Raw genomic sequence first — 524,803 nt, forward strand, 5'->3', positions numbered from 1 at the left:
TTCAGTTAGGTTAACACTGGGGAGCCAGAAGAGAGAACCACCAGCTTAGTGTAGACCTGCCAAAGGCGGATGTTAAAATGGATGATCCTCTTGCAGACTCAGTTCGTGGCTGGTCATCACCTGGTGAATTTTTCATTTTAAAATCAATATTTCAAGAAAGCACATAGCTTAGAGTCATGTAGTTTAACCTCCAACCCAACATGGCATCCCTAAGGACCACCACCCAGCCTCTGTTGAATACTCCTATGATGGGGACCTCACTACCTCTCCAGGAGAACATTCAATTTCTGTATAGATGTGGTTAGAAAGCATGTCCACAAGACTGCAGTGTGGAAGTCAGAAGAGAACATTGGGTTGAAGGGGATGTGACTCAGTTTCAAAGGTGGAGGGTGTGTAGCTATAAGGATACCACATAGGATTACTATATCCAATTTTTTAGAGTTATTTGTTATTTTTCTTCTGATGAACAAACACTATGTAGAGGATATGGAAATGCTTGTGTAGTCTTCTCTGTTAGGGAAAGTGGTGCTGGGTAATAATATTGGTTCAGTACATCATTCATTATTTTGTAGATAAAACTAGAAGTGAGTCCTCCATCCCACTGACTTTGGTTAGCTTGCCATATGAAGCTTCAGTGATGGTGCGTTACATCCATCTCAGCTTTCCTACCAGGTAGTTTGTGCCCTCAAGGAATTGATCATCATAATCTAGACTTGGTTGGTAGCAGGCTGGGGAAGGCTAGGATTGGGAAGCCAATGGGCTTCATTAATTAATGGGTTCATTAGTTCAGTTGGTTTGTAAGTTACTATTTTATGAATATTATATGTCTCCCCAATTGGATTGCATATTCCTTAAGGGCAGGAATTTATTTCTTATCCCTCGCTGTAGCTGCAATACTGAACACACACAAAACCCTCATCAGTATATGCTTAGTGATTATCTGTAGAAGACTATGTTGTAGGTAGCACATTGAACCGGTGCTGAAGAATTAATCCAATTAACAATGACCATCAAGCCACTTGTTTTATGCTGATAAAACATAATTTAAGGACTATACTGCATTTTTTAACTCCATAAATTATAACCCTTTAACATATATGAAAGTTTCATATTCTTAAAGTGCTTTAAAATATATTTAATTTTTTTAACAAGTGGAAAAGAATGTTCCTTAAAAGACATTTAATTTTTTAGTGGAAATTAATATTACCAAAAACATTCTGTGCATATTTGAATAACAATTTTTTTATCTTCAAGAAATGGGATTTTTATATAAAATACACACGTAGCACTGAATGCCAAAGTGATGGGTATCCATGGTCAGAATTCAAAATTAGATTTGCTATTAAACCTCTCTGGTTTGTGTCCTGAGTGAAGAATGATCTCAAGCTGGGGAGGGAAGTGCATTGGGTAATCAGTGCTTTTGAAGGTGAATTTCCTTGCTGTGAAATAGGCTTGGGTTAGTGGTCAGGACAGCCATTCAGACTGACAGGCCCCTGGACTTCCAAGGCTTCAGTGGCAGGGACAGAGATGTGATTGACATGAATATTCCTCAGACAGCCAAAGAATGATTTCCACACAGGGATCCTCAGTGTCGTCAAATTGGCTGAAAGAGAAAGCGGAGAGGCATTCAGTAAATAATTTATACTGTCCAGGGACTGTTCCCTGGATTTTAAAAGATAGTATTTTTTTTTTTTTAGACAGGGTCCTGCTCTGTTACCCAGGCTGAAGTACAGTAGTATGATCACAGCTCATTGTAAACCTGGGATTCCTGGGCTCACACAATCCTCCCACCTCAGTCTGCCAAGTAGCCAGGACTAGAGGTGTGGGCCACCACCCTGGGCTAATTTTTAATGTTTTTGTAGAGATGGGGGTCTCACTATGTTGCCCAGGCTGGTCTTGAACTCCTGGCCTCAAGTGATCCTCCCGCCCCAGCCTCCCAAAGCTCTGGGATTACAGGTGTGAGCCACCATGCCAGGCAAAAGATAGTCTTAGTGGAGAAAGCTAAAGTGACTTCACATCTCAGCCCACTCAGCCCACTCCACTTCAGGCAGGCATCTGACACTCCACTTGCTGTAATAAATCAGCAACAAGGCTACTCTTCAAGTTCTTCAGAGGAGAATCCACCGCCCAAATCAATATCTCTAAACTGGTACTTTTTATGGGTAATGAAAGACCTATACAATTAACAACCGGATTACAGTGTATTTGGAGGGACAGAAAACAATGAAGAAGAAAAGCCTCTTCCCAGACAACATTCCAGTCTTGAACTTGACTCCATTGCAGCCTACCTGATTCTCCCAGTCTGGTCTCCAAAAGCTTAATAACTCACTGGTAAAACTAAATACCTGAAGAGGACAGAGACCAGTTTTTCAGACCCTTTTCCTGACTCTTTGCTGATATCGGGCTTCTAGGTTAATGCAACCTCTTAAGAGAGGATTATAAATTACGGGCTTAGGGCCAGGTGCAGTGGCTCACACCTATAATCCCAGCACTTTGAAAGGCCGAGGTGGGTGGATCACCGGAGGTCAGGAGTTTGTGACCAGCCTGGCCAACCTAGCAAAACCCTGCCTCTACTAAAAATACAAAAATTAGCCAGGCGTGGTGGCGTATGCCTGTAGTCCCAGCTACTTGGGAGGCTGAGGCAGGAGAATAACTTGAACTTGGGAGGCGGAGGTTGTGGTGAGCCAAGGTCACATCACTGCACTCCAGCCTGGGCAACAGAGAGAGACTCCATCTCAAAAAAAAAAAAAAAATAGAGAAAAAATTACAGGCTTGGGGCAAGGGGAAACAGCAGTAATGGTGCCTGGGCTGCCCTGACAAGTGCTCCTTTCTAGCAACTACCTTTCCCCACATGCCAGTGCAAAGGGCCTCACCATCTCCACTGTCCAGCCAAGAGCTGCTCTGCCACTAATTAAGAAGTGAATGTTCAGAGCTGACACAGGGCAACACATTATAGAAGTTAGGACAAGAGTTACCTGGAGCACCTCCAAGGTGTAGTGGCTCTTGAGTGCTGGCAGGTGGGAAGGGGATCTGTCCAGCTGTGTAGCTACTGTCTGTGTCCAGTTCCAGGTGCAGGATGTGTTGTTTTATGGTGACTGGGGAAAGGAGGCCGGTTAGGTCTCTATCATCAGAGGTGAGCCCTGCTTAATGTCTACACTACTGACTTTGTTTTAACTCCTTCATACTAGACCTGTGGGAGTGCTGTTTGCAGAAATTTGGTCAGCTTAGATATAAATTCAATTAACTTCCTCTAAACACCAGGTAGTGCTTCCACATACATGAATGAATTTTACCCTTGAAATGAATCTGTGAAGAGGAAATGATCGTTCCCCATTTCCCAGATAAGAGAATGTGTCTCACTGAGGAGCCTGACAAGACAGCTTGGTTACCAAGAGTTGGGATTTAAGCTCTGGTCTCCTGTGTCCAGAGGCCATGCTGATTTCATGTGATCTCAGCTACTTTCTATGAAGACACTGACTTCTGAAAACTGATGCCAAAGGCAGCTCTTTTGACTCTCGACACAAAATTCCTCTCATGTTAACGATCTCAGCTAATTGCAATGTAGTTATCTTTAAAATTAGCCAAGAAAAGACCACTTTTTACAAAAGGTATTTTAGCCGATATGGGTTCATAGATCTCTAATATCCACAAATAATTAATAAAATAACAGATTCTTTTTGAGAGGAAATGCTTGCTCTCTACTCATCGGGTTGTCTACATAGTTTGCATTAATATTAAATGGTTGTTGAAAAAAATAACACAACAACGAGCCTTAGCAAAAAACAGATACTTACTGAACACTGACTACATATCAGACACTGGGCTAATAACTTTTCACACATTATCCCATTTAATTTCCACAGCCTTAAAAGCCATACCCTATTTTTATTTCCATTTTACAGAAGAGGAAACCGAAGGTAAAGAACAATTAAGCAACTTGTCCAAGGTCACACAAGGAAAGGGATGGAACTAAGATTTGATCTCTGTTCTAACTTCAGAGCCAAAATCTAAATCACAATGTTATACCATCTTGAAAACGAGCCTAGCTTATTAGTGTGCTGGGCTCCAAAAACAAACAACAACAGCAACAATAAAACATTTGATAAGTTCTGGAGAATTGGAGGTGGCAACCATGAGTGACAGAAGCATGGCTGGGGTTGAGAATGGACACGTTAGCCTGGGGGGCTGGCCCTGGTCAGGTACTATGGATGGAGGGGCTGAGGCTGCCTTTGGGATGTTCAAGTCAAAATGGAAAGGGGGCCTGTTTTAGTGCATGAACAATCAGCTACTGGACAACATACCTGCCACCGAGTGCCACTGTCCATCACACAGAGACTGCTTTGGTGTGACCGACGTCGAGGTCCCACCTGCCCCACTGTCCATAGAGGCCGTGACCTGGAACACACATGCATTTTCCTATTTCCTTCAGAAAGGCAGGTGGAGCCCACCTTCCCCTGCCATCTGCCCTCCCCAAACTGGGCCAACTGACAGCTTAAGTGCACATTAGATATTGGCCCTCCTCTACTTTTGAAGCATGTGACCACATGGGGTCCAACGCTTCCAGAGATCTCTCTGCTGCATCCCTTCCAGGCAAGTATAAACCAGGGTGGACCCTGGCCTGAAGTCGTTGCCAATGGCAATGAGTTGTTCCCTTCTAATCCAAACCCCACCCCCATCAGCTCAACTCAAAGGTTACTGATTGGAATCCTCCTTAGCAATTAATGCGTGACAGTGGCTCTGTATGGAAGGATATGTGAGATGTGGAAGGCAAAGCTACTGGTGGAGGCCTACAGCCTGCTGCCAGGGCCAGCCAACTGTAATAGTTCCATGCACAGCAAGACATTAAACAAGCAAAATGATTGAGTTTGCACTGGGCATGCATCAGGAGCCAGGCACGCAGTCTGTTTTGTGAAGAATCCCACATTTCTGCTTTCTAAATCAGGTTTTCCTCCAGGATCTTCCAAGGGTTGAATCAAGGGGAATGAAATGAGAGGACTAAAATAAGTGTATTTATAAATAATTTACATTTAATTTGCACGTAGCTAGATGGGACAGCCTATTCACAGGCAATTTTTGAGCTAAACAATGTCACTACTATTATGAAGGTCATCAGGTCTTGATTTGTTTTCCTGAGAATAATTCCCTCCCAGAGACTCTCTCCAGCCCCTCCTCTGAAAAGCCAGAATTGTCTCAACCACCTTGCAAGTGGATAGTTACTTGCTTCTCTGGGCTACCAGAGACCTACTCAGACTTAATTAAAGACTACAATAGAAAGTATTCTAGGAATTTTGGGCATTTTATTTTCTCCTGGGATTCTTTTCCCCTCACATTTAGTAAACTGTGGAAGGATGGAGATGAAAGAAAATGGAATATTATATCAATCTTTCACTCGAGGCCTCAACTAAGGGTCTTCCTAGAAGAATTTGGTTTTAAAGAGACATCTTTGAGAAGGAAAGAGATATAACTGGGAGGTGGAAAATAAGATACTGACTCAGGCCTGTGAGTGATGGACAAATGAGGCCGCAGAGATGAAGAAAGAATCCGCAAGAATTGAGTACATGGCAATTTCTAAAATCTTGACAAAAGCCTTAAGATATAAGAGTGATTATCTACATTTTGCAGATAAGTCTGAAAGAGCTTGAGTAACATCCTTAGGGCCATATAACCAAGTGCAGGAGCTGCAAATCAGCCTGACTTGTTTGAGTTTTCCCAGTTTTAAAAATTAAGAACAGAAAACACGATGATAAAATTACTTGCTAAAGGAAAATGGTAAGTTAGCACTGAAGTCAAGGCTCTTAAATACAAGATTGGATCCCATTCTCTACTACAAACCTGACCCGCTGTGGCCTCCAGACACTGAAGCTGGTTTCCACAGACCCTGCCCATGGCATCAGACTGCTACGCACCTTTCCTGCCTCCAGGTAAACACATAAGTGCTTCCCAGGCTGACTTCCGATGTGTATTAGGATCCCAGTAAGACTTCTTGGGCGGATGCTGAAAACAAGCTTAAATTCTGGCCCCAACAATACAGAGTGAGCTTTCAAAAGAGAAACAAAGCAAAAGTTAAAGCATCACAATGAAAGAAAACAGGATACAGTTCTTAAGACGCAAAGACTTAAATTCTATAGAACTGCTCCTTACCCAAGACGACATGACCTCCTTCTTCGGAGAAATAAATGCCTTTCTCCAAAGGACCACCCAAGCAGGAAGACACCCCGAAGCTTGAAGAAGGGGTATCCAAGGGTTTTGAATCCAGCTGAAAGTTCTTCAGGCATCCCACAAAGCTGTTTGTGGGGAGGCTCTGCAATCAAGCAGAAAAGAAAAAGCTCATTACCTACACCTCCAAGAAAGGCATGGGTAGCCAAGGCGAAGGGCACTGCAGCTTGTCAGCAAAAGGGGGAAGGTAGGTAGGGACTCATTCTTCCTGCTTCCAAGTCAGGTTCTTCAAACTCAGGTTCTAATAGCTGTTCTATTTGGCTCTCTGCCCACAGTGCCAAGAAAAACCTGTATACCAGATGTTGGGTGGGTGGTCAAAGATTGCAGGTGCCACCTAACGAAGTGGTGTGTGTGCAGGAGTGGGGGGGTGTAGTGCAGCTTGCTAGCTTGTGCTAGAATAAGAACAGGGAAGGTTGACCTGACCCTGGTCCTCACAGTCGGAGCAGCAACAAGGGAAATTTCCATCTTACAGTTCACAGATTTCACCGCCTCTTTGCAGATACAAACCACTTCTTAGAGTTCCATGAGGCAGTGTGATAGCTTAATGCAGGGCAGCTGACAAAAATAAAGAGGCCAAAATGTTCCCAAAATAATAAAATGCAAAAAAATCTTCCTACATTGTTGGGCTTAGTGTACCACCACCAAGTCACGAATGCTGCAGAGTTAAAATAAGACACAATGTGCATCGACAGTGGGCTTGCGTGAAGCCCCATGCCTGCCTAGAGCTGGCTGAAATAGGGGACTCCTCTCCTGGGGCCCAGGAACAGGCTTGTGGGGTTCTGTGCTCTCCCACATTATACACCAGGTGTGTTCTGTGTGTGCATTTTCCTGGGGAGAAGGACTGTAAATTTCATAAAATTCTCAAGAAAGTTTAAGATTCACTGAATAAAACTCCTGGACTCCCTTCTAGAATGAATGCCTTTAGGACTCTGGAATCCTACAAGACAGACATGGTAATAAAGATATAATAACTTTAAAAGAAAATGGTGGCTGGGCACGGTGGCTCACACCTGTAATCCCAGCACTTTGGGAGGCTGAGGCTGCTGGATCACCTGAGGTCAGGAGTTTGAGGCCAGCCTGGCCAACATGGTGAAACCCTGTTTCTACTAAAAATACAAAAATTAGCCAGGCATGGTGGCAGGTGCCTGTAGTCCCACCTACGCAGGAGACTGAGGCAGGAGAATTGCTTGAACTCAGGAGGCGGAGGTTGCAGTGAGCCGAGATCGTGCTACTGCACTCCAGCCTGGGTGACAGAGCAAGATTCCAACTCAAAATAAATAAATAAATAAATAAATAGAGAAAATATTGATGTGATAAATGTACATGGTGCCAGCATCAACAGTAAACTACTGATTGGGTTCCCTATGAAACTTTTAGTTTCTTAAGATTTGTCATGCTACACAATGAAAAAGCTGTGTCCTAGAGCTAGGACTCCCCAGGATGGGCCAGAACCCAGCATTGATCCCTAAGGACTGACTGCAGTGCTGGTGTTCAGAGGCAGACACTGATCGGATGTGGCCTGCTCTTGAAAAGGATATGTGGGAAGGCCCATGAGATGGTTTACATCCTCAGGTTGAAAGAAGGCTGCAAAAAGAAACTTGGTCTGTAAAGAGTATTGTAAATGGGGTGCTACTAATTGGCCCAGATGTTAGATGCTGGGTGTGATTAGGGTGGTTTGAAGAGAATTTATCCAAAGCCAAAGAATACCTGAATCCTGCCCCATCCTGTGATTTCTCTGAGTTGAAAATAGGGGCTGGGCACGGTGGCTCATGCCTGTAATCCCAGCACTTTGGGAGGCTGAGGAGGGTGGATCACGAGGTCAGGAGATTGAGACCATCCTGGCTAACATGGTGAAACCCCGTCTCTACTAACAAATACAAAAAGTTAGCCGGGTGTGGTGGCGGGCACCAGTAGTCCCAGCTACTTAGGAGGCTGAGGCAGGAGAATGGTGTGAATCCAGGAGGCGGAGCTTGCAGTGAGCCAAGATCGTGCCACTGCACTCCAGCCTGGGCGACAGAGCAAGAGTCCGTCTCAAAAAAAAAGAAAAAGGAAAATAGGAACAGAGGTTGAGAAAAGCAAACATTAACAATGAGAATTCTCCTTAGCAATTAATATGTGGTGTATATTATATATATAATGTGTATTATAAATAATGGATAATATGTTATGTATTTTTATGATATATATATATAAGTTACTGCATATAGCAAAGCAAAGTAATACTCTATTGCCTGCTGGGGTACAATAAATATACTTTATTGTATAACACTGGAGCTCTGGCCCAAACCCCAGTGCAAAACCCAAGAGGGCCAGGCTGAGCCCTGGTCGAGGCTAGGGCAGCCTAAGCAGCTAGCATCCAAGCTGGTGGAGAGACCTGCTTTCTTTATGCCCATTTCTAGGCCCAGATTTGAGCTTGGGGCTCTTTTTTTCCCACTGCAAGCAAACATCACACCAAAATGTGCTACCAGGTCTGGAGGAAAGGGGCAAAAATTGCATTAAGGTGGGGGACAGTCCCTAGACCTGAGCTGTTGATAGGCTCATCTTACTTAACTTTGTGGGGTGGGGGGAAAGGCAAATCTGAGACAAGAAAGACAGGTGCCCAAGGCTGCCTCAAGTAACCCCAGTGCAATTAATGCTGTGGCAGGTGGTAGGAGAGAGGAAGGGAGAGGGCACTCACAGAGCTCAGCCCTGGGGCTGTGGCCCCATCAGAGCGCCCCATCAGAGCCTGGAACTTGACAAACCTAGAAAAGCACCCCTCCTCTCTGGGGACAGAGGGAGTCCCGACTTTCCCTTCGTCTGGCATTCCCAAGTTGGGTTTTTGAGATAATTTTGTTATTTCAGACATCAAATAACATTAAAACACATATTCCATTATTAAGTTATTCCTTTTTCAATTCTCTTTCTAGCGTTTGGACGAGGACAAGGAACAGCTTTTGGCTTTGTGCTAGTATGTCTTAAACACCCTCTTGATTATGTGTTAAGCACCTTTTTCTCCAAGCAAAGAACACATAGGTCACACTACCTAGTTTGACATTAGTAACAGTGTTTGGTTTTCAAATGTTTATTTCTCATGGTTATCTATTATTTATGGTAAAGAATATTGGGTTTCCATTTATGGGAGCGATAAAAAGATCCCACAGAAGCACATTTAAAATAAATAGTTTGATGGAGAGAAACAGTTAAGCCAATGTTTTACCTTATGGCAAAGAATGGTGAAAGTGGCACAAATCACTGTAATTTGGAACACATTATGTTAATCAAAAAATCTGTCTATAACCTAAAACCTACGTTTTTGCATTCCCTGGAGCAGAAGCCAATAGATTCAGGTTTAGGAAGTGGTAGAGAAGCTCTATCTTCACCCTTTCAGGGTCTGCGTCTCAACCTGCACCTTAAAAATGAAGGTTTGGGGTTAAGAAATGGGCACCTGCTTTATGTGGTTGTGAACATTAATTAGATCCTTAAAAATCATTTAAAGTATTTTGAGATTCTCATATGTTGAGTATTTTGAATATCTCATACAATTATGCCTATGATATAAGGTGAATTGTTTCTGACCATGGCTCTGAACATAACTATTTACCTTTGGTTTCCCTGATGGAGGTGATCCCAGGTAAACTGGCGCTCTGATGCTGATGGTGGAGTTTCCAGGCAAACTTCCCTCCCGGGCCCTCAGTCCATCCACAACCAAGCGCCCCTTTTCTCCATCATGGCCAAACACCACCTTCAGAGTAAGGAAGATACGTGAGTTGTGTTTTTACCTTTGACAATTGGTGTTGTATTTTATTAAATATTAGTGGCCAAATTAAAAAAAATGTTATCATGCTCCTTCAAATAGCTTCAAAAGATGAGAGATTTTTTCCTCCGGTTATCACTATCACCATCGTTTTGTGAGATTATGTGAAATACTGAACAAACTGAGCTCAAAAGGGGAACTGAAAAAAAAAGGTTGCTTAGAAGTGAACTAATCAAAAGATATTATAGAATTCATCTGCAAACTTAACACAAAAGAGAAACAGTTAAAGGCACAGCCACAGGCAACCCCCTCCATGTAACAAAGGGGCAGGGACAGTTTATACAGTGCTGGGGACAGGGGTGTGTTGGAGTCGTGGCACCCTGGGCTGGCCTCTTGGAGCAGGTAGAACGAGGACACTTCTCTTCAAACAAGAGGAGTGTTTAAACTCTTTGCTAAAATTTCTGATCCCTGGGGTCTGGCGTGGATTCTGCCATCTCATAGGCGTGGTGAGACTATTCACTATGGACACTTCCATTTATATGCCAAGCTGTGACCTTTGGCCTCTACTGCCTGCTGACACCTGGGCTTGAAGGTCTGACAGGCCACTCAACCCTGAGATGTTCACAACAGAAATCCTCATTCTCCCCCAGCTCTGAACTGCTCTCCTCCTGGCCACATCTGCCTCTTCTCCATCTTCATCTCAGTAAATGCCCACTAATGACTCAATTGCTGGCCCCAAATCACAGGACGTGATCTGGACCCTGTCTTCCTCTCACCCTCTATATGTGATCTATCAGCAAGGCCGCGTGGTTCTACCTTCAGCATGTGTCCTGGTGGTCACTTCTCCTGACCTCCCCACAGCCTCTGCAAGCAAAGGCAATAGCAGCTATGTGAGCCCCCTGCTGCTACTCTTGCCCCCTGGCAGTCTCTTCAGCTAAAGAATTAAACGATACATGAATCTGTACATGTAAGAGTTTTTTTTTTTTTTTTTGACAGAGTCTTGCTCTGTCGCCCAGGCTGGAGTGCAGTGGTGTGATCTCAGCTCACTGCAACCTCCACCTCCCGGGTTCAAGCGATTCTCCTGCCTCAGCCTCCTGAGTAGCTGGGATTACAGGTGCATGCCACCACGCCCAGCTAATGTTTGTATTTTTAGTAGAGATGGGGTTTCACCATGTTGGTCAGGCTGGTCTTGAACTCCTGACCTTGTGATCAGCCCACCTTGGCCTCCCAAAGTGCTGGGATTACAGGCATGAGCCACCGCGCCTGGCCAAGAGTTTTAAAACTCTTTAAAAGCTTTACAGACACTTTCAAATAAAGTCCAAAGTCGGAGCTTGGCCTTCAAAGCTTAAATGATCTGGGCTCTGTCTTCCTCTCTAATTCCATTTCTTATTGCTTTGTGTTTTGTTCATTCAGCTAATTCCCACCTCCAGGTCCTTGTTATTTGCTCTTCCCTCTTCCTGGAACCCCCTCCCCATAACTTCATGTGACTACCACCTGCTGTACCAGGGCTTTCTCTACTGCCTTATTTAAAATAGTCTCCCTGCTCTCTCATTTTCTTACCTTGCTCTAGTGTTTTCTCAAAGCACTTACCAATCTCTGACATTACATTGAGGATTGTTTGCTTATGTGTTCCAGGAAGGCAGCTGAATGACCAAGTGAATGCACCTTGTCAAGTCATTTACATTTTCTGAAGTCCAGTTGCCTCATTAGAGAAATAAATAGGTCCCTTATTGCCTTAAATGGTATTTCTTGAAATCTGGAAAGGCTTTAAGCAAGAGCCGAGATGCTAGGGTCATTCCAGGTCCAGAGAGGGGCCTGGAGGCCTGGAAATTGGCCATAAGGGGGAGAAATGGTCCAGGATGCAGGAGTGAGAGTAGGCAAGGGGCATGAGGCAGCCTGGGGAGGGCTGGAGGGGATGGAAGAAGCATCAGTAAAGCCCATCTTGACTTTACTGTCTAGGATGACAGCCATGCAATGTGTGTGCCGCAGCCTCCAGTACTGAGATGCTGGGCACGCAGCGTCTGCAAGCACACAAGCTCTCCCACTCCACGCCCTCGTGTCTGGGAAGGATGCTGGGACTCCTATTTTCAGCGTCTCCGACAGTGAATTCCACACCAACTGGAGATACTGACACAGCCCCAGCTCTTACCATGTGCCATTTCCCATCATTGCATTTCTCCTTGCTTTTGATCCTCAATTTTTTCCCATCTGTCCCCAGTGCAAAGACCAGACGTCCTTTTGAAAGATAAAGAGCCATAAAGGAGTTCTTAGTGCCCATGTGAAACACCAGTCCTCTGGAGGATGTTGTCTGCATGTCCACGGCAAACTGTGACCTGTGGGGAACATCGGCGATGAAGGGAAATAGAGGTGTTCAGCGTTCCTTCGAATCTCAGAGCTGAGACAGAGGGTGGGGAGCAAACACCCAACCCCCATTTTTCAAATGGATAAGCTAAGGTAGGTACTGATTAAATGACCCGTTTCTCTGGGAACTTTAAAAAGCTATTCTATTCCAGCTGTTAATGGTTTTGTTGTATAATTTCCTTACTACATTGGGGAATAACATGGAACTTTTGCAGCAAACTTAGCTAGTGGTGTAAGTCCCAGCACATGGCAAGAAGAAACATGTCTGAATCTTTTATAAAAAGTCTATGTTTTAAAAAGTTATGGTAAAATACACTAACCTAAAATGTGCCATCTTAACCATTTTTAAGTGTATAGTTCAGTACTGTTAAGTACATTCAGATTGTTGTACAATCAATCTCGAGAACTCTTTTCATCTTGCAAAACTGAAACTTGTACCCATGAAACAAGAGCTCCCTAGTCTCGCTTCCCACAGCCCCTGACAACCAACCACCACTCTACTTTCTTTCTCGATGAACGCGACTACTCGAGATACCTCATGTAAGTGGAATTGTACGGGACTTGTCCTTTTGTGACTGGCTTATTTCACTGAGAAGCCTGTACTTTTCAAACTCAATGAATATGCATTCTGTTTTGTATGTATTCATGGAGAGGGAAGTCGTAGGAGAAGTAGGGGACAACTTGAATAACAAGGATGTGATTTAAGCATCAAAGAAGCCTTTCCTTTCTGTTAGACAGATTTAACACAAAGACACAGAAGCATAGACCCACCTTCTCCCACCCACCTCTACATTTCTCAGACCCTAATACCCTCCCTATGAAGGAAGAAGAATGAGGCAAATATCATGCAGTAAAAGCAGAGTGCGCCAGGTGCGGTGGCTCACGCCTGTAATCTCAGCACTATGGGAAAATCCTAGCACTTTGGGAGGCCGAGGTGGGTGGATCACCTGAGGTCAGGAGTTCAAGACCAGCCTGGCCAACATGGGGAAACCCTGTCTCTACTAAAAATACAAAAATTAGCTGGGTGTGGTGTTGGGCGCCTGTAATCCCAGCTAACTTGGGAGGCTGAGGCAGGAGAATCGCTTGAACCCAGGAGGTGGAGGTTGTAGTGAGCCAAGATCATGCCACTGCACTCCAGCCTGGGTGACACAGTGGCTCTGTCTAAAAAAAAAAAAAAAAAAAAAAAAAGCAGAGTGCAAGTTAGTATTCATTTGCATGATGGTTACATGTTCTATGAACATCCAGCTAAGCGAGCTTTACTTTTTATGGAAACTCACACTCACCCATCCATCCACCCATCAAACAAGTATTTAATGAGTGTGGGGGATGCATAAGGTGCAGTGCTGGACAGTAGGAATGCAACGATGGATGTTTCATTCCTTGAGTGGTTTATGGTGCAGGGGTGCCCTGAGAGGGATGCATAAAGGTGTGTGTGAAAGGGTCGTGGGAGATGCAGATGTCAACAGGCTGTCTTCAGCCATTCCTGTGGCTAACGTCTAAGCAGACACCAGATAGGAGGCATGGATTCATCCCACTCACAGCGGCATCCCCAGTGCCTATTACGCAGTAGGCACTCAATATATAGTTACTGAATTGAATTAAATGGTAAATGGAAAATTCGGAGGCAGAAACCAGAAGTGGAAGAAACAAATTATACTGTTAATTCTCTTTGCTTTTTAATTCTGTGAGGCTAAGATGCATATTTATTCTTCAGATTGGCAAGTTTCCTTGAGGGCAATGTTCTTCAAAACGAAAGAGAAATCTATATTTGTTAAATTAAGCCAACCAGATGGTAACACTGCTCAATATTTCTCTTGGTGTGTCTGTGTGTTAGTGAGGAGGTTTGGAGAATGAGGGGTAGCCAAGTTAAGGAGGATATTAGAACGTGCTGCAGAATAGAATGTACTTTCCATATGTGGGCCTGGTGATCAGACTTGACATTTGCTTTCCAGAACTGTTTCCTAAAGCAACTTTCTTTCATAAAAGACTAACTGACTAACACCCGAGAAAAGGCAGCAGTGGATTCAGATCCCAGTACATGATACTGTAGCTATGACTCTTCATTGCTGGAGGATGGGAGGGTAGGGCAGAGAGCTAAAGAGCATTTTTATACATTCACCAAAGGGGTAAAGCAATGGCACCAGTTTAAAGGAGTGTCAGAACACTGCTAGAATGTAAATCAGAATGAGAACAACAGAATCCTCCAACTCTTACAACTTTCTGAAAATAACTGATTGCTACAACATTTGGGGCTAAAATATAAGTTGAAAATTATATTTACTGATTGACTTTTTAAAAAATTTTACCTTTTAAAATGTTACTTTTTCATTAATGATGTACGGTTTAATGTTGGATGGGAAGGCACAGGGGTTGAATCATCAGAAGTTGGTAACTCACTGCACTGAATGTGTTGAGAGAGAAGCTGCCAGGGAGGGGAGGGCCAAGCTGATGGAGAGGCCACAAGGGGGAGGCCAGAGGCGGGAGGCTGGGGAAAGGGGAGTCCAGGCAGTTTCTTGAAAGAGGGAGGTTGGCTGGGTGCGGTGGCTCACGCCTGTAATCCCAGCACTTTGGGAGGCCGAGGCGGGCGGATCACAAGGTCAGGAGTTCGAGACCAGCCTGACCAACATAGTGAAACCCCGTCTCTAATAAAAATACAAAAAAATTAGCTGGGCGTGGTGGTGGGCACCTATAGTCCCAGCTACTCAGGAGGCTGAGACAGGAGAATGGTGTGAACCCGGGAGGCAGAAGTTGCAGTGAGCCAAGTCACGCCACTGCACTCCAGCCTGGGTGACAGAGTGATACTCCGTCTCAAAAAAAAAAAAAAAAAGGCTGGGCGCGGTGGCTCACGCTTGTAATCCCAGCACTTTGGGACGCCGAGGCGGGCGGATCACGAGGTCAGGAGATCGAGACCATGGTGAAACCCCGTCTCTACTAAAAATACAAAAAAAAAAAATTAGCCAGGCGTGGTGGCGGGCGCCTGTAGTCCCAGCTACTCGGAGAGGCTGAGGCAGGAGAATGGGGTGAACCCGGGAGGCGGAGCTTGCAGTGAGCCGAGATTGAGCCACTGCGCTCCAGCCTGGGCGACAGAGCGAGACTCCGTCTCAAAAAAGAAAAAAAAAAAAAGAAAAGAAAAGAAAGAGGGAGGTCATTATCATTAAGGTCAGCTTGACCAAGAGAGCAGGGGTGGGGAGTGGGACCTCCCCACCAAGGAGTAGCCAGGGGAGGGGACAACTGGAGGGACAATCTCCTCTCCTTCTGCCTTAGCTTCTACTAGCACAGTTTTGGAAAATGAGGGACCCCAAGACTTTCCGTGGGGCAGCTGGAGACGTGGAGCTGTCCACACAGGCTTTCTCCTTCAGAGCTTGGCAGTCAATCTCTCTCTGACCTTTACCTCTCTCTGCCTGTGATGCATGCTCACAGGCAGAGAGAGGCCATTTATGGCCAACACTGAGCTCTTCTCAGAGATGATCTCCGCTTGGGGGCACTGCAGGCACCTGGCTGAGACTGTGTTACAGCTGGACTGCAGCCTGAGGCCCTTCCTACCTGGCTCTGTCCTCCCTGCACCCTCCCCTCACAGTATCTGCAGGCCCACAGCCATCTGCGGGCTCTCCCTGCCTGCCCCCGTCTCTGTCCCCTTCTGGTCATCTTTCACAGGCTTCCCCACAGTGAACCTCTTGCCCATCTAATCCCATCTTAGTGTCTGTGTCTCAGAGGAGCTGCCCTGGCACGTGGCCTAGAGTCACCCAGCCAGTAAGTGGTGAAGCAAGACTGAAAGCCAGATGTTAGAGCCAGGTCCTTTTAGCCCCCGGGCAATTCTGCCTCTGTGGGAAAGCCGTGAAGAAAAGGTCAGTACCTTTTTATCTGTGGCTCCTTCAAATCACCTGAAAATGACAAATCTTGTTTTTCTAATTTTTTTCTGACATAATTAATATTTCTGCTCATTCCTTCCTCCCCAAAAGAGGTGCAACTTGTTAGCACAAAAAGGCCAAATGTATTCTCTAAAAATGATCTATCTGGCACTGCATCTACCAAAAAAGAATGATTTTAGTTTCACTACAGAATACAAGAAAAGAAAGGTAATTTGTCATGGAAATAAACAGCAGCTTTAGAAAAAAAAAGTCAGCCTTATTTTTAGAACACCATCAATTCTAAACCAGAGCTGAGCTGATTGTTTCAGCCTCTGAGAAGTACGCTGTCGTCACAGTTGCCTCCAGCTGCTGGGAAAGCACATGGCAGGCAATCATTCTCCCTGTCCTGTGCAGGCCAGCACCTCTTTGCACAAAAATGATAGTGCCACCTTCATTAGAGACAGCTGCATGGTGTCATGGCAGTCAGACTTCCCTGCGGTGGAATCGCAGAGTCAGGTTCTGAGTTGGTGCTGGGGCAGGAAAGCTAAATAATACCTGGGTTTCAGCAGCTCCTGAGGAAGTTTGAATAGCAAGTGGCTGGTGGGAATGTCCCCAAACTGGAGGGCTCCATGATTGGCCTGGGTCCTGGGAAGTGGTGAGCAAGCATCTTGCCACACCTTCATGCTCCTTGGGGAGGCCACTGGTGTGTCTTGCAACAGCTGCATGAGAAAAGAGCAACACAATTATCAGAGGAAAGAGTGAAGAATGCTTATCTTGCTAAGTACGTTGCTTAATTTTCACCCTTGATCCTAAGTGAGGAATTCAGTAGGGCAATAGAAGGCCTAGGAAATGGTACCATGGAGATGGGAAGTTTCCACTGAGAGCCCTTCCCGCGGGTCACTGACTGGCATGGAGTGGGCAGAACGGAGAGCTCATTCTTTATTTAGCTCTTTAACCTTTCCCGAAGCCAGATCCTCGCAATCCCTATCAGTGCCCTAGTATGGCTTTGATTTGAGAGCATTTTGCCACCAGGAAGGTGTAAGACAGGGCTAGGAGGCAGAGGGGCTCATTCTTTTGGGGAAAACAAAGTTTGGGAGAGTCTAAATATCCTCCTTTTCTCTCCCTCCTTCTTTGGGGAGCATGCATGTTATTCTCATCTTACACAAGTCTGGGTTCTTCTCTGAAAGCTGCTGCACCTGGGACCAGTGGCTGCCTGGTGCCCCTTTCCACCACTGAGAATCGGAAGAACCGCAGTGTCGCTTGAGGGAGCCAGCATTTGGCCAGCGGTACCGAGACACCCACAGCCTGCCAGTGAAACATGGAGCTGCAAACCTGCGGCCACCTCCGCTAACAACCATTCACTTGGGCAACAGGGTAGGTGAAAGGACCAAGATAGCAGGAGAGAGAGAGAAGGGAGGGGACCACATCCTGTCCCCACTTCCATCAGAGTTGACTCATGCAGAGAAGTTTGAACTTTTGAATGGGACTGAGTTTTAATGCAGAGAAACAACCATAATAGATGTTAAATGTGACTAGGAAAATTGTTGGAAGTAGCTGAGATTCCCCAGCCCTGCCCCTCTTTTCTCCACCGCAGAGCTCAGGTTCTGAAATGCCCATGCACTTTTCCCAGGCGCTCAGAGCTCAGTGGGGATCTCCATCAGTCAAAGCAAAGGGTGGGGATTCACCCTACTAGGGGTTGGTTCAGAAATTTACATATGACCCCTCCCTCCTGGCCAATGAGCCCTGAGAGGAAGTTGAAGGCGGGGCTTCTGGTAAATAATTCCATATTAGCACAAAGAGAAACCCAGGCAGAATTGGTGCTTCATTGTGCTGGACAGTGTGGTGCGGATGCGATTCCGAGAAGCACGCAGGATGGAGCCAAGAGAACCAAGAGGAAGCACAGCCAACTCCTGATGGGCCAGGCCTCAAGCCTCACCCACCCCTGCATGGCTCACTGTGTGAGATTATTATTATTGTTTAAGTCATTAATTTTGCAGTGAGTTTTCTGAATCAGCAGCTAAAGGCTTCCCAAAAGATTCACATTCCTTCAGGGGTGGGTTTTCTTCCCTGACCCATTTCCTGTACATAGTGCTCAGAATGCAAACTTGAATCAGTTATTTAAAATGATGCTTGCACATTGCTGAATGGAGACGTTCTACCATACCCAACAGAAACTTAAGTGAGTTACTTATATCAGCCAAACCTTGATCCTACTGAGATTAAAACCCAGCCTGGGCTCCTGCCTGGGACTCATACTAGTGGGTCTTGCTCCCTCTCTGGAGTCTTCTCTGTGTGTCAGCAGCATGAGCATCAAGGTGAACAGTTTTGAAAGACAGCCTTTGCCACCAAATGTCCCTTAATTCTCTTAATGGCATCATCATCCTTTAAAGCATCCAGGCTCAAAATCTTGGTCCTCATGGACACCCGCCTCCCTGGCCTCTATCATGCATTCAGTTCTCATGTTCTACTCTTCTTCTGTGTGATATATTTTGTTTCCAATCCTTCCTTTTCATTTCTAGTGCCTATGCCCTGAAAGTCAGCCCTGACTCTTTTTTTTTTTTTTTTTGCGTTTGAGATGGAGTCTCACTCTGTTGCCCAGGCTGCAGTGCAGTGGCATGATCTCAGCTCACTGCAACCTCCACCTACCGGCTTCAAGTGATTCTCTTGCCTCAGCCTTCCTAGTGGCTGGGATTACAGGTGCCTGCCACCAAGCCGGGCTAATTTTTGTATTTTAAGTAGAGACGGGGTTTCACCATGTTGGCCAGGCTGGTCTTGAACTCCTGACCTCAGGTGATTTGCCTGCCTTGGCCTCCCAAAGTGCTGGGATTACAGGTGTGACCGACCGTGCCCAGCCAGCCCTGACTCTTTTGCCTGGATGATTACAGTAGCTTGCCAATCTGACTCCTTGGCTCTAGAACTTTCCTACACCAAACCATCCCACAGGCTGCTACCAGCTTAGTAATCTTTAATCTTTTCAGCTGCTTACAGGACTCCTTTCAATGGCGTTACACTGACTATAGAAAAATGTCCAATTGATGTAGGTTGTATGAGGCTTGCCTGATCTGGCTCCAGGGTGTGATTCCAATTTACCTCTCTTAGTCTCCTTTCTCCATCAAGTTTCCTACTGTTCACCAGGCTCTCTGAGCCTGTAGAGGCCACATGATGTGGCTTGAAGAGCACATTCTTTGTGCTTAAGTTTGAATCTTGTGCTCTTCTTGTGCTTCTGGGAATCACATCCTCACTACACTGTCCAGCACAAGAAGCATGGATTCTGCCTGGGTTTCTCTTTGTGCTAAAATGGAATTCTTTATCAGAAGCCATGCCCTCAACTTCTTCTCAGGGCTCATTGTCTAGGAGCGAGGGGCCACATGTCCATTTCTGAACCAACCCCTAGTAAGGTGAATCCCCACCCTTCGCTTTGACTGATGAAGATCCCCACTGAGCTCTGAGCGCCTGGGAGAAGAGCACGTTCTTTGTGCTTAAGAGTTTTAAGTTTGAACACTTGAACACAGGAAGAGGAACATCACACACCGCGGCCTGTTGTGGGGTGGGGTGGGAGGAGGGATAGCATTAGGAGATATACCTAATGTAAATGACGAGTTAATGGGTGCAGCACACCAACATGGCACATGTATACATATGTAACAAACCTGCATGTTGTGCATATGTACCCTAGAACTTAAAGTATAATAAAATATATATATAAAAAAAGAAAAAATAAAAATAAAAATTTAGTTAATATGGAAAAGAAAAAAGAGTCTTAAGTTTGAATCCTGACTCTGCCATTTACTGACACGGTGCTCTTTGGCAACTTTTTTTTTAACCTCTTAGACACTCAATTTCCTGACCTGTAAGGTTGGCATTTGATTCTGCTCTCAGAGGGGTGTGTTGAGAAGAGAGAGAGAGAAAGCATGAAGTCAGTCTGGTGAGGATGCATGCAGCATGTCTTGCACCCGTGAGTCCCAGCCACATCCTGCCTCCAGCTTTGGGCTTCTGCTTGGGCAGCAACAATACTCACTCATCTAAATTCGACCCACACTCCAGACCCAGCTCCTGGGGCACCTTCTCCAGAAGAACCCTCCTGATTCCCATGGTGGGAAAATTCCTGCCACACCACTCCTGCAGCATCTTATGCCCTTTCACTTAGGTTTTCAGTAGCATGCATAGTAATAATAACTAGCATTTAATGCATACTTACTATCTGCCAGGCACTTTTCTAAGTATTTTGTGTTTATTACTTCATTTAATCCTCACATCAACATCATGAGGTATTACCATTATTTATCTTCATTTACGTTGGAGCAAATAGACCCAGAGAGAGGTTTAACAATTGCCCAAGATCACATACCTAATAAATGGTAAAGCCGGATGCAAACCCAGGAGGTCTGACTCCAGAGTCCAGTACTTAACCACTAAGCTGTGCTGTATTCTCTCTGCTACTGGGCAGAGACTAATGTCCTATTCCATCCAAACTGGGGGCTTATGCAAAACAGGAGGAAATGAAATAGTGTATTCGCTAATGTTTTCCACATTAATAGCCCCAGTCCTACCCTATCTGCTGAAGCCCACACAGAGACTCCTGACAGTCTCCCACCAAATTTCTGCACCTAGGTGTCCTGCAGACTCCTGTCACTCAATACACCACAAACTCCATTCATTCTCTTTTCCTCCAAATATTTGTCCTTCTCCTATCTCCATGGAGAGGACATCTCCATCCATCCAATAACCCAGACTGGGTGCCTCAGAATTATTTTAACTCCTGCCTCTCTCTTGTCTTCCCAATTCAATTATTGTCTGAGTCATGTGTATTCTATCTTGTAAACAGATTTGAATCCATTTGCTCTCTCCAGTTCACCATCACTGGGCTAATTTAGTCTCTCAATAACTTTCAGCCTTACAATGAAAAAGTGAATATATGACTTCATTTTTGATGGGGCAATTCTAAAGATGTTCCCATAATGGGAAAATGACAGCCCTTCTGGATTTATGAAGTATATTTCTTCTTAATAGCATAAAACATGTATTTTATTAGGTATTATCTGCTCATGCTCTCCCATATCATTGTGCAGTGGGGAAATATTGGTAGAGAAGCAGCATGTGGTTGACATTAAGTGGAAAGTGTATTGAACAGGAGCACATAGCTCTCAAGAGGCCACAGGCTCCTGGGTTGGAACTCCAACTCCACCTTCCATCTGTGGGAGCTTGGGCAGAACTGCTTACCTTTCTACACTGCAGTATAAGGTTATTGAAGGATTTGGTAAGAAAATCCACTTGGAGTGCATAGTGCAGTGCCTGGCGGATCCGAGGTGCCCACTGTTATCCATTAACCATATTAATTGTAACCTCAGACTTGGGAAAGTTACATTGTTGACCTTGAGCAGAGCAAGGAGCTCCTTAAGCCCTGATCCTGTGTTCAATTCATCACAGTGTTCTGCTCCTCCAAATAAGGAGTTTCATTTCCTCTCAGTCCCTCTCAGTGCTGTACTTCAGAATCACCTGGGGAGCTTCACAAACTACCGATACACCCACTCCATGAGCATCTGACTTAATTGGGTCGGATGCAGCCTAAGCTTTGGGGTGTTAAAGCTCCCCAGGTGTTTCTAGTCTGCAGTCAAGGGTACACCACATTGGTTTTGACAAGGCCCAGATGTATGGGTGTATCTTGTCATAGGAGTTGCATCAGAGCAGAGGGGAGGTCTGTGGGCAGGAAGAGGAGCATGGCCCTTATATTGTATAGAAAAACATAGGACCTGCTGGGGACACAGCAGAAATGTTAAAACAGCAAGACATTAGCTACAGAAATTAAGAAACCTAAGTCATGGTTCTGTTCTGTGAGTGCAAAACTTGCCAACTTTTCTTCAAGATGCAAAATACAAGCTAAAAAGAAAACCACTTCGACATTTTGGTGTGATTAAACTGTTGATAACCCATCAATCCCACTTCATGGATTGATGAGCTCTCACCCCCTTCCCCAATATCTCCCACAAGGCAGGTTCAGGGGAATCCTCCAAGGAGGAGTGAAACCCAGGGTTAGGTTTGGACACTTACTTGGTTGATACGGAAAGTCTTGGTCTTGTTAAACCTGGTAGAACCTTTAAGCAACATTAGAAAAGGTGGTGTGTTTAAACTGCAGCCTCCCAAGGACACATCTCTCTTGAGAGAGTTACTGGTCAAATCTAGGACTTCGGGACTCAGTGATAACCTGGAAAAAGAGCAGAAATGAAAGATGCTGCCAAACTTGGACATGTCGAGGAAGACCCGCTGGTAGAGAGAGCTCATTTCAAAAACTACATGTTTTGGGTATGAAGAGGGGTTGGTTAATGGGTACAAAAATGCAGTTAGATAGAAGGAATATGATCTAGTGTTTGGCAGCACAATAGGGTGACTCAAATTAACGATGATTTATTGTATAATTTAAAATAGCTACAGGAGAAGATTTGGGATGTTCCCAACACAAAGAAATGATGAATGCTTGAAATGAAGCACATTCCAGTTACCCAGATTTAATCATTACACATTGTAGACCTGTATCAAAATACCACATGTACCCCATAAATGTGTATTAATACAACTGTTATGTATCAATAATTTTTTTAAAAATTACACATTCTTTTGGTCATGGTTCCTAGGGAAACTTTCATCTCCTACTTTAATATCACCTCTACAAGCCAGAGAGGAGCCCAAGAAACCTTTATTGACCCGGGATTGTGGCAGAATTGTGGGAGGGCCGGGATACTATAGTTCTGTCTTTGAAATGGGTGTCATATGGAAATACGAAAGTAAAATATGCACAGAGGGGGAAGCTGGGCACTGGATGATACTGAATGATGGTAAATATAAGGAAACTTCAGAGGTGAGTTTATGGAAGGATTTATCTGACTATGAGGAGGAAAGTCTTGGACAAATTTGCTTTATCTCACGATTCTTGTCCAAGCCTTATCATGGCAGTAAGCTGTTGCTAACAACCCCGGGCCTTCCCCATCCCTCCCACTTCCTGCTCCAGTCCCTGAATTAGATGTTCAAGGAAGATGTTTCATCAACCAGGAGGGAAATGAGAACTCTAAGCCTCATCCTGGCCAAGAAGGATGGAGCCCTAATGGGTGGGAGGCTGTCATGGTAGCCTGAGAATTCCAGCCTGAGGTTCACAGCCAGAACCAGGCCCTCTCCTTACTCTGGAGAAGATTTTGCCTCTTATCTAAAAACAATCATTTTGTATCAAAAGAAAATATGTAAACACTTGCATGGAAGCCCCAAGGGCTACTCTCTCTCTATTAAATATCACGTTCAATGTGGTGATTTAGTTTCCTAGCACAGCACTGGTCCATGCAATTCCTTGGCCTTGAAAACCATGGAGAGCTGATTAAATCTAATTGCACAATCTTGATTATAATGCAATAAAATTTCAGTGAATACTTTTCAGGGACATAATATGAAGTTAATTTTAATTAGGCCTTTTCCAAGGTTTCACGCTAACGCTGCTCCTCCAAAAGGAGGCCGGGCCCAGGAGTTTTTTGTGGGTTTGTTTTTTAATGGGTGTATCTTGCCAAAGATGGCATTTTGAAAGACTGTGGTATGCGGGTCTCACGCAGCACACGTAGACAAAGCTGACTTTGTTAACTGGACCAAAGAGATACCCTTCCCATGGGCGGGCCATTCTCATCAGTTACCCACAAAGAGAGGATCACCTACCTCTGGACAAAAACATTGCTAATACAACCCTCAAAATTGCTCCCGCCCAGACGCAGAGACTGCTGGGAACTTGAAATGGGTTTTAGCCTTCCGTTATTTCTCAGAGGCTGGTCATCGATGAGAAGCCGTAATCTGAAAGGGAAGAAAAGCAACTCATGGGTGAGAACTGCTGAAAAAAAAGGCCCTTGCCATGTGGCCAACTCACTGTCTAAGACTCAGATTCAATATTTGTTATCTAAAATAACTAGAGAAACTAGACTTTATTTTTAAAGAGCATTATAACTTTTTTCATGTATTTTCTTTTGCACATAACATTTTTATTAAAGTGGGTGTATCTTGCCAAAGATGGCATTTTGAAAGACTGTGGTATGAGAGCCTCATGTACAGAAAGTGCACAGGCTATAAGTGTTCAGCTCAACGAATTTTTGCAACAGAAATACACCAACATTACCAGCACCCAGATAAAGAAATAGAATAGAGTAGCACCCCAGGAACCCTGTTGTGCATTCCCTTCAACTCTATAGCCTCTCTCCCTCTATCCTGAATTCTGATGGAATGGATTAGTTCTTGCCTGTTTTTGAACTTTGTATAAAGGAAATCATATGAGATGAACTTTTATGTGTGACTCAATGTTTTCCACATTATGTTTGTGAGGGTCATTCATGTCATTACATATAGTTCTAGATCCTTCTTTCTCATTGCTTTATAGCATTCCATTTTGAATACACCACAATTTATCCATCCAACTGATTTATTTTTAAAATTTTATTTATTTACATTTTATTTTATTTTATTTTTCTTGGATACATGGTTTCACTATGTTTCCAAGACTGGTCTCGAACTCTTGGCCTCAAGCAACCCTCTTGCCTCAGCCTTCTTAGTTGTTGGGATTACAGACATGAGCCACCATGTGTGGCAATTTTTTTTTATGAAGAAATTGATACGGAATAAGGAAGAAGGCCAAGACTTATTAGTGAAGTATTTTTGGTATCAAGGGCAAATATTTTGCAAAAAGACACCAGAAAATTCTATTAAACGAAAGAGAGTAAAACTCACTCATGGCTCTGACAGAAGTATTATTCCACTTACCCAGAGCTGTCGCTTATTACAGATACATAATGCAGTAAACCATCCATATACGTCTGAGGAGATTTAAAAATTGGGCCGCCACTATCCCTGGTGCTCAACTCAATGTAACCATCTTCCAGAGTGACCTGCAGGCTGCTTGTCTGAAATCATCATAGAAAATACCCATCAACTAATTTGCACATAAGGATTATGCCTGTATCTGTACTGAATTTATCATCCAAACCGTGTATAAAACAATCAGGATGTTTTGACCCAAATGCTTTGAGTTTGCTTTTTGCTCTAAAGATTATTTTTTGCATATTTGACTCCATGTTTATAAATATAAAAATCTTATGCAAATCATGTCAACACCAATGAATTTGTCAAAATCATTTTTTGGACCTACATTCATTAAGCCAATTTAATTTCTCAATTGACTATACAAAACAGTTAAATCATTTCTAAATTTTTCTATTTTATCTTATTATTATTATTATTATTTGAGACAGAGTCTTGCTCTCTTGCATAGGCTAGAGTACAGTGGCACCCTCCTAGGCTCAAGTGATCCTCCCACCTCAGCCTCCTGAGAAGCTGGGACCACAGGCGCACACCACCACAGCCGGCTAAGTTTGTAATTTTTTGTAGACACAGAATCTCACTATGTTCCCTAGGCTGGTCTCAGACCTCTGGGCTCAAGAGATACTCCTGGCTTGGCCTCCCAAGGTGCTGGGATTACAGGTGTGAGCCATCATGCCCAGTCTAAATTTTTCTATTTTTATTTTTCTTTGGCTGAAGTTATTTCTATCAGGATCAATTCGTTGCTAAATAAATTTTACAGCAAAGACTCAATTCCTCAATTTTTAATATAAGAATATTACAGTGATCTCTTCAATCATTATAAATTTTTTATTTCCTAGTCATTATTTCTGGGAAGTCCAATTCTTCATGTTGAACTCTGAAGATGTAAATTTGGGCAAGATAATTTGACTCTTCCTGTCAATCATTAATTTTAAAAATGTGCAGTCTCAGCACTTGTCATTTCAATTTTGTTTGTGTTTTTTCTACCAAGTATAATTTCTGCAGTTTTCAACAAGATGTGATTCTTTAGTAAGATTTCAGTCTAAAACAAGTTTTATAGTGTGTGGTTATAGCCATTGTTGATTTTACTTTGTGCTGACTTTTTTTCAACTGGCAAAATTCATTATGAATTGCATAAAATAATGCTAACTTATATGTATCTTTAGCTAACCCATTATGAAATTGAGGGCCATGTCCCTATGCTGTATCCAGGACTCCCCCATTGTCCAGGGTGGATCTAATCTTTTGCTAACCTAATTCTTCCATCTGCTCTCGATCATTTTGTGAATTGTGTACTAACTGTTCCTACACGTGGCAGAGGAAACAAGTGTTAGGTATCATAAGAGCTAGATCAAAACATCCTGCTTTCATGGAAAAGCCACCCCCACAGTCTAAATGTTAGCATGCGCTTCTTTAGGGCTCATTTTAAAAATAAAACCTCAGGGACTGGTGAGCAAGCCGCCAAGAGAGGGGCGGCCTTCCTGATATTACAGAGCCACAGAGTCAGCCACCCAGAGAGGGGCGGCCTTCCTTATATTACAGAGCCACAGAGTCAGCCACCAGCCATTTTCTTGACAGATGCTAGAAGTCTGTTGTGCTCTGCAATCCTAAATAAACAAATTCAGAAATAATCATACTCTACTTCTATTTAAAAATTCCACTCATTCCACAAATATTCATTTCTAAATATTAGGTGACTTCTATAGCTACATAACCACACTAGCTAAATCCACTTAAGTTATAGATGGTATCTCCTTGTGGAAGAGAATTTATGTGGCTCTGCTGTACATGAGGAAAGAGAAAAGGATCTTATTTTCTCCAATTCCCCAGGTATAAATATTGTCCAACTAGCTGCTGCTGCTGCTGCTGCAAAATGGCAATCTGGAGAGCTACCTTTAATGCAACCAAAAAGAAATCATAGGGACACACTCTGATTTTCTTTCTGAGCTCTGAAACTTTAAGCTACATTATTAACTACAGTAGTTATAATCCACCTTAACTCTTACTACAAAATATACCTGAAAAGAATAAAAATGAGTCCATGAATACACACAAATGCAACTCTGTAAATTATAATGTTACTTTCTAAACTTGATTTCTTTGAGGACCTACCCCAGAGTGGGGAATAACGTTCATGGTGGAACTATACAATAGCATTTACTGTGTGATGATAGAAAAAAAGTACAACTCCACCACTTTCAAACTCTCTCTGTTGTTTTTAACATCAAATTTTGAGTCAGGTTTAAATCTTGTTTGATATTAATGCACTACTGCATACCCGTGTCTGATGATTTAATAATATGCCACTGGGTTCAAAGGTCTGAAATCCAAATGAGGCCTGGAGGTGGTCAGTAGGTGGTAAGCCCAAATTAGTGAAACTCAATTGTCCTCCTCTGGAGAATGAGGCAGATCGCACAAGCTGAAATGCAAACATGGAATAAATTACTGGCATTGTAATCATTTCTTGGCTGAAATACAGTACCTTACCCTATCTCACTTTACCCAAACTGATTAATGTGATTTATGTAACCTCAGAAAGAAAGAGAGCTTACTTTTCTGCATAAGTCAGCAATCATCTGTAAGTTTTTGTGTATGTAGTTGGTCTTCCTACTTTCCTACAAATTTAATGTGTAAACCTGAAAAGGTTCAGCATCTTGCAAGCACATGGGGAGTGTATATGAGCCAGTTCACTGTAACACTGTGTGCTATCAGAAAGAAGTCAAAAGTTGCTGCGTCAATGGATACAGAAGGTGGGTTGGCTGGGAAGCACTCCTTCACAAGGTTCTGAACCTTCACTTACCTTCCAGTCTTCCGAGCACTTTTTGGTTACTCCCACAGTATCATTCAATCTAACGACACCACTGGTTTTCTTCAAATTTTTCATGCAGCCTCGGAAAGCAGGTGTAGAAATGTTAAATCTGATTAGGAACACAAATAAAAGGAAGAGATGGATCATGTCAGGCTCACGTGAAATCAGAGCTGAAATGCTGTGCTCTTTAGTACTTTTCACCCATAAATGAGTATGTGTTTTATGTTTATCCTTTCCCATGGGATTCCCATAATGCTACTTATTTTATGATGCTGGGAGAACCGACTTCCTTTCTGTATAAGTTTACATTCCCAGCTTTAAAAATGCAGACAACAATGTTAACAGAAGAATGGCCAGTGGCCGCAAAAGGTACAGAGACAGAGAAGATGCATAATATCTAGAACTGCCCATCCCTCCCCCTGAAGTGACAGCATTGCGGGTGGATAGGACATGTATTAATAAGTTAATAGATGATATGATATACATATACATTAATAAAGTAATAAATCGTTTGTAGGAACCAGGAATGCTCTAGAAAACTTTTTGCTCTTTTTTTTCTGTTCACTGTTAAGTTAGCCACTGTAAAGTCAGAAGAAACAAAGTGTTACTTTTTGGTTCTATTCAATTATGAAAAATGTAGCTTGATTTAAGCAATGCCAAGCTGAAACAATGGAACACATTGTCTGAGTTCATATGCTGCTGTATCTACCACCTCCTACCTGTGGGCAAAGGGTTATTGCCAGGATTAAAAAAATTAACGGGCCAGGTGGGGTGGCTCATGCCTGTAATCCCAGCACTTTGGGAGGCTAAGTCAGGTGGATCACCTGAGGTCAGGTGTTTGAGACCAGGCTGGTCAACATTGTGAAACCTTAACTCTACTAAAAATACAAAAACTAGCTGGACGTGGTGGCAAGCACCTGTAGTCCCAGCTACCCGGGAGCTGAGGTTGGAGAATCACCTGAACCAGGGAGGCGGAGGTTGCAGTGAACTGAGATCGCGCCACTGTACTCCAGCCTGGGCAACAGAGCGAGACTCTGTCTCAAAAAACAAACACAAAACCAAAAAAAACAAGTTAACGTACAGCAAGAGCTTGCAGCAGTGCATGGCACCTGGGCGTGAATGCTCAGCAGGTGTTTCTGAGAGGCAAAATTGTGCTGCTCTGGACCAGCCAAATTGCCTGGGTTCAAGTTCTGTCCCTTCTGATTGAACAGGCAACTTTTCTCTGTGCCTGTTTCCTCATTTAGACAATGGGAATATGTGAATCTGTTTCACAGGGTTGTCGTAGTCTAAGAAAGTTAATATATGTAACACACTCAAACAGTGTTTTGTACAGAGTAAGGACTCAATGTGAGATAGTCAAGTTAGTAACTACTCCCATATTACTGCTCTTATATAATGAGAGCAATTTCTAAAGCAGCTCTTTCTACATGGCCCCAGGGCATTTCCCCTTCGATTTGACTTCTGGATCTGTCTGGAGCTGAATGCACATAAAGCATTCACACACATGAACTAACTGAAGTCCAGGCAAATATTTGTGTTTCTTAAACAAATGATGTACTAAGAAAACCCAAAGCTGATTTCATTCTAAATCCCTAATGCAGCTTATTTTTCTAAATGGAAAGGTGTCTGCATTCATTTTAATCCAATTCATTAGAAACAGTTGAGCTATGTGTAATAGACCTAAAATTAAATTTCATTAAAAGGAAAAGAAAGAAACAAATCCTCACTGGCATTACAGTATGAGCCTAATTATTTTATAAAGATGGCCTTTTGCCTCAGAAGAGGAGGAGGGTTCATTTTCATTCCTGGAGCTTGCCTATTTATACATGGTTTTAGGTCAATTCTTCTTTGGGTTTCAACATATCTCTTGGACAACAACATTCCAGATGTCCCTCTCTCCATAGATTATTGGTCAAAGAAAGAAGGTTGCAGAAAAGGAAAATAGTGGGAGAGAAAGGCAGTTAACAGATACAGACCACCTATTTTTGCACAAAGCTCTATGAATCCAACTTACAATAACCTTTTGAGGGGGGTATTTTCTCTTTTATATTATTTTATTTTAAGTTCTAGGATACATGTGCAGGAAGGGCAGGTTTTCTTATCTAACATTTATTGAGCACTGACCATGTGCTGACCTCTGCTAATTCCTTTACACACTTTGAATCTTCCAACCACCCTATGAGATAGGCAGCTACTATGCCCATATTATAGATGTAGCAACGAGGCTTGAGAGGTTAAGGCCTTGCCTAAGGTCACACAGTGGTAAGTGGCAGAGCTGGGGTCTGTACTGTCAGTGTGTCACACAGGTTAGTGAGGCTTGAAGCCCTTGCTTTTTATGCTTACAGTTGATATTCCTGCAGCACTTGGAAGTGATCATGCCTTCTTCTAGAAGAGTTATCTACAGCAGAAGTGTTAAAAAGGAAGAGATTTACTTCCACTATTCCTGGGGGGGTTCTTGTTACCTTGGCTTACCTGAGGACCTACAGTTCTACATTTACTCCAGGATACAGGGTCTGAACATACTTGCTAGAGGAATGTGATTGCACTGGGGCATGAATTGCTGTGTTAGCGGGTTCCTGCGTTGGGGTATTTATGTATACTTTGGGCCAACCTGTCCACAAAAGCTTAGCCAGCTCCATGGCTGCTGCAGGCCGACTTCAGAGAGCAAAAAGAACAAAAGGCAGCCCTAACCTCGGTGTTGGGTACTTAGTCAATGTTGAATAGATCCTTGATTGATTTTTACTCTTTGGATCATTTTCATTTTAGTGTTTATTATCACACTCTGTAAACAGTGGTGTAGGTCCTCAAGAAAAATGCCTTCGTTGGTGTCAGACCCTCTGGCATTACCAGGGATGATTTGCTCTTCTCCTGGGAAGGAGATGGGATTAACAGAATGATTTCTGATTATAATCCGAAACAAGCCATTCCAAGATCTGGGTCCCCATTCCCAAAAGAAACACTACAGTGAGACGGGGAAAAACAAAACATGCACAAAATCCCTTGAGCAAAGCTGATTTAGTGATTACACTTGCTTGCTTTGCTCCACATTAGGTTTGAGAATTTTGTCTAAAAGGTCCCTCCATTTATGCCAGGGACCAGAACACTTCCCTGCTCTGGAAGAGTTGGCTGGTTGCCCCTACAGAACTTGGCTGTGGATTATCCATGGAACTCCTCTGTGCCCACCCCACCTCCCAGTGACTCATGCCCAATGGCAGTTTCAGGAATCTCTGGGCCACCAAAGACTTCACCAGAGGGATGAGGCAACACCCAGAACAGCTGATTATTCCTTAGCATTTTGCTTTTGAGGGAGTGAAGGGCCAGTGAAATCTTTTGACTGGCCTCTATCTCCTGCATTTTCCATGTTCCAGTGATTTTAATAAAAAGTCAAAATATAGGCTGGACATGGTGGCTCATGCCTGTAATCCTAACACTTTGGGAGGCAGAGGCAGGTGGATCACCTGAGGTCAGGAGTTCGAGACCAGCCAGACGAACATGACAAAACCCTGTCTCTACTAAAAACACAAAATTAGCCGGGCATGGTGGCAGGCACCTGTAATCCCAGCTACTCAGGAGGCTGAGGCAGGAGAATTGCTTGAACCCAGGAGGTGGAGGTTGCAGTAAGCCGAGATTATGCCATTGCATTCCAGCCTGGGCAAGAAGAGCAACACTCATCTCAAAAAAAAAAAAAAAAAAAAAAGTCAAAGTATAAAACTTGCCCAGAAAAAGGAAGCAGTCTCTTGTTTGGAGGATCCCAAAATAAGTTACTAAGAAAATTCTAGGCCAGGTGTGGTGGCACATGCCTGTAATCACAGCATTTTGGGAGGCCGAGGTGGGTGGACTACCTGAGCTCAGGAGTTCAAGACCAGCCTGGACAACATGGGGAACCCCGTCTTTGCTAAAAATAAAAAAATTAGCCAGGCATGGTGGCACACGCCTGTAATCCCAGCTACTCAGGAGACCAAGGTAGGAGAATCACTTGAGCCCAGGAGGCGGAGGTTGCAATGAGCCAAGATGGCGCCACTGAACTCCAGCCTGGGTGACAGAGCAAGACTCTGTCTCAAAAAAAGAAAGAAAATTCTGGACTGGGCACAGTGGCTCACGCCTGTAACCCCAGAATTCTGGGGATGGGAGGATCACTTGAGGCTAGAAGTTTGAGACCAGCCTGGGCAACACGGCAAGACCCCATCTCTACAAAAAATTGTTTTAAAAAAGCAAATTCTCTATGTATATGCATCTCTATGTCTACCTATTTCTTTAATGGATGGAGATGAAAAGGCGAATAAAGGTTGAGTGCTGAAATAACCTCAAGTTTTGCTGAGCCAAAACTAAAGCCACCTCTTTTGTGGTTCTACCTACTGCCCTTTTCTAGAAAACCTGGATTGACTGGCATCCACATCACTGTCTAGGGGCCTTGTGTTAATATCATGGAAACACAAACCACCCACCAATGGGTTCCTTATTGCCTCAACTGGAGAATTCCTCCTGGCTCTGGGTAAGCCCACTGGCCTCTACCACCTCAGTGACTACCTGGCCCTGAGCTTCATTTACCCTTCTCCAGACTGGCCTCCTTTCTGGAGGCCCAGGCCGTTTTGTGCACCTGCTTGTGGGCATCTCCACCTGGCTGTGTCTCAGGCTCCTGGACTAAGCCTGTGTCAGACTTAACTTCTCACCCCACTCCTCCGTTGGTGTGTTCCATCTGCCAAGGGCTTAGCCAAAAACCAGGCATCATTCTTGACTGCTTTTCCCCTTTATTCCCCAACCCAAGCCATTGTGCAGTGCTGCCCATTTGCCATCCTAAATATATTTGGAATCTGATCCCTGTTGCTCACCTGCACAGCCACTCCTTGGGCCAGGTCACCCTCATCACTCACCTCTGTTAACACACTCGGCCTCCAGCCACTCTACCTGCCTCCGACCTTTCCTTCTCTAATCCAGTCTCTGCCCTGCACTAGAGTGAGCTACTGAAAACCCAAATTTGGTCATGGTCTTTCTCTGCTGAAGTCCCTCCAATGGCTCCTTACTGTGGCTTTCAAGGTACTCTGTGGTCAGGCCCCTGCTGCCCACATCAGCCCCATGGGGCATCCCTATCCCACTTCCTGTTGTACTCCAGCTCTTTGCAAGTTCATGCTTTCTCTATCCAGCTTTGGTGCTTCACATACACTGACTGTTAGCATCTCTCAGGTCCTAGCTGGAGGTCAGTTTCCTGATGGCCCTAGTTGGATTCGGTTCCCTCCTGGGCTCTGTCAGCACCCTGAGCTTCTGCCTATGGCACACGTCATGTTCTCCTGTAGTGACTCTCTTCTGTTCTTCTCCAGGCTCCACCCTGCTCATTGTTGCCTTCTTGGCACCTGTCACTCTGCCTGATGCCCATTAGGCACTCAATAAATCCTGTGTAATGAATGAATAAGTGGCAACTCTCAAACATACTCAAAAGTACTCGAAAAAACTGACTACCTTAAATGATTTTATTTTATTCCATTTCATGGAAATAAAATCAAGCTTACTGACAATTCAGAACTGGCTATTCATGGCTGAATTGCTATTTGATATTGATAATATTAAATATTAATATCATCTCACTGGCTCTGAATTTCTTCATTTGTAAAACTCAGGGGTTACATACCAAGATCTGCAAGGCTCCTTCCAGAGCCCAGGGAGTAAAGCTGTCACCCCCAGGTTCTGTTGAAGTGCCCAGCTTTCCCGTTTGCATTTTTGTCTTTGGAGGCAACCCTGACAATTTTAAAACAAAGATTAGTGCCTGACTACGTAGAATGGACAGATGCCCACATGTATAAGGACTCTAGAAGAAAGAATACCTTGGCATTACACCTTATAAATCATATTCTAGTTCCTTCCAACTGATGTGTAAGTTAGCAAAAGAGTTAACTAGCTTCAGATCTCATATAAAAGTCATCATAACCTAACCTTCTGGGAGCACTCTTACTTAGTCATGAGGCTGCACTAATCCTTCCAGGATATGTTCTGTCCACACACTATCGTCAGCTATCTAAAAGCCTTCCAGGAGGATACAAATGATCAAAATGTAAAAGTTACTTTTATGTGCATTCCAAAATGGTGGGATTTTTCCCATTCAGATAAAGCTTTACTGCCTTTCACATTAATTCATTCATGTGTTCATTCATCCAAGAAACGGTTACGTACCAATTCCATGCTCGATAGCACGTAAGGAGCAGCTGATGCCGAAGTGAAGGAGACATACTGTCTCACATTCTTCCAGAGGCTCCCTGAAGGTGGCAACCTCAGCTTTCAGTTCCCCGGGGATGTCTGTCAGGCCTTGGGACGCCCACGCTCTCCTATGCAGCCTTCAAGGGCCCAAGGCCACAGCCTCTGTTCTACTTGCTGCCAGCATTGTTAACCCAACTATATCCTTCATGGTCCCTCCCCTCCCGAGAATGACAATGGCGGTGACACACAGTTCCCCCACCCTCCTTCTTTCCACTGCCCAGTCTCATTATTCAGGATTTAAATCTGTTTTACTCTGTTGACTATACTGTTAATATGGAAAAGTTAACTTTTTGTGTTTGTTTGTTGGTGGAATTAAAAATGGCAGACCAGATTTTTTTTGGTCACAATCATAACCACTAAAAAAGGCTTTAAATCTGGTTTTAAAAAAATCATCTTACCTTTCCCTGATTGCAATTGGAATTCCTCCCAGATAATATGTGTTGAAATCAAATACTTCACCATCAATTATAGTGTTTTGAACATCCACATTTATCCACATACGCTTTTGGAGTTTTCCAATTTTGATCTGAATCTGAAATAAATGAGAGATGAATCAGCAAGCCAGGGAAAATAAGAGACTCCTATTCACAGGGGTTCAGAACTATCATGTTTTTATTTATCCTCCTCCAGATTCATTTATATACATAGTAGGAAGGCTCTGAGCAGTAGAGTTTTTGGATAAAAATATGATACTAGAGCATTTTGATAGAAATGTTTGTATTTGAAGTTAACCATGTTTTATAGATATCATGTATATGTTATACATTTCATGCCAAAATGTGCAAATTTTAAAAGGATATATCCCTCAGTTAACCTCCATAAGTTTATCTGGTAATAGGAAGGGTTCTATTTATTTATTTGGGGGCACTGACTTACTTTTAAAGGACTAAGGACATTTAACAATTCAAGTAAACAGACTCAAAGGGTGTACCGAATGGTCTCTGCCGTTGTTGATGGCATCTCCAACTCCTCTCTCTTTTGGTGGCTCTGAATTCAGCTTGTATCTCACCATGAGCTTGCCATCTTCTATATTTAGAGATATGAAGCGATCCTAGGACAGGGGAACAATGCAGATTACCAGAAGGCTTGGCTGAAGAACAGGCAGATCATTGGAACTCCCGTTACTCTCACGGAACCCCCTGCTCTCAGCTTTAGCTGCTGCCTCAGTGAAAAGGGATAATGGTGCTGCAGCAGCCACCTCATGGGATGGGATGATGGTTCAATATCGTAAGTCACGTTAAATGTCACGCACAGTGGTTGGCACACAGGATGGACACAATAAATGCTAGCTACGATCATGATTTTGTTTCGTGCGATCCATAACTGGCGTGTAAAGATGGAGACTGAAAAAGATACAGATCATTAATATTATTTGAAAATATGAGTGCCTTTTAGAGAGAGGCGTGGTCTTACGCGGACTTCATATATCTTCCACCATCTGTTTTCTAACTGATTCTTATGTCTCTGTCTCATTTGTTGGTTTATCCCCTTCTACCTTCCATGTCAGTGTTGGGGGTTCCTCGGGGATCCTACACAGGACTGCTTCCTCCCCACACCACTCCCTTTGCCTTGACAATCACAGGCTCTCCTGTAGCTCCAATCCAGGTGTACTGATGGGCCCCAAATTGTTCTCCCCAGCCTAGACTTGTCTTCGGGGCCAAGTCTGCACATGTGATTCCCTTGTTATTACTGCTCTGCTTGCATGACTCACAGAGACCTCAAATTCAGAATATCTCACACAGAACATATGACCTACATGCCTCCCACAGGCTGCCAAGCCTGCCTCTTCTTCCTTAATACCAGGTGCATGCGCTCCCTGACTCCCAGCCTGCCCCCCGCATGCACGTGTGCAGCGCACACACACACATCACCATGCTTACCTTTCCCTTATTGCTGAGCAAGCCACAAACCTAGGAGTCATTTTTTTTCCTTCTTATCCCTTTATCAGAACATAGGAATCATTCTTGATCTTTCTCTCTCTCCCATCCAACATAATCTTGTGAATTCTGCCATTCTTAACTCTCTCTTTATGTCATTCCACCTAGTCTCAGCCATAACATTTTTAGCCAGTACCTGCAGCAACAACCCGCTGGTCTCCCCGTGTCCCCCCACAAGTCCATTCCCCCCTACAGCCAGAGCAGTCTTTGAAAATGCCAGTGGGAGCCTGCGACTCTCCTTAGCTGTCAGGATGAAGCCCTGACCCCTACCAGATGCTGCGTGGCATCTGCCTCTCTCTCAGCACTGCCTCTGGCTTTCCAGCCCCGCAGACACTGTTCCACTGAGTGCTCCCTGCCCTTCCCACCTCCAGGCCTTCTTCATGCCTCTCCCTCTGCCTGGATCACCTGTCTTCCCTATCCCCATGTCTTATTCAAGTGCTGTCTTCTACTGGTCTCCTGATCTCAGAGGAAGCACTTCCTTTGCTCAAGTGTCTTTTATGTTGTACATCCTCATTTCACCCCCAAACTTTTCCTTGATACAGCTCTTCACAGTTGTGATGAAATAAACAACTATTAACAGCATTCCTTTGCATATTCTTCCCCTCTAGATTATAAAATCCCGGAGGGCGGGAGCCATATCTGTCTTTGTCATTATTGCATCTCCATTACGGTGTGAAACATGTACTTGAATCAGCTACTTCTCTAAGATAAGCTGAGCAATTTCTGATTTAGGGCTTGAAGGCTTTGCTTTTACACAGTTCCTTAATGATAAGAATGCCTCTCTTTGAGGTCCAGGGACCGAGTCCTTTTCTAAGAGGAAAATCAGTCCTTACCTGGATCCTGAACCTTGCCTTTGGGAGTCAGCTTAGGTTGATCAACTCATAAACAACAGAGTTACACTAATTTACTGAGAGTCATGAGCCATCCTACTTAAAGCAGGTCTCTAGGTCGTTTCTTATGTAATGGCATTATGTTGAGTTTTCTTATTATATGAGTAGTATTTCTGGTTCTTAGTCTCCAAGAACTTCAAATTATAGTACAAAGAAGACCTTGTTTTGTAAAACAACTGCCTTGTCCTGAAGATGCTGGATGACTTCTCTGCTCTGTGTATCCTTCAGGCTGGCTGGGACCTTCCCAAACCATCAGAACTGGTCCAGCCTTGGAAACTCCTGAAGGGTCCAGACCAACCCCAGAGAGAAGAGTTGGACTGGGTCAGTGTCACCACCCTGCAGGTAGAAGGCTCTGGTAAAATCCCAAGCTCCTTATCAATCCCATGTTCTTGGACCACCAGAAAGCCTTTGGGCTCATCCACATTTCTTCAGAAATACTCCCTGTGAGAGCAACTACAGAAGCTCCTACTCACCGGAGGATTCAACTCCAGGCCGGCTGTAGGTATAAAGCAGCAAACATCACACCAACTCTCCATCAACCAGCAGATGGTGCTGACGATCACTTGTAGAGTGTCACTTTTCTAACCTAATAGATTTCAGAAGGTCCCTAGGAATCTCAGCTACTTGAAAACAGAGAAGCTTCAGTGTCTTGAGAAGGCAAACATGTTGATAAAGACACAGTCCCACACAGCCTGGTAAGAATCAGATCAAGACGGAAACAGCAGGAAGTCAGTCTAGATCTTAGAGATCCCAGGAAGTTTTCACATGTTCTGAGTCAGAATAAGTAGATTCTTAGGCAAGCAGTGGTTCTCAAAGAACAAAACTGATAATGAGAATAGAACAGGAAAAGGGGAGATTTCTCCCACATTTTGGGGGCATGTTCTCAAATTCCTGATTATTTGCCCTCATTAAAATAGACATCAATGGAACAGAATAGAGAGCCCAGAGATAAAGCCACACACCTACAACCATCTGATCTTTGACAAAGTCAACAAAAACAAGCAATGGGGAAAGGACTCTCTATTCAATAAGTGATGTTGGGATAACTGGCTAGTCATATGCACAAGACTGAAACGGGACCCCTTCCTTTCACCATATGCAAAAATCAACTCAAGACTAATTAAAAACTTAAATGTACAACCTAAAACTATAAAAAACCCTTGAAGAAAACCAATTCTAGACATAGAAATGCCTAGAAATACCATTCTAGAAATAGGCCTTTGCAAAGATTTCATGATGAAGACCCCAAAAGCAATTGCAACAAAAACAAAAATTGACAAATAGAACCTAATTAAAGAGCTTCTGCACAACGAAAGAAACTATCAACAGAGTAAACTATCAACAGAGTAAACTATCAACAGAGTAAACAGACAACCCACAGAATGGAAGAAAATATTTACAAACTATCCATGTGAAAAAGGTCTAATATCCAGAATCTATACAGAACTTAAATAATTAACAAGCAAAAACCAAACAACCCCATTAAAAATGGACAAAGGACACAGACTTTTCAGAAGACATATATGCTGCCAGAAAGCATATGAAAAAATGCTCAATATCACTAATGATTAGAGAAATGCAAATCAAAACAATGAGATACCATCTCATACTAGTCAAAAAGGGAATTATTAAAAAGTCAAAAAATAACAGATGTTGGTGAGGTTGTGGAAAAAAGGGAATGATTGTACACTGCTGGCAGGAATGTAAATTAGTTCAACCACTGTGGAAAGCAGTTTGTCTATTTCTCAAATAACTTAGAACTACCATTTGATCCAGCAATCCCATTATTGGGTATACACCCAAAGGAATATAAATCATTCTACCATAAAGACAAATGCACACCAATGTTCCTTGCAGCACTATTCACAACAGCAAAGACATGGAGTCAACCTAAATGCCCATAAACGGTAAACTGGATAAAGAAAATGAGGTACATATACACCATGGAATACTACACAGCCATACAAAAGAATGAGATCATGTCCTTTGCAGCAACATGGATGAAGCTGGAGGCCATAATCCTAAGTGAACGAACGCAGGAACAGAAAACCAAATACCACGTGTTCTCACTTGTAAGTGAGAGTTAAACATTGAGTACACATGGACGCAAAGAAGGGCACAACAGACACTGGGGCCTACTTGAAGGTGGAAGTATTTTTTAAGGACAGAAAAACTACCTATTGAGTACTACACTTATTACCTGGGTGATAAAATAATCTGTGCACCAAACCCTTGTGACATGCGATTTACCTATATAACAAACCTGCACCTGCACCCCTGAAACTAAAAATGTTAAAAAAAAAAAAGTACATTTCCCAGCCAACAGAAAGTACAACTGGGTGGAGGAAAAGGATGGTAACATTTACACATTGTTTTCCAGATCTAGTGGGTTGTTTATAACAACCCAGTTATCTCCAAATTGCTAAACAGAATGAATATATTTGGTTGTATCTAGATGCTTGTTATAGATTACCCCGTTTTCTGCGAAGAACAGCAAGCCTCTATCCACGGTGGTCTGAATTGTCTGTCCAAAGGTTGGGATGGGAGCATATGGTTGAGTTGGAACTCGAGCATAGCCTGTACCTTCAAAATAATTTTTGTCTGACTCTTCCTTCCTCCTGTCAACATTAATCATCATAAATTAGAACACAGCAGCAAATGATCACCATGCCAGTTTGCTTATTAATACAAGATGTTGCTATCTGAAAAAATGGAGCCAAGAAAGTGCAATCTAGTTGTCATAATTTTGTTAAAGCAGAGGAGACATCTTTAAAATGTTAAAGCAGCCAGCTTTTTCTCCTGGATGTGCCCTCATACTCTGACAATCAAACCCTAGCTCGACAAAGATGAGTAAGAGTCCCTTTTGGAAATGTCTACTTAGGAAGATGTGGTCTACCAGCTGAAGATTTTGACATGTAAGAGATTATTAACTTGCAATGTAATTTTATTCTGAATAATAAATATTTGGTCCACCTCATATTAGAATATACCATGTCCTTGTAATTGTAGGGAAGGTTAGGAATTCAAGGCAGCAATTTTCAAAAAGATTGAGGTGGAAGACTACCAAAAAAGTCATGGCACACTTTATGAACCACTTTTTTTTTCTTTTCTTTTTTTTTTTTTGAGATGGAGTCTCACTCTGTTGCTCAGGCTGGAGTGCAGTGGCATGACTTGGCTCACTGCAACCTTGACCTCCCGGGTTCAAGCAATTCCTGTGCCTCAGCCTTCCAAGAGGCTGGGACTACAGGCACACGCCATTACACTCAGCTAATTTTTGTATTTTTAATAGAGATGGGGTTTCGCCATGTTGGCCAGACTGGTCTCAAACTCCTGGCCTCAAGTAATCTGCCCACCTCCACCTCCCAAAGTGCTGGGATTATAGGCATGAGCCACTAAATCAGGCCTCTAAATCAGGTACCATCTAATATTAAACATTTTGTGGTAGGAGGCACAAAAATTTTCGTAAAGACTTTTTTAAGTGAGAAAACTCCATCTAGCATTTCATACAAATTAGGAAGAGACTACCATAATTAGATTTTAGGGCGGGACTGCCAGTGTCGCATGCACGGATACTTGAAGAACTACTGGCCCAAAGCAACTAGCAACATCAATAAGCATCTCACTGGCCCATCCTTTATCATATGTAAAAGTACTGCAAGTTACCAAAACTCCAGTTACAGAGTTTCTGGTTTCTACATTTTATTTACCTTCTACAAGGCTCCACTTCAGTTGTGTTGAGATTGAATGTTTTTTTGAAGTTGTACAAGCTCAGAACATTTTCATTGAGGTCATCTAATTCAATACAACCTTTGTATGGAGGGAAACTTAGTCGACTGGGAAGCTGAAAATGAAATAAAACATCTTCCACCAATTGAACAAAGGACAATAATCAAAATAGTATCAATTAATCACTTTTAACAGTCACTATGGCATAAGGGTTAATTAAGAATGTGAACCCTGGAACAAGATGCCCTGGCTTTGCTATTTACTAGCTGTATGACTGTGGGCAAGTTATTACACCTCTCTGTTTCCTCATCTGTAAAATGGGAATGATCATGATGTTTATTTAAATGAACATACTTAAGCTTAGAACAGTGCACAGAGGAAGCACTCAATAAGTGTTAGCTATTATCGCTAGAACGTGCTGTAAGAATGCGTGGTTAAATCCATTTTATATGTAATTAATAATTAAAATAGAGACATGAGGTCATCACCATACCAAATTAAAATTTAAATATTTCATTCAGTGAAATAACATTTACACTTACTTTAAAATCAGGTGGGTAACCTCCAACATAAAATACAACATTTTCAGGATCCAAATTAAGGAGTGTATTGCTATTTCTACCATCCATGTCATAGACTCCGGGTGTTTCTGGTTTACTGGATGTGGCTCCTTTGGTGTAATTAAGCCTTGCAAACTGATAAATTCTGTTTAAAATGAATGTAGATAATAAAGTTATATGAAAAAGTTGAAGAATTCAAAGCCAAGCCACTAAAAATGGGGTTCAGCAACATGTATACATGGAAGTTTGGTGGGCGCAGGTCAGGTTCTCGAAAAGCAACAGTCAATCAGACTCTTGTACCTCTGAAATTTCACCCGATCCATAACTGCCTCCTGAATCTCGCTCTTGGTCAAGATCTGATCCACTTGGAGTTCAGCCTCACGGTCCCCCAGGTTGTAGACACAGGTGAGCTGGCCATCCACAACTGCCATGCCGATGTAGTCCCTGGAAGCCTGGAGACATAAGGGACACCTCAGAACACTTCACACTGTGGTTTCTCAATTTCCCATCCCAAGAGGATGAGGATACATTTCAAATAACTAACGGGTTTTAGGCAATAAGCCTTGGAGAGACAGAATAAACAAGGTGCAACCTTTTATAGAATAATACAGAATGCTGAGTTAATAATGTGAGAGCTGTCTCTGCTCATGTTATAGGGCACTCATTTATTCGTTCCTCCATTTGCTCAATCTACAAGTATGTGCCAAGCACCTACCATACAGAGGGCCCAGGTATGGACTCAGCCGTCCATCAGATTTTAGTCTGGTAAGGGAGATAAGCCACTTTGCTTCTCCCAGTACCACACAACATCCTCTTAACACTTTGTGCATGCCTCTGTTGTCACACCTCTATGTTATCATGGTTAGTTATATATGCATCTTTCTTCCCTGCTAGAATGTGAGCGCCTTAAGGTAGAAACAAAATGTTTTAAAATCATGGCAAAATATCCATAACACTTACCATTTTAACCATTTTAAATGTGCATTGGCATTAAGTACATTCGAGAATAAATTTTTGTCTATCACAAAGGCAGAATGTGACACACAGTAGGTATATGGTATAAATTTGTTGAAGGAATAAAGTAATGTGCATTTTATCACAAAACAAAGCAAAAAATCATGATATAAGAAGCTACAAATAAAATGCCAACCTCTTGAAGCATGGAAGAGTAATTAGCAATAGTGTTGATTTTAAGAATCTTTAAATACAAGATCCACTAGTGACAACTAACAATTTACTAATTGGGCAGAATTTTTGAGAACTGTATTTCAAGTATTTCTCTTCCAACAACTGAATCCTAACCCAGTGAGTGATTAGCTTTTCCTCTGACGCTTATGTCAAAGAAATGTATTTTAAAAGGAGGGATTAAAAGCTAAAGCCAGCCATTCAAAATGCCTGTACAGGTAGTGAATTTACACTGATAGTAGTAGTAGTAATGAATTTACACTGATAAAGAGACGGGGCAACTGCTTTTCTTATCATTTTGGCAGGAGAGGGAGGATTCATTCCACTCCAGTCCTCACCCATAATCTCCCCATCCCACAGGCTTGAGGAAGGGTCTGCGGCTGGGCATTCCGAGGAAGAGGACAAGGTCACAATTCCGTGAGGAGGAGCTACTGTCAATTTCCATGAAGTCTTGGTATTGATCCCTGGTAGTGTGGTGTCAGTCATACAGCTTGGTAGTATAGAGGGGTGCCAATCATCCTCCCCAGGTGCATATGTTTTTTACATGTACACACACATGCCCATGTGCTGTGCCCATTGGGTAAGGCCTCTTGATCCTCCAGCAACCAACAATCCAGGATGCATGGGAGGCCCCTCGAGGGCACTGCCACAGTGGGGAGGTGGGCAGGGAGGAAGCTGGAGGGATTTGTTGATGTCTCAGTAGGATTTCTGCCTGCTGTGCTAATGGCAGTGATGCAGCTGTGCTACACACCTCAAAAGCACACATCTCGAAAAACCTTGTTTCAAAAACAAGAGAGATGTCCAAGCAATACTTACATCTTTATTTCCAAGGTACATCACAAACATATTCTCAGTACCCCCATTTTCTCTTGAGTTGGGCCTTTGGAGAAACAAGGACAAAGATGTGTATCCTTTCAAATCTTCCAGATCATTTGGCAGTCGGACTTCGACTCCAGATTTACCATTGAACCTCATGGGGACAGCAACCTGTGAGGAGTAAGTTACATGGTTGTCAAACACTGTCCTGTGAAGAAAGCAGGTGTGCTCAGAGAGCTAGTTTGTGACTCGTAGCCATGTATCAGCCTTTCCTGAGTTGTTATGATAAGGAGCAAGGCAATGTGAATGTCTCTAAGCCCTGGATCATAATCTCCAAGACCCAGATTATAAACTCATGAGGCTGTTTCAGGAGCTGTGTCATAAGGCATTTGTGCTTTTTATTAGTCAGGGATATTTGAGCAGTGTATTTAGTCCTCTGTGGCAGCAATAATAATAATGATAATGACAATAATATGAATTACAACCCTAGAAGGTTTTTGTGCAGATGAACTAACATCTATGGTGGCACTTGGCATGGTGCCTGGCATACAATCAGACATGTAATACATTAACACTATATTTTAAGCCAGGTGCAGTAGCTCACACCTGTAATCTCAGCACTCTGGGAGGCTGAGGTGGGAGGATCACTTGAGCTCAGGAGTTTGAGGCCAGCCTGAGCAACATGGCAAGACCTCATCTCTACTAAAAAAAAAAAAAGAAGAAAGAAAAGAAAAAGCCAGGCGTAGTGTTGTATGCCTGTAGTCCCAGCTACTCAGGAGTCTGAGATGTGAGGCTCGCTTGAGCCCAGGAGTTCCAGTCTGCAGCATGCTGTGATCATGCCACTGGACTCCAGCCTAGGGAACAAAGTGAGACCTTGTCTCAAAAAAAAAAAACTATATATATCTATATGTTTTTATATAGATATATATTTTAAATATATGCATTTATATATTAAATACATAAAATATATTTTTATAAGTATATATTAATATACAATTTATATATAATTAGGTATTATATATACTATTTATATATAAATATGCATTTTAATATAGTAAATATATAATAAATGCATATATAATTATATATGTTATATATAATATATAATTTTATATAATATTAAAATGCATATATAATTATATACACATTATATGTAATATATAATTTTATATATTTAATATATAAAAGCATATATAATTATATACTATATATGCATAAAATATATGATTATAATATATAATTAAATATATATGCATATATTACATTTATATTATATATTAAAATATTTTAAATGTATTTTTAAAGGAACTGCTTCTCTTGGATATATTACATGTTACAGTTTTATTTATTATAGGTGTTCAGTCCTGAAAAATGAGTGAGTGCATCAAGGCTCTCTAAAATAGCGCTTCTTAAGCTCTCTGTGGTGGAGGACCATTTTTTCCTTCTAATATGCCAGGGACAAATACTTTTGTAAAACATATTCAAATTTAAATAACTAGAAAAATAAAAAAGAAAGTAGACAAAATACAAGCCCACTGATCACATGCTTGCATGTTGAGGCAATTCAAATTATTCAAAGCTTCCAAACATTTACTCTCAACTTTATACTTATATATAATAGACCAGTAACAAAAGTTCTCTGACTAGCCCTGGTGTGTGGACCAAGAAGATAAATATTTCCTAATGATCGAATACAAAAGAATGAGATTTAACTCAAGTCTGCATTTTCTGTATCAATATTTAAATATTTATCGAGGATCTTGTATATGCAAGGCATTAAATCAGAGGACTTAGTGATGGGGTCCCACATTTGCGGGCTCATTTCATGCCTCTCTCTCCTACTCACCCCTTGCCCTTCAGAACCTTCTCTGAGTCTCTGCCTGGCATTCTCTCCTGCTTTTTGTCACCTGGCAAATTCCTACTCATTCTTTAAATTTTTTAAATTAAGATATTTCTTGTATTTAAGGAAAGGGGGGGAGAAGAATATGCCTGTATGTGCATCACCATGAAATGGAACATGACTGACAGAACTGGCACCCGTTCCCCTCTCTCTTCTCAGAGGTCACCACTACTCTGGATCTGGATTCCCATGCAAATTCCCATTCATTTTTTCATAATTTTTTAAAATTAAATATGCATTTATCTATAAACTGTAATTAGTCCTATTTTTCATGTTTTAAATATTTTTATATAAATGGTGCCCACCTGTACATATTTATCTACAACTTGCTTTCTTTGCTGGGCACTATGTGTTTGGATTTATTCATGTCGATACACACAGCTCCAGCTCATTCAGGTTTGCTGTTGTAAACGTGGCTTTTTTAAAAAAAAATTTTTGTGTGTGATTATAAACTATGTTGCAATGAACATTCTTACCATGTCTGTTAATGCTACTTATTAGTGCTATTCTGACCCTCTCCAGGTAGAACTGGGGGTTTTGAAGATACACATAACACACTTCTATCCAGCTTGTTAGCACAGTCTAAGAAACAACCTGCAGTGGCTGGAGAGCAGCCTGAGTTCAGAACTATGACTTAATAATTTCTGTGTCCTCAGCACCCAAACAAGTGCCAATGCCAACCAGGCATTCAAAAGCACTTACTTACTGCTTTTTATTTTATGTTTTTCCACTAACATGGTACCTACGATTTGCCAGGCACTGTTCCACATTAGCTCATTTAACCCTAACAATCTCATGAGGTTGGTACTATTATTTTCTATGCTCTACAGACCAAGAAACTGAGGCACAGAGAGGTAAAGGGACAGGGCTCAGGTCTCCAAGCTCATCAAAGGCACAGCAAGAATTGAAACCAAGACAGTCTGGCTTGGTTATACAGCTGTTAACCACTGTGCTATAATACACTTCAAATTTTTGTTGGATAAATTAGTGAATGAACACAGAAGGGTAAAAGCTAGCATACATTCTTATTCATTTGGTTTTTATAAAGCATGTATGAGTGTGAAGAGGGTGCTTTCTTCCAAACTTTGCCTTATGCTTTGTTTTCCTGTTCAAGGTTTTATGTTGGGAATACTTTGCTTTCTTAAAAGAAAGGACAGATTCTGAGGCTCAAAAGAAGTAACAGTGAGCCTGGTTATTGGGCATGATGCCTCCAGGGCAGTGATATTCTGACAAGGCTCTCCAACCCTCTCCCTCCAAAACTCTCCTGTAGGGCTGTCTAGGAGCTATTGGAAAATATAAGAAATTGTATTTATGCCATTTTAGGACAAAACAAATCTTAAGAGACAAGTGTCAGTAATTCAAGCAAATAATGTCAGGTTAAAACAAGAAAGGCTGGTGAATCAGTACTCCAATGATGGAAAACTGCTGTCATCTTAAATCCTCCATCCTCAGCAAAGATGGATTCTACAACTTTCAAGTTACAATAGGAGGGTAGGTCCTGTGCAGTATCACACTGGCACATTCTGACCACAGAACCCTCACTTGAATGTGCAATTACAGTTTACAAACTGGGGCCTGGAAGAAAATCCTTCTTTCTGCCTGAATAAACTCAATGGGGGCAAATTGCTTCAGGATCCTGATATACCAGATAATGTAAAGATGAAGGTCATGTACACTTGTAAAAGATGACAGGAGAAAATCACTCTTTATATTCAAGTAACACAAGAATTGGAGAAAGAAAGACAACCAATTCTTGAGTAAATAAGTGTGTTTTTTTTCTTTCTTGATGAATGTGATAACTCATTAAAGAACTAGCCTTGGCCACTGACCACGTGGGGACACACTCACCTTACTGGCAGCATCTCTGGCCTGCTGAATTAGTTCTCGTATTCTATCCATGTTGTCAGAGATGTTTCCCAAGGGCAACAGCTGTTGGTTGATACTTTCAATCTTGCGCCAAAGATCAGGTAGTTTGTTGGTTAACTTATTCACTGTTGGTGAGAAAAAAAATAGAAATGTAAGATTGCGCATTAAGAAAAGGCTAACTACAAATGTTCTTACTGACAGTATTTGTCAAGTGGCATGTTTGGTCCCCAGATGTTGAACAGGATGGGTCATAATTAGTTACGGTGGTTCCTCCCTTACCCATGGTTTCACTTCTCGAGGTTTCAAGTACTTAGTATCAACCATGGTCCAAAAATATTAAAAAGAAAAATTCCAGAAATAAGCAATTCATAAGTTTTGAATTGGGTGCTGTTTGGAGTAGCATGATGAAATCTCATATGGTCCCACCCATGTGAATCTTCCTTTTTTCCAGCATATCCTTGCTGTCTACCCTACCCACCCATTAGTCACTTAGTAGCTGTCTGGGTTATCAGATCAAAAAAACATAGTATATATAGGGTTCGGTACTATCTGTGGGTTCACGCATCCACTAGGGGTCTTGGAACATATCCCCTGAGGATAAGGAGGAACTATTGTACATGGTGAATTGTATTCTGCAATCTGGGTACCAAATCCTTTACTTTGATCACTACAGAAAGAAAAAAAAAATCTTTCTTTTCTTTTTCTTTCTTTCTCTTTCTTTCTTTCTTTTTCTTTCTTTCTTTCTTTTTCTCCTCCCTCCCTCCCTTCCTTCCTTCCTTTCTTTCTCTTTCTTTCTTTCTTTCTTTTTTGAGACGGAGTCTAGCTCTGTCATCCAGGCTGGAGTGCAGTGGTGCGATTTCAGCTCACCGCAACCCCCACCTCCCAGGTTAACGCCATTCTCTTGCCTCAGCCTCCCGAGTAGCTGGGACTACAGGCACCCACCACCATGCCTGGCTAATTTTTTGTATTTTTAGTAGAGACGGGGTTTCACCGTGTTAGCCAGGATGGTCTCGATCTCCTGACCTTGTGATCCGCCTGCCTCGGCCTCCCAAAGTGCTGGGATTACAGGCGTGAGCCACAGCGCCCAGCCTGTTTTCTGATTCTTAATGAAAATTCAATGCCTCATGATTTAGAAACATATATTTCCACTTTGTAAAAAAGAAAACCAATAGCATTTTCAATGTATTTTCTAAAAATTAAAAATCCTATCTGGTCCTTCCGGCTAGAAGAATATCTGTACACTTTGATATATCCTACATCGTGTGGAGCTGTTTTCTAATGTTTTAGTTTCTGAGATCAGACTTTACCAGGGAAGAATGGAAATGGACCAAAACACATAACAATGGAGAGAATGGCTAAGATGTCCTGGCCAGAGATCGCCTGATACCCGAGTTATCCGCATCAGTCAGAGCCTTTTTGAAGTCTTCATTCTGTGTGCTCCCATAGGTGTCCTTAATTCTTTCCACATCTGTCTGAATGGGGTTGAGCCCATCCAGAACCTCATCTGTGATATCGTTGGCCTTTCTGACCATGCTCTTTGCACTACTGATCATAGCATCAATATCACCTAATGCACACACAGACAGGGAGGTATAAGTATCTAAAACGTTCAACAAAAGAAGCCAACCAAGTACAATGGGTTAGGAAGATGCTGACCTCTCTGTATCCCACGAAGACCATCTCGGAGAGTTGTGAGATTGGTGTCTATCACTTCTTTCTGAACTGTTACAATAGTCAGGGTTTGCTGTAGGTTGTTGAGAGCCGGACTGACTTCTAAAATAAAATAAAGCGTCAGGAGGCAATTACTTTGCGCATTTTGATCCTCCATTGGTATTTGTGGCCCCTGAAGTAGCCAGTGTCTGCACAGCATTGAGTAGACTTGCTTCTTAGGGGTCATCTCAGAGATGCCCACTGCATGTGCCCAGACCCACAGCTCTGGGATCCTCCAGTTACAGAGGTCAGCAGCAAATCAGAGCCTTGTGGTAATGCCTTGGAAATACACAGGAAGAAAGAAAGAGGCTGAATAACTTGGGGAAGGCTAAACTTCTTATCTGCTCAGAGTAAGAGACTCTCTTTAGTAAAAGATGCATCTGTCTTATCCACTACCATGTCCCGGCACATAATGTAGTGTCTGGCACTAGTTGAGGCATAATATTAGTATATGTTTGTTGAGTAAATGAATATATGAGTGAATGAATGAATTAATAATGCAGAAAGGGTCCTCTTCCATCAGAGGACAAGAAAAGAGTGTTGCTGAAAGAGCCTCATCCAGGCAAATACAGACACAAAGTAGGCACTGTTTGTTTCTGTTAATTTCCAAAATGACATATTTAAAAAATTCTGTGAAAGAAAGGGAGCTAGCAGACATTCCTAGCTGATAATATTGCCATCCTTGGGTCATCGAAAATGACCAGCAAATGCTTTAAGACCATCTTGATAATTCATGGCTTCAATTTTGATTCCAGGACTGGTTTACATAGCAACATAGTTAGCATCCTAACCCTATTTAGCACACTGGGCCTACCTTGAAGCTCAAATTTTGTAGACAGCAATAGATGTCATACCAGGAAATCTGAATTATTGAAATTTGCAAGGCAAATGATTGTATGTTAGTACTTTTTTGGTATTTTATTTCTCATGTCTTTAATTTTTTAACATGTGAAGGAAAGAGAGAAAGAAAGAAGGAAGGAAAGGAAGGAAGCAGAAAGGGGAGAAATTATTTAATTTACAGAGGCATCATTTAATCCCTCTGAAAGGACTAAGAGGCTAAATGAGGGCCTTGGACTCATGGATGACAACAAGAGCCTGTAGAAACACAAGAAACAGCATTTTTGAAACACAGAAATTTGGTGAGATTGAGAGAGTTTAATTATTTAAAAAAATAAGTAAGTAAAATACATGAAAATTTTCCAGAGATAAAATTTATGCTTAAAAAATTATCATGCTTCACGGTAGTATGATTTTGGGGACTTTTAGTTGCAAAGATTTTAGGACTTAAGAAATTTTAAAGCAGTTATTCTAATGATCCCAAACCAATTTTCTTGACATGTGGGGTTGCCAATGCCATGATCACAGGTGGGTTAAATTAAAATAGCCTCCCCACAAAGGCCAGGCCCAAATAGGCCTATCACTCTCAAGATTTATTTATATTTATAAGGCTCTAGTTAATTTTGTATATGATGGGTGGGGAATATTTAGAATATTGGGTGGATACATGAAATTGATAAATAAATCATGAATTTAAAAAGTATTATCTGGGCCTGGCATGGTGGCTCATGCTTGTAATCCCAGCATTTTGGGAAGCTGAGACAGGAGGATCCTGTAAGCACAGGAGTTTGACCCCAGCCTGGGAAACATAGCAAGACCTTGCCTCTAAAAAAAAATACAAAAATTAGCTGGGCATGGTGGTGTACACCTGTAATCTCAGCTACTTGGGAGGCTGAAATGGGAGGATTACTTAAGCCCAGGAGTTCAAAGTTACAGTGAGCTATGATTGTGCCACTGCACTCCAGCCTGGGCAACACAGACCCCATCTCTATTAAAAATAATAATAATAATAATAATATAAAAATAAATAAAAGGTATCATCTGCATTGCCACTGAGATTCAAAAACAACGTTTGCTTTTAGGGCTGCCCGGCCTGGTCCCAGAGGTCATTTAAAGCTCCTGACTATCCCTGCCATTTCCCACTCCCGCTAATACCTTGCTTTAGCTTCTTTTGTGTCATCTTGGCTTCATTTAACAGTTTATCACTGTTGGAACTCAGGGTTTTAGCTTTTCTTGGCAGATCTTCCTTTATCACTGTCTGAAAGCAAAGCATTTAACAGCCTTAAACAAATGCTGTATGTTAGGAAATATGGAATAAGATTTCTATCCTAGTCTGAAGCCCTTAATTTTAAGGATGAAGTTCAAAGGGGGAAGGAGTTAGAACTAGATTGTTCCCTAAAAGATACAGTTAGGGCTCTAGGTAGCCCTAACACCTATGTGAATTATGTGGCTTGGGGAGGTGGGCCTATCTCTGGTGGCATACTGACGAATTATGTGACACTTGTTTTAGCTGCTCACTGCCATTCGTACAAAAACCTCTACAATAACAGAGGAGAGAATTTAGTTGTTTTCAGGCTTTCAAGCTTTGGAACAAAAAAGTCTTCACTCATTGAACTTCTTCAATCCTGTCCCTCGAACTCTGATATTTAATATTTTGTTCTTTATTTTCAGATATAGGAATTATCATATGGTGCGTATAAGATCCCACAGGACTCCACAGACAGATGGAGAGGTAAGACCAAATGACCTGATGAAAATGCTGGTCAAGTTGTTTGCAAAAATGTCTCCTTTTGGTTAATGATCACAGCATAAAAGCACACCTGGTAAGATATAGGCTATAATATTTGTTCAGGTTGAAAATTGATAATCAGTGTAATTTCTATCTGGTTTTACACATAGTTTTAAAACTGTGCTACAGACATGAAATAGTCAAATACAGAAATTACCCATATCTAGAGCAAGTTCTATTCTATACAACAAGTTCTCATTTAAAATATTAAAATAATGCTTTGTTTCTATTCCTTAGAGCCCATGGAAAGAAAATATAAAAATGAGCCATCTCCATAGTGAATGTGGAGAAGCTGCTGGTACAGGTGCCCACCTGGAGGGCAGATTCAGATGCACTGGCGGCCCTGTTGGCCGCGTCCTCGGCCGCTTTGATGGCATTGAGGATGTTCTCGTAGGCGGTGGCGGCATCCACAGCACAGCGCACCAGCTCATCCCCGCTGGCGTTTCTCTTGATCCTGGAAGACAGGGCAGGTTAGGCACTCCCCACAGCCTTCCTCTGCCAGCAGCTGACATACCCCCAGACCTTTCCATGTCTTCTTTTTCTTTTTTCTTTCTTTTTTCTTTTTTCAGAAATGGAAAAAAATAAAATAAAATAAAGAGATGGCAGAGTCTCTCTCTGTCGGCCAGGTTTGACTGCACTGGTGCCATCAACTTGAGCCCAGCCCCTTCCCATTTCATTTGGTAAGTGCATACCTGAGGTGATGGCCTCTGTAGCTGTGCCCAAAGGACGTGGCCAGGAATTAGTGCCCTTATTGCTGCTCTGCTTCTGACTTGGGCCTGGGGCATTGGACTTGACCCCACCCTCTGCCCTCCACCCAGTTCTGGAGACCCAGCCAACCCAGGGGAGGGCCTTGCTTGTCTCAGGACAAGCTGCTGCACTCAGCCCATGTGCCCTTCCGGTCTCCTGAGCCATGCACTCACTCTTCCAGCTGCTTTGCCAGCTCTTGTAAGGACTGTGCGTGCTTTTCTGCCTCCTCCACAAGGGATGTTTTGCCAGCAGATCTGGAAAGTTCTCTTACTTTGTCACTTAGTTCTTGTCTTGCTTCATTTAAACTGGCAGCTAATTTTTCATATTCCTATTTTTTCCAAATAAACAAAGACAGTATAAATCCAAGCAAAGAATGTAGGTGCTGATTTCTCAAACTCTATGATAACTGATGTGTTTCCAGGGGCAACAATGAGATGTTATATTTTCTAAGCCTATTTACCATACCAGTTAATCCTTGGTCACTTCAGACAGTAGCACTGGTAATATTTCCCCAAGGTTTACCACTATCTTGAACATTCTCATTATGGTGAGAAACCCTTTAGTAACCTTTACAAAAGCACAATGTTATCATCAGTATAAAGTTGTAGTAAACCAAAGAACATTTTTATGACTTAGAAATAGTTATTATAGAGTTACTGGGTGTAGCACACCAACATGGCACATGTATACATATGTAACTAACCTGCACGTTGTGCACATGTACCCTAAAACTTAAAGTATAATAAAAAAGGATATAGTTATTATAAAAGACACTTTAAAATCCCCATTGAACTGCTAAGAAATTGTGTCAGTTTTTATCAAGTCTTAAATATCTTCTGTTAATAAATGCTTGTATGCTTGATATTTTAAAAATAGCATTATAATTTTTTGTTGTTATCACAAAAGTGATTTGCTCATTGCAGACAAATTAGGTAATACATATGAACATAAGAAGACATGTCATTCATAATTCTTGTGCAAGAGAGAACTACTGTTAACATTTCAATATATTCTGTTCCATCTAAGAGACTATACTTTGAATAAACAAAAAAGTAGGTCAGCCCATTTCATTGTTTTCTCACAATATAATTAAAATGTTTTTATATTTTTCCAGAGAACAACTATTTCCTCTACCTTCTGGCTTTTCTCCAACAGCTGCAGTGCAATGTTGGTTTGCAATAAAGATGAGTCTGCATTGGTTAGATACTTGGTGAAATCACTCTGCAGGGAATTTATTTCTTTCACTTGTCTCTGGAGAAAATTAAAAAAAATTGCTTGAGCTCTATGATGTATTATCAGAAGGCATAGAGAAATTTATGGGACAATAGCATATAAGTAATTCCAAAGTCAGAATGCTTTCTTGAACCTAAACATTGTCTAGGCAATCACAAAGTGATAGGAAATCAGTTCTTTTTGTAGTGGAGGTATGTTATCATGGTTTCCTTAAATGATATGCCAGTGAAACAATTGCTATCACTGCTGAAGAAGGTTTCTACAATTGGGGTCAACTTGCTCAGTGAGATGGGTATATTACCAAAATCTGGTTTGTGAAACAGACCAAAAGATTTTATGTAAATAAACCATCACCAACCTTCAGCCAGTACCAATGAGAACACAGCAGGCACTTGACCGAGAGGTCACACAGAACCTGAGAATGCCAGGCTGAAAGGCTGCCAGAGTTCAGAGGCCTATAAAGTTGGGTCCTGCTCCCTTACCTTGGCATAATCAGCAACTTCACACAGACATGGTACCATCCAAATAGGCATTGGGAGCTAAGCATAGAGTCATCCACTAAGACATCATTTATTTTCATTTACCAACTTCCTCCTGTTTTGGGCTCTGCCCTGTGTTATTCAACTTTGATTTTACTGTTGTTTTGTAATCCTACAGAACCTCTCATATTTTTGTTGTTTTTAATTTTTTTTTTTTTAGACAGGTCTCATTCTGTTTCCTAGGCTAAAGTGCAGTGGCTCGATAATGGCTCACTGAAGCCTTGCCCCCAATGCACCAGTGTGTTCAAGCAATCCTTCCACCTCAGCCTCCCGAGTGGCTGAGACTATAGGCTCATGCCACTATGCCCAGCTAATTTTTAAAAAAAATTTTTGTAGAGACACGGTCTCACTACATTGCCGAGGCTGGTCTCAAACTCCTGGGCCCAAGCAATCCTCTTGCCTCGGCCTCTCAAAGTGTTAGGATTACAGGCATAAGCCATTGCACCTGGCCTTATTGTTTTAGCATACAATGTTCACTATTTAAAATATGAACTGTAAGGCCGGGCATGGTGGCTTACACCTGTAATCCCATCACTTTGGGAGGCTGAGGCGAGTGGATCACCTGAGGTCAGGAGTTCAAGACCAGCCTAGCCAACATGGTGAAACCCCGTCTCTACTAAAAATACAAAAATTAGCCAGGTATGGTGGCGCTAAATATATGTATATATGAACTGCAAAATCCAGAGCTCTAAATTCTATCATCGCAGCTTCTGTATGTGGCCTGTACTTTTATTTCCTATAAAGCAGATTATGGCTTAAAATGCCTTTGCTGGTGATTATGATAATTATGTTCATAAAAAAGTATACATATCTGACACAAAAAGTAAATTACCAAAAACGTAATATACACTTTGAATTAATTATAGCAATATTAATTTCTCATCTATTTGGCAACATTATTCCTCCAACACTCTTTCAGCTGGGGATGCAGGTGAAGCAGTTTGCACTGCTTTGTCTGTGGTTTAAGTTCAAAATCTTTTCTGGTAGCTGAAGACTAGAAACGACTATGGTTTTGCACTTAATTCTTTGTTCCTGTCTGATCTGGGTCTGAGGTGGTATAATCAGATGTACAGACAGGTGCCTGGCTATGCCACTTTATTAATAATAAAGATCACTGCTTCTCTCATCCTTATTAACGAAAGTGCGCAGCTTCAAACTGTGAACTCACCTGGATGGCTCCCAAAGCTCTCTCGTTTTCTTGGTTCAAGCCATTTGCCTGCTTGGCTTGAGCAGCTGCCTCCTGCAGCCGAGCACGAAGGTCACTGAGTTTGGCTTCGTATTCATTTAAAGAATCCCGTATACTGTTAGCAAGCCCATTGTTCTCCCCCTGGTGGGTTTTCAGCCAGGTCCTTATCCGGTTCAGCACTGTAAAACATTCACTTCATGTTTTCTACTTGACAAATGAACATACTGAAGCTGCGTTATAAAGACTACAAAGGGAGAATCAAGTTTCTACTCATTTCATGGTTTTCCTTGAACTTTGGAGGGGATGGGAAAGGAAATTCACATTGACACAGACCTGCTATGTGCACTGTACATGTTGCCTCATTTAACTTCCACGGGAAAACAATAAATTATCATTCTCATGTTTTAGATAAAGAGATGGAAGCCTTGAGAAATGAGAGGACTGACCCAAGGTTACATGGCCAGTTGGGCTTAGGACTTGAACTTGAGCTGGCTGCAGGGGGTAAAGTGCATACTCCTTCCACTGTGAATACTGCCTACTTACAGTTAAAACCAAGACTCATATTAAATTTGAACGATAAAAATCTAAGCAAGAAAACTGCTAGTATCTGTATATTAACCACTGATATATCATTTTATTAAAGAATAAATACCAGTATCTGTAAAAAGTATGCACTAAACTAATATTTCTCAGTTCTGAACTAACGAGGCATTTTCTCTAGTCAAAACCTTTTGATGTATTCTGTTAATTTCTACTATATCCTTTTTTTGTTTTTGTAATACAAATTTGAACATCCCTAATCTAAAAAGCCAGAATCTGAAATGCTTCAAAATCTGACATTTTTGAGCAATGACATGGTGCCACAAACAGAAAATTCCACATCTGACCTCATGTGACAGGTTGCAGTCAAAATGCAGTCAAAAGTTCATTTCAGAGGCTGGGTGCGGTGGCTCACGCCTGTAATCTTAGCACACTGGGAGGCCAAGGCAGGCGTATTGCTTGAGGTCAGGAGTTTGAGACCAGCCTGGCCAAAATGGTAAAACCCTGTCTCTACTAAAAATACAAAAATTAGCCAGGCATGGTGGCAGGCACCTGTAATCCCAGCTATTCCTCAGTCTGAAGCATGAGAATCACTTGAACTCAGGAGGTGAAGGTTGCAGTGAGTTGAGATCGCATCACTGCACTCCAGCCTGAGTAATGGAGTGAGACTCTGTCACACACACACACACACACACACACACACACGCACACACACACAAAGTTCATTTCACTCACAGAATTATTAAAAATATTGTATAAAATTACCTTTGACATATGTGTATAAGATGTAAATGAAACGTAAATAAATTTTATGTTTAGACTGGGGTCCCATCTCCAAGAGGTCTCATTAAGTCTATGCAAATATTCCAAAATCCAAAAAAATCAAAAATCTGAAACACATCTGGTCCCAAGCATTTTGGAAAGGGAAACTCAATCTGTAGTAGTGCTAATATCAATTTGTGATTCAAAAATTCAATAGTGGTGAGGTGAGCATTAATAATGATGTAATGAGAAAACTGGAAAGAGGTGAATAAGCATCAGAAAAATGCAGTTAAGAAGGAAAAAGAGGCAACCATATCTAACTTTTAGAAGAACTTTTTTTTTTTTCTTTGCATGATGGTAAGCTGTTATATTCTACAGCCCATTGGTAACCTGGGTCTCCTGGGGGCTACCAATTTTCACCACGTGATGCTCTAACAGTAATATTCGCTGAAACCATGAGGCGTTCCACCTGTAATGGGGAACTCTACATTGCACTCCGCACATCGTGTTTCAAATCAATTAGAATGGACTAGATGCAAGAATTTGGGAGCATTCTTACAGAGCTGCGACTCCCTTTTATCAGCTTCTGCTTCTCTCAGGTGCTTTCCAAAGTTCCTGTTCCGCAGTTCCCTCATCATGCGCTGGGCTTCGGCCCACTCTCTGGAAAAGTCACCTGAAGGCACGTTGTTTCCCTCTCCATCGGTCCCAGAGATCTGCTTTAAGAGAACTAGGAAACATCAAGTGGTTTATTAAACTGGGAATTCTGGGCTCCAGTAGGCTACTTAAAAAAAAAAAAAAAAAAAGGCAGAAACTTCTATGGAGATTTTATATTAGTTTTTTAGTATCACTATGGGATTCTTTTCATAATGTTGAAATCTTAAAGGGAATTCTTTCAGTGTACAACGAAGGTTATGTAACCAAAAAAATGTAATTGGGCTTAATAACTCTTCTTACTGTGCACATTCCGGATGACATTTTTAATCTTCACATCCAGTTCTTTTGCGCTTTGTGTTGCCCGATTAACATTGTTGTATAATGTTTGTGCTTTTCTGGAATTTACTTGAGCCTATATGAAAAATAAATTGATTAGCAGCAAATTAAGCCAATGAGGAAAAATAAAAATACTTTGAAAGCAAAAAAACCCCAAAGTTAAACGGACCTAACACATTACCTTTTCTTGCAAAGTCTCAAATTCCTGATTCAAATCAGTCAGTTCTCTTTCCAGGCCTTCTATTTTTGATCCATGATTTGAAATGGCAGAACGGTAGTTGAGCAACTGATTCTGGAAATAAAACACAAATGAATGTCACTTTACAGTATAAATTAAGACTAAGTCCTATCAACCTGGTCAACAGGGTTATAAATGAAGAATCATTTGGCAAGACCATTGTCAGTTCCACACACACACAAATGTGGTTCTTTGAAATAGGTTACATAAGGAATCTATTTTCTGATGTACATTGTGATATGGCTCTAAAATAAAGTAGCAAATGTGACAAATGTGAAGAGACAAGAGCTACTTCACTTGAATTAATGACCTAACCTTATAGAAATGAGGGCGATACTACTTACCTGAGTAATTAATTTCCAGATTCTATAATAAATACAGTTTTTTAAAACCTGCAGTTAACCTGACAACACTAAAAGCAGTGCATATGGCTACTTGAATGAAGGAACCATTAGGAATCTATTCAAAGAATCTCATCGAACAGAACCACAGGGAACTCGGAGCTCGTGTAGCTGAACAGCCTCATATTGCAAATGAGAAAATGGAAGCCCAAAGAAGTCAGGTGACTTGTCCACAGTTGTATAGCTCATCGGTGGTTGCTTCAGGACCACAATCCGGGTCCCTTGCCCTTTCTTTAGGCTAAATTGCCTCATTACTCTTAGACCCTTAGATGCTGCTGCACATAATATCTAGAACGGTGATTATTTTCAATTTTTTGGAAAAAAGTATTAATATATTGAAAAGTTTATAGGAAAAAATGATATTATTACCTCAATATGTAGGTCAGAACCAGTGTTGGGTAAAAGAATACAGGCTTTAAATAAAGCCTAGGTCCAAACCCTTAGTCTGCCACATAATAGATGAGCCTCACTAAGGCTTGCTCTTCCATTAGTAAATTGGGGATTATCGTATTTAGCTGCAGGGTTGGTTTTGGTGATAAGTGAGCTAATATATTTTAAAATGTCATGTACACAAGAGCATTCAAAAATGTTACTTCCCTTCTTATACATAATCTTTCTTAATTTTTGCATGTTTGTGTGATATGGCAAGAAGACAGTTCTATTTTAACTTTACTTTGGGGAAAGGGAGGCAAGTCATTATATAGATTGTCAGCAGAACACCTGGATAAGAGGTGGAGTGGGTAAAGCATGGTCTTTAGAATTTGATCTTGATTTGAATTCTTCCAGAACCACCATGATTTTAGGCAAGTTGCTCAGCTTCTCCATGCCTGTTTAATGAGAATAACACTAGGTTCCTCATGAGGAGGTTGTAAGACTTGAGTAAAGCCCTTAGCACAGGGTGTGGCAAACAGTGTGTGTGCAGAACGGTGAAGGCTGCAGGGCCATGTCATGAAATCCAAGCAACCCAGTGGCTTCCTTTTTTTTTCCCTCAAGACATAAATGCTTTTCCTCTCCTCTTCTCCATATTAAGCCTATAAACCTTGGACTAAAATTATCCAAAAGGAAAGGAAAGAGTCATTTTTCTGGAATAACCTTTTGCTATATATACTCAGCTATAGTCACTAGAATCAGCCCTCAACCCAAAAGTACTTATTAAACTTTCCCCAAAGCCTTGTTCACTGTGTCTAGACTAGAGCTGATCTCATCTACTGAATGCTTTTACTTCGATGAGTCTATTTTTTCATTTCCATGATTTTCAATTGGGTCTTTTCCTATCTACCTCTTCTTATTTGATTTCTAATGGTTTCCCCCCTCAAATTTCCTAATTTCTTGTTCCTTCTATTGGGTGTTATTCTGCAAAGTCATTTTCAGATTGTCCTATTGTTTTCATTTTATCCAAAGTGAACTCATCTCTTGACTGTTGCTTCTGTTGGATGTCTTTCTTATTACTTCTCTGCTAACAATGTTTGCAGGCTCATTCTGGGTGGGAGTTCCCCTTTCTTTGTGCTCTCTGGGCCCTGTCTAGTGCTCTTATGCTTATCACCACCCCTACTCGAACCTCCGACCCGCGGTCTAGGACCAGGTCTTACTTTGGCAGTTTAGGATTTATATACCATGGTGGCATTGAGAGGATGTAACATTCCAGAACAGATCCAGGTCTGTAGATTTGTCCCGCCCCTGTAGCTTTGCTAGGCTCTCATATGGCCATCACCCAACGATGAGCACTGGGCAGTTTCCAGGCTGCTTTTTATCCCCCATTCATGGGCACAGCATCCCCTATTTCCCCTCAGGGAAATAGGTTCTATTACTTCTTAGGATACCCTCTCAGCCACCTTCCATCTAAGTATACATACAGCATTCACCCAAATGGACCACATTCTGAGCTATAAAACAAACCTCAACACATTTAAAAGGATTGAAATAATAGAAAGTGTGTTCTCTGACCATGAAAGAGTTAAATTAGAAACCAGTAACACAAAGTTATCTGGAAAATTCCCCAATTTGGATATTAAACAACACGTTTCTTTTTTGTTTTTGTTTTTTGAGATGGAGTCTTGCTCTGTCACCCAGGCTGGAGTGCAGTGGCACCATCTTAGTTCACTGCAACCTCCGCCTCTGGGGTTCAAGTGATTCTCCTGCCTCAGCCTCCCAAGTAGCTGGGACTATAGGCGTGTGCCATCACGCCTGGCTAATTTTTGTATTTTTAGTAGAGTGGGAGTTTCACCATGTTGGCCAGGTTGGTCTCCAACTCCTGGGCTCAAGTGATCCACCCACCTTGGCCTCCCAAAGTGCTGGGATTACAGGCATGAGCCACCATGCCTGGTCAACACATTTCTAAATAACACATGGGTTACAGATACATTACAAGGAAAATCAGAAAATCAGAAAATCCATTGAATTGAATGAGAATGAAAACATAACATTGCAAGGTCTGTGGGATACAGCTAAAGCAGTGCTTAGTGGTAAAACTGATAGGATTATAGGCCTACGTCAGAATCAAAGATTTTGAATCAATAAAATAAGCTCAGGAAACCAAGATGAATGGCAAGTTTCACCCAAAGCAAGCATAAGGAAGGAAAAAAAAAAGGATAAGAACAGAAATCAATGAAATTGAAAACAGAAAAACAATGGATAAAATCAATGAAATAAAAGGATCAACAACATTGATAATACTCTAGCCAAAATAATTAAGAGAAGGAGATAAGATATAAATTATCATTATCAGAAAATGAATGAGAAGGCATCTTTATAGACTTTGCAGATGTATAAAGGATAATAAGGGAACATTATGAACAATTTTATGTCAATATATTTGGTAATTTAGATGAAATTGACACATTATTTGAAAGGTGTAAATGACCAAGTATTACTCAAGAAGAAACACATAGCCCAAATACTGTAGTCTCATACCTATTCTTTGAAAATTAAATTCATGGTTTATTTTAAAAAACCACAACTTCCAACAAAGAAAATTCCAGGCTCACATGGCTTCACTGGAAAAATTCTATCCAGCATTTAAAGAAGAGTTAATACCAATTTAACACAAACCTGTGTTTGAGTCTTCTGAATGCAAGATACTGAAATAAAGGCTCTATGAGAAAAATTCGCCGGAAATATCCAATAAGTATTGTTCACCTAGATGTGTTAGTTTTGTGTGTTCACAAAAATGATTTTCCACCAGGAAAACTCTTATCTTCATTTGGATCAGAGGAAGACAACCCTTGAGCCTTTCCAGGAGTCAACCTCTCTCTTCCTGCTTATGGAGAATCCACTCCCGCAGCATCTCCTCCCCACGTGTCTACTCTCGGCCACAGGGGATTTACCCTCAGGTCCTTGGCCTGGGTCTCCATGTGCCTCATCTGCTCCAGAAGCCCCGCGCTGGCACTCAGGCCCTGCAGCTGAGACTTGACCAGGCGGAGCTGCTCGCCCATGGTGGCCAGGTCGTTCAGGAGAGTCATCACACAGCTGTCACAATCTGTAGGGGCCACAATCAAAGGCAAATGTGCTGTGGGGGCAGCCGTGAGACTGTGAAAAGACCACAAGCGCTATGCAGCCTAGTTGGCACGCACGCAGATCATCACGGGTGACAACCACAGCCCTGGCCTTCTCAGGGAGGGATGTGGATTCTGAAAAAAGGAGAGCCCTATGCACAGGGAGCATTTTAGAAATGGTGATTCCATGCAACTTGTTGCTTACTTTATACATGAGGAAAATAATAATAGCCTTCATCTATGGGATGCTTGCAATTTACCAGGCATTGTGATAAGACATTTACAAGCATTTCCCTAACATCCCTATAAGGTAGGTCTAGTTATCATGTCAACTTAGCAAATGATGAAACTGAGGCTTGGAGAAGCAGGGTCCCCTGCTGAAGGACATACAGAGAGAAGCTGATTTGACCCTAAGTAGTCCCCTTCTACCTCCTCCCACCCTTACTTTCTCAGACTGGGAACTGCACGACCCAGCATGGGGCTCACATATCAAACCAAACCCCACAACTTGGAAAGGAGGAGAAGGGGCTTTCTTTTCTCACCATCACATTCTTCTGCAGGGCTGCTATCTTTGGGTTCTTGGTTTATGCAGTCTGAAATCAGAAAATAACCAAAGAAGACGTTGTTATTAAACTTACTCTTCATCTGCTCTTTAACTTGGTTTTCAGAAAAGCTAGTTTTGCAAAGTTTTATTAGTTTGGTGCAAAAGTAATTGTGGTTTTCACCATTTTAAGTAATGGCAAAACCCACAATTACTTTTGCACCAACCTAATAGACACCCAACTACCCAGCATCGCTAGCTCTTCCTTTTCCCTCCTTCATCCATGCCAGTGCCCAGGAAGCCTTCTCATCTCCCAGCAGGCTCGCTGCAGGAACTGCTTTTGTGGCTTCCCTGTTATATATTCAATTCCTTCACTACAAAGGTCAACTCTATAAAGGGCCATGTTTTCTTATCAAATCAAGCCTCTCGATCATTCGCATTAGGGCTTTCTTCATTGGACAGCCTCCTGTATGTTCATGCTGCTTCTGGCATCATTCAAGAACATTGTGCAAACATTCACTGAGCAAATTTGAGCATTTACAGTGTGCCAGAGTCCCATGCTAGCTGCTGGAAATACAAAGATAACAAGACAAAATCCCTGCTGCTCTGTGACTTAACAGTCCCATGAAACATGGGGGGCAGACAAGTTACAAAACAGTGTGACAGATGTGGTGATAGTGATGGACATACAATGTCAGTGGGCCCACACCACCAACGACAGCACATATAAGCTGAGTTTTTGTTGTGTTTTTTTTTTTTTTTGGCTGGTGGGGCGCGGGGGAGTCTCACTCTGTCACCCAGGTTGGACTGCAGTGGCACGATATCAGCTCACTGCAATCTCTGCCTCCCAGATTCAACTGATTCTCCTGCTCAGCCTCCCGAGTAGCTGGGACTACAGGCGTGCACCACCACGCCTGGCTAATTTTTGTATTTTTAGTAGAGACGGGGTTTCACCATATTGGCCAGCCTGGACAAGCTGAGTTTTGAGGTTCTCAGCTACAGTAAAGCCTGCTGGTCAACCCTGGGCATTCTTGACCCCTTCCATGTGTACTCTTTTCCCCATGCCGTGCATTCTGACATTGACATGTCCTTTCACTTCCCCCTGAACAAACTATCTATCTTCACAACAGCAAAACTCTATGCTTAACATTTTCCTGGACAAGCTGCAAGAGGCTTTCACATCTGTTATTCTCGCCAGCCAATAATATTCCACACTTTGTGTGTATAAGACAGACATTTTAAACCACATTTACTTTTAATTGTAAAAAATAATATAAATTAATTATGGAAAATACGGAGAAGTCAGAAAAATGAGATAAAAGCATCATCCTTGATCTTGCCACTCAAAGACAATGTTCCCTTTATAAATATTTGTATACATTTTAATTTATTATATATAATCATGGGTTCCTTTTTAAAAAAAAGCCTTACTCGCTTTTTTTTTTTTTTTTTGAGACAGAGTTTCAGAGTTTCGGTCTTTTCGCCCAAGCTGGAGTGCAGTGGTGCTATCTCAGCTCACTGCAACCTCTGCCTCCTGGGTTCAAGCGATTCTCCTGCCTCAGCCTCCCGAGTAGCTGAGATTACAGGCATCTGCCACCACACCCAGCTAATTTTTGTATTTTTAGTAGAGATGGGGTTTCCCCATGTTGGCCAGGCTGGTCTCAAACTCCTGACCTCAGGTGATCTACCCACCTCAGCCTCCCAAAGTGCTGGGATTATAGGCATGAGCCACCATGCCCAGCCATTTGCTCTTATATGTATATATTGTGATACTTCTATTTCCTCAGTTAGTCTGTAAATGGCTTCTGGCCAGAAAGCATGGTCTTGTTTCCTTGACAATTTTCAACAGCACCCTGAATAGTTTATGGGTGACTAGGCTTCTCTGGATGATTGATTTATTAGTGGAATTTTCCCAACAAGCTTGCATTTTGACCACCAAGGAATGTGTCCATTATTAGTTGAAGAAAAAAAAAAAAGAATAAAAAACAACAACAAAACTCTAACAGAAGGCCAGGTGCGGTGGGTCATGCTTGTAATCCCAGCACTTTGGGAGGCCGAGGCGGGCGGATCACGAGGTCAGGAGATCGAGACCACGGTGAAACCCCGTCTCTACTAAAAATACAACAAAATTAGCCGGGCGTGGTGGCGGGCGCGTGTAGTCCCAGCTGCTCAGAGAGGCTGAGGCGGGAGAATGGCATGAACCCGGGAGGCGGAGCTTGCAGTGAGCCGAGATTGCGCCACTGCACTCCAGCCTGGGTGACAGAGCGAGACTCCGTCTCAAAAACAAAAACAAAACAAAACAAAAACTCTAACAGGAATAAGCAAGTCTCATACATAAACATTTTCTTCCATTTTGGGAACAAATAGTTACTATCCTCATTTCAGGTTGCTGATTTTTGTTACCAGTGTGGGGGAAATGAGGGTTGCAGAGGCATTAGTCTGGAGAATAAGCTGCACGTGATGTTGAAGCTTCTTGAATACCTCCAGTGACAGGAGAAATTGCCTCCTTTTAAAGCAATCTGTTTCATCTTTAAACATTCAACACTTCTTCCTTAGAATCACTTAAAATACAGCTCCCTCTTGCTTCTACTCTTTGCTCTAAGTTCTGTCCCTTATGTCTCAGAGAACAAGACCAACCCTTTCCCACATGCCAGCCTGACGAACATGTCCTTTCCTGCTCTTCCTTTCACTGCCCTGGTCAATCCTTCCTCATGTGACACAGTTCCACGTCCCTTCAGAGTCTTACTCTCTTTCTGAACAACTATAGCTCTTCTATTGTCTTCTAAAGACGTAACTAACTCTCACATGAGGACTTACGTGAGGAGTGTGCCATGGACCCTGGCTTTAGACACTGGAACTCAGTGAAAACAGTACCAGCTATCTTAGGGGCCACACCACACCCTAACCTACCCTGCACTGACTGCTGATGACAACCTTAAGCTTTTTTACACCTCCTGCTACTAAGCCAGTTACCACTTATTACATAGCTAAAGGTTTATTTATTTTTTCCACTCAACTATGGGACCACACCCTTATCCTTAACATCATTTTGTCTGGTTGAATTGGCCCATCATACCAGACTGTTGAGGCCCTTTTGAATTCTGAATGTCATGGGAGGCACTTACTATTGGAGAAGACCAGAGAATTTCACCCCAAAATATGGCACCCTGGTAGGCTGATTATTTTAAATTGAAGGCCCTTGGAGACCAGCAGATGCCAGAAAAAACTTTATTCTGATACCCACTTATCTTCCCAACATTCAGACTTGCCAAAAATGAAAACAAACTACTTCTGGTTTCTTCCATGAGTTTTCATTAACTTAACTCATATTTCAGGGAGAAAGACTGAAGTCTGTCAACACACCTGGACAGACTCTTGTCACAAACCATTGTCTGTTCTGTGGGCCCAAAAGATTTTGTCCCAGGCCTCACTGTATGTTCTCCGAGTCCAGTGAGTCAGCCTAAAAATCATTTACCATTCCCTTTAAAATCATCCACATTTCCGCATCTCTTTCCCCTAAGAAGAAGGGTACATAAGCATCTATGTCCCACTGGGTTATTGGGTAATCATTGTCCTGTGATTCTCCTGTGTTACACACATTAAAATAAAATTGTGTATGCCTTTTCTCCTATTAATCTGCCTTTTGTCCACTAATTTTCTGTAAACCTTCTGTAGGTGAAGGGGAAGTTTTCACTTGGTCCTTTTACTGTTCTTCCCAACTTGGTGTCATCTGATAAATGGGTAGGCATGCTTTCTATATTTCCATCCAAATAAAAAATGTGGAGCCAAGGATGAAGTCCTGAGGCATGACAATAAATACCCCATTCTAGACTGGCATTAATCCATTTACTCTGCATTCCTTTGGGAATAGTCACTTGACCAGCTGGAATCCACGTATCCAGGGTTTAGTTCTTCAACTTGTCCATAAGTATAAGATGAAAGATTTTATCTAAGTGTTTGGTATCACACTACATCAATAGCATTTTCCTGATTAATCCTATTAATACTCTGTCAAAGAAGGAAGAGGATAGTCTTCCTTTTTGTTCCAAGTTGATCCTAATAAACCCATACTAACTCCTGCTAATTATCTTTTTCTTGGTGTATAAAATCCACCCCAGTTACCCACCCACATCCCAGAACATGTACTGCTGTAAGACAAAGAGTATTTCAATTTCTTCGGACATACACTGGAAAGCTGATGAGACAATAACCCTACAATATCAAAGGGAGAGCTCAGCAAAATCACCAAAGTAGGATCTGAAGTTATTTTGGTTATAATTAGGTAAGTTTTAAAAACAATTCACTTAAAAAAAAAAAAAGTGCATTGAAACAGGTTATTCACCAAAGCTGAAAATACTATCTAATCATGCCCAGGGTTGTCAAAACAAGGGGACAGCTTGCTGGCTGGAATTGTGTATTATGCATCCTGGGGACAGCTTGCTGGCTGGAATTGTGTATTATGCATCCTGGGGACAGCTTGCTGGCTGGAATTGTGTATTATGCATCCTAAAGATGTGTGCTTGGGTTCTTAGGCTGTTAAGTTATACCAGCTTTATAAATGCAAGTTAGTAGGGGTGTGGGTCAACCTTACCTCCAGTCAGGGGATCACAGCTGCCCAGCTGGCCATTGCTGTTACAACTGCATGGTTGGCAGCTACCTCCGAATTTCTGGGGATTCCCGAAATATCCTGGTGCACACCTACACAAAATATAGAGAGGAGGAGAAACAACCAAATAACTCATCGTTTATCCCAACCAATTTTCTCAATCTCTAGCTCTCTGTTTGGGATATTGTAACCCAAAGGGCGGAAAACTGACATAGATCTGCAAGAATGAATATTTCTCAATACGGAGGTATTTACCCCTTCAATTGTCTCACAGAAATAAATTTGAAGTAAGATCCATATAATTTCCAATTTTTTGAATGAGGGAGGAATTTCTTAATATTTCCTATTGCATTATTTCTTCCTTCTTTTCCTTCCTTCCCTCCCTTTCCTTCCTTCCTTCCTTCCTCCCTCCCTCCCTTCCTTCCTCCCTCCCTCTGCTCCTCCCTTCCCTTCCTTTTCTTTTCTTTTCTTTCCTTCCTTCCTTCCTTCCTCTCTCTCTCTCTCTCTTTCTTTCTTTCTGACAGTCTTACTCTGTTGTCCAGGCTGGAGTACAGTGGCACAATCATAGCTCACTGCAACCTCAAACTTCTGCACTCAAGCAATCCTTCTGTCTCAGCCTCCCAAGAAACTGAGACTACAGGTGCATGCCACCATTCCTGGCTAATTTTTAAATTTTTAGTAGAGGTGAGATCTTGCTATATTGCCCAGACTGGTCTTGAACTTCTGGGCTCAAGCAATCCTTCTGCCTCAGCCTCCCAAAAAACTGGAACTACAGGTGCATGCCACCAGGCCTGGCTAATTTTTTAATTTTTAGCAGAGATAAGGTCTTGCTATGTTGCCCAGACTGGTCTTGAACTCCTGGGCTCAAGTGATCCTCCTGCCTCAGCATCTAAAGTGCTGGGATTACAGGCATGAACCACTGTGCCTGGCCTGCACTATGTCAAGTCTGCATAATTCATATTTGCACTAATTGCTGCTGTGCTGTATATAATGGCTCTTAAACAACTGAGAGCAGTTACAGCTGCTACCTTTGGCCCTGAGCCTTTGTTATTCTAGATAGTATAGTAATGAGAACTCATTCCTGGTTTACAAGTTTAAAGATCACATTTCCTTGATTCTTAGATTGTTTTTGTTTTTGTTTTTATTTTTTCAAAAAAAAAAGTCAAATAAGCACATATTAATGCTCCTGGAGTTGGGATGTCAATTACAATATTTCCACTAACAAAGTTCCACTCCCCATCCAGTCACCCCCAAATTACTTCCAATATACTTCACCAATGTATTACCATGGATACACTGGTGATATAATGTAAAGGATCAGAAAGATCTGGTTGGACTCCTATCCCCACTACTTACGAGTGTGATCTTGGGCTGTTGCTGTAACCCTCTGTGCTTCGGTTTCTTTACCGGTCCCCCCCACAGCCCCCATGAAAATATAAGCTCCATGAAGACGTGGAGTTTTGGGCTGTTTTGCTTACTGATATATCCCTGCCACCTGGCACATATTCATTCATTTGTTGAATGAATAAATGAGTGGACTAATAATACCTATTTTGCTCAGTGAATATAAAAGATAATGTAATAAAGAATCTAGCATAATATCTGCACATAACAGACAATGAAGGGTAGCTATCATTATAAGACATGACAAAATATTATCTTCTAAATGGCATCATTTGAAATTATTACAAGAAAGCAGAAGGTCCATGTATCTCCTAATAATCAAGAAGGTAACTAGGCTGAGGTGTCCTATCTAAGTCTACTAAGCAAGGTGGTCATATACTAATAATAGGGCTTTATTTTGTGACTGGCTTGGTATTCTACCTAACAGATCATGCTATGCAGAAGCTCTGTGTTCTAGAATACTTTATTTCTGATGTCTTTCTTACCTACCTCTAAACTTCCCATTTAATAGATGCATAATTACAAAGTACCTTATATTTAAATTACAGAAATATTCAGGAAGTTCGATTCTACTTTTTCCTTACTCTTGCAAAGCATTACTTATTGGTTACAAGAAATAACTTGTTCTCTTATTCTCAATTTATGGTAGTGGCTAAACACAAAGGACTGAAGTAAAACTTCGTGATTTCACGAATAACACTGGTACAACAAATAAAGAGCAGAAAATAGGCTTGTCATCTGTGGCCCTGTGTGTCTGAGGGAGAAGAGGGGGTAAGAGCATGTATGGGCTGGAAAGCGTTTGGGAAACCCTCCCCACAGCTGGCCGCTCTGGCTTCTATCCAGCTAGTCTCCTGCATAATCTATATTCCTACTTTTCACCCTTGACTGTCCTTGTGTTTATCATTGTGTAGTTAATCACTAGTGCCAGGAATGATGTCTGGGTGCTGTGTCTAACGAATGAAAAATGTTGACTTAAAATGGCATTTATCCATGAAAAAGCTTCAAAAAATTTTTTAAAGAAATAATAGCTTGTTTTCTTGAGACATCAAATATAACAAACATCAGCTGAGAGAAGTACTGTTAATTAAAAATTTTGCTTGTCAAATGGATGTCTCACCGAGCCTGTTGCTGTTTAATGCTTCATTGTTTGTGAAGAGCCATAAAGAGGATGAAATTAGGACGCCTCTTCCATGTGTTGGTCCCCTGTGGCTTTTAAACCTCAGAGCCTAGAATCCTTTCCCACTCCCCAAATCCTTCCCTTCTCGCTGGTTGGATGCACCTCCTAATTGCAACTCAACTTAGCCCAGTTCTCCCATCTCTCGCTATTTTAATGGCATGTTTTGATGTCTGTCCACCACTGGACTGGAAAGCCCTTGAGGACACTGTCTGTGCTGTTTGCTAATGTGCCTCCAGTACTTAGCACTGTGCCAGACATATATATACTAGGACCTCCATACATTTTTCATTGAGAGAATAACTGAATAAGTGTAAGGCAAGTGTGAGAAATGCTCCTTTTGCTGAAATGGAAAATGGAAAACAGAAGAACCTTCCATTACCATCTTTTGCCATAGAACTGGGCTCCTTAGCTGCGGCTCAGTGTCCCCAGTCTAAGGCAGTCCCCACCTCCTACACATGGCAAGTGTCTTCCAGCCCCTTGGGCTTTCCTGCCTTGCTTCCCCAACCTAACCTGCCCACCACTTCCATCTTCTGGCTCCACTGGGTTCTAGTCACCTCTTGGACCTACCAAAGTCCTACCTTATCCATAAACATTTCAGATAACCCCAGTCTAGGATGGTTATGCCTTACTTGAAATCTGGTTGAGTTCATTTTCTGGTTAAAAAAAAATTAGTCAAACTCTTTTAAAGTTTAAACAAAACAACATAAATTAAAATGATATACAATTTTTCTCTATCAAATTGGCTTTTTTTTTTTTTCTGTTGCCCAGGCTGGAATGCAGTAGTGTGATCATAGCTCACTGCAGCCTCAAACTCCTGGGCTCAAATGGTTCTCCTACCTCAGCATCCCAAGTAGCTGGGACCACAGGCACACATCACCACACTTGGCTAATTAAAAAAAAAAAATATGGAGCTGATATCTCTCTGTGCTGCCCAGGTTGGTCTCTAACCCCTGGATCACATGAAATAATCCTCCCACCTTGGCCTCTCAAAGTGCTGGGATTACAAGTTTGAGCCACCATGCTTGGCCCTAATTGGCAAATATTTAAAATATTGATCCTTTCCAATATCCATTGGGGTAGGTAGTCACTCATTCTCTTTTGCTGCTGTAAGAATATAAACTTTTCTGGAGGGCAATTTTGCGAAAAGTATTAAAAGCCTGGAAAACCTATCCTCTGACCCAAGGAATCCACTTTTACAATTATACTTTGAGGATATGCATACACAAATATTAAGCTGCAAGGATTTAATTTTAGTGTTGCTTTAAATGGAGAACAGTAAAAGGATCTCCAAGACCAAGAATACGGGATTATGGAAACCCAGTGGACATTTTTGGTCATTGATGTGATGTTATCAGTGAATACTTACTGATATGGAAAGATATTACTAACATAGTATTAGATAAGAAAACAAGTCAAAACAGAAAGTAAAACAGGAATCTACTTTTTTTTTAAGGGTTCACACATTTAGAAATGATCTGTAGGAACAAACAGCCAGCTTTTTAACAGTGGCTTTCTGTAGACAAAATGATTATAAATAGGATTGTATGTGAACGCGTTTGAGTGCACAGGGCTAGGTTGTAGGGGAGCCATCACTGGTTCTCTGCTCACTTGTATTTCATCATTTTATAATAAATATGTATTGATTTTATGAGAAAGTTATATTAAATTTTAAAATATATAAACCATATGATTCATTTTTCATGCTGTCACTTTTCCAAATATGTGTGTGCTTTCTTCTCAGCTAGCTTATAAGTATCTTTTATATCTTTCTCAGTACTTGGCAGTGTCCTATGCACAGTGGCTAATCATGAAAATTGTCCGTGAATAACTAAAGCTTGGTTCTGTGGCCCTTTGTCATTAATCTTACAGTTTCCATTGCATAACATTTATTATTTTGTTTCACAAACATTACCGAACACCTATTATGTGAACAGTACCACTCTTGGAACCAGGGATTCCGAAATAAACAAGACACAGATTGTCCTGAAAGTGTTCAAAATATAGTGTGGGGATAGAGGGGTGTGTGTGTGGGGGGGCGGGGGGGGCTATCTAGGCTAGGGCTGTGGATATATGTGTATACGGAAGAGTGTAGAAAGTTGTACATGTGTACAGGTAAGTAGGGATACGTTGAGGGCAGGTGTATGTGGAGATACGTGGAAGGGACATGTAGAAATAGGGGGTATGCAGAGATCATTGTGGAGGAGGGGTAGGTAGGGAGGTGTCAGGGGTTGAGGTACACAGGGGTGCGTGTTGGGGGATGTAGGTAGAGCTACTTGTGGGTGACTGTATGTGTTGTGCCTCATTCTCAGTTTTCTGAAACGTACAAAGCAGGAAAGAGAATGATGTTAATGATTTATTAGGGGAGCAGTCTTGTATTTTTCCCAAGAGACCTTTTTCCAGGCCTCAAACTCCCAGCCCCACCCCTAGCTCTGCGCCAGTGCCTGGCAGCCCCACCCACAGCTCTCCCTACCCCCTCTGCAGGCTGAGCGGGGAGGGGCGCCCACCTTACCTTTCACACTGTGTTCCTGTGTACCCAGCTTTGCAGGAGCACCGCACATCTCCCCCATTCACCACACAGCCGGTGGCAAAGCTTGAAAGAAGACAGAAAAAGACCCCATTAAAAACACAGATCGATAGGATTTATGCTTATTTTTTACCACAAAGGACTGGCTTGCATTAAGTGAACACTGAAACCTAGGGTCTGCTTACTTTTTGTGTGAAGAAAATTTTGCCCATCAAGACTTGGAGAGATAATGATGAATGATCTCAGCTGACACAGGGCAATTTTGGTGAACAGGGACTGAAGGCATTTATTTTATTTGTTCCTTGGGGCAGAGCATTTTTTCCCCTTAAGACAGAGCAGAGTAACTCACTTTGGAAGAGATGATTACAACAGCATTTTTCCAGGAATAACAAGGAAGGAGTAAAACAAGTCTAGGCAGAAAAAAGAACAGAGAGTTCTGATTCTTTAAAAAAAATGTTCTCCTTGTTGATTCTAGTTCTTTTCTATCAGGCACATTGCCTTCTGGGAAGAAAAGTCGGTGGGGAGGCCAGGCCCTGGAGCCCCCTAAAGACGCACAGAGGCCACTCGCCTGCCTCGGCATTTCTGTGGGCACAATCATTGCTGATTCTCGCTTTTTTTTTCAAACCAAGTTGTGGAATTTTGATCCCTTTTCCTTTAGCTCTAAAGTGGCGATATTTTACACTTGATCTTAGCCAAAAGGCTGAGAAGCAATAAGTGATATTTTAGAAGCAGCTTTAAACACACACACACACACACACACACACACACACACCCCAAAGAAACCATGAAAAAGCCCTGTTGTCTGCCACTGGACATGACACTGATGACATCTGGGGGACTATCACTCCATTCACTGGTAAGGAAGCCTCCCAAGAGACAGTTAGACATTGGTCAGCACTATTAATATTGAGGGAAGGAGAAGTAGATAAAAATAGAGTTTTACTGATAAATCCGAAGACCTACATGTTACTTCAACTGCATGGAAGCTGGAAGCTGACCTTGATGCTACTATGCTTTGCAAATGAAAATGAAAAACTTTTTCCAAGCACCCCAGTGGAAATCTTGCTGCTTTCTACTTTTGCCAGCTTCTCTTCAAACAAGTCTGGGCAAGCTCAAGTGATTGATCCCTTGACAAATAAAGCTGCAGGATGGGGTGGGCTTCACTAGTATCAAAGACATAGACAGCAAAGCAGGGCGAGCATTCCAAATAGGTCTCTCCAGAAAAGCCACATTTGGCACATGACTTCTGGCAATGTTAGGACTTGGCCCATGTGTCTGTTAAGGGCTGATATAGGCCTGCCTTTGTGATCCACACTTGTTTCTGAGTCTATGTACTAGTGAGATGTTCTCAGTATCTTTTTGATTTTCAAAACAACTCTTGCTTCACTTAGTTTGTTACATCATTCTTTGCTTGGGCCCACAGTGAACCCTTTGTGATGAGTAAGGATATGACAAGGTGCCACACTTAAGGAGAGAGGGGGTTACCTTGAAAACACAGCGGTGGCTTCCTACCTATGTAGTCTATTGGTCACTCTGGAGTCCGAATGAGAGCTCAGATCACTCAGTGGCTCAGAACTGTTCCAAAATTTCCATCGCACTGAGGATAAGATCCAGATGCTTGACCACAGCCTGCAGGGTTCTGCAGGATCTGGGTCCTGGTTGCTCCACCAACCTCACCTCTGGCCCTCTTCACACTGTACTTCGGCCACTCCTGCCTTCTCACTGCCCTTGAACACATCGTCACAGGCCTTTTCCTTCTGTTTCGTCCTTGCCTAGGAGCCTTGTGGCCAAAATACTGCCAAGGCTTCCTCTATCTAACTTCAGGCCTCCTTGGCCACCCCTCTAAAGCAGTCACCCCCTCACTGTCAGTGACACAGCCTATAGCAGAAAATGTCATCTCTATCTCCAATTATACTTCTTACTGATTAGTGTGTGTATTTATTGAGTGTGATGACTCCCATCCTTTCTCTCCCTCCCTGCCACACTCTAGGTCAAGCTCCAGGAGAACAGGGACTGCCTCTGTCTTCTTCCTTCAGCTTCCTCGTCACATAGAGAGGGCTGAGGCGTGGCCCTGTCATGGGTGCTCGAGAAGTAGCTGCTTAGCCACTGAATGAACAGTAAAAGAAAAGAGGGAAAGGAAAAGCCTGGAAGGATACAACTTGGAAAGATAGTTTCTGTTTCTTTTCTTTTCTTTTTTTTTTTTTTTTAAGATGGAGTCTCGCTCTCTTGCCCAGGCTGGAGTGCAGTGGTACAATCTCGACTCACTGCAGCCTCTGCCTCCTGTGTTCAAGCGATTCTCCTGCCTCAGCTTCCCGAATAGCTGGATTACAAGCTAATTTTTGTATTTTTAGTAGAGATGGGGTTTCACCATGTTGGCCAGGCTGGTCTCGAACTCCTGACCTCAAGTGATCCGCCCTCTTCAGCCTTCTAAAGCGCTAGGATTACAGGCATGAGCCACCGCACCCGGCCTATTCATTTGTTTTCTTGTATGTCGTGTTTGTCCATTTTCATATCACAGCTTTATTGAGATATAATTCACACATGCAATTCATCACGTAAACTGTACAATTCAGTGGCTTACAGTATATTCACAGAATTGTACAACCATCACCACAGTCAATTTGAAAATGTTTTCATCCCTTCAAAAAGAAATCCCAGACCCTTTGGCAATCACTTCCCATTCTCCCCACCTGCTCTCCCACCCCTAGTCCTAGGCAGCCACCAAATGACTTTGGGTCCCTGCAGGTTATGAGAAGCTGCTACGGTACCTGTTGGTGTGAGGACATGGGCAGGCCCTGCAGGATCCGTGGACAGCGTTGCCATAGTAGCCCTCCTGGCAGCGTTCACAGTGCTCTCCCGCGGTGTTGTGCTGACAGTTCTAGGGACAGGTGAACAGCACAATTCACAGCAGCCGGTACAGTCCCTACTTCTGAGATCACTGTAATCTTACTTAGTCACACGACTAGAACTTAAGTCCTCTGACTTTGCAGTGATATCAGCTTCTCTAACCATGTATTTTCCCTGTCCCTCTAATCATGCTGGTGTTAGAAAAGAGGGGTAAGTGCCCTTCCCTCAGTGACGCGGTGCTTAACATTGGCAGCGCGACATAGTGGGGACGAGCCAGCTGAGTCTCCATCCCACTCCAGCATCTCAAGGCCACGGAGTCCTGGGGCAAGATCCTTTCAATTGTATCAATTTTACTTATATCAATTTTACTAGTGTATGATTTACATACAATTATAATTTTCTCAAAATGTAGTTAGGATAATGCCCACTTTCTAAGGCTGTTGGGAGGATTTAAAAAAGCAAGTGTACTAAGCTCTTGGGAAATGTAAATTCTTTTCTTTCTTCCCCTTAGCACTGCTTTGATGAAAATTACCCTCATTTTTTACTTCATGGTTCACCTAACAATGATATACTGAAGAGTGATATTATTGAAATGAGTTCTTAACACAGAATTTGTTAAAACAATAAAAAGTTGCACAGTATCCGAAGAAAACACTCAACTGAATTCCAGTGTCCCAAAGAAGCAAGAAATTAATGTTATCTAAGCTTTTTATTTATCTAAATCCAATTATTTTCACATCAAAGTTGCTGTCTAATGAAATTTGTTCTTCAGTAAAGTATTGAGATGAAATAATTTTGCAACCAAGTGGTCTATTGAGACAAAACCTAGTGGATTGGGTCAAATTTATTTTCTTGGTGTTACCCTAGCAAAAAAGATCTAAATGCACAGAAACATCCAGGAAAACTCCCCTTGCTGTGGGCATTTGCTAATATGGAGACACTTTGTGTTAATTTTATGGGCTGGAATAAGTATAATTTTAAACATTTGCCTACGTATTTTACTTCTGTATGCAGAGGTGTTGCTTGAGTAGGAAACTTTAATGAGTGTCAGGGGTTTTGTGTTTTGTTTTTTGTTTTGTTTTGTTTTCAGACAGATTCTTGCACTGTCACCCGGGCTGGAGTGCAATGGCCTAGTCTCAGCTCACTGCAACCTCTGCCTCCCGGGTTCAAGTGATTCTCCTGCCTCAGCCTCCCGAGTAGCTGGGATTACAGGTGCCCACCACCACACTCAGCTAATTTTTGTATTTTTAGTAAAGACAGGGTTTCACCATGTTGGCCAGGATGGTCTCAAACTCCCGACTTCATGATTCGCCCGCCTCGGCCTCCCAAAGTGCTGGGATTATAGGCATGAGCCATCGCGCCTGGCCATGAGTGTGAGTTTTTAAATAATATCTGAAGGTAGGTTGGGAAAAACAATATACGTTTATATCCTAAGAGGACATGGCTTGTTCATAATAAAAAAGGTTGCCCTTCCATCATAAATGCTGTCAGTTTGTCCAGATTGAGCAAATCCATCCTTCACTAACCTTTGAGTAACTGAAAATTACACAAAACACTAAGATGTTAAAATACCTTTCATATTTTTTTCCTAGCTATAAAATTGTGCTATAAACATATTAGTATTTCAGAGCATGGGGAGGGGCTTTAAAGTAGGATGCTGCTCACGTGTTCACATTTGCTTATCATCAGAAAGCTCACCCCTATCCGGAATCCTTCCTTCCCCAAATCTCACTGCACTATGGGTCCAGACTCCTTGAGGTCTGGACACTGGAAACAATCTTCCTTGCAGTTGATTAGTTCCACAGAGGAGTCCTCTCAGGGGTGACTGAGGAAGACACCAGCGGCTTCCCTCACCCTCACCCAGTCTTCAGCTGCCCTGTCTCTCTCATAAGACATCAGTCCTTTGGAACTAATACGTTTCCATTTTAGTTCTCTTTCTCTTTTAATCCAAATGACAATTTAAAAGTAGAACACGACCGTATAGATATATTTCAGTCCTGTGTCTACTTAGCTCTGAGGCTGAACACATTGGAGAAGCAAGAAGGTACAAATGCAAGAATTGAGGTGAGGACATCCGTATCCTACTAAAATCACTGAATACTGGTCCTTCACAGGGGTGAGAGGAGAGGATCAAGGAGGAGTGTCAAAACCCATGTTGCTTGACAAAGTCCCGTAAGAATATGTGAGAAACCCTTCACTGTCAGTTGAGAGTGGCCACCCTGGAAACTGTCCTCAGTCCTGCAAACTTGGAGCACCTCCCTTCAGGTTCCTTGTGTTTTACTGTGAATAAACGAATGAACGAATGCTGCAGAAGCCCACGTCCACTCCCATGGCATGTGCTCTCCTAGCTCCATTTGTCACCAAATATCTATTAGGCATTTACTATATGCCCAACTATGCTAGGCTCTAGCGATGTAAAGATGGGTTGGTCCCTCGACTCGGGGTACATGTAGTCCTGTGAATAGACATATTCAATATCACGTGGAAAATAGGACACAAGTGTGCCAGCATCCCACGAGAGCAGGAGGAGGGGCTGCCTGTGAGGGCCGCAGAAGGACAGGGATTCACTAAGCGCAAAAGTGAGGGAAGGGCATTCCAGGCACAGGGGACACAGCGTGCAGAACCTCAGTCTCACAATAGCATGACAGTGTGTGGAGGGAATGAAAAGCAAAGGGCGTGCCCAAGGCAGAAGTGCAAGGAGGCGGGATGCAGCTGGAAAGAGCCCCCAATACTGTGCTAAGGGTCGTGGGCTTCCTTCCGTCTGTGAGCCTCAGAGGAGCACCACTTCAGCTGTGAATTTCAGATAAATCATTCGGAAATTCCATTGCAACTACAGAGGGGAAGATGGGCTCAAGTAGCAGAAAATAAAAGAAGGAAGATGAAGAAAGAAGACAGAAAAAGAAAAGGGGAGGGAAATGGGAATGGAGAGGAAAATAAGGGGTGACGGGGATAGTAGACAGGAAGGGGACCTGGGGGGAGAGGAGAAAATATGGGGAGAAATTGGGGCAATGAGAAGAGGAAGAGACAGGGGTCCCAGCACATAGGAAGAGGCCATCATCGCAGGTCCCTCTGGACGGTGGCATCCACATCACCCGCTACTTCTGCCCTTGACACTGGACACCTACTGCTGTACTGGCAAAACATTAGGCTACTTATCTTTTCAAACTTCAGAGTCTATTCTTGAAATGTCTTGAAGATTTGTACCTGGGTGAAGGTCCTGATGTTAGACATTTACTTTGGACCTTGAGAGGTGGAGGTCAATTTGCAATGAAATCAGACAGAAGGCCCATTTATATTCAAATGTACTGGATTTCCTCTTTACTGTTCTTTGAGAACGACGAATGCATTCTCGGCTTCCATGCAGTGGACACAATTCAGGGCAGCATCAGCACTCAGGACTTGCCATGGAGCTGTTAGTTGAGTGCAGACACGGGCTCCGTGTGTGTGTGTGCGTGTGTGTGTGAGTGTGTACACACATACACATTCCCTACTAGACAGCAAGCCTCATGAGTGTAGGGATTAGGTCTGATGATTTTAACTCCAGCACTTAGCTCAGTATCTGCCACACTAGCAAATGCTCAGTGAGGATTTCCTGAATGAAGAGTCTTTGGCGGCCACATGGCCATTAGGGACAAGTGAAGACAGAACTACAAAAAAAAGAAAATGGGAAAGAAAATCTTGTTTGATTAAAATATGAATTATGACTCTCACAAGTTTTCCTTTCAGTGGGTGACTACAAAAACAAACCCTCCCTTTGTTCTTTGGCAGCTTTCATAAGATGGGCTTGACATCTGGCAATGGTTCACTGATAACATATTTATTCTTTTTTTGTTTTTTTTGTTTTTTTAGACAGAGTCTTGCTCTGTCACCCAAGCTGGAGTGCAGTGGTGCAATCACTGCAAGCTCCGCCTCCTGGGCTCACACCATTCTCCTGCCTCAGCCTCCCAAGTAGCTGGGACTACAGGCGCCCACCACCATGCCCAGCTAATTTTTTGTATTTTTTAGTAGTGACAGGGTTTCACCGTGTTAGCCAGAATGGTCTCGAACTCCTGACCTCATGATTCGCCTGCCTCAGCCTCCCAAAGTGCTGGGATTACAGGCATGAGCCACCATGCCCGGCCAACATATTTATTCTTAATTAAAGCATCTACCCGTGTTACACAAAACATACAATATCAAACATGAACTATTCTATAGGAATACTAACGAGCTGGAAAACAGTATTTCCCAATACCTTTTACTCTTTTTGAATTTATAACGTTACAGTCCAACAAAATATTCTATCAGGTGTCTCTTCACAACAATTTCCTGTTCTAGCCTGTCCCATCTTGCAGAGGAAGCAGTTCCCTGGGCCACGGTGAACAAGCTTAATACGGTCTAGGAACTCATACTTGAAACACATTCTAGTTGCATTACACAGTGCAAAGAAAATTTGTGCCAGAGGAGTGCATTTCCAAAAGGGCACAACACAACTGAAGCCCTGTATTCCTGGAGTATGCTCCCTCTTTTTCACTGTCCATTTTCCTCACTGGGGAGGCCCTGGTTACCACGGAGAAGAACTCTAATGAAACAAATGGAAAAAGCAGAATACAAAAGGTTCTGCTTCAGGATGCATAAGAAAAATTTCCTAAGAAACTAATTTTAGGTAGAAGAATTTTATAAAATATTCCAAAATAAGATCATGTTCCAGTGGATATGCTGTAGTCATCCAAGACAGCCTTGAGGCCATGAGAAAATATAGTCAATATAGGGAACAGGCAGGCGGAGGACGTTGTGAGGACGGGAGGGGTGAGCAGCACTTTCCCTCACCTGTCTTCTCCAAGCCCTACTCTGTCTTGGCAATAGTGAAGCTTGTGTTGGACTGATTTCTGTTTGTTGTTGTTGTTGTTGTTGTTTATGGTGTGGGGGCGGATGGAGTGCAGACGGAGTTTTGTTCTTGTTGCCCAGGCTGCAGTGCAGTGGCACGATCTCGGCTCAGTGCAACCTCTGCCTCCAGGGCTCAAGCGATTCTCCTGCCTCAGTCTCCTGAGTAGCTGGGATTACAGGCACCTGCCACCATGCCCAGTTAATGTTGCACTGATTTCTTGTGAGCCTTAAGCCCTCCTCAAATCCCCTGCTCCCTGGCTGCTTTCTTGAGTTACTGGACATCTGACAGCAACAAGCCCCCCTCCTGTAACTTCCTGCCACCCCAACAAAATTGGGACCCAAAGTAATGGCTTGGATTAGTTTTGTCCTGGCAAGAATTAACTTCGAAGGTCCACCCATTACTATTATTTCATGAAGGAGAGATTTAGAAGCTAAAGTGTAATTTAATTGCTCAGACAGCAGCGCTCTTTTAATGGTGCATGTTAAAATGGAGGAAAAAATGAAATGTAAAATAATTCAGCCTGATAATGGAGCCTCGTATATTCACAGAGCGACCTCTATTTAGGGTTTGGCAGGAGATGTAATGTTGATGTCTTCGGGCATAGTACAGAGGAATGGAGGAGAAACAGATTGCCTGCTGATAGCATTAAAGTGTCAATTTACTCACAACACATATGCCTGAGCCATCCTGGCATCGATTTGAATGTCCGTTGCAATTGCAGGGAACACACCGTCCAGTATACAAGCCTTTATGATCCCGATAGTATCCAGGGCTACAACCCTATTTTTCAAACAAAGTGTTTAATCAGTACAAAGAAAGAAAACGATTACTATCCAAAGCATGTGACACCTCTCACTGTGAAGCATTCACATCATTTTTATTTTTTAGAGACAGGGTCTCACTCTGCTGCCCAGGTTGGAGTGTAGTGACTATTCATAGGTGTGATCATAGTGCACTAGAGTCTTAGGCTCCTGGGCTCAAGCGATCCTCCTGCCTCAGCCTCCAACGTAGCTGGAACCACAGGCACGTGCACCACTGAGCCCAGCTGAAGCATTCATTTTTCAAACCTTCTTTCCTTCAGTCAGTGTGAATATTTTTAATTTCAACCTGTCATGTCCACTTGTTTTTCTCTCAAGCTGTTTGTTTTTCATGCCCTGGTGGGAGTGTGAGATGCACGGTGGGGAAATCAGAGACAGGGCACGTGTGGAGGTGGGGGGTGAGAAGGGGCTCCTCTCTTCTCACAGCAACTGTTTTGTGGGCAGGTGGAGAAGGTGGAAATGGACAAATAAAGAGACTCGTCCTTAGAGGGGAGGACATCTAAGCAAATCACTTCAAGTCCAAATTATCTTTGGGTAGCCGTTTTCTCTCCAAGTGTGGGTTTGGGCTGGTGAGGGGGCAGTATAGGAGGAGGAGTGGGTTGGGGGGAATAGGAGTCTTAACTGAGATTTAGATAATCATGCCACAATCAGTGGAGTCACTTCATTGCCACTCACTAGGCCATGGGCAACAGAGAAGCCAGGGGAGGGGAGTGCGCATGAGGTTCCCATACAGGACTGTTCACGAACATCTGGTCCGCCCGAACACACAGAGGCTCAGCCTGAGGGACTCTCCTTGGGTTGGTCTTGTTTCCTTGTTCAATCTTGATTTGATTATTTCTATCTTCTGTATATTATCTCTCTCCAGTATAACACAAGTTATGCATTTTCATCTGGATGAAAAGACTTATAATTTTCTTTTCATGAACTAATATCTTTTTAAAATGATTCTAGTTAAGAATCCCTCCAATAGAAAAAAAAACAATTCTTCTTATACCAGCCATTAAAAGTATTTAGATTTCTGTCTTTAAAGAAAATTATAGACATGTCCTTTATTTTGGCAGAGCAAATCAGCGCACAGATTAAAATCACATATTGGCTGGTTGTGGTGGCTCAAGCCTATAATTCCAGCACTTTGGGAGTCCAAGGCGGGTGGATCACTTGAGCCCAGGAGTTCGAGATCAGCCTGGGCAACATGGTGAAACCTCGTCTCTACCAAAAAATACAACAATTAGCCGGGCATGGTGGCACATGCCTATAGTCCCAGCTACTCGGGAGGCTGGGGTGGGAGGATCGCTTGAACCTGGGAGGTGGAGGTTGCAGTGAGCCATGACTGCGCCACCACAATCCAGCCTGGGCAACAACAGTGAAACCCTGTCAAATAAATAAATAAATAAATAAATAAAATCAGATATTGCCCCTAATTTGTTTCTCTGATCTCCTATATACCCTATCTTGAAAGCATCAAGAAAACTATTTCAAGATAAAGGATAGTCTTTTATCAAATCTTCTTAGATTTGTAATGTAATAGCACATATGTCTGTAAAACTTGGAAACTATACTCAAAGGAAATCTTGAAGTGGACAGTCCATTCTTATTCACTCATGGCCATAAAGGTCTCTACCTGGTCCAGTGGAGAGAGAAAGAAGCCACCTGACAGGAGAGAGAGGCAGAAGCCTCATGTGCTCCGGGAGTGGAATCTCCCAGGTGTTGCTAGAGCCCCTTCCAAAATTACCAATGAATATAGATCATGAACAGTAAGACCACAGTTTCCAATATAATGTTCCTTTAAGCTATTAGGAACTGTGTTTAGGGCAAAGAGTACATTGCAAATAAATAGATTATGTTGTTATATGAATAGGCTTGCCTAAAGGAGAATCAAAGTATGAAAGGAATGTTATTTTGCTGAAAGCACAACTGAGATTTACATGTGAATGAAATGCAGCCAATGATGGTGTCATTCTATCTATTATACAATCTGTCCTAATAAGTAGCAAGTAACTTATAATTATCAGTGTATATCACATTACCTGCTTACAAAATAATCACATTTGGTAAAGAGCAAGTTATTCAAATAAGCAGATAGATCTGGTTAGTTTATGACAACATGCTTGAGAAAAAGCCTTAATTAAACATGCTTTGGGGGAGTATAGTCTATCCTGATTAAAACTAAATCACTCATCTTAATTTGCTTTTGATTACAAGCAGAAAATATACTCTGCAAGAGTTACATATCATGTGACTCTGAGGATTTGTCAGTTACTAAAATAGAATCATTTTTTCACCTCTTATAAAAAGCAAGCAAAACCACATTCTACAAAAAAATCAGTTCAAGTATTCAGATTATATTGAACACTCACTTTTAAATGAAAATAAATGTGTTCTAATACATTATTTCAATACAGGGGTTTTATAACTAATTAACATGATGATGTTTTATGTTAAGTTTTCCAGTAAAATTTTGTAATACAAATTATATACAAATGATAAGATTATGTCCCTAATCCAGTTTCCAGGGCTATATCTGTAGCCATAGGATCTATTTCTCTGTAAGAATACAGGCAGCATCCAGGAAGTTTAAAGAGAGCAGAATTTCTTAATGTTTCATGCCTGGCAAATGGAAGCATGTCTTTTAGGTATTATGCAAACTTTGACCACCTTTCTTAAGCACTGGATTTCACTCTTTCTCATTTTTTTCCCCCTGTGGGTAAATTTTCTTCCAAGTAGCATTTGGAAAGTTATAGGCATTTGACTCTTTTGTTCTGAGGCTTGGGATAGTCTCTAAAGGGCATAAAGTTTCATTGTATATTAACATCCCGCAAGCATTCAAGCTCTTAACTGTCTGGGCATTTCCAGGTGGGCTGATGTTAATGGGGTTTGCGGTTAATAGCTCGGGAGAGCAATCTGTCAGGCACTGTAATAAACACTGCCAGTCAAGGTGACTGGGAGGCCATCAGCGCCTCCTCAGTCCACCCATTTACTCATTAATCACCATAACTGTAACTTAGAATGTCACAAAGCTGGAAACTCTTCCCCACCCCAAACCAAAACTTAAAAGGACGTTACCTGGCTGGGTCTAAACTCCACATAACTCGCTTGCAGTTGACTTTGACCGGGAGGCTGAAGAAATGGCACCCTTTGCTGCTGTGAACTGTAGCCCAGACATTGCCCCAGGGCTGCCCCAAAGATCCACAGCCATCCCATGCTGCGGGCTGACCGCCTCACTGCTGGAGGCATCCTGGTTCCTGGGCGTCCGCTGGCTGCGCAGGAACCTCTGCCTCTTCCTCTTATACCTGCCCTTCCTGCTCAGTGCCCGGGCCTGCCTGACTCAGGTAAGGAAGGCTGTCTGCGGCAGGGGCCCCACCTTTAAACTTCACACATGAGTCAGCCTGTGCCAGAGAACACTTAACAGTCCCACAGGTAAGCGCACCGCTCTGTAATTCCTGTGAGGTGGGGCGGGCATCACCTTCCACCCACCTCACCCTGCAGACGCCCTAAATCACAGGCTGAGTCACGGGCAGGGAACACGCCCTGGATAGGAGGGTGGAAATCCAGAGTCCCTCTATTTCCCTCAGGCTATCAATTTTAATCAGGCTAGAAAAGCGATGGAGGAAGGGGAAGAATGCAGGCAACCTGTGGGCTAAATATTACAACTTGGGAATTCCCAGAAGACCACAGCAGGTCAGATTTGTTTTTGCAGGTTTAAAAAGTGGGAACTTGTATGCACAGATCACCTTGGGGTTTTCAGCTACCAGGGGGCCAGGAAAGAAAGTGAAAGGTTTTGCTAAGCCTATGTACTTATGGATGTATGGAATACACAGAGTGAGTGTTTGCTGTTTTTATTAATCATGCTAACATTGTGCTTTTGCCCTGATCTTTAAGAAAAGACATATTTATAGCCAGAGAAATTAAATAGTTTCATTTTATGGCACATTTTAATCATCTGAAGACAGCTCTGGTTGACTGGACCTCAAACAATGAGAGTCCTGCTGCAAGCTAGAACATAATGTCCTCTAAGAAATCCAGGATATTCTCTGGAATTCAACTCTACTGGGGAGTTGAGAGCGGGTGGAGGGAGGCTCCGGATTAGAGAAAGGTATAAGGTCAGTTATTGGGAAAGCAGGGGCTCAAATACTAAGATGCTGACTGGTGAGCTCCTTCATTTAAAAAATATTTTATTTCAAAAATTGATAAATAATAATGATAATACTTATGGAGTACATAGTGATGTTGTGATACATACAATGTTTAGTGATCAGATAAGGTAATTAGCATATCCATCATCTCAAACATTGATCATTTCTTTGTGTTGGGAACAGTCAATATCCTCCTTCTAGCTATTTGAAACTATAGTATATTATTTTCCTACTCTGGATTTTTTTAACCCTCAGCATCTATTGAACTCCTGTGGCTTTCCTATGAATTCTGAGACACTGATGATGTCTTTTTCACATTTAATTCCTGAAGGGAATCTAAGTAAGATATAAGATAAGCCCTGCAGAAACTTGAACAGAGAAACAACAGAGGGCCTCAAACCACCCGCAGTGCTGGACAGCAGCCAAAAACAGCCACAGGAGCTCCCTAGGGGAATGTTGTGGATGGGAAAACTTCCTACCTGACAAGAGTCACCAGCGTAGGCAGGGGGGCAGGCACACATTTCCACAGCATGTGCTATGCGTCCACTTCCTGTGTCAGAGGCTTCCTCTAGCCCCACCTCACTCAGGGTGAGCCTTTGAGTCTCTGTGAAGTGGAGGCCTTGGATGCGCACATCTGCCAGTCTAGACAGCACTGTCATCAGCTCCTCCCTAGACACCGGGGCACGGCTGCTGGCATGTCTGAAGTTTCCCTACACATGGAAAAAGAAAGGCAGGGTCTTCCTTAGGCAGGCTCACTTCCAGGGGTTCCTTAGAGGCAGACACCCTGAATGAATCAAAGAAAAGATACTTAAAATGCATAGGGAGAAATGAAATAAGATGGGGAAATATCTGCCTCCTGGAGTATTTACATTTAGAAGTCAGGTGTCCTGGGTTATTCCCATGAAGGAAGGAAAAAAAATGAAGGCAGGGAATAGGGGCAATAAAATGAAATAAAATTCCCAGGGTCCTACTTATCTTTTAAATGTGCTTTTGTTTGTGCAAACATAAGGTGAGTGAGAAAGGGGGAAGGCAGGCATATGGAAACCGACTGAGTCATTCAGCTCAGGTCATTCATTAAACGTACACAACGGTGACAGAAAATACAATCTTTTCTTGCACAAATGTTTATATTATTTTATTTTAATTGTTATTGTGGTAAAAAACACACAACATGAAATTTACCATCTTAGCCATTTTTAACTGTACAGTATTGTTAACTATAAGCACAACATTGCACAACAGATCTCTAGAACTTACCAGCTTGCAAAAGGGAAACTCTGTACCCATTGAAAAATTCCCTTTTTCCCCTCCCCAGCCCCTGGCAACCACTATTCTAATTTCTGTTGCTAAGAATTGACTATTTCAGATAACTCATATAAGTGGAATCATGAAGTATTCGTCCTTTTGTGACTGGCTTGTTTCACTTAGCATAAGGTTCTCAAGGTTCATCTATATTGTAGCCTATGACAGAATTTCCTTCTTTTTTAAGGGGGAATAATGTTCCATTGCATATATCTACATACACCACATTTTGTCTATTCATCTGTTGATGGACATTTGGTTGCTTCTTGGCTATTGTGAATAATGCTGCAATGAACATGAATGTGCAAATATCTTGTCAAGGTCCTGTTTTCAGTTATTTTAGATATATATCCGGAAGTGGGACTGCTGGAGCATATGGTAATCCTACTTTTAATTTTTTGAGGAACTTCCATAGTGTTTCCACAGTGGATGCACCATTTTGCATTCCCACCAAGAGGGTCGAAGGGTCCCAATTTCACCACACTCTTGTCAACACTTGCTATGTTCTGTTTGGTAATTTTTTTTTCTTTTGAGACAGAGTCTTGCTCTGTCACCCAGGCTGGAGTGCAGTGGTGTGATCTCAGCTCACTGCAACCTCTGCCTCCCGGGTTCAAGTGATTCTCCTGCCTCAGCCTCCCGAGTAGCTGGGATTACAGGCACATGCCACTACACCCGGCTAATTTTTGTATTTTTAGTAAAGACAGGGTTTTGCCATGTTGGCCAGGCTGGTCTCAAACTCCTGACATCATGATCTGCCCACTTCGGCCTCCCAGAGTGCTGCGATTACAGGTGTGAGCCACTGCACCCGACCTAATTTTTTTTTAATGTATTTTTGGTAGAGACGAGGTTTTGCCATGTTGGCCACGCTGGTCTCGAACTCCTGACTGCAGGCGTGTGCCACCACGCCTGGCTAATTTTTTGTATTTTGTGGGGTTTCATGGTATTAGCCAGGATGGTCTCGATCTCCTGACCTCGTGATCCGCCCACCTCAGCCTCCCAAAGTGCTGGAATTACAGGCATGAGCCACCGCGCCTGGCCTCCAAAAGCCTGCCTTTTTAACCTTTATATTTTGTTGCCCTTGTTGAACTGTTTTTACATCTCTTAAATAGGCACAGTAATACCTAATGTCTTGAGGCTATCATTATAATTAACGTAAATTAAATGATATAATAAAGTGTTCAGCATCATTCCTAGCAAATGGTAGCCATTACTAACATACAAATATGATGCTTATATAATTTTAATTTATATTTTAGCAGCTTAAGGAATAATTTACATACAATAATATTCCCTCATTTTAAGTGTACAATTTGTAATAAATTTATGGAAGCATGCAATCATCATCATAATATAATTTTAGAACATTTCTATTACCTTAAAAAGAACACTTGCATCAATTTGTAGTCACTACCATTCCCACCCTCAAACCCAGGCAACCACTAATCTACATTCTGTCTCTATGCATGTGTCCATGCTGGACAATTTATATAAATGCCAGCTTAATTTCAACAGTATAAAAAAACTTTGTTTCTATTAGTATCATTCCCTCCTCTTCTCTTGTATGCTACCATCATACAAATTGCAGCTTTATACATTGTGTGCCATTTCCAGATGGCTGCAAGGCTTTGAGTAATTTCCAGAGTTCTGAAAACATTGATTCTGACCTTTTTTCCCCTTTTTGCCAGTTCTCTCATCGCTTTTATGAAGGACAGAATTTTTAGAGATTCTCTATCATTTTACTGATATCACCTGTCTCGCATAAATAGAATCATACAATATGATATTTCTTTGGTGTCTTGTAGCAAGTATCATATTTTGTTTCTTTTATTGCCAGATAGTATTCCATTGTATAAATGTACCTTTTCAGAAACATTAAAATATGTCTGTAAGTTCAAAGTACTCAAAAAGTTTCACCTAGACGTACTGGACATATTTAATAATATAAATGGAGCACTATTTTTAAGGAATAGTTGTAACCAAATGAGTATAACAAAATGTTTTATGATCTGATGAGCTTTCCTTTATTTTGCTAATATTACTCTTATTTCTTTGGATGTAAAACATTTTCATAGCTTTTCTATTCATTCATCCTAAGCCTATGTTGAACATTAACCAGGTCTCAGGCACTGAGGGAGAACTGAGGATGACAGGGAGCTATGTCATAGCATTTACAAGCTCACAGGTTTTTTTGTTTGTTTGTTTGTTTGAGACAGGGTCTCACTCTGTTGCCCAGGCTGGAGTGCAGTGGTGTGATCATGGCTCACTGCAGCTTCGACCTCCTGGGCTCAAGCAATCCTCCCACCTCAGCTTCCCAAGTAGCTGGGATTACAGGCACACCCCACACCCCACCATGCCCACTGAATTTTGCTTTTGTGCAGACAGAGTTTTGCCATCTTGCCCAGGCTGACTCACGGGGTTTTGAAGATAAGGATAATTAATTGTGAAATGGGAGAGAAAGTATAAAAGGGCTGGACAGATGGTACCAAGAAAGCCACATGAGCATCAAACACTCCACATTTTATACAATTCATATTTTGAATCTATACAAGTTGGGTATCTCTTCTCTGAAATGTTTGTGACCAGAAGTGATCCAAGTTTCAGAATTTTTTTTTTTATTTTGGAACATTTGCATTGTATTTACCCACTGAGAATTTCTAATCTGAAAATCCGAAAGCTGAAATGCTCCAATGAGCATTTCCTTTGAATGTCATGTTGGTGCTCAAAATATTTTGCATTTTGGAGCATTTTGGATTTTGGATTTTCAGATTAAGGATGCTCAACCTGTATATATAAACTTATATAAATAGAATCCATATTTTAAAATTCTTAAAATGAGTAAAAATCATGATTGTCTGAAATAATTAAGTCATAAAACAGAAAGGACCATCCCATGGTTGCTCTTCCTTTACCTCGACCACCTGCACTCGCCCATGATGCAGCCGGTCTGGCCGTGGGGTGTTTGTCTCCTCATAGATGATGGACATATGCTGACCCTGTTTAAAGAAAACCATGAATGTCTTAGTACCTTCACTGGGATCTTTCAAGATTTATAACTGATCTAAGAAAACATTTCTATGGTCTACATCATATGACATACCTGACTTAAAAAAACAGTTCAGAATTAACTGACTGGTAAAAATATTAGTGACATGGAAACAGAATAATTATAAGTAATACAATGTATTTTCACAAATAGGAAATCAGGAAAATAGCCTTGGCCAAAAATAGCTTAAAAAGATGGTATTTCTTTTTTTTTTTTTTCTTTTTGGCAGGGACGGAATCTCAATCTCTTGCCCAGGCTGGAGTGAAATAGCACAACCTTGGCTCACTGCAACCTCTGCCATCCAGGTTCAAGCAATTCTCCTGCCTTAGCCTCCCTAGTAGCTAGGATTACAGGTGCTCACCACCATACCCTTTTTATTTTTGTATTTTTAGTAGTTTCACCATGTTGGCTAGGCTGGTATCAACCTCCTGACCTCAAGTGATCCACCTGTCTTGGCCTCCCACAGTGCTGGGATTACAGGTGTGGGCCACCGCACCTGGCAGAAAAAAAAAAATTTTTAACTATGCCTTGCAGTCAATGCAGGAAGTGCTGTTTTCATTACTGCCCACCAAACCAGCCTGTGGTGGGAAGAAAGTGCTTTGGTGGGTGGGTTACTGAGCAGGGTGGGGAGGGCAGAGGGTTGGCACATGCAGGGAGCTGCAGCTAGCATGTAGAGCGAGAAATTCCCCTGCTGCCTCCCCCTGTGGGACCCAGCCTCACTCACTTTCAGCCTCCAGCCCACCCCATTATGGTGGCTCACATGTGCATCTTAACAGGGCAGGGTGGGGTGGCCAGCACTACTTCATCAGCACCCTACCATCAGCAACCCTACTGCAAAAACACACACATGTCCCAGCTTTTCTGCTGTAGCACCAAACCCTAAAGGGGTTTGGTATTTCATTAGGGCTGGCATTTCAGAAAGAAGTCCACTACCTAGGATCACATATCATTTAAAACCTTAATCTAAGAAATACGCCCTAGAGGGTCTTAATTACAGTGGATTAGAACAAACCAGCAGGGAAAATGTTTTGTGAGCCTAAATTATTTTCCATGTTTGAAGGTAAAATTAAACAGAAAATTTGGTCATTACCTCTCAGTGAATTCCAATGGTTTGCATAATAAACTCTTTGGCAGTAACTCTTTGGCCTGAACTACAAGATGCTCTGCAAAAACATGAAACTGAAATACAGCACTGCTGTGACTGTGTTTTCACTGTGTAGCTATTTTTCCTTGGACTATGACTCTAAAATCTTTGCTGCTTTATCTTCAAGATACTCTGCAAAGGTTCCTTGGAGTTTTTTAAAACAGTTTAGTAGATTTGCATACCAGTAAAAACAAAACAACACAGCAGTGCCTGAATACAAATATCTACCAAGAATATGCTGTGATGAGGTGTGTGTGACTTGGTGGTCCCTGTATACAGTGCATGACATGAGAAAACCTTTCCCGAATCTATCATTACATCGCATTAATCACACCCCATAAACCAGAAATAGAGCTGACTTCAGGCAATGGCACCCTACCCTATGTTTAGAGTATTATGCCCTGTGTTGTGGGGAATTCAAAGTAGGATGTGCTACTACCCTTGCCCTCAAGGAATTTTCTAGACTGTCGCACTGGATTGTGTGCCAGGCACATAGTGTGTGGATGTTGTTACTTCCTTTCTCAAAAAACGAACATCCCCTCAGTGGTGGGTGGACAACTTGAGGTCAGGAGTTTGAGACCACCCTGGCCAACACGGTGAAACCCCACCTCTAAAGAAAATACAAAAATTAGCCAGGCATGGTGGCCCATGCCTATCATCCCAGCTACTCAGGAGGCTGAGGCAGGAGAATTGCTTGAACCAGGGAGGCAGACTAAAAATCCTGTTATAGCATCAAACCCTTCCAGACTTGTTTTCAACGACTCTGCACACACTGATGATACAGCCCCATTGGACTGGTCATCCATGAGCACAGCCTCCTGCCCTGTACCACCCCCGAGTCCTGTTAGCCTTAGTCCCTGCCCCTGGAAGGGCACTTCTCTTCTTAATGCCCATTCTTAAAGACTTAGCTCAAAATGAACCACAGAGTCTTCTAAGGGCCTCTCAGACCACATGACTCCCATTCCCCCTACCCAAACCCCAGCGCTTAGAGGGCCCTGTTTGGACTCTTCTCCAACAGTTACCGTTGGGTGGGTTGGAGTTCCTGGCATATTTCTCTAATCTCCCCTCCTTTTGAGAAAAGGGGTCACCTGTCCTTTACAGAGTCCAACAATATGATCTTGCCCCATGGGAAGGATTCAAAGACATTTATGAAACAAAATTGAAAGACAGAAACATAAAAAATGCTTAATATATGGCTGGACATGTGGCTCACGCCTGTAATCCCAGAGCTTTGGGAGGCTGAGCATGGAGAATTGCTTGAGCCTAGGAGTTTGAGGTCAGCCTGGGCAACATAGTGAGACCCTATCTCTACAAAAATTAAAATTAAAAACTTAGCTGGCCATGGTGGTGTGTGCCTATAACCCCAGTGCTTGGGGAAGCCAAGGCAGGAGGATTGCTTGATGCCAGGAGTTCAACTCCAGCCTGGGCAACACAGTGAGACCCTGTCTCTACAAAAATAAAAAAAGTTAAAAAAAAAGTTTAAAATGAGGCAGTAACTTCTGAGAGGCAAAAGCAAAAGACGGTTAAGTACTTTGGAGGCAGAGAAGACAGACACCATTTGGTCAGAGGAGGCAGGATCCTGAAAAGATGCTACATGCTTTCAACTTTCATTTAGTTTCTGCAAAATATTGGAAATGATTTAATCTAAACTTTTTGTAGGCCACATATCAAGATGTCCTAAATTTAGATCAGCACCAATTGCAACCGCCACTTCCTGCCACTTAGGTCATGCTCTGATACCTACAGTGAGCTGTACATCTGGCTTCTTTTCCAGAAGAACCATGTCGCCAGGCAAGCCGAAGGACTTGGCTTGGTAAGTGAGGTAACCACCATATGAAGAAACCTAAAATGGAATTAATAGCATCAATAGCACAAGCATTAAAAGAGATGATGTCAACATCAACCCACATGAAAAGCACTTAGGCACACAAAGTGTGGAAAGAAACACACTCGACCTGGTAACAAGGGTTGTATCTAGGAGGTAGGGTTGAGGATGGTATTTTTTCTACTTTATGCTATTTTTAATGTCATTTGAAATGTTTAGCATGAACATGATTGAGTTTTACAAGCAAGAAGTTACCTTTATTAAAAAGAAAAATACGGCTAGGTGTAGTAGCTCATGCCTATAATCCCAGCACTTTGGGAAGCTGAGGCAGAAGGATCACTTGAGGTCAGGAGTTAGGGACCAGCCAGGGCAATATAGCGAGACCCTGCCTCTACAAAAATATTTAAAAATTAGCCAGGTATGGTGGTGTACACCTGCAGTCCCAGTTACTCAGGAAGCTGAGGTGGAAAGATTGCTTGAGCCCAGGAGTTTGAGGCTGCAGTGAGCTATTACTGTACCACTGCAGTGCAGCTTGGGCAACAGAGCAAGACCCTCTCTCTTTAAAGAAAAAGAAAAAAAAAAGAAAGAAAAGAAAGAAAGAAAAATAATAGTCATGTTCCTTTTTTTTTTTTCTAGATGATTACTAAACCAAAATGTTTATTTAATCCACAACTATTCTAGGAAATCTAGGCCACTGGTTTCTTTTTTAACTGAGAGAACTGGATAATATCTATCAGTCACAAAATGAATCTCTAAAAATAAATTTTCTCCAAAAACAATTCTCCTGAAAGCAGATGGTGAACATTTCCCAAATTATTGTGAGTTCTGCTGGGTACAGTAGCCATGGCTGACAACTCCAGCAGGTGCACAGACCTCTCAATGTCCCACAAGCAGCATGATGGTGGTGAGGACATGGAGTGAATGGTCAGTTTTCTGACAGCTACTTCACACCTTGGGTCCTGACACCTCCCACCCTTAAAGTAAAACACAATCAAGAAGGAAGAAGTGACAGAAGGATGAAAATCACAGTCAAGGTCACCTCTGATTAGACAGAACAAAATAACCTATAGGAAAATGCCAACAACTTAGAGCAGGCAGGGGAAAGAAGCCACGCTCTTCTAGGATCCCATTCAACAGAAGCTTTTCCCTAGAGTCTGTAGCCTGACAAAGCCTTACAGAGCTTTGATCTTCAAGCCTGGAAGTATTCCAAGGCAATGTCTGGAATTATTATTGTGATTTAGTATTGCTTTTTTGATGGGCTTTAAGTGGTTTTAAAAACATGGCCACAAATTCTTTGCACTCCTCCCTTCAAGAGGTGGGGCTTAATTCCCCCTCCTCCTTTTTGTTTTGTATTGTTTTGTTTTGTTTTTTTTAGACGGAGTCTAGCTCTGTCGCCCAGGCTGGAGTGCAATGGCTCGAGCTCAGCTCATGGTAATCTCCGCCTCCCGGGTTCAAATGATTCTCCTGGCTCAGCCTCCCAAGTAGCTGGGACTACAGGCACCTGCCGCCATGACCAGCTAATTTTTGTATTTTTAGTAAAAACAGGTGTCTCATCATGTTAGCCAGACTAGTCTCAAACTCCTGACCTCAGATGATCCACTTGTCTCGGCCTCCCAAAGTGCTGGGACTACAGGCGTGAGCCACCAAATTCCCCTCCCTTTGAGTGTGGGCTGGGCTTAGTGACTCACTGCTAATGAATAGAATAAAGGAGAAGTGAGGGCATGGCAGTTCTGAAATTAGGTTACAAAACCACTGCAGCTTCTGTCTTGAGCTAGCTCTCTCTCTCTCTTTTTCTATCTCTCTCTCTCCCCCACCCTCTTACCCACCCCCCATAAGTTGCTTTGGGGGAAGCCAGCTATCATGTCATGAGGACCCTCAGGTAGCCTATGGAGGGTCTTACATGGTGAGAAACGGAGGCCTCCAGCCCACAGCTAGCCAGAAGCAGAGGCCTGCTAACAGCCATGTGGGTGAGCTTGGAAGCAGATGCTCCAGTCTCAGGGGACTACAGCCCTGGTTGACATCTTGACAGTAACCTAGGAAGACTCGGGCCATCCCCTCCTGAATTCCTCATCCAAGATAATCATTATTCCTTTAAGTTGCAAAGTGTTGGAATAATTTGTTACACAGCAATAGATAATCAACACATGGGCCCATCATACAGCGGTAAAGAGGAGTACTAAGTGAGAGAGAAGTGAGATCATAGGAGAGAGGCAACATTTCCCACAGTCAGATGTCAAAACCCACAGTCCTTCACCCAGAAGACAAAGTTAGAGACCTCAGGCCAACGACGCCCTATTATTTTAGTCCTCCTAATGTGAGAATATGGCATCCCCTGAGCCAGGCCCTGTGAAATCCACCTGTTAGCAAGTTCCACCCTTGCTAAGAAACATATGTCACCTATGTTTCCACATGAGGCCTGCATTTCTGTCCTCATAAAATGGGTGGAGGTGGCCAGCCTCTGGCATAATAACTCATGCAGCAAAGGAAGAGCAAGTGGTTTGTAAGCTCCTGAGGAGTGTGTAACTATGCGATTCTACTTAGGAAAGTCGAACTGCCACCAGATCCTGCGTTTCTTTTAATAAGCTTGTGAGTCACTTGTCAGCTTTTGTTTTCCTAACAAAGAGGCTTTCTTGTGCCTTAAAATAAAGAATTCTCAGCATTGACATTTAAAAGCACGCATGTCCCATTTGCAATAGATATTATTTAAATGGTTATTTCCCTGGAAGAAAATTCCTTTTTTTTTATTTTTATTTTTATTTTTTTTTTTTTTTATTATTATACTTTAGGTTTTAGGGTACATGTGCACAATGTGCAGGTTTGTTACATATGTATCCATGTGCCATGTTGATTTCCTGCACCCATTAACTCGTCATTTAGCATTAGGTATATCTCCTAATGCTGTCCCTCCCCCCTCCCCCCACCCCACAACAGTCCCTGGAATGTGATGTTCCCCTTCCTGTGTCCATGAGTTCTCATTGTTCAATTCCCACCTATGAGTGAGAACATGCGGTGTTTGGTTTTTTGTCCTTGCGATAGTTTACTGAGAATGATGTTTTCCAGTTTCATCCATGTCCCTACAAAGGACACGAACTCATCATTTTTATGGCTGCATAGTATTCCATGGTGTATATGTGCCACATTTTCTTAATCCAGTCTATCGTTGTTGGACATTTGGGTTGGTTCCAACTCTTTGCTATTGTGAATAGTGCCGCAATAAACATACGTGTGCATGTGTCTTTATAGCAGCATGATTTATAGTCCTTTGGGTATATACCCAGTAATGGGATGGCTGGGTCAAATGGTATTTCTAGTTCTAGATCCCTGAGGAATCGCCACACTGACTTCCACAATGGTTGAACTAGTTTACAGTCCCACCAACAGTGTAAAAGTGTTCCTATTTCTCCACATCCTCTCCAGCACCTGTTGTTTCCTGTTTTTTTAATGATGGCCATTCTAACTGGTGTGAGATGGTATCTCACTGTGGTTTTGATTTGCATTTCTCTGATGGCCAGTGATGATGAGCATTTCTTCATGTGTTTTTTGGCTGCATAAATGTCTTCTTTTGAGAAGTGTCTGTTCATGTCCTTTGCCCACCTTTTGATGGGGTTGTTTGTTTTTTTCTTGTAAATTTGTTTGAGTTCATTGTAGATTCTGGATATTAGCCCTTTGTCAGATGAGTAGGTTGCAAAAATTTTCTCCCATTCTGTAGGTTGCCTGTTCACTCTGATGGTAGTTTCTTTTGCTGTGCAGAAGCTCTTTAGTTTAATTAGATCCCATTTGTCAATTTTGGCTTTTGTTGCCATTGCTTTTGGTGTTTTAGACATGAAGTCCTTGCCCACGCCTATGTCCTGAATGGTATTGCCTAGGTTTTCTTGTAGGATTTTAATGGTTTTAGGTCTAACATTTAAGTCTTTAATCCATTTTGAATTAATTTTTGTATAAGGTATAAGGAAGGGATCCAGTTTCAGCTTTCTACATATGGCTAGCCAGTTTTCCCAGCACCATTTATTAAACAGGGAATCCTTTCCCCATTTCTTGTTTTTGTCAGGTTTGTCAAAGATCAGATAGTTGTAGATATGCGGCATCATTTCTGAGGGCTCTGTTCTGTTCCATTGATCTATATCTCTGTTGTGGTACCAGTACCATGCTGTTTTGGTTACTGTAGCCTTGTAGTATAGTTTGAAGTCAGGTAGCGTGATGCCTCCAGCTTTGTTCTTTTGGCTTAGGATTGACTTGGCGATGCGGGCTCTTTTTTGGTTCCATAAGAACTTTAAAGTAGTTTTTTCCAATTCTGTGAAGAAAGTCATTGGTAGCTTGATGGGGATGGCATTGAATCTATAAATTACTTTGGGCAGTATGGCCATTTTCACGATATTGATTCTTCCAACCCATGAGCATGGAATGTTCTTCCATTTGTTTGTATCCTCTTTTATTTCATTGAGCAGTGGTTTGTAGTTCTCCTTGAAGAGGTCCTTCACATCCCTTGTAAGTTGGATTCCTAGGTATTTTATTCTCTTTGAAGCAATTGTGAATGGGAGTTCACTCATGATTTGGCTCTCTGTTTGTCTGTGATTGGTGTACAAGAATGCTTGTGATTTTTGTACATTGATTTTGTATCCTGAGACTTTGCTGAAGTTGCTAATCAGCTTAAGGAGATTTTGGGCTGAGACAATGGGATTTTCTAGATATACAATCATGTCATCTGCAAACAGGGACAGTTTGACTTCCTCTTTTCCTAATTGAATACCCTTTATTTCCTTCTCCTGCCTGATTGCTCTGGCCAGAACTTCCAGCACTATGTTGAATAGGAGTGGTGAGAGAGGGCATCCCTGTCTTGTGCCAGTTTTCAGAGGGAATGCTTCAGTTTTTGCCCATTCAGTATGATATTGGCTGTGGGTTTGTCGTATATAGCTCTTATTATTTTGAGATACGTCCCATCAATACCTAATTTATTGAGAGTTTTTAGCATGAAGGGTTGTTGAATTTTATCAAAGGCCTTTTCTGCATCTATTGAGATAATCATGTGGTTTTTGTCTTTGGTTCTGTTTATATGCTGGATTACATTTATTGATTTGCATATGTTGAACCAGCCTTGCATCCCAGGGATGAAGCCCACTTGATCATGGTGTATAAGCTTTTTGATGTGCTGCTGGATTCGGTTTGCCAGTATTTTATTGAGGATTTTTGCATCAATGTTCATCAAGGATATTGGTCTAAAATTCTCTTTTTTGGTTGTGTCTCTGCCTGGCTTTGGTATCAGGACGATGCTGGCTTCATAAAATGTGTTAGGGAGGATTCCCTCTTTTTCTATCGATTGGAATAGTTTCAGAAGGAATGGTACCAGTTCCTCCTTGTACCTCTGGTAGAATTCAGCTGTGAATCCATCAGGTCCTGGACTCTTTTTGGTTGGTAAGCTATTGATTATTGCCACAATTTCAGAACCTGTTATTGGTCTATTCAGAGATTCGACTTCTTCCTGATTTAGTCTTGGGAGGGTGTATTTGTCGAGGAATTTATCCATCTCTTCTAGATTTTCTAGTTTATTTGCATAGAGGTGTTTGTAGTATTCTCTGATGGCAGATTGTATTTCTGTGGGATCGGTGGTGATATCCCCTTTTTCATTTTTTATTGCATCTATTTGATTCTTCTCTCTTTTCTTCTTTATTAGTCTTGCTAGTGGTCTATCAATTTTGTTGATCTTCTCAAAAAACCAGCTCCTGGATTCATTAATTTTTTGAAGGGTTTTTTGTGTCTCTATTTCCTTCAGTTCTGCTCTGATTTTAGTTATTTCTAGCCTTCTGCTAGCTTTTGAATGTGTTTGCTCTTGCTTTTCTAGTTCTTTTAATTGTGATGTTAGGGTGTCAATTTGGGATCTTTCCTGCTTTCTCTTGTGGGCATTTAGTGCTATAAATTTCCCTCTACACACTGCTTTGAATGTGTCCCAGAGATTCTGGTATGTTGTGTCTTTGTTCTTGTTGGTTTCAAAGAACATCTTTATTTCTGCCTTCATTTCATTATGTACCCAATAGTCGTTCAGGAGCAGTTGTTCAGTTTCCATGTAGTTGAGCGGTTTTGAGTGAGTTTTTTAATCCTGAGTTCTAGTTTGATTGCACTGTGGTCTGAGAGACAGTTTGTTATAATTTCTGTTCTTTTACATTTGCTGAGGAGAGCTTTACTTCCAATTATGTGGTCAATTTTGGAATAGGTGTGGTGTGGTGCTGAAAAAAATGTACATTCTGTTGATTTGGGGTGGAGAGTTCTGTAGATGTCTATTAGGTCCACTTTGTTTAGAGCTGAGTTCAATTCCTGGATATCCTTGTTAACTTTCTGTCTCGATGATCTGTCTAATGTTGACAGTGGGGTGTTAAAATCTCCCATTATTATTGTGTGGGAGTTTAAGTCCCTTTGTAGGTCACTCAGGACTTGCTTTATGAATCTGGGTGCTCCTGTGTTGGGTGCATATATATTTAGGATAGTTAGTTCTTCTTGTTGAATTGATCCCTTTACCATTATGTAATGGCCTTCTTTGTCTCTTTTGATCTTTGTTGGTTTAAAGTCTATTTTATCAGAGACTAGGATTGCAACCCCTGCCTTTTTTTGTTTTCCATTTGCTTGATAGATCTTCCTCCATCCCTTTATTTTGAGTCTATGTGTGTCTCTGCACGTGAGATGGGTTTCCTGAATACAGCACACTGATGGGTCCTGACTCCTTATCCAGTTTGCCAGTCTGTGTCTTTTAATTGGAGCATTTAGCCCATTTACATTTAATGTTAATATTGTTATGTGTGAATCTGATCCTGTCATTATGATGTTAGTTGGTTATTTTGCTCACTGGTTGATGCAGTTTCCTCCCAGCCTCGATGGTCTTTACAATTTGGCATGTTTTTGCAGTGGCTGGTACCGGTTGTTCCTTTCCATGTTTACTGCTTCCTTCAGGAGCTCTTTTAGGGCAGGCCTGGTGGTGACAAAATCACTCAGCGTTTGCTTGTCTGTAAAGTATTTTATTTCTCCTTCACTTATGAAGCTTAGTTTGGCTGGATAGGAAATTCTGGGTTGAAAATTCTTTTCTTTAAGAATGTTGAATATCGGCCCCCACTCTCTTCTGGCTTGTAGAGTTTCTGCCGAGAGATCAGCTGTTAGTCTGATGGGCTTCCCTTTGTGGGTAACCCGACCTTTCTCTCTGGCTGCCCTTAACATTTTTTCCTTCATTTCAACTTTGGTGAATCTGACAATTATGTGTCTTGGAGTTGCTCTTCTCGAGGAGTATCTTTGTGGCGTTCTCTGTATTTCCTGAATCTGAATGTTGGCCTGCCTTGCTAGATTGGGGAAGTTCTCCTGGATAATATCTTGCAGAGTGTTTTCCAACTTGGTTCCATTCTCCCCGTCATTTTCAGGTACACCAATCAGACGTAGGTTTGGTCGTTTCACGTAGTCCCAAATTTCTTGGAGGCTTTGTTCATTTCTTTTTATTCTTTTTTCTCTAGACTTCCCTTCTCGCTTCATTTCATTCATTTCATCTTCCATCAGCGATACCCTTTCTTCCAGTTGATCGCATCTGCTACTGAGGCTTCTGCAATCTTCACGTAGTTCTCGAAACTTGGCTTTCAGCTCCATCATCTCCTTTAAGCCCTTCTCTCCATTGGTTATTCTAGTTATCCATTCTTCTAATTTTTTTTCAAAGTTTTTAACTTCTTTGCTATTGTTTTGAATTTCCTCCCGTAGCTCAGAGTAGTTTGATCGTCTGACGCCTTCTTCTCTCACCTCGTCAAAGTCATCCTCCATCCAGCTTTGTTCCATTGCTGGTGAGGAATTGCATTCCTTTGGAGGAGGAGAGGTGCTCTGCTTTTTAGAGTTTCCAGTTTTTCTGCTCTGTTTTTTCCCCATCTTTGCGGTTTTATCTACTTTTGGTCTTTGATGATGGTGATGTACAGATGGGTTTTTGGTGTGGATGTCCTTTCTGTTTGTTAGTTTTCCTTCTACCAGACAGGACCCTCAGCTGCAGGTCTGTTGGAGTTTACTAGAGGTCCACTCCAGACCCTGTTTGGCTGGGTGTCAGCAGCGGTGGCTGCAGAACAGCGGATTTTCGTGAGACCACAAATTCAGCTGTCTGATAGTTCCTCTGGAAGTTTTGTCTCGGAGGACTACCCGGCCGAGTGAGGTGTCAGTCTGTCCCTACTGGGGGGGTGCCTCCCAGTTAGGCTGCTCAGGGGTGAGGGACCCACTTTAGGAGGCAGTCTGTCCATTCTCAGATCTCCAGCTGCGTGCTGGGAGAACCACTACTCTCTTCAAAGCTGTCAGTCCGACAGGGACATTTAAGTCTCTGGAATTTCCTGCTGACTTTTTGTTTGTCTGTGCCCTGCCCCCAGAGGTGGAGCCTACAGAGGCAGACAGGCCTCCTTGAGCTGTGGTGGGCTCCACCCAGTTCGAGCTTCCGGGCTGCTTTGTTTACCTAAGCAAGCCTGGGCAATGGCGGGCGCCCCTCCCCCAGCCTCGCTGCCACCTTGCAGCTTGATCTCAGACTGCTGTGCTAGCAATCAGCGAGACTCCCTGGGCATAGGACCCTCCGAGCCAGGTGCGGGACACAATCTCCTAGTGTGCCGTTTTCCAGGCCCGTTGGGAAAGCGCAGTATGAGGGTGGGACTGACCCGATTATCCAGGTGCCGTCTGTTACCCCTTTCTTTGACTAGGAAAGGGAACTCCCTGACCCCTTGTGCTTCCCGAGTGAGGCAGTGCCTCGCCCTGCTTTGGCTCGCGCACAGTGCGCTTCACCGACTGTCCTGCACCCACTGTTTGGCACTCCCTAGTGAGATGAAACCGGTACCTCAAGCAGAAATGCAGAAATCACCAGTCTTCTGTGTCGCTCGGGCTGGGAGCTGGAGACTGGAGCTGTTCCTATTCGGCCATCTTGGCTCCACCCCCCGAAAATTCTTTGACATTAGGTAAAAACAGAAAACATTGTGGGTGATTTCCTTTGCTGGTAGTTCATGCATGGCGAGGGTGGGCGCAGTGGGTGCCTGCTCAGCCCCTCAGAGCAGGAGGCAGGGTCTCTTCTCTACTTTTAGTTCAGCTCATTTCTGGAATGTTAGTAACCTGAACTGCTGGATTCTTCCTTCCAGATTTCCAGGCAATGATGCTCACACAGCAATAGCAGAGGCCCACTGAGGGCCCAGCAGAACAGCAGGACATCATTACCTTGTCCCCCAGGTAGGAGGTGGGTGCGACCCAGGACGCACTGCGGACAGTTGCGGGCAGCTCCTGGAGATCCGCCACCATGCTGTTGCTGCCCGGGTTGAATGAGACAGGGATGTCCACTCTGTCTGCCGTCTCCAGGCGCCAGCCCAGCATATCCACAAACTGGAAAGAGGGAGAGAAGCAAGGGATGGAAACGTCTTGGTCATGGCATCCCTGGTGACGGGTGCATGATGTACTACAGAAAGCTCCACAGACAGCCTCCTTGCCTCAGAGGCCTCCTTTATGTGTCTCCTCCTGCACCTGCCCTCCCGAGCTGGAGCCCCGTCTGACCCATTGCCACTGGGCATTCTGGGAAGGCAGTGGCCTTACATATGTGAGATTTATCTTTGTAACCCAACACACATCCTGGTTCTTGACATTTAGTAGGTGATCAATGAGTGTTCGAATAATAAAGAAATAAGGGTATGAATAAAAACTAGGACCATGGCGCATTTAATGGCAAGCTCCTTATAAAGAAAAATGTGATGTGGAATTCAGTGGCCTGCTATTATTATTTTTCTCTAAATGAAGCATCAAAATTAAATCTTTTCGTGGTCACAAAGGAAGCCAGTTAATTTTGAGGTAAAAAAAAGAAAGAACTGAGCAAGCATAGGATTGGATTGATGCTTTCTGGTTCCCAGGGGATAAGAGACTTCAGAGCAGATTTACAAAGTATTTTTTTTTCCAATTACTAGCTACACTCCTTTTAGGAGACAGGCAGTAAAAGATATTAAATAGGCAGGCAGTAAAATATATAAAATAGTCTTTTTTGGGCCAGGTGCAGTGGGTCACATCTGTAATCACAGCACTTTGGGAGGCTGAGGTGGGCGGATCACCTGAGGTCAGGAGTTCAAGACCTGCCTGGCCAACATGGTGAAACCTTGTCTCTATTAAATACAAAAATTAGCCGGGCGTGGTGAGGCATGCCTGTAATTCCAGCTACTTAGAAGTCTGAGGCAGAAGAATCGCTTGAACCCGGGAGGCAGAGGTTGCAGTGAGCCAAGATCATGCCACTGCACTCCAGCCTGGGTGACAGAGCAAGACTCCGTCTTAAAAAAAAAAAAATTCTTTTGAATACTTGTTGGATATAAGACATGACTCACACAAAGAAGGCAAGCATGAGGTTACTGGTTCACGGAATAATGAAAACAAGAAAAGTTTTAGTTTTATGAAGTTAATTTTAAAAATGCCCAAAGAGGGCCAGGTGCTGTGGCTCACACCTGTAATCCCAGCGCTGTGGGAGGCCGAGGTGGGAGGACTGCTTCAGCCCAGGAGTTTGAGACCAGCCTGGGCAGCATGGCAAAACCCCGACTCTACAAAAAATACAAAAATTAACCAGGTGTGGTGGTGCATGCCTGTAGTCCCAGCTACTCAGAAGGCTGAGGCAGGAAGATTGCTTGAGCCCTGGAGGCGAAGGTTGCAATGAGCTGTGATCACACCACTACACTCCAGCCTAGGCAACAGAGACCCTGTCTCAAAAAAAAAAAAAAAAAAAAAGAAAGAAAAGAAAAAAAAAGTGGCCAAAGAAAAGATATGATAAAATAGGTGAGAAGGAAAGCAAAACAGAAAGAAGTAAAAACGAGAAACGAGGGGTGTGATATTGTGACATAACGATATATATCATGAGAGATATCGATTTGGCTATTACTACCAGTTTCTGGCACAGAGCTCCTAAAACCCTTGTAATTTCCTGAATGATAGGGGTGATAGGAGCATCTTTTGCCATAGTAACTGGTCTTAGTCCACAGTTCCTGACGCCACAGCTTCTAAGACCCTTGGACTCTGATGTGGTAATAGTGTCTCTTTGTGTGCTAATGAGATAAGTAGTGGCTGTGTCCTCTGGGTAGCTTCAGAATGGGGGCTTGTAGCCAGGAAGACCAAGGTAGGATGAGACGGTTGGGACTTTCAGCCCTACTCCCAACCTCTGAGGAAGGGAGAGGGACTAGAGATTGAGTTAATTATCAATAGCTAATGATTTAATCAATCACGCCTACATGAAACAGCCACAAAACAAAACAAAACAAAACAAAAAAAAAACCTCTAAATCGTGGTTTGGGAGAGCTCCTGGGTGGGTAAACATGTCTGCATGCCAGGAGGGTGGTGCGCCCTAACTCCCATGCCTGGAACCCTCTGGACTTCATCCTATGCACCTATTCACCTGGTTGCTGCTCTGTATCCTTTATCATATTCTTTATAATAAACAGCAATAGGAAGGAAAGTGTTTCCTGAATTCTGGGAGCCATTATAGCAGATTATAAACATGAGGAGTGGGCTGTGGGAACCGCCAACTTGTGGCAAAGCACTGGAGAAGTGCTGGAGGCCTGGGACTTGCAACTGGCATCTGAAGTGGAAGCAGTCTGGAAGAACTGAGCCCTTAGCGTGTGCAGTCTGATGCCACCTCCAGGTAGAGAGTGTCACTACACCCCGGAGTGTCGGAGAATCAGAGAATTTTTGGTATGGAAAAAAACCCACAAATTTGGTGTTACAGTGTTGTGAGTATAGAAACAAGGTTTTCTTTTAAGGGGGATTTATTTAGTGAGATTTATTGGGCATCTATTATGTCCCAGATCCTGTTCTAGGCACTAGGGGTGTATCAGGGAACTCACATTCTAGGGATGGAAGAAGAAGGGCAATAAACAAATTTTAAAACAAAATGTTAAATATGTTAAGGAGTGATGACTCCTATGGAGAAGACAAGGGTAAGGTCAGCAAGAGTGTCCAAGGTGTGCTATTTTATAGGGAGTGGTGAAGGAAAGCCCCTCTGAGCACATGACTTTCTAGCAAACACCTGACGAATTCAGGAAACAAGAATTTTAAAACGCTGCAGGCCAAGGAGCAGCGAGGGATATGCTTATCATTTGACAAATCCATTTACAAAATGTTCCCCAGCACTTTCTGTCAATGCATACCTTAGTCCTTCGCTTATGTGAGCTGTGACATTGATTATTTACTCCAAAACAGAAACAGCTGGTACAACCCTTGAGATTGGCTGGGTCCAAATGGAATGACCCTTCTCGACACACATTACACTCTGTGCCTTCTACATTTGCCTATTGAAGCAAAACATGAAGTAAGAGATCACGTCTTCCAAAATTTCCCTAGTTGCAATTAGCTACTTGCACAAATTAAATACCAACACAAGATGTTACGATGAGGATGTGAGCAAAACATTAAAAGAGACGTTAATTATTAAGCTTTTATCCCATGTTAATTGTTTAAACTTTTATACCACACACAAATGGAGGAGAGAATTCTCTAAGTTTCATAAGATGCCCCTGGGGCATCTTGCAAGTAGAGAAATAGCACCATATGGTTCACAGGATGGGGCGACCAATTCATCTCACCACCACCTTAAAACATCTCCTGGGAATTGGAAGGTCTCCTACAACCTGGTGGAACCCCTTGGAGCAGAGATGATCACCTGGAGTCCATGGTCCAGGAATGGGTTTTAGGGGAACCTATGAACCTCATGAAACTGTAGATAAAAGTTTGTGCTGATTTTTCTGGAAAGGGTCTATATCCGTCATCAGATTCTAAGGTGGTCTGTGACCTCTCCAAAAGATAAAAGGGGTCTTACCTCCTAACTATTTCTGTAAAATGAGATCATGACTATAAAATGCTACACACACTATCAACATCTCTTATGGGTTAGTCCTATTTCCCACATACTTTTCTGTGTTGACTCAACATGAAGCAGTTCCCTGCTGACTGGCAGCTGGTGTCTCTGGCATTGCACGATCTCTCTTACCTTGCAGAGGCAAGCCCCTGTCCCTGGGTCACACACTCCTGGTTCAGTCCCATCTCTGTTGCAATTGCAGGGAACACACTCAGGGAAGTGGTAAAACCCGGAAGCACATCGGTCACACTGCCGCCCTGTGATTCTAGGCTTGCATCTGTACACAAAGTAAAGGAAGCAAAAATCATCATCTTTGTACACACAATTTTAAAGTGCTCACTTACACTATAGTGGACTAATTGGTACGCAAAGCCAGTTAAATAGATACAATGCCTGCTTATAGTCCAAGGCAGAATGGAGAGAGGCAGATAAAAGGCACTTACAGAATGTAGGTCGTTGACCATTGGCCATTGTGGATGGTCATGGATGGCCATCGTAGATGGGTCAGGCTTAGCACCAGGTGTTGAGGGTGCAAGAAGGGACATGGCCCCCGAGCCTGGAGGGCTCCTGCAGATGGCCCATAAGTGAAAATGATGACAATATACACAGAGTCTGAGGTTCAGAGGAGTAGCAGGTGACCCAGTCACAAGTTTCCCTGGGGGAAATGACTCCTGACCTGAGCTTTAAAGGGCACAGTCATGGGGCAGGAGTTGGGATGTGCATTCCAGACAGAAGGAACAGAGCGGGAGATCACTCAGTGTGTACAGGGAACAACACAAGCATGGTGCTGCTGGGGCGGATGTCCAGGCAGGAAATGCTGCCCCATGGCCTGAGGAGGTAGGTGGTGTCAGATCATCAGGACAGAGGGGCTGGACACGGCAGCACAGTGCAGTAGCTGAGACCTGTGCATGCAAGGCTGCAGTTCTAATCCAGCTCTGACCATATGAGACACACCATCTTAGCAAGTTCTTTAACTTCCCAAAGCCTGCTTTTCACACCTATGAGGGACAGAACACGGTAGCTGCTGCCTCCTGGGATTGCTGGGAACCCATGAGGCAGTGCATGCAACATTTCAGCCCAGTGCCTGGCACATGGCAAGTTACAAACAGGGGAACACTGTCATGAAAAGCTGTTAAGGAGGAGAGGGTGTGGTTGGACTTGTGTGAAGGATGGAGCCCAGAGGGTGAATTCCAGCAGCAGCAGCAGCAGGCTGTCAAGTCAGGAGAGAGACTGGGGGCTGACCTAGGGCAAAGGTATCCAGATGGGGAGGAGGGATGGGCTCCCAAACTATTTTGGGGTGAGGTTTCTGGGAACTGTAAGATTCTGGATGAGGAGTAGAGGAAAGAAGAGAAGGCAAGGAAGACTCCCAATTTCCCTGCTTGGGTGACAGAGTGGATCTTAACGTCCCTTGTTACCTGCAAGGGCCAGAGCTCAGAGGAAAGCACAGTGGGGGGTAGGAGGGTCACTCTGAGTCATCCACCCTCATCCATCTGCAGGTCCTTTTAACTGAAGCCGGGCAGACAAGAAAACACAAACAGCTGAGCAGAGGCAGAAAAGCAGTGGGCTATGGCCGTGCCTGGAGAACCCAGAACTCGAGGTCGGGGAGGGCAAGAGAAACTGCTGCGAACCCTGGGGAGCCAAGCACTGCATTCAGAGCTGGGATCTACCTACACACTGATTCTCTTCTGTGGGACTAAGGGAAGTATTAGAAATATGTTTTTATTGGCATATAGGCAATAACATTTTATTGTTCAATTACTACCAAATGTAGGCCATCACCTATCTCCTAATACCTGTGAAAATATCTTACCCCAGTGACCATCCTAAAATAGTTAAATACAACTCTTCATATCCTATTAAGTTTCTCTTTGGCAAATACCTGCTCATAAAGGATTTTGTATGTGATTAAGAGCATAAACTGGGAACCAGGTAACCTGCTTTGAATCCCAACGCTACCACTTACTGGACCTTGGGCAAATTGGTCACTTTACAACCAAGTTTCTTCATCTGTAAAAATGGAGGTAACAATACCTACTTCAAAGGATTGTTGTGAGGATTAAATATTACATGTAAAAACCTTACAGTAGTTGCTTGCACACACATAAATATTTTCTATTACTATTCTAGCTGTGACATGGGCTAAGGGGAGGAGACGGTGCCTTTCTGTCCACTCGGCACACCTAAAAGGACTAACTCAGCATTACTTGCAAGACCTGCTGGCAAGTTCCATCTTTCAGCCCCATCCCTCTCACCTCTCCCTACTTGATACCTGCAGAAATTATTCCATAAGTAAGTAGCCTCAAAACCACACTTACAGCAATGTAGGTACAGAGTGTAAATGTTCTGCGTGAAGTGGATGGCTCTAGTGCAGTGGATTGTAAACTTTGGGAGAGCATCAGAGACCCTTTTGGAAAGCTGGGTAAACTATGGGCCATATTCTCAGAAAAGTGTCCACTAAACTCACAGACTCATTCTCATATACACACAATTTTGCATTCTCTATCAGAGGGTTCCTGGCCCCAGGTTAATAACAACTGCTCTCTTCTTGTGACCCTCGGACTAAATGTAATCAGGCAGTCTGGCAAAAATATAAAGCCTGTTCTCAGTTGATTCCTTATTTCTGGAGAGACAGCAAGTGTGGAGCACAAGGACTCTGGTGGTCTAGAGACCGGAAAGAAGAGAGTGCAGATGACCCCTCCCAAAATAAAAGCCATCAGAGAGAGAAGCGTCAGAACAGAAGAGGGCCTTTGGAGATGGCCCGACGTAGGCTGGGTGAACCTTGCTTCTCTTTTCCTGGCAGTGAAGGAAAGAACACCGTGCACAGAGGGACAGTGTTGCCATGAAGTGCCAACCTGGCAGACTGGCATCGCAAGGTCTGAACGTTTCTTTTAGCAAACATGCGGGGCTTCTGGCCAAGGGTGAATTAATAAGATGCTGGTGGTAGGTTAGCAACTCACACACTGAACGCCATTGGTGGGCACAGCTCAGAGTGTCCCCTGAGCAAGTGATCTGGGCGGGGTCCTGGAAGGTGAGGTCACGCAGACAGGAGCCTGCGTTTTTTCTATGTGTGGTTTATTTTTTTAAATTTTTTTATTATTTATTTATTTATTTTTGAGACAGAGTCTTGCTCTGTCACCAGGCTGGAGTGCAGTGGTGCGATCTCGGCTCACCGCAACCTCTGCCTCCCGGGTTCATTCCATTCTTCTGCCTCAGCCTCCCGAGTAGCTGGGACTAGAGGTGCCCACCACCATGCCTGGCTAATTTTTTGTATTTTTTTAGGAGAGTCGAGGTTTCACCGTGTTAGCCAGGATGGTCTCGATCTCCAGACCTCGTGATCCGCCTGCCTTGGCCTCCCAAAGTGCAGGGATTACAGGCGTAAGCCACCGCACCCGGCCCTGGAGCCTGTGTTTTATATTTTCTTTTCTTTTTCTTTTTACATTTTTATTTATTTATTTTTTTTGAGATGGAGTCTCGCTCTGTCGCCCAGGCTGGAGTGCAGTGGCACGATCTCGGCTCACTGCAAGCTCTGCCTCCCGGGTTCACGCCATTCTCCTGCCTCAGCCCCCGAGTAGCTGGGACTACAGGCGCCCGCCACCACGCCCAGCTAATTTTTTGTATTTTTAGTAGAGACGGGGTTTCACCATGTTAGCCAGGATGGTCTCGATCTCCTGACCTCGTGATCCACCCGCCTCGGCCTCCCAAAGTGCTGGGATTACAGGCGTGAGCCACCGCGCCCAGCCACATTTTATATTTTCACTTCACTGGAAAGGAAAGGAACAAGAGTACCTGCAGCAAGGGCCGCTGTGGAAGCTGCTTGTCCAGACAAGGAGGAAAGGAAGCAAAATCATAACTGGCCTGTGTGTTTATTTTAGAATGTATGTGAGATGATCCAGTGGAAAGAGAGTGACTGAGAAGGTGTGGCCAGTCAGTAATATAGGACCAAGCTCTGAGCCTCACACAACACATGGGTAGCAGCTGAGAGCACTAAAGCAGATGGGAAAAAAGCCAACAGAGCAGAGGGAGGGGAGCAGCGGCCTGCAAACGGGACCCTGAGTGGCCCCGCTGGGCCTGCGAGGCCAGGGTGAACCAAAACAATATCTATATTCTTGAGTACTTCAATGTTTAGATCATTGAGTTATGCATCCTGTGCAAAGACAGTTTTTGGTGTTGCCATGACAATAGGGAAGTTTTTGGTGGTGCCATGACAATAGGGAAGGAAGAGGACACTTCCTCTTGAAAGTCTGGCTGAACATCCTTTAAAATGACCTCACGTCAGCCTGACTTTGTATGTTTCTCCACAGTGAATTTCTGGTACCCAAGGAACAGCCCTACCAGAATTTCTGGTACCCAAAGAGTAGCTGCAGAATGGCAATTCTGGGGAGGCAGGTCAAGAGAATTTATCTCCACGGCAATGGGGCTCCTGGCCAAACGTTTTGTAACAACATCTGGGCATGGGTGGGTGCTTGCCATGTCTCAGAGAATCAGGCCCAGATGTGTTGGGGTGAGCTGCATCCTTTGGTCATTAAACACTGTAGGCGCCGGGTGCAGTGGCTCATGCCTGTAATTCCAGCACTTTGGGAGGCCGAGGTGGTGGATCACCTGAGGTTGGGAGTTCGAAAACAGCCTACCAACATGGAGAAACCCCATCTCTACTAAAAATACAAAATTAGCCAGGTGTGGTGGTGCATGCCTGTAATCCCAGCTACTCGGCAGGCTGAGGCAGGAGAGTCGCTTGAACCCTGGAGGCAGAGGTTGCGGTGAGCCGAGATCACACCACTGCACTCCAGCCTGGGCAACAAGAGCAAAACTCCATCTCAAATAAATAAATAAACACTGTAGGGCCCTTCATATTATGCTCATATCAAAGTCCAGTTTTAATCTAGAGCCCAAAATCTACCTTATTTATTTATTTATTTATTCACTCAAGAATTATTGAGTGCCTTCTACATACACATTCCTATGTTAGGGGACATAGGAGGGAGGGGACAAAGTAGAATAAGTCAGTCTTGACGTGGACATGTTTCACTGAGGACACAGGACCTAGAATGTGGAAATTAAGGGAGAAGCTGGCTAAGCAGTCAACTTGCTTTGGCCAATGAGATGATGAGGCGATCTCTGTGGACTCGTAGAAGGCTCCTTGCAATCTTTGAGTTTGTACTTTTAACACAAAAATCCTTGAAGGACAGGCATAATTTGGGGGTAGTAGGAGAGGAGGAGGGAGCCCTTTCATAACTGGAGAACAAATCACAGACAAAAAGTGTTTAGAGGAAGTGAGAAAACCAAGCCAGAGAAGAAAGCAGAAAAAACAAAAAGGCACTAAAAGTTAGGGTAGATAGAAGTCAAATCACGGAAAGTTGGTCTTTATCCTATTAGACAATGGGGAATTAAGGAAAGTTCTTGAGCAAAAAAATGTGATGTCATGGAAATGGTGTTCCCATAACAGCCCACACACAATATGGCGCTCACCATGCTGCACTGTCACTCTTGGTTAGAAAGGTGCCCCCACCAGACTACAAACATGTGTGCCTTCCACAGGAAGCACAGCACCCAAACTGGAGTAGGTACTAGATGCACTTTGAGCAACAAAACACATACAAAATAACATTTAAGGGAAAGGAAAAAAACCTCACAAGGAACTGAGGGAGATGTTTCATCCTCATTAAAATAACAAAAACAAACAAAAATACATGCCAAGAAGATAAAATCACATTTAAGGGTAGGCTGCCATAAAACAAAAAGAAGATAAAATCATAAACATGTATGCATTTATCAACATTGTCTCAAGTTCACAGACTGATAGTACCATGTATTTGTGAACAAAATTAAGGGAAAGACAGATATTTGAATCCCAGTAAAATTGTCAATTTAGAATATTCCTCTTAAAGAGCCAAAAAAGAAAGAATGAATGAGTAAACCAGGAAAAGGAAGGCCAACTAGGAAAGCATCAATATCATCTGAACATGAAGTGGTGAAAGGACTTAACCAGGCAGTAGACAGCCATGGAAAGGAAGGGGGATAATATGTCCCTTGCCAGAAGTTGACACCTGACTGGCTGTAGGGAAAATGGGTTGATTCTAAGATGATACTCAGATTTCAGGCTTAAAGGACTGGAAAGAGGCTGTTACCATTAAGCAGAATTTTTTTTTTTTTAATCCAAAGGGAGAAATGGCTTGAAAGGGAAGACAATGACATGGGTTTCAGAGATAGGATCAGTATTTTAGAATTCAGGAGTTAATGATTATCCAATCTAACTTTTCATAATACATGTGAGGAGACAGGAGCCCAAAGAGCTTAGGGAACTTGTCCAAGGCTACCTGCGTAAAGTCAATAAGAGAACCCAGGTTGAGTTGATTTGCAATAAAGGTGGAATAGGATAGCCCTCAAGGATCAGGACTGGAGCTGTGGATCTGGGAATCATCCAGGAGTGGGGGTGGCTGAAGCCAGGAGAATGGGTGGAGTCTCAGGGACAAAGCATAGAGGGAGGAAGGCAGACAGCCATGACCTTGGCAAATAATCACAACAGCTAATACTTACTGGGTGCTCAGAGTATATCAGGCGCTGCTTTCAGGGTGTTCACAGAGGATATTTAACCCTCTAAAGGACTTTATGAGGTAGGTGCCTCCAGGATCCTTATGTTACAGATGAAGACCTAAGGCCCAGAGGACAGAAGTAATATACCTGAGGTCACCCAGACAGTGAGCGGCAGAGACAGGACACAACTCACACCACACATCCTCTTGATCTGGGGGCAGAAGGAGAAAAATGAAGCCAGTGAAATGGCCAGAGAAGGATCATCAGAGAGGTGAAAAGAAGATGCCAGTGTTACAGGAGACGAAGGACGACAGAGGGCGTGCAGGTGAGAACCCTGAGCTCCTTCTGTGTGGCCATCACAGCGGTCACCACTGTGTCAACAGCACATCCCAGCGCCTGCATGCTGCCTGGCCAGCCTCACGGATTATTTGATGAAGTGCATCAAAGAAATTGCCTCTCCAAGTTGTTAGGGCTCAGGAAATGATGCCTAGCTAGAAGCCCTTCTATTCTGAGAACAACGAGCCCATGACCTTTTCTGGTTTTTAATTTCTCCATTTAACACAAAGGCTTAGTAAATCTGAGTGGAGATAGAGGGCATCCCCAAATCTTTCCTGTGGCTACTACCCTTCCGAAAAGGCATGAGGTACACGTGTCTTCGCTGGATGTCCAGGTGGACTGCCATCTCCTTTGATCAATCTGAAAATAGCTTGGACGTGGTCAGCAGCATGGCAGCTTTTACTATCAGGGATCTCCAGCTTCCTCACGTCTGACACAGATGGATAAAGTCTTCCGAAGATATTCTAGCCCTTTTGTGTGTTCAGAGAATCTGATGGCACATATCTCCCATTACTAGGAGCAGATGCAAATTTACTTTTTCATCGCTATAAATAGATATATGTGCCATCTTGTGCTAAAAAAATGAAGTTTTGATCAATATAAGCATCTTTTTGATCTTGATATAACAGTTGGCCAGAATAATAGACCTTTTGATAATTATACAATATAGTCCGTGATACAGAGGTTGAAAAAGAAATGGAATCAGAATTTTAAATTTAGATAGGAAGTTAGAGATGATTTTACCAAACTTCATTTTACAGAGCAAGAGGCTGAAAGCCAGGAAGGCAAAATGACTTGCCCAGTCTCATAGCTAGGACTTGACAAAGGTGAGTCGAAGACTCAGTTTTATGGTTCCAACTTATTCTCATTGCCTCTAAAACTACAAAACCAGGTTGACTTAAGTAAAGAGTGAGTATTGTGGATTGCTAAAATTATTTTTGTAATTGATTTTAAAGTAGATGAATATTTGTAACAGTATGATAAAACTGAACACTTACAAGTAGTTAAATACAATTTGAAAATTGCAATTTTTCAGCTTTGCAGTTTGTGATGCAGGACAGTCTGTTATATGACTGTGAAAGAATGTGTTTTCCTTTTTCTCACAAACTGTAGGTATCTCTGATTATTTCTTTTACATGAGCTTTAGACTCCTCTAAACATATTCTTCATAAAAGAAATTTTCTAACGAGGAAAAAAAATAGTTTTTCCCCTAATATTTTATAAAGAAGTAATCCTTTCAGGCAATTAAAAGCTTTTTCAGCATTTACACTGAAATTATCATGGGCAGTTTGTGCAATTTACAGTAATGTAAATTTCCTTACATTTTCTGCCAAGGCCCTTTTATGACAAATCCACTTCGATCATGGGAAGATGCGTTATCCCATTAGATTATTATAGTCCCTTTCCTAAGGTCAAAGTAAACAGTTTTACATCTTGGTTTAAGTGTAATACAAGTCAGTAAGATTCCATTTCTGTGGATGCCGTCAGATTTGGACAAAACTTACTGAATATTCCAGTCTATTAAATTATCATTGGTAGTGACAGTTTGTTAAAAATAAAACTCCTTAGAATTTTTACATAAAATACTACAGTGAATCCATCCACCAACTTCTGGTGCCTTAACAAGATTAAAACATTTTTTAAAGCACTCTTGGTTTTCTTTTTCCGTGACAGCAGCATTGAGAAATTGGGTGTGAAGTTCCATTTGCAGCGATTTATTGTTGACAAACCACTCTCTTTGAAAATTCTACTGCTTCTCTTCCTGCCTGAAAACTTCTCCATCTCCTTCTTGGTTCCTGCCTGAAAGATTCTCCATCTCCTCCTCGGTTCCTTTGCTTCCTGTGATTAAACACAGGTATCCCCTCCGGTTCTTGAGTGACTGAGCTGACTCAGGCAGGACTCACCCCTATGGTTTTAAAGACTTGGGATGATTCATGATTCGAGTTTTTCTCCCAGCTTCCTTACAAGGTTCCAGTATTATAAAGGAGTTGGTAGGCACCAGATAACAATTAAAGGTGTGATTAAGGGGCCTTCCTTAGAAAAGCGAACATCGCTGCTATAGAGAGTTGAATTGTATCCCCACAAAAGATCTGTCCAAGTTCTACCCCCCAGTACCTGAGAATGTGACCTTATTTGGAAACAGGGTCTTTGGAGATGTAATTAAGTTATACCAGAGTATGGTGGGCCCTAAGCCAGTATGACTGGTGTCCTTATAAGAAAATGAGAAGAGACAGAGAGAGGTACAGAGAGGTGAACACCACAGGAAGACAGAGACACACAGGGAGAACAGCATGTAATGGCGGAGGCAGAGGTTGCAGTGATGCAGCCACCAGCCCAGGGACTCCCAGGAATCCAGAAGTGAAGAGAAAGGCATGGAACGGGTTCTCCTGCAGACTCTCCAGAAGAAACCAACCCTGCCAACATCTTGATTTTGAATTTCTAGGCTCCAGAAATGTGTAAGAATAAATTTCTGTTATTTTAGCATTGTTTGTGGCACTTGTTAATGGCAGTCACAGGAGACTACCACAGCCGCCCCCAAGTGGGAGTCACTGAGGCCTGTCCCCAGCAGCCACAGGCCCTCCTGGCTCTCACACCCAAATTACGGACTCCATAACATCCATGTGCCTGGGGTGTGTGCTGAACGGAGTGGGGTGCATGATGAAACTTCTGCTTTCCCCTGCACACTGCCATCCTGGCTTGGCCTCTGACTCAGTTTCCCTGGCATATTACCGCTGATCTAATTCTTACCAGTCTCTCCTTCTAGGAGCCATACCCTTTCTCTGGCCCCTGCAGCCCCCACCCAGTCCTGCTGAGATCAGCCTTGTCACCTGGAACCATGTGACACTGGCCTCCACATTCCAATGCAGCCTCTGAACCAAACCTCTCAGCAACACAGCATCCGCATGAGCCGAGGTCTCCACCTGTCCCTTAGCAATTAAATACTGGACTACTCAGTGGTCCTCTGAGGGCAGCCCCACTCTCAGGCCAGGATCTCCAGCCTGTCTCCTGCTCACCCTGACTCCCTCCTCACTCCCACCAAGCCCCGCCATGGAGGCCTCAGCTAGATGGGATTTCAGACTTTGTCATGCACTGACCTTAACCACACTGCCAGCGAACCCTAGAAGGAGGGTATGAAGCTCATACCTAAATACAAATGGACAGGTGCTCACCACAAGGCATCCCAGCAAAGCACACAGGTACCTTCATTATTCATGTATCATTCCTCTCCCACTTTTGCCTCATGGCACACACAGAACACAGTCCCATAGTGACAGCATGCTGGAGTCAATGGGCAAGGCTGCTGCCGGCCCAAGAGGACTGGCAATCTGTCCACACAGGCTCTGCCCGGCTCTGAGCCTAAGGGACCAATCACTCCACCCACTGCAACCCATCCTGTCTGGCAAGCTCACGCCGAGGTCAACACAGGGCACCCCTGGACAGGTGGGAAGTGGAAAGTGACAATGACCAGTGTGTGGGCAGATGGCACGCGACCTCCCTGTGACAGAAGCGGACAGGCTACTCCCCCAGCTCACCTGCACTGCCCACTGTCCCGGTCACACTCCGGCATGGCAGCCTCAATGGTGCCCCTCCTGGAACAGTTGCAGCCTTCGCAGCCGGCCATGGGGTGGAAGCTGAATGAGTGTGTCTCACACACCTCGCACTGGGGCCTGACCGTGCGGGGAGGGCAGCGGCACTGCCCCGTCATCTCTTCACAAAGGCACCGACCACAGCTGCACGCTGGCCAGGGGATAAAGAAATACCATGTGAGGGTCAGAGGCCGCCTGGGCTCCAGCAGCACTCCACCAACTGCCAGGCTTTCCAGAAGCCTCCAAAGGGTCAGAGAGAAATGTTTGGATCTGAAAGGCCCGTTTCTTGGAGTCAAGACCAACCACACCAAATGCTCATGGCAGACAGTGTGGATGGGAAATGAGGAGCAGCAGCGCCAGCCAGCTCCAAGATAGACCCTCCAAGGAGCCCACCTTGCTGCCACTGTGTGCCACTCATATGGGGCCTCTGGACCATCGAAGGATTCTGGAAATTGGTAGGAGGCTGCTCTCAGGCTCCCTGAAGTGGCTCCACATCCACATCACCCCAATACCCTGTGCGTCCAGAGCCCAGGGTCAGGGCACGACCTGGCAGCAGGGTTCTTGTTCCTTGGCCTCTGCATGGGGACTCTGCACACTGCATTCCTCACTGCAGTCACGTGAAGTAAGCTGACCCTACCCCTCGGGCCACAGGATGGTTCTTAGATAAAGGTCCCACGGGTTCTCATTCAGTGAGTAGCGCTGCCACATGACCCTGGCTGTCCTATCTCAACTGAGTTTGGGTTGGGCCAAAAAAATGGAAGGGGCTTCTGTGAGGAAGGGGATCAAGCTCTCCGAGACTCTGAGGTTTAAGACTTGTCACACTCACCTGCTTTGCCAAGTGCACAGGCCACACAGCAAGGGAGTCACAAATACTTATCTTCTAGAACATTGCTACTCAGAGTGCGGTCCATGGACCAGCAGCATGGGCATCACCTGGGTGTTTATTGGAAATGTAGAGACTCAGGCCCCAGCCCAGTCTCCTGAATCAGAATCTGCATTTCTGCAGATCTCCAGGTGAGTCTCTAGCACAGTGCCACTGAAGAAGCCTGCCCCAGATGAGCATCATCCACATGGGACCAGAGCAGACCTTGGGTGACGGGAAACGTGCACTTACGCTTGCAGCGTGGGAATCCGTAGTGGCCTGTTGCACAGCGGGTGCACTGCCGCCCAATGACGTTGGGCCGGCACGGGCACTGCCCACCCTCAGGGCTGCAGTGAGGGCCGGTGGCCCCGGCGGGGTGGCACTCACAAGGCAGGGCGCCCTTGTGGTAAAAGGCCACCAGGGACCTGGCGGAATTCTTACAGAATCTGGAGGCTGTCTGGGGGCTGTGGAGACAGAAACAACTCATGGTGATGCCCAGGGAGGTGTGTATGGGAGTGGCCTCAACCTCGCCTTTACCACCTGCTCCACCCAGCAGCATCTGTGGGACAGGCTCATGGTTCTGGAGTCAGGGAAGAGTGGGAAATACCCCACCTCAGACTCAGCCAGTGACAGCCACACCCTCCCCCTACCATCTGCCACAGGAGGAGACATCACAGAACAGGTCAGTGGGAAACTTGCACAGCTGGAATCAAAGAGTGGAAATAGACCTAAAAGATGAACGATATGGTATGTGAATTATAGCTCAATAAAATGGTTACCAAAAAAGTAGACCTATATGTGTAATAACACAACTAATAAAATGATAATGAGGAGGAGAATCGCTAACATTCATTGAATGTTGTGTGCTGGAAGCCTTAGCGACATCCCACATGACCTCCCAACCTCCCAACCAATTAGGCCTAAGCCCCAATTCACAGATAAGACAACTGAGGCTCCTAGAAGTTAGGCGACATTCCCAAGGCTGCAGGGTTATGGAGTGGCTGAGCAGCATTCACATCCACAGCTGCTTAAGAGCCTTTGCTCTTAATATTCACTGTACAGGAGGTGTCTGCCTCCCAAAGCCTCTGGAGTGCCTGGGTTCTTCAGGAACCTATGACAGGGAAACGGCAGGTCCACAGAAGAGAATGGCAGGAGCTGATACTCAGGGCCATCCTAGCTCTTGGCATTCAAGGACATAAGGAGAGAGGGCAGGGAGGCTGTGTCTCTGGACACTCCCTGCTTGGTATCTAACCAAGCAGAGGAGAGTGGGACTTAGGGCTGATGTCCTTCCCAGTGGAGGGTACCCTGTGTGGTATGTCTTAGGAATCTGTGCTGGCACACAGGAAGCAGTGGAGGGGGAAGGAAATTCCTAATCAGCCCCTGAATCTCAGCTTGGGGTATGGACCCCTGTTGAGTTCATAGCTGAGGACAGTCATCTTTCCCAGGCAGCACATGGCAAAGTCTGTCATGGGAGGGTCGGTGTGGAGAAAGAGCATCTTCCCCTGGGACTCACTGACACTCTCTTGGGCAGTGCGGGGAAGAGGACAGATCCAAGGGCCAGCCCCTCCCTGGGCCTCGAGCTGGTCAGGAATGTGGGAGTGCCTCTGCATTCCAGAGCCTTCCCACAAAGTGATACTCACTCAAGGTAAAAGCTGTTTTTTCCACAATTGGTGATAAACTCAAGTGACTTGTCCATGGATTTTTTGTGAAGGATTTGGTAGTCATAGTTTTCTGCAGGCACCGCTAGAACACGGACCTGAAAGAAATCCACCAGCATGTCTTAGAATTTCCAGTGATGACACCGACCTAAGGCTACTTATTATACGGGTTGAGCACCCCTACTAGAAAAATCCAAAATCTGAAATGCTTCAAAATCTGAAACTTTTTGAGCACTGACATGATGCTCAAAGATCATGCTCAAAAGAAATGCTCACTGGAGCATTTTGGATTTGGGATTTTTGAATTAGGGATGCTCAATCTGTAAGTATTATGAAAATATTCCAAAATCTGAAAAAAATCTGAAATCCAAAACACTTCTGGTCCCAAGCATTTCAGATAAGAGATATTCAATCTGTACTTTCTCTTCACTGAGATCAACACTCTATTGTTAAGACCAAGACCAAATGAATCGGGATTTATGAAAAACAATCACAGGAACAGGCCAAACCCAGGAGTAAAGGCTCAGTCCACATTACTACGCAGGGAATGATGAGCTCCCAGGCAGAGCCCTTGGAACTTCTACTCAGAGAAGCAAAAGCCTCGCGTGCTGGCTGGGTCACAGGACCTTGAGGGTAAGCAGGGGCCTGCTGGATGGCCAGGGCTCCATGTGACCCACGCCTGATGTCTCCCTGGATCTCCAGGGATGGCTGTTTTGTATGTTTAAAGGGAAATGAACAAAAGTGGCAAGAATAATGCAGAAAGAAGGTGTTAGCTTGTCCTTAGAGCTTTCATCATACTTGGTACTCTATTATGAATAATGGTAGCTCGGTTCTCTGTGCCAGTATAAATCAGAATATGCCTATAGCAAATACTGTAGAAATTTTCAGACATCTTTGTCAACTGCTCACCAGCTCACAGCTTACAGGGAGTTTACTACTCTCATGATATTCAATTCAATAAACGTTTGCTGAGCACCATACAGGTGGTATTCCAGGCACAAGGATGCAAAATGAACAGATGCAGCCCTTGTCTCCTGGGAAGACGACTTCCTCAGAGAGGAGGAGACTCACTCAGAGACCTGGAGGGCCACGCACAGAGTCTGGGCAATGCTTCCTGGAGGGCTTTGCAGAAAGATGAATTAACTCTGAGCTGGGTGAGTGGGTAGGCTGGACTTATCCAGGCAGAGAAACAGACAGAAAATGTCAGAAAAAGGGACAGTGTGAGAAAGCCTGGTGGCATGAGAGTACATGGCATATCTGGGGGTTTGAGAACGGATTTGTATGGCCAGAGCGTGAGGTGTGGGAGGCGTGGAGTAGGGCAATGGCAGAGAGGAGGATAAAAGACGAATTAGGGGGTCATGAGGGCCTGAGTGAGGCACGTGGATCCTAGGGAAATACATGGAGCATATCCCATCAGTTGTTGGAAGCCCAGAGAAGCGGCTGGGTCACACGGCATGCTCCCATCCCTCCAGCCAGGTAGGTAATGGCCAGGAGTGCGGAGGAGGCACTGGAAGGAGGTGGAACAGGAAGGGAGTGCTGGCAGGAGGCTGGCCCTGCCCAAGTGAGAGGAAGGATGGTCAGTGAGGACAACAGGGCTAGAAGAGAATGGTTGCCTCCAGGAGGCACGGCAGAGAAAGACTCTGGTGTGTGGTAACAGATGTGGCAGCAGAGCTGCTAGAGAAGGGGAGTCAGCATGACTCCAGGCACTGGTTGTCGTCACTCAAGGTGATGAACAGGGTGGGCACACTGGGGCTATGCAGGGTGCAGACTAAGCAAGGGACTTGCAAGATCTCTGGCCAGGCAGATACGCAGGAGATGGTGGTCACATATTGGAGTTCAGGAAAGTTCAGAGATGACCTCACAGATGTGGGTGTCTTTCCCACAGTGGAGAGAATAGAATCGAGGGGCATGGAAGATGTATCCAAGGAGAAATGACACAATGAGGGGCTCGGCGTCAAATAGGAAGGAACGCCAACACACAGTGACAAGTGGAAAAGAGAAATCACCCAAGGAGCACTAGAGAAAGCGGGGGAAACAGAGAGAAAGCAGCTGCAGGGGCCAAAAGAAGAAAGGAGTGAAAAATGCTCCAGAGACTGGTCAGATGAGGAAGCAGGGGCTGGTGGAGAGGGGCGATGCCTGCTCTCTTCTGTCCTAGTTCCCTTGACTTTAATTGTCACATGCTTTATTTATTTATTTATTTATGGGGGGTAAAAGACAGCTGTAAAATTTAAACATTTTTCTACAAATATGACTTCAATTCCTTGGAAGAATTATTTTCATGAGCTAAACAGACACCCAGAATGGCCAGCCAGGCAGGCATGTGAGGAGCAAGTTGAGGGACTAGTAGAACGCACCAAAACCAAGGACTTTCCTTCTGGAACCTTCACGGTTGCGGCCACTTCAGGCTCTGAGATGTCAAACTCAATCTGGCCTTCGGCAATCACTTGATCCCGGCAGCCAAGCACATGGGGGCAAAAAGAGGCACGGAAGGAGCCTGGCAGAGAGAGAGAGAGAGAGAGACTTCCTGTCATGCACCGGACTGTAGATTTGGCCCGAGGCGAGTAGCGGGGCCTGCTCACTGCAGCTCACCTGCCCGTGGCCACCCGCCGTGCACTGACACCTGCGCGGGAAACGTTGGGTGCACTGCTTGGTAAAAATGGATAACAAAGACGTATCGGCCCAGGTGTGGTACACGTCCTCTCAGGGTCACTTGATTCTAAGAGGAAAAAAGAGGAGAAAAAAAACAAAAAACCTTCAAGCTGAAGAGCTATGAATAACTGGAATCATAGAGTATTCAGAGGTTAAAAAACAAAACAACCTAAGTATTTACCAAAGTGAAATGACAACCTATCTTCACCCAGAAGCCTTCACACATACATTTACAGTAGCTTTTTTTTTGTTTGTTATCACAAAAACTGAAAACAAACCAAATGTCTCTTGCTTGCAGATTGGATAAACAAACTGTGGTACAATCATACATGTTGGAGGGGGTATAATTTGGTAAGTCAGGTTGGAAACCTGTTTGGCAATATTTATCAAAGTTGAACGCATAACCCAGCAATTGGCCTTCTGGGTACATATCCAGAAGAATTGTGTAATATGTTGCAAGAAGGCCATACTTAAATGTTCATAACAATGCTATGCATAATAACCATGCAATAAAGAGTCTGACTCCATTTTTTTTTTAAGAGACGAGGTCTCGCTCTGTCACCCAGGCTGGAGGGCAGTGGTGCAACCATAGCTCACTGCAGCCTCAAACTCCTGGGCTCAAACGATCCTCCCGCTTCAGCCTCCCAAGTAGCTATGACTACAAGTATGTATGCCATCATGCCTGGGTAAATTTTAAATTTTGTAGAGATAGGGTCTTCCTATGTTGCCCAGGCAGGTCTTAAGCTCACGGTCTCAAGCAATACTGCCACCTTGGCCTCCCAAAGTGCTGGGATCACAAGTGTGAACCAGTGTGCCCAGCTCTGACTCCATTTTTGATGTTTGCCCACTGACAGCTTTCAAGCCCTATTATACCCTTGTGCCTTTTGTCCCACACCCAAACAAGCTGATAAGACAGCTCAAGGGCTCCCGGCTCCCTCCTTTGTCATGACTGGGGAGTTCTAATCACATAAATTCCAGCCCCTGGGAGAGGGAGTCCTCCCTGGACAGCCCTGGCCCTCTCTCCACTCCCACCATGAAAACGAGTGTTTTCGAGGGCTAAAAGTTAGAGCCTGCCCTCCTTTGGCTCAAGCTCGAGTACAAGCCCTGCTCTCCCCAGAAAGCCTCACTTTGTGAATAATGAATCTTTTAACTCACAAAAATCTTCAACAGCAACAACACAATAACAATTAAAGCTCATCCTCATTTTTCAGATGAGACCCATGACTCGGTGGGGTAAATAGTTCATGGAAAATCACACACTAATTTCATGACAAAAGCAGGACTAGAACTCTGTCATCTTGATTTCAACTCATTTCCCCCTATTATTCTAGACTGACTTTCCCATATGGGATTTTATGTGATTCTATCACTCAGATCCTGTAAATTCCCAAATCCAATGCACTGTGAACACATGTAAACCATCTTTGAGATTATAAGGACATAATACAGGTTGGACATCCCTAAAGTGAAAATCCACAATGCTCCAAAATCTGAAACTTTTTGAGCACTGATATAATGTTCAAAGGAAATTCTCATTGGAACATTTTGGATTTCAGATTTTCAGATTAGGGATGCTCAACCCATAAATATAATATAAATATTCCAAAATCTGAAATTCAAAACATTTCTGATCACAAGCATTTCAGATAAGGGATACTAAATCTTGTAATATCATAATGTAAATTATATTTTTATAATGCAGAACTTTAAAAGTCCTGTGATATTTTAGCTTACAGAATGCATTACTTTATTATATTTCACCTTTGTGCTCTAGATGATTGACTAATAAATGTTTATGGATAATTTCCTACCTGCAAGGTACTATGCTGGTGCAGTGGGGGATACAAAAAAGTTTACTGGTTCGAGACCAACCTGGGCAACATAGCAAGATCCCATGTCTACAGAAATAAAAAAGAAAAAACTTAGCTGGGCAAGGTGATGCTCACCTCTAGTCCCAGCTACTTGGGGGGCTGAGATGGGAGAATTGCCTGAGACCAGGAGTTGGAGGCTGCAGTAAGCCATGATCATGCCACTGCACTCAAGTTTGAGTGATAGAGCAAGAATCCCTCTCAAAAAAAAAAAGGTTCTTGGCTACAATAACTATTCGAAAAGTCTTATGATCCAACTTGGGAAGAAAACTAATAAACAACTATATTAAACAGCAGCAGTCCACAAAAATATAAGCTATCACAATATGCGCCATGAATAATTGCCAAATGTCTAGTGGACAAAGCCCAGGAGGGAAAGGGCATCAAGCAGGGGTGGTCCTAGGCAGGATTAACCAGATGCCTGCATTTCTGGGACTCTTCACAGAAGACAGTAGAGGTTCTCAAACTTCAGGGGCATCAGAATCACCTGGAGGGTTTATTAAAACACAGATTCCTGGGCCCATCCCCAAAGCTTCCAACTCAGTAGGTCTGTAGTGAGTCTGTGAATCTGCATTGCTGACAAGTTTCCAAGTGATGTGGATGCTGCTGCTTCAGAGGTCATACTTTGAGAACCACTGGTTTAGAAACAGCACACTACCTGCGGTGCCTTCAAGGTGACCCCAGGAAGAACATCAACAGAAGGTGAAGACTGCTGGGGCAGGTGAGGGAAAGGCCTGCCACTTAGAACATCCAAAATTAATGCTGTTGGAGGAGTTTCATGGGCCAGGGAGACACAGGTGGCACTGAAAAATAGAATATTTAAAAATCTGATTTTTAAAAGAACCCAAAGCTACAGAACTGTCCATCAGTAAAGAGACAGACTTGGAGCATAGGACCACATGGGCGTCAAAAGGATCCAGTGCTGGGGGAAGCACAGAACTCTAGGGATCTTTATATAATGATACTCATGCCAAGTGTATTCCAGCCACCTGTTCCATTGAACTAGTTGAAACAGAGAGAATCTTAATTCTGAAGTAAAGTAAGTTAGATAGAAACTTATGGAAACTTCCCTTTCCAGAACTAAAATTAATTGTTAAAATGAGATCAATGCAATAAAACATTATTCACCTCTAAACATAAATATTGACAGAACACTATATAAGAAAGAAAAAATACACATCGTCTCTTTTACGCACAACCAGAATTACATTGTGTTGGTAGTTCCTATAGTCCTAACCATGCACACCAGATTTCATGACCATGCCCATAAGCTGTTTTTGAATCTACAGCAAAACAACCCTACCAAAACCCCAATAAGCATTAGTTAGCTGATTCTCATCACATAGTTATGAGATAGGTCATTATTTTCATGGTTTTCCAAATGAAGAGTCTCAGACAGAAAGATTAAAAGATTGGAACAAAACAAATCTTTTCGAGGGCTCAGAATAGAACTCAGCGTTCCTGCCCTCCAGGGGTAGGCTTAACCATTTCCCTGGTTGTTCCTGGGTCAGCTTCCTGATATTATGGAATTCTGGAAAGACTGCTGGGGTAAATTATTTAGCTGGTTTTTCTTTCTGTTTTAAATCCACCACCAGACTTTAGCACCTTGGCTTATGATCATTTCTGACGTTGAGTATAAAGTTTCAGCCTTACGCTCATCCCAGTGTAACTCAGAACACGAACGGGGAGACAGGAAGGAAACACATTACCTTTGATTGACAAATTGCCCGTAACTGGCAATGCAGTGGACTTGCGGTCTCACATACTCAGCTGAGAATTCTTCAATGGGTATGATACAAACTTGATGCTAGTGAGCAAATACAATGCACAAAGGCACATTGCAGTTACCAGCAAAACCAATGGTATGGCCAAAAACACCCTTTTAAAAAAGCTATTAAGTAAAGGATTTATCCATAATAATTCTAATCGTTATTTTAAAGTAGTAAATATTGCAGGATGGCATGTCCTTAGGCATCACTATGTGCAACAAATCCTTTTTACTATTTTATAGAATTACTGACTGAATTACTGCTGAAATACTTACGTAAATAGAACTGAGAACAAAGCCATAAGGAAGCTCAGAAACTACTCTTTTCAGTGACTTCTAGTGCCTGTTTTTTCTGTCTTGTCCTGGGCCAATCCTGGCTTTTCAGGCCCATTGGGAGGAAGACAGGGGATGTGGGGTGTGGCCAGAGAGCCTGCTTTTCAAAGTAAGGGCTGCCACTGCTAGAAATAACCCTTCTTAGCAAAGAATGACTCCCATCTCAGGGACATTTGGCCTTTGTTGAAGGAACTGTCTCCAGAGCTAGTTTTTGAGTCACACAAAAAAACTTAGTCATTAATTTATCAATATACTTCATTTTAAATCAAAACTGTATTACCAGCTTGATTGCAAAGCTATTCAATAACAACAACAAACATTTTTGGTGAATACCACTGAGACTAGGGGGTCTTACAAGTCCAAGATGGACAACACTCCTGCCTTCATAGAGCTTATGTTCTAGCCAGCCTTGACTCTGAATGGCATTTGACTACTTCAAAAAGGGAAAACTTACTCTCAAATGATGAAGATTCAGCTCCATTATAATTTCCAAAGATGAAGAGGTTAGATTCCCTCGGATTGTTATGTTTTAAGAAGGAATCATAATTTTATAATTATAATTTTTTAAAAACTGAATTCCAGCTACTTCTTAAGAGCAGGCTCCAAGTTTTTAATACTATCAGGCACAAATATTTAAAACACATTAGTACAGGCTGGCCTGGCATTTCCCAGGGTGTGATGCATGAGTAGTATCAGCAGTAACAGGAAGTTGCTTCACACTTAGAGAATCTTAAATTCCCTGTGATATTCATTGTAAATCTGGCCACCTCCTTTCTAGTGAGATCCCACTGGCCCTGTTTATCAGAATCCTCAATGTTCAAGTCATGTCATTACAAGAGTGGGCATGAAGATTATTTAGTCTGCCACACTTGATATTTTAACTCTTAATATATACATATATATCTGATTAACTGAATGATATTCTTTTTGAAATAGTTTTTCAGTTTTTTTAAACTAGTTAATTATAAGCTTTAAAATTTTGATAAAATTTACCAAGAAGCTAATAGAGATAATAAAATAGTAAGATGGAAAAGAAAATAAACAATAAGCAATGGGATTTCTAAACTCTGGCAATAATGGTAAACTAGGAAATATAACAACAAGACATTTTCTTTATAATAGTATAAATGAATAAAAATTAATGAAATGGGATTTTGTGAGAGGTACTTAACTATGACTAAATTTTATTAGGCCATATCAAAAAATGCTCAAACAAATGAAGAGGCAAGTCAGGTTCTAGATGGGAAGAATAAATATTAAACTGGCAATTCTTCACCGATTATAGGAGTAATGCAACAACAGCCAAAATTTTAATAAGCTTCAAAAAATACAGATATCAGCAAAATGCTTCTAAAATTCAATGGGCAAAACAGAAGCATACCAGAAGAAATCGGGCCATATGTCCCTTGAGCTGAATGTCTGCATCTGCCAATAGCTCATACATGGCGATGCGGCTCATGTGATCAATCACAGCGCTCCGGCAGAGAACACTGCAAGAGAAAACAGAGTTTTCTTAGCCTGACTCCCGGCATCTCCCTCATTCTGCACATCCTTATGGGGTGGCTGATTGCTCTTTGGTTTCACCTGTTTATAACTGAATGAATTACAGTGAATTTTCCTGCATGATGAGTTGAAGAGGGATGCAGCTCGCAGTCTCTATGGGGAAAATAACCTTCCTGCTGTGGCCAGTGTTGTACCTCTCAGGGCTAAAGTCCCCATTCATTTTTTCTACCTGGCTTGATGAAGTCCTAGGTTTAGTCCTCGAGAGAAAGGTCCCCAGGGTCAGTAACTGCAGATCTCTAAGACACAGCCAACATTCTCAGGGCTATTCACAATTAAAATCACCCACTAGCCTCACAGCCACCATCCCACGCCAAGACAGTGAGCATGCTGGCCTTCCTCCAGCATGGAAAGACCCCGAGTTTGCCTCTGAAACTTAGTCTGGTTCTCCTCCTTCTTCCTTCTTCATTTCTACCTGTGGTATCTCTTCCCTCCATCACATCAAGTGAGATACAGAGTCCAGGGACATTTAAAAGCTCACAGTTTTGAACCAAATAACTCTAACGGTAAAACCCTTAGAGGAGGTACTTTTTGAGTAATGTTTCTGACTTCATACTCTGTTGCAAATTTTCTATCTGTAAATATAATTTGAAACTACTATTATGTTACAACAAAAGGACTATTTCTGAGAAATATTTGAAAAAATTTAGGCAATGACTTTTTTGGTGAGGATTAAAATAAATTATATAAAAAGCCAAGCCCAGTGTGTATTACATATTAGAAACTTAATAAACCATTGTTTTCTTTCTCACTCCCCTATGTGAGTGTGTGTGTGTGTGTGTGTGTGTGTGTGTGTCCATTAAAACACATTCTTTTGGATTTAGGCATAATCCTAGGGTTAAATATACTAAGTGATTTACTTAGTTTTATCCTTATCCTATATTAAATTCCTCCTAAGAAACAACCTAACAGTAATAACCAAATTGATTTAATCACTAATGATCATCTCTTTTATGGAGAGCAGATTAGATTTATCACAGCACTACTTTGAAAAGTGGTTTTCTATTAACACTGCTGCTATTCTGCTGGGATTTTTTTTTTAACATCGTTAGAACTCACTTGAGAAATGCTGGGAAAAGTTGAAACCTCAGCAGAAGATGCTGCAACGCTGAAAGGGCCTGTCATTTAACATAGGTTTCATGGGTCAAACATTTTCCAGTTGCACCATATTTTTTGGACTCCCATACTTGTAGCCTGTTGATTTTCACTTATCCACATGACAGGCAAGGAAGAGAAAGAGGAAGTATTTTAGCCACGTGAAAAAATAGAACGGGACACTCCTTGGAGTGATTAAACACAACGAAAGTGTTTCCTAGACTGAAACCATGCTGTCCTGTGTTTCTAAGGATAGAAACTCCTAAAGCAGGACTTTGGTGTTGTCATGTTCAGAGCCAAAATGATCTGCAGACTGATATGCAGTTCACTCTCAATAACTCCATTCAGACTTAGGTCATGAAACAACACCCATGGTGCCCAGAAAGGGTGTCCTTTCTTTCTTTGGTTTTGAAACCACTCCTCTCCTTGGCATAGATATTCTCAGAGCTCTTCTGAGATGATTCAGAATCACCAGGGTTGTTATGAATAGTTCCTCCTGCCCCCTTAGCCATCTCCACTTTGTATCCTGAGCAACAGTAGTCAAGCCATGGGATCTGGAGGTGGAAGGAGCTGGAGAGCTGAACCGGTGGGTGGGCGTGGACAAATGGATATGGAGAAGCCCTGGCCCAGGCCCTGTGGCTAACAGTCTCCAGGCCTCAGGTGAGGTGGCGACCCACCCATCTGGGAGTGGACATTCCAGTGGTTGCTGATTTCATCTATAGATACCACTCATATCTTCAGATAATGACAGAACATCCCCGGGGAACTCTTTTAGGCCCATTTTGTGCTTCTGTTAAAAATCCAAATACAATTACCTTCTTTGGTTCTATCATCACCCAAAGACAAAGACTTCACAGCTGCTTGTTTAGCATTACTGAGGGCATGATGTTGATTCAATAGCCATTTCATCGATTCTCATAAAAGTTTCCATTCTAAGCTACTAAAAGTAACTCTTTGGATAAGTTTTTGTTTATTTATTTGTTTTCATTTTCACAACAGGGAAAATGTCCATTGCTTCAGGTCATCTTGGGTTTGACAAAAAGCAACATGAAAGTAGTAGTAATACAATGTTCAAGGCCATGGCCAAGAACTGGATGGGTTTACTGCAGTGCTCCATCTGCTGTTTCAAGGGACTCTGACTTCCAGTCCAATTTAGTATACAATTAATTTCATGTGGAAACACCCCTTGTGCTGATTCTTTAATTACAGCATGCGCTGAACATTTGCACACATCTTGAAATATTATGCAAATAAAACCATTTTTAGTAAGCCCTTGTCAGTTAGTGCTCTTGGAAGAGAAGAACTTAATCAGGGCAAATTTTGAAGTCCTTCGTTAATTTTTTTTTCCACTTGACAATCATCAAACATTAATTATCCCCAGTTCTGAAGGTGTGTTGCAAAGGTAGGTATGCACCCCCTAACATTACTGAGAATGAGTCTTTTTCCTTGTGCTATGCACCCAGGTACTTGACACAGCCTTTGAGGTGAGAGCAGTGAGTTCATTGCACCACACCTGAGTGATAGAGAATCAAATAAAGAGGCTGTGCTGTGCCATGTGAATCTGAACCAAATTGCTAAGTACAGCATACAGCTTTTTAAGAAAATGCCACATTTTTACACTGCCCATAGAGAGGACTCCCAATACCCACATTGGTGATGACGTTGGGCCACACAACTAGTCACCTGCTTGTTTTCAAGAGCTGCCTCAAAAAGAAAATAACCTCCCAATGCAAAGAACAGCCAAAGTTCCTAAGGCAGATTTCCTAATTGTTCCTTTACAGAGGAATTCCCTTGATGGGACTGAGTACCTGTAGTTGCAGCTGTAAATGTTCACCTGGCCTCCCAGAACAGACCCGGGGCTCTTCACATTCACATCAACCACAAACAGCTGGGCTGCCTCCGTGGAATACTCCACCACAACCACGTAGTGGCCAACCTGTGGGACGCGCAGCCGCAGATGCAATTCCACCTGTCACAGAGGCCAAGCAGACAGTGATCCAGCTGTGACATGTACAGGCCACACTTGCATCAGCAATGGTGAAAATAGAGCCCAGAAGACACCCTGGAAGTATTTTAATATGTCATCCCAGTAAGAAATATGGTCCCACAGATTGAGAAGCCAGATAAAACACATGGTGCCCTGTTAAATTTTAAATGGAAATAAATAACAAATAATTATTTATTGTTTATTTGGACAATTTAATGGGGCATCCTGTATTTTTGTTTTCTAAATCTGGCAGCCCTACTTAGACAGACTTCTACTCTTTCTACCCAGGAGTGTTTTTCTGCTTGTTTCTCAAGGTAAAAGACATTCTAAAACTTGAAGTAAAAATTAAGTGCTGATGAGGAGTAAGGGGAATGGAAATGTGCCTTTGGGCTCTTTAATTGTTTTTTTAAAATAAGTTTTAAATTGTATCAAGGGAAATAATGTAAAACAGACACACATCTCACTCCTGGGATAAGGAGTGTTAATAAGGACTGTTAATGATTTCCATATTTCCAAACCATTTTCTATGCCCAAATATGCACACATATGTTTTGTTTCGTTAAGAAAAACTGTGATCATAGTAGACAGGGATGCCTTTGTGCTACGATGACAGAGACCACAGGGCCTGCAAAACCAAAAATATTTACTATCTGTCCCTTTACCGAAAAAGTGTGCCCTCCCCTGGTATCACCTACTGATTAGGAGCCTGGGGTCTGGAATCAGACAGCCTCCAGCTGCGTGATCTTGCACAAGTTACTTAACATCTGTATGCCTCGGTGTCCTCCTTAGTAAAATGCAGATAACAATAGTACCCCCCTCTTAAGATTGTTCTGAGGATTAAGTGAATACATACAGAGCTCTCAGAAGTGTATTTGACATATAAAAAACACTATGTAAATATTAATTATTATAATTTGATTATTGCTTTTTACTATGACTTGCTTTTTTTACTTAATGGTATTTTACATGTCTTTATTGCAAAAATATATACATTCAAATACACTTACATGCACATATACTTCAGTTTTTGAATAGCTGCCTACCATTCTGTAGTATGAATATAAAACTATTTAATCCCTTATTGAGGGACACAGGTTGTCTTTAATTTTCCCCATAACCTATAATGGTATACAATCATCACGCATATATCCTAATGCTAGTATTTCTGTAACATTCCTAGAAGTGGAATTGCTGGGTCAAAGTGTGTATGCATATTTAATGCCTGGGCCAATATTAGAACTTTATTCCTCAGCAGTGTAACCCACCTCCACCCACAAGCTCAGGCCAAGGCAAGCTTTACTACACTTAATTAAAATGGTCCTCCATCTCCCTGCCTTAGGAAATTCACATTTGGTATTCCTTCTGAAAGGCTCTGAACCACGTAACTGCTATTTTCCACAGTGATTTTTTTTCTGTCACTTAAATAACAGAAAGATTTCCCTCTGGGAAAGAATGTGGATCAGCCACACCCATGTTGACTCTACGTTCTAGAGGGAAATATGGCTCTGCCACTGCTCCCTGTGGTGAGGTTACTGCCAGCATTTCTCCCCTGGGCATCTCCAAACAAGAGCCTGACTGTCATTACCCCACGACAAAATACTCACAGGTCAGTGATGTATCAGGTTTTCGCCCAGAAGTTATTATTGGCAGCAAGTTCTATCTAGCACTCTATTATAAATTTCTACTACTCTTTCCACTCTAAATTGTATGGATTACCTTTTGGAAGACTTGTTTGAAGAGTTTAAGGTACATTTGATGGGCAAAGTCAGGTTTGAGAAACTCAGATAAAAGACATAAAAGATGGCACACAGAAACTTTACTGCTTACTGTTGTGATTATTTATGTGTGTTATTTATCTTTAAAAAGGTGAACTTTAATGGAATCAGTATCCAACTGGAGAAATATTTCTGGTTCTATGGCACAGAACTGACCTCTACTAGTTATTAGTGTTTTAGGATAAATACATAGAAGGTGGGTTTATCAAATCTGTTGCCTATACAAAACTAAAAGGGATAACTAATATGTCTGATGTCAAAATGAGGATTCAAATGATTTGATCAGCAAATATTACTGAATACCTATGCTATGCCAGTCCACCAGCCAGGTGATAGGTATACAATGGGAAGCAAGACAGACATACCCTCAGACAGACTTGAATCAAGTAATAGGTAACTAGACAAATACAGCATAAAACTACATGGGATTAATGTTCTGCAGAGGTGTAAGACAAGGGCCTGAGCTGGTCGAGGAGATGAGGGAGAGCAGAAGGCTTCCTTGAAGAACAGCAACTTAGTTGAGTGTGGAGGACAAGGAGAAGACAACCGGGCCATAGGAGAGAGAAGAGTGTTTGGGTAGAGGGAACAGCTTGCAGTAGGAGGCTACATACAACATAGAATGTTGTAGGGTCCCATATAATGCAAGCCCAAGAGACTGAAGGTAGGTCAGAGGAGCAGAGAAACAGAGAGCAAGAGGGAGTATAATAAAATTGGGAAGTAGAAAGGGCAGTTTTATAAGCCATGTTAAAATCTTTGTCTCTATCCTAAGAGCAGTAAGTGTTGATCAAATATTCCCATCAGAATGTGAGTGCTGGCTATAGTCTGGAGAAAAGATCAAGAGGTGCAATGGGCAGAGCAGATGTGGGTCAGCTAATTAGGAGGCTTCTACAGAGATTCTTATAAAAATGATTGTATTTTGGACAAGGGAGATGGAAGGAGAACTCCAAGAAAAGTTCGGGATGTACACTCACAGATGGATTGGTTTGGGTGGGGGAAAGATGAGAGAAGTCATGGATGACCCTAAGAGTTTTGGCTTATGCAATTAGATGGATGGTAGCAGCATTAATTTAGGTAGGGAATACCGAAATGGAGTTTGAGATTGCTTTGAAACATTAAAGAGGTAATGTCAGGAAGGAAGATAGACTTGCTGGTCTGCATATAAAAGTAGAGGTATGACTGGGCATAACAATATGGGAGGTATCTGTGTGGAGGCGGGTCTGATACAATTGTCATGGATGAGACTCCTCGAGACAGAACATAGAGTAATAAGGCCTAGGACTGAGCACTGACAAATTCTAACACTTAACGGCTAGACAGAGCAGGATGAGCCTGCAAATGATATTTTGAGGAAGCGGTGAGAGAGGTAGAAAGAGAATCAGGTTGTCGTTAATTTTTAAATTATTAAGACAGCTCTTAAATTATGAAAAACAAGAGAGAGTTTGAGAATTCAGGGAGTGTCCATCAGGCATTGAAAGCTGCCGAGAAGTTAAACTGATGAGGACTGAAACATATCCACTGGATTTAGTGACAAAGATCTCATTGGAAACCTGGCAAAATAAATTTAATGGAGTGGGAGGTGGAAGCCAGACTGAAGTGGGTTGAGGTGTGAGTGGGGCATAAAGAATTAGAAACAGAGAGTGTAGACAATACTTTGGAGGAGTTTTGTTGTGAAGGGGAGGAGTATGGTGCAATGGCTGAGTTGAGGGAGAGAGAGGAGGATTTTAATAAAAATAGGTTAGCATTTTTTAAAGATGGGTGACTTCTGGTTCAGATGGCACAGAGAATTCACATTCACTATACTCCTTCTGCTCCAACAGCAAGCAAGTCTGAAAAAAACGTTTTAAAAGAACAACAAAAAGATATATTTAGAATCAAAAGTAAATAGGTGATAAAACATAAGTTAAAGAAAAACTCAAAATGGCAACAGGACTGAAGTCACAAGCCTGTTGTCCTCTAGGTCTGGAAGCAGATTATTTTGGTCAGCAGTTTAGCTCATGCAGAGTTAAGAGAATAAAACATGTGCCATAGGAGACAGTGGCCAGATCGAGGCACATTTTTTGAAGACAAGGATGTTCAAATTTAAAAAGAAGCTAAAAATTGCTTCCAATCTGTCTCCTGGGTTATGGGTTTATAAGAAGCTGTGTGAAGGTCAAATACTGCATGTTCTCACTTACAAATGGTAGCTAAACAATGGGTACACATGGACATACAGAGTGCAATAACAGACACTGGAGACTATGAAAAGTGGAAGGATGGGAGGGGGTAAGTGTTGAAAAACTACTTATTAGGTACAATGTTCACTATTTGGGTGATGGGTACACTAGAAGCCCAGACTTCACCACTATGTTATATATGCATATAAGAAACTTGCACTTGTACCCCTAAATATATAAAACTAAATACATTTTTAAAAGAAGCTATGGAATTTGGGAACCAAAAATCAAGTATGTGGCCTCATGACCAAGAACTGAGCTATGCCATTCATGGGGTCAGTGTCTGAATCTGCTACCTTCAGTGTCATAACAACAGAGAAGGCACACTGTAATGCCTGCTCCTGGGCTAAGGATCCAGTGGACAGGTCAGACAATGCAAAACTAGCAGGCTGAAACAGAGGCAAAAGAAGGAGAGGATAAAAACCTCTCATTCAAAATAAGCCAATATGCCTGTAAACAAAATTTCAAAACACATAAAGAAATTGAATACTGAGAAAGACAGGTAACAAAATAATCAGAGATGAGTTCACTTCAGATGAGGTGAATTTTATGGAATAGTCTGACAAAGACTTTAAATATACTGGCCCATGATCTGAAATCCCCAAACTCTGAAAAGGAAATAGGTTTTGTAACTGTTCTGGTGGCAAACCTAACCTAACCAATAATCATTTGCTGGCAAAGTCTGAACTAAACTGATATAAGTCTACGTATACAGTCTTTCGTGTCTCCCTAGGTGTGCCTATTCATGCTTTTCACTGGAGACATATTAACCTGTTTGATTATAGGGTATTATCCCAGACCTCACTGGAGATGTTATCTTTTTTCAAATCTTAAAAATTCTGAATTCTGAAATACACCTGGCTCCAAGGCCTTTAGGATACTAAAAAAGATAAATGAAGAAGTAACTACCACTTAAAAGTACATGAAGTTTTGAAACAAAAACTGGCAGAAAAGACAAGAAAAAGTAAATATGATAAAGAGTCAATTGGAAAGTTTTAAAAGTATAAATTAAACTGAATCAATAAGCTGGATAATTTCTAGACCAGAGATAGTGAAATAAAATATTTCTGTATTGTAAAAGAGCCTTGAGGTCCTGCTGACTAGCTCTGTGCTATAGCTCTGGGTTAAATCAGAGGTTAGAACCTCCTAGATGAGTCATCAGCGTCACTTCCTGGTGGTTACCCCTTCTCAACCGTACCTCCTGTTGTCTAGGGAACACACACACACAAATACACACACACATACACATATATGTATGTATGTACACCTATATACATGTATGTGTGTATGTGTGTATACACACATAGCATGTGTAGGGAGGGATACAGCAAACTTAGTATTAGAATGAAGTAGAGGGAAGATCATTTAGGTTATTTATGCATATCTATATTGTTTTACTTGTTACAAGTATATATTATTTTGTAGCATGAAAATTCAAATAAAATGAAGACTTTACTTAAGAAATATACTTAAAACCCTTTAACTGCTACCTTCAAAATGTTAGAAATGTAGTTTACAAAAATGTACACATCTAAATGTTCAGTTACAATTAACTCCACATATATTTTCATCCCACAAATTTAATCCCCCAAATGAATATTTTCCTCAAAAGGACAAAACAGAGAATGTTACAGAGAGCAAAGAATAAAAATATAGTGGAGGAAGTTTTTTTCAGTGTCTTCATTTTGAAGTGTTGTGTATTCTTATTGTTATGGTTGATATCCTATAGCTCTAACTCGAATCTGAAATCAGTATGATCTTAAATTTGGTTCTGAAGTTCGAGGAACACCTGGAAGAAAAGTAATACCAAGACCTGTAGTAACCTGTCCTCCAAGCCATGAGGTAGGTGCCAGGGGATGTAGAAGTTCCGGATTCTGAGCTCAAGGAATTCAGCTGTTACAAATTGCTAGCCTAAGGGGTTGAACAGTCAGTAAGTGTGGTATCCTTTTAGGGTAAGCTGTGTCATTTCTGGAGGCTTACTGGATTGAGTCTCATCTGTCTTTTAAGAGAAATCTTGCCCTGAATCATGTAGAACAGGATGCCCCCTTCTAAGTCCAGATAACCAAAAAGAAAGGATTCTATAGCTGCCCACATCCCCTGCCATGTCTAGAAAGTGCTCAAAGAACAACCTGAACATGGCTCCATGTAGCATATCATCCAGCCCCACCCTAAATCAGATAGCTCAGCAAATGTTGATAAACACCTCTGAGAAATTCTTCCAGGTTCCCCTGAATTTGAGAAGCAACTGTGGCCAAGTATTTTCAGCAGATACAGATGGGGAGGTAGTAATAACTTTGATAATAAATAAAAGGCTGGCCCACCTCTCTCCCGCTGAGGTCCACCATGACAGGGTGTGCAGGTGTGGGCTGCCTCACTGCCACGGGTCTTGGCTCCCCATCAAGCAGGAAGTGTCTGGCCTCACAAGCCAGAGTACAGGGGAATCTGGTCACTGGCAAATGCTGGTAGAGCAAGCAACTTCAACAACAGCAACAACAACAGAATCAATAGTTACAACTGAGAACATCAAATGGAATATCAAAGTACATCCCCAAAGACTCTTAGTCATTCAGTTCACTCATTCATTCATCATCCTTCAATAAACTCTTATTAAGTGTCTGCTACAAGAATTAAGCAATAAATTTTCATCTGCATGGGGAAGAGAAGAAACAAAAGTTCACAAACCTGGGTTCTATTTTAAGCTCTTCCTCCCACCGGATGCTTGACTGACCTTGAGGGCATTGACTTGGGCATGCATCAACATTCCCACATGCTGGAGGGTGGTAGCCACTCTTAAGCCAGCTATGGTGTGCAAAGTGCTTTGTGAATCTTACTTTAAGGACACAAATAAGACATAGAGGAAGATCACAACTAATTATCCAGAGCATCATGCTGTCGTTGTGATCCTGAGACACCTCATAAAAGCTTGCATTAAAGGCTCCTAATTTAGAGGACCCCAATGATGCGGCTGTACCTTCTGCCCCATACTGACTTTTCTTGGGGAGATCCTGTGTAGGCACATGGTTCTGTGACTGGCAGCTGCAGTACAGAGGCTTCATAGTAGTCCCTGGGGAGCAGCACCAGGTAATCCTAGTAAATAAAGACCAAAAGGAGAATCATTCATTTTGATGGTAGCCCTACTTTGGATAGAAAACAATCAAACATACTAGTTAAATCAATAATAACCAGGTGAAGTCGCTAGTTAAACTCTCCATATCAACTGCTTTGTTCTTTATCCTGACTCACCAAAACACAAAGAACTACTCATCAAAGATTCTTTACGTATCAGAGAGAAACTTGTCAGTGTGAACAGTATTATTCTTCAAGTTTCAAGAGAGATTTTACTGTCTCTCCTGGGTTGTTTATAAGTTCACAAATTAACAAAGATAATAAATTGTCAACTGATGAAATGTTCTGTGGAAATGCTGGTTGCCTTCACCAGTACAGAACACTGAATGTGGATCACTTTCTACTCCCACACCCGAGTAACGCTCAACTGGCACGGCATAAAAAGCAATGCCTTGTGATCTTGGTGATTCACAGAATGGAACTGGCCTACTGCCTGTCCCAAGAAACCAGAGGAAGAACATGTTCCACTGAGTGTGCCAAACAAAGCCCACAATGTAAGTTCAGCTAAGCAGTTCTTCAGGAAAGAGCAGAGCTGCAGGCTTCTGGGAGGTGAATGATTGACAGCCCCCAGCCGTCCTGACAGCAGCGCATATCTGCAGAGGGAAGAGGGGAGGGCAAAGAGCTCATACACAGACCACAAGACTTTTTCTCTCCTCAGAGAGAAATGTATAGGAGGGGAAAAGTAGGAGATTGTGGCTCAGGGGACTCAGTAAGTTTAAATTTTAAAAGGGTTACTGTTCTACTAGTAAGTTTGCTGAGTTTGGGACCATATCTCCTCTCTCATGACTTTATAGTCTCACAGATACTAGAATAGTAAAGGTTGATAATAGACACCCAATAAGATATTTTTAGAGACAATGGGATTATAATATGGAGGCATACATATGAATTACTACACAATTGCACAGACTAAATGTCATTAGGCATCTTCCATGCCTAAACAGTAACTTTTATAATGAACTTCTACTTTCCGTGGGTCCAACTTTGTAGTCATTACTGGTATCAATGGAATTTTGCTCTGCCTCATTTCTACCATCTGTGAAACATTCTTGAACCTTTTTTTTTAAGCAATAAAGCTTCCTACTAAGAAGATGCAAGAAGAACAGAGACCTTCTGATATTCCTTTGCTGTCTTGAATGGAAAGCACAAACCCTCATGTTGTCCTTGTAAGATCCCAGATTTGGAAGGACCTATTAAGATAAGTATTTTCCCTGTTGTATGGAAGAAGCAACTGGCAGGACTGGAAGAGCCAGGATTGGAATTAAGGGACTTTCCTAAGATTTGCTAACATGGCCAATAAACGGGGTTGTGCCAGAAGGAAAAGCTTTATGTTTTCCACTCTGAGAGCATGAAACCAAGCTTTTCCCAAGGACTCTATTTTGAAAAGACCTTGCCATGAAGCAAAGCAGGCCTTAAAGCACATAGCAAAGAGGGCTGTCTCAGAGAACAGGTTTCATACTTCCAACTCCCCATGGCTTCTCTGGCTATTTCATCAGGTGTTTGCAGACAAAGCCTTTCCTGAATAAAGAGTTCTCTGTTGTAGGCAATCTGCCTGGTGAGAGTAAACCTACATTAGGTTTAACACAGAAGAAAGCAGAAAGAGTGTCATGCAGAAGCAGTGGCTCCTGTAGCCTCTTGCTTCTCTTTCCACCCCCAAGAACTTTACTGAAATTCATATCTTCTTGTCTTCTAGGTTCTTCTTCCTTGGTTCTACACAATCTCCAGACAGTGTAGATAATAACCAGGTGAAGCTGCTAGTTCTTATGATGTGAGGCAATGAGTACTAAAGCCTATACTTCTGACTCATGCTGGAAAATCCCATACAAGCTTTGGAAGGGTGAAGCCACATACTCATGAAGACTTTGCATTTGTTCTGATAACTTAAGAGTCTTTAGGAGATCTTTTTTATTTTTTATTTATTTATTTTTGTCCAAGAGAAGCTAGCTGAAAGGATACAAAAGATACTTCAAGTTGATTCCTATGTCATTTGAGGGCGAATGTCACCACAGTTTACTTAGGTTGGGGCTGAATAGTTCCTGTGTCTAAAACCACCAATGATTGTGATATTTTATGGTCACTATGGATTGTAGTCTTGGATGGAACCATTTCTGAGGTAGGAAGAATCCTGCAAGAGCTCTCCATTCAGAACTAAGTCTTACCAGAAGGACTCCTTCTGCCTTAATACAAGCAACCCATATTCCTGGTGTGATTGAAAATGGGTCTGCAAAGCCATTTCCAGGGACAGTGACAAAGGCTGGCTCCTTACTCGGCAGGAAGATGATCTCTTTGCTTTGAGCAGCACCTATCAGAAATACAAAGAACAGCTTAAGGCATTTTTCTATCAGTCAGTGTTATGATTTTAGATATTCAGTTTTGAACATTCAGTTTACATCTCAAAAAGTTTAAGATGATATGCACTGATCAGATTTACTGATCTTATCTTTAAAAATTGTTCTATGCAAATACATATATATATAAAATAGGCTAGAAAGATACTGATAAGACATCAGCAATGGCTATCTACACTGGGATTATGAATAATTGTTTAGCTTATTAAATAAGCATATTAATACTCGTAAACAGTTTAGGAAAGTTCCTTGCATATAGTAAGTATTCAATATATTACATTAGCTACTAAATTATTTTTTCCTTTCTTGTTTATATGTGAGTTCTTTTTAAAGCCAGGGTCTCACTATGTTGCCCAGGCTGGAGTGCAGTGGTTATTCACAGGTGCCATCATAGCTCATGACAGCCTCAAACTCCTGAGCTCTAGCAATCCTCCCACTTCAGCCCCCCAAGTAGCTGGGACTACAGCATATGTGATTTTTAAGTTTGAATTTTTATTAATGAACATGCATAAGAAAAAGTTTTACTCTTCCATTTGTCTGTTTTCAGGACAAAATATGTTTTTCTTCTGCATTAAACAAAGAGAGGACCTTCTGCAAGAGGTTCAGAAAGAAATAAACTATTGCATCTAAGTTCAACTGAGATTTTTTCTTCCAAAGAATTATCTTCTCCAAATCTTTGGGTTCACTCTTGTTCTACAAATATTGATAGGGGCCTACTATGTGCCAGGCTTGGAACTAAGTTCTGGTGACAAGGCAGTACACACAGTAAGCATGGCCTTTGCTCCCTGCTAGTGAGGACCGGAGAGGAATAAGGACTAGAAGACAGGAGAATGTGGTACAGTCTGGACAGTGGTATTTGGGAGGAGGCACAAGTTACCATGGGACATAATATAACTAGGGCTCCCAACTCAGACTTAGGGGAAAGGTGTCCCGGAGGACAAGGAAACGAAGCAAAATGTATTCCAACTATTTTAGTTAACAGAGGACGAACTGCTGCTGTTATTGTCATGCAGGAGGCAGAGGGGCCTGTTAAGAGTTTGGAATCTGAAGACTTTGTCTACAAACATCCAGCTGTGGCTGGCAATTTACTAAACCTCTCAGCTGTTTTCTCTTCAACTCTCTTCAGTTTGCAAAGTTCTTATGATGTGAGGCAATGGGTGCTAAATTACTCTGTAAACGATGAAGTAAGCCTGCTAGTTCTTTCAATGGGTTAATCAACCTCCAGCCACGCAAGCTGGGCTGACACAACTTGGAAACAACATCATTTCTTCCCCCATTCTGAATGAACCGTGGATGCTTAACAAAGATGGCGTACATTTTGATCCTAAATTAGATTTCCATTGGTGCCATTTTGTGTCCTTGTAAAATTCCAAATGCCTCTTGGAATCTGTTTCCAGGACAGGTAGAAGCCCTAATACCTTGAAGAACAGACCTCCAGGCCTTCTCTCTGCCTGTGGTGAGGCTGTGCTCTCTTCTCTTGTCCGTCTGCCCTCAGGAATTCCTCACCCCTGAGTCAGGTTTGCAGCTCCCTCCACGAGCTCATTTGGGCTTCATGCTTTACAGCATTCATAGGAAAAATTCCCATCCTCACCCATTTCTCCTCTGACTATTTGGTTGGTTTGAAACAATGGAAGAATTTAGGGCAGCAGGCCAAAATCTCTCAAATAACACCAAAAAAGTGACACCCACTTCACCATGAATGAGTTATAAATGAGCTCTGCTCAGTGAAGACATCATAACCCATGAGGTTCAGCCAAGGTACATAGGTTGTTATATCGATTTTTAAAATGACAGTTAATGACAAATTTAGTAGCAAAACTTAAGTGATTGTTTAGAGAATGCAAGGTAACAAACGACAGGGCTCCTAGAGAACCGTCTAACCAGACCATGAGCCAGGCTTGACATTTTCTAAGGGTGATCAATTTTGTGAAAATCAGAGAAAGTGTTTCACTATTTATTTCTTAATTGAAAAGAGGCTTGAAATTTTACCTACTTGCCTTACCCCAGGATGGATAAATAGTTATATGGCCAGATACTGCTTCAGTTCCAGGGTTAATGTATCTCAGAATAACACGAAACAAGGAGCCACTTGACTTCCCTACATTCAATGTTATTCTTACATCATTCTGAAAAATACCAAAAGGCCATAAAGCATAGAAAAAAATTGGTTAAAAGACATGCTAGCCAAACAGTGACTTTATTCTATTCAAGTACCACTACTGGACTTGTAATGTACACACATACACACACACACACTCACACTCAGTTAACGAGCAGCGAGTAACTTGTGAAAGATGGAAATAGGCAACCCTAACAATGAATTGAAATCACTTACAATCAAAATTACAGTGAAAACGCACTCCCTCAGCAACTGAGATCCTCTTTTAACCTTTTTGTAATCAGGCAGACAGAGCGGAGTATTAGATGAGCTAGTTTAAGAAAGCCACAGTGACGGAGAAATCACCACTGGCTAGGAAAAATAAAAAGGCAGAAGAGAAGCAAAGGAGAGGGTATTATTTCACACCACAAAAGAGAGACTGCTCCAGAGTCTGCTTCACATACATAAAGTCTAAATGGTCACAGAAACCAGTGGTGGCCAAGGAAAGGTTAAAGACTCCAAATACAATAGTGGTAACATCTGGATGTAACTAAAATATGCCTGTTAAGTTTTATGATGTTTTATCTCAATTCCTTATGCAAGGGAAATGATGGCTTTTCAACCTAGAGGAGGGGTTCTGTTGGTCCCCAGGGCCTGGGCTCACACAATATTCTGTAAACATTGTGGAACCTGGACTCTTGAAGGAAAGAGTAGACTATTTTAATTCTGAACCACTGACTGCATGTCCAGATTGGGCTGTGGCCCAAGGAAACTTCATGAAACTTGGAAATTCCCAAATCAGTGGTTCTTTTGGCATTTCCTCCAACTTCTTTGTTTAAAAGGAAGGGGATATTTGTTAAGCAAGATATTGGTAACAATAAAGACTGACTTTGTGTAGAATCACTTGCTCTGAAAGCAGGAGCTACAGGTGACCCACACTGAGGAACTCCTGCTGACCCTCACAATTTGTCTGAATTCATCTTTAAGTGTTAGTTTCAGATGGAAAATAAATATGCAAAAATGTATTAGGAGCAGAGTAAAGTAAGTGGTGATTCTGGGGACACCACCAAGGTCCTCTGACCAAAATAACTTTCTCAGAAAATGCGTCTTTAGACATGAATTCCTTTGTGTCCACCAGCTATTCTTTGAAACTGTAAGCACCTGTGAGAAGGTATACACTTTGATTGGGTTGTCAGCCATTCACAACCTATTATGACTCAATGGAATTTACTGCTTGTTTTCTGAATAATGAAGTAATGTCAGGGAACTAAAGAAATTAAATAGCTGTATTTGGGGAGTGGGGGAAAAGAGTGAAGTGTCTTAAGATCCTAGGTACTATTTCAGAAAGGCAGCTTGGATGGGGGACTTTGGCCAGGCAAAAAACAGCATTAGAATCAATGAGGGGAAGAGGTCCGAGAGAACCATGGCCCTGTCCCAGCTTCTCTACAGGCTGACTGAGGTAGCAACAGCAAGTAGCAGTCTTGGATGTGCTAATGAAAAATACTGTGTTACCATGGTCATTAATTTACCTCTCATATTCTGAATTTCTCCACTGAGAAACAGCTTGAAGAAACCAACCTCAAAGAGAAATTCTGAGGACAAAGCTACTTAATGGCTATACAGAATTTTTTAGTTATAAGTAGCAAGATGTATAAGTTCTAAAGGTAAACAAAGAATGTATAAATTCCCTTACTCAATTTAACACAAAGCCAAGATAGATGGATACAGTAGAGAAGAATGAAGGAAAGAGAAATATGGAAAAGAAAAATGAAATAGCACTTAACTAACACTCATTATTTATCTTAGTTTCCATGTACATAGCAATTCAAAGTTTTAAAAAAGCATCAGCCAAAAATTAGGAACACTAACTTTACTGGAATTACTTAAGCCAACTCATTTTTGTTTTCCACAAATGGCTTTAAAGAAAACTGTCCCTCACATTCTAGTACAGCCTAACGTCACTTAGGAAACTTCCCTCTTCTATAAAAAGTCTCCAGAGATGAACACTATTTTTCTTTAATTTCTTAATTTTCTGATTTGGTAATCAAATTAAAGTAACAGCAAACTATGAAATCCACACATATGCTTCTCAGTTAATATACAGCCCTACCCCAAACCCCAGGTTTAACCTAAACTCCAATGCCAACTCATAATACAGAGAAAAAGAATCGTGGAATCAGTTCTGGGGACAGGTCACCTTTCAGGGGGCTCACTGAGACTGGTATGGGGAAGTATCTGAGCTACTCAGCCATGAAGCTGCTTTCTCCGGGTTGCATACCTGTACTGAGGTCATTTGGGCATATCCTCTCCAGCTAAACTCAGGAAATGCCAGCGGATCAAATCCAAATCGAAGGTCTCTCCCATTAGGTGTACTGCCGTCTTCAATCTCATACTTCATATGATGCAAATCTGGGAAATAGTAGTTGTTTTCAGGCCTTTCATAAATAAAAAGTAAACACACACAGGAGGTTAGGTCTATAGATCATCTGAACATCTTTTAATCACAATAGTTACTATGAAAGAACTCCACCACATTGACAGAGTACATTAAATAAAGGACAAATGAGAAAGATCTCCTGTTCTTTCTCTAAATTATTGCTTTTGTTCACATAAACATTCACATAAAACACACTCAACACCTACTAATTCCAAGCATTAAGATGAGAAAATCATTTGGCACAAGCCATAGTGGTAGCATCCTTTAGTATGTTCTAAATAGTTGCCAACAATTTAGCAAAGTCAGATTAGGTTATTTACTGCTTATTTATTTAATCACTCATTCATTTATATATTCATTCACTCATTACATAAATATTAATATCTATGTGCCAGGCACTCTTGCTAAGGACCATAGGTATAATGATGAACATGACATAAAATATTTCATATGCTAAATTTACAAGTTAGATATATTTTTCTCGATATGTATTTTTTAATCATTAGAATGACTCTTCTATGCCTTGTTTTCTCTTAAACTATATGGCTATTAATGAATTCTTTTCAAGAGCTCAGCTGTGGTAGGCACAGAGAAGTATCCAAAATATTCCAACATCGTGCAGCATTAAACAAACTACTTAAAGTTCTCAAAAAAAAAAAAAAAGACACTTTGCCAATCCAGTCACAAGCTAATAGCAGTTAGTGGGTTTAATGCCATAAAGATGAATTTGTTAAAGGAAATAAAAGGCCATGCTCCTATACTGCAAATAGAATTAGGAATGCTTACAACTTTTCTGGAAGCAATTTATAAAGATCCTTAAAAATGTTCACACACATTGACCCAGTAATTCTACCTCCAGGAATCTGTTCTAAAGAAAGATTTTGTAGATAGTCAAAGAATTAACAAAAAAGAATGTTTAAAACAGTGAAGCCTTGGAAACAACATAAGTATACAATTATGAAATAAATTATAAAAAATTATATAACCATTTAAAATGTGAAGACTAATGATAATAGAAAATATTTATGATATGATGTGAAGAAATGAATGTGAATTATAAAAAATAGAATGCTAATTTTTAATTCATAGACAAGGTCTAGAAAAAATACACCAAAAATATTAAAAAGGGGTTATCTCTGGGTAGAGAAATGAAGATTTTTCTTTGCCTTTTTACTTTGATGAATTTATTAAAATTTGTTCACTGGACATATATTATATTTATTACCACAAGAATTATTCAGAAAATAAAGTAAACATGAATTCTTTCTACACTTGTCAGAAAACCTAAAAATTCTCTGATAAAACCAGAGAAAACATGAGGGGGAATTTAGCACAAAAGGATGCAAGATTGTCAAGTTGGAGACAAGGTGCTCCGGCAACCACGCTGTTGGTTTGCTAGCCTTTATTTCAGTTATCATGTACCACTAAATCCAAGGACATGCTCTAAACTTGAAGATATATGTATGTGTGCGTGTATCATGTAAAAAGTTAATATTCTTGCCTCAGGCTGGGTAATTTAATTCCTATTTGATTGCATTATTTTATGCTGAAAATCAATCACCTACATAGTTGGAAGAAGAAAAAATGTTTGCTGGTTAAGTAAGGGAGAAGCTCACTTTATCAACACCAGGGTGGAGCAAGATGAAACACAGGTGGAAAACATTTTTTATTTTTTTAAGATGGAGTCTCACTCTGTCGCCCAGGCTGCAGTGCAGCGGCACTATCTTGGCTCACTGCAACCTCTGCCTCCCAGGTTCGAGAAATTCTCCTGCCTCAGCCTCCAGAGTAGCTGGGATTACAGGTGTGCACCACCATGCCTGGCTAATTTTTTGTATTTTTAGTAGAGACAGTGTTTCACCATGTTGGTCAGGCTGGACTTGAACTCCTGACCTCAGGTGATCCGCCCGCCTTGGCCTCCCAAAGTACTGGGATTACAGGCGTGAGCCAAGAAAACGTTTTATGCAGGCATTTACAAAGCTGCCCTGGCCCATGGTGAGGCTCAATGGTCTTCAGGAAAACAAACCTACATTCATGCCTTCTTCACAGATCTTTTACTCCAAGCGTCCGACTGAGGGAAAGTGTGGTTGGGTTACTGTGACTTTTTTTTTTTTTTTTTTTTTTTGATTAGAGACAAGGTCTTGCTCTGTCACTCAAGCTGGAGTGCAGTAATGCAATCACAGCTCACTGCAACCTCAAACTCCTAGGTTCAAGCTATCCTCCTGCCTCAGCCTCCTGAGCAGCTAGGACTACAGGCATGCGCCACAGTGCCTGCCTAATTGTTGTATTTTTTTTTTATAGAGATGGGGTCTCACTATGTTGCTCAGGCTGGTCTTAAACTCCTGGCCTCAAGCAACTGTCCCAACTGGGACATCACTCCCGGCCTGCTCTGACTTTTAGAATTCAAATGTTGGAAACATTGAGGGAAAGGAGAGAATTACCTTGCTAAATACAATTTACCTTCACAACATAAAAAATTTCCTTATAAATCTGTTACTAATGCAAGTAGTGAAGGTACCTGAGATTCAGAAGTTATTTTTCTTCCCTTCACAGAGGAAAAATCATGGATGAAACATCAAGGTTTCAAAACATTTATAAACGGTAAAATATAATGGCTTAAGAAATGGAACAATACCATAGTTCCTATAGTTCCCCAGTCTCAATCTCCACCTCATTCCCTTGCTCCTATATTTCATTGTCACTTGCTTCTGCATGAGACAAAGTACTTCTTCCCCACTTTCAGAGTTTTCTTACCCTCTACCCCCACCGCAACCCTGGGGAACAACTTTGGCCTCTCTACTTCCTCACTCCTGGGTCCCAAGAGGGAAACAGGAACTGAACCTTATTAGCCCAGGCACCTGGGTGTGTGGTGGCACTCCCTCTTATGCCTTCTCTTATTGGCCCAAGCACCTGGGTATGTCGCACTGCCCCCTCTTATTCCCTTTCTTATTGGCCCAGGCAACTGGGTGTGTGGCACCACCCCCTCTTATTCCCTCTCTCCCTGGAGCGGGCCAATCTGTGGGCTCCTCCTGCTCCAACTTGCACATGGAGGTTGGGCCCTGAGAACCCACCTCATGCTTCCAGCTCTTGTCTTGACCGCCTGGTTTTTGTACCTGTGGGAACTTTCAAGTGAAGGTGCTTCATGGTCTACACAGTAGACCAGGCTTTATGGGCAAGGTAATCTCCTGTTTTAAACAACTCACACACAAATGTCCAGATTTCAATTGACATAGGACAGCTTCCCCTGCCTTCGATCTTTAGGGCTGCTTCTCTCTTCACCAGAGCTGTAGCACAGGCAGGAATGTCTAAGACCATCTTCTACACCCTGAACATGGGAAGAAGCCTCCCGAAAACTCACCGCTGGCACGCCTTTCCCACGACATGCTCTCGGCACTGGCACACTCCGGAGGGCCCGCTGCACACAGAGGACCATGCCCCACCAACGTCACATTGACACCCTGAAAGCCAGGAAACAGCAGCAGTTACCCCTTAAACCATTCCACACTGAGTGCCTCCCCTGCTGTACGAGAAAGGAAAACTAACCATCCCAGTGACACAGTACCTGCCTTCTTTCCTCTGCCACATCTATCTGGCCGGTGTTTGAAATCCTGGAAACTCCTAAACTAAAACGGTGTGTCTGCACTTGGAAATCAGATTCAACCACAAAGCCAAAAACAAAAACAAAATTAAAATGGTGTGTCTTTCCAAAGGTCTGCTTCTAAGTTGGACGCGGCTACTATAGGCCAGCTCAAATGCTGTTGTCCAATGCAAAGACGACGGCAGCCCAGGAGTAAATGCACTTCAGAAACAGTGCTGTTCTAAAGAACATGTGATAACCAGGGACTGAGCAAGAGATTCAAGAGTAGCCTTGGGGAGCAACTGTCCTGCAACTTTATTATTTAACACAACACTGTCTCTAAAAATCTGATGCTAGCATTTTTGATAATAGAAAATATATCTTTAAAATTACTAAATCTTGATATTATTTATAAAACTAACAGATGCCTTCCCATCCCAGTTATGTTTCTTATCATTAAACCCACAGTGTGCTGGTAGAAGAGAAGTAGAAACAGCCCCACTTGAAATTTACTAGTTTCAATGTAATCAATGTTTGGCCAAATTCCCTGGACAGAATGTTTCAGGGCCATTTGGTCAGAAAGTCTGTGTGAAGATGACAAACTCAGAAGAAATGTTATTCAGACCATCTTTGTCCATCAACATTGTGCTTTGCTCAGGGCCCACTGGACTTATTCACCTTGACACCCAAAGTAATTGCTCTTTTCCAAAGCAAAATATCCATCTTCACAAGTGTCGCAGGAATCGCCACCCACATGGGACTTGCAGTGACAGTCACCATCTCCCTGCAGAACAGTGAGCCAGATGACAACATTTGATACAATTACAGAATTCACTAATCTTCAAGATTGAAAACTGGCTCATTGTATAATAGGAAGCAGTGTAGCCAGGATCTGGAAAGAATTACCATGCACTGTAGAATGACAGAGGTACTAACACACACCCCCAGAAACCCCACAAGCAGTTGCTGTAGCATTCTGCTGTTGTCACATGAAAACTCAGCCCACTTTACCTGCCTACACTCTCCAGTTCCACTCACTGTTCCCGCCTTATGGCACTGGCATTCTGTGGAGATAAGAGAGCATCCTTGAACTAAGGGAGACACAAAAGACAGTTTCTGGCTCTGAGAATATTACACAGCTGCAACACAACGTGTGCAGTCGGCCTTGCCAGCGCAGTTCAACAGAATGAGAGTTTGCATCGCTGAGGCCTAAAATTGGACTGCTTTCTGAAGTTGGCAGAACAGACCAATCCACACTATCCATTTACAAAAAGTAACAGCTAGTTTATGGCTACTTCATGAGAAAAGCAGCAACATCATGGGATTTTTGAATGATTCCAATGCCAAGGTCATTACTGATATGCATGTATGAAAATACACTCTATTCAAGGTTATTCAGTATCCTTAACTTGGTGTTTTTAAGTCCTTACACTGGCTCCAATATAAGCATAAAATTAAAATTAAACCAGAAAAAGTAGATTATAAAAACAAGGACATAAAAACCATTTATCAAGTAGTTGCCTTCTCAAACAACAAAATACATACAGAAACAGGATAGAAATCCCTTGCTGAGATTTTGAAAAAGGCAGAAGTTCTGCCAAAAGTGGGGGGAAAGCATCAGAACCTTACATAGAATCTTGTCAAATTGAAGTGATTCAACAAATAGCTCTTTTGTGGATTTAGCCACTGAGGCAGAGAACATTACAATATAGTAAATTATGACATATAAGAAACCTACCTGAACATCCATTGGGGTTTTCTTTGTCCAGATTCCAATATAACGATTTGCAGCTGCTACAAGTAGGACCTTCAACATGAAGCTTGCATTGGCAATACCCCTTTGAATGAAAATCAAACAAACATTTGACATCTTGGAATTAAGACATGTTTTCAAACATGTGCGTGAGCAAAGACTTGTCACAGAAATATATTTTGGTCATGAAAAGTAATTAAGTGTATCCAGGGGGAAAAAATACTGGGTTGATTTCAACAGTCTGCTAATTGCTTTTGTTTATTTTTATTCATGTATTTGTTATACATGTAATCCTCATTTGTGGTTAAAAAGAAATTGGAAAATAAGGAGAAAGAAAATTTAAAAATCAATCTTATTTATAACATTGTCAATGTCTGTTGATACTTTTACATCATAGACTACCAATTTAAACAGAATAATGTCTGAATATTTAACACGTTGAAAATCAGTAAAGAATTGTTTATCTGAGAGTGCTTTTGTAATATGCAAGATTCACGGCCTTGCATCAATGTCATCAAGGCTTATGGGAAGGATGGCAGAACCTCTCTTTCACTCCATCCATTCTATGCCTAGAAGTCAGCATCTCTAGGCTCTGAGGCCAAGAAGACGGACAATTTCTAAATTATCTCAGAAAACCGTTCAGAATAGGCACGGTAGCTCTCGCCTGTAACCCCAGCACTTTGGGAGGCCGAGGCAGGCGGATCACCTGAGGTCAGGAGTTCGAGACCAGCCTAGCCAACATGGTGAAACCCCATCTCTACTAAAAATACAAAAATTAGCCAGGTGTGGTGGGGCGTGCCTGTAATCCCAGTTACTCGGAGGCTGAGGCACAAGAATCGCTTGAACCCAGGAGGTGGAGGTTGCAGTGAGCTGAGATCGCGGCACTGCACTCCAGCCTGGGCGACAAGAGCAAAAAAAAAAAAGAAAAGACAAGAAAAAAAATGTTCAGAATACCATGGTATTGTGCTTGGAATAATATAAAATAAATTGTAATTATTTTGTATACAGCCAACTTTATTTAACGTGTCCTTGGCCATTGATTTTCTCAATGTTATTAATTACATTTGTCAGACTTACATGCAGGGCTCCACAGAGGCAACACTCTCTGAGTAACCTACAAAGCTGCAGTAAAAGTTAAACTCTAGGACTCCAGAGTAACAAGTTTAACTAAATCTTATTCTTTTGTTTTTGAAAAAAAAAATCACAAAATCACATATGCTCTCTGAAAAACAACAATGACCTCTTTAAGCAATTTAGCCTTGGGTCTTATTTTAATTTCTGGAAGTGCCCACACTGTTAGTCCTTAATAGGATCAAAATAATAGAGATAATTAGAATTGCAACCCTTTTATAGTCTACTTACCAAATTGGAGTTGATGGTACCAGCTGGGTCACAAGCACCGCTGGAACCTGAATATGATTCAGAAATTTTTAAATTATCTGGTAGTTTGTTTTTCTCTTTGTTTTGATGTTTCAAGTTTTAAACATTTTGTTTTCAAAAATAGTGTATCTACATTTATATTTTCGATAGATGTGTGGCAAAGTCTGCATGCAATTCATAGGCATCTTGAATGACACTTATGGTCCTTAATCCCCAAATTACCTCTTTTGCCACTGAACAAATCTCTATCCTGTCTACTCATGATGAAGGAGGAGATTAGGGAAAGATTCTAAAATTTTGAGCATCATTAGTATTGTCCAGAAGAGGGCAATATTGTACCAAGAGATTTTTAATTGCCCATTTAAAAGACATTCTAGAATTTCTAAGTACATCTTTAATTATCACACCTCCTTGTTCCCACCCATACTAAAGTTATTTATAAAATCAATTGGTTTGTTTTCCTGACTTAGTATAACACTACAAACCAAATATAATCTCTCTTCAATAAATTGGGATCTTGCAATGTTTCAGTATTACAATTACACAGTGTTTGAACTGGGTAAGTCTGTTCTGAGTCTGGTTTTTCAAATCATTTAAATAAATCCATAATAGGATCTTGTTTCCTTATAAATTGTTCCTTAACCCTATTGGCTTTGTTTGTTTCTGTCTGCCTCAGCTTCCCCTTGATGATTCTCATTCTCTCTCTCGCTCTCTTTTTTGAGACAGGATCTTGCTCTGTCTTCCAGGTTGGAGTGCAGTGGCACGATCATAGCTCACTGCAGCCTCCGATGCCTGGGCTCAAGTGATCCTCTCACCTCATCCTCCTGAGGAGCTGGAACGACAGGCATGCACCACCATGCCCGGTTATTTTTAAAAATATTTTCTAGAGGCTAGGAGTGGTGGCTTACGCCTGTAATCCCAGCACTTTGGGAGGCCCAGGCAGGCAAATCACAAGGTCAGGAGATCAAGATCATCCTGGCTGACACGGTGAAACCCCATCTCTACTAAAAATACAAAAAATTATCTGGGCATGGTGGCACGTGCCTGTAATCCCAGCTACTCGGGAGGCTGAGGCAGGAGAATCGCTTGAACCCGTGAGGCGGAGCTTGCAGTGAGCTGAGATCGTGCCACTGCACTCCAGCCTGGGGGACAGAGCAAGACTCTTGTCTCAAAAAAAAAATAAATAAAATAAAAAATAAATAAAAATTCTAGAGACAGGATCTCATTATGTTGCCCAGGCCCAACTCCTGGCCTCAAGCAATCCTCCCGCCTCAGCCTCCCAAAGTGCTGGGATTACAGGCATAAGCCACCCTGCCCTGTCCTCTCTTTCTCTTCTGATGTTCTCCTGTTCCCTGCATTTTTCCGTAATACCCAACACAAATTTCCAGCTGTTTTTTTTCCAGGCCCAGCCTCGGGTTCCTCTCTAGGACACAAACATTGCCATCTAGCCCTGGGATGACTGTGGCTGCTCAGCTTCTCTGCCAGGCAGCCACAGCACTTCCTTCCACTCCTGAGGCCCATGGAGGTGAGCAGACCCATGCAGGATGCCCTCGCATCCTAGGGACCTTCAGGTCTTTTGAAAGGCAAGCACCCCCTCTGACTGCCTGCTGCAACTTCCACCCTCAAGGAAACCTGGTCTCCAGAGGATTCTGGTTAGGAAGATTCTGGGAAATGAAGTCAGTCCTGTCTTCAAAGGGCAGGAAGGGGTCTGAGAAACCACATTCTCCTGATGGATAGTCTGGGTCAGCCTTCCACAAATACCTCTTCACAGTAGCAAGAGTCCTCTGAAATTGACAAGAGCTACTGATCTGCTCTCTGGCTGCACACACCAGGGAGCTCAGGGAAATTTGTGGACATCTCATTTCTGTCCCCTCTGCCATGGTACATGGGCAACCCTTAATCTCTCACATCAACAGAGGGATGAATACCAACCACATCTCACAGCTGCAGGCTTGGTTTTCATCTCCCCCTCAGTGCACTCTACAAACTGCATAGACTCCAGTGCATCCCACCCACCTTCCCCAACACTTGGGCTGAAGTACGATGACACGGTCCCCCAGAAGGCCAGAGGAGGGCAGGGAGAGAGGCCCGAAACACAGCAAAGGTTCTGCTAAGCCTGCTGGCAACCGGATCTATTAGAAACATTACAGTGCTGCCAGCATTAGCACTACAAGCTGGGAGCGAGAGAAGGCATGATGCCTTGGGACTGAAGACAACAAATGGCCCCTTTAACTCAAAGGAGTCACCTATGCCACAATGCTATCCACAGAAAACGGACATGTGAACCAGGAAACCCACATGTATAGCACATGGAAATTGACATTCTTTTTAGTTAAAAAATCATTTCTGGATTCCTTTGAGGGTACATATATGATATATGTGTTTTCAAACCAGACTTCAACAGGGGACGAACCAGGGAAACTAGATCTGTGAAAGCAGGATGTAGGGGTGGCCAGTGGTGAGTCTGTGGGGGATTTGCAGGCTTCTCTGGGAGGCTGGCTGTACACACTTCAGAGAGGAACTAGCCCTCTAGCAATCTGCTGGCTTTCCTACCTTGGCAGTGGGGGAAATCATAGGCTCCTGAGAGACACCTGTCACACCGCTGTCCTGTAACTCCTGGCCGACATTCACACTGTCCAGTCACTGAGCTGCAGGGCATCTGGTAGGATCCAAGGGCTGAACACCAGCAGGCTGGATGAAAGAATTCAATCAGACTTAGGCGGGGATTGCAGGTATAGGAGGGGGAAGAACCACGTCCCAGAGCAGATCATGAGGGTGGAGCCAGAAAGACCCAAATGCAAGTTCCAGCTCCACTTCTTATGAGATCAGGAACCTGAAACAAGCCACTCAACTGCTCTAAGCCTCAGTTTCTCCTTCCTTAAATGGAAGTGATACTAACTTTTATTTGATAACTTGTTGTGAGGATTGCATAAGACAATACTTAAAAGAGCTTGGGACAATGCCTATCATAGCGAGCACTCAATAACTGCTAGTTTGTATTGCTGTCATGAATTTCATATTCAGCAAGATTTGCAGGTGCTGGGTGATGGTTTTGGGGATTCTACTCACCTACAGAAACTGGTATTTGTAGGAGGAGGATGCAGGGAACAACTGATGGGGGATGTGACTCACTGGGGGGCCACTTTAATTCCATATCCCACTTGATATTCCATATCAAGTGCAAGCCATTCCAGGCCAGATCAGCCTACAACTGTCCCTGATTTTCTCTTTCCTCCTCTCTTTATACCTATTTTCTCAATGTCTAGTGTAGTTAAGTTGTCATGGAAAAAATGGTGCAGGCAACATTGAAATGGATAGGAAAGGCATCCTAGTTTCCTCCCTCCCCCAAGCTGTTACCATGATCTTTGGCTAAGTGATGAATAAACATGTGTGGATGGAGAGAACAGATGCTGGCCATTCATTCTCCTCTTGGCCCCCTTCCCACTGGATCAGGTCCCTACTAGCCTCTATGAGACTAGACTTCTATGGGCTGGAGTTACACAAGGTCATCCCCATTTGCATTGCAAAAACCCTTCTTCTAGAGAGGGATGAGCAGTGGAAATGACCTGACTGACTTCTCCGGCTGAAGAGCTCTACATCTTAAGAACTGAAAGAAACTAGAGAGAGCATCTCATTGAATCCCATTATTACATGGTGAAGTTCAGAAGTTAAATGGCATTTTTAAAGTCAATGGATTAGTCTCTAATAAAGGGCTTCAGTCTTTGGAGTCAGACACATCTGGATTCCAGTACCAGCTGTGCCACTTAACAGCCCTACAATCACGGCTAGTTGCTTAGCTTCTTTAAGCCTCAGTTTCCTCTTCTGTAAACTGGAGCTGATAATAGCACCTACTTTATGAAATCATCAGAGAATCATCAGCAATAAGGCACTGAGAACGATGCTTTGCACAGCCGAAATGCTCAGGAAGTGTTCACACTTATTAACATTATTATTCTAATTACCCAAGTCCCCCAGTGCTTGGGGAGGTGCTCTTTACACTATCCCATACTGAATTAATGAAAATCAATGAATTAGTATATCTGACTTCCAAATTTTTATCCAGTGTAGTGTACACAGTAAAAGATACAACCTTGTTTGCAAGGTTTCAAAAATTCCATGCTGGTTAGAGCCTTAGGAAAGAAAAGATTCATAAGGTAAAGCCCCAATTCTGGTAATTTATTTACAGGTAGCCTTGGAATCTAAGCCTTGGCACATGGGGCCCCCACAGGGACAAGACCATGTTATTTTCATTCTCTGTGATAGCCCAGCCCGTGTATGGTGAATTTCTCTGTAAGTGCTTTTTAGTAAATGATGGTGAACAACAGAATTTACCTGTGTTGTCATCGGAAACGTAAAAGAAACTCTCACTGATGGAGGGGAACTAAGCTAGTTAACTCACTTACAAATTACCTGGGAGTTTCAACAGGCTATGTGACTTGTTCAGAGACACAAGTACTTGCAGACCCGGAGAATTTACTACCATTTCACTTTCCTATTTCACAGTCATCCACCCAGCAGACATTGATTGAAGGCCTACTGTGTTCCAGCAGCACCCTTGCTAGGTGTTATGGCGGAGGTAAATACAAAAACACATATAGTTAGCCTTCCATATCTGTGGGTTCCGGATCCGTGCATTCAAACACAGATCAAAAATATTCAGAAAAATACACAACTAAAAAATAACAAAAATAATACAAATAAAATAATAATGCAATATAACTATTTATGTAGCATTTACATTATGTATTATAAGTAATCTAGAAATTTAATTTATATAGGAGGATGTGTGTAGTTTATTTGCAAATACTGTGCCATTTTATATCAGAGACTTGAGTATCCTTGCCTTTTGGTGTCCATGGATGGTCCTGGAACCAATCCCCCATGGATACTGGGTGTTGACTGTATTCCCTGATCTCTAAGACCTAAAAGTCCAGAAGAAAGACTAGAGAATGACTGACATAGCACAAAGCACCCCCACAAGACACTACCCACTCCATATAAAGCATGCCTAATGCTCCCCTAGCTATTGGCAGACAAAAGGACAAACACTCAGATCTCCTACTGCCATTTCCACCTGTCTTCTCTCATGGCCCATAGTCCCAGCTGGCCTGTCTGCAGAGGTTAAGTCTCAACCTAGTGGCAGAATTCTGAGGAAATGTTCTTGGGTTCTACAGTGGTTAATTTTGTGTCAACTTGGCTAACTATGTTGCCAAATGGTCAAACACTAGTCTAGATGGTGCAATGAAGGTATTTTTTAGATGAGATTAACATTTAAATCAGTAGACTTTGAGTAAAGCAGATTATCTTCCATCATGTGAGTGGGCCTCATCCAATCAGGTGAAGGGCTTAAGAGAAAAAGACAGATGTCCACCAAGGAAGAAGGAATTCTGCCTACAGATTGCCTTTGGACTCAAGCTGCAAAATCACCTCTTGACTGCATCTCCAACCTGTTAGCCTACCTTGTAGATTTGGGACTTACCAGCCCCTACAACTGTGTGAATCAAGTCCTTAAAATAAACCTCTCCCCATCCCTACACACACACACACACACACACACACACTCATACAATATATATTATATGTACATAGATAAGTAGATAAGATGTACCACTATATCTATATCTATCTACGTACCTATCTATCTATGTAAAGAACCCTGACTAATACAGATTTTGGTACCAAGAGAAGTATTCTTAGAGGACCAGAATTTTTTTAAATTCATAAATACAGGTAGGGTCTCACTATGTTGCCCAGGCTGGTCTCAAACTCCTGGCCTCAAGTGATTCTCCCACATTAGCCTCCCAAAGTGCTGGAATTATAGGCATAAGACCATGCCCAGCCAGGAACAGAATTTTAAGAATAAATTCTCTGAATTGGTTTGAGGGTTTCTGGAATTGGTTCTCTAAATGACTAGATTTAGAAGCACTAATGACTCTAGTTCCAATAGTGAATAAAGCACTGATAGTCATCGGTGTGATGTGGTAATAGAGATACACAAAAATATCACTATTAGATACTCCTAATCAAATAATTATGATAGGCAAGGCTCTGGGTGACCACGTATTTGATAACAGAACATTTCCATCAAACTAATGGGCATAATGAGCTTGGCTGGTTGCTCCTAATTGGGCTGGACAAAGTGGGAAAGAAACGGAGTTGAGGGATTTGAATTCCCACTCAGATGCAGTATAAATTACCTGAAAGTTTCTATGCCTTCCTAGAAAGAAATCCTTATCTCCTACAGCTTCAGAGCTGAGACTGCAGAAAACCAAACCAAGAATCTTCATCCTGCGAGGTGTGAACTGCAATGCAAGTTAAATTCCAAACCTTGCAGAGTATCTGCTGTTAAAGTGGGGGCATAGATTGGGAAGGAATAGGACTTTGAAAATTGGTTTGGGGACATATGGGAAGATCATGATGAAGATGGGGACACTGAACCCCCAAATTCCAATGAGTCTTCTTTGTCAGAAGAAGCAACTGCACCCCCCGACCCACATTTGAGCAGGTTAACCCTGCTTTGCCCGAGAAAACTGTAATGGCCTCCCCTGAGGGAGCTGTCATGGAAGACCCTACTGATTCTCTTCAGGACCCACCCCCATCCCACTTTCCTTATCACCTGATAACTGGACTCAAATCCCAGTAAGCCCTGAAAGGTGAAGTACAAAGTATGACCCATGAGAAGGTACAATACACTCCAAAAGAACTAAATGATTTTTCCAATTTAAACAGACAGACAGCAATTTGAGGAATATCTGTGAGAATAGATGTCAAGGGTGTGGAAACTGCTGCCATCAAATTGGAAACCTAAGTGCAATGGGGGTAATTGGGCCCCAGGTTGGCGGCAGCCAAGTGGTGGCAATAAACCACCAAAAGCAAGGTGGATATGGTTACCATAATGGACAATGGAGTTGAAACAGCAGTCAAAATAGTCTGACTCAGAGACCTATGCTGACTAGTTGATCATGGTGTTCCTGGAAGTGAAACAGATGGGAAGTCTAGCAAATTCTGACTTGCTTTGTAGAAGTGGAAGAGTTGTAGGTCAAATGAACAAGTCTAACTTGAAACATAAAAATACAGTCATGTCCCCTCAATCAATTTCCAGACCTGAGCTGGTTTACAGACCCAGAACTCTTTGAATGAAGGGGAGAGTAGGTACTATTGTGGAAGAACTCCACTCCGCTGTCAAACATTTATAAGGTAAATCTTTCTCCCAGCCTTTTCCAAAGGGACCTATGGCCTTTTACCAAGGTGACTATACACTGGCAAAAAGGAAATAATCAGATCTTTCTATTATTTCTATTATTGGACATCAGCTCTAAATTGACACCAATTCTAGAAGACTCAAAATGTCACTGTGGCCCTCTAGTCAGAGTATGGGTTTATGGGGGTCAGGTGATCAATGAAGCTTTAACTCACGTCCATCTTATAATGAGGGCAGTGGGTTCCTGAACTCAGCCTGTAGTTATTTCCCCAGTTCTGGAATTCATAACTGGAATATACATCCTCAGCAACTGACAAAATCTTCACGTCGGTTCCCTGACCTATGGAGTGGAAGTTATTATGATGGAAAAGGTCAAGTGGAAGCCATTAGAACTGCCTCTATCTAGGAAAATAGTACAACCAAAAGCAATACATCATTTCTGCAGGAATTGCAGAGATGAGGGCTACCATCAAAGACTTGAAAGATGAAGGGTGGTGATTCCTACTGCTTGCCCATTCAATTCATCTATTTGGCCTGTACAGAAAATAGATGGATCCTGGATAATGATAATAGATTATTATAAACTTAACCAGGTAGCAACTCCAATTGCAGCTGCTATACTAGATGTGGCTTCATTGCTTGAGGAAATTAACATATCACCTGACACCTGGAATGCAGCTGTTAGTCTGGCAAATGCTTTTTTCCTTCACACCTTTAGTAAAAACCAACAAGCAGTTTGTTTTCAACTGGCTAGGCCAGCAATATACTTTCACTGTCTGTATTAGGCTATTCTTGTGTTGCTATAAAGAAATACCTGGAACTAAGTAATTTATGAAGAAAAGAAATTTAATTGGCATAGTTCTGCAAGCTGTACAGGAAGCATGGTGCCAGCATCTGCTTCTGGTGAGGGTCTCAGGGAACTTACAACCCATGGCAGAAGGTAAAGAGGAGCCAGTACATCACATAGCAAGAACAGAAGCAAGGTAGGGGGAGGTATCACACACTTTTAAACAACCAGATCTCAAGTGAACTCAGAGAGAGATCTCACCCACTATCAGGAGGACAATACTAAGCCATTCATGAAAGATCCATCCCCATGACCCAAACACCTCCCACCAGGCCCCACCTACAACATTGGGGATCAGATTTCAACACGAGGTTTGGAGGGGGCAAACATCCAAACTATATCACTGTCCTACATCAGGGGTCTATCAACTCTGGTCTTGTGTCATAATTTAGGTCACAGGGATCTTGATCACCTTTCCCTTCTATAAGGCATCACATCGGTCTATTACATTGATGACATTATGTTAAGTGGAGCTAGTGAGCAAGAAGTAGAAACTACTCCTTCCCATGTGCAACCTTCCTAATATGTTTGATATGCATCTTTTTGTTTGTATGTGCTTTTAGAAAATGTTTATTGTTTTGTGTGCAAAAAAAAAAATTTAAAAAAAAAAAGAAAAATGATATAGGTCAGAAACTTGGACCCACATAAAGAAAGGAAGAGCACTGGAGAGAAAATAAATGAAGATAAAAAAAAAAAAAAAAAGAAACTACTCTAGACTTATTGGTAAGACATTTGGGTGTCAGGAGGTAAAAATAAAATCTAATAAAAAATCCAGAGTCTTCTACCTCAGTTAAATTTCTAAGGGTCCAGTAGTGTGAGTCCCAGAACAAGGGAAGGCTCTGCAGCAGGTCCAGGCTGCTGCGTAAGCTGCTCTGCCACTTAAAGCATACGACTGAGCAGATCTAATGGTGCTTTTAAGTGTCAGTGGCAGATAGGGATGCTTTTTGGAGCCTTCAGCAGGCCCACATAAGTGAATCACAGTGCAGACCCTTAGGATTTTGGAGCAGAGCCCTGCCACCCTATGCATATAAGCCAGCCTCTGCAGATAACTTTTTTTTGAGAAATGGCTTTTCATTTTCTACTGGGTCTTAGTAGAGACAGAAGGCTTAACCATGGGCCATGAAGTCACTATGTGATGTGAGCTGACCATTATGAACTGGGTGTTATCTGACCCACGAAGCCATAAGTTTGGCAAGCACAGCAGCATTCCGTCATCAAATGGAAGTGGTATACATAAGATTGGACCCAAGCAGCCTCTACACAAGTAAGCTATGCAAAGAATGCCACACTCCACACTCCTGCTACATTCCACATCTACAGCATTATGGTGAGTTCCTTGTGATCAGTTAACAAAGAAACAGAAAACTTAGGCCTGTTTTAGACCAGGTACTGCAAGACATGCAGGCATTACCTGAAAGTGGACAGCTGCAGCACATTTGCGCCTTTCTGGGACATCCTGAAGGACAGTGGTGAAGGGAAATCCTCCCGGTGGGGAGAACTTTGAGCAGTGTGCTGGTTGTTCACTTTGCTTGGAAGGAGAGATGGCCAGATGTGAAATTACATATTGATTCATGGTCTGTGGCCAATTCTTTGACTGGATGGCTAGGGACTTTGAAGGAACATGATTGGAAAATTGGTGACAGGGAGATCTGGGGAAGGGTCTGAGTGAAAACCCCCTCTAAATGGCTAAGAAACATGTCCTATGTGAATGCTTCCCAAGTAGACAGGAGGATCTGTTCTGTAGACACCAGGCAGCCTCTGTCCCATCCACTTCTATCATTGTCCAGTGGGCTCACAACAAAGTAGCCATGGGGGCAGGGATGGAGTTTATCCCTGGGCTCAGCAAAATGTACTTCCAGTCACCACAGCTGAGTTCCCAGTCTGCGAGCAGCAGAGACCAACACCAAGTCCTCAATATGGCACCACTCTCCAGGGTAATCAGCTGGCTACCTGGTGGCAGGTTAATTACTTTGGACTGTTCTATCATGGAAAGGGAAGTGTTTTGTTCTTACTGGAATGGACACTTACTTGGATACAGAAATTCCTTCTCTGCATGCAATGCTTCTGTCTAAACTACATTTGTACACTTACAGAATGCTTTATTTACTGTCATAGTATGAACATAGCATTGCTTCTGAACAAAGAACTCGCTTCACAACAAATGGAATGCAGCAGTGAGCCCATGGTCATGGAATTCACTAATCTTACCACTTTCCCCACCATCCTGAACAGGTGGCTTAATACAACAGTGGAATGGCCTTTTGAAAACTCAGTTACAGTGCCAGCTAGGTGGCAGTACCTTGCGGGGCTGAGGCAAGGTTCTCCAGAAAGCGGTATCTGCTCTGAATCATTGTACAACATATGGTTTCTCTGATAGCCAAGATTCACGAGTTCAGGAATCAAGAGGTAGAAATGGGAGTGGCATCACTCACTATAAACCCTAGTGATCAACTAGCTTCCAATCCCAGCTGCCTTCTGCTCTGGTGGTCGAGAGGTCTTAGTTCCAGAGGAAGAAATGCTTCTACCAGGAGACGTGACGATCATTCTATTGAACTGGAAGTTAAGACTGCTACCTGGTTTCCTCATTCCTCTGAATCAACAGACGAAGATAGAAGCAATTGTGTTCCACTAATTACCAAGGGGAAAATTAACTGCTCTTCAAAAACGGAGGTAAGGAAGAATATGTCTAGAATACAGGAGATGACTTAAGGTGTCTCTTAGTATTACCATGTCTTGTGATTAAAGTCAATGGAAAACTACAACCCAATTCAGGCAAGACTACTGATGTCCTAGACCCTTCAGGAATGAAGATTTGTGTCACTTCACCAGGTAAAGAACCATGAGGTGCTTGCTGAGGGCAAAGGGAATATGGAATGGGTGGCAGAAGAAGGTAGTTACAAGTACAGTTTGAGTATCCCTTATCCAAAGTGCTTGGGACCAAACATGTTTTAGATTTTTTATTTTTTCAGATTTTGGAATATTTGCATTATACCTGATTGGGCATCTCAAATTTGAATATTCAAAATCCAAAATTTTCCAATGAGTATTTGTTTTGAGCATCGTGTCAGCACTCAAAAAGTTCTGGATGTGGGAGCATTTTGGATTTTTACATTTAGGATGCTCAACTTATACCAGCTATGACCATGTGACCTGTTACAGAAATTAGTATTTGTAATTGTAGTGAGTATTTCTTTCTATTTTGTTATGAATATGTTTTTTCTGTATATGTGTATGTTATATGTATGTAAAACAAAAATCTTTGTTTTCCAACTGAACAGCAAAAAATAAAATAATGTGATTTAAAAGTGGGCAAAGGATATAAATAGACATTTCTAAAAAGAAGACATACAAAAGGCCAACAAGTATACAAAAAAATGTTCAACATCACTAATCATCAGGGAAATGAAAATCAAACCCACAATGAGATATCATCTCTGTTAGAATGGCTATCATCAAAAAGACCAAAAATAGCAAATGCTGGAAAGGATGTGAAGAAAAGGAAACTATTATACATTATTGGAGGGAATGTAAATTGGTACAGAGATTATGGAAAACAGTATGGAGGTTTCTTTAAAAACTAAAAGTAGAACTACCATACAATCTAGCCATCTCACTACTGATTATCTATCCAAAGAAAATGGAATTCGTATATCAAAGGGACACCTGTGCCCCCATGGAAGTTTTTAGGCTCTAAAATGCAGGTAACTTTTTTTTTCAACTTTTAATTTAGGTTCAGAGGGTACATGTGTAGCTTTGTTAGTTATATGGGTAAATAGAGTGTTGCTGAGGTTTGGTGTATGAAACCAAAAAATCGCCCAGGTACTGAGCATAGTACCTGATAGGTAGTTTTTCAGCCTTCACCCACCTCTCATCCTCCTCCCTCTAGAAGTCCCCAGTGTCCTCCAGTGTCTATTGTTCTCATCTTTATGTCCATGTGTACTCAATGTTAAGCTCCTACTTATAAGTGAGAACATATGGTATTTGGTTTTTCTACTCCTGTGTTAATTTACTTAGGATAATGGCCTTCAGCTGCATCCATGTCACTGCAAAGGACATGAGTTCATTCTTTTTTATGGCTGCATACTATTCCATGGTGTATAAGTACCATATTTCCTTTATCCAGTTCACTGTTGATGGGCATCTAGGTTGATTCCATGTCTTTGCTATTGTGAATAGACCTGTACCCCCATGTTCACTGCAGCATTATTCACAATAATCAAGATATGAAGTCAACCTAAATGCCCATCAACAGATAAATGGATAAAGAAAACGAGGTATATATACACAGGGGAATACTACTTAACCATAAAAATGAATGAAATCCTGTCACTTACGGAAACATGGATGAGCCTGAAGGACATTATGTTAAATGAAATATGTCAGGAACAGAAAGATAAATTCTGCATGTTCTCACTCATATATAGAAGCTTAAAAAATTTGAGTTCATAGAAGTAGAGAACAGCACAATGTTTAACAGAGGCTCGGAAGTGTAGGAGGGGGTACAGGGAGAGATTGCTTAATGGATATGAAACTACAGCTAAATGAGAATACATTCTAGTGTTCCCTAATACTGTAGGGTGAATGTGGTTAACAATAATTTAGTGTATATTTTCAAAAAACTAGAAGAGAGGATTTTGAATGTTCACAAAACAAAGAAATGAATGTTCGAGGTGATAAGCTAACTACTGTCTTGATCATTACACACTGTATCCATGTATGGCAATATCACTCTGTACCCCATAAATATGTATAATTATTATGTGTCAACTAAAAATAAAAGGAAAGTCATCTTTTGTTTTCTTCCCTCTCTCATCTCCTTATCATTCAACCTAAGATGTATTGACTTAATACCACAGTATTGAAGTTACAGGATATCAAGGGGAAGCTCAAACGTCACCCGAGGATTTTATTTCTTCTACTGGGGAAAGGGTTAGTGTATTTTCGATTGTATACAGGATAGTTGTATCATGTTAGTCAGGATTGTGTCTTGTTATACTCTTTATTGACGTTTAAGTACTGTTTCAAGAAATGTATATGAGTGCCAAGTTGGCGAGGCAAGAACTAGTGTTGGGTAATTTTACATGTTAACTTGACTAGGCTATGATGCCCAGATGTTTGGTCAAATGCCAGCCTCAATGTCACTGTGAAGGTATTTTTTAGACAAGATTAACATTTAAATCAGTAGACTTTGAATAAAGCAGATTATTCTCCATCATGTGGGTGGGCCTCATCCAATCAGCTAAAAGTCTTAAGACAAAAAGACTAATGTCCCCTGAAGAAGAGGGAGGAATTCTGCCTCCAGACTGTCTTTGGACTTAAGCTGCAGAATCAACTCTTTTCTTGGCCTCTGGTCTGCCAGTCCAACCTACAGATTTCAGACCTGTCAGCCCTCACAATCGCATGAGCCAATTCCTTAAAATAAATCTCTCTCTCTCTCCATATGTACACACACACCTCTGATTAGTTCTGTTTCTCTGGAGAACCCTGGCTACTGCAGGCTTGTTCTGCTATTTCTGCCCTAAGGGAAAGTCAATGCAGAGGAAAACATCCATGCGGGCATTAGGGTAGCTGCCTGGAGCGCAGTGGTGGCAGCTCCACAGCATAACGTGAGTGACACAGACACTGGCCTTAGGACCACAGGGGTTGTCTGGGCAGCCAGAAGACCCAGTTACTCTTTGGAGGTAAAAACAAAGACTTGAACTTAAAAGCATTTGCAGTGTTTTAAAATTGTGAATTAATCTGGCAACACGCTTCTCATTTCAATCCAACTATTAGCAAAAACTGCCAAATCCCAAACACCAACTCTGGCATTGGCAGCCCTTTTCTCACTCTTGGAAATACTATAAGGCTTTAAAAATATTTCAATTCTGCTCTTTGTTTTGCTCTAGGTCCCTTGGAGTTTCCAGAGTATCTTACTTCTTGTCTACTCCTCATTGTTTCTGCTTTAAGAAACTTACTCTCAAGAAGAATACGAAATAAGGATCACCAAAAAAAGTCTTTAAAATAATGATCACAAAGGTCCTAGAGGACAGGGGCTTGTCTGTCATGCTCTTGAATGCCTTCCAGGATTAAATGTAGTCCTGTTCCACAGTACCTGCCAAATAGCTGGTTGTTACATGAGAGAATGAGTAACTATTGAAATCCTTCTTCAGGTCCAGCCCTGCATAATTCTTGATATGTGTTATCTCATTGTATCTTGCAACATTGCTATCAGACAGATATTGTCATGAATAATGCCTTCCTCTTCACCTGCAGTAATAAGCTCATGAGTGAAGCAACACTATATAGATTCTTGTAGATGATGGCCAAACAGAGCTCCTTAGTGCTTGAGGGATGCTCTTATTGCCCATGATCTTGTAGAAAGGCCGATTGGCACCTTGATCTTTAGTCAAAGCCAAAAGCCAGCCATCAGTTCCACAATACTTATCACTTCTCTGGCACTGGGCTTTGGATGAATTAAATCTACAGAAAATCTTTAGCCTTTTCTGACCGATCACCTCAATGTTCTCTTAAACAAAAATGAATTACAAGGAAGGGCCAGTTCAAGGCAAAACTGCACAAAACTTGGCTTCAGGCTGCTTCCCACTGCCAGCCCAGTGGTCTCTGGTTTTACCCTGGAAAGCCTGGGAGCCTCTCCCAGGAGCATCACAGCCAAAACCTTCCCTGGCACCATTCCTTGTTGGCGGGGCACTTGTCCTCCTCCCCTGGCCAGTGTCTGACTCAGGAGAGTATGTTAACAGGGAGGAGGAGGTTAATCTCTCACTGACAACATATTTATAGGACTTTTCTAAAGAAAGCCCTGATACCACAACCCAAAGACTACATCAGACTCTAATGGGGATGGTTCTGGGTCCTGGGTCAGGTCACGTCGGTGGGGTTGGGGGAAGCTGCACTTCTGGGTGCCTTCAGTTCATGTCATGAAAGGAACACCCGTTTCCGCATTCCTGCCTTCCTACCCTCTGTTCCCAGTACTAACTAGCTGCTGCCTAGCAAGCTGCTCCAGAAAAGGAGGGGAAAGGGGAATAGAAAGGAGGAAAAGAGGAAGAGGAAGAGGAAGAAAAAAATGAAGAAGAGTAGGGGAAAAAAGGAGGAGACAAAGGCAGGAATGAGGGATGGGGAGGAGAAAAAGGGAAGAGTAAACCCCCTAAATAACCAAATTAACAGTTGTATTCTGTGGTTGAAGACAGAGTCAAAAAACCCACAAACATAAACATATATTTTATATACATATAGACAGTTCTCAAATCTGTTCTCATATATATAATTTGATTAATTCTCCAAAAAAGAAAACCACAGGGCACTTCAGTGAGTCAAAGTCAAAATGAAAAAAACACTGCATTGTACTTAGGAAAGTCTGGAGTAAATTAATTTAATGCAAAACATAAATCCAGGACTGCAGTTGGCAAAAGCAGCTTAGAAGGGTTTTAAAATTCTCTTTAAAGAAGATTTTGAATTTTTTTTTTTTGAGACGGAGTCTCACTCTGTTGCCCAGGCTGAAGTGCAGTGGTGCAATCTTGTCTCACTGCAACCTCTGCCTCCCGGGATCAAGCAATTCTTGTGCCTCAGCCTCCCGAGTAGCTGGGATTACAGGCATGTACCACCACGCCCAGCTAATTTTTGTATTTTTTAGTAGAGACAGGGTTTTACCACATTGGCCAGGCTGGTCTAGAACTCCTGACCTCAGGTGGTGCGCCAACCTTGGCCTCCCAAAGTGCTGGGATCACAGGCTTGAGCCACCACACCTGGCCAGATTTGGAAAATTTTTAAAGCAAGAAAGAGCAAAGCTGTAAGAACACTTTTTGGCTAGAATATACTGGGCCAGCTGATACACCATGGTGGGCCATGGTGATTTGGTTGTAAATTTCAGTGAGTCAAGTAATCAATTCCCTCTAAAAAAAAAAATCACAATAGCGATCAGAAAAAAAGGTAGTTACAAGACAAGGAAGGCCATCACAGACAAAATGTTGCATCCTCCCAAACTCTTACCAGAATGGTTCAAACCCAAAACAACAAACTGCAAGGTACACCTCGACAGCACACGAGGCAGTGAATTTCTTGCACAGCTCAGAAAACAGCTCTTAAGCATGAGCAGGCTTCTCCAAGGCTGGATGTGTATGGATCAGTCCTTCACTTGAGCCATGACTTCAGACCACAGAGAATCCAGCAGAGGCTGACCCCAGACCTTCACCTGCCGGGGCCAGAAGCATGCCTGCTGGTGTCCTCCAGTCCCTCTCTGAGAGGCTTGATAGTCTTTTCCCTCTCATGCTTCTGGTGAGGTCAGAAGGGTTTGCTAGACCTTTAGAAGCAGAGGTCCAAATCAACTCTACCAAAAATATCAATGAGGCCAGGCGTGGTGGCTCATGCCTATAATCCCAGCACTTTGGGAGCAGAGGTGGGGGAATCACTTGAGCTCAGGAGTTAAAGATCAGCCTGGGCAATATAGTGAGATCCCATCTAAACATTTTAAAAATTGAAAAAAAATCAATGGGAAGATAAACACTTATTTTTAAAAAGGAGTCCTGGCTCTCCAACCATTTAAAAAAGAGATATGACATTATATTCATGTACTGTAGCTGATTAAAGAGCTTTTTACGTCAGATGTCAGTTTCTTAAGGAAAAGAATGCTACAGTTAGACCTCAAAGGGTTTCCCAATATTTCTTAGGATTGGTCACTTTGGGGAACTATGTTTTTTCAAAGAGCTGAGGATTTTACTGACACATAGTTTTGCCACCCTGTCTTGGCTATGGCACCCTGATTTTACTATGGGGGAACCTCTCTTCCCTTGCTCCATTCATGCTGTTCAGATGGTGTTGACCCCACTTCTAGTTCTGTGGATATGGGGGAAGACTCAGGTTTGGCCAATCAGAGCACTGAATTCCACGGCCACAGGACTAATTCCAGAACTGGCATGTGGTCCAATCAGAACCAGATGTGTCCTGGTGGAAAGTATACTCTTTTCCTAGTCTTGAACCTAGAAGGATACGTATTAGTCACCTTGAGCTGCCATAACAAAATACCATAGACTGGCTGGCTTAAACAATGGAAATTTATTTCTCCAGTTCTGGAGGCTGGGAAGTCCAAGATCCAGTTGCTGGCTAGTTCAGTTTCTGCTGAGGGCCTGCTTTCTGGCTTGTAGATGGCCACATTCTCACTGTGTCCTCACATGGTAGAGGGAGAGAAAGAGTGAATGAGCTATCTTGTGTCTCTTCGTATAAAGACATGAGTCCTATCAGATCAGGGCTCCACCCTTATGACCTCATTAAACCTTGATTACTTCCTTACTCCAAATACAGTCACATTGGGGGTTAGGGCTTCAACATATGAATTTTTAGGGACACAATTCAGTCCATAATAATGTGTGTCTAAGAGCTTCTGGCTGCCATTTTACAATCATCTGAGGCCTAAGAACGAAGCCAATATACAAGATAGCAGAGTTTATAGATTTAAAAAAAAAAATCTTTTAAGCCCCTAGATCAAGCTATTCCTGAAACTAAATATGCCTGGACTTTTCTATTACTGCCAAGAAGTTATTTTTGCCTTAAACAGTTTAGGTCTAGTTTTCTGTCACATGAAATTGTAAAGAGTCATAATTGACTCTCTAATCACCAAACTATTAACTACTAGTTAACTATTTTAACTATTAACATTCTAACTATTCAATCTAGTACTCTTACTCAAATGTATTTTATACTTTCCTTCCCAATGAAGCAGGTATATTAGACACAATTTAACTCTTTTTCATGACCTACAGCTATCACTATAAATGCCCATTTACTTAATCTAATAGTGATACCCTCAGTATCTTCAGAATTGGGTTAGCTTGTTTGCCCTTCATTCAGTGGCCCCAGGCTGCTATACATCTTAAGTTTCATGTCTGCCTGTCTGTTTTCTCCCTTGCTATGAATGTTTCGCCTCAATGATCTTTTCCCTGTCTTCTAATTTTATGTTTCTAATTTGCCATGCAATTGGCTTGCAAAACAAATAACTAAATTTAAAACAATTATTTTTAAAAAAGGGAGGGGGAGACTAGGCTGAGAGAGGGCCTATGGGATTCCTTCTGTGTGCATCTTTGGAGCTGTGCTTTTCCACTTGACAGAGGTTGTGGTGGTGGAGACCTAACTGCTTGGTTTTTACCTTTGCTCCAGATACATGGCCACATAACCAAATTCTAACTGCACGGAATAATACTCTGCTGAAGGTCAAAGAATTATAACATATATTTAAAAATAGGGTTTTTTGTGAAAATAATGTCGAGAGTTTGTATTTTTTTTAAGAAATCTACGTTTATATAAGCAGAATATTAAAAATAATAGAATTCCCTAGAAACAAATCAAAATCATGGAGTCCCTTTAAGGAAGCCATGGTAAATGAAGCCACATGGAGATGCAACTGACTGTTAGAAAATTAGTGTATCCAACAAGCACAACTCCTGCTGTCAACTAACTCCCACAGCCCTTTTCAATTTTACGTAGTGTGGGTGACTGTCTCCCTGCACCTAGATGAAAACCCTAGGAGATGAAAACTCTAGATGCACCTAGTGTAATTTGCATCTAGGAGAGATGAAAACTCTGCACCTAGATGAAAACTCTAGGCAGGGTTTGTCAGCACACTCTTAGGTAAGAGAACAGAAAGTAAGTAGAAATCAGTTTAAAGTCAAATCTCCTGTCCTCCAGCTCAGACCTGATTCAGGCCAAAATCCCACAGTAGGCAGGAAAGGTGAAGAGGTGGGTGGTAGGAGTGGGCTGGGGGTGGGAGTGGGCATTCTTTCCCTACAGCTGGCTTCAACTTGGTGGGAGAGGAAGAAGAGGGAAGAGGAAAGAACTGTTGTGGTGTCATGATATGTAGTGATTTTTGCCCAGTTTCTGGCTAGTAACTCCCATAGTCCTTGTTACAGTCTTTTTTGTTTTTTGAAACGGAGTCTCGCTCTGTCGCCCAGGCTGGAGTGCAGTGGCGCGATCTCGGCTCACTGCAAGCTCCTCCTCCTGGGTTCATGCCATTCTCCTGCCTCAGCCTCTCCGAGTAGCTGGGACTACAGGCGCCCGCCACCACGCCCAGCTAATTTTTTTTGTATTTTTAGTAGAGACGGGGTTTCACCGTGGTCTCGATCTCCTGACCTCGTGATCCGCCCGCCTCGGCCTCCCAAAGTGCTGGGATTACAGGCGTGAGCCACCGCGCCCGGCCAGTCTTTTGTTATAAGTTTGGGTGCATTAGGCCTTGGGACAGGCCTCTGACCTTCTCCTGGCCTCTTTTAACCTGCCCCAAGGCAGGACTCTAATCTTCCCCCACCTTGTGATTGTGGGTCTTAAGACTCTCCCCAGAGAGGGTCAAGTCTATACCCTGGGGGAAGGAATGCTGATGTCAGGAAGCTTCCTTAAAAACCCAAGAGGACAAGGTTCAGAGAGCTTCCAGATAGCTGAACATGTGGAGGTTCCTGGAGGGTGGTGCCCAGGGAGGGCATGGAAGCTCCCAGTCTCTTCCCCCATATCTCGTCTTACGTGTATCTTCATCTGTATCTTTGCAACATCCTTTATAATAAACCAGTAAATGTAATTTGGTGTTCTCCTGAGTTCTGTGAGCCACTCCAGCAAATTAACTGAATCCAAAGGAGGTTTGTGGGAACCCCAACCTGAAGCCACTTCTTCAGAATTTCCAGAGGCCCAGGCTTGCAACCGATGGTAAGGGAAGGAGGGAGCAGTCTTGGGGACTGAGCCCTCAACCTGTGGGATCTGGCACTGTCTTCAGGTAAGCAGTGTCAAAATTGAATTGGAGGACACTTGGCTGGTGCTGCTTGGTGATGGGAAGAGATCCCCACACATTTGGTCACAGACGTTTTCTTCTGTGTTGATGGTTGTTGTGGTGTGAGAGTAGAGGAAAGTAGAGGAAAAACACAGAGGAAAGAGTTTTTCCCCACACAATTGTTCTTGGACCAGCCCTATGCTAATCTCAAACTGGCTCTTCTTCCAAGGATGCTGTCTAGGGCCTCTTGGTGGTCGTCTGCTGAGCACCTCTCTCCTGCCATTCCCTTGTCCCCCAGGGATGCAAGCCTCTCTATTTCTGTTGCTTGTGACTCTCTCCTCAGCCCACAACTGCTTCAGCCCCTGGGCTTTGGATTCACCATTTCTTTTCTGTTTTTGATGCTTTGACATCTTGGGGCCTTGCTGACCCTGGAGGGACTGCTCCTCCCAGGGTGAGCCAATTCCCACAGAAGTAAACAACCCTCCAGAGGGCTGCTTTTGGAATGCACACCAACGAATCCAGAGCATGGCCCCACCACCTCCTCTACCAGCTCTCACACTCTGATATTCCCTGCCCTAATCACCCCAGGGCCAGGTACCAGACAACTAGGGGCAGCCCCTATGTCCCAGCGCCCACTGAAATATTCAAACTAGCCAATCCTAAACCCGCTTATCCCTGCCCATTCCTTACTGTGGAAGTGCTCTGTCTACAGTTCCTTCCCCTCCCTCTGCCTCCAAACCCACCCTGACGCTTCTTCATGTGGCCCCTACAGCATGCCCTGCCCCTCCTCTGGGAACTGTATCTTCTCAATAGCAGTTGTCTCCTGGTCCGCTGTCCTTACTGAATCCCAAATTTCCTATTAATACACTCTATTATAAAACAGGCATCTGAACAAATACTTCAGCTTCTTTGGGTGGGATCTCCTGATGTCTCTGAGCAGACCTATCAGGCAGGAACCAAGACACTCACCTGGATTCCCCCACATTTGGCTGTGGGAAACACCTACACATCCCTTGCCCCAGCACACTAAGTATAGGCCATTCCCAACATGGCAATACTCTCCCTGCTCTGCCTCAAGCAAAAAAGCATCCAGCTCTTAGCCTTTGGGTTTTCCAAGCCAAAGTCTGGCTGCAAGCACCTCTGCCCCTCCTGAGGCTTTCCATATGCTATGGTTTGGATGTGTTTTGTCTTGCCAAAATTCATGTTAAAGTTTCATTGCCAGTGCAGCAGTGTTGGGAGATGAGGCCTAGTGGAGGTGTTTGGGTCATGGGGGTGGATTCCTCATGAGTAGATTAATTCCCTCCTGAGACAGTGACTGCATTCTTGCTCCCACAGGACTGGATTAGTTACCGTGAGAGTGGGTTGTTATAAAAGTGAGTCTGGCTTCCTGGACTCTCTCTCTTGCATCCTCTCTCATGGAGTGATCTCTGCACATGCTCACTTACTGCTCCACTTCACCATGTTTTGCCCCAGTATGTGGCCCTCACCAGAAGCCAGCCAGATGTGGCACTATGCTCTTGAAGTTCCTAGCCCACAGAATTGTGAACTAAATAAATGTCTTTTCTTTATAAACTACCCAATCTCAGGTATTCTGTTATAGCAATACCAAATGGACTAAGACACATCAGAGGTTCCTCATGTGTTTTGAGGTGAGGAAGAACAGTGAGGAGTTCACAGCAACAATTTCCTCCATAGATATCCACCCCTTCCCAGATTATCTCTCCTCCACTCTCCTAACCTTTTCATAATCCTTTGAGTGTGAGAGGCTAGAGTGTCATAAAATAAAACAGGTCTCTGGACATTTATTTTGAAAATCTGCACACGGTGACTTGGCCTTGGAATTTTGTATATATCATTGTTCGGGGCCAATACTTCAATGTTAACATTTTCAAAAAGAGTGATATGGGTGGTTTTTAAATATTTTCCTTGTATTTACTTTTAAATTCAAGAAGCTTTCTTTACTACTCATATGAAGAATATCAGATGATTCTCATTTGAAAGAGTAACTCTAATGAAAGGCAGACTGTCATACACATTTGTTTGTTTATTTTGGGGGGGGTTGTGGTTTGTTTTTTTTTTAGAAGATTCTCAGTCTGTGATGTTCAGGCTGGAGTCCAGTGGTGCGATCTCAGCTCACTGCAACCTCTGCCTCTCAGATTCAAGCGATTCTCCCACCTCAGCCTCCCAAGAAGCCAGAAATAGAGGCATGCACCACCACGCCTGACTAATTTTTATATTTTTTTAGTAGGGTTTCACCATGTTGGCCAGGCTGGTCTTGAACTCCTGACCTGAAGTGATCCACCCACTTTGGCCTCCCAAAGTGCTGGGATTACAGGCATGAGCCACTACGTTTGGCCTATCATACACATTTGTGAAATCCCAATTATCTATCATTTTTCCCCCCACAAAGGACCCCAAGCTCAACCTATTAATCAAAGCCAAGCATCTTTAAAAAGTAACTGTGTCTGCTGCTTACATTTCTAGGTAGCTTGCTGGTAAGGTCAAACTGAAGTCTCCACACTCTGAGTTATGTAAAGATTATAGGACTTTGAAATTTATACTGTCCTTTCTCCTTGCAGGGTTTAAGGAAGAATAGTAAGGACGATATCATGGATTAAAGATTAAACAGGAAGCCGGGCGCGATGGTTCACGCCTATAATCCCAGCACTTTGGGAGGCTGAGGCAGGCGGATCACGAGGTCAGGAGATTGAGACCACGGTGAAACCCCGTCTCTACTAAAAATACAAAAAATTAGCCGGGCGCGGTGGCGGGCACCTGTAGTCCCTGCTACTCAGGAGGCTGAGGCAGAAGAATGGCATGAACCTGGGAGGCGGAGCTTGCAGTGAGCCAAGATCGCGCCACTGCACTCCAGCCTGGGCGACAGAGCGAGACTCCATCTCAAAAAAAAAAAAAAAAAAAAAAAAAATAAAACAGGATATGCATCTCAAACTAGTTCTTCATGTTTATCTCTTTGGTCCTTGCTCTTCATAGATAATGGTAAAAAATAAGACAGAGTGCTTTCTTGCCCTTCAAACAGGTTTGGGAAGGAATTGTGCAGTGTATACTGGCAAAGGAATATCTTCATGGGGAAAATGGACTCATCAAATTATTGCTGCAATTTACTGAGCAACAGTTTCCAGCTGAATGAGAGTAAATTCACCCAAATGTTCTATGACTTCAGGTTGTAACTATTTGGGAGTCTGAAGCCGCAAGACCAAAGAGCAGAATAAAAGAAAAGTGACAAACTACTCAGAAAAGTGGCAAACTAGTTCCCATACTCAGAAGCACAGATAAAATCCTTCAGGATCTTTTAGCACAGCAGTTTCCAAACTTTTTGGCCATATTCACAGTAAAAAATACATTTTACATTATAACCCAATAAACACACACACACACACACACACACACACTAATAGATGATAGAGATATCTAGCAAAACATAAATAACTATGAACAAGAACTTTGCAAGAGATTTATTTTCTCTACACTTATGATGCATTCTAACAATTTCTAGTCTATTCTATTTCATTGTAATGCTGGCCCATACCCTCTAAATTGATTTCTCTATCCACTAATGGACAATGAACTGCAGTATGAAAAGCTCAGCCTTAGAAGAACAGCCCTCATGCTTCTTGATGTCCTAGATCACTAGGTGATGAAGGGGTTTAAAGAATAGAATAGAATTCCTGCTGTATACCAGGCTGAGAGTAAAGAAATGTGGGTGCTACTCACCACCCTGCAACTATCTACTCCCTACATATTCTCCTGGGTCTCAGAATGGTTGCTATAAAATAAGTACTTGTGATTTCAATTCCTTTTAACTCTAAAATTCAAATGCACATTATGTGATCATCACTATAAAAACATAAGAGAGATGAGCATCAGATTTACAGAGATAAGGCTGACAAACGTCTGGGGAGGAAGACCCCTTCTTTAGTGTGTTGGGATTCCGCCTCCCACCTCTGCCTTATCTTTTTCAAACAAGTTTATTGAAATAAAGTTCATATACCATACAATTCACCCATTTAAAGTGTAAAGTGTGCAACTTAATGTTGTTTAATATATTCACACAGTTGTGCAACTTTTGGAACAATCTAATTTTAGAACATTTTCGTTCCCCCTAAAAGAAATCCCATATTCATTAACAAGTCAATCCACATTGTCCACTACCTTCACTCCCAACCACAAATCTGCTTTCAATCTCTACAAATTTTCCTATCCTGGACATTTCATATAAATGAATCACACAATACGTGACTTTCGTGACTGACTTCTTTCATTTAGCATAATGTTTTCAAGGTTTATTCATGTGGTAGCATGCATAAGTACTTCATTCCTTTTCACTGCTAAATAATATTCTATTGGCTATACCACATTTTATTTATCTGTTCATCAGTTGATGAGCATATGGGTTGTTTCCCCATTTTGGCTATTTTGAATAATGCTGTTATGGACATTCATACACAAGTTACTGTGTGGATGTGTTTTCATTTCTTTTGGATATACACTGAGGAGTAGATCTGCTGGGTAGCATGGTAACTTTATGTTTAACTTTTTCAGGAATAGCAAAACTGTTTCCAAAGTCACTGTACTATTTCACATTCCCACCATCAATGTATGAGGGTTCGAATTTCTCTAAATCCTTGCCAATGCTTGTTACTGCCTGCCTTTCTAGTGGATATAAAATGGTATTTCATTGTGGTTTAGATTTGCATTTACCTAATGACTGATAATGTTGCGCATCTGTTCACTTACCAACTGGCCATTTGTATATCTTCTTGGAAGATACGTCTATTCAAATCCTTTACTCATTTTCAGTTAGGTTGTCTTTTTAATTATTTTTAATTTTTAAGTATTGAGTTGTAAAAATAATAATATATCCATATATATGGATTATTTTATAATAATATATCCAGATTTTATATATTATATATATGTGTATATGATACTAGTGCCTTATCAGATATATGATTTGCAATACCTTTTTCCATTCTATGATTTGTCTTTTCACTTTTTTGATAGTGCCCTTTCGAGTGCAAGAGTTTTTAACTTGGATGAAATCCAATTTATTTATTTTTTCTTTTGCTGCTTGTGCTTTTGTTGTCATATCTAAGAAACAATTGCCTAACTTATGGTTATGAAGATTTATGCCTATACTTTATTCTAAGAGATTTATAGTTTTAGCTCTTACATTTAGTTTCTTCATCCATTTTGTACTAATTTTTGTTTATAGTATGAGGTTGAATCCACTCATGTTTAATGTTATTATTGATAGTGTTGGATTTACCTTGGCCATTTTGCATTTTATTTTCTATATATCTCATGTATTTTTTGTTCCTCTATTCCTCCTTTATTGTTTTCTTCTGTATTAGATATTTTCTAGTGTAATTTTTACTCTGTTTAATGACTTTTTAATCATTTTTGAGTTATTATGTTAGTGGTTGCTCTAGGGCTTACAAAAAGAAATCTACTTTAGTATCATATTGATTTAGTTCCAGTCAAATAGAGAAATTTTACTCCTATTTAGTTCCATTCCCTCTCCATCATTTTTGTACTATTGTTATTATACATACTATGTCTCTCTATATTAAAACCCAGTAATACATTTTTATAATTATTAATTTATATAATCTATGTTTTCTAAGGAAGATGATAGAAGAAAGGAGAGCAAGCATATATTTATAGAGTGTCTTTATAAACTCTATTTATCATTTCTAGTTCTCTTTATTTCTTCCTATAGATTTGGTGTCATTTTCTTACTCCAATACAGCTTTGTTCTCACCTATCTCCTTTGTGCTACTGTCAAACATATTACATTTTTATATGATATAGGCCCAATATTTATGCATGTGTGTATGCATTTGTATATATAGTTTGTAAACTTTCTGTTAAAATCAGTCAAGGGAAGAATGTATAAAAATATTCAATTATACTCTCTTTTGTAATTTGTACATGTTATTCAAATTATTGTTTGATGGTACTTGTTTCAGCTTTAAGAACATCCTTTATTATTTCTATTATTTCTTATAAGTCAGGTTGGGTGAATTCTGTTAGTTTTTGTTCATTTGAGAAAGTCTTTACTTAGCCTTGATCATGAATAGTAATTTTGATGGATAGAAGATTATTGGTTGACAGTTTTTCCACTTTCAGCACTTAGAATATATGCTCTCACTGCCTTCTTGCTTCTATCGTTACTAATGAGAAGTCAGTTGTTATTCTAACTGGTGTTCCTGTGTACATAATGAGTCTTTTTTTCCTGCTTTCAAGATTTTCTTTTTGTCTTTGTCTTTCAAAATTTTAATTATGATTTTAACTATAATATGTCTGGCTGTGGATCCCTCTGTATTTATGCTATTTGGAGTTCATTAAGCTTCTTAGCTGTATAGATCGCTTTTCATTAAATTTAGTAAGTTTTCCACCATTATTTCTTTGGCTATTTTTTTCTATTCCTTTTTCTCCTCTCTTTCTGATGCTTTCATTACACATATGTTGTGCTTAATGGTATCCCATATTTCTTTCAGGTTCTGTTTGTTTATTTATTTATTTATTTGAGACAGAGTTTCACTCTTGTCACCCAGGCTGGAGGGCAATGGTGCGATCTTGGCTCACTGCAACCTCTGCCTCCCATGTTCAAGCAATTCTCCTGCCTTGGCCTCCCAAGTAGCTGGGATTACAGACACCTGCCACCACGCCTGGCTAATTTTTGTATTTTTAGTAGAGACGGGGTTTCACCATGTTGGCCAGGCTGGTCTCAAACTCCTTACTTCAAGTGATCTGCCCTGCTCGGCCTCCCAAAGTGCTGAGATAACAGGCATGAGCCACTGCCCCCTGCCTGTTTATTTATTTTCGTTCTTTTTTTCTTTCTGTTTTCAGACTGCATAATCTCCACCAATTTGTCATTAAGTTTGCTGATTCTTTCTTCTGCTAGCTCAATCTACTGTTGAGCCATTTTAGTGAATTTTTCATTTCAGTTATTATACTTTTCAACTCCAAAATTTCCATTTGGTTATTTTGTAAAACAATTTCTATCTCTTTATTGATATTCTCTATTCAATTAGATGTTGTCATCATACCTTCCTTTAATTCATTAACCATGATTTCCTTGAGTCTTCTATACAGATTTCTAATAGCTGCTTTAAAGTCTGTGCTAAGACTACCATCTGGCTCATTCAAAAGTGGTTTCTATTGTCTTCTTTTTCCCCTATGTATGGGTCACACTTCCCTCTTTCTTTGAAACTCTGCTATGCTCTACAAGTGGACACAGGTGGAGGTGGCGCTGTGGTCTTCTCAGTTTTCCTCTCCCACCATAGACCCCTACTCTATTGGCCAGCTTGGGTAGGGGTGATTGGGATCCCAGAATTCTCAGCCTGAAGTGCCTAAGTTAGAGCTCCTACCCTACAAGTGGAGGGGTGGTGGGTAAGAGAGAGCTGGTCCTCTTTGCTGAGCCCACCTGGAATAGGGCTTCTGTTATACAGGACTGCAGAAGGATGAGAAATATCAATGGCCTGCCCCTCCCAAAATGAAACAAACCATAGCCCCAAACTGGGGTACAGGATAAAGAGAGTGCCCATCTTCTTGGCAACACATATGGGTAGACCTTCTATAAAACATAGTTGGGGATGGATAATGAAGGGGGTCATGGCTAAAATGTCACAGAGACTCTCATTTCTTACCTAGATTCAAATTTTCTTAAGTAATTGTTTCTTCATTTGCCATATGCTCTTATGACCATTAACAGAGACTTCAAACAATTTTTTAAAATATTTTCACTGGTTAATTTCTGTTTTACTGAAATGAGTATCTACCAACCTCCCTACTCTGTTGTTATGGAAGTCCTTCCTCCCCTCTGCTTTATCATGAATACATTCATGCATTTTCTACCTACCTTAAAATAAATTAGCTCTAGTAGTGGAGAAATGTGGAAAAGAGCATTCTTTAAGCATTGTATTACTTATTCATTATCTTTGTATCCATAAACACAAGCTTTGTCCACATGAATGACTAAGTTAGAATATTTGTAATTCATTCTACCAGAATGAGTCTGAAGTTGTGGCTGGTAGAAAGGAGGAAAAAAAAAACCTTTGAGATATTTTCAGCCACAAGAATGTTTTGCACGCCAGGAGCCAGAAGGTAAAGGAAAGGTTTGGGGTATGGGATTCAGGCATTTAAGCAAACAGGGAGATGGCTGGAACTGGGACTGCAAGCTCTTAAAATGATGCAGAGGGAAGTATAGGTCAGGAGAAGAAAGGTGAAAGTGAATAGCTAACTTATGAACAAGTACTTCCACAGTTCTAAGAGCTTTACCTGTCAATACATATGTAACCCTCACAACGATGAATTATGAGACAGGCACTATTTTTTGGAAACTGAGGAACAGAGGGGTTAAGTAACTTGCCCAAGTTGATAGCTAGTGCCACCCCTGCTCTTCACTACCTTGTCCTCCAGCTTAGGGGAGGGAGTTTTTCATGCTCACAGTTCCTTAGGGTGGCTGACCTTGCAGGTGAGATGACCTAATACCTATTCTAAACTCCTCCAGTGTTCAGAGGCTGGAAAGCTAAAAACAGCACTTCTCAGACTCTGTTAGGGCAGGGCTCTGGATGCCAATTGGGTTTGCAAATTGGAAGTGTGTGAATAAGATTAGGCAGATGGGAAATAAGGAGGAGGCTGCATCCTGTAGCTGGCTGAGCATTTATGCAGCTGTGCCCTGACTCTGGCTTCCTGGATGCCAAGAGATGAAGGCACCAACCATGGGCTTCCCATCCTTGCACTGGGCCATAGCAGTCTGGGCTTAAAACCCAGCCATTCCATTGGAGGCCTCCTTGGAAGCCCAGCCTAGAGCCTGCTGCTCTGGCTCCTAACTCCTCTGGGCTAGCATCTAATTACCTGTAGTAAATCTCTTTCTGTTTATAGTGTCTGAAGTGGTGTTTTATTTCCTGCCTTGATCCTGGACTGAAAATCTTCTCCTCTTTCTCCTCCCTTCCCCTATACCATTGTCTGCAGAAAGAAGAATAACGTCAGACAGTAGAAAGGAGGCAGGGGAGAATAATTTGGGCAAATTCATTCATTCATGTGTTCACTCACCCAGCATTGAGTGCATACCTGCCATGCTCTAGGGACTGGACCAGACACCTCCTCCTCCCACCTTCCATTCCCCCTCAGCCACTCTTGCTAGGATGGGATACTAGGATACAAACAAGTGGGGAGGAGGGGGTTTGTGGTCTCCTGTCTCTATGGTTTGCATATGTGTCCCCTCTCTCTAGAACACCCTGCCTCTTTCTGTCATCCACCTTCCCATCTTTCTAATCTTATTCACACACTTCCAATTTTCAAACCCAATTGGCATCCAGAGACCCACCCCAATAGAATCTGAGAAGTGGTGGCAGGTTCCTAAATGCTGTTCAGATACCACCTCCTCTCCAGAGCTAGGATTTGAACCCAAACAGATTATTTCAGAGTCCATGTGCTTAACTACCAGGGAGGAGGCAGGGTAAGGTTGGAGAGAAGGGAGGTGACAAGGTCCAGGTAGGATCATCACGTGTAACATCCATATGTAACCCAGGGGCCCATTTATTAAACTGCAAGCCAGACAGCTCTGCCAGAAAGACCTGCATTTCCTCAGGAGGAAATTTATCTTGAAGGATTGATTATGAATATGCTATGTTTTGCCCACTTACCTTGGCAAATAGGGAATGAGTAGAAACCAGAGCGGCAGGTATCACACCGAGGGCCCTCAACCCCAGGGCGGCACAGGCACCATCCGTGGGCATCACACATTTCGGGAAGAACGCCTTCCAGATTACAGTCACACCCTGCAGAAGACAGGAGACTTTCAGAAGGGGTCTCCATCTTCCATCTGTTTCTTAATTTCTCCCTTCCCCTAGGTTTCTATCATGAGAATATAGATTATTAATTATCTATGGCTGTTAAACATTCTTAACTCAGAAGACTACACCTTGAAGGGAAATTTTTTAAAATTCACGAAAGGTCAGAGATATCATTAAAAAAACATATAGGGATGGGCATTCATTTGCAAACCATTCTTTTAACATCTATTCCTGTGGAAACATTTTCTTTTCCCTCTAAAGCCGAGCTTTGTAAAGTATAACTTCAATTCAATAGATTCCCATCTCATGACAATCGTGAATTAAATGTATTTCTTCCTTCCAGTTTTTAGAAGGAAAGAAACTAACATCAATTCAGCCCTACTACATATCAGGCATCAGGGGCTTCCCTTGGATCGTCTCACTTAATCCTCCTGGCACTGGCCTTCCCCGCAGCCAGGCTGCTTCTAGTGCCTCTATCCAGGGCTTTCCCACCTCAAGACCTCTGCTCAGGCAGATCCCTCTGCCTGGTATACCCTTCCCTCAGTTCTTAGCACAGCCAGCTCTTTCTCATCCACCAGGTGTCAGTTCAAACGTCAGCTCCTCAGAAGGTCCCCCTGACCAGTCTGTATAAACGGCCCCCACTTTCCTCCTTTTATTCTCTTAGCTGTGTTTCTCTTTCACAACACTTTCATTTTTGGGATCGCAAATTGGTCTGGGACTTGCTTTGACCACCAGAATGAGGTGTAAGTGTTGTTGTCATGTGACTTCTGAGTCCAGGTCACCACAGGCCTTGCCATTTCCATTCTTGCCCTCCAGGAATCCTGAGACCACCGTGGGAGGGACCAGTCTGGCCTCCTTGAGGACAGAAGGCCACAAAGAGGGATACTCCCAAACGTCCCAACTAAATCCAGCCCCAGAAACCCTCCAGCAAGTCCAGTAGAAGACCCGCCCAGCCAACCCACACAATTGAGAGAAATAACCCTTGTTCTTTTAAGCTGCTAAGTTTTGGGGTGACTTATGACACAGAAATAGATAAGTAAATCACCCAGCAGACTGGACACTTTGTGAGAGCTCACCACAGGCCCCCAGGGCCAGCACACAGTATTCCTCCGGAAATAAATATTGCTCAAAAATAATAATGAAGTCAAACAAGAGCCCTGTAAGACAGGTATTTTATAGATGGGAAAAAAAAAAAAAAAAAAGATGCTCTGAAAGGTTAATTAACTTGCCCAAGTTCACACAGCCAGGGAGGCAGAGTCAGAATTTGAACCCAGGACTGACAGATTTCAAAGCCCATGGTCTTTCTATTATACTAAAAATACAAGCCGAGAATGAAGCAACTTTCAGAGTATGTCCTGGATTAGCACATATATTCAAACCAATCTCATATTTAAAGCATCTACTTCTTTTTCTTATTTATTTATTTATTTATTTATTTATTTATTTATTTATTTTAGACAGAGTTCCATTCTGTCGCCCAGGCTGGAGTGCAGTAGCTCAATCTCTGCTCACCGCAACCTCTGCCTCCCGGGTTCAAGCAATTCTCATACCTCAGCCTCCCAAGTAGCTCGGATTACAGGCATGTGCCACATCTGACTAATTTTTGTATTTTTAGTAGAGACGAGGTTTCATCATGCTGGCCAGGCTGGTTTCAAACTCCCGACCTCAGGTGATCCGCCTGCCTCAGCCTCCCAAAGTGCAGGATTACAGCGTGAGCCACCATGCCTAGCCCTGAAAGCATCCATAATTCTATAAATTACGTTAATATTTAAATTTGCAACAGGTCCCCTAAGGAAGATCCTAAAAGACTCAAAGATTCAGCTGGGTCCACCCTACCTACCAAGGAAGGAAAGTCTCATGCATTTTGGAAAGATTTTCTACAAGGGTTAAAATAGTAGTTAATATGAAAAGTAGCCAAATCCCTCTGCCCTAAACCCTTAATTTTTCAAATAAAAGGTTAGTAACAAAGTTGTGGAATTATTTTTTTCTAATACAATAATTAAGAAAAAAATCACAGTAAATCAGAACAACTTTATAGTCTTTACATGATCTTTAACTTGTTCATACTTAAACCAAACGGTTGCCTAATTTGACAAAAACAGCATTGGAAGTGAAAGGGTTTAGAATATGCCATTTTAGCATACTGACTGTTTCCAGCAATGGCACTTTAGAAGCCGCAGATGTAGGAAGGGTTCTCTGATCTCACCCTTTCTACCTAAAAGCAGGTCATAAAATTTCCCAGGAGAAAGGTGCCTGCCATCCTTGTACCAGGAGGACAGCATTCTTATCACTGGAGACTGGGAGTCAACTGGATTGGATCTGCATCAACAAACCCACTAAAATAACCCTTAGTTTCCCCCAGTGCTTCCTAGCCAGGGTCCCACAATGTAGTGCCACTAGCCCAAGCTCTTTTGTCTTGCCACACTCCATACTTCATTGTTCTTTGTGTAAACATGTACAATACATAGGCTTTGGGGCCTAATGGCTTTTTCGGGTCTTGATTTTCCTTCTAGAGACTCTCATGTTCATGTAAAAATATTACATAAATTTGTATGCTTTTTTGCTGTTTGTCTTAGGTTCATTTAATTCTAGGCCCAGCCATGGGACCTAAGAGGGTAGAAGAAAGTTTTTCCTCCTTTTCAGAAGTGACAAGGACACATTCATGACAAGGGAAGCCTTGGAACCCAGACTGGCATGAGCACCACCCTGTCCGTCCATCACAGCTGCCATACAAGGTCCTAATGCCACAGCCCTGTAGGCTGAGAACAAATGCCACATGGAAAGGGAACGTTTTTACTGTGAATTACAGTCTTGACATTAAACAAAGTATTGAGTTTCAGTGAAAAACTTGGACTTTACCTTGGCATTGAGGTTCAAAGAATTCTGATTAAAATAGAAAAAGAAAGGACATCCCACACCTCATTACGAAGTCACAGTGATTATATCTCAAGAAAATCCCTTGAGTCCCTCTCTACTGCCAGAGTTCCAGACCTCATCTTTGTTTACATGGATTATTTTGAGAACTTCCTAAGGAGGCTCTCTGCTTTCTATCTTGTTCCTTCTAATTCATTCTCCATGCTGGTGTCAAGAGTGATATTTCAAAAACGTCAAACTTTTCATATCACTTCCCAGTTTTAAATCCCTTGACAGTGACCCAATGCCTGCAGGACAGAATACGAAGTCCTTCACATGTGACAGAATAGATCCTTCAACATTTTCCAAGCTACCAGCAACCCATGGGGCATCTTTGTGCAAATTAAAAAAAGGTGCCCCTTCCTCAAGATGCTTTTCTGTCACCTGCTATAAAATCATCATCATCAATATGCAAATCTGCAATGTCTTCTGTTATTGTGATGCCCCTTAGATGAGGCACAGCTGTGCCTTGCAGACCCGCACATCTGAGCTGGCTGACCACTCAGGTCTTTTCTTATTCCTCTAGGCCCTCTCCTTGAACTTCCTCTCTCTATCCCATGCTTCAGCCCTAATGACCTGTCTGCCATCCCCTCTCTCCTAGCCCCATGGCTTCTCTTCCCTGCCCCTCTGCCTGGCTGACTCCTCTTCATGCTCCAAGACTCAGCTCAGATACCTCCTCCTGCTGCTCTGGGGAAGCCCTTCCAGCACTTCTGTCTCTCTCCTTTCTCCTCTCCCTCCCTCCCTTCCTCCTTCCTTCCTTCTTTCCTTCACCCTGGCTGTAAGGCTGCCCCTCCCATATGCTCTCATGGCACTTAACTCCTGCCATTAGAACTGTTGACCTTTCTGTCTCCTCAGACTGGGAGCTCCCAGGCAGGAGGAACCGTGTATCAGGCAGCTGCCTGGCAGTGACTAGCACAGCATAGGCACTTAATAAAAGTGTAATGAATGAAGAATATGCTAAGTATTCAAGACTGCAATTCTCCTCAGTAGTCACCATTCCTTAAATTCTCTGTTACTGGCATCTATGCAGAGGCTCCAAACTGAGCTATCAGAATGTGCCTGGCCCTCTCCAAGTCTTAGCGGGCAAGTCTCTAAGCCAACGTGACTGCCCCATCCTGCAGAGCTGCTGTCCTCAAGTGGCCCAGTATCTGACATGAGACAGTCCCACACACCGTGCAATAATGCACAGCACCATGGTTAGACTGAGGAGGAGTGTGGGTAGGGCAGAAGCAGGGAATGACGTCAGGAAGGTAACTGAGGTCCTGTTATAACTGACCTCCAGGGAGCCTTTGGTGCCACCCAGCAATCCCATAACTTTCCCAAGCCCATCCTCCCGCCCACATTCCTAGATGACTCTCATACCTTCTCCCTACTCAACCCCAAGGCCTCCTCTCTTGCTTCTTGCTCTGACCTTGTTTGTTATTCCACAGAGAAAACTTTCAAAAAACAGCCAGAAGAGAACGTCCACGAGCTCCCACCACTGCCCCTGCCCACCCCTCCTCTGGCCCATGCATTCTGCTTTCTCTTGTTTTAACTTTTTCCTCTCAACAAAGAGCAACTTCTTCCTTCTATTTGCTCAACCGAAAAGCCTTGGAGTCACCCCAGAGCCCTCTCTTTCTCTAATATTCTACTTCTGGTCTAGTAATCCCCCAGCAAATCCTGTTGGTTCTACCTTCAGATGATATCCACAGTCCGTCCACTGCTGTCACCTCTGCTGACACCACCTGGGTCTGAGCCACCATCATCTCTTCTTCATGGATTATGGAAAAAGCTTCCCATCAGGCCCCCTTGCTTCTTCTCTTCTCTTCTCCTGAGATTTTCTTTCAATACAGTAGACCCAAAGAGCCTTCTATATAACGTCACCTCTCTGTGCAAAACTCTCCATGGCTCCATTTCGAGTAAAAGGGAAGGCCTCTCTAGTGGCTGACGAGGGCCTCCATCCAGCCCCTGGTGCCTTCCCTTCCTACCAGTCTCACCTTCCCTCGCTCCACTTTCACACACCTGGTCTCTTTTTGTTCACTGAACACCCTTGGCCCAGGGCTGCCCCTGCCCTGGGGACTTTGCACTTGCTCTTTCCTGTACCTGCTTCAGTGAGGCCTTCCCTGACTTCCCTAATTTAAATCTGTAAACCTCACATTCCCTAACCTCCTCTCTGTCTTGTCTTTTCAGCAGCACTTATCACCAAGGCTGCCTCCAGCCCATACCTGAGTTACTATGTTGCTGTAGAGCCTGAACTTCACTGCCAAGGAGAGCTCTTCAGAAACCATCTTCTCTGCTGGCCCACACCGTGGCGCTGCAGGAGGAGGGGCACCCATGCTCACACATGCCTGGCACTACCTCCTCCCCAGTGACCACCAGGCTTCTGCTGGCGCCCTGGGGTAGTAGAGGCAAACTCAGGGGATGTGAGCATGAGTCCGATGGTGCCCAGTCGTGGGCTGTGTGCATGTGCTGTGCCCTTCCCTTGGTGCAGGTGTGCCCTTCCGAGAACCTGTGCCTCCCTGCAGATGCCGTGATGGGTTTATATAGGAAACTCCCCATGGCTCTGGAACCCAGTGCAGAGGCCTGGAATCTTCTCACATGAGTTAGTTTATGCCTATGATGTGAATGGCTGCCCCTTAAAAGTGGCACTCATGTTCAGAATACAACTCTGCCTCTCACAGTCTAATGAATTAGCTCTTTTCCTTGCTTGCGTTTCTATATTATATATGTTATTATCTGGGTTTCTCCACAGGAATATAAGCTCAAAGAAAGCTGAGAATTTTTTCTATTCTGTTTACTGCTAAGTCCCCAGCAGCCAGAATGGTACTTTGCACATAACAGGGAATCTTAAAATATTTACGGAACAAATGATTTGGTAAATGTAACACCCACATCCTCTAGTACTCATCCCCCCACCCTCAGAGACAGCTTACTGCACACCACTGCTACTGTCTGCCAGGGGCTTGTTTTGGGACTGCAGAAGCTCCTCAGCCTTCCTGAAGGCCAAGCTGTAAGTGCCAGAGAGTGAATGTGCCAGAAGCATTAATGCCTCCACTAATGGCAGATAACTGCCATTACCTGCCATTGCACCTTTATCATGGTTCCCTTCACTCCTTGACTCTCTCCCTTCCTGGGATCACCTCCCAAATAAATGACTTGCTCTCCATTCCTTTTTCAGGGTCTGTTTTCAGGGAACTCAAAAAAGACAACAGACCACTGGCTGCCATTGAAGGTCTTTGAGCAAGCCGGTGATATCTAATCCAAGCTCTGCACGGTTTCCTACGTCAGGTAGTGCCCTCGTAAAAGACAGGCTGGAGTGGGGACTGATGGGTGGGGAGTAGGTCAACTAGGAGACACCTGCAAGGCACCTACCATGCTCTAGGAAGGGAGACTTGGCCTTGGATGTGGCAGTGCGCACAGGAAGTAGGAAAAGAACAAGGGCATAACATTTTCACTGGAGTTAAACCAAAAGGGAGGTTACTTGCCTTTTATATCTCCAGCTACTGGATCTTCTGGACTTGGTGTAGAAACAGGAAAAATGGGAATTCCTGTAAAAATAGTTTATTAAAAAATACAGAGAATGATTAAGGAGATAGTAAAGTAAAACATTAAGTTGTACTAACTAGGAAGACACTCTCTGTCACTTAGTGAAAAGTAGCATACAGAGACTAATTTAAAGAAAGGCGATATTGCTATATCTCAAATGTGTTTAGTAACTGAAACCAGACTGGCCAAACATTCCCATTGTATAACGATGAACAGAAATGAATGTTTCGTGCTCACAATAGCTAAGTCTCAGCCTGAGCAGGGATGAGTTTGGCTTCCTTAGCTTTTTTATTGTTTTTTTTTTACCATAAAATCAAAGCTTTAAAGAAATATTTTCTTCCATTTTTTTTTCCTGACATTTTGTTTATGCCATAAAACTACTTCAGGTTTCTTCCTCTCCTTCTTTTCACTAAAAAGGCAGGCTGAGCGCAGTGGCTCATGCCTGTAATCCCAGCACTTTGGGAAGCTGAGGCAGGCAGATAATCTGAGGTCAGGAGCTTGAGACCAGCCTGACCAACATGGAGAAACCCCATCTCTACTAAAAATACAAAATTAGCCAGGCGTGGTGGCACATGCCTGTAATCCCAGCTACTCAGTAGGCTGAGGCAAGAGAATCGCTTGAACCTGGCAGGCAGAGGTTGCGGTGAGCCATGATCGCACCATTGCACTCCAGCCTGGGCAACAAGAGCGAAATTCTGTCTCAAAAAAAAAAAAAGGCAAATACAATTTCTGTTCAGCCTTCTACCAAGACTCACAGATTCAACATTGATAAAATTCTGATGTGGTGTCTCATCAACCAAAGTAGGACAGTGTCCACACTTAAGCAATTACCTGGGGTGGCAGGTGTGAATGAGAACATACAGTTACCCATTCATGTGAGTCCTGCCCCCATGTCCCCACAACTCAGTATGCTTTTCCTACGATGGCTCTGCAGAAGTCAGGAGGGTGGGGCCAGGAAACATCTGATAGAGTGATACAGAGAGACAGGCTCTCCTTGCGACAGTGTTTCTTTGTCCTAACCCCAAAGTGCAGTTTTCCCACTGCTGCACAACAAACAGAGCCAACACTCATCACAGTTTGCATAGCTGGTTTCACAGATTCTCCTGTTTCATGCTCTACAGTGTTTCTGACAGATATGTATTTTTTTCTCTTGGTGATGCTGAGATGTTCACTTAGATCACTGCAGTGGGGTGGAGTCGGGGTGCTTATAACTTGGCCTCTTGTACAGCAGGAGAGAGGAAACGTTTCCCTGGGCTCCTGAAACACAACACACACTATATGCATGCAAATAAATATCTGGAAGCCTATGATATTTCTCCTACATTTAGGAGGAAAAATCACACACATGGATTATTAAGTTAAAATTGCCAATATTTGACCTTTTTGACCTACTGAGATGGCAATTTCTATGGTACAACGTAACACTTTGGAGATAAATAAGACTGTAAAATGTACTAATATAAAATTTATATTCCAAACTTTCAGAAACACTTTTACATAAATACAACCCATCTGGCCCCATTTCTGTCTCTCCTTCCCTACCTGTCCACCATGCCTCAGAGGTTAGTGCACAAAAGCCAGCTATGGACCAAAAAGGGTGGCCTCTTGTTCTGCAGTGGGTACTTACTCAAGCAAAATGGGAAACTGTAGTATCCAACTGCACACTTCTCACAGTTGTCTCCGTGGAAATTTGGCTTGCAGTGACAGCGGCCTGAGCCCTGTTCACAGCCATCAGCATGCTCAGGGTCACAGCTGCAGGCTAAGAGAAATCCCAGTTTTCAAAGGATCTGTCCTTCACTGTACTTAACAAAGCAAATATGTTCCAACACTTCCCAGGCAATGTTCCATACTTGAACCTTGGTCTACAGGTATTCTTAAAAGGCACAGCCTATTTCCCACCTCACACCTGATTGATGGTTCTCACTGCCCGAAGCTCGTGAGCTATCAGAGATCAGTTGTAATGAGCGTCCACACAGAAGTTCTCATGGATGTCATTTATCCCACTGAGCATTGCCCAGCTCACTGAGTCAGAGGCAAGGCCTGCACACTAGTCAGAGGAGTTGGGGGTGGGGGTGGGGGTATATGCCTTAGCTCTGTTGGGCACAGCCCTTTCTAGCTATGAACCAACTGTGAATGTCCACAAAGTGGTCATCAATACACAGTTATGATACAGATGCAAGAGTGGAGTGCCTAGACATGGAGATATAGTCTGTGGACAGCAGACCAAGACCCATAACCCAAATGTTAATTTGAGTGAAGTGGCTTACTGAAGGCAGCTTTTGCAACCAAAACCAATTATCAGGCACAGTTATCAGGCTTGCACTGCAGTAAGGCATAGTGGAAGTATAAGAAGTTTGTTGACCTCCCACTTGGGGGCCTCCTTTGCCTGGCAGGTGCACCCTGGACAGGGAAAATACTGTCACAGCTCATCTGAATACAACTCCCGTAAAGACCTGGGTGACCTGGCATCCTGGTGTCCTTTGCTTAATTTATTTAGGATTCATGCGTCCTACTGATCCTTTACACCAAGCCTCTAATACCTCTGTGGACCACTTCAATGATGAAAAAACTAGAAAGGTGATAAAACAGTGAGGCTCCTAATGAGGTACAATTACATTGGCAATATCTTGTTTTCCTTTCCCAATGCCTATTTTTTGTAGGCACAAGACAGGCGATGGACATACTTTGCAGCATGATGTGGAAGAAGGAAGAAAAGTGAAAACACATTTTTTTTAACAACTAAGAATGCCCTAGAGAGAAGTAAATCCGTCTACATATTCCTTGGACTTTAATACCCTCAAATGTTAATGGTATGATTAATCATGGAGCGGGCACAGGATTGACTTCAGGACTGGAATTGCTTTCCAACTGTGACAACCAGACAACTTAAAAGAACCAAGCCTTGAATAGGGTATAGGTTGCACATGTAGGGAAAAGTCTGTAAATCTGACCCAAGACTCATAATTCTACAAGGAAAAACTAGAGGCATTCTTCTGTATAATAGAAGAGTTATGGCACAGTCATGTCAGAGAGAAAAGAACTATATCCTGGATCTAGTGGTTAGCGGTTTTGTCACCTAGCCTAAATTATATATAACTACTCAGATTGTTTGGTTTCTCCATATCTAAAAATAAGGACAATAATACAATGTCCTATTTGTTGTGATAATTAAACAAGACCTTTGTGAAAGTATTTAGGTAATGCCTCACATATGGCAAGTACTCAACAAATATTAGCTATTTTAAACAATGTGACTATTATTAAATCCTTATGAACTCATTACTGTGTTGTCTTGTTCTAATTCAAGTTTTTGTTGTTGTTGTTGTTGTTCCTGAGACAGAGTCTCACTCTGTCATCCAGGCTGGAGTGCAGTGGCATGATCTTGGCTCACTGCAACCTCCGCCTCCTGGGTTCAAGCAATTCTCATGCCTCCACCTCTGGAGTAACTAGGATTACGGGTGAGCACTACCATGCCTGGCTAACTTTTTTTCTATTTAGTAGAGACAGGGTTTTTCACCATGTTGGCCAGGCTTGTCTTGACCTCTTGGCCTCAAGTGATCCACCTGCCTCAGCCTCCCAAAGTCCTGGGATTACAGGCCTGAGCCACTGCCTCCAGCCCCAAAATTGAAATTATTAGAGATCACAGAAACATGTCAAAACAACAGAAAATGGAGAAACTAACATTTATCACAGGCCTAATATGTGACAGGCCCAATGGTAAGTATTTTCCTACTTGCTTTTGATTGCATTTTATTTAATTTTATGAAATACATTATCATTTCCATTTGAATAAATCCAAAATTCAAAGAGACTGTGTAAGTGACTGAGGTCACATAGCGAGCAGAACTAATACTCAAGAGAGAGGGCATGAAGGAAGTTATTAACTGGTCCAAAGTTAGCCTGATGACTTCGTTGAGGCAGTACACACAGGCTAAGATACACCAACTTGAAATGAAACTTACGGATGCAGCCATCAGGGGCATCCACCGGAACCCCATAAGGGCGGTAATAGCCCTTAGCACATAGTTCACAGTTTACTCCAGCTGTGTTGTGCTAGAAAGAAACAAAAGAAACTTAAAGGAAGGGTTCTGGGGAAGTTGATTCTCCTTATTTTGTGCTACTCACCCAGAGGAATAATTCTGTCATATACAGTTGTAATTTTGAAGTCACTGAAATAATAATTTAAAAAAGCATTAATCTTGACCTTGACCAAAATTTACCATAGGATTGGCTTAATCTTGGCTCTGGAATTTTTTTCTTATTGGGACAGGAAAGGAAACATTCCATCAACTGGACAAGCCCAGGCTTTATCCTTGATCGAAGAATTTGCTTTAATGAAGCACCTGACATGTGAGTGAGAAAACACTGAAGAGTACTGTTCTCATAGCCTCGTTCAGAAGAACTGACGAATGGATAATGAATTGCCTACAGTTTAACCCAAGGGTCATGTGTGCATTTACACCTTCTCCAATTTTGGAAGGAATAACATATATACAGATCCTTGTCTCTCTTCATTCTAATTTTATCTGTGCTTTAGTCATAAAACCCTTTTCTGAATACCTCTGTTTCATGAATGGAAAATGGAGGCATGAGTCTCATACACAGAGCTCATTTTAAAGTACAATACTAGGCAGCTCTTTCCAGTTCATGGTTAATCCTTGTAATTGCCACATAATTAAATTACCCAACATGCATCATCAGCTTCCAGAACTATGGATCTAGCTCATTTCTGCCTCTTTTGCTCTAATTTGGGAATAATTAGGAGGACAATGTTCTTTCATTAATGAAAAGAAAGGCAATAAGAACTTAACAAGACACTTTGACCCACACAAAAGTCTGCACAGAAACACAGGGGGAGAACAAAGACCCATTCTGTATCCTCTCCTGTTTTAGATAATTTTATTAACTACAGACTTTTCTTTATTACCACTCCTTTTCCCATAGGCTAAAATCTGAAATCACTTTAATGTTGAGGTCTAAAACCACATTGGCCACTTCTGTGACTTGAAATTTACATGCATAAACATGGTGGGTAAATCAGAAACAGCTGTGGCCCACCTTCCCATCCAATGTAAAGTAACACTCAAATCTGTTGTTTGCCACTGTTTCTTACCATAGACGGAGGACATCAGGTTAACTTTGGCTCCCAAATCTTTTATTGTTGGAGTGGGAAATGAGAAAATGTTCTCTGAATTGGGCAGCCCAGGTTTCCCCCTCTACTACAAAGTGGTTAATGAAGTACCTGCTACAGAGAAATTATATTTTTAAGACACAAAGGATGGCAATGAAAGACTGAAAGACAGCAACAATTTAGAGTACTCTGTAGATAGAATAATGCCTGTAGTTTGCCTTGAAATCTCAGTGGTTCTCCAGAACCTGCACACCCTGAGGGCAAGACACACCACGTTATCCATGGACACCATGGTCCTGGTTGGACCAAGGCCAGGTCAAGACCCAAGGACAGTGGTGACTCTGTATTTCTACATTGGAGGTGTGGGAGAGGCGATCTTGTTGGGAGCAGTGGGAACTTGAAGTTGCATTTGCCTGACACTTAAGAAGAGCAAACCCCAACTGTCCAAACTAAAGAGGGTGCTAATGGAATCTATGCAAGTAGCAAGCCCGACTCCTCCCCACCTTAATTAGTCCATCCTTTGGCACTACTGAGGGAGGCTTTCTATGGAATGCTCACCTACAACCAGACCCTGCTCTAATCAGCGTTAGGTCTGAATTCCTTGAAGCAGAACTTTTCCAAGGTGCTTTTCCACCTTCAAGCAAACCCTCCATCTCTCTGCCTTTCTGTCTTTCTCTCAATTCCTTCACCACTCTGTCACTGGCTTCCATTTCTGTGAATCTCAAGCACAGAGAGACTCTGGGATGGCCCATTCACCAGTCAGCCTCTCTCTGGAGGAGTTTCCCTACTTAGGCCTATAAGGCCTGACATGATCTGGCCTTTGTCACCCTCCAGATTCATCAACCCCCTACTCACTCCCCTCCAGCTACACTGGGCTCCTTGGGAAAGGAAGGGAAGGGAATGGAGGAGAAGGGAAAGGAAGGGGAAAAGAAAAGAAAAATTAACAGACTGGAAATAGTGAAACCAACATAACAAGGGCACAACTAGGGAGTGAGTTTAAGACTTAGATCAGCCCAGGTGCAGTGGCTCACGCCTGTAATCCCAGCACTTTGGGAGGCCAAAGTGGGTGGGTCACAAGGTCAGGAGTTCAAGACCAGCCTGACCAACATGGTGAAACCCCGTCTCTACTAAAAGTATAAAAATTAGCCGGGCATGGTGGCACACACCTGTAATTCCAGCCACTCAGGAGGCTGAGGCAGGAGAATTGCATGAACCCGGGAGGCAGAGGTTGCAGTGAGCCGAGATCACGCCACTGCACTCCAGCCAGGGTGACAGAGCAAGACTCCATCTCAAAAAAAAAAAAAAAAAAAAAAAAAGACTTCGATCAGAAGTCACATCTCTGTGGAAGAGGTGAAAGACTTTGTTTTAGTTCATGGAGATAAAGTATCTTCATGCATCATCTCAAACAACAGGGATAATCTTCAATCTTAGTTAAGAGCATCAATATTTAACTAAGGGGAAAGAAATCAAGAAGGAGTCAATCCAAAAATGTTGTGCTCCTGGCCTTCTTCTTTCATTACTCTTTTCTTTCAACATTTTATCTTGAAAAATTTCCAACTTTACAGTGAACACCTTTACACTCCCCCACCTACAATTTACCATTAATATTTTACCATATTTGCTTTATCACATAATTATCCATCCACCCATTCCTCTATCCACCCACTAATTCATCTTATCTCTTATGCATTTCAAAATAAATTGCAGCTATCAGTCACTTTCCCCTAAATACTTCACCATGCATTTAACTAGCTGGAATTCAATATTTGTTTACAGTTTTTTTCTTCTGTTATAAAATTTATAAGTGCAAAAAACTTATAAGTGCAAAACTATTAATTATACATCCACTGAGTCAAGACAAATGCATACATCTGTGAAATCCAATTCCTTATCTAGATATAGAGCAATATCATTACCCCAAAGTTCCCCCTTCCCCTTCACAGTCAATCTCCATCATCAACTCTTCAAAGTCAACCACAGTTCTGATTTTCTCCACTATGGACTACTTTTACCTGTTTCAGAATTTCATTTAAATGGCCCTGATACTTTTGTGTGTGTGTTTTTTTAGTCGTCATTCACTCAGCATAATGTTTTTAAGATTCTTGCATGTTGCTGCATCATCAGTAGTTTCTTCCTCTCTGTTGCTCCACAGAATCCCATTCCATAGTTATGCCTGAGTTTCTTCATCCATTCTACTATTGTTGGTCACCTGGGCTATTTCTAGTTGGGGGTATTTGCATAAAGCTGCTATAAACTTTTTGAAAACAAACATTTCCATTTCTTATTAATAAATGCCTATGAGTGGAAATTGTGAGTCATGGGATAGGTGTATGTTTAGCTTTATTTTTTTTAAATGGCCGTTTTCCCAAAGCAGTTGTACCATTCTGCATTGTTATCAACAATGCGTGAATAGGTGTGGTTATTCCACATCCTCACCAAAATTTGATATTGTCAGCCTTTTTAATAACAGTCATCCTTTAAAGCTGAGGAAAAAATAGCAATCCTGGGGAGTATGTAGTGGTATGTCATTGTAATTTTAATTTGCATTTCTCTGATGACTAATAATGTTAAGCTCTTTTTTTTGTTTTGTTTTGTTTTGCTTTGTTTTTGAGACGGAGTCTCGCTCTGTCGCCCAGGCTGGAGTGCAGTGGCACAATCTCGGCTCACTGCAACCTCTGCCTCCCAGGTTCACGCCATTGTCCTGCCTCAGCCTCCCAAGTAGCTGGGACTACAGGCACCTGCCACCACACCCGGCTAATTTTTGGTATTTTTAGTAGAGTAAGGGTTTCACCGTGTTAGTCAGGATGGTTTCAATCTCCCGACCTCGTGATCTGCCCGCCTCAGCCTCCCAAAGTGCTGGGATTACAGGCGTGAGCCACAGCGCCCGGCCTTGTTAAGCTCTTTGACGTACATTTATTGGTCATTTATTTATCTACTTTTGTCAAGTAGCTATTCAAATCTTCTGAATTTTTTTGAGGTTTTTTTAAATAACTGAGCTGTGGAAGTTCTTTATATATCCCAGATACCAACCATTTGTCAGGTTTATGTTTTGTGAATATTTTCTGTCTGTGACTTGCCTATTCATTTTCTTAATAGCATGTTTTGTTTTGAGCAGAAGTTTTTAATTTTGATAAAATCTAAATTGTCAGTTTTTCATGGTTATTGCTGATGTTTTTGTCTAGTTTTATAAATTGCCAATAGGATGGTATTTACATCTCCAACTATGATCATAGACTTGTCTATTTTTCCCTCTAATTCTGTCAAATTTTGCTTCACATATTTTAAAGCTCTATTATTAGATGCAAACACACTTACGATTACTGTCTCCCTGATGAATTTACTCTTAGCATTATGAAATGTCTTTATTTATTTGTTAATGCTCTTTGTCTTAAAGTTTACTTCACCTGATATTTTTACTCTATCCTTCTAATGTTTATTGTTTACATAGTATATTTTTTCCCATTCATTTACTTTCAACTTGTCCTTATATTTAAAGGTAAGTACTTGTGAACAATAGAGTTGAGTCTTGCTTTTTTATTCATTCTTATTGCTTCTGCCTTTGAATTGGAGTGTTTAGTCCATGAACATTTAGAGTATTTTTGATATAGCTGGATTTGGGTCTACCACTATTTGCATCTATTTTCTGCTTGCCCCTTCCTTTTGTGTCTGGTGTGTGTGTATGTGGTTTTGTGTGTGTGTGTGCTTGCGCACATGCATGCACTTCATCCCCTGTTCCTCCATTTATCTATTTTTTGGATTATTTGAATGTTTTTAAAATTACCTTTAGAAGTATCTATTGGCATTTTAGCTGTACCTCTTTGTATTATTTTGTCAGCAGTTGTTTTAGGGACTACAATATATATCCTTCACGTCTCACAGTCAAATTAGAGTTAATATTGTATTATTTTTTATGCTATTGTTGCATATGTATTATATTTACATGCATTTTATAAATACCATGAGACAATGTCATAAATTTTGTTGTAAGCAGCCCTACATACTCTAATTTTTCCAGCTATATTGAAGTATTATTTACAAAATATTCTTTTATTTTCCTTTTCCATTATTTATTCTCTCCTCTAAAACATTTACAAATGGGATTGAGTAAAGGAAAATAATTACAGATCATTGTATTACCATAAAAGGGCAGAGATTTGGAAATAAAGAGGGGTTGGGAAGGTAGGTAGTTTCCTAAAATTCTTTTTTCAAAAAAAAAATGCAACTCTAATTTTAGATTCAGGGGGTACATGTACAGATTTGTTAGCTGGATATATTGCATGATGCTCAGCTTTGGTGTATGATTGATCCTGCCACCCAGGTACTGAGCATAGTACCTAACAGTTAGTTCTTTGACCCTTGTTGCCCTCCTTCCCTCTCCCCTCTAGTAGTCCCCAGTGTCTATTGTTGCCACCTTTATGTCCATGAGTACCCAATGTTTAACTCCCACTTGAAAGTGAGAATGTGTGGCATTTGGTTTTCCGGTTTTGCATTAATTTGCTTAGGATAATGACCTCCAGCTGCATCCATGCTGCTGCAAAGGGTATGATTTCACTCTTTTTTATGTCTGTGTAATATTCCATCATGTATATGTACCACATTTTCTTTATCCAATCCACCACTGATAGGCACCAGGGTTGATTCTATGTCTTTGTTATTGTAAATAATGCTCCAATGAACATATGAGTGCATGTGACCTTTTGATGTAATAATTTATTTCTTTTGGACATATGCCAAGTAATAGGATTACTGGGTTGAATAGTAATTTTGTTTTAAGTTCTTTGAGAAATCTCCAAACAGCTTTCCATAGTGGCTAAAATAATTTACATTCCCACCAGCAATGTATAAGTGTCCTCTTTTCTCTGCAACCTGACCAGCATTTGTTGTTTTTTGACTTTTTAATAATAGCCATTCTAGCTGGTGTGAGATGATATCTCATTGTGGTTTTGACATGCATTTCTATGATGATTAGTGATATGGAGCCTGTTTTCATATGTTTGTTGGCCACTTGTATGTCTTCTTCTGCAAAGTGTCTGTTCATGTCTGTTGCCCATTTTTTAATGGAGTTATTTGTTTTTTGCTTGCTGAACTATTTAAGTTCCTTATGGATTCCGAATATTAGACCTTTGTTAGATGCACAATTTGCAAATATTTTCTCCTACTATATAGGCTATCTGTTTACTCTGTTGATAGTTTTTTTTTTTTTTTTGTAGTATAGAAGCTCTTTAGTTTAATTAGGTCCCATTTGTCAATTTTTTGTTTTGTTGAAATTGCTTTTGAGGACTTAGCCATAAATTATTTCCCAAGGCCAATGTCCAGAATGGTGTTTCCTAGGTTTTCTTCTAGGATTCTTATAGTTTGAGGTCTTACATTTAAATCTTTAGTCCATCTTGAGTTAATTATCGTATAATATATGGTGAAAGGTAGGGGTCCAGTTTCATTTTTCTGCACATGGAGGGACAACTATCTTAGCACCATTTATTGAATAGAAAGTCCTCTCCTTGCTGGGCACGGTGGCTGACACCTGTAATCCCAGCACTTCAGGAGGCTGAAGCGGGTGGATCACCTGAGGTCAGGAGTTTGAGACCAGCCTGGCCAACATGGTGAAACTCTGTTTCTACTAATAATGAAAAATTAGCCAGGCATGGTGGCACATACCTGTAGTCCCAGCTACTTGGGAGGCTGAGGCAGGAGAATCGCTGGAACCCAGGAGGCAGTGCAATGAGCCCAGATCGTGCCACTGCACTCCAGCCTGGGTGACAGAGTAAGACTCCGTCTAAAAAAAGAAAGAAAGAAAGAAAGAAAGAAAGAAAAAATAAAGAAAGTCCTTTTCTCATTGCTTATTTTTGTTAACTTTGTTGAAGATCAGATGGCTGTAGGTGTGTGGCTTTATTTTTGAGTTCTGTATTCTGTATAGTTTGAAGTCAGGTAATGTTATGCCTGTGGCTTTGTTCTTTTTGCCTAGGGCTGCTTTGGCTATTTGGGCTCTTTTTTTGGTTTCTTCTGAATTTTAGAATAGTTTTTTATAGTTTTGTCAAAAATGACATAGATAGAAATAGCATTGAATCTGTAGATTGCTTTGGGCAGTATGGCCATTGTAATGTTACTAATTCTTCCAATCCATGAGCATGGAATGTCTTTTCATTTGTTTTTGTCATCTATTATTTCTTTCAGGCAGTATTTTGTAGTTGTCCTTGTAGAGATCTTTCACCTCCTTGGTTAGATGTATTCCTAGATTTGGGCTTTTTTTATTGTTTGTTTTTTGCAGTTATTGTAAATGGGATTGTGTTCTTGATTTGGCTCTCAGCTTGAACATTATTGGTGCGTAGAAACGCTACTGATTTTTGTATCCTGAAACTTTATTGAAGTTGTTTATCAGTTCCAGAAGCCTTCTGGGAGAGTCCTTAGGTTTTCTAAGTATAGAATCATATCATTAACAAAGAGAGATAGTTTGACTTTTTCTTTTCCTATTTGGATGTCTTCTATATCTTTCTCTTGCCTGATTGCTCTGGCTAGGACTTCCAAGAATTTTTTTTTTTTTTTGAGACAGTCTTTTTCTATCACCCAAGCTGGAGTGCAATGGCGTGATCTTGGCTCACTGCAACCTCTGCCTCCTGGGTTCAAGTGATTCTCATGCCTCAGCCTCCCGAGTGTCTGGGATTACAGGTGCACACCACCATGCCTAGCTAATTTTTGTATTTTTTAATAGAAGCAGGGTTTCACCATGGTGGCCAGGCTGGTCTCAAACTCCTGACCTCAGGTGATCTGTCCACCTCAGCCTCCCAAAGTTCTGGGATTACAGGCATGAGCCACCGTGCCCAGCCAAGAATTTGTTTTTAAATAGTACTTTATATTTGCCCAGACACATACCATACTCTTCATTTCTTCCTAAAGATCTGAGTTTCCATCTCATATCACCTCTCTTCAACCTAAAGAACTTCCTTTAGCATATCTTGCAGTGTAGGTCTCTTAGGCAATAAATTCTCTTGGTTTTATTTTATCTACCAAACAATTTTCTTTTTGCTTTTATTCTTGAAGGATATTTTTACTGAATACAGAATTCTGGGATGATGGTTCTTTTTTCTTTTAGTACTTTAAAGATATTATTCATTCTGTGACCTCTGGTTTCTAATAAAAAGTCCACAGTCATACTATGTTGTAATGTTTTCTCTGTCTATTTTCAAGATTTTCACTTTGTCTTTGGATTTCAGCAGTTTGACTCCACTAGGCCTAGGAATTATTTTCTTTGTATTTCTCCAGGTTAGGGTTCATTAAGCTTTTTGAATCTTAGCCTATTGCAAAATTTGAGGTATGTCCTACCATTATTTCTTCACTTTTTTTTCTGATTCATTGTCTCTTCTCTGCTTCTGGGAGTCCAATTACATGTTCCTTACATCTTTTGCTATTGTCTCACCAGTTCCCAAATCTCTGTTCATTTGAAATATATATATTTTTCTTTCTCTTCTTCAGACTAGATAAATTATACTAATCTATCTTCAAATTCACTTCAAATAGAAGACTCTTTCTTCTATTACCTCCATTCTGCTATTCAGCCCCTCCAGTGGATTTTTTATTTAACATATTGCATTTTTTAGTTATAGAATTTTCATTTTGATCCTTTTACAGTTTTTATTTCCCTACTGATATTTATTATCTTTTCATTCATTGTGACTATATTTTAATCTATTCTCTTGAGCATAATTATAATAGCAGCTCTAAAATCCTTAACTGCTAATTCCAACATCTGGGGCATGTCAGAATTGGTCCCTATTGATTGTCTTTTCTCTTAAGAATGGGTCACTTTTTTTGAATCTTCATATGTTACAAAATCTAGGGTTGTATCCTAGACATTGTGAATATTGTGTTGTAGGGATTCCAAATCCATTAGCATTCCTCTAAAAAATGGTTTTTTTTTCTTTATGAGACAATTAACTTTACTCAAGCTGCACATTCTGACTCTTAAGTGGTAACTGAAATATCAAGTAAGTTATTTCAGTCTCAGATGAAATCCATCCTGTGCTTGGATTGTAGGGAAAATGGACTGAGGGGTCAGTCAGAAACTTGAGAAGAATTTATATACAGAATTAGGGATTTCCCTGCTCTTGACTTCTCTTTTCCTGGACTCCCCACCAACTTTCCACAAGTTGGAGTTGTCCTAAGCTCTGCTCTCTGGCAAAGGTTCCATATTTCTAGAGAAATTTTAGCCAGACCACATGGGACCAACTTTGGCCTCCCCTCTGGGTAAAAGTCATAAAAATATGTAACTCACCCTATGCTGATCTGTTTTGCCAAGTTGCAGTCCCCTCCAGTATCTTCCTGCTTATTTTTACTCTTCAGTGCTTTCAGATCACAGTTTTTGTGGTTTTGTTGTTTGTTTATTTGTCTTTTGTATTTTGCCCATAGTTTATCATATGAACACCTAAAATATGACCCATTCTTAAGAGAAAAGACAATCAATAGAGACCAATCCTCCATGGGAGGGTTCAGTCCTGCAGCAGCCACTAAACCATAAAAGAAGCAGAACTCTTTCCTTGCCCTTTGATTATCAGTATAATATAAAAGTTAATTATGCTGCTAAAATGTACACTTAAAAATGGTTAAAATGGTAAATTTTATGTTATGTCTATTTTACCACAATAAACATTTTAAAGTTAATTATGCCACCTAAATATCTAACTTAGTAAAAGGCATTTTAAGTTGGAAAACAAATGTAGTACACCCAAACAAGAGTTCAGTAATTTCATAAGCAAAAATAAATAAATAAATAAAAAAGTTTTTGCAGACCCACTATGAAAAAAAAGACTACTTTGATGGTTTTCTGGAACAGCAAAGTACAAAACATAATATCACTGAGAGAATGATGAAGAATAACAAAGTATTCTAAAGACACATTGAAGGGGCTTGACCTTTCATCCAGAGAAAAGATTCTACCTACACATTCTAGTCCAGTGTTTCTGCAACACAATCACTTGAATATGCACACAAATCACTTAAAGGTCTTACAGTGCTTAGCCTTATCCTGGGATTTCTCACTTATACATAAAACCTTGTGATTTGTAACAAACCTATATTTTATATTTTATATTTTACTTATATTTTAATTATCTGCAATAACAGATAATATAAAAGTATGGAGGGGGAGACAAATGAAGAATGGTGGCTCTCTCTATGGGTATGTAGCCCTGGTTTCATATTAATGGGCATCTCATGTGAAGAACACCTCTTCAGTGGTAACATTAACAAAACATCTAAAAGAACACAAGAAAGCATGACAATGTAGACCAAATTCATAAACATTTGGCAGGACTGTTAATTAATATCTCAATGAAGAGATATCCTCTCCGCCATACAGTCCCTTAACTAAATTCCAGTGAAACCAGTTGTCCTACAGAAGGAATGAAAAATTAGTGTTTCACATTTGATGTCTATGAAAGACATCATTAATTGATCATGATGCATTTCCTCATTGAGTCTAGACTCAGAATCTGTCTGAAAACAGGATGTAGGGTCAGCACTAACATTAATAACTACTTGTCCTCCTATCTTAGAGTTTTTCTATCACAAGATGGATAGCAGCCAGAGATGACAACTGGGAATCCTCCTCTCCATTTAGGCAAAATCTAAATCGAGAAACTGATCAAAGGGGTGTGGGTAAACATACCTCAGTCCATTTTCCTTACAATCCCTAAATTACATCCAGCTAACAAGGCCTTGTGTGAGCAACAGTGGAGAAATGGTCTCAGAAAACTCACAATTGCCTGTCACTTTCTTGACATCTCTTCAGGAGCAGAGCTTACTGAATACTCATTCCCCATGACAACACATCCACTTTGATTTAAATAGTGCCTCACCTGACAGTTAACGCAGACCCCTCCACCAGCATAGATGCCCTGGGTATTCAAGCTTGCCTGCTGCCGCTCAACATCTGGATCATAGTAACAGTCGCTCGCATGGCCGTGGCAGTTGCATGCTGAAAAAAAAGCATAATAAGTCAATATTCCCATTATTACTATCAGACGCTTAGTAAATAGCATAAATAGTATTACTGCTAATTGAGCTATAAAAAAGTCTATTCTGGAACACCCAGGACACTCTTAGGGGAAAATTTTTAGGGATCTTTACACAAAGACCAGGCTATACTAAGATACAGTTTAGAGCTCCTTTCATTTGATATTCCATGACTGAAGTTTCTCTTTTTTAAAAAAAAATACTACATGGGGCCAGGCGCAGTGGCTCACGCCTGTAATTCCAGCACTTTGGGAGGCCTAGGTGGATGGATCACAATGAGTTCAGGAGTTCGAGATCAGCCTGGCCAATATGGTGAAACCCTGTCTCTACTAAAAATACAAAAATTAGCCAGGCGTGGTGGCATGTGCCTGTATTCCCAGCTATTCAGGAGGCTGAGGCAGAAGAATCACTTGAACCCAGAAGGCGGAGGTTGCAGTGAGCCAAGATCTCGCCACTGCACTCCAGAGCAAGACCCCATTCTCCCTGCCACCGCCCCCACCCCCAAAGAAAGATATATAATCATAAAAAAGGAAGGTACATTGAAATGCAGGAGCACTGCCCAAGGCAACTTGGAAGTGTGTCGGGGGCAGCTATCCTCATTTTGGTTCAAGTGAATTTTTTCTTTTTTTTTTTTTGTGACAGTCTCGCTCTGTCGCCCAGGCTGGAGTGCAGTGGCATGATCTCGGCTCACTGCGACCTCTGCCTCCTGGGTTCAAGCGATTCTCCCACCTCGGCCTCCCAAGGAGCTGGGACTACAGGCACCAGCCACCACACCCAGCTAACTTTAGTATTTTTAGTAGAGATGGGGTTTCACCATGTTGACCAGGCTGGTCTTGAACTCCTGACCTCAAGTGACCCGCCCGCCATGGCCTCCCAAAGTGCTGGGATTACAAGCACGAGCCACCTCACCCAGCCATTAAGTAAACTCCTTAAAATTGTATTTTGTGCCGCAGCGTCTTCCTTTAGGTCAACAACTTGAATAGTATATTTATTTTATTTATTTACTTTTGCAACAGGATCTCACTGTCACCCAGATGGCGTGTAGTGGTGTGGTCACGGCTCACCACAGTCTCAACTACCTGGGCTCAAGTAATCCTCCCACCTCAGCCTCCCAAGTTGCTGGGACCACAGACATGTGCCACCATGACCAGCCAATTTTTAATTATTTGTGGAGACAAGGTCTCACTGTGTTGCCCAGGCTGATCTCCAACTACTGGGTTCAAGCGATCCTCCCACCTTGGCCACCCAAAGTACTGGGATTACAGGCGTGAGCCACCCACCCAGCAATATATTTATTTTAGTTGGAGTTTTTATTTAATTGTAATTAAACACTAACATTATTATTTATTACTGTGAAAGACCAGCATGTAGCTCTAATTTTTCCCTTAACAACTAATGTATTTAAATAGTATTAATTCAAAAACTTTTGTATATAATCTTTGTTTCATTGTTTCTTTATTTTACTGGCATGTTTTATACATACAAAATTCAATAAAATAAAATTTTGCTGTCAAAAAAAATACATCCAAATGCCAATTAAACTTCATGCATGAAGAGAATTTTATTACTACCACTATTACTACTACTAACAATAGCAATTGAGCTCTTAACACACTGTGAAAAGTGTTTTACATGAATTATCTCATTTCATCTGCCCAGTAACTCTCTAAGGTAGGTACCATTATCCCTATAGTCCAGATTGGAAAACTGGGGCTTAGGTTGAGGAATATGCCCATCGTTACATAGCTTATAACTAACAGAGGCGAAATTCTGACCTGTCTTTGTTTGACTGCAGAACCTATGCTCTTAGCCAACACTCTAAACCTTTCATTTCAACACTATATGGTAATCGTATGGGAATAATCTTAATGTTTAATTATAGGGGAATGGCTCAGCAAGCAACAGTATACTTGTTTGACTCTAAGTTCTATGACGGCAAGGGCTGTATGTGTTTTGTTTGCAACAGAGCATAGTTCTCAACACACAGTGGGTACTCAACAAACACTTGGAACAAAAACTCTGTACCATCAAAAATGATGTCAAAGCATTTTTAATGATTGGGAAAATACAGGGAAATATCTAAAAAATCAAGTGAAAAAATTAGGATATAAAATTGCGTAGATTATATAATCTTGAGTATTTAAAGTATGTATAAAATACTATGTATCTAACAAAATATTAATAGTAGCTCTCTGCTATGGTCCAAATGCTTGTGCCCTCCCCCCACCCCAAATTCATAGGTGAAACCCAATCACCAGTTATTAGGAGATGGGCCCTCTGGGAGGTGATAAGTGCCCTTATAAAAGAGGCCCAGAAAGCTTCCTTGCCCGTTCCACCATGTACGGACACAGCAAGAAAGTGGCATCTACGAACCAGAAAGCAGGCCCTCACCAGACACCGAATCTGCTGGTGCCTTACTCTTGGACTTACCAGCCTCCAGAACTTTGAGGCTATTGTTTATAAGCTACCCAAATGTTATAGCAGCTGAACAGACTAAGACACTGTTGGGGTAGTTAAATTCTTGGTGATTTTACTTTATTTATTTTTTTAATTTCCAAGTTATCTACAAGTATATATATAATATATAATATATATTATATATTATATATATTATATATTATATATAATATATAATATATATTATATATTATATATTATATATAATACATAAATTACAAAGTATAATAGACTCATTTGAGATTTTCATCTTTGCCACAATGAAAAAGATTTAACATGAGTAAAATTACAAAGTATAATAGACTCATTTGAGATTTTCATCTTTGCCACAATGAAAAAGATTTAACATGAGTAAAATTCTTATTCTTTCTTAGGCAGATTATATATTCATTATATTCCAATTTCATCAAAATTTCCAAGTCTTGTTAGTAATTTGTATGTTTTAATCAATTTCCCAGGTGACTATGTGAAGGAAGACTTAATTAGATATTACACAAATTACCCTATAACTTGTAAAACAGGCTCAATGCTTTCTTATCTTCATTTTCTCTGTGGTGCCATGATTTTAAAAAATCAAGACATTTATATTTACTACATCAGTCATTTCTTAAGAAGTCTGTTTCTTTTGAATTGTATATTTCAAAGGGAATTTAGAAAGCACCTAATAAATGGATCCTGATAGGTCTGACTTTCATGCACTATTTTTGTAACTTTTAACAATTTAATACATTTTAAAAGGATAAAAACTTATTAAAGGAGATTTAAATTTTTTTCATATGTGTTGGAGTGAAGCATGTTATTTACAAAGGGTTCCATTAGTCTGGAAAACTAATCAGATTGCAAATACTGGAATTCATGTAATAATAGTTAATTCAATCAAAAACATACTAAATCAGTGTTTGAAAGCAGCAGAAGAAATAACCCCTGATTATTTTTATTATACCTTTCTCTCTCTCTGGTCCCCTCATCTGGGGTGAGGAATGGAGAAGTCATTGAGAAGGAACCGATTAGCTGTGACTATAAAGTGAGACGGCCATCCAAGCAACACCTGGACTCAGAGGTGCGCCAGAGCATTTCCCTGAGACGGCCACAAGACCTCCCCAGAACTTTAGCATCTCTCAAAACTCCCTTGGAAGACCACTGGGAACACCTTTTACATAAGTTTACTGGCCATAAGAGATCATCAGTCTTATCTCCTAATAGTTACAAAAAATATTTGGTCAAAAAGTATAAAGTCCTATAATCCCAGCTGTTTGGGTGGCCAAGGTGGGTGGATCATAAGAGGCTAGGAGTTCAAGACCAGCCTGGCCAACATGGCGAAACCCCATCGCTACTAAAAATACAAACAAACAAGCAAAATTAGCCGGGTATGGTGGCAGGTGTCTGTAATCCCAGCTACTGGAGAGGCTGAGGCAGGAGAACCGCTTGAACCTGGGAGGCAGAGGTTGCAGTGAATGAAATGTTTTCTGCAACTGGAATAAATATGTAGCTTCCCAAGGAGATTTATTTAGAAGAAAATCTATAGTTGGATGTCTTAGGGTTTGTTTGTTAAAAATAGCAGTTGTCTTTCTTTTTTTTTTTTTTTTTTTTTTGAGACAGGATCTTATTCTTTCACCCAGGCTGGAGTGCAGCGGCAGGATCAGAGCTCACTGCGCCAACTCTTGGGCTCAAGCCATTCTCCCACCTCCGCCTCCCAAGTAGCTGGGACTACAGGCCTGCACCACCACCTCTGGCTAATTTTTCAATTTTTTGTAGACAGAGTCTCACTATGTTGCCTAGGCTGGTCTCCAACTCCTGGCCTCAAGCAATCCTCCCACCTTTGCCTCCCAAAGTGCTGGGAGCCACCACATCAGGCCTAAAAAACAAACAAACAACAAAAAAACCACTTTTCTTACTTTATGTCACACTCTTAAAAGCAGTTTCCCAACTTTTTTTATTCCTTCTCTGGTCCCCTCCATCCTCCTCAATCATACCATGTTACACTTCCCAGCACTCCATACTCCAGTACTCCCAGCTCCCTGTTTAGACTCAACCATGCCATCTTCTCTGGACCTTGGTCCTCAAAATAATTGATTCCTATCCAGTATCACATCCTATGAAATGGATAAGATGTTAAAATTTTATAGTGGCTGCATCATATTTATGATTGCTAAAAAGAGAGGTCAACGTATTAAAGCACGGAGCCCCATCATGCATGGTCATCATCATTATTGTTCTTTTTCTTCTCAAATGTCCATCTGAATTCAGAGGAGGGCACTTTTCCCTCCAGTCTGTGAGGTTCTTATTACAATAGACAGACTTGAGCCCCTAAGACTGACATGACCCCAGCCTCTTCACTAGCATGGGGAAAAGAGCCTCAGCCCTCAGGGAGAGGGGGAGAAGGCCATGTGTGGCCCCCACCCCAGCCCCACACCCACCTTCACACTCGTGGCTCTGCTCCCACGCGGCGGGCCGCCAGCGCCTCTGATTGTACCCTGTGCAGCAGCGATCACACGTCTCCCCACAGGTGTGGTGCTGGCATTCACACCGAAACCTGGGCATGTGGGCGAAGTGCATCTCAGTTATTGAAAAGTTTTGATGAGGATCAGTTGATCCTATATGTGCGAACCTGACACATGAGTCATCACGGTCATCCAGGGCACCATTCATTGAGGAATTAGGAGAATACAACACTTCGCAAGTATTATTTAAGCCTCCCATATCCTGCTTATTATCTCCATTTTACAGATGGTGAGACTGAGATTCAGAGGTATTAAGATACCTGCCAAAGGTCAGGCGGTGATAAATGGAGAGCCAGACTTCCATCCTCACTTGGCTCTGAGGCCCCAGCTCTGTCTTCTCTACCCCATTGTTACAATAAATGAACACAGGAGCACTCAAGTGCTGAGTTTACTGAGATGTGTTAAGTATCACACCTGCATAAAGATCTGGAGTCCTACGACTAAGATCTGCTCAAGTTTCTTACTCTCAACCTGTAGTCATGCCCAGAGATTTACCCAATTCAAGAGCCAGCTGCTAATAAGATCCCAGAGAGCTCTGCTTCCAGAGGCTGCGCCAGCTCCATCATGGGGCCAAAAGCTGAAACCACTCAGAAAGGCAAAGCGTTAAAAGTCTCAGTTCAAAAGGGTGTACATCTGCCTTAACATTCCAAGTTAAAATGAAATTGTTTCCGCCTTGGCTTTGGATTGGAACTCCAAGTTTTGAGCTCCCTCCTTCCGTGCTTGAAAGAGGATTCAAAACCATTGTCCAGCCCTGGTGTGATTCCGTCTTGCGCAGCTGTCTGTGGAGCAAGAGTCGTTCCTCTTTGTTGGCCTTCTCTCTCTCACCTAAGAGCGCGCCACCACCCCCAAGAAGATTCGATGGATGGGCCCTCCGAGGCCTCAGAACTATCTTCTTGGCAACTGCTAGGGGGAGCCGGAGCGAGGCCAAGCAGGGTCTAGTGGCAATGAGGGTGGGGGCTGGGGAGGGGACTGGGGAGGAGGAGGGGCTGGAGAGGAGGACTAGGGGAGGGGAAGGGTTGGAGATAGGAATCCGGCTGCAGCCCGGGCTGCTGCAGAGCGCCAAGCAGGCTGGAGGCCTGAGGAAGTGGGAAGAGCTGCTGGATCTGGAAGGATGGGAGCCACGAGGGAGCCGGGGGCATGAAGGGGTGGGAAGACGGCCTGAAGCCCCAGGAGCTTGAGCCAGGCGAGGCCCAGGGCCTGAGGTAAGGTGGAACCAGCCTGCCGAAAGTTCAGGTTGCCTGGAGCTGGGTAGTGGTTGTTTTCCTAGGGGCGTGCGTCAGGCAGGCGTGGTAGGCTTCTAATTCCGGGCTGGGTTGGTCCAGGAGGCTGGGTTTGCGGGGAAGCACGCGCCTCCCTGTTGGAGGAGGGCACAGACGCGCAGCCTGGCGTTGTTCTCGAGTCCCTAGGCCTCAGAGTCTGGGGCTCCTAGACCCAGAATTCACTCGGGTGCTTCAGCCAGTTACTGGGGCGGGGCGGGGAGGGGCGGGGAGGGGCGCGGCGGGGCGGGGCGGGGGAAGGGAGTGGGGGGCGGGGGCAGGGAGTAGGGGGCGGGGGCAGGGAATGGGGAGCGGGGAGGCTTGGAGGGGACTGAGGAGGCAACCACCACTGGGAGCACATGGTTGCCACGTGGTTGGGGAAGGGTGCAGGCGTCGCATCCAGGGCTCCCTGAGTCTTGGCACTCCCGAGCCTGGGATGCCGTGGCTCAGGTGAAGTGGGCTGGTAGCACCAGGATTCTGGAGTTCTTTGTCCAGCCCTTACAACATCTACTGTGATGGCAGCTCTCAGTTTTGGAGCCCCTTTCCGGTCTCACTGTGGTAGATGGAACTTGCCCCACTTTGCAGATGACAATACTGGTGCTCAGAGATAAACTCACTTGACAAAGGCCGTGATTGTAGGCAAAGAGACTAAATCTAAACCAATATGCTTGACTCTGTAGCTGGTGCTTCCTGAATATCGTGAATATGAAAGAGGCTTTGGGTTTGGGTTGTGATTGTTTTTTTTTTTTTTTTTGGCTGGGGGTGTCCCCTCATGCCGCCGTTTGTGCGGCATTGAGCAAACAGCTTTTTTTTTTAATATGAGAAACATGCAGTGTTCGGTTTGAGTCAAATAAAGACCCGAGACTATTAAAACAACAGCAGCAAAACGCCTTGTCTAAGAAGGCTCTTGGCTGTGCCTGTAGGGATTCCATCAACTCTTCTCTAAGGGAAGGTGGTGTGGCATATATTCAGTTTTATTCCCAAGAGAGGGTGTCATCCCTCTCCACACTCAACTGCCTGTTAAGCACATGGACATAGATCTACCTGGCAGCACAGAACAGCTGGCATCCAAATGGGCTCTTGTTGGAGAGGCAATTTCAGCTCATTGCCAATTAAACATTTGGCATTAGCTAGACTACAAGATTATTTAGGGAAGACTGCTTCAAGAATACGTAGTCCAACTCCACACATAGGGGGATTAAAATTGAGCATAGCAAAAAAAGGAGCTGGGTACCCATCTGAGTCCCATTGGCACTGCCAAATCACTGCTTTTCCTCTGTTGCAGCCAGGCTGATGGTTAACAATACATCTGCGGTAAATATGTTTTTTAAAGATGTCATTGATTAGAGAATTCCCTTCATGATGACCACTGCCCCACCCCTAGGGAAAATTGTTATTTGGCACTAGTGTCAACAATCATGTTTTTTCTAAGTAGCTTATTACTTTTTGGCTTATGATCATAGTGAAATATGAAACCAAGCAGATTTCCCTTTTTGAGTTGGCTGCTAGGAAGCTCAGAATTAAATTTGAGGTCCTTCCGCTTATCCATGCAGCAAGGTCAACATGGTACACATGCTTGGTTAAACCCCTCTTCTTGGGTTCTGCCTCATTAGCAAGTAATTTTTCTGATTGTCCAGGCTTGGCTCTACCCATTAAGTTTCTGAATCCCTTTAAATTGTTATAAGATTTCTACCTCATCATGGATGTGGATTTCATCAGCATTTGTTCAAGATCAGCCTGTTGGCCAGAAGCAAACCAGCAGACAAGGAAAGGCAGGCAGTCATGTTGAAGTGGATTGCTGCCAAACTGAGCCTTTCACCAAGGCTTGGGGAGACCTCCACACATGTGTATTGGGAGAATTAACCACCCAGTGTAGAACTCCTCCAGTTATGCCAGGGTCTCCAGGGTTCAGTAGCCTTTCTAAGCAGCAAGCTCATGCCCTCTGTTATGGCATACTTTCCCACATGGCAGTATTTTGTTCCAGGCTCAGGGACATTAGCTGGACCTCTTCTCTCCTCTCTCCAACTCAGAACTTTCTTGACCTGATTTCTAGTGTCTTAGGGAGATAGGAGATTACAGGGTGGAAATAGATTAACCATTAATAAACAAGTCATTTTCTACTAAAGTTTAATCATTTCATGTGTAAGCTCTCTCAACAGCACTGCCGGATCCTTGAAGGGGGAACAACAACATTAGGGGTTATGGCTGGTCAAGGAGAAGGGCCCCACAAAGCACATCACAGACCTTGAGAACTAGCAATTCTGCCTGAACACAAAGCTAGACCTAAAGAAGCACAAGCCTGAATCTGACTAAAAGTGAAATACATCTCTGGTAAATGCTGCTCATGAAATATTGTAGACTTTAAGTTAAACATTGACATAAAATGATTACTATATCTGGCATCCAGTAATTTCCAGCCCTTTAAAGTATCCCTCTTGCAGTGGTAACACAAATGTATTGCTGAACCTCAACATTTAAGACTCGTGCATCTTATTGTATGCAAAATATACTCAAATTAAAAACAAAAAGGGTACATTCATGTTCACAGCAGCATTATTCACAATAGCCAAAATGTGGAAGCACCCCAAGTGTGTATCCACGAATGAATGGATAAACAGAATGTAGTATATACATATATACAAGGAAATACTGTTCAGCTTTGAACAAAAAGAAAATTCTGACACATGCTCAATATGGACGAACCTTGAGGACATTATGCTAAGTGAAATAAGTGATGACAAATTTAATAACCCAGTATTTGTTGCAAAAGGACAAATACCGTATGATTCCACTTATATGAGGTACCTAGGATAGTCATGATGGTTGCCAGGGGCCAGTGGTAGGAGGAAACAAGGAGTTGTTTAACGGGTATAGAATTTCAATTTTGCAAAATGAAGAGTTCTGGAGATTGGTTGTGCAACAATGTGAACATAGTTACCACTACTGAACTGTCACTTTAAAATGGTTAAAATAGTAAATTTGATGTGTATTTCACCGCAATTTAAAAAACAAGGATTTGAAATGTATACCCTGATCCCATTAAACCAGGAATGACAAGTTTTATTTCTCTTGCCAGCTCTAATCAATTGGCTGCCTGAGGTATATCTTGGGGGTGATCTGGTGGCTGGGACACAGATTTTCCAGAGTGCTGTGATTGATTAGCCATGTCTGCCAGGGCCCATAGGAGTTATGTGAAAGAAAATGGAGAGTTGGTGGAGAGAAGGCACACATCCCCCACCTATTCATTTATCCTGAATCATTCCTATTGAGGACAGGAACCTAGAAACATTTAATGGGATGCAAACATCCACTGAAATAGTTAGACTTAATCATAGTAAGGCTGAAAAAAATCTGCACAGTGTACTTACAGTTTTTCAGGATTGTTTACATTGCACACTTCAGCATGGCCATTGCAAACACACTGCCCACCAATGCTGATGTCCTTTATGCTGTAATAATACTGCAGAACAGAACACAGAACATGCAAGTTTCACTGAACAGTGACAAAAACTTGCTCTTACTAGTCTTTAACCCACATTTGCTGCCTCTGCTTCCCTTTTAAAATTCTGTATCCTTGAGCCCTACATTGGGATGTAACATGTCTTATAAAATAAACACATTCCTCAATAAAATGTAATAACATACTGCTGAATTTGTGCATTTAAAAAAATCAAATGCTCGAAGTTCATGAAGGGAAATTGCCTTAGAAAAGAATCATACTTTATAGCCTATAGGAAAGGGATCAATTACTTCCAAGTTTATTTTTTATGTAAATTAAAAGATTTTTTACATTATGTTCTTTACAAATGAATTTTATACATTGAAAATATTTATTTAACAAAACTAAATTTTTATACCAAAAAATGTTGCACTTGCTTGTGCAAAATACTATCCCAGGTTCCAGGAAGGGAGACAATATTTACAGAGATGGATCCAATACATCCCTGAGACTGGAGGGGCCACCAGTATTTGCTGAAGCCTTCCTAGCACAGGGTCAAAAAAGCTAGAGTCAAAGTTTCAAGCTCCGGAAAGGCCAGACAGAGCCAGCTCAGATCCAGCTGAGGATTGGCCCCTAAACCAGGCCACAAATATGTGTATACCCTCTTATTGACAAGGCCCCCTCTCCAATATGTTGGAGGCCTCTGCAGTGCTGACAATAGGCAGCTCCTCCTGCCAGCTCCCTCTGCCAGCAAACTTCCTTCTCAGACTTGGCAGGAGACTGCCCAGGATTTGGGAGGAATGTGAGGACTGCAGAACAATCTTTCTCATTGAGGCCATGCTGCCAGTGAGAAGAATATCTGTCAGCGAGAAGTCTTTGAATTCACAAGGACAAGAGGGTTTTTGTCCCTTTATTGTTGTTGTTGTTGTTGAGTGTGGTTGCCTTAAAGAGCCCTATTGATTTAATGTTGGTGTTCTGTTCTGGTTCCCTAATTAAAACCTGTTAAAGTGTCAATGCTTCCTGGAAACATCTTAGTCTGAAGGCATTAACAGCCCCCCTTGTTAATACAGATAAAGTCAGTATTACCAGGGCTTTCTGTGACAAATTAACACTCAGGGACTTTCCTGCTGGCCACTATAAAAGTTCCCCTCCACACATATTAAGGGCAGCTGCAGCAAGAGAAGCCCCCAGTCAGCCTTCACCCAGCAGCACAGGTGATCTGTGTCATAAGGTAGCTGGTATCATATTCCTCCATGAAAGAAGCAACCTAAACTTGGGGGGTTAAGATTATGTATTATTAAGATTATGTATGGTACACTCCATAAAACAATTATTTAATGGAGAGGCCTGTATTCATCTAAGTGAAAAGTAATATACATAGATACATATGACTGCAAATCTTGCAACCCCCAAAAAGACAATTTAAGAAAAAAAAAATGGTAGGGTACATTTGTGGCAGTGCTCCAGGGCACATGGAGGAACAGAAACACAGCCCAGCTATAGTTTATGAGAAAATCCAGCCCTCCCCCTCCCTTGTAAATATCCATCCTCAGATTCAACACAGTCCCCAACTACACAGAAGCTCAGAGGGAGCTGAGGAGAGCAAAAAATACAAAAGATAAGCCACCTACACCCAAGAGGCCTGCCTTTCTGGAAAATGCTCAAAACTGTGGCAATACTTACACTTTTCCCTCCCTTCCTTTCCCAGCTCTCTGATGTTACCTATATAAAAAGCCAATCTCTATAAGGTGCACTGGGCATCTTCCATTCACCCTCCAGATCTGCTCTCCACCTTCTCCACCCTGTCCTGTGCCCAGGAGCTGAACTTTATGGTTGCAACCAATGGACTGTCTTTCTCTCTGGCTTCTTGTTTGGTTTGGCCAGTGGAAGGCACCAGCAGATCAGAGAGTGGAAGAAGAGTGAGCTCAATGTATTTATTCTGTGGGCTCCCTCTGTGCCCAGGAGACAAGTGTACTGCCCTGACACCTGAGAGTGAGAGATGTTCATGATGTACCTCCAACACAGGAGAGGGTACTAGTGCTCACCAATACCTATGTGCCTCCATTTCAGCTAGATGACATCATCCAGCCTCCTTGCATCTAAGTAAGATTATAATATGACCAGTTCTTGCCCATAGAAGTAACCTCTGATGAGAAGCAGGTAGATTTTTCTCTATACTCTCTCTTCCCTCATCTGATGACCAAGATGTAGGGGATCCAGAGGAGGACTCTGAGGTCCTACAAAATGGCTGCACCTCTGGATAGAAAGAACCTGCTTACCTGAATTACTGTGTGGAGCCGATCCTACCTGCTGACCCATGTTAAACTGTAATAGGTGCAAGAAACAAAACTTTATTTTGTTAAGCCACTGAGATTTGGGGATTGTTGGCTGTAGTATTAATTATCCCATCCAGACTAGTACCAGGCTGACTATAATCGTTTGCCTTTCATCTTCTTTGAATATAATGATTTTTCTTCAAACAGTCATTTTTATAAGTCATTAGATATAAACTCCTAATTATATCTAGTATTTCAGAAAAGAACAACTCCCACACCTACATCATTACAGGCTATAAAGGTTACTTAAAAGAGTTCAAGGCAATTAATTTGGTAAGCCAAAAAAATGAATAAATAAAGTAACAAAACAAATGCTGTGACTACTCACCCGCCGAGTGACAGTTGGATCTCGCTGGGCTTTGGAGATGAGGTGTCCAAGAAGCGTATTGGTTCGAAGAAAACGCAAGCGGATGTTTGTTGCCTTGGTAAACTCCCTCAGGGTGTGAGAGAAAGTAAAATTTTTTGCACCTGGACGACCGTTTATCAAGGACACCACAACCTAAAACGACCACACACACATAAAGGCGGAAAAAGTTCCTTTTATCAAAATTTAGCAGCAAGTAAGTAAAAATAACTCACATGCCCCAAGGCACTTGGTTTCTTTGAGCCATTTGATATTCATAGGGGGTCTTGGGTCTTGTTTATGTCTAAAAACATCATTGCTAGTCCCATCTTCCCTCACACTTCCTGGTTCCAAGGTCTGGCAATACGTCTTTGAAATCTGGGCTCTCGGGAGATGTTATCATTACGTTTTCAAAGCCTTTGTTCTATCAGTGTAGTTGTGGGACTGTAACACTATGAAATGTTGAAAACATAATGTTAAAATCTGTAAATATAAGGACACAACTTTGTTAAGCTACATCAAAGAAACAAAGCTAAAGTAACCCAAAAATCTACATGAGGTTGAAAAAAGGAAATCTCTAGATATAAAGTTTGACAGTAATGGGGCTAAAAAAAAAAAAAAAAAAAAAAAAAAAAACTGTAAAAAACTGTGTAAACCCTCCATTTTGTTTTAAAGCCCAAAGTGATGAAGCCCAAGTGTCAACCATTGGAAATATGAACCACTCATGAGCTGTCAGAAGATACCACCTACACATGCTCAAGTAAGATCTCTCTACTTACAGAGAGGGAGGCTGACACCTTTGATGGAAGTTTATTTGAAACTCAGTTCATATTCATTATGGCCTCACAATTTCCATGGAAATCTTCTCTGATTGTTTCACCTTTGTTTGCCCATCTCCCTTAACAATAGCTAACCTGACTTTACAAGGGCCAAATGCAACCCCAGAGGGACAGCAATTTTTTCTCTCCAACAGATTATACCCATTCTACCAAAAGGGATCAGGGATCAGGTAGGATCGGCTCCATGCAGTCATTCAGGGAAGCAGGCTCTTTCTATCTAGAGGTGCAGCCATTCTGTAGGACCTCAGAGTCCTCCTCTGGATCCCCTACATCTGGTCATCAGATGAGGGAAGAGAGAGTATAGAGAAAATCTACCTGCTGCCACCTGTCCCTCCTCTCCTCACTCTTACGGGGGATCATGGGATCATGGGTGAAGAGGTAAGGGGTCATCATTTCAGTTAACAGCAACCCACTCTCTAAATACATCACCAGAAAGGACAGTTCCAAGACTTGTGGGCCTTGAATCAAGAATCCTGACTTTCTGGGGACAACTGAAATCCCCCAACAGAATTTCCAACACAGTTCATTCTGGGAGCCCTCAATGTGATTCCTTTACTGTTCAGTCCCAAGCCCTGTTTCCATCTTGATCTATGTTAGATGTCCTTGAAAGTGCAAGTTTTGCAATTATGAAAAATTGGATATCCTCAAGGTCATTTCTGAGTCTTATCTCTCCCAGTCTTCCAAATCTACTTACCTCACCATTTTCCAAAGGTACAATACGGGAATATTCAGTAACACAAAGTACATCATCGTCCCGGGTGACAGCCATATTTGCCTCCCGCCCAAATTCTTTTAAACAGTCTACTTTAGAATCTAGAAGGAAAATATTTTAATATTATAAAACAAAATATTATCATTTTGTTGCAAATCTCTTAAGAAGCCTTATGTTTCCTTAAGAAAATACACAAAGAAGGAAAGAATAGAAAGGCATTTAAAACTTTTAGAGAAAAGCTGATAATGGAGTTTTTAATTCATGAAAGAAAATACCAAGCCATTTCAGGCCAGTTGACTTTCAGTGGCAATGCTTGGAGTGCAGTGCTAACTCCACACTCCTACTTAGGCAAGTTTATCTTCTAAGGAAACCTAGTGGAAAACCCAATGCCTTTATAAACAAAATTCTTGTCCACCTCTGTTCATCATAGGGTTCAGAAACCCTGACATTCTTCATTAGTAAAGATAACAGAGTTGAGGTAAGTAAAGCACAGCACAGGATCTATAAAGATGGAACTTAGTTTCTAATTCTGCATAAAAGGAAAAATATTGGAGATGACAGTTACTAGAGTCATCTCATCGATTTACAGCTTCTACCATCTTACAGGTACTCCCAAATAGTGCCAAGAACTGTTATCATAAAAGGACTTTCTACTTCATTTCTGCATGTGGCATCCTTGGAATTATTGAACACATGCTTGAGAAATGGGGATATTCTTTTTTTTTTTTTTTTTTGAGATGGAGTCTCACTCTGTCACCCAGGCTGGAGTGCAGTGGCACAATCTTGGCTCACTGCAACCTCCGCTTCCTGGATTAAAGCGATTCTCCCACCTCATCCTCCCGAGTAGCTGGGAGGTGCATACCACCACACCTTGCTTATTTTTGTATTTTTAGTAGAGACAGGGTTTCACCATGTTGGCCAGGCTGGTCTCGAACTCCTGACCTCAAGTGATCCGCCTGCCTTGGCTTCCCAAAGTGCTGGGATTACAAGCATGAGCCACTGCACCCAGCCAATGTTCTGAGAGTAATTTAGAGGTTAAAAGTGACCAGTCCCTAACTAGTCATACTGAGAGATTAATTTTCTTTTCTTTTTTCTTTTTTTTTTTTTGAGATGGAGTCTCATTCTGTTGTCCAGGCTAGAGTGCAGTGGTATAATCTTGGCTCACTGCAACCTCTGCTTCCTGGGTTCAAGTGATACTCTGACCTCAGCTGCCCAAGTAGCTGGGATAACAGGCATGTGCCACCATGCTTGGCTAATTTTTGTATTTTTTGTAGAGACATGTTTTCGCCATGTTGGCCAGGCTGGTCTCAAACTCCTGATCTCAGGTAATCCACCCACCTTGGCCTCCCAAAATGCTGGGATTATGGGGGCGGGGGGGGGGTGGGGGGGGGGGGGGCCACCGCACCCAGCTGAGATTAATTTTCTAATTAAATCCATAGTCTTGATCTGTTCCAAGTTATTAAAGCCACGCATAACATGGTAGGCAATATAACTTACGAGCAAAATATTGCCATGGTGAGTAGGTGCTTCCAAAGTCTACAGATCTTTCCAAGACCCAAAGATCAGGGCGAGGAGAATTTGCAAATTTGATTAAAATATAGGCCACATGGAAGAGCTGATAAAACAAAAGAGATACAGTTATTAAAGTCATCTCATCGATTCACATCTTCTACCATCTCTATATGATGCTGATTCCCAAGGCAACACATCCCACCACAATCCCTTGCCCAAGATCCTGATCCTGATTCCTGTCTATTGGACATCTCTACCCAGCTGCAGCCTCTCAAGCTGATCAAATTCAAAACGAAAATCATTATCTTTCTTTCTCCACCAAATATACACATTGATCATCATCTTTGTCACACCTTAACCAATATGCCATTCCATTTCAATCAGTCTATAGTGCATCTTAAAGTCTATGCATTCAGAAAAGTCTGATGGCAAGCAATAGTCATCAGGTGCTAAGCCCTCCTAGGGCCAAGAACCAAGAGAACAGCCCAGACAGTGTTTCCCAGCAGTGTCCTAACTCTGGTTCCAGGTTTTGGAGAGATCACAGCTGCCAGAGCTGAAACCCAAGCAGTTGTCTGATGGAGTGGTAGCACTCCTTCCCTGTGCATCTCCTCTGGTCTCATCTTTTCCTGATTGTTCTCCCTCTTATCGGCTTTCTCGTTCACCCTCATCACTCTTTTGCCCATGGCCAGGATGATGCAAAAGTATAGAAGAGATGAAATGGGGCTTCAGTCCTGCTTTCTTCACCTCCCACTCTTCAACTCCATGGTGTCTCCTGTGTGGACCCCAGGAGCCTTTGCAGTTTATTCCCATTCCTTCCCCCAAAACTTATCTGGCTTGAATTTTGAACCCTGAGGTCCTATTTCCCAAAGAGCCTGGTATGACGTTGAACACGGTGTTAAGCAAATCTGTGTTAATGTGTTAATGAGTGAGGATTATCCCCACCCCCCCACCAGGATCCCTGACCCCCAGTCAACAGATTTCACGGTGACTCTGAGGAGCACTGCCCTCCAGCCCAAGAACGCCCTTTGAATCACAGGCTCCTCTAGTTGGGGAGGAGGGAGTGCTCAGACCCTGTGGGTTACTTTTCTTTCCCAGAAAAAAAAAAAAAGGAGTTTCATCTTAATACTTTTCACAAACAGTAGTATGGTAAGAGTTTTTTGTTTTTTTTTAAGTCTGAGAACTGCCAGCTAATGTAAACATTCCAAACCCCAAAACAGAAGCCAAAATATCTAGGGCAATAAGACTCAAATTTTTTGGTCTCAGGACCCCCTTTATATTTTTTAAAATTATTGAAGTCCTAAAAAAGCTTTTGTTTGTGTGAGTTCTATCTATTGATGTGCACCATATTAAAAATTAAAGTTAAAAAACTTTAAGATATATATACTATTAATTCATTTAATATAAACATTTTACATGTTAGCATAAATATATTTTTATTAAAAATTACTATATTTTCTAAAACATGAAATTTTTGGTGAGAGCAGTGGCATTGCTTTACATTTTTGTGAAGCTCGCTAAGTGTTGGGCTTAATAGGAGAAAGCTGGATTCCCACACTTGCTTCTTCATTCACTCTGATGTGATATGTTGTTTGGCTGAAGTATTTGAAGATCTGGCCTCACATAGATCTGTAATGGAGGAAGGAGGACCCCGGCCTTGTAGAACTCTCAAAAGGTCTTGGGGACCCTCACAGGCTCTCATCCATACTTTGAGAACCACTCCTCTCAGGCACAGAGATTTATCCTTTGCTCAAAGAAGCCCCTTTGCTTATCTCTGAGGAAGGAAGAATTGTCACACTGATTACCTAAGCTCAGCCAGTTCTGTCCCTATCAAACACTTGCTCTTTGATCTTGAAAAAAGTGCTTATTTGGGCTCAGATTAACACTCCCAAGTTGTCCACCAACACGTGGAAAAAGTGATCCAACCTCATAAAAACTAATTAAGCATTATAAGGTACTCTGAAAATCATAAAGCAATACTGTAAAGGTAGGTGTAACAATTTCCAAAGACACGTCCCATTATTACGTAGTGAAGGAATTCATAGGAAATCCAAGAATTCGTGTTTGGAAAATCAGAGCAAATATATTTCGCTAAAAACTCTTTGCACATCTCTCTCAGACCACATGAAAATAAGGCCACTGTTAATTATGTGAGTTCGATAGACTACAAATGAAACTTTTTTGAGTATAGTAATCATTCAAAGCTTTCTTAATCCCTTCCACCAAACTCCTACAATCATAGCACACATAGCCCTCTAAAAAACTAGTTATCTAATAGGTCATGATTTAATGAATACTGTCTTTCCACATACCATGTTAAGCACTTCACAAACATTCTCTCGTTTAGACCTCATAATAAGAAGCGGAGTTTTATTAACCCCACTTTGAAGATGAGGAAAGTTTGGCCTAGAGAGGTTAAGTAACAAGCCCACACCTTGCAGGTATAAAAACACTCAGTCTAAGTGTATTCCACCCACTGAGCGTTTGCTATGTCACGGGACCTAATAGGTACTGAATATTTGACCTGTTTCATCTTGGGGGGAAGAAGTTGTCAGAGAAGTGCCAAACATCATTATTTCCCAATATGCTAAAATTCTATTCTAGAGAGCCCTGGGGTGGGGAGCTATGTTATGATATATCTCAAGTGTTAATTGAGGGCATTGGTTTTCTTAAGTTGTACTTTCTGCTACTACAAAGCTATATGAACGAAGTAGCTTCGGTGGCTCAGAAGGGAGCCTCTCTGTTTAGTTGCATCTTGTTTCTAGGTAACGTTTGATTTTTTTTTTTTTTTTTGAGACAGAGTCTTGCTCTGTCGCCCAGGCTGGAGTGCAGTGGCGCGATCTTGGCTCACTGCAAGCTCCGCCTCCCAGGTTCACGCCATTCTCCTGCCTCAGCCTCCTGAATAGCTGGGACCACAGGCGCCCGCCACCACGCCCAGCTAATTTTTTTGTATTTTTAGTAGAGACAGCGTTTCACCGTGTTAGCCAGGATAATCTCGATCTCCTGACCTAGTGATCTGCTTGCCTCAGCCTCCCAAAGTGCTGGGATTACAGGAATGAGCCACCACGCCTGGCCTGATTCTTTTGAAGCATTGTGACACTTAAAAATCCCAACTCTAGCAGCAACTGATGTGCCCCTCTGCCTGTTACAGTATCCTGCCACCCAAGCCTAACTTAATAAGTCCACTGATAGCACCAACTCATCTTCCAGCACTAATTAGCTAAAACCTGCCACTTTTCAATATTTCCCTCCCGTTTTTGTCTTACGAATTATTTCTGAGGTTCCCCAATGTATGTTTATGTGCTCTGAATATTGGTAGGGTGCATCTCTTTGGTTCAGATCCCATTTGCACCAAGCGACTATATGTGTTATTTATCACCACCCCTGCTGTGTAATGTGCCCTAGAATCTTGCCAAGGTCTCCAGCTCTGCAGCAAATCTCCTCTGACACTTGCAGATTCAAAATGTCATAGTGAGGCAGAGTGAGTGGTCTCCTAAGTATGTTCACAGCCTGGTTCAGGCATGTTAAGCCAACAGGTAGGGATTTATTCTGTTTTGCTTGGTAATTTTAAATTATATGCTTGTTGAATCACTCCTTCTGCTACATTCCTTTTTTACTCTCAGTACTTATGTTTACTCTTTGGCCACTGAAAATACTTCAAAGCACACATGAGTGATGCTAGAGATTTGCTGATATAAACAAGGACCCTCTGTGAGACTAGAAAGCAACAAGCTATGGAGCCACTGTAGGTAGAAAGGCAAAGTTGTGCATTTTCAAAGAGATCATATTTGGGGGTCAGAGATAAGGGGAGAAATGATGGAGAGGGACTGAGTTGTAATCTCTCCACGTGCTTTTGTAATAAGATAAAGATAGCTTGAAGTGTGTTGGTGATTGTTTAGGTAGAGAAACAAAGTAGTCTTTTAAATACTGTTTTAATAAAGCAGATAATGATCACAAAAGGGGGAGTGTGAGGCACTTCAACTTCAAAAGACTTCAAGGTGAGTAGGGAAGACAAGAGGGTGTCCTCTGATCCTTGTTTCTCGCCCCAGTGCTGCATGCTCTGAAGCCTCTGAAATTACAGCTTGGTACAGCCTGTCCTCTATTCATTTCAGGGCCTTCCTGGACTGACTGCATGTAATAGGTGTTCAATACATGCTATGAATGAATAAATGAGTGGATGGATGGATGGATAGTAAAGCTGTGTAGCTACTACTGAGTTCAAGGGGCAGGTACCAGTTGGCAAACACAGAGACAGAGCTGAACCCTGAAGTGGTCCTACCCTGGTGTCTAAGCTAAGTTGTAGTAGAATCAACTCCCCTAGGGGGAAAATCTCTGCCCTGTCACCCACTGGCTATGTGACTCCAAGAACATCACTTACCTACTCTGAGATTTCATTTATTTGCTCATAAAATGATCAAAAAAGATATTTTTTAAGAAAATAAGGAAGAATAATATCTACTTCATACAAATTTGATATTCTCCTTCTAAAAGAGCACCTGTCATGCACTGCGGTACATGTTTTCATCTGTCATTCCCACTAGGCTGCGCCATCTTTGTGTCTTTATCACTCCTGTATCCTCAGAAAAGAGGCTTAATACATGTCGTTGAATTGAAATTAAACTAACAGATGGGATTGTGAAAGTGCAAAATATTGTGCAAGTACACTTAAAGTCACATCCAAAATAAGCTTCCTACTCAACTAAATAGTACTCCCTGTGCCAGAAAACTCTTAAGTTTATAATAAAAGTGAGATCAGTCAATAGCTTTATAATTTAATAAACATACTATTCCACAAGGTAGCATTTCATAATTTACTTCTCCCAACTTTTTATTTTGCATAATTTGTAAACCTACAGGACAGCTCAAAGAACAATACAATGAATACTCCTATGCTTTTCACCTAGATTCACCAACTGTTAACAATATACCATATTTTTTTGTTCTCTACACACACACACACAGATTTTTGATTCTTTGAAAGGAAGTTACAGACATCATAATACTTTCCTCCTAAATACTTCAGCATGTTATCTTCCAAGAACATGGATATTTCTTCTACATAAATTCAACATTTTCATCTGTAAGAAATTTTACCATATATTCAAAATTGTATTTAATACATTGTCCATATTCAAATTTCCCTGATCCTGTCAGTAATCCCCATTGTATTATTTTCCCATTTCAGGATTTAATCAAGGACTACATATGGCAGTGAGTTGTCAGGTCTCTTTTGTCCCCTTTAATCCACAGCAGTCCCCCAACATGTTTTGTCCTTCCTGACACTGACATTTTGAACAGTCCAAAATGTCCCACAGTCTGTTCTAAGTCTTAACGTTCCATCATAGAATCGGTCACAGAATCACAGAACCTCCCACAGTCTGAATTTGTCTGCTTATTTTATCATAATTTGACTCAGATAGAGCATTCTTTTTTGTTTGTTTGTTTGTTTGTTTTGAGTCAGAGTTTCACTCTGTCACCCAGGCTGGAGTGCAATGGCACGATCTCGGCTCACTGCAACTTCCATCTCCTGGTTTCAAGTGATCCTTGTGCCTCAGCCTCCCTAGTAGCTGGGATTACAGGTGTGCACCATCATGCCCAGCTAATTTTTGTATTTTTAGTAGAGATGGGGTTTCTCCACGTTGGCCAGGCTGGTCTCAAACTCCTGACCTCAAGTGATCTGCCTGCCTCAGCCTCCCAAAGTGCTGTCAGGTGGGGCATTCTTGGCCAGATCACTAGCTGGGTGGCACTTCCTTCTCATGATGTCACCAAGAGGCACGTGAAGCCAAGCTGTCCTATTATTGTTAATGCTAAGTTTCATCACTTGCTTAAAAAGATGTCCATCATATTTCCCCATCGTAAGTTACCTTTTTTACATTTGTAATTAATAAGTAACCTGGGGGAGACACTTTGAAACATTTATTTTTATTAACTAAATTATAAATGCCCCTACTACCCATGTACAAAATACAAATACAAATTATGAAAAAATAAGTCACTAAATATAGAACCAAGCAATTACATTTACTTTGTGGTTGGTGTCCATTTGAAAAACTTACCAACTGAGCCAATTTTATAGAGTTTTTTTAATTGAAAAGAAACGATGGCGATTAAAATTCAACTGCAGTTTAGTAACCTGGTTTGACTTTTTTTTACAAAATGAAGTACAATCCTCACAAAACAACCAAGGCCAGGGATGAAAATACAACCCAGCCAGTCTGAAAAGGGATCCTTTTAATCCTGGCCCAAAGAGTCCATCTGCCAATAGTTCAGCAAGAACACTTCTTTCTTTTGGGTTTATCATCACCCTGTGCTGAAAAACTCAGGCCCTGGCACTATCAGAAAGAGTATGCTTGGCTTTGGGAGGCCAAGGCGGGTGGATCACAAGGTCAGGAGATCGAGACCCTCCTGGCTAACACAGTGAACCCCATCTCTACTAAAACAATACAAAAAAGTTAGCCAGGCATGGTGGCAGGCGCCTGTAGCCCCAGCTACTCGGGAGGCTGAGGCAGGAGAATGGCGTGAACCTGGGAGGTGGAGCTTGCAGTGAACCAAGATCGCACCACTGCACTCCAGCCTGGGTGACAGAGTGAGACACTGTCTCAAAAAAAAAAAAAAAAAAAAGTGTGCTTGGTTTAGGTCTAAGGAGGACTCTCAGCTCCTCTTACTGGTTCCCAGAAGTACCTGCTCACCCAGAGGAGGGAAGGTGGATCACTCCAGAAACTTAGAGGAAGGGGCTCAAGAGGTCCCTAAGTCCCCTCCCACGCTAGCATCTCATTCTGAGGGGAACTCACTGCATTGCTGACAAGTTCTGGCCATTACAGGTTTCCTCCATGTTTGTCAAAAACTTTCTCTCATCAGCCCTCCTTCCCCTATGGAGTAGCACAGATGTCTACTCTCCATCCCACGTGGCAGCCTGCCCAGAATTGAAATGCCCACGCCCTGTCTCCCTAGGTTATCAAGATTCAAGTCAGCAGGAGGCAAAGATGAGGGTGGAAACTGGAAAGGAGAAGAGAGAGTGTCTCACTTTCTAATATAAAAGAACCACAGGAGCCTGAGAAATAAAATCCCTACACCAAAACTCAGTCTAAAGATTTGGGTCACCACAACAACTTGGAAAACGACAATCTTAATGAAAGATTTCAGGAAAAAAAAGGTAAGACAAAGGGGAAGTTGTTAGGTATGACATGTAAATTTTATACTGATAAACTTTGAACTCTAGGGGAGGAAAGAGAAGGATTGATGACATATGGCATAATTTTCAGTCCTAGTGGTCTTTAATCATTACTCCCTAAATAGACTTAAAGTGCAGAACTTGAGACCAAACTGTTACTCAAGAGCATTTTATCCACAACTAACAATTTACAAATAGATTTGGTGGTGACTGTAAATAAACTGAGGTCCGCCGGAACCCAACAGCTCTGAGCTCAATTTCATAACTGAGTCTTGTTGTTTATCCTACTCTCTGTAATGACTTTCAACTGTCATGGATTTGTTTTGTCTGGGACCTGGTTCTCCTTGTAAAACTCACTTTTTCTCATTCACACTTTTTTGCTGAACTGATGAGTAGCCTAAGAATGTGTCTGACAAACTTTACAGAACAAAGAAACTTCTATAGTCACGTTCTTCCAAAACAAAGAGATTTAACTAACTCAACTTTAATAACCAGCAACCAAGTTACCTAAATCCTCCTTCAATCTATTTATATTTTTTTAGACCAAACAACTCCTAAAAATACATGGATTTTTATAAGTGGCTTACACCAGAATAGGCTTCAACAAAATATTTCTCAGTGATGATAATTTGTCCTAAATTAGATTCTAAATGATGTTATTGTTGTTTTTCATAAGTAAGTTCATACCCTCCATAACACTCCAGTTTCCTCCTCTTGGCCAATATGCTTCTATCTAAAGAGTGTTAAAATTTCTGGTCTGCACTCATAATGGTTCTTTCCAACTTTTAATTGTCATATCTATTCCCTTCTCCCTCTGTTACATCTTTCTTAAGATTCAGCATCCTTGGCTAACTCAGAGTTTTACTTAAGGCAGAAACTATCCTTTGCTGTTTTTCTAATGCCCTTACTCATGTCAGGACACTTCAGAAACCTTTTTGACTACTTATCTAAAGGGCATAACGAAGCTCACTTAAATTGGCTCAGTATGTTTAATTTTATTAGTCAGAATATTTATTTTGGGAGTGAGCTTTATATTGGAGTGTCATTTCAAATCAGCTGGGCTACGGATTAAATATTCTTCTTAAAACTTGCCCTTTGCCCAAAAGCTGCCTTTGCTTTCTGAACACTATATCCCTTAATTTGGTAGTTGTCGTACCGTGGTCTGGGGTGTCTGGAAAATTGAAGGGGATATTTTGTTGGTTGTCACAATGACAAGCCCAAATAAGGTAAGAGGCTGTGCATCTGCAGAGGCACCAACCTGCACTCTAAGAAGGTCACAGTTCCAGGATTAGGAGGCCACTCTCTGGGTGCTTGGGTGTAGCACAAGGGACTCTGGGCAGCTGTCCAGAGTAAGGCCAGAGAGGAAGCCATGGTGCAGGTATCTGTCTTTTGTTTGCTTGACTTCCAAGGATCTGAATCCCCTTTCCACCATATGAATCTTGCTGGGAACAGAATGCAACTCCAACTTTAGAAGCTGAAAATACCAGCTTTTTCAGCTCCCCTGGCAGCTAAGGCAGCAGGGATGTACCCCCTGGGCTCGGTGAATCGCATGATTCCTTCCAAGAGTCTGCATCTAGAGCAAGTGATGCAAAAAGGCAGAGACACTGAAGAATTCTTTCTGGAAGGGCTGTGATGGCAGCACCATCTCACTTCCAGGGACAGTGGCTGATCGCAACAGGGGTGTGCTGAGTCCCCTGTCCAGGCTCAGGGTTGACGTGTGGTCAGGACTAGCCATGGCAGGTAGTGTTCGAACACAGCCGTGTCCTCACAGGTGGGCTCTGTGCCTTCTGCTGCTGTGGTCCTGACTATGCAGCCTTCTTCACTTCTGCTCATTTTCTGGGCCTGATTCTCCATGCTCCTCAAATTCCCACCACTTCCCACCTATGCTCCCTCCACCCTCATTGAGTCCTGTTTTTCTTTCAGTAGCAAAATCAAAACCACAAAAAAGGAACCACTTCCTTTACTTTCCCAAGTCTACGAATACATTTGCCTCTGCACATCCGCTCCTTCTTCTCTCTAGACGGAAAGAGGGAGGAACCTCCTCCTGTCAAAAGCCAGTCCCTCCCTCTGCTTGCTAGATTGCACTTCCCTGCCTTCTATTGGACCCACCCATCATCAGCTCGCAAATGTCTCTCCCATCCCAAAGAAAACGCCTCTCCTTCCATCCAGATCCTCTTCCAGCCCTACCCCCACCTCTCTTCTCCCCACACATCCACACTTCAACTGCTGTGCAGGGACTCACTGCCCTCTGCTCCTCCAGTTCTCTCAGAGTTCAGGTCCCAGTCCAGGCTTGCCTACCTCCACACCCTACTTCCATCTTATACCACCGACGATTGATTTAAATCTCCAGCCCAGACTTCTCACATAGACTTCAGAGCCGGATTTCCTGGAGGCATGGCACTTCCACCTCAACTCAGCGTGACCCAAACTGAAGCCTGACCCCAGCCACCTGGAGCCTGATAACTCCTACTTACCTCAGGCCTCCACTGAGCGGTCCCTCTGGGTAGTTGTCTGCATTCTCTGCTTTGTGCAGCACTGCACTTCTCCTTTAAAACACGCCTCACAAGAGTGATTAAATAGTCAAGTCTAGAATGCACGTGGCCTTGTGAATACAAGACACCCACTCAGGCTTCCGGCTCGCTCCTCACCTGCAGCAGGAATCCTCTGAGCCCATGCTGCTGTGGGCCAGGGCAGGGCTGGTACCCTGCCTGGATGAGGGCGATGCTGAGAGTCAGCCAGAACCCTAAGGATTCCACTTACTTGGCGTAAAACAGGACAGCTCAAAGTCACTTTCACTGTGATGAGAAGGCACATCCCAGGTGAACTCTTGGATCAGGATGTCGGAACTTCCCTTGAGTTCCAAATGCCCCCACATAAATGCTCTGGCTCTTCCAAGGACCCCAGCAGGCATCTTTCATAGCAGAACAAATGTGTGGGTCAGAGTGACATCGCAGGGCAGGGGGGCTATGAAAGGTCACCACGGAATGGGGTGAGGGAAGGTGGCTGGCAAGGGGAGTGAAGTGCGGGTGGATTCCATGCCTGACGCACACCAGAACCGGGTTTCTGCCCCATCAGCATAGGCTGGGAGCCAGGTGACTTGAGTGGAATGTCCCTGAGCCTCAGTTTCCTGAAATCCAGCTCTGGGATGTCACTGCTGGGAACTAGGGCAGGGATGGCAGCCTACCCCAGAAGGGACGTGGAGTACAACAGGAGCCAGGGAGGTGGACAGGTGAGCCAGACGGATCTGCCTCAGAAGGTGTGGATTAAACAGAGAAACTAGAGCCAGCAGTCTTGGCTCTGGGCACACCCAGCAAGCCTGGGGGCAGCATATCCTACTCTGCCCACTGGAGGAGGAGGGGACTAATGGTGGGGGGCGGGGAAGCATTTTCCATGCCAGCAAGGACAATCCCACTAAAAACAATCCAGCTACTTGGGGAATGCGGTCTGGGTCTTAAGAGGGTAAGTGGTAGTGGCTGAGCATTCTGGAGAGGGGCCTCTGGACCTCTGGCCCAAGGTCCCTCATCCCAGCGTCCACACAATGACAGGTCTTCCCCTGCACACCTTCCTTGGACCCAGCTCCACCCGCTTCCCTTAATCTCTCATCCCTTTGTCTTCCTTCCTTAAGCTTTTCCCAATCCTGGGAGCCTTCTGTGCTCCCTGTAACCCAAATGCTACACAGAGAGGATTTAGGATTTTCCCCCAAAATCAGTATTGGCTTCTACCACTCTATCTTGCAAATGTGAAATATTAAAGCTTTTATAACTACATGGGACTAGATGAGTTTTTTGGGCATAGCTTAAGGGAGAATTCTAATTTGTAACATTTTTATTGGAAAAAATGCAATTTAAGTTTGAAATATCTGATGTAACTTTCAGTACACACCTCATTTATACTTGTATATTATTTCCCCCAAGGCAATATTATATAAAATAATCTAATGTTGAAATGGGACAATATGATCAATATGAAAGATGGTCTCACTAATTGACCATAAAAATACCACCCTATAGTTATCAAAAGCAAAGAAATAGATGCATATCCAGCAATATGGGTGAACCCACATAATATAAAGCACAGAAAAATTGAAGATGTCAAACTAGATGTGATAGCACATTTATACAAAGTCTAAAAATACATACATTTAAAAAGCACTTCATATTTTATGAGCAGTGTATTGTAATGGTTGAGAGTGCAGAATCTGGAGCCAGAATGTCTGGTGCTAGTTTCCAAACTGTGCCATCTCTTAAGAAATTAAGCTGTGAGATTCACTCAATCTCCTTGTGCCTTACTACACTTGTCTGTATAAAGAAATAATAATAATACTTAATGTTGAAATTTTTGAAAGGGCCCAATAAAAACCATCCCTCATCCCTATCTTAATTGGTTCTGAACCAATTAAGAAATAAGAAAGAGGAGCAGGGCAGCTGAGGGCAAAAGACCATATTTCTGGGGAAGCAGGTCTTAGAGGATGCAGGTTGTCGTTGCTGATACACCCTGTGGCCGGGCAGCCCATGTGGCTCTTCTCTGCTCAGGGTGAAGCAGAGAAGAGCACTGGGCTGCTCCCAAGGGATGAGGCAGAGCTGTGCATGCCCAGCTCTAGACTCCACACTCACCATCTGGAAGAAAGTGGGCAGAGAAAGGCCGGGAGCATGCCCAGGGGGTCCCTCTGCATGGAAAGAGACATCGGTGCACACGCAGCACGCAAGGTTGGCGTGAGGAGTAAGAGTCCATTCCTGCGGGACTCTTGACACAGAGCACAGCACACAGTAGGTGCTCAGCCCACAGCAGTGAGCGCTCCTCAAAGGATGAGCGTGTTTAAGGATAAGTTGCAAAGAGGTAAAAGCAGATGCTTACGAAGGAGAAGGGATCAGGAGTGGGGATCTTAGACAAAAGAGGAAAACAGAAATCAAACAAGAGACAGGCACAGCTCACAACATGGTAGGAACAAAGACGTATGAGCAGCTCACTCCTAGAAGTCAACATGCATAGCTCTACAATTCTCTAACGACTTCTTCCTGCGGAGACAGAATGACTCAAAACTAAGTGGAACAGCAGTCTCTAGTAATCACAAAATATATATTGCTGCATGTTCTGGTCAAATGACTTGGCAAAAATCCCAGGGAATCTTTTGAAATGTCAATAGCCCCTCGTCCTGGTTCCAGGCCAGCCTCTGGAGCCACCTTTGGTTCAGGGTGGAGAGAAGATGGCACAACGGGGAGAGCCTCATAAATGCAATTGCCAGTGGGCACATGTAACCAAGGGGGAGTCACATGCAGTCTACAAGGAACCCTTTCCTTCTTGTGGTTTTGGCACTCAGTACTTGAGATTATTCTTTAACTCATTCTTGTTAGCTAAGAGAAATAGGTATATTAACCGCCTCACTGGTAAAGAAAGAAGACAGCTTCCACTTGAATTGCAATTCAATTGCCCAGGGAATAAGTCCATCCCAAATTTGGGAAAACTTTCTGAACTTTAAAATATCCATCTGGACGGCCAGGTCCTGCTCCTGCTGGCTGTCCAGATCCCACAGCTCTGCCTTGTATCTCCATGACCCTGTAAACTTCTGGCTTCTTCTTTTCTCGGCATTCTACTCAGGCTGGAAAGACCTTTCCATAAACCAAACGCAGGACTGGTTGCTCCTTGAAACTCCTGGTGCACAGGCACAAAGGCCTAAGGATGGCCACGTGGGGCTATCTTTTTATTGTAGTTCGGTCAGAATCTCAGTTTCTGTTCGTGGAGTTCTAAAAGGAAACCTTTGCTTTTTTTCTGCTCCATTCCAGGGAATCAATTTGGAAAGTTCTGTCCCTCTGCCTTTTGTCCTACAACTGAGGAACTGAGGATAGTTAGAGGCACACACCGTTAGAGTGGAGTTTGTGTCTATCATGGTAAGTTAGCTGTGGTTGCAGTGACCATGCATGCCAAAACCTCAGTGGCTTCAAATAATGTTTGCATCTCACCCATGCCCCATGTGTACTGAAGGTGGGCTCTGCTCCATGCTCTTCTTACCCAAGGACACAAACTGATAGAGGCTGTATTGTCCAGAACATCCCTGAGGCAGAGGGAAGGAACTGTGGTGCATGGGGAACCAAAGCAGGCCCCATGGTCACGTTTTCTGTTAAAGACACAGGACATTCAGAATACCCTGAGCCTAGAAGGAGACCTGGAAATCCTGGTGAGCCAGGAGTACAGACAATGATGTTTAGGCGACCCCACTGCATACCAGTTTGGCCCCACTGTCCTGGCTAAGTTGGAAATCAGTGGTGGTAGAAGTTGAGACTTCAGAGATGTTGCGTCACTTTTTCTTCACTCACATGTCCCACGCTGGCCATGGAGGATCACCGTGGCTGAGAGAAGACAGAGTGTATCCCTGATGCAGGGAAAATGTCACTGCAGCACTCTGAAACTTAAGTGTACATTAGAAGCAACCAGAAAGCATGTTAAAATGCAGATTCCCAGGCTATAATTCTGGAAATTCTAATTCAGTAGAAATTCAGAGAGCTCAAATTCGGTAGATCAGCAGAAAGTACTTATGATCAGTACTCATGACCTTGACTCATGATCAGGTAGCCCTGGTCATGACAGACTAGTAGAGATGACCAACCATTCCAGTCTGCCTGGGACTGTCCTGGTTTTAGCACTAAAAATCCTTCATCTCCAAAACCCCTCAATCTTGGGCAAACTGGGATAACTGGTCACCCTATGAAAAGGGCCCAATAAACTCCGATTTATCTTCTAAAGACAAATGGAAAAGCTCCTTCTTTGCGAAACCTTCCTGAAATGGTTTGGCTATGTCACCACCCAAATCTCATCTTGAATTGTAGCCCCCATAATCCCCACTTTGTATGTCAGGGACCTGGTGGAAGATAATTGAATCATGGAGGGAGTTTCTCCCGTACTGTTCTCATGGTAGTGAGTAAGTCTCACAAGACTTGATGGTTTTATAAGGGGAAACCCCTTTTGCTTGGTTCTCATTCTCTCTGCTGCCATGTAAGACATGCTTTTCACCTTCTGCCATGATTGTGAGGTCTCCCCAGCCACGTGGAACTGTGAGTCCATTAAACCTCTTTTTCTTTATAAATTACCCAGTCTCAGGTATGTCTTTATCAGCAGCATGAAAACGGACTAATACACTTCCTAAAATATTCCAAGCAAAGATAATACCTCATTCCATGGTAGTTACACTTATCAGGGATACCCTAATCTTTGTGCATGCATTTGACTCTCCAAGAAGCATGTGAAACCCCAGAAGCCAAACGCTGCCCACTGAACTAGAAACCCAGGCCTCCTCTGCTTGGCTCCCTGGGCTGCTGATTAGTCCCAAACCTGGAGCTCTGTCTGCTGGGATTCTTCAGCTTGAGGAAATGCAGGTCAAGAGAGGATAAGTGGGCAGGTGATTGCAGTGGCAAGTAAAAGTCAAAAACAGTGGCACCTGCCAGAAGGATTAGTCAAGCAGAATTATTAAATTAATAATAAGAAGGACAAGAAAGAGGAGAACTAGCACTTGTTGAGGATTTAGTTTGTGCCAGGTACTAATGCTTACATGTTTTGTGGCCTTTACAACACCGCTAGTATGTCAGTACTATTATTATCTCTAATTTATAGATGCAGAAGCTACAGTTTGGAGAAGACACATGGCATGTTTACAGTTACCCAGTGTGTAGGTAACAAAGCAAGGATGTAAACCTACATCGGTAGGATTCCAAAGCCTGTGCTCTTAAGCAATTAGCTTCCCCAGTATCTCAAACAGCTACAGGGTGAGATAGAGCCAATGCAAGGGAGTTTGATGCTGAAAACCTGCCCACCCTGCAGGTCCCTTCTTCAAGGAGCCTTTCCTCCCTGGGTGGTTCTGCGAGGGATTGCTGCACAGATTGATTTTGCAGCACCCACGTGAACATACCCAAGAAAGCCAATTTCTGTTTACTGATCAAACAGAAGGAATGGAAAGAGTTAGCTGGGTGTGAGAAGTTTTACTCCAATCTTTGGGTCTGTGTGTCCCTAACATACCATGTTCATTCCCACCCTCAAAGTCATTTGGGAGGCTTTGCCCCCTCCTCCTCCTGGATCTCATCTTTCTGCACCAAAGCTCTCACCTCTTCCCTGCTGCCCATCCTGCTGCTAGCCCCAGCCTTTGCCTCAGCTCCTCTCTTCCCTCTGAGCCCTTCTAGCCCCTGGCTGCTCAGAATGTGGCCCACAGACCAGCAACCTTGACCTCACCAAGGGGCATCTTAGAAATGCAGGATCTACAGGCACAGCCACACCTTGTGAATCAGAATCATCATTTTAATAAACGATCCAGATGCACATTAAGGTTTGGGAAGCACTGGTTCAGCCCATAATACACACCCTTGTTCCATCAGAATCATATTGCCAGGGCTGCCCTTTCTCCTAGGGAAAGCTGATCTCATGTGACTCTGAAGTCAATGTATTACCTCTCCTAAAGACATTAGCCTTTTATTTTATTTTTTATAATTTCAACTTTTACTTTAGATCCAGGGAGTGCATGTGCAGGTTTGTTACATGGGTATATTGCGTGATGCTGAGGTCTAGGGTACAACAGATCCTATCATCCAGGTAGTGAGCATAGTACCCAATAGTTTTTCAACCCTTTTCCCCTCCCTCCCTCCTCTAGTAGTCCCCAGTGTCTGTTGTTGCCATCTTTAAAGACATTAGCCTTTTAAAAGCTTTATCCTCAGCTAAAGGAATTCCAGGCTCGTGGGAAACCTACTCTTACCTCCTGAAATTACACCATGCCAACAGCTGCCAGACCATCTCCCTGGAAAGCTGGCCCTGTTTACCTGTCTGTGAAGTGTATGTCTTCTTCATGCCACGACTGCACACCAGTTTGTGGGGCAAAGTAAGTGTCTTCAGGTAGATAGTACAAAGTACAGTGTATTTATGCAGGTCTATCTGCCATAAGATAATACATTGAGCAAAGAATTTCACTGTAGAGCACGCTTTAGTCCCCAGCTGTCCTCCAAAGCAAGCAATAAATCTTAACAAGAAGAGAAATAATGACTAGGAAGAAGTACAACGTGGGTGGGAGGGGTGTTTTAAAAGAATGCCTCAGCACATTATATGTCATGTTCTAGATGCTTAGGATGAATCCCTGTATATTTAGAATCCCACTCTCAGCTAGCAACACAAATATTATTATCCCACTGTCACTGGAAACATTTAAGAGCAAAAGAAAAAATTCTCTGGGAATGAAGTAGTACAATAGCTCATGAGGTCTTTTAATTAAAGGATATAGTTGCTCACGGGGAAAACAACCAAATCAATTTTAAAAGGCAACAGCTGAGTAAAAGCAGGTTCTTTGTCCATTAGGGGTTGTAAAAGGAAAATTATAACCTGGCACCGTCTTCAGACAGCCTTTGATGTTCAGTCATTCTGCTTGCTGTGGAGCTTCTCTGTAACAATCCACTTAGAAAAAACCCAAGAAATAAGCCTTGGTAAGCTCATAAAGTTTGAGAGTCTTCCGCAGAATTGCACTATACTTCTCAACATGACTCAGAAATATTTAACACTGTAAAACAAGAAATACTTCTGTATGAATATACAAATTTTTCAGGCTTAGGATAATCATAAAGGTAAAATATGCCCGGACAGCATATTCTAAGTAAGAAAAAATGTATCACTGAAATGAAAACAGCAATTATATTTCACTGTTTCGTCAATATATTGCTTGTATTCATCTACATCCCATTTTGCTTAAGAAAAAAAGGGTGAAGCCTGGGTGCGGTGGTTCATGCCTGTAATCCCAGCACTTTGGGAGGCGGAGGCAGGCGGATTACCTGAGGTTAGGAGTTCAAGACCAGCCTGGCCAACATGGTGAAACTCCATCTCTACAAAAATACAAAAATTAGCTGGGCGTGATGGTGGGTGCCTGTAATCCCAGCTACTCAGGAGGCTGAATCAGGAGAATCACTTGAGCCCAGGAGGCAGAGGTTGCAGTGAGCCAAGATTGCACATTGCACTCCACTCCAGCGTCTCAAAAAAAAGAAAGAAAAAGAAAAAAAGAGTGAGGAGGAGACTGAGGGCAGTGTATGAGGACGGAAAGAAAATGGCAATGTGAAATTACCAAAAATCAAAAACAAAAAAAAAGGAGTAAAAGCAAAATTACAGGTAGGGATGAAATGTTGAACCCATAATGAGGTTTGCACACAAAATAATGCAGGCCATGAAGCTCTGTCCACCTGCATGGTGGAGCCATACATTTGGCTCTATGCTTCTAGTAGCCAGCAAAAAGAGGGAAACATAATCCCAAGGTCCATACATTTTTGTTTTATTTTGTTTTTTAATGTCCCAAAGAAGCACAACTATTCCAGGACTAAAGGGATTGTCCAAATGGATCTTTGCAGGGGAACACAGTGGGCGGTGATGAACAACATCATGACAGCATTCTGAGAGAGGGACAGCAATTATGACCAAACACCCACACTGGCCATGAGCATTCCAGCTAAGCCCAGCACAGACAGGACAGGAGCGTCACATACATTGCCATCACAAAGCGCCTAAGGCTGGCTCTGGCGCCAGACTTGGGGGAGCAAATCCCGGGTCTATCCCATATGACCCTGTGAGGCTATGAAACATCTCTGGGCTTCCCATTTCCCCTTCTAGAATGTGGGGACCCACCTCATAAGCTTGCAGTGAGGATTAAATGAGTTAATAATGGTAAAGTGCTTAGGTCAATTTCTAGCATGTGAATTATGTTAACAGTAAATTTATGTTATATCTGCCATATATATATATATAAAATCATTTTTAAATTCTAAATGATTACCTTTTGAAGCAAATGTTGAAGAGTTTTCGAAGACTTACAAGATTATCTACCACAAACGAGCAACATACTTTCTCCCTACCATCTATTTTTGAAATATTTAAATTAATACAATTAATACTCTAAATATAAATGACCAAAGATCCAACCTTTTCATTATGTCTTCAGTGTGTTCCAAGTTATAAAAGACAAATACTTTTACTATCTGTTGCATATGTATGGCTTTGGTATGTATATGAGGGACATATGAGGGACATATGAGAATGGGGCAGACATAAGTAAGGAAGTCTCTGTATCTTCATTCATTCATACGTGAAGTATACATTTGCTGGATTATTTCTACATACCAGACATTCTCCTAGGTGTTGGGGATACAGAAAGGGACAGAATATTATTCTGTACTCTAGTCATAATTCAACTGAGATCTCTCTGTCTCTCTCTACACACACACACACACACACACACACTGAATACATCATATGCACTTTTTAAAAACTTCAGTATGGTCACCCCTCAATACTTTCCTTCATTCTTTTTTTTTTTTTGAGACGGAGTCTTGCTCTGTTGCCCAGACTGGAGTACAGTGGTACGATCTCCGCTCACTGTAACCTCTGCCTCCCGGGTTCAAGCAATTCTCTCGTCTCAGCCTCCTGAGTAGCTGGGACTATAGGTGTGCACCACCACACCTAGCTAATTTTTGTATTTTTAGTAGAGACAGGGTTTCACCGTGTTAGCCAGACTGGTCTTGAACTCCTGACCTCTGGTGACCCGCCTGCTTCGGCCTCCCAAAGTGCTAGGATTACAGGAGTGAGCCACTGCACCAGCCTTTTCCCTTCATTCTTTAAGAGATGACAACTGGAGAGCTTTGGCAAATTTCAGTCAGTAGAAAAGCAAGTCAGAAGGCTGCGTGTCACTCATAGTCCCAGGGATAGACAGAACCTACTAGAAGGAAGTGATTGAGGAGAGCTTAATAAAGCACCTACAGCATTGACAAAGGCGGGGGCAGCGGGAGGGAAGCCTTCTGGTGATGGGGAAGCATCTCAGAGCTAAGAAGATCTGAGGACCTCTCCTACCCTGGGCTGAAGGGGAAGGAGAGGGAACAGATGCTGGATCTCAGACAGAGCTGGAGCCTTACAGTGAGTTGCCTGCCAGGAGCCAAGATCCTCATTAGGATGAAACAGCTGGGATACTGCAGCCTATGGGCCAACAGAGGCAGCTGAGGGACCAAATGCCCCATTGTCCTTGCTCTCCTACCCCCTGAGCACCTGGGATACCTCCCCCCAGCCTGTTGCTGCTGTCCAGGAAGGTCACCAGCCTGGGTCACTGGGCACAGAACAGGGGTGAGTGGACAGAGAGGAGGGAGACTATCTGGGTCACGAGAGGGCTTGGGCTGTTTAAAGTTTCAAATAATTAACAAATGTATCTTGAACTACATCACCAAATCTGAGCCAGAGGAGAGACTTGAGGTAGCAGAGAAGAGGAGGCCTTTTCAGGATGGGACGACAGCTTTGAAGAAAAGGTTCAGTAGGCCAGGCACCAGTGGCTCACAGCTGTAGTGCCAGCACTTTGGGAGGCCGAGGCAGGAGGATCACTTGAAGCCAGGAGTCCAAGACCAGCCTGAACAACATAGTGAGACCCTATCTCTACAAAAATAAAATAAAATCAATAGTGGGGTGTGGGGGCACGTGCCTGTGCTCCTAGCTACTGGGGTGGCTGAAGCAGGAGGATCACTTGAGCTCTGGAGTTCGAAGCTCCAGTGAGCTATGATCACGCCACTACATTCCAGCCTGGGCGACAGAGCAAGGTCCTATCTCAAAAATAAAAAAGAGAGAAAAGAAAAGTTACAATACATGGCCTAGAGCAGCACTCTAGGCTACTACTCAAAGTGTGGTCCATGGACCAGTGCTGGTCCAGGAACTGTGTGTTACTCATCCACAGTAAAACAAGTGGCCGGGGGAGGTGGCTCATGCCCATAATCCAGCACCTTGGGAGGCCAAGGCAGGCAGATCACCTGAGGTCAGGAGTTTGAGACCAGCCTGGCCAACATGGTGAAACCCCATCTCTAGTAAAAATACAAAAACTAGCCAGGGGTGGTGGCACGTGCCTGTAGTCCCAGCTACTGGGGAGGCTGAGGCAGGATAATGGGTCGAACCCAGGAAGCAGAGGTTGCAGTGAGCCGAGATCGTGCCACCGCCCTCCAGCCTGGGAGACAGAGTGAGACTCCATCTCAAAAATCAATCAATCAATCAATCAATCAATCAATCAAACAAGGACAGAAATTGAGAGTCAGCATTTAGAAAGCCTTAAAACAATTTAAAAGAGTAAGCTGATAGCTGTTAAATCTGATTTTTAAATGAGGCTTGTATTTTGTATGTCTTTAGGTTTTATTTCCAACTTTTCTGGACTTTGGCCTAGGCAAAGAATTCATGACTAAGACCTCATAAGCACAAGCAACAAAAACAATAATACATAAATGGGACCTAATTAAACTAAAAAGCTTCTGCACAGCAAAATAAATAATCAACAGAGTGAGTAACCTGCAGAATGGGAGAAAATACCTGCAAACTCTGCATCTGATGGGACTAATATCCAGAATCTACAAGGAACTCAATTCAACAACAATAAATAAATAGCCTTATTAAAAAGTGGGCAATGGGCCGGGCACGGTAGCTCACTCCCACAATCCCAGCACTTTCAGAGGCCGAGGCAGGCAGATCACTTGAGGCCAGAAGCTCGAGACCAGCCTTGCCAACATGGCAAAACCCCGTCTGTACTAAAAATACAAAAATTAGCCAGGCACAGTGGCGGACACCTGTAATCCCAGCTACTGGAGAGGCTGAGACACGAGAATTGCTTGAACCTGGGAGGCAGAGGTTGTAGTGAGCCGAGATCATGTCACTGCACTCCAGCTGGGCAACAGAGCGAAATCCTGTCTCAAAAAAAATAAAAAATAAATAAATAAACAGGGGATTGTGTGAACACTATAGCCACCTACCCTCAGAAGCAAGTAGGGGCAGCCCAAGCCAGGTGTCAGGCCCACCTGCTCTAAATACCAGGCACCTTCAGGCCCAGCCCTGCCCAGCGCCTGAGCCAAAAGACGCCCAATCCTGGCAGTGCGGGTGCAATGCCCTCCCCATGAACATAGGGATTTACAAAACAGCTGTCCACACAGTCTTCCTGCCCTCGCCTCACTCCACAGCAAGGAGGCTGGACTCTACTCTCATGTGCTTTATCTCACCTGGGCCAGGCTCTGGCTGGGCACTCTTGCCCTCATGAGAGCTGTGCCAGCTGCTCTGCCCACCTGGGACCCTGTGCTGGAGACACCACCTGGATTTCAGCTGCCTGGGCCCACCTGGATGGCAATTTAAACTGATTCCAAAGAGGGGAAGGGTGCCGCATCTCCCAGCTCTGGGCTTCCTTGCCCCACTCACCCTCCCCATCTCTTTGGGAGCTCCCACGATACTTGGTGCAGGAGGCGGCTCAAGGGATGGTGAGAGTCTGCCCAGCAAGGATGACTGTGAAGGGAGGGGAAAGAACTGAATGTTCATGCTGGTTATGCTGGTTATTCTGTGATGCTGAGGAGCAATAAAAGTAAACATACAATTTTATTACTCAAAGTACTTAAAACCTATGGAACAGAGTATGTCATGCATGGTGCGCTGAATCTGGACTTCCTAAGCCATAGAATGTTTGCATTTGTGGTTTGAGAATTAAAGAGAGAAGTGCAACAGCTCAGGAGTTTGCTCTCAAATGAGAGAGACACAGGCACATAAAGCACCCTTATCTGGAGGCTACAAGACCAAAGGGAACCTTGTGAGGAAGAGCAGCAGGAGCTGCCAGGTGGAGGAGACAAAACCTGGCCCCTCTGGTCTAGAGTGAGCTGTGCAAGTCCTGGGGAGGCAGGATGGTCACACTGTCTGTGCCCTGAGGCCACTTGGGGGACCCAGTACAACTGTACTAGACAGGCAAAGAGCTTGATCTTGCTGGAGCCCCCCTTATGGGGGAGCCCCAGACCTCCTTAGCTCACTCCCTACCCACCTCCACTCCCCTCTCTGCACACACATCCCCAGGGACTCAGCAGGCCACCACTCTGCCAAGGACACAGCATGGCGCCCTCCTCAAGGCTGGCAGTGACCACCAGAAAAGAATGGTGGGTTAGGCCAGGCACGGTGGCTCATGCCTGTAATCCCAACACTTTGGGAAGCCGAGACAGGTGGATTGCCTGACATCAGGAGTTCAAGACCAGCCTGACCAACATGGTGGAACCCCGTCTCTACTAAAAATACAAAAAATTAGCTGGGCGTGGTGGCCCATGCCTGTAATCCTAGCTACTCAGGAGGCTTTGGCAGGAGAATCACTGGAACCTGGGAGGCGGAGGCTGCAGTGAACCGAGATTGTGCCACTGCACTCTAGCCTGGGTGAGAAAGCAAGACTGTCTCCAAAAAAAAAAAAAAAGAATGGTGAGTTATACTGTTATACTTAGAAAAGGTGGTTTGGTTTGATTCTTGTTTTTTCCTAGACTAAGGAAATGCAATGGGAGTAGAAAGTGAAAAAGAGAGAGAGGAGAATCACAGAAACAGGAATAGAGAAAAAAGAGGCATCAGGAAGGAAAGAGTGAAGGAAGACCATTTGGTCTTCCTTGGTGAGTCTTACGATGCAACTTTGGGTCAACACACAATTATGACTGGCATTTGGCCTCTTCCCAGGATTAAGGCCATTGTAAAGTCGTCAGAGGGATCTTTCTCATCACAAAGGGTGAAAACCAGAGTTTGGCGTCATATGGGAAAGGGCTCTCTCATTTGAGAGCTGTTGTGCAGGAAGGCTGCAGGGTCACAGGTATGAGAAGGAGCAAGGGCTCTGTGGGGGCTGGGCAGGTGCCCTGAGGACAGCAGGCAGAGAAGAGGTGCCAGGCACAGTGACTCCCCTGAGACGCCACATTTAACTCAAGCTTCCATGAACTGTCATGAAGAATTCATGAAATTCAGTTTTTCCTTATATATGCTTGCCATTAATAGTAATAGGAAAATGGCCATGATTTAAAGCCCAAATGTGCTTGAAATTGCAGAAGTTTCACAAGGGAAAAAGCATATAAAATCGTTTTCAAGATTAGCTAAGGAATGAAATATGCTCTTTTTTAAAAAATCAATTTCCATTTACTGAATATTTTTCTGATTCCGTTGGCATTGAAAGATCTCTAGCAAGCCAGCCTCATTCTGAATCAAAACAGTCAGAAGCTCATATCAGAGGGATGGGGTGGCAGGGGGCGAGATAGGTAATGGAGGGCATCAGGAAATAGTTCATACTGGGGAGACGGAGGACATCAGAAAAACTCCAAGGAAGCTTTTTCACTGATAACTCAGATCCTACCAGAAATCATTGTTCCTTTTGTCCTCTTTCTATAGAACCCTTTTATTTTCTCCAAAGAGAAAACAGCTTTATTGTTTTTCTAATTCTAAAAGTAATACATGCTCATTGTAGAAAATACAGATGTATATGTATACACCATTGACTACTACTCAGCCATAAAAAGGAATGAATTAATTGCATTCGTAGCAACCTGGATGGGATTGGAGACTATTATACTAAGTGAAGTAACTTAGGAATGGAAAACCAAATATCGTATGTTCTCGCTCATATGTGAGAGCCTAAGCTATGAGGATGCAAAGGCATAAGAATGACACAATGGACTTTGGGGACTTGGGTGAAAGGGTGGGAAGGGGATGAAGGATAAAAGTCTACAAATTGGGTGCAGTGTATACTGCTTGGGTGACGGGTGCACTAAAATCTCACAGATCACCCCTAAAGAACTTACTAATGTAACCAAACACCACCTGTTCCCCAAAAACCTATGGAAATAAAAATTTTAAAAAATACAGATAGTATAGGTAACATGGATTTAGTTCTTACAGCATGTAAGACACTATTCTGAGAGCTTTTTCTGTATTATCTGATTAATTTCTCACAAGAACCCTCCTAGGTTGGTACTAGATTTATCCCTGTATTTCAGATGAAGATACTGACCCCGAGACATTAGTTAGACCATCCGGTTACACACAGCTAGGAAGCTGTGGAGAGAGATGTTTACCTAGGTAAAAACTCAGAGCCAGCAAGCTGATGTACACTGTGAGATTTACAGAAGGAAGTAAAAATCACTGATAATCTCCCCATCCACCGAGAAGCACTCTTAGCATGTTCAAGTATCTCTTTCCGGACTTTGTTCTTTGCTTATATAGGCACATTATTTTTTCCTACTAAATGCGATCATTCCATACAATCTAGCTAGTTTACATATAGTTTTGGTCTGTTTCTTCACCATATAGCACGGACACATGTTGTATCAATAAAGACCATTCTATGGCACCATGTGGTGCCTATTAATCCACTAACTGAGTCAGTCCCCTTTTATTGGACATGAGATTGTTTCCCGCTGATGCTATTTTTATAATGCTTTGGTGAGTATCTTGCATCAGACATTGGAGCACTTATCTCATGAATTCCTTTGGATAAATTCAGAGTAGTAGTTTCATGTCAAAGATAGAAATTTTTTTTAATGCAAATATTCTGGGAAGAAACATCAGTACCGAGTTCCCAGAACTTTCGTGTAAATGTGTTTATAGATACTTCACTCCCCAGAAGACATAAGGCAGCCTAAGCTCATTAAAAGGGAGAGCAAGAGGATCAATGACAACTTCTCTAGGTAATAATAATAAAATTCCATATAATAGGTGATATGTAAATGTAAAGCACTACAGTGCTTTACAATGGTCAAAGAACATTCACATACACTCACAGGAGTCCCTAGCCATAAGCAGAGTCCTCTCCACCTGCTAAACCTACCATTACATCCTGGATACCCTGACACCAGCCTGCCACAGTTCCGTGCCTGGGTCTCTCTCCTGCCCTGACCACCCCTTCATAACCAAAGATTGGCACAGCAGCCTGGGCTCTTCCTTCCTGGACATCGTACCGCCAATGCCACAGCATGCCACCTTCCTTCTGTCTTCTTAACTGCATGGACAACCCTCAGATAAATGGGATTAACCTTTTCTAAAAGGCACCAGGGGCATTGTACTGCTCATTTTTCTCTCATCAGCATGGACCACATGAGCCATGGTCCTGGGCATTCTCAAGAAATGAACCTCGTCTGCATGTCTGCTGTCAAGTTATACAAGAAACCCATAACAGGTGGGCTGATTCAGCAGCCCCCAGGCTACCTGCTCTGGTTCCTCTCCCCAGCCCACAGACTGCCCTTTCCCATATGATGCCAAACTCTGGTTTTCACCCTTTGTGATGAGAAAGATCCCTCTGACGACTTTACAATGGCCTTAATCCTGGGAAGAGGCCAAATGCCAGTCATAATTGTGTGTTGACCCAAAGTTGCATCGTAAGACTCACCAAGGAGGTCACAGTGACCTCCGTTTATCATTTTATCATCTTAACTTCTATCTGTATAGAGTGAAAGAACATTCCAGAAGAAAGTGTTTTGTTTCCTAGTGTTGCTGTTCCCTAGTACAGTTTTTATTTTTGTTCCTGTTTCTTGGATTTATGTTGACTGCCTACAGCCTACTGAGTGTTTTGGAAGGAAACATATTTAATTCAGTTTCTGTTATGTCTGTTATATTTGTGGTGCTAGTTTTATGAAAACCAACAAATGTAAATGTTAGCTTAAAATAGAGCAGAGCTGTCCATGACGATAGCAAGACATATAATTCAGTGGAATAATAAGAAAACAACAGTATTGGAATTCACATTCCCATTTAATTCCATCTTAGTGGAGGACACAGTATATTCCGGGACTTTTAAGCCCCATGGATACAAAAAGAATATGTTCACACAGCTGCTGAGCTTAAGGAGCACACGATGGATCAGCCTTTACAGCACAGCTTAGCAAGTGCCTCTGAGTAAACAGAAACAGCTCAGAGGGAAGCAGGCAGCCAGGAAGGGTTTCCAGCAGGCAATATTTGAGTTATCTTGGGAAGAAGATAGCCAGACCAGGCAAGGTGGGAAGGAATTCCAAGAACTGTGAATAGCACCAAAATAAGGCCCAGAACCAGGGAACATCATGGAATATCCAGGGAATTACAGTTAGGTCCCTACTGACATAGCATAGGGCTTGCAGGACAAAGTGCCATTTAAGATGAGGCTGGCAAAAAGTCTAGGGGCTAGACTGAAGGAGCGTATGTGCCATGTTAAGAAACTTGGACTTTATTCCAAAAGTAATAGAAAACCACTAAAGGATACTAATCAGGGAGAACAGCACACTGAGATCTTTGTTTTGCACTGGTAGTAATGAGAAGATTGATTGATAGGTAGACCCTTGGAAGACTGCCAACCTGATTGTTTCTAATCTTTCTCACCTCACCACTATGGATTCTGTTCCTTTCAGGCTGATTCTAAAACAGGGTGAGCTGAGAGTAGATGCTGGGAAATCAGTTAGAAGACTGGTGGACTAATCACGGGGAGAGCTGCTACGGGCTCCACTACAATAGTGCAGTATCAAGGGGGAGGAGGAGCCAGACTCCAGAGATAATACGGCACAAGACATAATGAGTTTGCTAAATGGTAAATGGGGAGGGAGAGGGAAGTGGAGGGATATGGAAGAGACGGAGAGAGATACTGGGTAAACTGGCTCTTGGAAAGGAGCAGCCCTGATTTGTAACATTTGCTGATTTCCATAGTGTAAATGCTCCCACCATGGCCAATATCAAGCTATTGAGCTGATGTGCCACTTCTAGTCTTGCCCACACAAACCTCCCAGACAGAATCTTCCATGTTCTTTCCTCGTTTGGGCTGATTAGAATAAAGATGACCCACGGGGCAACCTTGGAAACCCACGTGTTGAAAATGGCAGACCCAATTATGGAAGAAGTTTACGTCTTTGAACCACTGTTTGGAGGGGAACTGCTTAACCAGGATCAGCTGTGTTTGGACATGATGAGAAATATACCTTCATTGTATTTAGCCACAGTATTAATCAGCATTCTCCAGAGAAACAGAACCAATAGAATGTGTGTATATATATATATATATATATATATATATATATATATATACAGAGAAAGAGAGAGAGATTTTTTTTTTAATAGAGGCAGGGTCTTACTCTGTCACCCAGGCTGGAGTTCACTGGTGCTATGATAGCTCACTGCAGCCTCCAACTCCTGGGCTCAAGCAGTCCTCCCACCTTAGCCTCCTGAGTTGCTGGGACTACAAGTGCATGCCACCATGCCTGGCTAATTATTTTATTTTTTTATAGAGATGGGCTTTCACAGTGTTGCCCAGGCTGATCTTGAACTCTTGGCCTCAAGCAATCCTCCCACCTTGGCCTCCCAAAGTGCTGAGATTACAGACATGAGACACTGCACCCAGAATGAGTTTTTCATGTATTAAAAGAAAAAACCCAATTTCCAGATTCTTCCTAATGTATAAATTACTTCAAAGCACCCCAAATTAACACTTTGAAGTTACTAAAGGACCATAAAGGATAATATTCTACCCCTAGTGGACCAGAGGATTTTATTGGCACCTGTTTTTCTACCCACTAATGAATTGTTTGACTTCAAGGGCTGTGCCTCATGATGATGTTCATTAATAACACATTTATTGGCTCATGCCTGTAAACCCAGCACTTTGGGAGGCCGAGGCGGGTGGATCACAAGGTCAAGAAATCAAGACCATCCTGGTCAACATGGTGAAACATGCCATCACTACTAAAAATACAAAAAAATTATCTGGGTGTGGTGGTCCATGCCTGTAGTCCCAGCTACTCGGGAGGCCGAGGCAGGAGAATCGCTTGAACCCAGGAGGCGGAGGTGGCAGTCAGCCGAGATCACGCCACTGCACTCCAGCCTGGCAACAGAGTGAGACTCCATCTCAAAAAAAAAAAAAAAAAACCATTTATTAATAGCAAAATTGTTCTAAATATAATCTGTATTTTCTAATTTTGTTATAGCTATAAAATAATCTTAAAATGTTGCAGAGAGTCTCAAGTGTCATAAATGGAACGAACCGTAATTAATTACAGAGCTAAAACTCTTCCACCCTCAACCAGAGATTTGGTCTCACAGCGATATGTTTCCATTACTACTATACCCTGGGAAAGTTCAGGCTGATGCTGAGTCATCCTTGGTTCATTCTACATTAACTCAGCAAATATTTATTAAACAACTATTGTATGCTAAACACTGTGCAAGATGTTGGGAGCAAAACTTCATGTAGTGAACGGAACACAGCGAACAAAACATGACATAGTCCCTGGCCTCCTGAAGCTTATAGTCTACACAATTCCTCAGGAATGCAGAAAGACTGGGTTAAAACCAAGAGCCATCCACCTGCTGGATTGGGCTGTGTCCACCCGGGGACCCAGCTGAGTCACCCTCCTTAGTGACCTCATCAGCCAACCATCTGTAGAGCCAAGTTAATCTCCAAAGTCCTCAAGCCCAAAAAGTATCAGAAACTAACCCAGGCCTCCCTCCACATCTGAGTCAGCTACAAAGAATGTTTTGGATTCACCCACTAAAGTCTCATAAAAGTTGAAGGGAATCAGAAAAAAAAAAATGATTCTACAATGCAACTACATACTGAATTCACTCTCAGATGATTGGATCCTGTATTTGCATCTGGCTTCTGGGGAGTTCACTGTCTGTGATGAATTCATGAAAAATTAGAAAGGTAGAGTAATGGGGCATTTCTCCTGTGACCTATTAATATTTTTCCTTAAAATTTATAATGCAGTTTCCCCATTACATTTAACCTTGGAGCTTTAGAAACAATTTCTGAATTTTCCATTTTTTGCATTTTAAATAACATTTTCATAGTATTTGCCTGTGTTAACACCTGCAGGGGGTGTCAGGGTCTCAATCCAGGCTTCCTTTCCTTATTTGTTTATTTATTTATTTAGAGATGGGGTCTCACTGAGTTGCCCAGGCTGGATTTAACTCCTGTGCTCAAGTGATCCTCGTGCCTCAGCCTCCTGAGTGGTTGGGGCTGCAGGTATGAACCACTATGTCCATCGGGACTCTCTTTCGTCTATCTTAGTTTGGGCCCTCTCTAAAGCCCTGAGGCAAAGACTTGCGTAGAGGTAGTTTATTTAAGAGTTGACCTCACGAAGCACAAACTGGGGAGAGAGGAACATAAGGGAGGGAGAAAAGCCAAAAATCAATGTGTTAATGAGTAGGTTGCCACCAGAGCAACCCAACCATGGCTCCATCCCACCAGGGACACTCTGAGGAATTATGTAGAAGGCATTTTAGAACTGGCCCATTGAGAGGCAGGGAAATGCGGTATTTTCCCACCAACTACAATCCCTCTTAGGATGAGGATTGCTCCTTGGGGCATTAAGTGCTGGGCTTGCAGGTTGCTCTAGACACAGCTTTTAGAAGCTCCTGTGGCTCTAAAAAGAGCCTTCAGGCAGGAAGCAGAGTCAGATGTAGGCCCTTGAGACGGGACAAGGGAACAGGTGTGGGAACTGTCCATCCCAGCTGCCACTCAGAGGGGGACCAGGGAGCCGTGGACATCAGAGCCTTTGCCTCTACAAGGCCCAAAGGACCATCTCAGCAGCTCTGCCCCTGCAGCCACATCTGCTGTCTCCAGGCCTCACTCCCCCACAGCCCTGCAGAGCAGGGACAACGTCACCTTCTCTCCTCACACCTCCATCCTCTGAAGCCAACACTCAATCCTTTCCAGGGCTTGGTATTGGGGGTGAGGGATTGTCTTTGTTTATTTTTACTACTAACAGGTTTAAATAACAAAATAATACTCTTGGAAACATTACACATTGCATACAAGCCTCAAAATTCTTCAGATAATTTTATTGTTTTTCCCTGGAACACAATGAGTCAGGCTTGCTCTGCGGGGGCTGAAGTCATGGACCATAGGAACTCCCTCCACACCCACCTCCTCATGTTTTTCTCTATACCTCACCCTGGGGAGGGAGCTGGAGGGTGAACATAGGGAGCCCATAGAGTAGAACTCTGGAGTTTGGATTCTGGAGGAAGTCCAGAGTGTGTATGTAGATCCCATCACTACACCTTCCCATCTCACGGGAGAGATCTCCAAAGCCCGTGCCCTACCAGGAATCCAGGCAGAACAAAGGTTCCTAGATTCCAAAGATTCTCCTTTTAAAAATTGGACATCTACATGCTTTAAGTGTAAAAATGAACTCATTATATCTGGCCAGATGATACAAAAGCTTCCTGAAAGACATCATGTTCTCATTCTATAGCCTGAAACTACTGCATAATATATAATTAAATGAACTTGAACAACCCCAGAAAGTATGATGCCTCTGGTGAATCACAGAACTGTCCTACATTTACCACCTTTTAAGGGGAAACTGTCCTTCAAGATCAAGTCTGTGGGCCAGGCACGGTAACTCACGCCTGTAATCCCAGCAACTTGGGAGGCCGAGGTGGGCAGATCACCCGAGGTCAGGAGTTTGAGACCAGCCTGGCCAACATGGTGAAACCTCATCTCTGCTAAAAAAAAAAAAAAAAAAAAAAAAAATTAGCCAGGCATGGTGGCGGGCACCTGTAATCCCAGCTATTTGGGAGGCTGAGGTAAGGCAATCACTTGAACCCAGGAGACGGAGGTTGCAGTGAGCTGATATCATGCCACTGCACTCCAGCTTGGGTGACAGAGTGAGACTCTGTCTCAAAAAAAAAAAAAAAAAAAAAAAAAAAAAGATCAAGTCCAGAAGGTAATGTTTTTATTTGTCAAACTTATTGGCCCAAAAAATAACAATGAAAAACACCAACTAGTCTAAAAGAAAACAAGACCCTCACAACAGCATAAGCTGTCAAATTGACGACAGCACATCAAAATCAAATTTCAGTGCTTAGCAGGTGAAAAGAAGTGATTTTGTAGTAACAAATTTATGATCTGTATTTTATTTCTCAACCATGCATCAAAATTCCCACTTCTCTCCCTCTAAGGTCTTATTGTTACTATTAATTATGAAATCTAACCTCTCAATGACATTCTCATGGTTAATTCCAGCAAAAGGAAGAAAACACAGATCTTACCAATGGGGCAAAAAATAGTCTTAGAAGACACACCATGCTTGTTAAAGCATGTCATGCTCCAACACCGAAGAGGAAAGAAATGTCTTCAGTCCGACACAACTGATCGTGCTTTTCCTGCTCCTAGACTTTCTTAGAATATTGTCTACAGTATTATAAGTAGTGTTTTCTAGAGGCACAAATGTGATTGGTCTGTTCTTTTTAATGAGAGTTTATTAAAGTTCACTTTATTAAATAAAAAATACAACTGCTCTAAAGAAGTTTTATATGAAGCAATTAACTCATTTAGAACTCATAATAATCTTATGAGGTATGCACAATTATCTCATTTTATAAATGAGGAAACTGAGGCAGGGAGCAGATAAATATATTTGTTAAGGCCACACAGCAAGTGAGCAGAGCAATCAGGACAAACTGAGCCAGGCTGACTCCAGAACCCACATTCTCAGCAGCCTTGCAGAGCAGAGCAGGTGGGTGGACACAGGCCTTATGAATATGCATGCCATGACTCATGTTTGTCAGCAACCAGCAAAGTACTGAACTGTTCCTATGTTGATGTTTTCTTAATTGTCTTAAGTAGGGAATTTTTCAGTACATCAAAAGGAGGCTTTTAAAGTAGGTTTAAAAAAAAAAAGTTCTAAAGAAAAAAGAACAAGCCAGCAGACATGGGTAAGTTCAGTATGGGTCATTTTGAAGGATTAAAATTCCCTGTTAACTACAAAAACCCTCAGTTAAATAAGTGATATAGGCCGGTCATGGTGGCTCACGCCTGTAATCTTAGTACTTTGGGAGGCCTAGGTGGGTGGATTGCCTGAGCTCAGTAATTCGAGACCAGCCTGGGCAACATGGTGAAACCCTGTCTCTACTTAAAATACAAAAAGTTAGCCAGGCGTGGTGGCACATGCCTGTAGTCCCAGCTACTTGGGAGGCTGACACACCAGAATCACTTGAGCCTGGGAGGCAGAGGTTGCAGTAAGCCGAGACTGCACCACTGCACTTCAGCCTCAGCAATAGAGTGAGACCCTTTCTAAAATAAAAAAAAGGGATATGGTAGGTAATTCTTGGTTAGTATTGTCAGAAGCTACTGAATGAATGCTAGTGGTCAGGTATCAGAGGGATAAGACTAACTTATAGTTTAAAGGAGGCTTATAGAGTCTTTTGAACCATGAAGGCTCTCTGTGAATTCCTGCAGACACAAATTAATGGTGAAAATATTCTCAGGAGAGGTCTAATTTAGCACAACACATGGACTAAAGAGGTTGAAAGCCCTTCTGTCACAAAACTGCCCAATCAAAATGAAAAGAACACATTCATTCTAAGAAATCTCAGTATCATTCCATTTCTATGCTATGGGATTACATTTACCTTTTTCTTTCTTTCAAGTAGTAGTTTTTATATGAACTGTACTCTATGCTTAACTGTTCCCAGCAAAAAGAATAGTATAAACATTAATATTAGTATTAGCATTAGTTTTAGTATTAGTATTGACATAACAAACTCAGTTATGAAAATGTTCTAATAATAGCTACAGTCTTCTTCCTGCTGTTTACGTTACCATCTGCACACAAGCACACAAGCATGTTGCTATCTCTATCATAAACAAAGAAATCTTCTCTTTACCTGGCTTTTCAATGATTCTCCTCCATTTCTTTTTGCCCCATTGAGCAGAACTCTTAAAATTGATTTCTGTATTAGGTGCTTCAATTCCTCTCACATTCTCTCTTAATTTCCCTACAGTTAACTTTTCAATTCTCTCTTATCAAAGTCACAAGTGATCTCCACACTGGCAAATCCAGTGGTCATTTACTGGTCAATTATCAGTGTTTTGTTATTTGGCTTATCAACAGTATTCGACACAGTTATTTTCTCCCTCCTTTTTTATTTTCTTGAAACACTCTCTTTCCATGAATCCTTTTTTTTAACAGTTTTATTGAGATACAATTCACATACCATACTGTTCACCCATATAAAGTGTACATGCCAATGGTCTTTGGCATATTCACAGAGTTGTCCAACCATCATCACAATCAATTTTAGAACATTTTCATCACCCTCTCTCCAAAAACATACCTATTAGTAGTCACTCCCCAATTTCCTCCAAAACCCCTAGCCCTAGACAGCCACTAAGCTACTTTTCTCTCTATAGATTTGCCTATCAGGACATTCCATATAAATGGAATCATATAAGATAGTCTTTTATGCCTAGCTTCTTTCACTTTCCCTGATGTTTTCAAGACCTTAAAAAATCATGCCAAGTTAAAGAAGCCAGTCACAAAAAGACAAATACTATATGATTCAACTTATATGAGCTTCCAAGAGTTGTTAATTCACAGTAAGAGAAGTAGAATGTTGGCTGCGAGCAGCAGGAGAAAGGGGAATGGGGAGTTGCTGTTTAATGGGAACACAGTTTCAGTTTTAGTAGAGATGGGGTTTGTTAAGGCTGTGTGGTCATAACAAATACATTTATCTGCTCCCTGCCTCAGTTTCCTCATTTATAAAATGAGATAATTGTGCATACCTCATAAGATTATTATGAGTTCTAAATGAGTTAATTGCTTCATTTAAAACTTCTTTAGAGCAGTCATAGTTTTTATTTAATAAAATAAAGTGAACTTTAATAAACTCTCATTAAAAAGAACAGACTGATCACATTTGTGCCTCTAGAAAACACTACCTATAATACTGTAGAAAATATTCTAATTATTCTAAAATTCCCTAATTAAGACCATTAAGAAAGTTTCGCAAGATGAAAAGGGTTCTAGAGATGGATGACGGTGATGGTTGCACAATGATGCCAATGTTCATAATGCCACTGAACCATATACTTAAAAATGGTTAGGATGACAAATTTGATGTTGTGTCTCTTTTACCACAATTAAAAATAATAATAAAAATGTCTTTGCCAATGAAACTATTTACAACTATTTTTTAATCTCATTTAATAGACAGGGATGGGGATCTGTCTGCATGCTGCCAGGCACTGTTCCAGGCTTTGTTTTTGTTTCTGTTTTGAGATGGAGTCTCTCTCTGTTGCCCAGGCTGGAGTGCAATGGCACGATCTTGACTCACTGCAACCTCTACCTCCCAGGTTCAAGCGAGATTCTCCTGCCTCAGCCTCCCAAGTAGCTGGGATTACAGGCATCCACCACCACACCCGGCTAATTTTTGTATTTGTAGTAGAGATGGGGTTTCACCATGTTGGTCAGGCTGGTCTCAAACTCCTGACTTCAAGTGATCCACCCACCTTGGCCTCCCAAAGTGCTGGGATTACAGGTGTGAGCCACTGTGCCTGGCCTGTTCTGGGTCTTAAGGGAAGCAAATATTAATGTAACAGGTTTAACAATGATTAGGGGATTAAAACTGAAGTTTTTTTTTTTTTACAATAATTATTATATCAGAAATCCCTATAGAAACAGTGATCTAAGCTCATGTTCCCACTCCAGTTAAAAGTGTAGCTCACCTGCCCCAGATCCAAGGTGAGGTTGACTCTGTTGTACTGTGTGCCTGAGGACAGGGGAGGGCTTTGCCACCAACGTTCAGATCCATCGATGGCATTGGTGACAGGATGTGCTTTCCTGGGGTCCTCAGAATTGCAATAGTCACAGAACTGGCCCTGAAAAAAAAAAGTGGGTTTTTTTTGTTTTTTCGTTTTTTTTTTTGTTTGTTTTTTTTTTTTTTACTTTCAAGTAATTTTTTCTTATCCATATAGCAAATACCGGGAACCAAACAAAGACTATCTTATACAGCTTAGGGATGTCAGCTGTTAAAATTCACTGGAATGTATTCTGGAGACAGTAGTAAGGCTTTCTCTTTTTCATTTATCTTAAAACTTATCACTGATTTATGCCTCTGATTATGGTGTTTTTAGGATATGGGGTCTTCTTATCTTCCATCTTTACAGCTATGTTTTTGTTTCATACAACACTTCAAGAAGAGCCTGTTGTATTTGGGATGAAAAGAGGTTTTCACTTCAACAAATCCACTTCACTCATTAAGTCATCCTCTGTGCAATTCTGTGTGCGGCCCTGGGGTACAAAAAAGATCCCTCCCCACAGTCCTAGTGGGGCATCAAGGATCCAAACAACCATCAGGGAAGGGGTGTACAGCAAGTGCCTCCATGGAGTAGACAGCTGCGGCCAATGGCAGTAGATATTCCACGGTGGAAGAGAAGGCATGTCCAGTGCCTGGGAGGACGAATAGGACTTTGGTAAGTGGCAGTGAGCACAAACAGGGAAAGCGTTCCAGGTAGAGGAACCAGCACGAGCAAAGGCACAGGGGCCGGCTGGTCCAGTTTCACCTTTGAGGACAAGCATTGAGAGACAAGGCTTGCCAGGTACATGGAGAGATGTGGCTGGCTGTGAATACCAGCACTGAGAAGTCAGTATTAATTCAGTAAGTAAATGGGGATCCATTTTTACCTGTGGTGATAATCTGTTTGGTATAATCTCTAACTTCTTATTGAATTACTCTTTCTTGCTAGACGGATTCTTTTGATTCTGGTTTTTGTTTTGGTTTGGTTTTTGCATAGTTTTGCAGCCATTTACCATCTAAAACCTGAACATAGGCCTTTCTTCTATGTTGAATGTATTTTAAGTGGGTCAGAGGACCATGCTTCCCAGGGATGGACTTCACATATTGAACTATCTGCTCCCAAACTAAATGCTCTTAGAGTATAACCATCACATAGGATGGGGACAAAGAGGCAAACTTATACCCACAGCCTCCCAAGGAATGTGCTGTGACAAAGAGGTAGCTCTGCCCCTAGCCAGCATCTTAGAAGTTAATTCTTAAGTGTTCAGAGAGAAATTTGATCCTGGTATGTAACCAAAGGTGTGACTACATGTTTTCATCTAGTATGCAACTCATGGTTCTTTCATGCATGGTGAGGTATCTGTGTAGATCTTTATCTTTCGACATTATACAAAAATATTTCTATAACTCAGAAGCAGCACCTTGGGTGTATGTGGCCCCGCCATTTCCTGAGGTCGGAGGCCGTGTGTTTCCCGCTCTTCCCTGTATCACTTCAACCCAACACACTGCCTTGCACCCCCTAGAAACTCAACCAAGGAATAATTCCATCAGCCATTTCTCAAAAATGTTGATTCTTTCTATAAAATGCATTGTCATAATATGGTACTTAATGAATAACTTTTTTTTTTTTTGAGACAGAGTTTTACTCTTGTTGCCCAGGCTGGAGTGCAATGGCATGATCTTCGCTCACCGCACCCTCCACCTCCCAGGTTCAAGCGATTCTCCTGCCTCAGCCTCCTGAGTAGCTGGGATTACAGGCATGCACCACCATGCCCAGCTAATTTTGTACTTTTATTAGAGACGGGGTTTCTCCATGTTGGTCAGGCTGGTCTTGAACTCCTGACCTCAGGTGATCTGCCTGCCTCGGCCTCCCAAAGTGCTGGGATTACAGGCATGAGCCACCACGCCCAGCCATGAATAACTTTTAAGCTAGGACATCTAAACACTTACTATCAGTATTTTCCCTTCTATGATCTTTATTTCTCCCTAGAGAACATTTTACCAGAACATTTAGTTATTTGATGAGGGAATTTAGTTATTATTCCTCAAAGTTTAGAAGATTTACATCTGGTTAGAAGCAAAATCTCTCCCCAAAATGGGAAAGCTTCTGATTTACATTTATCTCCATCTCCACATTATAGACGTGAGGAATGCAGAAGGTGCTTTCTAGGTTGTTAGAGTAATTCTCAATTTCAAAGTAATAATAATAATTAAGATGAAGATTTGTAGAGCACCTATTATGCACTGGGCACCACCCAGTTTACATTTTCATACTAAGATTATTATTATCACCTCTATTTTACAGATGAGGAAAGAGAGTGGAATGTTAAGTAATTTTCCCAAGAACCACACCACTGGTCAATGGTAGAATCAGGACCTAAGTCCAGGGTCCAGGGATAGCAAGTTAACACTATCCTGTAACTCTCTAATAGCTACAACTCTGGTTTATTATACATCCATGCATAATCACTAACATACATTATTTCCTGTAATTTGTTTTAAATGGTAGCCTTCACAGTAGCCTGAAGGCCTCTTTCATTTAGAATCATCTTAGCCTTTCTGCTGATATACCAGTCCTTCTGCAGCTCCTGTCCATGTCATTCAGCAGACTGGGTAAGAACACAGGCTCAGGAGCTTTAGCACTCACGTTAGCCCTTGATCTCACAATTAGTGGGCACTAAAAATTATATATATCAAATACATATTTCAAGTCTGAGCAATAAATAATTTGAAAGCACATATTTAAAAAATAAGTGTATAGGCAAGACAGCATCACAATTATACAGGCTAGTGTCAACACTGACATTTGGAAGTCTGACTGATAGAATAGATACATAAGTTAAAGGTGAATTCCAAGGAGCGAGCTTTGCCCAGGTAATAAAAATGAGTCAAACTTTCTGTTTATTTCTAAAGACTATTGGAAAAAACCTTGACAGACAGCAAAGAATCTATAAAAACAACTTGTCAAACCAGTAATGTCCTAGATGATCGTTTTTCTGGATTAACTTTGTATTAGCCAAGTTTAGGTGATAAATTTTTTGCCATATAAAATAATTTCTAACAAAGAGTCCACAAGCTTAAGTTAAACATTAACAAGCAAAAGCGTAACATACACTTTCTGTTTGAAAAATAAAAAGATCAGTGTAAACATTGACTTTAAAAAGAAAGAAAAATTTATTCTAAAAATTTAATAATATATTTAAAAATTAATAATTAGGAAGTTTGGCTTCTTTAAGTTACTCTTAAACAGTCAGGGTAAAAGTTTTTATTCAAATCGTTTTATTAAAATATTCCTTCTCTTTTCTTTCATTTGTTTTACTCCTGAACTTTCAGTAATTTTTACCTTACATCCCAATGTCATATTTACTGCAAATCAACCTATATGAAGAATCAAAAAGAATTTAGTAGTGCCCTAAAGGAAATCAGACTGTGGATCTAGAAGTGAAAAAAAAAATCAGAAGAATGACTTTCTTAAGTGTTAAAACTCTATCCAGCCTTCTCAATCATTTTTCTTGAGGTCTTCATAGAGAATTAAGTCTATGTGGAAATGCTACCTAGATAAGTAGACTTGCGCTTGAAGAACTTTCTCAGGGAGGCCAAGGTTATGACTAATCCTGCAAGTAAAGCCTTGGCACCAAGCAACAAGGTTTTGAGAGAAGACAACCTCGTGGGGCTTTTTAAAAGTGCAATACCTGACAATACTTTTGAAAATCAAACTTGCGGTCTTTTCACGAGATGGCGCCAAAGGCAAAGAAGGAAGCTCCTGTCCCTCCTAAAGCTGAAGCCAAAACGAAGGCTTTGAAGGCCAAGAGGGCAGTGTTTAAAGGTGTCCACAGCCACACAAAAAAATAAGATCCGCACGTCACCCACCTTCCGGCGGCCCACCACACGGTGACTCCAGAGGCAGCCCAAATATCCTCGGCAGAGCGCCCCCAGGAGAACAAGCTTGACCACTATGCTATCATCAAGTTTCTGCTGACCACTGAGTCCGCCATAAAGAAGACAGAAGACAGCAACACACTTGTGTTCATTGTGGATGTTAAAGCCAGCAAACACCAAATCAAACAGGCTGTGAAGAAGCTCTATGACATTGATGTGGCCAAAGTCAACACCCTGATTAGGCCTGAGGGAGGGAAGAAGGCATATGTTCAACTGGCTCCTGATTACAATGCTTTGGATGTTGCCGAAAAAATTGGGATCATCTAAACTGAGTCTGGCTAGCTAATTTACCAGAAAAAAAAAGAAAGAAAGAAAAGACAATCAAACTTGTGGAGCAGAAGAGAAGAGAATCCATGGGACTTCTCAGATGGAAGATCATTGAGGAGGCTCTTTCCTTCCCGTGAGTATCACTGGGACAGGCCACTTTATTTTTTCTGTAGCCATATCTTCCAACAGACGCTCATACCAACTTTACTGCTTCATGGGTATACACAAAATAAAAAGGCTTATATATTTATGTCTCTGCCATTTCTGACTCAACTTGATGTTTTCCACAAGAATTGAAAGTAAAAAATGGGCAAGAGACAAGAACAAGAAGGATTTTTTTAAAGGCAGGAGAAAAAAACAGATGTATAACATTTGGAATAAAGGAAATAAAACTGTTATTATTTATTTAAAGATAAAATTATTTACATTAAAACTCCACATGAGGCTGGGCACAGTGGCTCATGCCTGTAATCCCTACACTTTGGGAGGCCAAGATGGGCGGATTGCTTGAGCCCAAGAGTTCTAGAGCAGCCTCGGCAACATGGAGAAACCCCGTGTCTACTAAAAATACAAAAATAATAGCTGAGTGTGGTGGTGCCTGCTTGTAGTCCCAGCTACTTGGGAGGCTGAGTTGGGAGGATCGCTTGAGCCCAGGAGGCTGAGGTTGCAGTGAGCCAAGATCATACCACTGGACTCCAGTCTGGGCAACAGAACAAGACCCTGTCTCAAAAAAAAGAGAAAAGAAAAAAAAACCTCCAAATGAAGCCAGGCACAGTGGCTTACACCTGTAATCCCAGCACTTTGGGAGGCTGAGGCAGGAGGATCACTTGAGGCCAGGAGTTTGAGACCAGCCTGGGCAACATAGCAAGAAAAATATTTTTTTTTTTTAAATTAGCCAGGTGTGGTGGTATGTGTCTGCAGTCCCAGCTACTTGGGAGACTGGGATGGATTGCTTGAGCCTAGGAGCTTGAGGCTGTAGTATAGTGAGCTATGATCACACAATTGTACTCCAGCCTGGGCAACAGGGTGAGAACTTGACTCCGAAAAAAAAAAAAACAAAAGGAATGAGAAAAAGAGAAAATAAAGACCCAAATATATCTGCTAAAGAGAATTTTAGAAATACTGGGAGATTTTTAGCAAGGTAGCTGGATGTGACATTAAAATACAAAAGTCATTGCATCTCTGTAGAATAGCAGCAAACAACTAGAAAATTTAATTAAAGAGAAAATGCCATTTATAATAGTCTCAGAGAACATCAAGTATCTCAAAAGAAATTTGACAAATAAAAATTTTAAACAGTATTAACAGAATTTTGAAAATCTACATAAATGGAGAGTTAGCTAGAAGATAATATCAAAAACTTATCAATTCTCCCCAAATTAAGCTACAGAGACAATATTATGCCAGTGAAAACCTGAATAAGGACTTTCTTAAAGTACAGTAAGATAATTCTAAAATTTATATGAAACTTTAAAGGACCAAGATATTGCTGAAGAAGAAGACCAGGAGGAGGAAACTTGCCCTTCAAGGAATCGGGGCTTATTATGAAGCTACTGTAATTAAGGAAAGGCAAAATGAGACAAACAGACCTATGGGACAGAACAGACAGCCCATGCATTTAAGAAGCTTTAGTATATAACATAGGAGGTATGTCAGACCACTGGGAAAAGAAGGAATATTCTAGATCCAGGGGGAAATAATAAAATCAGTTCTACTCAAGTCACAAATGCAATTCAACTTCAGATGAAATAAGGACTTCTATGTGAAAAATAAAACTTCAAACTCTCATAGTAGAAAAAAAGGTGTCTACCTTTTAGAACTGAGAGCAAGGAAAGGTTTCTTAACCCAAGATACAAAAAGCATTGACTACAAAAGAAGAGATGGATAAATCTATGTTAAAATTAAGAATTTTACTTCCTTTAGCTGGGCATGGTGGCACACTCCTGTAACTGAGACACAGGAATTACTTGAGCCTGGGAGGCGAAGGTTGCAGTGAGCTGAAATTGCACCACTGTGCTCCATCCTGGGCGACAGAGCAAGACTCTGTCTCAAAAAAAAAAAAAAAAAGAATTTTGTTTCCTTGAGCCCAGGGAGTTGGTGACCAGCCTGAGCAACATAGTGAAACCTGGTCTCTGTGAAAAATAAATAAATAAATAAATAAAATAAAAGATGTATAAAGAAGTTTGCTTCATCAAAGACACCTTTAAAAAGTGAAAAGTTAAAACTAGAAGATATTTACAATGCAAAAGTGATAAACAGTCTCCAATGATGACTGCCATCAATTCCTTCTCTCTTTCTCTGTGCCTGCCATTTCACCCATCAAAAGGTGGATGCTATTTGCCCTGGAGGCTAGTCTCTACCTTGAATCCAGACTGACTTGATTGTTTGCTTTGTTATAGCAGATGTGTCATTCTGGGACATTCAAGCTTAGGCCTTAAAAGGGCTAGGAGATTCTGCTTCCTTCCTCTCGGAAGCCAGCCATCAGGCAAGAAGTCCAACCACCCAGAAATTACCATTCTGTGAGAAAGTCCAAAATAGCCAACTGGAGAGGACAAATGGGAGAGCACCAAGATACCTTGTATGTTAGTGAGGCCTTAGGCCATCCAGTCCATCCTAGCCACCAGCTGAATGCAACTAAGTGAGTTACCCCAACTGACAAACCATGGAGCAGAAGAATCATCCAGCTGAACCCAGTCAACCCACAGAATTGTGAGAGAAAAAACTGTTTTTGTTTTTGTTTTTTTTGAGACGGAGTTTCGCTCTTGTTGCCCAGGCTGGAGTGCAATGGTGCGATCTTGGCTCACTGCAACCTCTGCCTCCTGGGTTTAAGTGATTCTCCTGCCTCAGCCTCCTGAGTAGTTGGGATTACAGGCATGTGCCACCACGTCCGGCTAATTTTCTATTTTTAGTAGAGACGGGGTGTCTCCATGTTGGTCAGGCTGGTCTCGAACTCCTGACCTCAGGTGATCCGCCTGCCTCGGCCTCCCAAAGTGCTGGGATTACAGGCGTGAGCCACCACACCTGGCCAAAACTGTCGTTGTTTTAAGCCCCTAAGTTTTGGGGGTAGTTTATTACACAAGAATCAATAACTGATCAAAGAACTTAAAATCAACAAAGAACTCTCATCAGAAATACATACCAAATTCCTAACAATCCTACAAATCAATAAGAAAAATATAAATAGTTCAATGGGAAAATGGGCAAAAGTAGGCATTTCACAGAAGAGGAAACACATATAAACACAATAAACATAATAAGCATTTCATGAAATGTTCACCATCACCATCATTAGTGATCAAGGCAGTCCACAATGCAATATTATTTTATACGTATTCAGTAGACCCAAGTTTAAAGTTTGATGATAACCAGAGTTAGAAAAGACATAGTAGGAGTATAAATTGGTACAAAAACTTTGGAAACTGTTTTAGTATTACCACCTAAAGTTGAAATTCACATTTCCTATGATATGGCATTCTACTCTCAAACTCATAACCAAAAAGAAACTCTTGCACAAATTTGATGGTATTATATTCAACACTATTCACAGCAGCACTGTTCATAAGAGCAAAATCCTGGGAATAACCTAATTGCCCAGCCACAGGAGGGTGGATGAACTAACAGTGGTATATTCACACAATTAATAACTATACAAGCAATAATGAGTAAATGAATATATACAATGAAACAATATGGATGAAACAATATTGATGAATCTCAGCAATATAATATTAAGTGAAAAAAGCATGATATACTTTTTATAAAGTTATGAGCAAGCAAAATAAAAAGCACCTACTTTTTAGAAATACATATAGATGTAGTAAAAACTATATTAAAAAAGCAAAGTATTAATAAAGGATTTGGGATGATTATTTCCCCAGAATGTAAGAGACAGAGGGAATGGGGGTGGGCAGACCATACATTTAGACATAAATTATTATCCAGGCTCTATGTTTGGTTTTGGTAGCAAGTTCATGAATGCTTATTACTATTTAAAATACATATATAGGCCAGGCACAGTAGCTCACACCTGTAATCCTAGCACTTTGGGAGGCCAAGGTGGGAGGATTGCTTGAGCTCAGGAGTTCAAGAACAGCTTGGGCAACATGGCGAAACCCTGTCTCTACAAAAAATACAAAAATCAGCCGGGCATGGTGGCATGCATCCCCGCTACTTGGGAAGCTGAGGTGGAAGGATTACCTGAGCCGGGGAAGTCGAGGCTGCAGTGAGCCATGATTGCATCACTGCACTACAGCCTGGGTGATGGAGTGAGACCCTGTCTCAAATATATGTGTATGTGTGTGTGTATATGTGTGTATGTGTATATATATGTGCATATATATGTGTGTATATATGTGCATATATATGTGTGTATATATATGTATGTATGTGTATATATATGTGCATATATGTCTGTGCGTGTGTGTGCGTGTGTATGTAATGATAATGTATTCCCGAGCTGGGTCTCTTCCCATACATCTGGTAGTGGGCAGATGTATGGAATATATATTTGTGTATATAAATATCTCATAAACTGAGTGTTATGACTAATCCATAATCTAACTCTGTGCCTGACGTCCGATATTTTTAAAACACCCATAAATAAATAAAGCAGGACAAAAACTGATAGAAGTCGGAGAAGAAAAGGAACAGAGAAGAGAACTCCCATGTTCAATTATTCATCCATCCATGCGACAAACCTATGATGATCATCTACTCTGTACCAAATGCCATTCTAGACAGAGAGATGAGAACACCGAAAGATAAACAGAACAAGGGACTCACACTTGGAATTGCACCAAGGCTATTACATTATTAGCTTATTCAGATGGGAAACAGAAAATGTAACAGAAGGGGCTATGAAGAAAGGAGATAGGACTGTTCCCATAAACAACTAAGCCGAGGCCGGGCGCGGTGGCTCACGCTTGTAATCCCAGCACTTTGGGAGGCCGAGGCGGGCGGATCACGAGGTCAGGAGATCGAGACCACGGTGAAACCCCGTCTCTACTAAAAATACAAAAAAATTAGCCGGGCGTGGTGGCGGGCGCCTGTAGTCCCAGCTACTCGGAGAGGCTGAGGCAGGAGAATGGCGTGAACCCGGGAGGCGGAGAGCTTGCAGTGAGCCGAGATCGCGCCACTGCACTCCAGCCTGGGTGAAAGAGCGAGACTCCGTCTCAAAAAAAAAAAAAAAAAAAAAAAAAAAAAAAAAAAAAAAACAACTAAGCCGAGTTGAGCTCCAAATTTGGCAGTCTCCAGAGAATAAACCAGAAGCCCACAGAATGACCTACCCTTTTTCAGAAGGATGGAAAAAAGTAGTCTCTCCTAGTTCCTAACATTTTTTATGATCTTTCTTAACTAAAAAGCCTTCCACGTGTAATACTTTATAACTGAATTCACAACGTAAATACTATATTCTTCCAAGAAGCTAGAGGATGATTATAGCAGTGCTCCCTAACATAGTTTCTGGGGGGTTTTGTTTGAACATTCATTCATTTATTCAACTTATCCAAATTACCTACCATGGGTAGAGCACTGTGTTAGATACTGTGGTAAAAACAAACAAACAAGCACTAAGAGCTGGATCTGTCCCTAAAGAAAGTTAGTGGGAGACAAGAGAAGTAACTCAACCACTGCACATTACCAAAAGATGCTGGGGCAAGCTAGCACTGGGGTATGGGAGCCCAGCAAAGGAACACAGTGCTTTACTTTGCTTAATCTCCAGAACACCATAAACTTTATATCAAAGTATTCAAAACTTAAAGATGAAGAAACAGCTCAAAGAGGTGAAGTGCTTCATCTCAAACCACACAGCTAGGTCATGCTGGGGCCAGGAACTGTGTGTGTGCCTGCTAATGTTACTTATGACCTGGAACACTTTCCTCCTGGCCAAGCTGCTCTTGTGAGCTACATCAAAAGGTGCTGTCTTAGATTTGGACACTGTGAAACAGCCCTGGAATGACAATTATGTGACTTTCCATACACCTGCCCAGTATCAGATGTATGGGAAGAGACCCAGCTGGGGAAAGAAATCTGTCTGGCAGAGGTTCAGATGCACACCCTTGTGGCAGCACAAAGAGCCCGGCAAGATAAGCATTTAACCAACGTTCATCCATCAACAGCCCCACTACAAATTACCACATTCATGTTTCCACGAACCTCTGCTCCTATAGCCATCACTCACTAAGGTTCCGGAGGCCACGGTGTCTCAAGTGCCCAAACCCAAGCCAGCTGGAGGCCTGATGTGTAGAACATCCTGGACTCCCTTCCTAACTTGGGATTGCTCCTTTGCAAAGACCTTGTTCAGAGCATTCTCCCTTTTGAGAGTCACAAAGGCATTTAGGTGTGGTTACTGAAGATTTGGGCAAGTGTTCTGTGAATTTCCTGAATGTTTCCTAAATATACTGGGGTGAGTGGTGAACACCCAGCTCTGCGACTCCCACACACAAGGTTTCATGGCACCAGGGGGTGGAAGATGACATCTCTAATGTGCCTGGTTCCTAGAGATAGGGATTTGAGAGAGAGCTAAAACAAGGGACTCAAAGTTGGTTCCAGGTATTTAAACACACACACACACACACACACCCTTTTTTTATTATTATACTTTAAGTTCTAGGGTACATGTGCACAACCTGCAGGTTTTGTTACACATGTATACATGTGCCATGTTGGACACACCCCTTTTTAAAAAGAAGCAGATAAGCAATTGTCTGCAAAACTCCAAATTCTAGGTGGGGGAGTCCTTTGAATTCATTTCAACTCATTCCTTTTGACTCATTTAACTAGTCTACATTTTGGAGTAGAATAGATGGAAATTCAAATCCTGATGGCTACCAGTTACAGCTATGGAACGTAAGTTGAATTATGTAGACTCCCTTGAGCTCCATTTTCTCTTTATTATAATGGATTAATACTGCCTATCTTACGCAGTGGTTTGAAGATTAAATGAGATGTCATCCATGAAGTAGACACCAGGTGGTGTGATCATACCTCCATTCGAACCACTGGAGTGCTTGCTGGAAATGCAGACCCTTCTGGGCCTAGAATCAGCATCTCTGGTGGGAGCTAGGCATCAGAATTTTGTAAAAGCACTCCAAAGGATTCTTCTGCCCATTGCAGTCTGGGAACCTCAGAAGCAATGACGACTGGCACATATGGGTGCACCACTAGCCATAGACAGTGCTGCAGCAGTCATAGAAGTAGCTGCATTGATGGTAGTAATGACAAAAGGAAACATCCATGTGCCAGACGTGGCCCCTTGCACTTTATATGCATTAACTCAATTTCCATGACAAATCTACAAGGTAGACACAAGCATCAGACCCTTTTATAGAGAGGGAAACAGACACAAAGAGGTGGAGCAATTGGTCTAAGTGGTGGAGTCAAGATAGAACCTGAGAATTAGCCCAAGAGGGGATGCTGGAGAAGGGAAGACAAGAGACAAGGAAGAGGGGGAATAGCTGTCTAGCAGTATGAGGTGTAGCATCTGAATCTGCTGGTGCCTCGGAGATTTGGGCACCACAGAGATTTGGGCTTGGCCAGAAAACATGTATCTCCCCTGCTGGGCACCACCAGCCTGTGAGTCAGACACAACCAGGTAAGGAGGATATTTTTAAGCCAGGCGTGGTGGCTCACACTTGTAATCGCAACACTTTGGGAGGCCAAGGTGGGAGGATTACTTGAGCCTAAGAGTTCAAGACCAGCTTGGGCAACAAAGTGACACCCCCATCTCCACAAAAAAGAAAAAAAAATTAGCCGGGCATGGTGGTACACACCTGTAGTCCCAGCTACTTGGGAGGCTGAGGCTCCCTTGAGCCCAGGAGTTTGAGGCTGCAGTGAGCCATGATCACATCACTACACTCCAGCCTGGGCAACAGAGCAAGACACTGTCTCTAAAATTAAAAAAAGAAGAAAGAAGCTTCCTTTAGGAAGGAAGATGCTTGCCGTTAGGCTTCTCCCTCCATAGACAACTGAGAACTGTGTTTTTCTATATTGATGTAATATTTCACTATATTTACTCTTTCACTCTCCTGGAAGTTATTTCACACATTCTCCTTGCTCCTCAAACTCTCATCCCCTTCTCCTCACCTCGTGAATTTGCTTAACTTGCTCATCTTCCTAATCATTGGTATGGAGAAGCTCCTGTCCCCTGACTCTCTCTCTCTCTCTCTCTCTCTCCTCTCTCTCCCCACTGCATCTCATTTCTTCCTTTCTGCTAGATCATTCCGATCAGGATTAAAACAAATGTGCTTGAAACAACCTCGCACTTTCCCCCCACTCACTCCATTTGACCCACACTGACTGGCTGTTTCTCAATCACTCCAAGTCTGCTCCTGCCTCAGGGTCTTTGCACATGCTGTTCGCTCTCCCAGGAACACGCTTCTCCCAGACTGAAGTCTCTTTTCGGCAGTCTTCCTTAGCAACTCCATCTAAAGCAGTGCTGCCCTCTACCTCCGTGTCTATTCCCCTACCCGCTTCTCTTCATCCTCAGCAGGAATTGCAAATCATTTCCTTTTTAAATTATCCTCTTTATTGTATTGTAACTGCACTGAGGGTAGGGCTTCATCAATTTTGCTCACTACTATAAACCTAGATTGGTATCTGGCACAGGGTAGGCACTCAGTATTAGTTGATTTGATTCATAAATTAAAATGGCAGAAACTATATTTAGTTACTCAAAAGTTTTTAACCAACCACAGGAAGGAAGGCAGTAATTGCAGACTGATACCTATGTCACTAAACTCAGCTATTAGAAAGCACAGTCTAATGAAATCTAGACTCGTTTTTTCTACCCTAATGGAAATCCATGAGCAGGGCCTCCCCAGAACCTATTCTCAGCTCACTTGCCCGCTCTGGCCAGAAAGCTCCACTCATGCCCAACTCAGCTCTTCCATCTCTGGGCAGTCTCACCAGTTTCAGAGACTTCCTTGCTTATCATGGCCAAATCAGAGAGAAAAGAGGAAATGAGAGTTATTCTTTTGGTCACAATATATTTCTTCATTATGATTTATTTCCATTCAAAAAGAGGTTTCCCAGGCAACGATGCCTTATTCTCCTAATCTCTGCACCTCATCACATCTGACCCCTTTTATCAATGTCTTCTTATTTTGACTTTCTTACCAAAATAGATTTCTCAACAATATTTAATTAGAGTTATGACTTATGACTGGTCATGGTGGCTCATGCCTGTAATCCCAGCACTTTCAGAGGCGGAGGCGAGAGGATAGATTGAGCCCAGGAGTTTGAGACCAGCCTGGGCAACATGGCAAAACACTAACTCTACAAAAACTACAAAAATTAGCTGGGCATGGTGGCATGCCCCTGTAGTTCCAGCTACTCAGGAGGCTGAGGTAGGAGGATCACCTGAGCCCAGGAGGTAGAGGCTGCAATGAGCTGAAATCATGCCACCGCACTCCAGCCTAGGAGACAGAGTGAGATTGTGCCTCAAAAAAAAAAAAAAAGAAAGAAAGAAAAGAAAAAAGTTACCATTTATTAAACACTAACCGTGTTCCAGATGCATTATGATTTACCTCATGTAATCCTCCTAATAACTGTATGGTGTCACCATTTTACAGATGATGAAACCAAGTCTCATAAAGGTTAAATAACTCACTCAAGGTCATGTCTTTAGGAAGGAATACATTTAAAGCCAGCTCTATTAATTCCAAAGCCCATACTCTTAATTATGACACTGTACATCTACTTTAGGCTCCTGGTACCAACTGGTTCCTTCTTGAAAAAACTCAAGAAGTTCTTTCTGGAAGTCTTAAAGCCCAATTTTTCAATGGTTTCCATGCAATCCTCTTCCTTCTACTTCTCTCGCTATTTTCCTGTTCCCTAGGTGTAGTGTTGGCATGTTACTGTTACAGGAATGGGGGCCCGATCCAGGCCCCAAGAGGGTTCTTGGATCTCGCGCAAGAAAGAATTCAGTGCGAAGCAAAAGCAAGTTTATTAAGAAAGTAATGTGGTGAAAGAACAGCTACTCTATAAACAGAATAGGGCATTCCCGAAAGTAAGAGGAGGAACACGTCTTACCTAGGTAAGGTAAGGACAAAAAAAGATCATGGATCTTTAGGTAAGGATAAATAAAAGATTTTATATAGGATAAAAAAAGATCATGGGGAGATGTGCTCTGATACAAGGGTTTGTGATAAAGGATTAATTTTCGTAATTACTATATTTTGCAAGAATCAATATTATTACCTTTAAAGCAAAATTAGGAATGCCTTTGTTCTCAAGATATCGGGATATTAGGACACTCCCAAGTCTGGGTCTGTTTAGTAAACATTATCAATCTATTCCCCTAACTGTAAGCATCTCCAGGCTAGGAATACCTAGCTTTCTGGGAATGCAGCCCAGCACGTCCCAGCCTTATTTTCCTAGCTGTCGCTCAAGATGGAGTCTCTCTAGTTCGAACACCTCTGACACTACTGTCAGTGGGGTGTTTGGCAGCTTCAATGACATGTAAGTCATCTGCTCCAAGGCAAACGCAAGTTTACAAGGTGGGCCAGGCCACATCTAGGCCTGCCCAATTAATACCCCAAACCCAAAGTACTTCCTCTTAGCCTAGATTTATGAAAATAGGTCTTTCCTGGTAGTTTACCCAATCAACCACCAACTACTGATCTATGAGAACCAGACACCTTCCTCAAGGAGATAGTCTGACCCCAATCTGACTCATTCCTCAAACCACGTTTTTCCCTCTCAGTTCTATTTCAGTTATTATTTTAACCCCTTTATGAAACAATTACACTTTTTCCTGCTTTCTTTTCCTACATTCCCAATTCCCTCATCTCAGCCTTTTTTAGTTTTATCACTCACTTAAATATTTTTGAGGACCAGAAAGGGTATCAATACATACAAATATAAAATGAAATATGTATAAATTCTAGAAAGACCACAGAGGTCTCACTCAGGGACAACATTCAAAACATGTAACAACAACAGTCATGTGGCTTTCTGGGTTCCTGGAACACAGCAAACACGTTCTCGCCTCAGGGGCCTCAGGCCTCCGGGGTCACCCTCTCCCAGCCTCATTGTGAGGCTGCCCTCCTCTCAACCCTCAGATTTCTGCACCAACATCATCTTTCCTTTTCTTTTCTTTTCCTTTCCTTTTCTTTTCCTTTCCTTTTCTTTCTTTCCTTTCTTTTCTTCCTTCCTTCCTTCCTTTCTTCTTGTATCTCTCTCTCTTTTTCTCTCTCTCTCTGTTGCCCAGGCTACAGCGTAGTGATGCAGTCATGGCTCACTGCAGCCTCAACCTCCTGGGCTCAAGTGATCCTCCCATCTCAACCTCCCAAGTAGCTGGGACTACAGGCACATGCCACCATGCCCAGCTAATTTTTGTACTTTTTTGTAGAGACAGGGTTTCACCATGTTACCCAGGCTGGTTTTGAACTCCTGGGCTCTAGCTATCTGCCCACCTCAGCCTCCCAAACTGTTGGGATTACAGGCGTGAGCCACCACACCCCGGCCATCATCTCCTCTTTAATTTTTATCACAGAATCCTGTTTATTCTCTCTAAGGCAAAATAACAAGCTGCAATTATTATATTTACTCAATGGCTACAGTCTCCCCATGGGAGGTTAGCTCAGTGAGGACAGGGAACTTTTCTGCCTTGTAACTGTACTTCCAGCCCCTTATATCACCATCCCCTATACCTGGCACATAGCAGATGCCAATAAATATTTGCTAAATATAGAAGTGAATGGACATTACCCACAAGTGCATGGGCACGCATGTCTCCAGGCAGCACCATTCTTATTAGTTGATTGGAATCTACTTTAAGAATCACCTCAAAAGTCAGTCTTCCAGCCTCTGTTGAGCTTCCAGCTGTTAAAGCAGTCAATTAAGACAATGAGTCCAAATTAAGCACCAACCCAGACTTTATTAACTTACTGTGACAGTGCAGGCAAGAGATAAAAGAGAAGAGAGGCAGGGTATGGTGGCTAATGCCTGTAATCCCAGCACTTTGGGAGGCTAAGGCGGGAGGATCACAAAATCAGGAGATTGAGACCATCCTGGCTAATGCGGTGAAACCCCGTCTCTACTAAAAACAGAAAAATTATCTGGCCATGATGGCAGGCGCCTGTAGTCCCAGCTACTAGGGAGGCTGAGGCAGGAGAATGGTGTGAACCGGGGAGGCGGAGCTTGCAGCGAGCCGAGATCACACCACTGCACTCCAGCCTGGGCGACAGAGCGAGACTCCGTCTCAAAAAAAAAAAAAAAAAGAAGAAGACAAACAGGCTGGTTCCAGTGTTCCATTTCCCCCCACCACTCACCCCCTCCCACAAATTCATAGTTTGAAGTCCTAACCCCCATGACCTCAGAATAGGACTGTATTTTGAGACAGGGCCTTTAAAGAGATAATTAAGGTAAAATGAAGTCATTACTGCAGGCCCTAATCCAATATGCCTGGAATCCCTATAAGAAGAGGAGATGGGGACACATACGCACAGAGAAGAGACCACGTGAAGACACAGGCAGAAGGCAGCCGTCTACAAGCCAAAGAGAGAGGCCTCAGCAGAAACCAGCCATACCCATGCCTTAGACTTCTAAGCCTCCAGAGCTGTGAGAAAATCAAACTGTGCTGTTTAAGCCACCCTGGCTGTGGTACTTTATTATGGCAGTCTGAGCAAACTGACACAGGTTGAGTATCCTTTATCTGAAATACTTGAGGCCAAAAATGTTTCAGATTTGGGATTTTTTTTTTTTTGGATATTGGAATATTTATATTATATTTACCAGAAAAGCATTTCAAATCCAAAAATCCAAAATCCAGGAAGCTCCAATGAGCACTTCTTTGAACGTCATGCTGGCACTCAAAAAGTTGTGGATTTGGGAGCATTTGGGATTTTGGATTTTTGGATGAGGGATTCCCAACCTGTATGGTGTACTAGTAAGGAAGTCTCAGTGGAGGCACCTGGGAAGAACCTCAGCCAAGGCTCCTGATAAGGGAGCCCCCAGAATAGAGGCTCCCAGGTCAGGAATGCAGATATGCGTATGAGAGGCTCCTGGGCCAGTAGAGCCTGCATCCTTGACCAAAACTTCCTCCAGAAAATTGCAGTGCATTCACTGTGCACCAAGTCAGGTGTGGGGAGGGCAGCTTTCCCCCATGAGGCCTCCCAAGTAAAGCCTTGTAATTGCAAGTGTTGGGGGCTAAAAGATCGCACAGAGGATTTTGACCTAAAGATGAGGCCCTTATCCTCCTGTTCAGAAATCATTTCAGTGGTGCAGCACGCTTAGCACAGGAAGTTCTTCTCTGTAGCAAATCCCAGTACTCTGTGCTGCAACATTACACCCTCCTTCCTATTTAATCTCCCACGAAGATGGAGAACCACTGCTTACAAACATCTTTGTAATGATTCTAAAGGCCCTTGGCCTCCTCTTCCTCATATTTAGTCAGGCGGTTCTACTGTGGCTTGTTTCAGCTACAATTTTCTTAAACTGCAGTGATAGTCACATGTGGAATAGCCAGAGAAAGACCACACCCCAGAACCAGGGCAAGTTATCAAAGAAAACGAGGATGCTGCAGGTAACATCAAGTATAGGAAAGGTTGAAAGAATCTCTTCTAAGCCAGCACCTGCTCAGAGAATAAAGATTTCATCTATCAGGGTGCGGTGGCTCATGCCTGTAATCCTAGAACTTTGGGAAGCCAAGGCAAGTGGATTGCTTGAGGTCAGGAGTTCAAGACCAGCCTAGGCAACATGGTGAAACCCATCTCTACTAAAAATACAAAAATTAGCCGGGCGTGTTCACACGTGCCTGTAATCCCAGCTACTTGGGAGGCTGAGGCAGGAGAATCGCTTGAACTCAGGAGGCAGAGGTTTCAGTGAGCCAAGATTGTACCACTGCACACCAACCTGGGCCACAGAGCAAAACAACGTCTCAAAAAAAAAAAAGGATTTCACCTGCTCTTAGCACTTCTATCAGAAAATTTTACTTTAACAGCTATATTTTTATTCAAAGAAAAGTCTAATAAGTTTACCTAGAAGATAATGAAATAAAATGAAAGAAAGAGAACTCAAGTTTATAACAAGCTTATTTAGTGATTTTCCTAATGAAGTCTCCCAGAACATTCTGCTACTTTTTCTAGTTCATCAAAAACATTTAGAATTCAATGGCACATTAAAGATACAGTAAATGATAAGTCGTCACAATAAAATAGGAAAGCAGCCTGGAAACATGTAAGAAAACTTAAAAATCTGAAATGTTTGCATTCTCATCAAATTACTGTGCAAACTCTCTTGCATAGAATCTTTGCCACCAGTGTCTTTCATGCACACAAATGTTTGGCAATATTTAGTCTCTGCAGAGCCAATCCCGTGACATAGGGAATAGGAGCTTTCATTTCACAATTCCATCCCTTCCCTCCCCTGAAGCAGCCCTCTGAGACCTCACTAGTAGTGAAGGAATTATCCAACCACTGGACTCTGCTCAAAAAGTGGATCCAAGGCTCACAGGTATGTACCACCCCCAAACTCGGGCCACCCCACATGCATTAAGCAAAGATCAGGTGTAAGACACACACAACACAGCTTACTGCCATAAAGAAGTGCACATATTTCTCTATTTTTTTTTTTTGAGATGGAGTCTCGCTTTGTCACCCAGGCTGGAGTGCAGTGGTGTGATCTCAGCTCACTGCAGCCTCTGCCTCTGGGTTCAAGCAATTCTCCTGCCTCAGCCTCCCAAGTAGATGGGATTACAGGCACACACCACCATGCCCAGCTAATTTTTTTTTTATTTGGCCAGGCTGGTTTTAAACTCCTGACCTCAAGTGATTCACCCGCCTCAGCCTCCCAAAGTGCTAGGATTATAAGTGTGATCCACCATTCCTGGCCTTAAGGATGACTCATGATGTGCATGATCTCTAAATACTTGTTCAGCCTAGAGCTCTTCTCATTCTTTTTAGGGGCCACATTTTGAGTTATCAGGTTGCAAAGTCTCACAAACCAAGACTCTAGAACTACACACAGAGCCTCATGCAGTGTCCCCTCTCTGTTGCTCTCCCATACAGGGATAACACGCTTGCACTGAATGGTCAATACACCTGCTGGTTAACTAAGTTAAAGCTAAAGTTACTGCATTAAGTTTCTAAGGCTGCCGTACAAAGTAGCACAAATTGGGTGGCTTAGAACAACTGAAATTTCTCTCTCACCATGCTGGAGTCTACAAGACCAAAATCAAGGTGTCAGCAAGACTGCCCTCCCTCTGAAATCTGTAGAGGAAGGATCCTTCCTTGCCTCTTCCAGCTTCTGGGAGTCCAGTCCTAGGCATTGGGTTCAGCCACTGCATCAGACACAGCAGGGCCACACCTGTCTTCCAGAAGACAGATTGTTAAAATTCAGGTACTTTGAAAATCAAACAGCAATTCCATCAGAGTGTTGCTCTGATAAGTAAATTCTGCGGTGGTGTTGCCTTTTGAATATTTCTTCAAAAAGCATTGATGGGGTGTCTAAGACAAGCTTCCACAAGGAAACAGTGCAGCATACTTTGCACAGGAATTCTTCTCTATAGGGAATCTCAATACTCTGTCCAGACATGAACAGGAAGACAGGGCCCCACCCTCAGGAAGCTCATGATCCTAATAAGGAGACAGACATGAAGATGGATGGCTCCAAGGTGATAAGTGGAATTAGCAAGGCAATGCACAGTTTAGCTGGAATTCAGAGGAAGGAGTAGTTAGCATGTCTGTGACAGCATAGTATAGCGGGTAAGCGGGTGAATTCTGCAGCCAGAGTACTTGGGTTTAAATCTGGCTTTACCACATACTAGCTGTGTGATCTTGGACACATCATTTAACTTCTGTGTGCTTCAGTTTCCTCATTTGTAAAAGGAGCATGCTAATTGTACCTCCTTCATACATTCATAAATTGTCGTGACAATCAAGAAGTCAATGTGTAATATGCTTTAGACCTGTGCCAAGCATCAATAAGTGTTGTCTGTGTGTGTTAAATCAATATCTTGCATTAAGCAGGGGAGCAAAGCCCCTTGTTACTAGGCCATTCCTCCTTCTCACCATTCTGCCCCCTATATTTGGTATCACTCCTATACACAGTATGCGCAGTATATGGTGCAACTTGAAAGTAACGGAGAACTCACTCCTATTTCCCACCTCTCACAATTTAGATGTGCATAATCACTTTAAACCCGTATTTCTCTCCAGTTAATATTCACTTATTAACTCCACATGTATTTTCTGAGCTTCTAGGATGGGAAAACCACTGAGGGAATACAATATGTTTTTGACACTGAGAAACTGGCAGGACACAGGGGACTCAAGGAGCTGGCTTTCCTCAGGGCAGTTTCCACCCTGTTGACATGAGGGATCTAATCAGTGCCCTACGACCTCATTCAAACACTTCTTTATTGCAAAGCAGAAAAAGACTCCCTGCCTCTGAGCAGATGCAGCCCTGCCCAGGTGGCCCCACTCACCCGCTTGGCCAGGAATCCATGTATATAGCACAACCATAGGCAGCGCCATTGACTTAGACCACTCAGGTGCCACTTAGTAAATCTTTTCCTAACTAGGCAAATGGTTCCAGAATGCTGAGAGTTAACACAGGTTTCATAAATGCCTCAATTACAACCAGGAATAAATGTATGACCTGGAAAAATGTATTATTGCCACTAAATTAACCTTAAAAATTAAAATCTCCCCCCAAAATATTATTTGAGCTGATAAGAAGTATCTTTAAGCAAATAATATCTAGTTGTTAAAACAGTACTAAAACAAGTTACTATTTCTATAATATAGAAGGCTATAGAAGTCTGTATGCCAGTGGATTATTTAGCATGCCAAATGTGTTCAGTGTATAATGCACTGTACATTTCTCTATTTTTTTTTTTGATACAGAGTCTCACTCACAAGAGCTGAGGGAATCCTGCTAGCAGATCTACTCTACAAGAAATGCTAAAAGGAGTCATTCAAGATGAAATGAAAAGACACTAGACAGTAATTCAAAGCCATACTAAGAAAGAACAACAGTATAGGTAACTACATATGTAAACATAAAAACCAGTATTATTGTATTTTTGGGTTGTTTTGTTTTGTTTTTGAGATGGAGTCTTGCTCTGTTGCCCAGGCTGGAGTGCAATGGCATGATCTCAGCTCCTGGGTTCAAGCAATTCTCCTGCCTCAGCCTCCCAAGTAGCTGGGATTACAGGCGCCTGCGACCACGCCTGGCTAATATTTGTGTTTTTAGTAGAAATGGGGTTTCACCATGCTGGCCAAGCTGGTCTTGAATGCCCAACCTCAGGCGATCCGCCCACCTCGGCCTCCCAAAGTGCTGGGATTACAGGCGTGAGCCATCATGCCTCTCCATATCTTTGGTTTTTAACTGCTTTTTTTTGTATATTATTTAGAAGACAAATGCTTATATAATAACAATAATTATAAATTTATAATAATGAACAATAATGTATAAAGATGTAATTTGCAACAATAACATAAAGGACAGAGTTATATAGAAGCAGAATTTGGGATGCTATTGAAGTTAAGCTAGTATTAATTCAAACTGGATTGTTATATATTTAGGATACTAATTGTAATCCTCAGAATAAGTACTAAAAAAACCTTAAATATATATATAGAAAAGGAAATGAGGAGAGAATCAAAATGGTAAAAATCAATTAAACCAGAAGACAATAGTAGAAGAATTGAGAGTAGCCAAAAAATATATAAAGCATATAGAAAACAAGCATCAGAATGACAGAAATAAGTCTTTTCTCATGGAAACAAAAATTTCTAACATTAATATTTTCCAGCAAAAGATTTGCAACGAGTCTTCAATCTATTGTTTAAAACACCAAAACAGGCCGACTGCGGTGGCTCACACCTGTAATCCTAGCACTTTGGGAGGCCAAGGCGGGTGGATCACCTGGGGTCAGTAGTTCGAGACCAGCCTGGCCAACATGGTGAAACCCCGTCTCTACTAAAAATACAAAAATTAGCTGGGCGTGGTGGCAGGCGCCTGTAATCCCAGCTACTCGGGAGGCTGAAGCAGGAGAATTGCTTGAACCCAGGAAGTGGAGGTTGCAGTGAGCCGAGACTGTGCCACTGCACTCCAACCTGGGAGAGACGAGAGAGGCTTCATCTCAAAAACAAAACAATACAAAACATCAAAACGTAATACCTTTCTACTAGGAATGCTGAATATAACTTGGAAGTGAACAATTACTGGCCAAGTTTCTACTTCTAAAAATTTTTAGGCTAACTGAAGGATGGGGCAGAGCTAGAGCTATAGTACCATGATTTAGTAGCTTAGACGGCAAAAGACCTGTACAGTCACATGCGGCCCCTCACTTCGAAGGGCCCCTACTTACTTCAATGCTGTGCTGTCACCATCTTGATATTTAAAATAATTTTTTAACAAGGGTTCTACATTTCCACTTTGCACTGAACTCTGTAAATTATGTGACTGGTCAATGCAGTTCTTCCATTTGAATCTACATTTTTTTTTAGGTATCTTTTCAGCTATAACAATCACTAAAATCAAGTATAACACAAAAATCAGGCCAGGTGCAGTGGCTCATGCCTGTAATCCCAGCACTTTCGGAGGCCAAGGTGGGCAGATCACTTGAGCCCAGGGGTTCAAGACCAGTCTGGCCAACATGGCAAAACCTTGTCTCTACAAAAGATACAAAAATTAACCACGCATGGTGTCATGTGCCTATAGTCCCAGCTACTTGGGAGGCTGAAGTGGGAGGATTACCTGGGCCCAGGAGGTGAAGGTTGCAGTGAGCCAAGATAGCACAACTGCACTCCAGCCTGGGTGATAGAGTGAGACCCTGTCTCAAAAATAAAATTAAATTAAAAACTGAATTGTTATAAGAGCTAAACTAAATTTCTCAAAAATAATTATACACACAATTATATTTGCATATTTGTGTGTTTATAAACACACAATCATAAAATAGAGAAAGCAAAATTATTTGGGGACTGTTTAAAAGTATTTTCAACATTGTTATTTTATATTTTTAGTTTCTTTTCTTGCATGTTTTATAATATAGATAATATATAAATATGGTAAAAAGTATTTTCATCATTGTTATTTTGTCTTTTAGATTTCTCTTTTTGCATGTTTTAAAATATGCACAACACATATCAATAGAATACATGCATGTAGTTTATAAGTAAATGAGCACATATGGCACTACATGTTCAACAACTTGTCGTTTATGGAAGTGCATGGTCAAAAGAGTTTCTAAAACACTAATCTAGACACCCAATGATAACCTTGCTCTTTTAGAACCCAAGCTCCAAAATCTCTCCCTTTTCCCACTACACTTCCTATTCCTCAGCAATGCTTTGCAGAAGAAGGAGGCAATTTGGGCTTAGTGTCGAGGATTTGAAGTCAGGACTGGATTCAAATTCTGCTGCCCCTTTGGGAGGTCAAGGCAGAAGGACAGCTTGAAGCCAAGAGTTTGAGACCAGCTTGGGCAAAATAGCCAGACTCTGTCTCTACAGAAAAATAAATAAATAAATAAATAAACAATTGCCAGGCCGGAGGTTGCAGTGAGCCGAGATCGCACCATTGCATTTCAGCCCCGGCGACAGTGCGAGACTCTGTCTCAAAAAAAAAAAAAAAAAATTGCCAGGCACTGTAGTCCCACTACGCCCAAGGCTGAGGCGGGAGGATCCCTTGAGCCCAGGAGTTCTAGGCTGCCGTGAGCCGTGATCGCCCCACTGCACTCCTGCCTGGCGATAGAGTGAGACCTGTGAGTAAGGGCCAGGCACTGCAAGATGCTGCTTAAGCTGCACCGCAATGTCGTTTCTCCCGGGTGTTCGCGGTGAGGCTCGGATCTCTGAGAACCATTCTATCTCTGTCCGCCTAAGGTCTCATTCACCCCCAATGACTGGATGGTGGCACTTCAGGCAGTACAGTGAAGTGAATCTTTTCAGTAACAGAGTGATACCGCTGTTATAACCTAAAAATTCTCCCTTAAAATATACCACAGAAGGTAACTGCCACGAACTCCTCCGAATAAGGCCCGGGAGGTGGGGTAGGAGGCTCCCCGGAATCCTCGAGGACTCAAGCCTGGCGGGACGCTCCGTGGGTGACGGAGGCGGGAAAGGCCGAGGCGCCTGCATCTCTTAGAGCGCAGCCTCACACTTTCCCCTCCAACAGCCCGAACCTGACCACTGCCTCAGGTCACCTCGCGTGCTCCCCATCCTCGCCTCGGGCCGGTGGTGCCGGTGCAGTGCTTCCACGGGATCGCTCCTGGGTCGTGGGCCCTCGCGCGCGGGGATGGGGACTGCCCTTCCCGGTCGCCCGGAGCCACTAGCGCGCGTGAGGAAAGGGCCCGATCCCTTCTCCGGGTGTCTGGCCGGCGCGGGAAGGAGAAGGCGCGCCCACCCCGGCTCTCTCCGAGGCCCTCACCTGGATGGTGTGGCCGCTGCCTGGGGCGGTTGGGCCCCCGACCAACTTGCAGTAGAGCTCGGGCTGGGGCCTCCCCTCGCCAGGTCCCCTCTCCCCGCAGGTGGCGGAGGCCCAAATCCTCGCCGCCTCCGCCAGGTTGAAATAAGGCGGGTGAAGGCTGAGCCCGGCCGCGGCCCCAGGATCCCGAGCGGTCGCCCCCCAGGCTGGCAGCACCCGCAGCACCAGCAGCAGCAGCGGCGTCGGCGGCAGGACTGGCCCCGGTGCCCGACCCCGAGGCCGCGCGGCCGCCGCCATCCAGCCGCGCAGGGTCCTCCCGCCTGTGCCGTCCTCAGAGGGGCTCGGGGGCACCGCCGCTCTCCGCCTGCGCCTCCCGGACCTGCAGCGCCAGGACTAGCGCAGCCGGGGATATGGGCGGCGCCGGGGCCGCTCCCCTTGCTCCACGCGCTGGAAGCCCGCGGCGTGGGGGTGGCCTCTCAGCTCGCGAACCTGCCGCGGCTGGAGCGGGCAACAGCCGGATCAGGAACTGACAGCGCTCTGCCGCGAGCCAGCAGACGGCGTCTCTCCCGTGCGAGGCGCGCTGCAAACTTCGCGGACGGGGAATGGAAGAGGCGTTCCCGGGCTCCCACCCAGGCGGCCGGAGCGGGAGCCTGGGATCTTCGAACCCTACAGGCACCAGCACAGAAATTAATTAGATCGTTCTCCTCTCTGGATACTCACCGCTCAGGTCAAAGCCAGAAAAGCCACCCGTGACCTAAGGGTAAAGGAGGCTTGTAAACGAATTTGGTTGAGAGCAGAGGAAACTGCCACTACCTGCAGAACTCACATCAAAGACATTTAGATTTTCCAGCCAAGTGTTGATCCGTCAACTTCTCAACACTGTGCACCTAGGATCCCTGTGGCACCGCAGCCACAGGCTGAGCCAGGGAACTGGGAGTGGTGGGACGTACATATTTAAAAGACATCCAATAATGCAAGTTGTAATTTGCCAACCTGGAAAGGAACCTTAGAGGAAATCCTTTAGATGCCTAATCTGCTAAATTTTACAAGTAAGCTAAGAGAGATTGAGTGAGGTACGCCACCTGCCATGATGGCCTCAGAACAGAGGAGACCCCCCCGCCCCGACCCCGGACTGATGCTTGGTCTTTATGCAGAACACCCTACTAAAACAGAACCCACATAGGCCCTCTAAGCAATTAGAGGAAGGCAATATTTGTACAATAAAAATTGCAAAACCTCTTTGAAAGAAATGTTAAAAGACCTAAATAAGTGGAAAAGCCTCCCATGTTCATGGATTAGGAGACAATATTGTGAAGATGGCAATATTTCCTAAAGCAACCTACAATTCAACACCATGGATTTTGATAGGGATCAAAATTCCAACTTTTTTTTTTTTTGCAGAAATTAACAAGCTGATCCTAAAATTCATGTGGAAATGCAAGAGACCTAGAAAATCCAAAACGATTCTGAAAAAGAATGAAGTCAGTGGACTCGCGCTTCCTAGTTTTAAAACTTACTACAAAGCTACAGTAATCAAGACAGTGTAGTACCGGCATAAGGATAAACATAGATCAGTGGAATAGAATTGAGAGCTCAGAAATAAACCCTTACATTTATGGTCACTGGATTTTCAACAGGGTGCCAAGACTATTCAATGGAAAAAGAATAATATTTTTAATAAATGCTGCTGGGAAAACTGGACATCCCAAAATAATCTAGTAGGATCCCCATCTCATACTATACACAAAAATTAACTCGAAATGGATTTAAGATCTCTAAATTTTACATTTAGAGAGCTAAACTATAAAACTATAAAGCTAAAACCATAAAACTCTAAGGGAAAAACATAGGAGTAAATCTTCATGACTTTGGATTAGCAATGCTGTCTTAGCTATGATATCAAAAGCACAAGCAACAAAAGAAAAAAATAAATTGGGCTCGGCGCGGTGGCTCATGCCTGTAATCCTAGTACTTTGGGAGGCCGAGGCGGGTGGATCACCTGAGGTCAGGAGTTCAAGACCAGCCTGGGGAACATGGTGAAACCCTGTCTCTACTAAAAATACAAAACTTAGCCAGGTGTGGTGGCATGTGCCTGTAATCCCAGCTACTCCAGAGGCCAAGGCAGGAGAATCACTTGAACTCGGGAAGCGGAGGTTGCAGTGAGCCAAGATCATGGCACTGCACTCCAGCCTGGGTGACAGAGCAAAAATCTGTCTCAAAACACATACACACACACACACACACACACACACACACACACACAGAAAAATATAAATTGAAACTTACCAAATTTTAAAACTTTTGTGCTTCCAAGCACCCTCAAGAAAGTGAAAGATGGCCAGGCACAGTGGCTCATGCCTGTAATCCCAGCACTTTGGGAGGCCGAGATGGGTTGATCACCTGAGGTTAGGAGTTCAAGACCAGCCTGGCCAACATGGCAAAATTTTCTACTAAAAATACAAAAATTAGCTGGGCATGGTGGCGCACACCTGAAATCCCAGCTACTAGGGAGGCCGAGGCAGGAGAATCACTTGAACCCAGGAGGCAGAGGTTGCAGTGAGCTGAGATTGTGCCACTGCACTCTAGCCGGGGAGACAGAGAATCCATCTCAAAAAAAAAAAAAAAAGAAAAAGAAAAGAAAGTAGAAGACAATCCCCAAGATAGAAGAAAATATTTGCAAATCATATATCTAATTATAAATTCATATCCAGAATAAACTCTTACAACTCAACCATTTTTTAAAAAGTAGTGGGCAAATATAAAAATGGTCGATAAGCATGACCACAGAAGATGCTCAACATCATTATCCATCAGGAAAATGCAAACCAAAACCACAATGAGCTACTACTTCACACACACTGGGATAGTTATAATCAAAAAGATATACAATAACAAGTATTTGTGAGTATGTGGAGAAATTGGAACCCTCAGAGATTACTGATGGGAATCTAAAATGGTGCAAACACTTTGGCAATTCCTCAAAAACTTAAACATAACAGGACCATGTGATCTGGCAATTCCAATCCTAAGAACATACTCAAGAGAACTGAAAACGTATATCCACACAAAAACTTGTACATAAATGTTCATAGCAGCATTAGTCATATAATATAAAAATGAATGCAACCCAATGTTCACCAACTGATGAATGGATAGACAAAATGTGGTATATCCATACAATGGAATATCTGTCACACATAAAAAGAAATGAAGTTCTGATCCATGCTTACAACATGGATGAACCTTGAAAACATTATAGCAAGTGAAAGAAGTCAGACAAAAAGACCACATATTGTATGGGGAGTGACTGCTATTGTCTATGGGGTTTCTTTTTGGAGTGATAAAAATGTTCTGGAATTAGATAGTGGTGATGATAACCATCATGTTATGCATCACCACTATCACATCACCAATTGTGTGAATATACTAAAAACCACTGAATGGTGCACTTTATGAATTTATGGTATATAAATTATATCTTAAAGCTGTTATTAAGGATTTTTGCAGAACTGAAATATCTACTAAACATAAGAAATGTGGCCAGGTGTGGGGGCTTACGCCTACAATCCCAACACTTTGGGAGGCCGAGGCGTGTGAATCACCAGAGGCCAGGAGTTCAAGACCAGCCTGGCAAACATGGTGAAACCCTGTCTCTACTAAAACTATAAAAATTAGTCGGGCATGGTGGCATGTGACTGTAATCTCAGCTACCGGGGAGGCTGAGGCAGAAGAATCTCTTGAACCCAGGAGGCAGAGGTTGCAGTGAGCTGAGATCGCACCACCGCACTCCAGCCTGGGTGACAACATCTAAACTCCGTCTCAAAAAAAAAAAAAAAAGAAATTTATATGAATGTGCATGTGTGTGTTTGTGCATGTGTGTGTGTGAAAGCAGACAAATAATTTTTTTTTTTGAGACAAGGTATCACTCTGTTGCCCAGGCTGGAGTGCAGTGGCACAAGCATGGCTCACAGCAGCATCAAACTCTGGTGCTCAAGTGATCCTCTCACCTCAGCCTCCCAAGTAGCTGGGACTACAGTCATGAGCCACCATGCCTGGATAATTTTATTATTATTATTATTATTTGTAGAGATGGGATATCGCCATGTTGCCCAGGCCAGTCTCAAACTCCTGAGCTCAAGCAATCCACCTGCCTTGACCTCCCAAAGTGCTGGGATTATAGGCGTGAGCCACTGCGCCTGGCCAGAATTTTTGAAAGCTTTACAATAGGATATTCAAGTGGATAGATAGGATGGAGAAAGGGGATTTTTTTGTTGTTTATTTTCTTCTTTTTGCTTGCCTATATTTTTTAATTTCTCCAAGAACGAAACTATATTGCTTTTGTCCTAATAAAAACTTTCAAAATATTCTATTAAATCAACTGAATGAGTACCCAGCACTGACTCTAATAGTCCTGCCCTAAGTGATATGGTCCCACCTAAGTTGATGAAAGAAGATTGATAAAAAGCGAGAAAGGGCCAGGCGCGGTGGCTCACACCTGTAATCCCAGCGCTTTGGGAGGCCGAGGCGGGCGGATCACGAGGTCAGGAGATCTAGACCATCCTGGCTAACACAGTGAAACCCCGTCTTTACTAAAAATACTAAAAATTAGCCGGGCATGGTGGCGGGCGCCTGTAGTCCCAGCTACTCGGGAGGCTGAGGCAGGAGAATGGCATGAACCCAGGAAGCGGAGGTTGCAGTGAGCCGAGATCCCGCCACGGTACTCCAGCCTGGCCGACAAGGCGAGACTCCAACTCAAAAAAAAAAAAAAAAAAATGTGAGAAAGATTTTATATACTTTTTTAAGTCCTCTCAGACAAGATTACTTGAAGGAAAGCATTCAACGAATGGCTAAGATTCCAAAACTATTTTATTAAAATGTAAAAGTGAAAGCAAAGTCTAAATTTAAAAAGCTGTTTTCTGCCCTGGCCAGTAACTCTTCCACACTGCCAAGTCCTTTTGCTGAGATGTTCTGATGCTATCCGAAATCTCGGCAGCAGCTACGACCGTCCCTGGATTCAAATCAAGGCTTTGTCCTTACAGGGCTTCATGTTTTGCTATAAACGGCAACACTTAATAGCATGACATACAAATTTATTGTACTGTACGATGACAATATTTCTCTTTAATGTGTTTTATTACATTCCCTAGTCAGAGGATAAGTGATATCATTGACTTCATGTTGTTATTGCAGTTTAAAAATAACTTTGCGATGTCAAAGTACGATAAGTGTATTTGCCCACTGAGAACAGCTATAAAGATGATCAAATAAAAGCTACATATCTAAAGTTAATATTTGCTAGTAAAGTCATCTCTCTAAAGATTATATGTCTAAACCAAACATCCAGGAAATAACTATGCTCCACAGTCCTGGATACCAGAGATATAAAGATGAGTAATGAGAATGAGGACACTTTGGTGGGTGGGAGGAGGAAGGCTGTTCTGAAGTTTAAATGAAGCAATGTTATGAGCAAGTGCTTTGAGACACTAAAGCAGAAAATGTAAGGACACATATTTTTAAGGCAAAATGGGGCTGTCATGTTTTTGTTTTTATTGTTGTTGTTTTTGATATAGGGTCTCATTCCATTGTCCAGGCTGGAGTGCAGTGGTGCAATCTCAGCTCCCTGCAACCTCCACCTCCCAGACTCAAGTGATCCTCTGGCCTCAGCCTCCCAAGTAGCTGGTACTGCAGGTGCGCACCACCACACCCAGATAACTTTTTGTATTTTTGGTAGAGATATGGTTTCGCCACACTACCCAGGCCAGTCTCAAACTCTTGGACTCAAGCGATCTACCTGCCTTGGACTCCTGAAGTGCTGGGATTACAGGCATGAGCCACTGCACCTGGCTGGGGCTGTCATGTTTTAACGTAGAAAGAGAATGCTTAAAGGAATTAAATGACTTGCCCATATTTTAAGAAAAACAGGAATAATCAGCTGGACCCGAGACATCTGATTCCCATTTATGCTTCTAGGAGGACTCTGAGAGGACAAAAGGAAAACACCTGGATGAGGCCCATCTGTGGTGTAAAGGCTACAGATGTGTCCCAAGCACAAGAGGTTTACTTCACCCTAGAAGGGTGGGTGGGACATACATGCATTGTTGTGTGCAAACTCAAACTAACAAAAGTGAATTTGGGGTTTGGCTGACCTCCCAATACTTCAGAAGTGATTCATGCAGAGCTACATCCTTCAAATCTTAAGATGGAAGTGGAACTTGCCATGCATGCTATTGTTAAAAAGAATGTCCTTAGAGCCAAGAACCTAGACACGCATGGGTAATAAACTCAGTGTGTCTTACAACAGCATAGCAAACGCAATAATGTCCCTTTAATACAGTGATTGACCTAACATTATACTCATGGCTGTTCTTCCTCTTAGTCAAAACATAGGTTTTCTCCTCCTTTTCTACTCGCTCCCCAATATGGCAGCTCTTCCCTTCTCTCCTCTCAAGTTCTCCTAGGAATATGAACTGGGATCAGAAACCCTGGGTCCTGCTCATTATTACTATTCTCTTTTAAATTGCATGGTCAAACTATGACTTGTTACTGGCTTGGTTTCACTTAATAATCAATCAGGTTGCAGAAATTGACCTATGTCATCATCATTTAACAGAGAAAACAATAACATCATTCTAAGCCAATAGTAATGTGTGGATCACCAATAGCAACCAAAAGAATACAAACAAAACCAAAAGACTAAAGGCATTTCTACTTATTGTAATGACACACACACCTGGCGAGGCACGTCGAAAACCAGAGGAAACTAGACAATGAGTAAAGTTCTGCCACCCAATTTGTTAGCATCATTGTGAACCCCAGGATGGAAAGCATCTTTTGGAATCCTGCAATTCTACCATCCAAGAAAAAAAAAAATCTTTTGTTACTCTTCTACAGTGGCTCACGTCTGTAATCCAAGCACTTTGGGAGACCGAGGAGGGTGGGTTGCCTGAGCTCAGGAGTTCGAGATCAGCCTGGGCAACACGGTGAAACCCCATCTCCACTAAAAATATAAAAAATTAGCTGGGCGTGGCGGTGTGTGCCTGTTGTCCCAGCTACTCAGGAGGCTGAGGCAGGAGAATTGCTTGAATCCAGGAGGCGGAGGTTGCAGTGAGCCAAGATCGCGCCACTGTACTCCAGCCTGGGTGACACAGCACGAGTCCGTTTCCAAAAAAAAAAAGAAAAGAAAAGAAAGTTTCACCAAGTGTATTTCTTAACAAGCATTTTTCTATGTTGTTAAATATCTACATTACTGTGCAAATGTAGGCTTTCGGTTAACATGAAACAATTAGCATGACCACACAGAGCTGAAATCATTCCAGTTCAGAGTGAAGATAGTGTGCTTGATTTAGCCTATGTTGTCAGACTCTAAATAAAGGCAAGGTTTCTATTAATCATTTTGAAAACTGAGAATTACCCCTAGACCCCTGGGCATCAGGAAACACAAATCAAAGATCACCCACTTTTGTTTCCAGACAAGACAGTGAAAGTTAAGGACTTGTTCAGTTGCTCAGCCCTCATTACCATGAAATGGTATCCAGAACCCAGCTATGTGCCTGCCTGGGATTACAGCACATCTCCACCTCTCTTTAAAGTTTGGAACTCCCTGTTCCAGGTCCCCTGATCTAAGGACTTATTGTAAAGTAATGATATTTGCTTGGCCCATGGCCTCTGTCTGGTTTATCTTTTGAGCTCAGAAACCCCAGTGTTAACCAAACCAGAGTAGAATTCTCAGCCTGATTCTATCAAGTGTTTTTGCTCACTGCAAGCAGATTCTAGCTTTCGTCAGAACCTTGACAATGGTACCTCCTGTTAGGGCACTCCCTGGTAGATAGCTCTGCCAAACCCCCTATGAAGAATTCACGTTCAAGGCTGGGTGAGGTGGCTCATGCCTGTAATCCTAGCACTGTGGGAGGCCAAAATGGGAGGATTGCTGGAGGCCAGGAGTTCAAGACCAACCTGGCCAACATAGCAAGACACCATTTCTATTTTTATTTTATATCTGTTAAATTAAAATTTTTTAAAATATCACATTCCAATTGTGTGAATTTTCTCTCCAGCTCTTGTTTCACACAGTCCCATTTGGCCTTTCTGTGAAATACACAGCTGGGCAGAGCAAGTAATTTTATACATTTGTTATTAAGGAGGTTTTTTTTTTTTTTTTTCCCCACCCCAGGTGTCTGTTACTACAAGGAGTAGTTCTAGGATAAAGGAAAGCCTACACCTATGTAATAGTACCTTGTCTTTACAATGCCTTTTTTTTTTTTCTGTCAGCCCAGAGCTACCCTGCAAGGTAAGTGGTTGAAAGCCATTATTCTCATTTTGCAAATGAGCAAAAATAAAGTAGTGAATAATTAAATCATCTTGCTTTGGCCTTGGTGGAGATTTAAGGAATAGAGCCTTCGCTCTCTTGACGTGAACTCTGACTCAAAATCTGGCAGACATTTTTGAGTGAAAATTAGAAGTCAGTCTCTAAAATATCTTTTTGCATCATTTTCACATTTTCCCCTCTTTAGTTGCCCTAAGTTTAAGAATTCGAGTCCCCAAGAGGTAGCACTGCCAGCAGGGTAAAAATATGTCAACACCTAGTGCTCAACCACACTGCATTGCCTGTCTGTGTTTCTTTCTTCTCTTTTTCTTTTCTTTCTTTCTTTCTTTCTTTCTTTCTTTCTTTCTTTCTTTCTTTCTTTCTTTCTTTCTTCTTTCTCTTTCTTTCTCTCTCTCTTTTTCTCTTTCCTTCTTTCTTCTTTTGTTCCTTCCTTCTTTCTCTCACACTCTCCTTCTTTCTTTCTTTTCCTTCTTTCTCGCTCTCTTTCTTTTTCTCTCTCCCTCCCTCCCTCCATCCATCTTTCTATTCTTTTCTTTTCTTTCTTTCTTTCATTCTTTCTTTCTTTCCTTTCTTTCTTTCTTTCTCTCCTTTTTTTTTTTTCAGACACAGTCTTGCTCTATTGCCCAGGCTGGAGTGCAGGAGTGTGATCATGGCTTACTGCAGCCTCAAACTCCTGGGCTTAAGCGATCCTTCCAAGTAGCTGGGACTAAAGGTATGCACCACCATGCCTAGCTAATATTTTAATTTTTTTTTTTTTTTTTTTTTTTTTTTTTTTTTTGGAGACAGGGTCTTGCTATGTTGCCAGGGCTCATCTTGAACTCCTGGCTTCAAGCAGTTCTCCTTCCTTGGCCTCCCAAAGCGCTGGGATAACAGGTATTAGCCACCACACCCTGGCCTACACTGCATGTTGTTTCTATGTCCAAACTACATCACTTCAGAGACGTGCATTTTGTAAGAATTTGACAAATAAGCTCAACAAAGGTCTATTTAACAATAAAAGCTATAGACTCTTTGAGGACAGGGGCTGGCCCAGGGATTTTTTCTTTTTCTTTTTCTCCTTTAAGATTTCCATAGAAGCGTCTTATACAAAGTAGCAGGTTGATAAATATCTGTCAGAATTCAGATTGAATTAATTTCACCTGAGCCCTAGAATATCGGGCTAATAGACAATTTTGTAGACCATACAACTGAAATCTCTCACCATTTCATGCTCTGTAACAGCCCATATCAAGCTGAGCCATTCAAAGAACAAATGGAGGTGCCTCCTTCAACACGCACTTCTTAAGAAGGCAATGTAGATCCAACTTCCCCATGTCTCTACGTTTTTACTATCGATTTATTGATGACCTAATTATGTCTATGGGGCTTGTTATTTATTTCTTTATCTCGTTCAAAGTGTTTTTTCTAGAAGTAAATTTCAGAAGATTTTGAGGGTGGCTGTTTAGATAGCCAGGGCATGGTTGCTCCCAGCATGTAAAACAACTGGAAAATATGAATATGCTACATGTGTGGCCCTGAAGAGGTGGAGTAAATGGGAATGGGACAGAGTCAATGGTATACCTACGAAGGATTGGTGCAATACAGAGTTCCTGAGAGGTGGCTGCCTGCTCTGAGACTACATTTCCCAGTACTACCTGCATCTAAGTAGGGTCATAGGACTAAGTTTTGAGCTAATGAAAAGTCATCAGGGCTGGACAGCCGCGGTGGCTCACACCTGTAATCCCAGCACTCTGGGAGGCTGAGGTGGGTGGACCACCTGAGGTCAGGAGTTCGAGACCAACCTGGCCAACATGGTGAAACCCCGTCTCTACTAAAAATGTAAAAATTAGCTGGGCATGGTGCCATGCACCTATAATACCAGCTACTCGGGAAGCTGAGGCAGAAGACTAGCTTGAACCTGGGAGACAGAGGTTGCAGTGAGTAGAGATCACACCATTGCATTCCAGCTTGGGTGGCAAGAACAAAACTCCGTCTAAAAAAAAAAAAAAAATTAGAGAGAGAGAGAGAGAGACTAGGGCTGGACAGGCTGGCTCATGCCTATAATCCTAGCACTCTGGGAAGCAGGGAGTAAGCTGAAGGGATTGCTTGAGCCCAGGAGTTCAAGACCAACCTGGGCAACATAATAAAACCCTGTCTCTAAAAAAATTTTTAATTTAATTTAAAATACAGAAAACATCTCTCTGAGTATCTTTCAATGAAAAAATAAAATACAGAAAATATATTCAGTGGAACTTCCTAACTATGCTCCCTTCTGGGCCAATCCATTGGACACCACCAATTTGTCTAGTATCCCAAAGATGACACTTTTGTGAAAGTATGCAGCACAGTGCCTAATTCGCAGGTTCTTAACAATCATTAATTCACTTCTCCTTTTCCTTTCACCTGTCAGATTAGAAACATGGATTTCTCATTGACTGTTCTCTTTCCATAATCCTTTATGCTCAAATGACATTGTTCATCATTAGCCTGAATTCACCCAGATATCTACCCTCCTGCTACCACTACCTTAGTCCAGACCACATTCAACCATGCCAGAATTATCTCTATATCTTCCCTACTGCTTTCTCTGCCTCCATTTTCTCTTCCTTACAATCTGTCCTGCACATTAAAGAAAGAGCAGCATGATATGCCAGCTGAGGATGTATGTGTTGCCACCTCTTCCTCCAGCCTACCATGTCAATCCAAGCTCGACTGTTTGGCTTTTGCAGCCTCTAGATTTGGCCTCCTCATCCTCCTCAGTGTACTTCTTTGTCCCTATCGCTGAATACCACTCTTTTTCTCATGATCAGGGCTGCCTCCTCGTGTCAAACGAGATATCAAATTCTGTCCCTTTCATTTCCTAAGTAGTTCTCAAGTCAGTCTTCTCAACTCCATTCTCATGGCTTCAGCTTTAATTTGATATTAATTCTTACATGAATTTTTACCAAATCTTCTATCTTCTTCCAGTCTTGTCCTCATCCAATCCATTTTCCATATGGCTGCCAGAGGGATTTTTCTAGAGTCAACCTGTCCAATATGGCAGCCAAGAGCCACATTTGGATATCTAAATTTAGATTTAAAAATTAAAAATTCCATTCCTCTGTCACACTGGCCACATCTCAAGTGCTCAGTAGCCTCATGTGATTATTGGTTATCATGTTCAATAGAAAAGATTATAGAACATTTTATCATTGCTGCAAGTTCTATGGAACCGTGCTTTTCTATAATGTAAATTTGATCATATCTCTACTGTGCTTAACACTATTTAATTTTTCTTCCACTTAGAATAAAGTCATTTTAATAGAAGGGTTCATATGTTGACCTTAGCCTTCTTCTGCCCTATATCCTTCACCTGCCTGCATTGTATCCTATTTTCCAGTTTTATCAAACTATTCCCCATCCCACAATGTGTCATCATGACTTTGCACATGGCCATGCCTCTGCTAGGGTTGCCCTTCTCCATCTTAGCCACTTGTATCACCCCAAACCATTCTCCCAAATTCACTCCGGGCATTGCCTCATTTGGCAGATATGATGGTGAATTTTACGTGTCAGCTTGACTGGGCTAAGGGATGCCCAGACAGCTGGTAAAGCCTTATTTCTGGGTGTGCCTGTGAGGATGTTTCTGGAAGAGGTTAGCATTTAAAACAGTAGACTGAGTAAAGAAGATCTGCCCTCACCCATGTGAGCAGGCACCATCCAATCCATTGAGGGCCCAGGTAGAACAGAAATGCAAAAGAAAAGTGACCGTGCTGTCTCTTCTTGAGCTGGGCCTGCCATTCTCTTTTACCTTCAGACATCAGAGCTCCTGGTTCTGCAACCTTCAGACTCCAGGATTTACACCAGTGGCTCCTCACCCTCACCCCATTCTCAGGCTTTTGGTCTTGAAGAGAGTTACACAGTTGGCTCCCCTGGTTCTCAGAAATTTGGACTTGGACTGAATCACACACTAGCTTCCCTGGTTCTCCAGCTTGCAGGTGGCATATTGAGGGACTTTCTGATCTCCATAATGCATGAGCCAATTCCTATAATAAATCCATATATATGGATTTAGATAGATAGATTTACCATTTTTATATGGAAGAGTGTATATGTATATATATGTATACGTGTGTGTATATATATACATATATATACACGCACACACACATATATATGCACACACATACGCACACCTCTGTTTCTCTAGAGAACCCTGACTAATACAGTAGGCTCTCCCTGGCCCTGCCCCAGACTCTCCTCTTGTTCTCAGAGTTGGCCATTCCGGCCATTGTGCTCACATAACATACTATTCAGGCCTCCCTGGTAGTGCTTTTATCTGCCTACTTACTAGATCATGAGCTCCTTTGGGGCAGGCACCATGTTTCGTTTATTTTGTAGCCGTATGATCTGGCAGAATGTCTGGCACACAAGTAGTTACTTAAATATTTATGGTATGAAAGAAGTGGCGGAGCCTAGAAAAGAGGTGGTGTTCTTTCTTCCCCGGTCTTCAGTACCTCATATCTGGGAGGATTTGCTGCTCCAAATGCCACACTTCTCCTCCCATTCTGCACAACTCTTTAGCTGTCATCCTCTCCCAGTGCAGTTGATTATTGCCCATGGCCACATTGTTGGTTACAAAAGACAAGGAAGACCAGGCAGATACTGAAAAATTGAGTTACAAGAGCCCTGTTTTCTCCAACAACAAGGATCAGGTTTGAGAAACTCTAATCACCTTTCTTTAAGCAGCTGATTTCCCTTGATCTCTGTGTTCATGAGGCCATTGTCTTCTATCCCTGAGAGGAGGCCCAGAAGAGCCAGATGGTTGCTGTAGTCAAGTGTATATGCTCAGATTTGGATTATTAATGCTTTATTACATCTCTTAGATCATGTCTCCATGTGTTGAAGGCCTCATCAGAATAGGTCATGGCTAGAAGTCTGAAATTCTTTACTACTTTACATTGTATATGATATAATTTAGCACTTTGTTATATTCTGTCTTACAGTATTTCCAACATTATTTTTACTATTTATATTCTCCAACTCCATTGTAGGTACCCTGCATGCAAGAAAAATGCATCTTCCACACTACTTTGCATAGTGATAATTACTCAATCGGTGCTTAGTAAATATGGATAGGTTGATCAATTGGCTTGGTTGGTCTAATCTGTGAGTTTATATAGCCCCACAAACCACTAAGAACATTCCCAAAGACTGGTGCTGTTTTACACAACTCTGAAACATCGCTGGTTTTCTAGGTAACCTGATTCTGCCTTATTCAGAAAAACAGAACTTGCATTTATATAACCTTCAACATTTTCCTGTTAGTGTGTAGACTGTTAACATTGTTTGTCCCCAGTGAACAATGCCCCTTAGAGTTCATACCCCTGTGTTGTTCCTTCTCACACTAGGCTGGCCTTGGTCATATGACTTGCTTTGGCAAATGGGATGTCAGCTAGCATGATATAAGCAGAGGTTTGAAAAGCTCTAGTCCTCTTAGAAATTTCCCTTTTGTTAGTCAGGCATGGTGGTGGGTGCCTGTAATCACAGCTACTTGGGAGTCTGAGGCAGGAGAATTGCTTAAACCCAGGAGGCAGAGGTTGCAGTCAGCCGAGATTGCACCACTGCACTCCAGCCTGGGCAACAGGAGTGAAACTCTATATAAAAGAAGAAAGAAAGAAAGAAAAAAATCTCCCTTTTGGAACTCAGATTCCACGCTGTAAGGAAGTCCAACTACTGCTAGAGAAAAAAGGTATGTAGAAAGAGGTCCTGGAGTATGTGAGACCACACAAGACGTGATAGAGTAAAGCTGTCTTGGATGTTACAGTCCCATTCAAGCCCTCAGATGATGGTACCTGCATGACAGACCTCCAGGCAAGACCAGCAGAACTGCCCAGCTGCCTAGATTGCTAGTTCATGAGCAAATGAATAGTTATTGTGTTAAGCCACTGGTTTTGAAGGTGGTCTATTATGCCACAATAGACAACCAAAACACTCGAAATCTTGATTGCTTGAGCCCAAGAGGTCAAGGCTACAGTGAGCTATGATCACTCCACTGCACTCCAGCCTGGGCAACAGAGTGAGACTCTGTCTCAAAAAAGAAAAAAGTCTTGCCTCTTCTTCCTAATCACCAGCATGAGCTGATTAATGTCACTTATGTGTAGGTTCCACTTTTAAATGCTTTAATGCGTCATAAGTGAAATACAAAATATTCTTTCCAATTACTTCTAGATTTCTGGAATTACTTCTCAATTTCTGGGAAATTGAGCTTTTAGAATTTGACTTTTTTTTTTCTATGTAGTTAGTGTCTTTAAGAAGACAAAATTAAGTTTGTCTTTAATTCTTTTTTTTTTTTTATTTTTTGGCTTTTGCTCCTTAGTAAGTAACTAGGGAAAAGTAAAATTTGATCTCTTGAGTCTCATGCCCTGTTTTTTGCATTTGCCAAAATGTTCCATTAACTTCATCCCAAGTTTAAAAAAAGTTTGTGTGAATATGCTTTTTGCCAAAGCATCAAGAATAGTGCCAGAAAGAACAACTCTACAAAAATAGATGTCTTCAGTCTGTATCTATGGGAATTCTACAAGCCAAATACTTCGTAGCTATCTTGTGAGAGTCATAGTTCATAGTTTTTCTCTGAAAGTGGGTTTTGACCATTTATGAATCTTATTTTTTTATTTTTACAATTTTTTTTCTTTAAGCAGCACCAGGATGAATCTTCCTTTTAAGCATAGCATTGACCTCATTTTTTCCCCTTGGCTATGGGTTATATTTTATATTTTGTCTTTTCATTCTTTATGCACCTTCTATAGGTTGATCTTGGAAGGAATAATTTCTCCCTTACGTCTAAATTGGAAGAAGTGTGGTTTACCTTGAATGAAGAAGTTTCTTTAATCCTTTCATCAGGTATTGAAAAATTCACTAACATGGATAAGCAAAAAGAATTTAAAAAGGAAAAAAAAGCTACAAAAGCTAGTTTTTCAGCTGTTGAGATGGTTTCAGAGTGGTCCTGCCTATTTAAAATAAACTATGATCTCTCAATCAGTGCCAGTGGATGAACTGTTTGTTGTTGCAATGAGAAAAGCACAAAAACTGAAAGTGTTTATAAACTTTTTTAGCAATTTTGTATGGCCATGACATCCAACAATGTGATCATCTTTCTCCTAACCCAGTTGTATTGTGTATTACAAAATATTGGTCAATTCACTTTGACTGCATTCAGAGGCCGAGGCAGAAGGATCACCTGAGGTCAGGAGTTTGAGACAAGCTTGGCCAACATAGTGAAACCCCATCTCTACTAAAAATACAAAAATTAGCCAGGCATGGTGGCAGGCGCCTGTGATCCCAGCTACTTGGGAGGCTGAGGTGGTAGAATCCCTTGAACCCAGGAGGCAGAAGTTGCAGTGAGCCGAGATTGTGCCACTGCACTCCAGCCTGGGCAACAGAGCGAGACTCTGTCTCTAAGAAAAAAAAATTTTTTTAAATCATTTGTTGGTTATTATTACTTGATAGTTTCTAACCTCATGATGCTCTAATACGATGTTAAATCTTTACTATTCATTCAACAGTACATATAAGAAATACAAAAATATCAGAATTGGGCCAGGTGCAGTGGCTCACACCTATAATCCCAGCACTTAGGGAGCCTAAGACGAGAGGATCACTTGAGCCTAGGAGTTTGAAACAAGCCTGGGCAACATGACGAGACCCCATCTCTACAAAAAATACAAAAATTAGCCAGGGGTGATGGCTTGTGCCTATATTCCCAGCTACTAGGGAGGCTGAAGCAAGAGGATCTGAGCCTGGGAAGTCAAGGCTGCAATGAGCCATGATCTCATTAGTGCACCCCAGCCTGGAAGATAGAACAAGATCCTGTCTCAAAAAAAAAAAAAAAAATCAGAGTTTTACAGCCTTTTTTAAAAGGGCATGAAATAACCTGCTTCGTTCTCTCGGCTCAGTATGAGTAATTGTACCCAAGTTTAGACAACTCAAAAGAAATGACACATATGCTAAAGTTAAAATTCGTGTCACTTACTCCACAATAGCACCTACTGATTTAGCTGCCTCTGCACGGAGACATGGGTGTAAGGTTGTTGTTTTAATAATATGAATTCAATGTACGGGCTAAATCCGTGACTCATGCATTATGAAGAACAAATGCATCTTTGGGTCATTTCAGGTGAAAGCCACTCCCTGCACTTAGTAAGTAAGCCATACTCCTTGAAGTTGTGTATCTTCAAAATTTCTCTCCATTTTACAACATCATCACTAACTCAGGTTTTAGGCTAAGGAGGATTAAATGTATATAGCAAGTATTACATCCTTAATGCTTAGGTCTCTTCCTCTCCCATGGCACATCAGCCTCAGGGCAGTCTTGCTGCTGGTTTGCTCTGACACGTGCCCCAGTCCCATTAATTGGGTTATTGCTTCCTTCCTGTGTGAGTTGAAGCAAGCCACTCAGTCTCTCTATGCTTCCGATCCCTCACCTGAAATAAAAAATGATGATAAAGATATTGTGAAGGTTAAATGACATAATGTATATGAAAGTGTCTGCTGCAGGGCTGGACCTACCACCAGAGTAGAATGGTGGTTGCCAGAGACCAGGGTGCAGGAAATGGAGAGATGTTGGTCAAAGGCTGCAAAGTTTCAGCTACCACAGGAACAAGCTCTGGGGATCTCATGTACAGCATGGATGGTGATGGACGCTTGGATTAATTTGATTATAGTAATCACTACACACTGTATACACATATCAAATCATCACATAAAACACATTAAATATATTACATCTTTATTTGACAATAAAAAAATTTTTAAGCCTCAGTTTCTTTTCTTTTTCTTTTCTTTCTTTTTTTTTTGAGATTGAGTCTCACTCTGTCTTGCAGGCTGGAGTGCAGTGGTGTGATCTCAGCTCACTGCAAACTCTGCCTCCTGGGTTCAAGCAATTCTCCTGCCTCAGCCTCCAGAGCTGGGACTACAGGTGCGCACCACCACACCCAGCTAATTTTTTGTATTTTTTTTTAGTAGACATGGGGTTTCACCATGTTGGCCAGGATGGTCTCTATCTCCTCACCTCATGATCCACCCACCTCTGCCTCCCAAAGTGCTGGGATTACAGGCGTGAGCTACCACACCCAGCCAAGTCTCAGTTTTTTCATGTGAAAAATTTTGCCCATGGCATAAGATTTGTAAACACTCTTTCCAGCCTCGGCTCCAGACCCTACAGCCGCCGAGATGTTGATGCCTAAAAAGAACCGGATTGCCATTTATGAACTCCTTTTTAAGGAGGGAGTCATGGTGACCAAGAAGGATGTCCACATGCCTAAGCACCCACAGCTGGCAGACAGGAATGTGCCCAACCTTCATGTCATGAAGGCCATGCAGTCTCTCAAGTCCAAAGGCTACGTGAAGGAACAGTTTGCCTGGAGACATTTCTATTGGTAACTTACCAATGAGGGTATCCAGTATCTCTGTGATTACCTTCATCTTCCCCTGGAGACTGTGCCTGCCATCCTATGCTGCAGCCGTCCAGAGACTGGCAGGTCTCGGCCTAAAGGCCTGGAGGCTGAGCAACCTGCAAGACTCACAAGAGGAGAAGCCGACAGAGTTACCTACAGATGGAGTGCTGTGCCCCCTGGTTGCCGACAAGAAAGCCAAGGCTGGGGCTGGGTCAGCAACCGAATTTGAGTTTAGGGGCAGATTTGGTCATGGACGTGGTCGGTCACCTCAGTAAAATTGGAGAGGATTATTTTGCATTGAATAAATTTAAAGCCAAAAATTTTTAAAAAAAAAGATTTGTGAATACTGAAGGAAGTAATAATTAGAAAGGGCCAAATGCAATGCTAATACATGGTACGCCTCCAATTAAAGCTACTGATTGATTTTATGTGCAGTTCTAGACACAGGTCTTGAGCCATTGTGCCTCAATTTCTGTCCAGGAGCCTGCCTGGTATGCCAATTTCTCAGAACCTGGAAGCATTCTTTGCATCAGTCCTTAGAGATCCACCTGCTGGCCTCCTGTGCTGGACATAGCTCACTGCTCCCCACTTTTTGACCTTGCCAGAGCCCCAGGGCATTGGAGGGCCTTTCAGGAGTTCCATGGAAGCTGTCACTGCCCTAATCTCCTCTCACCAACTGGTCTGCCTTGATCACCCTCCCCCTACTGTCTTCCCCAGATCCCCCATGACACTGAACCAGACTTTAGGTTTCTTCATTTCCTGCTCGAAGCTTCCCAGATCCCTGCCCACTCAGTGAGCAGAGTAGTCTGCTCATGATTGAGCAGAGTAGTCTGGCCCTTAGGCCACCTGCTGAGCCCCAGCAGGCACAGGACTTGCCTAGGAAAGACTCAGGGCATGCGTCCCACCCTGAGATCAGCACGTTACCACTGTGTCACAATTCTGGCACCAGACTGAAGGCGGATGTTATAAGAACCATTTCGTCCAGAAGGCATGTTTGATGGTGGCTGTTCTGGGAGCTTCTGACATTTCTCTTTCCAGTGAAATCACTTGGATTTCTACCCTACTGTTTTCCACTTCTTGTTCCTTCTCCAGCCCCATTCTACTTGCTGGGGAAACTAAGAATTCTACACCTTCACAGAAGGCATCAAAGCCAGTCATGCTCACTGAAGGGCTGTGGCCTGAGCTTAGTTTGACCTGCATCACTGGGACAGTAGGGGAAGGGGGAGCAGACATCCTGTAAAAGTCCAAGGGCCCTTGTACAACTTCAAAATTCCTGAGCCCCCCCCCACCACACACACACACACGCGCGCACACACACACACACACACGTGATCATTTAATTTAAAACATACATAGACATACACAGAGATGGAGTCATGACCCCTTAGCAATTACTTTCAGGCCCCTCAGGCCCCTCCAAGCCCCATGCTGGGGACCCATAGTGGCAGGTCTTTGCGGGGTGGAGGGGAGAAGGCGCTGCCTTCAGTGAAGCTGCAATAGTTGTTCTACCAGGCAATACTCCTCCTGTGAAAATAGGATGATGTCCTTTATTGTCACTTGCCCTGTGGCCTCACTTGGAAGCTGGTGGCCACATGCCTTAGATTTCTGAATATGAGAAGAACTGCACAAACACAGGCTCCCAATCTCGTTAGAGGAAAGTGCCTCAGAAACTTTGATTTCACATTTGAGAGGTTTGTGGATCCTCAGATAATCTGTGAGGATTCGTTTATTCATTCATTTATTCAGAAGTGCTCAGTGAACACCAACAGTGTGCTAGGCTCTGGACTTGGCATCGGGGCTGCCAAAAGGAGGCACACACAGCTTCTGCCCCCATGTGGCTCATCATCTGATGTTCAGCCCACTGAGGTCCCTCAACTCTAAGCTGCCATATTACCTCTAAGCTGTGAGAAGACCACTAAGCCTCATTGAAAGAATGAGGCTCCAGCCACACTTGAGATGTACACTATAATCTGGTATATTACATATAGTTTGTGACATTACTATAGAATTGCCAAACAGGGCCCCAAAAGTCAAATGTTAATACAAATATTACTTTCTGCATTTTAACCATGGGGCCAGGAGATCGGTTTTTGCCATAAACAAAATTAAGTTTGCATTCCACTCTTGCTCCCATGTAAAGCGATGAGACAATTTCCATAGCACAGGAGTCTTTTTGTCCATTTTCCCTAATGATTGAACTCAGCTTTTTTGGCTTCTTGGTTTTGGCTCAATTAAAGATTAAATGAAACAAGTGCCAATTGGCAGATAATTGAGAACTAAGTCTGTGTGTACTTATCTCCTGCATTTTACCCCATATGGGTTTAGCAACTTGGCAGTAGAATCTAAGGACTGATATATCAACTAGACAGAATTCAGAGTCCCCAGTACATTCAAAGATACTGCTCTTGTGTGAATACTTGGAACCCTCAGCAAAATGTTGAAGGCAGCTTCACTTATGAGATGCCTCCTCTGGGCCCATTCATAATAGATGCTTCTATTCCCAAGGGCCAGATTAGTGATAGGGTACTTTCCAACCATTAGCCCAGACTCTCCTTAAACAAAGGTTGGAAGCTGAGAGTTACACAATAATGCTAAATATCCAAATGAAAATCAAACACTCAGGCAACAGCTAGATGTCTGGCCAGGGACTGAAGGCTCCTTAAGGCTGGCATTTTTACACCTATGCCTCGTCCACTGGGTCACAGATGAGGCTCCCAGAAATCCTGCCATGTATTCAGGGCTCATCACTGCATGTTTTCAACTGCAAAGCATCTGATGGAGCAGTGCTAAGGGCAACTGACCCCAATGGAGCCCCCTCCATTCCATCACTAGAGTGAAGGAAATCTAACACTTTGTTAAATCACTATGATGGATAATAAAAGCAAAATTACTAGTGCATCTGAGGCCAGGTGCAGTGGCTCGTGCCTGCAATACCAACACCTTGAGAGGCTGAGGTGGGAGGATGGCTTGAAGCCAAGAGTCGAGATCCTCCTGGGCAACATAGCGAGACCCTATCTAAAAAAGAAAAGAAAAGAAGGAAGGAAAGGAAAGGAAGGGGAAGGAAAGGAAAGGAAGGGGAAGGAAAGGAAAGGAGAGGGAAGGAAAGGAGAGGAAAGGAGAAAAGGAGAGGAGGAATGAAGGAAGGAGAGAGAGAGAGAGGGAGGGAGGAAAGAAGGAAAGAAGGAAGGGAGGAAGAAAGGAAGGAAGGCAGGAAGGCAGGAAGGCAGGAAGGCAGGAAGGCAGGAAGGCAGGCAGGCAGGCAGGCAGGCAGGCAGGCAGTCAGGCAGGCAGGCAGGCAGTCAGGCAGGCAGGCAGGCAGGAAGGCAGGAAGGCAGGAAGGCAGGAAGGCAGGCAGGCAGGCAGGCAAAAATTAGCCAGGCATGGTGGTTTGCACCTATACTTCCAGCTATTCAGGAGACTGAGGCGCGAGGATCCTTTGTGCCCAGGAATTCAAGGCTTCAGTGAGCTTTGATTATGCCACTGCACAGTACAGTCTGTGTGACAGAGTGAGACCCTACCTCTTAAAAAATAAAAATAAAAATAAATGAAAAGAATATACCAAAAAGCAAACAGTAAAAAAAGACCTAGACGGTTATTGGCTACTTGGAGGATCGTTGGGCCATTTTGTAGAGTTCCTCCATGTCAGTGTGGGACTCCTCCTCCCCGGGGAAAAGAAGGAAGTGCAGTGGAATCTTCACATAAAGCCAAGCCAGGACCAGCCTTCCATGGGCCAGGGCACCCTGCCAGGTGGCAACATTCGGATGCCCCACCCAAAAGAAGAGAGTGCTTCAGCAAGCAGGCAAGGATTTACAAGACTGTTAGCAGTGAACCAAAGAACAATAGAAAAATGTTAAGCAAATGAGATCCCCGCTGCAGGAAGCCTCATTTCAAGGGTAGCTGGAACTATAGCCTGGCTAATTTTTTGTATTTTTTTAGAGGTAGGGTTTCGTCACGTTGCCCAGGCTGGAAGTGTAGAGGTTTTTTTGTTTGTTTGGTTTTGTTTTTTCTGAGATGGAGTCTCGCTCTGTCACCCAGGCTAGAGTGCAGTGGTGCGATCTCAGCTCAATGCAACCTCCACCTCCTGGGTTCAAGCGATTCTTCTGCCTCAGCCTCCTGAGTAGCTGGGACTACAGGTGCGCATCACCACACCCAGTTAATTTTGTGTATTTTTAGTAGAGACAGGGTTTCACCATGCTGCCCAGGCTGGTCTCAAACTCCTGAGCTCAGGCAACCCGCCCTTCTGGGCCTCCCAAAGTGCTTGGATTACAGGTGTGAGCCACCGTAGAAGAGTAATAAAAGAATATTTTTTCTTGGATGGTAGAATTGCAGGGTTCCAAAAGATGCTTTCCATCGTAGGGTTTGCAATGATGCTAAAAAATTGGGTGGCAGAACTTTACACATTGTCTAGTTTCCTCTGGTTTTCAATGTGCCTGGCCGGTGTGTGTCATCACAATAAGTAGAAATGCCTTTAGTGAAGGCTGGCTGAGTAGAGTTATTTTTAATAATAAAAATGAAAATCTACATAAAGGTTTCATAAAAGGAGAAAGGTTGATTAAATTATAGTATATGCAATATAAATGCAGCCATTAAGAGACAGATTTTGCTGGGCACGGTGGTTCATGCCTGTAATCCCAGCACTTTGGGAGGCCGGGAGGGGGGTGGAGGATCACCCGAGGTCAAGAGTTCGAGACCAGCCTGACCAATATGATGAATCCCCGTCTTACTAAAAATACAAAAATTAGCCGGGTGTGGTGGCATGTGCCTGTAATCTCAGCTACTCGGGAGGCTGAGACAAGAGAATCACTTGAACCTGGGACGGGGAGGTTGCAGTGAGCCAAGATCATGCCATTGCACTCCAGCCTGGGCAACAAGGGCGAAACTTCATCTCAAAATAAATAAATAAATAAATAAATAAATAACGGATTTTCAGAGAACTGTTAATGCTAGGAGGAAATGCTCACATTATCATGCTTTGTAAAGAACAGAATATACATATTCCCATTATGTTACTGTATGCTTAAGAAAGATTGTGAGCTGGGCACGGTGGCTCACACCTGTAATCCCAGCACTTTGGGAGGCTGAGGTGGGCAGATCACGAGGTCAGGAGTTTGAGACCAGCATGGACAACATAGTGAAACCCCGTCTCTACTAAAAGTACAAAAATTAGCCAGGCGTGTTGGCGCGAGCCAGAAATCCCAGCAACTCGGGAGGCTGAGGCAGGAGAATCACCTGAACCCAGGAGGCAGAGGTTGCAGTGAGCTGAAATCATGCCATTTCACTCCAGCCTAGGCAACAAGATCAAAACTTCATCTCAAAGAAAAAAGAAAGAAATAAGAATTCCCCATTGGTCAACACAGGGCCTTAGTGACACTATGGTCTGCTCTGCCACCTTCAGGGGGTAGTTTTCCTCATGGTCACAAGGTGGCTGCAGACATTCCAGGCATTGTATTTGTACAGTACAGTGTCCCAAGGAAGAGGGACCATCTTCTCCTGGGTATGTCTTACAACCAAGGAAACCTTTCTCAAAAGCCCCCAACACACCTCCTCTGACATCTCAAAGATCAGAATTTGTCACCTGCCCACACCTAATTCAAGCACTATCACCGGCCTAAACAAGAGGACTTTGGATGGAACAAAGGGCTATGTTCCCCTTAAGCAAATCTCCAGGGGAAGTATGATGGACAAAACTGAGCAAAACTGACATTTTGATAGGGAAAGGAAGGGAGCAATGGGTGTTGGGTAGATTACTGAAAGATGTATCTGCTACAGTCCCCACTGCAAGAAGCCTCATCTAGGGTAAATTCCAATAGGTTAGGAGAGACTGAGCTAACTACCTGGGAGATGTGAGGTGGAAGCTGGGCATAGTGGCATGCACCTGTAATCCCAGCACTTTGGGAAGCTGACAGGGAGGACCACTTGAGCCTATGACTTAATGACTAGCTTGGGCAACATATTGAAACCCCTATCTCTAAAAGATAAAGTTAAATAAAAATTAAAAATTAAATAAGGGCTGGGCATGGTGGCTCATCCCTGTAATCTCAGCACTTTGGGAGGCTGAGGTGGGAGGATGGCTTGAGGCAGGAGTTCAAGACCAGCTTGAGCAACATAGCGAGACCCTATCTGTAAAAAAATGTTTTTAAAAATTAGCTGGTATAGTGGCATGTGCCTGTAGTCCTAGCTACTCAGGAGGCAGAGGCAGTAGGATTGCTTGAGCCCAGGAATTCCAGGCTGCAATGAGCTATGATCCTGCCACTGCACTTCAGCCTGGGTGACAGAGACCCTATCCTTATAAAAAATAAATAGATACAAAAATTTTTAAAGATGTGGGATGGAGAAGTAGACAGAGAATAAAGACAGAAAAGATGTCCAGGATGAACTCTTAGTTGGATGAAGGAGTCTGATTACAAAAAGGGAGTTAGAAAGCTCAGTAGGCTGGGCGCAGTGGCTCATGCCTGTAATCCTAGCACTTTGGGAGGCAGAGGCTGGCAGATCATGAGGTCAAGAGTTTGAGACCAGCCTGGCCAACATGGTGAAACCCCGTCTCTATTAAGAATACAAAAATTAGCCGGGTTTGGTGGCCCATGCCTGTAATCCCTGCTACTCAGGAGGCTGAGGCAGGTGAATCGCTTGAACCCAGGAAGTGGAGGTTGCAGTGAGCCAAGATCATGCCACTGCACTCCAGCCTGGGTAACAGACCAAGACTCTGTCTTGAAAAAAAAAAAAAAAAGAAAGAAAAAAGAAAAAAAGGAAAGCTCAATATTCCAGATTGACCTACTTCTCAATTCTGTCGAGGGCAAATCCTGTTGGACCATCAACTGGGACAGTGCAAAATAGAGGCCAAACACATCAAGGTCTGTGCTGGTATGAACAGAAGGTGACAATGACCAACTATGGCCTCATTTGACATCAACACAGATGTCTGTGCATCTGAGTAATGCGTGTCTGTGGATAAGAGTGGGTCTTCTGATTTGGTAGATTTGTATAACACAACCCCCGGACTCTTTTCCTAATTCAGTGATGAATAAGTTTTGACCACCTACCATGCCTCCAGCCGTAAATTAGCCCCTGGGGAAAATAAAAAATACGTAAGACACAGGGCCTGGCCTTGAAGAATTTCAACTCTGCTGAAGAAGTCAAAAGCAACAGAAGTAGAACTGAGAGCAATACCAGACCCTGTGGAATCAGGGTTGAGGGATGTGGTGTAGAGCAGAACCATGGCAAGAGCTCAGCAAAGTTGGGAGGAAGATGACTGAGGACCAGGGTTTAGGAAGAGGAACTTGAGCTGGGGATAACACCCTGGGCAGGTTGGGATTTGGCAGACAAAAGAGAGGAGATAAAAGACAGCCATAGTGGGAAGAGAGCAGTGATAAGATTTTGGAGCTAGACAAATGCCTAGCTCTATCACTTATTAGCAAATTATTCCATTTTCTCAGAACTTTAGTTTTTTCATCTATGGAATAGGTATAATACCTACCTCATAAAATGTTTATAAGGAAAGCACCTTGTACTTAGAAAACACTCAAAATATTAGCTTTTTCCTTTATCCCATTTGTTTGACAGGATGACAAGGATGGAGAGGCTCTGTTTGGGTAGTGAGTTGTTTGGATAAGGAAACTGGGCTGTGCAGATTAAATTTTGTATTAGGTCCGGTGGGTCACTATTAAAGTTTGGAGTGGACCATTTTAGAAAGAATTGCCTGTTGTGACCATGAGAGCTTTGTTCCATTTCAGAGCTATTTATATGAAGATGAGTTTAACCGTGTGCGTGAGACGGTGTTAGGCACATTCTTTCCAGAGACTGACAAGAATCCCATCAGCACCCTGTTTTCTCAGGCCAGAGAAAAACAGCTTTGAGCTCAAGTGTAACGGAAAGGAAACAGACTCTGGAGCTAGACAAACGCCTAGCCCTATCACTTATTAGCAAATTACTCCAATCTCTCAGAATCTTAGTTTTTTCATCCATGGAATGTGTTAATACTCACCCCATAAAATGTTTTTAAGGAAAGCACTTTGTACCTAGAAAACACTCAAAATATTAGTTCTTTCCTTTCTCCCTTTTACTTATCGAAACTATTAAAGCAGACCAGGCGCGGTGGCTCACGCTTGTAATCCTAGCACCTTGGGAGGCCGAACCGGGTGGATCACCTGAGGTCAGTAGTTCGAGACCAGCCTGGCCAACATGGCGAAACCCTGTCTCTACTAAAAATACAAAAATTAGCTGGGCATGGTGGCAGGCGCCTATAATACCAGCTACTCGAGAGGCTGAGGCAGGAGAATTGCTTGAACCCGGGGGGTGGAGGTTGCAGTGAGCCAGGATCGTGCCACTTCACTTCAGCCTGGGCGAAAGAGCGAAACTCTGTCTGAGAAGAAAGAACAAACAAACAAAAAACTATTAAAGCAAAACCTCTGATGCTTGATTTTTATTAATAATGTTGTGTGGCAACTTAAAAACTGTGTCATTTATAGGCACTCAAGGCAAGGAAAATGTTTAGAGTCCTTATTTTTAAAATTGGAATTTTCTATAAAAGTTCAGAATGTTTTTAATTTAAAGTTGTTTTAAGCACAAAGTAATACAATTTATCCATGAAGGTTAAACATTTTAATTTTTATTATTAACTTTTATTTGTAATTGTTTTTTACCTTTTAAATTAAATATTCGTTACAAATTTAATTGAGAAGAGGGAAGGAGGGGGAGAATGAATGAGTGGATTCTTATAGTTCGAGGGGGTAAGACATCCACTTTTATACTACTTTTTTGTTTTGTTTTTATTTTTATTTTTGAGACAGAGTCTTGCTCTGTTGCCCAGGCTGGAGTGCAGTGACCAAATCTTGGCTCACTGCAGCCTCAACCTCCCAGGCTTAAGCGATCCTCCCACCTCAGTCTCCTGAGTAGCTGGGACTACAAGTGTGCACCACCACGCCTGGCTAATTTTTGTATTTTTAGTAGAGATAGAGTTTTGCCATGTTGCCCAGTCTGGTCTCGAACTCCTGGACTCAAGTGATCTGCCCGCCTTTGGCCTCCCAAAGAGTTGGGATTATAGGCGTGAGCCACTGTGCCTGGGCTACTTTTTTACTTTAACTTTTCTAAAATGCTCTCGAAGAGCTCTTGTTGCCGTTTATACTTAAAACTCCCACTTTTACTTCGCCCAAACCAATCCTGGGCAGGCAGCAGGAGTGGACACACATACTGCAATACTCCAGGGCTGCAGCATCAGACCCAGAGGAGGAGGGAACTGCTGGATTAATAATGAGGAGGAGGAGGAGGGGTATGAGCCTATTCCAAAATTGGCGTTTGTCCTTCAAAAAGGAAAAGACCATTTATTGTTTGTGCAATCAAAAGGTTTGTTTCCTAGATATTTTCCCCAGGAGAAAGAAAGTTTCTCAGGAAACCGAGAAAGAAATTATAATGAAAATAGCTATTGGATGAATTTTTTCCTCAAGCTTCATTTTTACATCATTATAATATTTGTGCTGTAATGAAGGTTGGGAGTCCTCTGGGGCACACCAGTCTATTTGGGAGGATATGTATGGAGTTTGTGTGTGAGTACATGCGGGTGATTGGGCATGAGTGTGGAAAGTGTGTGTGGAACCTCTGTGTGTGTGGAATGTGGAGCGTATGCACAATGTGTGTGGAGTTTGGAGTGTGTGTGTGGACGAGTGAGTGTGGAAGTGTGGACGTGTGTGGAAAGTGCATAGTGCAGTGCGTGCGGAGTTTGGGGTGTTTGTGCACGCGCGTGTGTGGCAGGTCCTGGAGCGCGTCCACGCGGCACCCCATGTGCCTTGTGCGCGCGCGCGAGCGGAGCGCGCGCCCGCGCCGCCCCTTCGGCCCGGCCCTGTGTGCGGCGGCTGCTGCCGGGCCGGGCGGCGGGAGCGCGCGGCGTCGGAGGCCGCCCCTCTGCGGAACGCCGAGCGCCGCCGAGAGTGAAGGGCCGGGGAGGACAAGGCGCCCGGGGCCCGAAGCGCGCCGGCTCCCGCTGGGGCGGCCGCGGACATGTGCAGGATGTCCTTCAAGGTGAGCGCCGCGGGCTCCGGGGCCGGGACTGGGGCCGGGCCCGCGGGGTCGGGTGGGGTGGGATGGGGTGGGCGCCCCCGCTGCCCGCCGCCCGCCGCCTCCTCCTTCCTCTCTCCTCCAGCTGCGGGCGAGGCCCGGGAGGAAGCGGCGGGGCTGGGTGCGCCCTGTGGGTTTGCGGTTTGCCTGCCTGCCCTGCCTGAGAGGCTTCGCACTCATGGCTGTGGATCGGCTGAGTCTGTGCCCGGCGACGGGGCGGCGGGGACTGTCGCCGGGTAACAGGTCGGGGGCGGGGAAGAAGCCTAGGGTCAGCGCTGTCCTGCAGCAGAAGGAGTCCCGGACCCTGACCCTCTGCGTCCTCATGCAGGAGTACCAGCTGCACCCACGGGTGCCTCCTCCCCGGAGGGGTGGCCAGCACCCAGGGAGGCTTCAGGGTCCAAAGGTGTCTTATCTCAAAAGAGTTGATTAAATCAAGTCATTCCATCTAATCCCCACATTTTAGGATGAAAGAGGTTGATTTGCCTCGATTGAAAGGGTTTAATAAAAATAGTAGTTAAAATGTATTAAACAGTTCAAATGTGCCTGACTCTGAACCAAGGACATGATGTGTATGGTCTCAATCCTGGGGGAGACCTGTGGGAGGTGCTCTTCGTGGCTCTTTTTTTTTTTTCAAATGAGAAAGCTAAGATATAGAGAAATCAACTCACCCACGGTTTTGCAGCCAATAAGTTATGGTGTTAAGACTGAAACCCAAGTGTGTCTGACACCGAAGCCACTGTAATCCCGTTGCCGACAATAGCTCATGTAAGCAGAGGAGTGACGTGGTGAGATGTGCATGTTGTAAAGATCTCTGGCTAGGTTTGGAGAAGAGGGTTGGAGCTGGAAGATGTTGTCATCTTTTTAAGAAATGGTACTGGACCAGTGCATAGGTGGTGAGAGTGGAACGAAGTAGACGAATGTGAATGACTTTAAAAGTTTTTTTTTCCTGAGACGGAGTTTCGCTCTTGTTGCCCAGGCTGGAGTGCAATGATGTGAGCTCAGCTCACTGCAACTTAACGCCTCCCGGGTTCAAGCAATTTCTCCTTCCTCACCCTCCAGAGAAGCTGGGATTACAGGCGTGCGCCACCATGCCCAACTAATTTTTTGTATTTTTAGTAGAGACGGGGTTCTGCCATGTTGGTGAGGCTGGTCTTGAACTCTTGACCTCAGGTGATCCACCCGCCTTGGCCACCCAAAGTGCTGGGGTTAAAGGCATGAGCCACTATACCCGGCTGACTTTAAAAGTTTTAAATCGGCATAATTCAGTAGGGAAGGCAAGAGAGATAAAGATAAAACGTTTGGTTTGGGATAAAGTTTGAGGATGGATGGGAATCCAAGCAGAGATGTTGATTAGACAGATATACACTCCTCGATCCCAGGAGGCAAGTCTGGGCAGCAGCTAGAGATGAGATTTAGGAGTCAGCAGTGTTAAGTAGGCACCCATGGGAATGAACATGATTGCCCAGTGGAACCATATAAAGGTGGAAAATAAGAGGACTGAGGACAAAATCTTGAAGAAGATTTGAGAAAGAGCAGTCAGAGACGAATGAGAAAATTCAGAAGCATGCGCTGTCACTTACACCAAGGATCTCTAATCTTTCAACAAAGATGAAGAGGGCCTTGATGTTTATTAATGCCACGGGGAAATCAAATAAACAAAGAATTGAAAAGTCCATTGGATTTAGTAACAGAATAGGCACTGGTGACCTTGCCAAGAGCACTTTCAGTGATGTTAGGATCAGGAGCCAGATTGCAATAGCTTGAAAAAGAGTGGGTAGAATCCACAAGTGTGGAGAACTCTCAAGAAATTCTGCAAGAAATAGAGATTTTTTTTTTTTTTTTTTTTTTTGAGACAAAATCTTGCTCTTGTCACTCAGGCTGGAGTGCAGTGGCACAATCTTGGCTCACTGCAACCTCCGCCTCTCGGGTTCAAGCGATTCTTCTGGCTCAGCCTCCTGAGTAGCTGGGATTACAGGTGCCTGCCACCAAGCCCAGCTAATTTTTTGTATTTTTAGTAGAGACGGGGTTTCGCCATGTTGGCCAGCCTGGTCTCGAACTCCTGACCTCACGTGATCCGCCTGCCTCAGCCTCCCAAAGTGCTGGGATTAGAGGCATGAGCCACTGCACCCGACCCAGAGATTGTTTTTAAAAGGCAGTGGCTGCAGCAAGGATCTGGAATTGACCAAGTGTTTGTTTGCTTTAAAATGGTAGAGACTTGAGCATCTTTAAATGACGATAGGCACTTCAACAATAAAAAGACAAATAAAGCCTAATTTTAAAGTGGACATATGAATAGACATTTCTCCCAAAAAGTTTACAAATGGCCAGTAAGCACTTGCAAAGATGCTTAACATTATTAGCTATGGTCTTGGAAATGCAAATACAAAACTGTAATGAGATACCACTTCATACCCACTAGGATGGCTTTAATCAGCAAGACAGTGACGAATGTTGGCAAGGATGTGGAGAAATTGAATCTGCATGCATTGCTGGTAGGAGTATGAAATGATGCAGTCATTTTTATTTCTATTTTTTATTTTTTTGAGACAGAGTCTTGCTCTGTCAGCCAGGCTGGAGTGCAATGGCACGATCTCAGCTCACTGCAACTTCTGCCTCCCAGGCTCAAGCAATTCTCCTGCCTCAGCCTCCCAAATAGCTGGGATTACAGGCATGTGCCATCACGCCCGGCTAATTTTTGCATTTTTAGTAGAGACAGGTTTCACCATGTTGGCCAGGCTGGTCTTGAACTCCTGACCTCAGGTGATCCACCTGCCTCGGCCTCCCAGAGTGCTGGGATTATAGTCGTGAGCCACCACGCCCGGCCGATGCAGTCATTTTTAAAACCATGCTTGTCTTTCTTCAAAAAGTTTTTTTGTTTGTGTTTTTTTTTGTTTTTTGTCTTTTTTGAGATGGAGTCTCACTGTCATCAGGCTAGAGTACAGTGGCATGATCTCAGCTCACCGCAACCTCTGCCTCCTGGGTTCAAGTGATTCTCCTGCCTCAGCCTCCTGAGTCGCTGAGACTATAGGCGCCTGCCACCATGCCCAGCTAATTTTTGTATTTTTAGTAGAGACCAGGTTTCACCATGTTGGCCAGGATGGTCTCGATCTCTTGACTTCGTGATTCGCCTGCCTCAGCCTCCCAAAGTGCTGGGATTACAGGCGTGAGCCACCGCACCCAGCCTCTTTTGAGGCTTTTTAGTTAAATATAGAGTTACCACGTGACCCAGCAATTTCACTACTGGGAATATACCCAAGAGAAATGAAAACGTGTTCACACAAAAACTTGAACATAAAGATTCATGGCAATAGTATTTATAATAGCCAGAAAGTGGAAACAATCCAAATGTCCATAAACTGATGATAAAAACAAAACGTGGGCCAGGCACAGTGGCTCATCCTTGTAATCCCAGCACTTTAGGAGGCTGTGGTGGATCACCTGAAGTCAGGAATTTAAGACCAGCCTGGCCAACATGGTGAAACCCCGTCTCTACTAAAAATACAAAAATTAGCTGGGCGTCATGGCGGGTGCCTGTAATCCCAGCTACTGGGGAGGCTGAGGCAGGAGAATCACTTGAACCCTAGAGACGGAGGTTGCAGTGAGCCAAGATGGTACTACTGCACTCCAGCCTGGATGACAGAGTGAGACTCTGTCTCAAAACAAACAAACAAAATAAAGTGTTTTATATTATAAATACCATAGATAGGGAGGCTTAAACAACAGACATTTATTTCTTACAGTTCTAGAGCTAGGAAGTCTTGAGATCAAGGTGGCTGGTGAGGGCTCTTTTCCTGACTTACAGATGGCCACCTGTGCGTGCCCTGTTTCCTCACATGACCGAGAGAGAAAGCCCTGGTGTCTCTAATTCTTTTAAGGGCATTAATTCCATCATGGGGGCTATACCTTCACAACCTCTTTTAAATTTAATTAACTCCCAAAGACTGCTCCTCCTAAAATCATCACACTGGGCATTAAGACTTGAATACATGAATTTTGGGGGGATACAAACATTCATTCAGTCCTCAGCCCCTGTCCTCCTGGCATGTCTGTCTTGCATGCACAATATATTCATTCCATCCCCAAAAGTTTTAGCTTGTTCCAGCATCAACTCTAAAATCCACAGTCTCATCTAAATATCTAAATCAGATATTGGGTAAGACTCAAGGTATGATTCATCCCAAGTGAACTTCTTCTCTAGCTGTGAGCCTGTGAAATCAGACAAGTTTTTTTTTTGTTTTTGCTTTTGTTTTGAGACAGGGTCTCACTCTGTCGCCTGCCCAGGCTGGCACAATCATGATTCACTGCAGCCTTGACCTCCTGGGCTCAAGTGATCCTCCTGTCTCAGTCTCCCAAGCAGCTGGGACTACAGGCTTGCACCACCATGCCTGGCTAATATATATATATATATTTTTTGTAGAGATGGGGGTCTCCCTGTGTTGCCCAGGCTGATCTCAGACTCCTGGACTCAAGCAATCCTCCTGCTTTGGCCTCCCAAAGTGTTGGGATTACAGGCGTGAGCCACCATGCCTAGTCCTCAAACAAGTTTTGTGGTTCTAAAATACGACAGTGGGACAGGCATAGGATACATGTTTCCACCCCAAAAGGGAGAAATTGGAAGAAAGGAATGACAGGTCACAAACAAGTCCAATACCTAGCAAGGCAAATATTATTAGAACTTAAAGTTTGAGAATAATCCTCTTTGGTTCAGTGCTTTGCCTTCTGAACTCACTGAGTGGTGGGTCCTGCTTTCTGGACCAACTGGGGCAGGGGATTGGGCTCACAAGACATTGGTGGTTAGGGCTTCAACATATGAATTTGGGGAGGAACACAAGCATTTAGTCCATAACATGGTAATCTGTACAGTGTACTATCATTCAGCCATAAAAAGGAATGAAGCACTAATACATACTACAACATAGATGAAACTGGAAAACATATTCAGTGAAGGAAGCCAGACACAGAATGCCATATATTGTATAATTCAATTTATAGAAAATGTCCAAAATCAGCAAATCCATAGAGACAGAAAGTAGATTACTTGTAATCCCAGCACTTTGGGAGGCCGAGGCGGGCAGATCACGAGGTCAGGAGATCGAGACCACGGTGAAACCCTGTCTTTACTAAAAATATAAAAAAATTAGCCGGGCGTGGTGGCGGGCGCCTGTAGTCCCAGCTACTCGGAGAGGCTGAGGCAGGAGAATGGCGTGAACCCGGGAGGCGGAGCTTGCAGTGAGCCGAGATCGCACCACTGCACTCCAGCCTGGGCGACAGAGCAAGACTCCATCTCAAAAAAAAAAAAAAAAGAAAGTAGATTAGTGGTTGCCAGGGGCTGGGGAAGAGGAGGTGATTGTTGATGGGTAGATAATCTGGAATAGATAGTGGTGATGGTTGCACAACCTTATGATTGCACCAAAACCCGCTGGATTGTATGCTTCGAAAGGATGAATTTTATGTATGTAGATTATATCTCAATTTTTTAAAGCATTTTTAAATCATAATAGGGAATGTGGAGAAGGCTTGGGGATGATTTTGCTCAGTGACTGAATTTCTCAGGGAGTTGGGGGTGGTGAGCCTGAGCTGGGCTCCATTTGCTGTGGAATTAGCTAGAATGGCAGAAGGGAACCTCTCCCATTGGGGTAAAGGGAAAGGAGGTGAGGTTGAGTGTTGATGTTTTGTAAAGTGAAGCCCAGGATGAAGTCAGGATTTGGGGTAGGTAGAAAGGAGGCTGCCAAGCCAGGTGCCAACATTTTCCATGAATAAGGAAGAACGATCAGGAGGTGACAACTGCCAGGTGAGGTGAGGTAGAGGATGGGAAGGTGGGACGACCTGAGTCTTGAAGGAGCAGAGATTTGTACCCCTGAATGGAAAGGCAGTGGCCTGGAAGCCAGGTGGGCCTATTCACTGCAGTGCTGATGTGGGAGAAGGCCTTGCTTCCACCAGGAGCAGGCACTGGGGAGGTTGAGGCAGGGAGAGAGGGAGTGCTCTGCACTAGGCTAAGGATGAAGAGGAGTTGATTTACTATGAAATGGACTTCCAGAAGGCACACAGGGAAGGTCTGTCCAGAGCAGAGTCCCAGGCCAGTCTAAGATTGGCATTAGCAACATTCTTTTATCCACCTCCCATCCTATCAAACATATTAAAATGCACCCACAGCCACAATAATAAAAGAGACTTTTTATTGTAAAATTTTTGAAAGGATTTTGTGACACTACTTTTTAAATGAATAAGCTGTAAGTTACTCATTTAATTTACCTTTGTCCATTTTTCTGCAGTTGTCATAGTTGGTCAGTAACTCTCATGCAGTGAGCAAATCAGACCTACAATGATTTTCATGTGGCATCAGTATTTTATGAATACCAAATTTAGCAGTTAATAAAATTGACAGGATGTTATGTTTTGTAGCTATTTAATTGAATATTTATTAACTTTGATTTGGGAAACACAGATTAACTTTTTCATTTTCATAGGCTCCTGAAAGACTCATAGGCCCTAGGCTCTGGGTCTCCAAAGCCTACGTGTAAAAAGGCCCTGGTTTGTTAGACGAGTCTGTGGAAGAATAAATAGAGCATTATAAGCCACAATTTAGGCTCTTCTTGATGATTCAGAATCAATGTATGTAGGGCTGCTTGCATCTGAACCACATGACCCCTTTGCATCTACTTTTGATGGTTTTTCCGTCAAGCTGTTATCAGTGACTTCTCACTGGTACCATTTTGCCTCCAGCAAACTTCCTTTAACAACTGGCAACTCCCAATCTCTTCTGCTTGAGAACACAGACACATGTTTGTTAGAATTATCTTTTAAAGTAAAACGAAACTCAGAGAATTATTTTTTAAAGTAAAAGGAGGCTGGGCGTGGTGGCTCACGCCTGTAATCCCAGCACTTTGGGAGGCTGAGGCGGGTGGATCACCTGAGGTCAGGAGTTCAAGACCAGTCTGGCCAATATGGCTAATACAGTGAAACCCCGTCTCTACTAAAAAGTACGAAAATTAGCCAGGCGTTGTGGCATGTGCCTGTAATTCCAGCTACTCAGGAGGCTGAGGCAGGAGAATCGCTTGAACCCGGGAGGCAGAGCTTGCAGTGAGTCGAGATCACGCCACTGCACTCCAGCCTGGGTGACAGAGTGAGACTCCGTCTCAAAAAATAAAAAAATAAAAAAAAAAGAATTTCATATTTCCTTCAGGGTCTGCTATCTGTCATATGATGCTATACCCCAGCCAGGTTGGAGTGGGTATCTTATTCTACAAAGCGTCTGTTTTGTGAATCTTATGAACTATATTTTAATGTTAATGCTGGTTAATTGTCGCACCTAAGTTCCAAAGGGAGGAGGGTGTAATGACGTATATCAGACCTCCCTTCCTGTCATGGCCTGAACTTTTCAGGTTTTTTTTGGGATCCCCTGGGCCAAGAGAGGGGTCCACTCAGTCAGTGGGGGGGCTTAAAATTTTATTTTTGATTTACAGGCTTAATGTTTATTAAGCATTCTTAAAATTGTAAAAACTTAGCACAAAGTGGGACAATGGATTAGAATAGCCAGTAATGTCTCAAAAACATCTTTCTGCATATAGCTTTGCAATCCATCACTACATCTTTATTTTATGTCACCTCTAATGTCATAGAAATTCATTATTGAGTAGAGCTAATATTCTCTTGATTGAATTAATAAGTGTATGATTGAAGTCCACATTACTCTAAACCTTTTTAAACTAATAGTTTAAATCCCTACCCCCTCTTAGCTTTTAATTAGAATTCCAGTTCTGTACAAATAAAGTTTCCTCTGTGTTTCCTCTCCCCTTCCTTCCTGTATAATTTCTGGAAGTGTACAGATGAGCAGTGTATTAGCCAAAATTCTGACAGTAAATGGAAGGGGGCAAGTAGGGAGAGAAGAAAATATGACAAATGTGGAAGCTTACACTCAATTTTCTACAAGGTGTAAAATGTAAGATCTCAGACTCTGGACCCAAACAGACTATCAGACTGTTTTTTGTGTTTTTTTGAGACAGAGTCTTGCTCTGTCACCCAGGTTGGAGTGCAGTGGCGCCATCTTGTCTCACTGCAACCTCCACCTCCCAGGTTCAAGCAATTCCTTGCCACAGCCTCCCAAGTAGCTGGGATTACACATGTGTACTGTCACACCCAGCTAATTTTTGTATTTTTAGTAGAGACAGGGTTTCACGTTGTTGGCCAGATTGGTCTCAAACTCCTGAGCTCAAGTGATCTGCCTACTTCAGCCTCCCAAAGTGCTTGGGATTACAGGCGTGAGCCACTGTGTCCAGTCCAGACTTGGATTGATTGATTGATTGATTGATTGATGGTGGGTGGGGGAATAGAGTCATGCTCTGTCACCAGGCTGGAGTGCAGTGGTATGATCTTGGCTCACTGCAACCTCTGCCTCCCAGATTCAAGCAATTCTCCTGCCTCATCCTCCCGAGTAGCTGGGACTACATCCCGAGTAGCTGGGACTACAGGTGCTTGCCACCATGCCCAGCTAATTTTTGTATTTTTAGTAGAGACGGAGTTTCACCATGTTGGCCAGGATGGTTTTGATCTCTTGACCTCATGATCTGCCCGCCTGGGCCTCCCAAAGTGCTGAGATTACAGGCGTGAGACACCCCGCCCAGCCCAAACTTGGATTTAAATCCCGGCACTGTTATTTGAATGAGCCAAGATCCTTACTGCGTGACCTTGACTAATTCATTCCTATGCTCAATTTCCTCATCTTAAAAATGAGAATAATAGGCCAGGCATGGTTTCTTACGCCTGTAATCCCAGCACTTTGGGAGGCTGAGGCAGGTGGATTACTTGAGGCCAGGAGTATGAGATCAGTCTGGCCAACGTGGCAAAACACTAGCTCTACCAAAAATACAAAAATTAGCCAGGCATAGTCAGTGTCAGGCATGGTTGCAGTGAGCCAAGATTGCGCCACTGCACTCCAGCCTAGGCAACAGATTGAGACTCCATATAAAAGGGGGGGGAGGGGAGAGGAGAGGAGAGGAGGGGAGGGAAGGAGAGGGGAGGGGAGGGAAGGATAGGGGAGGGGAGGGAAGGAGAGGGGAGGGGAGGGACCTTCCTTTAAAAAGTAAAAAATAAAAGAAAAAATGGGACTAGGCCAGGTGCGATGGCTCACGCCTGTAATCCTAGCACTTTGGGAGGCTAAGGCGGGCAGATCGCAAGGTCAGGGGTTCGAGACCAGCCCAGCCAATATGGTGAAAACCCATCTCTACTAATAATACAAAAATTAGCCAGGCATAGTGGCAGGTGCCTGTAATCCCAGCTACTCGGGAGGCTGAGGCAGAAGAATCGCTTGAACCCAGGAGACGGAGGTTGCAGTGAGCCGAGATCATGCCACTGCACTCCAGCCTGGGTGACAGAGTGAGACTCCATCTTAAATAAAAAGAAAAAATGGGAATAATTATATTAGTCATACATTACTTAACAACAAGGACACATTCTGAGAAATGCACGTTAGGTTATTCCTTCATTGAGCAAACATCATAGAGTGCACTTACTGCAGACGTAGAGAGTGTGGCCGACTGCACACCTAGGCTCTGTGGTGTAGCCTATTGCTCCTGGGTGACAAAACTCTATAGCATGCTCCTGAACGGAATACTGTAGGCAGTTGTTACACAGTGGTGAGCATTTGCATATCTAAACACATGTAAACATAGAAAAGGTACAGTAAAAATATGGTATCATAATATTAGGGGGCCACTGTCATATATGCAGCCTATCATTATGTATTACATGACTGTACTACCTCGTGGGGCTGCTCCTGGAATGAAATGAGTTAAAGCAGTAAATTGTTTAGCACACTGCCTGATACAGAGCAAGATCTCAACTTAACTTAGTTGTCCTTGTTGTTACGTATAAAGTTGGAACCAGCAAGCCTGAGAGAAGCTCCTTGGTTTTATTGTAGAGATCAGAAAAATCAAGAAAGAGGTGAAATAGTAATAGCACGCTTGGTAAAGTGCTTTACAGTTTCTGTGACGTATTTTCATGTGCACTGTCTCCTTTAAAGACTAGAGGACTGGCCCCATCTCTCTCCACACCATTTATGATTGTGTGCATATCATACTGAGAGGAGATTTGGAAGTTATCCAGGGAATGTGATGTGTATAGACCCCAAACAGAAGGAAGGTTGGGGACTTTCCATCTTAGCCGGAGAGGAGCTTGGGATGGAGGATAGGAAGGAGGTCACTGGGGGTCACTGCTGCCTTACTCCTTGCTATCCACAGAAGATTCCACAGGAGGCAGAACAATGTGACAGGGAGTTAAAGGGCAGCCTCAAGCAAGAGACTGCCTGTTGCTGAAGACTGACTTGCCATTTCTCACTTTCCTCATCTGTAAAATGGGATCGTCCCAGTGCCCACTTCACTGAGCAAGGATGAGGATGAAATAAGCTAGTGTATGCAGAAGATACGCCACGTGGTCCAGAGTAAGCACTTTGCACTGAGTGAGCATTAGCTCAAGATTCCTGACCTTCAGTAAATGTGCCAGCCATAGGGTGACAGGATCACCTGCCCATTTCTTTGCTAGACATTGCCACCTAGATGCCCCATAGGCACTTGAAACCCAGCATGTCCAACCCTGAACTCATCATTTTTTTCCAAAGCCTGTCCTTCATGCGGTGTTTCCAAACTTCATGAATTGGCACCAAGATCAGCCAGGCACTGGAACCAGAAATCAGGAGTCAATCCACTTTCCTATTCCCTCCTCTCTTGCACATAAAATCACAGACCAAGGCTGTGCAGTTTAGCTCCTTAAAATGTCTCCAGTCTGTCTAATCTTCCCATTCCCACTGTTGCTGCCTCTTAGTAAATTAAGCCCTTGAAGGAAAATGGAATATTTATAGCTTTTCACAAACCTCGGTTTCTAGAACCTTATAGAAAACCAGGATGGCCCACCCAGCTGGAGAGGAATCCCCAAGACCATCCTAAAGGGAGGAGAGGCCCTGACTAGAGATCTTGTTATGACAATAGACACTTGCTGTTTGCAGATGGTCTTTTGAAGGTATTTGGGGTTAAAGTGAAATGACAGAGTCCCTGAAAATGAATTACAGTTTATCATTCTTGTGTGTTTACCTTTCAGGAAAAGCTAGCAGAGCTGTTCCCTGGTGCATATTACATTGTCTGCCTGATTCACCCTCCCAGACTTCATTTTGGCCTTGTGCAATCTCTTTGTTAAAAGGCTTTGTTTCATGATTCATTATACAGGTCAAACCTCCCTGGCCATTTCTTCGCCTAGTTACTGACAGCTGGAACAAATTAGACCCAGCCTGGTGCCTAAGCTGCAACGCTGGTGTGAAAACCATGGTTGCAGTTTGCCTTGAAAACTCCAGGACAGCAAAATTTACATGTTCAGGAAAGGCAAATTGTTAATCTGAAATTGGAGGTGATTTTTTTTCCTTCTAAATGAGCCAGGAAACTATTCAAAGTATGTTTGCTATTAGCTTATCACTCCCCACCTTGCCATTCTCTCATTCAAGTATGCACAAGGGCATATGCCTGTGTATGTGCTGAAGGACTTCTGAAATGAAATCCTCACACCCACAAATACTGCTGCCACTGTCCTTTCATTTTAGAGGGCTTGTTGGTAGCTGAAATTGTTGGTATTTTCTTTTGAGCTTAGAAAAAGCACTATATTTAATACGATATCAATATATTTAAAAGGCATATTATGCAAAAGGCCTTTTGAGTCGGGTAGATGTTTTAAACCCACTCACAAAAAATGCTTTTATTAAACAATGTGAATACTTTCATAAAATTCCCTAAGACCATCAAAATTCTTTATTAGTACCAATACTCTGGATTTGATTTTGCCTATTGATTCTGACTTTGTAAAGAAAAGTAAATAGAGGAGAGGAAAGTGGCACTTAATCAGCATTTATGGTGTGTTTGGTACAGTATTAGGCAAAAATCAGCATCATTTAATACCGTCAACTTCAAGGCAGGTACTGTGATCTCCATCTAAGCAAGAGGAAACTGAGATTCCCAAGGGCCAACTTACTTGTCCAGGGCTGGGGTGAGCTGTCTGGTCCCAAAGCCAGTTCCTCCCTCTTGTGGACTGTTCTCTGCAAACTCATATCAATTATTTTAGAGAAGAAGATTGTACTGCCGTCAGCTCTGCCACCCATTTGGAAGACCTGTTTTCCACTTCCATGCTTTCCATAGGTATGGCTCCAAAATTAACTTTGTAGCTTTAAAATAACCCAGTAGGCCCAGTGCAGTGGCTCACGCCTGTAATCCCAGCACTTTGGGAGGCTGAGGTGGGTAGATTGCTTGAGCCCAGGAGTTCAAGACCAGCCTAGGCAACACAGCGAGAACCTCTCTACAAAAAATAAAATAATTAGCCGGGCATAGTGGCATGCACCTGTGGTCCCAGCTACTCAGGATGCTGAGGTGGGAGGATGGCTTGAACCTGAGAGGTCGAGGCTGCAGTGAGCCATAACTATGCCACTGCACTCCAGCCTGGGCAGCAGAGTGAGTCCCTGTCTCAAACAAACAAAATGATCCAACGGTGGAATGAAGGATCCATACGAGGACATGTAATGGCATTATTTGCCCTAAGTTCCTTGGTCTCAAGTCAAACCTCTAGCAAGTTCCAGCTAAAGCAAAGAAAATTAGATGGAGGGGCCGGGCGCGGTGGCTCACACCTGTAATCCCAGCACTTTGGGAGGCCGAGGCGGGAGGATCACGAGGTCAAGAGTTCAAGACCATCCTGGCCAACATGGTGAAACTCTGTCTCTACTAAAAATACAAAAATTAGCTGGGCATGGTGGCGCACACCTGTAGTCCCAGCTACTCAGAAGGCTGAGGCAGGAGAATCACTTGAACCCAGGAGGGGGAGGTTGCAGTAAGCCAAGATCATGCCACTGCACTCCAGCCTGGCGACAGAGTGAGACTCCGTCTCAAAACAAAACAAACAAACAAATAAAGAAAATCAGGGGGAGGGAAAGTGAAACATTCACACAGGTAGTTGGAATCAGATAGAAAGCATTGAGGGCTTAGGAAAAGGGCAGGTAAACTCCTTTGAGAGGTCAGAATTGGGAGAAATTTTGCCCCACTTAGAGGTGAATAAAGATTTGGAATGTTTCCGGGAGGAAATAGCATTTGAGCAGAGCCTTGGCCTTGAAGGATGGAGGAAAATTCATTTCAAGCAAAAAGGAAACTGGGTGAACAAAAACACAACAGAGGCAGGAAAGTGAGAACATTAGTGGGAAATAGGTTATTAATAGTGCTGGATTATCAACAACACTGCTCTTCATAGCCATATGGTAGCTCAGGTGTCTGGAATCCAACAGAGTTCATTCTGTTATTACAGTCGTCTATTGCTGGAGGAGCAATCTTTCAAATGATGCAACACATCTGGATGTTCTTCTTTCTGAATGTTATTATTTATGTGCATAGCAGCAGTCATGTTAACTGACATCAATTTTAAAATCCTGTTTCATTTTGTTCTTGCAGAAGGAAACTCCACTTGCCAACGCTGCATTCTGGGCAGCCAGGAGAGGAAACCTGGCGCTGCTGAAGCTGCTGTTGAACAGCGGCCGGGTGGATGTGGACTGCAGAGACAGCGTACGATGGTTGGGTAGATGCACGCCCAGCGTGCACGATTGCCCTCTGTGGGCACAGGAACACCTCAGGAATACATTCCCCTTTACAATGCTTATTTACTTGTTCATGTGTTTGCTTGCTTTATCCTTTTTAAAACATCCAAGGTACTGTGGTGAACTTAAAAACATGCTGGGGGAAGTCAGAAAGAAAAGGAAACAATTAAATGCATAAAACAGAAGGCAACCACAGTAGGGAAAGAGGCACTTCACTGGGAATCAGAATTGGCAGATTACAAGAAGAAAAGCCTGTTTAGTGAAAGAATTCAAGCCAACCACTTTCATGAAAAGATGGAGATAATTTAGAGCACAAGTGGGCTGCCATGGATGTGGGCGTTATGTTTCTTCTACAAGGATGAGAAAACAAAAATTGAAGCCTCCCCCGGCCTTTTATCCTTTCATTACCTCTTGCAAACATAAATACACTAATTGGCAATTTAAAAAGGGAAACAAAAATAGATACTACTGCCCACCGGCAGATACCACTTAGAGAGCCTTTCCATCCCCAGCTAGAGGCAATCATTTTTCTGTCCTCAGCAAGACTTCTCATCTCTGGGACCAAGAGGACCTCCAATGAGGAAAGGGAGCGAGCAATGATGTTTTGATTTTAGGATTTGAATAAAAATGTTTCAAAGGAGCTTTGTTTTCCTGAAAACAGGGTGTGCCATTTCCAGCTTTTATTGTACAAATTTGAAATCCACCACAAGCCCAAAAGTGAAATAGCACTTTGCCCCAGTTGGCCCCGTGGGGGCATCATGGCAGGATATCTTTGGTTTACGGGATATCTTTGGTTACACCTCCAGACCCACTCCACACCCTTCTTGCTCTTAGTCCCACAGTCTGAACTGTATGTACTGCTCCAGCAGACTCACTTTCCTCTGGCCTCCAGTTGTGTCTGGCCCATAGGAGCATCTGCAGGAGTCAGACGGTAGGAGGAGAGGGACATCAGGGAGCCCACCGCCCTCCCTGTTTCTGTCTGGCAGCAGCGCCCCACTGTTCTCTGCATCCTGGGAGCCGCTCCCTTCCCCTGGCACCTTCAGGCCTCAGCTGGTCATGGACCCCCACTGTTCCTAGATCCCAGTACTGTGTTGTTCTTTGTAGATGCCCTATGCCCAGGCCTCAGCTTAATAGTCTCTTTATTACACTTTCTTCCAATTATCCCAGTTTGAATGTACCATCTGTTCTTTGCCAGAACTCGGGCTGCTGTCGGGTCTTGGGCATCTGTGAACTGGCCATCTTGGTCTTATTTGGGTTTTACGGGGCTGTTTCCTACACCACAGTGGGAAAACTATAGGGCAGAAACACCAGTTGTCACCATGGCCAACATGGTGAAACCCACCTCTACCAAAAATATAAAAATTTAGCAGGGCGTGGTGGCAGGCTCCTGTAATCCCAGCTACTCAGGAGGCTGAGGCAAGAGAATCGCTTGAACCTGGGAGGCGGAGGTTGCAGTGAGCTGAGATTGTGCCATCCCACTCCAGCCTGGGAGACAAGAGCGAGACTTCGACTCAAAAAATATATATACCATAGAGCACCACTAAGAAGCCATTAGCTTTTTGTTACTTTGTTACTTCGTTATTTTACTGGTACTTTTTACATAAAGCCAACAAGACTTTCACAAAACTAGCATGGCCATTGACAGAAGTCAACAAAAGCCAGATGACAGCCTAACATTGAATTATCATAATGTTATTTTAATATCTAACACTTACTGAATGAATATCTACCATTACTATGTTAACCATATTGCCTGATTTATCTCATTCACTAATTTAATCAGGCGGATACTTTTATTATTCCCCCATATTTCAGATGAAAAGAATGAGACTGAAGGGTTACATGATGTGCCCAAGATCATACTGTCAGTGACTGCTCAGCAATACTGCCTTCCTACAAAATCCCATAGATGAAAATAACACGAAGCCTCCAAAATTCACTTAATTACCCTATACCTAATGAGCCTCCCCTATGTGCAGAGTCATCTGTCTCTCTCATCATCCACTTCTGAGCAGCAGGTTGCTGAATATGCAGAGGTGGTAGCTAAGACTACAATTTCAAGTGCTTGAAAACAACTGTAAGTCAAACTGCAAATGCCCACTTCAATTAGAAGGGTCCATATCACATGGTACACCTCAAGTCCTTGAATCTTAAAGCTGGGACAGACTTTGGTGATTGTCCCATCCAACCCCTCATTTTAAAAATGAAATAAATGAGTCCAAGTAATTGTAAGCAACTTGCCCAGGTTACACTTTTGGTCAGTGACAGCCACCTGGGTTTAGCCCCCACAGCTCCTGACTCTCAGCTCTCTAGTCTCTCATTTCACCTGGTGCCATACATCTTTACCTGAATCATTTTGAAGATGAAGACTTTTAAATACGGAAAATCAGATGGTACCATTTAATTTTTCTTTTGCATTAATAGCAATGTTTTGGCTCAGGAATCATTTAATAGGAATCATAAAATGAGAGCATTATATCATCGCTGCCTTAAAATGCAGTAACTATGGTTCATTTGGACTGTGCTTCTGAAGGTAATGGAAGTAAGTGAATTTTTACATCGAAAATTCCAACCTCAGCAATTTGTCACTTTGCTTTTTCCCATCTAGGATGCATGATGAGATTATTCATGAGCACTTTTATCACTGCAGGGAATTTTGCCCTTGGATGTGTTCTGAGTGGAGCTGACATCTCTGCAGCATCTTCTCTAGGACCCTTCTTTCTGACATAGCCGTGGCCTAACTGTTCATCTGTCTCTCCACCATGCAGCACGGCACCACACTCCTGATGGTTGCTGCCTACGCTGGCCACATAGACTGTGTGAGGGAACTGGTTCTGCAAGGAGCAGACATCAATCTCCAGAGAGAGGTAGGTCAGGCTCTGCACTTGAAGAAAAGTGACCAGGCTCAGAGATTTGAAGTTTTCATGATAGTGAACTGGTATGGGGGACAAGAGCCATCATTACTTTTCTCCCACATTAAAGCCCATTGCAGAGTTTATTGTGCCTACAATGAGGTCCAGCAACATACTAGCAGTTATGCATTTGAATGTAGCCTGTCAGGCATATCTGAGGTAACCAAACCTCTTACCACCTGCCTATAAACACACTTTTTTTTTTTGTCAAGCTTAAATCAGTTCTTTATTTTTTTATTTACTTTTTATTTTTTTGAGACAGTGTCTCGCTCTGTCACCCAGGTTGGAGTGCACTGGCGCGATCTCCGCTCACTGCAAGCTCTGGCTCCCAGGTTCACGCCATTCTCCTGCCTCAGCCTCCCGAGTAGCTGGGACTACAGGCACCTGCCACCATGCCCGGCTAATTTTTTTTTTTGTATTTTTAGTAGAGATGGGGTTTCACCGTGTTAGCCAGGATGGTCTCGATCTCCAGACCTCGTGATCCACCTGCCTCGGCCTCCCAAATTGCTGGGATTACAGGTGTGAGCCACCGTGACCGGCCCAAGTCAGTTCTTTATTATTCCCTTGGGATGAGATACTGTAGGATTTATAGCATTTTCATATAGATCATTATGTTTTTAGAAGAGCTGAGTCACCAGCCTATTTGTAATGAGGCTCACTTGCTAGGATGTCTCAATCATCCTCCCCAAACCATGTTTTCAAAGGACTGCTCTCTAACTGGCCATGAATTAAATAAGCTCTCCTGGAAAAAGCCATATGGGTCAACACTGGACAAAAATGTGAGCCTGTTCCCACACTTCATTCAAGGACAATCTTGGGAGTTTGGTCTTGCTTGAGGATCCATTCTTGGTCTAATCTAGAGAAGCAGAAGGGAGTCTGGGACTTTTTTTTAAGACGGAGTCTTGCCCTGTGGCCCAGGCTGGAGTGCAATTGCAATGGCACAATCTCGGCTCATGCAACCTCCACCTCCCAAGTTCAAGCGATTCTCACGCCTCAGCCTCCCGAGTAGCTGGGACTACAGGTGTGTGCCACCACGCCCAGCTAATTTTCTGTATTTTTCATAGAGATGGGGTTTCACCATGGTGACCAAGATGGTCTCGATCTCCTGACCTCGTGATCTGCCCACCTCAGCCTCCCAAAGTGCTGGGATTGCCTAGGCCGGGACATTTTAACATACTTTGGGGCTCAGTTCTGAGAAAGCCCCATCCATGTATTTCCAAGCTGACCCAGGACCTGGTAAACTAATCTTTGTGGAGACACACGCTCAGGTCATCCCTAGAGTGCATCTGACCTCTCAGTTCATACTGACTCAGACCTGAGATGGGCTTCCTGGGCAAGTCCAGACTGAACCACTTGGTTTTCCTTGGTCCAGCCTTATTTTATCCCAGGTCCTGCCTTGCAACATTTTAGAAAGACAATTCACCAACCAAACTTTCATCAAGCCAGTATATCGTATGTCTCATTCTTCCAGCCTGGACCGTTACCTCTGAGTGGAGCAAATTAAGACACATCAGGTCTCAGGACTGTGTCAAGAGTTCCAGGTGTAACATATGCCTGGGCAACATAGCAAGACCCCATCTCTACAAAAAAATTTAAAAATTTAGCCAGACGTGGTGGTCTACACCTATAGTACCAGTTACTTGAGAGGCTGAGGCTAGAGGCTCGTTTAAGCCCAGAAGTTACAGGCTGCAGTGAGCCATGATTGTATACCAGCCTGGGCGACACAGAGAGACCCTGACTCAAAAATAGAGTTCCAAGACACATCCAGATGTCCTTCCCACCACCTGTCTGGGTGTTGGAGGCCTTGGCTGTGGACCATGAAAGAGTGACATGCAGAATCTGGGACTGGGTCTCTGTAGCCCTGGATCAACAGGCCTGGTCTATTGAGAGGAGCAGTATAAAGAGACTACAGCAAATGCAATCTTCTCACAAACAGATTCTTTGGTGCAGTTTCCATAACACTAGATTGTTGTCTGAGGTCATTTTTACTTCAGCACTTAATTTTCCTGTGGGATGAAAATATCTGGACCCATTTAGAATTATAGTTTAAAATTACTTTAATCTTTTTATTTTTCCTCTCTGCTTTATAGTCTTTGTTTATTACAACTTTAAAGACAGATTTTCTCTAATAAAAACAATATGGTCCAGATCTGGTTTACTTTAAAAACTTTATCCTGAAGGACAAATTCAACATGCACAAAAATCTCTCTGAAACAACTGAGAAAAGCAGCTAGAAGAAGAGAGAAGTATTTGATTTCTAGCCAGTCTATGGTTTCTATGGTTTTATATTTATCCATTTGGTTCCAATTGCTCAACTAATCTTGGAGATGAAAACTCTCATAGCACTGAGAACAAATGCCTTTGAAGATTTACCAAAGTATACTCAGCTTAAAGGTAACCTGTGTGGCTCAAATGATGGTGCTATGTAAGTTCCTGGCAGTCCCTGAATTTCCTGAGACTGTGTCAGTCTGGGGCAAGAGGGCTGCCAAGCCAATGGCAGACCCCAGCCTCCTGCACCAGTTTTGGAAGCCAAAAGAGTGCCTTGCAGTGCTTTGAAACTTACTCCTATGGCAGACTTCTGCCTTGATCCATTGTTAATCCACTTTGCAATATCAGAATATTTGTCTCCTGAAAAACTACCTGCCACTCCTTGCTTAGGTCAGCTCTCTAGATACACAGAGCTTGCTAGAGAGACAAACTGGAAACTAATGTTCCTGAAACACTATTGCTTTAAAGAACCCACAATTGGCTGATGACACCTCTCAGGCATAGGAGCTACAAATACAATTGGCATGAATCCCTGAAGTAAGGCACACATATTTAAAACTTTTATTCACATTCCAGACTAAGGTATAGCTCCTATTTATGGATTGCTGCATTGAGGTACAGAATGATTAATAGCAGTATGTATGTTCTAAAATCAGCTCACACTGCTCTAATAATGATTTATGTAATTAATGTATCAAGAAAGCCTATTGAAAAACAAATTATTTCTCTTACTAAAGAAACAACTTCTAGAAAAGACCTTTGGTAGTCTCTAAAATTTAATGTCTATTGAGAAGGTGAGAGTTTTCCTATTCTAGCCAAGTTTCTTCCTCCAGAACTATTGATTCCCTAAGGTTTCCGGAACCCAGCATCCTCAACTGTAACAAAACAGTGGGAGGATGCTTCCTACTTATTTCTGTGGGAACCTGCATTGCAGGCAGAAAGGCCCTGTGAATGGTCACGATGCTTGTGCCTTCCTGGGACAGAGTCTGGCTGAGGGTACAGCCTGATGTGGGTTATATCTAACTGGGAAGGTGTTACATGTTCTCCCTCAGTGGTGGTGTTATCAGCACCCTAGATTCTTGTAATCTCCCAGGATAGAAGTCAAGAGAGATTGTCAGATAGCAAAGAGAAAGTTTGTTTAGCTTGTGCATAAGGGAACCAGGTTCCCTTATGGAAAGGAAAAGGGTTGCCTGCTCCCCAAGAGAAGTATATGAGTTTGTTTTATAGGGTCTTTTTACAGGGAAGGGTTTAGTCGGGGCGTATATAGGAGGGGTTTCTGTAGCACTTGCACAGTAGCTCAATATGCTTTGTAATCATTGCATGTAAGATTAGCATTTTAAATCTCCACCTTCAGGTGTGATTTTTAGCATTAAGATAAGGAAGAGGTGACTATAAGTTGAAGTTTAAGTCTAACTGTGCATGTGGTGCCCCAGGAAGTCCCTACCCACCTAAAGTGAGAACTTCTGGTTAATAGTTTCTTGGGTCTTTTGTTGCTGATTGGCTGTCACAGGATCCTTAGGGTGTCACTTTGCCAGCTGGAAACCTCCATGGCTGGCAGAACCTTCTGCCCAAGTGTTGCTCAGGCCCGTTGGGCTCATTCTGCCCACTTGGCCCAGCAGGTTGCACTTGGTTCACCCTACCAGCCCAGATCCCACGCCTGCCAAGGGCAAACCAGGTGTGTGAGCAAGCATGGGGTCCAGCCACTGCGCACAACCAGTCATGCCAGCTGTGGTGAGGCAGGTAGCTCCAGGCACTGGCACAGGTGCCAGCTCTGTGTGAGGCTGTGGCTGGACCAGGTGTACCACAAGTGGCTTCCGCTGCAGACACCAGGGAATGTAGTGGTGCTTGGAAGCTTGAAGATGCCAGGAACCGCAGAGCCCCAAAGAGGGTATCATAGCCCTGGCTCAGAGAGCCCCTAGGTCTAGGCTCCCCAAAAGGCTGTAGCTCCTCTCTCCTCATTGCCTGCAATGTGGCAAGCAGAAGGCACGTTTCAGCCCTGTTTGTGTTATAAACAGGGTCATTCACCAGGTCCTAAATTCTTGTCCCACATCCAAGAAGAATGAGGTATGCAAACAATTGGAGGGTGAACAAAGTGGAGAGGAGTTTCATTGAGTGACAAAACACCTCCCAGGAGACCCAAAGTGGGTGGCTCTTTTCTGCAGGCAGATCATCCTAACAAGTGGTCAGCTCTCAGTGGAGAGGAGACCCATAGTGGGTAGCTCTTTTCCACAGGCAAGTCATCCTGACGATCTGAGGAGACCCAAAATGGATAGCTCCTCCCACAGCTGGTAGTCCCGATATCTGTGTCCAGCTCTCAGCAGAGAGGAGACTCACAGTGTGTAGTTCCTTCCTGTAGCTGGTAGTCCTGACCTCTGTGTCCAGCTTTCAGTGGACAGGAGACCCACAATGGGTAGATCCTTCCAGCAGCTGGTAGTCTGGACATCTTTTTGAATCTGGCTGAGTCAGAGGTTTTTATGGGCTCAGAAAGGAGGGAGTGTGTGCTGATTGGTCCATGGGAAGCCATGGGTGGGAACGTGTCTGCCTCCCACCATCAACATGCCATCCACGGCACCCAGGCTGTTCCTGCCAAGGGGCACCTACAGGCCCACACCTAGCTGCCCTCAGCCCCTCAGCCTCCCTCCTGTGCTTGTCAGCACCCAAAGTCCTGAGGGGGCCAAGGTCGGGGGGCAAGGCTGGCATGTCAGCACCACCTCAAGCATACACACCTCAAGCACGCAGTCCCCTAGCCAGGTCATGACAGACAGCACCCAGGCTCGGCTACAGCTTTACTCTGCACTGGAGCAGGTGCCGGGAGTGGGGAGAGGCCAGGGAGCAGGAGCAGGCACTTCCAAGCCTGCAGGGGTAATGGGGGCTTCCCAGGCCCAGAGAGCACAGGGATGCCCAGAACCAGAGCTGCAGCTGGGCATGGCTGCTCCTGCACAGCCAACTCAATAGGGGATGGGGTTCCCACCTGCTTTCAGCTCCCACTGGACCTGAGGAGCATACAGCCCCAGCTGCACCTCCCCCGTGGCAGCCTGCATCTTCACAGCTGCTGCTCCAGACAGGCCACCGCTGCCATCAGTGAGAAGTTAGGCAAGCTACAGCTTGAGTAAGGGGCTTTTTTTTTCTAGACCACATTTAAAAACAGGCAAGCAAGTGGGTGGATCCTGCCTGTCTCAGTGGGTCTTATTGTCCCCACTCCCATCCCACACATGCATGCACACACATACATATTCACAGAGACACCTAGGCCCTTAAGAACAAGTTTTAAGCATGATAACTAGCTTATAATCCAGGCTGTCCTCAGCTTTTCACACATGAGTGAGACCTACCATCTTAACAGCTTTGGGTAAACTACGGAAAAAGGGGTTTCTTTTCACTGTGTCTGGTAAGGTGTGGTATTAGCTTTGTCCCAAGCTCCAAGATCAGAAGTGAAGAGTACCTCTATAGGAAAAATGTATGTTACGCACAAGAATGGTTCATGATTTTGCTCATATTACACAGTGATTTGGGTACCAATCTTTGAGTAGACTTGTAAAAGTAGATAGGAAGGGAGGATGCTAAAAACTGTGTCTCAGAATGTCATGATCAGTTTAAATTTTAGAATCAGGCTGTTTCTTGTTATTATGTCCCATTTTGAGAAATGTTTTGAGCTCATTTTGACTCTGGACTTGCAATTGGAGAAGTTTGTGGGTGAATTACTTATTTTCCTTCTTGTACAAGTAGTCTTCCACTCTGGGGCACTAAACTTTGTAATTTGAATTCTTCCCTGTATTAATGAATGCTAGTGTTTACCAAACACTATACCAAATATCTTGAGTTTCCAAGGGCTGCTGTGACAAATTAACACAAACTGGGTGGCTTCGAACATCAGGAATTTATTCTGTCAGATCTGGAGGCCAGAAGTCCAAAATCAAGGTGTGGGCTGTGCCACACTGCCCCTGGAGGCTCCTGGGGGAATTCCCTTCCTTGCCTCTTCCAGCCCCTGGTGGCTGTCAGCACTCTCCTCATCGCCACAGCTCTCCAGTCTCTGCCTATGTGGTCACGTTGCCCTCTCTCTGGGTCAAATATCCCTCTGCCTCACTACAAAAAAAAAAAATTATTATTTTTTATTGTGGTAAAATACACATAATGTAGACTTTACCCTCTTAACCATTTTTAAGTGTACAGTTCAGCCTTATTAAATGCATTCATAATGTGGTACAACCAACATCACCACCCATCTATCTCCATAACTCTTTTCATTTTGTAAAACTACACAACTTCATATCCATTAAATAATAACTTTCCATACTCCCCTTCCCCCAGCCCCTGGCAACCAGCATCCTACTTTCTGGTTCTATAACTCTGACTGCTTTAGATATCACAGCAGGCTGGGTGCAGTGGCTCATGCCTGTAATCCCAGCACTTTGGGAGGCCAAGGTGGGCAGCTCACTTGAGGCCAGGACTTTGAGACCAGCCTGGTCAACATAGTGAAACACTGTTTCTACTAAAAATACAAAAAATAGCCAGGTGTGGGGGTGCACACCTGTAATCCCAGCTACTTGGGAGGCTGAGGCATGAGAATCACTTGAACCTGGGAGGCAGAGGTTGCAGTGAGCCAAGATGGCGCCACTGCACTCCATCCAGCCTGGGTGACAGAGCAAGACCCTGTCTCAAAAAAAAAAAAAATCACAGTAGAATCATATATAGTTGTTGGCCTTTTATGACTAGCTTATTTCACTTAGCATAATGTTATCAAGGCTCATCCATGTTGTAGCATATGTCAGAATTTCCTTTGTTTTTAGCTAAATAATAGTCCGTTGTATGGATACATCACATTTTGCTTGTTTGCTCATCCACAGATGGACACTTCAGTGGCTTCCACATTTTAGCTATTGTGAGTAGTGCCTCTGCCTCACTCTTAGAAGGACACTTGTCATTAGATTTAGGGCCCACCCAGATAACCCAGGATAAGCTCTTCTCAAAATCCTTAACTTAATCACATCTTTTGCCATAGAAGGTAATATTCACAAGTTTTAGGATGGGGACAGATCTTTTGAGGAGCCACCATTCATCCCATTTCACTAAGAATAAAGTTTTCCTTTCATTTTGTCACTTCTCTGACCAAAAAATAAGAATCTGTTCAAATTTAGCCCCTTCCTAGGCTAGAAGGTTTCTATGCAAGGATATTGTTTTGTTTTCTTTGCAGATGTTCAAATCAAATGTAAGATAACCAAATGTCTTTTAAAACTAGCCTCTCCCTCTCTCCCAGTCAGGTACAACTGCCCTATTCTTTGCCGCCCAGCAAGGCCATAATGATGTCGTGAGATTTCTCTTTGGATTTGGAGCATCCACTGAATTTAGGACCAAAGTGAGATAACCTTCTTGATTTTGTATTATGTTGAAGAATTTCAGCAGACATGGGTATTGCTTTTCCCCTCATCTATGGTACGAATTTGTGTTTCCCTTTTTACAAGATTCTCAAACCTAAGTAAGTGGATTTCCTCAAGGTTACTTGTAATGGTTCAGGGGTAGCTCTAAGGGTTCTATTCAAAACGTTACATTTTTACTCTGGGCTCACAAACTCACATTTTATGGGGAATTACTTCTATCCTTTCCTGAACTGATACCTTTCTACTGTAGAACACTAAATTTTGTAACCAGGAGGGGTACAGTAGCAGTGGCTTTCTAACTTTCCCTGTTTCCATGTTCTTTTTCCCACTTAAGATTAATTCTGATACTGATAGGAATTGTTGGAAGTATTAATCTGATCCTACTAGATCTGAGACATTTCTAAAGAGGGTAGTTTGGCAGGCAGCTTACTTTCATGAGCTGTCCTCACTGAAATGCATAATACATAGCTACAGTTTATATAGTTGGGAAACTATATAGTGGTTCTTCCTTTAAAGAAGTAATTGGCCAGGTGCAGTAGCTCACGCCTGTAATCCCAACACTTTGGGAGGCCAAGGCAGGGGGATCATGAGGTCAGGAGTTCGAGACCAGCCTGACCAACATGGTGAAACCCTGTCTCTACTAAAAATACAAAAAAAAATTAGCCAGGCGTGGTGGCACATGCCTGTAATCCCAGCTACTCAGGAGGCTGAGGTAGGAGAATCACTTGAACCCGGGAGGTAGAGGTTACAGTGAGCCAAGATCATGCCACTGCACTCCAGCCTGGGCAACAGAGTGAGACTCCATCTCAAAAAAAAAAAAGAAGTAATTGATTTTCATTTTTGACATATAGATAAGAAAGCTGAGAATGTAGAAAGATTAATTTCATGTTCACAGTATGATTTTACATGATAATATTTTGTAGTAGCAGAATTTGAACTGCCATAAGATTTTTGTAATTGTCAACTCATTTCTAGCCTAATTATAATTTTTAAATTCCTGAAAATGTGCACAAGTTGGAAACTTTTAGGTTTTCTTAGTTAATCCTTTTTGTGGACTATTTAGATATCAAGGGAATTTCCAGTAGGATTTTTTTTCTGTTAAAATGGTAACTCACGCCTGTAATCCCAGCACTTTGGGAAGCTGAGGCAGGAGAATAGTTTGAGCTCAGGAGTTCAAGACCAGCCTGGGCAACAAAGCAAGACCTCATCTCTATTTTAAACAAAAAAAAAAAAAAAAAGGATTTCCTGGGCATGGTGGCACATGCCTGTAGTCCCAGCTATTTGGGAGGCTGAGGCGGGCAGATCACTTGAGCCCGAGACATCAAGGTGGCAATGAGCCATGATCATGCCACTGCACTCCAGCCTGGGTCACGAAGGAAGACCCTGTCTCAAAAAAATAAATCAAATATTAAAATTCTAACTATTAAGTAGATGTGAATTTCATATAAGGTTTTGTCTTTTCTGAAACCTGCTATTGTACTATGTATATGCCTCCAAACTTACTGAGTATAACATACAGTAATACTATATATATTTTTTTACATTATTATTTTATTTTCTATTATATAAGTGATAACTAAAAATAGAAAGTAAAGTCCTATGAACCTAAATCTCAACTCAAAATGATCATGAGTGACCATATGTGGCTGCTTCAGTCTTCTTGGTTAACGAGTGAATACTGGCTTAAAGCCTTTGTACATGAGCCAGTTTGTACTATCTCAGAAATCTATGGAACATGGAACTCAGGATGAGCAATTCCACAGGTTTCCATTAGGTCAGCTGCAGGTATCCAAGAGCTTCCCATGGAAAGAAGAGAGGGCTGAGAGGCTTTCAGTTTTAAATGATCCTGTCATCAAAACTTTGCTTCAACAGTTGTTCTCACTGTTACTAAATCTATATGCCCCAAAACTGTTTTTTATAAAATAAAAGAGGCTGGGCATGGTGGCTCACACCTAGCACTTCGGGAGGCTGAGGCAGGCAGATTGCTTGAGCCCGGAGTTCAAGACCAGCCTGGGCAACATGGTGAAACCCTGTCTTTACCAAAAATACAAAAATCAGCCAGGCATGGTTGCATGTGCCTGTAGTCCCAGCTACTTGGAAGGCTGAGATGAGAGGATCGCTTGAGCCTGGGAGGTCAAGGCTGTGGTGAGTCATGATTGCACCACTGCACTCCAGCCTGGGTGACAGAGTGAAACCCTGTCTCAAAAAAATTTTTTTAATTAAATTAAAGAGGCCAGGTGTGATAGCTCACACCTGTAAACCCAGCACTTTGGGAGGCCAAGGTGAAAGGATTGCTTGAGACCAGGAGTTGGAGACCAGCCTGGGCAATGTCACAAGACCCTATCTCTATAAAACATTTTTAAAAAAATTAGTCAGGTATTGTGATGCCAGCTACTCAGGAAGCTGAGGTGGGAGGATTGCTTGAGCCCAGGAGTTCCAAACCAGCTTGGGCCACATAGCATGCCCCCATCTATAAAAAAGTAAAAAATATTTTAAAAGCTGGCACAGTGACATACACCTGTAGTCCCAGCTACTCAAGAGGCTAGGGCAGGAAGATCGCTTGAGCCCAAAAGTTCAAGGCTGCAGTGAGCCATGACTGCACCACTGCAGCCAGCCTGGACAGAGCAGGACCCTGACATACATACATACATACAAAAATAACAGCAGTTCATCTATGAGAATCATCATATTTTATCTTTTCTGTTACTTTATTAGGCAGGAAAATTTATTACTTTATTAGCTAGGAAAATCGACAGGACAAAGCTTAGAAATGGTGCTTATTCCTGCGGTTATGCAATTTTGTGATGCCTCCCCACCACTACCATCTACCACCAGCCTCAGCCTTCAGTCTCCCTCCTCTCCACTCCCCACTCTTCAAAGCCCATCTCAAGCACCCTCCTCCACCACAGAGCCTGCCTCTGGGGAAGCCCTACCCAGCCACAGGCAGCCCCGTAGGATGTTACCTGCCTATTAACTCGAGACCTCTTATAGCAGTGTTTCTGCACATGAGGCCCACCTGCCACCTGCCTACACAATCAACCCACATGACTGGTCAAAAGGCATATTTCTGGATCTCACCCCAGACCTGAGGGTGGGGCTCTATGAGTAGGCATTTTGAACAAACACCTTATGTCCAAATTTAGAAACTACAGTATCTTATATTTGTGATTCATATTTTAGAACCAGATTATGTGTTTTTGAATTACTTGTAATTAGCTCAGATGTCCAGTTCAGAGAGCCAAACAACTCAACAACACTAGATGGGAAAAAAGAATGCCTTAGCTATAGCACCTGAGGAAAACCATTAAGGATTTTAGCTGACCACAAACTCAGTGAGTCAGCAATGTGATGTGATTGGTAGAAAAGCTCTAATTTAGGCTGCAGAGATAAAAGTAGAGTAGATGGAACACAGGAATATCCCATTCCACATCAGAGCATGTGTGCTTTACAGTGCCCTGCTTAGTTGGTTTCTTTTTTTTTTTTTACTTTTTTTATTTCTTTGTTTTGACACAGTGTCTCGCCCTATCACCCAGGCTGGGGTGCAGTGGTGTGATCTTGGCTCACTGCAGCCTCCACTTCCCAGGCTCAATCGATCCTCCGACCTCAGCCTCCCAAGTTGCTGGGACTACAGGCACACACCACCACACCCTGGCTAATTTTTGTTGCTCAGGCTTCTGCTTAGTTTTTAGGACCACACTTTTAAAGAGCCCTGGACAAATTGGCACATGTTAAAAGGAAAATACTAAATAGGATAGTGAGAGACACACAGAATGTGCCATAGCTATCCGCTCTTTTCATGGAAGCAGATCTTGTCCCATGAGGGCAATGGCCCCAGAGGGTTACCCCATAAAAACACCTTAATCTCAGTGGCCTACCACTGGGTTACATCACAGGGAGAAGATGGCGTTTCCCCGGGAAATCTCTGGCTAGAAGCCCTGGGAGGCTTTTCTGATAATTCCAAGAACTGACAAGACTTTCTGTTCTGTGTTTCTCATATTGAGAAGCAAATAGATGATGCTGCATTTGGCATAGGAATTTTCTAAGTTAATTCACAATAAATAACTTGGTCAAATAACTGTAATACATCTCTAGCAAGCCGCCCACATATACAACATAATATGTCCTTAGGATGAACTCTGCCATAATTATAAAGAAAAAGTAAGAAGGATAAAAGAGGGAAAGTAGGCCGGACATGGTGGCTCACACCTGTAATTTCAGCACTTTGAGAGGCCAAGGCGGGCGGATCACTTGAGGTCAGGAGTTCAAGACCAGCCTGACCAACATAGTGAAACCCCATCTCTTCTGAAAATACAAAAATTAACCGGGCATGGTAGCGTGTGCCTGTAGTCCCAGATACTTGGGAGGCTGAGGCAAGAGAATTGCTTGAACCCAGGAGTCGGAGATTGCAGTGAGCCGAGATCAAGCCACTGCACTCCAGCCTGGGTAACAGAGCAAGACTCCATCTCAAAACAAACAAACAAACAAACAAACAAACAAAAAAACCAGGGAAAGTGAGTTTGTTATTATCTTTGGGAAAACTCTCTTCCTAAATTCTATGTATGTGAGGAACATCTGCTGGTGAATTATGTGCCTGCGCCACCTCTAATGTGTTTATACTTTGCATGTCCATAGGACGGGGGCACCGCCCTGTTGGCTGCCAGTCAGTACGGGCACATGCAGGTGGTGGAGACCTTGCTGAAGCACGGAGCAAACATCCATGACCGACTTTATGTGAGTGCCTTTCAGGGGGACATTAGGACATTTCTCATCACACATAAAATTGCAGTCTAAATTCAGATGCCAAGAAATGCCAACTTCAAAAATACTTTAATGGAGAGTAGGACTTGGGTCTGAGTCAAGAGAAAAATATATAGCAGACCAGGTGGGCTTTTATTATATAGAAACCACGTATCTGGCCGAGCGCGGTGGCTCACGCCTCTAATCCCAGCACTTTGGGAGGCTGAGGTGGGTGGATCACAAGGTCAGGAGTTCGAGACCAGCCTGGCCAACATGGCGAAACCCCGGCTCTACTAAAAATACAAAACTTAGCCGGGGATGGTAGCGGGTGCCTGTAATCCCAGCTACTCAGGAAGCTGAGGCAGGAGAATCACTTGAACCCAGGAGGTGAAGGTTGCGGTGAGCTGAGATCACACCATTGCACTCCAGCCAAGGTGAAATAGTGAGACTCTGTCCCCCACCGACAAAAAAAGAAACCATTTATCTTATTTACCCATCTTTGTTCTCCCTTTTAAATCTGTTTCGTGTACCTGTGCAATTAAGACCTTCAAAAATCATGTGATACTTATTCATACCGTGACAAACTACAAAGCCCAGCATATGGACTTGTTGAAAAACAAAATATACAAAATTTTTCTAAATGTGCTCATTGGATATAAAAATATACTGTTGTAGTATTTGTGAGGAAGGGCACAAAGAGTAGAAATCTAAGGTATTTGCTAGAAAAGTGAGGTTGGATGGATGAAGACCTCTGTGAAATATATACATGCCGTTGACCTGTGAAAGGCATCCACTGCTAGTGCCGGTCTGTTTGCAGCTAACTGTCAATTAGCACATCACCCAAGGGCCTTTCAATTGATTGTCGCTATAATGCCATAGGATTTATGGCAAACATTACTCCAGTTTTGTAGGCGAAAATAGAATATAGGGAGATGAATTGACTTGACAGTCTCATGGTGAAGAGTGGAAAAATTCCTACTTCCAATTATCTAGGAACCGTATTTTAGGCTGTCCTACAGCTAGGCATTTAACCCTTATGCCTGGGGCACTATACTTTCATAGACATGTAATGAGCTCTGTAGGTGTGAACTTTTCCATTTGAACACCCTTTCCAGAGTTTACATGGTTAACCCTGACAAATCACAGGCCTCTTTGAAATTCATGGCAGCTAGCCTCACCCTCTGCACTTCAGAATCTGTAACACACTTTGAGCCTGCAACATTACCGGTAGAATGATTGAATTACTTGATAATGATCTAAAGAGGCGATTCTGAACTCTGGCTGCCCATTAGAATTCTCTGGGAAGGTTTAAAAAAATACCAATTTCAAGGCCCACCCCAGATCAACAAAACTGGAGTCTCTGAAGGCACAGCTTGGGCAACAGGTAGTTCTCACATGTAGCCTAATCTAAGAAGCACAGGTCTAAAGGTTAGATATGTCTTTGGCTATATATAGGTAGAGTATATCTGAGAGTGTGTAGTGCATATATGTGTATATATATGTGTGTATATATATATATACACATTGAATAGGAAAAGCCAAAGTGTTTGGTTAAAAGAAAAGCCCCTTCTCATAGTAATTTCCTCTCTGTTTTAAGGTGACTCAAGAAATTTCATGCATTATAACTTCCATTTTATATTAAGACCTTTACCTTTACCCAAACAATCTAAATATTTTCTTAAAAACAATTGAAATATGGATGGGCGGGGCAGAACCGAAACTTGGAATGCACAGTGAAAAATTCAATGCATGGGTAGTTCATCTTGGAAAATTCCTGAGAGTTAAAAAAAAATTAAAAAAAGAAAAAGAAAATTCCTGAGAGTTTTCAGCAGCTAAGGACATGGTAGACTTTCCGAAAATTTTATCCCCATATAAAACATCTGCTTGAAAATCTGTACAGGCTGATTAATTTCTTAATGTTTGCCTGGAGGGCAGTTTGGCAGCTCAGCTGACGCCCGCTGGAAATCCAGGACCCTCCACGTGACATACGTGGCTGGACTTGCAGGGAAACATGTCTTATATTTTTGCTCGAGGTTAGTGTTCCCAATGGGAGGTGTGGTAATTAGCTGGGTTTGCTGGGTGTTTTCCTCCAGGGTGTGCTCTGGTTTTCCACTGTGGTCTGAAAACAATGAAGCTCACCCTGCGCTGCTGCAAATGTTATCAGGCTGAAGGGAGCATCCGGGGAGAATGCATGCTCTCAGCTGATCCACATGTCTGCCGAAAGCACCAAGTGACATGTGTCCAAGAAAACCGAAATGCCCAGAAGGCATAGATACTCAGTTAAGACGAAAACTAAAGAGCACTGGAAAAGGGCCACTTGCTCTGGGCTTTATGCAGGAGTGCTTTGTTGTGTTTATAAGTGTTGTTGGTGTCTGCTGGGCTGGCAGAGAGCCACTTTGTGGAGATGGTTTCTAGGGCAGTTGTATTGAAAACATCTTACAGGGTTCTTCTGTGTTTTGTTTTGTTTTGTTTTGTCTTGTTTTGTGTTAGAGACAGGGTCATCTGGATGTGGTGGCTCATGCCTGTAATCCTAGTGCTTTGGGAGGCAGAGGCAGGAGGATCACTTGAACCCAAGCGTTCGAGACCAGCCTGGGCAACATAGCAAGACCCTGTCTCTACTATAAATTTTTTAAAAAAATTAACTGGATGTGGTGATGCATGCCTGTAGTCCCAACAACTCAGGAGGCTGAGGTGGGAGGATCGCTTGAGCTGAGGAGGTTGACGCTGCATTGAGCTGTGGTCGCACCACTACACTCCAGGTCTGGGTGACAGAGGGAGACCCTGTTGCAAAAAAAAAAAAAGAAGAAGAAGAAGAAGGAGAGAGAGAGAGACAAGGTCTTGCTATGTTTCCAGGGCTGGTCTTGAACTCCTGGGCTCAAGCAATCCCCCTGCCTCAGCCTCTTGAGTAGTTGGGACCACAGGTGTATGCCATCGTACCCAGCTGCATATTGTATCTTAATCCTTGCAGAACCCTCATGTTGGGGGAACAAGGATAAGGGGACAAGAAAGAGAAAAGGGTAGGAAAGATCTAATTAAAAGGACACCTTTTACTCTCAATTCTTTTTTTCATTTTTTTTTTTTTTTTTTGAGACCGGGTCGCACTTTGTTCCCTAAGCTTGGGGTGCAATGGCACAAACATGACTCACTGTAACCTCAACTTCCCAGGCTCAAGTGATCCTCCTGCCTCAGTGCCCCCAAGTAGCTGGGACTATAAGCACGTGCCACCTCGCCCAGCTAATTAAAAAAAAAGAATTTTTAGAAATTTACAAATACATTAAAAATAAATATTTTTAAAATGAGGTTTGGGGGATTTGTATATCTAACATTTGGCTCTTCATTGACAAAAAGGTGGAAAACTACAAAGAGATGAAGATGGAAAATTATATTAAATGTGTATATTTTAAATCTAATTTATTTTATTTTATTTATTTTGAGACAGAGTCTCACTCTGTTGCCCAGGCTGGAATGCAGTGATGCAATCTTGGCTCACTGTAACCTCCACCTCCTGGGTTCAAGAGATTCTTCTGCCTCAGCCTCCCGAGTACCTGGATTACAGGTACGCGGCATTACACCTGGCTAATTTTTGTATTTTTATTTGTTTTTTATTTTTTGTTTTTTGAGGAGGAGTTTCGCTCTTTTGCCCAGGCTGGAATGAAGTGGCACGATCTCAGCTCACTGCAACCTCTGCCTCCAGGTGCAAGCGATTCTCCTGCCTCAGCCTCCGGAGTAGCTGGGATTATAGGTGCCCGCCACCACGCCCGGCTAATTTTTTGTATTTTTAGTAGAGATGGGGTATCGCCCTGTTGGCCAGGCTGGTCTGGAAGTCCTGACGTCAGGTGATCCACCTGCCTCGGCCTCCCAAAGTGCTAGGATTACAGTCGTGAGCCACCGTGCCCAGCCTAATTTTTGTGTTTTTAGCAGAGACGGGATTTCACCATGTTGGCCAGGCTGGTCTCCATCTCCTGGATTCACCTACCTCGGCCTCCCAAAGTGCTGGGATTATAGGCATGAGCCACTGCGCCCGCCCTAATTTCTTTTAAAATAAGTGTGAAAGATAATATTTTTAATGCTTTTAATTTGTTCTCTCTCAGGATGGAGCCACTGCCCTCTTCCTAGCTGCCCAAGGTGGTTACTTGGATGTTATTCGATTACTGCTGGCTTCAGGAGCAAAAGTCAACCAGCCAAGGCAGGTAATGTCCACTGTTGCCATTTGCCCGAGCACATGGAGCATGGGGAGGGCTGGGTGTCCCCTGGCAGCACATACCTGAGATAACCAGTAAGCTCAAGGCATCCTTTAAACCCTTCTGCTTCTGTGATGAAAAGTTAATCTTTGATTAGGGTATCTCCTGTTCTATGCTCTGAGCTGACCTGAAAGCCTATGAAACCAAGCTGACATCACAGTTCAGTACTTTCAAAACTTAAGTATTTGATGTCTGGGGTCAAGTACACACTCTGCCACCTCCTGTGCAAACAAATTATGGCTGCACTGATCTAATGAGTGCAGGCTGGCCTGGAACATAGGTAAACAGATGTGGGTCAGGTAGCCTGGCCCCTGCTGATAATGCTGCCTTACTACCTGCCCGCCACTTCTTCCACCAAGCCAAAGAGGAGCCCATGCCGTTGGAATCATTAGGAGGTTCTGCACCTTCATCTCTCACAATTGTTATGCTGTTGAGACTTCATTTACCAACAGCAAGCTAACAGCCAGCAATTCAATTAACTGAAAGTAAAAGAACAGAAATGTAGGCTGGGAGTGGTGGCTCATGCCTATAATCCCAGCACCCTGGGAGGCCGAGGCAGGGGGATCACTTGAGGCCAGGAGTTTGAGGCCAGCCTGGCCAACATGATGAAACCCCGTCTCTACTAAAAATACAAAAATTAGCCAGGCGTGGTGGCGCATGCCTGTAATCCCAACTACTTGGGAGACTGAGGCAGGAGAATCACTTGAACCTGGGAGGCAGAGGTTGCAATGAGCCGAGATCGCACCACTGCACTCCAGTCTTGGCAATAGAACAAGACTCTGTCTCAAAAAAAGAGTCATAATTTTTAAAAAGAAGAAAAAAGAACAGAAATGCAAGATTATACAGGCAGCACTTTATAAACATGGAAGAACCTTCCAAATGTACAGTATTATAATTAGCTTCTCTTGTGTAGGTACTATTTTTGCCCAGATTAGCTTTTTTTTTTTTTTTTTGAGACAGCGTCTTGCTCTGTCATCCAGGCTGGAGTGTGGTGGCATGATCTCGACCCATGGCAACCTTCGCCTCCTGGGTTCTTGTGCCTCAGCCTCCCAAATAGCTATGATTATAAGTGTGTGCCACCATGCCCAGCTAATTTTTGTATTTTTAGTAGAGATACATTTTGGTAGAGAGCCATGTTACCCAGGCTGGTCTTGAACTCCTGGCCTCAAGTGATCCACACCCCTTGGGCTCCCAAAGTGCTGGGGTTACAGGTGTGAGCCACCATGCCTGGCGCCAGATTAATTTATTTTTAACAAAACATTTCAAATTAAGGAAATATTACTATAAAGGTAGTTTCCTAGGAAAAAGTCAAGCTGATTTCATACCCGGGCACATCTCCACTGTAATATGACCTAATACAGGAATGCCTCTCTGTGTTCACATAATGAATAGCTATGAGAACTTTAAGGTTGGTCTGAGCTTTTGGACACAGATTTCTTTGGTCTTTAGAAGCCCAAGCACATAAGGAGCCTGAGAAAAAGAAAGAGCCTTTGGGCAGAGTGGTTTGAAGTCAGGAAAGCAAAGTGGTTTTGAGGTCAGGAATCCCAAGTTCTCGATCCATCTCTGCCAATAATTTGAGCTGTGTGGTTTTGAACAAGTGAATCAACCTCTCTGGGCCTGACTTTCATCACTGAAAATTAGGAGGCTGAGCAGGATGAACGTGATGATCTCTTCAAATGCCCACATTTTAAATAATTGTTTTATTCAGCATTCAATCAATATTTCTTGAGTACTTATCATGTGCCAGACAGTGCTATCAATGTAAGGTTATATTTTTAGAATTGTAAAGTTATTCTTAGGTGGCCCCAGGAATACTCCTGGGAAAGGAAGCAGTTTCGAAAAAGTTTTACTTCTGTACCTGCTAGAGTTGACTTTCGAGGATTGGAGTTTAATATTTTCGTATTGGTCCTTCTTATTTTGTTATTGTTGATTGATTCTGAATCAGAGGATTCATTTTACTAAAATTAGTAAAAGGAATTGGTTATTTTTAGATTGCCTAAGTTTGATTTGGGGGCCATTATTGAAGATACAACTGTGAATTTAGAATGTGAGGTTATCAAGATTATCAAGTCTCTCTATTAGTACATCCTTCCAAAATAATTTCTGGCACTTTGAATTTTATTCTTTATATGCCTAAAGTACTGTTTGTAAAAAACCAAGTCGATATAAGAGATTATATTTCAAATGTTGCATGAGCCATGCCCACTTAAACCTAAAATGAGTCATGCAGTGATGTTGAAGCCAAGAAGTTAAAGAGTAAACCAACATTGCAGCAGTAACCACAACACACCATAGCTGTTTTTTCTTCCTCAAGAGTTAGGATAACCTGGTCAAAGTGGATGACCTAGTCTTTGAGTGCAGGGATCCACCCTCTGGTCAAGGAGCAAGTGCTACACCTTCTAAAGACTGCATCTAATGCAATTGTTTTGAATTATTTTGAGTTTAGCCCTAAAAGAATTGTTATTCAGGAAAAGCGTATCTTATAAAATAAGAATTGCTTTGGGGAAAAAAGGCAATGGAATGTTTCCTTTTTGTAGAGTACACTCACCCCATTGTGCCCTCAAATCATAATAATTTTTATTACCTACTGTGAGCTCATTATTAGAGGTTGTTATCTATCCAGGTCAGACTAGCTCAAGTTCCGTCTTCTCTGAAAGTGTAAACTCTGCATATTTATTATGTTCCAAGAAAACAGTGCCATGCGTGTGACAAAAGTGATACCAGTCATGGCTGACTTTGTCACAAATTATAAGGGGGTTTAAAAAAAAGTCTAATTAAAAGTTTCTATTAAAATGGCCTGCACATGGTAAAATATTCTATAGGTAGAGCATTTGGAAACCAATGTTTTATTCTGAAATCTCAGCTGACACATTGAGTCATTATTGGAAAATCCTTGAATTTACAAAATGAGGACAGGGATACCTGCCTGGTTTAATCTCCTAATACTTTTGGCTAAATCTGATTTGTAATTGTTGCACTGACATTCTATGAAGCCCTACCATTTTATTATGATATCCTGTAACAGGATGTTGACAAAGTTACGTTGAAATTACTCAGCTGACATTTGACATGAGCTTCAGGGAATCTGAACTGTAGTGGGATGGCTTTTCTTTGTAACTCTATCAGTGAGAACTAAATGAAGACCTTTTTAGTACTTTGGGATGAGGAATCATAATCCCAAAGCTAGTCATAGCCAGATATTAGGAAGAGTATGTTCTTGATTTGAAACTTCAAAAAATATTTTCCTTCCATATTGTCCTAAGCCAAAAGGTCAAGAGTCACAGAGATCATTGAAATACAGATTTCACTCTAAAAATTCATTTTCATTTCTTTCCATGTGTCCTCACCAAGTTGAATTGATATGAGTCAGACCTTTTTAATCACTAGCTGAGGTGGCTATTTCTATTTTTCTATTAACCAAATGCCTTGACATATATTTTCCCAACTCAACTCACCCACCTTATTAAAACAATACTTTTATAGAATGCAAAGGTCTGATCCTATTAACCCAGAGCTGAGGTTAGTCAGTCATAACTCATCTCTATCTAGTCTTTTTCATGTGCTGAACAGTATTTCTTTGAAGCCTGGAGGAAAAGCCATCTAATAAAGTGCCTTCTCCTAACAGAAGCCTTGACTTGTACACAGAGTAGCTGGGCCCAGAAAGTAAATGTTCTCCCAGGTCGGAAGCTTGGAGAGGTGAACCCATCAATGGCAGTGGGAGAAGGAGCCAAAAGATTGGCGTAGAATCCTGAGGGTTTGGAAATGGGAGGAGACAGCCATAGGAAGTCCTTGCTGCTTGTCAAGGGCAGGGACTCTGTCTTGTTCCCTTTGCACGTGGTACACACTCAGAAAAAGTGTGCCGACTGCCAGAAGATCCCCATGGCTGGTGCAGAGCAGGTCTGGAAGCCTGCAGCATTTAGTGATCAGTGCCTGAGAGTTAGAAGAAGGCTCCAGATGTAGGGCCCAGACTCATAAGCAGGACATCAGCCCCAGGAAGACTGTAAGAGGCAGCTAGGGAGCAGACCCAGATTTTTTGGGTGGAGAGCAGCTTGGAAATTATGGGGATATGGATATCTTAAAATGAAACAGAGGCCCCATTTTGCTTATTAATTGTGTGACCTTAGCAAGTTGCCTACTCTCCCTGAATCTCAGTATTTTAGGACGACTGTGAGAATTAAATAAAATAATCCCTGCAAAACTCTTAATGCAGTAGCTGATACACACCCAGTGCAATGTTAGGTATTGCTATTATTATCATTTCTATTCCAACAAGGCCTCATTGGAACAGAAAACCCATCAGAAATCAAGGCTGCACTTTCTCTAGTGAGCCATGTGTTCTCTGTCATCTCAAAGTCTCTTCATATCTCTTTCTCTCCCCACTCCTTTCTTTTTTTTACCAGTTTCGTCTGCTTACTTATCTTGTATGTGGTCCCCAGGTTTATGGATCAGACTGCCAAACTCTGGGGATAGCCATGTCATTGTCACAGCTCATCTTTGTGCACCAGGCCACAGTGACTGGCTGGCCTGCCTATCCTCAGTCCCATCACCCTTGACTGGGGAGGATAGAGTCAGACCACGGGCAATGAGCATCTGGTAACATCTCTTACAGACCCATTTGCTGGGCCAGGCACATGGTGCAAGGGACAATCATAAGAAATAGGCTCCAGGTCAGGGTAGGGTGGGTAAGAAAATTATCTCAATATTGAACTCCCTCTGCCACAGGCAAGGTTCCTCACAGCTCTTGGACTCCCAACTTAGAATAGAATTGGTCCCCAAGACCTTCTGACTGGCCTAACCCTGTAGGTAGAAGTAACCCAAGTGTGATGGCTGGAAATCGTGGAAGCAAAGAGTTAGTGCCGCTTCAGATACTCATTCCCACAGAAGAGGAAGGTTTTAGTTCTTTTTTCCAAATACTCTCAGGAGCCTAAATAAGACCATACAAGGTTAGTCTTTAATACAGGTTGTGTCATATACTCCATCTCATGCTGTGATCTGGCTGTAAAAATGATCTCGAATCAAATGAGGGAATGACAGAGTTGGAGGAAACTACAAAACTCACTCTAAATTTAGCCATCCATCGGTACTCGAATCCTTTCTATGATAATCAGCTACTGTTGAACACCTCTAGGCTTGGGGAACTCACTCCTCTCTGATCAGTTTCTTTGGTCTTAGCCAACACTTATTAAACTTTTATACATTGACCCCAAGTCTCCATGCAGCTTTCACCCATCTGTCTTCTTTCTATCACTTGGTCTGAAAAATTGGTCTAAATCCTTTTCTACTTGATATACACACACATAGTAAAAGACAGCTATCATAACCCTATGAATCTCATTCTTCTTCAAGCTAAATGTTCTATTTTTTTTTTTTGAGATGGAATCTCACTCTGTAGCCCAGGCTAGAGTGCAGAGGCATGATCTTGGCTCACTGCAACCTCCACCTCCCGGGCTCAAGTGATTCTCCTGCTTCAGAATCCTGAGTTGCTGGGACTACAGGCGTGCACCACCACACCCGGCTAACTTTTGTATTTTTAGTTGAGATGGGGTTTCGCCATATTGGCCAGGCTAGTCTCAAACTCCAGGCCTCAAGCATTTCGCCCCACCTCGGCCTCCCAAAGTGCTGGGATTACAGGTGTGAATCACCATGCCCAGCCATTACCTTTTTAAAAAAAGTGCTGTAGAGGTTATAACTTCACAATGATTTATTTGATTTAATATCAAAATATTAAAAATATCAAAGTATATGGAAGTATTCAAAAACCTATTTGAATATTTTTGAATGTTTTTTCACATTTTGATACATTCCAAAACTCTACAAAAAGGAGCTAAATTGACTTACTTTTCATCATTTTCAAAATTATTTTTATATCTTTAATTTTAAAAAATATATAAAATCACCGGGTGTAGTGGCTCACACCTGTAATCCCAGCACTTTGGGAGGCCGAGATGGGCAGATTACAAGGTCAGGAGATCGAGACCATCCTGCCTAACACGGTGAAACCCCATCTCTACTAAAAATACAAAAAAATTAGCCAGGCGTGGTAGTGGGCGCCTGTGGTCCCAGCTACTCGGGAGGCTGAGGCAGGAGAATGGAGTGAACCCGGGAGGTGGAGCTTGCAGTGAGCCAAGATTGCGCCACTGCACTCCAGCCTGGGTGACAGAGCGAGACTCCATCTCAAAAAAAAAAAAACCATATAAAATCATTGTTCTTTTTTTATAGAGATGGGGGCCTCACTGTGTTGCTGAGGCTGTCTCAAACTCCTGGGCTCAAGCCATCCTCCCGCCTTGGCCCCCACAAAGTGCTGGGATTACAGGTGTGAGCCACTGCACCCCATCATTTTCATGATGAAAATGAAGGCTCTAACCATTATACCAGAAAGAAAAAATAAGAGAAAACAAATTAAGGTGTACAAAAGAGGAAAACCTCTCCTAATTCATAAACTAAATAATCAACTGATAGGTAATCTGATCTGACAATAATGCTCTAACTCACATGCAACTCCCTGGGTTCCAGAATCAGATTTGGAGATGTAATTACTAGTAATGAAATACACAAGCGGCCCCCAAATCTCATTTTCCCACTCATTCCTACCTGCTCACAGTCAGTTATCTCACAGGGTTGATGGAAGAATCAAATTAAAAAGCATATGGAAGTATTTTGTGAACAAAAGTACAAATTAAGGGGCTTATTGTTTCTCATGATAAATACTACTCAGATGCAATTAACATTTCCTAAGCATCTGTGAGCCAGTGCTCATGCTCACCACCTTTGTATATGTTTTCTCATTTATCTCTGGGAAGCTAATAATTTTTCCTAAGAGGACACTCAGACTGAGAGTGATTTGCCTAAGGTCTTACAGCCAGGAAGAACTGATTGCTTTTTCCACCTCCCATGACTATTCCAATTAAGATGATATATATGATGAGTGTTATCATTGATGTTCTAAATTGATAATAATAATTTTTTGGCCAGGCACGGTGGCTCATGCCTGTAATCCCAGCACTGTGGGAGACCAAGGCGGGTGGATCACTTGAGGTCAGGAGTTTGAGACCAGCCTGGCCAACATGGTGAAACCCCATCTCTACTTAAAATACAAAAATTAGCCGGGTGTGGCGGTACATGCCTGTAGTTTCAGCCTCTCGGGAGGCTGAGGCAGGAGGATCTCTTGAATCCAGGTGGTGGAGGTTGCAGTGATCTGAGATGGCACCACTGCACTCCAGCCTGTGCAACAGAGCAAGACTCCATGATAGGTAGGTAGGTAGGTAGGTAGGTAGGTAGATAGACAGACAGACAGACAGACAATTTTTCACAATATAGCACCTTTTAGCATTTTCCCACATATTAGTTTCAATTGTTAATACAAGTTTACTAATAATGACCAAGCCATGGAAAAGCACATTGAATAGACAGCTGGCTGCCGTTTTTCGCTGGCTGCCTCTCCCTGCCCGCCCTCTGGTGGAGAGAGTGACAAAGAACAAAACAGACCCAGAGCAGGCACGGAGGGAGAAGCGCATTAGTATTGGCACCGGCTTGGACCCACACTCCCCTCCTGCCTCCCAGGGTCCCACCCGCACCCCTCTGGCTATAGCAGCTGGATTTCCCACTCTGCGTGAAGGAGCCATGCCTGTCCAAGCCACTGTGACTGTAGCTGCTTTTCCTTCTCCTTCAAACGACCCTTCCCCTTTCTCCCACCTAGCAAAATCCTGGTCCTTCTTCAAGACCCGGATCAGATAGCACTTTTATCCAGGACACTGAGCCCTCATTCCCCATGCAGCAGCCCTCCCTCCTGTTTGATTTTGTGCATTTTTGTCCATACTTTATGATGGCACTGCAGTCGTATGGAAACCTCCATGTCTCTTCTCCAGGACTTATTTTTAGCACTCTGCTTGAGACTTAGAAGTCTGGGTTCACACCTGTAATCTCAGCACTTTGGGAGGCTGAAGTGGGAGGATCGCTGGAGGCCAAGAGTTCAAGAACAACTTAGGCAACAAAGCAAGGCCCCATCTCTACAAAAAGAAAAAAAGAAAATAAAATTAGCTGGGCATGATGGTGCACACCTGTAGTCTCAGCTACTAGGAAGGCTGAGACAGGAGGGTCATTTGAGCCCAGGATGTCGAGGCTACAGTGAGCCTTGATCATGCCACTGTACTCCAGTCTAGGTAACAGAGTCCTGTCTCCAATAATAATTATCGTTATTGGTTGCTTGAATTATTGATTAATTAAGTCCTGAATTGGGAAAATCAAAGAATATGGAAGTGCTTTTAAACTAAAGTACAAATTAAAGTACAAATTGCTCATGATAATATTTAGATTCAAGAATATTTCCACCAAGAGGACCCTGGAAAAATTATGAAGTAGGTTAAAGTGTCTTCCGCTTCCCTCTATCCTTTGTTTCAGCACCTCTTCCACTGTCTCTCCTAAGACAGGTCCCAACATCCTGTGACTGCTCTTCAGCACCCCCAGATCCTCCTGGGCTCCCAAGTCACCAGCTTCCCTGACCCAGCTCAGATGTCTTCATCCTCTCTCCCTTTCCCAGGACAGCAATGGGCAACAATCTTGTGCCTGCTTCTGCTAGTAGGCTAAGGTTGAAATTACACATTGCAGCAGAAAATGTAACTTTATATTCTATAACTGAATCATTTTGATCTTCAGCCCCCCTTCCCCCGATGGGTAATTCAGTCTTATCTGGCTAAAACAGTCTCTTGGGGCATATTACCATAATTACCTCAGAGGTTACCTTTAGCCCATTCTGGATCCTGCTCCCTCCTGCCCTTCTCTCTGAAGGGACCTAAGAGTCAGACTATCATCCTGGCATTGAGATGGGGGTGGGGAGACTCATGCATGGCCCTCGTGCTGATCTGCAAGCGTCCTGCACTCTTACACCGCAAGGACACAGCTGGTCTCGCCGTTGTCTGCTGGCCTGGCCATTGTATCTACTCAGGAAGTCGGGGTGCTGTGGCCTTGTCTTCCCAACCCCAGGCACACTCCAGCCAACTGTTTCTCTGTCGCTTCTGATTTCCCACAGGCAGACGGGACTCCTGGATGCCTAGGTGCTAGGTGGATGTGGGCCATGGGGACTGGGGGACCACTGACTCTGAAACTCCCACGGCCATTTCTCTCCTATCTCCTGGGCACCAGCAGAGAGCAGAACTTCTCTAAAGGGCTTGTAACTTTCCTGGTTTCTCAAAAGAAGAGAAAATCCTTTCCCATCTGGAATTCCCCATAACTGACCTGATGTTTCTACCACAACCTAGGTTACCTCTCCCCAACAACACGCCCGAGATTCAATGCAGAGGGAGAAGAAAACGTGGACACTCTCATGTGACCTCCGCCTTCCCCCTCCCTCTCTAGCTCCTTCACACATTGGAAGGCTTTCCCAGTTTCCATCCCATCTGCTGGGAACCACCCTACTGTCAAATCCTTCTCCATCCCTTGCATGTTTTACTTTTTTCTCCTCTGGAGCAGTATTATCTCCACTTCATGGCCTAGTGTGCACAGAGAAAGCAATATTGGGGAAATATTTCCAAATATATGCAGAGGAAATATTCCCCAAAATGCTGTCCTGCCATAACTAGTTTATGTGCATCACTTCCTAGAAGACACAACAACACATTCCACCTAAAATTAAGCCCCCTGAGGAATGAGGTGGCTGTGGAAGGTTCTGGACACCAGACTAGAAGAGTAGGAGAAATGACTTGAGTTCTCTGACCCGCAGACCCCACCTCAAAGGAAACTGCCTGCTTTCTATGGGAATGAAGGGTATATTGTGTGAACATTAAGGTGTGATCCACTGGGAAAGCAAAGAAATGGACAGTCTGGGGGGAATAGGCCGGCTTCTCTCTGGGTTTGTGGAATTTGGTTCTGCTGTGGTGTATGTATACAGGTCAGCTGCTCCCCCGAGCCTTCAAAGCAAGGTTCCCACGCATCCTTCCATGAAGTCTGTACCACCCTTTTTGGTAAAAGATCCAGCCACAAAATGGATGATTTTATAAGCCAAAATTTGAATACTGGCAATTATTCAAGTAGCCCAGGCTCAGCCACGTGCCGCCTGCGTCCGTGGACTACACACACCCCCTCTTTTCTCACTGACTCCTGGGCGGTGTGGATCAGCTGGAGAGTGTGATCTGTGGTCAGGGAGTGCCTTCCCGGGGTTTTCGCTTTCAGACCCCTGGTGTTAAAAGACGTTCTGTGAGCGGGTGGGGCCGGGCGCCCCAGTCACGGCGGCCGCCGCCTCCTCTTCCCGCAGGACGGGACAGCGCCCCTGTGGATCGCGTCCCAGATGGGCCACAGCGAGGTGGTGCGGGTGATGCTGCTGCGCGGAGCCGACCGCGACGCTGCGCGGAACGTAAGTGCCCGGGTCGCTCGGCCACAGAGCGAAGCCTCCTAGCGCGCCTGTGCGGAGAAAACGGGTCTTGACTGAGTCTGCAGCCCACATGGGCTTCCTCCCAACCTCCGCCTGCTCTTGAGCAGGAAAACAAAGTCGAAGTCCGATTCGGTGCCGCTCGATCTCTCTCCTCCTCCACCCGAGATGACCTCGGGACGCACTAGGGAGGGTGGAATCATAGCCTCAGGCCTGGGGGCGGTAGAGACGGGGCCTCCCGGCTGTCCTGGGGGCTGTCCTAGGGGGATCCCCTGGCCGGTGCTGCGCCTCCTGCAGGCCCTGCCTCTCGCCCCTGCTCCCTGGAGCTGCAGACCCCCTGCACCCCGACCCCTGTCGGCCCGCCAGTCTCCACTGGCCTCTGCTGGTGTCACCTAATACTGCCTCTGTGTGCTCCACAGCAGGCCCTTTTCCCCATAAGGAAGGCTTGAAGACAGCCTGACCACCTATGCTGTTCGCTTTTTGTGTTTTGCTGTGGCCTTTGTATAACCCTTGCTTAGGTAACCCACCTTCCCCTATCCAAGTCTAAGCTTCAAAAAAGGGAAATCACCAGACGCGTTCGCCACCATTTCACTGCCCTCTCTCCCACTCTTCTTCTTCCCACAATCTCTGAAGCCAGAAAAGAACCCCCCGCCCCCGAATTCCATCTTCCTTCTTTCTGGTTACAGATAAACCCTAATGGCAGGCCGAAGTGGTTTCTTGGCTACGGGAGAATTGTGAACTAAATCCTCCAAACAGCGATTGATACGTGAAAGCGAGAGAAAAAGGAATTTGGAAACTGTGTTCTTGAGCCAAAAAGTAATGACGGAAGCTAAATATTAATTTTTGAATTTGGCTTTTCATTCTTTTTTAGCAGGTTTTATTTTATTTTTTTCTGAGACAGAGTCTCACTCTGTCACCCAGGCTGGGGTGCAGTGGCACGATCTCAGCTCACTGTAACTTCCGCCTCCGGGTTCAAGTGATTCTCGTGCCTCAGCCTCCGCAGTAGCTGGGACTACAGGCACAGGCCACCACACCCGGCTATTGTATTTTTGGTAGAGACGGGGTTTCAAGTGACCCTCCCGCCTTGGCCTTCCAAAGTGCTAGAATTACAGGTGTGAGACACTGCACTTGGCCTTCTAGCAGATTTTAATCTATCACCCCTGCCCCTAACCACCACTACCCACACAGACTAGGGCAAGGTTGTATAAATTTTTTTAGAAACAGTAAATACAGCTCAACAATGATCTAAATTATTAAAGACAGTTAACCATTTCTCCTAAGTTATGAACAGCAGAGAATGCCTTTTTGGTCCATCCATGGCCTAAAAATATGCTCTTGAAATTCCCCTTGTCCCCTGCCCAGTGTTCTCAGGAACTATAGGAGTATGAATTCCCAAATGGCAGAGTTCTAACATAATCTAAGTCACGGTTTATCTGATACTCTTTCATGCAGAATTAACTGCTTAATATTCTCTAAAATGCTCCTAGATTAAGAGACATTGCTGATCTGTGCTTAATTTACACATGTCATTAGTTTCTGACAACGGTACTTTCCAGCTCCCAACTGACAGCTCTCAAGCAACACAGACATATGTTAATAATCAACTTTTATTTTTGTCTTTCTGTTAAGGATGGCACAACAGCATTATTGAAAGCAGCCAACAAAGGGTATAATGATGTCATAGAAGAGTTGCTTAAATTCTCACCCACTCTTGGTATTTTGAAGGTAAGACCTAAAGATAAATTTTACTAATCTGTAAGAGAGAGGTTAGAAAGTAAGTCCTCACTTGGGCACTGTGTCGAACTTGGGTGCAGTTAGCCTGGTTGGTTGGATTCTTGAGAGAACACACCTGCAGCTTCTTGATGCTGGAGATCCCAGGGGCACTGGTAGAAGTGGGAGGTGGTAGAAAGAGTGAACCACAGTCTGTCATTACCTAGTTTTCCAGAAAAAAAAAAATCGACAGTAGTAATGAAATAGCTAAATTAGAAAGTATACCATATTGACACCATTTGGAGGATTTGTGAAATCAAGGAAGAAGAACAGACACTTATGTCCATTCTCTTCATTTGCTTGAGGAAAGAACCACTCTGTTTTGTTCCCTTAAGTGAAATAAAATAAGCCTCAAACACCTGGAAGCCTCAGAAAATACGTCAGTATGGAGACCCAGGTCCCCTGAAAAACAGAGCCAAAACTCTTTTTTTAAGTTTTGATCTTTTCGTTTTGTTTTGTTTTGCTTTTTTGAGATGGAGTCTCCCTTTGTAGCCCAGACTGGAGTGCAATGGCGTGATCTCGGCTCACTGTAATCTCTGCCTCCCAGATTCAAGTGATTCTCCTGCCTCAGCCTCCCAAGTAGCTGGGATTACAGGCACGCTGCCACCATGCCCAGCTTTTTGTATTTTTAGTAGAGATGGGGTTTCACCATATTGGCCAGGCTGGTCTCGAACTCCTGAACTCAAGTGATCTACTTGCCTCAGCCTCCCAAAGTGCTGGGATTACTGGCATGAGCCACCCCACCTGGCCTAAATTTTGATCATTTTTAATTAAAATATTTCTAACCTATAGTATATATCAGGAGTCAGCAAACTTTTTCTGTAAAGGCTTAATAAATATTAGTATTTGTATTTACTAATATAATATATATTATTGATTATATTGATTTTATTATTATATTATTATATTAATAGTAATGCTTACTAATATTTTAGTAAATATTACTAAATAGTAAATAGTAATAAATATTACTAATATATTTACTACAGTGAAAGTATATTTATTAATATATAAATATATATAAATATTACTATAGCAAATATATACTACAGAATGTATTTACTATACACTATATATATAGTGTATAGTATATATATAGTATATACTGTATATATAGTATATATATACTATACACTATACTATATATACATATATGTATACTATATGTATACTGTATATATACACTATATAAATACAGTATACTATATATAGTATATATATACAGTATACATATAGTATATATATAGTATAAATTTACATTTTTTCAGAGACAGGGTTTCACTGTGTTGCCCAAGCTTGAGTACAACCATGCAATCATCGCTCACAGTTATCTTGAATTCCTGCGCTCAAGTAATCCTCCTGCCTCAGCTGGGACTACAGCCACACACCACTGCACCCATCTAATTTTTAAATTTGTTGTAGAGATAGGTCTCACTATATTGTCCAAGCTGGTCTCAAACTCCTGGCCTTAAGCAATCCTCCTGCCTCGGCCAGGAGGTATATTAGTATATGGCATATATTTACTATATACGGTATATACTATACAATATATACTATATACTGTAAATACATACAATATAATATATAGTATATACTATATAATATAAACATATACTATATATACTATAGAGTAAATATTTATGTCTAGTAATATTTACTGAAATGTTAGTAAATATTACTGTTACCAGATAGCAAATATTTTAGGCTTTGTGGGCCATACAAGTCTCTCCCAACTGCCCCAACTCTGCTGTGGTAATCCAAAAGTAACCATAGAAAATACAACAAAAAGGCCCAGTGCGGTGGCTCACACCTGTAATCCCAGCACTTTGGGAGGCTGAGGTGGGTGGATTGCTTGAATCCAAGAGTTCCAAACCAGCCTGGGCAACATACCTAGACTCCATCTCCACAAAAAATGTTTTTAAAATTAACTGGTCGTGATGGCATGCACCTGTAGTCCAAGCTAGTTGGGAGGCTGAGGTGGGAGGATGGCTTCAGCCTGGGAAATGAAGCTGTGATCGAGCCACTGCACTCCAACCTAGGTGACAGAGGAGACCCTGTCTCAAAAAAAAAATCTTAATTCCTATAAAACTTTATTTATGAACATTGTATTTATGGAATTTCATGTTTTCACATATTACAAAATATTTTTCTTCTTTTGATCTTTTTAAAATCATTTAAAAATGTAAAAACAGTCTGAGTACAGTGATTTATCCTTATAATCCAGCACTTTGGGAGGCCGAGGCAGGAGGACTGCTTGAGGCCAGGAGTTAGAGACCAGCCTGGACAATATAGTAAGACCCTATCTGTACAAAAAGTTTAAAAATTAGTTGGATGCAGTGGTGTGTGGCTGTAGTCCCAGCTGAGGCAGGAGGATTGCTTGAGCCCAGTAGTTCAAGGTTACTGTGAGCTATGATTGTATCATTGCACTTCTGCCAGGGCAACAGAGTGAAACCCTGCCTCTGCAAAAATTTTTAAAAGTAGAAACAGTTCTTAGCTTGCAGGATTTGATTTGCAGGCTGTGGTTTGCTGACCCCTGAGATATAATGCTCCTGTTTTATTAAATACAGGACACCAAATCTGTTCTAAATTGACCCGGTGGCTTAGCTTTGGGGCTGTCCTCTCAGGGTCTATCAATGTATATAAAACCTACTTGCCCTTGAATGACCCCAGACACTTTTTGGATATTTTGTGTCTCCTCTTTATATTTTTAGATTCCATTCTTGCTGACAGTCAATACAGAACTGCTGTTGTCAATGTGTTGGTCTCTCTCCCCTGCCCTAATGAGCTCATGAGCTACTTTCATCTGCCATGAGCTTTTTTTTTTTTTTTTTTTTTCGGAGACAGGGTCTCGCTATGTTGCCCAGGCTGGTCTTGACCTTTGAACTCCTGGGCTCAAGTGATTCTCTCATCCTCCTGCCTCAGCCTCCTAAAGCGCTGGGATTACAGGTGTGAGCCACTGTGCCTGGCCTGCTGTGAGCTTTAGAAGCTAGAAAGCTGCACTTGTTAAAATTGTTTGTAAAGTAAGAATAAACCATCTATGAAAATGAATTCTATGAACAAAAGGAACGAGCTTTAGAAAGCTTGGACTTTGCAAAATCTAGTCTTGTTTCAAATAGCTCTTTTTTGGCTTTTTAAAAACTCCTGGTCAGGCATGGTGGCTCACACCTGTAATCCCAGCACGTTGGGAGGCCGAGGCGGGCAAAACACCTGAGCTCAGGAGTTGGAGACCACCCCAGGCAACATGGCGAAACCCTTTCTCTACAAAAAATACAGAAATTAGCAGGGCGGCTGTTACGCACCTGTAGTCCCAGCTACTCAGGAGGCTGAGGCACGAGAATCGTTTGAGCCCTGGAGGCAGAGGTTGCAGTGAGCCGAGATTGCGCCATTGTACTTCCAGCCTGGGAGACAGCGCGAGATACTGTCTCCAAAAAAAAAAAAAAAAAATTCTGACCTGTGTTGCACGTAGGTGAAGTTGATAGATTGGCTAAGATTTAGACAAGTAAATTGTTACAAGGGTAGTGAATTATCATACATACTTAAAAGCAACCATAGAAAAATGCTGCTTTGCTGGAATTTTTCTCTGGGTATGATATTTTACTCTTTTACAAAATCAGAGTGGTTTTTATTATGAGCAATTAATCAGGAAACTAAGTTTGCATTTAGGTCCTATTTATAGACATTTGTACCCTCTGGAACCATGTCTTATGACTGCCCACTGTTCTTAGTTTTGTTATAGTCTCTTCCCCTCCTCTCTCTGGTCCAGCTACATGCTGCATTTAGCTGGTTCCTTATTTTGATAAATATTTGCAGTAAATGTCATAAAACATTAACAACTCATCTATGAGGCCCTTCTGTGCTCAAAAATCCTCCAACTCAAAGCTCCGGGGCATTGCCTCACCCCACATACTCTTCCTCTTAAGCCCTGTAGCTCCACAATCACAGCCCTGCCCGCCTGAGTGCTCAGAGTGTCTGTAGCTGGGCTGACAGGTCAGCCCGTTGGCTAAACAGCTCTTCCTCTAGCCTCGCTGGAAGTGGCTCAGCAAAACTACAGACTGTACGTGTTGTCTTTGAAGAACAAAAATGTTGGGCACGGCGTTGTTGGTTCTTCTGCAGCAAGTTCCAAACAACAACGCCGTGCCCAACATTTTTCACTGAGTGACCATGAAGTCATGTGTCCCCCTCAGCCCTATTCCGTATTTCACTTGTAAGAGAACATTAGCAATATTTGTACTGACCATTGGTTGTGTATCCAAGGACACTATACTAGGGGCTGATGTGACTTTGAAAAGTACAAGGCAAGATAAGGAAGGTTAAGGGTATGAGGTTACAGTCTTATCGCCCAGATGGTTTATGATGAAAGCCATGCTGAATGCCAATGGCTGTGAGCTCACTCCTGACACACATTGTCATTTTCTCTTAGAATGGGACATCAGCACTCCATGCAGCAGTGCTCAGCGGGAACGTTAAAACAGTTGCGCTGCTCCTAGAAGCAGGGGCAGACCCATCCCTGAGAAACAAGGTACCCACTAAGCAATCTTTTAACTCGATTGGGCCCCTTGAAGTGTCCTCCTAGGCCAGGAAGGATAAACATCTCCCTGGCTCCAGTCACCATCTTCATTCTTTGCATAGTAAGGGCATTCAAGGTTGCTATTAGTAGGTGATTAGTGAGCAGTACAGTTAGACCCAGGAAATTCTACTATTAATAAAAACCCTGACTCATATCAGTGGGTTTTTTTGTTTTTTTTTTTAACAAACCCTTGTGTCAAGGGCTGACTTTCAATAGATTGCAGCGAGGAAGCTGCTCTGCTATGTACGAAACCCTGACCCAGAAGCAGGTCATTTACAAATGGTTTAGCACCAGGTTCCCCATGGACGTGCGTTGTGTGATGGGTGAGGGGGCTATCAATGGTTTTCTTTTTTTCTTTGAGAGGCAGTCTTGCTCTGTCACCCAGACTGGAGTGCAGTGGCGCGATCTTGGCTCACTGCAACCTCCGCCTCCCAGGTTCAAGCAATTCTCCTGCCTCAGCCTCCCGAGTAGCTGGGATTACAGGCACAGACCACCAAGCCTGGCTAATTTTTTTGTGTTTTAGTAGAGACGGGGTTTCACCATGTTGGCCAGTCTGGTCTTGAACTCCTGACCTCAAGTGATCCGCCCACCTCGGCCTCCCAAAGTGCTGGGATTACACACATGAGGCACCACACCCGGCTGGTGGTTATCAATTATCAGTGGTGCACTCTCCTGGTGGAGGTGAGGAAGAAAGGGAGAGCAGTTACTATGGGAGTATCGTTCTATCATCCAAGATGTGCCCTAAAAATGCCAAAATTCTGGTAGTTTATCACCATTCCCATAAGTTCGATGTTCGTATCTTGAGAATTGCTTGTGCTATATTTGGTTGCTTTTGTATTGTTAATAGGAGTACATGCCACTGTTACAAAACAAACCCACTTTTTTCTAGTCCTAAATTCTTCATTTACAATTAGGCCAAACTTCGCGGTGGGAGGGTACACAATAAGAATTTTTTTAAATGATTGTCATTTTACTTCCTCCTCTTCAACATCTGCTTAAGCTGGCACATGTATAGATTGCAGCAGAGGAGAGTAGCCTAGGAAAGATCTTGAGAGAATGCATGGGCCAGGCACAGAGTCTCACTCCTGTAAACCCAGCACTTTGGGAGGCTGAGGCGGGTAGATTGCTTGAGCCCAGGAGCTCAAGACCAGCCTGGGCAACATGGCGAAAGCCTGTCTCCACAAAAAATACGAAAATTAGCCAGGTGTGGTGGTGTGCACCTGTAGTCCCAACTACTGGGGAGGCTGAGGTGGGAGGATTACCTGAACCCAGCCAAGGAGGTCAAGGGTGTAGTGAGCCATGGTCACGCCACTGCACTCCACCCTGCACGACGGAGTGGAGAGAAAATGCACTAAACTACAAACTTTATTTACTTATTTATCATTTATTTAAATGTAAATTTTTTTCTTTTTATAGAGATGTGTTCTTGCTATGTTGCCCAGGCTGGTCTTGAACTCCTGAACTCAAGCAATCCTCCCACCTTGGCCTACCAAAGTGCTGGTATTATAGGCATAAGCCACCACACCTGGCCTAAACTACAAACTTTGTTGTTGTTGTTGTTGTTTTTGAGACAGTCTCACTCTGTTGACAGGCTGGAGTGCAGTGGCACGATCTCGGCTCACTGCAACCTCCGCCTCCCAGGTTCAAGCAATTCTCCTGCCTCAGCCTCCCGAGTAGCTGGAACTACAGGTGTGCACCATCACACCCAGCTAATTTTTTTGTATTTTTAGTAGAGACGGGGTTTTGCCACGTTGACCGGGATGGTCTCCATCTCTTGACCTTGTGATCCGCCCCCCTCGGCCTCCCAAAGTGCTGGGATTACAGGCGTGAGCCACTGCGCCCAGCCATAAACTACAAACTTTTGGAGGAGGAAGTGGTATTGGTGTTTACGAATAGAGAAGGATATGAAAAGCAACCTTTACTTTATACTTAACATACTCTGAATTTTTCTAAGCGTATATTACTGTGTTAAAATTTTTTTAATACTAGAAACAAAAACATATAACATTTCATGACATTTTGAAAAGAAACCTTAAGAAGTGCCAGTTAAACAACATGCCAGGGGTCACTTTTTTCATTTGACTCAGCATGTAGAAGTATTACTTCCCCATTCCCGTTGAATTGCTTGTCTGTAACATTTCTGCTTATCTCTCCTTAGATACTTGGATTTGTTTTCCATTAGCTGGCCGGGCTGTGTGATAAGCCAGTTGAAATCACAATTGCCTTTCTTTAGATCTTATCTTTAGACCTTGTGCACAGACTTCCTAAAGAGACCAGTCTTTGTTGGTGAGCTATCCAGTACTGAATTAAGGCAAGGAGGAAACATTAATACCTTTACATAGAAACTGAAAAATGTAATTCCTTGTGTGTCTCCTAGAATAATGGAATAACTACCGACAATAATGGTTATGAGTAATTTCAAGTGGGCAAAATGCTGGATTTTGGACCCTCCTGAATCCAAGCAAGTGTAACCGCCCAATGGGTTCACCTTGCCTGCTGCCTAGACAGAACAGATGTATCAGGACAGGGGACTTGCAATGGAGAAAGAGTAATTCACACAGAGCCAGCTGTGCGGGAGACAGGAGTTTTATTATTACTCAAATCAGTATCTCCGAGCATTCGGGGATCAGAGTTTTTAAAGATAATTTGGCGGGTAGGGGCTTGGGAAGTAGGGAGTGCTGATTGGCCAGATTGGAGATGGAATCATAGGGGGTCAAAGGTAGGTTTTCTTAATGTTTTCTGTTTCTAGGTGCGGTGGCAGAAGTGATTGGGCCAGATTACTGGTCTGGGTGGTGTCACTGATCCATCAAGTGCAAGGTCTGCAAAATATTTCAAGCACTAATCTTAGGTTTTAAAATAGTGATGTTACCTCCAGGAGCAAGTCGGGGCAGTTCAAACTCTTGGAGCCAGAAGCTGCATGACCCCTAAATTGTAATTTTTTTTTTTTTTGAAACAATTTCTCTCTTGTTGCCCAAGCTGGAGTGCAATGGTGCAATCTCAGCTCACTGCAAACTTCGCCTCCCAGGTTCAAACAATTCTCCTGCTTCAGCCTTCCGAGTAGCTGGGATTACAGGCGCATGCCAGGCTAATTTTTTGTATTTTTAGTAGAAACAGGGTTTCACCAACTTTCACTTTGGGAAACAGGGTTTCCCAAAGTGCTGGGATTACAGGCGTGAGCCACCGCGCCTCGCCCTAAATTGTAATTTCTAATCTTGTAGCTAACTTGTTAGTGCTACAAAGGCAGACTGGTCCCTAGGCAAGAAGGGGGTCTTTTCGGGAAAGGGCTGTTACCAGTTTTGTTTCAGAGTCAAACCATGAGCTGAATTCCTTCCCAAAGTTAGTCTGACCTATGCCCAGCAATGAATAAGCACAGCTTAAAGTTTAGAAGCAAGATGGAGTTGGTTAGGTCTGATTTCTTTCACTGTCTTAATTTCCTCAGTTATAATTTTGCAAAGGCGGTTTCACAGGGAGGAAATATTAGTACCTATATATAGAAACTGAAAAATGCAATTCCTTGTGCATCTCCTAGAATAATGGAATAATCACCAGTTATAAGTATTTTCCAGTGGGCAAAATGCTAGGCTTTGGACCCTCCCTTAAAAATAACTTGAAAACATGTGTGGGCGCTCCTGTTGGAGCTTCATACTGCAGAAGCCCTCAGACACCTGGGAGGAGCTGCCAGGGAAGACCCCAGCTTCCTACCAGCCACTCCCTAGAAGCCAGTCTTGCTAATAGCAGCTCCATAGGCAAGGGTGTTGGGATTCCTGCAGAAGGAGCATTCTTGGCTTTCATTCATTCATTCAACAAACACTAGATACCATGCACTGTGCTATGTGCTGGGAATGCAGTAGTGAATAAGATTCACAGTTGCTGCTTTCATGAAGCTCAGAGTTTAGTGGGGAATAAAGACAATTAAACAAAGCAGTTGCAATACGGAGTGACAAGAGCTGTAAGCAGGGGAGTAAAAGAATGGTTTGGAGGCTTCCGGGAGAAAGTGACTTCTCAGCTAGTACAGAACACTCTTCTGCTCCAGGAGTTCCAAGACTTCTGCTCTGGGGCTTCGAGACAGATGCCTGAGGAGAAGGCCAACCAGTGGCCCCAACAGCCATTCCTCACGCTATAGCCATTCCTCAGGTTGTAGCCATACCCCTGGGTGCAGGGATCTTATGTTTCCAACACCCTTGACTGAGCACATCTTCTCCCAGGAGCAGTGGGGAGATTTGGTGGTTTGATACTGTAGTATCATGAATATGGGCCTATGCTCCTGCTCCATAATGAACGAGATAGCCTTTAGGGGCTAGCCTGGGGCACTCGCCATCACATCAATCTCTACAATCTCAGCAACCTGAGAATCTAGTGGGGACTAACGGGGAGGGAAGAGGAATTAAACCAGGATTCTAGAACAACATGGAAGACAGAATGGTGATGTGAATGACCAAAACTTGACAACATGATTTGAAAGTATAAAGCTTTTTTTAATAGCAGAGGATATGGACATTCATGGAGATGGTCACACAAGGCAACACGCTGGCAGGCTGGTAGACAGAGATAGAGCTTCTTAAGCTCCCTTCTCCTTGACTGTAGAGGTTCCTCTAACTACCTGCCAGTCTGCTTACCATGGACCAGCCACTGATGTAGACAGCTCAGTTATTCCTGAGTGTTTGCTCTGAGACTGGGTGAAGCTTAGGTCTGTTTACCAGGAGCATTTCTGTGCAGGCCCAGGTGTTAGGCCTGTACAATATCTGTTCCTGCAGGAACTAAGCTAACAGAACTTGACCCCATAGAGGAGCCTCTGGTCTGTAGTAGCATAGCATAATAATTTCCTCTGTGACTGAATCCAGCATCGGCATCAAGGGTCCCATGTGGTGAGAAGGGGTGCAGCCACAGGACATGCTGCACAGCAGACCACTTGTGGCAAACTTACAATTCCTAACAAGTGAGGTCCCAGCCAGCAGATAGAGGTCAGGGAGCAGGATCCAGCTAGAAGATGGGGACTGCAGAAGCTTCAACTGGGATCAAGTTTCCAGATAAAGCAACTGGGGTTCCAGGCTTGGCTGCTGGAGAAAAAAATATGGTGAGACAGGTAACATCTACAACCAAGCCTCCCTCCCCCATTCTGCATGCCACTTTACCCTTTAATGGCCTCCCCTGAAATTCCCAGAACATCCTTCTTTCTTTTTAGAGACAGTCTCACTCTGTCACCCAGGCTGGAGTGCAGTGTTGCCATCATAGCTAACTGTAACCTTGAACTCCTGTGCTTAAGTGATATTCCTGTCTCAGCCTCCCGAGTAGCTGAACTATAGGCATGAGCCACCATGCCCGGCCACAAGAACATCCTTCTGATTCCTCTATACAAACAGTTCTCAAAGTGGGATCCTTGGACCCCTGAAGATCTTCATGACCTATACAGGGGGTCTAAGAAGTCAAAACAAGGTTGGGTGTAGGGGCTCATGCCTGTAATCCCAGCACTTTGGGAGGCAGAGGTGGGAGGATCACTTGAGCCTGGAAGTTCAAGACCAACCTGGGCAATATAGCAAGACCCCATCTCTACAAAAAATATAAAAATCTATTTACAATTTTAAAAGAGAATTCAAAACCATATTCTTGATAATAAAAAGATGTTAGCCAGTTGAGGTAGTTCATGCCTGTAATCCCAGCAGTTTGGAAGGTTGAGGCAGCAGGATCGCTTGAAGCCAAAAGTTCAAGACCAGCATGGGCAGTACAGCAAGACCTCATCTCTTTAAGAAATTAAAAAACAAAAAACATAGCTGGGCATGGTGGTGTGTGCCTGTAGTCCTAACTACTAGAGTGGCTGAGGTGGAAAGATCGCTTGAGTCCAGGAGTTCAAGGCTGCAGTGAGCTACATGATTGTGCCACTGCACTCCAGCCGTAGCAACAGAGAGAAAACCTGTCTCCTAAGAAAACAAACAAGATCTTATCTGCCTTTTTCACTGTGCTGACATTTGCTCTAATGGTACAAAAGCAAAAGCAGTGGTGGGTGAAACTGTTGGGGCCTTAGTACACCTCAAAGCAGGAACACTAAACTGTACTGGCAAAATATTTTACAAGCCTTTGTAAATTATTTTATAAATTTTGTAAATTACTTTACAAAAATACCAGTTGTACTTAAGAATGTCTCTGATGAAGCAGTAAAAACATCAATTTTATTAAATTTTGGCTCTTCCTATACATCTTTTTAAAATTTTGTGTAATTGGCCGGGTGCAGTGGCTCACACCTGTAATCTCATCACTTTGGGAGGCCAAGGCACGTGGATCACGTGAGGTCAGGAGTTCAAGACCAGCCTGGCCAACGTGGTGAAACCCTGTCTCTACTAAAAATACAAAAATTAGCCAGGCGTGGTCGCGCATGCCTGTAATCCCAGCTACTCAGGAGGTTGAGGCAGGAGAATTGCTTGAACCCGGGAGGTGGAGGTTGCAGTGAGCCAGGATCTCACCACTGCACTCCAGCCTGGGCGACGGAGCGAGACTCTGTCTCAAAAAATAATAACGACAATAATAATAATAAAAAAATTCTGTGTGATGGCAGGGCAAAGTGGCCAACACCTATAATCTCAGCACTTCAGGAGGCCTAGGTGGGAAGATTGCTTGAGGCCAGGAGTTCAAGACCACCCTGGGCAACATAGCAAGACCCCATCTCTCCAGAAAAAAAAATTTAAAAAGCCAGGGATAGTGGCACACACCTGTAGTCCCAGCTTGAGCCCAAGGAGTTTGAGGCTGTCGTGAGCTATGATTGCACCACTGCATGCCAGCCTGGGTGACACAGTGAGACCATCTTGTCTAAAAAAATAAATAAATAAATAAAATTCTGGGCCGGGCATGGTGGCTAACACCTGTAATCCCAGCACTTTGGGAGGTTAAGGCGAGTGGATCACCTGAGGTCAGGAGTTCACAACAAGCCTGTCCAACATGGCGAAACCCCATCTCTACTAAAAATATAAAAATTAGCCAGGCACAGTGGTGGGCGCCTGTAATCCCAGCTACTCAGGAGGCTGAGGCAGGAGAATCACTTGAACCCAGGAGACAGAGGCTGCAGTGAGCAGAGATTGTGCCATTGCACTCCAGCCTGGGCGACAGAATAAGACTCTGTTTCAAAATAAATAAATAAAATAAAATAAAATAAAATTCTGTGTGATGAAATGGAAAGCATGCCTACAGCACTTCTGCTGTGTACTGAAGTATGATGATTATCTCAAGAAAAAGCACCTGGCCAGGAACGGCGGCTCACGCCTGTAATCCCAGCACTTTGGGAGGCTGAGGCAGGTGGATCATGAGGTCAAGAGATCGACCATCCTGGCCAACATGGTGAAACCCCATCTCTACTAAAAATACAAAAACTAGCCAGCCATGGTGGCATGTGCCTGTAGTCCCAGCTACTCGGGAGGCTGAGGCAGGAGAATCGCTTGAACTGGGGAGGCAGAGGTTGCAGTGAGCCGAGATTGCGCCACTGTACTCCAGCATGGCAACAGAGTGAGACTCCAACTCAAAAAGAAAAAAAAAAGCACCTGTTGGGTGGTGAGCAGGCAAACCTGCCCCCAAAAGTCTGAGGAAGCTGAGAAGCCAAGAAAGAAGCTGGCATCCAGATGATCACAGCAGAAAAGAAGAAAAAAATAAAAACAGGCTGACATATCCAGTTTCTCAGAAAGTAACAGGGACAGGAGTCATAGTCGCGGGACATCACCCCCTAGACCCAGGGCCTAAGGGAAGGAATATACAGGACAAGTGAAGTCAACCTCTCAGGGAAAGGCAAGAACACTATGTGACTGCCTAAGGGCAGGACTTAATGGGCAAGGTCGTTTTGACCTATGGTCAGGATTTTCAGTAGGAAACACACACAAAAAAGTAGATAAAACAGGAATCTTAGAGGCATTCCCAAAACTAGGGTTAATCACATGGCAGGCTGAGTGTGGTGGCTCATGCCTGTAATCCCAGCACTTTGGGAGGCCGAAGCAGGCCCATCACTTGAAGTCAGGAGTTCAAGACCAGCCTGGCCAACACAATGAAACCTCATCTCTACTAAAATGCAAAAATTAGCTGGGCATGGTGGTGCGCACCTATAATCCCAGCTACTGGGGAGGCTGAGGCAGGAGAATCACTTGAACCCAGGAGGCAGAGGTTGCGGTGAGCCAAGATGGCACCACTGCACTCCAGCCTGGGCAACAGAGTAAGACTCCGTCTTAAAAAAAAAAAAAAAAAAGAAGTAAACATGGCAGATTAGCATCCAAGATGGAGTTGCGTTAGCCTCCACAGTCCCTGTGCAGTTGTTTGAATTGCAAAGTGAACCTGCCACTTTTTTCATAGAACACTATTTTTACTTGAAAGAACAAGGTATCTACCACTATGACCTTAACAGCTTCCCAAAACTTAAAGGCTTTTCTGATGGATCAGTTTTTTTGTTTGTTTGTTTGTGAGATGGAGTCTCACTCACTATCAGTCAGGCCAGAGTGCTGTGGCGTGATCTCAGCTCACTGCAACCTCCGCCTCCCAGGTTCAAGGGATTCTCCTGCCTCAGCCTCCTGAGTAGCTGGGATTACAGGCATGCGCCACCACTCCCAGCTAATTTTTGTATTTTTAGTAGAGACAGGTTTTCGCCATATTGGCCAGGCTGGTCTTAAACTCTTGACCTCAGGTGATCCACTTGCCTTGGCCTCCCAAAATGCTGGGATTACAGGCGTGAGCCACCACGCCCAGCCAGAATGTGAGTTTTTGATATTGCGCAATGAAATGTGCCAACATTCTACAAACTCAGTGAACTGATATTTCCCAAATGAGCAGTGCATGTTACATACCATGCATAGGTAAAAGATCCAACTATAAATAAACCTGTGGGTTTTAAAGTTCATTGATATGGTTTCAAATCCCACATTGCATTTAACCTTCAAGAAATTACCGTTTGTTGAGTATTGATGTGGTGTCAGAGAATAATATCTACAACAATCCAAAAAGACTGTTAAAATACTCCTTCCTTTTCCAGCTACATGTCTGTGTGAAGCTTAATTTTCTTTATATCCTTCTACCAAAACAACATATCACAATAGACAGGATACAGATGGAGATATGAGAATCCAATTGTATTCTGCTAAGCTACACATGAAAGAAATATATAAAGCTGTTGAGCAGTGCTACTCTTCTCAGAATTTTTACTCGCTTTTGAAAATTTAATTTTTCATAACTATATTAACTTGGATTTATTATTTTTAGTGAATTAATAAATATATTTTTAAATGTTTCTCACTTTTAATTTCTTTTTTTTTCTTTTTGAAAATATTTTCTTTTTAAATAATAGAGATGAGGTTTCACTATGTTGCCCAGGCTGGTCTCCAACTCCTGAGCTCAAGTGGTCCTCTCACCTCGGCCTCCCAAAGTGCTAGCATTACAGGTGTGAGCCACTGTGCATAGCCCTCCGCTTTCATTTTTAATAAGTTAAAAACAAAATTTGTTAGGCTCTTCAATAATTTTTGAGAGTATACAGGGTCCTGAAACCAACAGGTTTGAGAACCACTTCCACATCACACCTGTTGTCAATGGTAGGGACTGGTTCACTAGATGCCTAATGGATGTATCTCAGCAGCAATATGAAAAGAAAGGACTTCAAGTGATACTGGGTAAGGTGGAAGGTGTTAGCCACCAATGCTGTTCTTTCCCAGGTGTCTCTTATGCTCTGGAGGTTTCCTATCTCTGCCTTCTCATCAAAAGATATCTGGCCCGGCGCGATATCTGTAATCCCAGCACTTTGGGAGGCGGAGGCGGGTGGATCGCTTGAGGTCAGGAGTTCAAGACCAGCCTGGCTAAATGGCGAAACCCCGTCTCTACTAAAAATACAACATTTAGCCGAGCATGATGGCACATGCCTGTAGTCCCAGCCACTCGGGAGGCTGAGGCAGGAGAATTGCTTGAACCCAGGAGGCAGAGATTACAGTGAGCTGAGGTCACACCACTGCACTCCAGCCTAGGTGACAAAGCGAGACTCCATCTCAAAAAACAAACAAACAAAAAAGACACCTGCTGAGTCCTGACTCAGTCCCAAGTCCTTAGTGGACAGACTACCTCATGTCATACATTAATAAATATAAGGTAGGCTGGGCACGGTGGCTGATGCCTGTAATCCCAACACTTTGGAAGCTGGGGCAGAAGGCTCACTTAAACCGAGGAGTTCAAGACCAGCTGGGGCAACATGGCAAACCCCATCTCTGGAAATTAGCCGAGCATAGTGGTGCACATCTGTGGTCCCAGCTACTCGGGAGGCTGAGGTGGGAGGATCATTTGAGCTGGGGAGGTCAAGGCTGCAGTGAGCCATGATTGCAACACTGCACTCCAGCCTGGGTGACACAGCAAGACCCTGTCTCAAAAAATAATAATAATAAAATAATAAAATACATATAAGGTATAACATTTAGTTTGACCGGTACTTACTGAGCACATTTTAGACATGCTGGGCATTGTGCTGGAGATAAGGATACAATGATTAATTAGATCTGGACCCTTCCCCCTAGGAGATTACAGTCTAGTAAGGGATCTGGCTGGAAAATGTCTCTAAGAATGAGATAAGGATATAACAAGTAATATTTATACATTTAAAGAAGATTTGTAATACCTTTACATAAAAGAGTGAGTCCAGTGTGGATTTTTTTCATTAGTGAAGGAGAAAGGGTGGGTCAAATGCCCCTCTTTAGAATCCCTAAAACCACACCAGCTATGGGGATTCACTAATGCCCATCTTCTCTTCTTTCAGGCCAATGAACTTCCGGCAGAACTAACCAAAAATGAACGTATATTGCGTCTCCTGAGAAGTAAAGAAGGTCCCAGAAAGAGCTAACTTAGCTCCATATTTGACAGAAAGATAGAAAGTTTAACCACATTGTCCAAAAAGAAATTGCATTTCAAGCAGTGTTGGAAGTTCTTTTATGAAAAAAAAAATGCCCAGAATGCCCACCCTGTGGGTCCCTGACAAAGAAGAGCTACGCTCTGTGCTCCAAGTCAAGAACCAAACAGCTCAGGGACCCTCTTGCCCCTTCACCATGGACTTCTCATGGTGTCCTGTAACTCAGCTCCCGGGGGGCCTGGCATGTTCACAGATTCCACAGAAACTCATTTTCAACAATGCTAACTTGGGCCTCTCAGTTAAACTCTAAGGTAGACAGGGTTCTCAGTACTAAGCAAGGAGACAGAATGCTTTGTTCCTTTAAAAGACCGAAAAGCTGACCTTCAATGGATTGATGCACTTTTGCTTTTGTGTTAAATGTAGATGTGCTAAAATATATAGATCTATCATATTTTACCTACAGATATATGTCATTCCAGTATAAAACATTTTCCTCTACCCAAGAACCATAGCCATGATTGTTATAAATCAATGAAGTGTAAACATACATTATTAAAAAACCACTTCTGACATTCCATTATGTGCTATTCAAAGATGGACTATTGAAACTATAGAAAAGACAGACTGTGCATTTGTTCGTTGATCCTCATCTTATTCCTGACATGTAAAAATCAATTTTACATAGAGTCAACATTGTAGGTAGGTTACGATACCAGTGGCAAATTTGGAAATTCAGAAAGTTATAAACCACGAGACATATATAGGCTTGTCTCTCTGGTCTTTTATTTTGGCTGTATTGTTGGGAATCTATTTCCTATTCCATAAGTAAGTATACCTAACATGCTGTGGAATCTTGAGTTTCCAACACCGTGTTGCTTGATAGAATGACTTTGAGGTCCTCAGATAAAATGTGATACATGCAAGTACAGTATGTTGCTATTACTATTGCAGGAGTATGAATAATAAAAGACTGTTATTAGCACTTAGTAAGTCTTCATCTATGCATGTTTTTGAGTTGACTGATTCCAAGAATGAAATATGAGGTTTATTTAATTATTCCTTTGAAGGGGATCAAAACTTATATTCAATGCACTTTATAATTAATGGTGTCTAAATGCCTCAGTCAGTGCCTAACTGCACATACAAAAATAAAACCTTCTTTCTGGAATCTACCAAAATAAACGCAATGGTATTTCTGCTATTTAAACACATCTTTAGCTTATTTCTTCATGTTCTGCTCTGGTTTTCAGTCAGTGTCTATGTAAAGACATGTTTAGAGGAAAATGTTGTAATCCCAAAAGAATTTTTGTTTAACCAACTTTCAGTGTTACTAAAAAGATTATCTTTAATTCAGTAAATAATAGAACATAATCTTCAAAATTAGAAGATATTCTCTTAAAATTTATTACAATTAATGCAACAAACATCAGCATATTTTGATAAATGTCTCAAGGGAATGAGCAACTCACAGGCCCCAGAGGTGCCTACAGCTTGACCAGCTATACAAAAAGCCTGCAACCTGATTCTAGGATAAAATATTAGAAAGCTCTCTGTTGCTAAAACACCCAGATGCAAACATTTTGGTGGCTAAAAAGCAGTGCCAGTTTCCTCATTGACATTCTTTCATTCAGCAAATTTGTACAAATATACATTTTCTCTTGTGAGAATTTCAAAAAGCTATTTCATTTTGAAGAGGAAAATAATATAGCCTTAAATGCTTTATATTTTCCCCTTAGTTAGCCCTTATGGGAAAAATAGTTGCTAATCACTGATACAAAGCAAAACATTATGGGTACTGATAACAAAGTTCCAAAAGACAAAATGGTATGAATCACAGACTTACTGTTTTTCACTAAAACATGTCATTGGCCTATTACTTCAATAGTTTTAAGTGGGTAATGTTCTTGAACAATATTAGAGCCATAAAATTGAAGCCAGTAGCTTTAACAATATGGAGGCCTTCTTACTGTAGGTAAGAGGTCTCTAGCTTAAAAGGATCACATTTGATCTAGATGAGATTATAGCAGGGAAGATGATTAATCACCTACCAAAGACTGTACGGAAAGGTCTGTTATTTTTAAAATTGCATTTTAGTTTGCACACATGTAAATGATTATTCTATGTTAATCTAATTGACAATTTAGTTAGCGCCACATCCTAAGACTTAAAACTAGCAATTCCTATGCAAATCGTCTGCTTAACTGAACTACAAACGTTTTTCATTAATTCATTTCTTTGATGACATATTACATGTTATATAATAATTCAAAATAAAGTTAATATACTACCCCATTTGCCTTTGCTGCTTTTTTCTTTTTGTTTTTAATCACAAGTTATTGCTATGTGATTTTTAGTAGCATGGAATTTTAGGGTGAATAATTCAACTCTGTAAATATATTGATATTTGGGACCCTAAATAGACATTTAAACTTTATTTTAGTAATGGACCTATGATTTCATTATCTCTGCTGTAGAGAATGAAATGATTCCAAAAAGTTTTCATTCAGAAAAGGATTCTTGGGACAGTTATTGAAGACGCTGAAAATAGAAAATTTTCTGATTCGTATTATTTATGATGCTCCTGGCCCTTTAGTCCTTTGCAATAACTTTCTCTTGTGAAGTAGCTGGTGGTTTTGCAGAACTACTGGTGTAGGAGACAATAATTTGCAGCAGTAACATCAGGAATATGGAGATTTACAGGGACATCCTGGCTTCCATCTGCTCCATCCACCCTCTGCCACCACAAGAAAGCTACGTCTCTTCATAAATCCCACAGTGAGACACATACACAGAAGAAAAGAGTGCCCCCCAATACCAGGCTACTTAGAATCAGACAGAGATGCCTGTGTTTTGGTGGGGGGCTACAGATTATAGGGGTGAGAAGCTGAGTTCCTAATTTCCTAACAAAGTGCTTTTGGTGCTAGAATTGGATGTTTCAGAGGTAGTGGCCAGGTGAGGAGTCCCGGTGGCTCACGCCTGTAATCCCAGCACTTTCAGAGGCCAAGGCAAGGTGGATCACTTGAGTTCAGGAGATCAAGACCAGCCTAGGCAACATAGTGAGACGCCCATCTCTCTAAAAATAAAAAAAAAATTAGCCTGACGTGGTGGTTCACACCTGCAGACCCAGCTACTTGGGAGACTGAGGTGGGAGGATGGCTTGAGCCCAGGAGGTCGAGGCTGCAATAGTACACTCCAGCCTGAGTGATAGAGTGAGACCCTGTCTCAAAATAAATCAATCAATAAAAATAAAAGCAGCAACTAACATTTGTTAAAGGATTGTTACGTGCTAAGCACTTTAGATAATCTTATAAAGTGTTATGCATTTTTTTCATTTACACCTGGCAACAACCCTGTGAAATAAACACTATTACCATCCTCATCTTACAGTTGAGGGAACTGGCTTTGAAAGACAGTCTACCTCTTGGGAATTTTACTTTTGCTTTTTGGGGGAAGGTGGAGGAGGCAGTGGTGCCCAGATGGAGTCACAGTTGTAGCGTCAGAGCAGTGAAGGTGGAGAGTATGGGACGTGTTTTTGAAAATACTTGCAGGAGAATTAATGATAATTGGTGACAAATATAGAGGATGAAGAAAAGAAAGGAGAGCTAAGAATTATGCTAAAGTGTGTTAGGCATTCCCAAGATCATCCCCAGGTGTAGTGACTTGCTAGGAAGACATACGACTCCTATATCTAGTTTACTCATGTATATACTCATATACATGGTTACATATACATGTATACTCAAATACATGGTTAAGATTACAGCAAAAAGACACATAGCAAAATCAGCAAAGAGAAAAGGAAAATAGAGCAAAGATAGCAGACAGCAGGTGCAAGCTTCTGAGAAACCTCTCCCACAGAATGAGCTTAATTCCTCCAGCAACCAAGTTGTGGCAGCAAGTGTTGTCTATCAAGGAAACTCAGTGAAGATTTAGTCCTCAGGGTTTCAACTGGGAGCTGGTCACATAGGTCCCTTCTGCCTAGCATTTGCCAAAAATCAAGACCTCCAGAAGGAAAACAGGCATTCAGTATAAACCACATTGTTTGCACAAATAGTTTAGGCAAAGTGAACACTTCTTATCATTTAGGGCAAGTTTGGTATCAGTGTAGGGAACTGTTTGTCAGCTGAGGGCCAACCTTGTAAGCAGGACTTCCTAAGCATAGGCAGTCTTGGGCTGGCTTTGTTCATTCTTCTTGGCCCACAAAGTTTACAAGGTGGATGAGCCAATAACTTTGTTAGGCAATAGGGAAGAATAGCAGATTTGGGGTGAGGAGAGAGCGTTTGGACATGTTCACTTTGAAGGATCTGTGAAATAGATTCTAGAAGGCAGTTGGAAATAACAAATTAATGTTTAGGACAAGCCCGTTGTTACTGATTTAGGCATCAACTGCATAGAGATGATGGTCAAAGTCAAGGGATGAATGAGGTCCCCACAGAGAATCTGCTGAGAGTAAAAGAGATGGCAAAATGGCTTGGCGTAGTGGCTCCTGTCTGAAGGGAGGCTGAGGCAGGAGGATTGCTTGAGCCCAGGAATTGAAGACCAGCCTGGGCAACATAGCAAGACCCTGCCTCTAAATTTAATATATATTTTTTTAAACGGATGGCAGACTGAGAATAAACTTTGAAAGAAGGGAACTCAGCAAAGAGAATGAAACAATGAACAAGAGCAGGAAGTGAAACATAATGAGGAAGGAGAAGGTCTCCAGGAGAAGAGAGCAGGCAGCGAACCACATGAAGAAGTGTGGCCATATGACACAAAGCCTGGGAAACTCAAGGCTGCTTTTGCTCCACCACTCTGTCTTTGATGAGCTTGTTCAGTCATCAAAGAATTCTGGCCTTGTGGCTGGGCGTGGTGGCTCATGCCTGTAATCCCAGCACTTTGGGAGGCCGAGGAGGGTGGATCACGAGGTCAGGAGTTCAAGACCAGCCTGGTCAAGATGGTGAAACCCCATCTCTACGAAAACTACAAAAATTAGCCAGGCACAGGGGCAGGTGCCTGTAATCCCAGATACTCGGGAGGCTGAGGCAGGAGAATCGCTTGAACCCGGGAGGCAGAGGTTGCAGTGAGCCAAGATCATGCCACTGCACTCCAGCCTGGGCTACAGAGTGAGACTCCACCTAAAAAAAAAATTAAAAAAAAAAATTCTGGCCTTGTAATGGAGATTATGGATAAGGATTGGTGAGTGGACCTGGAGCTAACGTTAAATTAAATAAAATTATTCTCTTGAAATGATTCTACTCCTCACTGGATAGAATTGTATTTGTGAAGATACTCCTGATGCTTTCTAGGAATCACTGGCAACTATCAGTATGCATTGCCTCTGCTCTGTACCAAGACTAAGGCAACATGAAAAAAACAGACTTGGCACCACCCTGTAGAGATGCAAATAGGTGTGGTGCAATGCAAACAGGCCTGGTCAAATGAGATAATTTATGGTGGCGTACCTATACCTAGGCTGGTTGATTGGTTTTAATTGGTGATTTTTTTTTTTTTTTTTTTTTGAGACAGAGTCCTGGTCTGTCACCCAAGCTGGAGTGCAATGGCACGATCTCAACTCACTGCAACCTCCACATCCTGGGTTCGAACAATCCTCCTGCCTCAGCCTACCAAGTAGCTGGGACTACAAGCATGCACCACCATGCTTGGCTAACTTTTGTATTTTGGTAGAGCTGGGGTTTCGCCATGTTGCGCAGGCTGGTCTCAAAATCTTGGACTCAAGCGATCTGCCTCTTGGCCTCTAAAAGTGCTAGGATTACGGGCATGAGCCACCTCACCCAGTCAAATTGGTGGATTTTATCTCACTGTGAAAAGATGCTAAAGTGCTTAGAACATGCCTGGCTGTGAACAAAGCCACACCATGTTATGATATTTCATGCCATTGAGTCATAGCAGCTCACACCCTAGTACTTGTACTTCAAAGCATGGAGAAAAACAAAAACAAAAAATGACAGGCAAAATCAGCATTAGACATTCTAGTAGAGGAATGTGAAAATAATTATTCTTCTGCTTAATGTAATGAACACAAAGGTGTTTTCTCTGGGCCCTCTGACTATACTTAGCCCTCAGTTAAATAACCTATGTATCAGTGGGTCTGGAAAGTCTTCGATTCTTTTCCTCATTTATTAATATGAATGAGGTTATGTTTCAACAATTAAAGGAATTCAGCTAGGCACAGCGGCTCACATCTATAATCCCAGCACTTTGGGAGGCCAAGGCGGGCAGATCACTTGAGGCCAGGAGGTCGAGACCAGACTGGCCAACATGCCGAAACCCTGTCCCTACTAAAACTTAATAAATTAGCCAGGTGTGGTGGTGGGCGCCCGTAATCCCAGCTACGTAGGAGGCTGAGGCAGGAGAATCACTTGAACCCAGGAGGTGGAGGTTGCAGTGAGCCGAGATCGCACCACTGAACTCACGCCTGGGCAACAGAGTGTGACTCCATCTCAAAAAATAAAAATAAAATAAAATAAAGTAAAACAAAAATAAAATAAAGGAAGTTAATTAAAGATCTTCAGTTCTTAGGTGACATGTCAGCCTTATCTCTGTCAACAGAAAAAATTCCTTCCCCTATCTTTGGTTCTTCTTTCCTCCCTCACTAGGATTGAACCCTCCAAACTTTAATGAGTGAAATGCTGTTGTTATTCCTACATTTCAAGTTTTAAGAATAGTCTTCGTCTTCAGTTTACAGGAGTTGGACTCTCCATTTTAGGAAACATTTGGTCAAAAACCACCCCGGGCAAAGGAAACTATGTCTTGTGAGCAAATCCTGCAGGGAAGGCAACACCAGTTTGAAACCCTGACTGCTAAACTGCAAGTCATTCCCACTGTGGTAGCATCCTAGCTGAGTGGAAGTTACACCACAACCCATGACTGGATTAATCACCAACTCAAACATCCTTACTAGGATGAATAACATTTTCCCAGAATTCTGAGCAACAACGCCCCATTTCCGAGTCGGTCATAACCATTGGCACTAAAGTCATGAGTTGTAGCTGTAAGCTATTTTAAATGAAGATGTCTATACAATTTGGCTTGCGTAAGTACAGAGTTTAAAAAGTCTATCACAGAACCCAAGGTCATTGAGTATGTATATTGAACATATGACATGTACAAGAGTGCTCACAGCACCTTTGTTTGTAACAGCCCAAACTGGAAGAAGAAACAACCCAGATGTCTGCCATGATATGTTTACGCCATGGAATACTACACAGCAATTCTTTTAAAAGATGCTACCACCACAAGTGATGTGGATGAGCTACACACATAATGTTCAGTGAAAGAAACCAGACGCAGAGGAGTATGATTCCCTTTACATGAAGTTCAAGGACAGGCAAAACCAACTTACAGTGAGAGAAATCAGAAGAGTGGTTGCCTCCTGGTTAAAGGAGGGGTGATGATACTGACTGGGAAAGGTGCATAAAGGAGCCTTCTGAAGTGCTAAAGTTTCCATATCCTTCCTCTGGGTGTTGGCTACATGGATGTTGTGGTTGCCAGCCTCCAAGATGGCCCCAGTGCTCCCCTCCTCTTGTCCTTGGCTGGTCCCCTTCCTACACTGCATCAGGACTGGTCTGTGTGCCCAGGATTACATGGCAGAGTGATGGCATATAACATTTGAGGCTAACTCATAACAGACATGATGGCTCTGCCTTGCTCTCAATCCCTTTGGATCACTCCTTCTGGAGGAAGCCAGCTGCCAAGTCCTGAGGACACTCAGTAGCCTACAGAGAGAAGGAACTGAGGCCTCCTTCCCACAGCATCTTTTTTTTTTTTTTTTTGAGACAGAGTCTTGCTCAGTTGCCCAGGCTGGAGTGCAGTGGCATGATCTCAGCTCACTGGAAACTCCACCTCCTGGGTTCAAGCAATTCTCCTGCCTCAGTCTCCCGAGTAGTTGAGATTACAGACATGTGCAACCATGCCCGACTGATTTTTGTATTTTTAGTGGAGACAGGGTTTCACCACATTGGCCAGGCTGGTCTCGAACTCCTGACCTCAAGTGATCCGCCCACCTTGGCCTCCCAAAGTGCTGGGATTACAGGTGTGAGCCACCAAGCCCAGCCTCCCACAGCATCTTCAACAGCAGATCCTCCAGCCCCAGTCAAGCCTTCAGATGATAGTAGCCTGGGCCAACTTCTTGGCCATAACCTCAGGAGAGACCCTGAGCCAGAATCACCTAGAACCACCCAAATCCCTGACTGGCAGAAACTGGGATAAAATAAATGTTTGTTCGTTTAATATACTAAGTTTTGGGGTAATCTGTTATTCAGTAATAGACAACTAATAAAAGTGTTTAACACATAGAAGAAACTTGGCTGGGCACAGTGGCTCATGCCTGTAATCCCAGATCTTTGGGAGGCCAAGGCAGGTGGATCACTTGAGTCCAGGAGTTTGAGACCACCCTGGGCAACATGGCGAAACTCCGTCTTTACTAAAAATACACAAATTAGCCAGGCATAGTGGAGTGCACCGGTAATCCCAGCTACTTGGGATGCTGAAGCACAAGAATCACTTGAACCCGGGAGGCAGAGTTTACAGTGAGTCAAGATCACGCCACTGCACTCTAGCCTGGGTGACAGAGCGAGACTCAGTCTCAAAAAGAAAAAAGTAGAAAACTCATCGAGCTGTACATGTAAGTTCTGTATATCTCATATATGAATATTATATCTTAATTAAAAGGAAAAGTCTATTAACAAAAAGAGTTCTCAAAAATGCTCAACCTGAACCTCCTTAGGGTGTTGGCAGAAGCATTAACTAAAGCTCTCCTATATTTCACCAAAATGTGTTGGCAATTCATAGCCTGCCGGAGGAAGGGAGGTGTGAGCTGTTCCCTGTGTTCAACTGGACAGCCTCCCACTCTCTATAGGTGCTTCTTTTAGAGCCAGCTCCACTGCTGGTCCTGAAGGTTTTTTGGGGAAGGCGATCAGAAAACTTTACAATGTCCATGACTACTATAGGGAATAGTTCTACAACACTGGCCGCGAAAACCGGATCAACTTATTAGGCACAGTGGACACAGTGATACTTTTACTGTCCCATGAAAATGTTTTAATTTCTTTTGAAATCAGAACAAAAATAAGAATACTGTAATAATGAGCATATAATAATGAATTCAGCCAGGGTTATATGTGTCTTTATAATGCAATTGGAAACTCTCATTAAAAAAAAATTTTTTTTTGAAGGAAAAAGGGGTCCTTAAAGGCAAAGGTGCCTGGGGCTCACACAAGTCATAATGCAGCCCTGAGTGAAAGGAAAGGTGCTAGGGAATGAATTGTGCTTCCCCAAATGTCTTGTGTTGAAGCCCTAACCCCCCAAGGTGACTGTATTTGAAGATAACGCTTTTAGGAGGTAATTAAGGTTAAATAAAGTCATAAGGGAGGGGCCTTAATTCAATAGGATTGTTGAAGAAGAGGAAGGGAGAGAGAAATCTTTCTCCCTGAAAGCACACACTTAAGGAAACACCATATGGGGACACAGGGAGAAGGTGCTGTCTGCAAGCCAGGAAGGGAGCCCTCACCAGGAACCAAATAAGCTCCCCATGCTGATCGTGAACTCTCTAACCTCTAGAACTGTAACAGATAAATTCCTATTGTTTAAGTCACACCAGTCTTTGGTATTTTGTGCAATGGCCTCAGACGTCACTAAATGACATTGATTACATTCTATTACCCCAAAACCCTAGTTCTATCTTCATTTTCTGTTACTGAACTTTAGGCTTCAGGTTAGGAACTCGGCAAGCTTGCAATTTGTTAGGTAGGTAGGCATTCTTTTTTTCTCTGCCTATTTGAAGGACTACCTACTTTGAAGGTTGCAGATCAGCAGCAGAAAAAATTTTTTTAAAAAGCTTTTTAAAAAAATTTTAGAAGAAATCAAAGTTTTTTTGGTAATAAAATTTTATTGGCTTGGCATGGTGGTTCATACCTATTATCCCAGCCCTTTGGAGGCTGAGGCAGGAGGAGCATTTTAGCCAGGGAGGTCAAGGCTGCAGTGAGCTGTGATCATGCCACTAGACTACAACCTGGGTGACAGAGTGAGACTCTGTCTCAAAAGAAAAAAGAAAAAAGCACAGAAAAATAAATAAAATTACTTACAAATGTGTGAAAAGATTCTTAATCTCACTTATAATTAAAGAAATACAAATCAAAGCATCCTAATTTTTTTTTTATTTTTTTTGAGACGGAGTCTTGCTCTGTCGCCCAGTCTGGAGTGCAATGGCGTGATCTCGGCCACTGCAACCTCCACCTCCCAGGTTCAAACGATTTTCCTGCCTCAGCCTCTCGAGTAGCTGGGATTACAGGTGTGCACCACCACGCCCAGCTAATTTTTTTTTTTTTTTTTTTGAGACGGAGTGTTGCTCTGTAGCCAGACTGCAGTGCAGTGGGGCGATCGTGGCTCACTGCAACCTCTGACTCCCTGGTTCAAGCGATTATCTCGCCTCAGCCTCCCGACTAGCTGGGATTACAGGCATGCACCACCACCCCTGGCTAATTTTTGTATTTTTAGTAGAGACGGGGTTTCATCATGTTGGCTAGGATGGTCTCGATCTCCTGACCTCATGATTCACCCACCTCAGCCTCCCAAAGTGCTGAGATTACAGGCGTAAGCCATTGTGCCCGGCCTAATTTCTTGTTGCCCAGACTGGAGTGCAGTGGCGCAATCTCGGCTCCCTGCAACCTCCGCCTCCCAGGTTCAAGAGATTCTCCTGCCTCAGCCTCCTGAGTAGCTGGAATTACAGACATCCACCACCATGCCTGGCTAATTTTTGTATTTTTAATTGAGACGGAGTCTCACCATGTTGGCCAGGCTGGTCTCGAACTCCTGGCCTCAGGTGATCCACCTGCCCCGGCTTCCCAAACTGCTGAAATAATAGGCATGAGCCACTGTGCCTGGCCCCAATATTTTTTAAAATAAGAAACAAAATAAATAAAATCACAGATTCCATTTAGGCACTTCCATACATTGCTGGCTGCAATTTCTTTGGAGGGCAATTTGACAACAATCAAAACTTAAATACACATTTCCTTTGATCCAACAATATAAAAGTATTTCCAACAGTTCTATTTGTACATGATTGCAAAGATTTAGATCCAAGAATGGGCCAGGAGTGGTGGCTCACGCCTGTAATCCCAGCACTTTAGGAGGCTGAGGCAGGCAGATTGCTTGAGCCCAGCAGTTTAAGACCAGTCTGGGCAACATGGCGAAACCCCGTCTCTACAAAAAATACAAAAATTAGCCAGGAGTGGTAGTGCACAGGTGAGAGGATCGCTTAAGCCCAGGAGGTAGAGGCTGCAGCGAGCCATGATCATGCCACTGCACGCCAGACTTGGCGACAGAGTGAGACTCTCTCCCAGAAAAAAAACTTTTTTAAAAGATACAAGGATGTTCATTGCATCATTTCCAATAACTAGTGACAAACTAAATGCCCAAGAAGAGACTGATTAAATAAGTTACATAGTAGATCAAAAATTATTAATATAAGTATTTCCAGCCTTCCCCTACCATCTGCCAGCTACAGATAATTTAGTCTTGGGTCAACTTTCTCCTCTCCCTCTACAAGGGAAATGTTCAAAAGTGTTTAGACTTTGGTGATGCAGCATGATCGGGAAAGCAGAGGGCACAGAAAGATGCCAGGCTTTGTGGTCTCCAGGCAAGCTCAGGAATGTGACAAAGTATACGGAAAAGAAAAGGGGGGCTGGGAGCAGTGGCTCACACCTGTAATCCCAGCGCTTCAGGAGTCTGAGGCTGGTGGATTGCTTGAGGCCAAGAGTTCAAGACCAGCCTGGCCAACATGGTGAAACCCCATCTCTAATGAAATCCAAAAAACATTAGCTGGGCATGGTAGCGCACACCTGTAATCCCAGCTACTCGGGAAGCTGAGGCATGAGAATCTCTGGAGCCTGAGATGTAGAGGTTGCAGTGAGCTGAGATCATGTCACTGCACTCCAGCCTGGGCGACAGAGCAAGACTGTCTCAAAAAAAAAAACAACAACATAAAAAGGAAAGACAAATTTATAATGTATTGCTGGGACCACACAAACCCTTCATATGTACCAGGAATGCAAGCAGAGGAATTGAGTTATTTTGAAATACTTGTTGGTTGGTGATTTATATTTCATTGATTTAGACACTGCTCTGAGTATGGCTTCAGAAGTGTTACATATGCATAATAAAAATCCTTTACAGCTATTAAAAGGAGTGAGGTAGGAAAGCATACTGCTAAAACCAAAGAAGCCAGATGAGACCTGTGTGCTATATATGCCCACTTGTTTAAAACGTTTATATATTATATTCACATATGTATGCTTTCCACTTCATGTAAGTTTTCTGGAAGATATTTCTGCACATTTATAAAGATGCACATGTCTAATAATTTCATTTTCCCCCATTTTCTACTTTATTGCTCTGAGGTCAACATTGAATAGTCCTTATGAAGATGGTATTGAATATTCTTTCAACAAAAAAGCCTCTGGATCTCAACTACTGGAGCTCAGAAAACGATACCCCAAAGTAGGAGGCTTTGGCATGCTAAGTACTTTGAACTAAAGGAGATTAGAAGGTCTCAGAAGCAGCCTCAGAAACAAAGTCTACCCATGACCTTCTCCTGCCCTCCTGCCTCCAGCCCTCCTGCACCCCTGAAGTAAGTCACAGGAACCAGAATTCTTCTTCCCCAAGGAGGGTTATGGAAACTTAGAACCTTCAAAGTAATTCATAAACTTGGAAATATTACTGGAACATTTTCCTCTATCTCTCTCTTTGAGACAGGGTCTTGCTCTATCACCCAGGCTGGAGTGCAGCAGCATGATCATAGCCCACTGTAGCCTCCTGGACTCAAGCAATCCTCCTGCCTCAGCCTCCCTAGTAGCTGAGACTACAGGTGTGTGCCACCATGCCCAGCTAACTTAAAAAAAAATTTTTTTTTTTTTATAGAGGGAGTCTTGCTACATTGCCCGGGCTGAGAATTTACATTTCTCACAAGTTCCAAGGAGATGCTCCTGCTGCTGGTCTAGGGATGGCCGTTTGAGGCTCCCTGCATGAAGGCAGACACGGGACTTGATCCTCAGTGGGGGTACCAGGAGCTGGAGCCTGGGGAGTGGGAAGGGAGAGCACGCAGCTGAATGAGGACCACGAGGTCATTGTGGAGGACCTAGGTTGAAGGTCCTGAAGAAATCCCCATAGTTTCACTGCCAGGCCAGCCAGTGGACATCTCAGAGCTGAGGAGGTGAGGAGGCAAGACAGAAAGTGAAACAGCACTTTATAGGGTAGGGATGGGACGGTCATCTGCATCATGGGACTCCTTGGGGCGGGGTTCCGTCATTGCTCCAGATGAAGGTTTAGTCTTTTCACTGTAAATTTGCTTTCACGGTTGGGAAAGAGATCTTTACCTCCATTTTCTTAACTTCAAAATGGAAATGACAGATGCTTTTGAGGGGTCTGAATACTTGAAATTTGCGGGAAAATGTTACCAGAAACACATACAACTAGAGTTAAAGATAAATACATATATTAAATGCATGGCTCAAAAATGACAATGCGTCTTCTTTACCAGCCTTCACGTAGAACTTAAAATAGACCCTGGTCCCCACCTCGGGGTTTCCTCACGCCCACGGGCTTGCGCTGCGCGGCTGGGCCAGCAGGTGGCGAGGCTCCCGCACTTTTTTTCCCGGGCCTGGCCGCAAGGCCACCGCCCACCCCGCGCTCCGCCCCGCCCCGCCCCGCCACACTCGTGGATCATCACACTGTCAGGCCACCGCGCGTCACCGCCCCGGGCTCTGCTAGAAAGTGCCGGGATCCGGATTCCTTTCAGGTGACTGGGTTGGGAGGAGAAGTCGCTCAGCGTAATTGTCAGAGCAGAAATAAACAGAGACTCCGCGGCCGGGCGGGACCTTACCCGGAAGTCTCCTAGAACAGCACTACCCTTCGCTGAAACCTCGCCCGCCCCCTCCAACCCAGAGACGAAAAGGGAAAGCATCACGGCCAGAAACTGTTGGCACAACTCCACAGATACCCTCCCGGGCCGAGCCAGACTCCATAAGTCCCGCGCCTGGCCCCCGGAGATTGCAGGGGCCGAGGAGAAGGGCAACGCGAGGACCTTGAAGAGGGGTCGCGGCGGCCCTGGCCCCGCCCCAGCCCGGGCCGGGGAGTCTCGGCAGCGGCACCTCCCAGAAGGGGCGGAGCCGACGACGTATTCTTCCTTCCTGACCTGCGTGCGCAGCCTGCTGCCGTGGTCCGCGCCTGCTCCTGCTCCTCCGCTCCTCCGCTCCTCCTGCGCGGGTTGCTGAAACAGCTCGGGGAAGTAGAACGGCCGCCGGGGAGCCCAACCAGCCGAACGCCGCCGGTGTCCGCAGCCTTGCGCGGCCACAGCATGAGCGCTCGCGGCCTGGCCCTTGGCCTCCTCCTGCTGCTACTGTGTCCAGCGCAGGTGAGCGGTCGCCGGCCACCGGGACGCCCTGTGGGGACGTGGCGGGGCCGAGAGCCGGGGAGGGCGACGGGCCCAGCGAGGGCTCAGGCCCGGGTCCTGGGGAAGTTGGTCTAGCGATGGAGAGCTCGGAGGTCCCTCACTTGTCCTGTTTTCTGTCTCCGACCACGCTCTCTTTCCTGTGGTCTGGAAGAGGGTGGCAGTGGGGGCTTGGGTGACCTGTTGTGAGCTTGTTCCATCTGTGGTCACCTGATTTCTCTGTGTAGGATGTGGCACCAGAAGAAGGGAGGAAAGTGGGTAGAGTGGGATAGGGACACTACTTGCTTTTAAAAAAATTCTGCAACATGCGCACGAACTCCAAAATTTAGGAGCTCTAACCACTTTATTTCCTCTTCTCATCACCTGAGGATGGAGGTGGAAGCAGAGGTAAAGAAGACACACAAACTTCCTCAAGCACCCAGTGAAACTGCCTTGAGTACTTGACATAAGTCAGCTTGGTCTTCTAAAGAGGGCAGGTTACTTTTCATCAACTTCTTTTTACACCTCAGGACACTGAGACTCACAGGGCGGTATTGAATTTCCCCTTGTCAATATTAGCCAGCGACAGGATGGGGCCTGGAACTCGGTGTCCTGCTGACTCCTTCTGGGGGCTTTTGCTTGGTTTAATAGCTTTGGGAAAGAGCACCTCACTATTTGTGTGTCTGTAGGTTCCTTTTAAAACTGGAGTGGGGCAGTGTCACGCTGTGGCTCTCGTTAAACCAAATCAGGATGAGAGTGCCTCCGGGGAATTGTGTCCTTGTGCCCATTAACGCCCCTCACATAGGTGTGGCATCAATAGGAAGTAGTGAATCAGGGGAGAAGGGGTTCCATGGGCTAGAAAAAACTCTCCTTCGACTTCTGTTTAGTTCTCAGAAGGGGATAGGTGATGTTGATCCAGTAATGGACTAAGAGACCAGCCTGGGCAACATGGTGAAACCCCCGTCTTAAAAACATTTTGTTTTTCTTTTCATTGTTGACGTTGAGGCTGCTGTGAGCTGTGATCACGCCTGGGCAACAGAGCAAGACCCTATCTCAAAAAAAAAAAAGAGAAATAAGTAATAGCAATTGTGTGGCTTAGAGAAAATATGGCTATTCTGTTTCCCTAGAGTTTTTTTAAATTTATTTTTAAAATTTATTTATTTTAGAGACAGGTTCTTGCTCTGTTGCCCAGGCGTTGGGGGCAGTGTCACCATTATAGCTCACTGCAGCCTTGAACTCCTGGCCTCAAGCAGTCCTTCCACCTTGGCCTCCCAAAGCACTGGGATATTGTGAGCACCACTCCTGGCCCCACCTAGAGTTTTAGATCAGGACCTTAAATAGGCTCCCCCCCCCCCTTTTTTTTTTTTTTTGGAGACAGAGTCTCTGTCGCCTAGGCTGGAGTGTAGTGGTGCAATCTCGGCTCACTGCAACCTCTGCCTCCTGGATTCAAGCAATTCTGGTGCCTCAGCCTCCCAAGTAGCTAGGATTACAGGTGCCCACCACCACGCCCAGCTTATTTTTGTATTTTCCGTAGAGATGAGGTTTTGCCATGTTGGTCAGGCTGGTCTCGAAATCCTGACCTCTAGCGATCCGCCCGCCTCGTGGGGATTACAGGTGTGAGCCACCTCGCCCAGCTAGGCTTCACATTATTAAGTAGGTTTATCTCTCAAATATTTTTTAAATCTCAAGTACCCAAGGCTGATGGTCAATGAGTGCTTCTTCTATGACATTTGGGATACGTCAGAGGTTTGTTGTAAGTCTCTAGCAAAAATGCCTGGAAGCCTTTTCAAGGTCTGTAAACCTTAATTGGAAATAATCCTATTATTATTTTAAAAATTCCTCATGTCTGAAAGCTTTCAGTGCACCTGAACAGATAGGGGTGGAGCCTTGAAGCCAAACAGATTGGGAGAGTCTGCTTTTAGAATTCATACCAATGATAGCAGCTCATCTAGCTTCAGTCTGAGCGCTAGTAGAGTTCTATCATGGAGTTACAGACTAGTCCTGTGTAAGGTCTGAAATACATGTTGGGATTTTTGCTTTTTCTTAATGTTCAATATGTACAGATGATGAAATAACATTACTAAACTGCCTTGTTTTTAAAACGCTGTAGTCATCTAAAAAATATATGCAGTTTTGAGACGTAGCCTTTATTTCTCCTGGCTGTAATTTTGATAAGCTTTATCTTGAGGGACTTGGAACATAGAGAAGCTTGGGTAGAAATTAAGCATTAAAATGGCTTTTCCTGAGAAGACTGGGAATGGTTAATCTTTTGACCTGTGAGTGATTAAGAACAACTATCTGAAATTGGAATGACTGTGGGAAATCTTTCCCCATCTTTCCCACTCCTTGACTGATGCTGTGATCAGAAATTTTACTAACATAAGTAATCAAGGGGAAAATGAGATTTTTTTAAATTTGAGCCAGTGGGCAGAGGGAAAAGGACTCGCTGAATAGGCCTTTGTATTCCTCCAGTGTTTGTTATATTACCCAGAACAAAGAATCACTCTGGTCATGAAGACAGTGTGCTCTCTCTTTCCTGGGTAACCCTCACTCTCCACTCCTAAAAGGGATGCAGTATTCTAAGCATGGCAAATTACCTACAGCAGAAGCCTGGATCAGTTGTCTCTGATCTCAGGTGCTCCTTTCTGCCCTTTGACCTCCAGCACTGTGAAGGGCATCAGCTCTCCAGTCAAATTGAACTGCTTGCTAGCAAAATCCTGCCTGTCTTCCAGGGCCCCATTTCACATGCTACATTATCTACGACATTCTTGTCCTGTTCCCCTAACTAGAATGCCTTCCCTCTGAAGTTCTGAATCTTTGTTTAAACTGCTGCAACAGCATTTGTTGCCTCATTAAAAGACCTTGGTGTGGGTCTTGACTCTTCTCTGTTCCCAAGAGTGATCTTGGGTAAGCCAGTTATCCTCTGGAGCCTCAGTTTCCTCCTCTGTAAAATTGGATTAACTGTACCAACTATGCTTGTGAAAGACAAATATTTTCTAATTGAACTACCGATTTGCAGGCTCCTTAAGAGCAATAACTATTGCTCTCCAATATCATCTACAAATGTGGCCAGGACTCTTGACTTGGGACTCTTTTTTTTTTTTTTTGAAACAGGGTCTCACACTGTCCCCCAGGCTGAAGTGCAGTGGTGTGATTGTGGCTCACTGCAGCGTTGACCCTGAGCTCAAGCTATCCTTCCATCTCAGCCTCCCAAGTAGCTGGGACTGCAGGTGCATGCCACCATGCCCAACTAATTTTTAAATTTTTTGTAGACACAGGGTCTTGCTGTGTTGCCCAAGGTGGTCTTGAATTCCTGGGCTGGAGATCCTCCCACCTTGGCCTCCCAAAGTGCTGGGATTACAAGCATGAGCCACCGTGCTGGCCCGGGAATCTTTTTTTTTTTTTTTTTGTTTTTTCCCGAGACCAGGTCTTACTCTGGTTGCCCAGGCTGGAGCACAGTGGCACGATCTTGGCTCACTACAGCCTCGACCTCCCGGGCTCAGGTGATTCTCCCACATCAGCCTCCCGAGTACCTGGGACTATAGGTATGCACCATCATGCCCAGCTAATTTTTTGTATTTTTAGTAGAGAAGGGGTTTTGCCAGCTTGCCCAGGCTGGTCTCGAACTCCTGAGCTCAAGTGATACCATCCACCTCAGCCTCCCAAAGTGCTGGGATTACAGGTGTGAGCCACCATGCCTGGCCCACTGGGACTCTTTAATCATAAGATATTTGGGCCTTGAAATGGATTTTGGGGAGAGACTTAGAAACTAGTGGCAATCAAAATTGGATTTACAATTGGTTTCTAGGTGATGGCAATGATCAGCTGCGGCCAGCCAGGTTTTTCTTCATCTGGACTGTGCCTCTCGCTTTCAAATTTTTGGAACATTTGCTTTGGCAACAAAACTTTTAAAAAACCAACTCTCTCTGGTGCAGGTGTTCTGTTGGAGGATTTGAGAGAAGCTTTAAAATTTTATCTTATTACTGTCCCTTGCTTAGGTCACAAGAGGAGCTCAAAATAATTTCATAAACATGAATTGGCTGCCCTGGACACAACAAAGGATAAGATCAAGAGAATTAACCCATTTAAAAAAATCAGTCTAGGCTGGTCCTAAGGTAGTGCGTTATCAATTGATCAAAGTCAGTTACAGATCAAACTCCTTGATCTACTCTTTCCTTCTTCTCACTACTGCACTTGACTAGTCCAAAACAATAAGTAAATAGTAAAAAAAAGAAAAAAGGTCCATCTATACACTGTAAAGTGCTGTGTAAATGTTCATAATTACTATCACTGTCTTCATAGTTGATGGGGGAAGGCTGGATTCATAAAAATATGGTAATACAGTAAGAAGTGCTCAGATAAGAATAAAGATAAAATGTTATGGAGAGTCCATTTTTGAGCTGAGCTTTGGAGGATAAATTAATGTATCAGGTGGACAAGAGGAAAACTAGAGAAAATAGCCGGGAGAGTTGCCTAATTGTTGCCCCAAACTATTGAACTGTTCACTTGAAAAGGGTGAATTTTATGGTATGTAAATTACATCAGTAAAGCTCTTAAAAAAAATTTTCAGGGTGCTATATACTAGATTACATAAGACTAGAGACAAAAGCTAGCCAAATTTTGCATAGTACTCCATTGCTATCACATCCGATCTTGTTTTATCCTCACAGAGCCCCTTTAAGGTAGGTGTAATGCTGTTTTTCCTGTTTTATAGATGCAGACATCAAGGGTCAAATTTGTCCCAAGGTCACTTAGCTAGTAGATGGCAGATTGGGTGTTTGAACTGCCATCTTCTGACTTCTGTGCCCTAGTTTTTTGAAATTCAAGACTAGATTAATGGTGTTTAGCAAGCTTAATTGAACGGGTGTTCAGCAGATATTCCACTTGGCTAGTAGAGCAGTCTCATTCAAGGCCTGGTTCCATCCCCTGTGTGGCTCTTGCAGTAGTCTGTAATAGATCAGGAATGGGTTTAGCCTGCTGGCCTGACCCGTGATTCAGTCACCACACTGTGAACATTCCATAGGGAAAAAACTGCAGACAGTGTATACCGGCACCCACTTTCATAGTTTTGTTTTAGTTTTGTGGCTCCTAAATGTCTAAGACTAACTAGTAATATGACCTTGGGTGAGTCACAGAAAAAACTGGAAGCTAAAGGGGTTATCTGTAAAACGAAGAGTTGGACTAGCTGAGCACACCTAACACTCAAAATATATGACTTAAACACCCACATGCAGGCAGGCCTGGTGCACACACAAATTATCCTTTGTTATGTAGATATGTTCATGCCAGGTTGGCTATAAAACACTTCCAGAGATTTCCGTCAATAGAAGTCAGACCAGCCCGGCAGCCTCCACCCTAACTATCCTGCCATATTTGTTTGGTCTGCCTCCCTGACTCCAAAGAAACAGCAGGCAGCTTAATCTCTGGACAGGATTCTCCGTGCCACTCCCTCCACTCCAGCCTGTGTTGTCCTGACTGGCCAGGCCAGCCTCTGCTCTCTGGAGAAGCAATGAGGTAGGGAAGTTAACCAGCAAACCCCTCTCCTCCATCCCCTCGCTGGAGCTTGAGCTGGGTATCTCTCCATGTTTTGCCATTGGCTTTACCCATCCAGGACAGGGGCACAAGTGTTGGTGCCAAGCCATGTACTCCCAGCTCTGGTGGATGGCCAAGTCCTACCCTGGGGTTGAGGACTGTCAGTGGTACTGAGTAAGTGAGTCATTGCTTGACAACTGCCTAGAGAGATACTTTAAAAGATAGGAATGGGAGGCATTATTTCTACAAGTGAACAAGTTTATATGGAAGGAACACTTGTATAGGATCATCGTGGATGGGACAGTTTGTCTCCAGTGCATTCTCCATTTCTGAGGATACATCACTGCACAAACTGAACTAGAGTTTAAATGGTACAGAAGCTGGGGGTGGGGGAGGCAGGAGGACAAGGGGGATGGGTGGAGAATGCTTAACTTGGTGTTCAAAATCATGTTATTTATGAGCCATGTGACCTCAGAGTATCTTTGAGCGTGAGTTCACTTACCTGTAAAATTCTGCTGTGCTACTGCATAGAGTATCTGAGAAAATGAGGCATGCAGTCGATGTTCGGTAAGTATTTTAGTTTCATTTATTTATTTTACCTCCATGCCTAGAGAACAATAGATGTTCAGTAAGTATTTGAATATGTTAGTTAATGCTTTAGGATTTCCTAAAGGCAGTGGAATAGAATTCTCACTGAGTTCAGAGCTTTTCCATATGATAATGTGTGCTTATGGAGCTCTTGAATGGGGTCCAATTTAGCAGTTGCCATAGTTGCTGACATATAGCACAAGGGGCATTTTTTTTTTTTAGATGGAGTCTCTCTGTGTTGCCCAGGCTAGAGTGCAGTGGCACGATCTTGGCTCACTGCAACCTCCGCCTCCCGGGTTCACGCCATTCTCCTGTCTCGGCCTGTAGCTGGGACTACAGGCGCCCGCCACCACGCCCGGCTAATTTTTTGTATTTTTAGTAGAGACGGGGTTTCACTGTGTTAGGCAGGATGGTCTCGAATCCTGACCTCGTGATCTGCCCACCTTGGCCTCCCAAAGTGCTGGGATTACAGGCGTGAGCCACTGCACCTGGCCTAGAAGGGGCATTTTTTAACCTTTCTTGAACTGTTTCTATCATTGTTGAAAGAAGCTTCCCTATCCAGTCATTTTCATAATATGTTGAGCATGTTGTGAAATATCCATATGATCTAACCTTTAAAAATAGAAACTCTTTAGCTATGTAACTACTAAATTCTGGGTAGAAGCCAAAACAGTCAGCACTTCTCATTTCTGAACTTAGATAATCCAGTTGTACTCCCTCAGCTCATTGTGAGTTTTGACAAGTTCTGCATCCATGAACACCAGATGCGATACAGTAGCGAATTTCAAAGGAAGTATTACACACCTAGGCTCTGCCCTCTAGGATTTTCCCATCTTACAAGGGAGTGGAGACAAACGTGAGAAAATACTCTTGCAACTTCTCATAACATCACAACTTTGCAATTCTCATAAATTTTGCTTGATCCTAGGGCATGACCAAGGCAGAGGCAGGCAGGTCCTACTTCGTGTGGGAGAGAGGGAAGGAAGGGTAGGCGGTTAGAGTGATAGGTTTGGAATACTGTAGAAAGGAGAGTGGGCAGAGCCAGAGTGAGGTGTCTGGAGCTTGTCGCACAGGCAGTGGGAAGGGTGGGTTGTAGGTTTCTAAGCACCAGAAAACTGTGAGCGCTGTTCCAGAAGAGGCAAGCGGCAGGCATCTGCACGGGAGACACTGCCAGGTCCGAGTGAGAGCAGGAAGCTGCACGAGGGAGCCTCCCTGGGAGTGAGCGATAGGTTCGCTATGGGAGGTGGGTTCGAAAGGTGCCTGAGGTTTTCATTTGAAACTCTGTTGAAGAGGAATAGGAAATACAAATAGAGGAAAGATTGGTTTCGTCTTAAGCACTGAGGCTGTCGGGCAGCTAGTGGCGTCTCAAGCACTGAGGCTGTCGGGCAGCTAGTGGAAAGTGCTGCTGGAGAGAAGCTGGAGATGACTGAAGCTGAGAGAGGGGTTTGTGGATATAATTAGAGCAGTGTTTGTAGGGAGGTGCAGGTGAAGGGACTTAGAGATGAGGTTAAAAACACAGAAGAAAGAGATGGAGGTGTGGAGGCCCCTGGGGTGGAGCAGCTGCAGAGGCAGGCCTGGGGGCCAGGAAGCTGGCTCTCCACTTTCAGCTGTTGGTGAGAAGGGAGTGAAGGCTGAGCTTCTCCCATTGTGCATCTGTTGAGTGCACAGGTGCTCATGCTCTTGCACACGGTGGGGTTTGGGGAGGGTGTGATGCTACAGGGAGGACTTTAATGATGCAGCTGATTCTCTTTTATTGAGAGTCTGTTTCTGGAGTCAACTGCTCTGTTTGGAATCCTGGCTTTGCCACTGTGACCTTGGACAAGTTATTTAGCCTCAGTGCCTTCGTTTCTGCATCTGTAAAATGGGTATAATAACTCCTCCCTCATCAAACTGTTGTAGGATTAATTGGATTAACATATGAAGAGCATTCAAAACAGTGCCTAAGCCTAGGACACTGCCAGTGCTTTGTAAGTCTCTGGGTCCTGCTGGCTTAGGTCGCTTCTTTAGGCAGGATGACTTTTTTTTTTTGAGACAGGGTTTCACTTTGTGGTCCAGGCTGGAGTGCAGAGGTGCTATCTCAGCTCACTGCAGCCTCAAGCTCCTGGGTTCAAGTGATCTTCCCACCTCAGCCTCCGGAGTAGCTGGGACTATGGGCATGTGCCACTAGGCTCGGCTAATTTTTGGCTGTTGTTGTTTTTGTTTGTTTTGGTTTTTTTGTTTGTTTTTTGAGACAGTTTCCCTCTTGTTGCCCAGACTGGAGTGCAATGGCACAATCTTGGCTCACCACAACCTCCGCCTCTTGGGTTCAAGCGATTCTCTTGCCTCAGCCTCCCAAGTAGCTGCGATTACAGGCATGCACCCCCCACACCTGGCTAATTTTGTATTTTTAGTAGAGACAGGGTTTCTCCATGTCGGTCAGGCTGGTCTCGAACTCCTGACCTCAGGTGATTCGCCTGCCTCAGCCTCCCAAAGTGCTGGGATTACAGGTGTGAGCCACCACGCCCGGCCTGTTGTTGTTGTTGTTTTTAAGAGACAGGGTTTCACTGTGTTGCCCAGGCTGGTCTCAAACTCCTGGGCTCAAGGGACCCACCTGCCTTGGCCTCCCAAAGTGCTGGGATTATAGGCGTGAGCCACCACTCCTGGCCAGGATGACTTTTGTTTGTTTGTTTGTTTGTTGGTCTTCTCTGCTGTGTCTCTAGAAGACGACTTTTTGAGAAGCAAACCTGAGTGTTGATTCAAGCCCAAATTTCCTGGGCTCAGGTGTTATTTTTTTAAGTCTTTGGAACCTCTTTGCCGAGGTCTCAAGCAGGTAGAAGACATTAATAATAATCCCTTATATTTGATTGCATGGTGCTGTGTAGTTTACTGAGTACTTACTATATATGTACAGATAGGCCCTTATTTGATCTTCACAGGAACCTGTGAGGTAGGCAGAGCTTATGAGCTTCATTTCCCAGGTGGGGAAACTCCTACGTGGTTAGGTAACCTGCTCCAGGTGTGATCCCAGGTGCAATCCAGCTCAACAAGCACACTGAGAGCCTCAGGAGCTCTTGGGATCAGAACCCAGGACTTGATCCCACTCTGTGCCGCCTTCTCACCCACCCCTCTTCCACCAAGTGGGTGGAAATAGCACTTGCTTTGAAATAGATAATGAATGATCTTTGTGAAAAGGAACCTAAACAGCAATGGGTCATCTTTATTCACATCTACAGTACCAAGTGCTGAGTAAGGGGATTTAGACTCCAGACACCCGTCCTGTTTGTCAGGCCAGAGCTGCAGTGTGTTGACCGCACGTCTGTCTCTGTCACCCCTGCTCCTGTGGGTAACCAGCCAGAGTGCCCCTGAGGCAGAGACAGGCCTGCCTGGAGAGTTCTGCGAGGTCTAGGGAGGAGTTCTTTGTATTTAAAATTTCACGTAAACCTCAGCAGTTTCCTCTGCCTGTGTAGTCAGCTTCTGCCTTTTCACACTTCAGTTAGATGGATAATGACTTTTACTCATTAGGACTTTTTTCCATTCATTAGTTGGAAACCCAGAGTTGCAATACATTTCTTTTTTCTTTAGAATCGCCAGGTTTATGGGAGTAACAGTTGGGATTCTCTTTATATAAAAATAGTGGTGGAATCTTGGCACAGTGTTCGTATGTGGCTTTGTTGAAGGCTTGTTGTCACTTCCTTATTTGTATAATTTCCCTCCTTTGTGGCCTAAACATGACTTTCAAAGAGTCAAGAGGAGTTAAGTCCTAATTTTTATTTTAGAACATCTGAAAAATGAATTCAGAGAAAAGTGATATTGATGCCTTGGATTTCTCCACACATACAAATCCCAATCTCCTGCTGACTTTTTCTCTCATGTTTTTGGGCTTCAGGGACTGTTGTGGGATCTGTATTTTGATACTGAGGGACCAACACAGCCTGACTTAGCTTCTTGCCTGTGTGCAGGTCATGTGCCACTGTCACTGGAGAGAATTTCATATTGTGACTTCTGTTCAGATTTTTTTTTTTTTTTTTTATGGCTTTCCCATCAGGGTTCTCGGAAGCCATGGCTGCTTCTTGATATCTTCTGTTTCCCTGTAGAACAGACGATTGCAAGCCCGGGGCCCTGGTGAGCTGGGCCCTCTGTGGCTTTCTGAGTCCACTGTGAGGCAGAGGATCGGGTGCGTTTTGGGCAGCAGCCTTCAGAGCAAGGCACTGACCTGATGATTCACACTGACCCCTCCCCTCCGCTGAATTTTCTGACAACCTTGTGACTCTCACATGGGAAATGTGAGTGGCTTTTGAGAAATCTTTACATAAGACGTTTTAAAATTTTCTTTTGAGATTGCCTCGGTGTTTTTCCTTAAAGTTAGCACATTCTTTGTTTTCTACTTCAGTCTCAAGGACGGGAAGTTCATTCTTGCTCTTTACATTGGGGTGTTGATGTTTGTGGTTTTGTTGTTTTGTTCTTCATGTTACTCATGATGTATTGATATTAATTAACCTAAACACATATGGAAATATTCTTTCATTACTTAGAGCTTATATAGTTCCTAGTGCAGATGTGTAAAAATAGTGCTTTAGTAATTGCTAAGTCACTATCTTGCTTTTCTCTCTACTGTGATTCTGAGTGTTTCTTACATGGAACTATAGCTTCCTCTTATCAACAAATAAGCAGGAAATAGAAATTATGTAAATAAGCAATTTCCATTACCTACTTCACTGACTTGACAAATAGGCATTTGGTCTGCTTTAATTAATATTTTTCAAAATGTTAAGTGCCTATTGCTGTCACTTCATTTTGCAGGTAGCATTGGAAGTTTCTGTGATTGTACTTGAGTAGGCACTTTTTGTTGAAATTTGCCATTGAGACCCTGGTAACAATGAAGTTTGTGTTGACTTTCTGTAGGTGTTTTCACAGTCCTGTGTTTGGTATGGAGAGTGTGGAATTGCATATGGGGACAAGAGGTACAATTGCGAATATTCTGGCCCACCAAAACCATTGCCAAAGGATGGATATGACTTGGTGCAGGTAAGTTCATTATCTTAGGCATTGGGAACACAAAATGCTGATCACAAGATCCTCTGTAATTATTCCTTAAATGTTACTGCAGGGTGGAGGTGGAGGTGAGACTAATAGGCTTAAGTCTTATCCCAGACTCTAAAACTCTAACCTGTAACATACAGTGGCAGAGAAAGAACACCGTAACTCCAAAGGCTTAATTTTTCAGGGGCTGACTTTATACCTCTCGTAAAATTTCCCAATAGCAGGTTACTATTTAGAGACTGACCTTGGCACTTCATATGTTGCCCTTGCAGCATCTGCAAAATATATTAGGAGTTAGCTGTTTTTGATTCCTAGATTTCAGGACTCAAATGGACTCTGTTGCTAAGTGGCTTTGACGTCCTTGTCCCCTGGTCATTTTAGTGTTTTCTCTGTGTTCCACTGAGAGCCTGTGAATTTTGGCTGCTACCAGGATTCTGATTTCTGTTCTTTTTTTACCATCCTGTGATACACAGGGATATTAGAACTGGAAAAATCATGTGAAAAGCCTGGTTTTAGAGGCTTAAAGTAATCAAAAGTCAAGTTGACATGATAACAGAGCTCCTAGGCTCACTTGTTCGTTTCTTTTCTGTTTTTGAGACAGAAGGAGCCTTGCTCTTTTGTCCTGGCCGGAGGCTAGGGTACACTGGCACAATCACGGCTCACTGTAGCCTCGACCTCCTGAGCTCAAGCAATCTCTCAACTCAGCATCCCAAGTAGCTGGGACTACAGGCACGTGCCACAACCCCTGGCTAATTTTTTAAAAATTGTTTGGGGAGACAGGGCTTCACCATGTTGCCTAGGCTGGTCTCGAACTCCTAGGCTCAAGCAATCGTCCCTCCTCAGCCTTCCTAAGTACTGGGATTACAGGCATGAGCCACAGCACCTGTCCTCACTTGCTGCTGTCATCATAATTATTAAAGGTTTCAACTTTCCCTGGAATTACTAATAGAAATAGTAGCACTCTGGTTGAATTGAATCAAACAAACAAAAACCCCTAAGAAGACATAAAATGATGGTCAGGAGAGGAGAGAAAGCTTCCAAATAAAAAGAAAATTAGAAACGTCTCTACTGGTGAATAAGTAGTAAATGTGTAGCCTTTTAAAATAATTCTATAAGAACTTTGCAAATACAGGATGTGTCTTACCCTTTTGTACTTGAAAAGGATTACATGAATGAATGTGTCTTAGTTCACTGAGGAATGTTGACCTTACTTTAACTACTGCCTACTCCCGTGTCTGTGCTCTTTTACCTGGAAGGAACTCTGTCCGGGATTCTTCTTTGGCAATGTCAGTCTCTGTTGTGATGTTCAGCAGCTTCAGACACTAAAAGACAACCTGCAGCTGCCCCTACAGTTTCTGTCCAGGTAGGTTCTGCTGGGGAAACAGAACAACTGGGCTATAGATACTTGTGAACTGGTAATGCTCAGCTTTCCATTTATTCTTTCTTTGTTTACATATTTTTATTTATATATGTCTGTATATTAATATATTTTATGTATTTATACATATATGTATACATTTAAAATAGGTGAATATATATTTAAATATATATTTATATATTAAAAATACATGTATGTATAATGTGTATGCATGTATGTGTGTATAATAGAGACAGAGTCTCACCCTGCTGCCCAGGCTAGAGTGCAGTGGTTTGTGGTGTGATCACAGCTCACTGCAGCTTAAACCTCCTAGGCTCCAGTGATTGTTCTACCTTAGCCTCCTGAGCAGCTAGGACTACAGGCATGCACTACCATGTCCAGCTAATTTTATTTATATTTTTCTTTATTAATTTTTTTTTTTTTGAGACAGACTCTTGCTCTGTCACCAAGGCTGGAGTACAGTGGCATGATCTCAGCTTACTGCAACCTCCTCCTCCCGGGTTCAAGCGATTCTCCTGCCTCAGCCTCCCAAGTAGCTGAGACAACAGGCACATGCCACCACACCCAGCTAAGTTTTATATTTTCAGTAGAGGTGGGGTTTCACCATGTTGGCCAGGCTGGTTTCCAACTCCTGACCTCAAGTCATCCACCCGCCTCAGCCTCCCAGAGTGCTGGGATTACAGGCATGAGCCACTGCACCTAGCCTAATTTTTATTCTTTTTCTAGAGATGAGGGTCTCACCATGTTGGCCAGGCATGGTCTCAAATGATCCTCCCACCTTAGCCTCCCAGAGTGCTGGATTATAGGTGTGAACCACAGTGCCCAGGCAGTTTTGTTTTTTTTAAGTCAGTTTCTGTTTTGTTTTATTTTAAGAAAGCACTCTTACAATTTGTCAGAAATAAAGAGAAAAACAATAATTACCAGACTTGGTTCACTTCCCAGTTGCATTCAAAGTTGATGCTTGGTTTCCTCTGCAATGTCTGCAATGCGGCCAGGCTCCTTTCAAACTTGAGCTGTGCACTGTGGGGAAGAGAGGTTCCTAGGGGTCCTGCTCAGGTGCCTGGCCTGAGACTCATCATGCAGTCCTTCCTCTACCCCCATGCCTTGCTTTGCGCATCATTCTTGTCTCTCCCTCTGGTGAAGGGATGTGGTAGAGTCAGGTCCTCAGTAGAGCCGGCCTCGGAGAACTGTTAACAAGCTTGTTCTGCTGTAGCTGGCTAGTTTTGTCAAACTTAGTTTTTTATCTGATCTGTTGGCTATGACCCTGAGCAGTGAAAAAGCGCTTGGTAATAGATGTTCTTCTCTAGGCCTAGCCAGCAATTCTCAAATATGCAAAAGAGCAAGCTGGTGGTGGTCTTTAGAACAACAGATTGTGGTATCTTTCTAAATTTTACAGACTTCAGCACACTGATAAAGGTGTTTGGGAAGCAAATATTAAAAAGGGAAAATGCTTATCTGCACAAATATCACTGCAGATGGTGATAGGGCACAAGTTGGCTTCCAGTGAAGAAATTCTGCTTCTTACCAAAAGTTGACCGTAGAGAATGGAAAACCACCACTAAATTGTTTTTTCAGAACAACAGAAGTTGAGACTGTAATTGGGCCAGCATATCCTATAAAAGGCTCGTGGACATTGATGGAACCAAATTGGAGCCTTGTACACTCAGTCAAAACACATTTATTTAGGATCCACCTAGGTGAGGCATTATGGATATAGGGACATAAACATAAAAAGATAGCCAATCTTTCTCCATATTATCAGAGGTACCAAAGCTTGATTTATAATAGCAAATAGGAGAAACAACCTGATATTTGGAAAAATATACAACTGTCAAAATTAGTGATTGTGGGCATTAAATGTAGTAACATGGAAAAGGTTTGAAAACTGTGCACCCCAAGAGTGATTCCTATTAGAATAATGTAATTGTGGTTTCTGGCTTTGTTGCAGTAAAGCAGTGGGGCTCCTGAAAGAAAGAGAGTCTGTGCTTCTCTGTCTCCTTCACTAGAACAGAGGCTCTTGAAGGCCAGGACACACTTTTTTCATTCTTTGTCTTACATGGTCATTGGGACTGGATCGGAGTATAAAGTAATCTTAATTGCAAGAATGCAAGTCTAATGAAACAACAGCTTTTGCAGGTAACAGTGGACCGAAGGGAAAAGAGAGCTCTTTTATCATGTAACAAGTCAACATTAGGAGCTTAAACTTTGAACCTGAAGGATAGCAGGCAGCTTATGGTTCTTGTGCAGTTGTGTGCTCCTGAAGTGCATGCAACCAGAGAACAACATTGCTGTTCTCTGTCTTTACAAACCATGGGGATTTCTCCTTGTGTTTCAGGAGGGCCTAGTGATTTTCTGGGGCTTGAAAGAAAACCTTTCAATAGGTTATAAGATGAAGATTCCCATGATAATTCTCATTATTTTATTTTATTTTCCTCTTAATCAAAACTGTCAGCTGGTGCAGCGGCTCATGTCGATAATCCCAGCACTTTGGGAGGCCAAGACAGGAGGGTTGCTTGAGTTTAGGAGTTTGAGACCATCCTGGGCAACACAGTGAGACCTACATCTCTACAAAAAAATTTAAAACATTAGTCAGGTGTGGTGGTGTGCACCTGTAGTCCTAGCTACTTGGGAGTCTGAGGTGGGAGGATTGCTTGAGCCTGGGAGTTCAAGGTTACAGTGAGCTGTGATCACGCCACTGCACTCAGCCTGGGCGACAAAGTGAGACCCTTTCTCAAAAAATAATAATAATAATAATTGTCTTCCTGATGCTCCAAAGTCCCTTTACTCTAGGTCAGAGAATGTATGTTTCTAAATTATAAAGTGCAGAATTCAGAGAAGCATCTCTCTCTTTTTGAAATTATAATTGGACACAATAAATGCAGAAAGTAATTAGGGCATTTTTTAAAGGTGTGCCTTTATTTTAACATGAAGTTTTAAGTTTAGAATTGCTGATTTTTAATATGTTCTCTTGGTAATTTGTCACTTTACAGTAAGTTTAAAATATTCTTTGTCTATTTAAAATCGTTCTCGCTGGCCCTATTACGTGTGAGATCATGCAGAATATAATTTACTTTTCCTTTAGATGTCCATCCTGTTTTTATAACCTACTGAACCTGTTTTGTGAGCTGACATGTAGCCCTCGACAGAGTCAGTTTTTGAATGTTACAGCAACTGAAGATTATGTTGATCCTGTTACAAACCAGACGAAAACAAATGTGAAAGAGTTACAATACTACGTTGGACAGAGTTTTGCCAGTGGTAAGTAAACTGTTAATTATTCCTCTTTTACAGCTGGCATCAGGACAGCAGAGCAAATTGTTCCTTTTAGTTGTCCTGTCAACTCTGTGGAAAATCACAATTTTCAGATTCATTGGCCAGGAAATAAGAGTTGTTGCTTTGCTTGTATCCTAGGACTTGAACTACAACGAATATAACAATCTCCTTAAAGCACTTGCTTTAACTCCCCCTAACTTTAACTTCCCACATGGAAAATTTTAGTATGTGCAAGTTTGCATCCATACACTTCAGTAACCCTTGGATCTTTGATTCTAACAGACGTGAGTTGTGTAATATCATAAATTACTGCAAGACTGGGAAGATAGAACTATTAATAGTTGGCAGAGGCCGGGCGCGGTGGCTCACGCTTGTAATCCCAGCACTTTGGGAGGCCGAGGCGGGCGGATCACGAGGTCAGGAGATCAAGACCACGGTGAAACCCCGTCTCTACTAAAAATACAAAAAATTAGCCGGGCGTGGTGGCGGGCGCCTGTAGTCCCAGCTACTCGGAGAGGCTGAGGCAGGAGAATGGCGTGAACCCGGGAGGCGGAGCTTGCAGTGAGCCGAGATTGCGCCACTGCACTCCAGCCTGGGCGACAGAGCAAGACTCTGTCTCAAAAAAAAAAAAAACAAAAAAGTTGACAGAGAAGAGGTCATGACTCGGAAGAATCAGATCACCATAAAGGAAAGTCAGCAGGTCTAACAGATAGCAGAAATGATCCCCCAGCATTGACCAACATGCAACATTTAATTATAATGACAAAGTAAAAAGATAACAAAAAATTTCCATAGAAAAAAGGTCTCACTCACAAAAGCAACAAAAAAATAAGGCACTTAGGAATCCAAAAGATGTGACACACGAGGCAACCTGACTGAATGGAGAGAGGTCATTTTGTCCAGAAACAGAAGCCTGCATATATGGAAAGTGGATGTGTAACATGTGTGTCATTACAAATCACTGAGAGAAAAGGTGGGCTAGTTGATAAATGGGATGAGAAAATAGATTATATTTATCTGATTTAAATTTTTATAGATATAAAAAAATCATTGTATAGATTAAAAATCCCAGTTGGAAAGTTTTAGAAGTAAATATAGAATATCTTTATGACTTTAAGATAAAGGAAAGATTTCTAGACAGGAGAGGAAAAGCAGAAACCATAAGGAAAATATTTATGAATATAAACAACTGTTATCTAGAGCAGACAGCGAAATGCAAATTTAAACAGTAAACTACCATTTCACACCTCATCAGCTTGGCACAAATTAAAAAGTTGGTCAGTTTCAACTGTGGGTGAAAATGTGAAGCAGTAGGAATACTAATATACTCCACCACTTATAACCATAATTTGGTACAATTGTTTGAAAACTATTTGAAAAACAACTTTGCAATACATAGTAAAGTTGAAGATAACCCTTCTCCCAGAAATTTCACTTATAGATGCCTGCCTTAGAGAAACTCTAAATGCATATAAACCTGGAGACCCATATAAGAACACCCACTGTAACATTATTGTGACTGTGAAAAATTGAAGACCTCAACAGAATGAGAAGACATGGCACAGACTGGGAGAAAGTGTTTGCAAAAGACATATATTAGTAAGGACTATTATTCAAAATATACAAATAACTCCTAAAACTCAACAATAAGAGAGCAAACAGCCCAACTGAAAAATGAACAAAACAACCTGAACAGATACCTCACCAAAGAAGGCATACAGGTGGTAAACAAGTACATGAGAAGAGATGCTCAACATTATGTCATTAGGGAATTACAAATTAAAACAATGAGATACCACTACACATCTATTAGAATGGCCAAAATTCAAAACACTTACAACACCAAATGCTGGCAGTGAACTTTCATTCATTGATGGTGGGAGTACAAAATGGTACAGCCACCTTGGAAGATAGTTTAGCAGTTTCTTACAAAACTAATTATACTCCTTGGTATTTACCCAAATGAGTTAAAAATGTGTCTACCCCAAAACCTGCACGTGGATATTTATAGCAGCTTTGTCCATAAGTGCCAAAACTTGGAAGCCACCAAGATTTCCCTCAGTAGGTGAATGGGTAAATAAACTGCTACATCCATGCAATGGAATATTATTCAGTACTAAAAAGCTATGAAAATTCAGTGCTATCAAGCCATGAAAGTACATGGACGAACCTTAAATCCTATTACTAAGGAAAGCCAATCTGAAAAGGCTACTCACTATATGATTCCACTATATGACGTTCCAGAAAAGGCAAAACCGTGGAGACAGTAAAAAGTCAGTGATTGCCATGGGTTAGGAGGGAGGAAGGCATAAGTAGAGCACAGAAGATTTTTAGGTGGTGAAAGTACTCTGTATGATACCATAATGGCGGTTACATGTTTATATGACATTTTGAAACAAAAGTACTACATACTTAAAACAAGTACACAAACATGCATGGGAAGGATAAACATCAAATTCAGGATTGTGTTACCTTAGGGAAGGGACTACTGTTAGGGAGGGGTAATTGGGGAGCTTCAGCTGAATCTATAGAGTGTGTGTGTGTCTTAAGTATTTCTTTATTTTTTGGAAGAGACGGGCCTCACTGTGTTGGTGAGGCTGGTCTTGAACTCCTGGCCTTAAGTGATCCTCCTGCCTCGGCCTCCCAAAGTGTTGGGACTGTAGGTGTGAGCCACCACACCTGTCCTATAGTGCGTTATTATTTTTATTTATTTTTTAAATTATGCCATAGCCAGTTGTTCTGAATAGTACATTGCTATAAAACAGAGTCAAGGTCTCATGCTGTCACCCAGGCTGGAATACAGTGATGCAATCATGGCTCACTGCAACCTCAACCTCCTAGGTTCAAGCAGTCCTCCTGAGTAGTTGGAACCATAGGCATATGCTACCACACCTGACTAATTAAAAACAATTTTTTTTTTTTTGTAGAGATAGGTTCTTGCTTTTTTGCCTAGGCTGGCCTCAAACTCCTGGCCTCAAGCGATCCTCCCACAGTGCTGGGATTACAGGTATGAGTCACAGCACCTGGCCGAGTCCATTTTTTTTTTAATGTTGAGGCAAATGTAAAATGGTATGACTGATAATTAACTGGGTAATGAGGAAATGAGAATTGTATTATTCTTCATGTTTTTTGTATGCTTGAAATATAAAATAAAACCTGAAAACCAATAGTGAGCTGGAAGATATGAGAGAATTACCCAGAAAACAGCATACAGATACAAAGATCTATAAATCATTAAAGAAATGACATATAGGATAACATGAGAAGCTCCAGAGAGTTGGGGAGAGACAGTAATAATCAAAGGGATAATGAGGATTTTCCAGAATGGATAAGGGATGAACCCTGAGACTTAGAGAAAATTCAGTATACAAAAATAGTTGTATTTCTGTACACTTGCAATGGACAGTCTCAAAAGTGAAAATAAAACAATTCCATTTACTATAGTATGGGAAATATTTAGGAGTAACTATAACAGAAGGCAAAACACTTTAAAACTAAAGAACAGCCAGGTGCAGTGGCTCACACCTGTAATCCCAGCACTGTGGAAGGCCAAGGCGGGCAGATCACACGGTCAAGAGATTGAGACCATCCTGGCCAACATGGTGAAACCCCATCTCTACTAAAAATACAAAAATTAGCCAGGCGTGGTGGCACTTGCTTGTAATGCCAGCTACTTGGGAGGCTGAGGCATGAGAATCACTTGAACCTGGGACGCGGTGGTTGCAGGAGCCAAAATTGTGCCAGTGCACTCCAGACAGAGCAAGATTCCATCTCAAAAAAAGAAAAACAAACAGAAAACTAAAGAACATTATTCATATAAATTAACGAGGATCTAAATAAATGGAAAGATATTCCATGTTTATCAATCAAAAGACTTAATATTGTTTAGATATCAGTATTCTCCAAGTTGTTTTATAGATTCAGGGCAATCCCTGTTATAATCCCAACTGACATCTTTGTAGAAATTGACAAGCTGATTCTGAAATTCACATAGAAGTTTGAGGGACTTAGAATAGTAAAACAACCATGAAAAAAGAACAAAATAGGAAGACCCACACTTCTCAATTTCAAAACTAAGCAACGGAAATCAAGACAGTGTGGTACTGGAATAAAGATAGACATATAGATCAACGGAATATAACTGAGAATAAATAATATATCTGTGGTCAACTGATTTTTGACAAGGGTGCCAGGGCCATTCAATGAGAAAAGAATACTCTTCATCAAATGGTGCTGCAATAACTGGATACACACATGCAAAAAAATAAATAAATAATAATGAAATTGGGCCCTACCTCATGCCATATGTTAAAGAAATTAACTCAAAGTGGATCAAAGACCTAAATGTAAGAGCTAAAAACTATAAAACAGAATAAAACATAGGGATTAATTTGCATGGCCTCATATTTGGCACTTGATTCTTAAATATGACACCAAAAACAAGAGCAACAACAAAAAAATATTAATTGGACTTCATTAAAATAAAAAGTTTGTATTTCAGAGGACGCCATCAAGAAAAGACAAAAAGGCCAGGCACAGTGACTCACACCTGTTATCCCAGCAGTTCGGGAGGCTGAGGTAGGAGGATTGCTTGAGCCCGGGAGTTCAAGACCAGCCTGGGTGACAAAGTGAGACCCTGTGTCTACAAAAAATAATTAGCCAGGCATGGTGGCATGTACCTATGGTCCCAGCCACATGGGTATCTGAGGCAGGAAGATTGCTTGAGCCCAAGGAGGCTGCACTAAGTACCTCACGCTCCAGCCTGGGTGACAGAGTGAGACCCTGTCTCAAAAAAACAAAAGGACAAGAAAATATTTGCAAATTGTGTATTTGATAAGGGACTTGTATCTAGAATACATAAAGAACTCTTGGCCGGGCACAATGGCTCATGCCTATAATCCCAGCACTTTGGGAGGCCAAGGTGGGTGGATCACCTGAGGTCAGGAGTTCGAGACCAGCCTGGCCAACATGGTGAAACTCTGTCTCTACCAAAATAGAAAAATTAGCCAGGCATGGTGGTATGCACCTGTAACCCCAGCTACTCGGGAGGCTGAGGCAGGAGAATTGCTTCAGCCTGGGAAGTAGAGGTTGCAGTGAGCTGAGATCACAACACCTGGGTGACAGAGACTCCATCTCCAAAAAAAAAAAAAAAATAAGGAACTCTTACTACTCAATGATAAATAGATGAATAACCCAGTTTAAAATGGCAAAAGATCTGAATAGAGTAGACATTTCTCCAAGGAAGATATACAAATGGCCAACAAGCACATGAGAGATGTTCAGTACTATGAGTCATCAGGGAAATACGAATCAAAACCACAATGAGATACCACTTCACACCCACCAGGATGGCTAGAACCAAAGTCAGATAACAAGAAGTGTTGACAAGGCTGTGGAAAATAGGAACCTTTATTAAAAAGAAATCCAAAAACCAAAAACAGCTGGGCACAGTGGCTCATGCCTATAATCCAGCACTTCGGAAGGCCAAGGCAGGTGGATCACCTTAGCTCAGGAGTTTGAGACCAGCCTGGGCAACATGGTGAAACCCCATCTCTACAAAAACTTAGCTGGGTATGGTGGTGCACATCTGTAGTCCCAGCTGCTTGAGAGGCTGAGGTGGGAGGATCACTTGAGCCTAAGGGGCAGAGGTTGACAGTGAGCCGAGATCACACCACTGCACTCCAATCTGTGTGACAGAGTGAGACCCCACTTTGGAAAACAGTTTGGCAGTTCCTGAAACAAACATAGAACTACCATATAACCCATCAGTTCCACTCAGAAGACGAATGAAAATATAGGTCAACACAAAAACTTATACACAAATGCTTCTAGCAGCATTACTGATAGTAGCCAAACTGCAGAAACAACTCAGATATTTATCAGCTGATATATGGATAAACAAAACATATGTCCATACAATGAAATGTTGTTTGGCCATAAAAAGAAATGAAGTATTGATACATGCCACAATATGCATGAACCTTGAGAACATGCTAAATGAAAGAAGCTGGTCATGAAAGACCACATATTATATGATTGGATTTATGTGAAATGTCTGAAATAGTCAATAAATAGAGACAGTTCAGTGGTTGCTTAGGGCTTAGGGAAGTGGGGAGGTAGTTGAGCATAGCTAGAATACAGGATTTCTTTTGAGGTGATGAAAATGTTCTAAAATTGACTATGGTGATGGTTGCATATATCTATGAATATGCTAAACTCCATTAAATTATATAGTTTAAGGCGATAAACTGTAAATTACATGTAATTCTATTGTAAATTATATTGCGCCGCCACACCTGGCTAATTTTTTTTATTTTTTTGTTTTTTGTAGAGACGGGGTTTTGCCATATTGCCCAGGCTGGTCTGGACCTCCTGAGCTCAGGCAGTCCACCCACCAAGGCCTCCCAAATTACTGGGATTAAAGGCGTGCATGACCACCCCTGGCCCAAAGACAAATATCTTAAAAGCAAATAGAGACAAGACACAAATCACCTTAAGACAATGATAATTGGAGATTTTCTTACCAGCCGTGATAGAGCCCAGAAGGCGATGGAATAATTTATTGAGAATTCTGAGGGAGATGACTGTCACCCTAGTTAACCTGTCTTTCCAGAGCAAGGGTAAAATAAAATGAATGTGTAAGCATCTCCTTGAAGATCAGGGAAAGAAGATCCTGGGACGTTTCTAGCAAGCAGGGACTGGTAAATGAGAATCAACGGTACAGGACCCATTCCAGCTATTTTCTTAGGTGTAATACACTGGTACTATCCTTATGTAATATGTTGTCTTTATGTATAATAAAATAAAATCCAAAAAGATGACAGTATTAGGTTTGGTTTTGTTTTGGTTTTTTGTTTGTTTGTTTGTTTGTTTTTGAGATGGAGTCTTGGTCTGTTGCCCAGGCTGGAGTGTGGTGGCGCGATCTTGGCTCACTCCAAGCTCCGCCTCCCAGGTTCATGCCATTCTCCTGCCTCAGCCTCCCGAGTAGCTGGGACTACAGGTGCCCACCACCACACCCGGCTAATTTTTTGTATTTTTAGTAGAGATGGGGTTTCACTGTGTTAGCCAGGATAGTCTCAATCTCCTGACCTCGTGATCCACCCACCTCAGCCTCCCAAAGTGCTGGGATTACAGGCGTGAGCCACTGCGCCCAGCCAACAATATTAGGTTTATTGACACATTGCCTCTGCCCTAAAACCAGTTTTCCAAGTAAGTTCCATAATTCTCTGGCTGTGTAGCTTCCTGCGGCAGAGGTTTTCTGGAACCAGCTTCATTAACTGAAGAAGTACTAAGGCTCTTAGCTGCGTCTTCCTGGGCCTTGATATGCTCTTCTGTACAGTGGGGATTCGACTTCTCCAAGCTGTTGTGAGAGCTGTGAGATATTGTGTGCCTTTCCCTTTCCTGTCTATTTTTTACTTTTAAGTTACTCGGAATTGGGCCTCCATATTATTTGCAGGGCGATAAGCCAATTTAAAGTGAATCTCTGTTCGTGCCCTTAGTGTTTGCTGTCCAGCATTCCAGCATGGTGCATATGGAGTTCGTGTTTCCCTTCAAGAGGCCTTTTGTAAGATCTTGCCTCATGAATTACAGCAAGCATCTTGTCTCCTTTTTCTTTTGGGTTTCCTCTTCTAGCAATGTACAATGCCTGCCGGGACGTGGAGGCCCCCTCAAGTAATGACAAGGCCCTGGGACTTCTGTGTGGGAAGGATGCTGATGCCTGTAATGCCACCAACTGGATTGAATACATGTTCAATAAGGACAACGGACAGGCACCTTTTACCATCACTCCCATGTTTTCAGGTAGGTATAAAGATTCCAAGTTTGGTGTGTTTATGATATTGTTTTAAAGCCAAGGAACTGGCTGGGCACAGTGGCTCACCAGTGCTTGGGGAGACTGAGGCAAGAGAATTGCTTAAGACCAGGAGTTCCAGACCAGCCTGGGTAATGTAGTGAGGCCCCATCTCTACAAAAGAATTAAACATTAGCCAGGTGTGGTGGCATGCACCTGTAGTCCCAGCTACTTGGGAGGCTGAGGCAGGAGGATTGCTTGGGTTCAGGAGTTCAAGGCTGCAGTGAGTTATCATCCCATTGTACTCCAGCCTTGGTGAGGGCAAAGCACTGTCTCCATGAATGAATGAATGAATCTTAGTTGAGGAATCATAATCTGCAATAGGAAGATAAACACATTCAGGTAACTAGTTCATAGTTTCTCCCAGTAAGAGAGGTAACTGGTACATTTATCCTGCTGTGGCTAATTTAGGGGGTGCTGGGAGTGGGAATGGAGGAGGAAATGAATTGCCTTCAGGCATTGCTGTCATAATTGAAAGAATAAACCATTAAAAAGAGGGCGGGAGGCAGCTTTTCCAGAGCTCTGCTATAGTATGAGCTCCTGAGAATGGAGATGGGACATGATTGAAGGGTTACCTTGGTATGTGGTGTACTTGGAGGATTGCTCTATCAGTGACAAACCCCTACGTGCAAGTTTGTTGAGGTAACTTAAAATTCCACAGGATGAAGCAGCCAAACATAATTTAATTAAACTAAAACCTCCAATTCTTTTTCTTATTTCAGTTGTTTTATATATTTCAGTGGGCTTTTCATTGGGTTTAAGTATTATACAAAATTTTGGATGTTTTTAATTGAGATTTGTACTCAACACAATTCCTTCCTGTAGATTTTCCAGTCCATGGGATGGAGCCCATGAATAATGCCACCAAAGGCTGTGACGAGTCTGTGGATGAGGTCACAGCGCCATGTAGCTGCCAAGACTGCTCTATTGTCTGTGGCCCCAAGCCCCAGCCCCCGCCTCCTCCTGCTCCCTGGATGATCCTTGGCTTGGACGCCATGTATGTCATCATGTGGATCACCTACATGGCGTTTTTGCTTGTGTTTTTTGGAGCATTTTTTGCAGTGTGGTGCTACAGGTAAGCAGTTTTGTTTGTCATCCAGGGCAAGAAGAGCAAAATTGCCCACTGGCACTTTGAGCTTTCATTTGTCAGACCTTGGTTACTTAGGACAAGAAACAAATACCTACATGAATACCATTGCATGGATTACTGTGTCCTACAGCTATTCTATAGTAAACCATCAAAGTTCTGTTTAACACTGCAACATCTGAAATGAATTTTACTGATTTGTTCAAAATGATGTGTTATTTAAAGCACTGTGCACGAGCCACTCATTCTTTTTTTTTTTTTTTTGGAGACTGAGTCTCACTCTTGTCGCCCAGGCTGAAGTGCAGTGGTGCCATCTCAGCTCACTGCAACCTCCACCTCCCAGGTTCAAGCAATTCCCCTGCCTCAGCTTCCTGAGTAGCTGGGATTACAGGCACCCGCCACCATGCCTGGCCAATTTTTGTATTTTTAGTAGAGACGGGGTTTCACCGTGTTGGCCAGGCTGATCTCCAACTCCTGACCTCAGGTGATCTGCCCGCCTCGGCCTCCCAAAGTGCTGGGATTACAGGCGTGAGCCACCACACCCAGCCGGCCTCTCATTCTTTAGAAAGTCAGAGTCAAGGCCAGGCTCGGTGGCTCACGCCTGTAATCCCAGCACTTTGGGAGGCCAAGGCAGGAGGATCACGAGGTCAGGAGTCCATTGCAAACAGCCCTGGCGACAGTGCGAGATTGTGTCTCAAAAAAAAAAAAAAAGATGTCAGAGTCAAATGAGTGAAATCAGATTCAAATCTAATTAAATGGAGTACTATAGTCCTTTTAGATATTTGCATCTTAATTTAGGACACTACTTTTTTTACTTTTTATTTTGAAATAATTTTAGACTTAACCAAAAAGTTGCAAAAATGGTAGAATTTATGTATATCCTTTACCCAGTTTCCCCGATGATACAACTTACATAACTCATAGTACAATGATCAAAACCACGAACATGCCATTATTATTACATTATTATTAGCTAAACCACAGATCTTAATCAGATTTCACCAGCTTTTTATCCAATGCCCTTCCCTGTTTCAGGGTCCCATATTACATTTTTGTATTTTATGAGTCCCCTCTAATCTGTGACAGAAAGTTCCTCAGTCTTTCCTTTTCTGGCCTTGACACTCTTGATGATACTGTTCAGGTGTTTTGTAGCATGTCCTTCCATTTGGCTTTATCTGGTATTTTCTCATGATGAGATTGAAATGAGGTGTTTTGACAAGTACATCACAGAAGCCATGTCATGTCTTTCTCGGTGCATCATGTCAGGGATCCCTGATGTTGATGCGTCTCTTTCCTGGTGATGTTAACCTTTATCACTTGCTCAAGGTGATGTCTGCTGGATATCTCCACTGTGAAGTTACTGCTTTTCCCTTCGTAAATGATAAATATCTTGGAGGAAGATGCTTTGAGACTATACTAATATTTTGTTCCTCCTCAAACTGTCAACCACTGCTTTTAGCATTCATTGTTGGGTCTTGTCTGCAATAGTTATAACTAAGGTGTTTGCCTAATAGTGATTTTTTTCTGTTTCTCTCTCTTCCTCTGCATTTACTAACTGCACTTCTGGACAGAAAGCTATCCCTTCTCCCTCATTTATTTACTTAGTTATTTACATCATGGACTTTTAATTCTGTGGGCTGTATCCAACACTGTCATTTATGTTTTTACTCAAAGTTTTCCAGTTTGGGCCATTGGGAGTGCCTTCTGGCTGGCTTCTGTGTTCTTCTTACATACACCGCCCATCCCCAGCTTTATCTTACATTTTCCCTGTCCCTACCCTGCAAGGAGCTCTGGTTCCTTTTATTGGAGAGTGGTATGTAGAAATGAAGATCTGGGCACTAGGTATGCTCATTGCTACTGGAAAGAGTAGCATGTGTTTTTTTGTTTGTTTGTTTGTTTTTTTGAGACAGAGTCTTGCTCTGTCACCAGGCTGGAGTGCAGTGGCGCAATCTCAGCTCACTGCAACCTCCACCTCCCGGGTTCAAGCAGTTCTCCTGCCTCAGCCTCCCAAGGCACGTGCCACCACACCCAGCTAACCTTTTTGTATTTTTAGTAGAGACAGGGTTTCACCATGTTGGCCAGGTTGGTCTCGATCTCTTGACCTCGTGATCCGCCCACCTTGGCCTCCCAAAGTGCTGGATTTACAGGCGTGAGCCACCGTGCCCAGCCCAGTAGCATATTTTTAAAGGACCTAAAAGTTTTAAATAAAATGAGGGCCACAAGGTGAAATTATCCTTTATTAATTGTTCTATTAACATCTTCTTAAATTTTCTCCTGAGACTGGTGAGCAGAGGGACCCAGAGCAAGGGACCTTCAGGGAAAGAAGGCAGTACTTAGGGAGGAGGAGGCCAGGAGGAGAAAGAAAGCATTTCATGGGATTACAGGAATGTCCCAAAAACAACCTCATTGCGATGAAGTCCACTAATACTATTTCCTCATTTCTGTTTTTCAGAAAACGGTATTTTGTCTCCGAGTACACTCCCATCGATAGCAATATAGCTTTTTCTGTTAATGCAAGTGACAAAGGTAGGCATATTTGTCCTGAATAAAAGGGTTCAGATGATGCTGTCTGTCATGAGAGCATTCGTTTCCTCAGCGGGGTTGCGGCAGTGGGTGAGGTGGTGTGCCAGTGCCGAGGACATGGCTGCGACCAAGGCAGACATGGTCCTTGCTTTTGTGGCCCTACCATCTAGTCAGGGAGGCACAGCAGAACCAAGTAATTAATCATAGCTGGGGAGGTGTGAAAGCAGCAGGACAAGAGTGGGAATAGCAGGGCAGGGTTGAACCTCACCCTTCAGAGGCTCCTGTGTCGGCGTCTCCTCTGTGGGGTGGGAACAGCACTCTTTGAGGGCAGCCAACAAAGGTGGCTTTGCTGAGCAGATAGGTAGCTGAGGGCAGGGGTCTCATGTGTACCCAGGTGGGCTTGATTCCTGCCATGAGACAGCAGCTAATGCTTTCCCTGTTCCAACTTTCAGGAACGGCTTGGCTCTTAACCTCCACCTTCCCTTCCTCTCCCACTCTTCCAGGAGAGGCGTCCTGCTGTGACCCTGTCAGTGCAGCATTTGAGGGCTGCTTGAGGCAGCTGTTCACACGCTGGGGGTCTTTCTGTGTCCGAAACCCTGGCTGTGTCATTTTCTTCTCTCTGGTCTTCATTACTGCGTGTTCATCAGGCCTGGTGTTTGTCCGGGTCACAACCAATCCAGTTGACCTCTGGTCAGCCCCCAGCAGCCAGGCTCGCCTGGAAAAAGAGTACTTTGACCAGCACTTTGGGCCTTTCTTCCGGACGGAGCAGCTCATCATCCGGGCCCCTCTCACTGACAAACACACTTACCAGCCATACCCTTCGGGAGCTGATGTACCCTTTGGACCTCCGCTTGACATACAGATACTGCACCAGGTAACCTGCTGTTTGAAGAAATAAGTCATTCCAGAGGACCTTGTGGTTTGCTGGCTTTTACATGTTAACTACTGCTGGATGGGGATTTGGGGCTGAATATCATGGTATATCTTGAAAATCTTAGAGTATAATGGCAAAGCCGCCTTTAAGTTAGGTTTCAAGAAAGTGAATGATGTTGAACTTAATGAAATATTTATTATTGCTCACTTTTGTATTTACTTCAGATAGTAGACTTTGCCTTTTTCTTGAAACTGAGATGAGCAGAGAAAGAAGACTTCAGTGGCATTTCTCTATTGAGGCAGGATATATTTATTAGGAAGTCACCTTAGGAATTTGTGAAATGTTTTCTGTTGGTATTTGAAAGTAATATGCAAGGACCCAGAGGCATGAAGCCCTTACTGCTGTCCTGGGGGCTGAGGAAGGAGCTGCCAGATCACCATCCCTGATCCAACCTGTAGGAATGAACTTACCACTGCCTGAACATGGGCACCCAGCCTGTTTTTGGTGAGAGGCGCATTTGGCGCAAGATCCATCCCATTGCTCCTAGAAAGGCATGTAAACCTTCCTATTGTCCCTGTCACACTTGCCTTGGAGAACTGTGCCTGTGCATAAACTGTACCGGCTTCTTTTTTAATGAATGTATAATCACATGTTTTTCCTTTAAACATTGCTCATGTCTACAAAAAAGTCTGAAATCTTGAAAAGCATTAAAATGGTCCCAAGACTTGAATAGAATCTTTTCTCTACCCGGTCACTGTCTGTTGCTTTTTCCAGCTTGTTGCTGAAGGTGAACAGCATAGTCATTTACCTCCAAGATCATCTTCTCTGTTAGGAAATAAGGGGACATATATAAATGGCTGTAGTGCAGAGCAAGGCAGGAGTTTTTGTGTTACTATTGAGGGGAGGGTCAGGGAGACCAGGAGTCCCCCTCCACTCTCCCCTCTGTCCTGCTGGCCACCGCTGGAGAAGGGTGGAGGGGAGATGGTTGTGTGTCCTATGTTGATAGCTGTTCTGGTCATGGTGTTCCCCCCACCCCCCGCCGCCTCTGTGGACGCCTCTAACTAGTTTGCTGTTAGAGTGGGCCTGTGGCCTGACCAGTTTTCTTACTGTATTGCTCCTTAATTCTCTCCCTCATCTTAGGAAGTATTTTCCCCAAATACTCTTTGTCTTCTGACCTCTCAGGGCAATACTGATTAGTCAAGATCTGAGAGAAATGTGACATGTTTCTGGGTTTGCTTATTTTTAAAATCTTCTTTCAGGTTCTTGACTTACAAATAGCCATCGAAAACATTACTGCCTCTTATAACAATGAGACTGTGACACTTCAAGATATCTGCTTGGCCCCTCTCTCACCATATAACACGAACTGCACCATTATGAGTGTGTTAAATTACTTCCAGAACAGCCATTCTGTGCTGGACCACAAGAAAGGGGACGACTTCTTTGTGTATGCCGATTACCACACGCACTTTCTGTACTGCGTACGGTAAGTGGCAAGAGACAGTCATTGGTAGACATCATTCTTGGGTCTGACTTAGGGTATATGGGCATAAGCTTGTTTTATCAGCATAACCCAGAGGTGAGCAAACAGAGCAAGACCTTGCCCTGTGAAGCTTACATCTCCAGCTCTGTCACCCAGGCTGGAGTGCAGTGGTGCAATCTTGGCCCACTGCAGTGTCCAGCTCCCGAGTTCAAGCGATTCTCATACCTCAGCCTCCTGAGTAGCTAGGACTACAGGTGTGCACCACCACGCCCAGCTATTTTTTGTATTTTCAGTAGAGATGGGGTTTCGCCATGTTGGCCAGGCTGGTCTCAAACTCCTGACCTCAGGCGATCCGCCCACCTTGGCCTCCCAAAGTGCTGGGATTACAGGCGTGAGCTGCCACGCCCGGCCGGAAGCTTACATCTTAATGGAGGGAGACGGATGATGAGCACATAACATATGGTATCATGCCAGCTAGAGATTAGTGCTGTGAGGGGAAGAATAAGGCTGGACAGAGTGGGGGGGTGCACTGCTTAAGCATGGAGATGTGCACAAAGGGAGAGGAAAGGACAGCTGGGCACATCACAGGGATGAGTGTTCCCGGCAGAACCAGCAGCAAGTGCAGAGCCCCGGGAGGGAGCTCTCGTGGTGTATGATTGAGGAGTGCAGCTGCCTCTCACCTTTTACCTCGTGCCTGGGTCGCTAACACAGTGTCATGTATCACATCCCCCACAAGATTTGAAGATAGAAGAGCCTTTGGTGCCTTTTCTTCTCTCTCAGATACATAGCCCAGTACCCTTTGCCCCAGCTATTTGGGAGGCAGCCTCCCTCTGAGGAGTTGGGGCAGGATGGGTCTGCAGCTCCGCAGCTTTAGATTGGAGGGCCCTGCAGCTGCTTCCCTTAGGAGGCGTGTCTAGCTGGGCAGGGAGCATTTATAATTGGGAATAGTCACCCCAGGAAGCGGTGCTTGGGTGACCTGTAGGGGAATCTTAAGGCTTCTCCCGGTAGGGGAAGAGCACCATGATGCCGGATGGGCCTGCTCTCCCTGAATGCTTGGGACCTGGCCTAGGGACATTTGTTCAGCCAGTTGAGCAACCACAGTGGCTATTTCTTCAGCATGGGAACAGAGAAATTATTCCTTGTTGCCTTTAAGGACACTGCTCAGCCGACTACTTCTCAAGAGCTAAGGACTCTCACTTCTGGTTCTAAAGAACTTTGACCTTGAGCTCTGTTTGTTTGTTACTGGAGTAACAACAAGACTTTTTATGCAGTTGGGCTATATTTACTCTGTTTCAAGAATATCACCACTAAAAACATGAGTTATACTCATGAAAACACAATAGCTTATGCTCCGTACCCTAAACCGGCATTCTCCACAGGGTAGACGGTGCAGGCGAGCCATGGGTAATTTGAAGAAAAAAAAAAAAACATTTAATGTTACATAATTTTTATAATTGGACGACCATTTAATGTTACATAAATTTTATAGTTTACTCTCTGTTGCACAAGATTAAAGTCAACAAAAATGAAGGGGGCCAGAGGTGCGTGAGCCTTGTGTTTCCTCAAAGCGGGTGTGGCTCCCACCAGTGTGGAAGCGGTGCCGGGAGTGGCAGGCTCCTGGCGGTAGGGACCTGAATTGGTTTGTAGTTAAGCTTGTGTGCATCCTCATAACGCCAGGCCCGCCCTAGCGATGTCCCCTTTCCTCTCCCTCCACTTTTCCTGGACTTTTTCACCTGAGGGTCCTGCAGTAATGGCAGGTGGCCTGGCCTGCCCAGAACCATGCCCTGACCTGCTTTTCCCCATTTCGTTTAAAGGCAGTGACAGCTACCAGTTACTCAGGCTTGAGGCTTTATCCCTGAATTCTGCCTCGCCCTCGCCTTCCTCATGGGGTTCTTACGGGTCTGAGCCTCTGGATGGTCTCTCAGATTTCTGCTGTGGATGAAGGGACTCAGCTGCTCGCTGCAGGTCACCTGACCTCCCTCATGCCGTCACCCATCCGCTCTGACGGGTGGGTCATATGCAGAAGCTTCTCAGCACCTGGCCAAGTTGTAGCTGATGGTCTGTCTGAAAATGCTGGTTCCCTCTCCACTGGCCGACTGTCTGTCTGCACTGCACTGCCAGTTGCCTCTTGCCTGGGCCATTGCGCTAACATCTCCACTTACTGTTCCACCTGCTTCCTGTTTCTTTGCCATTTCCAAACCTTCCACTTTGCCATGCGAGCTATCTTTGTAAAACAGCTCATGACATTTCTTTCCCAGAAATCTCTAATTGTTCCTCAGTGCCTCCAGAATAAAAATCCAAACTACCTAACTGGCGCTGAGTCCTTTTATTTTGCATTTGTCTGTCCATTACTCTTCCCAGACCGGCCCCCTCCTTCAGGAGCCCCCTTGGTGGGCACCCCGTGCTCTAGGAGAGGATGTCTTTTCTTTGAATTATCATTTTTTTTTTTTTTTAGAGATGGAGTCTTGCTATGTTGTCCAGGCTGGACTCAAACTCCTGGGTTATAGCCATCCTTCTGCCTCAGCTTCCTGAGTAGCTGGGATTAGGCGTGCCGCCATACCCGGCATACAGGACTTGCCAAACCACCATCTTGCTCTCATTCCCTCTCACTGTTCTCTCTCGCTCCCTTTTTCCTCCCATAGTTGTAATTGTGTGAGACACCCTTTTGTCCTCCCTCTTTGGTGAAATCCCCCTCATCCTCAGAGCTCTGGGTCTGTACAGTCTCTTCCTCTTGGCTATAATTTTGCCTTTTAGTGTTTGCTCCCTCCTCTGTGCCTGCAGAGCACCATGTACCATGTGCCATTGATGGCACTGGGCTGTATTTGCCTGCCTCTTGCCCAGTGATTCGAGCTCCCAAAGGTGAGTGCTGAGCTGTATTATTCAACTGAGAAACCTCAGAGCCCATGTTGTCCTTAGAATACAGCCAGCTTCATCAAATGTTCGTTATGTAAATGTTTAGGTCTCTGATGTCTTGAGGCCCTTCTAACTGGGAGGTGTTTTCTAAACTTTTTGGCAGGGCTCCTGCCTCTCTGAATGATACAAGTTTGCTCCATGACCCTTGTCTGGGTACGTTTGGTGGACCAGTGTTCCCGTGGCTTGTGTTGGGAGGCTATAATGGTAAGTAAGAGAAGCTTTGACTTTTCCTTTTAGGTAAAGTCATCTCTGTTTTGTCATTAGCGTCAAGTGGTAATTATGAAGATTTCATAAATTGGGCAGTTTTGTTAATTTCCTACCTCTTGAATCCTAAAATAGTATCTCCTTTGGCTTCGGGTTTGGATTTCATTCCAGATTTAAAAGAAGTGGATTGGGTTAGCCATTTTTAGATCACATATGCCTTTGAGAAGCTGTCGAAGGCTAAGTACCTTTCCCCAGAATAATGCAATTGCAAATCTCTGCATTGTTCAGCTTCAAGGAGGTCATGGGCCTTCGAAGCTCATTTATAGACCCTCTAGGGAGCTCATGGACCTCAGGTAAGAACCCCTGTGATAGAGAAAAGATAGTATGTGAGGTATGTGGAAAAAGAAAGAAAGTTGATGGATTTTTTTTCTTCTAAGCTGGTCAGTTGAGTATTTGGACACTCTTACAGTGTGAAGAGCAGCTGGTTTGCTCTTTGCTGGTTCCTGTAGCACTTTAGAACCAATTGTACTTGATAAAATAAGGTGATGATTCATGTGACACGTTTGGCATCTTAAGCCAAATTACAGGCTCAACAGGTTTTGCTCAGCCAGTGAAGAATCCAGATAGGTTTTCTTCTCCTCACTCAGTGGCAGGGGAGAAGTTGCAATCTGTATTTAAAATTTACTATGTATCTTAGAGGAAAATGCCATTTCTAACTGATGGAAAAGGGATGGTGTCAGCAACTGGCTAGCCATAGGGGAAACAATTGTCTTTGATCTCTACCTTGTTCATTTACCAAAATAAATTCCAGATGGATAAAAGATTGAAATGTAAGAACTGGGCCGGGTGCGGTGGTTCACGCCTCTAATGCCAGCACTTTGGGAGGCCGAGGCAGGTGGATCACGAGGTCAGGAGATCGAGATCATCCTGGCTAACACGGTGAAACCCTATCTCTACTAAAAATATGTTATAAAAAATTAGCTGGGTGTGGTGGCAGGTGCCTGTGGTCCCAGCTACTCAGGAGGCTGAGGCAGGAGAGTGGCATGAACCCGGGAGGCGGAGCTTGCAGTGAGCCAAGATCAAGTCACTGCACTCCAGCCTGGGCGACAGAGCAAGACTCCGTCTCAAAAAAAAAAAAAAAAAAGAAAAAGAAATGTAAGAACTGGAAGAAAATTCAGGAGGCATTTTTTAAAATAATTTTTAAGTGGAAAAGATATTTCTAAGCAAGACACAAAACTCAGAAACCCCAAAAGGAAAGACTGATGAATTTGAGTACATGAAAATTTTCATTTGTGGAGAACAAACATACAGTTAAAAAAACAAAACTGGGCCGAGAGTTATTAATGCCTGTAATCCCAGCACTTTAGGAGGCAGAGGCGGGCACATCACTTGAGCTAGGAGTTTGAGACCAGCGTGAGCAACATGGAGAAACCCCGTCTCCGCAAAAAATACAAAAATTAGCTGGGCATGATGGTGCATGCTTGTAGTCCCAACTACTCGGGAGGCTGAGGTGGGAGGATCACTTGAGCCCAGGAGGTTGAGGCTGCAGTAAGCTGAGATTGCACCACATTCTAGCCTGGGTGGCAGAGCGAGACCTTGCCAAAAAAAAAAAAAAACTGGACAAAAATATTAGTATGCATAGCAGACAGCATTTTCTTAATAAATAAAGATCTCATCTCAGCCTGGCCAAAATGTGAAACCCCGTCTCTACTAAAAACACAAAAAAATTAGCCACACATGGTGGTGTGTGCCTGTAGTCCCAGCGACTCAGGAGGCTGAGGCAGGAGAATCGCTTGAATCCTGGAGGTGGAGTTTGCAGTGAGCCGAGATAATGCCATTGCACTCCAGCCTGGGTGACAAGAGCAAGACTCCATCTTAAAAAAAAAAAAAAACAAAACACATGAAAAAATGATCAATAACCTGAAAGAAAAGTGGGTGAGGCCATGTGAAAGTTAACAAAAGGAGAAATACCAAAAAAAGGTTTTTATTTTATTTTTCAGAGACAGAGTTGTGCTCTGTTGCCCAGGCGGGAGTGCGGTGGTGTGATCTCGGCTCACTGCAACTCCTGCCTCCCAGGTTCAAGCAATTCTCCTGCCTCCACCTCCTGAGTAGCTGGGATTACAGACATGTATCACCAGGCCCAGCTAATTTTTTGTGTTTTTAGTAGAGACATGGTTTTGCCTTGTTGCCCAGACTGGTCTTGAACTCCTGACCAAAGGTGATCCACCCACCTTGGCCTCCCAAAGTGCTGGGATCATAGGCATGAGCCACCACGCTCAGCCTCAGTAAATATTTTCTTGACTAAAGTAATGAAAAGGGAGGCTAAGGCAGGAGGATTGCTTGAGCCTGAGAAGTCAAGGCTTCAGTAAACCATGATTGTGCCACTGCACTCCAGCCGGGGCAACACAGTGAGACCCTGTCTCTAAAAAAGAAGAAAGAAAGGAATGAAAAATAGTTCAGCTTCTTTGGAAGGCAGTTTGGGAGAATTTATCAAAATTAGAAATATACATCGTTTTTGATTCATTGATTATGCTTTAAGAATTGATTCTAGCCAGGTGCAGTGGCTCATGCCTATAATCCCAGCACTTTGGGAGGCCAAGGCAGGAGGATCGCTCGAGCCCAGTAGTTCAAGTCCAGCCTGGGCAACATGACAAAATCCCGTCTCTACATAAAATACAAAAATTAGCCGGCAATGGTGGTGCACACCTTTAGTGCCAGCTACTGGGAGGCTGAGGCAGGAGGATCAATTGAGTTCAGGTGGTCAAGGCCACAAAAAGCCGTGATTGCACCACTGCACTTCAGCCTGGGCAACAGAACAAGACACTGTCCCCCTCTCCTGCCCCCTACCCCAAAAAAGGAAAAAAGATTTGTTTCTACAAGTATGTGTTTTACACATTAAAATATTTGTAGGCTATTTATAGTAACTTTGTAATAGAAAAAACTGCAAAACTACTCATCAGTGGGGGGGATTGGCTAAAGTATACCAGAAAATATTGTAGGAAAAGAATAAGGAAACTCTTTACGGAGCAGTCTCCAAGATACAAAATTTTAAAATGTAATGTGCAGAATAGTATTTTACTGTTTGTGTGGTTAAGAGGGAAAGGGGAAGAATCTGTGTGTTTGCTTGTGTGTGTGTGGAGCGGCTCTGGAAAGATTCGCAGATGGTCACAGTATGGGGAGGAGAACTAAGATAATGAAATAGATGTTGGAGAAGCAGAGAGAATTTTCAATAAACACCTTTCTGTTCTATTTGAAATTGTTAACATGCATGTACTGTATCCTTTAAAAAAAAAAAAAAAAAAAGTTACTCTTCCTGAATGATAACCATGCCTACCTCAGATAAAAAATCCTTTTTATTCATTAACTGAAGTACATAAAGACAATTTCAGCAAACTCTTGTTTAATTCTTAGAGCCCAGAGATACAGTCCATAGTTCCAGTGAGAAATCTGTGTTGTGATTTTTCCCCTGGTATGTGTCTAATTTTCTGCATGCTTGTAATCTGCTTTTTGATGTCACATTTTTCCTTTCTAGATCAAAACTACAATAACGCCACTGCCCTTGTGATTACCTTCCCTGTCAATAATTACTATAATGATACAGAGAAGCTCCAGAGGGCCCAGGCCTGGGAAAAAGAGTGAGTCACTCATGGGTGTGAGCAGACTGTCCTTGCATTGTGGGAAGCTAGACACTCGCAGCAAGCACTTAAACTTCATTTTCTAAATTAACCAGTGGCAGATCTGAGTTATGTAATTTTGTTCACTTGGTGCCAATGATGCTAAGAAGAAACTGTAAACACATTTACCTTTGAACAGATGTTTTAAACAGCTCTTCCTCCACAGGAATGCTAAAGTGTGCAAAAAAAGATTCCTTGCATTGTTTTTACTTATTTATTTTTTGAGACTGGGTTCACTCTTGCCTAGGCTGGGGTGCAGTGACTCAATCTCAGCTCACTGCAGCCTCAACCTCCTAGGCTCAAGTGATCCTCCCACCTCAGTCTCCCGAGTAGCTGAGACTACATGTGCATGCCATCACACCCAGCTAATTTTTGTATTTGTTTGTAGAAACAGGGTTTTGCCATGTTGCCCAGGCTGGTCTCGACCTACTAACCTCAGGTGATTCACCCTCCTCGGCCTCCCAAAGTGCTGGGATTATAGGTATGAGCCACTGCACCCAGCCACCTGCATTGTTTTCTACCAGCAGAACTTGGGAGCATGCTGAATGTATTTAATAAGGAATGAATACAATAGAATATTGTGCTGTCATAAAAGACAGTGAAGTAAATAAATGGTTCACGATGTGTATTTGTATAAATATATATTGTTTATGCTGCTGTCCATGCTTAGAAAAAAATATCAAGCAAATGACCTGAGAAATTAACTGTGTTTGTGACCTCTAGAGAATGGGAAGAGAGGACTTAGGAGGCCAGGTTGCACTTTATACCCTCCAGTACTTTTTAAAAATTGTTTTATTGAGATATGGTACAGGGATCATACAGTTCACCCACTTAAAGTATACAGTTCAGGCTGGGAACGGTGGTTCACACTTATAGTCCCAGCACTTTGGGAGGCCCAGACAGGAGGCTTACTTGAGGCCGGGAGTTCAAGACCAGCCTAGGCAATGTTTGCATGTCTCTAAAAAACAAGAAGAAAAAAGGAAAATTTAAAAAGAAAAAAAAAGTGTACAATTCAATAGCTTTACTATATTCACATATGTGTGCAGCCATCACCACAGTCAATCTTAGGAACATTTTCATTACTCCACAATAAAACTCTGTACCCTTTAACTAACACCCTCCATCTTTTCATCCTCCTATCCACAGCCCTAGGCAACCACTAAAATACTTTCTGTCTCTGGAGATTTTCCTATTCTGGACTTCTATGTGCATAGAATAATATGTGGACTTTTTTGTCTGGCTTTCATTGAACATAATTTCTCAAGGTTCATTCATGTTGTGGCATGTATCAGTACTCCATTCCTTTTCATTCCATTGTATGGATATACCACGTTGTGTGCATTTATCAACTGACGCACACTTGGGCTGTTTCCATTTTGGCTACTATGAATAATGCTGACATGAACACTTGAGTACAAGTTCTTGTGGATGTGAGTTTTCATTTCTTTTGGGTACATACCTAGTAGTAGAATTGCTGAGTCATAGGGTAAGTCCACCTTGAATAGTTTGAAGAACTGCCAGACCGTTTTCCAAAGTGGCTATAGCGCTTTACGTCACCACCAGCAGTCCATGAAACTTCCAATTTCTTCGCATTTTTATTATCTGACTTTGTGATTCTAGCTATCTTCATTGGGTGTGAAGTGGTATCTCATTGTGGTTTTGATTTAGTAGACTGAATGCATTTCTTTTTTTTTTTTTTTTTTTGAGACAGTCTTGCTCTGTCACCCAGGCTGGAGTACAGTGGCATGATCTCAGCTCGCTGCAGCCTCTGCCTCCCGGGTTCAAGTGATTCTCGTGCCTCAGCCTCCCAAGTAGTAGGGATTACAGGCACCTGCCACCACGCCCAGCTAATTTTTATATTTTTAGTAGAGACAGGCTTTCACCATGTTGGCCAGGCTAGTCTCAAACTCTTGACCTCAGGTAATCTGCCAGCCTCAGCCTCCCAAAGTGCTGGAATTACAGGCATAAGCCACTGAGCCCTAAACTTACTTTAATTTAGCATGTATGGAACCTTAGCTGTAATCTGATTGATGGTCTCCAGTGTAGAAGATCCTATTGCAGTGGCTGGGCATGGTGCCTGTAATCCCAGCACTTAGGGATGTGGAGGCAGGAAGAGTGCCTTAAGGCCAGGAGTTTGAGACCAGCAAGCACAATATGGCAAAGACCCCATCTCTACAAAAAATTTTTAAAATTAGCCAGGCATGGGGATATGTCTCTGTAGTACCAGCTACTGAAGAGGCTAAGGCAGGAGGATCCCTTAAGCCCAGGAGTTCGAGGCTGCAGTGAGCTATAATCGCGCCACTGTACTCCAGCTGAGGCAACAGAGCGAGACTCTATTTCAAAACAGGAACAAAAGCAAACGAAGGATCTTAATGCAGGATAAAGGTTAAGAAAACATGGCCTTTGAGCCGGGCACAGTGGCTGACGCCTGTAATCCCAACACTTTGGGAGGCTGAGACAGATGGATCACTTGAGGTCAGGAGTTTGAGACTAGCCTGGCCAACATGGTGAAACCCTGTCTCTACTAAAATACAAAAATTAGCCCGGCCTAGTGGCGCATGCCTGTAGTCCCAGCTACTCAGGAGGCTGAGGCAGGAGAAGCATTTGAACCCGGGAGGTGGAGGTTGCAGTGAGCTGAGATTGCGCCATTGCACTTCAGCCTGGGCAACAGAGCGAGACTCCGTCTCAAAACAAAAAAAAGAAAACGAGGCCTTTGTATCATGAAAATTAGGAAGAAGTTTCTTACTTAGCTGTCAGTAAGTTTTAACTAAAAATATAACATTTTGCTTACCTTTTAGGTTTATTAATTTTGTGAAAAGCTACAAGAATCCCAATCTGACCATTTCCTTCACTGCTGAACGAAGTATTGAAGATGAACTAAATCGTGAAAGTGACAGTGATGTCTTCACCGTTGTGATTAGCTATGCCATCATGTTTCTGTATATTTCCCTAGCCTTGGGGCACATCAAAAGCTGTCGTAGGCTTCTGGTAAGCAGGGGGTGTATGTATGTTAGAGGTTAACAGCAGTGCGCAGTGTAACATCATATTTTTGCCTCTTTCTTCTTAATCCATTATGTTTAAAACTGCCATAAATTCCCCCATGTTTTAATTGTATGTAACATTTCTGTTGCCTACATCTATTTTCTTCAGTTCCAACTTTGGTTTATCTTAAAGTTTACTTCGCATAATCCAGTTTTTTCTTATTTGTCCAGTCCATCACCTAAGAATGCAAACTCATAATGTGTGTTGCCCAGGCAGACCTAGAAATGTTTACAAGTCCTCTCTGAAACACAGAATTGTACTTTCAACTCTAGGTTTGATACAGCCCTGTAAAGTAAAAAGGAGGACCTTTTAGTAACAGGTGGGACAGACAGCCCTGTAACTAACTGGTGATTTTGTCTTTGTCGCCCTGCTCAGGTGGATTCGAAGGTCTCACTAGGCATCGCGGGCATCCTGATCGTGCTGAGCTCGGTGGCTTGCTCCTTGGGCGTCTTCAGCTACATTGGGTTGCCCTTGACCCTCATTGTGATTGAAGTCATCCCATTCCTGGTGCTGGCTGTTGGAGTGGACAACATCTTCATTCTGGTGCAGGCCTACCAGGTATACTTCCATATTCTCACAGGGCTCAGCATCTGTTCAAGTTTCAGGGTCTGTGAATGGCTACTGGGCTCCGCATTTGTGAGTGCGGCCTGTGAGAGCGTTTTCCTTTCCCTGTGTGGCTCATCGGTCTTCTTGACTCGCTATGGACATCTTAGGACCAAGAATTTCACCCCTCTTTTTGGTTGATGAAATAGTAGATATAAAGTAAGAATTTTGTTTTAAATTGTATCTTTAAATAGTGTCTTTTAATAGTATCTTTTCATTTTAAATAGTATCATGTGTACAAGAAGGGCTAACACACTTTTGGAAAAGATTTTGGGTACGACTGCTATTAAAATGATGTTCAGCATAGTATAGAATGTTAGATTCATTTTGCTCAAAGGTGCCACTAAAAAGGCAAAAGGTCAACACGTGTCCCGCTGCTATAGAAGGTGGTCTCAGTCGTCCTGTAGACCCGACCTGGGCGGAGACTCAGTGCACGTGAGAGTGATGTTCAGTGGTCCAGTCCCCTGCCGCCTGTGTTCCGTGTGTTTTCCTGTAATGTGGCTCAGCTTTCCCTTTAGTTTCTCACTTGGTACCTAGCTCTGTAGTGCAGAAATACTCTGAGAACATTGGAGTCCCCACCGAAGTTTATATGCTTAGAAGACACTGCTAATCGTCTGCTAATCATTTATTTTTACCCTTGAGTTAACACAAGGCAGCAAGAAGTGGTGTTGTTATTGAGAAATTTTAATGTCGCATAATTTTTTTTTTTTTAAGAGAGATGAACGTCTTCAAGGGGAAACCCTGGATCAGCAGCTGGGCAGGGTCCTAGGAGAAGTGGCTCCCAGTATGTTCCTGTCATCCTTTTCTGAGACCATAGCATTTTTCTTAGGTAATTATGCCTTCAATCCTACCAGTCCTGTAGTTCGCTGAGCCTGGAGAAAGAAGGAGCTGGCTATCTGAACATGTCCCTTTGTGTTGCTTCCTTTTTTTTTTTCTTTTTTTTTTTTTTTTCCTCTGAGATGGGGTCTCACTCTGCCACCCAGGTTGGAGTGCAGTGGTGCAGTCTTGGCTCACTGCAGCCTCCGCCTGCCAGGTTCAAGTGATTTTCCTGCCTCAGCCTCCCAAATAGCTGGGATTAAAGGCACGTACCACCATGCCCAGTTAACTTTTTGCATTTTTAATAGAGATGGGGTTTCACCATGTTGGCCAGGCTGGTCTCGAACTCCTGACCTCAGGTGATCTACCTGCCTCGGCCTCCCAAAGTGCTGAGATTACAGGCGTGAGCCCCCGTGCCCAGCCCGTGTTGTCTCCTTTTTTTAAGCTTTGTTCTGCACTGGGAAAGTATCACTGAATGGACCACAGAAAAATTGGCAGCAGTAACTTAGGTGTGATTTTGCAAGTGGCTTCCTTCTCATTTAACTGTCAGGACAGCATTGATGTTGGGGTTCAGGGTGAAAGAGACCTACAGTTCGTCTTGCCACTTTCCCCTTTTGGTAGCCACTGGGAATGTTGATAGTTGAAAATGGCATCCTAGAGTAGCCACTGAATCCTTCTCCACATGACACTCTAAGCAGCAGCTCCGAAATCCACAGGCACTCGCTTACAAGATGTTTGCTGTCGTTTTCAAAGGCAGCCTTTCTCTTCTGTGCGCACAACTCATTGGGGAAGCAGCCTTGTTAATGACCAGAAGCTCTTGACTCACCACATTATAAGGAGCCAGAATAAGCTGGAACAAAGTCAGCACTTCTGTGTTTCTTTCACATAGAGAATCATCAAATAGACTCACTAGTGGGGCTGTCTGCCCCATCTCTGAAGTGTAGTAAGAGCAGAGTTACTCTGTCCACTATAGAGGAGGCTGGACTGGAATCACTCAGTCCAAAGAAGACCATCCACGGGCCACAAACTGCAATGCCTATGTGGCTGCGAGGTCAGCTTAATCAGGGCCATTGTAAGGTCATTGTAGGTGGTAGTCTTTCACCACAGATACACTGCTGGCTTGTTACTCTTCATCTCCACAAAGCCATGTGCTTTTGAAACCTGTAGCCCTGTAGTTCCTTTTGACAAACACAGGTGAAAAAAAAAACCAAAAAAAAACTTTCTTTTTTTCACTACTGTTGTAAGAAAACCAGTGCAAGTGTGATGATAATAGCAGCAGAGACTGTGCCTCAAGGTTGGAGTGACCTTGGGACCGTAGGAGTGAGTAGGGATTGTGGCACCCCAAGTGCACATGTCCTATCTAAAAAGACAGTTATGTGTGGCCAACCCAGTGCTACAAGGTCTGTTTTGTTGTTGCTGCTGTTGTTGTTGTTGTTGTTTTTCTTCCAAGCAAAGTTGTGAATCTAGATTTTTGTGTAAAATGGCATTGTTAAATATTGGCAACTTATAAAAAAATAGTTTTTTAATCTTTTTTTTTTTTTTTTTTGAGACGGAGTCTCGCTCTGTCACCCAGGCTGGAGTGCAGTGTTGCGATCTCGGCTCGCTGCAAGCTCCGCCTCCCGGGCTCATGCCATTCTCCTGCCAAGATGGGTTGATACAGTGTGGGCTAAACAGGAACCAAGTCTTACCCTCATGCCTTTGATCCTCACTCGATTGTCAATTATCTCTTAATTAAATTGGGAGGCTAGTAGTGTTGATGTAATAAATGGAAAATACTGTCCATTTCTTACAGTGAAGCATAGAAAGTACTATAAGAAATGGCCTGTATTTGTGGTTCTCAAATTTTAATGTGCGTGAATTTGCCGTGAACCTGAGTATGGTAGAATTGGGGTTGATTTCCTGTCATAACTAGGATGGGGCTTCCCAAATGGTCTGGTGTTGAGTGCACTTTGAAAGGCACTGGCTTATCACCTCCTGTCCCAGTTCTGGTGTAATGTCCACCCGCAGCATGCGTTCTCATGCGTTTGGCCTGTGCTGGCTCCTTGTATCTGTACATGCACATGAACATAAGACCTGCAGAGAGCCCCCTGCTGTAAACAGAAGTGACGCAGAGCCCTTCTCTCCCCGACAGGAGCATTGTCCGTGATGCCAGCCGTGCACACGTTCTCTCTCTTTGCGGGATTGGCAGTCTTCATTGACTTTCTTCTGCAGATTACCTGTTTTGTGAGTCTCTTGGGGTTAGACATTAAACGTCAAGAGGTAAGTTGGTGTCAGGATTATAGTCTATTTAATTTGAGTCTAGAATCTAGAGGAAGCAGCTAGTGGGTATAACCTTTGTTCCCCACTGTCCCCTCAGAAAAATCGGCTGGACATCTTTTGCTGTGTCAGAGGTGCTGAAGATGGAACAAGCGTCCAAGCCTCAGAGAGCTGTTTGTTTCGCTTCTTCAAAAACTCCTATTCTCCACTTCTGCTAAAGGACTGGATGAGACCAATTGTGGTATGCGCTTATCTGTGGTTTTTCTCTTTCCTCTCACTGAAACAGATTATCACATGCCTTCTAAGAAGCCAGACAGCCTGGGAAGGAGATTCTTAAAGCTGTTAAATATATCTAAAAAAGAAAAGCAAAAGCAAATATGGAACAGTAGATAAAATGTTTTCCCCATGAGCTTTTATCAGTCCATATAAACAAGAGTTTTAAGTTTTTTATTTTGAAATAGTTTCAGATTCACAAAAAGTTGCAAAGAAACTTTTATTTTTCCTCTTAATGATGAGGAAATAGAAGCCAAGAGAGGTGAAGTGGTTTGCCCCAAGTCACTCAGCCCGTAAGTGGCAGAGTCAGGATTTGCACCCAGGAATTTGGACTCCTGGTGCTGTGGTCTCACCCACTGCCATGCACTCCCTATTAGCCTGTCATTTAAGCTTTTCCATTTTAAAAAATCCTGCTTTTTGTGTGTGCTTAAGATTTTATTTCTGGTCGTAAGCTTATTATACTAAGCAGTCTCTGTCTTATGATTGATTTGTTGTTCCAGATAGCAATATTTGTGGGTGTTCTGTCATTCAGCATCGCAGTCCTGAACAAAGTAGATATTGGATTGGAACAGTCTCTTTCGATGCCAGATGTAAGACGACTTCCTTTTTTTTTTTTAACTTCTTTAGCTGATGATGAATACATTTTTCAAAACATGCACTTGGGTGTTTAAAGCAAGTGCCTGCTTCTAACTGCAAATGGTGACAGGGTTTCCAGGGTTAGGAGAACTGCCCCAGTGCAGTGCCGGTGTGGGCTGTTTGGGATTCTGACTGAGCCCCTCTGGGCACAGCTGCAGAAAACGAACAACCAGTCTTATGAGGCTACCTTATGAGTTGCTCTCCTGATTGTGGGGCTAGCAGGAGGAGCACCCTGCGGCCCTGGGGGGAAGACTGGCAGTGTTAGGAATCATGAGTCCAGCTGGAGGCATCTCAGCCAGGAACCTCCTGGCACCGTCTTATTCTCTGTGATCCTCGCCTTGCTTAGTTACTATCAGAGTGTTCACACTCTCTCCTATTTTTTTTATCTTTCTTTCAGGACTCCTACGTGGTGGATTATTTCAAATCCATCAGTCAGTACCTGCATGCGGGTCCGCCTGTGTACTTTGTCCTGGAGGAAGGGCACAACTACACTTCTCCCAAGGGGCAGAACATGGTGTGTGGCGGCACGGGCTGCAACAACGATTCCCTGGTGCAGCAGATATTTAACGCGGCGCAGCTGGACAACTAGTCAGTACCGCCTTGTCTTGTACTTCAGAAGCAGCGGAGGGGGCTCTCAGCCAGGCAGTCAACTCAGGCCTGAAATGTCTCACTGAAAATAGACTTTCTTGGAAAAGTTGTTTTTATGCAAAATGTATGTTAAATCTGGCTTTACCTTAACAAAACCTTTGAAGGGACTAGTTTACCACCTAATGCTTCAAAGGTTTTTTTCATTCAGTGCTCATGTAGTTTTTCTTTTGACCGTTAGCAGTATAAAATGTAGAAAAGGAAGTTAGGTTTTAAGAAAAAGTACTGAAACTAAAGACTTCCTCCCTATGGAGCAGGTCAGTAACCCTGTCTCTTCTCTCTAGTACCCGAATAGGCTTCGCCCCCTCGTCCTGGATCGACGATTATTTCGACTGGGTGAAGCCACAGTCGTCTTGCTGTCGAGTGGACAATATCACTGACCAGTTCTGCAATGCTTCAGGTACTTTCTCCTTTACCAAATCTTTCCCGTTTTGCTGAAAAATTTTCAAATTATCATTTAAAAATCATTTGCATCGTGCCTCAGTTTATACCTATTTGTATATCAAAGCTGGGCCTCCCTCCCTATGTCATCATTCCTTTCCTCAGTCATTCATTCTGAAATTGTCATGTTGTTCCTGGCTCAGACAGCCGCCCTCGGGGCTGCAGGCTGAACAAGGTCCACATCTTCGGAGTGTGGTTTCCAGATAAGGTTTCTCATCCTGTCCTAACTCCAGCGATTGCCTCTCAGGATTGGTATCTGGCCTTAGCTTCTCAAAGGAGGGCTTTTCTTTATCACTTTACCCTATGGTTTTGTAGAAGCGTCGAGATTGCCCTGGAATTTTCTTAATAAAAACATGGAAGCCCCGGGCTCTGACCAGTCAAGGCCATCCTTGAAGGAGGAGATCTACTTCAGGGCAGAAAATGATGCATAGTATGCCTAAGATGAAAATAGTATTTCAGATTCATTAAACTATGAAAGTGACATGTGGCTGAAGCTTTTAGATAAGGGGAAAGATTATCCCTCACTAGTAAGGAAAGTAATTGATAGAGAAGAAAGTAATGCCCCTCATAGTCAGTATTTTTAAATGTTTTACAAAAAATCTGGAGACCTATTCTTCTAACAGTCCTCCCTGCATGTCTCCACCAGTGGTTGACCCTGCCTGCGTCCGCTGCAGGCCTCTGACTCCGGAAGGCAAACAGAGGCCTCAGGGTGGAGACTTCATGAGATTCCTGCCCATGTTCCTTTCGGATAACCCTAACCCCAAGTGTGGCAAAGGGTAAGTGCTGCTGCCATTCCAGATAAGCATCCACTGCAACTTTAATTTGCAATAGAAAACTAGGAGAGGACTGGGCTAAGACAATTGCATGGGAACGTCTCTTCTCCATCCCACCCTGTCCTGGTCCTTTGGTGGAAGCAGGAAAACCAAAAACACCTTTTTAAGAAAATGCCTCATAGTGTTCAACTGATTCTGTCTTAGCGTGGGCATTCACATCTCATGCTCTCTCTGTGTCCTGGCCGCCCCCCGCCGGGCATGAGAATGAACGCAGATTCCTGTGCACATTCCAAGCGGGGCTGAGGGAGAGGACGGCCTGCTGGTAATCCAGGCCTGAAGGAACTGTTCAGTTGTACTGATGGCAGCTGGGGTGTGATCTTAGCTTTAATAACGTTATCCCACATTAAGGTTGCGATTCTTTTAGCCCCGTCATGCTCCTTGCCAGCCCATCCATGTATGGGGTTATGGGCTGTCTCACTCCCTCATCCAGCCAGGCAGCCAGTTACCCATGGAAGCCAGATGTATGGCCCAAAAATAGTGACGATGACTGGAATTCTCTGGGGTTGATTTGGAAGCTCTGGGAGGCGGAAGATGAGTATCCCCATGTGTGTTAGGTAAACTCTGAACTTAGGTTTTTCATAAGAACATATATCTGACCAGAGTCATATCAGTGAATCATTTATATCATGCATGTGCTTTGCGACCTATTCTAGGTATCATGGGATGACTCCCCCTAAAAGTTAAGTAGAAATGAATCTTGCAGCTTGATTTACTCACTGACTGGATGCTTTGGCCTACGTAAAATAAGTTGAAGTAGATTCAGTTTTTCTGAAGGCAGTAACCACCGTTCCTGGGGAGCCTGCAGGGTGCCAGCGTCATGCCAGGCACTCCCTGACGTTACCGTTTATCATCACGCAGCCTATGAGTAGGTGGTGGTATACCCATTTACAGAAGAGGAGACTGGGGCTCAGAGGAGGTCATTTTGCTCGGGGTTACATGACCAGTAAGTGGCAGGGCTGAGGTTGTTCCCAGGGCCCTTGCCCTTTCCTGCCTCCTGTTACACAACAGGACTGAGTAAACCCTGTACATTTGATTATACATGAAACCAGGTAGAGAAACAGCAGCTATGTACCAAAGAACCCAGAGCAATCAAGAAAAGCCCATTTGGACAGGCGAAGTGGTTCACACCTGTAATCCCAGCACTTTGGGAGGCTGAGGTGGGCGGATCACCTGAGGTCACCTCAGGAGTTCAAGACTAGCCTGGCCAACATGGCAAAACCCTGTCTCTACTGAAAAAATAAAAAAGTTAGTCGAGCGTGGTGGCAGGCGCCTGTAATGCCAAGCTATTCGGGAGGCTGAGGCAGGGAGAATTGCTTGAACCCGGGAGGCGGAGGTTGCAGTGAGCCGAGATCATGCCACTGTACTCCATCCTGGGCTACAGAGCAAGACTGTTTCAAAAAAGAAAAAAAAAAAAGCCAGTCTGGGAGAGAACAAGCTAAACCTTTGATGTTCCCTTATCTGGGGGCCTTCTTCATCCCTGAAATGTACAGCTGGGTCTGACCTCCGAGGCCAGGGTCAGGTGATTTTGCTTAGCCTCAAGTGCTCAGATTCTGCTGATATTTTGCAAGACCTGGACTCTCTGACACCCGGGATTCTTTTCTCAGGGGACATGCTGCCTATAGTTCTGCAGTTAACATCCTTGGCAATGGCACCAGGGTCGGAGCCACGTACTTCATGACCTACCACACCGTGCTGCAGACCTCTGCTGACTTTATTGACGCTCTGAAGAAAGCCCGACTTATAGCCACTAATGTCACCGAAACCATGGGCATTAACGGCAGTGCCTACCGGGTATTTCCTTACAGGTAAAGCCTGCCCTTTTTTCAGTGGGGTTTACCTAGCAAAGGGCTTACACTAGGTGGGAGTGGGGAGGGTTCCCTTGGCAAGATGCTGATTTTCAGGTTGGGTTCTGGCCCCTGCTTCATTCTGAGCACAGGGCAGTATATCAAAGGACATGGGTGCTGGGCAAGGGAGTTCAGAATCTAAAGCCTCTATGAAGGCCTGAGGGCTAGAGACACAGAACTTGATCTCTGCGCTACTGCACAGCTGCAAGAGACACACACTGGAAAATGGCTCAAGGCAGGGGGCGCTTGGAGAGCAGGTGGCTCAGAGCGGGGCCAGGCCCGCGTTCTTGGCCAACAACAGACCAGAATCCCCAACTGCTGGTTATTTGGGATGCTGCCTGTATGTAGACTTTTTATATTGTTAGGGTTTTTTTTTCCCAGCAAGAAAAGTATTATGTATGAAATAGTGAATTTGGAAACTGGAGAAAGATAGGAGAAACAAGTGATTTATTTTTCCTGCCTCCCCATGATCTCGCTTAAAGCAAGAAGGCCTGGATTTGTTTGGAAGAAGTTAAGAGCCAGTTAGCTCTGCCAAAAAATAAATGAAAGCATTTTTTCCTCAGGCCTTGCATGGACCCTGCTGAGCCTGAGGTAGTGTCTCAGGATAGATCAGGATTCTTTGTTGTTGTTGTTGGTTTTTTTTTTTTTTTCCAGAATGCTGTGGAATGCTCTCTGTAAATGTCTATAAAATAGCATAGATTGGGCTTATAAACAAAAACTTTATCAAAAATACACATTTTGCATCACTGCTGGGCCCTTCTCTGGGTGGTCAGTGGCCATGAGAGGTCGAGTGAGTTGCTTTAGGTGAGTCTTGTAGACAGCCAGCAAGGTTTTCTGCAAGGGATGTTTCCCAAAGGAGTCTGACCACTTGGCAGTGGTGACAGGGTGAACACACAGTGTTGGGGAGTGACAGCGAGCTTTAACGAGGCCTCCCCTCTCCTCTCCAGTGTGTTTTATGTCTTCTACGAACAGTACCTGACCATCATTGACGACACTATCTTCAACCTCGGTGTGTCCCTGGGCGCGATATTTCTGGTGACCATGGTCCTCCTGGGCTGTGAGCTCTGGTCCGCAGTCATCATGTGTGCCACCATCGCCATGGTCTTGGTCAACATGTTTGGAGTTATGTGGCTCTGGGGCATCAGTCTGAACGCTGTATCCTTGGTCAACCTGGTGATGGTGAGTCCTCATCCAGTCTCAATTTGTCCCTAGCCCCTGTTTCACTTAGGGGAATTGGCTGTCTTGGATTCCATGTAAACCCTAAAGATGGAGTAAGATACCAAGTCTGGCGCTTGCTCTTGGCACACATGGAGAGGCAGGATGAGTGCTGGAGGAGTGCTGGATGGTGGTGGGACAGGGCATAGAGGGAGCGAGCATTGAGTTGGACATCTGGGAGCATAGGCACATTACAGGGAATTTCTGTTCAATTTTTTCTCTTGTCCCATTCCTTGCGGCTATACTAGTGTACCTGATGGTGCCTCTGACCATGGAACTGTGATTTCCTGGCCTAGTTCTGGGCTAGTCTGCCTGTAATTTGTTATTCTTTATAGAGATTGCACAAGCCTGTAGCCTAATGACAGCAGGATGTTCACTTTTTACTTAGAAAATTGCACCCCGCCCCAGGAGCTCCCTGACTAGTGCCTTTTGCCTCCCATGTGGTTGTCGGGTACTTTTAGTCATTAAAGATGAGAGCACTCGGAAGGTATTCATGGAAAATAGAACAGTGTATCTGTACTCTGAGATAGGAGCCCTGCTTCAGATAGGGGAGCACTGAGGTCCAAGAAAAGAAGTTGTGACCATGTGCCAGCTCGGTGCGGGTGGGGTGACCTTAAGGGGTTCTAGCAGTTTCTCCTGGTCAACACAAACGTGCCACAGAAAACCAGGCTTTTGGCTGTGTGTAGAGAGGGCCCCAAAAAGTTCCTGGTACAGTACAGATTGGTGTGATGGAGGCCTTGTAAGTCCAATGGGATGCTTGGCCTCCTCTAGCACCCAGGGTGCCCTGGTAATTAGCACCCATCCTCGGAACGGGGTGGCTGCCTAGGGTCTTCAACAGGAAGAGAGCCATCCTAAAGGAAGTGCTTTATTTCAGAGCTGTGGCATCTCTGTGGAGTTCTGCAGCCACATAACCAGAGCGTTCACGGTGAGCACGAAAGGCAGCCGCGTGGAGCGCGCAGAAGAGGCACTCGCCCACATGGGCAGCTCCGTGAGTACCCTGAGCAGGGCCACGCCGGCAGAGTCGCACCATGAAGTGTCCTGCTCAGTGACTGAAGAGTCTGGATCCTGTACTTACAAAGCAGCTCCTAATGGATTGCAAGCTTTCAGGCAATTCATGAATTAGCTGCCACATCGTGGACAGAACGGACGTTCTGTGGAACTGTACCTGTTGGTACGGCTCCTTTTTAGGTGGCAGTGTGCTGAAGCAGGAAAGTAACAGAAAAGTTAAACATGAGACAGCTGGCAGTCTTTCCCATTTAAAATGCAGGAGAGCCCAGGCCAGAACCCAGCGTGTGATGTGCGGTTGGTGCCTGGAGAGTCGTCTTGGTTCAACTCTACAGCCTGGCTTAGTCTATCTCTTTACCACTGTAGAAAATACCTGGTAAAGAGTAAAAACTAAAACTTTGCTTCGTAACACTTTTAAATATTTGAGTTTTCACCTGAGAATATAAAGAAAGATAATCAATTTAGAGACACGATGCAGCGTCTATGCAGAATACACAGCTTTTACCTTGGTCATACCTCTCCTCCGGGATCATAAGGCAGCAAATAAAATAGTGTTAGGTAGTAGATGATGCTACCTGGGTTCAGTTCCCATTGCTTTGAATCTTGAGTATTAAGAAATCCCCATAAGGGCTGGGCATGGTGGCTCATGCCTGTAACCCTAGCACTTTGGGAGGCCAAGTCTGGCGGACCGCTTGCAGCCAGGGGTTCGAGACCATGGCCAACATGGTGAAACCCCATCTCTACTAAAAACACAAAAATTAGCCGGGCATGGTGGCGTGCACCTGTAATCCCAGCTACTCGGGAGGCTGGGGCAGGAGAATCACTTGAACCTGGGAGAAATCCTTGTAAGGAAGTGTTCTTGTTCAATTACAGATTGGTAAAAGTGGTTTCTAACACAGTATCTCTTCTTTTAGGTGTTCAGTGGAATCACACTTACAAAATTTGGAGGGATTGTGGTGTTGGCTTTTGCCAAATCTCAAATTTTCCAGATATTCTACTTCAGGATGTATTTGGCCATGGTCTTACTGGGAGCCACTCACGGATTAATATTTCTCCCTGTCTTACTCAGTTACATAGGTAAGAGTTCTCATCTTAAAAGGGTGGCACAAGAGGAAGCACATTACTGAAAGGGAATTCTGTCCTGAGGCATTCTTTTCAAGTATTTGAACTCATATTAATGGTCATTTGATAATGATAAATGATACTGAGTAAAAAAATTTCTTCTAAAAGAAAAAACCCATCCAGGGGCTTCCTGATGGTGCAGACTACTTTATTAGGAAGTTGTTGATGTTTTTTCTGGAGGCCTGATCTGTCTGCTTCACAGAGGCCTGGAGCCAGTCCCTGAGTGGATCTGAGTGTCAGCAGGCAGGGCAGCTCCTCCCTGCCACTGAGATGGAGTCCATCTGGCAGCCGGCTCTCACACCAGCAATGCTGCAGAACAGCTTTTTATGTCCCTCATGGATTTCCCGTTTCTTAGCAAAGTGCTGCCTCTGTTCATTTCAAGACTGTCTTGATCCTTTTACTTCTATGGCCACTTCACCTTGCACAAAAATGACCCACGGTTGAAATAACAGTACTGATTTGCTTGATTTATAGCTTTGTCACTAAATTGAAGCACTGAAGTAGAAGAATAAGAAAATGAGGGGCTTTTTATCATCTCCGGGAGATAGGAAGTGGTTCTGTTACAATCTAATATACTCGCTCCTTTTAAGACAAAAAAAAAAAAAAAAAAAAATGAGCACTTTGGAAGGCTGAGATAGGAGAATCGTTTGAGACCAGCCTAGGCAACATAGTGAGGCCTCCATCTCTACAAAAATAAAATTAGCCAGGTGAAGTGGTGTGCGTCTGCAGTCCCACCTACTTGTTAGGCTGAGGCAGGAAGCTTGCTTGAGCCCAGAAGGGTGGGCTCAGGATGCAGTGAGTCGTGTTCATACCACTCACTCCAGCCTGAGGAAGAAAGCAAAGAGCCCATCTCCAAAAGAGAGGGAGAGATGGTCTCACTCTGTTGTCCAGGCTGGTCTCAAGCAATTCTCCTGCCTCAGTCTTCCAAAGTGGTATTACAGGCGTGAGCCACTATGCCCAGCCAACTAGCTCCCTTTCTCCTGCAGAAATAAGAAGTCTTTTTCTCTCTCATAGGGCCATCAGTAAATAAAGCCAGAAGTTGTGCCACTGAAGAGCGATACAAAGGAACAGAGCGCGAACGGCTTCTAAATTTCTAGCCCTCTCGCAGGGCATCCTGACTGAACTGTGTCTAAGGGTCGGTCGGTTTACCACTGGACGGGCGCTGCATCGGCAAGGCCAAGTTGAACACCGGATGGTGCCAACCATCGGCTGTTTGGCAGCAGCTTTGAACGTAGCGCCTGTGAACTCAGGAATGCACAGTTGACTTGGGAAGCAGTATTATGAAATCTGGAGGCAACCACGGGACACTAAACTTCTCCCAGCTTCTTCAGGAAAGAAAACCTCATTCTTTAGCAAGCAGGAGGTGACACTAGATGGCTGTGAATGTGATCCGCTCACTGACACTCTGGGCTGTGAATGTGATCCGCTCACTGACACTCTGTAAAGGCCAATCAATGCACTGTCTCTCCTTTTAGGAGTAAGCCATCCCACAAGTTCTATACCGTATTTTTAGTGACATTTGAGGTTGTAGATGATACACTTTATAACATTTTATAGTTTAAAGAGCTTTATTAATGCAATAAATTAACTTTGTACATATTTTATATAAAAAACCAGCAAGTGATTTCAGAATGTTGTAGGCCTCATTAGAGCTTGGTCTCCAAAAATCTGTTTGAAAAAAGCAACATGTTCTTCACAGTGTTCCCCTAGAAAGGAAGAGAATTAATCGCCAGTTAGATGTGGCATGAAATGAGGGACAAAGAAAGCATCTCGTAGATGTGTCTACTGGGTTTTAACTTATTTATTTTTCTTTAATAAAATACATTGTTTTCCTAGGTTTGGGGGTTGCCCTATCTGCTTTGAGAGACAAGTAGAAAAGCTAAATGGAAGAGATTGTATCTAACCTGTCCTTACGGTAACTAAATGCCGTCTTACATTGAGCTAGAAATAGTTAGTTAGACCTACAAGTTTCATTAGACAGTCCTGATCCTTCCCTATCCTAAAGATGATGTCTTAGGTTGTATAACTATTTGGAGATGAGAATGATCAACCAGGGCCAGGTGCAGTGGCTCACACCTGTAATCCCAGCACTTTGGGAGGCTGAGGCAGGCAGATCATGAGGTCAGGAGTTTGACACCAGCATGGGCAATATAGTAAAACCCCACCTCTACTAAAAATACAAAAATTAGCCGGGTGTGGTGGCACGCACCTGTAGTCCCAGCTACTCGGGAGGCTGAGGCTGAAGAATCACTTGAACCCAGTGGAGGTTGCAGTGAACCGAGATCACAACACTGCACTCCAGCCTGGGCAACGGAGCGAGACTCCGTCTCAATGAAAAAAATAAAAAAAAATGAGAATGATCAACCAATGTATACTTCATAAAACTGAAACCTTAATAAGCCCCAGGCCCTTTAAAACCCTTAGCCACCCTTTGCCGTCTTATTCCTGGCTTCAAGAGATATTCCAAGATGGGCTGTGCCTGATCTGGGTCCTAAATGTGTCTTGACTCAAAACACACTTCCTCGGTGAGTTCCAGAGCATAATTCAGATTCTGTCAGTATACTGAATTCACTCTACTACAAATAATGGGCCAAGGGCTAGGCGGGCTGTTATCAAATTGTGCTGTTTACAAAAATGCTAACCGGGGTCCTCGCCCACCAGCTGCCAGTGCCCTCTGCTACTCTCTGAGGCTATGGTTACCCCAAGTCTTTTCACTGCATTCTCACCTGGTGTGAAATTGGGGCTCCCTCGCAACCGCTGGTTTCGCTGTTCAAAAAACCGGAATATTGTATAGAAAAGCATGTTGTCTTCAGTCTGCTTTGCAGCATCTAAAAATTTTCGTGCAGAAATGCTGTCATGGCCACCAATGCCCCGGATAAACCTTAAGGCAGCTAACACTTGGTGTTTGGAAAGGAGAACTTCTACTATTTCATCATTTGCTGTTGAAAGTCGCTAGGAATAAGGGAGAGAAGTCCAGGTCAGTGCAAACAACAGGAACAGAGTCAGTTTCCACAGTCGAAAACCTCACACATCAGAGTTACCTTCAGCATGTCCAGAGACAGCTGATGAGCAGGAGGATAGAAACTCTCTAGGGATAACAGCAGACAAGCCTGAAAGACATTTTTAGACCCGCTTCAGTTGGAAGGATAACGGTTAAAATTTTCCGTTTTTAACCACAATGGAAGTAAAAAATCTGGCAATGCATACCAAAGGTTTGGAGTCGCTGAGGACGTGGTACTGCAGGAACTGATGCAGCATATAAAAGAGGTTGTGCTGGACAAGTGTTTTGATAACAAGTTCATGTAGGTAATGCTGAGGACAAAAGTAAAAAGTGAAAGAACACTTCCCACATCATTCAGCTACAACAGACTAGAGGCTCCCCAAGGACTGGCTATTCTAACCAAGGTAAAAGTCTGTCATTACAAGAAGTGGTTTCATCATGCAGGTAAAGACCCCAACTTGACATTACACTTCCCATTCCAACTAATGATGTCAGGAGAGTCACTCAGCATTCTGAGTCGGGGAGGCAGACCTGATTTAGCATATGAGTCATCTTCTAAGACAGTGACTGTGTCTTTTTTTTTTTTTTTAATTCCTGCTGCTTTAACTTGGGACCAGCTGATTTGAAGGTACCTGTACTGCAATCTGAAACTGGTTAAGAGAACGAATGTATTCCATCAGCACGGCTATCACAAATTTATGAGGCATCTCCTAGGGAGAAAAAAATGTGGTCTTATAAATACCAACGAGGTGCAAAAGGGGCTGCATATAACTCTCTATCCAATCCCCGCCTTGTTTCCATCTTAAAATGGCCCAGTGTTCATCTTTCACTGGTTTTGCACAAATCGCTCCAGAACCACCCATCAACGATTATGCTTTACGCCTGAGTATTAGAAGCCAAACTACCAGCTCTAGGTCCTCACCCAAGGAAACTCCAGTGATTCTAATCACATGAAGTCTCCTCATTTTCTGCAACTTCCTTGTTTTGAGCATTCTCAGTCCAGAAGAGGCGGAAAGCTGCAGCCCACCTTCTTTTCCACGAAGGCTGACAGGACATGGGTGTACACATCTGACTGGTCCAGCACCGCCTGGGTCCGCACCGGCCTCTTGAGGAGCGGGCTGCTTCGGCTCTGCCCTGCTTCCACCGCCTGAAAGAAGAAACCACAAACTATGATCTTCGGCATCTTAGAGGAAGGGTGCTGTTTACAGTTCATACACAAGGACTGAATTCTTCGATGTGGACCCAGGATACGAGCGGAAAACACTTTCTCTACTTAGATACAACTTTTTCCTGTGCTGGCTGGGGGAGAGTCTAGGAAGTCAGAATTGGTCATCTTGAAAACACTCCAATGTTCACGGTAGATGAAACTAAAGAAGCATGTGTCAGAGTTTTCTCTTAAGATATATCATACTTAGCCTCTTGCAGTTTTTTAACTTCCTGTCTAAGCTTCTTAATCCTGGACCATGGGCATTTGTTATCTGGCAAAAATGAAATGGCCTGCTGCATCCCTGCTTTATGAAGCCCGGATCCTACAATAAATGAGTAGCTCCTGCATGGAATCTCCGGGGATTTTTAAGTGGCAAGCCAGAGCACAAGTCCTTCTGAATAGGAAAGCTCTGTGAGACCTTGACGACCTCACCTAACGTTTGAAAGCAGTCCCAGCCGGGCGCGGTGGCTCACACCTGTAATCCCCGCAATTTGGGAGGCCAAGGCAGGTGGATCACCTGAGGTCAGGAGTTCCAGACCAGCCTAATATGGAGAAACCCGGTCTCTACTTAAAAAAAAAAAAAAAAAAATTCAAAATTAGCTGGGTGCAGTGGCGCATGCCTGTAATCCCAGCTGCTCAGGAGGCTGAGGCAGGAGAATCCCTTGAACCCAGGAGGTGGAGGTTGTGATGAGCCAAGATCTTGCCATTGCACTCCAGCCTGGGCAACAAGAGCAAAACTCCATCTCAAAAAAAAAAAAAAAAAGCAGTTCAGATCCATGCAGATTATGCAATAGCTGTGGGGTGTAGCCTGAGAACCTGCATTTCCAAGAAACTCCAGATGCTGCTCACGTGGCTGGTCAGTGGCCCACACTGCTGAGTCATGACGGTTTTTGGAGCCCAGTAGACAGTGTGGGACAGCACAGAAACTACCATTTGGGATCAGACCTACTGATTCCCACAGCCCAGAACACCCACAGCAATAGAGTCCAAAAGGACTCAGCCACCCCTCATGTCTGGCAGGGTAGGAATGGACACTGTCCAGGCAACCGGCCCTCTTCAGTGCCTGTCTCAGACCTCTTACCCTTCCATGAACAGCTAAAGGGGAGTGGAGTTCTGGGGCTTTTGTTGGTTTAAAACCATTTTCAGCCTAGGACTAATCAGATCCTGGAAGTGAAATAAATCATTCTCCTTGTCCTAAACTTTTCTTCTGGCTTCAGAAGATATGATGTACAAGTAATACAGCGGGAATTGGTGGCAATAAGCCATGGTTATTACTTTCACTACAAACACGCCTGCTAAGTGCTAACATTGAATCGTCACTATCTCAACAGGATGCTATCTCAACAGGATTCTTTCCCAAAAGGGAAGAAAGCTGTGGCAAATATAAATATTTCTAATTTAATTTACTAAGTCCTCACTCTGGCACAACAGAAAAATATACAAAATATTGCAAAGCAGAGACTGATTTTTCTCATCTTTAACAGTAGACCAGGGATCTACAGGCAAGATCGAACACAGATGGGAAAAACAAAAACAGTGAAGGTATGAAGTGAGATGTAGCCTCCAGCTCATGGGATGCAGGGACCCTGAATTTACTACTCCTCCACTATCCCCGACTACTGCCACCTTGCCCTATGGCAGGCGGCAAATCTCAGCGACCTTATTCTAATATATAGGAAACAATTTTGCATCATAATTACTTAGAAAATACCAGGGAGGGGGTGGGGGAGGAGGACCCTTTGTCATACTCCATGTAACTCACCATTGCGTAACTCTGCTCGGCATCCAAGTACTTTTTATACTCATGGTTGAGTTTATCAAAAACAGTGGCTATCACGGGCAGCGATGCTCTGTCTGACTCACTTAACACTGGAAAGGCACAATGTTCACACGGATCAAACCAACTTCATGTCAGCTTCAGAATTTCCACACGTTGCTATGATAAAAACTAATCTAAAAGGTTACCAATGCAAAAGTACCTTTAGAGGACACTCTAAGAAATTCAATACTTTAAAGACCTGATACCTAGATGTCATTCGCAACCCCTTTCTGGTTACAGTTAAAAAAAAAAAAAAAAAAAGCTATAGCAGGCCAGGCTCAGTGGCACATGCCTATAATCCCAGTACTTTGGGTAGGCCGAGGCAGAAGGATCACTTAACGCTGGGAGTTTGAGACCAGCCTGGACAACAAGGCAAGACCCCATTTCTACCAAAACAAAAACCAACACCAACAGCACATACTGGTAGGGGATTCTTTTTTTCTTTTTGAGACAGGGTCTTGCTCTGTCGCCCAGGCTGGAGGTACACTGACACAAATGGCTCACTGCAGCCTCGTCCTCCCGGGCTCAAGCAATCCTCCCTCTGCAGCCTCTGGAGTAGCTGGGGCCACAGGTGTATAGCACCAAACTCAGCTGATGTTTTTTTTTTTTTTTTGTAGAGACAGGGTTTCGCCATGTTGTCCAGGCTGGTCTCGAACTCCTAGGCTCAGGCAATCCTCCTGCCTCAGCCTCCCAGAGTGCTGGGATTATAAGCATGAGCCACCATGCCTGGCCTCAGCAGGGGATTCTTAAAGAAGACACATATGCAGTGAGTGGCTTGGATTTTGAAAGAGGTGTGTGTGAAGGCCAGGGGTGGTGGCCCACTCCCCTCCTGTGTGCCCACGTTCATTCAGAACCATCCCATTTATTGTTCTTTTCTACCAGTATCTCTACAAGTCATCTTTCCATTTAGCAGCCTTTCCTAGAGGGTCACATAGCCACCCCTCACATAAAGAATGAGGCTGTGGGTCACAGACAAGGCACAACAATGTAGCCCACATCCCGATAAAAAGTGTTGGGCAGCACAGGCCTCACACTGGAACCAGACCAAGGGGGAAGGATTCAACTTACTCTGTGAACAGACAGACAGGATGACCATCTTGCATTCCTTTCTCTGGAGGAGAAAGTCCATCAGTCTTCCTTTGTCTGGTAAGAGATTTACTATGGGCTCAAGTTTCACTTGGAGGTTCCAGAGGTAACCTGGATTTTAAGAGGCAGCAAATAAAACAGTATGATGCAAACCATAACAAAAGCCCAAAAGTGGTTCCCCTAAACATCTGCGGGGCGGGTGGCGGGTGGTGATAAAAAGCCGCAAAGTACGGTCAATGTAGCTTTTCCTTCCTAACTGAAGCAGAGCCGAGCCATTCAGGAGCAATTCAGGAGCATGTCTACCACAGGAGGATGACGGCCGAGCCACCGCACGCTTGGCTGACTCTTTCCAAGTAACTTCTGCATTCAGGGGCACATCAAAGGTGTAGCTCCTAGTCCTTCATTCCAAACGGGGCCTTCCCTAGACCTAGTCCCTCTTTTAACGTTTAAAATAGAAAAAGATGTCAACACGTGGCATCAACTTCAGTCCTGTGCTTTGGTTTCTCCTACAACGGCTCATTAGTTTAAAAGGTAACTCCAGAGGCTCTCAATGAAACATCATAACTCATCCATTCATCGACCCATAAATGTACAATCAACCCACACTGCCAGCATCTGGTGTGGCCTTTCCCAATTGGGCTGCTACAGGAGAATGAAGTGCCACATAAAAAATCATCTGGGTGATCCCTTTTTCAGTTGTCCCAAGGCAGGTACAGAGCAGCTGTACAGGAAAACACCAGCGAGATGCACAGGAGAGAAATGACTTCATTACATACATACAGTGGATGTCACATGAGGCTATGGGTTACAGACAAGGCACAACAATGCATTACATACAGTGGATGCCTACAGCATCAGGGCTAATTCTCTCCTCAAGAGTTCTTAGGAATTCCAGAGGAAAGGCAGGAAAATACACAGAGGATTAAAGAGTAACATAGGACATTGTCTAATACCAGCCTGGCGAGGTATTAGAGACACAGGTTAGGGCAACACGGCAAGACCCTGTCTCTACAAAAAAAAAAAAAAAATTATAGGCCGGCTGCAGTGGCTCACACCTGTAATCCCAGCACTTTGGGAGGCCAAGGTGGGCAGATCACGAGGTTGGGAGGTCGAGACCATCCTGGCCAACATGGTGAAACCCCGTATCTACTAAAAATACAAAAATTAGCTGGGTGTGGTGGCGCATGCCTGTAATCCCAGCTACTGGGGAGGCTGAGGCAGGAGAACCGCTTGAACCCAGGAGTTGGAGGTTGCAGTGAGCCGAGATGGCGCCACTGCACTCCAGCCTGGTGACAAAGCAAGATTCCATCTCAAAATAATAATTATTATTATTATAATAAATTAACTGGGCATGGTGATGTGTGCCTGTAGGCCCAGCTACTCGGGAGGCTGAAGCAGGATCACCTGAGCCCAGGAGCTCAAGGCTGCAGTAAGCTGAGATAGCACTACTGTGCTCCAGGCTGGGTGACAGAGCAAGACCCTGCCTTAAAAAAATAAGATTTCTCTAGGCCGGGCACAGTGGCTCATGCCTGTAATCCCAGCACTTTGGGAGGCCGAGGCAGGTGGATCACCTGAGGTTGGGAGTTTGAGACCAGCCTGACCAACATGGAAAAACCTCATCTCTACTAAAAATACAAAATTAGCTGGGCGTGGTGGCACATGGCTGTAACCCCAGCTACTCGGGAGGCTGAGGCAGGAGAATCGCTTGAACCCGGGAGGCAGAGGTTGCAGTGAGCCAAGATCGCGCCATTGCACTCCAGCCTGGGCAACAAGAGCAAAACTCCGTCTCAAAAAAAAAAAAAAAAAAAAAAAAAAAAGACTTCTCTAATAAAGAGACAACTAACAGACTGAGGAGGCTTCGTCAGCAAGGCCAGAAAGAGAAGCACACCTCCTGGGCTCACGCAGAACAGAAAAGGGCATGGGCACCGGTGGGAAGGTCGATGGGAGGAATGAAGGGAGACACCCGGGGGTGGAGTCTGGCTTTCCAGAATGGGCTTAAGCAGGAGAATGGCATTCTTAGTTGTTGCTTTAATTATTAAAAGTAGTATATGTTCTTGATAAAATGCACATATAGTAGAAAACATTATAAAGTGAAAAAAAAATCCCATTCCCAAGGTTGAAAGGAGGGGTCGTTTCTAAGAGATTAACCTTGAAAACGTCCCTGGCTACAACTGGGATCCAAAGTCAACAAGCACCATGTTGTAACACGACAGCTGTCCCCGCTGACCTACCTTGGCTTGCACTGATAATGATGTCAGGTTGAAAGACAATCCAGGATGAAGAATCCACATGTTATAGGAAATTCTAAACCAGGAAAGGACGAAAACAAAAAGCAAACCGTTTCCGTTAGCACATGCCCCTGCCCCCCATGTCCTGAGTCCACGCTAAACACGGGGCCCCTGGACAGTCAGGGAAGCTGCCTGTGGGGTGGCTCTCAGAGCGTTATTCACAGCTGCCCAGAGGAGGGCTTCAGGACCACTCTCTGGGGGTGACCACTTGCCCTGTTGTGCACAGTGCCAACACCTTAGTAAAGGATACAGAGTTTACACGGAACAGGAGACTGGCTGGTCACGGCAGCAGGACCTACAAATTGAGAAAACATAAGTGCAATGATGCAGTCAGAAAATGCTTCAAATGCTGGTACTTATGACGCAAAAGTCAGTACTTTTTAATGTCATTACAAAATTTTTATTCAATTGTAGTTAAAGAAGAAATGAACTGTTCCATCTCACTGATAGCACATATGGGGAGGAAGGGGAAGGAGCTGACAATCCAGGAAAATCTCACCAAGAAAAAGAAAGCATGTCAAGGCTTCAATCACTGTGGTTTGGGTTTTTTTAATAACCAAAGATGACTCATGATCATTTACATATGCACGTTAAGGAACTGAGAAATTTACTTGGAGGATTCAAAATCAAATACCCAGATCATCCATGGAGAATGTTTCAAATAAATGTGGCTTGTAGCTTACTGTAGCTTAATTATCTTTTTTTTTTTTTTAAGACAGGGTGTTGCTCTGCTGTCCAGGCTTAAGTGCAGTAGTTGATCATAGCCCACTACAACCTCGAACTCCTTGGCTCAAGTGATCCTCCTGCCTCAGCCTTCAGAGTAGTTAGGACTACAGACATGTCACCATGCCCTGCTAACTTTTTTTTTTTGTAAAGACAAGGTCTATGTTGCCTAGGCTGGTCTCAAACTCCTGGGCTTAAGTGATCTGCCCACCTCAGCCTCCCAACATGCTGGGATTACAGGCATGAGCCACTGTGCCCAGCCACTTAATTATCTAAATAATTAGCTCGATTATCCATTGCATAGAGTAGGTCCAGGCACAGTGAGCTCGTCTGGGAAGCAGACCCCCAAAACCTCACATGACAGGGACCCTTAACAAACAGTTATACTGCTCATGAGCCATGCAGGCAGCCCTACAAGCTAACCATGACTCCTGGTTCTGTTCCAATTACCCAGGTACAATCAGAAGGCAGGTTTCAATCAGCTGGTCAGAGAAAAGGTCATTGTGAACAGACCACCCAAAGGTAGGAAAGAGCCCAGGCAGACAAGCTTTGGCGAACAGCACTCGCGCTTTGGACCTAAGGGTCAAGGTCTGCACCAAGTGCACAGCCCTCACCTTTGGGTGGCTGACCTGCACACTGTCAGGTGAGAGCTTTCATTTTTAAGGCCCCCCAGATGATCCTAATTTGTAGTCAGATTGAGACCCACTGTTCTCACAGGCCCAAAACAAAAAGAAAAAGGGTGGCTGACTCTTCCCAAAAGTGCTGGTTATATCTTTCTAAACAGGCCCATTCGATTCCTGAGCACGCCCACCCAGTGGCAGCACAGTGGGCAAGACACACGGATGTATCAAGCTGCCAGGACTCACAGCCCAGCAGGAAACGAAAGGAGAGTCACTAACCTCTGAAAATGCTTTGCAGCCCACACCACCTAGATCCCCAGACCCTCAGTGGATTCCTGACTTCCTCCTATTGATCTCTGCATGGGCTATTACTGTGACCAGGCCTCGCATCTGTTCCATTAAAACCAGATGGTTAGAACCTGATGCCTCCTAACTGGTCCTGTACCACTGGAACAGAGCTGAAGGTTCTAAGCCAGGGGTGTCCAATGTTTTGGCTTCCCTGGGCCATAAGAGGAAGAAGAAGAATGGTCTTGGGCCACACCTAAAATATACTAATACTAACAACAGCTGATGAGCTTAAAAAAAAAAATCATTAAAAAATCTCATAATGTTTTAAGAAAGTTTAAGAATTTGCGTTGGGCTGCATTCAAAGCTGTCCTGGGCCACATGTGGCCCACAGGCCATGGGTTGGACAGGCTTGTTCTAAATGTTTAGTTTTTTTTCCCCAATTCACCAGCAGTTACCTTCATGCCAAGTGGGCAGCAGACACAAGACAATCACTTGGCAAAATCTCTTCTTTCAATGCTAACATTATTTACAAAGGAAAAGGAAGAAGCTCGAAAGAACACAGAAAGCCAAAAGACCTAATTGAACGTCTGTTAAGAACCAGCTCCTTCCTCCAACTGTGCCAGAAAGTAACTAAACTTTTGGCTGATCTAGCAAGACAGGGCAGTCAGGCTGACGATGGTGCTCTTGCTAAACTTTCAGCCAGAGCCCAATTCTGAATCTCCTGGGTGAAAGGTACAAGGAAATCCTGACTGCAGCCTGGGTCAACCCGCCCAATGCCATCTGACAAAGAATAAAACATTAGTACCAAGGTTCCAAAGGTGAGCCATCTGACTACGTCTTGCACACTGAAACCTCAGACTAGCCAACTCTGCACTCCAATCTCCTTCAAAAGAGAGCCGGGAGAGACTGCTGCAAGGGACAGGCACAGAAGAAAGACCCTGTGAGAACACAGTGAGAAGGTGGCCATCTGCAAAGAGGCCTGCCGGGAGGGAGGCCTCAGAAGAAAGCAAACCTGCAGACATCTTGATCTTGAACTTCTAGCCTCCAGAACTGTAAGAAAATAAAGTTCTGTTTAAGGAAAAAAAAAAAGAGAGCGAGAGTGTGTGTGTTGAATATTCTGTCAGTTCTATCTTAAAATCAATTACACTGGAAAAAGGCAAAACGAAGCAAATAAATGACTTCTTTCCCTTTTCCTGAATTCCTGACCTCTACTCTTCTGACTTCCCAACCTCACCTCTCCAGGCAGAAGGAGGATTGATTTGGGTAAGCCTAAGAGCCACAGCCGAAGCACTTACTGTGACTGTCAGTCCCAAAGAATGCAATATTCATCATCACTGTCACACGGAATGTTAAGAAACAGAAAAGTGATCCCAGGTTACAGTAAGAAACCTACAGCCAAAGTTAATTTCAGCATTATAGAGCTAAGGCAAACAGAAAACGTTACGGGCGTATTCAATATTAAAACATCTTTCACCATCAACAGGTAATCAAAACTATCCATTCTAAAGCTCAGCGAAAATAAATTATTCTTTTTCCTTCCAAGGGAGATTCATCTATCTTAGAAAATACTTTTTTCTTTTTTGAGTCTTGCTCTGTCGCCCAGGCTGGAGTGCAGTGGCGCGATCTCAGCTCACTGCAAGCTCCGCCTCCCGGGTTCACGCCATTCTCCTGCCTCAGCCTCTCCGAGTAGCTGGGACTACAGGCGCCCGCCACCACGCCCAGCTAATTTTTTGTATTTTTAGTAGAGACAGGGTTTCACCGTGGTCTCGATCTCCTGACCTCGTGATCCGCCCGCCTCGGCCTCCCAAAGTGCTGGGATTACAAGCGTGAGCCACCGCGCCCGGCCTAGAAAATACTTTTTTCACAACATAATTTTAGCTTATAGGATCAGTAGCTGCATTTTTTAAAAAACTAGAACAGGCTGGGCATGGTGGCTCACACTTGTAATCCTAGCACTTTGGGAGACCGAGGCAGGCAGATCACCTGAGGTCAGGAGTTCGAGACCAGTCTGGCCAACATGGTAAAACCCCATCTCTACCAAAAAGATAAAAATTTGGGCCGGGCGTGGTGGCTCATGCCTGTAATCCCACCACTTTGAGAGGCCAAGGTGGGCAGATCACTTGAGGCCAGAAGTTCAAGACCAGCCTGGCCAACATGGTGAAACCCCATCTCTACTAAAAATACAAAAAAATTAGCTGGGCGTGGTGGCACACGCCTGTAATCCCAGCTACTTGGGAGGCTGAGGCAGGAGAATCACTTGAACCTTATTTCCTCTCACAAGTATTTAAGCGATTGAAAACTTGGTTCAAGTGCTTGAATACCTCACAACCTTGAACCTTGTGAGAGGCGGAGGTTGCAGTGAGCTGAGATCATGCCACTGCACTCCAGCCTGGGCAACAGAGTGAGGCTCTGTCAAAAAAATAAATTTAAAAAAATACAAAAATTAGCTGGGCATGGTGGCACACACCTGTAATCCCAGCTACTTGGGAGGCTGACGCAGGATAATCACTTGAACCCAGGGGGTGGAGATTGTAGTGAGCCAAGATCACACCACTACCTACCAGCCTGGGCAACTCAGTGAGACTCTGTCTCAAAACAACAACAAAACTGGAACAAATGGCCCCTGGCAAAATCAGACAGATCTGGGAATCTCTGTTTATTCCTCACTCCACTTTTAACATGACTCCCAAAGATCATGGTGAGAACACAGCCACACGGTGAAACGGCAGCACAGACTCCTCTACAAAACCCGCGTTACCTGCGATGGGGATCTGATAGGGCTGGATCGATCGAGCGGGAAGCACTGGGTGGTGGAAGGTAACGGAGCCGTCAAACTCTCCCCGTAACTTGATATCGAATATTACCGATGTCTACGGGGGGAAAAAGATAAGACTGAGGCCAAAATCAATCATCGTTTGCCCAGTCGCTTTCATTCCATCCCATCTTGCTGTTTAAATCAGTTTAAAAGCCTGTGTTTGCATTTCCTCCCTACAGGCGCTAGCTCTTACTTGAGAAGGAATTTGTCATTAACATCACAACTCTCTTTTAATATTTTTATCTCCTCTCACAAGTATTTCCTGCATTTATGACACACTTCCTTTGACGAGCTCACTCAAAGTGACCTAAGCAGATCTCTGTCATTTCAACTGGAAACATCCTCACGTGTCAGAGAGCTAAGAGTTAGCGTCACCACCCTCTGGGAGGGTAGAGAAGGGAAATAGCTTCTTTATATCAGAGGCCCAGCCCACAGGACCCATTCTAGTTGTCCTGGTCCACAGGCCTCAGAACCATTATCCCCCAGCACTGTCATCCATGCTCACAACTGCAACAGACAGTTCAAGTACTCATGGAACGGAGCGGATTCCCACCTTCTTCCAAGGTCAAATCTCAAGCATTAGTTTCTGAAATAGTTTTGAATTATCTTTAATCAACTGACACAATCACTGTTTTCTAAACTACTTAAGACTACCAAACCCATTTCCATCTGGAAGACCAAAACTCTTAGCATAAAAATGCACTTTCTAGTCTTATTCAGACATCTTGCCAATTTTCTTTTTTTTTTGTTCAGAGACAGGATCTTGCACCATCACCCAGGCTGGAGTGCAGTGGCGCGACCTCCACTCACTGAAGCCCCGACCTCCCGGGCTCAAGTAGCTGGGACTATAGGCGTGCACTACCACGCCTGGCTAATTTTTGTATTTTTTATATAGGTGGGGTTTTGCCATGCTGCTCAGGCTGGTCTCGAACTCCTGGGCTCAAGCAATCTGTCCGCCTTGGCCTCCCAAAGTGCTGGGATTACAGGCGTGATCCACCGTGCCCAGCCGCCAATTTTCACAAGTCTTTTAAGCAACCTTAACTTTGGTAGAAACGCAGACAGCTTGTACCTCTGTATCCTGATGATGTACGACTACCAGGTTGTCCACCACGTTCAGGGCAAACTTTCCCGTCCTATTTAACTTCAATATGTGCATCTTTTTACAGGCACCTTCTCTGTAGGATAGAAAGCAAAAAACAGATCAACAAGCTGCAGTTCACATTTTAAAATCACAGAGAGAGGGGAAACAAAGCATGAAATCTACCGTGGTAGATGATAGAGGACCACCTCCGCTCCTGTGCTGTTGGAGGTCCGAGAATGATGCCTCAAGAAGAGAACATACAGCTGCCCGTATCTAATTAGGGAACAAACAGACATAAATTACATCTGGCCATTCAAAATTCCTTTGTTCTAAATGGCGTCACGGTTAAGTAAATTATGAGATATTCATTTAATGGAGTATTTTGCTGCCAACAAAAGTGTTTACAAAGAAACATGGAGTTACTCAAAGCCTATTATAAAGTTAAGTGGAAAAGAGAACACACACTAAATACAGCTTGATCATAATCTTTTAAAAGAAAACCCCAAACCTAAGCATAGAGTCTGAAATGATTGGAAAGAAACACGTTAATAGTTATACTTGAGTGATATGCTAAGTTCATTTTCTTCTGTTTTCCAAGTTTTGTATAATGAATGTATATTCCTTAATAACAGAAAATATAATCACTTTTTTTTTTTTTTTTTTCATTTTTCAGAGACAGGGTCTCCCTCCGTCATCCAGGCTGGAATGCAGTGGTGCAACCACAGCTCACTGCAACCTCCCACTCCTAGGCTTCGGCGTTCTTCCCTCACCTCAGCCTCCCCAGTAGCTAGGACTACATGCATGTGCCACCGTGCCTGGCTAATTTTTAAATTTTTTTGTAGAAACAGAGTCTCACTATGTTGCCCAGGCTGGTCTTGAACTCCTGGCCTCAAGGCGATCCTCCTGCCTTGGCCTCCCCAGTCACTGGTATTACAGGTGTGTGCCACCATGCTCAGCCTTTTCTATTTAAGTGCCATCTAATAAATGTTGCTGTGAACAGTTCCTGAATGCATATTCTAGTCCAGTGGTAAACTCTGTGCTGGGCCTGCCCAGGGACAAGGAGGAGACCAAGGTGGGAGGGAATAGGTCCCCACTTCCACTTCAGCCAGGACTGCTCTCACTTTATCTATTGTCTAAACAGGAATGCTGGCTGGGCATGGCAGCTCATGCCTATAAACCCAGCACTTTGGGAGGCCGAGGCGGGAGGATCACCTGAGCCCAGGAGTTCAAGACCAGCCTGGGCAACATGGTGAAACTCCATCTCTTCAGAAAATACAAAAATTATCCAGATGTGTGGTGGCATGTGCCTGTAGTCCCAGCTACTTGGGAGACTGTGGCAGCAGAATCACTTGAACCTAGAAGGCGGAGGTTGCAGTGAGCTGAGATTGTAACACTGCACTCCAGCCTGGGCAACAGAGCGAGACTCTCCAAAAAAAATTTAAAAATAAACAGGAATGCCACAGAAGAGTACCTTAAAAAAAAAAAAAAAAAAAGAAGAAGAAATAAAAGATTATACTAACTACCAAAAAGTTTGAAAGTTTGGAAACCACTGTCTTAGGCCACAGAAGAATCAGAAGTAACTTAGAAGCAAAATTTTGACTATTGTCGAATCAGATACAGGCATACGGGGGTTCTTTTTTATTAGTCTCTATTGTGTGTTTAAAATTTTCATTACAAATTGAAAAACTGAGATATCCACTTTTTCAAATGAAAATATACCTCCGTACTGCCGAGCGCAGTGACTCACACCTGTAATCCCAACACTTTGGGAGGCTGAGGAGGGCAGATCACAAGGTCAAGAGACCGAGACCATCCTGGCCAACATGGTGAAACCCTGTCTCTACTAAAAATACAAAAATTAGTTGGGCATGGTGGCACGCACCTGTAGTCTCAGCTACTCGGGAGACTGAGGCAGGAGAATCGCTTGAATCTGGGAGGTGGAGGTTGCAGTAAGCCAAGATCGTGCCACTGTACTCCAGCCTGGCAACAGAGCAAGACTACGTCACAAAAAAAAAAAAAAGAAAGAAAAAGAAAATATACCTCGATATATAAGTAATTTAGTTCCATGTCTGTTATATAAAAATCTTAATCTATTTTCTTATTTAGAACAATTATTATTTAACTTAGCTTTAAAAAAAAAAAAACTTGGCCAGGCACAATGGCTCATGCCTGTAATCCCAGCACTTTGGAAGGCCAAGGCAGGTGGATCACTTGAGGTCAGGAGTTCGAGACCAACCTGGCCAACATGGCGAAACCCTGTCTGTACCAAAAACACAAAGACCAGCCGGGCGAGGTGACGCACACTTGTAATCCCAGTTCCTTGGGAGGCTGAAGCAGAAGAATCGCTTGAGCCTGGGAGGTGGAGGCTGCAGTCAGCCAACATTGCACCACTGCCCTCCAGCCTAGAGAACAGAACAAGACTCTTGTCTCAAAAAAAAAAAAAAGAAGAAATTCTAAAACAAAGATACTAAGAAATAAATTGGTTCAATGTTCTTGCTTTATCAGGCTAGAAAGGTAAAGGAATTCCTTAGCATCACGAAGCTGATAAAAATCAAAATGGAATGCCAAAAACACTGCAGGTTTTCCATGTTCACAGGATCTGTACACTGAATACCCAGGACAAGGGGAGTCCTCCTTATGTGTTCTAGGGGTCAGGGCATCACGTGGTGCTTGTAACACACTCCTTCTATTATTTATATTACTGAAAGCAATTGCAGGATGGAATGCTCTCTGACATGGACATACATGGTAGCCATTGCGATGTCTCTTTCAGAAAGGCTGGGTTTAGTTGACTTAGGCGCAGCTGGTAATTCAATCTCAAACTTGGGCAGCTTCGACATAGTGCCAGCCTGGTTAGGGGGAAAAAGTTTTAGGAAAAGCTTATTAAACCCCTTCGATGTTTCACATTCCCTGTGTAAAACCAACAAGGATAAACACAGACTTCGTCTTTGGATCCTTTCCACCGTCCCCCATGTCCTCTCACAGCCTGTCTGCCCAGCATAGAATGAATGGCTCCAGGAGCTGACGGGTACACAGAGTGCCCTCTAGTGGTCAGAACGGTGACGTTACGGCTGGAGGAACCTGTCCCTAACGTGCCTGACACATTAGGATGCTACAGGAACGGGGGACAACTGGGGAAAGGTGTTGTTTTCAGGGGAGGCTTCCTCTTACCCTAAAGTGAAAAGGCTGCAGGACATTCTCCAGGACCGTGGTAGACAGCAAGATCACGGCGCTCTCGGGGCAGTACATATACCAATTTACATTGAGATTGTGGCTCTTCAAGAGTTTCAGACTCCGTTTCTCTGGTAATACCTGAAAGCAGAGTTTAAAAAACAGGATCTTCATTTTAAAAACAGCAAACTAATCCCAGCATTTTGGGAGGCCGAGGTGAGCAGATCACCTGAGGTCAGGAGTTTGAGACCAGCCTGGACAAAACGGTGAAACCCCGTCTCTACTAAAAATACAAAAATTAGCCAGGCATGGTGGCACATGCCTGTAATCCCAGCTACTCAGGAGGCTGAGGCACAAGAATTGCTTGAATGAACCCAGGAGGCGAAGGTTGCAGTGAGTCAAGATTGCACCATCACACTCCAGCGTGAGTGACAGAGCGAGATTCAGTCTCAATAAATAAATCAATAACATCAAACTGTCAGAAGATTCTTACAGCGCACTCTGAGAATAAAAAGCAGAAGAAACCCACTAAGTGAAATGAACATTCTCACTTGTACTTATTATAGCAACTACTTAACCAGCCCTATGCTTGGTGCTTTACAGAGCCTCCTAACTCATTTACTCTTTGCCACGACTGAGAGGCAGGCACCACTGGCCCTATTAGCCAGATGAGAAACAAGGCTCCAAGAGTGGATTAGGGAACCTGCCCCTTAACAAAGCAATTATAGCCTGGGTAGGCTGTTTCCCTCCAAAATCCTTATCTGTGCCTCCACATGCTTGGACATGTGGAGCACATGGATACACCTAAAAGCAATTTACAACAAAATTCTCCTCATCCAGGAAATGGCCAAAAGAAACTGACACCTCCAGGACCCCATGTATTAACTCGACCACCTCCCAGCCCATGGCAGATCTGCCTTCTGCTTGGCCTCCATCTCGACTCCAGTCTACACTGGGCCTGGGAGGAGCTCCCTTCTTCTAGCAGATGTGTTCATAACACTGCATACAAATGCAGTACTTTATAATCCAGGCACATTTTAAATGTACTCTAAATATTCTGATATTACAGAACACTGTATAGAGCCCCCAAGACATTAATGCTCATGGTACACTGCACTAAAGAACTGCTGCGCAAGTCAGGGGCAGGAGCCGTAAGCTTCTTAATAACTATAATAATTAGGATGTGCTAGAGTCTTCTTTCTTTTTAACTTTTTTCTTGAAGATCTGAAGCCATCTAGGTAACCTTAAGGTATACTTTCCCACTGCAGAGAACAGAAAGGAAGACTTTTAAATGATTACCATAGGGAACTCCTCCATAAAGCAAGCCACCCTTCCCATGCAATCACATGTACAAAATTCTATTTCTGTGTGTATGGAATTTGTCTAAAGTTTGTTTAAAGTTCTCCTATTGGTCATTACAAATTTTTTTTTTTTTTTTTGAGACGGATTTTCACTCTTGTTGCCCAGGCTGGAGTGCAGTGGCACAATCTCGGCTCACCGCAACCTCCGCCTCCCACGTTCAAGGGATTCTTCTGCCTTAGCCTCCCAAGTAGCTGGGATTATAGGCGCCCACCACCAAACCCAGCTAATTTTTGTATTTTTATTTTGAGACAGTAGAGATGGCACTTAGTAGAGATGGAGTTTAATAGAGATGGGGTTTTGCCATGGTGGCCAGGCTGGTCTCAAACTCCTGACCTCAGGTGATCGCCCACCTCGGCCTCTCAAAGTGCTACGATTACAGGCATGAGCCACCGTGCCCAGCCAATCATTACTAAGATTTTGATGATGGCCTTACAGCAAAGCACCATGGCATTAACACACAGGTATATTTTCTCTAACCATATATTCTAAATTATATTGCTTTCATTAGGTCAACAAAATTAAAACCTGAAAGAACTCTTAACACCCTCTAAATTAGTTCCACTTAGAGATCTCAGAAGCATGCTTAACAGGTCAGGAAGCTGGAACAGATGAAAAGAAACAGGCAGGTGCATCAAAGGACACAATCCACAGAGTGGAAAGGCAACCTCCGGATTCGGAGAAAATACTTGCAAATTGTATCTCTAAGAAGGTGTTAATATCAGAATATATAAAGAACTACAATTCAACAAATAATAGCAATTTGATTTTAAAAATAGGCACAATGACCCGAATTAGTCATTTCTCCAAAGATGATACACAAAGTGGCCAAAACACACACACAAAAGTGCTCAACATCACTAATCAACAAAGAGCGCAAATCAAAACCACAATTAAGATGGCTAGTATCAAAAACAAAACAAAACAGCAAGTGTTGGTGAGGATATGGAGAAACTGGGACTTTTGTACACTTGGAGGGATTGCAAAATGGTGTAACTGCTACGGAAAACAGTATAGCAGTTTCCTAAAATATTAAGAAACAGAACTACCATCTGCTCCAGCAATCTCACTCTAGGTATAAATCTAAAAGAACTGAAAATGGGATCTTGAAGCGGTATCTGCATACCTGTATTGACAGCAGCACTATTCACAATGGCCAAGAGGTGGAAGCAACCCAAATGTCCCTCAACAGATGAATGGATAAGCAAAATGTGGTGTATACACTCGATGCGGTATTATCAGCCTTAAAAAGGAAACCCTATCACATGCTATGGCATGGGGGAACCTGTAGGAAATTATGGTAAATGAAATAAGCCAGTCACAAAGGGACAAATACTGTATAATTTCACTTATATGAAGTATAAAAAGTAATCAAATTCGGCCGGACACAGTGGCTCACGCCTGTAATCCCAGCACTTTGGGAGGCTGAGGTGAGTGGATCACCTGAAGTCAGGAGTTCAAGACCAGCTTGGCCAACATGGTGAAACCCCATCTCTACCAAAAATACAAAAATTAGCCAGGCGTGGTGGCGCACACCTGTAATCCCAGCTGTTCGGGAGGCTGAGACAGGAGAATCGCCTAAACCCAGGAGGCAGAGGTTGCAGTGAGCTGAGATCACACCACTGCACTCCAGCCTGGGAAACAGAGTGAGACTCCATCTCAAAAAAAAGGAGTCAAATTCATAGAAACAGAAAGTAAAATAGAGATTGTTGGGGCTGCAGAGAAGGGATAAGGGGAGTTGTTTACTGGATACAGTTTTGGTTTCACAAGATGAAAAAGTTCTGGAGCTATTTCATAACAATGTGAATGAATATACTTAACACTACTGAACTGAACACTTAAAAACAGTTAAGATGATAAATGTTGTATGTTTTTTACCACAGTAAAAAAAAATTTTTTGACCACACACAGTGGCTCATGCCCATAAATCCCAGCACTCTGGGAGGCCAAGGCAGAAGAATGGCTTGATTAGGAGTTCAAGACCAGTCTAGACAACATGGCAAGACGACATCTCTACAAAAAAAAAAAAAGGAAAAAAAAATTAAGTTGGGCGTGCTGGCACACACCTGTAGTTCCGGCTACTCAGGAAGCTGAGGTGGGAGGATTACGTGAGGCTAGGAGGTCGAGGCTGCAGTGAGCCGTGATTGTGCCACTGTACTCCAGCCTGGGTGACAGAGATCCTGTCTCAAAATAATTATTACAAAATAAAAAAATTTTAAGAGGAAGTTAACAAAATACAAATGGACAATATACAAATGAAAAGATGCTTACTTCCCTAGTAATGTAAAATGCAAATTAAAATGTCTTTCGGCCAGGCATGGTGGCTCACACCTGTAATCCCAGCACTTTAGGGGGCCGAGATAGGTGGATTATTTGAGGCCAGGGGTTCAAAACCAGCCTGGCCAACATGGTGAAACCCCACCTCTTCTAAAAATACAAAAATTAGCCAGGCGTGGTGCTGGGCGCCTGTAGACCCAGCTACTTGGGAGGCTGAGGCAGGAGAATTGCTTGAACCCAGGAAGTGGAGGTTGCCGTGAGCCAAGATTGCACCATTGCACTCCAGCCTGGGCGACAGAGTGAGACTCTGTCTCAAAAAAAAAAAAAAAAAAAAAAAAAAAAAAGTCTTTCTACCTCTCAGGTTGGCAAATGTCTATAGATTGATAATATCCAGTTCTCCTAAAGGTATGAAAAGCAGAAGTTCCTATATTGCTAGTGAAAATACACGTCTAGAAGAAATTTGGTGATACCGGCTCAGCTTTTCGGATGTTCATACCTATACTGCAACTCTCCCTCTAACATAAAGAAGTGTGTACAAGCATGTTACTGAAGGGTTATTTGTAATCACAAAAAAAGGGAAAACCAGCCAATGTCCAATAACAAGAAATTGGTTAAACTGTAGTCCATCCATACAGTGGAATACTACCCAGTCAGAATAAAATATAGAAAGATGTCCAAGATACACTTTGGACAAAAAAAAAAAAAATAAAAAAGTTAGCTGCAAAAGTTTATATACAACATTCCCCTTTTTGTTAAAAAGAAGTTTGTATGTATTTATTTTTAAAAATAGAGGAATATGCACCAAACTCTTCACAATAATTATTTATCGGGATTATAGGGAACATTTGCTTTCCATATTATGTATCTTGCAATGTTTGAATGTTTTTTGTTTTAACTTTTAGGTTCGGGGATAGATGTGAAGGTTTGTTACATAGGTAAACTCATGTCACGGGGGTTTGTGGTACAGATTATTTCATCACCCAGGTATTAAGTCCAGTACCCAATAGTTATCTTTTCTGCTCCTCTCCCTCCTCCCACCCTCCCCTGCTCAAGTAGACCCCCGTGTCTGTTGTTTCCTTCTTTGCATTCATAACTTATCACTTAGCTCCCACTTAGAAGTGAGAACATGTGGTATTTAGTTTTCTGTTCCTGTGTTAATTTGCTAAGGATGATGGCCTCCATCTCCATCCGTGTTCCCACAAAAGACATGATTTTGTTCATTTTTATGGCTGCACAGTATTCCATGGTATGTATGTACCACATTTTCTTTATCCAATCTGTCACTGATGGGCATTTAGGATGATTCCATGTCTTTGCCATTGTGAACAGTGCTGCAATGAACATTCACGTGCATGTGCCTTTATGGTAGAATAATTTATATTCCTCTGCATACACACCCAGTAATGGGGCTGCTAGGTCAAACAGTAGTTCTGCTTTTAGCTCTTTGAGGAATCACCATACTGTTTTCCACAAAGGTTGAACTAATTGACATCCCAGCAACAGTGCGTAAGGGTTCCCTTTTCTCCACAACCTTGCATGTGTTATTCTTTGACTTTTTTATAATGGCTATGCTGACTAGTGTGAGATAGTTTCTCACTGTGGTTTTGATTTGCATTTCTCTAATGATTAGTGATGTTGAGCTCTTTTATGTTTGTTGGTCACATGTATGTCTTCTTTTAAAAAGTGTCTGCTCATGTCCTTTGCCCACTTTTTTTTTTTTTTTTTTTGAGATGGAGTCTCGCTCTGTTGCCCAGGCTGGAGTGCAGTGGCACCATCTCAGCTCACTACAACCTCCGCCTCCCAGGTTCAAGCAATTCCCCGGCCTCAGCTCCCCTAGTAGCTGGGATTACAGGTGCCTGCCACCAACCTGGCTAATTTTTGTATTTTTAATAGAGACGGGGTTTCGTCATGTTGGCCACGCTGGTCTCGAACTCCTGACCTCACGTGATCTGCCCACCTTGGCCTCCCAAAGTGCTGGGATTACAGGGGTGAGCCACTGCACCTGGCCTTTGCCCACTTTTTAATGAAGTTTTGTTTTTGTTTTTTTTGAGATGGGGTCTCACTGTCATCCAGGCTGGAGTGCAGTGCTGTGATCTTGGCTCACTGCAACCTCCTGCCTCCCGGGCTCAAGCAGTCCTCCCACTTCAGCCTCCCAAGTAGCTGGGACTACAGGCGCACACCACCACGCCTGACTAACATTTTGTATTTTTTATAGAGATGGGATTTCATCATGTTGGCCTGGCTGGTCTCAAACTCCTGGACTCAAGCCATCCGCCCACCTTGGCCTTCCAAAGAGCTGGAATTACAGGCATGGGCCACCAAGCCCTTTTTTTTTTTTTTTAAATGTATTACTTGCAATTAGAAAAAAAAAAGAATAAAATCCCCAGCAAGAGACTAAAGCTGAGTGCTGCCGCTCATGCCTGTAATCCTGGCTCTTTGGGAGGCCAACGCAGGAGTTGAGGTTAGGAGTCTGACACCAGCCTGGGCAACATAGCGAGACTTCGTCTCTACAAAAAAGTTTAAAAATTAGCCAGGGCCGGGTGCAGAGTGGCTCATGCTTGTAATCCCGGAACTTTGGGAGGCCGAGGCGGGCGGATCACCTGAGGTCGGGAGTTCGAGACCAGCCTCAACATGGAGAAATCCCGTCTCTACTAAAAATACAAAATTAGCCGGGCATGGTGATGCATGCCTGTAATCCCATCTACTCACGAGGCTGAGACAGGAGAATCGCTTGAACCTGGGAGGTGGAGGTTGTGGTGAGCCGAGATCACGCCATTGCACTCCACCAGCCTGGGCAACAAGAGCGAAACTCCATCTCAAAAATAAAATAAAATAAAATAATAAAAATAAAAATTAGCCAGGCATGGTGGTACATGCCTGTAGTCCCACCTACTCAGGAGGCTGAGGCAGGAGGATTGCTTGAGCCCAGGAGTTTGATATTACAGTGAGCCATGATGATGCCACTGCACTGCAGCCTGGGCAACAGAGCAAGATTCCATCTCTAGAAAATGTTTAAACTATATCTATATATATTCAGTACTGAATTCAAAAGGCTGCCAGAATGCTATCACTGAACTTTAACCAACAAACATAAATGATAAACATAATACCTGGTAAAATTCGATTCCTTGATCTGTTATGAAGACAATTTCAGTAGAACTAGTCCAGCAGAATCCTAGAATGTTGGCATTCTTAGTCTAAGAAAAATGTTTTTTAAATATTTTTAATTAATAAGAAAAAACACATATAACTCTCTTCAAAAGCTTCACAAACTCTACAGTTTGTCATTCTTTAATGAACGTTCCCCGGAATGTTTACTAATTAACAAAACAAATTTTCTTTTAAATACAATGTTCCCTGATTTTTGCCCATAACTCTTCATTCAAGAACCTGAATCCTAATTCCTTCTACCAAACAGAACAGGGGAAGTCTGTGTTTTGTAGAAAAGTAACTGACCAAAGCTCACAGACAGCAGCTTCTACCTGCAGGAATCACCATACTGCCGACATTCTTAGTCACCCACGTTATAAAAACGGTTATTAAAGATGTACAAAGGCCTAAGGGTCTTTAGCGAGTGTTGACTAAAATGGGTTGAGGACCCTGAGACACACACCCGACTCGCTTGAGGGCAGACAGAGCTGAGCAGGGCCGGCTGAGAGTCTCTTCACACGAGGCCACCGCAGGGCAGGGAGGACAGTGGTGGGGATGCACCTCTCCTCACTGAAGAGTCCGCCCTGAACTCCACTGAGCAAAACAGTCACAAAGATGCAGAAAGCCCTACCCCAACCACTAGCAGCTTCTGTCAGCGCCCAGGGTGCCACACTGCCAATTTTAGCTCAGCTCCCTCTAGCCTAGTTTACTACACCCAGCAAATCTCATTAATGTGGATTAGAATCAACACCTAGGAGAAGAAAGAAAGAGTAAGGACAAGACAAAGACAACAAATTGAGGAAAGAAAACTTCAGGAAACAGAAAAAGAAACTCCTCACCAGAAACCTCCACTCCAGGTGGCTGTGAGGGATCCCAGGGCCCAGACCCAGATGTGCTGCTGGCCCAGTGAGGAGAAAAAGGGCAAGACAGACGACAGCTCCAAGGGCTAGCACCACTGGGTGTTCACCATGCGTCCTCCATTGAACCCTCCCCCTCCAAAGGAATAAGCTTTCAAACTTAGAAAACTGTTCAGTGTCACAAAGCAAACACCCCGCTTGACTCGTTTGGGAATCAACATGAGGGACAGTCTGACTTCAAGTCTGTGCTCCCTGCGACCCCGATGCCCCGCTCTCCACGACATAACCCAGCTCAACACCACTGACACCAGCAGCTGAGAAAGGGTCTGGGGTCATACCTTGCACTCCTGTGTGTATTCCAGCTGGGAATTATCAGGGATAAAATTACAAAAATCCTGAAAGGAAAAACACACACACACACACACAAATTTGGATTAGGCAGCATACTGCCAACCTACGTTGGCATACTACAAGACAAGAAAAATAAATATTAACTTAAAAAGTGACCAGAAAATAACTGAAGACAACCAAAACACAGGAAAGTTAAAAAGACCAATTCGGATCATCTGTCTCAACAGCAGCAGGCTTATGATTCAATTTAAGTTAACACAAATATTCAGTTACAGTTTAGTAACTCCTTCCGAAAATTCATTCCTCAAGCAGCTGATGTCAGAGAAATGTGTTGCTGCACTAAGAGGCTTCCCCAAGACTTTAACACTTAAAACTGATGGAAGAAACTAACAGAAGATCCTGCCTGTTTCTAATAGCCTTCCCTCTACTCTACAAACAGCAATGGTGAACATTTACATGGCCTAAAGTGCCTGTAGGCTGCTTCAACTTGGAATATCTGCTCCTATCAGATCTAGCACTCAGAAATGAGAGATGAAAGGGCTAATTCACAAGGTAGCCAAAAATATCTCACATATTCTATGCTGCTAGCTATCAAGCAATACAAAAGACACATGAAGTTCCAAATTATTTTTTAACAATTTTTAAGGGAGGCTGAGGTGAGAGAATCACTCGAGCCTGAGAGATCGAGGCTGCAGTGAGCCGAGATCACATCACTGCACTCTAGCCTGGGCAACAAAGGAAAACTGGCTCAAAAAAAAATTTTTAATTTAATTTAAAAATCAAACTAAGGTCATTTTTTTAACCCACTCAAATGTCTTTTTCATTTTGGAAGGCTCTAATACAATGCAACATAACTATACCTTTCACAACAGTAAGATAATACAAGTTTCCTTTAACACTGAAAATTTGCCATTTCTTCTCTTCCAAATGTATTTCTAATGCCCTTTAATGCTATATTTTAAAGATAAGTCTTACCACAGTCTTTGAGGTCCTCTGAACAGCCAATATCTTATTTTCTAAGGAAAACTTAATGCACTTCACTTCTCCTTTGTCATCCATTCTTTAAGAAAAAAGAATGTGTTAGTAGTTAAATAACCGAATTCTAGCTACTATCATTTATTGGAAAGGCAAAAGACACAACCTATATTCAGGAGGCAGCAAATTCTAGTCTTAAATTAAAATTATGTTTCGGAAGCCATCAGCAGGACCTCTTTTCAAACTACCAAATCCAACTGGAAAGAACTTGCTGGGAAAACTTACAGTATTACGGGTAAAAAGTGATTGAAGAATTGAGATTACACACACATATCACCTGAGAATTGTTTGCAACATAAATAACTATAGACCTGCTCAGGAGCCTTCTCCATGACTGCTGTTTCTCTCTCACAGCAAAGCTTCTGGAAAGAACTATCTACTTGTGCATCTCACAGCACCTTCATTATGCAACCCAGATGGCTCCACCACAGTGTCTCATGATTGCCTCAGACAGACGTTAAAAAGTGAACTCAGCTGGGCACAGTGGCCTACACCTGTAATCCCAGCACTGTGAGAGGATGAAGCAGGAGGATCACAGGAATTCGAGACCAGCCTCAGCAACACAGTGAGACCCCGTCTCTATTCAAATACATACTTTTTTAAATTAAAACTTCATTTAAAAAAAGCAAACTCAAGGGATGGATTACAGAGGGGCTCAAGGAAACTTTTCAGGGTCTGAACATGTTCATTGCCTTGATTGTGGTGATGGTTTCATGGGTGTATACATGTCAAAACTCACATATTGTATAATATTAAGTGTGTACAGTTTATTGTGTGTCAACTATGCCTCAATAAAGCTGCTTTTAAAAATCTTTTTTTTTTTTTTTTGAGACGGAGTCTTGCTCTGTTGCCCAGGCTACAGTGCAGTGGCATGATCTCGGCTCACTGCAACCTCTGCCTCTCGGGTCCACGTGATTCTCCTGCCTCAGCATTCCGAGTAGCTGGGATTACAGGCATGCGCCACCACGCCTGGCTAATTTTGTATTTTCAGTAGAGACAGGGTTTCTCCATCTTGGTCAGGCTGGTCTCCAACTCCCAACCTCAGGTGATCCACCCGCCTCGGCCTTCCAAAGTGCTGGGATTACAGGCGTGAACCATGGCGCCCAGTCTAAAAACTCTTTTTAAGTTAAATTCAGTACCTCCCCCGACCCCACAAACTTCTTAGAGCCCCCAATCTAGATTATTACGGGCTCACTCGTTTTCCACACCCAATCGACCCCCAAGTCTTACCAGAGACCCATCTTCCTAAGTATCCCTTGATTGCCTATGCAATGCCACTCTACACCACCAGAGCGCTGCTCTTCACCACACATGGCTCACTGATTGCTACTCTCCATAGTATCCCTAACTCTGACAGGCTCCCATCTGAACAGCATGATCTTTCCAAACACTGACATGATCATCCCACACCCCACCTGACAAGTTTCAAGAAGATAAAGCTCTAATTCCATGGGAGAATATGTAAGGTTCAAGCTGGCCCCTGCCAGTGGCCACACCACCACCATTTCCCCTTCCCTGTGGAGACACGCTGTGTAACCCTCAGTTACACAGACCCAGAGTTCCCCAAAACACCATGCTTGAACCCTATCCATACTTTAAAACCTTGCTCAGGCCGGGTGCAGCGGCTCATGCCTGTAATCCTAGCACTGTGGGAGTCCGAGGTGGGCGGATAGTTTGAGGTCAGGAGTTCGAAACCAGCCTGGCCAACAAGGTGAAACCCCATCTCTACTAAAAATACAAAAAAATTAGCCGGGCGTGGTGGTGGGCGCCTATAATCCCAGCTACTTGGGAGGCTGAAGCAGGAGAATCACTCGAACCTGGAAGGCGGAGGTTGCAGTCAGCCAAGATTGCACCACACTGCACTCCAGCCTGGGGAACAGAAGGAGGCTCCCTCTCAAAAAAGGACAGTTTCTCATTAACACAGACCAACAGTAAAATTTTTTAAGTCACTACTGAATTGAGGGCCTACATTATACTTTCACCTTCTGTAAGCACCAGTTTTACGGTGGCCAGATAGCTTATCATCCAAATCGAGACACTTCTGAAAGTGAAAGGGGCTACTGATCATTACACCTGTTCAACAGTGCGAACTGGGACTATGCAGTCACCTTAAGTATAGTGGAAGCCATGATTTTCTTGTATTATTACATGAGAAACAATGAATCTCCTCTACCTGCCACTCTGGAAAAACCTGGGCTAAAGAAATGAACGCCCTCCTCTGTCGACAAACCAGAAATGGGCACATCATCACGCTGACTTGTTAATTTCCAGTGCTAGGAAGTGGCTGTCCCACTTTTGAAGTATTTGGCTCCCAAATCAACTGCTCCAGATATTCCACTCTGACAAGAGGTGCTAGTAAGTGCCACCAAGACCCTCCCTACAGACAGGAATTCCATGTGCGCGCACACACTTCAGGCCTCTTAGGGCAGACCAAATGACAAAATTATAAAAAACCTTTTGAATTAGAAAAACATCATTCTGTTTACATGATAAAACGATCTGAAAGTGTCTATACCATTACCTAAATGAGATGGGATTCCTATCATCTGGGCCTTTAACTACCACACCAGTAGCTCCACCAGATCGAACAGCAAAAACCTGAGAGAGAAAAGCAGCAAGGTTAACAGCCTGAACTCTGAAAGGATCTAAACTCATAAGCCAACCCTCAAGCCATTATTTCTGTTATACACCACCCTGGGTTCAACTAAAGTAACAAGGCACATATCAGGGTACAGATGTTTGGCTGCTCATGTGAATTTTAAAATCCAAGAGCAGAGAGCGAAAAGGATGCCACTCCAAGTGTGGCCCACCGTGACACCGGGTCGGGTCCCCGAGGCTCCAAAGTTCTAAGGCCAGTTCGCGCATCGGCGCCGCTGATACGCCTGAAGTACAGTCTTTTCCCCCTTTACAGAATTCCAAGGAAAATGAAAATCTCGACGTCTAAACCCTCGACTACGAGTGTAACTAATGACAAAGACAACAAAAGAAACCTAGATAAGACGGGCGCGCCAACAATTGAGACACCGGCCACGGGGCCACTGCGTCCGCGCAGCTGGCTCGGGGGTCTAGCCCCGAGGTCACCTGCGAGGACACCTGGTCGCGGCTGAGCCCACCCAACAAGGAAGGAGCGCGCGCCGCCTCCCGCGCTGGGACGGGACGGGACAGGACAGGAGGGGACGCTCGGGCCTGGTCGCGCGGGACCGGCCTTGGCGCGCCCACGACCCCGGCAGGGCCGCGCGGGGGAGGAAGCGCGGGCGCGGCGGACCTGCTTGTTGGCCTCATCGAAGAAGACGCAGTTGACAGGGTTCGCCTTCTCGAACTGCACCGGCCGCTCGCACAGCTCCAGGTAGTAGTCCTCCTCGCCCATGGCGGGCGCCGCGCCCGAGGCGGGGGCACCAGGGGCGGTCGCCAGCGTGGAGCGGGACGCGCGGTGGAGCCCGGCCCGCACTGTGGCGGCGGCTGCGGCTGCGGCTCTGGGCCCGGCGCGGACGCCGCTTCCTGGTGCCACGCCCCCACCCCGCCCACCACGTGACCCGCGGCCCTCTGTGCTTAAACGGGCAGCGTCTGGCTGCGGTGGGGCCCACCGGCCTTAACCACGCCCCGCCCGGCGCTGGAGGCTCCTCCCCTCTCCCAGAGGGCGGTCGGAACGCGGCGGCGTGACCCGGAAGCCCGCGTGGTTCCCCGCGGACCGAGGGCGGCGTGGCCGGCTCGGTTCCTGCGCCCGGCTCGGTCGCCCCTGCGCCAGCCTGTCCCCCCGCGTGGGACCGTTCCCGGTCTAGGAAAGGCTCCTCCTTGCTTTCGGGAGGATTTCCCAAGCGCCTCCCGCGCCAGAGTTCCAGCCTCTGGGAGCTTCGTCAGGGAGAAGGGGCTGAAGGCTCGCTGAGCAGGTGTAGGGGCGCCAGAGACCGTCTCCAACCCCCTCAGCGCTTCTGCGGGCTCTTCCGCTGGAGCCAGAAACCGAATTGACAAGAGGCAGATAAACAAAAGAAAAGCATACACACTTTATTAATTTTTCATGGGGACCTTCAAGAGAGTGAGGTCTGAAGAAGTGGCCAAAGCAAGATGCTTTTATTTTTAGACAAAGAATGATGCATTTGAGAAGAAAGCACAAAAGGCATCTGGCCAGGGGCGATACATTTCTAAGGGAGTCACTAGGAGAAATATTGGGAAGGGTGTAAAATTAGTGGAAGATAAGTGTTACTTGGGAAGTTTATTTATTCAGGTCCATTGCAGCCCCAACTCCCAGTCTCTGGTGATAAGGGCTATTTTCTGACCCGGGTACAGAGAGGGTGCCACTCCCAGAGGAATCTTTACTGCTTATTCCCTGTAGGAAACGACAAGTCATCTAGCCCTTTCTGAAACTACAATTTCTCCAGTGTTTTTAGCTCAAAATAATATACCAATTTTTGGACATATTTTGGGATAGCACATCCTTCACTCCTTGCTAGTAACAGGGAAACCTAATTTAGATTGTGGGTCAGCAAGCCTTTTACTTGATAAGAAACATGAAATTTACCATGTTAGCCCCTCTTGTTTTGTTTGTTTCAGAGACAGAGTCTCTCTGTGCCCAGGCTGGAGAGCAGTGATGCGATCACGGCTCACTGCAGTCTCAACCTCCCATCTCAGCCTCACAAGTAGCTGGGACCACCGGTGCATGCCACCACACCTGGCTCAGTTTTTTATTATTATGTTTTGTAGAGACAGAGTTTTCTGTTGCCCAGGCTGGTCTCAGACTCCTGGCCTCAAGTGATTCTCTCGCTGACCGTGCTCAGCCCCCATGTTAACCCTTTATTTTTATTTTTTATTTTATTTTATTTTGAGACGGAATTTCGTTCTTGTTGCCCAGGCTGGAGTGCAATGGCCCTGTCTCGGTTCACTGCAACCTCCACCTCGCGGGTTCAAGCAATTGTCCCGCATCAGCCTCCCAAGTGGCTGGGATTACAGGCACCTGCCGCCATGCCCAGCTAATTTTTTTGTGTGTATTTTTAGCAGAGACCGGGTTTCACCATGTTGGCCAGGCCGGTCTCCAACTCCTAACCTCAGGTGATCTTCCCACCTTGGCCTCCCAAAGTGATGAGATTACAGGCATGAGTCACCGCGCCCGGCCCCATGTTAACCCTTTTTGAGGTGTTCAGCAATATCAGGCATATTCACATTATTGTGAAATACATTTCCAGAAACTTTTTATCTTGCAAATCTGATTTCTGTCCCTAAATTTGACTACCCTAAGTATCTCATATAAGTGGATTTTATAGTATTTGTCCATTAGTGTCTGGCTTCTTTTGCTTAACAAAATATCCTCAAGGTTCATCTATGTAGCATGTGTCAGGATTTCCTTCCTTCATTAAGGCCGAATAATATTCCATTTTATGTATATAGCACATTTTGTTTATCCATTCATCTACTGATGGGCATGTGGGTTGTTTCCACCTTTGGCTGTTGTGAATAAAGCTATGCAAATGTCTTTTCAATATTCTGTTTTTAATTCTTTTGGGTCTATACGCAAAAGTTGGATTACTGGATCCTATGGTAGTTCTATTTCTCAGAGAGCCATTTTTGAGTGGCTTTGATGTCTGAGCCCGAGAGTTTGGTTTGGAGCATGTGAATCCAAGGAGAAATGACATCTAGGCAGATGGATATATTGGTCTGAAACTCATTAGAGGAGTGACAAGACTGGAAATGTAAGACTTCTCCACTCAGCCTCACCTACCCAGGCCCATGCCACACATGGAAAAATCAATAACTCCAGAACCCTGCTCTCTAGCCACACGGTGCCATCCCTGCAGCTGGCTTGTTTAGCTGTTCCCATGACTTTTCCTCAACATCACCAGGATGCCCTGTCATTGTTCTGTCCTCTCTACCCAAGTCTGTCCACCCTCTCCTCTCTTCCCTTCCCTCCTCATCAGCTTTGGCTTCATTTCTCTGCATTCCAGTTATTTTTTGCCATTACCTTCAACATCCTTGCTGCACTGTTCTTGTCTGGCAGAGCCTCAGCCCTGGATGAACTCAGCCACCTGCTTTCCCAGTACCTACTGCTGGAGGGGTCACACAACAGGACAGAGGGCGCTGCTGGAAATCCAAATGGGCCCTCAGCCCTGCCTGGCTGTCCCAGTCATTGTCTCTCCTATTCTCTGCAAGGACATTTTCAGGCCTTCTCCACACTCCTCAGACTGTCTCGCCCCTATTTCCATGAACATCGAGGACTTCAGATGGAAACTGGGCTTCATACCAGTTGTGCAGCCCACCACGGCTGTCCCTCTAGAAAATGGTCCATCCTGCCCAAGGCCAAACCCTGTTTTTATTTATTTATTTATTTATTTAATTTATTTATGAGATGGAGTTTCGCTCTTGTTCCTCTTATTGCCCAGGCTGGAGTGCAGTGGCACGATCTTGGCTCACTGCAACCTCTACCTCTCAGGTTCAAGTGATTCTCCTGCCTGAGCCTCCCGAGTAGCTGGGATTACAGGCATGCGCCACCACGCCCGGCTAATTTTGTATTTTCAGTAGAGACAGGGTTTCTCCATCTTGGTCAGGCTGGTCTCCAACTCCCAACCTCAGGTGATCCACCCGCCTTGGCCTCCCAAAGTGCTGAGATTACAGGCGTGAGCCACCGCGCCTAGCCCAAACCCTCTTTATATTTTTTCACAAATACCACAGTGACTTATCAGCACTTCTTCGAATTCCATCTTTCAGCTGGGTGAAATGCCTGTAATCCTAGCACTTTGGGAAGCTGAGGCAGGTGGATCACCTGAGGTCAAGAGTTCGAGACCAGCCTGGCCAACATGATGAAACCCCATCTCTACTAAAAATACAAAAAAATTAGCCGGGTGTGGTGGTGAGTGCTGGTAATCCCAGCTACTTGGGAGGCTGAGGCAGGAGAATCACTTGAACCCAGGAGTTGGAGGTTGCAGTGAGCCAAGATCGTGCCATTGCACTCCAGCCTGGGCAACAAGTGGAGCAAGAGCGAAACTCCATCTCAAAAATAAATACATACATACATACATACATACATACAGGGTTGGGCCTGTTTATATAAACAGGAGGCAGAAGTTGCAATGAGCAGAGATCACACCACTGCACTCCAGCCTGGGTGACAGAGCGAGACTCTTGTCTCAAAAAAATTTTTTTAAATTTAAAAAATGAATTCCATCTTTCACCTTCTCAAAAAAACCTACAGTATTGACCATCCCCTGTTTCTCTCATATAGGCAACCTCTCCTCACTCCTGCTCCTAGAAGCAGCCTTTATATTTGCTCATCTCTCCCATCATAAAACCAAAACAAAAACAGAACTGAAAACACAGAGGACTTCCCTAAAACACACGTCCCTGTCTGGCTATCACTGCCTTCCTCTACTTCACAGTTAACAGGAGTCGGTCTTGACCCATCCCCCCTCCGACACCTCATGCCCAAGCAGGGACAGGCCATCAGATTAGGTAGAAGTTTAGAAAAAGAGACTTCCAAGAAAACCCGAGCTTCTCCACAGAAGTGCATATTTCGAACATGACCCCACAGGGATGTCTGCCAAGGACAGGGCAGCAGTGCAGTGTGTGTGTGTGTGTGTGTGTGCCTGTGTGTGCATGCATCACACTTAAAAAAGACTGGTCTTTTCATGACACCGGGCATCTCGTCCTTCCCAGAGAATTCGGTTCAGTTGACTCTGGCAGATGTTTTTGTCCTAAGAGCCAGGCTTGATTGTTGTGCAGTTTGCCTTGGGTCTGCAAGCAGCATTGAGGTCTGCCCGCATGTTATGGGCTGAAGTGTGTCCCCCGAGAATTCAGATGTTGAGGTACTAACCCTTAGTACTTCAAAATGCATCTGTATTTGGAGGTAAGGCTTTAAATAGGCCATTAAGGTAAAATGACGAACCCTAATCCAGTATGACTGGTGTCTTTGTAAGAGAAGATTAGGACCTAGACACACAGACTGAGGGGCCGCCCATGTGAAGACACAGCAAGAAGGCGCCACCTACAGGCCAAGAAGAGCTGCCTCAGAGGAAGCAACGCTGCTGGCACCTTGATCTAGGACTTCCTAGCCTCCAAAACTGGGAGAAAATAAATGTTTTCAACCTCAGTCTGTGGTATTTTGTTGTGGCAGCCCAAGCAGACTAATACACTGGCCATGGGCAAGAGGCCCTGACCACAGTGATCTTGACAGGGGGTGTGGGTGCAGGAGTTTCTGGGGCATCTTGAAGCCACTGCAGGCCCCACAGAATCTAGAGGGTCCAGAATAAAGTCTTTATCCCTCCATGAGCTATCTCTTTCTGTTGCACATTTTTTTCTGCATTAAAACAGTTTGATTATTTGCCCCATGCCCATATAGGATTCCCTATTCTTCATAAATTTAAAAAAAAACCCTTTTTATTGACAAACATCAAAACTCTGCAAATAGTCTTTTAAAAATGGACAACAGACATTTCTACTTTGAGGTTCCGTGTGTTACCAGAACTCACATTTTAAAGTGCCTAGTATCAGTATGGAAATCACCAAAAGGACTGGCCAGAATTTGAATTAGATGAGAATTTTCTTTCTATCATATCCCTACCTGGCCTGATCATTGCTTCCGTTCTCAGAACATTGTTTCTATGGATTTCCTTTGCTACTGAGTCAGATACTTTCTTCCTCATTTCTGTTGTTTATGTAACAGATGTTTCTGCTGTGTCTTTGAAACTGCCTTTGCAAAAATTGTAACTGAGGAAATTATAACAGTGAAAGAGATCAGACCTAAGCGACTCCATCTTGCTTCTAACCTTTAAGCTGTCCTTGTTCATTCCTGGGCATTTGGGAAGGAATTCAGTTCATAGTTTGACTCTGAAACAAAATTAATAATAGCGCTTTCCCGAAAAGACTCCCTTCTTGCCTGAGGACCAGTCTGCCTTTGCAGGACTAACAAGTTAGCTACAAGATTAGAAATTACGGTTTACGGGTCATTCAGCCTCTGGCTCCAAGAGTCTGAACCTCCCCAAATTGCTTTTGGGGATAGCATCACTATTGTGAAACCTAACATCAGTGCTTGAGATATTTTGTAGACCCTACACTGGATGGATCAGCTGACACCATCCAGACCGGTAATCTGGGCCAATCAGTTCTGCCATCCCATCTAGGAGTAGAAAACAGCAAGAAAACCTCACTTCGACCCCACTAGGATTCCATCTCCAACCTGACCAATCAGCACTCTCCACTTCTTGAGCCCCTACCTGCCAAATTATGTTTGTTTGTTTGTTTGTTTGAGATGGAGTCTCACTCTGTTGCCTAGGCTGGAGTGCAGTGGCACAATCTCGGCTCACTGCAACCTCTGCCTCCTGGGTTCAAGCGAGTCTCCAGCTTCAGTCTCCCGAGTAGCTGGGTTTACAGGCACGTGCCACCACGCCCAGCTAATTTTTTGTATTTTTAGTAGAGACGGGGTTTCACCATGTTGGCCAGGCTGGTCTTGAACTCCTGACCTCAGGTGATCCGCCTGCCTCAGCCTCCCAAAGTGCCGGGATTACAAGCGTGAGCCACCACGCCCAGCACCAAATTATCTTTAAAAACTTTGATCCCCAAATGCTCGAGGAGACTGATTTAAGTAATAATCAAACTCCTGTCTCCCTCACAGCCAGCTCTGCGTGAAATTACTCTTTCTTCATTGCGATTCCACTGTCTTGATAAATTGGTTCTGTCTAGGCAGCAGGCAAGGTGAACCCTTTGGGCAGTTACGTCTTTAAACATTAAATTGAAGAAAGGATGCAAAGCTGTACCTCTGTTTTGGTTTCTCTTCATTACTGGCATGCTTTTCCCTGCTCTTGATTTGATTTTCAGAGGAAAATTTAAGTTTATAATACAAATTAGAATAATTCACATGTTTAACATTTAAAATTCACTTTTTAAAGTCAAAGCTAGACCTGGGAATAATTTGTAAATAAAATTAAATAAGTTAAATTTACTTTTATTGGAAATAAAAACTTGGTTTTTGTTTATGTTTTTGTTTTTGTTTTTTTTGAGACGAAGTTTCACTCTTGTCTCCCAGGCTGGAGTGCAATGGCGCCATCTCGGCTCACCGCAACCTCCGCCTCCCTGGTTCAAGCGATTCTCCTGCCACAGCCTCCCGAGTAGCTGGGATTACAGGCAGGCGCCACCACGCCTGGCTAATTTTGTATTTTTAGTAGAGATGGGGTTTCACCATGTTGGTCAGGCTGGTCTCAAACTCCCAACCTCAGGTGATCCTTCCACCTCAGCTTCCCAATGTGCTGGGATTATAGGCATGAGCCACTGCACCCAGTCAAAACTTGTATTTTAAAAAACTCATTAAGCAATCTCAAAACATTGTTCTTTTAATTGCATGTAGCTGTCTTGGAAGATCATTTAAGCAAACATTCAAGCAAAAAAAAATCTAAAGACTTGTTTTTACATCAAAACCCACGGAACTACCAGTAGGTTCTTCGCCCCTGCCTGTGACTCTGCTGGGGTCATAAGAGTTTTAAACTCCAAAACATTTCCAGAGACTGTCTAGCTCAATGGCTCACCAGACCAGCTAGTTATCAGACTCCAAGGAGTCAAAAATTACAAAATAAAATCACACTATATTGTAATTATGAAAGAAATGCATGCATGTTAAAGAATTTCAATAGTACGGAAAAATAGCAAGTGAAAAAAAAAATCTCTCCTTCTTCCCCAACAATACTTAGTGGCACGACCCAGAAGAAAGCATTGTTACCAATTTCCGGTTTTAGCCCTGATGGTCACAGCATAACTCTCGTATACTTATCTTGTTTTATCAGCTTCAGAAGTATCTGCTATTTCCTGAGGATATAGTTTAGATGTTATCCCCTCCAAATCTCATGTTGAATTGTAATCCCCAATATTGGAGGTGGGGCCTGGTTGGAGGTGACTGGATCATGTAGGCGAATTTCTCATGAATGGTTTAGAGCCATTCCCTGCGTGCTGTCCTCCCGATACTGAGTGAGCGCTCCTGAGATCTGCTTGTGGCACCTCCTCCCCACTCTCTCTTTTGCTCCAACTCTTGCCAAGTGAGACGTCAGCTCCTCTTCACTGGCACCACGCTTCCTGTACAGCCTGCAGAACTGCGAGCCAATTAAACCTCTTTTATTTATAAATCACTCAGCCTCGGGGATTTTTTTATAGCAGCACAAGAACGGACTAACACACCTGCTATAAAAAATGGCCAGGCGTGGTGGCTCACGCCTGTATGCCCAGCAATTTGGGAGGCTGAGGCAGGTGGATCACCTGAGGTCAGGAGTTCAAGCCCAGCCTGGCCAACATGGTGAAACTCCATCTCTACTAAAAATACAAAAATTAGCTGGGTGTGGTAGTGCACGCCTGTAATCCCAGCTACCCAGGAGGCTGATGCAGGAGAATTGCTTGAACCTGGGAGGCAGAGATTGCAGTGAGTCAACATCGTGCCACTGCACTCCAGCCTGAGTGACAAAGTAAGACTCTGTCTCAAAAATAGTAATAATAAGAAGAAAATGAGGAATTTAGTGCATTGATCTGCCTGTCACTTCCTTTTCCTCCATACCTCTCAATTTTTGTTATATTTTTCATTCTTCTAGTATTTACTCGCGTAGCTTTTTATAATATCCATTGAATTACATTTTTTAATCCATCAGGGTTAGGAAGTTCTAGTGTCTCCCCACTGTATAAAAAGGGGAGATGTGGGTTCTTATACTGCCCTCCCCTTCTCTCCTCCCTCCTCCCTACCTGCCATTACATTGTGTGATGGTTAATTTCATGTGTCAACTTGACTGGGCTACAGGATGTGCCCAGGTATTTGGTCAAACACTATTCTGGGTGTGTTTGTGAGGATGTTTTTGGATGATTTATCATTTATCAGTGAACTGAGTAAAGCAGATGACCCTTCCTAATGTGAGTGGGCCTCATCCAATCAGCTGACTAGAACAAAGTCCTGAATAGAACAAAAAGGCTGAACTTCCCCTGCTAAAAAGAATTCTGGCTGCCTGACAGCCTTTGAATTCAGACATCAGTTTGTTTCCCTGCCTTTAGACCTACACTGAAATGCAGGCTTTTCTGGGGTGTCCAGCATGTGTGTATACATGGTGGACATATATATATATTCTATTTATTTGGAATAGATATATATGTATATTTGGAATATATATATTCTCTTTCTCTGGAGAACACTAACTAATACACATTGTTATGGTTTAGGACATTTACATTCCATAAGTATAAATTCAGTGACTTGTATAACGATTAATTCTAAAATTTGAAAACTAAAGCCAGGCACAGTGGCATGCACCTATAGTCTCAACTACTTGAAAGGCTGAGGCAGGAGAATTACTTGAGCCCAGGAGCTCAAGACTAGCCTGGGCAACATAACAAGACCACACCTTTTTTAAAAAAGCGATAAAATATTTTTTTTTCCTTTTTTTCTTTTTAGCTGGTACCTTGATCTTGGATATAGTGTTCAAAATACTATTATTTTTATTTGTTTGTTTGTTTTTGAGATGGAGTTTTCACTCTTGTCGCCCAGGTTGGAGTGTAATGGCACAATCTCAGCTCACTGCAACCTCCGCCTCCTGGGTTCAAGCAATTCTCCTGCTTCAGCCTCCTGAGTAGCTGGGATTACAGGCAACTGCCACCACGCCTGGCTAATTTTTGTATTTTTAGTAGAGACGGGGTTTTGCCATGTTGGCCAGGCTGGTCTCGAACTCCTGACCTCAGGTGATCTGCCCACCTCAGCCTCCCAAAGTGCTGGGACTACAGGCATAAGCCACCGCACCCAGGCAAAAATTTTATTATTTTTAACAATATATACAACCATAGAATGATTGAGTCTTTGGAAAAAGAAATGTGATCTTTCATTGCTGAACTCGAATATTTGAAAGAGAATGGTAAAAATCCTCTACCATTTGCTCAAATATCATACTACATTTTGGTTTGCTTATACTAAAAGCTGACTTTGTTATACAGCTTTCCTATGGTTTGAACATGCCCTCCAAATTTCAAGTGTTGGAAACTTAATCCCCAAATTCATATATTGTTGGTATTTGGAGGTGAGGCCTTTGGGAAGTAATTAGGATTAGATGAGGTCATCAGGGTAGGGCCCCCACAATGGCACTGGTGGCTTTATAAGAAAAGGAGGAGGCTGGGTGTGGTGGCTCATGCCTGTAATCCAGTATTTGGGGAGGCCAAGGTGGGCAGATTAGCAGAGGTCAGAAGTTTGAGACCAGCCTGGCCAACATGGTGAAAACCTGTCTCTACTAAAAATACAAATAAATTAGCTGGACATGGTGGTACATGCCTGTGGTCCCAGCTACTCGGGAGGCTGAGGCAGGAGAATCACTTGAACCCAGGAGGCGGAGGTTGCAGTGAGCTGAGATTGTGCCACTGTACTCCAGCCTGGGCAAAAGAGTGATACTTCGTCTCAAAAAAAAGAAAAGAAAAGAAAAGCTGGGCGCAGTGGCTCACGCTTGTAATCCCAGCACTTTGGGAGGCCGAGGCGGGCGGATCACGAGGTCAGGAGATCGAGACCACGGTGAAACCCCGTCTCTACTAAAAAATACAAAAAAAACTAGCCGGGCGTGGTGGCGGGCGCCTGTAGTCCCAGCTACTCGGAGAGGCTGAGGCAGGAGAATGGCGTGAACCTGGGAGGCGGAGCTTGCAGTGAGCCGAGATTGCGCCATCGCACTCCAGCCTGGGCGACAAAGCGAGACTCTGCCTCAAAAAAGAAAAAAGAAAAGAAAAGAAAAAAAGAAAGAAAGAAAAAGAGGAAAGACCTGAGCTGACACACTGACACACACACTCTTGCTGTCCCACCACATGATACCCTCTACCATGTTAAGATGCAGCAAGAAGGCCCTCATAAGATGCCAGTGCCATGCTCTTAGACTTCCCAGATTTCAGAACTGTAAGGAATAAATTTCTTTTCTTTATAAATTACCCAGGATATGGTATTCTGTTAGCAAAAGAAAACAAACTAAGAAAAGTTTTTGGCTTGTTTTTCCTGGAGTTTTTAATTGCCTTTCATTTTTTGTGGTTGTTGATAAAAGGGACTATGCTTTTATTGTATCTTTAAACTCTTCCAAGTTTTTTTTTTTGTTTTTGTTTTTGTTTTTTCTGAGATGGAGTCTTGCTCTGTCACCCAGGCTGGAGAATAGTGGCATGATCTTGGCTCACTGCAACTTCTACCTCCTGGGTTCAAGCGATTCTTGTGCCTCACCCTCCTGAGTAGTTGGGATTACAGGCGTGCACCACCACGCCTGGCTAATTTTTGTATTTTTTAGTAGAGATGGGGTTTCGCCATGTTGGCCAGGCTGGTCTCGAACTCCTGACCTCAAGTGATCTGCCTGCCTTGGCCTCCCAAAGCACTAGGATTACAGGCATGAGCCACTGTGCCCAGCCTCTTCCAGGTTTTTGTTAATTATATAGTTTGTATAGTATACTCCACATCATTTTGCAGACATTCTACACAGAGCCCTCTCATTTCTTATTCCATGTTTTCTATGATTTTTACTTTTTGTGGGTACACAGGCGCATATATTCATAGGGTATAAGAGAAGTTTTGATACAGGCATGCAATGCATAATTACCACATTGTGGACGATGGGGTATCCATCCCCTGAAGCACTTATCCTTTGTGTTGCAAACAATCCAATTATACTCTTACAGTTATTTTTCTTTTTCTTTCTTTCTTTCTTTCTTTCTTTCTTTCTTTCTTTCTTTCTTTTTTTAGACAGATTCTCACTCTGTCACCCAGGCTGGAGTGCAGTGGTGCAATCTTGGCTCACTGCAACCTCCACCTCCTGGGTTCAAGTGATTCTCCTGCCTCTGCCTCCCAAGTAGCTGGGATTATAGGCACGTGCCACCATACCCAGTTAATTTTTTTGTTTTGTATTTTTAGTAGAGACAGGGTTTCACCATGTTGGCCAGGTTGGTCTCAGACCCCTGACCTCAAGTGATCTGCCTGCCTTGGCTTCCCAACATGCTGGAATTACAGGTGGGAGCCACCACACCTGTATTTACTTAGAAAAAAAAAGAGAGAGATAGGGGTCGCACTATGTTGCCCAGGCTGGTCTCGAGCTCCTGGGCTCAAGCAGTCTTCCCACCTCAGTCTCCCAAAGTGCTGGCATTACAGGTACAGCCCTCTTTTTTTAGTTTTTTTGAGGAATCTTCAAACTGTTCTCCATAATGGTTGTACTAATTTACATTCATACCAACAGCATACAAGCATTCCCTTTTCAGCTGGGAGTGGTGGCTCACACCTGTAATCCCAGCACTTTGGGAGGCCGAGGCAGGCAGCTCACCTGAGGTGGGGAGTTAAAGGCCAGCCTGACCAACAGGGAGAAACCCCGTCTCTACTAAAAATACAATATTAGCGGCGTGGTAGCATATGCCTGTAACCCCAGCTACTCAGGAGGCTGAGGCAGGAGAATCACTTGAACCCAGGAGGTGGAGGTTGCAGTGAGTCGAGATCACGCCATTGTACTCCAGCCTGGGCAACAAAAGCAAAACTCCGTCTCAAAAAAATAAATAAATAAATAAATAAATAAATAAATAAAATAAAGAGTCCCCTTTTCTCCATCTCCTCGCCAGCATTGTTATTGCCTGTCTTTTGGATAGAAGCCATTTTAACTGGGGTGAGATGATATCTCATTGTCATTTTGATTTACATCTCTCTAATGATCAGTGATGTTTAGCATGTTTTCATATGCCAGTTTGCTATTTGTATGTCTTCTTTTGAGAAATGTCTGTTCAAATCTTTTGCCCATTTTTTAAATCAGATTACTAGATTTTTTTCTATTGAAGTTGTTTGAGCTTCTTATATATTCTGGTTATTAATCCCTTGTCAGATGGGTAGTATTTTCTCCCATTCTGTGGGTTGTCTCTTCACTTTGTTGATTGTCTCCTTTGCTGTGCAGAAGCTTTTTAACTTGATGTGATCCCATTTGTCCATTTTTGCTTTGGTTACCTTTGGAGAATTACTCAAGAATTTTTTACCCCGACTAATGTCCTGGAGATTTTCCCCAATGTTTTCTTGTGGTAGTTTCACAGTTTGAGGTCTTGGATTTAAGTCTTTAGTCCATTTTGATTTGATTTTTGTATTTGGTGAGAGATAGGGGTCTAGTTTCATTCTTCTGCATATGGATATCCAGTTTTCCCAGCACCATTTATTGAAGAGATTGTCCTTTCCCCAGTGTATGTTTTTGGCATCTTTGTCAAAAATGAGTTCACTAGTAATGAGTTCACTGGTGTGAACTCATTTTTTGACAAAGGTCAAATGAGGTGTGTGGATTTGTTTCTGGGTTCTTACTCTGTTCCATTGGTCTGTGTGTCTGTTTTTATGCCAGTACCATGCCGTTTTGGTTACTATAGCTCTGTGGTATAATTTGAAGTCAGATAATGTGATTCCCCCAGTTTTGTTTCTTTTTGCTTAGGCTAGCATTGGCTATTCTGGGTCTTTTATGGTTCCATCTTATTCCATGTCTTGATTGTCCAGCTATTGTATCAGCTAGAATTACATTCACTGAAAGTAACTGCAAGAAATACCAACTCACAGTAACAACCAAACAGAACTTTATTTTTTCTCTAGGAATAAGAAGTCTGCAGGCAATCCATCTAGGCCTGTTACTGAGGTTCTATGATGCCTCAGGGATTCACACTCCTTTCGCTCCCCCTACCCATCTCTCCCTATAGTGTCACTTCCACTCATGCTCATCACATCATAATTTCAAAATGGATGCTTGCTTCTCAGATGGGGCCCACAGTCCCCAGGCAGGAAGAAGGGGAAGAGTGAAGGGCAAAAGAACTTTCTAAGAGGCTCTCACCCAGTGACTTCTGTTTCGTCTTATTGGCCAAAATTGTGTCTAGTAGCCACCCTAGCTGCAAGGGAGCTTGAGAAATGAAGTTTGTAGCTGAATATATCATGCCCTGTAGAAACTGGAGGTTTTAGTAGGGAAGAAGGTAGAAATGAATATTGGGTTAACAACTAGCAATGGACTTTTTTTTGTTTTTGAGACAGAGTCTCGTTCTGTCACCCAGGCTGGAGTGCAGTGGCGTGATCTTGGCTCACTGCGAGCTCCACCTCCCGGGTTCACGTCATTCTGCTGCCTCAGCCTCTAGAGTAGCTGGGACTACAGGCGCCTGCCACCAAGCCCAGCTAATTTTTTGTATTTTTAGTAGAGACAGGATTTCACCGTGTTAGCCAGGATGGTCTTGATCTCCTGACCTTGTGATCCATCTGCCTCGGCCTCCCAGAGTGCTGGGATTACAGGCGTGAGCCACTGCACCCAGCCCTTTTTTTTTTTTTTCATTGCATTTCAGGGTTAGTCATGCCTTTTTTTTTCTCCCTCAGACTTTAATGAGCATCAGAAATGTTATTTCTGGCCAGGTGCGGTAGCTCACGCCTGTAATCCCAGCACTTTGGGAGGCCGAGATGGGTGGATCACTTGAGGTCAGGAGTTTGAGACCAGCCTGTTCAACATATGAAACCCCATCTCTACTAAAAATACAAAAATTAGCCTGGTGTAGTGGCACACACCTGTAATCCCAGCTACTCAGGAAGCTGGGGCAGGAGAATCACTTGAACTCAAGAGGCAGAAATTGCAGTGAGCTGAGATCACACCACTGCACTCCAGCCTGGGTGACAGAGCAAGACTCCATCTCAAAAAAAAAAAAAAGAAAGAAAGAAAGAAAAAAGAAGTGCTGTTTCCTAAAATTCAGATTCCTGGGCCCTATTCTGACATCCTTGCTTGGGAACGTATACTTTTAGTAAACCCATCACATGATTATTTTCAGCCAAACTGACACCTGTTCACAGACAAACATATGGGGACCACTAGTTAGTTGTGAAATTCAAACCTGAATATGAACTGTTAAACTAAATCAAGGCCAGGCACAGTGGCTCACGCCTGTAATCCCAGCACTTTGAGAGGCCGAAATGGGCGGATCACCTGTGGTCAAGAGATCGAGACCATCCTAGCCAACATGGTGAAACCCCGTCTCTACTAAAAATACAAAAATTAGCCAGGCGTGGAGGCGTGCACCTGTAATCCCAGCTACTCCGGAGGCTGAGGCAGGAGAAGCTCTTGAATCCAGGAGGTGGAGCTTGCAGTGAGCCCAGATTGCACCACTGCATTCCAGTCTGGGCGACAGAGCGAGACTCCGTCTCAAAAAAATAAATAAATAAATAAATAAACTAAATCAAAATAAAATATTAAAATAAAATCAAAATAAAAGATTTTCTCATGAATCCTCAAGTTTTGGCGCAGGTGGAACCCAAAAACATTAGAATATGAAAAAACAATTAGCAAATTAATTAAGATCTTCGTTTTCATTAATTGTGAAGGCAGTTCTTTTACCTTTTGTGAAGACATTGGAGAACAAGGCAGCTAGAACCTGAGAAGCCATGATTCTGTAGAGAGGGAAGCCTGGAGAAGGGAGGCTCACTTTTTTTTTTTTTTTTCGAGATGGAGTCTCGCCCTGTCACCCAGACTGGAGTACAATGGTGCCATCTTGACTCACTGCAACCACCGCCTCCTGGATTCAAGCGATTCTCCTGCCTCAGTCTCCCAAGTAGCTAGTATTACAGGCGCCTGCTACCACACCCGGCTAATTTTTTGTATCTTTAGTAGAGATGGTGTTTCACCATGTTGGCCAGGCTGGTCTTGAACTCCCCACCTTGTGATCCGCCCACTTCGGCCTCTCACAGTGCTGGGATTACAGGCATGAGCTACTTCAGCCAGCCGGAGGAGGACATTTGCTGCCACTTCTTTCCACAATGAACTTGCTGCTTTGAAAGCAGTGACTGAGAGGTTGAGACGCTGAGCAGAAAAGGAAAGCTAAGAAGCTGAAAAGCTGTTAAAACTTTTTTTAGGCACATTCAGGACTGGAACAGTAAAATCTGGGGTACAGAGCCTGCTAGAGGCAGTCCTGGGGCCCTGGAGGGGACTCCTACCTAGGAACAGGTCAACTAAAATAGGGGGAAAACTTAAGTGCAGCCTCGAGCCAGCTCTACCCTTGATGGATACCTGGCTGCCCTGCCCACCGCTGGGGTTACTGAATCAGCACTGAGTTCGTTAGTTTGTTTTTCTTCTCCTTTCTTAGTTTACTATGAGCCAATGTTTCCGGAGCCACCAAAAAAGCTCAGTGTACCTCCTGGTGTTTCAGATAAGCACTTGACATGCTTGTTTTCCTTTTATAGCAGCTTAAAATGTGCGTCTGACAGTTTCTAAAACCTAAAACAACACATAGGCTTTTCTGTTTATTTTTATTCTTATTTTTAAGTTCCGCTTTTCTGTTTTGCTGAGTTTTGTTTGCATTAATTTTTGTTTTATAGTCTCTGTTAGACTCTATGACAGATGTCTGAAGGCATATGTAGCCATATTTGTGTAGTGGCTCTCACTACTTGGCATGTTTTCAGATGGCTTTTACTTTGTTCTTTAAACTTTCTGAAGTCCTTTTTGTTTTAAAATGAGGATGAATAATATTTACAAAGAGCTATTTCTAAAGTACGTATTTGCTGGCAAATTTTGACTATGTATCACTGTTTTGGAACCTGCTTTTTCATTTCAGAAGTGTTTTATGTTTGAATGCATCTTTCTTTCTCTTCTTTCTTTCTTTCTTTCTTTCTCCTTTCTTTCTTTTTCTTTCTTTGTTTCTTTCTTTCTTTTTCTTCTTTTTTTTTTTTTGGCGACGGAATTTCCCTCTGCGGTCCAGGCTGGAGTGCAGTGGTGCAATCTCAGCTCACTGCAACCTCCACCCCCCGGGTTCAAGTGATTCTCCTGCCTCAGCCTCCCGAGTAGCTGGGATTACAGGCACCTGCCACCATGCCCAGCTAATTTTTGTATTTTTAGTAGAGATGGGGTTTTGCCATGTTGGCCAGGCTGGGCTTGAACTTTTGACCTCAGGTGATCCACATGCCCCGGCCTCCCAAAGTGCTAGTATTACAGGCGTGAGCCACCGTGCCGGGCCTGAATGCATGTGTCTCTCTACATTTGCATTTGCATGTACATATGTATATAACAAGTGTCAGGAGTAATGTATATGGTGATTGTCTTGTACTGTGGGTGATTTCTGCTCTTTTTCCCCTACGGTTGCCAGAAGGTTCAGGAGGGTCTCCAGATGCTGGTGAGACCCCCGCCCCAGTTGGTTTCCAGGTTCTTGACACCTTTTCGAGAAAGAATTCAGCGACAAGTCAGAATGAAGGGAAAGGCAAAAAGCTTTTATTGCAAAGTGACAGTATGCACTGAAGAGAGAAGTGCAGGCATGTTTGTGAGAATGAGTCACACAGAGGAAGTTTGGGTTTCTAATTTTATGGGTGTTTCTTTAATTAGGGGGTGAAATAATCATTTGGTATTCTGGAAGAGGGGGGATTTCAGGGACCCCCCTCTGTCCCACACCCCCAGGTACCACCCCCTTTCTCCCTGATTTGGGTTTGCACTGAAGAGTCATGGACATGTCACCCTGTCTCTGTTGCCCAGGCTGGAGTGCAGTGGCGTGATCTCGGCTCACTGCAACCTGTGTCTCCTGGGCTCAAGTGATCCTCCCGAGTAGCTGGACTACAGGCGTATGCCACCATGCCCAGCTATTTTTTATTTTTTTATTTTTTTATTTTTGGTAGAGAAGGGGTTTCACCATATTGGCCAGGATGGTCTCAATCTCTTGACCTCATGATCTGCCTGCCTCAGCCTCCCAAAGTGCTGGGATTACAGGCGTGAGCCATCATGCTCGGCCCAATGGGCCAAATACTAACAATAAGATCACCATTAATGGGACTAAAAGTGGTAAAACCAGGTAACAGAAAGTAGAGCAGCCTTAACGCATTCCCTTCGGAATTGGCCAAAAGGTTTTCCTTTCCAAAGGTGTGAAGTCCTTTTGCTTGGTCAGTTGTGCCTGAATTCCAAAGTAGGGGAAGGTATGGCGAGGCCAGCGTATCCCAGAGGCAGTGCTGATGGCCAAGCTTTCATTCTGGCCCATATTGATGCGGGGGTGGCGTGCTACAGGCCCCGGGTCCCTCATGTCCCCTAGTGGGGCCCCTATGGCCAAGAGACTTAAGAGTCAAAAAAACTTATTGCCAACTAAACATTCTAGACCAGATAGGAATGGAGGTGGGCAGGGACTCAAGCTCCAGCCTGTTTTTCCTTTGCTCCCCCTTTCCCTTTTGTGTGCACTTTTAGGTCTGAAGGTTTGTCCTTTCCTGCTGCCTTCTTTTTTGGCTTCGTTTCTACTTTTGCAGGAGCAAGGTTAGCGGACAACTGTGCCCATCTCCTCCTGGGCTTTTCCTTCACGGCCCCCTTGGCTGAGCTGACCTTCCTCTTGGGCATGTTGGTGGTGGGGAGGGGGCCTGCCAGGTGCCTACGGGCAATGGCGAAACCAGAGCCTTCTGGAAGCTGGGCTCACCAGCTACTGCTGTTCCTCCCACCACCCAAGCTGCCGAGACCTGTGGCACAGATTTTTTTCCCTCAAGTTTATAGCGCTATCTGTAGTAGCTCACTCATGTATTCTGTAATGAATACCCCACCTTCCCCACCCCTCCATCTGCCACTTTCTTATCTAACGAATTTGATCTTAACTCCTCAAAAAGCTAGCCAAGTCCGGGAGAAAGTTGGAAAGTTTAGGATGGTAAAAGTAACGCTGTTCCAAGCTGTTCCAAATGCAACGTTGTATTATTTTTACACTGGAAACAAATCGGAAAAGAATACAAACAACAGGCTTTCAAATTAGTAAACCGATGTCTCCAAATATAAAACACACTTTGATAACTTATTTTTATGTAATCCTGACAAAAATCCAATAGAAAAATATTGTCTTCAAAAACCTAAGGATCAAGGTTTGAAAATATAATCAGATGAGCTTTTCTCTGCTCCTATAGAGCTTGGAATTTCAAAAGGTACAGAAAACAATCTCTTCTGATGCCCAGAGCCCGAATGAGCAGTAAGAAACGTACTCCTAACACATCTTAGGGCCTATCGTCTTCATCTTCCTTAGGGTCTCCCGTGCTCAACATTTCCCCATCAGCTGCCTTGCTTCATCCTTTTTGTTCAAAGGTTTTTTTAAAAAGGAAATACCATATGCCAAGGGGAAAAAAATTGCAGGGATGTATGCCACACTGTAAACAATAGTCTTTGGAATATGAAGGACTTTTACTTTTCTTTTGAGACAGAGTCTCGCTCTGTTGCCCAGGCTGGAGTGCAGTGGCACCATCTCAGCTCCTCTGCCTCCTGAGCTCAAGTGATTCTCCTGCCTCAGCCTCCCAAGTAGCTGGGATTACAGGCATGTGCCACCACGCCCAGCTAATTTTTGTATTTTTAGTAGAGACAGGGATTCACCATGTTGGCCAGACTGGTGTCAAACTCCTGACCTCAGGTGACCTGCCCACCTTGGCTTCCCAAAGTGCTGGGATTACAGGCCTGAGCCACTGCGCCTGGCCGAGGGACTTTTACTTGAACATTTCTGAATTCCTACAATATTTAAATTCAAATAAATGACTTACTTTTGTAAGCAAGAAAAACTAATTTTTATGAAAAGGAAACTGGTAATTATCTTGTTGAAATAAAAGTTATCTAGTCATCCTTATTTTGATAACTTAATGGGAGATAAAATATCCCTATTTCCGTATTTTATATATTTTCATTTTATTAATTTATTTGAAACCAAATCTTTATCACTCAGGCTGGAGTGTAGTCGTGTGATCATAGCTCACTGCAGGCTTGATCTCCTGAGCTCAAAGAATCCTCCTGCCTCAGCCTCCCAAGTAGCTGGGACCAGAGATGCATGCCGCCACACCCACCTAATGTTTTGTAGAGATGAGGTCTGCTACGCTGCTCAGGCAGATCTCAAACTCCTAGGCTCAAGTGATCATACTGCCTCAGCATCCCAAAGTATTAGGATTACAGGTGTGAGCCAGCACGCCCAGCTGGTATTTGACTTTTTATTTACTTAGCAAACCAATATTTTTCACTTTCTTTTTCTACTGTGGGAAAAAATCTACTCTCTAATCTACAAGGTGGGGTGGGGGGCGTGAAAACCTATTTGTAATGTGAAGTAGGCCATTTGAGATTGAAATCTAACAATGAGAAGTTGATGGGGAATAATCTACTTAAAATAGTATTGCTTAACTTTATACAGAAACGGCAACTTGGTACCAGGACATAAGTTAATATAAGGAACAGGAAGACACCACACGAAGAACCAATTTTAAAATGATCTCTTTTTAATTTCTTAAAAAGCACATTCACAGCACACTCCAAGAATGCCACACAGCAGTGGTTTGCTGCTCTGTCAGAGTATGTCAGGAAACAAAACAAAGAAAGTTTTAAATGCTAAAGGTTTTAAAAATTAGTTCTCTGAAATTTCTGTAAAGCCAGTATCACCAGTCCTCTAAATCTTTATTTTGGAATAGTAAACCTTTCAAAAATGTAATCAGCATCTACCCAAAATCACACCTCTCTGAAATGCAATTAAAAGCTATCAACAAAAACAAAAATAAATATTTTTCTAGAAAGAACATATTTGGCATTTTAAAATAATGTTAAAAACAGCTTTCTCAAATGTAAATGATGTCTAGATTTTTACTTTCTATTACCAGACAGAAGGTTTGGATCTTTAGTGGTTCCAATCTGACTTCAGTAATAGGAGGCATGATTACATTGAAGTTAATGAACTTCAATCCTAACAAAGCCAATATACTTTTCTAGCACAGTGATTGCTTTTTCAAAGTGGTGTCCAGCACGTACTAAAAACTACTAAGAGTAAGGCCAGATAGCTCAAATTAGTTGATTAATTTGGTATCCAAATTGGGTTTGTTGTTTTTTTTCCTGGAGACGGAGTTTCCCTCTGTCACCCAGGCTGGAGCGCAGTAGCATGATCTCAGCGCACTGCAACCTCCACCTCCCGGGTTCAAGTGATTCTCCTGTCTCAGCCTCCTGAGAAGCTGAGATTACAGAGACGTGCCACCACACCCGGCTAATTTTTGTATTTTTAGTAAAGACAGGGTTTTGCCATGTTGCCCAGGCTGGTCTTGAACTCCTGACCTCAAGTGATCCACCCGCCTTGGCCTCCCAAAGTGCTAGGATTACAGGTTTGAGCCATCGTGCCTGGCCCCCAAATTGTTTTATATATACCTTTCATCCTTAGATTTAATATTTCTAATTTGTGATATTTCCCTGAAAATCAATCAAGTACACAGTTTTAGTGAAATATAAACTGAATTTTGCTTCATTAACTAAATTAAAATATGTCAAACATGGTTAAATCTTATATTCTGTCCTTTCAGATAATTTACATTTTATTGATAAATGTAGATTAGCCACACCATGAGTTATATCCTAACCATTTTACCTAAATGTAGAAAAGCTGAAAGTTGACTGGATAGTTAAAAAGCTGTTATATAGTTATCTCTTTCAGAAACCTATGATGCCTTTTCTTAGATATAAGTATGGAAAAAGAATTCTGTTCATTTTCATGATATATCAACAAAAATTACATGACTTATGTCGATTTCTGTCAGCCATTCTGAAACCAAATTTCCATTTGTTCTACCCACTAAAGAGCACACATTTTCCTTTAGAATCATGGCCACAGTCTGGAAACATAATTGAGAAAGGCTAACTCTGGGCCAATAAAATATTCAAGGAAAGACGCAACACAAAACAGGGAGGTGAATAAAGCAAGTATGTTGTAAAATCCTCCCTTGTAAACACATCTGTCCTTTCCTCCCATATTTGGAAATGTTACCTAAGTTTTAAAAATTATCATCAAGATATTTTACACCACAAGTCACATAAAATTAGGTCTACTTCAGCCAGATAACCTATAGCTGTTAAAGAATTATATTATCCTATTCATAAGATGAGAGGTAGTGACATTTTATTCTCTCAATGCCGAGCTAAAAATTCCACACATCTGGCACATGGGTTACAAGGGGGAAAAGCACAGAAGCACCATTGCCCACTCCTCATGTTTTGGTATTTCAGGTCACCCATAACTTCATTTGCTATTGGCAGCTGACAATCACTGCCGTGTTAACACTGAAGCAGTGGGTATTAGTGCTATTCATCATATAGTAGTGGTGGGTCTCCATCATCTTTCAAAAATGAAGCAGCTTTCCTTCCATTCTTCTGAACGTGATCTTCATTCATTTTCTCCAAAGCTTCTATCTACAAAAATAATACATTGAATCCATTTGTCAAAATCCTACTTTTCACAGAAACCATATTTTAGATTGTGCTAGTAATTTTTTTCTTTTTTTGAGATGGAGTCTCACTCTGCTGTCCAGGCTGGAGTGCAGTGGTGCAATCTCGGCTCACTGCAACCTCTGCCTCCTGGGTTCAAGCAATTCTCCTGCCTCAGCCTCCCTAGTAGCTGGGACACATGTGCCACCACACCAGCTAATTTTTGTATTTTTAGTAAAGACGGGTTTCACTACGTTGCCCAGGCTGGTCTCGAACTCCTGACCTCAGGTGTTCCACTCGCCTTGGCCTCTCAGAGTGCTAGGATTACAGGCGTGAGCCACTGTGTCCAGCCAATTTTTTTATTTTTTATTTTTTAATGGAGTTTATGTTGCTCAGGCTGGTTTCAAACTCCTGGGCTCAAGAGATCCTCCCTCCTTGGCCTCCCAAAGTGTTGGGATAACAGGGATAACAGGAGTGAGCCGCCATGCCTGACTAAGCCAGTAATTTTCACTCTCTTAAAAACTAGGTTATTCCTAATGATTCTGCCTTTGAGTTGAAATTACTGTGTGTGTGTATGTGTGTGTGTGTGTGTGTGCACGCACACACGTGCATGCGTCCAAGTATACACACATAGTCATACATACATGTATTTTTTTTAACTTGATTACAAGGGTCAGTATTTACTATCTTTATCCAGCTAGCAATTGGAATCATCTATGTTTTGAAATGTATTCTATAAAACATTCCAGAAACAGGAAAAAGAAAATTCAGCATTCATCAAACAACAGTATCACTTACTCACTGAGCAACTGTATTGTGCTGGAAGCTGAATTTACCATCTTTCTGTTATTTCTCTCTAGCCTTAGGCTAGGCACAGCTTACCCAAACTCAAGTCATCCCGGGAATTTCTGGAACAGACTCAGTAATCACTCTCCGCTTTGGTATAATGTTGGGAAGAATTAACTGCTATTTCACCTTTTAGATTTTGTTCAATTTTAAGAGACTTTCTCTGGAGGAAGCTTTTTCATGGTTCTCTAGATCTGATATTATAACTGGGTATTTCCAAAGATGGGCACTTCTAACTTTCTATGTTTAGTAAAGGGCAGGGACCACATGTTACTGCTTTTTCTATCACTCAGTGTTTATCAACTTCCTCATTCATTAAATAGGGGAAATAGGAGTCTACTGGAAATGTACAGTTTGCCCATCTTAACCAAATGGTGCCCTCCGTGAAGAAATGTTTTGCTGTGTGTGTATTCTGAATTTTAAGTATAGAATAAAACAGGCCGGGCACAGTGGCTCATGCCTGTAATCTCAGCACTTTGGGAGGCCAAGGGGGGTGGATCCCTTGAGGCCAGGAGTTCAAGACCGGCCTGGCTAACATGGCGAAACCCTGTCTCTACCAAAAATACAAAAATTAGCCAAGCATGGTGGCACACACCTGTAATCCCAGCTACTCAGGAGCCTGAGGCAGGAGAATCGCTTGAACCCAAGAGGCAGAGGTTGCAGTGAGCCAAGATCACGCCACTGCATTCCAGCCTGAGTGACAAACCAAGACTCCATCTCAAAAAAAAAAAAAAGAAAAGAAAAAACCAAAAACATCTTAAGAAAAGAAAAATCTCAAATTAATTTTGTTTTTTGGGAAAGGGAGGATAAAACTAGCTCTGGGTTTCAGTTATCTCCTCTATGCAGTTCTGCATGACCAGCAAGGTAAAAAACAGCAGTTTATCACATACCTCAGCTAAAAAGTCAGCTTCATTATCTGCTGAGATGTTTAAGCCTGAAACAGCATTGAAGAGTTCTCGTTCACTAAGGGCTTCCTTGACTCCTCCTTTCTGGAAAAACTAGCAAGGAAATACAAGAAAGTCAGTAAGAAGTATTAGCAATGTTCTCTTATAAACTAAAAACAGGGAGCAGCACATTTATAAAAAGACTTGGATGCATGCACGTGTGCACACACACACACAGTAATTTCAACTCAAAGGCAGAATCATTAGGTAGGAATAACCTAGTTTTTAAGAGAGTAAAAATTACTGGCTCAGCCAGGCATGGCGGCTCACTCCTGTTATCCCTGTTATCCCAACACTTTGGGAGGCCAAGGAGGGAGGATCTCTTGAGCCACTACATTCCTTCTCTCATTTCTCAACCATCGATTTTCCTACTTCCAAGCTGGACTATGCTCAGGTTCTAGTTGCTTTTCATCGTCTCACACATCCATTCTGCCTTCTGGATTTAGCTCATACCACTGCACCTTCTATAGCTATAAAAATGAGTGCTATATATAAAACCACTTGGCATTGCTTTGGATATGTAAAGGAAATACTTTCACTAAACCCCAGAAATTAAAAATTTCAAGCAGGCTCAGAGGTTATTTCCAATATGAAGTCACTCTATCCTTTAGAAAGATCATTCCTATCTGAATCTACTGCCAACAATTCATTTCCCTTAGAAATACCAAACAAGTGTGACCCAACCCTGTGCTTACTAAATTTTACCTTATATATATATATGCTTTGTTTTTTTTAAGAGACAGGGCCTAGCACTGTCATCCAGGCTGGAGTGCAGTGGCACAATCATAGCTCGCTATAATCTTGAACTTCTGGACTCAAACAATCCTCCTGCCTCAGCCTCCCTAGTAAAACAGCCTCCCAGTTAAAGCAGCTAGGACTACAGACATGTTCCACCACACCCAGCTACTTTTTAAATTTTTTTGTAGAGATAGGCGTCTCACTATGTTGCCCAGGCTGGTCTCAAACTCCTGGGCTCAAGCAATCCTCCCTCCCTGGCTTCCCAAACCGTTGAGATGATAGGCGTGAACCACCATGCCCAGCCACCTAATCTTCTTACCCTGCTTCACAGTGACAGTGATCAGACACTGTCCCACAATGGAGACTGTCCCTCTTTCAATGGTAATAATGGCAGCAAGCATACAGGCACACCATATACCAGCTTCTGTTTAAGCACTATGCACACATTAAATGTCTGCTCGACTGCTTATATGCAAGGAGCCAAAACACTCACTTATTCCCTTTAACATTTTTTTTTTTTTTTTTTTTGGAGAAGGAGTCTTGCTCTGTCACCCAGGCTGGAGTGCAATGGCGCAATCTTGGCTCACTGCAACCTCTGATTCCCAGGTTCAAGTGATTCTCCTGCCTCAGCCTCCCAAGTAGCTGGGATTACAGGCACACGCTACCGCACCCAGCTAATTTTTTTGTATTTTTCATAGAGACAGCGTTTCACCATGTTGGCCAGGCTGGTCTTGAACTCCTGACCTCAGATGATCCACCCACCTTGGCCTCTCAAAGTGCTGGGATTACAGGCATGAGCCACCGCACCCAGCATTTTTTTTTTTTTTTTTTTTCGAGACGGAGACTCGCTCTGTTGCCCAGGCTGGGTGGAGTGCAGTGGCACGTTCTTGGCTCACTGCAACCTCTGCCTCCCAGGTTCAAGTGAGTCTCCTGCCTCAGCCTCCCAAGTAGCTGGGATTACAGGCGCCTGCCACCACGCCTGGCTAATTTTGCATTTTTAGTAGAGATGGGGTTTCACCATGTTGGCCAGTCTGGTCTTGAACCTCTGACATCAAGTGATCCACCTACCTCGGCCTCCCAAAGTGCTGGGATTACAGGCATGAGCCACCGTGCCTGGCACCCCTTGAACATTTTACCCAACTGTGAGACATGGAATCAAATTCTTGCAAAATGAAATATGACAAATTGATCTTTATATCCTTGTCCTGAAAGCAGCCCGTATCCCTTCCTTCAATTTCTAAGAATATGGTCCTCTTACTTATCTTAGGAGTGAGAAAAATACCTGCAGCTGTTACATCCAACAAAAAAAGGCATATTGGTTTACACATCTACCTGCGAGACATTCCTGCAGTCCCGGAACAGGAACTCCAGGCCATGAGGGTGGGTAGGTTCTACCGACTGACTGACATCGATCAACCAGACCTATTTCAATACAGAACACAAACTGATGTACTTACATTTTAAATTTTACTTAAAGTAATTAAATCTGAATGTTAACGAAATGTTCTCCTCACCTTTCCAGCATGCCACAGCATGTTATACTCACTGAGGTCAGCATGGACAAGCGTACATTCATGATATAACTGCCGCATCAACTGTGAAGGCACACATTAGGAAACTAATAAATTAAGTGGTATTATTGATGATGACAACCCTGAAAGTTTTTTTTTTTTTGGAGACAGTCTCACTCTGTCGCCCAGGCTGGAGTGCAGTGGTGTGATCTCGGCTCACTGCAAGCTCCGCCTCCCGGGTTCACACCATTCTCCTGCCTCAGCCTCCCAAGTAGCTAGGACTATAGGCACCCACCACCACTCCTGGCTAATTTTTTGTATTTTTTTTTTAGTAGAGATGGGGTTTCACCATGTTAGCCAGGACGGTCTCAATCTCCTGACCTCGTGATCCGCCCGCCTCGGCCTCCCAGAGTGCTGGGATTACAGGCATGAGCCACTGTGCCCAGCCCCCGCAAAGTCTTATAGTAGAAATCAACATTAATACATTTGTTTGACAGCCTTAATAGAATTAAATAGAAAAGTTTCATCACTATTTAATCTCTTCCCCAGCCACTCCACCTCCCAAAGAGGCCAGAAAAACATACTTGATTTTCCTTTCAATGTTTACCTTTGGAGGCAGAGAAAGTGGGTCACCTTTCTAGCTATATCTTTAAAAATTAATTTGGATTAAAATTTCCATAACTAGATCAATGGCTGCATTACATGACAGCTTCAAGTGGAGATTGCATAAAGTAGCACATTAAGTTCCTCCAGTGTTCAATTAAAACACAGAGGGATAATGGCAGTATTAGAAGCATTTTCTCAACCTAGAAGGCCCTCAGATTGAATTCAGTTGCTATTTCAAAGCATGTAGTTTCCTTGAGATTCCCGACATGTGCCTTCCAACTTAACACCTGTATTCCCTACTGTTTTCAATTTTCATCATCACTCTCTTATGATGAGACCAGACCTGCTTTCTTTCCTTCACTGTTAAAGCTATAACATTCAATGGCTGGGTGTGGTGGCTCACACCAGTAATCCCAGCACTTTGGGACACTGAGGCAAGAGGATCACTTGAGCCCAGGAGTTTGAGACCAGCCTGAGCAACATAGTGAGACCCTGTCTCTTATTTGAAAAAAAAAAAAAAAAAAAAAAAAAGTCCCAAAAAACTGTAACATTCATGAAAGCACACAAACTAATGAGGCACTTTGCTAAATGTACTAACAGCAAATTTTATTTAATGAAGTTTGGTGAAAAATAGCTTCATGCACTATGTCACTAATCCTAGCAATGACGACTTCCCTGGTTAAGTCTGTAAGTTTTCTAAAACTATTTAAGACACGCATATATTGATAGAAAAACAACTCTTCAGTGTTAACATTCTTTCACAAACTTCAGCTTGTCTTTGTTATAGCACCTTGAAATAGCACTATTTAAGAAACTTGGGGTTTTTTGTTTGTTTTTTAAGAGATAGGGTCTTGCTCTATTTCTTGCCCAGGCTGGAGTGCAGTGGTACAATCATAGCTCACTGCTGCCTTAAATTCCCGGGTGCAAGTGATCCTCCCACCTTAGACTCCCGAGTAGCTGGGACTACAGGTGTGTGCCACCATGCCCAGCTAATTTTTAATTTTTTTTTTTTTTTTTTGAGACAGAGTCTTACTCTGTCACCCAGGCTGGAGTGCAGTGGTGCAATCTTGGTTCGCTGCAACCTCCACCTCCCTGGTTCAAGCAATTCCTGTGCCTCAGCATCCCGAGTAGCTGGGATTATAGGCACAAGCCCAGCTAATTTTTTTTGTATTTTTAGTAGAGACAGGGTTTCACCATGTTGCCCAGGCTGGTCTCAAACTCCTGGGCTCAAGTGATCCTACTGCCTCAGCTTCCCAAAGTTCTAGATTACAAGTGTGAGTCACCATGCCTGGCTTCTTTAAGGAAATTTTTTTAAAGTTTAGAGGAAATATTTTTTAAAGGTAGTGTGTGAATGCTTTTAAAAGCACAACTTACATGAAGAGTTTGATAGTAGGCTTCTTTCATTTCTTCACTATTGAGCTTTACTTCTTTTAATTTAAGGGCTGGAACTTGATCATGGCCAATAAAAGACATAACTAAAATGTGTTTCTTCAGTAGTACAACTGTTGGACAAGGAATTCCAGCTCTCTGCATTCTATACAGAAAGAAATGATTCAGAATATACAGATCAGAAGGAGATAAAATATGTCATTTATTCAATAAATATTTAATCAGGGCCTGCAATGAGCTGGCACTATGTTCTACCCTGGTGATGTGGGAATACAAAGACAGTAAAACACAGCCTCTGCCCGTAGAGAACTCAGGGACTGATGGAAATGACAGACAAGTAAAGAGACAATTACAGTTACGCACTGGCAGAGGTGTGGGTAGGAGCTACAGGAGCACACAGCACCAAGGATGGCTTATTAGAAGAAGAGGTAGGAAACAGGAATTAGCCACATGAAGACAGTGCAAGGGAATGCAGGGAGGTGTTCAAGAGCAGTCCATTTGGGGAATGTATATCAATCAACATAGCTGGATCTGTGAGTAGGAGGAAGGGCAATGTGGGCTAAGGCTACAGAGACAGGCAAGCTCCACTATGGAAAACTGTTGAAGAATTTTAAGAAAGGCAGGAATTTCAGGAGTACAGAAAAGAGACTGGAGGACAGCAAGACCTTCTAGAAAATGATTCTACCTGGAATTAATTAATTAATTGAAAAAACATTTTTTTTTTTTTTGAGACAAGGTCTCGGGAGTCTAATGTTTCCAGGCTGGTTTTGAACTCCTAGGTTCAAGCAGTCCTCCCATCTCAGCCTCCCAAGTAGCTGGGAGTACACGTGCACACCATGCCTGGCTTATTTTGGTGGGGAACTCCCAGTAGAAGAATTTTGTAACTGATATATATGAATAGTTACTTTTGAAAGCAAATATCTTTAGAAAATAACAAACTAAAATTAAGCTTTTAATAAATTAAGATAATAGAAAGGTTTTTAATGAGAAGGACTATTACTGAATTTCTTGGTTGATAAAACAAATTCTTTGATAGAAAATGAATTGCTTAGAAAATTCAGATACAAGTATAAAAATTAAAACAAAATGTAATTTGATTGGTAAGAACTTACTCCCACAAAATTAACAAAAGTAACAAACATTTTCTGAAACAAAAAAGAAACCTTTTTTTTTATGCTAAGCCTAATTGGATGCTGGAAGTTTTACTTCTTGATAAAAGCAATTTAAAAATGGCATTTAGATATATGATAAAGTGTCTAAGGCAGAAAATGCCCAGATTTCCCTCAAGCTTCATTGAGGAAAGAAAAAAGAAAATGGCTTTTTCATCCTAAAAGTATGAATCAAGGTCATACACCTGGCCTTTCATTTTATTTCTATAAATGAATTTAAAAGAAAGCATGGATTTTTTTATCCTAACGAAAAAGGTATTTACCCAAGATTACGTCTAGCACAATATTTTCTTTACCTTGTGAGATTGTGCATTTCTTTTTCTGCCCACATGCGGATGATCTTACGTGGATTTAGTTTACTGAAGCGATCTTTAAACCTGAAATCATCTTTAATATATTTGTCACGATTCTTAAACTCATTAAGGGTTGTTTTAAATACCTTGATGGCACATTCTGTAGGTATAACTTTACTATCTTCCTTTTCATCTTCCATGCTAAGTGGAAGAAAAAAAATCAAGTCAGTACAAGTTGCCAGCTCACTAGTACAACAATTTCAAAATAAAGATTCTGTAACATTAAATTAGATCTACCTTCTCTCAGTGTCAAGTCTTGTTTTTTTAAGCGTTTAGGTTTTGGATCTTAATAAAGCCTTAGGTTTTGGTTTGATTGTTTAAATAAAATATACTTTCAAATAAATTGTCAACCAATTTTCAACCATCTATCACATAATGTTCTTCACTTAATGACTACGGAATCAAGCTTGAGATACAATGAAGACATATGCACTTGAAAATAGGCTACGGTCTTCCCAATATGGTTCAGGAGCAAAATTCAATAAAAGCAACAAATAAAACAGCTTTTTAAAACATAACTCTCACTCCTAGCAGACATATAAAGGTGAATCAAATGGTTCCTGCCCCACAAGTCTGCAAGAAGTGGCAACAGAGAACAAAAGAAGTACATGAACAGGAAAGGTCCCTTTTCATTGGAAAGGTCAGGCAAGACTTCACGGCACAAGTGCCATCTGAAACAGAAACAGGACAATGGGTAGGATTTGAACAGCATGAACAAAAGCAGAGGCAGGAAACCACAGGACATGTCTGAGGAACAACAAACACTATAGTTAAGACTTGGCTGGAGAGAGAGAATGAAAAAAAATTAGAGCTAAAGGACAGGACAGAGGCACATCTGTGAAGAGCCTGGACAAATTCCTAGAGGTGATGGGGAATCGCAAGGGTTTCTGTGTATGGCACTCTCAAATGCGTGCTTCATGAAGATCGAGTGAACGATACTGTCAGCATGGAAGGGCACAGGGACAGGCTAGAGGTGTGGGGTCGACTCAGGATGCTACTGCAATAGTCCCCCAATAGTGAACTTCAGTCATGATGGTGGCAGTGGGAATGAAAAGGTGGATGGAATGAGAAACAGTATTAATATTTACCTTTAAACATCTGATAGGATGTTAATCTGGGAAAGAAACGAACTATATTTCCAAAGGACAGAATGTGAATCAAACCTCCTGCTGTACCATATTCTCCCAGCTGACTCCTCTTCCGTTTAGTCTCAAAAGGTTAAAGTCCTTCACCTGGTTCTAAGAAACCTCCCTTCTCTTCCTGGGCAATTTCACTTAGCCCCATGGCTCTAAATATCATCTCTATATAGACAACTCCCACATTTCTTTCTTTTTTTTTTTTTTGTTTGAAACAGAGTCTCACTTTGTCACCCAGGCTAGAGTACAGTGGTGTGATCCTGGCTCACTGCAACCTCCACCTCCAGGGTTCAAGCTATTCTCCTGCCTCAGCCGCCTGAGTAGCTGGGATTACAGGCACGTGCCACCACGTCCAGCTAATTTTTGTATTTTTAGTAGAGACGGGGTTTCGTCATGTTGGCCAGGCTGGTCTCAAACTCCTGACCTCAGGTGATCCACCCATCTCGGCCTCCGAAAGTGCTGGGATTACAGGCGTGAGCCACCGTGCCTGGCCGATAACTCCCACATTTCTATCTCAGTCCTGACTTTCCCTAGAACTTCGGGCCCATTTATCCAACACCTACGTGACATCACTTAGAAGTCTAACAGGCATCTCAAATTTAATATGCCCAAAACAAAACTCATGCTGAGTCCTCACCCTACCCTTCCCCAGGCTCTCACCTCGTCAAACAGCACCACCATCAGCTGCTCTAGCCCAGAATCTATCCTCCTACACCCACTTCCAATCCAACAGCGTGTGCTGTTCTCTCTGCCTTCAAAACACACACCAACGCTCTCCTACTCTTCACTTCCACTACCGCCCTCCCTAGTCCAACCCTTCGCCATTTCTCACTTCAACTACTACAACGTTTTAACTGATCTTACTGCTTCTTCTCTTCTCCTCCTATAACTCATTTTCCACACAGCAATCTTTTTAAAATAAGAATCAACTCATAGCTTTGGTTCCAGAGCAGTCAAAGAGCAGACTCCTTACCCTGGCCTACAAAATCCTACCTGGTCCAGCCCCTGCTTATTCCTCCAGCCCCCTCTCTCCCATTCACATCCTATGCTCCAGGGAGACTGGGTTTCTTACGCTTCCCTCAAAGATACTAACTTTGTACCTGTCCTAAGGCATTAGCACTAGCTGTTCTCTAGTCCAGAATGCCCATCCACCTGATCTTTGATGTATCCTAGATGTGTCACTCACATGTCACTTCATTGGAGAAGCGTTCCCTGTCCTACTAATAAAGCTAGTCAGCCTGTCACTATGACATCATCCTATTTTAACTATCTGCATAGCACATATCTGATATTTTTTGTTTATTATTGTCATGGAGAGGGGTTGATGGGGGAAGCACATTCCATTAGACCAGAGACCTTCCTTGTACCATTCATTGCTGTATCCCTAGTACCTGCTCAACTATTTGGTTAACAGATGACACAATTTTCAGGGAGACAGATTAGAGACTCTATTCAGAGAAGAAATCTCTAATAACTTAAAAGACATTATGACAGAATAGGCTAGATTTTGAGATAAGCTCCTTTCATTGGACTAGTTTAACCACATAGTAGGTGAGGCCCTAGCAAAAATGCCATACAAGAGATCCCTTACTTGGAAGGTCTCTAGGGTCGAGTCCAATTTGTAAGATTTGCCTTGTCATTGTCCTACTACCAAAAGATCCTGTTTCTTAGCAAATGACACATCCCTCTGCCTAGCTTTTAAGGTTCTCCTTACCAATTTCCAGTTTGCTTACACCACTTTACTTCCTACTACCTCTAAGCACATACCTTCCTAATCTTCTCAGTGCCTCAACTTCAACCCTCCCACCCTTAGCCTTTTTCTTAAAGAATTAAACATTACAGATGATGCTGAAGTGCCCTCTGATTACCATTCCCCATCTTAACTCACCAGAGGCAATAACTATCATAAATGCTGTATTTCTAGTCTCTTTTAAAAGATAATATATAAGTATCCACAAGCATCTATAAACATCTCTGTAATTTTCTGTATGACTTAAAAAATTTAAATAGATGATATACTGTATATATATTCTGCAACTAGCTTTTTATGCTCAACATTGGATTTTTTTTTTTTTTTTGAGACGGAGTCTTGCTCTGTCACCCAGGCTGGAGTGCAGTGGTGCGATCTCGGCTCACTGCAAGCTCCGCTCCCAGGTTCACGCCATTCTCCTGCCTCAGCCTCCCAGGTAGCTGGGAGTACAGACACCCACCACCATGCCCGGCTAACTGTTTTGTATTTTTTAGTAGAGATGGAGTTTCGCTGTGTTAACCAGGATCGTCTTGATCTCCTGACCTCGTGATCCGCCCGCCTCGGTCCCCCAATGGATTTTTTTTTTAACCTATTTTTGAAATCCAGATTGAGATCCAACTTCATTATGATATCTTCCCTGAATGTGCCTGGCAATGATCTTGTTCTATTCGCTATTCCTATCCCATATAAGGTCTCGTTTGCATAACTGGGTACTCTATTATGTAATTATCTTTCATTGACCATAATGGTTCTTACTGTAATGTTCTCCTTTTAGCTAAAGCTTAAGCTCTTTGAGAGTAAAAAATATGTCTTATATTTTATTCCCTGAGTAATCTAGCACAAATTACTGTTTGAATAATTGTTGATTGCCTGACCAACCTGAGAGTGACAGAAACCAGAGCTTTGACCCAGGCACAGTGGCCCACGCCTGTAATCCCAGCACTTTGGGAGGCTGAGGCAGGTGGATCACAAGGTCAGGAATTTGAGACCAGCCTGGCCAAAATGGTGAAACCCCGTCTCTACTAAAAATACAAAAATTAGCCGGGCATGGTGGTGTGCGCCTGTAATCCCAGCTACTGGGGAGACTGAGGCAGGAGAATCACTTGAACCTGGGAGACAGGATGCAGTGAGCCAAGATTGCGCCACTGCACTCCAGCCTGGGTGACAGAGCAAGACTCCATCAGAAAGAAAGAAAGGAAAGAAAGAAAGAAAGAAAGAAAGAAAGAAAGAAAGAAAGAAAGAAAGAAAGAAAGAAAGAAAGAAAGAAAGAAAGGAAAGAAAGGAAAGAAAGGAAAGAAAGGAAAGAAAAGAAAGAAAAGAAAGAAAAGAAAGAAAAGAAAGAAAAGAAAGAAAGAAACCAGAGCTTTGTGGAAAGCAAAACTCCCAGCCCCCTTGGTGTGCACACCCTGCATAATACCTCCTTCCCTTGAGCACGTGTGGGATAGCCACTCCCTGGTTAGGTTATGTGGCAAAGGTGATGGTCTAGTCATTCCCATGATAACATCCCACTAAGTCTCAGTCTTAGCAGACTGGGGAGATTCTCCTGCTGGCTTTGACGGTGTGAGAGCTTGTATGTGAAGGGGCCTGTGAGACGGCCCCATGGCAAGGAACTGCAGGGGCCTAGAGGAGTTGAGAGCAGCCCACTGCTGACAGCCAACAAGCAAGTGGGACCTCAGTCCTGTAGCTGCAAAGAACTGAAAGGTGGCCAAAGGAAGAGGACGCCAAGCTCCAGAAAGGAACACAGCCTGGCCAACACCTAGACTGCAGGCTTGTGAAACCCTGAAGAGAGAACCTAGTTAAGCCGTGCCTGGATTCTGTCAACAGAAACTACGAGATAATAAATGGATGCTGTTTTGGCTGCTAAGTCTGTGGCAATTTGTTATGTACCACAGAAAACTAACAAACTTTTAAAAGCATTTACTTTTAGCTGTAGAAAACTGAATGTTCTCTAGTTTTGCTAACTTAGAAATGTCAAACTACAGATTATGATACCAACTCCACCAGAAAGACTGATCATTTATTATATTAGAGTATATTAAGTATAACAGGCCAGGCGCAGTGGCTCACGCCTGTAATCTTGGCACTTTGGGAGGCCAAGACGGGTGGATCACCTGATGTCAGGAGTTTGAGACCAGCCCGGCTAACATGGTGAAAGCCCGTCTCTACTAAAAACACACAAATTAGCCGGGCGTGGTGGAGCATGCCTGTAATCCCAGCTACTTGGGAGGCTGAGACAGGAGAATCGCTTGAACCCAGGAGGTGGAGGTTGCAGTGAGCCGAGATTGCGCCACTGTACTCCACCCTGGGCAACAAGAGCAAAACTCCATCCCCCCACCCAAAAAAAAAGAGGAGTATATTGAGTATAACAGAAAATGGACAAAGGATAAACAAGAGAGAAGACAAGAAAAAGAAATACAAATGGCCAATAAAGCACTTGAAAAAAATGTACAACTTAATCATAATTAAATAAATGCACACCAAAATACCAAGATGTTGCTTTTCATCTTTCACACTGACAAAAAGCATTAGATTTGATAATACTAAACACTGATAAAGATGAGGAAGGCCGGAAGCGGTGGCTCACGCCTGTAATCCCAGCACTTTGGGAGGCTGAGGCGGGTGGATCACCTAAGGTCAGGAGTTTGAGGCCAGCCTAGCCAACATGGCGAAACCCTGTCTCTACTAAAAATACAAAAATTAGCCAGGCGTGGTGGCATGTGCCTGTAATCCCAGCTACTCTGGAGGCTGGGACAGGAGACCTTGCTTGAACCCGGGAGGCAGAGATTGCAGTGAGCCGAGATCACGCCACTGCACTCCAGCCTGGGGAACAAGAGTGAAACTCCATCTCAAAAAATAACAATAATAATAATATACGCATTGAAAAAAACTGGAGAAGTCTACCCAAAATTATTAATGATTATCTCTGGGTGGTGGTATTAGGATGATTGTGTTTTTTATACATTCCTACACTGCCTAGACTTTCTACAATAACACTTTAAAAATTACTCTGCTTGCCATGCAGCATTATTTTGATTCTGTGTAAATTCATTAATCTTGGGGAGAAGAGACTAAGTTTTCATATCATGGTATCATATTTTGCTCATTTACCTCCCTCCATATGCATGAAAGACAACAGACTCCTTTCCTGTACTAATACAGCCAGTGATTGTCTCCAACATTCCAGAGTTGACCATTTTATACATAAGTAAACGTGTCTTAGGATCAACTGCTTTCTCCTGCAAGAGATAAAGCACTGTAAGTGAAAATGACTGCTAATCACAAAATATTTTCTGAGCCACTTCTAATAACTTTTTATTTTTTTTTTTGAGACGGAGTCTTGCTCTTGTCACCCAGGCTAGAGTGCAATGGCACCATCTCTGATCACTGCAACCTCCGCCTCCTGGGTTCGAGTGATTCTCCTGCCTCAGCCTCCCGAGTAGCTGGGATTACAGGCACCGCCACCACACCTGGCTAATTTTTGTATTTTTACTAGAGATGGGGTTTCACTATGTTGGCCAGGCTGGTCTCGAACTCCTGACCTCATGATCTGCCCACTTTGGCCTCCCAAAGTGCTGGGATTATAGGCGTGAGCCACCACGCCTGGCCTAATATCTTTTTTTTGAGAGAGAGAGAGAGAGAGAGACAGGGTCTCACTCTGTTGTCCAGGATGGAATGCAGTGACATGATTATGGCTCACTACAGCCTCGAATTCCTGGGCTCAAGTGATCCTCCCACCTCAGCCTCCTGAGCAGCTGGGACTAAAGGTGCACACCAACATGCCCGGCTAATTTTTTAAAACTTTTGCTGAGACAGGGTCTCCCAGAGTCTCCCTATGTTGCCCAGGCTGGTCTCGAACTCCTGGGCTCAAGCGATCCTTCCACCTTGGCCTCCCAAGGTGCTGGGAGCCACCTCGCCTGGCTTATTTACATTTTTTTTTTTTTTTTTTGAGGCAGGGTCTCAATCTGTCACCCAGGCTGCAATACAGTGGTGCAATCATGGTTCACTGCAGCCTCAACTTCTTGGGCTCAACCAATCCTCCCACCTCAGCCCCCTGAGTAGCTGGGACCACAGGCGTGTGCCATGATGCCCAGCTAATTTTTTTTGTGAGCTGGGGATCATTATGTTGCCCGGGCTGTTCTCGCACTCCTAGGCTCAAGTAATCCTCCTGTCTTCATCTCCCATCCCAAAGTAGTGGGATTACAGGCAGGCACCACAGTGGCTGGATTTATTTACATCTTTGATTTAAAAAGCCAATCTCATGAAAAAATACCAAACATGAAGTTTTTTTTTCTTCACCCAAAGTTTTCTAATACGAATCTTTCTAGTAAAACAGAAAAAAAAAATCTATAAATCCTTACTGCTGTAGAATGCTCCTTTTTCTCATGTAGGCGGGCACTTCGACGTTCTTCTGAGTAGGCATGTTGTTTTAAAGCATTGAAAACATGGTTTGATAGTTTTAAATCCATTCCAATTCCATCTCCTACCTGAAACTCAGGTGCAAACTGCCAAAAAGAAGAATTACCATCTAAATATTTTAAAACAGGGACAGTTAAAAACAAAAACAATGAAATGAGAAGATTAGTCTTTAATTTCTTACTCAATAGATGATCACACTAGAAAACCAGAACTCATAGCTACTATAGAGAAAAAAATTACTCACAGAAAGAGGAGCAATACTATTTAAGAAATTACAACCCAAAGGAAGGCATTTATTCCAGGCATAGAAAACATCTCATCACATCCAAAACTAAGGTCTTTCAGCATGTGCATTGTACCTTGCTTTTAGCCAAACGACACAATATTGAACTGCGAAGGCTACACCAAATCTTACTAAAGAAATACAATTTTGTAATTATTTGTGGAGAGGGGGTTGTTATAGCAGACTATGTTCACACCATGACAATTATGTTCTAGAACTGTGCAATTCAGTTAGGTAGCCACTAGCCACACTTGGATATTCAAGTTAATTAAAATTAAATTAAAAATTCAGTTCCTCTATTATACCACCCAAATTTCAAGTGCTCAACAGGAAATGTGGCTACCATATTGAACAGCACACATATAGAACATTTCCATTACCACAGAAGGTTCTATTGGACAGAACTCTTCTAGAATTAGATCTGGAATATTTCTAGAAATGATGAATATGTTTACTTAACAAGCATTTGTGCTTTAAAATCTAAATATCTAATATATTATATTAACCACAATATTTAAGAAGGATTTAGAATGCTTTTTTTGTTTGTTTTTTTGAGGCGGAGTTTCACTCTTGTTGCCCAGGCTGGAGTGAAGTGGCACGATCTCGGCTCACTGCAACCTCTGCCTCCCAGGTTCAAGCAATTCTCCTGCCTCAGCCTCCCGAGTAACTGGGATTACAGGCATGCGCCACCATGCCTGGCTAATTTTGTATTTTTAGTAGAGACAGGGTTTTTCCATGTTGGTCAGGCTGGTCTTGAACTCCTGACCTCAGGTGATCTGCCCACCTTGGCATCCCAAAGTGCTGGGATTACAGGCGTGAGCCTCCATGCCTGGCCTAGAATGCTACTTTTTAAAGTTACACTTTACTTCTGATTTTACACAGGTAGTTCAGGCACAAGATAATAAATTCAAAATGCACAAAAGAGTATATGGTGAAAAGTATTTCTCCCTCCCATTCGTATTCCCCAATCACCACTGTTATCTGTTTTTTGGGTAGGGATGCTATTTTATAGAGATATGATGAAGAATAAATGTTATTTTCATAACTATTTATTAATTTTAGAATCAATGTGAGTCAAAATAGTTTTTCAACACTGTTATGGAATTTTATTCTGAGGTACTTTATATTTTCATTAATGTCTCAGTTTCTATGATATTGCTATATTGTTATCTAAAAACATCTTTAGAAAGCAAGACATTTTTAGAAATCTAAGGTATTATATTTAGAATCCTGTTTTTAAAAGGTATTCAAACAAAACTCTAAATTCAGAGATAGATACTTTCTGTAACTTACATTTTCCATTCTTGCTGTGTTCTTTCTCCCACATACTACTTCATCATGTTTGGTGGTGATATCTTTTCCTTTTCCAATAAAGCCCTTTTTAGGAGTGGGAACCGGTTTTGCTAAAGGCAATTGAAATAAGCCAGGTATATAAAAATAGCAAAGACTACATTGCTGCATTCAACATTGTCTGAAAAGACATTTGAATCTAAGAGTAAATTACCAAATGAGATTCAAAGAAAAATATAAAACTAAAAGAGTTCATTGAAAAGATTAGTCTTCCTATATATCTATTCTGCTGCCCCCAGAAAGTAAAAGCTTTGGTACCTGGTCTGTAGGGATCATCACGAGTATCCTGCCAGTCAACCTCATCTTCAGAGCTATCGCTGTCTTCATAAGGATGCACTTTTCGATAATTTTCAAAGGAAATGGAAACTTAAAAAGCAAAAATAGTTGAAGATTTACTTAGGAGCACATTATGGGTGTTTTCTATCACCCAATGGAGTTGTCACAATAAGGTTATAGTACCTTTGCTATCTCCATTGAATTTTTTTTCTTCACGCCTAAGCTGTGCATCATATTCTCTGTCATATTCCATTTGTAGCATCTGAGCCAGCATAAGGTCACTGGACGTATCAATGTTTTCTCCAGTAATAAATGGTCCTTCAGCAACACTATTCAAAATAAGGCAATATAAATTATGAGAGTAGGAGGTGGCTTTTCCATGTTAAAATTGAATAATGGGAAAGAACTCTATCAAACCATTTACCTTCTCCTGCACAGCTAGCCTTAAGACCAATGGCATGCACCTGTGGGAGTACCAACTAGGATTAAGAGAACTGGGAGAGAAAGCTAAACCTAGAATTCATTTGTTCTGAATGAAAGTATGAGGCCGGGTGCAGTGGCTCATGCCTATAATCCCAGCACTTTGGGAGGCTGAGGCTGGTGGATCACCTGAGGTCAGGGAGTTTGAGACCAGCCTGACCAACATGGAGAAACCCCGTCTCTACTAAAAAATACAAAATTAGCTGGGCGTGGCGGCACATGCCTGTAATCCCAGCTACTCAAGAGGCTGAGGCAGGAGAATCACTTGAACCCAGGAGAAGGAGGTTGTGGTGAGCCGAGATTGTGCCATTGCACTCTAGCCTGGGCAACAAGAGCGAAATTCCATCTCCAAAAAAAAATAAGAAAGTCTGGATGTTTCATTCACCCATAATGAAAGAACAGATACACATTCATGAAAAGATAAACTACAAACACTTGATCAAAACTGTACCTCATCTAGTTCAACTGCGGCATTAACATGATGTAACTAAAACCCACAGAAACAGTGGCTTGTCCAAGATAATAATGAAAACCAATGCAAAATCAGGACCAAAATTCAAGTATCAGTGGACTCTCAATATGGTGCTTTCTTCTGCACTGCTTTTTCCAAACCACTTGTCATGACAATTACTCATCAAATCCTAAAACTCTGCTATAAGTTGCTAGATAAAGTGCTTTGTGAATTTTACTTACGCAACTTCAGGAAAAACGGCAGCTTCTTCTTCTAACTGCAATTCTTTGGCCAGCTGTTCACTCATTACATCAGCCAAAGAACAAGATATTGTATTTTGAGGGATAGCCCATGGACACTATGAAAAAAGAAAAAAGAACAGCTCAATTCATCATAATGAAACAAAGCACCTCTCATTTTACAAATAAGGTTATATTTTGAGAATTAAACTATGTAGTTAAAAACCAGAAATGAATAACTAGCTATTTGCAGAAATCATCTCAAAAGTAAAAATATCTCCCAGGTCAAATTTAGTCAAGGATATATGTAAACTAAAACAGCCAAAAGCACTTTCTAGCCTGCTAAGTAGGTATATCCTTAAAGCTGAGGGGAAGCATCAGGCCCACTGGCATCCCCCCACTAGCCAATGAGTTCATGTAATTCCTCTTGTTCCAATCCTTGGCTCACCAAGCTACTTTCTGCTTATAATCTGATTTCCCAAGTAGATTTTCTTATAGAAATAGACTATACCAACTAGCACAATTTGAAGCCTAATGAAAAGTTATATCTCATTCTAATTTAAGCATTGAGTCATCTAAGTGTACAAATTATGTCAGCCCCTCTCAAAACATCTTAGGATATGCTAAAACAAAAACAAGAACAGGCTAGGCGCGGTGGCTCACGCCTGTAATCCTAGCACTTTGGCAGGCCAAGGCGGGTGGATAACCTGAGGTCAGGAGTTTGAGACCAGCCTGGCCAACATGGTGAAACCCCATCTCTACCAGAAATACAAACAATTAGCGGGCTGTGGTGGTGCGTGCCTGTAGTCCCAGCTACTCAGGAGGCTGAGGCAGGAGAATCACTTGAACCCGGGAGATTAGGGTTGAAGTGAGTCGAGATCGCGCCACTGCACTCCAGCCTGGGTGACAAAATGAGATCCCCTGCCAAAAAAAAAAAAAAAATAGCAAGAACAAACAACAAAATTTTTTTTAATTTTATTTCTTTTTTTTTTTTTTTTTTTTGGAGACAGTTTCCTCTGTTGCCCAGGCTGGAGTGCAGTGGGGTGATCTCGGCTCACTGCAACCTCCACCTCCCCGGGTTCAAGCAATTCTCCTGCCTCAGCCTTCTGAGTAGCTGGGAATACAGGTGTAAGCCACCATGCCCAGCTAATTTTTGTATTTTTAGTAGAGATAGGGTTTTGCCAAGTTGTCCAGGCTGGTCTCGAACTCCTAACCTCAGGTGATCTGCCCGCCTCAGCCTCCCAAAGTGCTGGGATTACAGGTGTGAGCCACCAAGCCTAGCCCCCAAATTTTATTTCTGAACTTTAGAAGCTGAGAAACAGGCTCTTAAGACAATACCAATACACACAGTAATATGCTGTCAGACCCAGTTGACCTTCCTCAGTGACATACTCCTGCCTCAGCCTTCTTGAAATCAAACTGTAGGTTTATTTCAAATTCATAATTTTTGAGGGGGCAAGATGCTTTACTTAGCAGCAGCAAATGATTACATTTTATAGCCTACTGATTAAGACCTTTAATATTTAGTAAGATGCCTAAGCATCTCCTGAACTTGTCCAGCTCTTTCCATCCCTCTTCCATAATTCTACTCCAAGGTATCCCATTCGCTGGGTTACTTTCAGAGCATCCTAACGAATCTTTCTGCTCTCAATCTTGGTAGTTTCTATTCTTCACACTGTAGCACAGTAATTGTTCTAAAATGCAGATGTGATGGGTTCCATCTCCTTACTCAAAATCTCTTTTATTGTTTCCCATTGCTTTTAGGATAAAGTCCAAAACTCATTCCTTAACTACTACTGAGTGTCTAATTTAGAATATAGCATAAAATGGTATCTGTTTTAGCCACAAAATTATTTGATCAAGTTCAGCCAGTACAGGCCCTCTAGTTGGTCTAAAGGCCTGCTGCATGACACTTAGAGACAACTGAGCAAGTGACCTTTGTTCAGGTTCCACAGTACTGATATTCAGGAATTTACTTAGCTCACGCTGTTTGGGTGGAGCACCTAAGGGCGACGAATGATAATTATATTTATGCCTGAGTGAATGAGAATCAAGTTTTATCTAGTCTCACCCTGAGATTGAGGAAATACACCTGGTACCTAGCACGTACCTACAATACACTATCACAGAACTCTTCCAGGCTTCTGTAAGGCCAGACTTGAGAGAGAAGAGGCTTCTTGAAGGTCTGGTGTGACTTTCATTCACTCAGAGCTTATCTGTAATTGAGTGGAGAACTCTCCTGGTAAGGATTTTAAGGTCTAGAATCTTGAAGCTTTCTATCATCTGGAGAACATAGCTAATTTTTTGGCCTCATGACTCTGCTGACTTCCTTCTGTATCCTCTAGGTAGAAGATACAATGTTGTTTAGCCTAGAAATGTTTCATCTGATCAGTTTCAAAAAGGCAGGTGACTGTCTAACTCAGAATTCTCAATCACATTTGGCAATGACTAACAGTTGCATAACAGACAATATCTGAATATTCACTATATATAAGTCACTTGGTTAAATATACATAACTTACATAGATTACTTAAATCACACAACAATTGAGTAGTTGCAATCCATCCCCATTTTATGGATTTTAAAACTGAGATACACAAAGGCTTTTCTTTTAACCCAAGAAAATATCATAGATGGAAGTACCAAGCTGAACCAGGTGATGCCAGGCTGCACTCTTAGCATTTTGCTGTACAGCTTCCCTATCATCTCACCCTGAAATGTGTGAAGCAAACTGCCCTACTGCCTACAATATAAAATCCAAATTCCCCACCCTAGGCAACACAGCAAGATATCATCTCTCCAAAAAAATTTAAAAATTAGTTGGGCACAGTGGCAAATGCCTGCAGTCCCAGCTACTCAGGAGGCTGAAGTAGGAGGAGGATCATTTGAGTCCTATGATTGTGCTACTGCACTCCAGCCTGGGTGACAGAGTGAGACCCTGTCTCTAAATAAATAAAATCAAAATTCCTCAGCAAGGGATGACCTTTACAACTTGCCCTGATTTATCTTTCCAATCTCAACCCTCATCTATCCTACACTCTAGTAACACTAATTATATGCCAAAGATGGCATACTCAGGCCGTGCGCAGTGGCTCACGCCTGTAATCCCAGCACTCTGAGAGGCCGAGGCAGGCGAATCACCTGAGGTCAGGAGTTCGAGACCAGTCTGGTCAACATGGAGAAACACCATCTCTACTAAAAATATAAAAATTAGTATTTTTTATACTAATTTACACTACAAGCATGGTGGCAGGTGCCTGTAGTTCCAGCTACTCAGGAGGCTGAGGCAGAAGAATCACTTGAACCCAGGAGGCGGAGGTTGCAGTGAGCTGAGATCGTGCCACTTCACCCCAGCCTGGGTGACAGAGCGAGACTGTCTCAAAAACAAACAAAAAAGATGGCATACTTTCCCCGCTGCATGCCTTCACACATTCCTTTCCCTACCATTGGTTTTTCTTCCTTATTTACACCAATTAAATGTCACCTCCTCTATAAGGCTGTCTCAATGTTACCAAAGTTGGATCCTTTCCTTTGTGTTCCCATAGCAGTACGCAAACACTGTTAATGCAGAACTCATCACTGTATTAGGGTTCCTGCATTAGCCACAATGGAGCATGAGCCCCCTGAAGGGTAAAGACTTCTCATCCACCCTCAGAGCCCAGCATAGAGCTTTGGATATAAAGAGGCATTCCAGTATTTCCTAAGCAGTATGTGCCAAAAGAAAACACTGGAGTGATTGGCTGCAGAGGTCTGATGCCTTTCTACATCCCTACTAACCTAATGTCCTTTCCCCCAACTTGGAAAGTCTGCCCTTTGGCCTGCCCACTTCTGAGGTTTCAAGTCTTTTGCCATCTGTCAATTAATTCTGCTAAGGTATTAAAGTATTAGCTGACGATTTGTCAGAAGAGGCAAAAATGACAGGCAGAATTTTGTTATTTTGAGGCAGAGATTGACCTACTCACAGATACACTGAATCAGAAAGGGAAACATGTAGAGACCTCAAACAGCACCAAAGCACCCTCGCTGTCCACTCCTACTGACCCTAGACTCTAGAGACTATACTACCCTGTACCAGCTCAACTGGTCCACTTCACACTGAGGCAACTTCCTTGGGTGAGGTAAATAAGTAAAGATTTCAGAACGGCTGCCACTCCCATACTTTGAAATCAAACCCAGACTCTTCAAGCCAACAATTAAAAGCCCTCCATACACTTTTTCCAGGCTGTGAGAGGGACAGCTTTGGGGGTGGGGGGAAGACTCGCTGCGTTTTCCCTGTAGGCACAGAGGTTTGCTATCCCAAGTGCTCAGAAAATTTACTGCAGGCTCCTCCTATGAACAGGTACCATAGGTTGTATGTAAGGGAATCTTCTGTCATCTGTGACTCTTCAGTAAACCACTCTTTGTAAAAAATCTAACGAGATGGGGGAAACGCCCTCCATAATCTTGCTCTGTCCTAGCTATCCAAAGTCATTTCCTACTACTCCATTCATCAACACAAACTCCCTATAGTGTCACAATCTGATGGGACACCCCATACAATCCTTTCCAGTCAGCGATTCTTCTTCAAAGGACATCCATCAAGCTTTTAACCAGCCTCTTGGTTCTTTCTTTCCTGTTGCTAAATAACCCTAAGACCCACCCTGTTTTCCTCTCCTTTGTTAAACCGCCACCACTGAACTCTGTTCCTTGGGGTTCTTCACTACTACCGCATTCTCCCCCACCTGCCTGGCTGCACATTGGTGGGGAATCATCTCCCTTTCCTTCCGCTTCCTAAAGATATGACCTTCACTGCTTGTATCATTTTTTTTAAAGGTTTCCTGAAGTCAATTATGGGTAAAGAATCAAGTAAAATTAAAAACAGCAGCCAGGCGCAGTGGCTCGCGCCTGTAATACTAGCACTTTGGGAGGCTGAGGCAGGCGGATTGCTTGAGCTCAGGAGTTCAAGACCAGCGTGGGCAACATAGTGAAACCCCGTTTCTACTAAAATACAAAAAAAAAAAAAAAAATTAGCCAGGTGTGGTGATGCACACTTGTAGTCTCAGCTACTCTGGTGACTGAGAATTGCTTGAGCCCAGGGGGCGGAGGTTGCAGGGAGATTGCACCACTGCACTCCAGCCTGGGCGATAGAGTGAAACTGTCTCCAAAAAAAAAAAAAGAAAACCAGCAAACATGAAAGAGGCACACAGTAACAAAAATTCAGTCCTCTACTGGAAGCGAGTCAAGAGAAACATAACCTACAGAAAGTTCCCCTTTCTAACCATACAGCTAGAAGACATAATCTAAGTAGAATATTTAAGTAAGTAATTTTTCAACTCAAGACAAGTGTCTCTGAAAAAAATAATCTGGGACTACATAACAACACTAATCCATTTTTTAAAATGTTTTTGGTTTTAGAATAGTCTTACTTTTAAAAAACTAGAAAAAACTGCCAAGACAGTACAGTTCCCAAATACTACATTCGGTAGTTTATCCTATCAACATCTTGCATTAGTATTATACGTTTGTCACAGTTCACGAACCAATATTGATACATTATTGTTATTAACTAAAGTCCATACTCTACTCAGATTTCCTTAGTTTTTCTCTAACATCCTTTTTCTGTTCCAGGATCCCATTCAGAATACCACATTACATTTAGTTGCCACGTCTCCTTAAGCTCTTAGGCTTTTGAGTTTCTCACTTTCCTTGTTTTTGATAACTTTGACGGTTTTGAGGAGTACTGCTAATTTATTTATTTTTTTTACAACTCTCTGTCAACAGAGCTACACGCTTCCTCACTTTTGCTTACACTTTGCCAATCCTCCCTTCTTGGAATATTCCCTAAAATTCTTTGTCCATAATAGTAGTTCAGCATTTTGTAACTTGTACCCTGGTACTCTGGGAGAAGGATCCCCAAGACCCATTCAGAGGGTCTACGAAGTCAAAATTTTCAAAATAGTAATAATACATTATTTGTCTTTTTAACTCTCATTCTCCCAAGAGTGTGGAGTTTTCCAGAGTCTACATCAGATGTGATGACATCATCACTGATGGCTAATGGAATGTGTGCTTGGTATTCTCATGTTTTCCAAAATTTTCTAAAGAGTAGATTTAAGATATAAATGCATTTTTAGATATTTAACCCAGTTTGTTCTCAGTATTTCTACTATGCTCTTATTACCCACCTTCTACTTAGCTGTGAGGATGGATTTTCTTCAAATACTTCAACCTCACAACAGGTTGAATGAAAAAAGAAGATAGAAGAATCCAGATATCTTCTAATAAGTCAGATGTTAGAGATTTGCAAAAATATAAAATACTGTTCACTAATTTTTGTTTTCAAATATAGTTTTCTTTTGGCCAGGTGTGGTGGTTCGCACCTGTAATTCTAGCACTTTGGGAGGCCAAGGTGGGAAGACTGCTTGAGGCCACACATTCCAGACCAGCTGAGCAACACAGTGAGATCTCAACTCTATTTTTTTGTTTGTTTTCTTTTTCTACTTTTCTCACATATTCTAATCTATTTTTTTGTTTTCTTTAAATATAAAAATGTTATTTATGTTAACATATGACTTTTTTTTTAAAGCCAGCCAAATTTAGCAGTGGGGAGGTTGTATATCTACTTTAATGACACTAATGTTAATAAGTTCTGATAACCCACTACCATCACACTAGCATGACTTTTAAATGACTTAAAATTTTTCTATTTCTCAGTTTTAATTTCAGATTGATAAATATCAATTGATATAATCAATGTAAACAAAAGATATTTGGGGTCCTCAATTTTTAAGAGTATAAAGAAGTCTGGGCCGGGCATGGTGGCTCACGCCTATAATCCTAACATTTTGAGAGGCCAGGGCGGAAGGGAGTGGGGTACTGCTTGAGTCCAGGAGTTTAAGACCAGCCTAGGCAACACAGTGAAATCCAATCTCTACAAAAAAATACAAAAATTGGCTGGGTGCGGTGGCTCACACCTGTAATCCCAGCACTTTGGGAGGCCAAGGCGGGAGGATCACAAGGTCAAGAGATCGAGACCATCCCGGCCAACATGGTGAAACCCCATCTCTACTAAAAATACAAAAATTAGCTGGGCATGGTGGCATGCACCTGTAGTCCCAGCTACTCGGGAGGCTGAGGAAGGAGAATCGCTTGAACCCAGGAGGCGGAGGTTGCAGTGAGCTGAGATCATGCCACTGCTCTCCAGCCTGGTGACAGAGCGAGACTCCATCTCAAAAAAAAAAAAAACAAAAATTAGCTAGGTGTGGTGGCACCGGCCTGTAGTCCAAGCTAATCAGGAGGCCAAGGTGGGAGCCTGCCAGGTCAAGGCACAGTGTGAGCTGTGATCATGCCACTGCACTCCAGCCTGATCTAGTCTCACCCTGAGATCCTGTCTCAATTAAAAAAGAAAGAGGCCAAGATGGGCGGATCACGAGGTCAGGAGATCAAGACCATCTTGGCTAACATGGTGAAACCCCACCTCTACTAAAAATACAAAAAATTAGCCGGGTGTGGTGGTGGGCACCTGTGGTCCCAGCTACTCGGGAGGCTGAGGCAGGAGAATTGCTTGAACCTGGGAGGCGGAGCTTGCAGTGAGCCGAGATCGCAACACTGCACTCCAGCCTGGGAGATAAAGCGAGACTCCGTCTCAAAAAAAAAAAAAAAAAAAAAAAAAAAAAAGAAAGATGCTGGGCATGGTGTCATGTCTGTAATCCCAGCAGTGTGGGAGGCCAAGGCGGGTGGATCACTTGAGGTCGGAGTTTGAGACCAGCCTGGCCAATATGGTGAAAACCCGTCTCTACAAAAAATACAAAAATTAGATGGGCGTGGTGGCGGGCACCTGTAATCTCAGCTACTCAGGAGGCTGAGTCACAAGAATTGCCTGAACCCGGAGGGCAGAGGTTGCAGTGAGCTGGGGGCAAACCACTGTACTCCAGCCTGGGCGACAGAGCGAGACTCCATCTCAAATAAATAAATAAATGAAAAGGAAAGAAAGGAAATGAAGGAAAGGAAGGAAAGAAAGGAAATGAAGGAAAGGAAGGAAAGAAGTCCTGACTAAAAAGTTTTGAGAATCCTTCCATTTTTCAAAACCCTCCTCAAATCTTCACCTCCTCTATGTAGGCTTCCGTAATCACTTTGGTTTTCCAAAAGGTTAGAGGAAAAAAGGATTAATTATAGTACTTTCAGCCTGTTTCTAATTGTTTTGCCTTTCAAAACACTGTCCTCCCAATAGAGCGTCTATAAATCCCAGAAGCATTTTTGTTGCACAATGAAAATGGAATTTTATAGTTCTGATGATGTACACTTAAATAAAAATATGACTGTTAAATAGTTTATTACTGAATTAGTTTTGTAAGTGAAATTTGTTCTGAGATTAGGATGTATTCTGAATAGAGTGTGTCTCATTTGACATTTTTACCAGCCTTTGCCAATGCTTAACTGAAGGACTTTAACATACAGAGTATATATTTATAATACTAGTCTGTCTACTGATTTCATCCTTTTATGTCTGCTAATCTTGAACTTGTAAACAAGGTCTTAAGGAAAAATAACACAAAATAACATGCAGACGTAACCACATTTGCCAATGCAGTATCTCAGATTCTTCCAACAGTTGTATGAGAACTTTTACAAAATTAACTTTCGGTTACTTAATAGCTAATTATTGACCCCTTTTCCTGTTAAGGCCTAGCCTGAAGATCTAATAAGTTTCACAGGTGACCTTTTAAATGGGAACAAATATTCTGTATTAGCACGTAAAGAATAATTATGAAGCTAAAAAAACTAGACTCCTTCACCACCTTAATTTGTGGAACAAAAAATCTCAACGGAAGCACTCTGCTCTCAAGCAGACCCTCCATAAAGTGGCAGACAAGTATTTTCATCCGTATAATCAAAGTATCATGAAAAAGATCTGCCTGGAAACCAGAAAGCAAATGTGAAATAAAGGTCTTTAGTTTGCCACTCTATGAAAAAGTTTAAACGTCAAAGCTTAGGCAGATAATGAAATTCATAAGCACTTTACAGTCCGTGGTGCGCACTTGAATTTTAGCGTCGAGGGAGGAGGGTGTGCCTGGGTTTTATCTTTTACTACTTCAAAAACAAGAAATTTCCAAACTGGGATAACCACACTTGTCAAATTAAGTAAACAGCTTCCTAAACCAACTTTCTGTCTGACCAGCTGTGTATTCGGCTGACTCACTTGGCCAGTGAAAAACAAGATCGTGCTTGTTTCCCCTCCAGTATCAGCGTGTGTAAGCCAGTCCTGCTCAAATACATGCTACGGTGATACAGAAAGTACGCTGAAGAAATAGAGAGCCCTAACCACTCAAGGTGGCCTTTGGGAGATCCAGCCGCCCTCCGCCCCTCTTTCTGCTCCCTCCATCCCCATCCCGGCACCCCCGCGGCCAGTGCCCCCTTGCCGAGATCGGCGGGGTCCCGCCCCAGAACTTCCCGAGTCGCCTAGGATGCCGCCCTCTCCAAGCTTTCCGAGAGAACCAGCCCGTGTGACCAAGGCAAGTACTCCAGCCTCGTCTGCCACTTACCTTGCTGGGTCCCCAGGCCGCTGCCGGCCCGGGCTCAGGCGATGCCACTCCTACCAGATCCATTCGGGGATGAAGGCAGAAACAAGAACAGAGCAGAGAGGTGGCAGGACGGGAAGCAGGCTCCGCCGAGGAGACAGGCGGGGCAAGGGCGACTGGCTGCTGATGCCGAAGTGGAGGTGACAGATGGCGGCGACGGCGGCGGCCGCGTCCGGAACTGGATCTCTTCTCTTCCGCCCTCTTCTCTAGGACAGTCGCTTGCAATTGGCCGCACGCCCCTAGCTCCTCCTTAAGGCACCTTTCCCCGCCCCCGGGCAGGCTACTTCCGGCCGCTGACCGCCGGGCGCAGGGAAGCAAGGATCAGCTGGCTGTCGCTTGGGGTCACGTTGCCTGTGTCGGGCAGGGCAGGGCAAGAACTGGGTGTGGCTTCCTTTGGCCCAGGCTCTGCCCTGTCCCCGCACTGCCATCTCCTTCTTTCCTCCTTGGCACCCCAAAAATTGCCGCTGGATCTAAACTAGATTAGACTGGTGGATTGTAAATAAATAAACACACTAGGCTGTCTCTGTTCATTCATTATTTCCTGGAGCAGTTCTAAAACTGGGATGACTTGGGAGAGAGAAAACGGCAGGTTTATAGAGGGAAAGGGCCTGGAGAGGACGGTCGGAGTTTGTGGTGGTGGTTGTTGAGGGGCGGGGCTTGGAATGCGGAAAATGTGTAAAATGTGTTATGTAACAGTGAACAAAAATAAGACTGCATAATAAAACTTTTGATTCTGTATTTTGTAGACAGATTCTAATAAAATGACCAAATAAAAGATAACTAAGCATTGCATTTCACTTAGTATATCAATGCACTGTTCAAATCTTTCATTAACTTTTTAGTCCTCAAAATTATCCTGAGAGATAAATTCTATCATCTCTATTTTACTGATATTGAAACTGAGGCACGGAGGGGTAAAGTAATTTAGTTGAGGTCACACAGATAACAAGCGGCAAAGCTAATAAGGGGTGAACCCAGACAATCGGTTTGGGAACTGGACTGGCTGTACATTATATTTTGACTATAAACTATACACTGTCTATATGTTGTATATTCAAACATTCTAAAAATAGGTACTGAATAACTGTTTTCCCTAAATCTCAGTTCGGAGTTAGTATCTCTAACTGTCCGCACTTGAGAGCCCTGGGTTACTGATCTTAATGATTTCCATTAGCATGCAATCTTTGCCTCCTTTCCATTCCAGGTGAAAACATGTTCTGAATCCTCCAAACACTCCTACTGCAATAAGGCAAACTATAGCCATATGATAGGATGTAGACGTGTGCTTGGCAAATGTTGCATATATATGTGAACGTGTGTGGAAATTGTGTTCCTTCCTAGTGTTCAAAGGATTATAATTGGAGGATACATAGTTTAAGAAAAATGGGTGTAACTATTAATAGAAATGGACTTCTCAATTTTGGTTAGGAAAAAATAGGAAAGGCCTGGGCATGGTGGCTCGTGCCTGTAATCCCAGCACTTTGGGAGGCCAAGGCGGGTGGATCACCTGAGGTCAGGAGTTTGAGACCAGCCTGGCCAATATGGTGAAACCCCATCTCTACTAAAAATACAAAAATCAGCTGGGTGTGGTGGCACGCACTTGTAATCCCAGCTACTCAGGAGGCTGAGGCAGGAGAATCACTTGACCCCGGGAGGCGGAGGTTGCAATTAGCCAAGATCATGCCACTACACTCCAACCTGGGCAACAGAGAGAGACTCCGTCTCAAAAAAAAAGAAAAAAAAAAAGATTAAAAGGAAAAGATCAGACCAGAAAGAAAGGCTGAGATGCAGTGTATGACAAAAATGTGCCAGTGAGAGACTATTTGGGAGATATATCAGAAAAGGGCAAGAAGTCGAAAATAAAACTAAGAATCTGAATATTCTTTTTGTTTTGTTTTGAATGTAAAGGAGAGTGGTCAGATCTTTTTTAAAAAACTTTTTTCTTTCTTTTTTTTTTTTTTTTGAAACAGAGTCTCGCTCTGTTGCCAGGCTGGAGTGCAGTGGCATGATCAAGGCTCACTGCAACCTCCACCTCGTGGGTTCAAGCGATTCTTCTGCCTCAGCCTTCCGAGTAGCTGGGATTATAGGCGCGTGCCACTGCACCCGGCTAATTTTTGTATTTTTAGTAGAGACGGTGTTTCACCATGTTGGCCAGGCTGGTTTCGAACTCCTGACCTCGTGATCCACCCGCGTTGGCCTCCCAAGGTGCTGGGATCACAGGTGTGAGCCACTGCACCCAGCCGGAAGAGGTCAGATCTACCCAGATGTCAGGAAGGATTCCTTAGAGTAGACGACACTTGATCTCAGCCTCACAAGATGACCAGGCATTGGTGAGATGGGCTGTAAGGTGGAGCGGGACCTTCTGTACAATGGTAGCAGTCTTCAGGGTACCTCGGAAAAGGCCAGGTGGTTTGGCATGGTCAGATGTAGGGTTCAACAGGGACAAAGTGAGAGAATAGGTTGGAGAATGCAGGAAAGGTCCAGGTCCAAGAGTTTTTTTGTTTTTGTTTTTTGAGACGGAGTCTCACTCTGTCGCCCAGGCTGGAGTGCAGTGGCAGGATCTCGGCTCACTGCAACATCCGCCTCCCGGGTTCAAGCAGCAATTCTCCTGCCTCAGCCTCCCGAGTAGCTGGGACTACAGGCGCGTGCCACCACACCCAGGTAATTATTATTATTATTATTATTTTATTATTATTTTTGACACAGAATGTCACTCTGTAACCCAGGTTGGAGTGCAGTGGCGCAATCTCGGCTCACTGCAACCTCCGACTCCCAGGTTCAAGCGATTCTCTGGCCTCAGCCTCCCGAGTAGCTGGGACTACAGGCGCCTGCCACCACGCCCGGCTAATTTTTTTTTTTTTTTTTTTGGTATTTTTTATTAAGAGACAGGGTTTTGCCATGTTGGCCAGGCTAGTCTCGAATTCCTGACCTCAGGTAATCCGCCTGCCTCGGCCTCTCAAAGTTCTGGCATTACAGACATGAGCCACCGCGCCCGGCCGACACAGTCTTTAAATGTGTTAATACCTTCAGTCTAATTTCAAGTCTCAGAAACTTTTTCTTTCTTTATTCCAACTCTGATTCAATTTCTCTTATTTCCAAGATTTGATTCTTGGGTTTTGGTGCCGATGTTGGCAGTGCCAGATGGGGGCAGGGCAGGATGGGAGGCAGGCAGATGCCTCAATGGAGGTCAAGAAGTCTGAGATAACTTCCGTTTTTTGATTGGTTGACTGGGTGGAAGGCGGCGCCTGGAGATATGGCTTGAAGGGAAGATGATAGAATTAATTTTGTACTATACATGTCACAATTAGGTTGTTTATGGAACACAGCAGCTATCAAAAACTGTAAATATACATTTATTTGCCTGTTTTTTTTTCCTCCCAGGAGAGCAGGAATTGTGTTCACTATTGTAAACCAGTGCCTAGCATGGTGGCTGGCATATAGTAGGCACTCAATAAATATTTGCAGACGGGTGGGTGGCTCACGCCTGTAATCCCAGCACTTTGGGAGGCCGAGGTGGGCGGATCACAAGGTCAGGAGTTCGAGACCATCCTGGCTAACACGGTTAAACCCCATCTCTACTAAAAATACAAAAAAAATTAGCCGGGCGTAGGTGGTGCATGCCTGTAGTCCCAGCTACTTGGGAGGCGGAGGCAGGAGAATGGCATAAAACCCAGGAGGCGGAGCTTGCAGTGAGCCGAGATCATGCCACTGCACTACAGCCTGGGAGACAGAGCCAGACTTCGTCTCAAAAAAAAAAAAAAAAGAAAGAAAAGAAAATAAATAAACATTTGCAAATGAACAAACTGTATGGATGCTGTTTGAAAGTGGCCAATAGGCAGTCTAGAGTTTATGAGAAAAAATAGGGGCTGAAAACAAAAATTCAGTAGCCATCATCATAACTACCATTTATTGAACGCTTACTATGTGTTTAAACATTTCAAATACATTAGCTCATTAGGTTCTATTTTTTGTTTTGCTTTGTTTTCATGATAGTGTCTCCCTCTGTCACCCAGGCTGAGTGGCAGCTCATTGCAACCTGGAACTCATGGGCTCAGGTGATCATCCCACCTCAGCCTCCTGAATAGCTGGAACTAAAGACACGTGCCACCAAGCCTGGCTGATTTTTAAATTTTTAGTAGAGATGTGGTCTCACTATGTTGCTAAGGCTGGTCTTGAACTCCTGATCTGAAGTGATCCTCCTACCTTGGCCTCCCAAAGTGCTGGGATTACAGGCATGAGCCACCACTCCTGGCCGATTCTTACAACAATTCTGGGGGATATTGTTATTCCTATATCAGAAAGCTGAAAGTTGGAGAGCCTGATGTAACACAGAATGAATTATGTGGTTTATAATGGCTGTGGACATAACGTTTTGTTTTCTTTTTTTTTTTTTTTTTTTTTTTTTTTTTGAGACAGAGTCTTACTCTGTCGCCCATGCTGGAGTGCAATGGTGCGACCTTGGCTCACTGCAACCTCCACCTCCCAGGTTGAAGTGATTCTCCTGCCTCAGCCTCCTGAGTAGCTGGGATTACAGGCATGTGCCACCACACCCTGCTAATTTTTGTATTTTTGGTAAAGGTGCGGTTTCACCATGTTGGCCAGGCTTGTCTTGAACTCCTGACCCTAGGTGATCCGCCCGCCTCGGCCTCCCAAAATTCTGGGATTACAGGCATGAGCCACAGCACCCGGCTGGACGTAACTTTAAAAGGAGCTGGTTGTTAGGAGGAATGTAGGGAGTTAGGGACAGGAGATTTTGATGCATTGGAGTAAAGAAATTCAGTGGGAGAAAGGACACTTTCTGGAGCTAAAGAATTAAGTTGGTGTGGATGTGGAGAAATGGGAACCCTCGTACATGGATTGTAGGAATGTGAAATGGTGCTCTGCTGTAGAAAACAGTTTGGCAGTTCCTCAAAAAGTTAAACATAGAATTATCATATAACCCAGAAATCCTATTCATAGGTATATACCCCAAAGAACTGAAAACAGATAACCAAATACTTGTATGTGAATGTTTGCAAAACCATTATTCATAGTAGCCAAAAGGTAGAAACAAACCAAATGTCCATTAGTGGATAAATGGACAAAATATGATATATACAAACAATAGAATATTATTCAGTCACAAAAAGGAAAAGTTATGGGTTGATTTTGTGTCCCCACAAAATTCATATTTGAAGTCCTGACTCCCAGTACCTCAGAATGTAACCATACTTGGAGATAAGGTCTTTGAACAGGTGATTATGTTAAAATAAGGCCATCAGGATGGGGCCCTAACCTAGTATGACTAGTGGTCTTATAAAAAGAGGAAGAAACCCTAGCACCATAGTCATACACACAGAGATGACCATGGGAAGAGGCAACCAGAGGGCAGCCATGTGTGGGCCAAGAAGAGAGGTCTCAGAGGAAACCAACCCTGCCAGTACCTTGATCTTGAACTTCCAATCTCTAGTACTATGAGAAAATAAATGTTTGTTGTATAATCACCCAGTCTATGGTATTGTGTTAAGGCAGCCTAGCAAGCTAATACAGGACTGAAGTACTGATATATGCTACAATGTGGACGAGCATCACTCACAAGATGCTGAGTGAAAGAAGTCAGACATAAAGGTCACATATTCTATGAACGCATTTATATGAAAAATGCAGAATAGGCGAATTTATAATAACGGAAAGCAGATTGGGGGTTGCTAGGGAATGAGTGGGGAGGGGATAATGGGGAGTGACTGCTTCAAGGGTAAGCTTAATGGGGTTTTCTTTAGGGGTGATATAGGTGGTGGCAGCACACCATTGTGAATCTGCTAAATGCTGAATTTTACACTTTAAAACGTTAATTTTATGTTAAGTGAATTTCACCTCAATTTTTTAAAAAAAGTGACAAAGATAGTGGGCTGTTGAAGGATTTTAGAGGTAGGGAAGATGCAGCAATTCTGAGGTCAGAGGAAGCCATAATGAAGAGGTGGTGAGGTTGAGGTTGGGAAGCTTAACGGATCAGGATAAAAATGTCAGTGTATTGGATGGGTGATATGCGCGGACCCTAAAACCACCCAGCAAGACGGCAGGACTTGAGGTAGAGTGGAAGAGAATGTACCGGTGCCACAGTCTTAGACAATGTGCAGATTGTACCCAAGAGATTGGTAGATGATGCTGATAAAGAAATTTAGAGGTCATGATAACGGAATGGTTAGAGACTCGAGAGACCTGACAACCTGAGGGGCCAGGAATAACATTTTGGGAGCTGTGCTGGGGAGAGTGAAGAATGCTGCCCTGCCCTGGAGGGAAATGAATAGTTCCAGAAGACCCTAAGGTTTTAAATGAGGCAAGGAAGTAGGGAGGGCAGGCTGTAAGGACAAGGGAAGTTGATTAATCCCTTGTTATGTAATGAGTTCCCATGGGTTTTGTGGTTTAACAATTTTAATGGTTGCTTGTTGACAGTTAAGATACATACCTGATGCCACCAACTATGCACTCCTTCAGAAGGAAGATAGAAGGACATGCACAATATTTACAAATTCTACATTTACAAATGTTGCTAATAGGAAAAATGTGGTTTACCAATAACAGCATTTAGTCCTACATGATTTAATAGTGGGTCCTTGAATGGGGAAATGGCCGTATTGCTGTCAGGCAGAGTAAGCACAATGTTTAGAGGCTTTGGCTCCAGCTCCTACTCCCTGTCTTCTCTGCTGATGAACTCACTGCTGGTTCTGTCTCTTTTTTTTTTTTTTTTGAGACAGAGTCTCGCTCTGTCACCTAGGCTGGAGTGCTGTGGCGCGATCTCAGCTCACCGCAAGCTCCGCCTCCCGGGTTCACGCCATTCTCCTGCCTCAGCTTCCTGAGTAGCTGGGACTACAGGCGCCCACCACCACACACAGCTAATTTTTTTTGTATTCTTTTTTTTTTTTTTTTAGTAGAGACAGGGTTTCACCGTGTTAGCCAGGATGGTCTCAATATCCTGACCTCGTGATCCGCCCGCCTCGACCTCCCAAAGTACTGGGATGACAGGCGTGAGCCACCGCGCCCGGCCAAACTCACTGGTTCTCAGCAGGAACAAAACTATTCGAGAATCGGCCCTGTCTAAACACATGAATCAGCAGATTCTTTGGTCTCTAAAGAGAACAGAAATAAGGCTCTTTAGTTTTTAATATTGAAATAAGTCTATTCTGCAAATAGCTGTTTCAGGCAATGAACAACTGTCTATTAACTACCTAGGATGCCCCCAAAGTCCTTTGGGAAAAACAAAGAACTGTGAGATAGCACTTGGAGAGATAACAATAGTCACACAATAACATTAAATAACAATATAACACTTCTATCTCAAAGAGTGCATGATTTGTTTCCAAATGACAGCTATAGACACAAACATTTCAGGATTCATTGTGGGGTAGTGAGATCTGGAAAGGCTGCATGGCACCAAAGTAGGTCATGAAGGTTGGGGAGAAGCTGTAACGCTGGTTTGGGTGGAAGAACAGCCTAAGACTAGGCATAGGGGCAGGAAAGCCCACAGTATATTTAGTGACTACTGAGTAGTTTCATAAGATTGTTAGATGAAATGCTACAGATATGATTCAGTTAGGGTCAGCTGGGACTCAGCGGTTCTTAAGCCTATCTAACCCATTGCCATTTTTAATAACAGAGATTTTGTTTTGCTCCCTTTACTGCATAGTATCTTTTAAAATTGATATATAATGATCTGACTGTGAGGGATAAACAAAAGGAAAATTATTTTTATTTATTTATTTTGAGACAGAGTCTTGCTGTGTCACCCAGGTTGAAGTGCAGTGGCACAATCATGGCTCACAACAGCCTTGACCTCCTAGGCTCAAGCAATTCTCTTACTTCAGCCTCCTGAGTAACTGGGAGGTGTGCGCCACCACACCTGACTACTTTTTTTACTTTTATATTTTGTAGAAATGGGATTTCACCATGTTGCCAAGGCTGGTCTCAAACTCCTAGGCTCAAGTGATCCTCCTGCCTTGGCCTCCCAAAGTCCTGGGATTACAGATGTGAAGCACTGTGCCTGGCTTCTAGCATCATTTGTTAAAAAGTGCTGTTCTTTGTTCATTGGATTGTCTTGTCAAAAATCAATTGGCCATAAATGTGACGGGTTTCAATTCTATTCCACTGGTCTATGTGTGTATCCTTATGCCAGTACCATACTGTCTTGAGTGTAGCTTTGTAATAATCTCTGAAATTAAGAACTATGAATCCTTTAACTTTGTTCTTCTCTTTCAAGATTTTTAGCTATAAAGGGTCTCTTTAATTTCCATATGAATTTTAGGATCAGTTAGTTAATTTCTGCAGAGAAAGATAAACCAGCTAGAATTCTGATTGGGACTGTATTGAATCTGTAGATCAACTTGGGGATTATTGCCATCTTAATAATATCCAGTCTTCCAATCCATAAGCATGGGATATTTTTCTGTTTAATTTTATTTATTTATTAATTAATTCAATTGGTCTTCTTTAATGCCCTTCGAAAATATTTCGTAGTTTTCAGATAATAAATTTTGCATTTATTTTGCCATTTTTTCCTAAGTATTATGTTTTTTATGGTATTTTAAATAAAACTGATTCCTTAGTTTTATTTTCAGATTGTGCATTGCAAGTGTACAGAAATATAATTGATTTTTGTATATTGATCTTGCATTCTGCAACTTGCTGGATTCATCTACTAGTTCTAACAGTATTTTAGTGTATTGCTTATGGTTTTCTATGCGTGAAATTTTGTCTTCTGTATAACAGAGAGTTTTATTTCTTCTTTTGAAATCTGGATGCCTTTTATTTATTTATTTTTCCTTGCCTTGTTGTCCTGGCTAGAGCCTCCAACACAGTGTTGAATAGAAGTGACAAGGTGGTTATTCTAGTCTGGCTTCTGATCTTAGGGAGGAAAGCGCTCTTTCATCATTAGCTATGATGTTAGGCTGTGGGTTTTTATAGAAAACTTTTATGATATTGAGGAAGTTCCCTCCTACTTCTAGCTTCTGAATTTTTGTTTGTTTGTTTGTTTGAGAAGGAGTCTAGCTCTGTCGCCCAGGCTGGAGTGCAGTGGCGCGATCTCGGCTCACTGCAAGCTCCGCCTCCTGGGTTCACGCCACTCTCCTGCCTCAGCCTCCAGAGTAGCTGTAACTACAGGCGCCTGCCACCACGCCCGGCTAATTTTTTTTTTTTTTTTTTTTTAGTAGAGACGGGGTTTCACCATGTTAGTCAGGATGGTCTCGATATCCTGACCTCGTGATCCACCTGCCTTGGCCTCCCAAAGTGCTGGGATGACAGGCGTGAACCACCGAGCCTGGCCATAGCTTCTGAATGTTTTTATTGTGAAGGGGTGTTGAATCTTGTCAAATGCCTTATCTATGTCTAGGTATCCTTTATTATATCAATATAATAAATTATCCTTTATTAGATATTGTGTATTATATGAATTGGTTTTTGTATGTTAAACCAACGTTGCATTCCTGGGATAAGTCCAGCTTGGTCAAGCTGTATATTCCTTTTCCATGTTGCTGAATTCCTTCTGCTAGTGTTTGGTTGAGGATTTTTGCATCTATATTCATGGGAGATATTTATATTCTCTCTTTTTTAAGGGTGATTTAAGGAGTTTCAAAATGTGTGCTACTGCTTCTACCATCTTTTGAGAATTCTGCATGTGTGCTATCATAAAAATTTATTGTTAAAAAAAGATTTGTGGGGGAAAAATTCCACAAGTCATTGTTTTACCCAAGCTTCCCTCTGTTTTCATTCAATAAACATTTATTGAGTATTTATAAATATATTATCAAAAAAATTAATGGGCGGGGCGAGGTGGCTCACGCTTGTAATCCCAGCACTTTGGGACGCCAAAGCGGGCGGATCACGAGGTCAAGAGATCGAGACCGGCCGGGCGCGGTGGCTCACGCCTGTAATCCCAGCACTTTGGGAGGCCGAGGCGGGCGGATCTCGAGGTTAGGAGATCGAGACCACCCTGGCTAACACGGTGAAACCTCGTCTCTACTAAAAAAAAAAAAAAATACAAAAAAATTAGCCGGGCATGATGGCAGGCGCCCGTAGTCTCAGCTACTCGGCAGGCTGAAGCAGGAGTATGGCGTGAACCTGGGAGGCGGAGCTTGCAGTGAGCCGAGATCGCGCCACTTCACTCCAGCCTGGGCGACAGAGAGACGCTCCGTCTCAAAAAGAAAAAAAAAAGAGAGAAAGATTGAGACCATCCTGGCCAACATGGTGAAATCCCGTCTCTATTAAAAAATACAAAAAAAATTAGCCGGGCATGGTGGGCGCCTGTAGTCCCAGCTCTTCGGGAGGCTGAGCAGGAGAATCGCTTGAACCCGGGAGGCGGAGGTTGCCGTGAGCCGAGGTCGTGCCATTGCACTCCAGCCTGGCAATAGAGTGAGACTCCATCTTAATAAATAAATAAATTAATTAATTAATTAATGATAATGCCCCTTTGGTCTCAAACATCTCAATTAATAATACAAGCACATATTTTCATGTGCATAGCAAGTTTACCTCAATCTCACATTAACAGCTATGGTTCGTCAATGTAAAATCTGCTGATTTTGTTTTAATTCAGTCTTTGTTTGTGTAACAGAGTACTACAGCTTTGGAAAAATCAATACCTCTGGCAATATCTTTCAGCACTTTTACTGCTAATGTCAGTATCAATTTTCATGACTCACTGTTCTGGTTGTTCCCGCTTGATAAGCAAAAATTGTAAAAGAAAACAAATTAAGCAATGATTGGGAAATAATAAGGCCTGAATTGAATTTGCTCTTCTACTGAAAGAGCTCGGAGAAATCTCAGGTAAATATGAACCATTGATTTCAAGCAAATTCTACTGGGCAAAAATTTTCTTTGTAAGGACTCTTTAGCTCTGAAATGAGTTTCCTAAAGTAACTTCAAGGAAAAATAACTATTTATTTATCCGATTTATGCTTTATGCTATTTATGTGATTTAAGCTGTATTTATCTTTTCCAAAGGTTTATTTACCTTTGATGTAGAGACTATACATCCGGTGTTTGCTTGGATAATATAGTTTGATAAGCAGTTTACTTAGGGGAAACAAATATTTAGTTCTTTTTTTTTTTTTTTTTTTTTTGAGACGGAGTCTCGCTGTCGCCCAGGCTGGAGTGCAGTGGCACGATCTCGGCTCACTGCAGGCTCCGCCCCCCAGGGTTCACGCCATTCTCCTGCCTCAGCCTCCCGAGTAGCTGGGACTACAGGCGCCCGCCACCTCGCCCGGCTAATTTTTTGTATTTTTAGTAGAGACGGGGTTTCACCGTGTTGGCCAGAATGGTCTCGATCTCCTGACCTCGTGATCCGCCCGCCTCGGCCTCCCCAAGTACTGGGATTACAGGCGTGAGCCACCGTGCCCGGCCATAATTAGTTCTTTATTTGCTGGCTATACAATCTCTAAATAATTTTGTAAATTTTAATCATGTAACTAAAGAAGTCTAAATTGTCTTATACACAGTGATTGTTTCCAGGTAGGCGTTTGTCCTGAGATGGTCTAATTTTAAGGAACCACAGGCTTGTTGTTTGTTGAATGGGGGAAGAGAAATTCTCATTCTGAAGCTGAATGAGCCACAGGTAGCCCTGGTTCCTCTGGCAGCAGTAATCATGTGAGAACCCAGGCCCCCTGGAAAGCAGAGCCAAGGGTAGGAAGAAACTAGGTTCTTGGTTGGTGACCATTTATTATCCAAACCAAGACACTTGTAGGAATGAAAGGGGTGCTGTTAATAATTATGCTAGGACAAAAGCATAAATCAGAAGTGTTTTAGGCAAATCAGGATCCATGGTCACCCTAGTTCTTGGCGATACCCCAGATATTGTTGAATACCTGGACCAAACTATACTTGAAGCCTGATCTATCTGGACTTTTCGGTTACATGAACCAATGTATTCTTATCATTTAAGCCAATATGTGTTAGAAGTTCTCTGACTTACACTAGAAAACATCCTAACTAATGTAGTCTCTCAACTTCTTTCCAATTTCTTCTCTGTTTTGAAGCCATTGGAATTTCCCCGACACATCTGAAAACAATGTTAATAATCTTCCATCACGTACGTTTATACATACCACTCGACTGGCATTTCTGCATTTGATCAGAAACCAATTTCACATTCTGCCTATTTTTTGACACTTTAAAATAAAATTAGATAACTAAATAGTACAATCTTATATTAGAACTATTAGATTTTGGCTGGGCGCAGTGGCTCATGCCTGTAATCCCAGCACTTTGGGAGGCCAAGGCAGGTGGACGGCTTGAGTCCAGGAGTTCGATACCAGCCTGGGTGACATGGCAAAAGTTCATCTCTACAAAAAATACAAAAATTAGCTGGGCATGGTAGCATGTGCCTGTAGTCCAGCTACTCAGGAGACTGAGATGGGAGGATCGCTTGAGCCGGGGAGGCAGAGATTGCAGTGAGCCAAGTTTATGCCACTGCACTCCAGCCTGGATGACAGAGCAAGACCTCACTTCAAAGGAAAAAAAAAGAAAAGAATGATTAGATTTCTTTGATAATAATATGTAACAGAAGTGTGATTAAACTCAATATAGTATGAATACCTTTAATTAGGAACTGAATTGGCATACTCATTACTTTTTAGGCAACACTGTACAAAGCCTGGACAAATAGTGAAACAAAGCAATAACAACTATCAAAGAAGTTTACCAACAAAAGTGTTTCTGCCAATGCAATTTAAGTTACTCATTTGCTGTAGTTGTTATCCTCTTAATAGCAATATCCCTTTAAAGGCAATCTCCTGTGAGGTTGTTTGATGCCTATGTGGCAAGTTGGTGACTGTAGGTGTCTTTTGCATTATGGATTCCAGGCCTTTTTGGTATTATATGTGTTCCATGCTATTTGACATTTTAAAATCCCATTCCTACATCACTTCGTTGATGCATTCATTCAGTTGATAGATTCCTTCATCATGCCTTTCTCAGTGTACCTAGTTTGTGTAAGGCACTGAGCTAAGCATAGGGGTGCCTATGTGCTCCAAGAGCTGCCATGTGGCTGAGGAGAGAGGGTATGCAACACCTTGACTCTAATACAGCTTCTTTTTATTGTTTTAATTTTTGGGGGGAAAGGGTATTGCTCTGTCACCCAGCCTGGAGTGCAGTGGTGTGATCTTGGCTCACTGCAACCTCCGGCTCCCAGGTTCAATGATTCTCCTGCCTCAGCCTCCCAAGTAGCTGGGATTGCAGGTGCACCCTACCATGCCCAGCTAATCTTTTGTATTTTTAATAGAGATGGGGTTTCGCCATGTTGGCCAGGCTGGTCTTGAACTCCTGACCTCAGGTGATCTGCCCACCTCGGCCTCCCAAAGTGTTGGGATTACAGGCACACACCACCATGCCCAGCTAATTTTTTGTATTTTTAGTAGAGATGGGGTTTCGCCATGTTGGCCAGACTGGTCTTGAACTCCTGACCTCAGGTGATCCACCCGCCCCAGCGTCCCAAAGTGCCGGGATTATAGGCATGAGCCACACACTCAGCCTAATACAGCTTCTTAACTGGTGTGGCTGGGCAAAAGTTACAGGAGTTCCTCCTCATCTTCAGGGAGGCCTGGACAGCATTTCAGACTCCAAGCAGTGTCAGCAATTTAGCCTGGGGCTCTGAACAAATACTATCATTTTCTTCATGAACCACCATATGGAAAAAATGTAAGATGCTAATTATTGTAACACGTATTAAAAAGTAGTACTGGAAAAGAGAGGAGAATAAGTTATGCCTGAAGTGCTTGAGAAGAGCTAGACCTAAGTAGGATTCCCACAGACAGAAAGTAAAGGGAAGTGGAAAGTAATGATTTAAGAAAATACACACACACTGTGATTCTGCAATCCTCCTGTTGTGAATCTATTCTATAGAAATTAAGCCAGCAGGAAGTAAAGACATATGTACAAAGATGTTTATTATAGCCTTGTTTGTTGTAGAAAAAGACTAGAAACAACATAATTACGTCTACAGCAGAATGGTTGAATACATTATGGTATATCCATACTATGGAATGCCTGCAGCTTTTTTAAAAAAATGGAATCTCTATGTGTTGACCTGTAGTTGTAAAAGTAAGTTGTTTAGCAATGTGAATAGCTAGATCCATTTTCATGAGGCAACAAATTATAAATGGGTATATGTTGATCTATGAATACAGAGGAAGGTGTAGAAGGATACACCAACCTGTTAATATTGGTTATGTGGGTAGTGGTGGTTAAGAGTGTCGTATTAGTTTGCTAATTTTTCTTTTATACATCTCTATTGGTCTTGTTACAATGATTTTTTTTTTTTTTTTGAGACGGAGTCTCGATTTGTCTCCCAGGCTGGAGTGCAGTGGCGTGATCTTGGCTCACTGCAAGCTCCGCCTCCCAGGTTCACGCCATTTGCCTGCCTCAGCCTCCTGAGTAGCTGGGACTACTCAGTCGTGAGTACTGGGACACTCACCAGTAGTAGTGGGACTACTTAGTAGGTGGCGCCTGCCACCACGGCCGGCTAATTTTTTTGGTATTTTTTTAGTAGAGACAGGGTTTCACCATATTAGCCACGATGGTCTCCATCTCCTGACCTCGTGATCTGCCTGCCTCGGCCTCCCAAAGTGCTGGGATTATAGGCATGAGCCACCGCCCTGGCCACAATGATCTTTTTAAATTGTCATTAAAGACTGGTGTTTTGGAGAGGGAGACACAAACCCTGGGGCAAGAGCAATAGGTGAGAAGCGAGTGTAGGCTTGTGAAGGGGCCTCCTTGTGAAGTGTTAACTTCTTACATGATTTTATTTCTACGGAGAGGAAAATTTAGTGCATTTGAAGCTTCATCTCCTCTCTTCCTGTTCTGTATTTTTCCTTTTTAATAACCCAGTGTACTAGTCTGTTTTCATGCTGCTGATAAAGACTTACCCGAGAGTTGGTAATTTATAAAGAAAAAGAGGTTTAATGGATTCATAGTTCCTCGGGTCTAGGGAGGCTTCATAATCATGGTGGAAGGCAAAAGGCACGTCTTACATGGTGGCAGGCAAGAAAGAAAAAATGAGAGCCAAGCAAAAGGGGTTTCCCCTTACAAAACCATCAGATCTCGTGAGACTTATTCACTACCATGAGACGAGTATGGGGGAAACTGCCTCCATGATTCAATTATCTGCCACCGGTCCTTCCCATAACATGTGGGAATTATGAAAGCTACAATTCAAGATGAGATTTGGGGACACAGCCAAACCATATCATCCAGTCTTGGTAGAGAAAGCTATATCCATCTGTACAAGTGGTTTGAAGGAGACTGGGAGAGAAGGGAGGGAAGGGGTGACCAGCTCACCTCCATCTCTATGCTGGTCCCCTCAGCAGACCAACCAGCAGGCCCAGGAAGAGACCTGTGGAAAAGTGAGCAGAGGCAAAGGACTGCGATGAGACAGTGGTGGCTGGGGAGTGGCTTCAAGGGGACAAGCCGAGGTCAGCCCTCCCTCAATGCTGGAGGGAGCAGAGAGAAACAAGGCATGCTTCTGAAAAACAGAAAAATTACATAAGGGATGGTGTGTCGTTTTCCATCCACTGCTCCAGCACCGAGAGCCAGGAGGACTTTTGCTGTGGCTTAAGAGTGATGGTTTCCCCGTGTGTGGGTGTTTCTGAAAATCTGTGTGTTTCTACAGGCAGAGAACACTGGCACTTCTTGCTATTGTCCAAGTCCATCAATAGGTTTTCTTGCATGTTTACTAACATTTGCCAGAAGCCTCATGAGTCCAATTTTCCACCCTAGAGACTAGGAATAGGAATAGGAATAGGGGCTGTGCTTGGGAAAAGGTTCTTATTTTATGGAAATGTCAAGAGAATGGAATGACTTTACTTAAATACAAACAAAACTCAAAAAACCTATACTCAATTCCAGTTCCTTCTTCCTTCACCTTCCCTCTTTTAAATGAACATTTTTTGCTGTTACCTTTTTTGTGTCATTTGCCAAAGCGCTACAGACTCAGTGGAGAAAATTGGGAAAATTCAGTGAAGCA

At 43.1% G+C, this 524,803-nt stretch overlaps 5 protein-coding genes and 1 pseudogene across 13 annotated transcripts; 3 read left to right on the forward strand and 3 right to left on the reverse strand.

Moving 5' to 3' along the window:
- Positions 1-1,043: 1,043 nt before the first annotated feature.
- On the reverse strand, positions 1,044-275,581 carry LAMA3 (laminin subunit alpha 3). Of its 5 annotated transcripts, XM_030810643.1 has the most exons (76): positions 275,057-275,350; positions 250,407-250,559; positions 215,971-216,088; positions 214,456-214,574; positions 212,908-213,078; positions 210,173-210,264; positions 205,465-205,580; positions 200,434-200,552; positions 189,417-189,507; positions 187,082-187,213; positions 185,390-185,456; positions 184,835-184,836; positions 178,867-179,001; positions 151,961-152,098; positions 149,390-149,436; positions 148,013-148,112; positions 147,286-147,338; positions 146,953-147,058; positions 146,056-146,155; positions 142,542-142,698; positions 140,168-140,291; positions 137,977-138,119; positions 135,681-135,778; positions 135,013-135,166; positions 128,525-128,685; positions 125,443-125,551; positions 123,670-123,767; positions 122,619-122,763; positions 120,033-120,159; positions 119,798-119,937; positions 117,426-117,541; positions 116,038-116,249; positions 114,870-115,074; positions 104,602-104,746; positions 103,763-103,903; positions 100,815-100,976; positions 91,542-91,640; positions 88,520-88,603; positions 84,788-85,018; positions 80,024-80,137; positions 74,412-74,521; positions 71,629-71,709; positions 66,524-66,630; positions 61,934-61,984; positions 61,224-61,375; positions 57,443-57,553; positions 57,226-57,337; positions 56,831-56,998; positions 54,952-55,148; positions 53,146-53,262; positions 52,185-52,339; positions 51,577-51,718; positions 50,631-50,733; positions 48,585-48,701; positions 48,316-48,495; positions 46,911-47,053; positions 43,163-43,333; positions 41,462-41,613; positions 41,144-41,306; positions 40,583-40,716; positions 39,349-39,493; positions 34,980-35,099; positions 34,447-34,580; positions 27,794-27,911; positions 27,272-27,412; positions 24,937-25,076; positions 23,848-23,979; positions 22,207-22,360; positions 16,714-16,877; positions 12,099-12,282; positions 9,797-9,937; positions 6,142-6,301; positions 5,907-6,037; positions 4,302-4,395; positions 2,976-3,095; positions 1,044-1,603 (listed from the first exon to the last, which is right to left on the reverse strand). In XM_030810643.1, the coding sequence occupies exons 1-76, from the start codon at positions 275,348-275,350 to the stop codon at positions 1,458-1,460; spliced, it is 10,008 nt and encodes a 3,335-aa protein (XP_030666503.1). In that variant the 3' UTR covers positions 1,044-1,457. The 5 variants fall into 5 exon arrangements, with proteins under 5 accessions (XP_030666503.1, XP_012361832.2, XP_030666504.1 ...); XM_012506378.2 differs by lacking the exon at positions 184,835-184,836 and having other exon boundaries at positions 185,394-185,456; positions 275,057-275,581; XM_030810644.1 differs by lacking the exons at positions 56,831-56,998; positions 184,835-184,836 and having other exon boundaries at positions 185,394-185,456; positions 275,057-275,581.
- A 16,979-nt stretch (positions 275,582-292,560) lies between these two features.
- On the forward strand, positions 292,561-293,064 carry LOC100602269 (annotated as a pseudogene).
- A 9,535-nt stretch (positions 293,065-302,599) lies between these two features.
- On the forward strand, positions 302,600-365,804 carry ANKRD29 (ankyrin repeat domain 29). 2 transcript variants are annotated; one of them, XM_030810647.1, is made up of 10 exons: positions 302,600-302,800; positions 316,300-316,410; positions 319,211-319,309; positions 326,877-326,975; positions 331,630-331,728; positions 335,826-335,924; positions 346,222-346,320; positions 347,965-348,060; positions 352,526-352,624; positions 363,423-365,804. In XM_030810647.1, the coding sequence occupies exons 1-10, from the start codon at positions 302,780-302,782 to the stop codon at positions 363,504-363,506; spliced, it is 906 nt and encodes a 301-aa protein (XP_030666507.1). In that variant the 5' UTR covers positions 302,600-302,779; the 3' UTR covers positions 363,507-365,804. The 2 variants fall into 2 exon arrangements, with proteins under 2 accessions (XP_030666507.1, XP_030666508.1); XM_030810648.1 differs by lacking the exon at positions 352,526-352,624.
- Positions 365,805-377,703: 11,899 nt separating this feature from the next.
- NPC1 (NPC intracellular cholesterol transporter 1) lies at positions 377,704-430,453 on the forward strand. 2 transcript variants are annotated; one of them, XM_030810649.1, is made up of 25 exons: positions 377,704-377,925; positions 388,942-389,064; positions 390,336-390,442; positions 393,540-393,715; positions 401,363-401,530; positions 402,405-402,654; positions 405,119-405,192; positions 405,693-406,063; positions 407,323-407,549; positions 410,563-410,663; positions 414,196-414,298; positions 417,136-417,325; positions 417,755-417,937; positions 418,697-418,811; positions 420,930-421,057; positions 421,155-421,295; positions 421,828-421,917; positions 422,361-422,551; positions 422,893-423,008; positions 423,696-423,825; positions 425,487-425,687; positions 426,674-426,905; positions 427,816-427,929; positions 428,861-429,023; positions 430,083-430,453. In XM_030810649.1, the coding sequence occupies exons 1-25, from the start codon at positions 377,869-377,871 to the stop codon at positions 430,163-430,165; spliced, it is 3,834 nt and encodes a 1,277-aa protein (XP_030666509.1). In that variant the 5' UTR covers positions 377,704-377,868; the 3' UTR covers positions 430,166-430,453. The 2 variants fall into 2 exon arrangements, with proteins under 2 accessions (XP_030666509.1, XP_030666510.1); XM_030810650.1 differs by lacking the exons at positions 377,704-377,925; positions 388,942-389,064; positions 390,336-390,442 and adding an exon at positions 392,481-392,593 and having other exon boundaries at positions 430,083-430,381.
- Positions 430,454-430,617: 164 nt separating this feature from the next.
- On the reverse strand, positions 430,618-459,706 carry RMC1 (regulator of MON1-CCZ1). Of its 3 annotated transcripts, XM_012506292.2 has the most exons (20): positions 459,462-459,706; positions 458,718-458,794; positions 456,137-456,221; positions 455,149-455,205; positions 453,914-454,000; positions 447,168-447,308; positions 446,742-446,845; positions 444,180-444,269; positions 443,985-444,090; positions 442,859-442,970; positions 438,720-438,764; positions 438,413-438,466; positions 436,164-436,292; positions 435,039-435,145; positions 433,097-433,216; positions 432,702-432,779; positions 432,276-432,380; positions 432,110-432,178; positions 431,795-432,020; positions 430,618-430,774 (listed from the first exon to the last, which is right to left on the reverse strand). In XM_012506292.2, exons 1-20 carry the CDS (start codon positions 459,561-459,563, stop codon positions 430,695-430,697), a joined length of 1,974 nt encoding a protein of 657 aa, XP_012361746.1. In that variant the 5' UTR covers positions 459,564-459,706; the 3' UTR covers positions 430,618-430,694. The 3 variants fall into 3 exon arrangements, with proteins under 3 accessions (XP_012361746.1, XP_030666511.1, XP_030666512.1); XM_030810651.1 differs by lacking the exon at positions 456,137-456,221 and having other exon boundaries at positions 459,462-459,672; XM_030810652.1 differs by lacking the exons at positions 453,914-454,000; positions 455,149-455,205; positions 456,137-456,221 and having other exon boundaries at positions 459,462-459,672.
- A 19,636-nt stretch (positions 459,707-479,342) lies between these two features.
- Positions 479,343-509,463, reverse strand: RIOK3 (RIO kinase 3). Its single transcript, XM_003262000.3, has 13 exons — positions 508,783-509,463; positions 499,264-499,379; positions 498,274-498,419; positions 498,073-498,180; positions 497,758-497,867; positions 496,124-496,267; positions 494,874-495,001; positions 488,823-489,020; positions 487,343-487,502; positions 485,366-485,446; positions 485,184-485,273; positions 483,060-483,167; positions 479,343-481,308 (listed from the first exon to the last, which is right to left on the reverse strand). The coding sequence occupies exons 1-13, from the start codon at positions 508,843-508,845 to the stop codon at positions 481,201-481,203; spliced, it is 1,560 nt and encodes a 519-aa protein (XP_003262048.1). The 5' UTR covers positions 508,846-509,463; the 3' UTR covers positions 479,343-481,200.
- Between the last annotated feature and the right edge of the window lie 15,340 nt (positions 509,464-524,803).

This window comes from Nomascus leucogenys, chromosome 4, assembly GCF_006542625.1.
Source record: "Nomascus leucogenys isolate Asia chromosome 4, Asia_NLE_v1, whole genome shotgun sequence".
NCBI lineage: Eukaryota > Metazoa > Chordata > Mammalia > Primates > Hylobatidae > Nomascus > Nomascus leucogenys.

Coding starts and splice junctions, on each gene's coding strand:
- RMC1 (XM_012506292.2), bottom strand. CDS start 459,563: ATGGGCGAGGAGGACTACTACCTGGAGCTGTGCGAGCGGCCGGTGCAG. Junction 455,206..456,136: donor AGAGGACCTCAAAGACTGTG/GTAAGACTTATC, acceptor TTTTCCTTTCAG/GATTTTTGTAATTTTATCCC. Junction 438,765..442,858: donor CTATCAGATCCCCATCGCAG/GTAACGCGGGTT, acceptor CTCAATTTGTAG/GTCCTGCTGCCGTGACCAGC.
- RIOK3 (XM_003262000.3), bottom strand. CDS start 508,845: ATGGATCTGGTAGGAGTGGCATCGCCTGAGCCCGGGCCGGCAGCGGCC. Junction 489,021..494,873: donor TTTCATGCATATGGAGGGAG/GTAAATGAGCAA, acceptor TCTTCCACTTAG/CATGGAAGATGAAAAGGAAG. Junction 483,168..485,183: donor ACTGCAGGAATGTCTCGCAG/GTAGATGTGTAA, acceptor TTTCCTTGCTAG/TTTTTCCAGAAAGGAGGAGT.
- NPC1 (XM_030810649.1), top strand. CDS start 377,869: ATGAGCGCTCGCGGCCTGGCCCTTGGCCTCCTCCTGCTGCTACTGTGT. Junction 390,443..393,539: donor CCCCTACAGTTTCTGTCCAG/GTAGGTTCTGCT, acceptor CTTTTCCTTTAG/ATGTCCATCCTGTTTTTATA. Junction 429,024..430,082: donor TGTCTTACTCAGTTACATAG/GTAAGAGTTCTC, acceptor TCTCTCTCATAG/GGCCATCAGTAAATAAAGCC.
- LAMA3 (XM_030810643.1), bottom strand. CDS start 275,350: ATGGCGGCGGCCGCGCGGCCTCGGGGTCGGGCACCGGGGCCAGTCCTG. Junction 61,985..66,523: donor CTGTGATCCCCTGACTGGAG/GTAAGGTTGACC, acceptor TTCTGATTTCAG/ACTGCATAAACCAAGAACCC. Junction 6,302..9,796: donor CTCCATCAGGGAAACCAAAG/GTAAATAGTTAT, acceptor GCTTGATTGCAG/AGCCTCCCCACAAACAGCTT.
- ANKRD29 (XM_030810647.1), top strand. CDS start 302,780: ATGTGCAGGATGTCCTTCAAG. Junction 302,801..316,299: donor TGTGCAGGATGTCCTTCAAG/GTGAGCGCCGCG, acceptor TTGTTCTTGCAG/AAGGAAACTCCACTTGCCAA. Junction 319,310..326,876: donor ACATCAATCTCCAGAGAGAG/GTAGGTCAGGCT, acceptor CCTCTCTCCCAG/TCAGGTACAACTGCCCTATT.